This window comes from Hypanus sabinus, chromosome 8 (genome assembly GCF_030144855.1).
Source record: "Hypanus sabinus isolate sHypSab1 chromosome 8, sHypSab1.hap1, whole genome shotgun sequence".
Lineage (NCBI taxonomy): Eukaryota > Metazoa > Chordata > Chondrichthyes > Myliobatiformes > Dasyatidae > Hypanus > Hypanus sabinus.
In genome coordinates, this window is record NC_082713.1 from 37,836,550 (window position 1) to 38,413,265 (window position 576,716).

Below are 576,716 nucleotides of genomic sequence, written 5' to 3' on the forward strand. Positions count from 1 at the left end.
GTCAGTGAGGCCTAATTTGGAGTATAGTGTGCAGTTTTAGTCACCTATCTACAGGAAAGATGTAAACAATGTTGAAAGAGTGCAAAGAAAATTTACAAGGATTTTGCCAGGTCTGGAGGACCAGAGTTGTAAGGAAAGATTGAATAGCTTAGGACTATATTCTTTAGAATGTAGAAGAGTAAGAGGAGACTTGATAGATGTATACAAAATTATGAGGCGTACAGATAGGGTAAATGCAAACAGGCTTTTTCCACTGTGTTTGGATGGGACTACAACCAGAGGTCATGGCTTAAGGATGAAAGGTGGGGTTTAAGAGGAACATGAGGAGAAACTTCTTCCCTCAAAGGGCCAAAAGAGTGTGGAATGAGCTGCCAGCACAGGTGGTCCATGCCAGCTTGATTTCAATGTTCAAGTGAAGTTTGGATATGTACGTGGACAGTAGGGATATGGAGAGCTATGGTCCCACTGCAGATTGATGGGAGTAGACAGTTTAAATGCTTTTGGCATGGACTAGATGGGCCAAAGAGCCTGTTTCTGTACTGTACTTCTCTATGACAGTATTGATTTCAGCTTTCTTTGTTCATATCAGACTTGCACATTTCTGGTACAGATCATCCACATTTAATAGTTAAACATAAGCACAAGAAAGTCTGCAGATGTTGGAAATCCAAATTAATTTATGAAATGCTGGAGGAACTCAGCAGGTCAGACAGATTCTAAGGAAGTTTATAAACAGTTGACATTCCAGGCTGAAAACCTTCTTCAGGACTGAAAAGGAAGGGGATAATGCCAGAATAAAAAGGTGAGGGAAGGGGAAGGAAGGTAGCTGGAAGGTGATAGATGAAGCCAGGTAAGTTGAAAAGATAAAAACTGGTCAAGGATGAATCTGATAGGAGAGGAGAGTGGACTATGAGAGAAAGGGAATGAAGAGGGTCCTTCCAGGTGAGGCAACATTTCAGCCGCAAATCTGATCTGGTCGTCTATTGTGTCCAGTGCTCCCAATGCACGCTCTGTCAAGCACTTCTGTTCCTTCTGCCAAAAACAGGTCTTCCCATGGCCAAACATTTTAATTCCAATTTCCATTCCCATTCTGACAGGGTGGAGGAGCAACACCTTATATTCCATTTAGGTAGCCTTCAACCTGTGGTCGTGAATATTGAATTCTTCTTCCAGCAAAACATTCCCTCAACTCTTCTATTCCTTACTCTGGCTTCTTACCTCTTCTCACCTGCCTATCATCTCTCCATACGTCCCCTCCTCCTTCTCTTTCTCCTATGGTCCACTCACCTCTCCTATCAGATTCCTTCTTCAGCCATTTATTTTTTCTACCCCGTCTGGCTTCACCTATCACCTTTTAGCTAGCTTCCTTCCCCCACCTCCCACATTTTTATTCTGGTATCTTCCCCCTTCCTATACAGTCTTGAAGAAAGACCTTAGCCTGAAATGGCAACATTTTATTAATTTCCATAGATCCTGCCTGACCTGCTGAGTTCCTCCAGAATTTTGTGTGTGTTGCAAATATCTTAGTTGTTTAGTTCCTTTCCCTCTGCTAGCCTATATGCAACAACAATGTATTGTATACTGCTCAGCATTTCACACCTTTTGTATTGTCACCCGTCTCTGCCTGCTGTCATTTCAGAGCTTTCACATCCCTTTGTTTTCTCTCTCTCTCTCTAACTATTCTCAATGAGATAATTTCATCTGCACGTTATCTGCATGGCGTCACACCATAGATGTTTCATATTTGCACTTTTCATCTCCCCTCCAATTCAAAACAAATATGCTCTCCTTGATAAGAAAAAAACAGAAACTGCTGGGAATGCTCAATAGGGGATGCTGTATCTATAGAAAAAAGAGCAGTTAACATTTAGACTAAGGCCCTTCATCAAAACTCAGCAGCTGTTTTCTCTCTTTTCTAGTTTGGACAGAGGGTGTTCATGATGCTAAGTTAATCCTGTGTCTCTTTCCACAGATGTTGTCCAATGTTCAAGTATTTCCAGTATTTTCTATTTTTTATTGGGACAGAGATTTGTGTGTAATACTGGTTCATTTTTTTTCCCAGATAATGGCTCAAAGCTTCACAACTTGCCATTAATTATGTTTCTGTATTATAGGCTGTTGCAAGAGTCGTTTAGGTCAATGTTCTTGATTGAAATTGCCTTGTTTCAGCAAGTATCTCTCCATAATCATAAGCTCAGAAAAGAGAATGTTTGTCTTACTTTTGGCTTTCTGGAAGCAGTGGGCGTCTCCAAATATTGACATCTTTATGAAAGTAAAATGTACAAACTCTGATAGTAATTTTTTTTTACTACTGGCTATCTGTATTTTTATTTGTGGTATTCTGATGGTTGAGGAGTATCTCTAACATTGAACAGAAAGTAGAGAAGAAAGGTCTAAACAACCTTTCCATAACAGGACAATACATGCCAGTTTTGCCTGCCCCAGAAGAATACAGGAACTTATTTTGATAAAGATTACCAATGAGGGTAGCAAAAAAGGGCTTAACACAGTGTTACTACCAATAAAATAAGTCACTTGTATTGTCCATTTCTGTAGACTGGAAATTGAGTCATTATAGTTCCTGTCTTTCAAAAAGCAAGCTCAACTACTTATAGCCCACTGAGAATTCAAATCCATAATACTTCCCATTGCAGCCACATTGTTTTATTGTATGGTTTCCAACACTAATTTTAAAAAAACTCGTGGTACTTTCTACTTCTTGTTCGTGGAAGTAATGTTGCCTACAACAGGTAACTGTTGCATCATGTATGCAAGAGATTCTGTAGATGCTGGAAATAAAAAGCAAAACACAGAAAGATCTGGAGAAGCTCAACAAGGCAGGCCACATTATAGAGGGGAATAAATTGCCAATATGTTGAGCTGATACCCTACATCAGGACTGAAATGGAAGGCAGAATAAGAAGGTATGGGGAAGGGAAGAAATACAAGCTGGCAGCCGATAGGTGAAGGCAGATGATGGGGATGATGATGGGGGGAATGATGTAAGAAACTGGGAAATGATAGATGGAAGCAGTAAAGGCTGAAGAAGAAGGAATCTGGAGAGAAGACAATGGTCTGTGGAAGGAAGGGAAGGAGGAAGAGCTCCAGAGGGAGGTGATAGGGAGATGAGAAGAAGAGAAGGAGTAAGAGGGGAGCAAGATGAGGAATAGAAAAAGGGAGAATGGGAGGGGGGAGAAATTACAGTAAATTAGAGAAATTGTTTATGCCATCAGGTTGTAGGATCTCCAGATGGTATATGAGGTGTTGCTCCTCCAACCTGTGTGTGGCCTCATCGGGGCCGTACAGGAGGGACCAATATGACAGATTGGGAATGGAAAGTGAAACATATGATAGTTAAAATATCAAATATTCTGTACTTTCTGAGGAGGCTGAAGAGAGCTGGGCTTTGCACATTCATACTCAGATCATTCTGCAAATGCGCAGTAGAGAGCATCCTGACAAGTTATGTTACTACTTGGTACAGAAGCTGTACTGCAGTGGTTAGGAAGGCTCTACAATGGGTAGCCAAAACTAAACAAAGCATCATCTGAACCAGTCTATCTGCTGTCATGGGCATATATACAGAAAGGTGCCAGAAAAAGGCCAGTAACATCATGAAGGATCCCACCCATCCTACTCATAAACTGTCCCACTCCCATTAGGGAGGAGGCTAAGTAGCATCCATGCCAGAACCATCAGACTCAAAAACAGTTACATTCCCCAAATAGTAAGACTGATCAACACCTTCATTCACAAACTCTACTACTACTTTATTATTTCCTATATACCTTATATACAAACTAATGTCACTTTAAGGACATACATTCAATATACATCTTATGTATTTATTATGTTTTGTAATCATTATTGTCTTTTTTATCTTTTATAGGGTTTATTTGTGCTGAGAAACGTAGAGAGCAACAATTATTTTATTCTCCTTTAGACTTTCATACAGGAAAGAACATTAAAACAATCTTGAAACCTGGATCTTTTTAGTGGTTTAAAAAAAAAGACACTCACTCATCATAGTAACATCGAAATGTCAGATAATGTCAAATGTACTGGGGATTGTAAGTATTTATAATTGAGCTTCACAGGCTGTATCAATGGGTTAAGCAAATTACTATTGAATATTTCTTTAGTAGTGATGCACTTTAGTAGTATCTATGCACTTAAACAGGAATAGAATCATAATTTTCTGACTGCTCTGTAGTGTTTCACTCTCTCAAATATAAACAAAGACAGTAAGACCTAGATTAACAGTTTCTTTTTCTTTTTTTTTCAGAAGTATTTTACTTACGGGAACAAAAAAAATCAGTGAATCATTCTGTCCATTTTAAGATCTGCAGGTTCTCATTTGATAATATCAATGATATACTATATGCCATTGTGATTATTTGGCAAAGGTACAAATATGTAATCCAACATATTTCCATTAATGATTGTAACTACATCATCAAAATTCACAGAACATATCTCGGGGCCATAATAACGATTAGGCAAGCCTAACTTGTGATCAGACAAATCAAATAAATAAGTTTAAAGAAGAATTTTTAAAGTAGAGAACGGTATGTTTGTGGTGGATAAAAGAATTGCACACTGGACTGATGTCAGGGAAGCATAATTGGTGGTGAGAAGTTTGGATAGATGGAGAATATATTGAGCTATTTTAAGTTTTGGTGGGTTGAGGGAGTTAAAATTTAAAAAAAAACATTTGTTATCTTCTGCCAAGAGATCAGTAATGCAGAATGCAATGAACCAATATGAACTAATGCTTGAAATCATACTAGCAGCAGCTCTAGCTGAGATAATGTTTACAGATTAAATTGGTTGCTCTTGGCCAAGACCCCAGAAACAACATCCAGGATTCGCATTACATCTCTGCAGTTGTTCAGTGCCTTGCACTCCATTTATTGTGATGCTGTGGGAGGATAAACAAAGAAAGATACAAAATACTTTTTTTTTAAAGTATATATCTGTTTGGTTTCCATTTGGTCCAGATCCCCACAATGAGGAGATTTTGTAAAATTCAATATTGTCACCAGTCACTGAAGCTGAGCCAAATGTTCCCACGGACCAAAAATGGCAGATGATCTGCAAGCATCCTCTCTTTAGTGCACCTGAATTAATGGTAAAAGATGCAATTTCTGCAGGGCTGAATTTCTCAAAAGGAAACTCAGTAAGTACTCTGTGTCAGATATTATTCTGTGGAATGAATAGCATAGTGAAAAATCATTGCACTGGCCATGTGGTGGCACCACTGGGACATGCCACTCTCAAGCACAAAGCTCTGGAATGCATTCACAATTATTCAATACACATTCCATTCAAACTGAAATAGTTATTGACAGTAGGAGCATAATAATTATTCAAATGGTATTATTTGAAATTATGCCTCAGGACTCACTTTACCAGGTTCAGGAAGAGTTATTACCCCTCAACCTTGAACCAAAGAGCATAACTTCACTCAGCTTCATTTGCCCCATCACTAAATTTCCCACAATCTATGGACTCACTTTCAATCTCATCTTCAACCTCACGTTCAACCTTCATCTTCTGTTCTCGATATTTATTGCTTGTTTATTTATTTATTATTATTACTATTTCTATATTTTCTTTATATCGTATCTGCACAGTTTGTTGTCTTTTGCACTTTGGTTGTCCGCCCTGTTGGTGAGGTCTTTCATTGATTCTATTATGGCTATTAGATTTATTGAGTATGCCCACAAGGAAATAAATCTCAGGTTGTATACGGTATCATATGTACTTCAATGACAACTTTGAACATTTTAAAATAAATATGAGTTTAAAAAAGCAAGATAAAACTGAAATTAGTTTGTTGAACTTGTGAGTGTTGTAAATGTTTGATGTCATTGATTAACAATTGGCATTGGACAAAATTATATTGATTAAAGAAATAACTTGAAATTACATGGTGCCTTTCATGTCCTTATTAGATCGTATGGTTATAAAATATAGTTCCTGTTTTAACAGCAGAATTGTAGCAGACAATTTGCACATAACAAGGTCCCATAAATAACAATACAAATCTCATCAGATGATCTCAAAAGTTTGAAAGCTACATTTAATGTCAGAGAAATGTATACAATATACATCCCGAAATTATTTTTCTTCACAATCATCCACGAAAACAGGAGTGCCCCAAAGAATGAACGACAGTTAAATGCTAGAACCCCAAAGTCTCACCCCAGCTCCCCCCACCCACGTATAAGCACCAGCAAAGCAACGATCTTCCCTCCCCCGCCAGCAGAAAAAGCTTCAGCGCCCCCCACCGTGCATTCAAGCATACAGCAAAGCATTAATAAAGACACAGACTTGCAGTAACCCAAAGACAACCTGTTCACCCAGTAATTCAACATACGACTGACTATCTCTCTCTCTCCTTAATAAGGGAAAAAGAGGTATCCCCGTATCATAGCGATCTGTTACAATAGCATTGATTAAGAACTACCTTTCCACCAAGACAAGCTGTTCTAAATGAGGCCTTAAAGGCATTGATATAAGACCATAAAATATAGGTGCAAAACTAGGCCATTTGTCCCATTGAGTCTGCTCGATCATTTTGTCATGGTTGATAAATTTTCCCTCAGCCCCATTACCCTGCCTTCTCCAGTATCCCTTCATGCCTGACTAATCAAGATTCTATCAACCCTGCCTTAAATACACCCGATAGCTTGGTCTCCACAGCCGCCTGTGGCAACGAATCCCACAAATTCACCAATCTTCAGCTAAAGAAATTTCTCTTCATCCCCCTATTCTGAGTCTGTGTTCTCTGGCCTTGGACTCCTCCACCATAGGAAACATCCTCTCCACATCCACTTGACTGAGGCCTATCAACATTCAATAAGGTTCAATGAGGTCTCCCCCCCTCCACCGCTCATTCTTTTGAATTGCAGTGAGTAGGGGCCCAAAGCCATCAAACACTCCTCATATAACAAACTTGTCAATCCTGGAATAAACTTTGTGAAATTCCTTTGAACTCTTTCCAATGCCGGCACATCCTTTCTCGGACAAGGGGCCTAAAACTGCTCACAATACTCCAAGTGAGTCCTCCCCAGTACTTTATAAAGCCTCATCATTGCATCTTTGCTTTTATATTCTATTTCTCCCAAAATGAATGCTAGCGTCAGATTTTGGTCTTATAGTGACCAAATTAACTGCTCAAATTACCCAAATTATTCTGCTCCTCTGGTCTTATGATAGCCAAATGGCCTAATTCTGCTCCTAAATCTTACTTGTCTTCCTCACCACCAAGTCAACCTGCAATTTAACTCTTAGTGAATCCTGCACAACTGCCAAATCTCCTTGCACCTCAGATTTTAAAAATTTTCTCTCCATTTAGGGAATAGACTGCTTTAACTTTTTTTTTACCAAATTGTATGACCATACACTTTCCGGCACTGTATTCCTCTGCCCATTCTCTTAATCTGTCCAAATCCTTCTGTAGACTCTCTGTTTCCTCAAAACTACCTGCCCCTCCACCTATCTTCATATCATCTGCAAACTTGGCCACAAAGCCATCATCTCCATCATCAAAGTCATTGACATATAACATAAAAAGAAGCAGTACCAACACAGACCCCAGTGGAACACCACTAGTCTCCATTAATATACACCAGTTATCCCCAGTATATTGAACTTATTGCAAGCGCATCCCAAAACCCTATCAGAAAAGAATGTAATTTAAATGCAATAAATTATGATTTCAATAAAGAAGGCTATGGTCTGGGCCACCAGAAAAAGGTGGCACATTAACAATTTATTTCAATTGCTTTAAAACAATGTATGGTTTCCAGATGCTGGTAAGCATGAACTTAATGAACTTTGTTGTACTAGACTTTTGGTAAGTTTTAAACAAGTTTTGAGGTTTGCTAAAGTTTGCACAGAGGTATTTCAGCAATAGTTAAATTATTGTGGATATATGTTATCAATTCCAGCCCAAATCATTTTGGGCTGTGAAACTAGAATCTTGTGAGAAATAAACAGAAAGGAATGCCTTGTAATGGCCAAAAACCCATCACAGATGGGTCAAAGTTCAGCTATCCAAAATGTGTTGACTGATCATAAAATAATAATGGATATGGCAATTAGGAATTGTTCTGAAACAATAAAGAGGGGAAAAAATACATAAAGCTGATGAGTGTCCTGTATAATCACGGGTATATTCAACTATCAGCTATCATGTTTTACAAACATCTTATCCTAAAGGACACAAATTAAACTAAGTTAATATTAATTTACACATTGAATAGTATAAAGGTCATGTACACTGTAACATCTCAGGAAACTGATCTAGTCTAGGCCATATTGGTCATTGGTCAGAAAATATTGTTGACCAACTCCTGGTTACAAAGTTGGGAACACTTTCCTAGCTTTGAATATGTTGTGTTTATTGTGAATAATAAATATTGAATACAGGTATTAACAAGGAGCCTGAATTGCACCAATAAATCTAATCTGAATTGTTAAACCATTTGGAATTAGTAACATTTGCCTGCGGGGGATTAGGAATTAGCTTAATCAGTGTAAGCAGAGCGGCCATGGTAGGAGCTGCCATTGTGTAAGGGGCAGTGTTAGAGTGATCTAGCTTTGGCTCAACAGACTTCAGAGAGAACAGGCGTTGACAGCATTAGTAAGTTTCTAGTAAGCTTTTTCTTTCTTTTTCTTTTCTATTAGTATATAGCTAGTGCAGTTTGAATGGGCACAGAGATAATCATATGATTTTTGTGTGAAATGTTTGCATTGATCGTGTGGATAGTCAGAGGCTTTTTCCCAGGGCTGAAATGGTTGCCACAAAAGGACACGGGTTTAAGGTGCCAGGGAGTAGGGACAGAGGAGATGTCAGGGGTAAGTTTTTTACTCAGAGAGTGGTGAGTGTGTGGAATGGGCTGCCAGCAACGATGGTGGAGGCGGATACGATAGGGTCTTTTAAGAGGCTTTTAAAAAGGTAAATGGAACTTAGTAAAATAGAGGGCTATAGGTAAGCCTCGTAATTTCCAAGGTAGGGATACGTTCAGCACAACTTCGTGGGCCGAGGGGCCTGTATTGTGCTGTAGGTTTTCTATGTTTCTGTGTGAGAACTCTGGGCGATTTCCAGTCTCACTGATAACAACATCTGCATGAAGTGCACTGAGCTACAGCTCCTGAGAAGCAATGTTAGGGTACTGGAGCTGCAGCTGAATGACCTTTGCCTCATACGGGAGAATGAAGAGGTGACAGACAGATACAGGGATGTAGCCATGCCTAAGTGACTGTCAGCAGAAGTAAAGGGAATGAGTAAGAAATGCAGAGTACCCCTGTGACCGTTCCCCTCAAAAATAAGTTTGCTGCTTTGGCTAATGTTGGTGGTGACAACCTACTGGGGGAAGCTGCAGTGACTGGGTTGCTGGCACTGAGTCTGGTTATGTAGCTCAGAATAGGAGGGGGTGGGGGAAGCAGTGTGCAGTAATGAGAGGGGCTTCTATAGCTAGAGGAGCAAATGGAAGATTCTGTGGATGTGAAAGAGACACTCGGGTGGTATGTTGCCTCTCAGGTGCCATGGTCAAGGATGTCTCAGATCGGGTCTACAACATTCTAAATAGAAAGGGTAAGCAGCCAGATTTCATGGTACATATTGGTACCAATGGTATACAGTAGATAGGAAAAGAGAAGAGACAATATAGTCTATATTGTCCTGAAGAGACAATATAGGGAGTGAGGTAGGAAGCTGCAAAGCAGGATCTCCAAGGTAGTAATCTCTGGTTTGCTGCCTATGTCACGTACCAATGAGGGTAAAAATAGTACAATTTGGCTGATGTAGGTGTGGCTGAGGAATTGGTGCAGGGGGCAGATTTTCTGATTTCTGGAACATTGGGATCTTTTCTGGGGAAGGTATGACCTATACAAAAGGGAAGAACCTGAGGAGGACCAATATACCTGCAACACACACAAAATGCTGGTGGAATGCAGCAGGCCAGGCAGCATCTATAGGGAGAAGCACTGTCGACGTTTCGGGCCGAGACCCTTCGTCAGGACTAACTGAAAGAAAAGATGGTAAGAGATTTTAAAGTAGGAGGGGGAGGGGGAAATCCAAAATGATAGGAGAAGACCGGAGTGGGTGGGGTGAAGCTAAGAGCTGGAAAGGTGATTGGCGAAAGGGATACAGAGCTGGAGAAGGGAGAGGATCATGGGACGGGAGGCCCAGGGAGAAAGTAAGGGGGAGTAGAGCACCAGAGGGAGATGGAGAACAGGCAGGGTGATGGGCAGAGAGAAAAAAAAAGGAGGGGGAGATAAATAAATAAATAAGGGATGGGATAAGAAGCAGAGGAGGGGCATTAACGGAAGTTAGAGAAGTCAATGTTCATGCCATCAGGTTGGAGGCTACCCAGACAGTATATAAGATGTTGTTCCTTCAACCTGAGTTTGGACTCATCTTGACAGTAGAGGAGGCCATGGATAGACATATCAGAATGGGAATGTGACATGTAATTAAAATGTGTGGCCACTGGGAAATCCTGCTTTCTCTGGCGGACATAGCATAGGTGTTCAGCGAATTGGTCTCCCAGTCTGCGTCAAGATGAAGCCACACTCAGGCTGGAGGAACAACACCTTATGTTCCGTCTGGGTAGCCTCCAACCTGATGGCATAAACATTAATTTCTCTAACTTCCCTTAATGCCCCTCCTCCCTTTCTTACCCCATCCCTTATTTATTTATTTATCTCCCCTCCTTTTTTTCTCTCTCTCTGCCCCTCTCACAATCACTCTGCCTGTTCTCCATTTCCTTCTGGTGCTCTCCTCCCCCTTTCTTTCTCCCTAGGGCTCCCGTCCCATGATCCTTTCCCTTCTCCAACTCTGTATCCCTTTTTCCATCACCTTTCCAGCTCTTAGCTTCACCCCTCCCCCTCCTGTCTTCTCCTATCATTTCGCATTTCCCACTCCCCCTCCTACTTTCAAATTTCTTACTATCTTTTCTTTCAGTTAGTCCTGTCAAAGGGTCTCAGCCCGAAACATCGACTGTGCTTCTCCCTTTAGATGCTGCCTGGCCTGCTGTGTTCCACCAGCATTTTATGTGTGTTGCTTGAATTTCCAGCATCTGCAGATTTCCTTGTGTTTGCAATATACTTTCAGGCAGGTTTGCTAGAGTCGTTGGAAGGGTTTAAACTGATTTGGCAGGGAGGAGAGAACTGGAGTGGTAGGGCTGAGAATGGTATACAAGTAACTGCAGTGTGTAGTGAGGCTGCAAGAAAGGACGGGCAGATGATCGGGCAAAATTCCATTCTGTGTGATAAGCTGAAGTGTAACATGCTGAAAATAGTGATGAATACAGTACCATTGTTATATTTGAATGCTCACAGTATAAAGAATTAGGTAAACAGCAGGCCAGGCAGCATCTATAGGGAGAAGCACTGTCGACGTTTCGGTCTGAGACCCTTCGTCAGGACTAACTGAAAGAAAAGATGGTAAGAGATTTGAAAGTAGTGGAGGGAGGGGGAAATGCGAAATGATAGGAGACCGGAGGGGGTGGGGTGAAGCTAAGAGCTGGAAAGGTGATTGGCGAAAGTGATACAGAACTGGAGAAGGGAAAGGATCATGGGACGGGAGGCCTCAGGAGAAAGAAAGGGGGAGGAGAGCTCCAGAAGGAGATGGAGAACAGGCAGAGTGATGGGCAGAGAGAGAGCAGAAATGGGGGGGGGGAATAAATAAATCAGGGATGGGGTAAGAAGGGGAGGAGGGGCATTAACGGAAGTTAGAGAAGTCAATGTTCATGCCATCAGGTTGGAGGCTACTCAGCCAGTATAAAAGGTGTTGTTCCTCCAACCTGAGTGTGGCTTCATCTTGACAGTAGAGGAGGCCATGGATAGACATATCAGAATGGGAATGTGACATGTAATTAAAATGTGTGGCCACTGGGAGATCCTGCTTTTTCTGGCGGACAGAGCGTAGGTGTTCAGCAAAACGGTCTTCCAGTCTGCGTCGGGTCTCACCAATATATAAAAGGCCACACCGGGAGCACCGGACACAATATACCACACCAGCCAACTCACAGGTGAAGTGTCGCCTCACCTGGAAGGACTGTCTGGGGCCCTGAATGGTGGTGAGGGAGGAAGTGGAAGGGCAGGTGTAGCACTTGTTCTGCTTACAAGGATGTGCCAGGGGGGAGATCAGTGGGAAGGGATAGGAGGGACGAATGGATAAGGTGGTGGTAGGTGAGGACAAGGGGAACCCTATCCTGAGTGGGGTGGCGGGAGGATGGTGTGAGGGCAGATGTGCGGGAAATGGGAGAGATGCATTTGAGAGCAGAGTCGATGGTGAAAGAAGGGAAGCCCCTTTGTTTAAAAAAGGAAGGCATCTCCTTTGTCCTGGAATGAAAAGTCCCATCCTGAGAGCAGATGCGGTGGAGACGGAGGAATTGCGAGAAGGGGATGGCATTTTTGCAAGAGACAGGGTGGGAAGAGGAATAGTCCAGGTAGCTGTGAGAGTCAGTGGGCTTATAGTAAATATCAGTAGAGATGCCATCTCCAGAAATAGAAATAGAAAGTTCAAGAAAGGTGAGGGATGTGTCGGAAATGGACCAGATAAATTTGAGGGCAGGGTGAAAGTTGGAGTCAAAGTTAACGAAGTCAACGAGTTCAGCATGTGTGCTGGAGGCAGTGCCAATGCAGTCGTCGATATAGCGAAGGAAAAGAGGGGGACAGATACCTGTATAGTCTTGGAACATGGACTGTTCCACAAAGTCAACATGCAGGTACCCACGGCTACACCTTTGGTTTGGAGGAAGTTAGTCCTGACAAAGGGTCTTGGCCTGAATAGTTGATAGTGCTTCTTCCTAAAGAATTATGTAGATCATCTTGTAGCACAGTTAGAGATTGGCAGTTATGATGCTGTGGGCGTCACTGAGTCATGGCTGAAAGAAGATCGTAGTTGGGAGCTTAACATCAAAGGACACACATTGTACGCAGGTAGATAGAGGTGGTGGAGAGACACCATTGGTAAAAAATGAAACCGAGTCCTAGAAAGAGGTGACATAGGTTCGGAAGATGTAGAACCTTGTGAGTAGATGACAGAAACTACTAGGATAAAAACACCTCATGAGATTTACATGTGGGTCTCAGAACAGTAGCTAGGATTGGGATAGATATTACAATGGGAGAAAGAAAATGCATGTAAAAAGAGCAATGTTACGATAGTCATGGGAGATTTCAATATAGAGGTAGGCTTGGAAAATCAAGCTTGTGCTGAATCCCAAGAAGAGGAATTTGTAGAATGCCTAACATGGTGGCCATCTTGTTGTTGAGCCCACCAGAAAAAATGCAATTCTGGATTGGGTGTTGAGTAATGAACCAGATTTGATCATGGAGCTAAAGATAAAGGAACCCTTACGATCCCATTGTCATAATATGATAGAATTCTCCCTGTGGTTTCAGCGAGAGAAGATAAAGTTAGATTATCTCTATTACAGTGGCGTAAGGGAATTATAGAGGTGTGAGAGAGGAGCGGGCCAAAGTTGATTGGAAAGAGACATTAGCAGGGATGAAGGCAGAACAACAATGACATTTCTTTCAGAACCCTGACATGTAGACCAAGTGGTTCCATTAACATATCTACCATCAGACCTTTCAGCTTCATAAGCACTTTCTCCTTAGTAATAGCAACTATACGGGCTTCTGCCCCTTGACTCTTCGGAATTTCTAGCATTTTGCTGGTGTTTCTACTGTAAGGACTGATGAAAAATACTTATTCAATTCATCCATCATTTTATTTCTTTCCCCATTACTTCCTTAGTAACATAATTTTGGTTCCTAAGGTTATCTTAGCTGGAGGTGGTGGTGAGGTTAAGCTCCCACTACCTATAAAGTGCTCCAAATGGTGTGCAACTCTAACAGCCTCTGACAACCAAGTCCAACTCTTGGCCTGCACGTGTGGTTCAGCTACTAGGCCCAGCAGAACTGTTTCTACTGACAAGAGAAGGGGCAAAGACGGACCACTGGCACCTCAAAACCAGCTGCTTCAGGCAGGTGGGGGATGTCAGCCTTGGACAGCAGCCCACCTAGGAGAAGGAAAACTCTGATTTTAATCCTCCACTGCCTTGTGGCCATACCCACCCATGGAAAAGGCTTCGGGAGTAAACCCTGAGGAAGAAATCTGGAGCTGGGGTCGCTAAGGCAGTGTCATGTTGTTCACAACTTCACTCTGGCAATCTCTGCGATGACACTGGTGCCAAGCCATAGCAGCGCTTGCTCTTTCCTTGGACTAATCAGTGACATGGAAGGGGGGAACCCGCTGCCTGGGCAACAGCCAATTATTCAAATATTCCTGTCCAGGCTTGCACCCTGGAGAGGACACAGTCCACCAGAGGCACAAACCCCTTGATCCCCTGGGATCGATGACTGCTTACTAGCATCATTTTCCAGCGGATCAATGTCTACTATTTTTAAAGGCTTCATAATCATCTAGCTTCCCACTAATTTTTGCCATATTCTACAATGTCTCTTTTGCTTTTATGCTGTCTTTGACTTCCTTTGTCAGCCACAGTTGCCTCATCCTACCTTTAGAATACTTTTTCTTCCTTGGGATGAACTGATCCTGCCTTCCGAATTACTCTCAGAAACACCAGCCTTTGCTGTTCTACTGTCATCTCTGTGGAAATCCCTGCCAATCAACTTTGACCAGCTCCTCTCTCGTGTCTCTATAGTTGCCTTCACTCAACTATATGACTGATACATTCGATTTTAGCTTCTCCCTCTCAAAGTGCAGGGTGAATTTTACCATTTAATGATCACTGTCTCCTAAGGGTTCCTTCACTTTTCACTCTCTAACTAAATCTGGTTGATTGCACAACATCAAATCCAGAATTGTCCTTTTTCCAGTGGGCTCAATCACAAACCTATCTAAAAAGTCAACTCATACAGACTTTACAAACCCCTTCTCATAGGAACCAGTACCAACCTGATTTCCCAATCTGTTTGCATATAGAAATCCTGCATGACAATTATATCACTGTATATATTTTACTTATACAATTGTATATATTTCTATTGCAGAGAAGTTGATGTGCTTTCTCATTAAATCAGTTGAGTTCAACCTTCGTGGGCCTTGCAAGTGCAAACCACAGGAAAGCAGAGGCCACCGATAACATACAAAGCAATGCTTATATTAATTGTTATATTGATTAATCTTTTGATTCAGGTATTTCTTGATATTTTAAATTTGCATTTAACATTTTTTAAATAGTCATCTTCAACTCATAGAACCACAAGACTCAAATATGGAAGACTTACAAGACGACTACTTCCCTTTATTTTGGCTAATCTCAGGTTTGAAAATAATTGCTTCCACTCCCTATTTTTATGTTGGACGCCCAGACTTTGTCACAGGTGGAGAAAATTGTCCTCGATGGCTGGGTGGTTTAGGACGTATTGTGTTCATTTGTATTGGTTTGTGCATGCTCTCATCATAGAGACTCAAGATGCTCAGTGCTTACTGGCTGCTCCTTCACAATTTCTGAGCCGTTATAGCCCAGGGATTCTCAGGAAATAAGAGAAGATCCTGCATTTTAAAATTCACTTCTCTTCACTCATGTGTCCTTTCATCTGGGAATGTTTCCTTATGCCATATAGCTGTGAAGACTTGCCACTCCTCTTTTTTAATGACTTAAGATTAGTTCTTTTTGTCACAGGTTCATCGAAATATCAAAATATGCAATGAAATGCTCGTTTGAGTCAGTATGAGGGTGTGAGTAGCCTGCAAGTGTCACCATGCTTCTGGCACCAGCAGAGCAGTCCCACAATTTACTAACCTTAACCTGTTCGTATTTGGAAAACAGGAGGAACCGGAGCATCTGGAGGAAACCCATGTGGTCACAAACTCCTTCCAGAGAGTGGTGGGAATTTAAAATAATAATAATTTTATTGAGATCGCGTCTCGAGTAGGTCCTTCCAACTCTTCCACCCACACCACCCCTGATTTAACCCTAACCTAATCAGCGGACAATTTACAATTAACCTACCAATCAGCATGTCTTTGGACCATGGGAGGAAACTGAAGCACTCAGAGCAAACCCATGCAATCTCGGGGAGAACTTACAATCTTCTTACAGGTAGCAGTGGGATTGAATCCCAATTGCTGACTACAGGTGCTGTAAAGCATCGCACTAACTGTTATGCTATCACGCTGCCCATAAAAGGAGACCCGATCTCCTTTCAGACATTGTTTCAGTTCTTCCTTCATTACACTCCCATGAAAAGTCATGAAACATTAACTCCATTCAAGGCTCTATGTAGAGCAAGTTATTTGTGTTTGAAATACTTGACTGCCTACAGGGATTGCTGCAGTATTGGGACAAGCCATGAATAACAGAAAGTGAATGCATGGAAGTGGAGATGGCGCAGCAGCAACAGAAACAAGAAGTCTATATCTTGGGGTCAAATATCTCAGAGCAACAGAGATGGCATGAGGTAACGGTGATGCAGCCCCTAGAGATCCTTTCCATAAAAATGACAGCATTATAGCAAAAGCAGCTATCACTTCACAGATCACTAGAGCCTCAAGCACATGACAGTTGATAACATCAGCCTGCCCTGAATGCTCAGTAAATGCAGGTTTTAATTATGCTCGATTCGCCATATCAATAAACCATCCTGGAAAATGCATCCTGAACTCTGAGTATATCCACGGAGTTTGGAAACCAGTTAGGTGTTTTATTTGGCCATTGAATTAAATATGGCTCTGCAAATCTACAGCAAGGCACAGCTTAGCTTGTGTGCAAGTTTTTATCGACTGTGTCACTGGATCTATTACTAAATATATTAAACAATAAGAAGTAAGACTTTATCCTGATGTGGCTGAATATTTGTATTGTATATTGGGGCTATGCCAAGCAACAGTAGAAGAGCCTTTGTTCACAATTAATACAAAATTTCATTACCATAACATAAATTATGTAATTTGTGGGCTATGAATAATTTATCCAAATGTTGCAGGATTTGTAATATTTTTGATTCTGTGATTAGAAATAATTCATTGCATTGTTGGCTGGAATGCTTATTGTAAAACAGTTGACTTTTGTCCACAAGAATTGGGAAACAGACAATTCTCTCAATAGTAAAAACATTTTTTATCTCCCTTCTATGTAATAAAATATATTGATGTCCTGCAAAATAAACACTGTATATTTAATACGGATCTATCTACAGTGCCTAGTATCATGAACAAGTACTTCCCTCATCAAGGCTATGAGGATCCTAGGTCAATTATTCATTGTAACTACAATGTAATTATATTCATGAAATGTATAAGGGTGTGTATTTGCCTGTATTTACATGTAAATATTGCATAATGTATGAACTGGAATGCATCTCTAATCAATGATACACCAAGTATTTCAAATGGCATCACAAATTACACCATATGTTACATTGTTGAAACCCACTTCAGACTTTATTTATTTCCTCCTCTTCTGAATCTACCATTTTAAGCAAGGATAAAAATTCAGTGCCAACACACAACCTTTTCTAGCTTGACCAAGTTATTATTCTTTGTGTGTGACTCAGAACTGAGATTTAGCATACTATTTGTGTCTATCCTGAATCTGCCCTACATCAGCTCTCAATAAGCATGTACCACACATTGCAACCAATTGGAATACATAAGCATGGTTGCATTTTCCCTTTCTTAGTTTTGTAAGGTTGTGACTAAGTATGACAATACCATTCTGAACCGATTGGCAATATTTAAATCAACATGAATGAAAATCATACAAGTGGTGTTCTGGGCTTTTAGACTTATTACTTGCCAAATTATATATACTGTATCTTCATCACAACATGGCAGTTACTGTCTCATGTGTTGAATGTTTGCAAGCCATGGTATTTTCAATTAGATAACTGGACCAAGGCTCATGCAAAGTGTAGGGCAGTCAGCTGAGTCATGCCCTTCCACATGATCACGTAGCACAATGTTAAGCATGCCACTCCAAAAAGATGAACATCTTCGACCTATTCCCATAGCATGGTGGCTTTTGCATTGAGGAACTGAAGGCAGAAGGAATGGACAGGAAAAATAAACTAAGCCCAAGCTCTTATTGAATGGTGGGAAAATATATTCCTATTCTTATTTCTTAAGTTCTCATGTCCATTGTATAATTTTTGAGTATTGTTTTATATGATACTGAACCATACCCATCAGGTAGATTCCAAATTCATTCCTTAGATTTTGTGCAATCACCTAATTATGCAAAAGATAGGACAATATGTTTGGCCGACTAATTAAAAAAAACCCTCAATAATCCTCAATGATTTATTTGCACGTTTTCTGTAAATATTCAGAGGATCAACATGGACCATTGTGTCTTCCACAAAGAATTGGCTTGCTCCCATCTTTATCAAGCTGGTGCATTGGGTGGTCATTTTCAGGGTAGAGCTGCTGATCAATGTGCAAAATGCAGTTTCCAGCCATAGCCAGGGAACATTAAAGTAAAACTGAATATCGTGACAAAAGCAGAAAGGCTTTCAGAAAGAATTGCCCTTTTTTTCCAACAAAGTAAATATCTTCTTTTTTTAAAATAATCACAACACTCACATAGCTTTTGTTGAACCTGTGTGGCTGTCAAATGCACAAGTATTTTTATCCCATGTATTCTTTTGTTAAGCTTTAAAATAATCTTCAGGATTTGTAAAAATATCAAGATATCTAAAATTGTTACATGCATTCAATGAACAATGGTTAGAATTTTTTCTTAGATTGATTATGTCCTTAAATGGAGACATTAGCTAGTCTTTGTAAAGTGAGACATTGCTCTCATCAAAGGCATGGTTTCAACTAGTTACTATAAACTGGATGACATGTCATATTTTGTAATATTTCCTATGTCTGTTATTTTGGAAAAAATCATAAAAATAATCCAAAATGAAATGCTTAAATTTTAATTACAAATATGAAAAGCCTTGGTGTACTTTTGATGTCAGTAGCACAAAGTGAAGTTTTGGTCAGCTCTTTTTTTTCCATGCAGAAGAGATCATGAAACTGAACTTTAATGATGAGACCAAAGACATCCTAGTTCTGGTCCTTTTGTCATCAATTCCATGAACTGACTAATTGAATAGCACTCTTCGTATGGTGACGAACTGTTTGCAAATGCATTGCCAAGGTTGGAGAACAACTCTACCCAACTGAGTGACCTGTATGGAAGCATCATTGAAAATTAGGTCCATTGTACCTTTGTGAATGAATAGATTCTTTGAAAATTACTCTTAGGCCTTCTGACTCTCATTTCAGTTAAATTTTTGAAAAGCTCTTTGTTTTGAAATTACTGTTGGAATGCCAGGAGTACCACCAGCTTGGTTATGTGTTGGTTTAGTTTGGTCTGTTTCTTATAAATAAAGTAGTCCAATTAGGATGGAATTCAGTAAGTTCAAAATTATTTTTGTTTTACCCAAGTATGACATTCCTACACCTCACATCCGTTGATTCTATTAATATGTAAAGATCTATTAATCTCTCTTGATATAGTCAGTATGGAGACTTCACAGTCCAAAGATTCTGGGTGAACAAATTTCATCTTATCTCTGAGATTGTGATTACAGTTAATTCTGCATCTACCCAGTCAACTTTCTTAATCATTTTTTGATACCATATCTTGTAACTTAACAAACAAGGTGACCATTGGACCTCAACTCACAATGTCTGGGCACATTATTTCAGCTACATTGGAGTCTTAGAAGGTCACTTTGATTCTGAGAGTGGGCATTAGTCATCCAAGTTTATCAGCTGGGGGTAGGGGGGAACTAGAAAATGTCCTCAGCGTCTATGCAAGTGCCTAATTCTTGTAGAAAGAAATACCACACAGCACTGACATAGTACTTTTAATATTCTTTGAAAACAGAGAAAGGTAGAAACTAAGAAATGATGTAAAATAACTGAAAGTCCAAATCTATAAAAGAGGTTAAAATTTTTAAGAATAATTTGGGTATGATATACCTGGAGTGGAATGAGTTAAAGTTGGAATTTTCAGTTAAACCTGACTGCAACACAGTGGGAATGAGTGAGGGGGCAGTGTGTTATGTATGGTCATTGTAATATTAAATAGAATCTAACAGAAAGAAATGGATCATATTAATAATGATTGAAATATGAGATATTAGAATACTGAGATGAATGATGACAGTGAGTCAGAAAGTCACTAGAACACTACAGCACAGGAACAGGCCTTTGACCCAGCTTGTCCATGCCCAGCTATTATTCGGCCTAGTCCCATCGACCTAAACCTGGACTATAGCACCCTGTACTCCTCCTATCTATGTACATATCCAAATTTCTCTTAAATGTTGAAAAGAAATTTGGATCCACAACTTCCACTGACAGCTAGTTCCACACTCTTACCACTCTCTGAATTCCCACTCATGTTCCCCTTAAACATTTCACCTTTCACCAATAACCCATGACCTCTGGTTCTAGTCTTACCCAACCTCAGTGAATAAAGCCTGGTTGCATTTGCCCTATCTATACCCCTCATAATTTTGTATACCTCTCCCCTCATTCTCCTACGCTTTAGAGAATAAAGTCCTAGCCTATTCAACCTTTCCCTATAAGTCAGATCCTCAAGCCCTGGTTACATCCTTGTAAATCTTGTCAGCACTTTTTCAATCTTATTGATATCTTTCCTGTAGGTAAGTGACCAGAACTGCACACAATACACAAAATTAGGGCCTCATCAGCACCTGATACAACTCAACATAACAACACAATTCCTGTACTCAGTACTTGATTTATGAAGGCCCATTGCCAAAAGCTCCCTTTGTGACCGTATCTACCTGTGACACCACTTTCAAGGGATTTTGGTACTCTAATCCCATATCCCGTTGTTCTATCAGACTTCTCAGTGCCCTACCACTCATCATGTAGGTCTTACCCTGATTTGGCTTCCCAAAGTGCAACACTTCACACTTGTCTGCATTAAATTCCATCTACCACTTTTCAGCCCATTTTTTTTTCAGCAGGTCTAGATTCTGCTGCAAGCTTTGAAGCCTTTCTAACAACATCTTGGTGTCATCTGAAAACTTGCTGATCCTGTTTACCAAATTATCATCCATTGGTATTTACATCAGGTCTCTGCCAGGTACTTCAAATGTGTGAAAAATGAAATATGTTATAACTTAGTTTGAAGAAGAATACTGATATATAATATTGAGCCTCCTACTTGTAATTTGGATATTGGAGCTATTAGTTATTGTGCTTACATTAAAGTACATATATTGCTTAGGGGCGAAAAGCAGTGTTGGTAACATTGACATAAGCCTTTTAATGTTAATTTTGGTCATGCTGTAATTCTTCCGTAAGGATCTTATAGAAGTGATGGTGCAGGACGATGGGAGTAGGCTGTTTAAATGGGCTGGCACGAACCAGATGGGCCGAAGGGACTGTTTCTGAGCTGTACTTTTCTATGACCCTAAGTTTTTTTAACGCCTCGGATATATTAGTACAGAAGACCAGCAGGTGCGATCAGAGCGCCAGGGGAAGCAAGTTCGAAAGTAAAAATAAGAAGTCGTACCGAGCAGAAATGTTTGTTGTATAACGGCAGCGTCGGTTTTAATATATATTGTCATCAGCGTACGACTAAAAACAACTCCGGATTTTTACTGCTTACCATGACCTGCACTAGACTTACATTGCGAAATTGTATATTATGTAAATTTCAATTCTATTTTTAAGCCCAAGATCATTTCATTAGTGATTGGACTCTGTGTAAATAACTGACATGTCACCATTCAAAATACTGGAATAACACAACGATTAGACTTTTATCTCCCGTAATTCTAACATTCCAACAAACGCTTTCAGTTTTTCTTTCAGCATTTTGAAAGGGGAGGGCATGATGAGTATTTGTTGTTGACCCAACGTCAGGCCATGATGTGACTATTATTGGATAGCTTTGTATAATGGGTGGGAGAATTGGTGTATGCAGTTCCTCGCGCTGCTTCCGCCTCCAACATAAGGAACTTGTGCAGATGAGAGATACTGTGATGGATTTTACATTGCATTGTGTATGGAGAAGCTGAGTGACAGCAACATCAACCCAAAACATAATACCGCAGAACGCAAGTGTCTCCCATCCACTTGCAGTCATGAGTGTAGAAGACATCGTATACACTGGCTGGCTCATCAAATCGCCTCCAGAGAAGAAATTAAAGCGCTATGTAAGTAAAGAACTGCTTTCAATTGATCATTGACACTGACTCAGTTCAGATCTGCTACAGAACAGTAGGAGAAATCACCAACAGCCTTGTGCAAGAGGGTACCTTAATCGCGTATTGCTCTGATCGTGGTAATATTTCACTATATAATTCCGGCCGAACTAAATGTATTAACCTATGGACACAAGCTGCTTCGGGATGTACGTGCTGCTTCGCAACATAAAAAATCATTTCAACTAGCTTCGTTAGTTTTATTGATTGTGTTGTAAAAGTTTTTTCGGCTACTGTGTTTTTCACATGGATTTGGTTGGGGGTTGGGGATTCGCTGCCCTCACTGTATAGCTAAACTGTTCGCCTGTTTTTCTGAGAAACTTGGGCGTGTTTTCAAAACATCACCAAATCGGAAGCTGTGCCATAAGGTTGCTAGCGCACTCCAAGCTGCAATTCAGCTGGAACTTGCACACAAAAGGGAGAATCGTTATTTAACGTAGTTCACAGCGTTGCAACTGCTATTAGCTGAGCGTGGGCACAAACGGCTATAAATGGTGTCGCGGACCTCACAGTGTTCCCAAAGTCTCTTCAGAGAAGACGCGTCAATAATTTGAAAACAATACCGGGGTCACATGCAATCGACATTGTAGATGACCTATGGCAGACACTTCAGGAATAGCGCATGTAAATGATCTGTACTTAACAGAGATGTCTGGGGGAGGGGTTGTTGTGCTTGGTAACTTAAAGCTATGATTTTATAAACATGATTAATTTGGCACTTCTTCATTTGTAATCCTAGCCATATGCTCCAGTTTGCTAATCTTTTACGAACATGACTCACAATTGCACCCTGGATCAGCGCTGCCGTGGGAAGTTGTCTTGCAGAACAGTGACATGTACTTATAACTTCATGTGGTGTTATCCCATAAACCGAAGAGCTAGTTCTGCTAACGGACATATGCAGAATGGATTAAAATATTTAAGTAATCTAACTATTCTATTATTATCATTACGTAAGTTAATGTTCTATGGCGGGTCTGAACTGTCGCAAGAGAAAGTCATGTTTGGAAAGATTTGGAACAAGTTTGTTTTTGTAACCGGGCATCAATTAATTCAGTCGATGCCTCGTGGTGATTTTGCACAGGTGACAATTTATCATTTGGGTATGTGATAAATAACTAGCAAACGGCTGAGTTATGCAAACCATTCTGGGTGACTTGGGAGCCTCCCCCGTCCTTGGATGGCTATCAAACTCCGTCGGAAATATGTCTTGCTAGATACTCATAAATGAGGTTCAGTGCTACGAAATCCCAGTTTTGTGTGTGTGTGTGGGGGGTGGGGTGGGGGTGGGGGAGGGAGGAGGCAAGAAACGTATTTGCAAATCGAAACAACCTCACTGGTTAAGTTGAACTTGTTTACCAAGCTTCCTCCAACATTTGTTACACAAAATAGTGGATTTGCATGTGAGCTCTGGGTTCTTCCCGCAAGCAGCCGTTTTCAACGTGCAGTAATTATGCCTGGTAATACATGCCAGGATATCCATTGTCGAAAAGCATAGAAAGGATTCCCTCGGCCCACCACGTCCACGTTGACCTTTCTTTCTCCATCGACACGAATCCCATTTGCTGCATTGGGACTCGTAAGCCTTGCCTATTTGGGAGCGTGTCTAAATATCTCCCAAACTTTGTGATGGTATCTGATTCTAAGCAGTCTCCTTCACTCCAAGGAAAACAAGCTCAGCATGTCCAATCTTTTCCCTTAACGAAAGTGCTGTGATCCCATCTTTGTGAATCTGCTCTACAGTCATTCCACAGAAATCACAACCTTCTTATTGTGTTGAGACCAGAGCAGTACACAACAATCCAAGTGCAGCCTAACGTACAATTTTTCTTAAAGTTACAACATAACCTTTCAACTTTTGTATTCTGTGTTCCGACCTATAAAGACAAGTGTGTGATATACTTTCTCCACAATTCCATCCATCCGTGTTGCCATTTTGAGGGAACTATGACCTTGGACCCTTCTACTGTATTCCCTAATAATTATTTACTGTATACTGTATGCCATACTCCTATTTGATTTCTTAGAATGCATCAGCTGAACTTATTGGGATTGAATCTCATCTGCTAATGGTCCACTCAATTTTCCATTTGATTTATGTCCTGCTCTTGGCTTAGCCAAACTTCCTTACTCTTCCTGGTCTATTCAAAACAACTTGGAAGAGTAATAGGAGACTTGCCTATCGCACACTGCAGCCCTTTTGCAGAACGTTCTCCCACTGTGATGTTGGGAGGGTGTTCCAGAAGACTGATGTAGAAATGATGAGACGTTAACTTGGAATAATGAGTGACTTTGAAGAGAACAAGCCAGCAATGGTGTTTCCAATTGAATTTCATGATGGAAGACCTTACTGGCTTGGGAGGAGCTGCCAGAGTAGCCCAGACAGGTAAGTACAGTACACTTTGCAGATGGTACACATTGTGACGTTGCATTAGTGGTTGTGATGGTGATTGTTTAGGAAGTGGTGCAGGTAAAGTGGTCTGCTCTGTCGTAAAAGGTGTCCAACGTTCTGCGTGTTAATAGCACTTCAGAGCCTGCTTAACATTACTGATATGTGTATTGTAGATCAGAAACAGGCTTTGGGGTATTATGAGATTAGTCATTTGCCACAACATTCTTATCTTTTGATGTGCTCTTGATATCTCAGTGCAATTTGATGATCGGGCTACGCTTCTGATCAGGGGTACACCCCAAGGGGAAATTAAGGAGTAATTCAATGATGGCACTGCCAGTGAATGACAAGGATAGGTTGTTAGAGTGGCGTATTCCTAATATAAGTATTTTTATTAAGTTATGTGTGATCTCGAGACTTTCCAATGATTTCTATTGTTGCTAATCTCTTACTTATTCTGAATAAAGAAAGTTTGCATCAAAATATGGTCTTATTTAGTAATTATGTCACTCTAACCCTACTGTTGCAATGGGCGACAGGAGCGGACCTAAGTGCAGGATACAGGCTCGGAGACTCAATACAGCCTGGACTTGGACTTGACTTAGACTTGGAGCCTGGACTTGGACTTGACTTGGACTCGGAACCCGGATTTGGACTTAACTTGGACTCGGAACCCAGATTTGGACTTGACTTGGACTTGAAGCCCAGACTTGGACTGGGACTGGGACTGGGATTCGGAGCCTTGACTTGAACTGGGACTCGGACGTGACAAAATAAAACAATGACAGACCACTCGCATCCCGGCTTGTAGCAGCGGCAAAACAGCCAGCAACACTCAGCTGGACATGAGATGACAAAAACGAACAACAACAGACAATTTGTATTGCGGCTCAGATGGGCGGCAAAACGGCCAGCAATACTCAGCCAAACACAAGACAACAAAAACAAACAGGAGGGATCTTGTCATGGAGAAGCTCATGAAGGTGGTCCCTTATTCCTGGCAGCTTGGAAGACAGTCCCTTATTCTTGGTGGCCCGGAAGGAGCATAGCCACACTGCTGAGGTGACGAATCAGCAGTGAGTAGATGTAAGCTGGAGTTTTTATGCTGCCAGTTCGAATGAGGATCAGGTGCCCTAATCAAGGAGCCCAGTGGAACACAGGGAAAAGGAAGTTAACTGAAATGAGTAGTTAACGAACCGGACCATGAGATCTACCAAATGAAACAGGCATATAAAACAGTTCATCTCTGTGCAACAAGAGAACACACATTGTTGTACAATAGTCTCTGTTTTATTATTTCATACATTATTATTACACAGTATTGCACATTACTGCACATTGGTAAATTATTATTGTGTATATTATTTTTCTGTATTTATTACTAGTTGGTATTTTATTTATTATTATTAATACTTATTATTGCTAAGTGTGTTTACAAATGTTGCTGCTCTAATGAAATAATTTCCTTCTTAGGATCAGTGAAGTACTTATCATTATTATTATTATTATTTAAACCAACAAAAGCATTAAGGATAAGAACACTGCTCCTCCCTCTCCCCAAAATATCACCCTCAAATTGATATTCCACATGAACAAAGCTGTATACTGGCTGGCTTTTCAGCTTTTGCAGATACCATGATCAATTCTGATTCCGTCTTCAACCAGCAGTGCAAGTTCCCTACATTTCAGCAGGAGCCATTAGGTGAAGGTCAACAATATATAACATGAGAAATTATTCACATTGTCAGAAGGTGTATAAGACTCCTTTCAGGTCAAGCATTTTGATTTTGTTTGAGCTATATACTTAATACATATGAGCTAATATGGTCATGGAAGTTGTAGTATATGAATTTTCACAGATGTGATATTATAAGTTTGAAGTAAAACTTTCACTTAAGCTGTTCAGATTTTCATGAGCTTTCAATTATTGCTGAAGACACTTTCAGGTGTGACATTGCCACAGAGCCACAGAGGGAAATAATTAGCCAAGAATCCTGTATTTATAACTGAGAATGTAAGAACATATAAAAAAACATGAGGAATGGAAGTTGATAGAAGCCATGTGATCATGAAGTCACGAAGAAGGGGAAACGATGCTTTACCAAGTCCTAGCTAACGGTCTTGGCCCAAAACGTCGACAGTGCTTCTCCTTAATGTTGCCTGGCCTGCTGTGTTCCACCAGCATTTTGTGTGTGTTGTTTGAATTTCCAGCATCTGCAGATTTCCTCATGTTTACCCATTTAGATTGTTTTCATTTAATTGTCCTCACATTGTTGCCAGCTCCTCCTGGATTCTAGCACATATCTACATGCAAAGGGTCATCTACAGTGGTCAATTGGCCAACTAATTTGCATGTCTTTGGATATGAGAAGAACCTGGAGCACCCAGAGGAGACACATATGGTTAGAAGGAGGACATGTAGACTGCATACAAATACATAGTACTGGAGTTCATAATTGAGGCCTGTCACATAATTGAGGCTGCATCTCTACTACTTGTGCCAGTGTTCCCACCATGCCATTGTGCCATCCTTCAAATCTGCTCTGACATTCATCAAGAACAAAGTTAATTAAATATATCAATTCTTCCCCAGGAAAGGCCAGATTGATTTCCTTAAATATGAGCATGGTTGTTCTAAACTTCCTCAGAAGTTCTTGCTGGGGTCATTTGGACAGTGTTCTGAGATTAGACTCCTACTTCAGTCCAGTTGCTGAGCTCCAGTTTCTTGCAGTTTCTCAGTATTTATACTGAAGAATCTTGCTGAAGCTGCACTCTGCTTGACCTGACCCAAGTTAGCAAGTGATAATTTCAGTGGAGTGGAACAACTGCTAAGTGAGGGATATAAAGTTCAGGTAATTTGCATTTTTTGAAACCTACACGTATTTAAATATTAACTTAAAAACAGCAAACTATATCAAAAGCAACACACACAAAATGCTAGAGGAACTCAACAGTCCAGGAAGCTTCTATGGAAATGGATAAACATTTGACTTCTCGGGCTGAGACCCTTCTTCAGTACTGGAAATGAAGGGGGAAGATGTCACAATAATAGGTGGGGGAGGAGAACAAGAATAGCTAGAAGGTGATAGGTGACCAAGGTGAGTGGGAAAGGTAAAGAACTGGAGAGGAAGGGATCTGATTGGAGAGGAGAGTGGACCAAGGGAGAATGGGAAGAAGGAGGGGTACCTGGGGAGGTGATAGGCAGGTGAGAAGAGATAAGAGGCCAGAGTGGGAAAAGAATAATAGGGAAGGATGGGTGGGAGGAATTTCTTTTACCAGAGGATGAAATTTGTGTTCATGCAGGTTGGAAGTTACCTAGATGGAATATGAGGTGCTGAATTCTATCTGCACCATATTAAAATACACTAACATATTTACCAATTTTTGGTGTTTAATTAGAAGTTAAGTTTAAAACAAATTAATACATCAATTTTTAATAAGTCTTGAATATCTTTTAATACTTGTAAATATCAACATTCCAAGTTCTTTGATTGTAAGCCATCGCTAAGGGAATGCTTGTTAATTATGGCAGGAGTCCTTGTACTGTTCTGGGCCTTGCAGTTAGAGGCCGGTTGTGGAGACTAAGTTTACACAAGATTTGCTGCAGGTAAATTCTGACCAGGGAGATGCAGGTGCAACAGATGGGAAAATACAGTGTGCAGATGGCTTATGGCTCCTGATGAAAATTGAACAGAAATATCTCAGAAGCCAGAAGTGGTCCATTGGCCATTTGTTGTGTAGCCCATTGCTTTATCACATCTACTTTCTGCCTTATTGCCATTGCCCTTTGATTTGCAAAGTATTTAAAAACCCATTGATCTCAGACTCGGATATTGTGAATGGCATCAGTAGCCCTTTGAAAAGCGTGTATTATAGAAACGTAGAAAACCTACAGCACAGTACAGGTCCTTCAGCCCACAATCCTGTGCCGATCATGTACTTACTTTAGAAATTACCTAGGATTTACCCATAGCCCACTATTTTCCTAAGCTCCATGTACCTATCCAGGAGCCTCCTAAAAGACCCCATTGTATCCACCTCCACCATTGTCGCCGGCAGCCCATTCCACGCACTCATCACTCTCTGCGTAAAAAACTTATCCCTGGCATTCCCTCTGTACCTACTTCCAAGCACCTTAAAAACTATGCCCTCTTATGTTAACCTTTTCAGCCCTGGGAAAAAGCCTCTGCCTATCCACACGATCAAAGCCTCTCATCATCTTATACACCTCTGTCGGCTTACTTCTCATCCTCTGTCACTCTAAGAAGAAAAGGCCAAGTTCATTCAACCGATTCTCATAAGACATGCTCTCAACTCCGGGCAACATCCTTGTAAATCTCCTCTGTACCCTTTCTATAGCTTCCACATTCCTTCTGTAGTGAGGTGATCAGAACTGGGCACAGTACTCCAAGTGGGGTCTGACCAGGGTCCTATATAGCTGTAACATTACCTCTCAACTCTTAAGCTCAATCCCATGGCTGGTGAAAGCCAATGCACCTTATGCCTTCTTAACCACAGAGTCAACCTGCGAAGCAGCTTTGAATGTCCTATGGACATGAACCCCAAGATTCCTCTGATCCTCCATACTGCCAAGAGTCTTACTATGAATACTATATTCTGCCATCATATTTGACTGACCAAAATGAACGACCTCACACTTAGCTGGGTTGAACTCCATCTGCCACTTCTCAGCCCATATTTTCAGTCAGGTTTCTAAGGCACGATGTCTTGCTATAACTTCTGACAGCCCTCCACACTATCCACAACACCCCCAACCTTTGTGTCATCAGCAAATTTACTAACCCATCCCTCCACTTCCTCATCATCGTAACTTATAAAAATTATGAACAGAAGGTGTCCCAGAACAGATCACTGAGGCACTCCACTGGTCACCAACCTCCATGCAGAATATGACCCATCTACCATCAAACTTTGCCTTCTGTGGGCAAGCCAGTTCTCGATCCACAAAGCAAGGTTCCCTTGGATCCCATGCCTCCTTACTTTCTCAATAAGCCTTGCATAGGATAACTTATCAAAATCCATATACACTACATCTACTGCTCTACCTTCATCAATGTGTTTAGTCACATCCACAAAAAAATATTTTCAGTCAGGTTTCTAAGGCACGACCTGCCTTTGATAAAGCTATGCTGACTAATCCTAATCAGGTTATGCCTTTTCAAGTGTTCATAAATCCTGCCTCTCAAAATCTTCTTCATCAACTTACCAACCACTGAGGTAAGACTCTGGTCTATAATTTCCTGGGCTATCTCTACTCCTTTTCTTAAATAAGGGAACATAATCTCCTACCCTCCAATCCTACAGAACCTCTCCCGTCCCCATTGATGATGCAAAGGTCATTGTCAGAGGCTCAGCAATCTCCTCCCTCGCCTCCCACAGTAGCCTGGGGTACAATCTCCTCCCTCGCCTCCCACAGTAGCCTGGGGTACATCTCATCCGGTCCCGGTGACTTATTCAACTTGGTGTCAGAGATTTCCTCAGAGTAAAGAAATTTATATTCATTTGTTCAGGATACAATTATCCTGAAAAAGTACATTTCACAACTAGACAGACCAGCTAAAGGAAGCATCTCTCAAATGTCTGCCCTTCATCCTAGATATCAATCTGGTGAATCCTAAACTAAATGTATTATAAACGGACCAGTCCATCACAGATGAAGCTCTTCTCTCGACTGAGCAAATCTACATGACACACTGTCGCAGGAAAGCAGCACCCATCATTTGTGACCCCACTACCCAGGGCATGCTCTCTTCTCCCTGCTGGCAACAGGAAAAAGGCATAGGAGCTATAGGACTCACACCACCAGGTTCAAGAAGAGTTGCTACCCCTGAAGCATCTGTCACTTGAACCAAAGGGAGTTAAACACTCAAATTCACTTTCCCCATCACTGAAATATTCTCACAACCCATGGACTCACTTTCAAGGACTTGTCATCTGATGTTCTTGATATTTATTGTTTATTGATTTGTTATTATTAGTTTCCTTTTGTATTTGCACAGTTGTCTTTTGCACACTGGTTGAATGCTCAAGTTGATGCGATCTTTCATTGATTCTGTTATGGTTATTATTCTATACATTTATTGAGTATGCTCGCAAGAAAATTAATCTCAGGGTTGTATATGGTGACATGTATGTACTTTGATAATAAATTTACTTTGAGCTTTGAACAACACCATTGCTTTAAAGGTCAATGTGCTATTTGCTTGCGATATCTGTATACTTTCCTTGTGCTTGTGCTTCTTGGACAGCCTCCTTGTACATCAATACTTGTTGGATCCTCTTCATTCAAAAAAATGTTAAAAATATATTGATCTGCATTTGAAAAGTGAATAATATCACATTTTTTATCATTATACATCTGTCACCTTCTTTGTCACTCATCACCTGCTATATCCATTTGCAGGCTCTTTGCACCTTCATGACTGACTTTCCCAAATACCTTTCATCTATCACTTCCACAAAGTAATTAGAGTAGCAGTTGGCACAGTCGATTTACAGTGTTAGTGATCATTGATTAGAGTTCAGCTCCCATTACAGCCTGTGAGGAGTATGTACATTCTCTCCATGACTGTGTGGCTTTCTTCCAGGTGCTCTGGATTTGTCCTACATTCCAAAGACATTCAAATTAGGGTTACTGAGTTGCAGTTTTTTTTGATGGTGTCAGAAGAATGGTGGCACTTAAGGGCTTCCCAGCATAACCCTTGCTGATATAATCTGACACAGGTGACACATTTTGATATTTCAATGTATATGTGCCAAATAAAAGCTAATCAACTCTAATCTAATAGTTGAAGGCCCACTAATATTTCTTTTGGCATTCTAATGGTAACAACTTGCCAAACTGGAAAATAATTATTTATTTATATGTTCCTTTTTCTCTTCTATAACCAGTTTGCTTTGCATCCCAACATATGGTCAACAACTCGATGAGCCCTATTTCATGTAAAACCCCTTGTGTTGTTTTCGATTGCTTTTTGAAACTTCAAGTGTATGACATCTTGCCTACAAGATACAGCTTAATGATCTGTGTTAAGTTTGTAAACATTTTTTCATTTAATAAACAGCTGTCATTGTACTTCATCATAATATCTTCCCTTGTGCCCACTTATTATGTCCTTAATAATAAATTCCTGATAACATATATCAGGCTTACTGGTTTATAATCCTACTTTTCCTTCTTCCTCTTCTCCTGACTGATAGGATGACATTTATTCCCTTCTAATGCAAATCAAGGAATCATGTAAACTTTACAGTGCAGAGTTGCGCATTTGGCCCATTACGCCTGAAAAAGAGCTATTCAGCCTAAGCAATACACACAAAATGCTGGATGATCTCAGCAGGCCAGGCAACATCTATGGAAAAGTGTAAACAGTCGACATTTTGGGTCGAAACCCTTCATCAGGACTGGAAAAAAGAGATGAGATGTCAGAGTTAGAACATGGGGAGAGGGAAGAAAGAAGTACATGGTAGTAGGTGCAGTGGAGATTTACAATGCGGTTCAGAGGACTGAAAGCCGATGCATGATATACTCGAGTTCATTAAATTATGAAGACCATAAATTGAATAAATGGGAAGGACCTTCTTTTCTTAGCAGAAGCATTCAAAATGAAAGGTCTAAATTTAAATTTGTTGGCAGACGGTTTAGAAGGGAGATAAGAAATAAAATGCTACCTGGTGGATGGTCTGGAACTCACTATGAAAAAAGTCTGGTAATAACCCTCAATAAACATCTTTACAGTAGACATGTGACAAAAATCTACTGGAACAAAACACAAACATTTGGGGCAACTCAGTAGGTCAAGCAGCACCTATGGAGGGAAACAGACGTGACATTTCTATTTCTGTGTTGTATTACCCAAGGGTTCCATGGTTCTAAATAATGCCATAGCATTGGAGTTCTCTGATTCTCCACCACCACTTCAGTAGCCATTTTTTTGCAAAAGTAACCATATATATTCATTAAGAACCTGATCTTCATCTTGCACCCACACATATAACTTACCTTGTTCCCTGATTGTCTCTACTCATTCTTTGGTTATATTCTTGTTTTTACAAAATTTATATTCTTTGTTTTTATTTATTTGATTTCTGCTTTTTTGTTGTGCAGAATATTCTTTGTTGTTTGGAAGAATTATTAGGTTAGATCTTGGCACCATGTAGACCTCCAAATAATTCAACCAGGGGCTAATATCCCTCAATATTGAACTGCATTTTCCAGTTCAATTTTATGAAAAGATTATCCTTGTGAATTGCAGGGCTTTAACAATCAACTTTAGGCACTAAAGGGTATCTTCTGAAGTGTGCAATAAATACTGTATGCTACGGAATATTTTAGAGTAATATAACTTAAATATAAACCTTGTGATTAATTAGTACAATAGTGTGAGTCACATGGGACAACATCAATACTATTTGAAATGCACTTGCAATCAATAAACAGTGAAATACATTTATACCTTAATTTTCTGTGGTCATTTGCAGTCTCATCTCCACTGATGCAGGAACTGAACTAATTTGATCCAGGTATTCCCTCTTTCTGGAGTGGCATAGCAGCTCAATTCCCATTATTCTTACCGTGACCATATGGATTTATTTTGAGTGTTCTGGTTTCCAAAGGTATATTGGTTAGTAGGTTGATTGGGTGGCATGGGCTCATTGGGCCAGAAGGGCCTATGACTGTGCTGTATCTCAAAATAGAGAGATAGAAAGGAAGGAAATAACTACTCAAGAAAGGGCACTTCTGAAGAAGACCTGGCAGACATAGAAATGACAGACAAGTCTTAGACACAGAATATAAAACTAAAATTATCCTTTTTGAGCAGTGGGTTTGATCTACCCTGGATATGAAGAGGTTGCTCTTAGCATGTTGTCTAGCGAGATAATGTGTTGGAGAAGGCTTTGTCCCACAGACTTGGAAAATTTCCACTTTACACTTATAAAGGACTCAAGTACTGCATTTCAAAGCAGTTAAATGCCTCAAAACCTGGATGACGTCAATAAGCTCTTATTATTTCAAAGACATCTGAACCTCTTGCTGTGTTAATCACCTATGAATCCATGTGTTGCAGTTTCTCTGTTTATTTTTATTAAAGGGGGATATTTGATTCTGGGAATCAGATAAAATGTAAATTTGACTCTTAATCAAGTATGACGTACAGTTAGATAAAGTTAAACAGTAACAGCTCATTTAAAATTTACATGCATAGAAATTTGATATCTTTGTTCACTAGTTGGTGCTACGTTCTATGTCAGCAGTTTGTTTTTTTTTCTGCAATAAAATTAGGAAATTGGACAAAAAGATATTAGAAATGGCAATGGCTAGTTTACACCTGGAAAGTTGTACCAATGTGCAACCTGCACAGTTCCTGAATGGACCTCGATAGAATGGCTGTGGCTTCCTACAACTTTCTACACATCAATCTGAAGAGGGCCTAAGTCGTTAAAGGTGCTCTCTCCTATGATGTTCAGAAATGAGTAACTGTTACTACTATTAAGTAGACAAAGATTGCAGCCACTTGATGAAGAGATCAAGGATTCTGATCAGAGAAATATCAAGAGAAAAGTTCTTGCGTCGTAGGGAAAGCCTGCAAAATGTTTGGGCCTGCCCTGGAAAGAGTCTGGTAGGAGGTGGTTCTAGTTGTCTCCTTCAGGTGTGGGAATCCTGAATCATTAAAGCAATGCCAAATTTCATGTCATTGCAAGTTAGAAGCTGCTTATAGGCCAAATGAATCAGAGGTTTATTTGATCAGCATTGGTGGTCATGGAGAGGAGATTGTGAGTTATCTGGATTTCCCTCTCTTACTGGTAGGAAATCGTGGTGCTTTTTAGATTGTAATGTGGGGATGGTTGCATTGTTTGGATTGAGGTATACAATTTAGCCGATTGGTTATGGCATGTGTTCTTCCCTTTGTATCTTCTAGCCCATGCTGTCCGAGTTAAAGCTGTCCTTACCCGCTTCTAATAGCTTGCTCTTGCTTTCCTTTAGTCTTTGCCTCTTGTTTCTCAGGCTTTGGGTTTGTCTGCTGTTGTACCTTTGTTCCTTTGGCATCTGTTACTACTATTCATTACTAGATTGCACAAACGCAGCATCTCGTGATGATGATTCCACACACACTGGGTGTACATTGCAGAGCAATGGGATCTCACCTTCAGTTGTCCAATGGAGTAAAACTCAACAGCAGGGGTAGGATGGCTATTGACAAAAGAAACAGAGTGGAAGACTTGGCAACCCAACTTCTTGTACTCCCACCCCCCCCCCAAAAAAAATTAAATCCACTGCAATTATAACCATATAACAATTACAGTATGGAAACAGGCCATCTCAGCCCTTCTAGTCCATGCCAAACACTTACTCTCACTTAGTCCCACTGACCCGCACTCAGCCCATAACCCTCCATTCCTTTTCTGCAGAATTGTTTGGTATTTTGGTCTCGCTGGGAATGAAAAAGTCATATACACAATCAACTTCAGGAAAGTCACTCATGATCCATAAATATATTGGCCTGAAACTGGGAGATGCCAGCAATATTGTTAAATCCCAGTGCCTGAAGTGCCACCTGTTTTTCCTGAAATAAAATGTACAAAATGATTTACTTTTACACACGGTCCATAGATGACTTGTCTGATGCATCAGAGGTGAGCTGCAGGCACTTGGAAAGATTCTGTGGTGGGGACAAGGTTATCATGACCCTCTCAATGAGAGCTTTTCATTCCAAATGCTCCAGCTTGCTTTGTTAAGGTAGAAGTAGAATTTGTGAGAATACAGTGAAAAATGCCAGGCATGCTTGATCCATCTTCCAAGGTTGTTTATTGATGCAAGCTAACCCAAGTTAAATTGCTTTGGTCAGTTTATGTCCTGACCAGTCCACTTGCTTGGCCATATTGTTTTCCAATTTCACTCATGACTGTTTCAATTTTTGCTAATTTTGACGTTTGAAGGGTTTTTAATTCTGCTGGTATCCTGGTATCTTTTTTGCCTGTGAAGTTGATTCCTATTGGCATTCAGTTTTACAGACGTTGATTGTATTACCCAAATGGTCACACTCGATTTTTGCGATTCCAACATGAAGATACAGGTGGGCTACTTAGCATTGGACTTCAAAGCTAACTCTTATGTCTGTCCAATATCTCACTTTCTTTCTAGCAGAGAAACCCTGGCTTGTTTTCTCATCGAATTTCATGTCAAGCATACAAGCTGCTACTCCATCTTAGATTTAGCAAATTTAATACACTCAACAGGCTTCCAGTCCAGATGGCGCCTGCATGCAATCAAATCACAAACAAGAGAAAATCTGCTGATGCTGGAAATATGAACAACACACATGGTTCTACAATACTGGAGGAACTCAGCAGGCCAGGCATCATCTGTGGAAAAAAGTACCATCGAGGAACAGGTCAACTGCCATAGATGCTGCCTGGCCTGCTGAGTTCCTCCAGCATTTTGTATATTTTGCTCACATACAATGCTCCTTTGGTCAACATTTTCTGGATAGATCATGAAACCATATATTTCACAAATTTTATATCTTTTACATTTGTTTTTTTTGCCTTGGATGTGATTCTGAAGGACAATAACAAAAACAGCATGGAAACAATTAAAGAACCTTTTGATTAGAGGACCCTTGTGATTTGAAGCAGAGTAGACTGAGCGAGTAATTTGTTGTGACAGCTCTAAATTTGAAATATGGTAATCCAAATTCTTAAGGCAATATGGGATGAAAGAAAATTTATTTATTTTATTCCATTTGCATTTTAAATTTTGTAACTACTTTTTGTGGAATGCATAGTAGTGATGGAATTTAAATGAAATTTTGAAGTAATCCTTTCATTTTAAATGTGTGGTTCAGACTTTATTGTGTTTATCAATTGAAGCATATAATGACCAAAGTTTGATGTTTGTTAAACATAGAAAACCAACAGCACAATACAGGCTTTTCAGCCCACAATGCTGTGCCAAACATGTACTTACTTTAGAAATTACCTAGGTTACTCATAACCCTCTTTTTTGCTAAGCTCCATGTACCTACCCAGGAGTCTCTTAAAAGACCCCATCATATTTGCCTCCACCACTGTCGCCGGCAGCCCATTTCATGCACTCACCACTCTTTGCATAAAAAACTTACCCCTGACACTCTCTACCTACTTCCAAGCGCCTTAAAACTGTGCCCTCTCATGTTAGCCATAAGTTATTGTAACAGTTTAGAGTTAAATTCCACTGATATATATATATAAGATGTATATTAAGTAGTTAAGTTAAAATAAATAGTACAGAATTACAAAAAAGTAGTGAGGTAGTGTTCATGGGTTCACGCCCATTTAGAAATCATGTGGTAGAGGGGAGGAAGCACTAACTATATGAAATCAATTTATTTCATTACTTTGTAGGAAACTAAAGGTAAAATGGTAAAACAGATTTTCTAGCTTATACCGAGCACCCATGAACAAAGTTTTGAAAGCAGAGTTTACCAGTGTTCAATAATTGAAAGAAATTCTTGTTAATAATTCAAGTTCCCTTGTGATAATAAAGTACTGTTTGCAACATCATGCACGTATGTTGAGTAAAGTGCATTGGTTAACACTTTGTTGACGTCTGTAATGCATTTATGCTGAAAGTGTGATCGTGAAGAGACAACCCTTGTCCCCAACCGAAAGTAGGACCAAGAGGAAGGTGGTGGGGGTGGGGGAAGGGAGGCGAAGAAGTAAAGCTGTTCTGAAATATACGTTGTAGAAATAGCTCCACTGCCAAAGCTGCAGGGCTTATTTTCTCACATAGGAGAGTTGCATCTTCATTTCTGCCTATCTTTCTCACTGGCTATGCTTCTGTTAAGTTGGATGATGTTGCAGCATGTTTTCTTTGGCCAAATAAACTGCTCACGAATCCAAACCAGTGGGAAGGTATTGGTCTATGTCTAAATGTATATCCTGTACTTAGACGAGTGTGACTATGCCTTGCTCTCCCTCCAGTTCATGACAGGTTCACAGATGATGTATACTGTGGAGGATTAGCTGTGCCATTTTGTTTCTGAAACCCCTGTTTTGTTTGGATACCGGGGTTCATTTTTATTTATGATGCCCTCTTTTGTGATGATAGTTGTAGATAATTCATCAGGTGAATTGCTCTATTTCTACCTATTATTAGTTTAAGCTAAACATTTGCTGAAGAAGGCGTCCATTCAAAAAATATATACAAAATGTGCAATTACAGTTATATCTACTTCATTGAGGGCAGGATTAGATCCCTTGGGCCTGCAGATGATTTGAAATTATACAGAATGTTTTAGATTTGTTTTTATTTACCGGTTGATGGGATATAAGGCTAGCATTTACTGTCCATCAGAAGTTGCCCCCTTATTTTAGTAGGCAGTGTAGAATTAATCATATTGTGGGTCTAGATTTAACAATATGCCAGCTCAAGACAGGGTACTGAATTTAGATTTTCTTTCATTGCCAACACAATAAGAGGCATAAAGTAACTTATAAGAAACCTTTGCCCACTGTAGAATTGTTTAAAAGCAAAGGGCAAGGGTTTAGAGCAAGGGATAAGATACTTAACGGGAATCAGCAGAAGATGTTCATTCATCTCAGAGTGGTAGGAATTAGGAACACACAGCATTATGAAGTGATAAAGGTAGATACTGTTCACAATATATAAGAAGTATCCAGATAAGAACCTGAATCACCAAAGCACGGAAGGCTAATATGATTGATTTAGATGGCTACTTGATGGCTTCCATAAGCATATATCTGTGCCTTGTTTTTATTTGACTCTATGATGTTGCCAGTAAATACTGGCCAACCAGTTCAAGTCCTATTCCCATTCCGACACGTTGGTCCATGTCTTCTTCTGTCATAATGAGGCCACTCTCAGATTGGAGGAGCAACACTTTATCTACCTAGCCTTCACCTTCATGACATGAACATTGATTTCTCCAATTTATGGTAATTTTTCCTCTAGACCTTCCCCACTCTGGCCTCTTACCTCTTCTCTTCAACTGCCAATCACCTCTCCCTGGTGCCTTCTCTCCTTCTCTTTCTCCCATGATCCACTCTTATCTCCTTATCTCCTTCTTCTCCAGCCTTCAATTTTCCACTTATCATCTCCTCTCTCCCACCCACCTGACTTCATCTATCACCTTCTGGTGTGTCCTCCTTCCCCTCCCCAACTTTACTCTGGCATCTCCCTTTCTAGTCCTGATAAACGGTCAACCACTTATTAACTTCCATAGATGCTGCCTGACCTGCTGAGTTCCTCTAGCATTTTGTGTGAGTTGCTCTGGAATTCCAGCATCTGCAAGATCATGTTTATGATTATCAGCAAAAAGGATTTTTTGCAATAATTAGTAATTTTATTGTTACTAATAACATTATTTTGTTCCAGGTTTATTTAATTTCTTAAATTTAAATTATGGAACTGCTCTAGTGGGATTTCAACTCATATTTCTAGATCAGTAGCCCAGCAAGTTAAGCACTCTGCTGACTTGCCCTTTGCAGCAGACTTTGACTTGTCTGCTGAATTCAAATAGAATTTCGAGGGATTAAGTTACAGACAACACCTCTCCATTTTATCAAGGAAACTTCCATTCTGTATACTTGAATGAGATATAATTACTCTGCTTGGAGGAAAAATAATTACAGAAAGTCTGCGGTATACTGATCCCATCCTAATTGTTAGTAGAGCTTTAACACAATCATGAAGATGAAGAGAAACCAGTATAATGAATGTCTGAAAATCTTTTGTGACTAAACTGAAGACAAATGTAAATTTGTGCAATTTACCATGGCAATCTCATGAATTCAATTACATTTCAAGATTGCTCCTTTGTCAGTTTTACTTATCCGTTCAGTTGTAATAATTTCTACAGAAAATAAGTTTTGAAAAACTTTTTACATCAACTGATACAGTGGGTTTTAGCAGTAAGTATGGTTGAGTAGATTAGTTTGAAGTTCCTTAATTTACTACTACTTTCCCTAATGTAGTTCCCTCTAATTATAATTATTCAGTGGTCAAAACAATACGTTTTCTTGGAATTGGTTTCCCATAACAACAAAAATAAAATTAGAAATGCAAATAATAGTACACCTGAGAAGACTTTAAATGGATTGTTAATCTCTTAGTTTATTATTCTGAGGTGGGATTGCCCATTTTGTTACAAATGCCTGTTACATATGCCAAACCTCAAAGCTGCTTGCCAAGTTTCTGACTGTTTAAGAAATGTGCTTTTGGACCATAACTTACGGTTTCCAGTAAATGAGGAGGAACTCCTCACAGCGGTTCCAGTTTGAAGGGACTAGTACTTAGTTTCTGATTTTAAGAAAAATGGCACCTGCATTTTAAAAGGAAGTTGCATTGTATGTAGCTGCCAAACAGAAAAAACTTAATATTTAGTATATCACTATTCTGAATGTTTTATGAACGTTTAACCCTTTACCAGCTTATTATTTTTGTTAGAAAATGCAGCAGTTTCAAGATGTTGCTTTTTACTTTAATTTGTTCCATTTTAGCTCTTAACCTTGCTGGTTTTTGACTTTAAAAGGAATAAAGTTCCCTGACATGGCTCTCATCCAACTATCTTTCTTACTGCGGAGTTTCTACTTTTTCTTTTTTTTGGAAATGGTTTCCTTTCTGTGCTTGAATATGGTCCAAAGGTTGGCTGCCTTGTCTCTTCACATCCCTTGCCCAGAATTGAAAAGAATTGTTTGATTTTTTAAAAATCTCCTTTTGTCCAGGGGAGTCCTGGTTTTCAATTGCAGAGGCAATCTTAATCTTGCAATTCACCTTCTGCTGACTCACCACAGTGAGCAGAAGGATTTTATTTTAGTAAAATATAGGGTTAAAACTACCAACATACTCTTACTCCCACAAAAACAAATGTGGACAAAAGATAAAGAGGAAAGGACTGTGGGAGGTTCCTTTTCGCAGTAAAAGGAATTCAAAACATGTTTTTCTCTTTTTTTTTAACTTGTAAGTAGCCGATGCAGTTATCTGGTGTTTGGGCCCGCCTCATTCTCAGGAATTATACATGTCCACTTTCTGATTATGAGGAGATTACAATGACTGGCAAAATGTCGCATTTTTCATGAGTCACAGTAGAAAGTAAATTTGGCAGTTTAAAAGGAGAAAATTGGAAGTTAGTGACAGTAAACAAATGAGTCAATTTAGAAAATACATGACAGGTATATGAATATTTGAAGAATTTCAGAGATTTTTTTATTGTTCATGTTGGGAATTTTGTAGGGAAAGTGGGCAGCTGGTCAATGAAAGGAGTTGAAAGAAAGTTGCTGCAAGAGTAGATTAGTAAATACACTGGTTTAACATCAACAGCAAATTGAATTTAAATAGCCCTGTTAAAATCTAATAGTTTTATTTTCAACAGAAGTTTTATTAAAGAAAGAATTTAATGCTTGGCGATCTAGAGTATTAGAACACATTACATGAACAAAAAGATTCAGTGGAGAATCTCAAAGGAGGAGAATGAGGTGAAAAGATTTAAGGATTAATCTCTTAATAAATTCTGGAATTCCAGGGTTTAGACTGCTAAAAGTGTTTACTAGTGCAGACTGTGAGAATAGTATCACCTAGGAATTTTGCAGTTGTTGAGATTGTAGTGCACTGTAAGGAGTTTAGGGCGACTGCTGGAAATGATCAGAATCCTGGACCGTGATATAACCTCTATCTTATTCCCTTTTAAAAGTTCATTGGATTAATCAACCATTCCGTTAATCTTTCCTCCTCTTTGTTAATCGTTTTTATATATATTCTGTATATCTACATCAAAGTGCAACATCTACTGTCTGACAAGCAAAGGAGATACTTATCAGCTATCATACAAATATTGAGCTACCATGTAATTTCTATAGTGGTTATAAATATTTGTGCTCTGTTGCCTTTTTAAAAATCTGATAAGGTGAGAGGTACAGTACATCTCCAATTTTATTCTTCGTTGGCTTTGTTAACAAACATAAAAGGAGAGCTGAAATCAGAATCACCATCAATGCCCGTGAACAATGAAGAAGAAAACAAATCCTTGGTCTTTGCGAGCAAGTGCCTAATTGTTTACACACTGCAGAAATAAGTAAGATGTAGTGTGATGATTCAGTCTTTGAATCAACAGGCAACTCACTGCCTGAGTGTAAGAAGTTGACTTTCAGCATCTTTGAGAAGAATCTTTCAGCATACAAGCCTCATCATTCGTCAGCATGCTTGACTGAGGTGCATCACTCTTTCCTGTGTTATGCCGTGAATGCTTACTAAGTCAAAGAGTATTGTTCTATTATGTCAGTGGTAATTTGTTCATTTTCCTGTGGGTGCTCCGGCTTCATCTCACAGTCTAAACATATACCTGTTAGTAGGTTAAATGTTCATTGCAAATTGTCCCATGATTAGGATAGGGTTAAATTAGGGGGTTTACTGGGCGGTGTGGCTCAAAGGGCCGTAAGGGCCTATTCCATGCTATAGCTCAATAAATAAATAAACAAACAAACAAGTAAATAAATAATATTATTGGTGGATTTCACCAGTGTTGGTGGGTGTGTAGCACAGTTCTGCTGACTAACTGCTTCAGCAACATGGTTTTAAGATCCTGATCTCCACTCGCATGGAGGTTACGCGTTCTCAAAATGGGTTTTCCCCGCAGATATCTCTTTTTCCTTTCACACCTCAAAAGATGTGTTGTTTTTGGACAATCTGGTTGTTGTACACTACCAGTGGTGTAGATGGATGGTAGCAGGGTGGATTGGGACAAGTGGGACAGACAGTATGTGTTACTGGGGAGACAAGTCAGGGAACGGAAGTGATGGGATTACTGTGAGACCTTTCATAAGTTCAATGGCTTGTATGGCCTCATTCCATTACATACAAAATAATATGAAAGGATGATGTGAAACTATAAAGGAAATTTATAGGGATTGTTATTTGTATGAAATAGTTTGCTCCATATTGCAGCCAGGGAAAACTGGCGATTAGTTCCTTTTTTTGGAATTAGGGGATTTCAAAGTTCAGTTAATAGGACTATTATCATGTTGATAAATACATGCCAAACTTGAATACTTTTGGCAGCCTTCAATGTATACATCATTATAGAAACATTAAATTAAAATAAAAATGAGATTGCCCAAAATACTGACAAACAAATTTGGGCAGTTCTCAACAACACCGTTAACATTGCTGACATCAGTTTTTGAGAGTCTAATATGGGTAAATGATGGTGCTTTGAAAGACTGAATAATTAATTCAGTTGTGGGAGAGCACTTTTACATTTAATACAACGTTGCCCAAAGCTTCAAGGCATATATTGTTTTCTGAGAGGTGAAATAATGCAGAAACCACAAGTCTTTGCAATGGGCTTAATGTTTTGAAAGATAAAGCATTCTCAGTGGCATGTTGAAAATCCGAAATACCAAATCTGAGGTAAATGTAGTGAATCATAAATGCAAGGGATATTGCAAATGCTGAAATCTGCAGAATGCAGACAAAAGGCCGGAGGAACTTAGAAAGTCAGACAGCATCTATGGAAAGTCAATGTTTCGGTTGAAAACCTTACACCAGGATCTAACGAAGAGTCTCGGCCTGAAACATCAAGTCTTTATGCCTTTCCATCATTGCTGCTTGGGTCTCGGTCTAAGATGTTGGCTTGGACCATCCAAGATGATGATCTTTTCCACAGATGCTGCCTGACCTGTTGAGTTTCTCCAGTACTTTGTGTGTGTATACGTTAGAGTAAATGTAGCAAACCAATTTATGTTCCTTTTGTATAATAATACAGGAAGTTTTTCCTGCTTATCTATAATAATATGATTCACTCTGGTGTGTGAAACCCAAAGCAGGGATAAGCAATCATGGTATTGCAGGGGGAGCTTTCATGCTGGGCAAGGACATGTGTGAGGACTGAAAAGTAGCACAGACATGACATCTCTCTGTTATATTTGAGCACATTAAGAGCTTGTGCACATGCCTTATTTGTGTAATGTTAAAACAAAATTCCAATAAACATATAAATTTAAATTCCTGTACATGCCTTTGACCCCAGATTCTCCTTTGACAAAGGATTTTAACCAAGTCAGTCATTAAATGTCTGCCTCAAATCTGCAATGAAAAAAAGAGGGCCTGCATTTTCCTTCCAAAAAGCTGACAGATTTGTTAAATGCAAGCCAATTCTACTATAATTAAGTGGGTCTCGAGTGTGTGGTTAATGCTGTGAACCATTGCCTTCATATTTCTGCTCAAATCTGCCTCAAATATTTATAGTTTGGTTGAGAAAATTAGCCATGAGACTAATATCATTGTAAGAAAGCTGTCAGTATTTCTGCAACTGCATTTCTTTTTTAAAATAATTTTTCCAGCGTTAGGACTTATACCACTACTTCATCTCTAAACAAAGTACCAAATTTCATGCTTTTTCAAACACTGATATCTTCATTTTTATGTCATGCAGTGGATGAAGAGATGCAAGATAGAGGAGAAAGGATGTTGGTGACTCATAGTTTGTCATCATGCAGTTTCTCTGCAACTGAGACATTCCCCACAGCAAGGACCCAGGATCTAACTGGATAGCATAACTGCCACACAAAAATCTTCAATCATCTGAAGCCACTTCAGATCTGGCTCTTATCCCCAACATGCTCTTACAAAGATCACATTCTCTGACAAGGTCTCCAGTAAAAGCAGAAGTAAATAATTTCCTTACCATCATCCAAGTTCACAAAGCTGTAAGGGGTACATTGAAATGATCTCAGCAAATTTAAGTTCTTACTCAAAGCAACAATTGTTACTGAAAAGTTATATCAAAATGAACTTTTGTTCTCTGCTTCTTTTATAACATGATTTTGCTTCATATTAAGTAATACATCCCTAATCTGCCAGTCCCATGAAAGAATATTCTTTCATAAATGAAAAACAATATATAAAACAACGCAGTACTTTCACTTCAGTTTAAAATAATTTGAATATTATTAAGTTAGATTATTTTCCGAAGTGAAAAGAAAGGTGATTAAAAAGAAGCAAAGCCAAATCGAGAGATTTTAAGTGTGTCAGCAATGATAGCACTGACAGAATGCTGACTGTAATTAGCTGGTACACACCCTGAACTGTGTTGTTAGTTTCCAGGAAACAAGAGTTTTAAAATTCCAAGCGTTGCGCACTAAATGCATGTATACTGGGTGCAAGATGCATTTAGTGCTACTTTGGGTGTGGGTATTAACACCAGATCTGAAATAGCTATTCAAAGTAAAAAGAAGAATACTTTCCACAACTGAGCATTATTTTGCACATCACTGCCCTTCATCACTAGTGTCACACCTGCATCTATTGTAGCCCTTGGGCAGTGTACCTTGCCACTAAATTTGCATTTCATTGAAACCTACAGAGCTTAGTCTCAGAAGCAGAATGCAATGTGCGGCCATAGTTATTTATATGCATTTGGTAAACAACAGCATATTAAAATCTTTGTACTTCCCTTATGTCATTGGTGTGAGAAGGCATATAAAAGATATAAAATTAATATCAATATTTATAGTAATTAATATACTGAAATCAGTGGAAGTTGAAAAAATCCTGAGATTAAGGGCAAGCTCCATTAATCACCAAAAAAATGTCATTTTCTCAATTTCATCAGGGATGAACTTCAATGAAAGACTTGCTGAGGGCAAACTCAGTAATTTACAAAATGTATGTGATCTTTATCATGTGCTTGACGTATTAGAAGTGAAAAGATAATGTTGGGAATACATACTGTGAACCGAATGTGTAAAAAGATGAAATATTTTAAATGTATTTGCTGGCATTTGAAACTGGAATCATAAGAGTAGCATACTCTATGATTCACCTATTATTTTTTTAAACATGCCAGCTTCTAATATTTACCACACATCTCAAGATACAGCATTGAAATGTATAGATATAAATTATAAAGTTGTTATGTGGTCACCTATGTAGGTTAACATCTGAAACTAGAACAATCATTGACTCATATAATTTTTGCATAATTAGTCTAGGGAATTTTATAGACTTGGTATAATAGTTAAATATGATATATAATTCAAGTTGAATTGATGTGTGCATCGATTAATTTTATCATCATATTTCTGACAGATCTGTTGTTGCAGCATCATCATTGTGAGGATCATAGCTGAAGGTGTTTTGTGTTTAGTTTCTTTTTAGTCATAGTGTAATTGGCTCCATTCAGAATTAAAATAAATTATTTAGGTATTTTTTATGCATCATAATTCTGTTAGAGGAGTTTGTAGTTTGTTTATCAGAAGGTGATAGTGGTTGATGATCCGGACATTGGGTGCATAACCACAGCATGGGCTTGCTTGATTCTGTGGAACCCAGAGCAAAAACTTCACAGAAAACAATCTATGGTATGACTGAAGAAGTTGAAGGTTCTTTACCAAGAAACAGGATATCATCAGTTGCCAGCAGAATTACTGCAAAACCCATTAGATTATTTTATTTTCTTGTGGTGTTCATTTGACCCTTCATTCATACTCTTTTAATTTTGTTTTGGAAAACTCTTCTTTATCCTAATGCTATCGTTTGTCATTTCAGGAAGGATGGTGTTTTAAAAGGATATTTTTTACTAATATTTTCATTAATTTCCCCATTTAAAATTTTAATGATATAATAACCAGACATTTAACGTAGTGAATACCAGTTTCTAACAAGTATTTTCATAATTCCAAGGAAGAGGGATAGCTTCATTTGCCATTTGTGTTACACATATTTTAAAGGAGCGTATATCCTTTTTTTTAAGGGCATCTTGAATTTCATTCAGAATTCTCACTTGTTTGATATAGCTCTGCAGAATCCTGGAAAAATAGATCAATTGATTTGTACATATATATTTCTGGACTTGCTGCTTCCCCTATCAATTTTTCTGTCTACGGTAGGTGAAGACTCACAGAACATCATCATCTTTTATTTTTAAACCAGTAGATCATCAGTGCTCTCCTTTCCCAAATCACAAGTGGGTGACACCAGATATCTATAAATTAATTGTGTTGTTTGAACTACAACTGAAAATCAATAGTGATATTAGTATGCATAATGCATTTCAGGAGTATTAGTAACTTGATAAAATTTTGACTATTTTACAGGAATATATTTGGTGTGGAGCCTGCTGTAGTTCAGTTGATTATACTGTAATCAGAGGGATATGCATTCAAATCCAGCTCTTAAGATCAAGTTCTAAAATCCAACCCAGATTGCTGCATTGCTGTGATGCATTGTTTGAATCAAAATAATAAGTGGTAACATTTCAAATACGTTAATGAATTTGTAATCTAGATTCAAGGACTAGTATTAGAGCTTTTTTCAAATCCCCTGGAAATTCACAAATTCATGAATAAAACACTAAAACATGGATTATTGCAAATTTCTATGCTGTTCATTGAAAGGAGATAGGAATGATTATTTATTTTCTCTTATCTGGCCTGGCTTACATATGATCCTAGATTCATGGCTTTATGGTTGATGCTTAACTGCTACAAAATAGCTTAAACCAAATACTCTAGTCAGCACTCATGAAAGTGACACAGCATCACTTCTTCAAGGGATATTATAAATGGACTGTGTATCTCCTGTGCCTGAAATAAGTACCCAGAGTTATTCATAGATGAGCTAGAAACTTCTCCTTGGATATTTGGTACTGAAACTAACAAAATGAAAATATGGCGGAAAATATACAGGCAGGTATTTGCCCAGTTGATAAAGACAAATTTTAACCCAATAAATTTACTCCAGACATCACTACACTGAGAATCACTCAGCCATTTAAATGGAATACAAATGTTTCAAGGACTAACTGGGTGTCTGATGGAAGGAAGTTAACTGTCCAGTACAAAAACAGAATGTGATTTGTATCTTTAAATTTAGTGTGCTGCTATTAAATACATTATTCCTGGGCTTTCATTTTAGCAGTAAGAAATTGGTGAAAGTGAAAATCAGGAAGTACAGTATATGTAATGTTGGGGAGGTTCATTATCGCCTGTTTCAGACTAACACATAAGATCAAAATTAACACCAGATCCGAATCAGTCGGTCAAGTTGTGATTATGAAAATCTGTCAAAAGATGTATGCAGAAGCAATAGGGTAGAAATTTGACATCAATTCCATGGGCTAAAACTGAATATTGTAATGTAAACAATTTCCAGAGCATATACTCTCAAAGCTGTGGCTTCCACTTTTGCTTACTTCTAGTTTTCAGAACTTTATTGCACATTATGTTGCATTCAAAGCTATATTTATGTGGCACATATATACCTGGGACATATTTTTGTGGGAGCTTATTGAATGAATGAAAGAGTTGGGCATTTTATTATTTTACTGAAAGCCTGTTCCCCTTCCTGGACAATGCAATTTGTGGGATTGACTTGCACTGTAGTAATAATTACATATATCCTTTGACGTAAAGATAGCATTATCTACCAAACAGAAGCAACTGTTAAATTTCCAAATAAACCACTTGAAAAGTCCGTTAAAGTACCTGGTGATCAAGATGGAAGCTGGAGATTCAGCAGCTCATCATTTCAAGTTTTTAGATTTTGTGTATATGCTGATCAGTACAAGCATTAGCAAAGATATTTACAGCAAATTACGATTGGTGATTTATCAAACTTAATTGAATCATGGAGTCCATTTTGCTTAATAGAGATTTGATAAACGTGTAATTTTATTTCACTTATTTAGAGGTACATTACAGAGCTAGACCCTTCTGACCCATAGAGCCCCCTCCACCCAATTACACCCGTGAGATCTCTTCATTTGTCACATTAGGCAGTATATTGACTTTATTTCTGAATTATTTCTCCATATTGAGAGAGTATGCTATTTTTATAGCATGGATGATACCATAACCTTTGCAACACCAATATAGACAATAAGGATACATTGGATCTCAGCTATTGCATATCAGATACATTTAGCTCATCCTGGTACTGAAATTCACCTCATGATCTTGTTAACAAATATTACCATCTGTAGTATTCTTGTACAGGTGTAGAAACTCTGAACTAAACACCGAGTTAAACCGTAGTCAATGAAGGCAAGGATCGCAGTAAGATTAACCGTTTACTGTTCACTCTTCCACATTAATGTATGGTGAAAACTGTTGATAAAACAATACAAAACATACACAGTATTTGTTTCCTTCTTGGCATCACATTTACATCATAAATACATGTAAAAGTAAAACTGCAACAAACTATATTACATTAAAGTACAACATACAGTCAGAACCGACCTATGCCATCAACAGCTTTAAATACACTTCAACACAAACTATCCAGCAACGCTTTCAATAGCACAAGAAAATAAACTTTATCAACCGTCATTACTTTTAACAGAATCAACGTTAACATTTTTACTTCAACATATCAATTGTCATATGAACTTACAGCGTCGCTTCTATGATGTTTCTTAGTGCGTAGAATGAAACTTTTCTCACGCTGATCCTGCACACTCAAGCACCCGCCTTCCCGTTTCTCCAAACCGGTATTTACACACAAGACGTGGCAAAACCGGGTGTGACGTCATCACACGCCGCGATACATCACAGAGAATGAATTTATTTTCAACAACCTTAACTTTAACTAGAAAATAATTACAAACAAACTACTAAAGCGAAGATGTAATAAAGCTAACCAAATGCCTTAAGGGCAAGACACCATCACTTCGATACTAAATCTAAAACTGGAAGCTCAGATTGATATCAAATTTTGTCTTTTTTAATAAAGTGTTCTATTTTAAAAGCTTTAAGTCTTTAAAATAACCAGTTTTAGAATTACACACAAATGCTCCTTTATTACATAGAATCATAGCGTGATACAGTAGTTATACAGGACTTTGACTCAACTGGTGAAAGTCCAAGTAAACATATTATCAAAGTCTGTATACATTATCATGTTACCATATACCATACTGAAATTCACTTTCTTGCAAGCATTTACAGAAAATACAGAAATAAATAGAATTTTCAAAAAAAAAACTATACACTAAGACTAACAAACAAATAATGTGCAAAAGAAGACAATTTGTGCAAATAAAAATAATTGAGGACATGAGTCCTTGAAAGTGAATCTGTAGGTCATAGAATCAGTCCAGAGTTGTGGTGAGTGAAGTTATCCACAGCAGGTCAAGAGACTGATGGTTGTAGGATTAAACTGCTCCTGAACCTGGTGGTGTGGGACCCAAGCCTTTTGTACCTCCTTCCATGTTCTGTCTCTGGACATTGATGTTTTCATACCAGGCTGTGTTGCAACCAGTTAAGATACTCTCTCTAGTGGCTTCTGTAGAAGTTTGTCAAAGTTGTTGGTGACATGTTGATTCTACACAAACCTCTAAGGAAGAAGAGGCGCTTTTGTGCCTTCTTTGTGATGGCATTTACCTTCTGGTCCCAAGACAGATCCTCTGATAAAATAATGCCAAGGAATTTAAAACTGCTGACACTCTCCACCTCAAATCCCTAATGAACACTGGCTCATGTAAATCCATCTTCTGCATCTGTAGTTGATAACCAGCCTTTGGTTTTGCTGACATTGAGTGAGAGGTTGTTGGTGTGGCACCCCTCAACCAGATTTTCATTCTCCCTCCTATACACTGATTGTCACTATCTTTGATTCAGCCTACAATTGGAGCTGTACTTTGCCACACATTTGTAGGTATAAAGTGCGTAAAGGATGTGTTAAGCACACAGCCCTGTGGTGCACCTTGCTGCCAATCTGTACTGTCTGCTAGTGAGGAAATTGAGGGACTGACCATGCTAACCAACATGCCCAACTACGCTAGTACCCATATTTGTCTCATATCACACTACACCTTTCCTATGCATGTACCTGTCTGAATATTTTTAAAAATGTTATTATTGTACTTGCCTCAACTATTTCCTCTAGCATATATACACCAGCGTCTGCATGAAGAACTTGCCCCAAGGTCTCTTTTAAATACATCACCTTTACCTTAATGAAAAGGAATTTTTTCTTCAATTCCTAAATTTAAAGTAGTGATATGAGCATTTATAACAACAAAAACCACAATTGGTTTTGCACTGTTCACACACTGTGATTGTGGTTTTTATTATAGTTTGTAAGCTTATTACCTACACTTTTAAACAATGTAAGCATTTTGAGCTTAGGTGGTACAAATATAATTCTTGACTTCTTATGATTATGGTTTATTTTTCTGGTATACAAGTGGTCCTCATTCTCAGAAAAGATTATTTTCCCTCCAAGATTTGTTTCACAGTGAACAGTAACATGTTAATTACCCATCCAAGATTAATTCAAGTTCAGTTCATGCACACTTTGATGCAACACTTCAGTAATTTGAGTTTACACACTGAGCAAAATTGAAACCTGAAAGGTAACTGTTAAAATAATTGAAAATAGCTTACAGCTGTCACCATGTACACTGGTATTGTTGGAGCCCAAGTGCAGAGGAAAGACAGACTCCTGTGTAGAGATGGTGACCAGTTCATAAGAATTCCAACAGAACATCAGTGGCTCAGCCAAACAATACCGTGAAACATAACATTCTCAAAACTAGGACCCCGAGATTGATGTTAATCAGGCATCCATTTAAATAATTCAGATAACAGGGCAACCCCAAGCTTATCAAAACACACTTAACCAGTTTATACAGAAAACACCAGGAGACTGCATTACAAAGAACAAGTCATTCAAGAAAAACACAAGGAACTCTAAATGATTAATGACTGCTATATTCTCACTACACTGTCATGAGCGGACATGGAATGGACCCAAATGCAGGACGTAGGCTTTGAAGTACTAGGGGTAGGACAGGATGGGGATGCCATGGCATGCAAGGGGTAATGCAGGCGGGGCTGGATCCTGGAGGTCAGGCGAGGCAGGAGGATCCCAGAGTTCAGGCAAAGCAGAACAGCCCCCAGGGGCGGGTGCATAACTCCTGAGCAGGGCTGCCTCCCAGGCAGGAACATGGAGGTGCGGGCACAACCCGTAGGGAGCAAGGGGTGAGAAGGGTCGGAGTCCCTAGGATGGGCTGCATGGATCCAGGGCAGGGCCGCCTCCCAGGCAGAAACATGGAGGCCTGGGCAAGGCGCGGACACGCAGGCAGGTGCGGGGCACAACCCATCAGAGGTGAGGTGTAGGAAGGGACAGAACCACCTGTAGGGTAATGGCAACAGCCTGGCTTACCCAACAGGGGCAAGGGACAGGAAGGGACAGAACCACCCGAGGGGTAATAGCGACGACCTGGCTTACCCAACAGAGGCAAGGGAACAGAAGGGAGCTGGGTCCAGGGTGAGCAGCAGGACAACCAGAATACAGCGGTAAATAGGGAGAAGCAAGCAAACAGTGTGACAGCACGGGCAAGGCGAATACAGCAGAACAGCGGGACCAGCACACACGAGAGAAGCAGGAAAACAAGACAAAGCTGGACAGAACAGATACAGAGCAGGCCGGCAAATCAAGGTAGAGCAGGATTCAGAGCCGGCGGACCGGGCACACAGCAGGATTCAGAGCCGGCGGACCGGGCACACAGCAGGATTCAGAGCCGGCGGACCGGGCACACAGCAGGATTCAGAGCCGGCGGACCGGGCACACAGCAGGATTCAGAGCCGGCGGACCGGGCACAGAGCAGGATTCAGAGCCGGCGGACCGGGCACACAGCAGGATTCAGAGCCGGCGGACCGGGCACACAGCAGGATTCAGAGCCGGCGGACCGGGCACACAGCAGGATTCAGAGCCGGCGGACCGGGCACACAGCAGGATTCAGAGCCGGCGGACCGGGCACACAGCAGGATTCAGAGCCGGCGGACCGGGCACACAGCAGGATTCAGACCCGGCGGACCGGGCACACAGCAGGATTCAGAGCCGGCGGACCGGGCACACAGCAGGATTCAGAGCCGGCGGACCGGGCACACAGCAGGATTCAGAGCCGGCGGACCGGGCACACAGCAGGATTCAGAGCCGGCGGACCGGGCACACAGCAGGATTCAGAGCCGGCGGACCGGGCACACAGCAGGATTCAGAGCCGGCGGACCGGGCACACAGCAGGATTCAGAGCCGGCGGACCGGGCACACAGCAGGATTCAGAGCCGGCGGACCGGGCACACAGCAGGATTCAGAGCCGGCGGACCGGGCACACAGCAGGATTCAGAGCCGGCGGACCGGGCACACAGCAGGATTCAGAGCTGGCGGACCGGGCACACAGCAGGATTCAGAGCCGGCGGACCGGGCACACAGCAGGATTCAGAGCCGGCGGACCGGGTACAGAGCAGGATTCAGAGCCGGCGGACCGGGCACACAGCAGGATTCAGAGCCGGCGGACCGGGCACACAGCAGGATTCAGAGCCGGCAGACCGGGTACAGAGCAGGATTCAGAGCCGGCGGACCGGGCACACAGCAGGATTCAGAGCCGGCGGACCGGGCACACAGCAGGATTCAGAGCCGGCGGACCGGGCACACAGCAGGATTCAGAGCCGGCGGACCGGGCACACAGCAGGATTCAGAGCCGGCGGACCGGGCACACAGCAGGATTCAGAGCTGGCAGACCGGGCACAGAGCAGGATTCAGAGCCGGCAGACCGGGCACAGAGCAGGATTCAGAGCCGGCGGACCGGGCACAGAGCAGGATTCAGAGCCGGCGGACCGGGCACACAGCAGGATTCAGAGCCAGTGGACCGGGCACAGAGCAGGATTCAGAGCCGACGGACCGGGCACACAGCAGGATTCAGAGCAGGCAGATTGGGTACAGAGCCGGTGGACCAGGCACAGAGCAGGACAACCCCCCAATTAGGCTTAGTCCCCGAGCCCCTTATAAACACCTGACCTCTAATAGGCGACAGGTGTACCTCCTTAAGCCAAGATGATCCAATGGCTCCAGGTGACAGGAGGGCTGGCTGCAAGGCCCAGAGTCCGGAGTCCATGGACCGGAGCAAGACCCAGAAGGCGGGCTCCGGACTGGACCTTAACACTACACCCACAATAGTGTGGCTAAGCACAACTCAAACACTATCTATAAATTTGCCAGCTATTGTTGGCAGAATTTCAGATGGTGATGAGAAGGTGTACAGGAGTGAGAGAGATCAGCTGGTTGAGTGATGTCGCAGCAACAACCTTGCACTCAATGCAAGACCAGGTAATTGATTGTGGACTTTAGGAAGGGTAAGTCAAGGGAACACTCATCAGTCTTCGTTGAGAGATCAGCAATGGAAAGGGTGAGCAGTTTCACATTTCTGGGTGTCAGCATCTCTGAGGGTCTATCCTGGGCCCAACTTATTCATGCAATTCCAAAGAAGACAAGACATTGGCTGTATTTCATTACGAGTTCGAAGAGAATTGGCGTGCCACCAGAGTTACTCACAAATTTCTACAGATGCACTGTGGAGCGCATTCTAACTGGTTGCATCAATATCTGGTACGGAGGGGACACTACATAGCATTGGAAAAAGCTGCAGAGAGTCATAAACTCAGCCAGTTCCGTCATGGGCACTAGTTTCCCGAGCATCCAGGATACCTTAAAAAGACAATGCCTCAAAAAGGCAGCATCCATCATGGAGGACCCTATCATTATAAACATCAAGGAGTAGGCACAGGAGCCTGAAGACACACACTCAACGTTTCAGAAGCAGCTTCTTCTCCTCCACCATCAGATTGTTGAATGGACAGTGAACCCATGAACACTACCTCAGTATTCTTTTCCCTCTCCTTAGCATTACCTACTTAATTTATTTTTAAAATATATACTCTTTATTGTAATTTATAGATTTTATAATTGACTATTATAATGTACTGCTGCCGCAAAACAACAACTTTCATGACATATGTCTGTAATATTAAACTTCATTCTGATTCTCTAGATATCTGCACTGACTTAGTTCATTTACAGTCAAATAAAAGAACACAGCAAAATACACTGGATGAATTCCTCTGTCGATTACTATTAGGAAATAATGGACAGTATTATGGTATTGTACCATGGTTCTAATTTGTCCTGTATTTCATTTAAATACATCAGTTAAACAGTAATTTGTCTCTTTTATTCCTTTTTAACAATTTCCATAAAACTGCGGCTGATTGGGGCAGCCACTTATTTAGGCCAAAATATACCAGTCACAATGTGTCCCAATGAAATGAAATCCACTGTATTTTAATCATTACTCTGTGGGGAAAGGAATACCGCTAGCAAATACCTGTGCAGACTAAAAGTGAAGATCTGCCAGTAACTTGTTACACAATGGTTGTGAAATCAGAGCTGTTGCAATATTCAGTTAAGTTGGGCAGGCTCGGATCAGCTTTCTTTACTTCACTTCTCATTTCTTACAAAGTTGATGAAATTCATTGAACTCCTGCAGCGGCCCTGACGAGAGCCAGCAGAGAGATCACAGAACTGGCACTGATCTAGTTGCCCTGAGTCTCAGTTACAAGGCAAAAGTCAGATAGGTACTGATTCCCCGATGGAATCTGGTTTCCGTATAATAAATGTGTCGCTTGTCAGCCTTTGTTTATGTATAGTTTTTCATAAATTCTATTGTATTTTCTTATTTCCCTGCAAATGCCTGCAAAACCATAAATCTCAAGGTATCATATTGTAGCATATACACAATGGCCACTTTATGAGGATCCTCCTTTACCTTATAAAGTGGCCACTGAAAGTAAGTTTCTCCTCTTCTGCTGCTGTAGCCCATACACTTTAAGATTTGGCATACTGTGCATTCAGTGATGTTCTTCTGTACACCACTGTTGTAACATGATTATTTGAGTTACTGTCACTTTTCTGTCAGCTTGAACTGGTCTGGCCATTCTCCTCTGTCGTCTCTCATTTACAAGGCATTTTTGCTCACAGAACTGTCTCTCACTGGATGCTTTTTGTTTATCGCACCATTTTCTGAAAACTCCAGAGACTGTTGTGAAATCCCAGGAGATCAGCGATTTCTGAGATAATCAAACCACCCCATCTGGCACCAATGATCATTCCAAGTTCAAAGTCACTTAGATCACACGTCTTCCCCATTCCGATGTTTTGTCTAAACAACAGCTGAACCTTTTGACCATGTCTGCATAATTCTATGTGTTAACTTGCTGCCATATGATTGGCTGATTAGACATTTGCATTAACAAGCAGGTGTAGAAGTGAACCTAATAAAGTAGCCTCTGAGTGTATATGTATTTTGATAATAAATTTTACTTTAACCTTTCAACTCTAAGGTCATGAAGTCAGTGAAGGTAACAGTGCCACAGTCCAAATGTTGTTCAGGTAGATGCTAAGTTACACTATACCCCATTCTGGTGTCTTCCCCCTTCCTTTCCAGTCTTGAAAAAGAGTCTCAGCCCACAACTTCATCTGTTTGTTCATTTTCATAGAAGCTGCCTGACCTGCTGAGATCTTCCAGCATTTTGTGTGTGTTGCTGTACACCAATTAGTTTTCCAGAAGAGTTGGAGGCTATTTGGGAATGGACGCAGTGATAGTGGTAGGTTTGAAAATCATCCCGTTCCTTAGAGGCAACAAAAAGCTTGCTGGTGTTGGATTGTGTACTGGCCAAATCCATGATTCCTTCTATGAAAAGAGATTGATTTTTGGATGAAATGACTGGTACGTTGGAAGCAGTGTTTATGCTTTTATATCGCACTGACCTATGTGAGTGTTGGGTGATATTATCAGGCGTGGCTCTCGTATAAACACTGGAATTGCAGCTTGAGGAACTTCTGTCTCCAACTCTTCATAACTGATTCACACTGGGTTTTTACTCATGTGCAAGCAGGGTGATGCATTAGTCATGTACATAATACTTAATTGTCCTCCCACATAACATTCATTCATATAATTAAATTATCTTAGCATTTAATGCATTTGAAAATAATTAAGTTAGATGAGGAGAAAGAGGTCTTAAGTGTCAAAATCGTGTTAAATGCTGTTTTCTTCATATACAGTATAAGAAAGGCAGTGTTATGTTTTGTAACTCCAAAACATAAAACTAATTAAAAGAAAAATATGGGAGCAGGGAGATGCGTGTCTACTTAAGTTTTACTTCAGTGACATGTATACTTAGGACGTGATGGTGTAATGACATATGCCATTCACATGTATCTTACGAATAACCCATAATGAATTATGTAAACAAATAAAGAAAGCTCCGTCAAACAATATCCTTACAATTCTACTGAAATATTAAATACTGTGCAGGCAGTTGACAAACTGTTGTGGTCAAATAGGTTAAATAATTGCTAGGATGTATTTAGTTGACATGAAACATTCTTAAACATAAAGCAAACTTATGGTAGAGTTGTGCATCTGGAGTTATTTTTTTGTAAATCAAGCTACCTTGAACCTCATCTGCAGGAGATGAAATTTGATGGCAGGCTCCATCATAGACAAAAAGCTCAGAATTATTGTATATTTTTTCCTTGATGACTAAGGATTTTTAAGCACTTAGCTAGCCAGGCAACATCTGTGGAGAGAACAGAGTTATTAAACAAATTTCCACTTCATTCTCTTTAAGTAATTCTTGGTTTAAAGGTAAGATCTGAAGAGTAATATCTATGATTTGCATATGCTTTGTGCACTTATATGAAACATGCTGCATAGTAATACTCTGCACATTGTTCAAAGGTTCTGCTTTGAATATCAAGCAGGTGTTTCTTTTCAAAAGTTTCATGCAAATTCAAAACACAAAGGGCCTTTCTCTCTGAGACAAGCAAGGTTCCTGTTTACTGATGGAATGCAAGCCCTTTGGCAATAAGACCTCAACACAAAGTTAGGTTGGCTCTTTGTTTCGATCGTGTTTCTAGTTTTCAGTTTTTAATTAGCAACACCACTTGCTAATGTGATGGCTTTTACTACTATTAGACATTAACAAGTCTCCCTTGTTATTGAATATGACCTCCAAACAATATTCTGCTTTCATATTAGCAGTATTTATAGAGTAAATATGCAGGGTTCACTTACTATGAGGCCAGCTCATAGCAGTTAGTGTAAAAATTAAAAGTTAAAGAAAAAATTTATTTTGAGAAGTCTTAATAATGATCCAGAATTTTCTTTTTAACCTAGAATGTTTAGCATGTCTGGTTAAACCATTGCCACTGCTTGAGCAAAGACAATTGAGGATATAGACTCTGGTGAATCTGCGAAGAACCTCCTCTGAGGCATATTGTAGAACCAAATGGGACCTAATCAGAGCCCTCTATATCTGACAGTTACAGATACAATGCATGCGATTTTCTATTACCTTAGATTTATGCACATTTTTCAAACGTTTAAGTTGGGCACCAGCTGACTAGTCCATTTAACAGAATGTGTTTACTACTTTGTAACGTGACTCCATGAATCTGTTGCTTAAACTTGAAACCTTTTATGTCAGGGATTTAACCAAAACTTATAGTTTTGTGACCCATTTGTTGTTTTGGATTTAGAAACCTCTGTTGGGAAACCAAGAACATTATTGATCACTCTTTGGGTGCTACTGATATACTTAAGAGTCCAAAATGGTGTTATGTGAGCAATTTTGGGCCCCATATCTAAGAAAGGAAATGATGGCATTGGGGAGGGTCCAGAGGAGATTGTAGTGGAGGGGAAGGATTAATGCATGAGGAGTGTTTGATGGCTCTAAGTCTGTACTCGCTGGAGTTTAGAAGAAGGAGGGGGGATCTCATTGAACTCTATTGAATATTGGATACAGAGAACATTTTTTTTCCAGTAGTGGGAGAGCCTAGGACCAGAGAGCACAGCATCAGAATACCATGACATCCCTTTTGAGAAGATATGAGGATGAATTTCTTTAGCCAGAGAATGCTGAATCTGTGAAATTCATTGCCATAGACAGCTGAGGAGCTCAAGTCACAGGGTATATTTAAAGCAGAGGTCAATAGGTTCTTGATTAGTAGGGATGTCAAAAGTTACTGGAAGTAGGATGAAGAATGGGGTTCAGAAGGTTAATAACTCAGCAATGATGGAATAGCAGAGCAAAATCAATGGGCTGAATGGCCTAACTCTGCTCCTATGTCTAATGGTCTTGTGGTCCTATATCTTTAATCAGTCAATAGTTTGTCACCAACTCAGTGCATAAAATCATGCAGATATGGTTGAGACATTGTGGTTTTTTTAGAGTAAACAATAAAATGGGGAAGAAATGTGATCAAAATGACTGACATGGATTGGTTGTTGGTGCTAGACAGGGTGTTTTGAGTACCTCGGAATCTGCAGATCTCCTATGATTTCTAGGTAAAAGAGTCTCTAGAGTTTACAGAGTTCCATGCAACAAAAAAAAAGAAAATCAGTGAGTGGCAGTTCTGTAGGCAAAAATGTTTTGTTAATGAGGGAGACCAGAGGAAAATGGCTAGGCTGGTTCAAGCTGACAGGAAGGTGACAATAACATAGATAACCATGTGTGACAACAGTGGTGTGCAGAAGTGGAACTCTGAACGCACAACATGTCAAACCTTGAAATGGAGAGCTACAGCTGAAAACCACGAACATACACACAGGGGGCACTTCATTGGGTACCAGAGGTGCCTAGAAAAGTGGCTGCTGAATGTATTCTTTTAATTAGAACTTGAAACATTTCATAACTGAACTGATCAATGGCATAATTTGCATTCAGCCAAGCAAATAAATTAATGCATAACCACAGAGAAACTTCTTTGGTACCAATTACACCACTTGATGTCAAAGCAGATGTCAAAAACATACACTCAATGACCACTTCATGAGGTACAGGAGGTATCCAATAGATTAGTCACTGAGATTAAGTGAAGTTGTTAGCCCGCATGTAGTGAGTAGATATTCGAAATATTCATAGTAGGCAGATCATCATGTGCATTGCTTGTGCTGCCATTTTGGAGCTCATTGTACGAGCTACAGGCTTTTAAATGAACAAAACCAAGCATGGATCCAGTAGTAGTAAAGGCTCTCGGCAGCACATCTGAGGAATCATTTATTATTTACAAATTAGTTGCAGCTTTGTTCTTCTGGCTGCAACACACTAGTTCCTTTCAAATAATAAAAGCCTACATGAGGTAGCATGGATGAAGCGGAAGGACCTTTTGCTGATGTTTTACAGACTGAGATGAAAACACGAGTCAACTTTGGCATTATTTTCACTGTGAAAGCAGATAAGCAGAGGAAGAGGAACTACTGAGAGAGGAATAGAAGAAGGGTTCTGAACATAAACCTGTCCAGAATCCCACAGATCACAGTTACTATCTGAACCACAAGAAATAACTATAACTGATGCAGCTGAGCTGGAATAAGAATGTCCTTACTGCCGTCTGTCACCACAAACCACATTGGTTGCCATCTCAGACTGGGACAGAATTGATAGTAGATGTTATTGTGATTAGAGCCAATGAATAGCTAACCATCATCTTCCTTCCTGGATAGAGTTGAATATATGAAATCTCATTGTTTCCCATCCACTATTATGTTGAGATGTTACCTCACATTTCTCTATTCAAAGTTGAAGTAACTCCATTCTATATTTTTCCCATTACCAACTGCATCTGAGTCACCAAGGCAAACCAAAGGGTCATAATTGGGTAATCTGTATCCATCTACGACATGGTTGATGCCTGTAGCATGCAACCCACATGCTTGTACTGAGATCCATTGTTCTACAAAGTATGTGAAAAGCCAGCCCATTGAGATGCAGAAGCAAACCTTCAACTGCTGGGACCCTTCAAGCAGAACACTGTAATGCTCCACAAAACACGTCAATTTTTATGCTGCACAACCATGGGGGGGGGGGCTGTCATACACACTTATGTAGTTAGCGGATGAGGAGATAAAGGGAGGAGGCAACCTAGGCAATCTGCCTCTTGATATAAATTTTTCATAACGAGTAGCCACTGACGTATCTCCCCAGCCAGCCACAGTCCTCACCTTCCATATGACAAGATCTGTTTGGTCACGATGCAATACATGCTAAACTAAGTAAACAAGTTCAGCCCACTTTGCATATAGTCTTTATCAGAATTGGCACACTGCAGCTGTTATGCAATATTAATACTGTCAATGCCACCCTGCACCCTGAATATCCTGGTTCACCCCTTAATGTCTGTTTACCATAAGCTCTTGAAGAACAATTCTACATCAAGTTTCCTCAATGGCTCAGCATAGCTGGGGGAGAGGATGTGCTTTGCTTTGGAAGAGATCAGACACAACTGGAGTCATGGAGTCAAGGGCTGTGACTTGCTTTGGAAGAGACTGGATACAACTGGGGTCATGGAGTCAAGGGCTGTGACTTGCTTTGGAAGAGACTGGATACAACTGGGGTCATGGAGTCAAGGGCTGTGACTTGCTTTGGAAGAGACTGGATACAACTGGGGTCATGGAGTCAAGGGCTGTGACTTGCTTTGGAAGAGACTGGACACAGCTGTGGTCATGGAGTCAAGGGCTGTGACTTGCTTTGGAAGAGACTGGACACAGCTGGGGTCATGGAATCAAGGGGTGTGACTTGCTTTGGAAGAGACTGGATACAACTGGGGTCATGGAGTCAAGGGCTGTGACTTGCTTTGGAAGAGACTGGACACAAGGGTCATGGAGTCAAGGGCTGTGACTTGCTTTGGAAGAGACTGGACACAGCTGGGGTCATGGAGTCAAGGGCTGTGACTTGCTTTGGAAGAGACTGGACACAACTGGGGTCATGGAGTCAAGGGCTGTGACTTGCTTTGGAAGAGACTGGATACAGCTGGGGTCATGGAGTCAAGGGCTGTGACTTGCTTTGGAAGAGACTGGACACAGCTGGGGTCATGGAGTCAAGGGCTGTGACTTGCTTTGGAAGAGACTGGACACAGCTGGGGTCATGGCCTTGAACAGATGACTGAGTTTCCACTGCTGAACACATATATGTGAGCAGCTACTCATGCCACATTGAAATGAGGCAATGAGGATCAGATGCTGCACCGTGGCTGAGTCCACAAATGCACAAGTGGTTTGGTCACCAGTTCCTAGTTGGAAAGTATGGATCAATCTCAGTAGAAACCTCTGCAAAAGCTGGTGCTGAAGTTCACATTTTTTCAGATTGAACATAAATTTTCTGATTGGCTTCCCAATGCAGTAAGCATTTGCTTGTATCCCCATTAGCTAATTAAGTCTCCACCCAACCCTTCAGTGAGAAAACTCAAGTGCAACTTTGTCCATTGGCAAACTAATATCTATATTATCTCTGCCATCTCCCTAGGTTGCATGTGAAGAGTACAAATGTTTCTTAGGACCATAAAATCATAGAAAAAATACTATACAGAAGCAGGTCACAATGATACTTACTGCCATAGAATCCTTATTTCACTGAAATCAGATTCCCCTTCTATCCTGCACTGTCAGTTATTATGTCCGTATAATTTGTGGCATCAGAAAGTATATACTAAAGTGATGATGTATTTTCATCAAAGTTCCTTACATACAGGTGATTGGACCATTTGCAAATATATTTGACAAAAGACTTTATTATGCTGCCCCGGTAATTGCCAGTACCGTCTTTTATCTTCTCCGTCAAATTCAGGTATGCTGCCCCTTGGAGTTAGATGCTCCTATATTTAGTAGTGTGAGGGAAAGTATGCACAGAGTGTTCTATAGTCCATATGAATAAAGAGCTTCCAGTGTTCTGCGTGTGTTGCTTTGAATAAAGCTTTGTCATAGTTGAGAGTTAGCAACATATACAGATTCTGAAATGCGGCATGAGGCTTGCAGTATCCCTGCATGTGGGAGAGTGGGATGATTAATAGATATGTCCTGTTTGATAGAATTTGTCAGTAACTGAGTAATAGGGTGTTTACTAGGATGCAAACTACTGACCTTAACCACTCAAATCAGGTCACTTACAGCTGAGGGTCCACATCTTCATGACACGTTTCGGGGCATTAACACTACTTTTTCTTGACTTCCTGTGGGTGAAAGTCATTGGAACTCCAATGGGCATCTTCTCAAAACCCTGAAATCCATCCTCTCCCACGGTAAGCCAATGAGTGATATTTTCTCAATTGGATGGGCTTTCCATATACCTACTTGCAGAAACTTGGGTGGTATGGTAGCATAGTGGTTAGCACAATGCTTTACAGTACCAGTGACATGGATTAAATTCTTGCCACGCTCTGTAAGGAGTTTGTGCGTTCTCCCCATGAACGTGCGTGGACCGGTTTCCTCCCATAATCCAAAGACACACTAGTTGGTCATTGGAAATTGTCCCGAGATGAGGTTAGGGTTAAATTGGATTGCTGGGTAGTAAAGCTCAAAGGGCCAGAAGGGATTACTCCTCGCTGTGTTGCAGTAATTTTTTTTTTAACTCCAGTGCCAATTTTAAGTGGTGCAAGGTAGATTTGCCTGAACTTTGCCTCTCTTGCTGATTAATCCAGCCAGTCAGATGCACGACTGGTGTTAGCTTGATTCTAAAATTCCCAAAGTGAACATGAAGTTAAATGCTGCTTGGTTTGCAATGAATGAGTGTGCATTACTCATGCATTGCAATCCCCATATCGGTTTTTAGTGCTGTTAAATGCAGACTCCATTATGGCAACTGTAGGGTAGCCAGCTTCAGCTGACCAGGACACCAGTAATAAATTTCTTGTCCCATTTTGACCGACAATAAAATCAAGACTGTTGGTGGTTTGGATTCTGATGAAACCTGTGGTCAAGAAACATGTTGCAAAATTAACAGAAACTCCTTAAAGGACTTCCACCTTATCGTGGTTTTGCACAAAATAAAAATGAACACAGGAAAACACTTACATCTTCCCACTTTTATCTCTGTAAATAATATTTTGCCTATTGCACACATTCATCTTTGCTCATCTAGGCAAATCTTTGCAATTCTAACCACGATGAGGCAAAAAAGGGAAATATTAATAACTACTTGGTAAAACCCAACTAGCGTGCTTATTTTACATTGATCTAGATGTCTTTAATGTCTAGAGTCTAGCCAATGCTAACTATGCTGTTGAATCAGATGTATCAGCAAGAGATCAATAGGCTGAGTGGCTAACACTCATAAAAACCAGCAGGCATCTGTAAAATGTACTCAACAAGTATCAAGATTGGCCCCATCAGGAAAGTGTTGATGTGAACTATTGTGCCAAAAGGAGTCAATGTCTTCAGAAGAGTAGGAGTGAAGATTAAAATCCATCCTCACTGTATAATTGGGGTCAAAAATTCTATTCTCATTGACAAATGCTATAATTTGCTTAAATACTGAATTACTTAGCACATTGCAAACAAGCGAATCCTAAAATGAGATACGAAGTTATGCCTTTGGCTCAATAGAAAAATTCTCTTGTCAAGTAACGAACAATTTTAGGCTGGGTGGGTTCAGGCATTTAATTCCTTTATTAACTGTGCATTCTCTTCCTTTTCTTGCTCTGATACCTGTGGTATGCTTGAAGGATTGGAACAGTGCTGGCAGATCACCAAAACAATAAAATGTAAACACAGCCTTATGCTAATGTGAACCCAGATCCATGTGGCTTGGGTAAGAGTTCTGTGAGTATCTCCCGGCAGTGTGGTCTAAGGTCCTGCTGTGAGTTCCAAAAGGAATTTCACATTGGGAATGGTATCATCCATCGTGCTTATGGGATGGGACAAAAGGTGGCTTGCAAAACTTGACAAAAGTTGTCAGGTTCCCTGAACAAATATGCAAGTATTTGGTCAAATATTAAGAGAGGTATGAAACAATGTGGAATTGACCTTAAACACAGGAGATTCTGCAGATGCTGAAAATCCAGAGCAACACACAGAAAATATTGGAGGAACTCAGCAGGTCAGATAATCAATAGAAATGAAAAAATCGTGAGCATTTCGGGCTGAGACCCTTCTTTAGGACTGGAAGGGCTGGAGGGGAAGAAGCCAGAATAAAAAGGTGGGGAGGGGGAGGAGAAGGAGGACTAGCTAGAAGGTGATAGGTGGTCAGGTGGGTGGGAAAGGGAAAGAGCTGGAGACGTAGGAGTCTGAAAGGAGAGAAAGTTGACCATGTGAGAAAGGGAAAGAGGGGCACCAGGGAAGGTAATAGGCAGGTGGGGAATAGAGGTAAGAGGTCAGAGTGTGAGTTTCCAGTCCAGAAAGAAGGTCTTAGCCCGAAATGTTGACTGTTTATTCATTTCCACAGATGCTACCTGACATGCTGAGTTCTTCCAGGATTTTGTGTGTGTTGTTCTCGAACTGATCTTGACTAATTACCACACCAGAAATTGCCCTGTCCGCACCAGAAATACTTTAGGGAAGGAATCTAACAGTTACTATTTCATTATAATTCATTGTCTAACACAATAATGAAAATCACTTTATGTGTCTAACTGGTTTCATGAAGTAAAAGTTTTATGCAAATATGAAACATTATCTTCCATTCTTTCTAAGTAGAAACTAAACATCATTTAGCCACGGCGACAAATCCGCTTTGCACAATCTACTGTTTATGTTCCTTCTCAGTTAAGAACATTTGGTCTTTTCAGGTCATCTGATATAAGTCTGAGTGTTATACATGGAACAGGATGATCTTTTGTTGACCTTTTTGTTACAAAAGGTTAGACGTGAACACCACTTGCCAAGACTCTAAAGAATCAAAGGAATTTTCATTCCATTATTTTAATAAAGTTAGAAACATATTTATTTTATCAAAACTATGGCTTCTGGAAAAATTGGTTTGTGTTGTTGAATTGAGAAAACTTCTGGCTAACTGCCCATGAAAGGAGGCCAACTAGGAAATATAACTCATTTTTTAATCAAAAATAATTTACAGTATATGTGTTGTATTGCTTGCTAGCCTCCAGATTTTAAACATTTCAATACAAAACCACTCAGCTGCAGGTGCCTTATGCTCTACTTACATTTGAAAGATTTAAAGAAGTAGTGTTAAAGAAACATATTTTGTGGATAATAGTGTGCTCTTTCTTCCCACACAGTTTTGCTTTAAATATGATTTGGGTAAGGGTGGAGCGTTGGAAGATGTGAATTGTTCAGCTCTAACCACATTTAAACTACTTAGACAGCAGCTTTATTTTAATTCTGAATCACATTACACTATCCTTTTTTCCATATTTATTTCAACAATGGTTTGCTTACTAACCAGGTTCTATTTGATATTTTGTTTAGATGTGTTATGGGTACAACTGTGAATAGTGTTGATACAAATTTATCTAAAACGCTTGTTAGACGATCATGTGAGATGAGTTGAGGGTTGACTACATAGCTGGGCTTCTTTTTTACCTGAGTATAACTATGGACTTAAGTTTTATAAGGCTACAGGAGTTTAAAGTTTCTATTCAAATCACTGAAGTGCCAATGGAGAACTGACAAGACAGGGCAATTAACCATATGTTAATGATGAAATGTAATTAAAGAGCTGATGTTCTATTTCTCTCAGCCAGAGAACAATGACAGAGATAGAAATCTGAGCAGGACCTACCAACAAAATACTGTTCCCAATAAGCACTTGTAGTAAGTAAAACAATACAATATCCAAAGCTAAAATTATACTACAGTTATATTAGCCTGAGATTGATACCTGTTGAGTAAGTAGCAATTTTAATATGTTCCGTTCTCTTACATTTGTTTGGCATCAGGAAAGTTAAGTTCTAGGTTAAAAGTCATTCATATTTGCAATAAAATATCTGGCAAAGTAGGTTGCAGAAGTGTGTGTATTCACGGAGAAAGCAGAACAGCAAGAAAAATAATACTGCAGATATTTTGGGATGTTCGACTCCAGATTTAAACTTTGCTGGATTGGAGTTGGACTGCTACACAATGAAATGTGTATGAAATTACTGAAGGTCGATATGTACCTCACTGCTTGAGTGCACCTTAGATATTTCACTTATTTGTGCGGTTCATTTAGAGTAACAACATCAATTGTTGAACTGCACAGGCATTTTTGTGACTTTACAATGCAATTCCTTTTGTAACTTTGCTCATAAAATCTGAATAAACATTTAAACAATTCACCTCCTTTGTGCTGTTAAAATGATATCGGTCTATTTTCATCCTCGAATCTTTCCATTTGTTAATCTACATTATCTTTCTTTTCCTATAACGGAAATGTTGTTGGAACATCACAGGAGAAATGGTAGATAGATATGACTTCAAGAGGACTGGGGTAGTCCCAAAGCTGCGTCAATGACTCCTCCTGCCTTGGACTTGATATCAAGTTGTATAATTCTGACTAAGTTGCTTGCAAAATGCATTGAATCCTGCACAGAATTGCTCATTTTGGTGGCAGAGCAAGCAAAAGAAATGATTCAAGGGAAGTTTGGGGTTTGAGTGACTGGTGATTAGGGAAATTCACCTCCTTCCTGCTCCTGCTCATCATTCAGTGTTGTCCGCTGGAAATTATACATGTGCATGAATGTTAGATATGTGGGTTATGACCAAAATGGCTGGAATGGCTTACCACTTTAGAGCGAGGGTGTTTATTAGATATGTCAAAAATCAAACTTACAAAGTTAGCGAAAATAGTGAAAAGAAAACTGTCGATATTTACAAAAAGATAGCTACCTGAAAACACAACAATAGCTCCATATTATTCTCAGTCTGTGTGAACTCCTGGCAGCCCCTTCCTTATTAGGGTGATGAGTTTTGCTTTTCACTAGAACATACTATCTTTAATTATCAATTATGTTAATTTAAGGATACTCATAAATTAGAATATGATACATCCCACATAACAGTTACAATGATATTACAAAATAAACAGCAATATCTACGTTAAGTACAGTACCAAACAATATATACACATTTACATATTGTCATTACTAAAGAAATTGAATATGCCGTCGTGTATGCTGTGACAGGCCGCATATAATCAACTGAAGCACACAGCAGCTCAGTCTAGGGCCCATTATGAAAATGTAGCAGGGAAGATGTTGAAGTACACATGCTCAGTACAACAGCAGCAGAATGAAAAGGGTGTGTGTGTGTGTGTGTGTGTGTGTGTGAGAATTAGTCATTTAAATATTTCCTGGTAGGTTAAATGTAAAACTAAGTGAATTACATACATCATGACGCTACCATGTGATACTTGCACGTGTTGATTGAAGTAAAAAAAACAAAGTTAAGACCACATTTCAGATTCCCATCTTTTCCTTTTAATTACTGTAAAGTTTTGGAGTTAGAAAGTTTAACATTGGTGATGAGGAAGTTTTAATCAAATGCTAGATAACTACCTACCTGTTGAAGTGCAGTGAAACATTCGAGATAAAAAAAGCACAGTGGGAAACGGTTGAGTTTTTAAAAAGCGTAGTACATTATTTTTTTGAAGAAAACAGCATGTTTACTTTACAAAAAGAAAGATAATTAAGTTTTGAAAATGGAAGAGTTCATACATTCACAAACTGTGTGTACTATTTGATAATGATCATACAAAAGAGCAGAAATGGCTGGGTACATCAGAAAGATTAACATGTTTAATTACACAACAGATAACTGGATATTAAATATGAAATGGATTGAGCAGCATTTTCAAAAATAAATTAGTCAATGAGAAACCAGTTTTGTTGGTGCATTGGGTTTAAAGGCATACAGTGTAGCTAGGAATTTAACTTCTCCAACCAAACCAGTCGGAGTGAGCTTTTCTGATATTGTGAAAGTATTGCAGGAACATTTAGAATCAAAACCATTGTTGATTGCACAGTGCTTTAGATTTCATAAGCTGAATCAAAAGGAAGGGGAGTCCATTTCAATGTATGTGGCTGTATCGAAGAAATTGTCTCAGCATTGTCAACTTGGTAATAGGCTTAATGATGCACCGAGAGATGATTTAGTTTGTGGAATCTTATAAGAAAACATTTCAAAAATGGTTTTTAACTGAAGCACAACTTACATTGAAAATAGCAGTTGAAATAGCTGCATCAATAGAAACAACAGAAGCGATGCAACTGAGTTGCAATCAGAAATGAAAGTGAGCATAAACAAAATTGCAATGTTTAAACAGAAACTGGCCTAGCCAAATAAATTAAATGGGATTATTTAAAAATTTACTATGCTATGGATTTCTGTATAGCAGGTGTATTGTGTAATATACTGTGTATGTGTGTAGTTAAAATGCATTCTGTATTGAGTTGGGGTTTTTAGCTCAGCAGGAAAGAGTGTAATGTATTTAATATTTCTGTATTTTAGTAATATTGTAAGTATGTTGTTTGAGCAAGCATTCTTGTTCATTTAAATAATTCATTGTGGATTATATGTAAAAATAAGTCAATACAATGTCATGAATCATAATGCTGCCCCTGTGATACATGCACACCTTGCTTGAAGTAAAAAAAAATGTTAGCATCGAAGTTTGGATTCCTGTTTTTTTTTAATTAGCTTAGTGTTTTGGAGTTATGAAACATAACACTGTATCTACAAAGCCTGAGTACTATACTATAATTGTATTAAGATGAGCTGTGAAAGCCATGGGAAACAGACTTGTAAGAATTATATTGTGAAAGGCAAGAGAGTAAATAATCTTCAACAGTTACCCAAAACATGCGGTGAGTGGGCATCCATTGGGCCTATTGAATCACTGCACCAAGACGCCTCACCAGTTTCATGGTCAGACTTTACCTCCATCCCATCAGTCAGTTAGTCCTTCGTTTCAGGAGTTGGTTGGTTGAATACAGTTAAAAATTGTTACTGCCGAAGAGTGCAGCATTACCAGTGGTGAAGGAGGAGAGGAGGAAGAAGAATTGGGGCTGATGCAATCACCGACCAGGGATGTCAGCTGATAACTGAAGTTGGCCATCAAGTCTGTTGGAGATAATGTCGGGGTCCAGAAGAGTAATAATATTTTTTTAAAGCTGAAACATTCCTGTTTTCCAGCAACATGGTGTAGTTCTCTTAACAATTACTAACGTGATTGCTTGTCCCACTGGACAGAGGAAGCATGGCCTATTGACGATAGCAATCTAGGCCCACACAACAAAAATAGACCATAAGGCTTTCACACAGGCAAGAAGATTCCTTTAGTTTGAAGCAGGAACACTGGCCCCTCGGCATGCAAATTGAAAGCAGAATCGGATAGATTGAAGGTGATTAATTATCCTTTCACTGCAGACAAGTCTTTCTACCATGTAATTTACTCAGAGGAAAACCTAATCTCCCTTGCCTCATTGACATAATTTGTTTTCCAAGTAAACTGCTTCTCGCTATTCCTGGAAGTGATCCACCACAAAATCCATGTGACAAGCCAAGCTGCATACATGTGGAAAAATCTAGAAATCCTCAAGCCATCAGAGAAATGGAAGCACACTATATTAATATACATGGATGCACTTACAGACTTGGACACATACAAAGTAAATATATATAATGCATGCATAGATGTGCGTTTGTGTATGTGTATGCAACTTTAAAAATTAGAGATTCTGTACAACTCCTGTCAATCAGATCAGAACAGAGATACAAGGAAGATAGCAATGCTGGGAATCAGGGCTAGTACACACAAAACACTGGAGGAACTCAGCAGCGTTTATGGAGAAAAATGAACAGTTGACATTTCAAGATGAGACCCTTCATCAAGATTGATAAATCAAATTAGATTAGTTTATTGCCATATGCAGCAAGGTACAATGAAATTCCTTATTACCCATACAGCTTTAGACTATTTTTTCAAGATGGCACTGAGTTGCAGTCTCCGTCAAGATCCTGGCTCAGACTTAACTATTTTTTAAAAATTTGTATGTTTTGTGATATTAAATAATCAGAGCAATGTGTCTTCAGCAAAATCAACGTTCTTCAACATATTCAGTATTTCAATCCTGAAGAAGGGTCTCAGCCAGAAACTTCAATTGTTCACTCGTTTCCATAGATGCTGCCTAACCTGCTGGGCTCCTGTGGCATTTTGTGTGTGTTGTTCAGTATCTCAAGTTCTGTTTCCCCATACACTCTAAAGGCATGCTCTGGAACATCAGAAAATGCCAGAAGGAGAGCCAATGGATTTGTCATGGAGTCAACAGGAAGGGAGGTCTGCTTACCCTTGCTAACCCTCATTCAGAGTGACTCTATACCCAACAACAGGAATGAAATCCCAACTCCCGAAGCTGTATGTGGTTATTCACGTCTTAAGAACATAGCTGACAATATTCTCTCACTTACCAGCTTTGCTGATATTCGCTTTGTGGCTTGGCAGAGACATCTGTGCATATTGGGTACGAGTACAGCACACTCGTCAGCATGATGCACCTCATGCCCAATGACTGGATCTGGGTTGGGTCATGGTGGGTGGCATCTGTCTCTATGGTGCACATCAGCCCACTGTCAGCTCGTCTAAGACAAATGTCATGGAGAAAGGGTGCCCAAGTAATTTCAGACCCTGGGTGAGTAGAATCTGTATGAATGAGAAGATTGTAGTTAAGCAAGCCAAGCGCCCTGACAGACTTACTTCTGCTCAACCCCTAAGCAGCCCATATCATGCGCCTTTTGTACACCCTGATGTCGGGTCAAGGCAAGGACATTACTTGGGACGAAGAGGCCATGGCCACTTTCGTTAAAGCCAAGAAAGCCTTGGCAGATGCCGCGATGCTGGTGCACCCCAGAACGGACGTTCCGACCGCACTCACGGTGGACACATCTGACACAGCAGTTGGTGGGGTGCTGGAGCAGCTCATCGAGGGGCGCTGGCAACCCCTGGCGTTCTTCAGCAAGCACCTACGGCCGCCTGAACTCAAGTACAGTGCTTTCGACCAGGAGCTGTTGGCACTGTATCTGGCAATCCGGTATTTCAGGTACTTCTTAGAAGGCAGGCCGTTCACCGCGTTCACGGACCACAAACCGTTGACCTTCGCATTCACGAAGGTGTCCGATCCCTGGTCGGCTCGCCAGCAGCGACATCTGTCCTACATCTCCGAGTACACTACGGACATCCAGCATGTTTTGGGAAAGGACAACATTGTGGCAGATGCACTCTCCAGGCCAGCTGTCCAGGCCCTGTCCTGGGGGTGGACTATGCAGCACTGACGGAGACGCAGCAGGCAGACGACGAGATGCCCAGCTACAGGACCGCAGTCTCGGGTTTGCAGCTGCAGGACTTTCTCGTAGGCCCAGGTGATAGGAACCTCCTGTGCGACTTGGCTACTGGCCAACCTCGCCCCATCGTCCCAGAAGCCTGGAGGCGGCGAGTTTTCGACTCCATACACAGTTTGGCTCACCCATCTATCAGGACAACCGTCCGGCTGGTCTTCAGCAAGTTCGCGTGGCATGGACTTCGCAAGCAGGTCAGTGAATGGGCCAGAACGTGCACGCAGTGCCAAACAGCCAAGGTGCAGCGGCACACTAAAGCCCCGCTGCAGCAGTTCGAACCCACCCATTGGAGGTTCGACCACATTCATGTGGATATCATGGGCCCCCGACCAGTGTCCCAAGGAGCGCGGTACCTCCTAACTATGGTAGACCAGTTCACAAGGTGGCCAGAGGTGGTCCCGCTCACCGCCACATCTGCCAATTCCTGCGCCCGAGCACTGATCGCAACCTGGGTAGCATGCTTCGGGGTACCGGCCCACATTACCTCCGACAGAGGCGCCCAGTTCACCTCCAGCCTGTGGTCAGCTGTGGCCAGCCTGTTGGGAACGCAGCTACACCACACAACTGCCTACCACCGGGGAGGGGACGTCACGTGATGACGTAGGATCAAGACTTGGAAATCCAGCTCTCCCGTAAAAAACTAATAAATTAATGTTCAAGTGAAGAAAAGTTAGTAAATATTTTCTAAAAACTTCATCTAAACTACTCAGGATTTTCCTTAGATATGCCTCCTCAACAAACAAAGAAGAAAACTACTTCTTTGAAGACAGTACAAGCTGGGCCGGCCGCCATGAAGAAGCCTCGGACTCAAGGGCATCTCACCTCCGGCAATACAGAACAGGAATTGGCAGCAACATCAACAGACTCCAAGAAGAAACAACAGGAACTGCACGTGCGTGAAGGAAAGGGCATGCACAAACATGAACAATTTGAACTACAAATCCCAGCTACGATTGGAAGTGGAAGTGAAAATGAACCCGAGGTGGATTCGGATTCTCTGCAAGATGAAGATGAGGAGGTAAAAGAAGAACAACAGGAAAAGGTTGAAGGTGGAAGATATTCTGGAGACATAAGAGAAGCTTTGGCGCAAATAATACATGAATTAAAAGAATTAAAACATTAAAAATAATAAAAGAAGATATTAAAAATATGAAGACTATGTTTGATAAAATGGTGAAAAAACAGGAGAAAATGGACAAGAAAGTTAAAAAGCTGGAAGAAATAACGGGAGACACTATTGATAGAGTGAATAAAATGGAAGATAATATTCTTCCCTGGATATCAGAAAGAAAACGACTGTTGGAAAAAATAGACGTGCTTGAAAATTTTAGTAGATGAAATAATATTAAAATTGTTGGTCTTAAGGAAGGGATAGAGGGAGAGGATCCAATAATTTTTTTTCAAAAATGGATCCCAGAAAATTTGGAAATGGAAGAGGGAACCCAGTTGAATCAAAAGGGTCCACAGAGCTTTAAGACCAAAACCTCAACCTGATCAAAACCCACGACCAATCTTGATAAAATGCTTAAGATATCAAGATAAAGAAAAGATCCTGAAGGCGGCTGTCCAACGTGCCAGAAAGAGAAATGAGCTATTGATGATAGAAGGGAAAGCAGTTCTTTTCTATCCTGATATGTTATGACCTTTTGAAGAGAAAGAAGGAATTTAATCTAGCAAAAAAGTTTTATGGGAAAAGGGTTATAAATTTATATTGCTCCACCCGCGACACTGATAATTTTTTCGGATGACGGAAAAAGAAGATTTTTTACTGATCATCGGGATGCAGAGGAGTTTGCACAAGAACTCCCAACTATTCGCTAGACACAGTAAAGATTTAAAAGTGAAACAGATTAAAGATGAAGACCGGGACAGTGAAGTGAATTGATGGACATTAAGGACAGAAGAATATTTAAATATCCTTTTAATTATATGATACAGGGGGAGAAAGGTAAAAATTTGAGAAATATTAATCGAGAGTAGTGATATTATTTTTCTTCTCTTTTATATACTTTTCTCATGTTACCGGGGAGCTGGGGGAACTTCGGATCGATCGCTATGGGATTCATGTGTGTAATCATGGCGTTTGCCATGACCCGCACAACGGAGGGGGGTAATGTTGTGTTCTTTTTCATTCACATCATTAGCAGGGTTTTTTTTGTTTTTTTTCTTTATAATCTATTTTTCTTTTATCCTTCTTTCTTTGCCTGGATGATCAGAGGGGAGACACATAGCAACATGGAGAATTTTAAAATAATTCCGCAAGGTACTATGAGAGTTGAAATATTATGTATTATTATAGACTGGAGTAACCCCGTTAAAAATAATGACTAATTTACTGAATTTTTAAAGTTTTAATGTTAATGGGCTTAATGGACCGGTGAAAAGAAAAAGAATTTTAACATACATTAAGAAAATGAAAATAGATATAGCTTTTATACAAGAAGCACACTTAACAGAGATAGAACATCAGAAATTAAAGAGAGACTGGGTTGGAAATGTTATAGCGGTTTCATTTAATTCAAAAGCGAGGGGAGTTGCAATTTTGGTCAACAAAACTTTACCAATTAAAATACAAAATGTATTAATTGATTCTGCGGGAAGATATGTAATTATACATTGTCAAATCTTTTCAGAACTATGGACTCTTATGAATATTTATGCACCAAATGAAAACAATGTAAAATTTATACAAGAGGCTTTTTTGAATTTGGCTGACGCACATGATAGAATATCAATAGGTGGAGATTTTAATTTTTGTCTAGACCCATTTTCAGATAAATCAACAAAGGTTGTTACAAAACCAAAAGTAGCAAAATTAACTTTATCATTGATGAAAGATTTAAATTTGATTGATATATGGAGAAGAATTAACCCAAGAGAAAGAGATTATTCATTTTATTCAAATAGACATAAAACTTATTCAAGGATAGATTTTTTCCTACTATGAGCGAATGTTCAAGACAGAGTGAAAAATATGGAGCATAAAGCAAGAATATTGTCAGATCATTCCCCTTTGATAATGACAATGATAATGATGGATAAGGAGGAATCGATTTACAGATGGAGATTTAATTCAATATTATTAAAACATCAAGATTTTCAGAATCAGAATCAGACTTTAATCGCCAAGTACCTGTGCACATACAAGGAATTTACTTCCAGCAGATGTTGTCTCTCTGCTCATAACAATAATAATGATAAATATAAATGAAAATATAGATTATACATACAAGTAGTGCAATCCAAGTAATAGTTAGCCGACAGTTAACCGGCAGTTAACTGTTCAGCAAAGTGACCGCAGTAGGGAAAAAACTTCTCCAGTGCCTATTAGTCTTAGTCTGGAGGGATCTGAAGCGCGTACCAGACGGAAGCAGTTCAAACAGTCCGTGCGCAGGATGGAAGGAGTCCTTTATGATGTTCCCCGCCCTCTTCTTCAACCTGGAAGAGTACAGGTCCACAATAGAGGGCAGGGAGGCTCCAATGATTTTTGTGATTTTATGAAAAAACAGATTCAGTTTTTTTTAGATACAAACTCACATTCAGTTGATGATAAATTTATATTATGGGAAGCGATGAAGGCATATTTGAGAGGCCAGATAATAAGTTATACTTCTAAAATTAAGAAGGTGTATATGGTAGAAGTAGATCAATTGGAAAAAGAGATTACAAAATTAGAAAAAGAATCTCAAAGATATATGACAGAAGAAAACCAAAGGCAACTTGTTAATAAGAAGCTACAATATAATACACTTCAGACATACCGAACAGAGAAAGCAATTATGAGAACTAAACAGAGATATTATGAACTAGGTGAAAGATCACACAAGGTTCTTGCTTGCCAGTTAAAAACAGACCAGGCTTCCAAAATGATAAATGAAATTAGAACAAGTGTAAATAAAATTACTTATAAACCTTTAGAAATCAATGAAACTTTAAAAAATTTTTATTCTGAACTGTATCAATCAGAATCACAAAATGATATTGTTGAGATAGAAAGGTTTTTATCACAAATAACTCCCAAAATTGAATTTGGAAGAACAGAAGGGATTAGATGTGCCTTTTACATTAAAAGAGGTCGAAGAAGCTCTAGGATCACTTCAGAATAATAACTCTTCAGGCGAAGATGGTTTTCCAGCTGAATTTTAAAAAAAGTTTAAAGATTTATTAATTCATCCTTTTATGGAGCTAATACACCAAGTGGAAAGAACATATAAACTTCCAGAATCTTTTTCGACAGCTATTTTAATAATAATGCCAAAAAAAGACAGAGATCTTTTAAAGCCAACATCATATAGACCTATTTCTTTGTTGAACACAGACTATAAAATAATAGCAAAGATTTTATCTAATAGATTATCTAAATACTTACCAAAATTAATACACGTGGACCAAACAGGATTTATTAAAGATAGACAATCGGCAGATAATGTAACTCGGTTACTTAGCATAATTCATTTGGCACAAAAGAGGGAAGAAATGAGTGTGGCAGTTGCTTTGGATGCAGAAAAAGCATTTGATAGATTGGAATGGGATTTTTTATTTAAGGTATTGGAAAAATATGGATTAGGAGTATCTTTTGTAAAATGGATTAAAACCTTAAATACTAACCCCGAAGCTAAAGTGGTGAAAAATGGCCAAATTTCAACATAATTTCAGTTAACAAGGTCAACTAGACAAGGTTGTCCATATCACCTGCTTTATTTGTGTTGGTGATAGAGCCATTAGCTGAATTAATTAGAACTGACTCAGATATTATGGGTTTCAGAGTTAATCAGGAGGAATATAAGATTAACTTATTTGCTGATGATGTTCTGATTTATCTAACTAACCCATTGCATTTGTTGCATAAATTATCTTCTAGATTGGAAGAATGTGGGAAAATATCAGGGTACAAAATAAATTGGGATAAAAGTGAAATTTTACCCCTTACTAAAGGAGATTATAGTCAATGTCGATTAATAACTCAATTTAGATGGATAAATGGTATAAAGTATTTAGGTGTAAGAGTTGATAATGATAAGGAGAATTTATATAAATTAAATTATTTGCCATTATTGAAAAAAATTCAAGAGTAACTTGATAAATGGATGATGTTACCAATAACATTAATAAGTAGAGTCAATGCTGTAAAAATGAATATATTCCCTAGATTACAATATTTATTCCAAACTTTACCAAAACAATTACCGCAGAAGTTTTTTCAAGAATTAAATAAATGTGTGAGGAAATTCCTTTGGAAAGGTAAGATGTCAAGAATATCGTTGGAAAAATTGACACGGAAATTTGACCTAGGAGGGTTACAATTACCAAATTTTAAGAATTATTACAAAGCAAATCAACTTATATTTATTGCACCTTTTTTTGATGAAGATAAACCGGCATGGATTAGAATAGAATTAGATAAAATAAGAGAAAATATACCAGAAGATTTTATATATAAATGGAAACCTAAATGGATACGGGAAAAGAAAGAATCTCCTATACGAAAACATTTGATTGATTTATGGAATAAGATAAATGTTGATGATGAAATAAAGAAATCTTTATTAGCAAAGAGACCTTTAATTCAAAATAAACTTATCCCTTTTACAATGGATAATCAACTTTTATATAATTGGTTTCACAAAGGGATTAGATATATAGGAGACTGTTTTGAAGGAGGTATATTAATGTAATTTGACCAATTAAAGAATAAATATAAAATATCAAATAACACTCTTTTCTGTTATTTCCAATTAAGGGCTTATTTAAGAGATAAACTGGGTCAAACAATGTTATTGCCGAAACCTAATGAAATAGAAACTTTAATTCATAAAGGAAAAATTTAAAAAATTATTTCTGGTATGTATAATTTGATTCAAAAACAGGCCATTAAACAAAGAATTTGTAAGTCAAGACAAAAATGGGAAACTGATTTGAATATTAAAATTGATGAAACAAGTTGGTCAAGATTATGTCTTGACAGTATGACAAATACAATAAGTGTTCGACTAAGATTAGTACAATATAACTTTTTACATCAAATATATATTACACCACAAAAAATAAATAAATTAAACTCAAATTTATCTGATCAATGTTTTCGATGTAATCAAGAAATAGGTACTTTTTTACAGTCTACTTGGTCTTGTTTTAAAATTCAACCTTTTTGGACAAATTTAAGAGTTTTACTGGAACAAATTATTGGAATACAACTTCCACATAATCCAACATTATTTTTACTAGGCGATATTGAAGGGATAAAATCGAAATCCAAATTGAATAAACATCAGAAAGAATTCATAAAAATTGCATTGGCAGTAGCCAAAAAGGCTATTGTAGTTACTTGGAAATCGGATTCATACTTAAGTATAGATCTTTGGAAGAATGAAATTTTCAGCTGCATTCCACTTGAAAAAATTACTTCTAATTTAAGAGATAAATATGAAATATTTCTGAAAATTTGGCGCCCTTATTTACAAAAGATAGGATTAAATATATAGGTGCTCCGAAGATAAAATTATTGGTTATCTGGGGAAAGAATTAAATATACGGTACCTATTAAAGCTATTATGAACTCCATGGACCATGTGGGGATCTTCCCACATCCAGGCATTCTTTCTTTCTGTCTTTCTTTTTTCTTCTCTTTTTTTTCTATAGGGATATGTTTGGGGGGAGGGTTTGACATTTTTTTTTCTTTCTGTAACCTATTTGAAAATTCAATAAAAAAATTTTTTAAAAAACTACTGCCTACCACCCACAGTCGAACGGACTAGTGGAACGCTTCCACCGTCACGTGAAGTCGGCTCTCATGGCCCGCCTGAGAGGACCTAACAATAGACAATAGACAATAGGACCATTCGGCCCCTCAAGTCTGCACCGCCATTCTGAGATCATGGCTGATCATTCACTATCAATACCCAGTCCCTGCCTTGTCCCCATATCCCTTGATTCCCCTATCCATCAGATATCTATCCAGCTCCTTCTTGAAAGCATCCAGAGAATTGGCCTCCACTGTCTTTCGAGGCAGTGCATTCCACACCTCCACAACTCTCTGGGAGAAGAAGCTCTTCCTCAACTCTGTTTTAAATAACTGACCTCTTATTCTCAATCCATGCCCTCTGGTACTGGACTCTCCCAACATCTGGAACATATTTCCTGCCTCAAACCTATCAAATCCTTTAATTATCTTAAATGTTTCAATCAGATCCCCTCTCAATCTCCTCAATTCCAGCGTGTACAAGCCCAATCTCTCCAATCTCTCTGCGTAAGACAGCCCTGCCATCCCAGGAATCAACCTAGTGAATCTACGCTGCACTTCCTCAATTGCCAGAATGTCCTTCCTTAAACCTGGAGACCAAAACTGTACACAATATTCCAGGTGTGGTCTCACCAAGGCCCTGTACAAATGCAAAAGGACATCCTTGCTCTTGTATTCAATTCCCCTTGTAACAAAGGCCAACATTCCATTTGCCCTCTTCACTGCCTGTTGCACTTGCTCATTCACCTTCATTGACTGGTGAACTAGGACTCCTAGGTCTCTTTGCATTTCTCCCTTACCTAACTCGACACCGTTCAGACAATACTCTGCCCTCTTGTTCCTGCTTCCAAAGTGGATAACTTCACATTTATTCACATTGAATGACATCTGCCAAGTATCTGCCCACTCACTCAGCTGTGTGTGTGGACGAGCTTCTCTTGGTCCTGCTTGGAATTCGCACAGCGCCCAAAGAGGATCTGCACGCCTTGTTGGCCGAGTTGGTGTACGGCGCGCCCCTGGCCGTCCCAGGAGAGTTCATACCAGCCCCAAGGGGGTAAGAGGAAGAACCCGCAGCAGTCCTGGACAGGCTACGCGAGGCTCGGCAACCTGGCCCCTGTACCAACTTCACAGCATGGACGGACCCCGACCCATGTACCCAAAGACCTGCAGAACTGTAAGTTTGTGTTTGTACGAAGGGGCAGACACCGGGCACCGCTACAGCCACCGTACGAGGGGCCGTTCAAGGTGATCAACAACAACAGGTCCACGTATGTTCTGGACATTGGGGGGAAAGAGGAGGTTTTCAAGGTGGACCAACTCAAACCAGCCCATGTGGACTTGGCGCAGCCGGTCGAGGTTCGGGCACCTTGGCGCAGAGGCAGACATCCCAAACAGAGGCTGATCCAGACTGTGGACATTGGGGGGTGTATTGCCGGTTCTGGGGGGGGGGAGGGTTCTGTGGCGACCCACTTTCTGCGCAGGCGAACCAGCTCACAAATAGCCAGCACGCGGGGAGAGACTTTGGTAATGCACCTCTGACGTCACTTCCGCCTGGAGAGGGTAGGCGCTAGGGATTAAATGCCAGCACCACGAAGTTTGAATAAACTAGTCTCGAAACGACTTACCGACTGCGTGTTGTTATTCCAGTGCTGTGTGTAGCACATCGCTACAAGTCAACCAATTGGGTAGCTCACTTTCCTTTTCACTCTACCAAATAACAGAGAGCAGGCCCGCCATCAACTCGTGTCCCTCATTGAGACACACATTGAGATGGAAACCAGAAATGTAAGATCATTGTGCAGAGCTGATGGAGAGACTTTTCAGGAACAGTCATGCTGAGTCAATGCCTCTACCGGACACCAGAAAGAAAATTGGCATTTGCCTAACTTTGGTGTTCAGCACCCCCAGAAACCTGCACAAATATGAATTGACTTTGATTCAAGTAAAAATTTCAATGAACAATGTACTCCTGCGGTATCCAAACCTCTGCTTGGGGTCTTCACGGTGTTGAGTTCATCACAGTGAAAACAGACATTGAACAAATGTCCCACAGCTTCCTAGTGAGAAAGGATCATTGAAACCACCTCAGATTCTTGTGCTTTTGTGACCACCGACTGGTTTGTGAGCAACACCTGGGATCAATTTTGCCACCGTCTGTAAGGAGGGTGACCGAGTGGGTTTCCTTTTGGTGCTCTGGTTTCCTGCCACAGTTAATTGGTCATAGTACATTGTCCTGTGATTAGACTAGGGTCAAACAGGGGATTGCTGTGTGGTACTGCTCAAAGGGCCAGAAAGGCCTATCCTGTGCTGTATCTCGATAAATCAATAAAAATAAATATCAAGTCTTGAAGTCCATGCAACTATTCTAGCAATTAAGACGGCAGAGAAGACACCTGAAGAGCTGGACACAGAACTAGATGATATCAAGTTCTTTACCGAGAGCAAGGTTGTGTTTGGTTATATATTTAATGAAATAATAGGATCCAGTGTATCAGGTGATGAAATCAGAAGAGCCAATGGACTTAGATACCTACTGATCTCAAGCTGGCTGATCATGCCATAAGGGAGCTCCAGGCCAATGAGCTCACGCTCTCCTCATAATTGATTAGCCAAGCAGTATGATATCCAGCAGGAATGACATCAAGGCCAGTGTTTTCAAAGTCAGAGTTGTTAAAGACTGGGTCGTAAACCCTTTCAAGACCAGTCTCTGAGACAATTTAATGAAATTATCATTTGATTTTTAGTTTCAGTAGTTATGTTTGACGACCTATGTATGCCAAGCAGGGAGTGCTCTGGCCTCTAGGGCCGCATTTCGTTTTGAATTCAGTTCATTTTGTATGAACATCACTTCCTGTTTGTAAGTGTTATTTTATATAACTTCTTGTGTGGATTAATTTGGATTTCATTTTGAAGCACATGGTGGAAAGACATCTATGCCACCCTCTCTTTATTTGCCCTTGAAACAGCAATTTCTATAAGTCCGCCAAAGGTTTTTGACCCGAAATGTCTTTTGTACTCTTTTCCATAAATGTTGCCTGCCCTGCTGAGTCTCTCCAGCATTTTGTGTGTGTTGCTCCGATTTCCAGCATCTGCAGATTTTCTTTTGTCTATGAGTCTTGTATTTGCTAATATTGGTAAGCATTTATTAAATGTATTTTGAAAGAAGTACTTGTTTATTGTTTATCATTATTAAATATCATTGTGCCATGAATTTACTTGTATTTACATAGCATAGCTATGGATTGATTGTGTATGTGTATTACCTTGGTTAATACCAATAATGAGACTAACCAACAATATTAGTATATTGAGGTGGGCAATGAATTTAATGCATATTTTATTGAAGTTTCTTCAGTTTCACAAGTAAGATCTCATTATAAATCCTGAAGGAATCTTACGAATCTTAAGAAGGTGTTTAACTCAATGCAAAGTTTTGTACATAAGCATTGCAAGAGCAGTAAAGTGAAAAGATAATGGGACTTCAAAAGCATTGGCTGCGGACTGGAGATGCATTTAACGCCATAGTTGACAATGTCTTAAATTTAGCTGGAGATGCCACTGCTGCCTTCACTTCAAAATTCCCTACATTTACTACTCACTGAGTGGAAAAAAAATCTTCTCATCTATTTCCTGAATGGCTGACCTCTTATTTTTAGACTGTGACACCTGCTTTTAGTCGTATCTCCCTGGGGAAATATCAACTTCATATTTACTCTGTCAAGCCTGTAAGACTTCTGTGGGTTTCAATGAGATCATCTCATTCTTCTGAACATCTGAGAGTATAGGACCTGTCTGAATAAACTACGTCAACCTGTCTGGTGTACCTTTGCTTCTCCCTATTGCAAAGGTATCTTCCTCTGATAGGGAGAACAGCAGTAGACACAATATTCCAAGTACCATCATATAAGGGCCTTATATAATTGGAACAAGACATCTCTTCTCCAGTCGTGAAATCTTCTTGCAATAATTACCAACAAACTGCTTGCCTTTCTACTTCCCTACAGCACCCCCATATTTAATTTTAGAGGAACTCAAATCCCTGGATATGAAACCTTTTCAATCATTTACTATTTTAAAAATGGTTTCATTGATAAAAATTGGTTATTTTCTTTCCATTTAAATCCACGATATACAATATGAACCATAATTATATGAAAAGGTCACAGACTCCTCTATCACACAAGAGCACAGGAGGAAGTGGTATCAGAGTAGATGATTACAACTTTAACCACCTGCTGCTCCTTAAGAAGGCTTTGATGTTATCCCTTCCATTGAAATTCTTGTTATTTAACTATCTAGACGTTAACAGTTGATCTTTCAGTATAATTGAGAATTCAAATTTCAAAGTAAATGTTATTTTCAAAGTACATATATGTCACCATATACAATGCTGAGATTCATTTTCTTGTGGGCATAGCCCATAAATCTATAGATAATGACCATGACAGAATCTGTGAAAGACTGCTCAACTAGGGCATCCAACCAGAATGCAGAAGACAACAAACTATACAAATACTAAAAGAGGAAATAATAATAAACAAACAAACAAACAAACAAATAAATAAGCAATAAATATTAAGAACATGAGATGAAGAGACCTTGAAAGTGAGTCAGTCTATTGGTTGTGGGAACATTTCAATGATGCCGAAAGTGACATTGAGTGAAGTTCTCCCCTTTGGTTCAAGGATCTGATGTTTGAGGGGTAATAATTATTCCCCTCAAATAATTATGGTGTGAGTCCTGAGGCTCCTGTACTTTCTTTCTGATCGCAGCAGTGAGAAGAGAAAGTGTCCTGAGTGGTGAGGGTTCCTGATGACGGATGCTGCTTTCTTGCGACAGTATAGTGCTCAATCGTTCAGAATTCTACTGGTCACTGGCAATTCTTAAATGCTGTTACTACTTTAGAGCCTAGAAATTCTTTCATTTAAGGCAATACTTACATGCTTTACACCACAGGATTTGTTCAGGGAAACAATGACATAAGTAATTGGATGGCTATTAATTCTTCAAACTATAACATGTACTGACACAGAGACATAACTAACTGTATGCAGCTTCACTTTCTGCTAGTCTGCAGACTATTTCTGTGAATTTCTTTGGTGTTTTTACAACCTTCTGATGTGGCTTGCCACTCTTGCAGAAGCAGACCTTCAGAAAATTCCTGAGCCTTGCTTTGTCGTGACATAAAGATGACCTGTTGGTTTGATTTTCAGAGCTCTCCTTAGGAGCAAGGTGCAGGGGTTCGAGAGAGTGGGACCCTGAGTTGAAGTCTCAGAATAAGAGAGGGGTGATGTCATAGTTGGGGGCAAGAATGTTCTGTTTTACAGCTTCTTTTCACAACCCTTTGTCTTCTGGATCTCACCTCCCACCTATCCCAATTCCAAACCCTTAGCTCTGATCACCATCTGATTTACCAATTGCATCCTGATATCCCAAAGCCAATTGACACTCAAGTATCCTAATCCGCAGCTCCAGCTCTTTCTCCATGATATCTTTGAAGGCCAGTTTCCCTCCTCCATCCTCTCACCCAGCCTTATGTGCAACAAACTAAAATTATGACCTACCTGACCTAGTCCACAATCAATGCAATGGGATGCCAAGCTGAGGAAAAGCCTTTGAAAGTCTTTTATTGCATATGATAATCTTGGTCTCATATGCAGTAGAATCTTTCAGCAAGGGTTCAGCCCAAGCATAGAATAGCCTGCCATTAAAAAAAAGGTTAAAAATGTTTTTAAATTGCTAATGAATTTCTCAGCCCAATTACTACCTAGATGAACATAATCATGGTTCACAGGAAATGCAAAGCAAAGGAAACCTTCTCCACTTTATTTACCACATTATTAGTGGCCAGAAACTTTGTTTGTCAACCTACAATATCTGGCATCAAATGGTCTTTATTTTTTTTTTCTTAATCTATGTCATAATGGTGAATGCTGCTTTGGGGTTAAAAAGAAACAAATCAGTCTGTTTGATTTTATATTTGCAACCAGTTATTCCATTCCCTAGATCTTGCAGCTACGACTTTAACTAGTTGTCAAACAGAAGGCCTTTCAGAGCTTTTTAGTCTAATAACATGAAAGCTGAATATATTGTGTAAACAGAACTAAAAAAAAACAGCAAGCAGAACGCAGGAACTCTATCAAATTTAAGCAAATTAATTCTACAAGCAACACAGATGCCAAAATTTGAATGTCTGACATTAGGTCTGAAACTGTAAAGCAAGACAAAAGATTACCCAATCTTTTGCTGCTGCTGTTGCCTCTGTTTCTTAACAAACTTGAACATTGTCATCTGATTCTGGGTCAGCAACTTTTTTTAAACTTCCTTTTTCATGTATTTTTTGATAAATATAATCAGTTTCCTGTTATAGGAAATTGTTGACCAGAAAAAACACCTTTTTTTCAGATTTCCCAGGTCCTTACAGGGACAGCATGAACTAAGGTTGCATTTCCTTTAAAAAAGCACAAATTCAGCAATGAGAAATATCGAGTGCTTGCTTGTCACATTGAACATGACAGTTGTATTCTGTCACCTGACAAAACTTAATTCTCAAAGGATCAGCAATGACTGTGTTAATAATAGAACAGGAACAAGAGAAGCTGCTGACCATTTTACTGTATCAAACACACAGTACACTGCTGGTAAGTGCAGTTATTTTAAGTGGACAGAATCACACGAATCTTGTACGGCTGACAACAACTGTGTAACTTTCACCATGCTGAATTACAGCAAGATGCACGAGAATTGCCATGCAAGTGCCTTGTGCTGATGTATTTGCATAATTCTTGAAATTGTCATGGGTACTTAAATGTAAACCCAGAAAGAAGTTAAAGAGCTTTGCGTAACACATATAAAAGGAAATGTTCATGAAAGCTGTAAAGACTGGGACATTCTGGGTTTGAACCCTCATTATATGTTCTGATTGCCCTAAGCTGGGGATGGAAACAAGAGCCAGGCTCCACCAGGGACACAACCCTTCCCACCACTGAGGACATCGTTAGAAGGCAGTACATCAAGAAGGCAGCATCCATCACTAAGGACCCTCACCAATGCCCTCTTCTTGTTGCTGTTATCAGGGTGGAGTTATGGGTGATCCCTACACTCCAAGTTTTAAGATTCTTCCCCTCCGCTATCAGATTTCTGAACAGTCCATGAACCCACAAACACTACATTGCTGTTCCTCTTTTGCACTGTTTGTTTGGCTTTTTATTTATTTATTCATTGTAACTTACGGTAATTTTTATGTCCTACTTTGTACTTCTGCCACAAAACAACATAATATATCAGGGTTGATAATAAAACTGATATTGATTCTGAAACTAGCACATAGAGGTAGAATCGTGACAATCTTAGCCATATTTATAACACAGAAACTGCCCTGACAGCCATCAGGTGCCCAGCTACACTATAACAATGCAAGCAACACACACAAAATGCTGGAGTAACTTAGCAGGTCAGGCATCGCCTATGGAAAGGAGTATAGTTGACGTTTCAGGACAAGACCCTTCAGCAGGACTGGGAAAACTAAAATGTGGAGTCAGATCTGGTAAGGAAACATGGGGATGGGAGGAAGAAACACAAGGTGATAGATGAAACTGGGAGGGGAGTAGGAGTGAAGTAAGGAGATGGTAAGTTGATTGGCGAGAGAGATACAGGGCTGGACAAGGGGGAATCTGAAAGGTGAGGACAGAAGGTGATGGAAGGAAGCAAAAGGGGCAGCAACACCAAACGAAGGTGATGGGAAAGTAGGGAGATAAGGTGAGAGGTAAATGGGAATGGGAAATTGTGGAGGAGAGAGTTGGGGCATGAGCAGAAGTTTGAGAAATTGATGTTCATGCCATCAGCTTGCTAATATAAGGTGTTGCTCTTCCATTCTGAGTGTAGCCTCATTGCAACAGTAGAGGAGGCTATTGACTGACATGTTATAATAGGAAAGAGAAGTGGAATTAAAATGGGTGTCCACTGGGAAATCCCACTTTTTCTGGCTGACGGAGTATAGGTGCTTAGCAAAGCGGTCTCCCAGTCTGCATAGGGTCTCACTGATAGCCAGGAAGCCACACCAGGAGCACCGGATGCAGCGGATGCACCCAGCAGACTCACAGGTGAAGTGTCTCCTCACCCAGAAAGACTCTTTGGAGTCCTGAATGGTAGTGAGGGAGGAGGTGTAGGGGCAAGTGTAGCACTTGCCCCGCTTGCAAGGATGAGTGCCAGGAGGGAGATCAGTAGTGAGGGACGAGTGGACAAGAGGGTCACATAGGGAGCGATTCCTGCAGAGAGCAGAAAGCGAGGGAGTGGGGGGAAGATGTGCTTGGTGGTGGGATCCTGCTGGAAATGGCAGAAGTTACGAAGAATTATGCACTAGATGCGGAGGTTGGTGGGGTAACAGTGCTAATCCTATTTGTTTTGCTCCACATTTTTCTCATGTTCCCTTCCACCCCCTGCAACCTACCAGGTTCTATGGCTCAACTGCACGAGAGGCAATTTACAATGGCCAATTAACTTACCAGCCTGTATATCTTTTTGATGTGGGAGGTATGGAGTGGAAATGTGCCTCTGCCATGCAGATAGCACTGGAGGTCAGGACTGGACACCAGACCCTGGCAAGTCAAGTTTATTGTCATTTAACTATATACATTAATGCTGTCAAATGAGACAATGCTTCTCTGGACCAGGCTGTAAAACACATAAGACCAATATAACACACAATAACTTAGGAAAATAAGGATAAAATCATCAGATGAATTACACTGCTATGGCTGTGAGGCAGCAGCTTTGCTTAAGGTTTGCAATGTCCTACCTCTTAAACGTAGTCCTAAACACATACATGTATACGTTAATGTGTGCACATGCATTGTTCCCTTTAAAAAGCACTCGCATTTAAAGTCTTCATCCTGGACAGTGTTTTGGTGCCTCTAGTCACATGTTTCCATCCTTTTTATCCATGGCTTTTACAGAGTGGGCATTGGACAGGACCAATTTTCGAGCATGGTGTAGTGCCCTCCAATGTAAAATAGCCAAGTTACATTCAACATCCAGATCTAATAGTATCTTATTTTCCCATCTCATCTCCATCAATTATTGTTCCTAGAGGTAATGAGGTAGGCTTTTGAACCACTACAATGTGTGTGTTAAGGCTCTCCAGTGGAGATGTAAAGATTTCAAGATGCTGGCCCATAGTAAAAATAACTGTTAGAAGAGGACAGTGATTGTGTGGATCTCTCAAACTGCACTGCACGGTGACCTTTGATGGAATGGAGAAGACTGATGAAACATATAGAGAAGATAAAAGAGTATTTCACCATCCTCCATTCCTGTTTCCCTCTGTCATCTTTTTCTTTACCTGCCCTTCAACCCCCTCTGGTGCTTCTCCTCCTTCCCTTTCTTCCATGATCTTCTATTCTCTCCTATCACACTCCCCCTCCTCCAGCTCTTTATCTCTTTCACCAATCAACTTCCCAGCTCTTTACTTCATCCTCTCTCCCGGCATCACCTGTCACCTGCCACCCTGTACTTCTTCCTGCCCTCCCCCCACCTTCTTGCTCTTAACTCCTCGTCTTTTTCTCCCATCCTGATGAATGTTCACAATGTACTCTTTTCCATAGACGCTACCTGACCTGCTGAGTTCCTCCAGCATTTTGTGTGTGTGTGTGTTGCCTTGGACTTCCAGCATCTTCTCAAGTTAGCAAGATACTTATGCATTATTTCATAATGGATATATAAAATCAATCAATAAAATAATATTTCTAAAAAAGATATGAATGATACTGCATATAATATTAGTACATTCCTAATAAATAGAAGTTATTAATTGATGTGGCTGTAGTTATCAACTATGGCATTGTATTTTAGCCATATTTACTAGAAATGAGGGACCAGCCCACCCCCTTACTCCGGGACTCACATTCTACACACATCATACAGCTACACACTCACTTCACAGATTAGAGAAGGTCAAACTCACTGGTTTCAAGTGTTCATAAATGGAGCTACATTACATTTGCTGCCAGTCTATAAAAATACTGAATCCCATTTACAATCCCATGGGACTCTTGTACTCTTCTGGCATCAGTCCCAGAGATGCGGCAAGGTAAATAATACATGTGACCATTGGGATGCTAAAAATATTGCATAATTTTCTCTCGAAACTATTAGCTGGATGTTTTAACACTGACGGGGAGGGAAATTGGAATTAATTTTATGTTTCTCAGGTGTGAAATTGAGCTGATTTCATGGCACCATCACACATAATGCCAGGACTCTATAATGCATCCCTCACCATATTGGGTCAATGAAAGATGCAACAACTATTTTAAGAACTCTCTCCTAAACGGGATGCCACTGCGACAGGTCCAGCTGCTCCGTCAGCAGTCCCTGTGGGTCAGCGCTAGTGCCAACCAGCAAAATAAATAACTAAATCATTTTAAATTTAGACATGGAGCCAAGAGAAGCCAGAATACTCCTCTCAGACCAGGGCATGGATGAGCAGCACTACCAAGCTGTGAGGCATCCCAGCTCTCAACCCTTCAGCCTAATTTTCTCCATATTCTGAACCTATCTGATGGCAATAGGCTTGGCCATTAATTTATTCTCTTGAGCACAACACAATAGACATTAGTATCTTACCCAAGTTATTAGATTTTTTAGATTAGATTAGATTCATTTATTGCCGAGTACAGATAGAAAGCAAATGAAATGCAGTTAGCATCTAATGAGAAATGCAAAGAATTTACAAAATAACTGCAAATAAAGAACAAGTGCTACAGCACACAAATATAAAAGTACTGAGACAGTACAATATGGATGCAATACTGCTTAGCGCTATGATGTGAGGTTCAGCGGAGTGACAGCCTCAGGGAAGAAGCTCTTCCTATGCCTGCTGGTGCGGGAGTGGAGACTCCTGTAGTGCCTACCGGATGGGAGGAGAGCAAGAAGTCTAGGGTGAGATTCATCCTTGATAATGCTTTTCGCCCTGCCCAGGCAGCGTTTATGGTAGATGTTCTTAATGGTGGGCAATTGGGTGCCGATAATCCACTGGGCAGTTTTCATCACAGGCCGGAGTGTTTTGCGGTCTGATACGGGACAATTGCCATACCACACTGAGATGCAGTTGGTGAGTATGCTCTCAATGGTACAGCGGTAAAAGTCTGTCAGTATCCTGGGACAGAGGTGAGCTTTCTTGATGCTCCTCAGGAAATAAAGGAGCTGTTGTGCCTTTTTGATCAGGATGGAGGAGTTCAGGGACCAGGTGAGATCCTCGGAAATGTGGACACCAAGGAATTTGAAGCTTGATACATGCTTCACTACAGCTCTGTTGATGTAGATGGAGATGTGAGTGTGGCTCCTTGCATGTCTGAAGTCCACAGTGATCTCCTTGGTCTTCTGGGTGTTAAGGGCCAGGTTGTTGTTGGCACACCATTAGGATGAGGTTGAATTTAGGAGGAGCCTCAGTGCACAAAAAGATTCTGTCACCAATTTATACCCACTCAAGTGTAACTGGTATTTATGTTTCACATAACATTATCAATTGACAAAACAACTTTTTCTCTAATAAATTATTTTCAAGTACAAAACATTTTGACTTCTGAGTATGAACAGTAAAAGCCCTGCTAAGTTTTGCTCGAGTAGTCATTTATCTCTGTCAATCCATCTAGTAAAATATTAACAGGATAATTTGAATAAACCAAATAAGAGAAATGGTTTTATTGTCTAAGAGTCTCACATAAATAAATATCCTCTTTGAAGGGTAAAATAAACAAGGAGTTTTGCCATTTGAATTTAGACACTATTCCAGTTGAAATACAAAGGAATATAAATGCTGAAATCTAGAACAACAAGCAATTTGCCAGAGGAACTCAACAGGTCGCGCAGTATTTGTGGGAGGAAGGTAATTGTTGATGGCTTGGGTCAAAACTTTGCATTAAGATGCTGCTCAACACACTGAGATCCTCCTCAAGTCACTCCTCAAGTCCAATTAAAATGAACCAACTCAACAAATCCAAAATTAGAATTCACAAATCCTCACCACCACTCATAGCCTTATTGTTGACACATTTCCCTGGACTCTGTTCTCACCCTTTTCTACTATATGTATGTTGGAAATGTATTCAAGATAACACATTGCAGCATTAATTAATAAATGTGTGGGACTGTGCAAGTCACATTGAAATATAGTAAACACATTCACCGTCATGCTCCCTTTCTTTAGACTCATTTAAAAAGCTGGAGCCCCGTTTTATCATTAGTAACGATGCTCTGGGATTCTGAGGGTTATCTGTGGAGGATGTATCGGATTTCTGTCAGTGTATAACATTGCATGGATCTCCAAAGAGGGATCTTTTTTTTAACAAAAAGGCTAGATTTTGCAGGCACTATGACAGCTGCCTCCTTCCTCCTACATTAATAAGCATTCAAGCCCCACCATGTAATTTTCTAGTGCCAGTGTGGCACAGTTCCTTTCAATTTAAATATCTAGAATTGGAAGAAAGAAATAGCAAAGTTTTTTCTTCAAAGAGGAAACACATTTTTAATGATTTCGTGGAAACAAAAGTAAGGCCTTTATTATTGCAGGTGCACCTTTATCCCATGCACCATGTCAAGTGTCACTTATCAGTACAATAACTGAGAAATGATGTAATACAATCAGGCTAATGTCAGGCTTGAATAAATAATTGATCAGCAGTTACTCACAGCTGACTAATGTAAGTGTCATAAAGCTAAAATACGTACATTGCACTGACAAGATTTTAGTTTAAATAGGTGCTATTATAAAGTAAACACAGGTAGTACTAGATTCACTGTAAATGGATAGCATCTGTCCATTGGCTTCAAAATATGTGTAAGCTCTCAAGATTGATTTGGGATTGATTTTTACCCCCAATGTACCCAGTCATGACAAACCAGTACAAATGGTAAGGTTGCATTATGTAATGAGAAAAATGACTTTAGTTAAGTATTCATATGATTCAAAGGACATTGTGCTTTTTAATTGGTTACATTTTCAATTAGATTGTCCCTTTCACCTGGAAACAAAAGACTGGACATATTTTCTGTCCATCCTATATTCAGAACGAAGTAAAATTCTGTAGAAGCTACAGAACAAAAAGAAAATGCAAAATCTGATCAAGAATAATATGTGGCAGAAGAATAAGAATTCTCCCTTGTTGCATTATGACTGGCATCAAGTAGGAAGCCACTATGAAAACTCTGCTCACCTCTGTAGCAAGGAATTCTCTTTCTGTGATGGTAGTGGTTACTAGGTGTCAGATCAGGGAAACGTTGGTGTCCAGCATCAGTGTAATAATATTTCTGAATTCTCAATGATAAGTTTCACTTGATTTTTTAAACATTGTGCAGAGTGAAGCTATAAATACAGTTGGGAATATGCACATATGTTTCAGAGAGATGTTGAAATACTACAGCCAAAAGAAGTCATTTAAAAAAAATTATTTTTGTCAGCCATTTTAATTCACAACTATAACATTTGCTGAATTGATTCAGAGAATTTATTGGTTACCTCATAAAAAAACTAGACTTACGAGTTTGATCTCAGAGTATTTTACAAAATGATTATTTTGAAGATACCTGAAGTTTTCAGCTAATGTCTTTTGACTGAAGCAGTGAAGGCAATAAAACACAGACTGCAGAACAATTCCAAATCACTGACAGCAGCTTTGGAACTTCCATGTTATAACATGGACAAAGGGCAGGGTAAATAGGTTGGCACAAAGTGTGCAAACCAGTGGCCGGTGAAGGAAGAGCAGGGTTACCTTTTCAAGCACCAACCCACACTATTTCTCATCTCTGGAAATTCCAACGCACCCATCTCCTATTTCAAATATTTGTAGTCAGAGTGGAAGTTATAGTTTAAGAATACTAAGCTCAGTGATAGGGATAAAGGTCTCTTGAAATATAAGGTCAAATTATTTGATAAGTAGATTAACAACAGTTTAATCTTTTGTACAGTCATCTCTGTTTTGCCCTTTGCACCTTCTTTGCATTGAACTGTGATGTCAGAAAGCTTTTCACATTAACAAAAGACAACATATGAAATAGATTTCCAGATGGTACAGCCAAGCCAAAGTCTTGTAAGTAACCTTTACATGACTCCTATCTTCATTTTGATTTCAGTAGGTCTTTATCTGCTGGTTTATAGTCCCACATAATGAGTTCTTCAAAACTGTGTGAGTCATTTAGTATATATAAGCGCTATAGCTGAAGGCTGGCAAGTAGTTGCCTGCTTCCTGAATTCTGAGGTATCAATTCTGAGTACTGTTGAAAACAACAGTATCTTGAGAACTAACTTGAGTATTGTATATGTAGATTTATTCTTGATTGAATGGATTTCTTGCATTGTATCAATTCTGTAATACTGTACTGTGATGATCTTGTAAATAATGCCAGGCAAGTGTGCAAGATGTGAATGATTTGACAATTACAATAGAATTTCCTCCTTGAAGAAAAGCTGAGAATATGAAATGAAAGGACATTTTGTTCTTTGTGTTAAACCGCTTTTACCACATGTATCTCGTTCAAAACCATGTGATACCATTTACAAGAATACCTTGCTAATCTTTTATCTTTAACATAGTAGTTACATTACACGGCAACAAACATTTGCACATTTGTAATACAAGAAACCTTGAGTTAATATAAATTTTAATATCTGTAAAATGGCAGACTGTTTAATTGTAAAATGTAGATTCATGTTTTTATTAACACTTATTTTGCTTTTTCTGTGTCTCTCTTTCTCCACCCCACCCCTCCCCCCACTCTCCCCTGAAGATTGCTTTGCTAAACTACACATTTCTGTATGAGTTGACTCCTTCTTGGATTAAGCTTTAAAGTGCTAGCTGCTGAGCAGTATTTTACTCAGTAATTTGCTAATGTGAACCTAGGTATTGGATGTAACATTCATTAAACCACAAGGTTCGTGACAAACAGAGTTTGCCTTCACTCGCACACAAATTTCCACATTTGAATTTCTAGTAAGGTGTGAAAATCGTGGCTGATTTTCGAACTCTCAAATTTCAGGAAGACGAAACCAATTGTAAAATCTCATTTGTGTTCCTTCTGTGTATTTATTACCGCCACAGTTTCTCGTCCAATTTTCATAGTTCTCTCATTCCAAAGTATTAGATAACTGTATAAACATCAGAATGATTTCTTCTACGTATTAGAAACTGAGTAAATCTGGCAAGAACAGTATTTATTGTCCATCCCTCATTGTCCTTAAACTGAGTGCAGTGCAAAGTCATTTCTGACACATTTAAGAGTCCACCACGTTGAAGGGTCAGGAGTGAGAGATAGAATAGACTAGATGAGGATTTCAGAGATTCTTTCTTTTTCTAAAGCTGTTGGTGAATGTGATATGGTCTTCCAACAATATGGTACTTTTATTGTCATTAGTTTTATAAACATTTCCAAGTAATTAATGGAATAAAAAATTTAACAGCATATCACGAAGGAGTTTAAACTCAGTTTTCTGGATTCTTCATTATTAGTCCAGTAATTTAAGTATTTTACTTGCAACATGACCCTACATAGCATCAGACCCTGATGAGAAGATGTTTCCAGATCATCCAGATTGTTTCAATCTACAAAAGAATAAAATTAACAAAATGATTAAAAGTTGACAAAGTTTATAGCTTCCAAGTTTATAGAAGCTGCCTCTGGAGGCTGTAGAACATGTGGGCTCACTCAGCTTAAATGAGGCCCAACTTCACCATGAGCAACCCTGCCCTCCATCACATCTCCCGTATTTCACGCACCTCTGCTCTCACCCCATCCCCCATCCATGTAAGGGTGTGTGTGGACTTCCAGTAAGGACCAAGAACCTTGGACATAAGTATTCCATTTACTGCTCTCAGCCATTTAGTTAGATTAGGCTAGTTTGTATTTAATCTCCAGCTATCAGACTTGGTTTCATTATCCATTTATACCCATTCCCTAAGAATGACAGGTTTGGTCACTAAGGTTCCAACTTCTACCCAACTCCCCTAATGTTCTTAAACCACATACTGACTGTCGGTATTGGATTTTCCAATGAATGCTAACTATTCACTGTGATATACAATACAGTAAATGTAGTACAGAGAGTCAACCCTTTACAAAGCATTTTTTGTAAAACCTGCCTTTGCGATGGTGACTCGGTCTAACTGTTCTCTCTTTCTTTCAGGCCTGGAGGAAACGTTGGTTTGTGCTGCGTAGTGGGCGATTGAGTGGCAATCCCGATGTCCTTGAATACTACAAAAACCATCACTCCAAGAAACCACTGCGCATGATAAATCTCACCGAATGCAATAATATTGAAGCTGGGCTGAAGCTTAGTAAAAAAGAATTCCAGAACAATTACATTTTTGAAGTGAAGACTCCAGCTCGGACATTCTACTTGGTAGCTAAAACTGAGGATGAAATGAATAAATGGGTGCAGCACATCAGACAGATCTGCGGGTTTAGCTCAGGCGATGATGGATCAGGTAAAATTGTAATGTTTACAGAATTATTTGCACCATTACTTTGAGTATTGGATGGATTTTGATGAAATGACGTTGGTTACAAAAAAACTTCTTCTTTAGACAGAGATGGTGGTTGAAGCCAGCATCTCTAACTACCATCAAGAATGGCTAAACTTGAGGATGTGATCAAACCACATTCATAGAATACGGTTTGGCCACAGACACTAGCATTTGGTCCTTATCATTCCTGGAATTTGTTTCAGGTTTGCCACTCTACCACATGTTGTGTTTTTCAGCTGGCCTTGTATTCAGCCACGTGTATAGCATCAGTTTATCTACCATCACAGTTCTTCTCATTCCCTTGCATTATATGAACATTTTCATTATATTATTTTCTGTGACAGTGAACAAAGTGAAGTTTTGAAAGTGGAGACGCTTTATTACCAGTGAAAATGAATTAGTAATGCTTCCTTTGTCTTAAAGTTTGAGCAATAGTTAGAGAAAGCATCTAATTTCAAAGTTGTGAAATATTGCATACTTAGCTGCATGGGGAGGAATCTGTTGACTAGCTTAAGGAATGACATGAATTTGCACTGTATTTCTAAACTAGTCGAGTTCAAAGGAGCAAAAAACTTGCATTGAAGTAAATGTAAAATACATTTGCTGAAGCTACGGAAGAGAAACAGATCAATTGACAATTATTTCAGATTACTACCTTGTTTTTCTCTTTACACATGTGTTGCTAGATATTTCAGCTTCAGTTCGTTCCTTTGTTTCATTTCAGTATTTAAGTGCTTGCATTCAATTTAATCGTTACCTTGACAACCTTGGCGTGCACCCTATCACAGACATTCTCCACTTTCCGCCTTTGCTGCAACCTAAAACAATCGTGTTTTCTGACTTTTGGTTCTGATGAAGTGTCAGTGACCTGAAACTTCGATTCTTTACTTTGCTCTCCAAGACTGCAGCCTGCCCTGTAAGATTCTTCTAGCATTTTCTGGTTCTATTTTCAGAATCAGGTTTATTATAGAAACATAGAAAGTAGGTGCAGGAGTAGGCCATTCGGCCATTCGAGCCTGCACCGCCATTCAGTATGATCATGGTTGATCATCCAACTCAGAACCCTGTACCTGCTTTCTCTCCATACCCCCGATCCGTTTAGCCACAAGGGCCATATCTAACTTATTATCACTGACTGATGTGACACAACGATATAAAAAGTGCTATAAATTACAAAATAAACAGTGCAACTAAAAAGGAGTAATGAGTTTCATTGGTTGATGGACCATTCAGAAATTTGATGGTGGAGGGGAAGAAGCTGTTCCGAAACCATTGAGAGTGGCTCTTCAGGCTCCTGTACTTCTTCCCTGATGATAGTAACAAGAAGAGGGCCTGTCACGGTTCGTGAGGGCAACTAGGGTCCCAGTATTGATTCTTGTGGTTTACCACTGGCTACAAATTCCAAAGCTGAAAAACATACCCACCACTAACCACTGCTTCCAATCACCAAGCCAATTTTGCATCCAATTAACCAGCTAGGCTTACTATTCTGGACCAGACAATCTCACGGGACTTTGTCAAATGTCTTATTAAAGCCTAATTAGATAGCCTCTTGAAAGAGTTTCATCAATTTTCTTAGTAACCTCCTTAAAAAGAACTCAAATCAGTTTAGTAAAATTGGATATCCCCCTGCACAAAGCAATGTTGTTACCCCTGGCCAGCCTCTGTCTTTACAAAGGTACATAAATCCTAGCCATCAGCATTTTCTTTAGTAATTTCCCAACAACTGATGGTGGATAGAGTGATGAAGAAGGTATGTACTATAATTACTTCAACTATTGCTGCTGCTCTTCTTAAATAAAATTATGAAAAATCACTGCTCAAAGATCAAAGTAAATTTAATATCAAAGTATATCCACTGTATGTCCTCATATACAACCCTGGAATTCATTTTCTTGAGGGCATTCACAGTAAATACAAGAAATGCAATAAAATCAATGAACGACCATCCAGAACAGGACAAACAATCAATGTGCGAAAGACAACAAACCTTACAAATACAAAAAAATAGAAATAATGATAATAAATAAGCAATAATTATCAAGAATATGAGATGAAGAATCCTTCAAGGTGAGCCTTAGGCTATGGGAACTGTTCAGTGATAGGGCAAGTGAAGTCTTCTCCTCTGGTTCAAGAGTCTGATGTTGAGGGGTAATAACTGTTCCTGAACCTGGTGATGTGGGTCTTGAAGCTTCTGCAACTTTTTCTTGATGGCAGCGGGCAGAAGAGAGTATAGCCTGGATGATGGGGTTGCTTGATGATGGGTGCTAGTTTCCTGCGATATTGCTCCAAGTAGATATGTTCAGTGGTGGGGAAGACCTTACCTGGGATGGGCTGGGCCAAATCCACTACTTTATGTAGACTTTTTCTCTCAAGGCCATTGGTGCCAGTCCATATACTCTCCACCACATATCTAGAGAAGTTTGTCAAAGTTTTAGATGACATGCCAAATCTTTGCAAACTTCTAAGCGATTTATTATCCCTCTCAAACCCATTCTCCTCCACTTTAAATGACTCCGCAGCTGTCCGTGGGAAATGAAACCCACAGATTCACCACCTTCTGGCTAAAGAAGTTCCCTCTCATCTCTGTTCTAAATCAATGTCCCTCTATTCTGAGACTCTACTGTCTTGTCCTGGACTCCCTCACTGTAGAAAACACCCTCTCCACATCCACCCTATCTAGGCCTTTCAATTTTCAGTAGGTTTCAATGAAATCCCCGCAAGTACAGGCCCAGAGCCATCAAATGCTCCTCATTCTTTAACCCTTTCATTCCCAGAATCATTCTCACGAACCTCCTTTGGATCCTCTCTAATGCCAGTGCATCTTTTCTGAGATAAGAGGCCCAGAACTGCTAATAGTACTCCGAGTGCTCTTCCACCTATCTCTGTTTCTATAACTACCTCAAACTGTACTGACTTATGGTCACTGTTCCCAAGGTATTCTACCTCCTACTTGGGTTTCATTTCCTACAAGAAGGTTGAATTCTGCCCTGCTTCTTGTAGGACAATCTACATATTGTTTTGGATGCACATAACATACTCCACCCAAGCTAGTCCCCTTTCACCAGTGCAATCTATGTTAATAGTGGGAAAGATAATTCCACCACTATTATAACCCTATTGCTGTTACAGCTTTCTTGTGATGAACATGAATGATTCCGTTTCTTTTAAATCATGTTTGATTTAAGAAAAAAGCCGTTACTTCAAATATATTTTTAACACAATAGAAGCAGCTCTTTAAGGCATTAGAATTAGATTAGATACTTCAAGTCTTGGCCTTTGTAACTGCAGAAAACAGTTGTGTCATTTATTACACCCTGATAATTATAGTCCTATCCACTTACTTCACTATTGCGAGGGTTGCTCTAATTTTGTCATTGTGTGCTTTTTGGTTTGAGTTGATGTAAAATTGACTATCAGATCCTGAATCACTGGATCCAATGCTTCATGGGCTTATAAATTGAAGTAATATTATTCAGTAAAGGAAATTATAATGGTTGTAAATAGCAATATATAATAAATCATAAAAAATGTAAATTGTTATGTAGAGGACTTCAGCTTCCAACATCCTACACTGATGAATTCCAAGAATGCCGATTAGATACCAGTTTCTTTTTACTTGTTGCCTAGGATGCAACCAGTCCCTTTATCCCTCAGCCTCTCCCAGTCAGACTCTGATTGTATTTAATTCCCTGAACTGGCTCTGCTCTGCTAAATAACAAGCCTGTTTTGAGCAACTCTACCCCAACTGGCAGCCTGTCTCATACAAGGCCTTCCTTTCCTGACAGGGTGACCTTCGAAGCCAACACAAATGCAGGAATTAACTCAGAACCAAACATCACAGTGCCAGTATTTTCAACACAGCAATGTGTGAGCTGAATTTACAAAAATAGAGATGGAGCAGAAGAGAATCTCTGTCAACATAAGTAATAAGATTTTATTTTTTTTTTAACTGTATAATACTGCAAAACAGAGAAATTTCACCTCTGCTTTAAATGTGCATGAGAGTTTTGGTTCTCTTTTATACTCATCCTTGCCTATTCAGTTCAGTCAGTGGAGAAGAACATACAGTAGTGAGCAGAGCCTGTAACATCTTTGAGGCAAATAGTCTAAATTGACATTTTGTGTCAAGGCCATGCATCAGGATCCAGAGGGAAGAGGAAAGATTAGCATTAACCATCCCTTGGCACATTCCCTGCAAATGTTGGAGGTGTAACACCTGTCCCCTCACCTCTTCCCTCAGAACCATCCATGAACAAGTGAGGTAGAAGATCACTTGCACCTCTTCCAATTTATTCTACTGCATTCAGTGATCGTGTTGTGGCTTCCATTATACCCATTGGCTGTTTTGTGAAGTACTTGCTCTCTTTCTCAACAGCTATTTTGAGCTTCCTGTTGTATGTCATGGGGGTAACTTTTCTCACCCACTCTGCCCTCAGCCTGCCCCATTGCGCTGGAATGGCCAAATGCAAATTGGAAGAATATTCTACTTAGATATTTATAGCCCAAAGGTACGAGCGTTGGGCTTTCCAGTTTTGGGTTGCCCACACCTCTGTTATTCTGCTCTCTTTGCTGTTCCCTCACCACTCAGTTTTCTTTTCCTTTTGTTTACTATTTCCATCCACTGACTCCCACCTGGTTCCAAATGCCCATCACCTTATACCCATTTCATGCCACATCCAGTATGAGTCTCTATCCCATCCCCATCATGCTTCTGTAAGCTGGCAATCCTTCCTCTTTCCTTTGAGTCCGGGTGCAGTGTCTTCATCCTACACCCTTTGCCTCTGTAGTTGCTGTCTGACCCACTGTAATTTCCAGAATTCAGCTCTTTTGTTCCAGGTCGCAGCATTTGCATGCCTTTTGTCACTGCTATTATTGTGCAACTGACAGCTGATTCTCATAGACACATACCAAGCATGAGCAGCCAACAGTCTGTCAGCGTAACGGTTAACAGGAATTGATGTTTTCAGTGCTTTACCAGTTTACTGTTTACTACCTCAACCACATTGGCAATTGAATTGTAACTGTTCACTTTCAATGTACTTGTGTTCAGTTTAGTGAATTTTATCAGATGATCCATCTGGGCATTAACATTATAGAGAGTTGTGTTTATCACAATGAGAAAGAGCACATTCCAGTTTTCATGCCTTAAATGGAGGTAAAAAAATAGGCTAGGAACACTGTATCTTTATCATCTCGTGTTGCTCTTAGCTTCAAGGTTTGCCCATTATTTCTAATTCAGAAAAAATTGTTTAGCTCTTTTATGGCATCTGGGTCATCAAAACAGCCTGCGCTTCAACTGACACAGATCATCAACCAGTTTTGAATATTTTCTATTGCAGCTGGTAGCATAAGGCAACCTACTTAGTCAAGGGCTATTAAAGATAAAAGTCCTGCAGTACTGGCCCATAGCATGACTAAGTAACTGATTGACATATTTGGAAGTTATCGATATATCAACCGAGTCTCTTGGAACTCACTAAAGACAATATCTTGTCTGTTAAGAGCCTTAGGTCATGAGCAGAAATGACATGGGGTCAGTGTTGCTGTGCAGCAGAAAGCTGAACTATTTTGTTCTGCCTCATGAATGGCTTACATTTGAGAGGCTGTTTTGCCAAGAAAGAGCACTGAGGTCACTGCATTTAAAACGATTGCTGCCATGGTGAGTAAGAGCCCTCTCTGTCCATTGTGACTTGTTCAGAATGGCTCAATGTAATGCCAGCACGTACTGTATCTGAGCACAGAATGCAATGCAAAAATTCTACGTAAGTGATTCTGCAAAAGGAAAGCAGGATTTAATTTTGCTTCAAATACTGTCGTATGTAATATTGAAGAAAGAGGAATTAAAATAAATTTGCCCCTGTTCCAATAATGATTTCCTAAAGTAGCATCAGGAAATAATGGAACACAACTGCCACAGCAAATTGGCCAACGATTTTAATTCCAATCCCCATTCACATTCCGACATGTTGGCCCATGGCCTCCAGTACAGCCACGTAAAGGCCACTCTCAGGTTGGAGGAGCAACACCTCCGCCTTGGCAGCCTGATGATAGTAACATTGATTTCTGTAACTTCCATTAATTCTCCCCATCCCCCTGCCCTCTTCTTCCATTCCCCACTGTGGCTCCCCTCTTATCTCTCCTCTTCTCCTTACCTGCCTGTCACCTCCCCCGGTGCCTCTCTTCCTTCTCCTTCTCTCATTGTCCGCTCCAGTCTCTTATCAGATTACTTCTTCAGCACTTTACCTTTTCAACCTATTACCTCCCTGCTTCTTACTTCATGCCTCTTCCCCACCCACCAGGCTTCACCTGTCACCTTCTGTCTTGTAATCATCCTCTCCCCCACCTCCTTTTTCTGGTCTCTTGCCCTTCCTTTTGAATCGCAATGAAGGGTCTCAGCCCAAAGTGTTGGTGGTTTATTCATTGATGCTGCCTGACTTGCTGAGTTCCTCCAGAATCCTGTGTGTGTGGCACAACAACTAACTTATTTTTTTTCTATACAAATGTCTCTAACTTATAGATTTCAAATCATTAAAGTGATATCTGTCCGGAGGGATGAACAAATGAAATATAATTACTGTAAAATTGAAAAGTAATCAATATCTAATATATCTTTACTGTGTGTGGCATCCACTAGTCTCATGAGACCATGGATCTGTGCCCTCTCTGGGGCACAGACCTGGGCAAGGATTTATGGAAGACCGGCAGTTGCCCATGCAGCGAGTCTCTCCTCTCCACAACACCGATGTTGTCCAAGGGAAGGGCAAGGGCCGATACAACTTGGCACCAGTGTTGTCGCAGGAGTTGCCAGAACGAGGTTGAAGGCAAAGTTGGACTGCCTTAAGGACTCCAGCTCCAGATTTGTCCTCAGGGTTTACTCCCAAAGCCTTTCCCATGTGTGCGTATGGCCACAAGGCAGCCGAGGTTTGAAATCAGAGTTTTCCCTCTCTCAGATGGACTTCCTTCCCAGGCTGACGAGCTCCATCCATCCGAAGCACTGGTCTTAAGGTGCCAAGACCTGCCTTCGCCCCTTCTCCTGTCAGTAGAAACAGTTCCGCCAGGTTTAGAGGCTAAGCCACAGGAGAAGGCCAGGAGTTGGACTTGGTTGGCCGAGGCTATTTGAGGCGCATGCCATGAGGAGCAATTTTAGGTAGTGGGTGCTTGTCCCCACTACCACTCCTCTGCTTGACAACTTTGGAACCATATCTTTACTACGCCCCCTTCAAATAGGAAGATTAAGGTTTTTGAACTGAGGTACATTGAACAATTTACAGGGCACCAATGCATTAGTCAGGAGGTGGATGTTGTTAACTTTATGTGAGTCCCAACTGACTATCTCATGACTAACAAGCTCTCCCAATGTTGGGATAGCTTGTTAGTCATGAGATAGAGTCAGTGATCAATGGTGGGCAATTGATAAATTGGTGGAAGTCATATCAGCTGATGAGTGGGTGAGGATGTGAGGAACATCATCAGGAAGGTGAGTAGCTGAGATGAGTGAATGTCAGGAGCTATGTGTCACACTTAGGTTGAGGTAGAATTTGTGCAGCTGCATAGGATTCGCAGAGGGGAAGTACTGCTGATGCAAACCTCACAAGCCTTGTGAAGGCCTGGACCTGCATGAATAGTGATGATTGATGACAATTTCTACACATACAATGACAAATACCCCAGAAGTGGCTTGCAGGCAATACCAGAGGAATCTGCTGCAAGTATCTGGGCTCCTATATTCATTCATCAGTAAAATACACCAAAAATTTAGAAAAGAAATTTCAAACCTCTATTAATTTTTTATTTTTCACATGGAGCTTGTAAAAGTGGCAATGTAAGACCCAGTTTTATAGCATTCGTCCTTTTGCCCTGTTCCTCAGTCAGTATGCTATCAGTGCAAGATATACATACTGTGATTTGAATTAGTCTTCATCGATGCTCAAAGCTGAGATCTTTCATTCAAAGTATCATAAAGCAGATAAATACTATCTCTGACTGGACAAATGAACCTTTCTAACTAGCGGATGGTTTATTAAGAGTTTTTAAGAGTAGGACACTTAGTGAGGCTTCCTTTAAGCAGGAGACAGTGATTTCTGAATTCTTTCTCAGAATCAACAGTGTAACTTATTGACCAAAAGCAAGTAAAAGTTGGGCCACAGTGGTATTGACAACAACACTCAGATGCGTTAACTTTCTTAAACTGTTCCTTGGGAACAAGGGTGAACTGTCTCTGGTGCAATTTTGTGGATTGTGAGGTGACCATAGACTCTTCCATAGATATTTCTAAGTAGTTTCTTCTGACAACCTCACAAGCTTCTGTAAACATTCAGAGCATAAAGTTCTTAGAACAACCCAACGTTATTAGTAGTCTCGGGCCAGAGATTCACAGGAAACACTGGGGAAGTTGTGTTCTTTGAAGGGGAGGGTTTGAGCATTGTCCTTAACTTCCACAGTCAGGGATGTCTCAGATCATTTTGGCGAGGGAGGGGAAGCAGCCAGATGTCTTGGTTCGTATTGGTAACAATGACATTGGAAGAAAAAGTAATGAAGTCCTGAAAAAAGAATTTAAAGAGCTATGTATAAAGCTGAGATGCAGGACCTCCTGGGTGGTAATTTCTGGATTGCTGCCTGTACCATGTATCATTGAGGGTAGAAACAGGGTGATTTGGCAGAGAAATGTGTGGCTGAGAAGCTGGTGCAGGGGGTTGAGCTTCAGGTTCTTGGATCATTGGAATCTCTTCTGGGGGAGGTAAGACCTGTTCAAAAGTGACAGGTTTCACCTGAACCCTAGGGCGACCAATAGTCTCACGGGCAGATTTGTTAGAGCTGTTGAGGAGGTTTTAAATGAATTTGGTGGGGGGTAGGAACTGGAATGAAGGGACAGGATAGGGCGGATGGTTAAAAAAAAGTAAAGATAGCATGCAGTTAGACTGTCAGGAAGGGCAGGCAGGTGATGGGACTTAGTTGCTGCCAACAGGCTGAGTATCAAAACATTAGTGATGCAGAATTAGAAAGGATAGCAAATACAGTACTCAAGGTGTTGTATCTAAATGTGCTTAGTATAAGAAATAAGGTGGATGATCTTGTTGCACTATTACAGATTGCCAGGTATGATGTGGCCATCAGTGAATTGTGGCTGAAGGATGGTTGTAGTTGGGAGCTGAACGTTCAAGGTTACACGTTATATCGGAGGGATAGGAAGGTAGGCAGAGGGGCTGGTGTGGCTCTACTGGTAAAGAATGGCATCAAATCAGTAGAAAGATGTGACATAGGATCAGAAGATGTTGAATCCTTGTGGATTGAGTTAGCAAACTGAAAGGGTAACAGTTATATACAGGCCTCCCAATTGTGGCCAGGAGGTGGACCACAGGTTACAACAGGAAATAGAAAAGGCGAGTCAGAAAGGCCTAAGAGATAGCTTTTTAGAGCAGTTTGTCATTGACCCTACTAGGGGATCAGCTATACCAGATTGGGTGTTATGTAATGAACCGGAGGCAATTAGGGAGCTTAAGGTAAAAGAACCCTTAGGAACCAGTGACCACAATATGATTGAGTTCAACTTGAAATTTGATAGGGAGAAAGTAAAGTCTGATGTAGCAATATTTCAGTAGAGTAAGAGAAATTACAGAGGGATGAGAGAGGAGTTGGCTGAAGTAAATTGGAAGGAGCTGCTGGCAGGGATGTCAGCAGAGCAGCAATGGTGAGCATTTCTGAGAAAAATGAGGAAGGTGCAGGACATGTGTATTCCAAAAATGAAGAAATACTCAAATGGTAAATTAGTACAACCATGGTTGACAAGGGAAGTCAAAGCTATTGTAAAAGCAAAAGAAAGGGCATATAACAAAACAAAAATTAGTGGGAAGATAGATTGTAGTTGTAAAACCTACAGAGAACAGCTAAAAAAATCATTAGAAGGGAAAATATGAAATATGAAAGCAAGCTAGCAAATAATATCAAAATGGATAGTAAAAGTTTTTCAGGTATGTTAAATATAAAAGAGAAATGAGAGTGGACATAGGACTGCTAGAAAGGAGAAATAATAACGGGGACATGGCGATGGCTGATGAACTAAATGAGTATTTTGCACAAGTCTTCACTGGAAGACTCTAGCAGTATGCCTGATGTTGTAGTGTGTGAAGGAAGAGAAGTGGGTGCAGTTACTGTTACAAGGGAGAAGAGGCTCAAAAAGCTGAAAGACCTAAAGGTACATAAGTCACCCGGACCAGATGAACTGCACCCTAGGGTTCTGAAAGAAGTAGTGTTAGAGATTGTGGTGGCCTTAGAAATTATCTTTCAAAAATCATTGGACTCTGGCATGGTGCCAGAGGACTGGAAATTTGCAAATGTCACTCCACTCTTTAAGAAAGGAGGAAGACAGCAGAAAGGAAATTATAAATCAGTTAGCATGACCTCAGTGGTTGGGAAGATGTTAGAGCCAATTGTTAAGGATGAGCTGATGGTATTTGGTGACACAGGACAAGGTAGTACAAAGTCAGCATGGTTTCCTTAAGGGAAAATCCTGGCTGATGAACCTGGTGTAATTCTTTGAGGAGATTACAAGTAGGATAGATAAAGGGGATGCAGTGGATGTTTTGTATATTTGGACTTTCAGAAGGCTTTTGACGAGGTGCCACATATGAGGCTGCTTATCAATTGAAGAGCCCATGGTATTACAGGAAAGTTACTAACAAGGTTAGAGCATTGGCTGATTGGTAGGAGGCAGTGAATGTGAATAAAAGGATCCTTCTCTGGTTGGCTGCCAATGACTCGTGGTGATCCACGGGTGTCAATGTTGGGATCACTTCTTTTTATGCTGTCTATAAATGATTTAGATGATGGAATAGGTGGCTTTGTTGTCAAGTTTGCAGATGATACGAAGATTGGTGGAGGGGCAGGTAGTGTTGAGAAAACAGGATGCAGAAGGACTTGGACAGATCAGGAGAATGGGCAAAGAAGTGGCAAATGAAATACAATATTGGAAAGTGCATGGTCATGCACTTTGGTAATAAAAATAAATGTCTGGACTATTTTCTAAACGGGAAGAAAACCCAAAAATCTGAGATGCAAAGGGACTTATGGGAGTCCTTATGCAGAACACCCTAAAGGTTATCTTGCAGGTTGAGTTGATGTTGAGGAAGGCAAGTGCCATGTTAGAATTCATTTCAAGAGGTTTAGAGTACAAGAGCAAGGATGTGATGCTGAGGGTTTATATGGCATTGGTGAGGCCTCACCTTGAGTATTGTGAACAGTTTTAGGCCCTCCATCTTAGAAAAGGTGTGCTGGCATTGGAGGAGATTCACAAGGATGATTCCAGGAATGAAAGTGTTATCATATGAGGAATGTTTGATGGCTCTGGGTCTGTATTTGCTGGAATTTAGAAGGATGAGGGGGATCTTTTTGAAACCTTCTGAATGTTGAAAGACCTAGACAGAGTAGATGTGGAAAGGATGTTTCCCATGGTGGGAGAGTCTAGGCCAAGAGGGCACAGCCTCAGGATAGAAGGGCATGCTTTAAAAACAGATGCGGAGAAATCTCTTTAGCCAAAAGGTGGTGAATTTGTGGAATTTGTTGCCACATGCAGCTGTGGAGGCCATGTCATTGGGGTTATTTAAGGCAGAGATTGATAGGCTCTTGATTGGACATGGCATCAAAGGTTATGGGGACATGGTCTGGAACTGGGGTTGAGTAGGAGAAGTAAAAAGGATCAGCAATGATTGAATGGCGGGGCAGACTTGATGGGCCAGATGGCCTAATTCTGCTCCTATGGCTTATGGTCTTAAGGTCTTATATGCTTATATGACCAAGTGCAGCTAGAGGTGTATCTTCAAGAATGTTTCCAACGGAATCCCACTACCAAACACATTTTTCCCTCCCCCCCCCCCTTCTGCTTTTTGCAGGGATCGCTCTTTACACGACTCCCTTGTCCACTCGTCCCCCCCATCCCTTCCCACCGATCTCCCTCCTGGCACTTATCCTTGTAAGCAGAACAAGTGCTACACCTGCCCTTACACTTCCTCCCTCACCACCATTCAGCCCCCCAGACAGTCCTCCCAGGTGAGGCAACACTTCACCTGTGAGTTGGCTGGTGTGGTATACTGCGTCCGGTGCTCCCGGTGTGGCCTTTTATATATTGGTGAGACCCGACGTAGACTGGGAGACCATTTCGCTGAACACCTACGCTCTGTCCGCCAGAGAAAGCAGGATCTCCCAGTGGCCACACATTTTAATTCCACATCCCATTCCCATTCTGATATGTCTATCCATGACCTCCTCTATTGTCAAAATGAATCCAAACTCAGGTTGGAAGAACAACACCTTATATACTGGCTGTGTAGCCTCCAACCAGATGGCATGAGCATTGACTTCTCTAACTTCCGTTAATGCCCCTCCTCCCCTTCTTACCCCATCCCTGACATATTTAGTTGTTTGCCTGTTCTCCATCTCTCTTTGGTGTTCCCCCCACTCCTTTCTTTCTCCTGAGGCCCCCCATCCCGTGATCCTTTCCCTTCTCCAGCTCTGTATCACTTTCGCCAATCACCTTTCCAGCTCTTAGCTTCAACCCACCCCCTCCGGTCTTCTCCTATCATTTCGCATTTCCCCCTCCCCCCCACTACTTTCAAATCTCTTACTATCTTTACTTTCGGTTAGCCCTGATGAAGGGTCTCGGCCCAAAACGTCGACAGTACTTCTCCCTATAGATGCTGCCTGGCCTGCTGTGTTCCACCAGCATTTTGTGTGTGTTGTTGTTGAAGAATGTTATTGTTGATGTGCTGACATCCAGGACTGCAGTTTTGTATCCACAATTAGCTTAGTATTCTTTTAGGAAGTCCTATTTATTTGGTGGCAGCCTCCATTTGACCCTTTAAGAACTGATATTTCAGCAGCAATTAGAAAGGTTTGTGAGTACCAGACTGAACAAAGTCATTACTGCCCTGCATTTCTAGTGCATGATGGTGCAGGAAAACCCAATGATGCATTTTTATAACTGAAAATATACTGCCTCAATCTTCTGTCTGGAGACTGGCTTGGGACCTCCTTGGGCCTGTGTTTTGACAAAGGAAGTAGGGAATTGGTGTTTGGGAAGGAGGGCAAAAGACTAGTAGTTAGTTGGGGTTAGATAGAGAAGAATGGAATTGTCTATGCAGCAAGGCATAAGATTGTCTATCTACCAGGGAAGAACGAGGACTAGAATTAGTTTATTATTGTTTTACTGACTGTACCGAGGTACAGTGAAAAGCTTGCCTTGCATATTGTTCATACACATCAGATCATTACAGAGTTCACTGAGATAGAACAAGATAAAACCATTACAGTGCACAATGAAGTATAACAGCTGCAGAAAAATGTAGTACAGGTAAACAATAAGGTGTAAAATCATAATGAGGTAGATTATGAAGTCAGGAGTCCAACTTACTGCATTAGGGAACTATTTAACACAGGGGTCACCAACCTTTTTTGCACCGCGGACCGGTTTAATATCGACAATATTCTTGCCGACCGGCTGACGGGGTGGGGGTGTTAATATCAACTGTAATATAGGTGATAAGTCAACTATAAGTTATTTATAAATGCCTAATACACTCAATTTCATTTCTAAAAGGCTTTATCTAATGAATTCAATATTAAACACACAGTGCATATTTTCCTGACATGAATATAGTGAAAAGCCAATTATATCTCAGTTATAAGTCAATGGCATCATAACATTTTAAGTAACGTTTGGATATTAAACACACAGCACATATTTTCCTTGTATGAATATATAAAATCATTGCAACACATTAGTGAGAGGACAAGGTAAGGGCTGGAGGTCCCCATAACAGGTCACGGCGGTCGCAGTCCGGAGAGAATGACCGATCGAGCGAGGAGTGCGATAGGGAACGTGCCCACACCCTCCTTGTAGGTAGGTAGGTAGGATCTATCGGCCGACAAACAAACAAATATCGGCTCGAGGGATGACTTTCAGTAGATTGCAGCGAGGTAGCTGCTCTGCTACTTACAAAACCCTGAGCCGGAATTAGGTCATCTGTGAATATTTTAGCACCGGGTTCCCCACGGACATTCAGTGTGCTAAACAGGTTTAGAGGTGGCGCCCATCTGTAGCAATGGCACTTCTCGCCGGCCGCACGAGCTGGCCGGTTACCCGAGGCCAACCAGTGATCCCTGGCACAAGGGTATCACTGCGTTTAGGCGACTGATGACCTCGTGTGGGTAATGACTTTGCATGCGTTCAAGTTCAACAGTGGGCGGTGACAGGGAATGAGGAAAGGTACAGCTGATTCTCATCATTTCATATTGACAAATCATACTGTTTCCTTGCACATGCTTTGCAGCCCGGTGGTTGGGGACCACTGATTTGACAGACTTATAACAACAGAATGGAAACTGTTGTTGAGCCTGGCGGTATGTGCTTTTGTATGTTCTGCTGGATGGGACAGGGGAGTAAGGAGAATGAACAGAGTGTGTGGGGTCTTTGGTTATGCTGGCTGTTTTACTGAGGCAGTGAGACTTAGAGTCCAGGCTGTGAGCTTGATAAGAGATTGGGGAGAATGGGGGGGGGGGGGGGTGACGGGAACAGTGGTTCGTAAAGGTGGTGGGTAGAAAATTATGCATCTTTTTTAGGTGGATGACCAGGGGAGGGTTGAGAGGGAAGAAAAGAGAGAGAGAAAAAGATAAGAGACTAGGGTGAGTCTCAGGCTGTGTGCGATGTGGTTGGGACATGGGCAAGAAATTGGGTATGTTGCTAATGTTGTTACAGTGAAGTGCTGTGGTTGGAGGGGTAATGTGCACAAGGATAGAGGTAAGCAGTTCTCTTACCCTGCAGGCAGGATGTTGTGGAATTAAGAGTAGATTGTCCATCACTGCCAATAATAAGTGACCCAAGAAGTATATGATCTGAATTTCCTGGCTGTATTCCAAAAGGAGTGTTGAATAGGGATGACATCATTCAATGTACCCAGAAACAGAAATCACATGGGGATCACATGGGTGTCAGATGTTGGGAAATGAATGGTCACGTTCCCAGCTGCCACAGTATGAATGGAAAACAGATGCAGTTGTCATCCATTTGAAGTGAAAACCATTTCCAATCATATAGTGCAGTTATAAGTCCAGCCTTCTGCGTGGGCTTGGCATAAGGGTATGAGTTAAGCCATTTCCTTCTAAGTGCTGATGAGCAATTATAAATAATACATAGCATTTCTATTAACTACAATTTTATTTAAAATATAAGTATTCAGATTATTATTACAGCGCCATGTAAGCGTCGGGGGTAGAACAACATTATTACAACTTGACCCTTCAGAGGTCAGAGTTCAATTTCAGCACTGCAGACAAGGCGTTTGTACGTTCTCCCCATGGCTGTGTGGGTGCTCCAGTTTCCTCCCACAGTCCAAAGATGTATCAAATAGTAGGTTAATTGTCCTGTGATTAAGCCACAGTTAAATAGGTGGGCTACAGGTGGCATGGCTTGTTGGGCAGAAGGGCCTGTTCTGCACTCTATTTCTAAATAAATAGATCAATAAATCTATTCAAGTTGCATTCAAGAGATGCATTCAAGAGAGAGTTAGATAGAGAGCGGGGTCAAGGGATATGGGGAGAGGGCAGGAACGGGGTACTGATTGTGTATGATCAGCCATGATCACAGTGAATGGCGGTGCTGGCTAGAAGGGCCGAATGGCCTACTCCTGCACCTACTGTCTATTGTCTATTCAGGCCTTCAAACATGGAAGACAGATCACAAATCCCATGTTTTTTTTTAATTAGAAAAGCATCAGTTATCCCTGAGTCTAATTGACCATTTCATGTGATTGATGATATTTAACTTGCAGCCTATTGGAGTAACCTGGCCCTTACCCTAGTTCTTCATATCCCAGGAGGCTTAGCTCTTGGTGCCTGATATATCTAGAAAAAGCAGATCTGCTGAAAGATTTATGATGATTTTTAGAAGATGCAAGCATCGCAGTGAGCTTTGACAGCCAGCAACCCCTCTCACTTATGTTCTTCTCCTTCTTCACTCAAGGCCTGTCAGAGATTCCTGAGACAGAACACGAATGAGAAAAGAGTTGCTAAGATCAGTATACTCCTCATAGTCCAGAGCACTGCCTAAAACTTTGTTTTTAAATTCATGAAAATTTGCTTTCAGTTACATAACTATAAGCCTGACAAGTCACATTTGTTAAATAAAATGGAATCAGTGCTGTTGTCGGATCACAAACAAGAGAAAATCTGCAGATGCTGGAAATCAAAGTAAAGCACACAAAATTCTGGAGGAATTCAGCAGGTTAGGCAGCACCAATGGAAAAGAGTAAACAGTCAATGTTTAGGGTTTGACACCCTTCATCAGGACCAGAAAAAAGAGATAAGAAGTTGGAGGCAATGTTCTTCTAATTTGTCCCACCAGCTACCTACAGTCGACATTTAAGGCTGAGACCCTTCATCAGGACTAGAAAAGAGAGATAAAAGTCAATCACAGTACTGTTGTACTACTGTTTGGTTTTGGCATTGTATGACTAAATCCCACTTACTTCTCTTTTTTAGGCATTGCTGAGTTAAGTCAATGAAGGTTTTCAGTGCAGGCTTGGGGGATAATGGTGCTGATTAACAAGATCAATGTTAATTTATTCTGAAATGCCTCTGCATTTTTGGTAAACATTGCACACAACCACTGTATATTCTGGTAGTCCACAAAATCTATATAGGATTTCACTGCACTGGAAGACAAGACCCACTGGGAGCAGGAGACCTCTGTCAGCTGTCATACTCTGCATAGAAATGGAGAACTCTCCATTGTATCAGGTGGCGTTAATGGCAAACATTCTGCATGTGGGTCTTGTGGGTCAGGTTTCCACAAATACCAGGTATTGTACTTCTAGCCTTATTGCCCTGTCATATTTACAGCCTGAGACTTATACAATGGAACTTCTGCGAGACCTCAACCAGTGACACCTGCTTTTATCCCTGACCTGGCTGCAAGCCAATCTTGTCCACTTGCTCGCTTATAAAATACAATCAGTGGTAGAAAAGCTGAAAATAATATTTAACTAGTCAAACTGTGTTCTGTTCAATGTTATCTTCTTGACTTCTGCATCAATTTCTGGTTGGTTTACAGCTCTTGTGCATTCTGAGAAGAGAAATAAGGGGAAGGGGAAGGCTGGAAAGCAGGTGAGAGAAGGAAGTGCATGCCCACATCATTGGGCAGGAGGACAGGAGGAGAATGAGGCATAAGTATACAGTCATTAGTAATGCGTTAGATTTGCTGTGAGTCCCAGCCTTAGCAGTGACCATTCACCTAATAGCAACAACTTTCTCTTGGGAGACAGGTAATGCAGGATCTCCTGACCTCTTGAGATCGATTCTGGTGCTTCAGATTTTGTGCTCCCTTAACAGGTCAGTAGTTGTCGTGCTGTGTGTTCGACAGGCAGCCTGTCATGACTGATTAGCCAGTAGGAAGAGTTTGTTTTGATTGGCAGATGTGGGCCTTTCAGCAGTGTCACATCTCTAATACTGCAGTGGAGCAAACGAATTTTAGATATGCCCTGATTTAGTGATTATTGGCAGGCACGCAGTGGAGCGTGGTGAACTTGAGCACTTCCTGTTGTAATTGTGAGACTATGGGCTTTGAAGATGTGCTTGCTCACTCTGATTGTTCATTTCTGTAGCAGCATCTTTAGGTCCTTCACTGCTCTGTGCTCCTGTTGCACTCTGATCCGACGTTTGGCAGGGGTATGTTGGTCCCTGAAGATGTAGGATGTCCCTTTCACGTGGAATCTACCTGATTAACATTTCCAAAGCAGCATCCATATATTTCAGACTATACTGTGGCCCAAACTCTTGTCAGTTTTCTTTGTATTTCAGACACGATACATTTGTGCCCATCTGCCTGTCCCAACTTCAATGTATCTTCCCCTGTATACAATGCATGTTAACTTTAAGATTCACAGCATTGAGCCCCAGTTAATGAGTCAGTGAATTGACAGCACAGTGCATGATGTCTGAGCACTGAGATCATTGAAAGGACTAGCTAACTTGAAACTGTTGTGCTGCCTTCATTTCATTCAGCGTGCAGAGGTTGATTTCATAACATGAGCCCTCAGCCCTCTGTTAGGGACTGCCCAATATATCTCTGCATCACTGGTTCCCTTTGTGTTCCTGCTTATCACTATTCGTATTGTATGTCTCCACCCATCATCTGCTTACCTCTGTCTCCTGACTCCCCCCTCCTCTACGTGGCTCAGCTTGCCTTTCATCCTTCACCCAGTCCACCAATCACCTACCAGCCTCTAATTCACCCTGTGCTCTCTCCTCTCTTGTACTGACGATTTTTCTTCTCCGTGCACAGTCCTGATGTGGGGTTGTGACCCAGAATCTGGATAGTGCTCCCCTTCCTCACAGATTCTGCTTGACTGGTTGAGTTCCTTTGGAAGGTTGTTTGTTGCTTCAGATTACAACGTCTGCAGTCTTTTTTTGTCTCCAAATTAGTTCCATGTGTGAAAGATTGTTATCCTTCCTTCTTCATATGATAAGATAAAGGTAACTGGCATAAACCACCAACCCCCTCAACAATGCCATCTAAAGATCATATGAAAACAAGTCCAGATATGGTTCAGTAACTAACCCGTGAGTAATTTCCTCACTGCTCACCCCGTCAGTGTTAGTTTCACTACAGGAGCATCTTTAGACATGTGAAGATGAGGCTGATTTTCCTTCCTTCCTTAATCTTGGGTACTAAGGCCAAGAAAACTGACTCTAGTCCTATGTGGGAGTGACTGAGTGGCTGTTCAGCAAAGTATTTTCACTTTATACTGGGCAACGCCTTTACCCAATCTGCGTCAGAGATGTTAAAAATAAGGTCTGTTTCATTTGAAAGGAGTCATTAAACAGCATCTTAATTGTAAGCCACGTTATTACTCATCAATCATGTTCCTGTATCAAACCAATTTTTTTTAGCTTTGTAATCTGACAAACAGCTCTGATAATTTACATTTTCTGGCTTGCAGAGGTATTTTGTAGGCTTTAATTAAGAACATGAAGCACATCTGTTGTGTTCACTTGAACATATCTTATATTTTATTTTTAAGACTTCCTATGTTCCCTAACATAAGAAACTGAGCATGAATATTTGATGCTGCAGCCATGTTTGCAGTGAATTGACATTGAAGTATGGTGATTTGATTACTTCATCTGAAGAATCTCCTTTAGCTGCTCAGTACCATTGGGAAATCATCACAGTTTAAGATTACCGAAAGGGAGTGCTTGGATTATTTTGCATTTATTCTGAATATTTTCTCTTTGTTGTCCTCTTTTGTTTATTTTTTGCCCTCTGGTCTCTCCCTTTCTCATGTAAAGGTACTGACAATAGATGTAGAAAGAAGTGACAGCTTGCTGCAGTGCCATATTTACTCCTTTCCTAGTAGGGCTCTTATTATCGAGCACCTATTGTAGAGGCTAATACTACTCCCAAATAAGTATGTTAATCCAATTTTTAGAATGGCTGTATGAACTTGAACATGGGTAACTTGTTTCTTTCATGAGGCTAACATTGTTGGTACCAACCTATCGTTTTCATTCAATCATTAAACTTTACTCTCTAAATCACTCATAGCTTTGCACGTGACGTGAACAAACAATTGAGCTATTTGGGAGAGGTGGATGAATTATACATTAACTATAATCATAGAGTTATGAGTGCGATACTGCTACAAGTAAGATTTTCATTGTACTTGTGCATTTGACAATAAAGTTGGCTTTGACTTTGATTTTGAGTGCATTCTGTGGTCACCTAAGTTACTAAGACTGACCTTGTTCAGATAATTCGTCTGGCAAGAGTTGAACATCACACCTGTAATTCCACATCACCCTTCAGCTCTCTTCTTACAGTGAAACTGATGATGTTTTTAGATAACTGAAAAGTATCCTAAGAGGCTAAACAGCTATGGAGGCTACCACTATTACCAGAGTTTCTGAGTACAGTCCTCAATAGGTATTGAAAGGAAGCAATTGAACTGTTGTGCCTTCCATGCCCAAAGACTCAAATGACTCCAATTCTCCAAACACCAAGATAAGGAAGCACTGGAGTCCAGAGGACATAGGACCATTTGGCCAATCAAGTGTTCTCTGCCATTCAATCATGGTTGATTTATTACCATCTTGACCTCATTCTTCTGCCTTCTCACTCAACCTCAGTGGAAGTCCCTGCCTGCATTTACCTTATCTATGCTCCTCATAATTTTGTATAACTCTTAGCAAATTTCCCCTCAATCTTCTACAGTTCTAGGGAAAACCTATTTAATCTTTCACTATAACTCAGATCCCCAAGTCCTGGCAACAAACTTGTAAATTTTCTCAGCAATCTTTCAATCTTAGTTACATCTCCTCTGTTGGTACGTAACCAAAGCTGCTCACAAATTAGGCCTCATCAGCGTTTCATACACTTTCAACATAAAATCCCAATGCTTGTACTGAGTACATTGATTTATAAAGGCCAAGGTGACAAAAGTAACTTTACAAACCCATCTACCTGTGATGCCACTTCCAAGGAATTGTAGATCTGTATTCCCAGATGCCTCTGTGGTACCGCACTCTCCAGTACCCTACCTCTCACAATAGAAGACCTACCCTGGTTGGTCCACCCAAAGTGCAACACCTCACACTTGTCTGCATTAGCTACCATCTGCCAGTTCTCTTCCCATTGTTCCAGCTGGTTTAGATCCCACTGCCAACTCGTAGTCTTCCTTGCTGTGTATTAAACCCCCAGTCACGGTGTTATCTACAATTTTCCTGATCCAGTTTACCGTATTATCATCCAGATCGGTGGTGTACCTGTGGATGATAAACTACAATGGACCCAGCACTGATCCCTGAGGCACACCAATAGTCAGTAGTCAGTAGTCAGAGAAGCAGCTCTCTACTACCACGTGGGCTTCTCCCACAAATTAACTACCTCATCTTGAACACCAAGCGACTGAATCTTTCTGACCAACCTCCCATGCAGGACCTTGTCAAAAGCCTTGCTAAAGTCGCTGTAGATAACATCCACTGCCTTCATCAATTTTCTTGGTTTCCTCCTAGAAAAATTCTGTAAGATTGTTTAGGCATGGCCTACCACACAAAAAGTCATATTAACTGTCCTTAATCAGTCCCTGTCCATCCAAATAGTTACATATTCATCTAGTCCCATAGAGTACCTTTCAATATCTTTCACACTACTGATGTCAGGCTTACTGGCCTAAGGTTTCAGGCTTATTTTTAGAGCCTTGCTTCAACAACTGAACAACATTAGTTATTCTCCAATCCTCTGGTACTCCAACCCTGGCTAAAGTTGTTTTAAATATCTCTGCTAGGACCCCTGCAATTTCTGCACTAGCCTCCTATTGGATTCAAGGGAACACCTTGCTAGGCTGTGGGAATTTATCCACCCTAAATTGCTTCAAGACAGCAAACACCTCCTTCTTTGTAATCTGTGTCGGGTCCATAACCTCGCTGCTGGCTTACCACACAACTTAGACTCTGTGTCTGTTTCCTGAGTAAATACAGATGCAAGAACTCCTTTTAAGATCTCCCCAATCCTTTTGTCTCCATGTATAAATTACCATTTGTTCTTCCACAGGACCAATTATGTCCCTTGCTACCATTTTACTCTTAGTATATCTGTAGAAGTCCTTAAGATTCTCCTTCACCTTGTCTGCGATCGCAGTCTCAAGCCTTCTTTTAGCTCTCCTGATTTCTTTCTTAAGTGTTCTCTTGCATTTCTTATACTCCTCAAGTACTTCGTTTGTTCCTGCCTGCCTGTACCTGCCATGCTCACCTTTTTTTTTATTAACCAGGGCCTCAATATCTCTTGAAAATCAAAGTTTCCTATACCTTTTATCCTTGTCCTTTTATTCTGACAGGAACATAGAAACTTTGAACTCTCAAAATGTTGCTTTTCACTTACCAAGAACACCTTTGCCAGAAAACAGCCTGCCCCTTTGCCAGATCCTTTTTGATACCATCCAAATTGCCCTTTCTCCAATTTAGAATCTCAACCCGCGGACCAGACCTATCCTTTTACATAATTACCTTGAAAGTAATGGCACTGTGGTCATTGGATGCAAAGTGTTCCCCTACACAAACTTCTGTCACCTGCCCTGCCTCATTCCCAAATAGGAGATCAAGTATCACAAAGGTTGTTCTCTTGTTAGGACTTATATATATCGATAAGAAAACACATTTGACAAACTTGATCCAATCTAGTCCTTTTTACAGTATGGGAGTCCCAGTCAATACGAGAAAAATTAAAATCGCTGACGATCTCAGCCTTGTGTTTCTTGCAACAGTCTGTGATGTCTCTACAAATTTTCTCCTATAAATCTTGTGGACTGTTTGGTGGTCTATAATATAATCCCAAGAACAAGGTGTTACCTTTCTTATTCCCCAATTCTACCCATAAAGCCTCACTAGATGAGTTCTCCACCGCTGTGACATTCACCCTGATTAGTAATGCTACCCCCTCCCCCTTTAATCCCTCCCACACTATCATTTCTAAAACAACGGAACCCTTGAATATTGAGTTGCTAGTCCTGCGCCTCCTGCACCAAGTCTCGCAAATGGCTACAATGTAATAATTCCACATGCATATCTACGCCTTACACTCATCTGCTTTTCCTACAGTATTCCTTGCAGCTCAGAATCCTAGTCCCACCTTTTGATTTACTGATTTTGTATGTAGGCTTAACAACATCTTTCTCCTCAACCATTCCACTATGTGTTCTGGAGCTCTAGTACCTATTGCTGTGCAACTCTAGTTTCATCAGCCTGTGCAGCACAAACAAACCTTCCCATTAGGATATTAGACCCTCTCCAGTTCAAGTGCAAACCATTCTTTGTGTACTGGTCCCATCTTACCTGGAAGAGTGCCCAACAATTTAAAAGTCTTATGGCTCCTCCAGCACCATCTATCTTCTTAGCCGTGTGTTAAACTCTGTGGCCTTCCTAATTCTGGCCTCGCTATCACTAGCAAGTGGTATGGTTAGCAGTCCTGAGATCACATTTCTAGAGGTCTTGTCTTTAACTTAGCACCTAACTTCCTGAATATGCTTTGCAGGACCTTGTCACCCCTCCTATCCATGTCTATCAGCCCCTCAGCATTCTGAATTATCTAAATGTGCACTAAGAAAGAAAGAAAGAAAGAATAAATAATGAAAAGAAAATCTACCTATGAATCTCATCACCAAAGCCTCAACTCCCCATTCTAACATTGGCCCACTCATTCAACAGCCACTTCACTTAGACCTAACTTCTTTTTGTTGGATCTTGTCAGGTATCTTAACTGTGCACAATTCAATTTGACCTTGGGAAGTATGGCACGCAAAATGTGCTGACGCTGCCCCCTTTTAAACTCTTTCCCCTTTGATGTAATCCAATATCCCTCTGGTACACAAAATGTCATGTTTCAGTATTTACTTGCTTGTTAGTGTTTACCATCATGACTGCACTCCCTACTAATGGAAGTGGCCTGGCCTCTGTACATTCCAGTGGTATTGCTACAAGAACAAGAATTCTCACCCACAGTGTGGAGTAGCCCGAATTATTCTAAGAAGCAGCTAAGCTCTCAATAGAAGCAATACTTCGAGAGGCAGAGTGGTAGAATGTGGAAAGGAGGTTCTGAGATTGGAGAAGGCAAAATTAGAACGGGGGAAATAAAAGGCAAGAAGCAGGTAAGAAAGATCAGGGAGATACATCTTGGAAGAAGGGGCTGCATTAAATGGGGTGGAAAGCCTTGGGAAACAGATTGAATGCTAGCTGAGTGTAATATGTTAGCAGAATAGTAGCTTGATCCAGAAGATTACCAGTTTGAACCGAGGAGAAAGAGAAAAGTACCATTCTGAAATGGGAGAGAAGAGTACAGCTTCAGTGAACAGTTTTGTCTATCAGGTAGGGGGAAACCCTCTCTATGCTAGAGGTGCTCCATAAATACAAACTATTGTTATGATATATGAAATTCACCCTCAGTATTGTGTTAAATTCACCACAGGTGACATACTGACATTGAAATCGATTTCTGAAATCTCAGGAGGAGAGTTTTTGCACAAATGACGGCATAAAATTCTCCATGAGCTTTGTCCCAGTGTGAAAGTTGGAAAGTAGGACGGTTAGGAGTGAGAAACTTGCTGGAGAAATGAGTGTTAGGTGGGTTAGTTCGTCAAATTAGTCAGATTTTACTAGCATGAGAAACAACATTTTATTTCTTGCACTAATTCATGCTGTCAAGAGTTCATTTCTAATTTATATGTCAAGGAGTCAAAAGATCTCAACCTTAATCCATTTTAGATAAACAGATTTTCCTGTTTTCTTTTCCACTTTATTCCAATTATGCTCCATTTGAACCACCAATAAGTGACCTTTTACAGTTTCCAGTCACACTTTAATTGCTCACAGGCATCGATTAGGGTGAAAAGCAAAGTGTTGTCAAGTTCAGTCCCACCCACAGGTGGATCTGTTCCATCAGTTGTCTATGGAGGGGCAATACTAGAAACACACAAAAATTTATAATTTAAAACAAGGCTCACCAGCTAGCAAATGAATGATTGCAGGAGAAATTATAGACAATAGACAATAGGTGCAGAAGTAGACCATTCGGCCCTTTGAGCCTGCACCGCCATTCTGAGATCATGGCTGATCATCTACTATCAATACCTGGTTCCTGCCTTGTCCCCATATCCCTTGAATCCCCTATCCATAAGATACCTATCTAGCTCCTTCTTGAAAGCATCCAGAGATTTGGCCTCCACTGTCTTCAGAGGCAGTGCATTCCACACCCCCACAACTCTCTGGAAGAAGTTTTTCCTTAACGCTGTCCTAAATGACCTACCCCTTATTCTCAAACCATGCCCTCTGGTACTGGACTCTTCCAGCATCTGGAACATATTTCCTGCCTCTATCTTGTCCAATCCCTTAATAATCTTGTATGTTGCAATCAGATCCCCTCTCAATCTCCTTAATTCCAACGTGTAGAAGCCCAGTCTCTCTAATCTCTCTGCGTAAGACAGTCCGGACATCCCAGGAATTAACCTCGTGAATCTGCGCTGCACTTCCTCTATAGCCAGGATGTCCTTCCTTAACCCTGGAGACCAAAACAGTACACAATACTCCAGGTGTGGTCTCACCAGGGCCCTGTACAAATGCAAAAGGATTTCCTTGCTCTTGTACTCAATTCCCTTTGTAATAAAGGCCAACATTCCATTAGCCTTCTTCACTGCCTGCTGCACTTGCTCATTCACCTTCAGTGACGGATGAACAAGTACTCCTAGATCTCTTTGTATTTCTCCCTTACCTAACTCTACACCGTTCAGATAATAATCTGCCTTCCTGTTCTTACTCCCAAAGTGGATAACCTCACACTTATTCACATTAAACATCATCTGCCAAGTATCTGCCCACTCACTCAGCCTATCCAAGTCACCCTAAGTTCTCCTAACATCCTCATCACATGTCACACTGCCACCCAGCTTAGTATCGTCAGCAAACTTGCTGATGTTATTCTCAATGCCTTCATCTAAATCGTTGATGCAAATCATAAACAACTGTGGTCCCAATACCAAGCCCTGTGGCACCCCACTAGTCACCACCTGCTATTCCGAGAAATACCCATTCACCGTTACACTTTGCTTTCTATCTGCCAACCAGTTTTCTATCCATGTCAATGTCTTCCCCCAATGCCATGAGCTCTGATTTTACCCACCAATCTGCTATGTGGGACCTTATCAAATGCCTTCTGAAAATCGAGGTACACTACATCCACTGGATCTCCCTTGTCTAACTTCCTGGTTACATCCTCAAAAAACAATAGATTAGTCAAACATGATTTACCCTTGATAAATCCATGCTGGCTCGGCCCAATCCTATCACTGCTATCTAGATATGCCACTATTTCATCTTTAATAATGGATTCTAGCATCTTCCCCACTACTGATGTTAGGCTGACAGGATGATACTTCTCTGTTTTCTCCCTCCCTTCTTTCTTTAAAAAGTGGGATAACATTAGCCATTCTGCAATCCTCAGGAACTGATCCTGAATCTAAGGAACATTGGAAAGTGATTACCAATGCATCCGCAATTTCCAGGGCCACCTCCTTTAGAACCCTAGGATGCAGACCATCTGGACCTGGGGATTTGTCAGCCTTCAGTCCCATCAGTCTTCTCATCACTGTTTCCTTCCTAATGTCAATCTGTTTCATTTCCCCTGTTACCCTATGTCCTTGGCCCATCCATACATCTGGGAGATTGCTTGTGTCTTCCTTAGTGAAGACAGATCTAAAGTACTTAATAAATTCTTCTGCCATTTCTCTGTTTCCCATAACAATTTCACCCAGTTCATTCTTCAAGAGCCCAACATTGTTCTTAACTATCTTCTTTCTCTTCACATACCTAAAAAAGCTTTTGCTATCCTCCTTTATATTCCTGGCTAGCTTGCGTTCGTACCTCATTTTTTCTCCCTGTATTGCCTTTTTAGTTAAGTTCTATTGTTTCTTAAAAATTTCCCAATCATCTGTCCCTCCCACTCACCTTAGCTCTGTCATACTCCCTTTTTTTTAATGCTATGCAATCTCTGACTTCCTTTGCCAACCATTGTGGCCCCTTTCCCCCCTTTGAATCCTTCCTTCTCTGGGGGATGAACTGATTTTGCACCTTGTGCATTATTCCCAAGAATACCTGCCATTGCTGTTCCACTGTCTTTTCTGCTAGGATATCCGTCCAGTTAACTTTGGCCAGCAACTCCGTCATGGCTCCATAGTCTCCCCTGTTCAACTGCAACACTGACACCTCCGATCTGCCCTTATCCTTCTCAAATTTCAGATAAAAACAACATATTATGGTCACTACCTCCGAATGGCTCCTTTACTTCAAGATCGCTTATCAAATCCTGTTCATTACACAAGACTAAATCCAGAATAGCCTTGTCCCTGGTCGGCTCTCATACAAGCTGTTCCAAGAATGCATCCCATAGGCACTCTACGAACTCCCTATCCTGGGGTCCAGCACCAACCTGATTCTCCCAGTTCACCTACACGTTGAAATCCCCCATAACTACTGCGACATTACCTTTGCCACATGCCAATGTTAACTCCCTATTCAACTTGCACCCAATATCCATGCTACTGTTTGGTGGCCTGTAGACAACACCCATTAGGGTCTTTTTGCCCTTACTGTTCCTCAGTTCTATCCACACAGATTCTACTTCTCCTGATCCTATGTCCCCCCCCCCCCCCTTGCAAAGGACTGAATCTCATTCCTTACCAACAGGGCCACCCCACCCCCTCTGCCCACATTTCTGTCCCTACGATAGCATGTATATACCCTTGTACATTCATTTCCCAGGTCTGATCTCCCTGCAGCCATGTATACTGCAGCCAATTATACTGGGAATATATAGAAGGTTATAAGTAAGTAAAAAAAAACTTTTGGTTACTTTCAGTTTTCTTGCATTTTCAAAATACATCCAATCCTTTTTTGGTCTAGCATCTTAGCCTGTGATGAATTTGTGCAGTGTCTGTGAATGTGCAGCGTAATCCTTGTACAGTAACTTAGTTTTGGTGCCCCCTGGTGGACAAGTCTAAAATAAAGGTATTTCTTTTAATTTTACTGAATTTATTTATAGAAGTTTAGTAAATGTTAATAAACTTGAGTTTTCAATGATACATTAAAGAGCCATTCTAAGGGTTTCAGCTTGATTAGTCAGCAAATAGAAAGTAAACTGGTGATGTCTGATAATCATCCACAAACCAACAATCAATGATCCACAATCAACACCAGCTCCATAGCAAAGAAAGCCCATCAGCGTCTCTACTTTCTGCGAAGGCTGAGGATAGTCCATCTCCCACCACCCCCCCCCCCACCTCCTCATCACATTCTACAGGGGTTGTATTATCCTGAGCAGCTACATCACTGCCTGGTTCGCACCATCTCGGATTGCAAGACCCTGCAGCAGATAGTGAGGTCAGTTTAGAAGATCATTAAGGGTCTCTCTTCCCGCCATCACGGACATTTACACTAAGTGCTGCATCCGCAAAGGAAACAGCATTATGAAGGACCCCATGCACCCCTCATACAATCTCTTTTCCCTTCTGCCGTCCGGGAAAAAGGCTCCGAAGCATTCGGACTCTCACGACCAGACTATGTAACAGTTTCTTCCCCCAAGCTATCAGATTCCTCAATACCTGAAGCTTGGACTAACACCTTGCCCTACTGTCCTGTTTATTATTTATTATAATGCCTGCACTGCTTTTGTCCACTTTATGCAGTCCAGTGTAGGTCTGTGGTCTAGTGTAGCTTTGTCTGTGTTGTTTTTTTGTATTATTACGTAGTTCAGTCTAGTTTTTTGTACTGTGTCATGTAACACCATGGTCCTGAAAAACGTTGTCTCATTTTTACTATGCACTGTACCAGCAGTTAAGGTCGAAATGACAATAAAAGTTGACTTGACTTGACTTGAAACTATATTGCAGAAGAATGTAAAACCAATGTTCAGACAGGGGTTTCCTTCAGTCATAATGACTACAAAGTTCCTATGCAAAATAGTTTTCTATGTTCAATAAACTTTTAGTTGTATAAATCATTGCTCAGATATGGTTTAGTGTACATTTAACCCATGCCACAACTAGTTTGCAAATGCAAACACGAGGAAATCTGCAGATGCTGGAAATTCAAATAACACACACAAAATGCTGGTGGAACTCAGCAGGCCAAGCAGCATCTATAGGGAGAAGCAATGTCGACGTTTCGGGCTGAGACCCTTTGTCAGGACACACAACGAAGGGTCTCGGCCTGAAACGTCGACATTGCTTCTCCCTATAGATGCTGTCTGGCCTGCTGCGTTCCACCAGCATTTTGTGTGTGTGGTTTGCAAATGTTTTCTTTTTCTCATTCAGTCATATGGATCTCAACAGTTTAATACTGACTGAGCATAAATGTCCATCCAGTTTGTAATTGGTTACACTTTGCAGTATTGTTTTAAATTAGGTGTTAATTTGGGAAAATATGTCCAGAAAATATTTTATCAATTGATTTTCTAATAAATGAGGACCACTTGTTGTAGAAAGAGAAGCATTATCAGAATAGATCCAGTGTTCTAGATGTAGAGGGAAGGGTGAGCCCATGTCTCACAGCCACCAAAGCACATCCTGAGGAACTGCTCCTCAACTCAGTGTCATCTCTGTTTCTGTCCCCTCAGATACAGCCTGACCTGCTGAGTATTTCCAATGCTGTCTGCTTTTATTTTAGATTTCCAGTATCTGTATTTTTGTTTATTTTCAATTAATTTCCCTGTGCTTGAAAGGTCACATTTAGCTATTCTTGAACTCCTGTCCTCCGTGGAGTGAAGATGCTCACACAAAGTCATTTGGCAAGGCAGGATGATCAAGGATTTTAAGCCAGCATTGATGAACAAGCACTAATAAGACATTGGAGCAGAATTGGAACATTCGGCCCATCGAGTCTTCTCTGCCATTTAATCATGACTGATCCATTTCCTGTCCAACCTCATTTCTGCCGTCTCCTCGTAACCTTTCATGCCCTGACTTATTAAGAATCTAGCAACCTCCACTTTAAATACACTCAAGGACCTGTCCTCTTCAGCTGCCTGTGCCAATGAATTCTACAGATTCACCACCCTCTGGCTAAGGAAATTCTTCCTTATCTCAGTTCTAAATGGATGTCTCTCTATTCTGAGGCTGTGCCCTCTGGTTATAGACACCCCCACCATAGGAAACATCATCCCCACTTCCACTTAATCTAGGCATTTCACCATTTGATAGGTTTCAATGAGCTCCTACCTCATTCTTCTAAATTCCAGCTAGTACAAGACCTAAGTCATCAAACACTCCTCACATGACAAACCTTTCAGAATCATTTTCATAAACCTCCTTTGAACCCTCTCCAATGTCAACACATCCTTTCTTCAAAAAGGGTCCCTAGACTGCTCACAATACTCTAAGCAAAGCCTCACCACTGCTTTATAAAGCCTCAGGATTACATTATTGTTTTTATATTCTAGTCCTTTTGAAATGAATGCTAACATTGTATTTGCCTTGCACACCACCAACTCAACCTGCAAATTATCCTTTAGGAAATTCTGCACAAGGTCTCCCAGGTCATTTGCACCTCAGGTTTTTAAATTTTCTCCCCATTTAGAAAATACCCCATACTTTTTTTCCTTTAACCAAAGTACATGACCATACACTTCCCAACACTGTATTCCATCTATCACTTCTTTGTTCATTCTCCTAATCTGTCTAAGTCCTTCTGCAGTCTCCCTCCTTCTTCGACACGACTTGCCCCTCCACTTATCTTTGAATCATTCACAAACTTGGCCACAAAGCCATCAGTTCTGTCATCCAAATCATAAATATGTAATGTAAAAAGAAGCGGTTGCAATACTGACCCCTGCAGAACATCACTAGTTACTGGCAGCCAATCAGAAAAGGCTCCCTTTGTTCCCACTCTTTGCCTCCTGTCAATCAGCCAATGCTCTATACATGCTAGTGTCTTTCCTGTAATACTTTACTTTATTGTCACCAAACAATTGATACTAGAGCGTATAATCATCACAGCGATATTTGATTCTGCGCTTCGTGCTCCCTGGAGTACAAATCGACGTAAATATAATAAAAAATTAAATTATAAATCACAATTAGAAAATAGAAAAGGGAAAGTAAGGTAGTGCAAGTCAGGTCCAGATATTTGGAAGGTACAGCCCAGATCTGGGTCAGGATCCGTTCAGCAGTCTTATCATAGTCGGAAAGAAAATGTTCTCAAATCTGGCCGTATGAATCTTCAAGCTCCTGAACCTTCTCCCAGAGGGAAGTGGGACAAAAAGTATGTTGGCTCGGTGGGTCTTGTCCTTGATTATCCTGGCAGAACTGCTCCAACAGCATGCGGTGTAAAGTGAGTTCAAGGATGGAAGATTGGTTTGTGTGATGTGCTGGGCTGTGTTCATGATACCAGGGGCTCTTACATTATCTTGTTAAGTAGCCGCATATGTGGCACCTTTTCAAAGGCCGTTTGGAAATGTGAGTACACAACATCCACTGATTCTCCTTTGCCTATCTTCAAAGAATTCTTCAAAGAATTCCAACAGATTTGTCAGACAGGATTTTCCTTTAAGGAAACCATGCTGACTTTGGCCTATTTTATGATGTGCCTCCAAATACCCCAAAAACTCATCCTTAAAAACTGACTCCAACATCTTCCCAACCACATAGGTCAGGCTAACTGGCCTATAATTGCTTTCCTTCTGCCTCCTACCCTTTGTAACGAGAGGAATGACATTTGCAATTTTCCAGTACTCTGGAACCATTCCAGAATTTAGTGATTCTTGAAAGATTATTACTAATACCTTCACAATCTCCTGAAATATCTCTTTCAGAATCCTTGGGTGTAGTCCACAGTGAAGGCTGATGCCAAATACTCATTTAGTTCATCTGCCATTTCCGTGTTTCGCCTCACCCCCCCCCCCCCACCATTACTAACTATCCAGCATAATTTTCCAGCGGTCCAACACCTAATGTCACCTCTCTTTTATTCTATATATATATATATATCTGAAAAAATGTTTGGTATCCTCTTTTATATTATTGTCTAGTTTACTTTCATATTTCATCTTTTCACTCCTTCTAGTGTTCTAGTTGCCTTCTGTTGGTTATTAAAAGCTTCCCAACCCTCTAACTTCCCTCAAACCTTTTGCTCTGTTATATGCCCTCCCTTTTGCTTTTATATTGGTTTTGACTTCTCTTGTCAGCCATGGTTGTGTCATCCTTCCTTTAGGAAACTTCTTCCTTTTTGTGATGTACCTATCCCGTGCCATTCAAGTTGCTCCTAGAAACTCCAGCCATTGTTGCTCTGCTGTCATCCCTGCTAGTGTTCCCTTTCAATCAACATTTGCCAGGTCCTCTCTCATGCCTCTGTAATTCCCTTTACTCCACTGTAATATGTCCAGGTCGGGTTTGTGACTTGTGGGTTGGGGAGGTTGAGAAGGATGGTGATAATCTTCCCACCAGCTATGTAAATAAGAATGTTCAGTGTGCAGCAGAATAATAAATAATTTTCTTTCAGATTCCCTTGGCAGTTCTTCTCCAACTACCTCCTCATCACTCCAACCATCTCCTGCTGTTTCAACTCATACACAGCAATCGGCGAGTAGAGACCAGTTTCCTTCATCTCAAGATTCTGGTACTGAAGCTGGCTCTCGGAGAAGTGAATCGGACTCTACACTGTCTGCTTCCATGCCTCTGGATTATCTTATTTTATCCCAATGCGAGACCAAATCAATAGATACTGCCAGGTAAAAGATTTGGAAAGACTTCACAAATAAACGTTGTATAGAAGGCCACTGGTCACCAATGAGTTCATTATAAGGAAACCTAGCCACTTTAACCACTATTTTTTTTCTTTAGATGGTTTCTTTAGATGGTTACTCATTTCCTATACATTCTATACTGTCTCACTTTATTTAATTCATAGAATGCTATGCAGGCATTTTATCATTTAAGCTGATATAATTGCTGCCAGAATACCAATGAATACCAGCAGTCGACTATTTCTTCTAATTTTCTGTCCTCTGCTGTTACACTACTGATGTAGTTCTTCAGGCTTTGTCATTTCTGATTTCTTAACTAGTCTATATTACTCAAATCCAAATTGTGAATAATTGCATGAAGTTTCTCTGTTGGGGATTTCAGAACTCTGACTACTCCTTTTCTTGGCAAGGTATTGTCCAATAGAGCTTCATTGCTCGCAATTGTAAATGAGAACCTGGGCTGACTTTTGCTTCCCTGAGCTCAGGGCAGTGTTGCCTTTTCTGCAGAAGAGGCATAAGTCAGTCAGCTCCATTTCGCTCTGAACAGAACCTGCTCCGAATCAGCTTGTAAAGGGTTCATATACCCATAAAGGCCACAAGTCATTTGCGATCTTACCAAGTTATTGAGGGACAGAGTTTTCATTGGTGCTGAGAGTTTTTTATAGTGAAATCTCAACTATAGGGTGTCAATACTGAGTGTTTGATTATCGCTTGATTGTCACACATAACGAGGTACAGTGAAAAGCTTGTCTTGCGTACTGTTTATACAGACCAAATCATTACACAGTGCATTGAGGTCGAGTAATGCAAACCAATGCAGAATAAAGTGTAAAATGAAATTGCCAAAGCACAGTGACCAGGTAGAGAACCTTTCCAATATACTTCCATTTCTACAGGTGCCAGCCATTGGCTTTTAGGAAGAATATGTGCAAAGGTCAATGAAGAGGGGAATAAAGAAACTGCTCTTCTCCGAGAGGCATAGGCTCTCATTTCTTCATTGCTGTGCCTCCTTGCAGCTGACACACAAAACGATGAAGTAGGGTAATAGGACCCAGGAAGGGGCCTTACTGAAGTCTGGCAGGAAGCTTCACTGTACCTTCACTGAGTTGGCTGATCAGAGCACTGCGACAGCTCTCTCCAGCACAGTAATTGGCTTTAATGGGCTTGGTCTGAAAAAAAAACTAAAAGTTTCCTGCCTTTGATCATTGTCCAATGAATTTCCCAACTCCCTACCCCCTGCCATCTTGTGTAAAAAAGAAAATGGAAACTTATTGAAGTGAAGCTGACTTCTGGCTCATGTAATAGGGTTTTTTTTTAATATAACTCACTTTCTTATACAACACCAGGTTAATCAAATCAAATCAGTCCTAATGCCATCTAATGCAGGTGAATCTCTCCCACTCTCCTCACTCCTCTCTATCTCTCATCTCCCCTGTCCCCTGTCCTCTCTCTCCCCCTTCTCCCTTCCATCTTCTCCCTTACCCCTCCATTCCCCTTCTCCTCCCCCTCCACCCCTCTCCCCACTCTCTGCTTCTCCCCTTCTCTTCCCTCTCACCCCTCTCATCACTCCTCTCGCTCATACATGATGATTAAAGGCATGAAACTGAAGGCTCAGCATATGTAGAATATTACTTAGTGCTATCTGCTTCAAAAGAAAGTAAGAGAAAATTGTTTAGATGCAATATTAGGTACGAAGCAACCGCAGTGTCAAAGGTTGCACAAGTGACCATACTAATTGCAATGATAATTCCAATTTGTTTTTTGGATCCATGTGAATCATTGATTGTGAAAAGGATTTTGGATCATATTTCTCTGTTTTTATGATAAAGGTTCAAAAAAGATTCAATGGCTCATTTTTTAATCAAAATAAACAACTCTGAAATTCTCCCTCTTCGGATAGCCACAGAACCAAGAAAGAAAAAAATGACAGCATGATCATCAACCCCCAAATACCTCCTCCACGCACAAAAGTGAACAAAACGGAACAGGCGCATTGACCAGTATTTGTTCATTTTTACCAATAAATGTTCCATAAAATAATTTGGTAAAGCCTTCTGATTTGAAGAAACATTGCCTGAAATGATACTGTACAATATGGTCAGAAATATCTTGTTTCCAATAGCTACATGGTACTCTGATCAGCTTTTCTTATGGCTGTGGGTTGAAGTTCTGCATTAGGATTTCTGAACAAAATTGAGCTGACTGTGCAAGAAAGTTCACGTGGTGCATTTTTCACTTGAAGGAGAACGTTTACCTCTGTTCTGGTGAATCTTTCTCTCCCAGATTGATTACAGATCTCCCATCTCATAGAACACAGAATATAGAACGTAGGATATAGAACAATATAGCACTGGAACAGGCCCTTCAAATCGCAGTGTTGTGCCAAACCATTTAAATTATAATCAAATGGGCAACAAAACTATGCCGTCCTGCCTACACAATGTCCATATCCTTGCATTTTCCTCACAATGATGTGTCCATCTAAACATCTCTTAAAAGTCCCTAAAGTATTTGTCTCTATCACCACACCAGGCAGTGCATTCCAGGCATCCACCACTCTCTGAATTTACTCCTTGAATTTACCCCCTTCACCCTAAATGCCTGCTTTCTAGTATTGGTTGTTTCTACCCTTGGAAAAGATACTGCTTGTCTACTTGATCTATGCACGTCATTAGCTTCTACACCTCTATTATAGCTCACATCCTCTGATCCAGGTAGCATTCTGGTAAAGCTCTTCCACACACTCTCCAAAGCTTCAAAATCCTTCCTATAATGGTGTGACCAAAACTGCATGAAATACTCCAGATGTGGCCTAATTGCAGTCCAAGTGGAGCAAAACATCTTCCTGACTCACCTTTGTTCATGAGCTCTTGGCATCTGTGAAATGCCTCCATTATAACAGCCTCTACATTTACAATTAGGGCACCTGATATGTTTAGGGCCATTTCTGAGAATCCTGATAACAACACACGATATACTTTCTAAATCAGATAATTTTCTTTTTGCAGAAGCAACAGTTGTTCTCCATGTGATAAATCGTTTGATCATTCCTTTGAGTTGCCGGGATTAGAAGATGTTCAAGAGAATCTACAGCCCAAGAGCAGCACCCCAACACAGTTGTGTTGCAATGTACCAATGTACAAAAACTTGCAGGATTCGCAGATGGTCATCCTTCCCAACCAAGATCACAGTGGACCTTCATCTGCTTCTTCATCTCCATTGTCCGTTTATTCATTCTCACATATCTTTAACTTTGACAAAAACCACAATACATTACCCTTTGGGGTAACAGGGATTCATCTTTTATCAAACACCCCACCTCCACGGCCACCAAAGCCAAACCAACTTACTGACCGTGAAAAGACACACAAGGTGGTTGAGAATGGAGATGGTGCCTATGCTGTGAACCCAGCTCCAGTACCCAAGAGAATCCCTCTTTCAAGTCTGGAGAAAACAAGATATTGGAGAGGTAATATTCATGCATAATGTTTAGTTAATTAATCTGTTAATATTCCCAAATATTCAGAGATAATCCAAAAAGGCATGCTACAGTTTTTAATGCCTGGCATTGTTTTATATATCATACCCAAAGAATCTCTTGCTAATAAACCAGCTTCTGCTCCAAATGCTGAGTCATTCAGAACAAACCTGATCTTTTCCAAGTTCTGCAGACTACTTGACCCTAAAATGATCTTCTGACTGTTATATTTCTTCCATTGCAAAGATTGTCTCCAGTAAGTTGCCTCACCTGGCCCCACCCTCTGCTGAAACCCTTATCCAGACATATGTCATTTTGGCTACTCGGGAAACTTATGTGCAACTTTTCCTTGTCTGATGTCCATCAACTGAAGTTGTCTTTTAATGCATTCTGATGGCAAACAGTAGAAGATCATGTTGGCTCTAGAGGAAATCCACTTCCCCACTTATTTCCCTATAATCTATTCTCTCACACATGCCCATTAAAATACCCCCTCTTTGTGAAACAATTTTGTCTTTTTCTTGCTCTCCACTGACTGCACCTGATCCATTGTTCCCATTCTCAATTGCCAATGATCAATTTAAAAATTGTTCACATTTTTTCTCGATGTCTCTGTAAAGGGTCTTGAGATATTTCTCTGTGTTAAAATGAGAATCTTGCTGTAGTTATTCAGTTAAGAAGAAGGCATTCTGCATAATCATTTATCACTTCCAACTTCCCTTGCCTTATTCAAGAAAGAGATTGAGAGATTGAGAAGAGGTAAACACTTTCTTGTGCCTGGAGCACTATTCAATAAAAAGAATATGGGTCAAATGTGGACAAATAGGACTTGGTTAGAAGGGTATTTTGATCAGCGTAAATGAGTTGAGCCAATGGGTCTGTTTCCATTGCTGTATGAATCTGTGACTCTGTATCACTTTGCTACATTAAAATGTTATCCTTCGTCCCCTGAATATACAAATATCTATCAACCTCTTTCTGGAATAAATTGAGTGCCTGAGCCTCAACAGTTCTCTTTGGGAAAAATTTCCAAATGTTTTGGTAAAGAAATATACTTTGTTCTTGGTCTTAAATATATGACCACTTTGCTTAGATTCCAAATATCTCCCTGGGACTTCAGCAAAATTGTTGTTGTTCACCCTTGAACTGACAGGATGACTATTAGTGGTATATTTAATTGAAGAGATGAGTAGTTGAGGTGGAAGGGGGGGATCACAACCATGTCTAATTATGTTTAAATTTATGCTTAACAGACAACACAGTAATACCTACCAGACTATGAAATTCAACTTAATCAACTTCTTGTTTTAACACTAAGGATGGAATGAAATAGCACAATTACTATAATGGGAATATGTTAACATATTTCAAATGAAATTGATGTATCGATTATTTTAAAAATAATTACTTTTAATTAGGTTAATAATTTAGCTAAGTTATAAGGCAAATAATTTAATACAGACATATTCACTATGGAAGCAACAGAGAAACCAGTTCCACTCAGCATTACTAAAGAATCGTCAGAGAGGAATTTCTTATCTTGTTCATGGGGTTAAATGTGGATATCTAGGGTTGCTTTTCGGTTTCCTTCTTCCTCCAGAGTTATACTGCAACTCCACATCATTGGGAGATTTGGAAAGTAAATAGATTGCACAGTGTCGGTTTGTGTTACACGAGTGCCAGATAGATATTGAATTCACCAGAGAATGTTGAGACTTGTCAATTCTAAATGGCGTTGGAGGCCTTAAATCTTGCCAAACAAATTCTCTGGCAGGTCAAATGAACTTACAATGTGAGTTCTCACTCCTTCATGTGTCAAATTTTGTTGTTGAAAAAAAATGTAATATTAAAAACTTTTGACCATCTCTTTCACTGAAATTAAAATTTTCCTTCCCTCTTTCTGAACTTGATTTGCTATTGCTAAATAATCTGTATAATTTTCTCGTTCTGGTTTGTGGGGAGTCGCAGCTACTGCTGTCGCCTGATAGCTCAGGTCAACTGGACACAATTCTGACCTCCTGTGCTGCACATATACTGCATTCCTTCTCTGACCACATGCATTCTGCGGAGTGCTTCCATTTCCTCTTACGTAGGTGATATGCTAGGTGATAAATAAACTCATCTCAGCCTTCCAGACAGGTACAAGTATCAATTATAACGGATGTTTCGGTGACAAACTCTGCCATCTTCTAAAGGGATGATGCGAAAGAATGCATCTTCCCTGAAGAAGATGGCAAAGTTTGTCATCGAAACAGCAGTTATAATCAATACCTGTACCTGGCTGGAAGCCCAAGAAGAGTTTGTTCATTATACTTGCTGGGAAAACACCAGTTCCTTTTTCATGCTAGGTGGTAGTTTAATTCGGTTCTGTGAAGTATTCCTAGTGTTGGAGTGGCAGGAGAATCAGCAGGTTGTGCATAAAGGAATAAGTTTCCCCAAAATAAAAGGGACAAAGTGAGGGGTGGGATTGCTCTTAGAGTAAGCATAGAATCAATTGACTGATTAGCTAAGTGACCCTATGTTGTAAGGAAATATGAAAATAGATAATCCTTTGATGAATAGATTATAAAACTGTTGTTTATTCTGTTTATGCAGTCCAAGAATCCTCTGTAGAGAATGCTAGCTGAAATGACTTGGGACTTAGAGGAAGTTAGGGAGCAAAGCTCCGCAATAAGTTAGTGGAAGTATCCATTTATTGACCACTTACTGCAAGACTCTGTCTATTATGTTACTCCTTTACAGATAATTTTTATCACAAGCCAATAGATTTGGGCAAAGTACATCAAAAAAGAAACTATCAGATCTCAAAATCTTTAGCTACAGCTAAACAGTTTACAATGGTACGGTCAAGGTTTAAGAATAAAAAGTTCAAAGTTTGAAGTGAGACTCACAATAGACAAAAGAAATAGTGAGTTCACAAATTCACAATTAGTTTTTAAAGTTGTTAGTTGCAAAATAATGATGTGCACTTCAATCGTTTAACCAAATTTTGTGTTTCAGATGCTGAAGAGTGCAGTCTCTTTCCTTTTACTGATTACCAAGGGAATTGCATAACAATTGCAGAGGAAGCATTTAACGGAAATCTAGTGAGTACCATGTGTGAAGTGTAAATATCAGATGTGTCACCATGTCTGTTATATGGGAAACAAGGGAGTCTGGAAATGCATGCCCACTCAAGTTATTAGCACCAAATGAGCATGGCTGCAGAGAGAGAAAAAATCAGCTTCTATTTATCCTTACTTGCTTTTTGAAAGATGGCAGCGAGCCAGTATGTTCAGCTGTTGTGGCCCATAAAATGAAGGTACTTTAGAAGCATACTTGCTATTTTGCAATTATTGTTACAACTAAATGGTTTGCCGGATCATTTCAGAATAGTGGTTTTCAATGTGGGGTCATAGCCAGCGTTTGGGTATTGTAATATGCAAACTGGGTCACCAAAATTTATTTTACCCATGGCTTGCCCTTCACAGAGGGACATAAAGTATCTTGTTGCTGTATAATGTTTCAGCTGCTGTTCTCATGGAGACCTGCTGTTCTCAGTGACAGTTGTACTTGTGATTTCAAAACCAATCACTACTTGTAATCATCGGTAAATTCAATAGATGCAGTATGAATGCAGGTTCTTATTTATGCCAATGCATTGATAGCATGTACAATTAGGTTTATAATTAGCTAGTTATTATATTTGGACTGCACGGCAAAACATTTAGTAGAAATGACTTGCCTGACAAAAGGTTTGAAAACCACTGTGTTAGCCAATTGAAGAGTTAACCACTTTAACAGGTCCAGTAATGGACAATTAATTTCATTTCCTAATAGATAACAGTTTTTAATCATAGTCCAGTATTTAACAGCTCTTTTTTCTTTCAAGTCTGTTTACTTGACTAGTATAAATTCTTTTTCTGCATTTGTAAGGCTTGAATTCGCTTTTCTAAATCACTGGAATGATGTTTGCTTAATTGCCCAGTAACATAATCACTGCTGTCACAAGAACAATGGAACTGACAATCTATCTTACAAACCAATCAAATTTAAGATTTGGGAAATGAGCTAATTGTATCTATGATTTTTTTTAATGTTCTATCACTGAACAGCAGTGAACCATCTGACTGGTCAATCGAAGTTCTCTTTGGGAACTAGCTGACTTGATCATCATTTCTGATCTGGCTATTGTTCACAATTGGACTTAATAAAAAAAAAACTGGAGTCAGTTTAGGTACAAAGAAAAGATTTAGCTAGCTGTGAGCAAAGACAGAAAGGAAAAATTTGAAAAATATTTGAAGCATTTTAATTTTAAATTATCAAGTCACAATTTGTAAACGTAGAATAAGTTTTACTTATGTACCTCCTTCTCTGGGTTGCAGAGTTGGGAACGTCATAGAAACTCATCCCAAACTTAAAATGCTCCTTGTTCAAATCCTCACTTTCTACAGTGATTTTATTCAATTCTATTATTCTAAGCAAACAGTAAACTCCTAAACCTGGCACACAATGCTTCTCTTTACAATTGTTCCTTGACTTCCTGACCAACAGGCCACAATCTGTAGTGTAAGCGGTAGACTGCAACATCTTCGCAAGATTATTTTTAACACTAATGCCACACAAGGTTGTATCTCCAGCTCTCTACTCCCTATAAACCCATGCCTGTGTGGCTAGATTCTGCTCTAACTCCATCTGGTGAGGCTTAGTGTATGTCAACAATGAATTGCTCAGCAGTATCTCTACTTCTGCAGGAAGCTAAATAAATTTGGCATGTCCCCTTTGACTTCACCAATTTTTATCGATGCACCAGACATAGCATCCCATTTGGATGCATCACACTTTGGTATGGCAGCTACTCTGCCCATGACTGCAAGAAACTGCAGAGAGATGTGGAGACAGCTCAGCACGTCCTCTCCCTCTGTGGACCCTGTCTTTACTCCTCACTGCCTCGGTAAGGCCGCCAGCATAATCAAAGGTCCAATCCACCCTAGGCATTCTCTCTTTTACCCCTTCCCAATAGACGTAAGATACAAAACCCTGAAAGCACTTACCACCATGCTCAAAGATGACATCTATCCCACTGTTCTAATATTGAATGGTTCCATAGTATAAGATAGACTTCTAACCTCACAATCTACCTCATTATGATCTTACTGCTTATTATCTATCTGTACTGCAATAATTTATTCTGCACTCTTTTATTGTCTTACCCAGTACTATCTCAATTCCCTGTTGTAACGATTTGATCTGTATGAATGGTATATGCAACACAAGTTTTTCACTATCCCTCGGTAAATATGACAATAATAAACCAATTTACCAATCAGTATACCAATGCAACAATTTCTTGAAATTCATGGGAGACCAGTGAGCTTTAATTTTGACAAGGCAAGTTATCTCATATTTTAGATCAACTTGCAGTTCATGACACTCACCTTTCTTTCCAAAAGTTGCAGGAATCCTTACACACTGATAACATGCTCATAAAATTCCTTATTATTCTACCACCAAAATCTGGGTCAAATTTCAATATGGTTGGCCTAATGTTCCTCTTAATTCATTTGTACTTAGTTTATCAAGTGTACATTTCAAAGTAGAGCAAATAAATTGGGTTTTATGTAAACATAACTATTTCTTTCTCTTAATGCAGAAACTCTCTGGGCAGCATTGCAGTACCATGGACAGCACTGATGACAGCTATGTTCCAATGAATCCAGGGTCTTCTCCAATAATGCCTGCAGCTGATTGCACATCAGATGGTTACATTCCTATGAGTCCCGCTAGTAGTAATTTGGTCTTCCAATCAGTCACCGTAGACAATTTGCCATTATCTACAATTCCTACAGACATAGAACCTCCTCCAGTTAACAGGAACCTCAAGCCTAGAAGCAGAAAGAGTAAGAGTGATTTCAAATATCAATTGTATATTTATCTATATATGGAGTAAGACTTTATGGGAACATATCTGGGAATATAGCTTTTTTGCATGACTTGCTTCTGACATTGGAAGCACTGAGAATGAAAGGCTGTATGGGAAATCCACACCTAGAAATGCACTTGAAGTTCAAAGTTCAAAGTAAATTTATTGTCAAAGTGCATATTCTTCTCCATATACAACCCCGAGATTCATTTTTTGCAGGCACACACAATAGATCCATAATAGAATAATAACCATAATAGAATCAATGAAAGACCGCACCAACTGGGCTTTCAACTGGTGTGCAAATGACAACAAACTGTACAAATATAAAAATAAATAAATAAGCAATAAATATTGAGAACATGAGATTAACAGCCATTGAATGTGGATCCATAGGTTGTGGGAACACTTCAGTGATTGACAAGAGAAGTTGAGTGAAGTTATTCCCTTTGTTTCTCGAGCCTAATGGTTGAGGGGTAATAACTTTTTCTGAGTTGGGTGGTGTGAGTCTTGAGGCAGCAGTGAGAAGAGAACATGCCCTGGGTGCTTTTCTGTGACAACATTCCATGTAGTATGTTCAATGGTCAGGGGGGCTTTAACCATTGTGGACTGGGCCATACCTATTACTTTTTGTCAGCAATATCGAAATACAAGCCATACTCAACCTTTAACCTTCATTCAATTGGCACATAATTTACTCATAATTTGTTATGCTGATTTGGATATAGCAGGGATCTTATGGATGTGATAATGATATGATCAGTGGAGATGAAAATATTGTTGAGGTAGAAGATCCTCCATGATCTGGTGGCAAGGAAAAGCAGGCTCAATGGGCAAAATAACCCTCTCCTGCTTCATTTTGTTTGCTCTTGTGCATAACACTGCTACAGTAAACGCATGGTATGCCAAAAAGCTTCACTGTGGATGAAGGTGTTAAATAGGAAACAAGTTCTGGAAGCTATAACTTGAACAGGGAATCCAGGCTGCAGATTCCACAAATGATGCACTGGTTTGGAGACTGATGTCCTCCACACCAACCAGCAGTTGAAAATTTGATGTCTTAAAATATTAATAATGTAAAGGCAAATGAAACAACGAATTGCTTTGACTTTTCCCAATACAGAAGAAGAGTTTACACCTGCTCTGTACATCAATTAATCTATGCTCACTCATTCTGGTTCAATTTGCAGTCAAGCCACCACCTTTAGATCTGACAAGCTTGTCGACAATCAGGGGACACTGGAACTATCCTGGTGTCAACAGGACACGGAGTATGCCATTGTAAGTATATTCATTCTTAAAACACATTTATTTTATAAATGCCTTCAACCACTCAGTCTAAAAAAAAGCACTTTACCATTGATCTCATGCTCACCTGTCTTTGTGATAAACGTATCTTCTAGATGACATCCACTGGATAGCCATCCCTTCATTTTAAACATTCCAGAAGAAATCCAAATAGAATAACTAGCCCAGCATGTATGAGAAATAAATCCTGGGGCTTTCTAATATATGTACCACATTTACAGAACTGGTAATGCCAATACCTGTTAAAGTAGTGGGGGTCTAAAGTAATGTTTAATCTGACTCTATTGGATCATGCACATCTGCCTTAGGTAGCTGTAGATACATTCTGGCTGCCTTCCAGAGCAATACTAAGGCAATTATTACATCCTGCTGAAATGAATTACTGATTAGTCTTTTGCCAACCTATTTTAGAGATTATTTACCCAAACTAATTAAAACTTCTGGAAGTTTCTATTCAGATGTAAAAAAAAAATGAGTTGGAGTTCCTTCTCTATAAGGAAGGACATGGATCACAGCAAGAGAAGTGATGTTGAGATACAGAATAACCACAATGGTAGAACAAGCTGGAGGTACCGGGTGTCCTGGTCCTATAGATTTCTAAGTGTCATTATTTAATATTCTTTGCTATGCTGTGTAATTACAATCCTGAGTTGTTTTTTTTCTCTTTTCTAATATAGCAGATGGAGTACAGCTAACTGTATCACACCTGAAATCCAGAGTTGTTCATTCAGAAGTTTCTACAGCACATTTGATGGGGAGAGTGAAGAAAATTACACTGCAATGGTAAAACAAATTAAATGCGTATGGAATACTGTGGCCAATATCAGATCATTGGAAATGCAGAGTAAATACTGCAATTCAATGCCTTTTCTGCTCTGCACAGCCAAATTTCTGAGAAGGGCCCTTCCATGGACATGAGACTCATTAAAATATGCAAGTGTCCTCATACTTAACTTTAGGGGGTCTTCCTGTTCTCACAAAAAATGGCCAAATTTTGCCTTGATGATATTCACGTCTCATTTGCCTGTGGCTCTGAAATTTGTATTTGGATGCTCTTACATTATGCCTGTAAAAGCATCAGGGATGGATTTCCAGCCCTTACATTACTGAAGATGTATTTTATATATTGCTTTCAAAAATGAGAAATACATATTGCTGTCAATTATGAGTTAACTGAAAAGACACGGTGAAGTATCTGAATGCGCATGCATAAAAACTAAAATCCAGGAAAGAGAGGACATCTATTGTTTTTTTATTTAGCCATGAAATAGAATGAAGTGGAACCATATTATTTGTTATCACAAACAGACGAACTAGATTTAAAAAAACATAACTCATATTTATTTTAGGAAAGTAAGAAAAATGTGGACATAATGTTACAATTCAAAGTTAATAAAGAAAGAAAGGAGCAATCAGTATCATGGGCTTTTTTAATTTCATAAGATGTCTTGTACACTGTTCTGAGATATTTGTTATCATATCCCAACATTATTCTCCACATGAGATTAATGAAGTTTCTTAATTCAGCGTGAGGTTTCCTTTAAGTGAATTTCATGTTGTATGTTGTCAGAAGAAAATTTTGAAAGTAATTTAATATGAACCCTTTCTAATTTATCTCTTATTTCACTGTCTAAGTATACAATGATTTTGTGACAAATGTAATCGGGGTGATAAGCATTTAATGTTCTACTATAAGAAATTACAAAACAATGCAACTCATGGATGTATGAAAAAATGAACTCTTCTGCATTTTAACCTTGCTTGACCTTTGCAATCAAACTGTCAGCAAAACCATTTCTGTATTCCCTTTCGAACATAGAAGGCAACTATTTCACTTTTTATCTTTCTCACCATCCAAACAGTTGTTCCAGATGAAACAAGAATTTACCTATATAAACTTTAATTTGCATTTTTTTTTCTAATTTAATGTGATTCCCTATGTAGAGTGAATCATTCTTTTGCCAAACACTATTATGCATTTCACGCATCTGGTCCTGAGCACTGATCATTTGCTGTATGAATTCCCACAGTCAGCCATCTCAATCCAATGCTGTTTTCCCCAAAGCCTAACAGAAGCTTAAGGTCTAACAACTCATTTTATGACATGTTTCTTTACAATTGTCCAAACACGATAAGTTCAAAACTCTCCAGTTAATACAACTATCCTTATTTTATCAAACAAGTATTGGTAATGTTCTTACCATTGGCAGATGCAGTTCTTCTAGACTCATCTGTTGTATCACCATATATCCTGCTTTGCATAATCAACCCTTTCTGAAGACTTTTTTAGAATCCTATTACAGATCTTCCATTTTGTTATTTCTTTCTTCCCTCTTTTCCCTGACTCAATGCTTATTTAAAAAGGTAAATTCTTTTCCAAGAGGAACTGTTGGTCTGCTAGAACTTTTTTCCACTTCTTATGATTAATTCTGCTTCCACTAATTCTGGCCAACTTTGAGTATTTACAGTATTTTTATTTCAGTTTTTCAACATTTATGCCATTTGTTGTGTATGATAATTATTGTGAGAGAGTTTTGTCAGTGAGTTTGATTTTTCCCTCTCCTTGTCCACAGGAACGTTCAAGCTCTGTATATAATGGCAATGGCAACACTCAGTGGCCGCGAACATTAAACCTTGATTATCTAGCCTTAGATTTCAATGCAACATCTCCATCTCCTGTTCAAAAGGTAATTTGTCATAATTTTGGTTGATTGGGATCAATAGTTAATTGGTGCTTGAAATTATTGTGGCATTTTTAGATCATCATATTTATTGTGAAGATGGGGTGGTAAATTGGATTAGTAAGTATGCAGATGATACTAAGGTAGGTGGCGTTGTGGATAATGAGGTGGGTTTTCAAAGCTTGCAGAGAGATTTAGGCCAGTTAGAAGAATGGGCTGAACTATGGCAGATGGAGCTTAATGCTGCTAAGTGTGAGGTGCTACATTTTGGTAGGAATAATCCAAATAGCACATACATGGTAAATGATAGAGCATTGAAGAATGCAGCAGAACAGAGTGATCTAGGAACAATGGTGCATTGTTCCATGAAGGTGGAATCTCATGTGGATAGGGTGGTGAAGAAAGCTTTTGGTATGCAGGCCTTTATAAATCAGAGCATTGAGTATAGGAGTTGGGATGTAATGTTAAAATTGTACAAGGCATTGGTAAGGCTGAATTTGGAGTATTGTGTACAGTTCTGGTCACCAATTATAGGAAAGATATCAACAAAATAGGGAGAGTACAGAGAAGATTTACTAGAATGTTACCTGGGTTTCAGCACCTAAGTTACAGGGAAAGGTTGAACAAGTTAGGTCTTTATTCTTTGGAGCATAGAAGGTTGAGGTGGGGCTTGATAGAGGTATTTAAAATAATGAGGGGGATAGATAGAGTTGATGTGGATAGGCTTTTTCCATTGAGAGTAGGGGAGATTCAAACAAGAGGACATGATTTGTGAGTTAGGGGGCAAAATTTTAAGGGTAACACGAGGGGGAATTTCTTTACTCAGAGAGTGGTAGCTGTGTGGAATGAGCTTCCAGTAGAAGTGGTAGAGGCAGTTTCAGTATTGTCATTTAGTGTAAAATTGGATAGGTATGTGGACAGGAAGGGAATGGAGGGTTATGGGCTGAGTGCAATTAGGTGGGACTAGGTGAGTGTAAGCATTGGCACAGACTAGAAGGGCCGAGATGGCCTGTTTCTGTGCTGTAATCGTTATATGGTTATATGGTGTTTTAATTTTTAAGTTATTTCTGAGACATGAGTTAGAAATCTATTGGGGAAGCTGGTGTATTTAAATTCACGTTAATTAGATAATTTTTCAGTGTCAGTGATGATGACCGTAAAAATACCTGTTAGTTCATAAAAACCTCTCTAATTCACCAAAGTCCTCGAGGAGAGAGAACCAGCCATCCTTATTCATTTCTGCCTGTTTGTCATCCCAGATTTTCAAATGTAGTTATATCTTAACTGCCACTTGAAATGGACCAGGAAGCTATTGAGTAATGTCACAAATTACCGACGTAAGATAAATGTTGGTCTTGTCAGTGATGCCAAATCTGAATAATGATTTTTTAAAAATCTAGGTGGTTTCTATAACATATTCACCAAATGAATAGATCTCTTAATGCAGATGTCCATAGCAGCAACAAGAAAGGAATGGGGGAAGTAAAGGTTTCAATCGGGTGCAACAACAAAGGCATGAAAATGGGTGGACAAGGGAAATTGTGATTGTGGGAAAAGTCTGAAAAACTCCAGAGGACAGTGAGAGAAAGTAAAACAAAAGGCGAAAATAAGTGAGAAAAGAATGTGTGCAAAAACGAACAAATCTAGTGCTGCACTTAATCGGATGCTTCATCTATCTTAAACACAGAAACCATTCCTTTCATCCATGCTGGAAGAGCGGGTGGATTATGTCCAAGTAGACGAACAGAAGACCCAGGCTTTGCAGAACACTAAACAAGAATGGACTGACGTACGCCAATCATGTAATATTACAAAACCGTCAAAGTGATGAATTTTTACCACAACTATAAACATTACCAGCTCCGAAATAAGATGGAAACTAGACCAATATGGTTCTAGTAATATCAGACTGCAGGAATAAATCGATGTTTTTTTTTATTAGGAATTGAAAGTAGAATGACAACAGGCAGCTTGTTCAATGTTGATTCAATTGCAAATACAAAATCATGAATCATATTTTTAACAGTGTTGCTACGGCATTGGTATATTTTGATCAATTTTTCAATTTATGTTTTCCCAGCAATGTTTTAGATCAGGTACTGTATCAAATACAGTTGAGAAGACTGCCAAATATTTTTTTTTACTGAAAACACATTATGAACAGTAAAGCCCATAGTGCGGGACACTATCAGGGTTTAAACAAAGAGTAAGTGAAAAGAACAACAGTAAGATTCAGAAGAGTGGTTGGATGATACTCTACTTGAACTTTAGAATATCATAAACACAAGATGCAGGATTTTGGGAGCTTGCTGGCTGTATGGGGAATAAAAATGGTAAGGAGTAGTACAATTTTGAACTAACAGTAGAGTTCCAACTTCAGTGGACTGGGAATGTGGGAGAGCCAAAACAAGTGCAGGATAATGTTCTGGCACTGCCAGTGGAGCACTGTGTAAAAGCATTAACTGTGGTCTGAATGTTAGAAATCTTGTCAGCAAGATCTAACAGAAGCAGACATCAATTCTTCTAGTATTCAGAATGGTAGGAGAATGTTTTCATACACAAAAGCATTACTTAATCAATTACAAGATGCCTTAGCCTTGACTAAGTGAGTCTGATGTGACAATCAATACTTTGAAGGGTAACTTTTACCATTCTGGTCACCAAAGACAATGTACTACTTTAGCTTGAAAAAACTATAGATACTGGAAATCTGAAATTAAAACAGAAATGTTAAAACTATTTAGAAAGCTGGACAACATCTGAGGAGGGTGAAACACAGCTAATTTCTCATTGAATGAAAGTTTGTTAACCTCGAACATTAACTCTGCTTCTCTCTCCAAAGATTGTGCCTGATACTGGGTTTTTCAGAATCTGTTGTTTTTATACCAGTTTAGTCTCTTGGTTGGTCAAAAAACAGTTATGTACTTGTTTTACATGTTTTGACTTTGGTTTGTATCCAAACAATAGGCAAAGGGAAACCATTATGAACTAAAATTGCAAAGGATTTTGGAAAATTGTGGTGAAGCTGCTGAGCAGTTCTAGTCCCAATGAGATAGTACCAAACCTTCATAATGTTCTAATCAATACCAATTCTTGCTTCATTCCAAGATGACTATTTTCCTGGAATTATTAATATATTTATTGCACTGGTTTATCAGGTAAATACATTGTCAAATGGGGCAGTAGAATTTCCTCTTGGTCAATAAAGAACATAGAAAATAGATTAATAACTTACTCAGGAATAGAGACAACATTGTGGATAAAGTAAATGTAAGAAATATACTATGAAAATGCATGGTAGGTCCCCAGCCATTAAGAGAAATATGAATAGATTTGGATTAGAACCCTCAGAAAGACCAAGGCGACTACGAACAAAATATCAGCATCCCTACATTTTCTATCACAGTAGAGGTTGATTACAATTCTTCAGCAAAAGTATTAGTAAAGAGATCAAGAGATCTTTGATACCCTCTCTCCCTTTTAATCAATTATTTTTCTTGCCTTAGTTTGCTGTGATAACATAGCCTTCCTTAGCAAAATAATAATCTGAGGATTACCATGGTCTGTTTTCCTCTTCAGCTATTTACATAAAACCTTTCTTCCAAATGCAAATTAAAGTGTTGTGATGGAGCAAGCATGACAGCACAACTCCCAAAAGTGAACTCTGTTAATCCAATGGCACCTTCAAACTGATTTGATAATTTCCCTAGTCACTATTGTTCCATTATTCAGCTCGAGGTCTTTCTTATTAAGCTTTCACATTGTGCACTTAAGAAAAGATTGCAGATAATAGCTAAATTTAATATTTTATCTACTGCAGCACTGATTTAAATGAAGGTACACTTCTAAATAGATCACCTAAGCCATTCTTCATGTGCTAGGCAGGAAGTGTGGGCATTTAAGCTAAAGAACGCGTGATCCCTATTCTTTGTTTACCTGAAGTTTTAATGCTGATACTACTTGCAGTGGAGAGTGATTGGGTTGACAAGAGCTTATCTGAGCTTTCTCATTCACACTGATTATTATTATTATCATAATGCTGTCCGAAATATCTCGTTTAACACAAAAGATGAATACAATTAAAGACCTATTAGTTTTGAAGATTCTGCGCTACACTGGAATGGTGATTTTCCATGTCAGGTGGCTGAGGATGGCTAATCGATTGTCTCAGTTTTGATATTTTGTTAGATAATATTATGATCACCTCAATGCATCACAGTCCGGAACTTTTTATATAACAATTTCATACTCTTTGATTCAAATGTATCTCTTGTGATATCTGTAATTTCTCCAAATATTTCCCGTAGAGCATCATAGGGAGGAGGTAATTGAATCACATGAATTGAACCAGCAAGGGAACTGGACTTAATAAAAAATAACTCAATGGACCTGGCTATAAATTGTGCTTAGATTTAAACTGAAATTGAATTGACTTTATTTCTTACATTCTTCACATACATGAGGAGTAAAAATCTTTACGTCCCCATCTAAATGTGCAATATGCAATCATAGTAATTTATAATAATTTATAATAAATAGAACAGTCAATGTAATATAGAATACACTCAAATCAGCATGAGTTAATCAGTCTGATGACCTGGTGGCTGGAAGCTGTCCCAGAACCTGTTGGTCTTGGCATTTATGCTGAGATACCGCTTCCCAGATGGTAGCAGCTGGAATAGATTGTGGTTGGGATGGCTTGGGTTCCCCAATGATCTTATGGGCTCTTTTTACACACCTGTTTTTGCAAACGTCCTGAATCATGGGAAGTTCACAACTACAGATGTGCTGGGCTGTCTGCACCACTCTCTGCAGAGTCCTGCGATTAAAGGAGGTACAGTTCTCATACCAGGCAGTGATACAGCCAGTCAGGATGCTCTCAATTGTGCCCCTGTAGAAAGTTCTTAGGATTTGGGGGCCCATACCAAACTTCCTCAACCATCTGAAGTGAAAGAGGTGCCGTTGTGCCTTTTTCACCACACAGCTGGTGTGTACAGGCCAGACGAAGTCCTCAGTGATGTGGCTGCCGAGGAACTTGAAGCTGTTTATCCTCCCAACCTTAGATCCATTGATGTCAATAGGGGTTAGCCTGTCTCCATTCCTCCTGTAATCCACAACCAGCTCCTTTGTTTTTGCAACGTTGAGGGAGAGGATGTTTTCTTGACACTGTGGCAGAGAGATGACTTATTCCCTGTAGGCCACCTCATTATTATCTGAGATAAGGCCAATCAATGTAGTGTCATCGGCAAATTTAATTAGCAGATTAGAGCTGTGGGTGGTGATACAATCATAGGTACATAGGGAGTAAAGGAGAGGACTCAGTACACAGCCCTGAGGGGCTCCTGTGTTGAGAGTCAGAGGGTTGGAGGTGAGGGAGCCCAATCTTGCAACTTGCTGGCGCTCTGACAGAAAGTCCAGAATCCAGCTGCACAAGGCTGTATTGACTTCAGAAGCCATTTTTGTCAATTTATCTTCTGTCAAATGTCACAACACAAGCCTACTCTATAAAACTCCTAGCATGTGGTATTTTACACTAATTTATTTTTCATGCTGTGTTGTGGACTTGCCCATTGCTAACTTCATTGCCAAGTCTCATTCTCTAATCCATGAGAATTTGGAAGAGGTTTGACCAGTAAGTGAATTGTGTGTGCTCAGAAGATATCTGCTGTCAATTTCAAAATCAAAGTGAAACTTTCTCTTCCACCCTGGCAACTAAGAAAGAGAATGTAAACTGAATAACACATATCACATTTTATTACTCTTTGCAACAACTAACAAAGTTCTTTAAAACAAAACAAAAACAACAGCATGTTTTTATTCTTTTAATAAGATCCCCAATTCTAAGTAATTAACAATTCATGCCAATATTTTCTTTTCATTTCAAACAAAAATAAATAGCACATGATCAAACTGATAAACAAAAATAAAGCCAATTCTGCTGATTTTTCAATAAATGTATTTCTAATTAAATGGCCATTTCAGCAATGGATAAGATTTCTCCAATCCTTAAGGTGAAATTGTACATTCAGAAAGACATTAGTCCATGATTGTTGCAGTGTCTTGTAGGCTAAGACTCTTCCTATAGCACATAGATTTTCTGAACTGAAAAAGATTTCTTTCCCACTTTGATCTTGATTGTAAGTACATTTTAAATTAGTATCTCATTATAAAACCAGTAGAAAAACCAAGTGTGCTTGTATATGACAGGAGGTGCGAACACACAATCCCCTCGTCCCTTTACATCCAAAGAATTCAACAAATTGCATTCAGCTGTGGTTTTTGTCTATTGTAAACATTTTACCTTTCACCTTACCTCTGAATGTTGCTAAAATTCAGATTGGAAAACAGACGAACTGTTGCTTTTGGTGCTATATTCTGCAGTACTCTAATTGGCTATATGTAGATACTAATGCAAACATTTTAAATTGGAGCTAAGTGAGGTTTTATGGCCCCTTAAGTTTGGATTGCCATTCAGCTAGATCACTTTACATCAAATCTATTTTTGCACCCAACTCCACATCACCTTAGTTTCCTGAGTTTCAAAAATCTATTGCTCTCCATTTTGTCTATTTACTGATGGTTAGCCATCCAAAGATTCACACAGATTAAGTGAAGAGATCCCTGTCGAACTCAGTTACATAGACCTTACCCCTGGTTCAGAGATTATGCCACCTTGTTCTAGATTCTCTCACTAAGGGAAACCTCCACCCAAAGCAATCTGCTTCAGAATCTGAAAGTGAAGCTAATAATATAAAATCATTTTGATTGCCCATGAGTGATATAAAATCATAGCTTTCAATCATGTACCAGCAAAATAAAGATGACAGTCAAAAATTCTCATTATTTGTTCCAGTCTTATCAACATTTCTTCCTATCCTATCTTTGGGGCAACAGAACTAATGAACTTGGAGCAATTAGCTAAATATGAATGACTCACAGGTGACTTGTGATCCAATTAAATGGCAAAATGAGTTGAAGAATTCAGTGGTCTTGACCTGTTTCTAAATCTGAATATTAATCCGACCCACCTTTCAGTAAAGAGATATGGCGCATGCTGGTAAATTCACGTGAGTCAACTTCTTGATGTAGGAATTGATCAATGCAAAAGGCATTTCCATAAACAACAAAAATTTCATGTAATACTGGATATGAGCTTAACATATGTTCACAGGCATGGATGAAAATCTTTGTCCATTGGCCACAAAGAGCTTTACTTGAGAGGAGTTGCTGATTTTAAGGAGGAGTGAAGTAGGTTGTGATTCAAAAGGGATATAATTTCTTACCAGATATGCTATGTTAAAATGACCCCATTCAGTTTTAGTGAATGATGCAACCCAAAGCATTAAAGAATCTGTTTCTTCTCCTTTTTCAGAAGATGGCAGACCTACTCTACATTTCCATCAGCTTTTATATATATTAAGGGTGTGGCCAAACTAGAGCTGGAGAGAAGGGAAGGGATGGTCTTCAATTTTAATTTAGTCAATCTTAGTCAGCCTGACAGTTAGAACCATAGTTTTCAGAACAGAGCAGCAAAAATACTTGAGAAATTGTGTAGTGGCATGAATTCCAGCTTCACGGGGACAGGGAATTATGACATAAATGACAATAAGTGGTGACTGCAACTGTGAAAGAGTGGTGTAAAATGTTACCAAGCATTCCCAAATGTTTTAAAATCAACTCGCTAAATCAACCAAAATGCAAATATAATGCTGGACTGTGGTCAGCCATAGAAAAAGTTATATTATTTGTGCTATTCTGAAAGAATGCTGTTAAAATTGGTTTTAGTGACTTTGCGCATTCCAATTCATTTTCTGACTTTTTCATGACTGGATTGTCACATAAGCAAAGGAAAGTCACATTGTTTACAAAATGACTGATTTTAATCAAGAACAACAGAAGATTTCCTTGGTATAAAATATGTATAAAATTTGTACAGTATATATATCTTGTTTTGTTTACCTTGAAAATAATAAGATCAAATGTTATGCAAAAAGAATGAGGAAAACCATTTGACTTTTCATTGCTCACCTACTTAAATGGGCCAATTGCATCTCAATACAGCATCCAATATCTAACAGGATTAAAAAGTTTTCAACTCCAAACGCCAATTTAAAACCTCATTCCATATGCTAATCACAACTGGGATAGAACTTTTTGATATCAGTCCAAACTCTGCCACGCTGAACTGGCGCCATGTATTACTTCCAAAGAAAGCACTTTGCAATCAACTTTTCAAATCCATTTATTTATATTTCACTATAAATGCTTTACTTAATTGGACATATGACTACACCTGGTTTGCAATAGTAAAACAAATATTTGCTGTTTTACACCTTTCTATCATGTTCAATAAAGAAAGTTCTACTTTTTGCCAGAATGGTGAGCAACAATTTAGTAATTTTTCAGGTCTGAAACATTACTCCATTATCAGAAGTCTACTTGACCAATTATGAAACTTATGGAACATTTCAGAATAAAATGGATCTGATAGAAATCACAGTTTAGAAGAGACATTGTATTGGGACAACTGCAGTAGAGTATCATCCTTTATCCTTTGGTTATAAATGTTTGTACATAAAACTGTAGAATATTTCTGTTAAAATAAACAGTTTGTGTGTCATGTTAAACATTTCTTGTAAATCACTAAGTAGTCTTTTTTTCCAGTCCATTTACCCAAGTAGAATATCATTGCATTGATGGGTACAATGCAAAGCCTGCACGTGAATTATTAACATTGTAAGTTTGATGGTGCACTTGGGCTATCAGACTACATGGTCAAGAAATTATTGATTTACAATGAATCATTCTCCAGAATAGATTCAAGAAAAAGAAAAAAAACTGCCTAATCTCCAATAATTCTATTGAATTTTACTTGCGCTTATCAGAAATGTCAAGAATGAAATTGAAAATGCTTTCTATTGAAATGTTAATTGAATGACAGAGTTGAATAGAAACTAAAGGCAAGTGTCACTGCACAATTTCCATGCATAAATTATGCACATATTTGAGGCGCACAGGGAACATAAAGCCATTAATACTTCTTCTGTGAAATCGACTTACATATATACAATTACCGTATAAATATGTAATATGTACAGGAAATTTGCTTTGAATACCTCCGCACCCATGTTATTTAAGCGTGCACTTTTATGGGATTAAGTTTAAAAACAGCTGTGTATAATTTTGGAGTTGCAAGTACTCTGGGCAATTTGTAACAGAACCCAATATTTCAAACAATAATGGGTGATCATCACTAGCCCTCTAATGTGTCTGGAAGATGAAGAAGAGAGACGAAGGTAAGAACCTCCCTCATAGAAAAGACTGAAAGAAGCAGTTCCTAACCTTAGAGTTTCCAGGAAACATGCTTGAACTCGCCCTTTCCAAGAATTAGTACATCCAGAAGCTAAGTTTCTCTAAGACAGTAATGTCAAATGCATCACCTTTAGCACATAGATCCTCAAATATGTCCTGCACTTCCCCATCATCCATGTAACTGATATTTCTTGTGAATCTGAAAGAGGAAGGACATCCAAAAGAGACACACCATCATTCTGTATTGTTGAGGGGGAAGGATAACATGGGCAGAAAGATTGGATGTTGCCATTTTCAATTTTCTGATTTTCCCCTGGCTATACTCCCTTCAGAAACCAAAAACTTTGGTTTTCCGGGTGCTCCCAGGCAACTCGTGGGAATAACACCATCGGATGCCAGTTGGCATCATTTATGGTCAGAACTACTATGGCATCTGGTCATCTTCAAACCTCTGACTTTTGTTCTTGATTAATGAAAGCATTCTTGGCAAATGCTTTCATTTTCATCCGTCTTGCGCCATGTTGGAATGGCAGAGCAGACTCGATGGGCCAATTCTTTGAATTATATTCTCCTTTCTTAGTGCCTTGTGCAGCATCCATTCCCAAGATGACATCATCTATTCCAGGACGTAAGAAGTGCCTTCTTCCTTCAAAGAACAGGGTTTCCCTTCCTCCACCATTGATGCTACTCTCACCCCCAATTTCTTCATTTCTAGACATCTGCATTCAATGCATCTTCCCGCTGCCTTAACTGTGATAGAGTTCCTCTTGTCCTTACCTCCTACCCCATGAGCCCATTGGGTCTGTAGCAGTTAACCCATGATCCCAAGCACTCTATGTCTTATTCTGTTGACTCAGTAGACCACTAACAGTCTTGATCAGCAGGAAATGAGAGTGCCGCCACCTTGACAGCTGGGGTAAGAGGTAGTGAAATAGTTGTAATGGAGTTAAACACATAGAAGTGCCAGGTATGAGTTGAACCTCTGAAAGTTGCTCTGGTTGCTATAGAGATGCACAGCACAGAATCAGGCCCTTTGGCTCATCACATCAATGCTGACCTTTTTGAACATCTACACTAATCATATTAGTGTAGAAGGACACAGGTTCATTTGTCCACAATAGTCCATGTTCTTCTACGCCTTGCGTATTCAAGTGCTTGTCTAAATGTTTTCTCATAAATGTAGTAATAGCATCCGATCCCACCACTGCCTCCAGCAGAAAATGCCAGGTATCAACTGCTCTCTATGTAAAAAGTTTCCCATCAAACTTTGGAGATCTCATGGAAACTAATAGAATGTTGAAAAGCCTAGATTGAATGTATGTGGAGAGGACGTTTCTTAAAGTGGGGAAGTCTAGGATCAGAGGGCATAGTCTCAGAATAGAGGGAGATCCATTTATAACAGAGAAGAAGAAATATTTCTTTATCCAGAGTGTGATAAATTGAGGTAAAATATCTTTAGCCAAATGGTAGTGAATCTGTGAGACTCATTGCCATAGCTGACTTTAAGGTGGTGCTAGGTAAGTTATTGATTAACCAGGGCATTGAACGTTACAGGGAGAAGGCAGGAGAAATGGTTTGAAAGGGATAATAGTCATGTTGGAATGATGGAGAAATGCGAAGGGCAATGCCCTAAATTGGCTACTGTGTCTTATGGTCTTACAATGCTGCAGGTGCAATCTAAATTGTGATTTGTCAAGTTACAATAAAATACCACCATATGCCTCACCCGTCCTGTGAAGGCAAGCATGCCATATACCTTCTTCAACATCCTATCAACTCATATTTTCACTTTCAGGGACTTAAAACACAAACTCCCTTTGTTCCTCAACATTCTTTAGTGCACTACCAATTAGTGCATATAACCAGCCCCTCTTTAAATTCCCAAAGATTTCACAAGGTATTCACAAAGTCCTTGCACTTGGTGAGATTAAATTCTATCTCCCAGTGCTCCACCCAACTCTCCACCTGATCTATGTCCCACTGTTGCCTAAGCATCCCTAATACAACCAGCCTCTGTCATCCACAAACTTACAAATCATGCACCCTACATGCACATCCAAATCTGAAAAAATAAGGGAGAGTAATGACGTGCAAACAAGGTTCTGTACATCTAAGCATTTTGTATTGTTTGAAAAGAGCATGGGAGAATGGGGACAAGCAGACAACAAGGGAACCACTCTGGTCCCTCTAGTAAACCATTAGTCATAAACTAATCAGAAAATAATTTTTTTACCACTACCTTCTGCATCCTGTCAGTAGGCTAATCTTGGATTCATTTTGCCAATTCAGCTTGGATCATTTGTCTTCAGCTTCAGGGCCTGCCTACCACACAGACTTTGTCAAATAAGTGGTAGTGCTCTTTTTGAAGATTAATATTTGTTGCAGTTCATAGGACTGAATCTCTTTAAGCATATTCTCAAGTTGTCAGTTCTGGAAGAGATCTTAGTCGCAACCTCACTTACCAATGCACTTTTTTCCAGATTCTTGAGTGCATTGCATAGATTTGCTGTTTTCACTTCAGCTGGGATATTGGACCAGGATCAGGGCTGGGGTGGTGAGGTGGGGGGGGGGGGGGGGGGGCGGGGCAAATTCTGTCATTCTTGCCAGTGGCTCCCAAGTTACACCATGACTTCTAGTGGGTGACTGCATTCAGTGCATTCAAGTGTTAGGTGAATTAGTCCATGTTCATTTCAGCTGCTGCACAGAACTCTGAAACTTAAAGCTTAAAGTGGCTCCAAAGTTCTGAATTCTGTACATAATGGATATCATTTAAATTTTATTTTTGCTTCAGGCTCCCACTTTCAGATCCTCAGGTTAGAGATAGTTAGGCACATATAAAGCATCATAACTGGCTCCCCTGAATTGCTTGCCCCTGCATGAAGTATGGACACAAAAATGCAATAGATTGACACTACCAGGATATGCTTTAATGCAAGTTTTCTCCCAGTATAATCCCATGGCAACTAAATATAACCTGCGATTTTCGGTGCCAAGTTAAGTGATTCAGCTCAACAGTTGTTACAATATGTTTCCTGTCTCTGGCCGGAAAGCATGGATTCTTTTCAGGTGTTTCAGGTTCTGATTTTCATTAAACACTACATGTGTGTAGTGATTTGGTGGATAAAAGATGATCTTAGCAGAGCTAGTCCACAAGCATCCCAGTGTGCCAAATGCAGATTTTCGTAAAGGAAGAACCCCAGAATGAAATTGTTTTCAAGACAGGAGGACAGAAAGTTGAGAATTTTACGAAATGCTAACATTTTACTCCTCGTGGTGCATTGATAGCTGCATAGTGTCAATTAAAGTTTTCTAAACATGCACCATTTCAATAACTCTTTTTCTCTGTGATCCAAGTAATATCTCCTGGTTGCAATGGATAGGGAGTTCAGCATGAAAAACATAAATGGAATATAATTCCCTTTTGCTTGTACTTTTTTGATGTAGTTAAAATAATAATTTAGGAAATATTTGTAGAGTTGCTGAGTTGACTATTTCTGAGATAATGTTACTATGGCATTATGGAAAGAAAGAACTTATATTTATGCAGCCATTTTGTATTGGTTGAATATGCTAAGGTCATGCACAGTCTAGGATGAGTAGGGAAATACAGAATTCAGCCTACATATTTCAAGATCTCGCATTTGCCTCTAGCATCGTTAACTACTAGGATCACCCATCTACTTTAATTTAAACAGGATTTGCTCTAATGCTTCATTCAAAAGATGACACTTCTGACAATCTGTTACCTTCATGAACTGCACTGAAGTGTCAGTCCAGTTACTGTAATAATTTCAGTTCCAATTTCCTGTCAAGTGAAATCAAGAGCAGGGAAATGTTTATAAAAAGATATATTTTTATCAATGTATTTACCTGGTATAATGAAGAAGACTTAGAAAACTGCTACCTTAGAAATCAGTGTACAAAATTTAGAGATTAATCATCCCTTTAATGTTTTAATCATCAAAATTTGCAATTTACTTTCACATTTTATTTCCTCAGTTATGAACATACCAAAGTTCATTACTGAATCTGATTTCTTTGCTTAAGTTTGATAAGTTTTATTGTCGGTCAGCAAGATTACAAATTAAGGAGTGAAGGAATGCTAAATCATAAACAGGCCATGCATAAACCTTTTTAAAAGGGTACGCCTGAACACCCACCATTCAAAACTCTTCCATCTTTTGAGTTCAGTGAAAGTTTATGTTTGCTTCTGAATGTGTGAATACAAACTGATCATTGGTTTTGCATCCCTGAATACTTCTAACTCTGATATACCACTCAGATATATTCAGATATACTCAGATATATCTATATTACAATAGGTATAATTACTTCTCATTTAAAATGAGCACTGTTCAATAGCATTGCTTCAACACTGTTGTATTAGCATTTTTACATTCTTTGTGGACATTCAACTGATCACAGAAGCAGGGATCTTCTAATTTTAAAAGAAGATATTGTCAAAGGGTTGATAAGCTAAATTGATACATAGTACTGTGCAAAAGTATTAGGCACATATATACTGTAGCTAGGGTGCCTAAGACTTTTGCACAGTGCTGTATGTCAAGAAATTTGTTGTTTTGCAGCAGCAGAACATTGCAATATATAATAATAAAAATTATAAATTACAAAATATATAAATAAATTAAATAGGTAGTGTAAAAACAGAGGAAAAATACTGAGTGAGAGTTCATATTGATTTACAGTACTGTGCAAAAGTTTTAGGCACCTGTGTTATATGTATGTGCCTAAGACTTCTGCACAGTACCGTGCACTAAATGCATGATCTATAATTGGTTGGCAGCTTGCCGTGCACAAATTTGGCAGAGAGAACTGCAGAGAACATCAGCAACGTATTCACCATTCCTGTTGTAACAGATGACTAGGGTACCATTCTCAATCCAACAGTGGAATGTCAAGCTGCTTCTGTGTATGCAAAGGGACGATCAATGTTTCAGCTCTGCGTCAGGACTAAGAGTGTAGACAGAAAACAGCCAGTTCCTCTGACAGTTTTTTTTTGCTCTTTTTATCTTGTTATGTACCGGTGGGTATCTTGTACTTGTCACTTGACAGTGGTTTTGAAGTTATACTGGACATTTTCCTGCCATTAGAGGTCATGTGACAGGTTTTTTTTAGGGTATAAAAGGAGGACCCCTCCCTGTGAGGAGGGGTAGTTCGTGGCTGGATTTGCCATTTTGACTCCATGCCACTGCGTGGTCCAATATTATGATGCAGTTTGGTTTAAAAGTGGAGTTTTATTTAATGCCTAAAGTTTAAAAGGTCATTGCCAGCAGTTTCTTTATAATACTGCCAGTTAAAAATCAGTGGAAAGTGAATATCGGAGTTCAGGAACTAAAAGATCGAGGAAAGTCGATTTCGATGGCGAAACAGATTTGACCTTGTTTGATTCTAATTCGGAAGGAATTCGTTGGCTGTCCCCGTGGTAACCCCTGTGAATAATAGCAGAAAGGGTTGGCTACAGTTTTGTAAAGGAAAGGTCAGTGCTTTTAAGCTGTTTCATTTTCATCTTCATAAATTCTCCGAGAAAAGTACAGTTCGACTGGGAACCGCAACAAAACGACGTGAAAGAGAATTTAAATCGTCTAAAAAGTCTCTCTAATCGACTGTAAGCATTTTGAACTTTTGCAGTACTACTTTGAAGAACTGTTTTCGCTTTATTCCTTTAAGAACTGTTTAAGCTGCCGCACAGCAGCTGATTTCCAGTTACATTAGTGGTTTTGTGGTGAACTACATATACCTGTCTGGACACGCCCCCTGCTGACTGCTCCAGTGGCTCCTCCCACAGACCCCTGTATAAAGGCGATTGAGGTCTGAGCCCGGCCTCTCAGTCTCCAGGATGTAGTATGGTGGTCAACCACTGTTTGTTCCTTCTTCCAGTCAATAAAAGCCGATATCTCGTCTTTACGTCTCAGAGTGAGTTATTGATGGTGCATCAGGTTTGTTTACTTTTGGGGTTTTTTTTCAGTGTTTAATAAATGTTTTATTTGTTATAAGAAACCCTGCCTCACTTATATATTTATTGTTGCTGAATCCGTAACGATCTTGTGACTGGAATCCAATGAACTCTGGTTGTTGACTAGTCCATCATAATGAAAAGCCTATTGGGCCACTGTGGAAAATGTTGACATCAGTTAAATGAGAAAAATTGTATGATGGGATAAACTGATTAACAAATAAAATTAATGAATGAAAGCAAGAATCAAATATGTACTTGTACAAATTAAACTGCTTAATGTAAATAAGCAATTGAATACACAAAAGAGACTGCAGAATTTAGAGCAACAAACAGATTACTGTAAAAACTCAACAGGTTGAGGAGTATCTGTAGGAAGAAAGGGATTATCGATATTTCAGGTTGAAGCTTTGCATCAGGATATGTGCTTCATTTATTGTACACTTCATTTAATTGGCAATATTTAATTGCAATTAATGTTGCTGAACTTCTGGGATACTACTCTAGAATAAACCTGTTCTGCATTTTGTAGACCATCCTTCGCTAGAGATACAAGAAACTGTAAGCTTGTCTGGAGCAACAGTCAAGAAACCCTGTGTCAACCCTACTCTCTCAGTTCTTCCAGCTGGTTGTTTGTTGCAAAGGAAAGCAATATTGCAGTTAAGATTGCAAAAGCATTGAAACCATATTTCAATATTGGCCAACTGCTTACTCTCCCAATTGAGCAAAAGAATTCACTATAAACTGAATAATTCCCAACAGGTCACAAAGCACAAAATAAATAAAAAGTTTGAATCATCTATGAATCTGTTTTTGTTTCAAATTCAAAATGAATTCTCGTTGTCAGGGTTCTTTTAAATGTAATTATGCTGCACAATCTCACAGGAACTTAGAAAACTCTTCTAGCACGGTGTCATTTTCCAAAACACTTCGTTAGAACTCAAGTAACTGGAGAGCAAGCACAGAAGAAAGAAGAATGATGTAGCTTTTGAAGCAGGTGGAGAGAGATAATAACTTGAAGTGCTTTGTGAGAACTTCCCAGAGGAGATAACTAGGAGAGAAGGGAATACAAATGATTTTAATATTGGAAAGTGCTCAGTGAGCTGGGTGAATTTTTGCACAGAGAATGAAAATTGTCAAAACTGAGCACTTGCTTGGTTTGCATTGAGTTAGAAGTTGTGTGATAATTGTGTTGGGAATGCAACAAATTGAGAACAAAGGAAGTGTAGAGCGTGAATACTGGAGAAGAGGGAAAAGTGTATTACTAAAGTGCCTATGCTCAATACAGGCCATCCATGGGTTATAGAGATAGTCAATAGGCGCAGGAGTAGGCCATTCAGCCCTTCAAGCCAGCACCGCCATTCAATGTGATCATGGCTGATCATCCACAATCAGTACCCTGTTCCTGCCTTCTCCCCATATCCCTTGACTCCGCCATCTTTAAGAACTCTATCTAACTCTTTCTTGAAAGCATCCAGAGAACTGGCCTCCACTGCCTTCTGAGGCAGAGCATTACACCAATCCACAACTCGCTGGGTGAAAGTTTTTCCTGAACTCCGTTCTAAATGGCCTACCCGTTATTCTTAAACTGTGGCCTCTGGTTCTGGGATAGACATTGTCAGTCAATTCTGTCTGCAAGGTGGGAAATACATGAAAATCACTCAATCTGGTATCCATACCTTCATAATATTTTAAAGAATGGCATCAAAAGCAAAAGATAGATTAGAAAGAGACAAAGTTGAGAGAGAGAGAGAGAGAGAGAAAGAGAGAGAGAGAGAGGTGGGGGGGGATGAGGAAGAGAGAGAGACAGCCAGACCAAGGGGTGGGGAGAGAGGTGGAGAGGGCGAGGGAAAGGGAGAAAGAGGCAGGTGAAGAGGGGGGAGAGGAGTAGGATGAGGAGGAGAGAGAGAGAGAGAGAGAGAGAGAGAGAGAGACTAATTCAGTTGCTTTTAAAAATTATGTTGGACCTTTGAATTTAGTAACACAATGGGAGCTTGTTTGTATGTGGGGGTATAAATTAGATATGTTTGGGTAGCCATGTCATGCTGGAATGTATAGTGGGAAATGTATTCAGAACTGGACAAAGCTGGAGATATGAGGATTCTGCCAAAAATAATAGCAATCTTCCTCAGCATCAGGTGACTTTACCTCCTGCACCTCAATGCAAAAGAACATAGCCTCTCTGGTGGATTGGGGAGACTATGAGTGGTAGAAGACCAGACACTATTGGTCTGCTTGGCAAATGGGAAGCATTGTAAGTGAAAGCCAGAGGGGAGGAAGCATGATTTGAAATAAAATGGCAAGAAAGTGCATTCAGGAGGACATGTTGGAGGGGGAGGCTAGAAAGTTGGCGATTAGGAGCTGGAGAGTTGAAGAGATGCCTGAAAGGAACTGTTCCTGGCTCACAAGGTGCATTGGAAGAATTTTTATTGATTGTTGAAAATGCATATATTTTGTTTACTGGTTTTCCTCTTGAGCAGGTGGCCAGCTCTATCTTTATGTGGGCATATAGATTGGCTCCTGCTGCTTTGCTTAGAAAGATGGAGTGGCTGTTTTCAGTCTTACCTGGGTAGACTAAACAACTGGGGCTACCATCACCTGGACAGACTGAACAGCTGAAACAACTGATCTGCCACATTGCCAAACCTATGCTTAAGAGACTATGAATTGATAAGTCTGTGCGCTTTAAACATTTGACGTAGCTCCAGCATTTGCTCTCCAGCTGCATTTTCCCTTGGGTCTTCATTACTTAAGTTACTGCTTATACAATATCTGCTAAATATAAAAAATAGAAAGAGCTCAGATTATTTTTCTCGCTCTTTAAGTCACAAGACTGATGAAATGCTCCCTACCTGCTGGACACATGACTGGTTTCCTTGAGGACTCATCCCTTGGACATTCAGTCCTGCTTGAGCACTTCTTGTGTTGCGTGGCACCAATGTAGAACATGCTAAGGAAACTGGTTCAGTCCAGGGACCATAGAGAAAGTGGTAGGACAGGACACGTATGAGTTTGGTGGTTGAGGGTAGAGAGCTTAGTTATTCAGCAGGTAGTAGTCAGTTGGATAGAAGGGCTGATCAATGGAATGAGATTGACATCTCAAAAGTCAGTGCCTCAGGAACGCAGCATCCAACATTAAGTACCCTCACCATTCAGAACAATGTCTCTTCTCATTATTACAATCAGGGAGGAGGTACAGGTGTTTGAAGACACATACACTCAACAATTTAGGAACAGCTTCTTCCCATCCACCATCAGATTTCTGAAAGATCAATGAACCCATGAACATTAGCTCATTTGGACTATTTATTCATTTGCTTCTTAAATTGTAACAGAGTAACTTCATCTCTTTATTTCACTTTTTATTGTAACTTCTGATAATCGTTTTTACATCTTGCATTGCAATGCTGCCACTAAACAACAAATTTCCTAATATATTCGGTGATCATGAACCTAAATCTGTTTCTGACTCTGATGCTGAGGTAAGTGGTGGCAAGCAAGTCAGGTGAGGGGCAAGACAGTAGTCATGGGAAAAGTGGTGGTTGGTATTATTGGAGTGTGTTGGTGGGGGGTGATGGGTCAGAAAAATAACTGAAAATAAATTACTTAAAGAGGACCTACCCATCTAATGCTCCCAGCACAGAGACGAACTGCTTGCAGATCAAGGATACCAAAAGTATTTTTTCAGATATAGAGTAAAAGAGAGGCAAAAGAGTGTATCCGAATGCTGGAAAATGACACTGGAGAGGTAGCAATGAGAGAGAAAGTAATGGTGGGTGAACAGAATAAGTGCTTTGTGTCAGTCTTCACTGTAGAAGACGCTAGCAGGGTGCCAGAAATTTCAGTGTCAGGGAACAGAAGTGAATGTAGTCACTATTATTAAGGAGAAGGTGCTTGGGAAGCTGAAAGGTCTGAAGGTAGATCAGTCACTTGGACCAGATGAGGTACTCCCCAGAGTTCTGAAAAAGATAGCTGAAAGGATTGTGGAGGCATTAGTAGTGACCTTTTAATAACCACTAGATTTTGGAATAATTGTTAGATTCCGGAGGGCTGGACTATTGCATTTATATCTTATTCCACTCTTTAAGAAGAGTTGGAGACAAATCCAGGAAATTATAATTAAAAACGTATGACTATTGAAAGGTCTAGATAGAGGGGTTGTGGAGAGGATGTTTCCAATATTAAGAGGGTCTTGGACTAGAGGGCACGACCTAAGAATACAATGACGTCCCTTTAGAACAGAGATGAGGAGGGTTTTCTTCAGCCAAAGGGTGGTGAATCTGTAGAATTCATTGGTTTAGGGAGGCTAAGTCATTGAGTACACTTAAAGTGGAAATTAATCGGTTCTTGATTAGTAAGCGTGTCAAAGATTATGGAGAGAAGGTAGGAGTATAGGCTTAAGAGGGATAATATGTATATCAGCCATAATTGAATGTCAGAACAGATCCTATGGGCTGAATGGCCTAATTCTGCTTCTATGTGTTATGGTCTTATGGAGGGATCATTTCTAAGTTGTGTAGAAATTGGTCACACAAGCTTGGAGACAGTTGTTTCAACAAAAGTGATATTATGCACCCTATCCAACATGAAAAAAATTCCAGAAACAGAGGCCAGAGGTGTGTTAAATTTTGTTGGATGCAACTACATGGTTCTACACTCTATGAGTCAAGAAACACAAAGGAAAATAGAATAAAAATTTTGGATGTACACACTGCAATTCCCCAATTTTCACTCATATTTTATTCTTCATAGAAATTGGATCACCCAGCAAACAAAATCACTTCTTATAACAGTGTTATAACACTGTTTTCTGGATAACAGTGCTTTTAAATCATCATGCATTAAAGCAAATCTGTATCCAAATCTATTCTAGGGAAATGTGCACAAATATAATAGCAAAATGCTAATGACGTTCTTTAGCCTGAGGCGAAAATGAAAGAAAGTTTATGAAAAGCACAGATGACACCACTACTGATCATATAGAAATTAGAAAATCATAAGAAATGGGACCCCCCTCTGTAAAGAAGTGCTTTGCATGTATTCTGTCTAAGAGCATTACATGCTGTTACATATATTTTGTAAAAAAAATTAGTTAAGTTATATTAAAAATCATATTTCTCCATGGCACATGTAATGCAGGTTTTCTACTGTAATGATGCTGCTATTTCAATTCACAAATGTAATACATGGACTTTTTCATAGAAGAAAATCAGTTTTGAAAAATAATACTATGGAATTAGGCTTCAATATCAATTAAATGTTTGAATTGTGCCTTCTGCTTGTTTCTGATCTCTCATTAAATTACCATAACTACAAATATATAATTTTTTACTCTACAATTTTAAGGCTAATACCAATAGAGTGATTTCTAGAAAATAATAGTTGACTGCCTCCCAATTCTAACCCTCCAAGTGAAAAAGTGAATTAGTCCTTCTGCTTCTTCCCTTTCCATTTTTCCATCTCATTCCTAAAGTAACGTACCACTTCCATGGACATAGTTCCATTAGCCCAGCTAAGTTACAGAGCATCAGCCAGACAGCCATTTTCCACATGTAGCCTAATTGTTTACAAGTAGGGCCAAACTCTACCCTTCCCTGGCAACTTCGTGTTGTGGAATAGTAATATGAATGAGGAACCTGAAGCTCTGTTCTCAATTTACTCTGATGGCCTTTGAAAACATAATCTTCAAAGGATTTTAAATGTCAGAGACATTTAGACAATACTCAAATTGATCAAAGTAATAATAGCTCCAAAAATAAGATAAATGCCATTAAAATGCTGGCAGATAATTAAGGAAGTTAGAATAAAGTAAAATAAGTAAAAACTTAACCATTTTATCATAGGGTTGGCAACATTATTCAACTGATTGGGATCGTGTTTCTTATCCCAGCCAAGCACAGTGCAAATACAAAAAGTGTTTTTGGACCTATCTGCTGAGTTTGGCATTCCTTTACATTGGATCCCAAGCTAAGTGCTTTGGTTGGTTGGGTGTTCATTTCAGTCCTCCTCTGACCTTCAACTTGCTTTGTATCGGAACATTGGGCCACAAATGTGCAGAAGTCTGAGAGTTGGTCAACTGTAAACTGCAGATGGCAACCACTTCTCTACAGAAGCATTGGCTGAAGGAAGAGTTGATCCAGTTCTTACCTAGTGGAAGGATTGGGGCTGGTGAGGCATCTAAATGTGATTAGAATTCAGAAAATAACAGAACCTACCAGATACTATAATTTTCAGATAAGGACTGGGAAGTAAATCAACAAGAAAATGCAGCAAACGAAATACTAATCCAAACTCAGACTAATGTTTGTGGCAAAGGCACATACAACACAAAGTAGCTGAAAGCATTTATTGTGTACATTGTGTGATTTCAATACAGGTACAAAACTATAACAAAATATTATTCAGCCACAAACATTATAATATACATACACAGGGCCTTAAAATAAAAATGGAAATTAAAATTCCTAAATCCGAGAGAGCAGTGAAAGAAAGGTCATTACCTATTTACACAGAAAAGTAAATGCCGAGAAAGCACCCAAGGCCATTCATAAAAATGCTGAAAAGCGAGTAAGCAGCAATATTGCAAAAGATAAACCAAGTTATATCAGATGGAAAGATACTGGGAGGCTGTTAATTATTTCACAGAATGCTGTCAAATATCCCTTATTACATTTAAAAACAATATTTGATTTAAAGGAGTTTTGACTCTAATCCTACACTCCTTCATCTGGCACATAATCAATATATTTTTATTAATATGCACAAACTATATGATATAGTTTAGTGTGTTTTTCTCCTTACCATCTTGAAATGGCCAAATTATCACCTGAACTGGTTAAAACAGACTAATTGTTTTGCTGATGTGAAAGTACCTGAAGTTCTCAATCTATCCCTCAGACTCAGAAAGTGAAAATACCAATTCCTGATTTTCTGCTATATTCTTGTTTTCCTTGCGAGCTTGCCTCTTATTGCATAATATTTCATGCCTTCTGGTATAGTTCATGACAATGTATAAGGAATTCACCTTTAGGAATTATTAAAGCCATGGTCAAAATTTACCTCATTCAATATTTATGTGCAAGTATATTTATGCACATATACTGTACATGCTTTTCTGCATGGTCAATAACAGAGTGAACCCCCAAAAATTATTCACCACAGAGCTAGAATCTTCTGCTCAATATAGTTCGGTGATGGGTACTACAAGGTCATTGAGGGAGCTCCCAGTTATAAACTTGAAACTAGTGATGGAAGAGTTTATATAAACCATTGAAAAAAATTAGAATTTGACCACATCATTCATTTCAAAAGATTAAATTTAAAATTTTAAAAGCAATATTTAAGCAAAGAAACCAAAATTGGTTATTTCATATTTTCAGCTTCAAAAGATGACAATGCTAATATTTTCAAACCATTTTGCAGCTGCCTAGCCTGACATTGCATTCAGCTTTACAGATGACCATGGATTCCATTGTGGACATAATTATAATTGTTTAAAATATAAATGGTTTGGAGAAGGGTTGGGTTTGCTCAACACAGTTTCACACAAATGACAAATGGTCTCCTTTATGCTGACAAAGCTTTAAGAAAAAAATAACCTTTGGAAATCAGCTGATACCTTTTTTTTTAATTCCAAGACGGTTTTAATGTATGTAGAACAACATTGACAAACATTCACAAAAGTTACAAAATTCTTATGTCTAAATTTGATAAACAAAATAGAAAGAACATTTTTTTTTTCTTTTCTAACATTACAGCACCAAGCTTACATTTATTTGGAACTATACAGAATGGGAGAGGATCTGTCTAGAGTTCATTCAGACAGCAGTTGCAGTGTGGTCGTGTCAGGCAAGTGGGAGAGGAAGGTGGCACAGCTACTAGTTGCAAACATCAGAAAATTGCAGGCAGTGCACCCATGATTTCTTGATGGGCTTTATCACAGAAGACAACAACAGCACTAGCCTAGGAAATCAGTTCTTACATGTCAACTAGTATTTTTAAGTATATGCATTTAATTTGGGAAATGTCGGAGGCTACTCAAACTGTAGAAAAAATACTTGTGAGATAAGAAATGTATTAAGAAACTGCTAATGCATCAGAAGGATGAGGTTAATTTTTGTCATTCTTAGATGTTTATCTTCATTGATTTATGATCTTTTTAACCATAGGTCTGGTAAATACTGTAATTTGCCACCTATGTAACATAAAGTACAAGTAGATTTCCCTTTTGCCAAGAAGTATCTTATTCTGCTTTCCAGCAAAGGCTTAACCTTCTTAGAGAGAACAATGCATTACAAAAACATTAACACATACTGTATGCTAAATCTTGAGAGTGGTATTCAGGAGATGGTAGAACTTTACTAGGACAATCAACTTGAGCATCACCACAGTGAGTACATTAGATTTAATACAACTTGGAATTTTCTTTCATTGATAAAAATGAATTATACCACTCTAGGCAAGTCATAGCACTTAATATCAATACAGGAAGAAACTCATTTCTATAGAGGCCATCTGTTGTTCACTTCCAACTAAAATCACAGAAGACATCATTGACAATCAGCATGAAGTGACAAAATTATATTTCCCCTTAATATTTTTGTCTTGTTAAAACTATGCTATTTCATAGCAGACTGAGTACCTTGAAGGTTTGTGACTTGATTCTTTGGATTAGGATGGACAAGAAAAATAGGATATTTTACTTCTACTGTATATCTACAGTGAAGATTTTGTAAATCCTTAGTGGTCTTTCATTGTTATTAATGCAGTTATGGGCTTAGCTAGATATATATTTGCATTGCAATCTCTTGAGACAACTTCTGAGTCAGACAGAATTTGATGATGCATTAAGAAGCCAACGTGTTTAATTTGTCCTTGTACCTGATTTTTCAAAGTGTCCAACCTAAACTTGCATCTAGTGCAATGATGAGAGTTTACCTTGACCAATATCAACATTATAATCATGGAAACAATCTCATCACTGCTAACAGTTAACCAGAGTCAGGATTCATATTGAGAACAAATTATACTGGGCTGAGCAATATTATAATCTGAACATCCATCATTCACTAATATTTGGAATTATTCAATCTGCCGCCTTTCTTCCTCTGTGCCTACAAGTTCAGTAAGTTATTTCCAATTATGAATTTTGAGCACGAAAGTTATAGCAAAGGTCTGGTAATACAATTAATATAATCATTTAAGCTTCTATGTAGTTGTAATTTTTAATACTCATTTTTAAAATGTAGAATTAGAATCCTCTTGTAGTTAACCTTACTATTATTTGAGCAAGTCAATAATAATTTTTTTTATGATGGGAAATTTTAACTGTTCCTAACTCAGTAAAATTGAATGAGAAAGGAGTAAGAATGAAGTAGCAATGTATTCATCTATGTTCAATACTGAGCTCACTGTGGTTGACTTTTACTGCACTTCTAGACACAAGCAAGGCTCCACAGTTTCCAAACTAGGCAGAATGAAATTTGGTAATGTCAGGCCTCAGCTTCAAGTTGAGTTCTTGCTGTACTTTGTAGTCCTGTCAAAAATGGATCCAAAGTATAAAAGACTATCTAAACCATCTAAAGTATCTAAAGTTTTATGGAGTTGCAGCTCTATAAAACTCAGGTTAGACACACTTGGAGTATTGTGTTTAGTTCTGGTTGCCTCATTATAGGAGGAATGCTTTAGAGAGGATGCAGAGGAGATTTACCAGGATGCTGCCAGGATTAGAGAACATGCCTTATGAGGATAGGTTAAATGATTTAGAGTTTTCTTTTCCTTTGGAGTGAAGGAGAATGAAAGGTGACTTGATAGAGTTATAATAGATGATAAGAGGCAAGAGTGGATAGCCAGCAACTTCTTCCCAGGGCAGAAATGGTTCATACAAGAAGGTATAATTTTCAGATGATTGGAGGAAAGTATAAGGGGGATGTCAGAGGTAGGTTTTTTTAAAAAAAAAACAGAGTGGTGGGTGAATGGAACACCATCAAAGTGTAGTAGCAGAGTCAGATACATTTGGGATATTTAAGAGACTCTTAGATAGACACATAGATGAAAGAAAAATGGAGGGAATAGCCAAATTGATCTTGGAGTAAGTTAAAAGTCTGGCACAACATCATGAGTGGAAGGATCTGTACCATGCTGTACTGGTCTATGTTCTATGTTTTATCTAAACTTTACTGTAGCTTCATGGATCTGAATAGTATTCCTTTGGTTCACAACAGCAGAGGTCAGGCACTCCCTATTCTAGAGAACAATCCCAACCCCCAACATCTGTTTGCTTTTGATGAAGAACCCATCTCCAAGTGTAGGCAAACAGTTAAATGCCAGCTAATTTCCCCATCATGTCCACTTATGGACATCTGATAATATCTTTATTAAGACTTAATTGTTACAATTTATTTTGCCTCATTACAACATGTGACTCCTTAAACTATTCAAGAGAACCTCACTAAGTTAAAATCATGCCAAAGAATTAGAAATATTATATAATCTATTGATCTATAATCTAATTTGGCATGTCTGTACACAGCATCAATAGTTCCCTGGTCATTTGTAACTGGTTAGTTGCAGGATAAAGCTCTCTTATTTGCCTGACAAAATGCCAGAGTTCCAAACAGCCTCTACTGTGCCAGTGTAATAACACATTTACATTTCTCATGCCAATATTTTGTACTATTTAAGGATAGTGTTTTGCCTGTGTTGAAAATGGACCAAAGATTCACAAATTAATTTCATGTAGAACTTTTACAGCCAACAGACAGAAGAAATCTCGATTCTACAAGGACAGACCAATTTGATAAAAAAAGGGTAATGTGTGAAGGATCTAAACATTTCCATTACTCTGCCTTATGTCCCTGATAACATAATCACTTTGTACAATTTTTAACGAAGTTGCAGGTTTCTCTAAAAGCTGGAAGTTGTAGAAACTTTTTCATAATCAAGTTCAGATGTTTTTTTGTTGGTGGGTGTAGTTACTGAGGGAGTGGAGAGATAATTTCTAAAATTACAGCCAAGCAACCCACTTGGCATCATCACATAGCAGTATCTCTGTAAACTGTGTAATATACAGTAATTATTATAACTAATCATTTCATTCTCCTCATTTCTCATAATAACATTTTATAACTCTAGTTTAGAGAAAATATAATTTTGTTAAAAAAGGTATTGGAGTATAAAGAATATGGATATACACATTTAGGTAATTATGAAGAAAATACAATTATTTATAAGTAATATATCTGCCAACTATGACAGCTGTAATATACTGAAAGTAAATTATGAAGTTTTATTAACATGTACATACAAACAATACAATCGCTGCTTTAACTGTGGGATAAATTTTATGAAATGGCATACAAAGGAATACTTTGTGAACATATTTATTGCTAACATCAAATGGATTTATTTTAACTGATTGATAATTAAAATATCAATTGGACAAACTTTAAAATTCAATGTAAATCTGCACTATTTGTATGTATGCTGATTTAGCTTTAAGCAAATAAAAGCTACTTGCATTTAAGTTTCAGATGTAGTGGGGGTTACTTAAAGTGAATGAGCTATAGACATATCCTTTAACTATCTTTTTTTAAATTCATGATACTTCAACTATATTCTGCGCCAGTGAACAATCAAATTTAACTCTCAACTCTTTCAGCTATCCACAGAGTTACATTCAAATGACATGCAGGGATCTAAATTTTGTCCTTCAGCTCATTGCCAGTATGATATTTTTATAATTAACAAATGGGAGTTGTTAAAATGAATACATAATAATGATCTGCATTTCCTTACCTGAAGGAATCATTGGCAGAAGTTTAAGTGAACTGACGAATACTACTATACTCACAACAGGAGCTGGAGATAAATTTGTGTATTATGGGACTATCCCTTTTCTATTCTATCCCCTTGAATAACACAGGAATGAACCCTCATTCAGCAGAGAGCTATTTCCATGAATATGTGTTCAATTTTAACTATCCATTTCTAAAAATTGACAATATTCATTAATGATCCTTTCTCTTAGAATACTAGCCACTTCCGTCTAGGAATTGCTTATCTAAGCTCTGGTCTGCTGAATTAAATAGGTAAGATTGCATTCTGACAAAATCACCCTACTCTCTACAGGTGGATTCACTTAGGAGTCACAAGCCTATCTATATCATTAGCAACTGGAATCTAATATTTTCATGTTTAATTAGTTCTTTTACCATGCTATGGTTTTGCTTGTAACTAGTGGTCGGGATTTGCACTTACATTTTATTAACCAGTGGTGGATCATTCCCTAAAAATGATTATGTGTTGCAAAAACAACAGTGACATCATGCATTACTTCCAAAGGCATCATGCATGCATTGTTTTTTTAAATTCAAACAGTAACTTTGTAACATAAACAGTGTGAGTCCACAAAAGAATCCTGTTACAACTAATATCTATCTACATCTTTATAACTGACATTCTGAGCAAAATTCTGCGATTCTACAGCCTGTAACTAAATCAAAATGCTTACTGAAAGACTTTTGCAACTAATGAATGTCACGCTACTGGCTTTAACAAGACTATCTAATCACTCAGTTGAGCACCTGTTCCATGGCATGTTGGAGTCTGGCACTGAGAACCACATTATAACATGCAAGTCCTATTTTTTTTCTTATTAATACAGTAGAGGCTGTTAAGACCATATTTTTATAACATTGTAATTGAACATTGCTGTTGGTATGACTTTAAATGCCAGTGCAAGAAGAATTTGACTCAGAACATCTCCCATTAAAACACTTGAATAGTTCTATGTCATTTACAAATCCAATGTTTAAAACTTTGTTACAAAGACTAGAGTTCATAACTGAAGCATCAACTCTTCTTGATGCAATAATTCACATCTACATCGCATGGATTTTTAAAAAATGTTCCTGTCTCCTGCTAGCAGCATTCGTTTGTGTCTTGGCTTTAGTCACAAATCAAATATCTGTTTAATGATTATATCTCTGCTTGAGTTTCTCAACTGTTGAAAAGCAACTCTTCTCACATTTCTTTAAATGCTGATTTTGAATACCCAACCCATCCGAACCTAATTCCTTAAGGCTTAGCATTATTGCACAGACTGTGTTTACCTTAATGTGCATTCAGAGTTAATTTTAAATAGTGCCACACTGCCGTATTGAGAACGATATTGCCATCAATAAGGAAACATTTCACATAAGAAATCGTAAATTTACAAACAGAAATGAGCAGCCAAATTTAGCCAATGTGAACTGAAAGGTCGAGACACTTCATAAGTAGGAGTTCATTGGAATAAATTTTACAATTCTTATTATATAGACTATGTAATAATGTCAAATAAAATTATGGAAGCAAGGTACAAAGACCAATATATGTAAACATTTGCTTCCATGGTTGAAAATTGTGCAGAGGATTAGGATTTGCATACACTTACATGTGTGACTGAAGGGTGCAATTCAAAACCGATAGCTGCTGCCACCCAATTTTGTGGTATAAACTTATCTCGTTGAGTTTTTGCAATAAAGCAAAATTGAGGGGTATTAGTGAATGACTAGTACAATAATGCAATTAGTCCTGACATCATTAACAATGCTTCTAAGCATTGAACACTTTGTCTTGCAACAATGTAATCTAAGATATAAAACAACTGATTTTTAGTTTACCTCACAAATACTCATTTCTATGGATAGTACCACTTGTGAGGAGGTAAAATTGCAAGATCCAGACACCACAACGTCAATTAATTTCATATTCAGTCAAAAATCTAAGTCCTCATTAATGAAAAAAATTCCTCTTTGTTTCTTACAATCTTGTTGATAACCTTCATTTCTGTATCTGTTAGCAATGCACCAGAACCTTTCTAAAAAAGCCATTCTGCATTATCTCAGAACAGACACTAGTCTGCAAATCAGTCTGCCCTTCCCAAATCATTGTCTATGTGTACCTAACCAGATAGTGATTGAAACTGGGAACACTAGGCATCTTACTATTATCGTCTTAGTCCATGGCTGTTGAAATCAGTTCATAGGATTCCATCTTTTTACCAAGATTAAATCTTTTGGCACAGACTAAGAATCATTCCTAGCACCCTGTCTCTACAGCATAGTATTGTATCAGACCATTATTTCACACACTAAACCTCAAATGTACTCCATGAGGGCAATATGTACTTCTTGTTCCTCCTTCACAGAGAGATGAATGCATTTAGCAAAATATCCAAAGCTAACTTAATGATAACCAGAAACTTAATTGTGGTACCCTCTCCTCATCCATTAATTTTCTTCCTTTCTATTGAGTGATACAGTCATTTTGCTATCAGAGTGGTAGTTGATTCAGTGGACACCATTCCCCTGCCCCTCTATCATGTGAAACTAGTGGGATCATGGACCACATTGCATTTCTGTTTGTTCACACAGTCATTCTCGTCTGAAATTGAAATCTCTGAGTCGGGCCACATATTGGAGGAGGGTGCTATAGTCAGTCAGGACCTAAAATGGAGAACCTCTTTGGTCTATCTGGCTTTCTCAACCCTTTAATTACTTATTGTAAAGACCATAAACTGGCATTACTAGTCAGAGTCATAGTGAACTACAAGACAGAAACAGGCTCTTTGACACACCTATTCCATTCTGCCTAGCCCCATCTACCTGCATCTGGACCATGGACCTTCATACCCCTCCCATCTACGTATTTATCCAAACTTAACTTTTACTTTGATCAATATTCCCCTGAGAAATCTCCTGTTCAATATTCTTGGTCAACTGGTAAGAAAAGATGCCATGAGCATTATTTTGGTCAACCGATACAGTCACTTGACAGTGTACTCTACAAAAATTTCATTGATTTGATCTGGTGAGCCTCAAACTACCCAGAATGGGTACATGAGCCTCATTCTTCATATGAGTTACATATAATGCTGGTGTGTTTTACATCGTCAATCACTAAATGCAATGCATATTTGATCCAACTGATAAGTTGGCACTGCTTGTTACTCTTACCAGTAGAGGCAGATGCTGAAGAAACCAGGAAACCAGACTTGTAGAACCATGTACCAGTCAATCACTACTTTATATGGCACATCATGCAAGAAGTTACCTGAGCAAAGAGCTTGAATATGATCAGACAGAGGCCACAGCTATTACAATGAAATTAAATAATTCAATATAGATGAAAAAAGCAAGCCACTAAACTCCCTAAATGGATAGTATTAACATATTCCTGGTGGCCTATAACTTTAGTATGAGAAAAAACATTTTAGATTAACCAGGACTTTTGCTAACTGCCTTTGTTAAGGGCATCAACAGCCTTTAAATAGGAACAGCACAGAACAAACAATCTGTCAGCTGGCAGCTAAGTGCCTGTGTACATAATCATATACGAACAAATTTCATCTTTGTTGAATTTGCTTCTACATTTTTGGCACTAATTTAATAAATATTTAATTATTTAGATTGTTAGAAAATAATATCTAGCTATGGTTATTGGAAAAGTAGCTCTGTAGTTCTATAAAAATGTCCATTTCAAAAGATTGGCTAGTTCATCATTTTATATCATGTATGATTTCATTGTATGCATTGGAAATGCAAAATAGTGAAATTTTAGCACATCACAAAACAAATGTTTACATCACTAGTGGCACAAAACATTTTTGTAGGACAACAGTTAAAGATAACTTAATTCCTTAATTTGCAATGGTTCCTCCATAACCTAGTTTACAATCTATGTTGTGCACTGTTCAATCCACAGAACTCCAATGAATTGCAAACATTTCAGCTAAAGTAGTCCAAAGATATTGTAGAGAAACCACATGGGATCAGATGATTAATGCTATTCCTGTGGAAGGATTAGTAAATGTCCAAAGATCCATAAGGTGAAGTACGTATTAACTGATAACAACAAATAACTGTTGGTGGTACATTATGCCTTTCAACTCAATTTTAAAGAGTTAAAATACAACTTGATTAGTTATTAAGCCTTATTAACTGTTAAGTGTAACACTGCAACAAACTTGGACCAAAACATAACAAAGAATGTCAATTATATTAAGCAATTGGTTCTCTGGTCAAAAGGTTATAGTTATATATCCATTCTGTTGAAAGATTTTGTTGTACTGTCAAAATCAGTTGGCTTCTAAACCAACTAAGGACAATGATGGTAAAGGATTGGCCCTGTCAATTAACTCTTACTTTCTGAATAATTACATACTCCATTGATACTGATGGAAATGGTGTGAGTTATTCCTAAGTTCTTCAAAAAGAGTTTGAACTGTTCATTCAGTACAACATATCATATCAGCACATGGTTATATATTAAATAATCAAAAGCATGTTTATGATAATTATTCATTAAAATATCTGTAAGTAGTTTATGTAAAACTGATCAAGCAACAAAACAGTCACTCTCAGTATATATGTAATAAGCTTTTAGAACAACAGAAGCAAGATGCGTGTATATGAACGTGTGTGAAACTGTATGTTCCTGTCTGTCTGTGTCTATCTGCATTTGTATTTGTGTCTGTGTCTGTGCCTGCGTGTATACAGCTGCAATACAGTACACTAAGGAGCAAATCTAGATTCACATAATCACAAATGATGTAATGCAATGAATTTCAGTTTTCCTTTCTGACTTTCTGTTGTCATATATTATATGTTTTATGAACAGTTGAATCACATTAAGAAATAATTCGATAAAATGTTGTTTTGAACCAAGGCTCAGCAGGAAAGGTATCAGCAGATGTTTAGATCAGCTAGATCCATGATCCAAACATGGTTTGTTGGTCCACACTTTGTTGTTAACTGCCAAGGACATGTCACCGGCTAGGTCCTCCCAAACAACATGGCCTGTTACTTTTTAAATGGTGTTAACCTACTGAAGTTCTGCCAGAAGGGAGACTGACTGCGTTTAGGCTCCGTCAGTTCATACATTGACCCCTGAGGTATGCCATCAGTGAGCATGAAGTTCCTCTGATGAAGAGGATCAGGTGGTGCTGGGTATGTGGGAGGTAATGACCTTGTGTTGTTCACTCCTGAAATGAAAAAAAAAACAGATCATTGAACATTGTTACATGGCAAACAAAATTTGTCAAAATATAATGTTTACATACCAGTTTGAAGGTATTGCAGCATAGGAATCAGAACTGTCAGCCTGGCTAACAGATTCCGCCCTCAGACTTTTAGATACCTTAACACCCTACATGTACACCCTGCCGCAATCACCCCCCTCCCCAAACTAAAGGACACACTCTCATCCTGCACTGGTCACTTTCCATCTTTTATTGCTGCTATTTCACATATTTATACTACTGCTTGTTCTATTATAGTAGTGCCAGTAACATTATACTGTCTCACATAAACATACTCCTCGCATTTTATGTCAACCTATCAATCGTCAGGCCATTTCACTTCAGGGTCTTGTGCTAATACTATTTTGTAGACTCTATGCTCTGGATCATAACTGTAAGTGCTGTGTGTGACTATATGTACTGCGTTTTGCATCTTGGCTAAAGAGAAACAATGTTTTATTTGGATTAATACATGTGTGTGGTTGAATGACAATAAACTTGAACTTAAATATGATACAACAATAATTTCACCGGTTGAACTTCAGTAAACAAACTTGAGATTTTCACCACGCTCCATTTGCTTCCAGAGTGCAGCAGAAGGAGACTTTGGCAGCAAGGGGTTCTCATTCCATTTTGCCTCAGCTCTTTTCATCTGAGTTACATTTCCATGCTGAACAACACTAACTGACTTTGGTTTTGTCCTATCACTAAGCTTGGGAAGTGAGAAGTAATGCAAGAGGGTCTACGTAAACAACTTTGAGAAAACCCCAGCCGTGTTCAATCTACTCACGTGATATATAGGCCTTGTACTTACAAATTACAAATGTCCGCATCTTCCATTACAGAAACTTTTAATTTCCCACATGGGTCCCATTTTCCTGGCAGCAATTTGAATATTATCTGTGTACAGAAATCTTTCTGGATGTCAGTCATAAGTTTGGATGCTACACTTTTGAAGCAGTCTGTGCATCTAAAATCTTTTTTTTATATCTCTCGTTTTCCTACAAAGCTCTGTAAGACTGAAAAACTCTTTAACAGTGCAACTGGCAGGAAGTGTGATTTGAAATGTTTCTCATAAATACCAAAATGCTGAATCCAAAAAAGAAATTCCTTTCAAAGATGACGAGTGAAAGGGTGTGAAATAATTTTAAATTGTTCCCCAATTTTGTGAGGTTAAGTACTTTAATTTAGAAACATAAATCTGGATTCTGCTGTTGTAATAACATAAAACTACATAGCTCTGAAATTGAAATGAATCTTTGGGATTTCCATGTACATATGGTTCAATGTGGAATCGCTAAGCCTGTTTGCAATGATTCATTGCTTCTTCGTGGGTTGTGTTGCTTACAGATTTCAACAGATTCAAGGAAATCATTACAACTGATGCAAGTTTCTGCTATTTATAAACTAGTCCGGCTGCAATGATGTTCTGAAAATATTACATTTTATCAGATCCATGTGTTTCTAATGGCAATGCCAAGCAGTAATTACTGCTTAACAGATTATCTCTCCATAAAAATTATATATTTAGATTATTATTTCATCAAAATAATATTTTAAAATAGAAATTTAAAACTAAAGGAAATTATTACAGCTTCTACTTATTCATATGTTTATGTTCAAACCTTTAATATTTTGCATAATATTTAAAGTTATAACTAAAATAGTGTTTTTTTGCTTTTGCTTAGTATGAAAATATTTTAATGCAATTGACCGCTCAGCTGGCTTGATTTTATTATAATTTGGGTACTAAAAACAAGAAAATGTAAATCCAAAATCACTGGATCTTTGTGGATGCTTTATCGGCAATCAATGACTGAGGATGTGGCTAATGAGCTATGAAGACAGCAAGGTTTTTGGAAAAGGTGCGGGAAGTGAATGATTTGTGAGGGTCAGAAAGGCCTTAGACAGATGGTTGTAATGTCTGGAGTAGCCTTTGGTTGGAGAAGGACAGGGGATAGAAGAATGGAACCGCTGGTTAGTTTGCAAGAGCTTCAAGAGAGCTGTCTTGGGTCAATGGGTTGCGAAGTTCATAAGGGGCCTTGGAAGATTGGATAGACCAGAGGACCCTAGATGCTGGTTGGGTGGGGGAAGGAGATAGGACTGAAGGAGTGTGAAATTTGATTTTTGGGGTTGGGAATGAGATCAATGAATTGTGGATGATGAGGTCAAAAATTTGTATAAATATTTTTACCAGAACAGTGGTAAGTAAAGAACTTATGTTATAACCATATTTAGAAATTACTATCTTGCTAAACTATGTCTGTCCCAGAAATGCCCAATATAGCATCAATGATCTCAGGATTGGCTGAGACTTAGTTGAACAGAAGCAGTGGGCTGGAGGTGACTTCACAGCAACTATGACTAATGTATTAATTGTGCCTGAAAATACCCAAGTTTATGTCCAGAGTGTCACAATAAGAGCTCAAACTGAGCATTATCAAATTTCACACTTGTAAACATTGAAACTTCAGTTGCACAATGCTGAAAAAATGCAAGTGAACTTCTGGTTTTCTTTTTAATTGCATAATTTTAGTTAACCAGATCTTTCTAAAGGTTCATCATGTTGAGGTTAAGTCACTCACACAACATATGTGGTGCTATGTTCATTCAACTGCTTACATTTGCAACATATCTGCAACATGTTATCTTATACATTCTCTTTAGATTTCTGCTGTGGTGCTCAAACAGAAACTAAGGACCTCCAGATGCTGATGTCCAGCAATTTACATGACTCATCCAAAGACTAACTGGAAAAAGATACTTGTTTGCTATGTGTCCTTCAATTGTACTTGGACCCATGTCAAAGTCAAAGAGCATCATATGAACAGTGAGGAAATCAATCAGAAAAAATCCAAACAAAGCCAGTTTGCTCACATCTGCATGGTATTAACTTTGTTACTGGGGATTTATTTTGGCCCTTTTCTAGTTTGAGCCTTAATTTACATAAATGTCAATAGTAAAACAGCTGCTCATCATTTTACATCAACCAGCAGATCTATATAGGGATGTGAAGATCAATTTAAAAGTCAGCCTTTTCCAATTACTCCTTATTTTGCAGAGTTTTTATGCACACTGGCCTATATGCTGAATAAAAGCATTCTAAAAATATCACAGGCACAGAAGCAGCTCTTTTAAAATGCAAATCTCAATCACCAGATGGAAAGATGGATATAAATTGGGAATAGTCTTCTGCTCATTCAATTTCAGCTTCTCAGAATAATTTAAACTAAAACCAATGGTTTTAAAAAAGACAACTATTTACATTCTGAAATAGACAATTTGAATACACAAAAAAAAATCTGGTTCCACAGGAATTTAAAGCCACATTCTCATTTATTTCTCTACAGAATGCTGGCAAAATGAGATAAATTATTTATCAGCTAATTAGCATTTAAGAGAATGAACTAAGGTGGTTAACAAATTAAAACTAAATATAGTACATAAACATTAACAAATTCAAAGATAACTTTGATATGACGGGTGGCACTCACTCTCAGATTAACCATTAGCAAATCTTATTACACTGACTGATTTCAACATGGATTAATACCCTTGCATGAAGTTTTCATTAGTCTCAGTTCTTCTATTCATTAGCCTGAATGAAATTATGGAGTATCATTGTGACCCATGGGTACCTCTACCCTTGACCATTGATTTTGATAGTTTAAATAGTGAATGTTAATAGGCTACTGACTACAGAAAGCTTCACATTTGGTCCTAATCCTCCCACTCTCCAATAACAACTCATGCAATCCATGGTACTTTCAATCTTTCTTGTGGAGGCTCAACTTTTACCACTCCTTTATGTACTGTTCAAATAATGTTTTATTCCCTCTCCTCAAGACATTGCTGAATTGCTTCTTTGAAGTTATTGAATTCCAGCATGTTATGGTTTATGGACACTGCACAAAATGTAACAATTATTCATATATCTCAATCAAAATACACTAATCTCCACAAACTCTACTAATTCCTGAAATGCCTGGTTTGAATGTCTTAAGTAGGCAATTTATTAGTGAATTTTTGCTTGGCATTATATTTATGTGCCCAAAGGCCTTTGATATTTTCTGGACTACTTGTGCAAGGCAAGATGGTTGTACATTATAAGAAAATGGAAAGTTTTGTCATACAATGCATGTTATTTTTGAAATCATGTGGCCAGAACATTATTTGATGCTCACTCTGAAAATTTTTACTACTTATTGAAGATTAGAACAAAGTTGGAAAACTTTACATCGTACTGGCTGTTCAAATTTTTAATGCCATAGACTAAACCTTTCTATCACTTTTCCAGAACCTTCAACCATTTTTCAATATATTCAATAATGTAGAATTTTATAAGTGACAGTAATACTTCACTATCTCTTCCATGGTTTTGATAGGTAAATGAGATTCAAATAACAAGAGCTTCTTGACCAAAACAAAGATTGTTTTCAATCAAATTGATACAGCTAAGCCTCAATGATGGGCTAGGTGGAGTTATCTAATTCAGTACAGAACATGGAAACTCTTGATCAGCATGTATATAAATTAATTTGAATCATGTTTTTGCCCAATGGCGCTCGGGGCAGTCAGAAACATATAACATGGAAACCGGCCCTTTGGCATACCAATTCAGCACCAGTCATCACCACCCATTCACACTAAGCCTATTTTATTATCCCCTCATTCTTATAAATTCCCTTCAGACCCCACTACCCACCTACAGACTAGGGGTAATTTACATTAACTGACTAATCTGGATATCTTTGGGTTTTGAAAGAAACAAGCAGAAACTCCATAAAGAGAGCACCAGCTGTCAGGATTGAACCAGGATCTCCAATGCTGTGAGACAGTGCTCCTCTAGCCTGTTTTACCAACGGCAATTTCTAACGCCTTGCTTGTAATATCATCAGCTAGAATGGAAGGATTACAAGGATACATGCTCACCTTTCTGTTTGCTGACTTTTCTTACGGTCATTGCAGCTTGCCTCTTCTGATACTCCGAGATTTCAAACCCTGAAAAGCAGGACAATAAATGGGAAACTTGTATATTGAAACCAGGTTGTTTGATAGTAATTTTACAGTCAACAAGGTGAGAGCCTTCAGTTGCGGAGAGCACCACACACACATAATAATGTGCAATAAATGATCTGATCTTAGCAGTGGAGGGATAGAAAAATTACATTTATATTGCAAACCTCACACCCTGTCTTAAGATGTATTTTTGAAGTGTGGTCAATATTGTAAAGTTGGAAAAATGAGTTTTCATTTGCTCACAGAATCTCTGACAAACCACTGGCAAATAAGAATCAAATAATTATTTTTTGTTTTGCAATGATGATTCATAGGTAAATATTGGTTGGGCTCCAGGATTAATTCTCCTACTCTTTTGAAGAGTACTATGAGATATTTCACATCCACATACATATCTCATCTGTAAGATAACCTCTTCATTGATCCCTCAACACCTGATTAGACATTAGTGCTTAAATCTCTGAATTGAAATTTCAACCTGCGCTCAACTGATTTAGAGATGACAATGCTCCCAACTGTGCCTCCACTAACCTTATATGAGGGCCACGATTGTACCAAGTTGATGTCATTTTCCTTTCTTGCACCAAACAAAGCAGCTGGAGATGTCAGGGATTGATTGCAGAGCCTCTCATCTACCTTTGTAACTACAGATTGCACCTGACTGAATGTACAACAGTATGTATGTACAACAGTAAATCAATGCCCAGCTTTTGCTGAATCTAAGGATGGTTTTAATATTCTATTACCAATGAAAACCAGAACTTTCCAGTTCAGATTTATTTATCAGTTATATAGTACATCGAACCAGATAGTGAATTCTTTGTGTTAACAACCAACACACCTAAGGATGTGCTGGGGACAGCTTGAAGTGTTGCCACACATTCTAGCGCTAACATAGCATGCCCACAATGCTTAGTAGTGTTATGTTTTGTAACTTCAAAACATTAAACTAACTCAAAGGAAGTCATAGGACTCTGGGAATGTGGATGCAACTTCGAGTTTACTTTAAGCAAGATGCACATGGTAGCATGATAATATATGCAGTTCATGTATTTTTACATACAACCTGTAAGTAATTAAACAAACAAGAATGCTTGAACTTGGGAAAGCGCATTTAGTTCAGAGTGTTCGCTTATTAATCCTTTTATTGCTCCACTTGGTTTCCTTATCCACAACATTACCTGATGAATCCTCTGTTTTCATATCTCCACTGACTCTTTTTGTTTTGCCCTTCCATTCATCCATCTGGGGTTTGAACTTTGCATCTACTTTTACAAGCAGCTTTTTGCTTCCCCACTTGAAGTACATAATATAACCTTAATGCATGCACACTAGACTGATTCTACATACTCACAAAAGCTGAGTGCTTGCAACTGTCATGAAGCTCCTTGAACACTCTTCCAGCTTAAACCCAAGCCACATTTCAAAGTAACTGCCTGATTAACATACCGGAGGCTTTCTCAGATATGTTGCCTCCAAGAACTGTTGTAGTCGGACCACTTCTATTGTCACTTTGACACTTTCTCTGAGCAGTATGGTCCAACTTTGGCCCAATATGCTTTCCAACCAGTGGCACAGAGATTGGCATCAACACCTGCTTCTCCTCGGTTGGGCAATAGTTCATGGTGTTTGGCATGGAGGCAGCTGTGGCATCATCTGTTAACTTTCTTAATTCACTTCCAGTTGACTTAATTGTAGTGGAAGTGGCATGCAAGTGGTGGATGGATCTCCAATCAAGTTGCAGTTGTCTCAGCCCTTCATGTCCCCACGATGTGGGCAGCGGAGTGAGCTGGGCGCAGAGTGTAGGGCTTGGGCTCAGAGGGCTTAGGCGGAAGAGGGCACAGTAGGCTTATCTTTTAGTTCTTGTATTTTCAGTTATTTGGGAGGTATGAGTGTGAGGGTAGCTTGTTGTTCTCCGTGTCGGATGTGGGAGATCCTGGAGTCTCCGAGCCTCCCGGACGTCCACATCTGCGCCAGGTGTACCGAACTGCAGCTCCTGAGGGACCGAGTTAGGGAACTGGAGCTGCAGCTCAATGACCTCCACCTGGTCAGGGAGAGTGAGGAGGTGACAGAGAGGAGTTACAGGCAGGTGGTCACTCCGGGACCACGGGAGGCAGATAGGTGGGTTACAGTCAGGAAGGGGAAGAGGCAGGTACTAGAGAGTACCCCAGTGGCTGTACCCCTTGACAATAAGTACTCATGTTTGAGTACTGTTGGGGGGGACAGCCTACCTGGTGGGAGTGACAGTGGCCGGGCCTCCGGCACAGAGGACAGCCCTGTAGCTCAGAAGGGTAGGGTTAGAAGAAAGAGGACCATAGTAATAGGGGACTCAATAGTCAGGGGCTCAGACAGGCGTTTCTGTGGAGGTGACCGGGAGTCCCGGATGGTAATTTGCCTCCCTGGTGCCAGGGTTCGGGATGTTTCTGATCGCATCCAAGATATCCTGAAGTGGGAGGGTGAAGAGCCAGAGGTCGTGGTACATGTAGGTACCAATGACATAGGAAGGAAAGGGGAAGAGGTCCTGAAACGAGAGTATAGGGAGTTAGGAAGGCAGTTAAGAAGAAGGACCGCAAAGGTAGTAATCTCGGGATTACTGCCTGTGCCACGCGACAGTGAGAGTAGGAATAGAATTAGGTGGAGGATGAATGCGTGGCTGTGGGATTGGAGCAGGGGGCAGGGATTCAAGTTTCTGGATCATTGGGACCTCTTCTGGGGCAGGAGTGACCTGTTCAAGAAGGACGGGTTACACTTGAATCGTGGGGGGACCAATATCCTAGCGGGGAGGTTTGCTAGGGCTACAGGGTGGACTTTAAACTAGTAAGATGGGGGGGCGGGAGACTATTTGAGGAGACTATGGGAGAGGAGGTTAGTTCACCAGTGGAGCAAGTAAATAGACAGTGTGTGAGGGAGGAAAGGCAGGTGATGGAGAAGGGATGCGCTCAGCCCGAAGATGTAGGGGAGAAGAAAGAAAAGGATAATAAATTTGAATGCATTGTTAGGGATGGAAAGAGAGGAGGAGATGGAGAGTATCTTAAATGTATCTATTTTAATGCTAGGAGCATTGTAAGAAAGGTGGATGAGCTTAAAGCGTGGATTGATACCTGGAATTATGATGTTGTAGCTATTAGTGAAACATGGTTGCAGGAAGGGTGTGATTGGCAACTAAATATTCCTGGATTTAGTTGCTTCAGGTGTGATAGAGTAGGAGGGGCCAGAGGAGGAGGTGTTGCATTGCTTGTCCGAGAAAATCTTATGGCGGTGCTTTGGAAGGATAGATTAGAGAGCTCCTCTAGGGAGGCCATTTGGGTGGAATTGAAGAATGGGAAAGGTGCAGTAACACTGATAGGAGTGTATTATAGGCCACCTAATGGGGCGCGTGAGTTGGAAGAGCAAATGTGTAAGGAGATAACAGATATTTGTAGTAAACACAAGGTGGTGATTGTGGGAGATTTTAATTTTCCACACGTAGACTGGGAAGCTCATTCTGTAAAAGGGCTGGATGGTTTAGAGTTTGTGAAATGTGTGCAGGATAGTTTTTTGCAACAATACATAGAAGTACCGACTAGAGATGGGGCAGTGTTGGATCTCCTGTTAGGGAATGCGATAGGTCAGCTGACAGATGTGTGTGTTGGGGAGCACTTCAGGTCCAGTGATCACAATAGCATTAGCTTCAATATAATTCTGGAGAAGGACAGGACTGGACCTAGAGTTGAGATTTTTGATTGGAGAAAGGCTAACTTTGAGGGGATGCGAAGGGATTTAGAGAGAGTGGATTGGGTCAAGTTGTTTTATGGGAAGGATGTAATAGAGAAATGGAGGTCATTTAAGGGTGAAATTATGAGGGTACAGAATCTTTATGTTCCTGTTAGGGTGAAAGGAAAGGTTAAAGGTTTGAGAGCACCATGGTTTTCAAGGGATATTAGAAATTTGGTTCAGAAAAAGAGGGATGTCTACAATAGATATAGGCAGCATGGAGTAAAGGAATTGCTTGAGGAATATAAAGAATGTAAAAGGAATCTTAAGAAAGAGATTAGAAAAGCTAAAAGAAGATACGAGGTTGGTTTGGCAAATAAGGTGAAAGTAAATCCGAAAGGTTTCTACAGTTATATTAAAAGCAAGAGGATAGTGAGGGATAAAATTGGCCCCTTAGAGAATCAGAGTGGTCAGCTATGTGTGGAACCGAAGGAGATGGGAGAGATTTTGAATGATTTCTTCTCTTCGGTATTCACTAAGGAGAAGGATATTGAATTGTCTAAGGTGTGGGAAACAAGTAAGGAAGTTATGGAACCTATGACAATTAAAGAGGTGGAGGTACTGGCGCTTTTAAGAAATTTAAAAGTGGATAAATCTCCGGGTCCTGACAGGATATTCCCCAGGACCTTGAGGGAAGTTTGTGTAGAATTAGCAGGAGCTCTGACGGAGATCTTTAATATGTCATTAGAAACGGGGATTGTGCTGGAGGATTGGCGTATTGCTCATGTGGTTCCATTGTTTAAAAAGGGTTCTAGAAGGAAGCCTAGCAATTATAGACCTGTCAGTTTGACATCAGTGGTGGGTAAATTAATGGAAAGTATTCTTAGAGATAGTATTTATAATTATCTGGATAGACGGGATCTGATTAGAAGTAGCCAGCATGGATTTGTGCGTGGAAGGACATGTTTGACAAACCTTATTGAATTTTTTGAAGAAGTTACGAGGAATGTTGACGAGGGTAAGGCAGTGGATGTAGTCTATATGGACTTCAGCAAAGCCTTTGACAAAGTTCCACATGGAAGGTTAGTTAAGAAGGTTCAGTCGTTAGGTATTAATGCTGGAGTAATAAAATGGATTCAACAGTGGCTAGATGGGAGATGCCAGAGAGTAGTGGTGGATAATTGTTTATCGGGATGGAGGCCGGTGACTAGCGGGGTGCCTCAGGGATCTGTTTTGGGCCCAATGTTGTTTGTAATATACATAAATGATCTGGATGATGGGGTGGTAAATTGGATTAGTAAGTATGCCGATGATACTAAGGTAGGAGATGTTGTGGATAATGAGGTGGATTTTCAAAGCTTGCAGGGAGATTTATGCTGGTTAGAAGAATGGGCTGAATGTTGGCAGATGGAGTTTAATGCTGAGAAGTGTGAGGTTCTACATTTTGGCAGGAATAATCCAAATAGAACATACAGAGTAAATGGTAGGGCATTGAGGAATGCAGAGGAACAGAGAGATCTAGGAATAACTGTGCATAGTTCCCTAAAAGTGGAGTCTCATGTAGATAGGGTGGTGAAGAGGGCTTTTGGAACGCTGGCCTTTATAAATCAAAGCATTGAGTACAGAAGTTGGGATGTAATGCTAAAGTTGTACAAGGCATTGGTAAGGCCAAATTTGGAATATTGTGTGCAGTTCTGGTCGAATTATAGGAAAGATATCAATAAATTAGAGAGAGTGCAGAGACGATTTACTAGGATGTTACCTGGGTTTCAGCAATTAAGTTACAGAGAAAGGTTGAACAAGTTAGGTCTCTATTCATTGGAGCGTAGAAGGTTGAGGGGGGATTTGATCGAGGTATTTAAAATTTTGAGAGGGATAAATAGAGTTGACGTGAATAGGCTGTTTCCATTGAGAGTAGGGGAGATTCAAACAAGAGGACATGATTTGAGAGTTAGGGGGCAGAAGTTTAAGGGAAACACGAGGGGGCATTTCTTTACTCAGAGAGTGATAGCTGTGTGGAATGAGCTTCCTGTAGAAGTAGTAGAGGCCAGTTCAGTTGTGTCATTTAAGGTAAAATTGGAGAGGTATATGGACAGGAAAGGACTGGAGGGTTATGGGCTGAGTGCGGGTAGGTGGGACTAGGTGAGATTAAGGGTTCGGCACGGACTAGGAGGGCCAAGATGGCCTGTTTCCGTGCTGCGATTGTTATATGGTTATATGGTTATAGTACCGGGCTACATATTTATGTGATATGAAGAGAGTCAAGTTTTAATCACTTGGCAGCTGCTAAACAACATTTGAAATCTAATGGCCAAATACTGAAGAAACACAGACTCTTCTTATCCAGCTCAGGAGCAGCATCTCCAACACCATCACACTGAGCACGGGGGCTCCCCAGGGCTGTGTGCTCAGTCCACTGCTGTTCACTCTGCTGACCCACGACTGTGCTGCAACACACAGCTTGAACCACATCATCAAGTTCGCCAATGACACGACCGTGGTGTGTCTCATCAGCAAGAACGATGAGTCAGCTTACAGAGAGGAAGTGCAGCAGCTAACGGACTGGTACAGAGCCAACAACGTGTCTCTTAATGTGAACAAAACAAAAGAGATGGCTGTTGACTTCAGGAGGGCACGGAGCAACCACTCCCTGCTGAAAATCAAAGGTGCCTCAGTAGGGATCGTAAACAGCACCAAATTTCTTGGTGATCACCCGATGGAGAATCTCACCTGGTCCCTCAACACCAGCTCCATAGCAAAGAAAGCCCAGCAGCGTCTCTACTTTCTGCAGATGCTGAGGAAAGTCCATCTTTCATCCCCCATCCTCATCACATTCTACAGGGGTTGTATTGAGAGCATCTTCAGCAACTGCATCACTGCCTGGTTCAGAAATGGCACGATCTTGGATCGCAAGATCCTGCAGCGGATAGTGAGGTCAGCTGAGAAGATCATCGGGGTCTCTCTCCCTGCCATTACGGACATTTACACTACACGCTGCATCCGCAAAGGAAACAGCATTATGAAGGACCCCATGCATGCCTCGTACAATCTCTTCTCCCTCCTGCCGTCTGGAAAAAGGCTCCGAAGCATTTGGGCTCTCACAACCAGACTATGTAACAGTTTCTTCCCCCAAGCTATCAGGATCCTCAATACCCGAAGCCTGGACTGACACCTTGCCCTATTGTCCTTTTTATTATTTATTGTGTTGCCTGCACTGTTTTTGTGCACTTTATGCAGTCCAATGTAGTGTAGTGTAGTGTAGTGTAGTGTAGCTTTCTCTGTTTTTTTTTATTATGTAGTTCAGTCTAGTTTTTTGTACTGTGTCATGTAACACCATGGTCCTGAAAAATGCTGTCTCATTTTTACAATGCACTGTACCAGCAGTTATAGTCGAAATGACAATAGAAGTTGACTTGACTTATTCCCTTTTACACTATAAACCTCATTCTTTAGAAGATGTTTGAAATTTGTATGCCAATAAAATGGCAATCATTTGGTGATCCTCTCCGCTCTGGATAATTTGGAATAAAAATAAAAGATGAATAAATGATAAATTTGGCATTTAAAAGTAGTGAAGGCTGGTTATAATGTGCAATGCTTGCCTCCAATTTCAGAAATGAATGTGGTTATTTAAAACTATTATACAGTGGCATGCAAAAGTTTGACACCCCTGTCAAAATTTCTGTTACTGTGAATAGCTAACTGAGTAAAAGATGACCTGATTTCCAAAAGGCATAAAGTCAAAGATGAAACATTCTTTTCCACATATTGAGCAAAATTAGTGTATTATTTTTGTTTTGTACAATTTTAGAGTGAAAAAAAGGAAAGGAGCACCATGCAAAAGTTTGGGCACCCCAAGAGATTTGAGCTCTCAGTTAACTTTTAACAAGGTCTCAGACCTTAATTAGCTTGTTAGGGCAATGGCTTGTTCACAGTCATCATTAGGAAAGGCCAGGTGATGCAAATTTCAAAGTTTTATAAATACCCTGATTCCTCAAACATTGTCCCAACAATCAGCGGCTGCCTAGGACTCTGAAAATTACAATAAATGATGCCCACAAAGCAGGAGATGGCTATAAGAAGATAGCAAAGCATTTTCAGGTAGCCGTTTCCTCAGTTCATAATGTAATTAAGAAATGGCAGTTAGCAGGAATGGTAGAGGTCAAGTGAGGTCTGGAAGAGCAAGAAAACTTTCCGAGAGAACTGCTTGCCAGATTGCTGGAAAGGCAAATCAAATCCCCTGTTTAACTGAAAAAGACCTTCAGGAAGATTTAGCAGACTCTGGAGTGGTGGTGCACTGTTCTACTGTGCAGCGACACCTGCACAAATATGACCTTCATGGAAGAAGCATCAGAAGAAAACCTTTCCTGTATCCTTACCACAAAATTCAGCATCAGAAATTTGCAAAGGAGCATATAAACAAGCCTGATGCATTTTGGAAACAAGTCTTGTGGACTGATGAAGTTAAAATAGAACTTTCTGGCTGCAGTGAGCAAAGGTATGTTTGGAGAAAAGGGTGCAGAAATCCATGAAAAGAACACCTCTCCAACTGTTAAACACGGGGGGGGGGGGGGGCGGTGGATTGATCATGCTTTGGGCTTGTGTTGCAGCCAGTGGCATGGGGAACATTTCACTGGTAGAGGGAAGAACGAATTAAATGAAATACCAGCAAATTCTGGAAGCGAACGTCACACCATCTCTGAAAAAGCTGAAGATGAAAAGAGGATGGCTTCTACAACAGGATAATGATCCTAAACACACCTCAAAATCCACAATGGACTACCTCAAGAGGCGCAAGCTGAAGATTTTGCCATGGCCCTCACAGTCCCCCAACCGAAAATCTGTGGATAGACCTCAAAAGAGCAGTGCATGTAAGACGGCCCAAGAATCTCACAGAACTAGAAGCCTTTTGCAAGGAATAATGGGCAAAAATGCCCCAAACAAGAATTGAAGGACTCTTAGCTGGCAACAGAAAGCATTTACAAGCTATAATACTCGCCAAAGGGGGTGTTACTAAGTACTGACCATGCAGGTTGCCCAAACTTCTGCTTTGGGCCCTTTTGCTTTCTTGTTATTTTGAAACTGTAAAAGATGGAAATAAAAAAAAAAGTGATCTTGCTTAAAATATTAAAGAAACGTGTCATCTTTAATTTTATGCCTTTTGGAAATCAGGTCAGCTTTTACTCGCTTAGCTATTCACAGTAACAGAAATTTTGACCAGGGTGCCCAGACTTTTGCATGCCACTGTATAACCTCATTTGCATAGAGAAGTTCATGTTCTTCTCCGTGGGAAACAGGTTTTGAATGAAAAGATATAAGAGAACCATGTCTTTTCTGGAGGATCCAGGCATGAGTAATTGAGAAAGAACCAGAGTTGAAATGGGAATTTTTTTATGCAGCGAACTTCTGTGGCAGCAAATCAATACATAAAAACATGCAGACGCGGCCAAGAAGTCCAATTGTTGTTCTGACCAAGCATCAGAATGGGGAAGAAATGTGATAAGTGATTTTGACCGTGGAAAGATTGTTGATGCTAGATGGGGCTTAAGTATCTCAGAAACTGCTTATCTGGGATTTTCACACACAATAGTCCCTAAAATTTACATAGAATTGTATGAAAAACAAAAAAAAAATCCGTTGTGCAGTAGTATTGTGGGCAAAAATGTCCTCTTAATGAAAGAGGTCAGATGGGAATGGCTAGACTAGTTCAAGCTGACAGGAAGGCGACAGTAACTCAAAACATGTTGTATTTCAAACCTTGAAGTGGATCGGCTACAGCAGCAGAAAACCACCAATGTACACTCAGTGGCCACTTGATTAGGTACAGGAGGTAACTAGTTAAACTGTGTGTATTATCATTTAAGATGTTTTGTTGTAAGAATGGTAGAAGCAGGTTTAATAATAGCTAAAAGATTGGAACTAGTCAAATATCCGAATATCACGACTCTGGACAAAGAGCAGGACATCTCTGGAGAGCAAAGTGCAGGGACAGGCACAAGAAGGTTGAATAGCTTCTGTTAGTATGTGATTTTAGTCTTATTGAAAGATAACTTTCCCAAACAAACAATTACTGCTATTATTACAAAGTTTTCCCTGCTAAGCCCTAGTGACTTCAGCAGGGAGGTTAGGAAATGGAGTAAAGTTAGGGGATGAAACACATAATTATTGTTTCACATCAGTAGGTTTCCCCATGTGGCACATATCTTGTACAGCAAGAAAGAAAATTACAATGTGCCTGCAGCCTGACACCTATATGTGAAATAATCAATCAGTACTGACTCTCAGTTGAAACGTTCTGCATACAGAAGTCAACCTTCTCGAATTTTATCTGAAGAAAGCATCATTCTGCATTGTAAGGAAAAAAAACAAACACCAAGATATTTCTGGTTTCTTAATGCAAATCTAATAAAACATGAGTCACTTTGCAGCTTTCTTTTTATTCTCCTCATTGGCAGGCATTTCTTCACGGTTATTATGAAATAAATCTCTTCAGAAGGATTCACATCATCAAAATAATAAAATCTCAATGCAGAGAGGAACACCAGAATTTAAATGCCACAATCTCTAATGATACCAATTTAAGGTAATCATGTGAGCCAGCTGATCACTTATTATTACATAAGTTGACAGGAAATAGACAGTAGTGCAGGAGTAGGCCATTTGGCCCTTCTAGCCAGCACCACCATTCACTGTGATCATGGCTGATCATACACAATCAGTACCCCATTCCTGCCCTCTCCCCATATCCCTTGACCCCGCTATCTATAACAGCTCTATCTAACTCTTTCTTGAACGTATCCAGAGACTTGGCCTCCACTGCCTTCTGGGGCAGAGCATTCCACATATCCACCACTATCTGGGTGAAAAAGTTTTTCCGCATCTCTGTTCTAAATGGCCTACCCCTTATTCTTAAACTGTGGTCTCTAGTTCTGGACTCACCCATCAGCGGGAACATGCTTCCTGCCTCCAGTGTGTCCAATCCCTTAATAATCTTATATGTTTCAATCAGATCCCCTCTCATCCTTCTAAATTCCAGTGTATACAAGCCCAGTCGCTCCAATCTTTCAACGTATGACGGTCCCGCCATTCTGGGAATTAACCTTGTGAACCTATGCTGCATTCCCTCAACAGCAAGAATGTCCATCCTCAAACTTGGAGACCAAAACTGCACACAATACTCCAGGTGGGGTCTCACCAGGGCCCTGTACAGCTGCAGTAGGACCTCTTTACTCCTATACTCAATTTCTCTTGTTATAAAGGCCAACATGCCATTAGCTTTCTTCACTGCTTGCTGTACCCGCATGCTTGCTTTCATTGACTGATGTACAAGAACACCTAGATCTCGTTGTACTTCCCCTTTTCCTAACTTGGCTCCATTTAGATAGTAATCTGCTTTCCTGTTCTTGAAATGAAATAAGACTGTCTGGTCCATTAAATCCATTAAATCCATTCCTCCCAGTGGAATACAAACTTAACAACCTTCACTATCCTGATTGCTTATTTGATCTTCTGATGATTTACATACATGTTAACAAAATATCCAAGAAGGTAGAAGTCTTTGGCTAAATTCCTAAAATACACTGTGAACTTGGTTTTGAAATTCTAATGTAATTGCTCAGATATGTAAATGATCTGACATTAGGAGGAGGTGGAGTAGTTAGGGAGGAGGAAGCAACAAGAAACCTGTAAATCAGCTAAATGAAATTTGTAGGCGAGCAATGGAATTAATTACAAACAAAAGCAAGGCATTGCACACGCATTGGAAGAAATGAGACTGTGTAAAATTTATACAGCACAGAAAGGTGTCCTTTGGCCCATCGTGACCATGCCAACAATTAAATCATCATGTATGATAATCCCATTTAACAAACCTTCGTCCATAGCCTTATGCACCACGATGATTCAAATACTCATCCAGAGAGTGGATGAGTACAACCTGAAATTCTTGTTCTTGTCTGTGAAGAACAAGAATTTCAGGTTATATGTTGTATATATTCTCTGATATTAAATGGAACTATTGAACTTTTTTTTGTATGTTGTGAGTCTATGTTTCCCTACCCTATTGACTAGAGCATTCGGTGGTTTTGGTTAAAAAAAAATTCTTCATCAGGTCACCTCTAATCCTCTTACACCTTATCCTAAACCTTGCCTTCTGATTTTGGACATCTTAGCTATGAGAAATAGTATATTATATGCCCTACCTATGCTTTTCATGATTTTCTGTACCTCTAACAGGCTGCCCTTCATTTTCCCCTGAATTAAAAATTTAAACGCAGCTTATGTCAACTCCTGGTGCAATTGAAATAATCCATTCCAGGTCACATTCAGGTAAATCTGTGCCATTCCCAGTGCAAGCATATCCTTCCTCTATGGCTGTGGACCCCAACCACCGGGCCACAGACTGGTTGTTGGGGACCACTGCTCTATGGCATCTAGAATTGAACTAAATACTTTCCTGTACCCTTTCTTAACCACTTTATCCACCTGTACTACCATCTTTGGAGACCTATGGACTTGTAAATAGAGGTCAATATATCCATCAATACCCCCTAAGGTCCTACTATTCTTTGTGTATATCCTAAACCTATTAGTGTAGGCCAAGGTGGCCGAATCTAGGATTATGAGAATGACCTGAAAGAAAATTAGTTCAAATGTCAAATTTCAGTAAGCAGCAGGAATTAAAGCAAAGAGGAAGCTGAAGTATATTGCTGGATCAGTATAGCACAACTCAGAGACATCACCAAGCCACACAATGCCCAAGTCAGACCATAATTTGAGTGGTGCATTCAGTTTTGTTATACTAACAACACAACAGCTGGAATGTTAGCTTCATTATGTTTCACACAGCATTTGATTATCTCCCTGTTCACTTATTTTTACTGCCCTCAGTTCCATTCTCAGACAAGTATTCATCCACTTCTTTTTGAGAGGTGTTAATAGTCACTGGATCAATTGCCCAGTTGGGAGCCTTAAAATCTGATTCCTAACTTGGCAACAGTAAGAAAACGCCTTCTAAAATCAAGAGTTGTTTAAGCCTGGCAATGTTACATTTCTGTTCTCTATTTCTGCACCAGCATTGCAAGTTAATTAATAGGCTTTCGTCTTTACAGCACTGAATTCTGGATTTCAACATGTATTGAATACTTCCTAACCCAGAGACCTGAGCTGATATACCCTACTTTAACCAACATGCTGTTGTTGTTATGCCCATGTATCAATTTTCCCCAGCGCTAGGATATAGATGTTGATATATACAGCAACTGCGGAAGATCTACACCGTTATAGCTACAGATTTTCGGATAAGGCATCAAAGAGATCCCATTGTAGATGAACACAGAAGACAAACTTCTGGCACTATTTAAGAAGGAAAGAGTTTCCCCAAACCCTGGCCCTTTATCTCTTAATGATATCACTAAAACAACGGATTTGATTAATATTGCATTGTTGTTCATGATTCCTTGCAGTGCACAAGCTCATAATCATAGGAAAAAAGCAAGAGAATGGAACTGACAGGATTGTTTTACTTGGAGCTAACACAGACTCAGAAGGTTGGATGGCCTCTTGTCAGTTGTAGCAACTCTATGGTTCAATGATTCCATCTCTATACAAAGAAATTCTGATCAGCCCCTTTGCAATTAATATTAATACAACATAATCAGCAACCATTACATGCTGGACAGAGTGTAGACAACTGGCAATTGCCCAGAGCTTAACTGACCCAAATGCATAAAAAGTGTGACAACACAGAGCATCCTGTGATATTTTTTCAGAGTAATCCTGTGACAAGTACATCTATAGTCTCTTCTTCACACCAAGAATATTGTCCATGTGTATTGCTATTATCATGCTCAATGGGATGCACTTAGGACAGTTCTGGTAGCTCATGTCATGAAACACTGTGTACTATTAGCATCTCAGAAATGTACTGCCTTATCATGGCCTCATATATTCCTCAGTGTACCATTACAATTCAGTCAGAGACCAACTCTAATTCACTGAACAGTGAAAAGCTTCCTATCAGCAACTGCACCAGTTGCTTATAAAATCAAGTGAAATTCTAGTAACAATACAGACAATGCTAGGTGATCCCACAACCAACAGTTCACATCTGCCATATCTAGTCATGATGACAAATAAAAAGTAACAGAAAGAGGTGGCTCGAAGACCATCTTCGTCTTCAACAGGTGTGTACTAAAGAGAACACTGAAGCAATCAATATCATGCTTCACCCAAAATGCCAAGTGAATGATCCAGCTCAGCTTCTTTATGAGAAGCCCAGAATCATAGCAATTTGAAATCTTTAAGCAATTTGAAATGCTCCAGGCAACAAAGAAAATGCCAGAGAGCACTAGGTACAGAAAAGATTATGATACCGGCTGTTTTATTGAATTCTGAACTCCAGAACTACATGCTAGTTACAACACTGGTATCTACCCAACAATCTGTGAAGTAGCTTGGTTTGCTCCTGGCCATAAAGTCAGGCCAAATCTAATTTAACAATTAAAAAAAAATCAGTTCTCTCTTATAATAACTAAAATAATGGAAAGTGTTATCAATACCGCTTATCAAGTAAGATTTTTCTGCCAATAACCTGCTTGCCAATGCCCACCTTGGATTTTTGCCAGGGCCACATCATTACCTTGGTCCAAAATCAGACTGAAGATGATGTAAGACTAGCTGTCCTGGATACTAATAAAATATTTCACCAAATAGGACATCAACAAGCCTTGTTAAAAATGATTTCAAGAAGCATGAAGGGGACAGGTATTTGAATGGTTGGGGTCAAAACTGTTAGTATTTTTGGAGGTGAGCCATACCTGTCCCTGGACCCCTACAGGAGTTCTCCAATGCAATGACCAAGGCTCAACCATATTCTGATTCCTCATCAATAACTTCACTTCCATCAAGTCAGAAGTGGAGTAATACAGTGATAAATGCAGAATGTTCAGTTCCATTCGTAGGTCTTCAGAAGTGAAGCTGCCCATGCCTGAATGCAGGAAGACCTAGGTAACATTCTGATATGGGTTGGCAAGTGTGAAGGAACATTCATACCACCATAGCAATAAGCTATAACTATTACCAGTAACAGAGCATCTCACACACGCCTTTGATATTCAATGGCATTATCATTGCCAAAAGCAACATAATCAACACTCTGTGACTTCTTTTTGACCAAAATTTGACTGGACCTGACAGTTAAATGTTGAAGAAGGTCAACTAGAAGCTAGTTAAAAATTCACCTTCTGACATCCCAAAGCCTTTCAATCTTCTACAAGGCACAAACCAGGAGCATGATGGAATGCTCACTTCTTGATGCATGGCACATCCAACAACATTCAATAAGCTCAATGCATCTAGGGGAAGAAAATTCTGCTGGGCCAACATTCCAAAAGACCATTAGGTACAGGAGCAGAATTAGGCCATTTGGCCCATTGAGTCTGCTCTAGCATTTCATCATGGCTGATCCATTTCCCTCTCAGCTCCGAACTTCTGCCTTCGCCCCATGTCTCTTTATTCCCTGACTAATCAAGAACCTATTAACCCTAAATATACCCAGTGACTTGGCCTCCACAGCCACCTGTGGCAATGAATTCCGCCTTCTATCTTAAATGTTTTTCCTGTCCACCAGCACTGCACTGTGTTCTTAACGTACGTCACCAACAAAATACACTACTTGCCAAACCTAAATCAATACCCAACAGCACTTAGGGAAAGTCTTGCCTGTGATGTCCTTATTCATAAAGTGCATTTAAAAATAAATGACCTATCACCTGACTCCCAAGATCGTTCCATCATCTATAAAGCAAAAATGCAACTAAGAAGCCTCCAGCTGCTTGACTAAGTACAGCTTTAATGATGTTTTAAATAAAAACTGTACATCATCCATGACACAACAGCTCACTAAGCTGTCACTTAATTCCCTACATTAATCTTTTATACCCTGCACTATTGCAATAGCATTGTTGTAGTGTTTGCCATTCGAGAAGGGACTGTAACAATTTTCCAAGGTTTGTTTTCAATATATTTATATGACAACATTAAGCTAATGGTTCAGACTTGCTATCAGTACTGAGCCATCATTGCTCATAGCAGAGCTACATGAAAATTCATGCCGACAATGACAATGTTGCAATTCGGTAACAAGACTAAAAGAAAGCAATCTTTTGATCATATTTTCACTCAAACTGGAGGAAAGAGGGAATGTAAAATATATCCAGCCAAAAATAAATTTAGTAAGTGGCAAAGCCAACTCCTAGCTGAGCTGACTGTCGGTGTTTTCAATCACTTAGAGTGCTTCTAAATATTTTTGATATTCAGAAATATTATAAAACAGGCAGAAACAAGAACATTATCAAGCCATTAAAACATTTAAAAAATTAAGTTTTTAGAATATAGTTAAATAGCACAAGCATTTAAAATATCTTAACTAGAACATAGAACATTAGAGCATAGTACAGGCCCTTCGGCCCACAATATTGTGCCAACCTTTTAATGTACCCTAAGATCAATCTAACCCTTCCCTCTTATGTAGCTCTCCATTTCGTTAACATCCATTGCCCATCTAAGATTTTTTTAAGTGTCCCTAATGCTTCCGCCTCTACCACTGCCCCTGGCAGAGCATTTCATGCACCCACCACTTTCTCTGTAAAAATCCTACCTCACACGTATTATACTTCTGCTATACTTTCCACTAATTAGTTTAAAATTATGCCCGCCTCGAATTATCCATTTCCAGCATGGGAAAATATCTCTGGCTATCCACTCAGTCTAAGCCTCTTATCATCTTGTTATCTCTATCAAGTAACCACTCATCCTTGTTTGCTCCCAAGAGAAAAGCCTTAGCTCACTTAAGCTATCATCATAAGACGTGCTCTCTAATCCAGGCAGCATCTTGGTAAATCTTCCTGACACCCTTAGTAAAGCTTCAACGTCCTTGCTATAATGAGGTGACCAAAACTGAACATAATATTCCAAGTGTGGCCTAGCCTGGGTTTTTATAAAGGTGCAACATTACCAGAAAGCTATCACAGATACATTTTCTTAACAATGCTATCAACTTCCACTGCAACTTTGAGGGATCTATGGATGTAAACCCTAAGATTCTTTACACAGTTAAGAATCCTGCACAAACTTGGTATTCTGCCTTCAATTTCAAACTTCCAAAGTGAATTACTTCACACTTTCCAGCATTTTATTTTATTTTGATAGGTTGAACTCTATCTGCTACTTCTCAGCTTAGCTCTACATCCTGTGAATGTCCCATTGCAAACCCTCCACACTATCCACAACTCCACCAATCTTTGTGTTATCTGCCAACTTATTAACTCACCCTTCCATTTCCTCATCCAAGTCTTTTATAAAAATCCCAAAGAGCAGGAGTCCCAATACAGATTCCTGCAGAACACCATTTGTTACCAACCTCCAGGCAGAATACGTTCCATCTACCACCACTCTCTGCCTTCTATAGACAAACCAGTTCTGTGTCCACACAGCCAAGTTTCCCTGGATCACATGCCTCCTGATGTTCTGAATGTGCCTACCATGGAGAACCTCATCAAACACCGAACCCACTGCTCTACCTTCATCAATGTGCAAATTCCATACAACTGGTTTCCTTTAAGATTAATGAGAAAGAAATCCTGACAACAAGTTCTTTAAATGAATTCTCTGTACTGGGAAGCTGTTACAATTTTTCTCATTGAAATACATTTAAGAAATCTAATTCCTCTGTAAAATCCAGCCTTTTATTTTGCTCATTTACTTCAATCTCTCAGTTGCTGGCTATGTTAACACAAGATGAGAATCTGAAAAGCTTGCTTTAAATTGTATGCTTGTGTCTAAGAACATTTGTTTATCTATTGAGTACACTTGCATCATGCAGAAAACAGGAAGAAAATATGGTAAATACCAAATATACTAAATTTGATAGTCATAAAAAAGAGCCACTTGATGCATGATTAATGAGTACTGATAATTGTAGTGCAGACAGCATGTCAGCTTCCTGCTGCTTGGTCATTCTAATTTCTTGGCAGTCCTAGTAGTGTTGTTGATTGGCTAAATGGAACATCAACGATCTAATAATGTGAGTGGCTGGCACTAATAATATTACTTTTAACAGTATAAAGCTAACCCTGAGCCTTTTAAAGTGGAATTGCACTCTAAGTTGAACAGTAGTGCAGGAAAAGGCGTTGCAGGCTCGACGGGCCAAATGGTCTACTTCTGCACCTATTGTCTATTGTCTAAATGAATTTAAACAAACTCAACATACAAGACAGTGAACTACAGTGTTGGAGGATGCAATTTAGAGTACTGTGCAAAATTCTTAGGCATAGATATATAGCTAGAATGCCTAAAAGCTTTGCATTGTACTGTAATAATTTTATATATTGCAATGTACAGCTGCTGCTGCAAAAATAAACAAATTTCATGACATACAGTATGTGAACGATGATAAACCTGATTCTGAAAGAGGTGTTCATTGTTCACTGAGAGTGGGAAAGGGGCAATGAGAGGGGAATCATGGTTGCGAAAAGGTGAATCAATTCACCTTGCCAGATGTCTCAGGGATGGTGTGTCCGTATCTGCTCCATTCCCCGCCCTGGCATGCTTTCTCTGCCGCCTGTCCCATTATCCCTCCTGAGGGGCTCCACCCTCACAATTCCCAACATCATTTATTCCTGCCAGATTTACAAACTCGCTCTCCATTCCACATTGACAAATACAGTACTGTGCAAAAGTGCCTTAGACTTTTGCACAGTCTTGTAGTCCTTGCACACGAGATGCAAAATAGAAAAGATAACTTTTCAGTCGTTGCACAGTTAAAGAGGCTTGGGAAAAGTTAAGCCCTCAGTACTGTGACAATACAAAATTCAATAACCTTAAATGAGAAATCGGTGTCAGTAAATACTTTCAGTGTCCACTTTATTAGGTACAGATTTAATGTCATCTTCCTGTCAACTCCAGGCATCCTGGATATTCTCCTTTGACATCTCTTATTATCAAGACATTTTTTGTTCACAGAACTGCTGTTCTCTGGGTGTTTTTTTTCTGTTTTCCCACTATTCTCTGTAAACATTAGGGACTGTTCATGAAAGTCTCAGTAGATGAACAGTTTCTGAGATATTCAAATCAATTTATCTAGCACCAACAACCATTTCACAGTCAAAGTCACTTAGATCACATTTCTTTCTCCATTCTGAGTGTTCTGACATCTTGACCATGTCTGCATACTTTTATGTATTGATGTGCCGCCACGTGACTGACTAATTAGATTTTTGCCATAAACGAGTAGATGTATGGGTGTACTAATGAAATGGCTACTGATGTATAAATAGTCAGTTTACAACTGACTTTGGTTGAAGAACTTAGATACGGCCTTTGGTCATGCAGGCAAGAGAAGAAGGTGCCATGAAATGCTAGCTGTATTGGAAAACCTGTGTACAATGTCAAGGTGTGTGGAAGAGTCTGGTACCAATTGGCACAGAACCTGCACCATCTTTTCTAGTGTGGAAGCAGTGGCCACCTACTGAATGAGTCCTGTTGGGATAAATCAAACAAATGTTATGTAAGATTAGCTTGCTACCAAGCAAGCTCAAAATGCTGCCATCATAGCTGTGTATAATTTACAAGATATCACAGCCTTTCAGCAATTTGTTGGGATAACAGCATTTATTTTTGCGCCATGGCCGGTACCCTTATTGCTGCTCTCCCAGATTCCTGAGAGTTTTGATGGAATTGGATGCAAAAAAAGGCGGTCTGAAGTCATGTCCTCCAGGTCCAGAGAGTGAAGTAACCCACAAAGACATCTGCGTTCTTTCCTCCTGAAAGTCGCAGTATTCCACACCAACAAGTGGGGAGAACTGCTTGGAACTCTACCTTTGCAAAGGTGCAAGAAGAGGGGTGAATTAAACAGATGCACAATGATAACTAGATGACATTTATATAAAGTAAAGCCTATGGTAATTTATAAATCTGTTTCAGTATTTTTACTTTATGATAAATCTTACCATTGGGTTTGTAATATTTTGCAAATCATTTACCAAAGATGAGAGCTTGGGGTACTCATGAGTGTGGAACTGGGGATGCGGTAACTATGGTAATGTGCATTCTGACGATTTCATCACCAAAAACATAAGCAGGAAGTGTCCATCTGGGTTTCAGCTTCCCTTTATCCTTCTGTTCTTCATGTGCCTGCCTCCTTAGTTGCTCATCCTGATCTTGGGCCAAGATCTTCAAGATTCAAAATTGTTTATTGTCATTCCTCAGTACACAGGTGTAAAGAATGATGAAATGATTGTTACTCAGGATCTGATGCAGCACAGAAAATCCTATTCATGTTTATATTCATGTTGGTGCCCAATTCAGAACAGCACTGCAAATCTTCACAGCTATCCCTTAGTCTATCCCGGAGTGCAGGAGATCACAATTCCTGCTTGAATCTTCAGGAAAGATGCCTTCGACTCTAGATTATCCTTAACATCTCTACAGTCAAACCCTACATTCAACAATGATACATAAGGACTGACTGCCCAAGACAGGGAAATTGGAAACATTTCAACAATTAGGGCCATTCTTGATTATGGTTTCATTCCAGTTGTTACCTGACAAGAGAGGTAAATGAAAAGCTGAAACTCCATGTGCACATACTTCGAGTTAGATCTCCAACCAGCTGAGAAGGCCTCTATCAATATTATAGCAAGTGATCATGCAAACAGCTGTAGATTTTGAGGGCATTCATCTGGCTGTCACATTAAAACCAATGTAGAGATTTGGGGCAATTCAGATGGGCTATAAAATTAGTGTGTATGCTATTGCACATTATATGCTGCAGGTGCTGACTCACTTTCCATTTTGTCCTTAGACTGTTATGCCTGCAGCCCCCTCCTTTGTGAGAATCGCAAGATCGCTATTGATTTGGGTCTGGAGACCCAGGAAATGAGAGAGAGACGTGCGGAATGTCTCGTTCCCCGGTGATATAAAGCTACGGGACACGGCCATTGTCTCTTGAAGACGAACTTGTGTATTGCAATACTGTGCTACGTGGAAGCCCTCAGGCAAAGTGGGCTGGTTGAGGGGGGGATTGCATCATCCCAACCTGATTGACATCTGAGACCCTGTGAGTCAGGATAAAAGAGGGTCTGTGGGAACAGCCCCTCAGATGCACCAGAAGAAACGCTAGCGATCCCGTAATAGCGGAAGCCAGTAGGGAGGAGGCCACGTGCGTTTGGTTCCATTCGCCCCGGAACCGGTGGCTCTTATCACGGGAGACTGGCTTTTAGCTAACAACGGGAAAACCAACTCCCAAAAGACTCGAAGGATTGGCAAGTTTAACACGTCTCTCTCTCAAACCCAAAACGCTGCAGCTTGAACAAACTAACAGTGACTTTTATATTTCCATCGGACAATACATTATCCCCTAGACAATGATAGAGCTATTTCTTATTGATTATTATTATACCCGCGCTTTTAGATTTAGTATTGACGACGTATATTATCTGTATGTTTGCATTGATCTTATTTTTGTGCCCCTTTATCAATAAATACTGTTAAAAATAGTACCATCAGACTTCAACGGACCTCTCTATCTTTGCTGGTAAGTGACCCAGTTACGGGGTTTGTAACAAGACAATGAGCCCATATGTTTGTACAATTCAGAAAATTGTACAAAGAAAGATTGGGTACGTTGTTTGCTTCTGCTGGAAGTTGATAGACTGATGACTTCTGTCTGCAAGCAACACCTGCCTGAAACTTTTCTAGCCAAAGTGAACTGCAAAGACCTGTTTAACACTGTGTTATTCATGCCTTGGAACCTGATATTTAGCAGAAGAAAGAACATCCCCATCTGTACTATTTAAAGGCATTCATAGTGACTTAGAACAAGGAATACAGATTTGTACAGGTCCTTTCAACAGTGATTCCTTCATCCTACCATCCTTTCTCTTGCTCAATTGCACAAATCTATCCAGAACCTAATGAGTGTGCTCCTGAACAACCTCCACATTTCTGCTTTATATTTCCCTGAGAAATCTCTTCCCAATTTACCTTCCCAAGTTTCTGTCTAATACCATCAAAATTAAAACTTTCCCAAACAAGTTGCTCCTATCCCTGCCCAAGATCGGGGAGTTGTGGTCACTGAATTTCACTAGAATGGATGTAGAGTCTTGTTGGCACAAGCAAGCATATGGCCTGCTCCTATTTCTTAAGTTCTTATGACTTGTAAGTTTATGGCTGTTATATAGGAAATCATATGGTTTGAGACAACTACACACATTCATCAGAGTAAAGAGTTAAATAGTACTATCTCAAAAAAAATTGGTCTAGCTGCTTTAAAATTTATTCACTTACAGGGGGCATTTCTTCAACACTTGAGACTAAAGCAGAAGTACACAAGACCAGGTAAGGGCAGCAGATTTTCTTCCCTGAAGGATACTAATGAACCAGATGGGATTTTCTAACAACTTGGTAGCTTCATGGTCACAGTTACTGAAAAATCTTTATTTAATTAACTGAATGTAAATTCCCAAGCTGCTATGAAGGGATTTGAACTCATGACAGCAAGTCTTTAGTCTGGACCTCTGGAATTCTACAGGCATGAGTTAATCACACGCTGGTGGACTCCAGTCATCTACTTTGCCTGGGCACAAACCTGCAATCTATTTAATTGCTAATGGAATGTGAATGTCAGTGGCAATATCAACACAAATTCTCCATCCCTAATTGACCCTAGATTAAGGAATGTTAACCACTGCAGCCTGATGCAGGTCAGGCTGGCTGATTTTATTTTCTGAAGGATAACTGAACTAGATAGTTTTTTAGGATATTCCTATAATTCCATGTTTGGGACAATTAACTTTTTTTTATAATTTTAAATTCTTATTTAATTACCTGAAGTTAAATCCCTCAGCTTCCATAAATCAAGAATTCAGAACACCAGCTACTATCCAAGTAATTTAACCATTATGCTACTGACTATATAGACAATAGATAATAGACAGTAGGTGCAGGAGTAGGCCATTCGGCCCTTCTAGCCAGCACCACCATTCACTGTGATCACGGCTGATCATACACAATCAGTACCCCGTTCCTGCCCTCTCCCCATATCCCTTGACCCCACTATCTATAACAGCACTAACTAACTCTCTCTTGAACGCATCCAGAGACTTGGCCTCCACTGCCTTCTGGGGCAGAGCATTCCACATATCCACCACTCTCTGGGTGAAAAAGTTTTTCCACATCTCTGTTCTAAATGGCCTACCCTTATTCTTAAACTGTGGCTTCTAGTTCTAGACTCACCCATCAGCAGGAACATGCTTCCTGCCTCCAATGTGTCCAATCCCTTAATAATCTTATATGTTTCAATCAGATCCCCTCTCATCCTTCTAAATTCCAGTGTATACAAACCCAGTCACTCCAATCTTTCAACATATGACAGTCCCACCATTCCGGGAATTAACCTTGTGAACCTACGCTGCACTCACTCAATAGCAAGAATGTCCTTCCTCAAATTTGGAGACCAAAACTGCACACAATACTCCAGGTGGGGTCTCACCAGGGCCCTGTACAGCTGCAGAAGGACCTCTTTACTCCTATACTCAATTCCTCTTATAAAGGCCAACATGCCATTAGCTTTCTTCACTGCCTGCTGTACCTGCATGCTTGCTTTCATTGACTGATGTACAAGAACACCTAGATCTCATTGTACTTCCCCTTTTTCTAACTTGACTCCATTTAGATAGTAATCTGCCTTCCTGTTCTTGCCACCAATGTGGATAACCTCACATTTATCCACATTAAACTGCATCTGCCATACATTTGCCCACTCACCCAATCTGTCCAAGTCACCCTGCATTCTCATAACATCCTCCTGACATTTCACACTGCCACCCAGCTTTGTGTCATCAGCAAATTTGCTAATGTTACTTTTAATCCCTTCATCTAAATCATTAATGTATATTGTAAACAGCTGCGGTCCCAGCACTGAACCTTGCGGTACCCCACTGGTCGCAGCCTGCCATTCCGAAAGGGACCCATTAATCACAACTCTTTGTTTCCTGTCAGCCAGCCAATTTTCAATCCATGTCAGTACTCTGCCCCCAATACTATGTGCCCTAATTTTGCCCACTAATCTCCTATGTGGGACTTTATCAAAAGCTTTCTGGAAGTCCAGGTACACTAGATCCACTGGCTCTCCCTTGTCCATTTTCATAGTTACATCCTCAAAAAATTCCAGAAGATTAGTCAAGCATGATTTTCCCTTCATAAATCCAAGCTGACACGGACTGATCCTTCTACTGCTATCCAAACGTGTCGTAATTTCCTCTTTTATAATTGACTCCAGCATCTTTCCCACCACTGACGTCAGGCTAACCGGAAAATAATTCCCTGTTTTCTCTCTCCCTCCTTTCTTGTAAAGTGGGACAACATTAGCCACCCTCCAATCAGCAGGAACTGTTCCTGAATCTATAGAACATTGGAAAATGATTAACAATGCGTCCACGATTTCTAGAGCCGCCTCTTTAAGTACCCTGGGATGCAGATCGTCAGGTTCTGGGGACTTATCAGCCTTCAGACTCAACAGTCTATCCAACACCGTTTCTTGCCTAATATAAATTTCCTTCAGTTCATCCTTCACCCTAGTTCCTTTGGCCACTATTACATCTAGGAGATTGTTTGTGTCTTCCCTAGTGAAGACAGATCCAAAGTACCTGCTCAACTCATCTGCCATTTCCTTGTTCCCCATAATAAATTCACCCGTTTCTGTCTTCAATGGCCCAATTTTGGTCTTAACAACTTTTTTTGTTACTCACATACCTAAAGAAGCTTTTACTATCCTCCTTTATATTGATTATTACATTGATGATTGTTTCACCAGGTCACTAGCATGACAGGGAGGAGGAAGGGTGCGTTAAGCAAAGGGAAAACAGATTCTGCTCAGGGGAAACTGTCCAGCCAAAGGAACAAATTCTTCAGTTGCCCTAATTTTCAAAAGGTCCAGCGAGATGCCACATGTTGAATTCACAACTGCAGCCAATTATCTGTGGCTGAAATACTCTTCCTGGAGTTGCAACAGTTCCAAAGTGCTCCAGTATTCCATCCAGCACTGGATCAGAGAGCTGACAGTGATTTCTCCTCAAGAAAAATGTAATTGATTTCGTCCTTGGGTACTAGCATCTATATTAAGCACATGGAGAGTATTTAATAGACACCAGCTGGATAAGAGTGAAAATGTCCAGATGTACTTTGCCTTTTGAATCATAATTGTTTAAATCCTTTAAAAATTCTAGTATAAACCTGCAACCAGAGGATACCTATCAAACACTCATTAAGCTCAGAGAATGGCTTCATCTTGCACTGGTTGTCTGCTATCTTCCAGTTGGTATTCCTGAGCAATGGTCAGTTGCTTGGGAATAAGAGAGATTTTCTATTTATGCAGTTCCTCAATTCAGTGTTCCAAGTGCAAGACCAAAATTCTCATACAACTACATATAACAAGATGCTATTCTGCCATCTGAACTACTCTAGAAACACTCTGTAGTAGAGTTGAGAGAGAGAGTATTATGATTCAAAGTGGCTTGCTATGTCTTCCAGAACCATGCCAACAGTCTTCCATTCCTAGAATTGAGCTGAAGTATCCAGAAGGTGGGGGCGAAGAGATAACAACTGTCCTGACATGGGAATAAACTCATTACCATGGTCCCAGCAAAAGTTGGGAATCAAATCAGCAGCAGTGAGTTGAGACCAGGATCATCTCCAACAACAGTAAGGAACAAATAATTCACCGTTAAGAACATAATCATTATCAAACTCTGTTAAAATCCTTCAGATTTCTATTTACCAGAGATTTATCTAGACATAATTGCGGTTGAAAAAGAGCAGAGATTCTGTTACTGACATCCCAAATGCCCCAAGCAAATAATACATATGCCTATTAATATGCATCTGTAGGCTGCCCCATCAATATTCTCCATTGAGTTCACTTCAAGAGAATTTCATGTGCTTTTATGACGTTCCAATAGCAAAACTTATCCCTACCGAATTAACACATGCAATACTGTATCAAAGCTACTGTCCACAGTATACAAAACGTCAGTAAGCAAGCTGATTGTTGTGAGAGTATCCCATGTGCTTCTCTTAGTTGTTTGAAGATTAAAAGTTAGCTTTATTTGTCACATGTACATTGAAACATACAGTGAAATATGTTGTTTGTTCAACAAGTGACACATTCCAAGATATGCTGGAGGCCACCTGTAAATGTCGCAACGCTTCTGGTGCCAACATAACAAGCCTGCAACTTACTAACCTTGACTCGTATGTCTTTGGAATGTGGGAGGAAACCAGAGCACCCCAAGGAAACCCCGTGTGGTCATAGGGAGAATGTACAAACTCCTTGCAGGCAGCAGGCAAGAATTAAACCCCGATCGTACAGATGGTGCTGTAAATTGTTATACTAACCGCTATGCTACATTGCTGCCCATATTCACACTATTTCCTCACCAATCTACTTTTGGCCAGTAGACTGGTGGTCGTCTGAAAAAAATACACTCAGCCAGGCAGTTAAAGGAGCGGTGTAACAAGAAATAAAAAAATTAAAGAAGCTACATCATCTGCAGCTTGTAATGTCAGATGAGGAGAAGTGAGATGTGAGGAGGAGGATTAGGTTAAACCATACACCAGTAATTCCAAGCAGTGTCTCTGCATAGGTCAAAGATTCAGTGGATATGTGCTTGTCTGTCACTTGTCTGTTCCATTAGAGCTGGCTTTACCCCATTTTAATTACATGAGAACATTTTCACATTGTATGTGTGTTCTAGAGTAATGCCCTGCCCCAGTTAAACAAATGTCAGCAGGTGGAAACTACAAATGTCCTAGGGGCTGGGCTATGCAGGCATCTAATATGAGTCCAGACTGGGAGGAGCAATGGAAGACAGAACAAGTCGGTGAGGCTTGAGTGCAGTAGGTGTTCCCACTAACTTTGACAAGCCTTGACGATCATTAATAATTCTTGTGGCACCACAACTTACTTCTCATTTCTAACACTGACCTCAAGATGAACTCTCCTCAGCCACAACAAACCATCAACCTCATCCCCCACCAACACACACACACACACACACACACACACACACACACACCAATGAAGCATTTGCATACTGTGGCAACCTCACCAGGCTAGGAGGACATCCCCTCTCTGAGACGTTAAGCACCATCAGCTTATTTCTACTGCTGTTAGCACCCTCAATATTGGATTCCATTATGAGCAATGATGTCATAAACTGCTTGGTTAATACTGCCGGAAAACTGAAATCGTGGTAATGATTTAGAAGAAAGGAATTGAATACATGTCTTGCAACAGGTTAGGCAGAGGAGAAATGTTTGCATATCCAATCCTAGTACACACTTTCCAGCACCATCTAATTTAGCCCTCTTTTTGTCCTCAGCACAAACAAAGTTGGTATCTGAGCACTGAAATTTCAGATCAGGTACCTTCATGCAATAGTTCAGTCTCAATTATTTATAGGAAATTCCCTGTTCCTGCTTTCTACTATGATTAAACCAAGCAAGATAACCCTGAAGATCTTGTTCATCTGGTTCAGATATTTTTTTCCAATTTACATTGAAAACAAATGAATATAGTTACTGTATTTAAGGTAGTAGCATCTCTCAAGGCATTTCAGTGGAGCATTATGAAACAAGATTTGACAAAGTTATCAAAAATAGGTTATAAGATTTTTTAAGGAGAAAAGAAAGGCCGAGAGGTAGACTGATTTGGGAAAGGAATATGCTTTGGGTACAGAGCTGAAGGTACTACTGCCAAGAATGGAGTGATGAAAATCAGGGATTAGCCATATGCCAAAATTGAACAAGACAAGATAGCGTAGAGAGTTGTGAGACCTCAGAAGTATACACTGACCATGGGGAGATGTGAAAACAATTTTAAATTAGACATTATTTAGCCAGGGGCTAACGTCTGTCTACAAATACAGGGATGATGAATGAATGGAACTTGGCACACATTAGGACATGGGATCTTATTTCCTGATATCCAGGAAATTTTTGTCAGGGGTCCTGTGGCTAGATGTGACATTAATAAAACAGCTAATAGTTGTATTTACGTCAGTCCCAGCCACGCATGTCACTGTTGCTGGGCAGTCACTGGATATGTCTGATGGCCTGCATGGGAACAAGCTTCTGGGCTGCAATCAGATTTGAGTTTTTTTGCAAAGGCTTTCTCCTTCACAAAACACAACATATTTAAAGGACGTGTATTTGAGCTCAAAGGCATCACATTAACACTGTAGGAAACATCACGTTGGGAGCTCAGCTGCTGAACTGCATAGGGTTGCCATGGTTGCAGTTTCAATAAACCGTGCAGCATGAATGCACAGCTGTGATTAGTGTTTTTCTCTTGGGTCAATGTCAGAGTGTGCAGCTGGGTTTTTGAACTGTCTCAGTTATCTGCAGGGGTCCAGGCTCAGAGAGTAAACACCTGAGCAGTAACTCCTGAGCATAGTAGCTGTCGTGGGTAGCTATACCTTTACAGTCAATACTGTAAGGCCGAATTCACCTGAAGATGACCATTTATTTCCTCGGGTTGTTAGTAACTGTGTGATACTTCAAGAATGTGGAATGAATGTCATTCAGCACTTCAGTATGGGCTTTTGCTGGCTCTTGCAGATCACTTATGGAGACGGAAGTTACGTTTGAATGTTAACCCCTTAATGTACATTTATGCACAAGCTCCTTGCAGAGCAACAAATGACACGAATGCACGCCTATAACAGAAAGAATATTGAATCAGTAGGCAAATGCATTGCAAGAGAAAGATGTTGCAAAGAATGAGTGGGATGGTGTTAGCTCTGACTTTGGGAGATTAAATCATTCTCCACTTCCACCGTGCTTTTATTTTCCATGATTTCCAGTAATCTTTCATAATAATGATTGAAATATTTAAAACTGCGGGGACTTTTTCCTACTTGACTTTGCTTCTTCCTGCTCTTCTGCCTTGTCCAGCAATCAAGTAGGCAATGTTGATTTGCTGGGTGTTTGAAGGGCAGTGCAAACAGCCAGCATGTGGGCAAGTCAATGTTCAAGGACCATCTATTTTGCCATGTTTGGAGTCCTGATTGAAGGACACATCATATTCTTTTAAATGAACTCACAGCTCTGTTCTTTCCTTAACATCAGGTGGAGCAGCTACTTGAAAAGAAACCGGAGCTGCTGAGAGGCTAAGCCGAAGCCAGGGTAACTGACACAGTACGACACACTACCAAATAATGAGTTTCCAAGTTGAAAAATGTACGTTTGATCCTTTATTACAAAACCAGAAAAGATGAATGATTTTGTAGCGATAAAATGACTAACGAAATAAAATTAGTGATATAACGGTCTAATTAATGGCCTAATCATGATATTAGTGATACTAAGCGGTATAATAGTGTAATCAGTTATTAAATAGCATTCCAATTAGTGATCTAGTTAGTGGTACTAAGTGTTCCAATTAGCAGAGTAAGTGGTCTAATAACATTCCAATTAGTAATCTAGTTAGCGGTCAACAAAAACCTATCAGTGCCTTGCTGCTTCTAACTAACAACTAACCAACTAAGTATGAATGTGTAGCTATACTCATTTGCTTCTACCACACCTCAATCCACATGACAGATTACCATTATAAATGCACCACAAAATACAAAATAAACAGAAAATAGAAACATGACTCCTATAGACAGAAAATAGATACATGGCTATATCCCAGCATCTTAATTATTACACTTGTGGTAAACTATGTATACCTGTCTGGACACTTCCCTCTGCTGACTGCTCCTGGGGCTCCTCCCACAGACCCCTGTATAAAGGCGATTGGAGGCACTGCTCCCCCCTCAGTCTCTGAGATGCTGTGCTCCGTTTTGCTGCTAATAAAAGCCTATCGTTCACCTCCCGTCTCCAAGAGTTATTGATGGTGCATCAATTTTATTAGCAATTTTAAAACATGGAGAGCATTTTATGACATGACAGATTGGATATTGACCCTCAATCTCCGGAAGCTGACATCGCTTTTGAACTCCGGCTTGCATGCTTCCAATCGTACCTGGAGGAGATTCATGTGACCAAGCCTGCAACGATGCACAAAATTCTCCTCTCCAGTGTCAGTCCGCGGGTCTACTCCTTGATCAGGGACTTGCCGACCTACCAAGGGGCACTGGACACCCTCAAAAGACAATACCTGCGGACGGCAAACACTGCCTACGCAAGACATCGCTTAGCGACACGACGGCAGTGGGCCGGAGAGTCGAGTGCTGAGTTTGTCCGGGCCCTACAGACACTCGTGCGGGCCTGCGACTGCAGGGGACTGACGGCGGAACAGCATGCGGAGCTGCTAGTACGAGACACCTTCGTTACGGGGATCAGGTCAGTGTATGTGCGCCAGCGGCTGCTGGAACACGCCGATCTTACCTTACTTTTGTCAATCAAGCTGGCCGACACGCTGGAAGCCGCTCTGCACGATGCTGACGCTATCCAGGCACGTGATCTCCCGCTGGCCCCGTGGACGCTGCAGACCCCGCAACCCGCCAGTGAATCGACCTCTGCTGCTGCCAGTCATAAGTCCGCGCAGTGTTACTTCTGCGGACTCATAAAGCACCCCCGAAAACGCTGCCCAGCCTGAGAAGCTACCTGCTCCAGCTGCGGCAAGAAGGGCCACTTTGCCAAGGCCTGTAAGTCCAAACCACGAGTGGGGTTGAGCAGCACCGCGTGCGAGGCATGGGGGTTGCCATCTTGCCTGCCTGCCGCATGCGAGGCATGGGGGTGGCCATCTTTGTCGGCGCCACCTCGCCCCACCTCCGACCCACGGGTGCTTACAGGGCACCAAGACGGCGGTTCAACTCTGGCCTCCATAACCCTTGACCAAAGCGCCCCACACCAGCTTGCAAGGTCAATGATGGACATCCTAGTGGAGGGGCACAGGACTAGCTGCCTGTTTGACACAGGCAGCACTGAGAGTTTTATTCACCCGGACTCAGTGCAACACTGCAGACACATGACACGGGCAGCACTGAGAGTTTTATTCACCCGGACTCAGTGCAACGCTGCGGACTCGTGACACAGCCGGTAAGCCAGAAGGTCACCATGGCTTCTGGATCGCATCCCACAGACATCCGGGTGGGTTGTGTAGTGACATTGGTGGTGCAGGGCACAGAATATCGGAACTTTGCGCTACTGGTCATGCCTCAACTGTGTGCGCCTGTGCTATTGGGGCTGGACTTCCAAAGCCACCTGAAAAGTGTGACTATGGCATATGACGGGCCCCTCCCACCACTCACTGTCAGGAATCCTCAGTTTTGTGGGACTTCGTCATACACCCCGCTACTGACCACACACACACACCGACCCAAACATCCCACCCAACACCATGCCAACGACCACACTACTGACACCACTTGCAGCCTCTCCACCCTCAAGATCCCTCCCCCACTGCTGTTCGCCAACCTGACCCCCGACTGTAAACCTGTGGCAACTAAAAGCAGCAGGTACAGTGCAGGGGACAGGGCCTTCATTCAGTCAGAGGTGCAGCAGCTGCTCAGGGAGGGGATCATTGAGCCAAGCACAAGTCCTTGGTCGTTGTTCGGACCGGGCAGTAAAACAGGATGGTTGTGGATTATAGCCAGACTATCAATACGTTCACGCAGCTTGACGCGTACCCCCTACCCCGCATCGCGGATATGGTCAATCAGATAGCTCAGTACAAGGTGTACTCGACCATAGACCTGAAATCCGCTTACCATCAGCTCTCCATCCACCCGGAGGACAGCCCCTACATCATCTTCTAGGCAGGCGGCTGGCTCTATCACTTCCTGCATTTCCCCTTTGGTGTCACAAATGGTGTCTCGGTCTTCCAGAGGGAAATAGACCGGATGGTGGGCCAGTGCCAACTGAAGGCCACATTTCCATATCTGGATAACATCACCATCTGCGGTCATGACACCAACCTCCAACGATTTTTCCTAGTGGCCAAAGCTCTTAACCTCACCTATAACAGGGACAAGTGTATGTTCGGAACCACCCGACTTGCTATCCTTGGGTATGTCGTGGAGAACGGGGTCATTGGCCCTGACGCTGACCGTATGCGCCCCCTGTTGGAACTCCCTCTTCCCACCACCCTCAGAGCCCTCAAATGGTGCCTGGGCTTCTTTTCCTATTATGCCCAATGGGTCCCTCATTACGCAGACAAGGCCCACCCCCGGTCAAGTCCACCGCGCTTCCCCTCTCAACCGAGGCCCGCGTGGCCTTCAGCCGCATTAAAGGGGACATCGCCAAAGCAACAATGCATGCGGTGGACGAGACCATTCTCTTCCAAGTAGAGAGTGACGCCTCCAACTTCGCGCTTGCTGCTACCCTCAATCAGGCAGGAAGGCCGGTAGCATTCTTTTCTCATACCCTTCAGGGCCCTGAAATTCGGCACTCCACGGTGGAGAAAGAAGCCCAGGCCATAGTGGAAGCTATTAGGCACTGGAGGCACTATCTCGCCGGCAAAAGATTCACCTTGCTGACCGGCCAGCGCTCAGTTGTGTTCATGTTCAGCAACCAACAGTGGGGCAAAATCAAAAATGATAAAATTTTGCGGTGGGGAATAGAACTCTCCACCTACAACTATGACATCCTGTACAGGCCTGGAAGCCTCAATGAGCCCCCTGATGCCCTATCCCGGGGAGCGTGTGCCAGCGCGCAGCTCGACCGGCTATACGCCCTCCATGCAGATCTTTGCCACCCTGGGGTCAACCGATTTTACCATTTCGTGAAAGCCCGGAACCTGCTTTACTCCCTTGAGGAAATCAGGACGATGACCAGGGACTGTCAAGTCTGCTGAGTGCAAACCACACTTCTACCGTCCTGAAAAGACACAACTTGTCAAGGCCACCCGCCCCATTGAGCGACTGAGTGTCGACTTTAAGGGCCCCCTTCCCTCCACCGACCGCAACGTCTACTTTCTCAACATAATCGACAAGTACTCGCGGTTCCCCTTTGACATCCCCTGCTCCGATACCACAGCCATGTCCGTCATAAAAGCCCTGCACCAGCTCTTCACTCTGTTCGGATATCCCTGCTTTATCCACAGTGATAGAGGGTCCTCCTTTATGAGTGACGAGCTGCACCAGTACCTGCTGGCTAGGGGTATTGCTACTAGTAGGACCACAAGCTATAATCCCCGGGGAAATGGACAGGTGGAGAGAGAGAGAATGCCACAGTGTGGAAAGCCACACTCTTAGCCCTTAAGTCAAAAGGGATTGCCGGTCTCTCGATGGCAGGAGGTCCTCCCCGAGGCACTCCACTCCATCCGCTCCCTGTTATACACGTCCACCAATGCCACCCCTCATGAGCAACTCTTTTTCTTTTCCCAGGAAGTCTGCCACTGGGACCACCCTACCGGCTTGGCTGACGTCCCCAGGGCCAGTGCTGCTCCGGAAACATGCGAGGAGCAATAAATACTCCCCGATGGTTGAGAGGGTTCACCTACTTCATGCGAACCCCCAGTATGCCTACATGGTCTTACCTGATGGGCGGGAGGACGCGGTCTCCATCCACGACCTGGCGCCCACAGGAGCACCAGACCCCTACCCCGAACACTCCACGGTGACTATGAACCCCGTACCCACCGATGTATATACCCACAAGACACTGCACACACCAAGCCCTACACAGACTCCTCACGACACTCCCATACCGGGCGGCATGCACACGCATGAGGGATTACTGATGCCTGGTGGGCTGACACCTCAAGTCAGGCCGGAGCCAGCACAACCACCGTCACCAGTGCAATCACCACGGGTGCTACATAGATCGCAACGACAGACTCAACCGCCTGATAGACTTAACCTGTAAGAAACTTCGCCTCGTGGGGACTCTCTTTTAAAACAAAGGGGGGGGGGGTGAATGTGATAAACTATGTATACCTGTCTGGACACTCCCCTCTGTTGACTGCTCCTGTGGTTCCTCCCACAGACCCCTGTATAAAGGCGATTGGAGGCACTGCTCCTCCCTCAGTCTCCGAGATGCTGTGCTCCATTTTGCTGCTAATAAAAGCCTATTGTTCGCCTCCTGTCTCCGAGATGGTGCATCAACACTGTAATAATTACAACTAAATCAGGAGACATGAAATCTTCAAGGACAGGCATCTTAACATTTATACAAATGTCCTTTTTCTTCTTTCTGCTTCTGGTCAAGTCATGTAATAGTCATCTAGGCCAGAGGTTACCAGCATTTAGCCTAGAACAGAGTATTCTTTATCACCACTCTCTGCCAAGTCAGTAAGTCAAGTTACAGTCATGATGCTTCTAGAGCTGTAGCTCCTCAAACCTTTGCCTCCTATAAAAGATGGATCTTGGGTATTGGCCTGTCCAGACAGCTGGTATTGGTCTTGATGTGCACTTGTCACTTAAGTCCTCCTCTGTCTGGAAAGATTTCCCATGATCCATGAGTTTTGCAGTGTTGTGTCATCAACTATAAGTACAATGTCTCCTGGGAGGAAATTGTATTTTATACCTGGTCATTTATTGCGTTCCTGTAACTGTGGTGAATACTCCTTGACCCACTGATTCCAAACAAGTTTGACATGTTTTGGACCTGGTTCCATCTAACACGAACACCTTGGCATCTTTATTCATAAACATATTCATTCACAAACATCTTTATTCATAAACATCTTTTTATTAAAACTCTCTGAGGGGCAAGGATGATGAGGTCTTCAGAAGAACAGTTGGTTGGGTATTAGGGCTTCCAAATCATTGGGATCAGAGGATGCTTTAGTAATTGGATAACCATTGATAATAGTCTCTACTTCACAAACGACTGTGTAGAAGCCCTCCTCCTCAAGATTCCCTACCTTCATGGTAGAATTGAGGACCTTTCACACAGACTTGATTGATTTCTCCCATGTTCCTCCAAGATGTGAACCAGCCAGGGAATCCACATATATGCTTTTTGAAGTCTATCACTGATCTGTGAATTATTCTACTTCTCAACGACTTCTCAGACTCAGCTACAACAAAGTTTGTTGCATTATCATATCACAGTTCACGAATCTGTCCTGCTATAAAGCATCGAAGTGCATTACCCAAGTAATATGTCTCTAAAGAAGATGCCACTTCAATGTGAACAGCTCATATAGCTAGACAGGTAAATATGACCCCATACCTCTTCACTGTACTAGTGCTCTTCATCTCAAAAGTTGCAAAGTAGTCCACTCCTACACACGTACAGGGAGGTTCATCTGGAGAGACCCTGTCCAGAGGGGATCTGCCATGAGCTGGCATCCTGAAGCTGTGTGCAGTATTGAAAAACAACACTTAGATAGGATTTTTCTCATAGCTGTAATAGCACTGGGAGACCAGTATCTTTGGCACAAACTGGATAACATGTGGTTATGGCCACCATATCCTACTTCTCAGAATGATGTCAGAGTTACGAAGATCCTTTGCCAGTATAACAGGATGTTTAGACTCTTTAGGCATGGCTTTCCTACTAAGTCATTCACCAATTCTCAAGACACCATCTTCAAATAGTGGATTAGGCTTGAAAATATGGCTGTTCTTTTTGACACTTTCTTCCCTTTGCAAACTTGCGAATTCATCTGGAAATCTCTTCCCCTGTCAAAACCCAACGATTTCCATTTCACCCTTTCTGAGCTCACTCATTCAGAGACAATCTTGACTGATCATACCTTTGGCCATTTCAATTTCTCTCTCCAAAGAATACCCTTGTTGTCCTTTATCCAAGTCAGACTAAGCCAGAACAATGTTCATTTGCTTCCTCCTCTGACTTAGAAACAAGAACAGTTTCTTAAGTCTAATAATCCTGGCCACTGTCTTCCTCAAACAGATCCAAGATAAGAAGTGATAGATTATATTTGTTACCACCTCCAACTCTTCTTCAATCTGCATGGCATTCTTTGTAATATGCTGTTGACTTCTAGATAATTGTCTATTGTCTATTATCATCTACCAGAAGTTCTCCAGAAACATTGGGATTCACAGGCCATTCCCTTTCAGGCTGAAGAAGATACAGAGGCCATGACACCCATGTCACATTCTTCAGGAACGCTTTCATCTTCAACACTCTAGTGGCCACATCTACTGCGTTGTTTTAAGTCCAATTGAAATCTCCATTGAAACACACCTCCATTGAAATGCTTGTGAGACCCTAAGAATTTCTGGAAATCTGTTTGCAATGAAGATTTGAAACCCGGAAGTTACATTCTTGATATATACATCAGCACAGAAGTACTAGGAGTCCAAAACACTGAGTCATGAAGCTGCATGTGCAACTCTTTCTTGCATAATGTGTCCACACGGCTTGTCATTTTAGCAGTGGTGAGCTCCATACAAGCGATAGAAACTGACTTCATTTGAGCTACCCTATTCATGCTAATTCATGCTAAAAGCACTATGCACATGAAAACACATTTTGTGCAGCAATAGGTAGGTCACTGCTCCATAGCCTTCTTCGCTTGTGTCTGTAAAGTTGTGCAGCAGTAACTTCTCCAAAATCCAGGGGTTTCAAACATCTAACAACCTTGAAGTCTTTCAACTGGCAGAGTTCTTCCAGCCAGCTTGTCCACTCATGAGTAACTAATGTTGGTATAGTGTTATCTACATAAATATTGCAGGTTCTTCTTAGTAGATAACACCATCAGACTCAAGATTCCTAAAGGATCATAGATGAACTAACTGTGGAGCGGATACCCCTTCTGGTGAGTGGTCTATCCTGGATTATGATCTAAAAGTTGAAAGTATCAAATTGAATGCATCACTACACACTTAGTACTCTCTCCACTGAAAGAATATCTTGATTACAATTCTTCACGTCTTTCACTCTTTGCTCTTCTGGGATCATAGCTAGAACACTATGTCTTTTCCTTATCCTCTTTGTGAGTTGAAAGCTGCCTTTAGCACAAATGGATACAAGGTCATGATAGAGAGACACAGATTCTTCATCAGAGGACACTGACACAAGGCAGTCATCAAAATAGAAGCAATGCAAATCCTTATCTACCGTCTCACAGCTGAACTGTTCTTCATTGTCTTCTGTGCACTTCCTAAGAGCAAAATTGACATGGCTCAGTGAAGTTGCTCCAAAGAGATGTACCACCATTCTAAAGTCCACCAGATCTTGGCTGAGGTCACCATTAGGCTGCAAGAGAAACCTCAGCAGATCTACATCTTGCACTGATACTTCAACCTAATAAAACATTGATTCAATATCTGCTATGATCTCCATTGGTTCTTTTCTGAATTAGTGAGTTAGGAAGACCTGGTCCCTGTAAAAGCTGACCATTTAGTGATATTCTCTGAAAAGTTGCTCCACAGTCAAACTCAATACAAAGGTTCCCTTTCTTCGCTGGAACTTAGAAGGATGAGGGGGGACCTCATTGAAACTTTTCGAATGTTGAAAGGCCTAGACAGCGCCAATGTGGAAAGGATGTCCCATGGTGGGGGCACCTAGGACAAAAGGGCACAGCCCCAGGATAGAGGGTGCCCATTTATAACAGAGATGCAGAGAAATTTCTTTTGCCAGAGGGTAATGAATTTGTGGGATTTGTTACCACAGGCAACTATGGAGGCCAGGTCATTGGGTGTATTTAAGGCAGAGATTGATAGGTTCTTGATTGGACACAGCATCAGAAATTACAGGGAGAAGGCCGGGGACTGGGGCTGAGGAGGGGAAAAAAGGATCAGTGATGATTGAACGCGGAGCAGACTCAATGGGCCAAATAGCATCATTCTGCTCCTATGTCCTATGGTCTTTTCTGCAGTGATAAACACCATGATGTGGAATGTACGAGATTTTCCTATCATAGCACTCTTTCAGCATAACCTTGGGAGATGGCATCCATCATGAAATCTGTATGTTCATTGTGAAATGACCAATCCTTCTTAAACTTCCTCCTTAGATTAGGAGCACACCGTCCGGCAATCTTTCTATTATTTGGCATGTTAACCTCCTTCTGAATACTGATCTGGTAGTGGCCATCCGCCAGTTTTGCAGAAGTTGCAAGCAGCTCCATGAACTTCTGATTTTCTCTTGACAAACCAGGTTTGTCATCCTGACTGCATTTGGGGAAATTTGCCTTAATTTGCCTCATCCAAGTTCAAAACAGATATCCTGTTAAATGTCAGCTCTGGCTGTGCACCATCACCATGGTCTCCTTTCACTGGTCCATTCACAGTCCAACCCAGCATTGTTCTAATTCCATAAAGTCCATCATTAATACTGTGAATCATTTGCAATGGTTTCAAATCCCTAGGCACATTTGTCCCTATCAGCAACTCAGTTTCTGAATCAATCTCTGGAAATGTGTCAGGAGACACCATCCATAGAGATTGTGGAATATTGTGGAATATTCCCTTTGTGAATATGCCAACTACCTCCAATCCTGAAACAATGCAAATACTCACGATCTTCTCTTGACCCATGGTCCATAAGGGAATGCGTGTCCCTCTTCCTGTGAGGTTCAGCTTGTTCATGAGGCCCCCTGTGCAGGACACTGCTGTACTCCCTTGATCTAGGAAAGCATTAATAACTGCTGTCCTGTTACCTTTCTTAGACTTCACTTGTACTAGAACTATGGGAAGTTATACCAGGGCACTGCTCACTGCTGTGTCTGATTCCTTCACTGCTTGTTTTGATTCACCACCTTTTTTGTTAGAATGAATATGAAATATGCTGGGATGCTTGCCACTGTATTCCTTGCATAAAAGATGTTTCCTGCAATTCTTGCTGATGTATCCTGTACACTGTCAAAGCTGACAGCATTTTCCTTTAGGAAGGCAAACTTCTCACTATAAGCCCTTTTCTCAAGCCGAGGGCACGAATCCAATATATGCTCACCCTTGCAGACCAAACAAACCCTTTTGGCAAACAAGACTATTTCCTTTCCCTTAGTTCCAGGTTCAGTCTTGGCTTTACTTCTCACATTGGCCACAGCTGTGGCAAAGATGCTTCCTTTAGCCTTAGAACAAGGTTGTGACTTGGTTTTATTCACAACTTTGCTTATTGTAGGTGATGTAACATCCCGCATATTCCAAAACACTGGGTGTGTAGCAATCTTTACTTGCCTTTCAATAAAATCAACAATGTTAGTGAAAGTAGTCTTACAGTTGTGCCTTTCTTGCAGTTCGCAGACCACTATTCTTTTATCTCTAAGCATACATGGCAATTTCTTTACAACTATCAACATATTAGCAGGCATGTCCAGCTTACGAACATGCGACACTTCTTCCATGACAACGCACCAGACTCTAAGAAAATGACTGTAGTCTTGAAGAGCTTTCACAACTTCAGATTTGATAGCTACATGAGAAAGAACTGTTTGCATATGGGCAGATGCAATTTCTGTTCATTATCAAAATATTCCTTAAGCTTCAGCTTTTACATATCTTTTCTTAGGATCAACATACTAGCGATTTCTGACAAGTTCTCTAGGGCAACTCCTAGTGTACTGTTCAAGGAAATAGAGGCAGTCACTATAGCTGTCAGTCTTACCTGAAAGACCATTTTCCAAAAACCCTTATTAATGTGCATACTGGAATGGATCCCCACTGAAGAGTTTAATCTCTTTTAGGCAAAGATGAAATGTGCTGTTCTTCTACCAATAAAATTGTTATTTCATTTTGCTTCTCCATAATATCACAACTATTCTGACATCTACCGTCTGAAGCAAGAGTGTTTCCATGCTGCAAGTGAATTTCCCCATCAGCCCTTTGAGCTGTTGGATATGACATAGGTTCAGGGTGCCTCCTTAGTGCAGGCTGAGAGTAAACACTCTGAACTACAGCTTAGGAGATCCAGCTCAAGTTTCACGGACACTTGAGAAACAAATGATCAACATTGACACTGAGTGTTTTTGTTTTCCTCTGCGTCTCTTCGATATAGGAACTCACACCATAGGACTGTCCTAGTGGAGCACTTGCAGCACTCAACACACGAAGTCCTTTAGCTTTGGCTACCTGAGCAGTAATATCTTCCTCCAACTTACGCTGTTCCTTCCTTTTCTGCAGCTGCTGTTCGTGCTCTTCCAGTGCATGTTTGCCCTTCAATAATCGCTGCTTTATCAGCTTCTGATTTAATGCCCGCAGAGGAAGTAGCAGACACAGAAGATTTTCTTCCTGCAGCAGAACTTTGAGCAATGACATTAGACACACTGTTGTTAGGTTTCACCTCATTCTGAGGGTCACCTGCTCTATGCACACTCAAAACATTCCTTGGAATTAGGGAAACATTGTCTGACAGAAAGTGAGACACTTATTCACTTGTTGCAGCATAATGATCTTCAATGGAACATATTTGGTTCAACAATTGTTTTCTATCCTCTGTAAATGCACTGCAATAGCATTCAATGCTTGAAAAGCACTGGTTCTGTTTTTCCCTGCTCAAGATTGGGACATAACGAGATTAGTATGTGCTGTTGCTTAGCAACAGCTTCATAGAGATTAGTCAAGTCCTCAAGATGAAATTGCACTTGTAAGGTATTTTCTTTCATTTTCATTAATTGTTGGTATTAAATCTTTAATCTTGTTCACATTTGTTTCATACTTCTTTCAAATACCTTTGATTTTATTAGCCTTCACTTTAGCTTTAATTTCTTTTTTGCGAGCCCTGACTCCAGGGTCATTAGTGCCAGTTCCAAGCTTCAAAACACTCATGTTACTTTCCCTAGTTGAGTGCCTCACAATTAACTCTTCATTTGCTCACAGCACGGGTGATATTAGAATCAATAAACGTAGTCAACAAACAAACTTCACCCATCCACAGTGCTTAAACCAGACTGAACAAGCAGTCTTCAATTCGAATGTAAGCAAATGGAATAGTTCAGCACTTCAATAAAACAAAGCGACAAACCCTGAGGCAAAATTCACATGATCGAGCAATGGTCCTCAATGGACAGGCAGCACTGACCATTCAAAACTGCGATCAAACCACAAATACACAGCATGAATCAACAAAAGGTCGTTTAATTGCTGCAAGCTGCTCCAATTCCATCAAGAGGTCCAAGACAATCCTTTGGCATAGACTGTTGTTCATTTGGTAGAACTTTTTTTTATGGACAAATGTAGCAGTTACTTGAAAACAAACCAGAACTGCTGAGAGCCTATGCCAGGGTAATCAACACTGTATGATAGACTTCCAAATACCAAATTTCCAAATCAAAAAAGGAACATTCAATCCTTTATTATGAAACCAGCAAAGATGAACAATCTTGTAGCAACATAAAATACACAAAACTAAATTAGCAATATAACAGTCTAATTGGCGGTCTAATAGTGATATTAGTGATACTCAATGGTATAATAGTGTAATTAGTGAATGAATAGTGTTCCAATCAGCAATCCAGTTACCGGTCAACAAAAAAAACCATTCCCCGTCTGCCCCTAACTAACAACTAACTAAGTAACTAAGCAGGAATCCCTAACTGTACTCATTTGCTTCTACCACACTCCAACCCGAGTGACAGATTACCATAATAAACACGCCACAAAATGCAATACAAACAGAAAATAGATACATGGCTCCTACATCAGTTTTGATTAGCTTGCTGTGGTGTGGGCAGGTACAATTAGGCTATGAAGAATTCAGTATTTTGTATGCACTGCACTCAGTAGATAGAGAAGGATTCTGTTAAGGGAGATCTCAACTTCTACAGAGAATTTCTACCTAGCTTGACCTGAATAGCAGATCTCATGGGAAATACTGTAACTTCCTCCACTGCACGGGATTTTTAGTTGCAAACAGCGATGCTTCCTTTTCCCCCTTCCAAAGCTAGAGATTCACAATCGTATCCCTGAAGCAAATCATATTCCTGTTCATGTCTGCTGGTGATCTATTCATCATCCAAAATTTACAAGCTCAGACTGAGTATTTATTGGCTAAGAATCTCACCCCATTAAATGTGTGCTGTGTGATGCCATAATGTCCTCCCACTGCTCTTTCTATCACCATGTAAAGCTCCCAGCAAGAGCTCTGATCGAGGACAAGAGTTGCTGCGAATATTTATGCCCTTATGCCCTTGTATTATATGTACAACATCCACTGTTTAGATTTATACGGAAAAACTTCAAAGCAATAAGTCTGTTAACACATACTGTACAAATTAAGTAAAGGGTGTAAGTAAAATCAAATTTCATCCTTCAGTAATAAAAAATATTAATTTCAGAGAAATCTACTATGCATGAATAATTAAATCAAAACTGCCAAACTTGAGTTAAAAATTGTACTGTACTTCATTCCATTCCTGTATATCAGGTATACCAAAAACACACCAGTAGGTCAGGAAACCACACAAATTCTCTCACGAACTTTCATCCATCTAAGGACAAACATATTCAAAACAGCGATGCAAAATACTGTGCATATACTCAGCAGTATAAAATAACGATACCATGTAAAAAGTAAATTAGATGAAAATTCTGGTAGCAATGGTATTTGTATTTAACATAATTTCATCTTTTCTTAGACAACATATACCTGTAAGTTGTTTCATGGTAGAATTGTCCCACAAGTAACTAGTATTAGTTCTTATGAAAATAGTAGTCCTGAGCATAATTTACTTAGCATAATCCATAAGATTTTTTTCTCTTTCTCTTTTTCTCTCTCCCCTCCCTCTTCATCCCTTCCAACTCCCCTGCCTATCAATGTGAGAACCAAAGACTCTGCCAGGGATGGGGCAGTAGATACTTTGTTGGACATCTGCTACTTACGCTCGGCAACTGTACATGCTTGCCACATGGACTTGAGTTCTCAATGTCCTCCCAAATATTCCTCCTCTTTTTAGATTGTTCATGGGGTAGGGAGTTCCTCAAGACAGTGGGCATGCTGTACTTTTGCAAGGAAGCTTTGAGAACACCCTTGAATTGTTTCTTCCACCTACGCACAAACTTGCTATCAGCAGCTTAGAGCAGTGTGTTTGTTTTGGAAGTCTATTGTTGGGGTTTACCAAATTTGTGGCCTGCCAATTGGATGAACTGAGAACGATTAAGGACTCAGTAATGGGATATTGGTTTGGAAAAGATACTGTATTGGTTTCTTTGTCCTATCAATGGATTTTAGGATTTTTTGGCATTAGTGCAACTTTATCAGTCTAGAAACATACCTTGACTTTCTAACTTGTAGTGTTGTCTGCATGTTTAAGCCCAGTGACTAGGGTTGAAATGATCTTGGTTCTGAAAGGCAACATAGGGTGAACTGATTTTCATTTTTCTTATCAATTAGCTCCACTCCAGCAGGAATGTTTTTGAAAGTAAGGCACAAATATGTAGTGAGAAAGACTGAGGAAAGAGTCACTGAAATATTTAATTGTCTGCTTCTCTCTGGAGCACAAATGTTAGGAATATCACCTGCTCCCTCAATTTGACTTCATTCTCCATAAAAACTTCCAATAAGCAATAGTGGCCCAAAGTACAATTATTATATCAGACAAAAGTACTGTTCAACTATAGACTAATGATGTCAACCAATAATAAATAACCGTATTGCAGCATTTGAAAACATGCATGCCATGCTCAAGTATTCATATTAAATTAATTTATCTGCCATTGCAATGCTACTATTAACCCACAGTTAAATATTCTTTGCACAGCATACGTTCAACTTCTGAGCAACACTCATTTTCAACATCACATCTTCAAAAATTTCAACAGATCTGAGAAACTAGCAGTATATTAGAATGGGAAGTCATTATTCAATGAATGCCAACCACATAATTGCAATATCTTGTTTTAAATTCTCTCTGTGCAATTCTGATTCATTAATCATTCAGAGAAATGAGAAATCAAAGAATTGATATGGCACAGAAATATAGAAATGCAGAAAACCTACAGCACAATACAGACCCTTCGACCCACCATACTGTGCTGAATATGTACTTATTTTAGAAATTACCTAGTGTTACCCATAGCCCTCTATTTTTCTAAGCTTCATGTACCTATCCAGGAGTCTCCTAAAAGACCTTATTGTATCCGCCTTCAACACCATCGCTGGCAGCCCATTCCATGCACTCACCACTCTCTGTGTAAAAACACTTGCCCCTGACACCCCCTCTGTACCTATTTCCAAGCACCTTAAAACTGTGCCTTCTTATATTAGCCATTTCAGCCCTGGAAATAAGTCTCTGACTATCCACATGATCAATGCCTCTCATCATCTTATACACCTCTATCGCATCACTTCTCATCCTCAATTGTTCCAAGGAGAAAAGGCTAAGTTCTCAAAGGGCATGCTCCCCAATCCAGACAACATCCTTGTAAATCTCCTCTGTACTCTTTCTATAGTTTCCACATCCTTTCTGTAGTGAGGCAACCAGAACTGAGCACAGTACTCCAAGTGGGATCTGACCAGGGTCCTTTTAGCTGTAACATTACCTCTCAGCTCCCAAACTCAATCCCACAGGTGATGAAGGCCAATGCACCATATGCCTTCTTAACCACAGAGTCAACCTGCGCAGCAGCTTTGAGCGTCCTATGGACTTGGACCCCAAGATCCGTATCCTCCACACTGCCAAGAGTCTTACAATTAATACTATATTCTGCCATCATATTTGACCTACCAAAATGAACCACCACAGACATAGCTGGGTTGAACTCCACCTGCCACTTCTCAGCCCAGTTTTGCATCCTATCAATGTCCCGCTCTAAGCTCTGACAACCCTCCACACTATCCACAACACTCCCAACCTTTGTGTCATCAGAAAATTTACTAACCCATCCCTCCACTTCCTCATCCAGGTCATTTATAAAAATCAGAAAGAGTAAGGGTCCCAGAACAGATCCCTGAGGCACAGCATTGGTCACTGACCTCCATGCAAAATATGACCTGTCTACACCCACTTTTGCCTTCTGTGGGGAAGCCAATACTGGATTAACAAAGCGAAGTCCCCTTGGATCCCATGCCTCCTTACTTCCTCAATAAGCCTTGCATGGGGTACGTTATCAAATGCCTTACTGAAATCCATATACACTACATCTACTGCTTTACCTTCATCAATGTGTTTAGCCACATCCTCAAAATATTCAGTCAGGCTCGTAAGGCACAAACTGCCTTTGACAAAGCCATGCTGACTATTCCTAATCGTATTATGCCTCTCCAAATGTTCATAAATCTTGCCTCTCAGGATCTTCTCCATCAACTTACCAACCACTGAAGTAAGACTCACTGGTCTATAATTTCCTGGGCTATCTCTACTCCCCTTTCGTGAATAAGGGAGAAACATCTACAACCTTCCAATCCTCCAGAACCTCTCCTGTCCACATTGATGATGCAAAGATCATTGCCAGAAGCTCAACGATCTCCTCCCTTGCCTCCCACAGTAGCCTGAGGTATATCTCGTACTGTCCTGGTGACTTGTCCAACTTGATACTTTTCAAACAGCACATCCTATTTCTTAATGTCTATATGCTCAAGCTTCTCAATCGGCTGTAAGTCATCCCTACAATCACCAAGGTCCTTTTCCGTAGTGAATACTGAAGCAAAGAATTCAGTACCTCTGCTATCTCCTCCAGGTCATTTCCACCATCGTACACACTTTTCCACCGTCACACTCGATTGATCCTATTCTCTCACATCTTATCCTTTTGCTCTTCACATACTTGTCGAATGCTTTAGGGTTTTCCTTAATCCTGCTCTCCCAGGCCTTCTCATGGCCCCTTTTGGCTCTCCTAATTCCATTCTTAAACTCCTTCCTGCTAGTCTTATAATTTACTAGATCTCTATCATTACCTAGTGATTTTGAACCTTTCATAAGCTTTTCTTTTCTTCTTGACTAGATTTTCAACAGCCTTTGTACACCACAGTTCCTGTGCCATACCATCCTTCCTCTGTCTCATTGGAACGCACCTATGCAGAACGTCATGCAAATATCCCCTGAACATTTGCCACATTTCTGCTGTACATTTCCTTGAGAACATCTGTTCTCAACTTATACTTCCAGGTTCCTACCTGATAGCTTCATATTTCCCCTTACATCAATTAAATCTTTACAAACTTGTCTGTTTCTATCCCTCTCCAATGCTGTGTTAAAGGAGATAGAATTATGATCACTATCTTTAAAATGCTCTCCCACTGAGAGACCTGACACCTGACCAGGTTCATTCTCAATACCAGATCAGTAGTAGGCTATTAGGTACATTGAGACTATGCCTTTTCTCAGAGAAATGATTCCTTCTCTTTTCCAGAGGCCAAACTATTTTTAATAGTTCCAATCTATTTGTTTTGTTCCGCTCTTAGAGACAATGAATTTCAGATCATAAGACCATAAGACGTAGGAGCAGAATTAGGCCATTCAGCCCATCAAGTCTGCTCCACCATTCCATCCTGGCTGATCTCGGATCCCACTCAACTCCATTTTCCTGCTTTCTCACCATATTCTTTGATGCCCTGACAAGTATATTGAATGTCCACTCTAAATATACGCATGGGCTTGGCCTCCACTGCAGTCTGTGGCAGAGCATTCCAAAGATTTATGACTCTCTGGCTAAAAAAAAAATTTCCTTACCTCTGTTCTAAAATGTTGCCCCCTCACTTTTGAGGCTGTTTCCTCTAACTCTGGAAACACCCTCATCCATCCACCCTATCTAGTCCTTTCAATATCCAGTAGGTTTCAATGAGATCCCCCTGCATTCTTCTAAATTCCAGTGAGCACAGGCCCAAAGCTGCCAAACGCTCCTTATATATTAACCCCTTCATTCCTGGAATAATCCTTGTGAACCTCCTCTGGACTCTTTCCAATGACAACACATTCTTTCTGAGATATGGGGCCCAAAACTGTTGACAATACTCCAAATCTAGCCTAACTATTGTCTTAGAAAGGCTCAGCATTATCTCCTTGCTTTGATATTCTATTCCCCTTGAAATAAATGGCAACATTGCATTTGTCTTCTTTACCACAGACTCAACCAGTAAATTAACTTTCTGGGAATCTTGTACGAGGACTCCTAAATCCCTCTGCACCTCTGATGTTTGAGCCTTCTCCCCATTTATACAATAGTCTGCACTGTTGTTCCTTTTACCAAACTGCCTTATCATACATTTCCCAACATTGTATTTCATCTGCCACTTTTTTGCCCATTCAGTCCTGCTGTAATCGCGTTGCTCCCTCAGCACTACCTGCACCTCCACCTATCTTATTATCTGCAGACGTTGCCACAAAGCCATCAATTCCATTATCTAAATCACTGACAAACAATGTGAAAAGCAGCAGTCCCAATACTGACCCCTGAGGAACACCACTAGTCACTGGCAGCCAACCAGAAAAGGCCCTCTTTTTTCCTACTTGCTGCCTCCTGCCTGTCAGCCATTCTGCTATCTATTGCAATATATTTCCTGCAATGCCTTAGGATTTTATCTTATTAAGCAGCCTTGTGTGTGGCACCTTATCCAATGTTTTCTGAAAGTCTATGTAAATCACACCCTCTGCCTCTCCTTTGTCCACTCTGCTTGTTACTTCCTCGAAGAACTCTAACCAATTTGTCAGGCAAGGTTTCTCTTTACAGAAATTATGCTGACTTTGACTTATTTTATCATTAGTCTCAAAACACCTTGAAACCTCATCCTTAATAATTGACTCCAGCACTTTCCTAACCACTGGGGTTAGGCTAACTGAACTATAATTTCCTTCCTTCTTAAAATGTGGAGCGACTTTTGGAATTTTCCAGTCCTCTGGGACCATGCCGGAATCAAGTGATTCTAGGAAGATCATGACCAATGCACCTGTTATCTCTTCAGCAACCTCTCTCAGGACTCTGGAACGTAGTCCATCTGGTCTAGCTGACTTACCCACCTAGACTTTTCAGTTTCCATGTTAGTTTTTCCTTTGAAACTCCTGCTCCCTGACACACATGGACCTCTGGCACACTGCTCGTGTCTTCCACACTGAAGATAGATACAAAGTACCCATAAAGTTCATTTGCCATTTCTTTGTACCCTCATTACTACCTCAGCAGCATAACAGCTTACTGAATAATAAAATACTTCATATCATATATGAAAAAAGTTCAAAAAAACTAGGTAATGATAGAGATCTAGAAAATTAAAAGGCTAGCAGGAAGGAGCTTAAGAATGAAATTAGGAGAGCCAGAAGGGGCCATGAGCAGGATTAAGGAAAACGCCACAGCATTCTACAAGAATGTGAAGAGCAAGAGGATAAAACACAAGAGAATAGGACCAATCAAGTGTGACAGTGGAAAAGTGTGTATGGAGCTGGAGGAGGTAGCAGAGGTACTTCATGAATGCTTTGCTTCAGTATTCACTACGGAAAAGGACTCTGGCGTTTCCAGGGATGACGTATTGCGGAATGCAAAGCTTGAACATATAGGCATCAAGACTTATGATTTTTCAATCTCCTATTCTGGTTCTTGAACCTATGTGCTGATGGAAACAGATTCTGTTTACCCTCCCTTAATCAAGCCATGATTTTGTATGTCTGTCAAATTATCTGCTTTCTAGGTGAACAACCCACCCTTATCCTGTCCAAAATTACCGTAGAAGTCCCTCATCATAGAATCATGGAATCATTCTTGTGTCCTCTTTCAGAGCTTTAAAGCCTTCCAAAAGTTAGTTGGTCAGAATTGGACACAATCCAACACTTACTGCCTAATTCAGTTACTTAGGAACACCATATTCATCTCAAAATGACTGCTATTGTTGATTATAATGGAAATTAACATCCTTTTCAATGAAATACTATACCATAACCATGGGTCAAACTGCAAAGAAGTTGGACTTTCTACCTAACAAGTCTACTCTGACTAAATATTTGTCATTTACACTAATTCCATTTTACCCTCCCCACATTCCCATGAACTCTACCAGATTCTTCCTCTTACCTCTATATCAGGGCCAATCTACTTTGGCCAATTTACCTCCCAGTCCACGTGTATTTAGGATCTGGGTTGACATTGGAACACCATGAAGTAAGCTTCACAGTCACAGGGAGAATATACATACTTCATACAGGCTGTCCTGCATCTAAATCTATCTCAAAAAGAAAAGACATCAATTTGGACGTTTGGGCCACTGCTTGACCACCATTCTCCTGCTGTTTTCTGTCAATCTAAAATTACTTATAATTACTTCTAGAGCTCAAATTTTTGTACTGACAGCTATTTCAAAAGTTAATCCAATCCTTATTATCCCAGTTCCTTCATTTACCTCACTGATACAAAATCCATGTAATCAACAGCTCTGCACAATTTTAATAATATGAAGCTCCTCGGGTATTATTACGACAAACGTGGCATTATCAGGCAAATTTCTTTCAGTAGAGGAGGAGAAATAACAAATTATCTTGCCTATCTTTTCATCTTCTTGAACCATCCTCCTCTCTTCTTGAAGTGCTCGCAACCATCTTTGCTTTTCTTCTGGCTTCTTTACACAGAATAAGTGCACTTCCTCTGTCTCCTTGTTCTTTAGTTTGAAGGCATTCTTGGCATTAACATTAAATTCATCATCTCTTCCATCGACAATGTCACTCATTTCATACTTGTCCATATCAATTCTGCATTTGTAGTAAAGGATATCCCGTCGTATCAAATCCTTGAGGAAAGAAATTTAGAAACAACATGTTTTAGTATAAACAGCCTACTACACTACTGGAAATGATTGACATTTATCAGGAAAAGTAGTTTTGTTTTAAATAATACAGAACCAACTTTTGACTACACATGAAGTTTTTATATAAACCATGCAATTTCAGATTATACAATGTAGAAATTGATGAGATTTGCAAGAGGTACTAAATGGCTTTCCTTTGTGCTTTAATATGATGGAGCAAAATGCACAACATAATCTACAAATAAAAAGCAGTTAAACATATACTCAGTGGTCACTTTACCAGGTACGCCTATACATTTGCTCTTAGATGCAGATATCTAATCAGCTAATCATGTGGCTCAATGCTCAAAAACATGCAGACTTAGAGAAGGGGTCCAGTTATTGTTCAAATCAAGTATAAAAATGCGGAAGAAATATGAACTAAGTGACTTTGAGCATGGAATGATTATTGATACCAGACAGAGTGGTTTGCATCTTCCAGAAATTGCTGATCTCCTGAGATTTTTATACACAATAGTCTCTGGACTTTACAGAGAAAAAAGTTCCAGTAAACAGCAGTTCTATGGGCACAAGAATGTCTTGTTAATGACAGGGGTCAGAGAGGAATGGCCAGACTGGTCTAAGCTGACAGGAAGGCAGCAGTGACTCAAATAACCACATGATAGAACTGTGATATGCAGAAGAGCACCTCTTGAGTGCACAGCATGTCAAACCTAAAAGTGACTGGAGCACAGCAGCAGAAAGCCATGAGTACACTCAGTGGCCACTTTATAAAGTACAGGAGGTACTTTAAAGTAGCCGCTGATGTTACTCTACTTGTCATCCACTGAACTGGAGCAATTCGCAAGCAAACATCTTCTCAAATCTAATGATGGAAGGTTGAGTAAATAAAAACATTTTTTGACACCAATTAAACTTTTCCTGTTACTTAGGATTGAAATAATTAATCTTAGCACATGACTTCAGCCCCATTTCAATACATTGACCACTAACTGCCAGAGAAGATTCTACAATGCTATTTAGTTATATTGAATCATCACTATAAAGAAGGCTAATCGTCATTTTGCCACTGATGACTCAAACTCAGAATAAATTATTTTTAATATACACCAAGAAGGAAAAGGGAAAATAAAAGATAAAGAGTGGTGACCAGTCTGTGCTTATAAAGCTTGATTTTAGTAGGAGTAGTTATCCACCTCAAAATTATTGCAATATTCCTTATAAGATCATCCAAGTGGGAGATTGGCACCAGTGATTTGACACTGAAACAAATCAAGGTTCCTTCTAAGTTAACTTCCAATATCATCCATTTATTGCTGTATAGAATAAAGTCAATTTCATATACCATGGCCTGAGTTCTGAGGATTATATGTCACTTAAGCTATGTAGCTACACAAATAATTAAATGTGAAAGGCTTTCTTTGTGAGTTAAGTGCAGCAAAATCATTCAGAACAAGGGAGATTACAAGCTCATTACATTCAGTGCATATGAGGAATATTCCCCAGTTAAGAATATAAGTACTTGTTCTCTGCACATAGCACATTCCTTTCACAACACAATCACAAGGACACAAGTCTTACAAAGCAGCCAGAAAATAAGCAAATTGGTAAAACAAGATATTAGAGAAAATCATAAAACATAAACCCAAAAACAAAAGTGTAAAAAAAAACTTGGTCTGATTCACTCAGTCATCAAAGACAATGGGGTCTCCTAATGGGTATGCCTGATGAACCATCACATATGGATAGGAAATGAAATGTTGTCATTAGATCAAATAATGGTCATGCTCCCACGCATTTCTCCTCTTTATTACTCCTATCAATGTCTGACAGGTTTTAAATTTGCAGTACTCTGTAGTAGAAAACGTGAAGGACTTGGATTTAGATGGGCAAAGAGCAATAATAAACAGTGGGTCTGCTCAGCTACAAAACTTGTTATGCATTAACTTGAATAACATTATAAACTTATTTGCTTCATTTACAGATAAAGCTGATTGCCAAGTTGTTTAACCTGTATACATCAACAGCTTCTAACATGAATTAGCTTTAAATGTACATGCCTGCCAATATGCCTAAGTTTGCATTCTGTTCTGCTCCTTTTACCTTGGTGAATACTAAGAGCTATTTAGTTTTGACTTGTAGTCTTCACTTGCAAAGCAGTGTTGAGCTTTGCTTTTAATAATGATTTACGTATAATAGGAGCTTCTTTGTTGACCCTGAAAGAACATTTAGTTCGAGGTTTTGCTTAGCCCCTTCTGTCCAGGAACAGGAAAGACCATTCAACCTCACAAGCCTATTTTGCAATGGTATCAAATTGCTTGTGATTTCACTCAATATACCTTTCCTAGTCTCCATCAACTAATTCTATCAATCTCAGTTGTAATATTAACAGATGACATACCGTCAGATGCTTTTCATGGAAGAGTGTTACAAACATTTACCCGGCAATACCTCTCTAACATTAAAAATCTAAGTCTAATTTTCCCATCACCAGATACTTCCTGTGGACTGAAGCCTGCATTGGGATGACCGAAGCAATTACTGGCAAAATAGTATTCTAGCCCCTATTTGCAATATCAAACTCCAATTGGTATTGGTGTATTATTGTAATGAAATAATACAGTGGAAAGCTTCTCTTGCATTCCATTTATGCAGATTAAATAATTAGTGCATTGTGCTAGAATAAAGTGTAAAAGCTACCAAAAAGCACAGTGCAGATAGAATTTAAAATATAAGATCATAACAAGACTAGGAGTCCATCTAATGGAGCCAGCTACTGGAAATAAGGTGACAAGTCAGTCATGGAGAGCACCTTTCATATTAGAGCCGGCCACATTGCTAAATGCAAAAGAAACAAATGATGCTCACTCTATTAAGAAGCCTTCATGCCAGGAAAAGACATACAGAACCCCAAAATATATTTTTATTTATTCATGAGTTCTGGCATTTTTTGGAATTGAGTACATTAGTTGCCGTTAAGAACTGTTGCAACCTATATGATGAACTTCTCCAGCAACTCTGATAGGGAAGGTTACTGATTTTTGAAAAACACAATGAAGGAATTGTGACATATTTCTAGTATCAGCTTGGCATGCAAGCTGGAAGGGAACACTGAGGTGATTTTGTATAGCATATACTACATTGTCTCTTTTAAGAGATAGAGGACAGTGAGTGGGAGGAAATGTTGAAAAATTCTTCATTTAGTGCCTCTTGCAAATGAACACTACTGCTACTGAACATTAACCAGTCATGAATAGTTTAGCTCCAAAACTCTGCCATAAAAGTATAGCTGAAATTTCCTTCCCCTGATAATGAAATCCAAAATAAATATTTATTCACAAGCTTTCTCATAAAGTTTTTGATTCCTACTATTGGTCTGAGGTGTTCTCATATGAACTTCAGCATTTTTCTTAACATGCATTCATACTGAAATGTGGCAACTTTTGCTTTGTTGGGCTCACAGAAGTTAGTGCTTTGAAGCTTTAGTTCATCAAGTCAAAGTAACTAAGAAATATTTCTTTCATCTTTTTTTGCCCAGTGTCCCCTGACTCAAGAGTACTATTTGTTTACTAGGTTCCAGTTTTCTGATCATATTTCAATATTAGACCCTATTTTTCATTTGTGAACCTGAGCATTGATGTTGGCAATGATTATGTTGCCATTATCAGTTCTGACTCCTCTTTTAATACAAGAGTGAGGTTCACCTTTGCTTACAGTATGAATTCTGTTTTGATATGATTATACTCACAGTCACAAAGAGTTCAACATGTTCTATGCACTACCATGAAGGTAGAATATTTAAAACAGTTTTAGCATTGTTGAAGTAAAGTGCATCCCACCTTGTAAATTAACAGTAATTTAAACAATTTGTGTTTATTTTATATTTGGAACATTTAACAATACAGCACAGGCCATTCAGCCCATAATGTTTTACTGATCATGATGTAAATTTATATTAAATATGCTCCTCCTGTTTGTCATCAATATTGCTCCATTCCCTTACTATTCATTTATCTTTCTAAAAGCCTCTTAAATTCTGTCAAACTGCCTGCTTCCACTACTACTCCTGGAAACCTATATCAAGTATCTGCCACTGCATTAAAAAAAAACTTGCCTCCATGTCACCTTTAATCTCCATGCCCCCAGAAAAAACCTCAAAAGCATGGTCTCTGCTGTATGGCATTTCTACACTGGGGAAATTGTCCGAATGGCTACCCTATTGATGCCTATCTTAAGTTTAAAAATCACACTGATTTCTCCCTTTAGGTTCCAGTGTTCTCTTGTGAACAACCCAGGTTTGTCCAACCTTTTCTTAGAGCTCTTGCCTTTTAATCTAGGCAGAGAAGTCTTCAAGAATATGTAAACAGTAGGATGGGCAAACAGGTGGCAGATGCAAGTTAATATACTTAATTGTGAGATGGTACATTTTCAGAAGGAAGAAACAAAGAGCAGAACCATATGCTTATTGTAAAAACACCGAAGAATGTGACTCAATGAAGAATTCAGCATTCACGTATAATTCACAGGGCGTACAACTGCTGCTAGTTAACATCACTTTTCAAAAATCAGCAGAATTTAAGACATTTACATGAAAAGTTATTGAGAACAAGTCTAAAGATGCTGTGTGTATTTAAGATGATGGAAAATAAAACACTATGTATCCTGTAGATATGAAATAAAAACAAAGCAAGTTGAAAATATACAGCAGGTCAGGCAGTAGTTGCGGAGAGAGCAATGAAATTAAGGTTTCATGCCAGGGTGCTAACAGAAAATGACTAGCTGTCATAAAAGGCTGCAGGTTCTCTTGAAGGATGTGGCATTGTTCAGCTATTGTTTGCTACAGAAATCTGAGACTCTTGAAGCAATAACTTGAGGGAGCTCCATAAAAGCCACCTTGGGCAAAGCCCTGTCAATTTCATTCTCTGACAACTCTTGGTTGTTGCAGCTCCTGCTCAGCTGAGAATCATTACCCCTTCATCTTCCCTGTAAAACTTTATTAAAATTTTATATATTTCATTCAGTTCACCTCTCATTTTTCCTAAGGTCCAGAAGCAAAGTCAATAGGCGCTTCAGCCTAATTTGTCCTCGTAGGGCACACGTTTCAGCCCAGGAATCAATCTGGTGAGGTTTTGTGCATTTTCCCTCACCATATTTGCAAATGTTAGTGAGCATTTTATTGTTGGCTTGAGTGGAAAAAAGAACAAGGCACATCTCTAACAGAATAACAACAGAATATCAGCCATTGCAAAAATATCAAAAAAACTTCAGATGCAGGAAATCTGAAATAAAAAATAGAAACTGCTATAGTCAGAAGTTCAGACAGTTTTGGTCGAGAATGTAACAGTGTTAACTTATCAGATCAACGATTTCACCAGACGATGTCATAACTTCAATAGATCTGATGGAAGGTCACTGACCTGAAATATTAACACTGCACTGTAGCTTACTGACTTGCTGGCGTACTTTCAACACTCGGTTCTATTTCTCCCATTTTTAGCATTTTTCCCACATACTTAATTTCTTTTGACTGTATAAAGATTAAGAGAGTGAAAAAGATTGTCAGACAGTCTGGAGTGTAAATCTTCAGTAAACCTGAGCTGGGAGTTTAGGAGGACGATGGCACCTAACGGTCATTCCTTCGCTTGCATCTTCAGAAAAAGCTCCATTTCTATCTTTAATGTCTCCATTTTACCCTTTCAAGTTGCTTTATGAAGACCCTGACCTGGAGTTACACGCTGACTTCGGTTCTTTGCAGGAATGGGACCCGCTCTCGGGGTTTCACGACTGGCCGCTATTTGATATGTCAAGGATGTGGCCTAGAAGACCGCGCCTTCAGGATTCTGGGATTTTGTGGCTCTGGAGGCAGGTGGACTTGAGGTGTGTGCCGCCGCAGAAAAGTGGTGCGTTGCGGGAGTACACAGAAGATCGAAAGCAGCAAGTTGGCTGCTGGCTGTGTGCCCAGAGATCCAAGTGCTTTGGGCACAGAGCTTGGAAAAAACAAAGGAACACACTTTTAACCAGCAAGTTGCTGGGTATGTCTCCCCTCTCGCTGTGAAATGGGGACACCTCTTTTGCCCTTATTCAGGAGAGAGAGAGAGAGCCTGTGGTATGTCAAATTACCAAGTGAACGAGTAGTCTTTGGGGTACTGTGTGTCTTTATTGATGCTTTGCTGCATGCTTGAGTGCTCAGTGGGGGAGCTGATACATTTTACTGGGGGTGGAGTTTCAAGATGGCGACGTAAACATCTGCCTTTTAGGCGCTCTTCATTTTTTCAACTATAATCACCCTTTAATCAAATCTTTTCAAACTTAATCACATTTTACTGGTGGGGAGGGAGTTGTTGCTTTGCCGCTGCTTATGTGTGGGAGGGGTACTGGGTGGGACTTTGGGGTTCTAATGTTGAAGTGTCATTCATTCTTTGGAGCACTCCTCTGTTTTTGTGGATGTTTATGAAGAAAAAGAATCTCAGGATGTATATTGTAAAGATTTCTCTGACATTAAATGTACCTTTGAAACATTTGAAATTTGGCTCATACTGCCTTTCATTTTTTCTCCCCACTGGAGATTCACAGATAAAACTTTACATGAATCAAACTCTGATGCAGAATTGGGGGTGTGTGTAAATCACCTCTGAAATCATTGTTCCAGAATATTCTCAGTACTGAGTGTATACTATGGCATGTTAAGTGATAATTAAAATTTGCTGGAGCAATAGAGCTGCTGATGTAAGATTTTTTCCTAAATTCTTGTTGGATTTTGATTTCTGAAGCTGTGAATCTGATCATACCTCCTTTTCCCACATTTATTTTGTACTCCCAGTCTTACTGTTTTACCACTGGTATAACATGTACTGTTTTAAGGCTAATATACCATTAAGAACTTAAAACATCATGTGATATGAGTTTTAATCAGCTGTGTTAGCCAATGGGGCATTGATTGCCTATAGTATTGGTAGCTTTCCCTCAGCTATTTGCCTGAGAATCCAGCAGTACCAAAGAGGTATGAAAACTGCTACGGTCTTGAGTTGGAACGTTACTGCTTAAGGCATAACAGAGCAGCAATCTAATTTAAAGTACTTAGAGAACTGAATTCTCTAGGAGGAGCAGTGATCATGGCAGTCAGTGTATGTACATGGAGGGTATGTCAGCAATCCTGAAGACTTTGACTAGTTCAGTCTTTTTCCATGTATACAGAAACTATCTTGAGAGTAAATAATATTGTGGTTTGAGAGAAGGATACATTACACAGCAAATACATAAGGATCACAATTTATCAGGACTGGATGGGAGGAGTTAAATGACACAAACTACAAATGAGGTATTTCCAGGGGAATGGCACTGAGCATGGGGCCATGGTGTAGGAGGAAAAGGGGAAGCAGTAGTGAGAGGGGAATCAATTGTCAGAGGAACAGGCAGGAGATTCTGTGAACATGAAAGGGACACCTGGATGGTATGTTGCCACCCAGATACTAGGGTAAAAAAGCAAAGATAGCCTGCAGTCAAACTGCAGTTAGGAAGTGCAGGCAGATGATAGGTCAAAATTGAAGGCCCGCAGGGTGAGTATCAGTGCATTAGGTGTGTAGAATCAAAAAGGGTAGTACTCCAAATGTTATATCCCAATGTATGGAGTATAAGAAATAAGGTGGATGATCTTGTTGCACTATTACAGATTGCCAGGTATAATGTTGTGGCCATCATTGAATCGTGATTGAAAGATGTTGTAGTTGGGGAGCTAAATATCCAAGGTTACACGTATCGGAGGGATAGGAAGGTCAGAAGATGGGGTGGCATGGCTCTGCTGTTAAAGAATGGCATCAAATCAGTAGAAAGATGAGACATAGGAACAGAAGGTGTTGAATCCTTGTGGGTTCAGTTAAGAAAATGTAAGTGTAAAAGAAACCTGATGGTAGTTTTATACAGGCCTCCAAACAGTAGCTCTGATGTGGACCACAGATTACAATGGGAAATAGAAAAGGTGTGTCAAATGTGCAATGTTATGATAGTCACGGGAGATTTCAACATGCAGATAGATTGGGAAAATCGGGTTGGTGACGGATCTCGAGAGTGAATGTTGACTGCCGATGAGAAGGCAATTTAGAGTTTGTCATTGAGCTACTAGGAGATCAACTATACGCGATTAGGTGTTATATAATGAACTAGAGGCGATTAGGGAGCTGAAGGTAAAGGAACTCTTAGGAGACAGAGATCACAATATGAACGAGTTCAACTTGAAATTTGAAAGGGAGAAAGTAAAGTCTGATGCAGCAGTATTTAAGCGAAGTCGAGGAAATTATAGTGGTATGGGAGAAGAGTTAACCAAAGTAAATTGGCAGAGATGACAGCAGAGCAGCAATGTTTTGAGGTTCTGGGAAAAATGAAGAAGGTGCAGGATAGATGTATTCCAAAAACAAAGAAATACTCAAATGGCAAAGAGTACAACTGAGACTGACAAGGGAATTCAAAGCTAATATAAAAGCAAAAGAGAGGGCATACAACAAAGCAAAACTTATAGAGGATTGTAATGCTTTTAAAAACCTAGAGAAAGCAAGTAAAAATCATTAGGAGGAAAAAGATGAAATATGAAAGCAAGCTAGCAAACAATATCAAGGTGGATAGAAAAAGCTTTTTCAAGTATATTAAAAAAAAAACAGAGATGAGAGTGGATAAAGGACTGCTAGAAAATAAGGCCAGAGAAATAACAATGGGGGACAAGGAGATGGCAGATGAACTAAATGAGTATTTTGCATCAGTCTTCACTGTGGAAGACACTAGCATTGTGACAGGAGTTGAATGGTGTGAGAGAAGAGAAGTGAGTGCAGTTACTATTACAAGAGAGAAGGTGCTCAAAAATCTGAAAGAATTAAAGGTACATAAGACACCCGGACCAGATAAACTGCAGCCCAGGGTTCTGAAAGAGGTAATGGTAGTGATTGTAGAGGCATTAGTAATGACCTTTCAAAAATCAGTCAAATCTGGCATGGTGCCAGAGGACTGAAAATTGCAAATGTCACTCCACTCTTTAAGAAAGGAGGAAGGCAGCAGAAAGGAAATTATAGGCCAGTTAGCCTGACCTCTTTTGCTTTTACATTAGCTTTGACTTCCCTTGTCAGCTATGTTTGTACTTTTTGCCATTTGAATATTTCTTTGTTTTTGGAATGCAACTATCCTGCACCTTGGGAAGATGTTGGACTCAGTTGTTAAGGATGAGGTTATGGAATATTTAGTGACACAGAACAACTTAAGACAAAGACAGCATGGTTTCCTTAGAGGAAAGTCTTGCCTGACAAACCTGCTGGAATTCTTTGAGGAGATTACAAGTACATTAGATAAAGGAGATGTAGTGGATGTTGTATGTTTGGATTTTCAGAAGGCCACACATGAGGCTGCTTACCAAGTTAAGGGTCATGGTATTACAGGAAAGTTATTAGCATGGTTAGAGCATTGGCTGCCAGGCAGGAGGCAGAGAGTGGGAATAAAATGATCCTTTTTTGTTTGACTAGTGATGTTGTGTAGGGGTCGGTGTTGGGACCACTTCTTTTTATGCTGTATATCAATGATTTAGATGATAGAATAGACGGCTTTGTTGCCAGGTTTGCAGATGATATGAAGAGTAGTGGAGGGGCAGGTAGTGCTGAGGAAACAGGAAGGCTGCAGAAGGAATTAGACAGTTTAGGAGAATGGGCAAAAAAAGTGGAAAATTTAAATACAATGTTGGAAAATGCATGGTCATGCACTTTGGTCCAAGAAATAAATGTGCAGACTATTTTCTAAATGGGGAAAAAATCCAAAAATCTGAGATGCAAGGGGACTTGGAAGTCCTTGTGCAGAACACCCCAATGGTTAATTTGCAGGTTGAGTCGGTGGTGAGGAAGGCAATTGCCAAGTTAGCATTCATTTCAAGGGGTCTAGAGTATAAGAGCAGGGTTGGGATGCTGAGGCTTTATAATGCACTGGTGAGGACTCACCTTGAGTACTGTGAACAGTTTTGGGCTCCTTTTCTAAAAAAAAAGATTTGCTGGTATTGGAGAGGTTTCAGAGGAGGTTCACAAGGATGATGCCGGGAATGAAAGGGTTATCATATGAGGAACGTTTGATGGCTCTGGGTCTGAACTTACTGGATTTTAGAAGGATGAGGGGGGATCTCTTTGGAACCTTTCGAATGTTGAAAGGCCTAGACAGCAGATATGGAAATGATGTTTCCTATGGTGGGGGAGTCTGGGAGAAGAGGGCACAGCCTCAGGATAGAAGGGCATCCATTTAAAACAGGGATGGGAAGAAATTTCTTCAGCCAGAGGATAATGAATTAGTGGAATTTGTTACCAAAGGCTGCCATGGAGGCCAGGTCATCCGGTGTATTTAGGGCAGGGTTTGATAGGTTCTTGTCTGGCCATGGCATTAAAGGTTATGGGTAGAAGATTTGGGAGCGGGTCCAAGGAGGGCAAAAAAAGGATCAGTCATGACTGAATGGCAGAGCATACTTGATGGGCCAAATGGCCTGATACTGCTCCTATATGGTCTATCTTACATGAGCTTTGTTAAACATAAACATAAAATAATTTTTCAATTCAGTCCTTCAGAGATATTCAAGTGTTACGAGTTTAGCATACACAATGATGGGTCAGTGGAATATAGTACAGTTTGTTCTGTGTGCAGACTAGCCTATTACATACCGCATAGTAGTGTACCCTTAAGGATTAAACATGCTAAGTATGAATTTTGATACATTTTGGTACCAGCCACTGCTATTTGGGATTTGACTGCCATCAATAAAGGCCACCTTATTGATAGTTCTACCATCATTATTTGCCTTGGCCAGCAGCTCCACAAAAATCTGCTGTACACCTGGCTGGTCCTAATCCTTCCGAAGGGCCCAGCTCCAGTTAGAAAATCAGGCCATGAGAAACTTGTGAATGATGGCCCGGCTGATGCGAGGCAGTCATTCCATACAACGTTCGCCACAAATTTAAATCAGTTCCATGATATAATTCTGCAGCTTGTGGGCGGATGGGTACTTTGACGGAATCACACAGTCTCTGCTCATCCAAATGCGATTCCTGAAACCAACTGAAAACGATCATTAAACCTCTAGCCAAATTTATATAAGACAACTATTCCTTTATTCATTGAAGGGGTAAAGCCATCACCCAAGCACTGGCCTCTGAATATCAGAAAATTTGTACAAAGAATTAACAGTCTGATCTGGAGTAATAATCACTATGCATGATTAGTGTTCGGCTATCAAATTTCCTCACAATCTCCAGTCTCAAGTCATAAGAAGTATTAGATATCCAGCTATTGATGCAATGTGTTCAAAAGAGATTTCAATAAATTCAAAATTAATGTTAATCTCTTTGCACATAATATCAGTATAGCTTCATGTCTAGATTGAGACAAATACCACATTAAGAAGGTAATTTCAACATTTAGGCATATCAGATCTGATGGGCTAATCATGATTCACCCTGCCGACTTTCTCTGTCGTTGGCTCAGAACTGCTGCAGCTTTTTGTTACCCTCCCACTCATTTTACACTGTGACAGCAAGCAGAAGAAAAATTCAGCTGAAGTTGCTCTCTCAACCTCCCCTGATAATAAAGCGCAGTGCTATTCATGATTTTTCAATTTCACCCCAGAATCCCCTTCCTAGTATTCCACCCTTCTTATAAGAGGAATCCTGACTTAAATAAAACTAAGTCAAGTTGTGTGTTTCCACCTGTTTTTATTGTAATAGATAGTTAACTATGGTTGTTCCGATATTTTCTGTGTATACCTTTTTGTTTTGCACTCTGCTAACAGTTAGTTAATAGACAGGCCAGCATTATTTAAAATAGTTTGCTTACAATATTAGAGATATGCAGATAAGCAATCTCGTCTGTCAGCCATGAGTCGTGCTCGACTTTGAGAAATGTTGAAGAAACATTAAAATGTGACTTATTGCAATAAAGGTTCAGTCAATACTTCAACCTTTTCATGTCCCTTAGTCATGTTAAAATATGATTTTAAGGTGTTATATAAGAAATGGCTCAACAAAGTTGTACAATAGTGACTTTTGCTTGATTTCAGTAAAATGCTTCTGGGATGCTTGAAAATTGTTCTAAGCAGCTCATACATAAGATGTCCCTTAATCGAGAGTTCTGGCTCCCTTTATAACCTTAGCAATAATGTGGTATAAATGAGTAACAATTTGTGGTAAAGTAACTTAATTCAGACCAATTTAGTTAAAATTGAAATCATGCTGGAGGCTCTCAAAACTGGTCCTTGTAGTTCCAAAATCTGATTAGGAGTAGCAGCTCAGGCAAAAGAAATGTGCCTCCAATCACTGCAAATAATAGAACTGTCAAGTGCACCTATTCCCAGAAAATTGACTTTGAGAAACTAGGTAAATATATAAAATAATACTGGTTTCTAAATTGTGCTTTACCACACATGCAGCATTAAAAACACAGAAGGAATTATATTTTGCTGAATATTTCATTATTATTTTCTATGTTCCTAATCCTTTCTTCTCTGCTAATGCTCAGTCATACAATTCTCTGCTGTGTGATAGAGCACTGGTAGAGGAGAAAAAAGGATTAGTATACTGTTTTCACTTGTAATTTACCCACAAGGCTATTCTGCATCTGTGATGACCAAAGATTTTTATGGATGCTTGATACAGAAATCTAGTCTCCCCTGTTTACAGTTATTGTTGTGATTTTTGATGCACTGGACTTGTAGCATACTGTTGTGTTGAAACGGTATACGATCCAACAAATGGAGTTCGTGATTGCCTTGGATGTTTTTATTGAGATCACAGGACCCGTTGAACATTGATAATCCAGAATATCACAACTTCAGTTCACCTGCTTCACTGGCGAAACCAAAGGAGATTGAGCCTCAATGCCTCAGTTTTGGTGAGGACGAGGCTCTTGCAGTAGGGTTGCCTTTGGCATTCGCCCAGGGGAGGAGGTGCCAGGGCAGTATGGGAGAGAGCAGTGGCCCCTGTGGGCTCACTGGAATCTGTACTGGGTTGGGGCCATCCCCTTCCATCAGTGCAGCCCTCCAGTGCCCAGTCAGTGGAAGAACAAGCTGGACCAGGGCGACATATCATCAATCTACAGTCATGTCACTCGGGGTCTTGGGCTACATTAATTTTTTCACTTTGTGTATGTTTTTCTGAAATCGTAATCATGTGTGCTATTTGTGCTATGTTCATTGTGCTGTGTGCTGTTAGTAATGTGTTTTGCACCTTGGCCCCAGAGGAATGCTATTTCCTTTGGCTATATTCATGTATGGCTGAATGATAATTAAACTTATTTTACTTTGTACTGTATCTTAAATAAGCCCAGTTCTTTCATCATCCAATATACACATTTGTATGCTTCGCATCACTACAACAGGCTGCCTGTGACTTATTTCAGTGCCTGCGCCATCCACTCAAAACATACTTTGTTAATGGGATCCCCACAGGAAATAAATGCTAGGCAAAATGAATTGATTGTAAACCAGATTTTAAAATGAAACTTACATGATATATGCAGGAAAGGGGAGGGGGGAGAAAGAAGGAAAAACAGACCAAAAAAAGCATATACTAGCTTTGGAAGGGGCTGATATGCTGGTTCATGAGAATGATTTTGGAGATAAAAGAATTAAACTGAAGCCAGCCTAGCAACAGATAAGCTTTTATCCTTTTAAATACAGTACATGAGATTAAAGAATAATCTAATTAGGGTGTCTGAAATTATTAAAGGACTTTGAAGTATAGATGGAGAGAAGCTATTACTTCTGACAGTAACTGCCCTTGACATCGAGGCAGCATTTGATTGAGTGTGGCTTCAAAGAGCCCTTTTATGTTGAAGACAATGGAATCAGTGAGAAAACCCTCCACTGGTTGGAATCACACCTAGTACTAAGATGTCTCTGGTGGTTGGAGGTCAATTATCTCAGTCACAGGACAGCCCTGCAGGAGCTCCTCAGAGTAGTGTCTTCCCCACCCCCTATCGTCAGCTGCTTCATCAATGACCGTCCTTCAGTCATAATGTCAGAGATTGGGTTGTTCACTGATGACTGCACAATACTCAGCGCCATTCGCGACTCGAGATGATGAAGCAGTCCACATCCAAGTGCATCGAGACCTGGATGACATCCAGGCCTGAGGTGATAGGCAGCAAGTAACATTTCAGCCAGACAAATGTCATGCAACAAAGACATCCAACAAGAGAAAGTCTAGCTAGTAGCTGTTTGACTTTCACGGATGTTACTATCATCACCCAGGAGATTACCATGGACCAGAAACTGACCTGGAGCAGCCATAAACACAGTGTGCATTAGAGACTGAAGGCAGGACTCTGATGACAAACTCTCCACTTGTCTGGATGAGTGCAGTTACAACACTCAAGAAGCTCGGCACAATGTTGGACACAGCAGCCTATTGAGTAGCTATCCTATCTGCAATCATTCACTCACTTCATGACTGGTGCAACAATTTGCACCATCCACGGGACACAATGCAGCTACTCACCAAGGTCCATAGACAGCTCCTTCCAAACCCACCATTTGTCCTTTACCAGATAGAAGGACAAGGACAGCAAAATCATCTTGATTTGGAAACATACTGCTATTCCTGCTGTCACTGCGTCAATATCCTGCAACTCTTTTCCTTACACACCTCTGGGTATGATCATATCTTAAAGACAGCAACAGTTCAAGGAGGAAGTGACCACAGCCTTTTCTTAGACAATTCAGGATGGGCAGTTAAATGCTGGCTCAGCCTGCCAAATCCGCACCCTTTGAATTATTTTTTTAAATAAGAGTTCAGAAAAAAAGGAACATAGCCTTAAAAATTGAGTCAGTCTACTCAGTATGATATCACAGAGGACTTCTTCACAAAAGATGTACTGGAATACTGGTGTTCTGACTCTAGCTCTCATTGCCTTCCCAAAAATCTTTTCAACTGAAAACTTTACAATGGAGAATAACATATTTGTGTTCAATAAAGGTATTACATAATTCCAAAACATGACAATGATCAGCCATGACCTAATCAATTGGCAGAACTGGCTCTAGACGTGAAGGGTTTCCTAGGACCAGACAGAAAGCATATGAGCAGAATTAGGTCATTCAGCCCACTGAGTCTGCTTTGCCATTCCATCGTGGCTCATATATCATCCCTCTCAACTCCATTCTCCTGCCTTCTCCACATAATTCTAGCTAATCAAGAACCTATCAAGCTTCACTTTAAATATACCCAGTGACTTGGCCTTCACAGCCGTCTGTGGTCATGACTTCCACAGATCTACCGCTCTCTGGCTAAAAATATTTTGTCCTCATCTCTGTTCTAGATAGACGTCCCTCTATTCTGAGGCGGTGCCCTTTAGTCCGAGACTCCACCACTATAGGAAACATCCTCTCCTCATCCACTCTATCAAGGCCTTTCAATATTCAATAGGTTTCAATGAGATCACCTCTCGACCTTCTAAACTCCAGTGAGTACAATCCCAAAGCCATCAAATGCTCCTCATATGTTAATCCTTCCATTCGCTGAAACATTTTTGTGAACCTCCTCTTGCTCCTCTTCAATGTCAGCACATCTTTTCTTTGATAAGGGGCACAAAACTGCTGACAATACTCCGAATGTGGTCTGACCAGTGCCTTTTAAAGCCTCAGTATTACAACCTTGTTTTTACAGTACACTCGAAATGAATGCTAACATTGCATTTACTTTCCTCACCACTGACTCAACCTGCAAGTTAACCTTTACAGAATGCTGCACGAGGACTCCCAAGTCCCTTTGCATCCCTGATTTTTAGAAATAATCTGTGCCTTTATTCCTCCTACTAAAGTGCATGACCATACATTTTCTTACACTATTTTCCATCTGCTACCTCTTTGCCCAGTCTCCAAATCTGTCTAAGTCCTTCTCAGACTCCCTGCTTCCTTAACACTACCTGCCCCTCCACCTGTTTCCATATTGTTCACAGGCTTGGTCACAGAGCTATCAATTCTGTCATCCAAATCATTGACAAATAATGTGATAAGAAGTGGTTTCAACACCGACCCCTGAAGAACTTCACTAGTCACAGAATAGAAGGATGAACAGAGACAAGGGGGATTTTCTTTTCCAGTGGATGTTAAATCTTTGGAATACGTTGCCATGGATGGTTGTAGAGGCCAAGTCATTGGATATACTTAAAGCAGAGGTTGATAGATTTCTTGATTAATCAGGGCATCACAGATTACACAGAGAAGACAGGAGAATGAGCGTGATAATAAAGCAACCATGATAGAATGACGACACAGGCTTGATGGGCCAAATGGCCTAATTCTTCTCTTAAATGGCCTTCCCATCTACCTACATTCTTGGCTATTCTCCATGAGTAAATAGACTGGACTTACTGCTCTAGAAAATGTCCGATATTAAAACCAACATATTGTCCAAGATTTGTGAGGGCTTAAGTCAGTTTGCAACAAGCTAAAAATCAATAATCTGTATCTTCAAATGAAGGAAAAGACAACTGGGAAATATTTTTTTCTCATAAACAGATGGTTTCAGATGTGATCAGACTATCTATGCATTTAATGCATAAAACCTACACTTTTTTGCATTGTTACATTTATAGTAAATGAACACTTTATGCTTGTTACAAAATTAATTGATTTGCTTGCTGTGGTTAATTTACTAATCATAAGGCATTAATACTTGACAAGAACATGCAATCCCACTGTAATTAACAATATATATTTTTTAAACCTGTAGTGATTATGATCCATGGAACTCCTACATAGTACTGTGGAAGTCAAATAATTCCACAGTAGAATACCGAATGCTTCCAAAAATGACCAGAGAAAACACAAAGGATAGTGTGGACAATATTTAGAGCTAATTTGCATTAATTTGTCAGTTTTAATCAGTTAATAAAGTTCTCCTGTGCATCCTCAGCAAAATTTGAACAGTTTATAGCTGACAGTCCAGGGACTATGCCAATTATCAAAGACACAGTTGTTTGGATAAAACTTTAATATGGGCTTCTGTCTGCCTGCTCTGGTTCTTTAAAGATTGTAATTACCCATGCATAATTCAAAGAAGAGAAATAACATGTCTTAGCCTATGTTTATCCCTCAATCAACACTCCCTAAATATTTAAAGTGAGAACAAATGAAATAAAAACAGGAAGAGAACAGTCAGCCCCATTCAATAAAGTCATTGCTCATCCTGTTCCTCTCATTTACTTTCCATGAGTCTCCACAATCACAGGAATGAAAAGATTCCCATGTGTAGAATTTTATCCTTATGTTAAACGTTTTTAGTCAATGTTGCGTCCTCATTTGAATTGGGGTGCAGAATGGTTATTTTCCCTGCAGTTTAACTTTCTTATGCTTGTTTGTATTGTTATATAATCACCTGCAGTATATACAGTATACACAATGGTCTTGTGGTTACAGTTGACACCATATTTTCCTCGAGACTTCTTGGTTTTAGAGGTGGCTATTTATTGGTTAACTGCTATCAAATGAATTTTCTGTTATCAGTAGTCTGGTATGAGAAGACCATACTGCCTTTATTCTTTCTCCCTCACCTTGTCTCTTGTCGTGCTTCTACCTTCTTCTTCTCTGCTCTTATAAAACACAATTAAATGATCATAAGCAACAAGTTTTATGTTTCTCTTTTGACTTACTAAGAACCCTTGGATCACAAAAGTATCAGGATCCAACACCTCCTGAGTTGTAGATTCAAATAGAACTGTATCCATAAGGACAACGTAATAAGGGCATGCTTCTGAAACAAGAAATTGAAGAACCACTTAATATTTCTAACTAATCTTACTTTCCAAGTGCATATGTTCAATTTATTTATAAAGCAGATTGAAGATAAAGATTATTTAATATATTTTTAAGTCAAATCAGGAAATCTGTCATGGACAGACCCAAGCCCGGATGCAGAACTGCCACCAAAAGCTCCAAAGATCTCATCCCTGGGAGAGAAAGGATCTTCGAAGAAGGGCCACACCTGGAGACAACTTGAAAGACTAGAAGACTCTGGCAAGCTGCTGTCAGCAACCTATATCCAGTAGAAGAAGAATCCAATCAAGAACTCATCTTTCTCACATTCAAAACTGCAATGTTCATCTTGATTTGTTATAGTTTCATGATAGTTTTTGGTTGCCCCAAAAGCACGATGACATTTTCTTTACTTCTATATTTATCTCTTCACCACTAAACATTTATCCGTTTTTAAGGAATTAATTTAACAACAGATTAGCTCGATTTGTTGTAGTCTGAACTGTGCATCTGCTACTCAAAAGACAGATGCCAAGAATTATTTCGGATAAGTCTCTAATTGTTTAAGATCAATACTTGGCATCAGAAATTATGTGATTTATATAGAAGCTCAGTAGTTTAAGCAGTGAATTTAAGGAAGTTTTTATTTAGATCCTTCTTATTTAGTTCTTATTTAGATCTATGTTGATTAGATGTTGGAGAGAATGCCTGAAGTGGTACTGCAATATTCCCTAGTGTAATGGACCAGAAAGCAGAATAGCAACCGAGATTACACCTCATCTGCATTACTCAGTGACGCAGAAGAGATATGCAGATAGCAGTTAATGAAAGAATTACCTGTGAAGCCTATCATGGTTGAATAGCACCCTGATCCTGAAATCAAGATTAACGCTGGGATACTGCAGAATACCTAGAGATTATAAAACTGCACTCCACCAAAGAATGGATGTTTAATAGAATAATGGAGGACAGGAAGCAGACAAAGGAAAATTGTTCAATGTATTAAAAAATTCACTTTGAAATAACTTTTTGAGATGTCCTTCGAGAAGACATTTAACAATTCTGAAATAAATGTCCTCTTAAAGTAAAACAAAACCTTTCATATGAATACACTTCTGCTGATTAAGTTATTCCTGACAATCAAAGAACTTCATATTTTGCTAGCAAAGGTATATGCAATAACACCCATCATTTTCATGTTAGGCAAATAGAACATCATTTTAATTTTCAGAATGATGAGAAAAAAAAATCTCATTATCTTGCTTAATGTTTAAAAGCTTAAAATCAGCCTGAGGCAATCCTGTATACCTCGAAAAATGTACCTGAATTATCTTTAGATGTTTCCAGCTATAAAGTACTGTTCTGTCTTCCCATTAAGGGGCATTTGCATCTCCTGTAATAACTTACTCACAATCAAAGGCACGGTCTGATCTTTCTCCAAATGCAAAATGCTAACATGTCTAGTGTAAATTCCAAGGGGAGAGCCACCACCCATTGTTAATGAACAACATTCATAATAGCAGCAAACTTCAAGATGGTGGCAGGTCTGCCACTTGTACAGAACATAACTAACTAAAAGATTAATAAGGCGGAAAGTGGAGCCTTGAAATGGGTTCCAAGGCTGTTATTGTATAGAGGAATGGGATATTTCTGGGAAGGAAAGTGACAACCATCCTTAGTGAATTCAAAATGGGATTCCAGATGTTCGCAGTCACATACACAAACATTTTAAATGTACTTCTCTTCTTCCTTAGCTGACAAGTAAAATGCACTGGATCATTCCCAAAAATCAGTTTCCAGTGAAATTCTGCTTGATTGGTATTGACCGAACAAATCATGTTTAATGTGATGAAAAGTATGCTTGGCTTTGAAGAGATTGATAAATTGCCCATCAGATTGGTGGCTGAATCCAAACAGCTTGGAAGGTAGAAAATAACTGGAGGGATTATATTTGCTTCTTTTTTTTTGGTAGGAAAGTGGGTTTAAAAATTGAGCCAGCTATGACAAGGAGGATTGTACAAGGGTGATCACATTCAGATAATCATAGTGATATTCTTGCATTTGATTTTATTTAGAGAAATCAATGCATTACAACTGATATCGTGTGTAATTGGCAGGAATTGGATCTTTGAAAGAAAGAAAATTTTACAGGAATAGGTTATCTGGGCTGCAGAAAAAACATCTGTTAATCACCAACCAGTTGCCTCATGTTGAGTCCATGGATGAGTGGACAGATGCATACCTTCCACAATTTAATAGCTTCTCTGTCTATCTATCAAAGTTGATGCAGGCACATCAGAGATATGAAGACAGAAAGGCACTTGCCATGCATTTCCCAGCACAACTTTTTTGAGCACAGGAGGCAAGAGGAAGAGAATAATTTGATAAAGAAAAGGCCATAGAAATTCCTCTGCCTCGAGTAGATTGATCCAAGAGGGAACTGCAGTCACCACTCCCCCAAGTTGTTTCAGCAGATTTCGTCTCAATTAAAGTGGTCAGAAATGCCAGAAGAAATTATTTGAAAAGAGTTTTCTTTCCATGTTCATCAGTTACAAATGAGTACAAAACAGGAGAAATGAGATTATCTTCTTCAACCAGGCTTCACACGGAGGCTTCCTTTATCCAGCACCATAGCTGAAACTACCTGTCCACTAGGTAGTCCTCACTCACACCACTGAAAATCATTAGAACAATATCATGAAAATGCTCTTTTAGTGCAGGGTTATGCACACCTTGGGAAAACTATGCTGAGTTAATATTTTCTTGCAAGTATTTCCCATGGACCAGTGGTTACAATAAAATTAAAATAAATCCTTAATTAACTCTTGTAATTTTTGTAACAGAATACTTTCACAGAATACATAATATATTACATCCATTTTCATTAATTTCAGGAACAAGTTTAAAAAAACCATATTGTAGGTCATGAAAATTATTTTAGAATATACACTGATATGCTCATACCGAATTTTTGTCCGCACTATTTTCACATGGTGTCAAATATTTTATTTGCCCTTTCAGTTGTCTTCGCTCATTTACACATGCTGTTCATTAGCCTAAACACCCTCCCTTGCATTCCATCCCAACGCAGTTGAATATACTGTAAATACCCTGTCCTGCCACAGTACACATGCTTAGCCAGTGCATACAGTGTGCAAATGGAAGAGTTAAGGGTCAGGTATTGCTAAAGCTCCTAGCCCTGAATAAACCCAGCACTGAGTAGTTTGGCCAGAGAGCAGTGAAGTGTGGAACCTGCCACCAGAGAACATACGTGAAGCATAAAGCAAAGGTGTTTTCAAAAGAAAATTATGTAGGCATATAGGAAAGGAAGAAATAGAAGGGTATATTGATGGGATTTGTCAAAGCAAGGTGAGGCGGGTTATCAAGGAGTCTACAACTCAGGTTCTCAGTATTATTTATTCTATTATTATTATTTGTGTTTGAAAAGTTTGTCTTCTTTGGCACATTGGTTGTTTGTCAGCCTATGTGTGTAGTTTTTTCTCCATTCTATTGTATTTCATTGTTCTACTGTGCATGCCTACAAGAAAATGAATCTCAGGGCAGTATATAATCAGAGAGGACAGGAAAATTTTTAATTGGGGAAGGGAAAATTATGAGGCTATAAGGCTAGAACTTGCGGGTGAGAATTGGGATGATGTTTTTGCAGGGAAATGTACTATGGACATGTGGTCGATGTTTAAGGATCTCTTGCAGGATGTTAGGGATAAATTTGTCCCGGTGAGGAAGATAAAGAATGGTAGGGTGAAGGAATCATGGGTGACAAGTGAAGTGGAAAATCTGGTCAGGTGGAAGAAGGCAGCATACATAAGGTTTAGGAAGCAAGGATCAGATGGGTCTATTGAGGAATATAGGGTAGCAAGAAAGGAGCTTAAGAAGGGGCTGAGAAGAGCAAGAAGGGGGCATGAGAAGGCCTTGGCAAGTAGGGTAAAGGAAAACCCCAAGGCATTCTTCAATTATGTGAAGAACAAAAGGATGACAGGAGTGAAGGTAGGACCGATTAGAGATAAAAGTGGGAAGATGTGCCTGGAGGCTGTGGAAGTGAGCGAGGTCCTCAATGAATACTTTTCTTCGGTATTCACCACTGAGAGGGAACTTGATGACGGTGAGGACAATATGAGTGGGGTTGATGTTCTGGAGCATGTTAATATTAAGGGAGAGGAGGTGTTGGAGTTGTTGAAATACATTAGGATGGATAAGTCCCCGGGGCCTGATGGAGTATTCCCCAGGCTGCTCCATGAGGCAAGGGAAGAGATTGCTGAACCTCTGGCTAGGATCTTTATGTCCTCGTTGTCAACGGGAATGGTACCGGAGGATTGGAGGGAGGGAAATGTTGTCCCCTTGTTCAAAAAAGGTAGTAGGGATAGTGGGATAGTCCAGGTAATTATAGACCAGTGAGCCTTACGTCTGTGGTGGGAAAGCTGTTGGAAAAGATTCTTACAGATAGGATCTATGAGCATTTAGAGAATCATGGTCTGATCAGGGACAGTCAGCATGGTTTTGTGAAGGGCAGATCGTGCCTAACAAGCCTGATATTCTTTAAGGAAGTGACCAGGCATATAGATGAGGGTAGTGCAGTGGATGTGATCTACATGGATTTTAGTAAGGCATTTGACAAGTTTCCACATGGTAGGCTTATTCAGAAAGTCAGAAGGCATGGGATCCAGGGAAGTTTGGCCAGGTGGATTCAGAATTGGCTTGCCTGCAGAAGGCAGAGGGTCATGGTGGAGGGAGTACATTCAGATTGGAGCGTTGTGACTAGTGGTGTCCCACAAGGATCTGTTCTGGGACCTCTACTTTTTGTGATTTTTATTAATGACCTGGACGTGGGGGTAGAAGGGTGGGTTGGCAAGTTTGCAGATGACACAAAGATTGGTGGTGTTGTAGATAGTGTAGAGGATTGTCAAAGAGTGCAGAGAGACATTGATAGGATGCAGAAGAGGGCTGAGAAGTGGCAGATGGAGTTCAACCTGGAGAAGTGTGAGGTGGTACACTTTGGAAGGACAAACACCAAGGCAGAGTATAAAGTAAATGGCAGGATGCTTGGTAGTGTGGAGGAGCAGAGGGATCTGGGGGTACATGTCCACAGATCCCTGAGAGTTGCCTCACAAGTAGATAGGGTAGTTAAGAAAGCTTATGGGGTGTTAGCTTTCATAAGTCGAGGGATAGCGTTTAAGAGACGCAATGTAATGATGCAGCTCTATAAAACTCTAGTTAGGCCACATTTGGAGTACTGTGTCCAGTTCTGGTCGCCTCAGTATAGGAAGGATGTGGAAGCATTGGAAAGGGTACAGAGGAGATTTACCAGGATGCTGCCTGGTTTAGAGAGTATGGATTATGTTCAGAGATTAAGGGAGCTAGGGCTTTACTCTTTGGAGAGAAGGAGGATGAGAGGAGACATGACAGAGGTGTACAAGATATTAAGAGGAATAGACAGAGTGGACAGCCAGCACCTCTTCCCTAGGGCACCGCTGCTCAGTACAAGAGGACGTGGCTTTAAGGTAAGGGGAGGGAAGTTCAAGGGGGATATTAGAGGAAGGTTTTTCACTCAGAGAGTGATTGGTGCGTGGAATGCACTGCCTGAGTCAGTGGTGGAGGCAGATACACTAGTGAAGTTTAAGAGACTACTAGACAGGTATATGGAGGAATTTAAGGTAGGGGGTTATATGGGAGGCAGGGTTTGAGGGTCGGCACAACATTGTGGGCCAAAGGGCCTGTACTGTGCTGTACTGTTCTGTGTTCTATGTTCTATATGGTGACATATCCATACCTCGATAATAAATTTACTTGGAACTTTGAAGGAAGCCTTATGTAGAACATAAACACTGGCATGAAACTTTTGTCCTTTTTATGTACTGCGCTTTGTAATGATGTTGGTAATTTGCTTTAAAACATCCTTTTGTATTCTGGCTACATTGTGCATACTGTGTTTTAAACTCTTACACAATCTCCTATATTTCTAGATTCTTACACAATAGATTTCAAAGTTTTCATCATGCCTCCTCTCTAGGCACGACTACAAACTATGCCACACATTTTATGTATTTTCAGTTCCCACTAACCCCACCAAAAGCCTATTTTTTACTGACATTACTTTGTTCTGCAGGATGTACTAACTGCAACCACTTAATGTGGAAATGTTTTTAACACATTTTTTCCTAATACATTCCACGCTAGACAAAGAGACCTGAAGTTGAATTAAGCAGAAGAGCTGCATCTTTAGCTGCATTTGATTATGAGACTGATATTAGTGCTGAGCCTGCTGAAAATCACTGGGACATTATTAACCTAATACAGATTGTTCCCATTGATACCTGTCTGATGTTATGACATTCTTCTCATTGTGCAAGTACTATTGAACAGATCAATAAATGCATTGAACTTTACAACAGGTTTTTAGCAACCTTTAATCAATTACATTTTTGACACTTTGTCTAATATGTAGACTCAAAATAAACAGTTGGTCTAAAGGCAGGTGAGTATAGATCACACAATATTACTGTTAACTGGTGTGTTGTGTTCATTACTGGTGTGCTTTGTAATGTCTACCCTATGTGATTTTTCAGTTGGTTTCAAAGCAAATACTGCACTATAAAATCTGAGGCAGACATTAGCCCACTGCACTGCAGTTAAGTCATATTGTGTTACCTAGTGATAAGCGACAGATTTACGCTGATAATTTACCTCAGAGTCAGCTGCCACTTTTGTGTAACCATGGGAAAATCTGCTTAGCAACAGTTTCATGGCAACGGGGAAAGTAAGAAAAAGCAGTGATTGTCAGCTTGGGTCATTTATTTGTCTCTAGAGCTAAATTCCAGATGATGAGGTCACCACCTTTTTGCATATCCTGGCCTTTTATACTGTATGATCAGTTGGGAATTGTCCCACTTCATATCAATACTAAGATATTAAGGTAAATGGAAGAAAAATACAACACATATCAAGAGTCTGGTACGACCAAACTTTAACTCAGTTGAAGTGAACCTGAACCTGTATGAGCCACAACTTTGTCAATGGGTGAAAAAATATTGCAAGATGACATAATAGTTGAAAAAAAAGCCAATGAAAAAAGATGTTAAGTTAGGTACTAAACACAAGATTGCAGAAAAGTTGTAAATCTTTGGAATTTTCTACCATAGGAGCTGTGGAGGCAAAGTTGTTGAAAATATACAAGACTGTGATAGATTTTCAAAGGATTTGGGGACTTTGAGGAGAATAAACAAAAATGGGCCAAGATCAGATCAGGTATGATCTTAGTGAATGGCAGGAGTGGTGACGTGGTACTTCTTCAATGACAAATTTGAAGACAAAGAAGATGCTGTTGTTCTAAAGACTTGGGGGAAATGATCAGTTGTAGGAGGAAACATATGAAGAGATTTGACGTGCAGAGTAGAAAATATGCATGTAGGTCAATGCATTTGCATCTTGGAAGTTTAAAGAGCTGAAACAGCAATAACATTTTTGAAGAAAATGCAACACAAGCAGAATGCACAAACTTAATCCTGTGACCTTTACGACTGTGTTGATGCTTGAGGAAAATAATAACCTACTCTTAAACTCTCAAATCAACTTCTAGGAATTATATATCTTTTTGGGCATGTATGAGATCCAGCTTGAACAGATATTGCAATTTTAGCAAACTAGTCAGAGAAAACTCACAGAGAAAATACTTAAGAGAAATTGAGTTAGATGGATTGAAATGAAAATTACTTCATTATGGCAATTGAAAAAGATGATTTATAAAATTATTCAAATTACTGGCCTTTGAATTAATACAATGAATGTTTAAGTTCTACTGGTACAGCGAGATGTTTACTTTTAAATACGGTGTTCATCCCTCAAGGCTTGTAACAATGGATTACGTCAAGTCAAACAACCTTCCTTGGCAGTAAAGATCTATGAACCTTTTCTTTATTCAAAGGAGGCATGGGCACTGCAGATACCAGCCTACATGGTAGGAGTTGAGGCGGGGTGGGGGTGGATGTGGAGTAAGAGTTGCACAAAGGAGGAAGAGGGGAGAGGAGCCCAAAATTAGTGTGCAAATTGCACTGTAATGGTTTCAGATAGAGATTTTGATTGTTGACTACAGAATTAATTGCTAGTTATGCACACTGGGATGCTTGGTGCATTGGGGAGGCTGAGTAGACTTGCCACTGGGCTTTGCTCAGAGTTGGAATCATGGAAGAGATGACAAGTTCCATCAGCATACTTGAGAACCCAACTTCGATGCAGCATGTCACAGCTCCCTGCGTAGCACAAGCAGCAGCTACCCAGTCTCTACGTAATGCTGGGCAAGTTCCTCAGACTGCAGGGTAATTACCCACTACTGGTATTCCAACTGTGTCCTTAACACTCGGCCAGTAGACCACATTGATGCCACCCAAGTCAAGACCGTGCAATCTGCAATCAGGATGTCACGGCCCAGAGCCGTTTCACATCAATCTCAGGTTGTTCTGAGTCAGCAGCTTTCCATTAGCCACCCAGTTGCTGTAGCGATATCACTGAACAGGGGTGCCAGCTCAGCCAAAGGCACACAGAAGACTGGCTTTAGGATATGTATAAAGCAGATTGATCTTGACATGATTAGAGTCTAATTTGGAATATTTACACACTGATCCATTTGATGATCCATGCGACCAAATGAAGCCTGGAATAATCAAGGTGAAGTAAGCTAAGGAGCTGTTAGCGAACGGAGAGCTGGGGCCATGCCTGTCATCATGCATTGAAAGAAGCTCCCCCCAGCAGTCTAAGAAGAAAGGAACTACCAATGGAAATGAGAGCAACTGAATTGTGTAGAAGACTTGAAATCAGCAAGTGTCCTGAAGCACCTGCCAGGCCAGCCCCTCTTTTTTTTTGTACAAAAATAAAGCAATATGTTGAATTAAAAGAACATTCAAAGAAATCAAAAAGCAGTCTTAATTGGGACAGATCAGGACCAGCGCATTTTGGCCCAATTAAGTTGGTGCCCCAGTTAACCAAGGTTTCATGGAAATAATTAAAAAGGGATAAAAAAATACTACCAGTAACTGAGTAACAAATTACGTAGTTAAATGAAATACAGAACAAATTAAAACACTGTCAATCCTCCTATGGTACTGTAAAACTGTGTATAGGTTCCTAGTAGTTATCAACAGAGGAATTCATTCAGTGTATGCTGCCATGTTCCTTTGACTGACTGTAAATTAACAAAATCAGTGCAGACACCTTGTGCAGATAATGGACTGCTTTCACACAATGCTTTAGAGGATTGCAGCTTCCAGATCTTAATTTCCATTCTAACATCCAAGACGATTGTTGACGCCTTCTCTTCCTAACTTGGTGAAGGAGTGAAATAGTTTCATTTTCACTCCCAACCGTTTCTGGCATCTCCACACTTCAAAGCTTGACACTGCAGTGAGTAAAACAGTTCAGAATGGTCTTGCTGACTAACTATTAGTGACTAAATTCACAGCTTTTTGAACACAAGCACATGCAAGTGATGCTATCTAAAAACTGCTTGCTCTAAGCACAGTGTAGTGTCTAGTGGTCTTGTAAGTGCTCAGCAACAGTCTCCTGTCTCAATTAAGCGGCATAGTGTCCTGAGTAAATGAAGCTTATTTTCTCAATAAGCTTTTGTTCTTTATGAGTTTCCCCAAATCAACAGCTACCCCAGTTAACTGATGGTCCAACTAACTGGACTCCACTACATTTCTAATCCACATGGAGTAGATAACCTTTCAAAAACCACATATACGGTATTAGGATTCTCCCTGCAGCTGAAATGATGTTCAGACATGGGCTTTTAAAAGTGTTTGGATGGTATCAACAACGCAGTCTTCAAATTAGAACTGTACGTGTCCTACATCTTTACATGTCATAACACTTCAGTCGGCATGTTTATATTCATATTCTCGAACTGGCCTAATTTCATAACCTTTGTTCATGTTTTTCTCCCTGCAATTGCTCCAGTAACACGTCAACTGGGTAATCTCTCCAATTTATATCCAGGGTAATCCTAGCCTGGAGATATTCTGTTTGTCATATGCTCATATGGCAATGGGCTACCTCCAACTCAAGTGGTCATTGAATGAAAAGTAGATTCAGCATTTTTTAAAAATATTTTCTTGTAGCACTGGGGCTAATTCCATCACAACCACTAATGTTCCCCAATAACTAAACATTGTGATGGAAAGATGGGAGTTCAGTAGTTTAAAACAGCAAGATCAATTCATACAATGCTATCTTCTTCATTCATACTTATGTGAAGGTCTTGCTTTAATCAAATACAGCATGGATATGATGGGTTGACCTGGCACTCTTTAGGGCTGTAAGCATTTTATGAGGTAGTCACAATTGCAAGACTCACAGCCACTGTCTTACCTTTTTACACATGACCAGTTGATGGTCAAAGAGGAAAAAAGTCCTCTGCTGATACCGTCCATAAGGCTGGTAGATCCACATCATTTCCCCAGAGTATATCAATTCAGAGCTCCGGTCCAGAACATCGTCACCCTTAAAATATAAAGAACACATCTTTCAAATAAAGACCTGTATTTGTACAAAAAGATGAATATCCCAAAGCATTCTACACAGACAGAAAAAAATTAATTAGAGAAGCTGTCTACTATGTAAAATAATGAAGTGGCAGGGAAAAGAAGGCTGTGATGGAAAAAAAATTCCTCAAATCAGGAACTAAGACATTGAGAGTTTTGTCAGCAGCAAAGAAGATCAGGAGGATGACTACAGAGAATTGGTTGAGGCATGAGGCTCAAGGAAATTCAAAGCCAGGATGAGACTTGGAACAACTTGGATACAATGGTAAAGTTTTAGAGGTGGTCTTTGGGAAAGAGAGAGCCTTTGGAGTTAGGTCAAGAAAGGAGATGGGAGAGTAAAAATTAACACAGGAAGGATGAGAAGGCAGGGCACTTTTGGATGAATTAGAATTCCAATGGCTGAAAAAAAGGCAAACTATAACTATTAAAGTATGTTTTGAGGAAATAAGTTTGGAAATAAAGAGCACAGTAATGAAGTTAGGTGAGAGACAAAGGCAAAGAGTTTTCAGTGAAGGGCAGAAAAGGAACAAAGGCAAGCAATTACACAGAGGTGAATGGAAAATGTCTTGAGAGAAAGAAAATGAGAACTGTTCTCACTATACTAACATTATGAACCACTTGGTTTGTGAAGAGGAAAACACTGAAAGCAAGAGCCCAAAGTTTTTGTCAGGGTTTAAGATTATTACACATGTTGATTTTAAGAACAGTAGAATGCTTATAGGATTACATTAACACCTGTGTGTAAAAGATAAAATAAAATAATCAGTATCCAATCTAATCCAACGCAATCTTATTATATCATTAGTTCATACAAGGACAGATTCTGGACCCATTTTACTTACAATGATGAACAATGTCAAGGGCCAAAAAGCATGCCCAATAAACATCAGTTTTGAAAGTAGGCTGGGAAATTTTTCAGTCACATACACCCCAAGTGTGTGAATGGAAGGAAATCAAACAGAAGCCTGAGGATTTCCTGGGAATTTGGTTTCACAGTTTGGAGGAGAAGCTGACACCACGGAATCAACTGACGCTGGAAATCCCAAACTTACATTTAAAATATTAGGCATGGCTGGAAGCATATTTGGGAACCTTGTTGAATGTCCTGCAGCGTTACCAGCAATTTGCAAAAGTTGCTGAGAATGTCAAGTAAAATAACAATGGAAACTCCATGAAGCAAAATGATGAATACCGGGAAAGAATGGAAACAGCCCTTGGGATTGTAGGAGTTCTTTGCTCATTGAACGTTGTTTAGCATGTTCCTCCTGCAACAGTCATCTGCCAATTCATATCTGAGGTTGCATATTCAATACTTCAGGGATCTAAATGCACAGGTACGTAAACGTAGCCAAGAGGTCATGATTGCATTGGCTGTTTACATGTCCAAATTCAGTTTAGGTTCAAGTTTAATTGTCATTCAACCATTCACATGTATACGGCAAAATGAGACAGTGTTCCTCTGGGGTCAAGGTGGAAAACACAGACTATACCGTCACACATAGCACATATACTTTTGATTATATATACAGTCTCAAGTTCAGTATTAGCACAAGTCCCTGAATGGCACGGACTAAAAACTGATGGTGCACAGGATGTTGTCCTGGAGCCATGTTTCCACAAGAACAGGTATGCAGCAGTTCTTCATCTCGCGCTGTGTCAGTCACAGACAAAGGCAAATTAGCTTGTCTTGCTGTGTCAGCCACAGAAGAAGGCAATCAGCTTTTCTTCCAGGGACAGAACGCTTGAGAGCAGCAGCAACGAGAGAGCCAGCATGGATTCCAGCGTGACCATTGCACTTCTTTTCTCTTCCAATACACTTCCGGTGCTTCCTCCACTGGGTGGCTGGAATGGGTGACACTACAGCTCCCTGTAACAGGTGATGCTGCAGCAAGTACCATTTCCACTGCGATGGAGTGTACTGCCATCTCACCACATCCCTGATGCTAGCCAAATAAAATCATCCCCTTTGATCCTCCTCCACAGTCTCCTCCCAACCCCAACCACTGCCCCCCCTACACCTTGCAGAGCACTGCTTACAGCTGTAATAAGGAGAAGATATAATTACTAAATGAGTTGTAGCAAGGCCTATTGGCTCTGCCCAGATTGCTTCCTTAATGCCAACTCTCAATTTCTGGCTCTATCCTCTACTGCAGTGGTCCCCAACTGCTCTACTGAACTCACTTCTATCACAAGGAATTTTTAGAGGAGGCTATATCCATCAGGCGGGGGACACAACATGCTAATATCTATTTTATTGGTTAAACCTGTTCCGGTGTATCTTCAAATGGTTCTCAGTTTGGAATTAGCTGATATTGTTATATCAATTGAATATAATTTGCATCCTCCAGGTCACCTGATCAAATTCCAACTTGAATAATTGTAACCTTAAACTTCAAATCCTAGAGTTAGGTGTCAGGCAGATAAATAGTGTTAATATTCTGAGTTACATGCAAGGGTTAGTCAACGCAATTCTTGGCCTTCAGCAGAGTTAACTCGGATAGCACTTTACAGATATATAATAATCTGGTTTAAATTTAGTGGAAAAAAAGTTGGATGAAGTTCCAAATAGTCAGCTGAGTTATAATTACTAAGTTGGCATTGTATCCCAATGTTCTTAATAAAATAATACAACCACAGAAACTGCACAAGTTCAAATTAAGATGATGAAGCATTGCATAGAAATCTTCCAAATAGGCAAAAATGGTGAAATAATCCAGAAGTCAGTCAGATACAATGAATAGAGTGGAATTTTCTAATGAAGGATAGCTTGGTAGGTGCAACAGGATGCTCTCATCTATCCATATTTTTCAAATTTTCTATTTATACTCTCTGCATCAATGGCCTCCTAGTAATTTATTGCACAATCATACTACTCTGTGTGCACAAAACTTCCTTCTAGAAATGAGAAAGTGCCCAATTATCTCACATATGTAGCAATTGTGTGTCTTCCCCACCCTCTGTGTTTGATGTTGCATTTGATAATTTGATAATTATTTCTAGAGAAACAGGGACACAATTTAAATAAAAACTGTCAAATAAACACCATGATTTTCAAGCAGTCTTTTTTTCTGAAATTAAGACTAAGAGATGTAAAAGAGTAACTAAAAATAGTATCAGCCCATTTAAGTAAAATGCCATCCCTCTCCTCTCATTACTACCATCTGAGCGGAGGTACAGGAGCCCAAAGATCCATACACATTAATTTAAAAACAGCCTCTTCACATCCACCACCAGATTTCTGAATGGTTCACAAACCCATGAACATTACCTCATTATTCCTTCATTTTTGCACGATGTATATATATATTTATTTGTAATGTTAAAATTTTTATGTCTTTACACTGTACTGCTGCCGCAAAACAACAAATTTCATGTCATATGTTAGTGTTAATAAATCAGATTCTGATTCTAAATGTTAGAATTACTCTAGTCATTTTGACATACAGATGACATGGCATAATGTAATTTCAGATCTTGTTATTAGATGTACTTTTTAATCTGGCATTTGGAGCAACAATACTTGAGCCTTTAAGAATGATGAACCAAGTATGATGTATTGGGTTCGCTGATAGTGAAGGTCTAAATTCAAAGATCTTGTCCTATCTGATACACTGTAAATAGCTGCTTGTACTCTCACTGGGGAAGGTTATACTGTAACTACCCAATCTTCAAAGACTAGTTCACTCAGCTTCTTTATTCTCCATGGTGAGTTTGGCTGCCAATACCCACTATTTGAGCAGTCAATTCCCCCTCCCTATCAAGGAGGAGACACTTCTAGCTAACAAAGTAGGTTAACACAGTTAATTTATTTTCAATGATGTTCAGTTTAATTTAAGCAACTTTCTTAAAAAATATTTAACACTCACAGAGCATTTCCAAATTACAAAGCATTCGCAAAACATGGGGACAATTTCTATGAAATAAAAGGATATACCAAAGATGAATGGCTCACCATTACAGAAATCAAAGTTGGGAGAATAGATTCCAGTTCACTCCATGTTTCTTTTATTCTTTTTGATATTGCTTAACCCTTTCCTAATAAGCCTAAACTGCTCTCCACATTTACAAAGTTTATTTGCCAATTGGGTGACTTCACAAACACCTTTTTATACAAAAGGTTTAAAAGTTTTTGTGAAAATACAGAACCCAGCTACCCATAATTAAAGCTGTGAATCTAACTTTCTTCAGTACATAAACTCTCCAACATTAACAGCTTTTGATTTGCTGATATCTGGTATCTGGTCTGCAAGCTTTATTCAACTAAGCAACTCAGCCAGCATTGTCTATTTTGAAACAAGCCAAACTAAATAACCCATTATCTTATACTGCACCTCTTGAGTAGCAATAAGCCATGTGTTTTGGGCTAGCAGTCTGCTCCAGAGATAGAGCTTAATTGCTCAATAGATGGTGCTTCTTTTAACTTCAAACTGATTACTACTTGCATTTACACGTTAAATGGTGACGTTGTGTAATTGGATTTTCAGAAGGCCTTTGACAAGATACCACTCATGAGCTAAGCAAGCCATGAGCCCACGGTATTACAGGAAAAATTCTAGCATGGATAAACCGGTGGCTGATTAACAGGAGACAAAGAGTGGGAATAAAGGGAGACTTTTCTGGTTGGCTACCAGTGACTAGTGGTGTTCCACAGGGGTCTCTGTTGGGACCGATTATTGTTACATTATATGCCAATGATTTGGATGATTGAATTGATGGCTTTGTTGTAAAGTTTGTGGACAATATGATGATAGATGGAAGGGGCAGGTAGATTTGAATCAGTAGAGAGGCTACAGAAGGATTTAGCCAAATTGGGAGATTGGGCAAAGAAATGGCAGTTGGAATACAGTGTTGGGAATTGTATAGCTGTGCATTTTGATAGAAGAAATAAGTGTTTTATTTCTAAATGGAGAGAAAATACAAAAAAAACTGAGGTGCAAAGGGACTTCGTACAGGATTCCCTAAACTTGCAGGCTGAGTCTGAGGAAGGCAAATGCAATGTTAGCATTCATTTCAAGAGGACTAGAATATAAAAGCCAGGATGTAATGTTAAGGCTTTATAAAGCACTGGTGAGGTCTCACTTGGAGTACTGTGAAGAGTTTTGGGCATCTTAGAAAGGATGTACTGAAACTGGAGAGGGCTCAAAGGTGGTTCACAAAAATGATTCCAGGATTGAATGGGTTGTCATATGAAGAGCCTTGGATGGCTCTGGGCCTGTATTCATTGGAATCCAGAAGAATGAAGGGTAATCTTATTGAAATCTATCAAATGTTAAAAGGCCATGATAGAGTGTATATGGAGAAGATGTTTTTTTATGGTGGGAAAGTCTAAGATCAGAGGAGGTAGCCTCAGAATAGATGGGTGTCTTTTTAGAATGGAGATGAGGAGGAATTTGTTTAGCCAGAGAGTGGTGAATCTGTGGAATTCTTTGCCACAGGCAGCTGTGGAGGCCAAACTTTTATGTATGTTTAAGGCAGAGTTTGATAGATTCTCGATTGGTCAGGGTATAAAGAGATATGGGGAAAATGCAGGAGATCGGGGCTGAGAGGAAAATTGGATCAGCTATGATGAAATGGCAGAGTAGACTTGATGGGTCAAATGGCCTAATTCTACTCCTATATTTTATGGTCTTAAAAAGTGAAGACTGGCTCTCATTTACAACCAGGAGCTAAACAAGCTGGAAGTTTATTTGCAACTATTTGATCTTACAAATAGTAGCTACCGTGTTTAGAAAGCCAAGATTGGCAAAACATAAGGTCCAATAGCCCAGGAAGTGAATCCATCACAATGGATACCAATATTATTTTAAACACTAATATGTACCAGGTTTTCCTCTTCATCAAAACTACCAAGGTAATCAAAAATTACCATATAATGGGACCGTCTTTGCTTTAAGAAATTACTCTGTTTGAAAAGCATTAAAGTCCACCTTGCACAATCATAGCAGCTGCTACTGGTGCTCAGAGACTGGTACTTCATTGCACACTGCATGCTAAGAAGTCAGTCGACACTGTTGTCTCGCATAGGCTTCCATGGAGGTGCGAGGAAATGGCTGACATAGGGGAAGGGAAGAACGGAGAAAACAAGGGAAGCGGAACAAGGGATTAGGAAAAAACAGAAGTGGGATGGGATGTTATTTTATGGTGATGGTATTGAGAAATATATATCTGAAATGGCAGTAGCAGCCGTGTATTAATTGAGCTATGTAACCTATATACTATTTGCATATACTCTTACATACACAGCATTTACTATGTATTAGTTTACTAGATATATCATCTATAATTAACTGAAGTGTATTAATTGAACTATATTCTATGTACTATAAATTAGCTGCAATGTAACCTATATACTATGGAATGGGTTAATAGCTAGTGCAAAGATAACGGTGGATAGAACAGGCAAAGGGGGAACAGGCAAAGGAATGTTAATAACTGATGGAGAGATAACGGTGGCCAGGGAGGAGAGATCATATGGCCTGAATTATAGACAGGGATGGAGCTGGATTGACTGGGAAAAGTAATGGTGGCAGGTTGGGAGGTGACATCTTGGTGATAAAGTTGAAGAATGATTGGGTAAGCTGATAAGGCCAAAATGTAACTGAGATAAGAAATGGCTATAAAAAACGCTGTGTACCGGGCTCAGCGAGCAGTCAGTGACAAGTTAATTGATTGCTTCAGCTTTTGTTTGCAAATAAAGGCTTAACTTCGCGAGGAATCGTCTGCATCTCTTGATCATTTCAAGAAACCATGACAATGGCTAGCCTACAACTGAGTACCATTGTGGAAATATATTGACACACAGAAATAAAGGTAAAGCTGTTTACAGCAGATACCCAAATTTTCTGATGGGCAGGACTTCAACTTGAATTGGGTGAAATCACGTCAAAACTTGCAAAAAGTTCTTTATTATGAACAGGGAACAAACAATCCAATTTCGAGAGAATAATGCCTGCTTAGTCAGAAATAAACAGTGGGAAAATATAAATTAAAAGGATAATTAATGTTATTTTGATGCTTATGATGAGAGCATCTGCTATCTTGAAAATCATATACAAAATATTAAGAAAGGTTTCCCTGAGATATGATTTTTAGCACATCATCTGAAGTAGGAAAATTTGCTATTTATTTACCTGTGGCCAGTTTATCTGAACATACAGATTGCTCCCAGTAATTCAAGTTCAAACTAAAGACTTACAAGTAATTTTCACTCTCTCTGGACATTCTATGCCGTTAGCATAATGCTTTCAATAGTGTGGCTTCTCGTATAAACTTGGAATAGTAATGCCTGCTTGCAGAAAGTACAGAATTCCTTCAGAAATGCACTAGAGTGTAATTCTGAATTTTTTCTTGTGCTCCTTGAGTGTAACCTAAACCCACATTTTTCTAAACTAGAACTGGGACACAACTTTCTTAGTACTTGGTTCTCTGTTGACAATTTTTGTGTGCTTATTTGAGCAAAAACACTTGTGCATTAAACCTAGGTGCTTTCTATGACAGGATCAAAAAGCATATTGAAAGCATTATTGCTGGCAAGAAAATGCTTCATACATCTATCAAACTTTTTGTCTGGTCTTTGTCTAATTGCCTTTTGAATTTGTTATTTCACTCATCTCTTTGCTTCCGTGGTGAACTATTCTTCTCTGTAATCAAATATCTACAGCCATTTTGTCAATGCTCTGCTAAGCTTGAATTTCAGAAGTGGATTAGAAAGTGCAGTCACTACCACAGGACATAATTAACATTAATAACCAGGTACGAATTACCTTGCAGTTGTAAGTTATTTTATCCAAGTCCTATACCACTTTGAATACCTGAATAAAATTACTTCTTTACCTTCAGATTCCCCACTCCAATACTCCACAATATTCTCTTTACTTTTTCACCTATTTCCTCACTAACATGGAAAAAGAGGGTACAACATATGCATTCATTTGGTCATCTAAATGAAATATCCCATGTAACCTGTCCTTGAGAACTAGAATGATTGTATATTCTATTCTTTCCTGCAATCGAACTTCTCCACTAAATAATTCCTCAGTTAACATCTATGCAAAATGAAACTTGAAAAATAGGAACACCATTTATTTCAGAATAAAAATTATCCAAGAGCTGTTATCCAATTGACGTCTACCAGTGAAACAATAGCATGTCGTCAGCAGTTGTGAAATCAGGCCAGCTTTAAAAAAAAGGCTTTCTGAGTCATGGATTGCAATTTTCTTGTGATTATTTTAGTAAGAGATGGTTTATTTGTGCATTTTCTTGAAGTAGCTGACACCAGCAGAGTAAAACGCAGGTGGAGATAAGGCCGTTGGTGGGAAGTGCCATTATCAGGAAAATGTCATATATAGTTTACAATGGTGCTGGGAAGCCCCTTTGAATATGTATTATTGGAAAGTTGGTTTATGAGTGCCACATGTACCGAAGTACAGAGAAAAACTGTTTTGCATGGTGTCCTTACAGTACATTTCATCATGTTAGTGCATTGAGGAAACACAATAACAGAATGCAGAAAAATGTGTTATAGTTTTAGTGCAGGCAAACAATAAGATGCAAGTTTGATCTTGTGGTCAAGAGTACGAGGGGACCACTCGGGAGTCTCATAACAGCAGGAATAAAGCTGACTTTTTCCTTGTGCTACGTGCTTCCAGGATTCCATATCTTCTGTTTGCTTTGAGGACCAATCTCATATATTATTTCCATGAAAATGTTAGTGTTGGCAAAAAGCCTTACAGTGATAAAAGATTAACATTTCATACCTTGATGAGCTTAAAACTGGTAACATTGTAAAGAAAAATAAAAGATCAGATTATTATTTAAATGGTGTTAAGATTGCAGCATGCTGTTATGCAGAACGACTCGGAAGTGTTTGTGAATGAATTGCAAAAGATTGGTTGCATGTACATTGATTTCTTAAACTTCTGATAATGCCCCCTCCCTCTCCTTCACCATTCCCTATTTCCATTTTCTTCTCCTACCTTATCTCCTTACCTACCCATCTCCTCCATCTGGTGTTCTTCCCCTCTTTTCATATATCCATGGCCTTCTGTTCTCTCCTATCAGATTCCCCCTTCTCCAGAACTTCATCTCTTTCATCAAATGATTTCCCAGATCATTACTTCAACCCTCCCCCTCCCAGTTTTACCAATCACCTTGTGGTTCTTGCTCCCATACCCCCACCTTCTTACTCTGACTGCATCGTTTTCTCTCTGGTCCCGATGAAGGGTCTTGGCCCAAAACGTCAACTGTACTCTTTTCTATAGATGTTGCCAAACCTGTTGAGCTCCTCCAGCATTTTGTGTGTGTGTGTGTTGCTTGGATTTTCAGCATCTGCAGATTTGTTTGTGATTTGCAGATGCAATAGTTTATCAAGAAAACAAATGGAATGTTGGCCTTCGTTGCTAGAGGGATTGAATTTCATAGTAGGGAGGATATGCTGCAATTGTACAGGGTACCAGTAAGGCTGCTAATGAAGAAATGCGTGCAGTTCTGCTCTCCTTACTTATGGAAAGGCAGACTAGCTTTGGAGGTGGTGCAGAGGAGGTTCACCAGGTTGGTTCTGTAGATAAGAACCATAAGACATGGGAGCAGAATTAGGCCAATCAGTCCAAACAATCTGTTCCATCATTCCATCATGGTTGATTTATTATCCCCCCTAACCTCACTCTCCTGCCTTCTCCACATAAACTTTGATGCCACGACTAGCCAAGAATGTATCAACTCCTGCTTTAAACATATCAAATGCTTTGGCCTCCACAGTGTCTGTGGCAATAAATTCCACATATTCACCACCCGCTAGCTAAAGGAATTCCTCTCATCTCTGTGCCAAATGGATGTCCCTCTATTCTGCGACAGCATCCTTTGCTTCTAGACACCCCGCTATAGACCATCCTCTCCACATTCACTCTATCTAGGATGTTTAATATTTGATAGGTTTCAATGAGATTCCCCCACCCCATTCACCTAAACTCCAATGAGTACAATCTCAGAGCCATCAAATGTCTCTCATATGTTAACCATTTCATTCTCATGAAGCTCCTTAGGACTCTCTCCAGTGCTAGCACATCCTTGAGATGAGGGAATTAGCTTATGAAACGAGATGGAGTCACGTTTAACTACACTCGCCAGAATTCAGAATGAGAGGGGATGTAGAAGTAGAATGAGAAAGAATCTTACAGAATCATAAACTTATGAAAGAGATACTGTAGATAAGATTGAGGTAGGAAAGTGGTTTCCACTGGTGAGTGAGACTAGAACAATGAGACATAGCCTCCAGATTCAGGAGAATGGATTTAGGATGGAGATGAGGAGAAAGTGCTTCTCCCAGGGAACAGTGAATTTGTTGAATTCTCTGCCCAGGGAAACATTAGAGGCTATCTCATTAAATGTAATAAGACTTTTGCACAGCAGGGTAATTAAGGGGTATGGGAAAAAAACAGGAAGGTAGAGCTGCGTCTACAGTCACACCAACCATGATCTCAATTATCATAGGAGTGAAGAGGGCTCTTCAACAGTCAGATGGTTATTGCTGTTCCTACTTCTAATGTTCTTAAAACCACACACTAAACAGATAAGACTGTTAAACACAAGAGCTCTTGCAGATGCTGAAAATCCAGAGCAACACAAACATGCAAAATGCTGGAGAAGCTCAGCAGGTCAGGCAGCATTTACGGAGATGAATAACGAGTCAACATTTCAGGCCGAGCCCCTTCATTGGGACTGGAAAGGAAGGGGAAAGTTGCCAGAATGAAAAGGTGGGGCGAGGGGAAAGAGGACAAGCTAGAAGGTGATGGGTGATCACAAGGTGGGAGGGAAAGGAAAGCGGCTGGAGAAGAAGGAATCTGATAGGAGAGAAAAGTGGACCATGGGAGAAAGGGAAAAAGGAAGGGCCACAAGGGGAGGTGATAGGCAGCTGAAGAGAAGAAGTAAGAGGCCAGATTGGGGAAATAGAAAAAGAAGGAAGGGGGAAGGGAAAAAACCCCAGAAGAAATCAATGTTAATGCCAGCAGGTTGGAGATTATCTAGATGGAATATGAGGTGTCACACCTCCTTCCTGAGAGTGGCCTCGTCGTGGCAGAAGAGGAGATCATGGATTGACATATTGGAATGGAAATGGGGATGGGAATTAAAATGGTTGTCGACTGGGAATTTCTGCTTTTTGCAAATGGAGCAGAGGTGCTCAACAAAGTGGTCACCCAATTTACGTTGGGTCTCACCAATATAGATGAGGGCACATCCAAGCACCGGATAAAAAAGACAACTCCAACAGTGTTTGTTTCACCTGGAAGGACTGTTGGGTGCTCTAAATACAGGTGAGGGAAGAGGTGTATGGGCAGACACAGCATTTCTGTCATTTACAGGGAAATATGTCAGGAAGGAGATTAGTGGAGAGGGACGAATAGACAAGGGAATCACAGAGTGAGTAATCACTGCAGAAGGGGAGAGTGGGAGGAGGTAATCATGCTTTTGGTGGTAGGATCCCATTGATTTTGGTGGAAGTTGTGGAGAATGATGTGTTGGATGCAGAGGCTCATGGGGTAGTGGGTGTGGACAAGAGGAACCCCGTTCCTGTTAAGGTGGCAGGAAGAAGGGGTGAGTGCGGACATCCAGGAAATAAAGAAGATGCGGCTGAGGGCAGCACCAGTGGTGGAGGAAGGAAAACTCCATTCTTTGAAGAAGGAGGGCACTCTGATATCCTGGATAGGAAAGCATCCTGGGAACAGCTGTGGTGGAGACAAAGGAACTGAGAAAAGGGAATGGCATTTTTACAGGAGACAGGGTGGGAGAGGTACGGCCACTACAGCTGAGGGAATCAGTAGGTTTACAAGAAAATATCGGCAGACAGCTTGTTGCCAGACATGGAGACAGAGAGAGATCGAGAAAGGGGAGAGGTGTGTCAGAAATGGACCAAGTGATTTTAAGGGCTGGGAGTAAGTTGGAGGCATAGTTGATGAAATTGATGAGCTCAGCATGGGTGCATGAAGCAGCACCAATACAGTCGTCAATGTAGAGTAGGGGAGCATTACCAGGGAAGGCTTAGAACATGGATGGTTCCACGTCGCCAACGAAAAGTCAGGCAGATTTGGGACCATGTGGGTGCAAATAGCTACCCCTGGAGTCTGAAGAAAGCAGGAGGAGTGGGAGGAGCTGAGGATGAGGACCAGTTCTGCCAGATGCAGGAGGATGGTTGGGGAGAGGAACTGATTGGGTCCTCTGTCAAAAAAGCAGTTAAAAGAGTTTTAAGGCCTTCTTGATGGGGGATAGAACTGTATAGGTACTGGATATCCATGGTGAAAATTAGGTGGTCAGGGCCAGAGACTTGAAAGTCATTGAGAGGATTGAGGGCATGTGATGTGTTACAGATGCAAGTGGAAAGGGACTGAACCAAGTGGGATATAATGAAGTCAAGGTATGTAGACTCGAGTTCAGTGGGGAAGGAGCAGGCAGAGACAATGGGCCAACCTGGACAGTCAGGTTTGTGGATCTTGGCTAGGAGATGGAAACGAGCAGTGTGTGGTAAGGGAACTGTGAGTTTGGTGCCAGTGGATTGGAGTTCTCCAGAGTAGCTGAGGTTAGTGATGGTACAGGAGACAGTGGCCTGATGGTCTGGATTGCAGTCCCTGTCGAGGGGTAAGAGGAGGTGTCTGAGAAACTTTCATGGAAGAACTATAAACATGCTTTCTAGTGTTTCTTTGAGAACATTATTTTCACTTGCCTACTTAAAGCAATTCTGTTAAATTGCTGCTTTACCATTTGTGTTAAACTGCTGGTTTATTTTAATCATTGTTAATCTACTTATTCTAAGCAGCTACTGTAATAGCAGGTAAGTGGAAAACAGACAGCGGATTTTGTTACTATGGGCTTTTAAGGTGGGAAAAAGATGAAGTCCCTTTGTTTTGGATACAAGGTTTCTGTTTATCAGGAGAGTGGAGTATTTGCATCATAAAGGTCATATGTTTTCCCCTCAGGGATTCTGAGGAAACAATGTGATCTTGGTAGCAGAGTTAACAGTTCCCATGGCAATCATGTTAGCTCTGCATTTATCCAAAGACAACAGAAGTGGATTTTTAAAAAAATCTTAGTTATATAATTTTGAAGTCTTTTTAAGGTTGGTCTTTGACTTTATAACAGGTATCCAAAAGGTAAATATATTTTTGACAATTCCATCAGAATGACACTGAATATATATAGAAACATAGAAATTTACAGCATATTACAGGCCCTTCAGCCCACAATGTTGTGCCCACCATGTTACCTACTCTAGAAACTGCCCAGAATTTCCTTCCTGCATAGCCCTCCATGTACCTATCTAAAAGTCTCTTAAAAGACCCTATTGTATCCGCCTCCATCACCATCACTGGCAGTGCATTCCGCGCACTCACCACTCTCTGTGTGAAAAATTTGTCTCTGACATCCCCCCTGTACCTACTTCCAGGCACCTTAAAAGTATGGCCCTTCATGTTAGCCATTTCAGCCCTGGGGAAAAAGCCTCTGACTATCCACACAATCAATACCTCTCATCATCTTATACACCTCTATCAGGCCACCTCTTATCCTCAGTCGCTCCAAGGAGAAAAGGCTGAGTTCACTCAATCTATTCTCATAAGGTATACTCTCCAATCCAGACAACATCCTTGTAAATCTCCTCTGCACTCTCTCTATAGTATCCTCATTCTTCCTGTAGTAAGGTGACCAGAACCGAACACAGTACTCCAAGTGAGGTCTAACTGAAGTCTTATATAGCTGTAACCATACCTCCTGGCTCTTGATCTCAGCTGCACGGTTGATGAAGGCCAACACACCATACACCTTCATAACAACATTGTCAACCTGTGCAGTAGCTTTGAGTGTCCTATGGGCATGTACCCAAGATCTCACTGACCCTCCACATTACCAAGAGTCTAAGCATTAATATTACATTCTGTCTTCAAATTTGACCTACTGAAATAAACCACTTCATACTTATCTGGGTTGAACTCCATCTACCACTTCTCAGCCCAGTTCTGCATCCTATCGATGTTGCAATGTAACCTCTGACAAACTTCCAGACTATCCACAACTTCCCCAGCTTTTGTGTCATCAGGAAACTTACTAAACCATCCTTCTATTTCTTCATCCACGTCATTAATAAAAATCACAAAGAAGAGGGGCCCCAGAACAGATCCCTGAGGAACACCACTGGTCACTGTCCTCCATGCAGAATACGAACCATCTAAAACCACTCTTTGCCTTCTGTGGGCAAGCCAATTCTGGAGCCACAAAACAAGGTCTCCTTGGATCCCATGCCTCATGACTTTCTGAATGAGCCTTGCATGGGGAACCTTATCAAATGCCTTGCTGAAATCCATATACACTACATTCACTGTTCTACCTTCATCAATGTGTTTTGTATGTTTCTATGACCATTCCGTCATACATAGCCCTCTTTTTTTTATCATCCATGTGCCTGTCTAAGAGTTTCTTAAATGCCCCTAATATATCTGCCTCTACCACAACCTTGGCTAGGCGCTCCGTGCACCCACCTCTCTCTGCAAATAAAAAACTTTTTCTGTATTGAGCCATCAGCCTTTAGTAATAAAGTGTGCAAATTCTATATCCTCACACTATCACTAGGAATAGCCAGGATCTTTTTTTATATTTGGGGCCCATTACGGACACCAGAATAGAGCTGCTAAGGGCCAACAGAGGGTCCTACAACATTGAGAATCAGGTGTTGATCTTTGATCAGCATGTTCTTTAAGCCCACATGAAATATTCAGTGTGAGGATATAAATTTTAATTTTATAAATTAAGCTTGTAAATTGTTCATGCAATATAAAATTTGATTTTCTGAGCCTTCCAACTTAACATAGTAATCTTGCATCATTTCACAAAGTGAGAAATAGGTAAGTGACAATGTACTTGACTTATCAATCACTTAAATAATTTAGGCACGTATCCTGTGATTTATTCAATGAATATGTGGTTCTCATCTTTTAATATATCATTTAACATCTCATTCAATTCAAGTTGAAGAGCAAAAAAATTGATGCACCATAGAAAGCATTCTGACTGGATGCACTATGGCTGGTATGGCAGCTGTTCTGCATGTGACTTCAAGAAACTGCAGAGAATTGTGGACACACCTCAGCACATCACAGGAACCAACCTATACTCCCAATGGACTGTCTATACTCTCACTACCCAGTGAGGCAGCTATGATAACCAAAAATCCTACCCAAACCAGACGTTCCCCTTTTTCCCCACTCCCATCAGGCAGAAGATACAAAAGTCTGAAAGCAGATACCACCAGGTTCAAGAACAGCTTCTATCCCACGCTTGAACAGAACTCTTGTACGATAAGATGGACTCACGATCGATCTCATTATGATCTTGTGCCTTGTCATTTACCTGCACTGCAATTTTTGGTAGCTTTTACCCTTTATTCTGCATTGTTATTGTAGCTCAATGCACTGTTTAATAATTTGATCTGTATGCAAGGCACACTGCAGCAAGTGGCAATAATAAATCAATACCAACACCAGAAGTGTTTCTGATACTTTACCTCTAAATTTAATCAGCTGTCAATAGGGTCAAGCACCTAGTTCAAAAGGCTTAAATATTTGCTTCTGTGTCCTGGCAGCCAATAATAGACATGACCATGAGATCTATTCTCGTTGAAAATCCACAACTAAGCTGACCTGACATTAATCATACTTGTTCTGGCGATCACCATTCCATAATGATGAGTCATAAAATGATGTTCTATTTAATAACTCTCAACATTACAGAGCAGCAATGCTGATAACATTTTTTTCTGATAATGATGATAAACTGAAAACTCGTACATTTCAAGCTCCCAGCATCAGCATTCCAAGTCACTTATGTATTCGATGCAAAATAAAGTTCATTCTAAACCAGTTTAGTATTGTCCCACAGCCTTGCTTTCAAAGTCAAAGTCAAAAGATAAGACCATAGACCATAAGACATAGCAGTAGAATAAAGCCAATCAACAGCCATTCAAGTCTGTTCTGCCATTTGATCATGGCTGATTTATTATTCCATCTCAACACCATTCTCCAACCTTGCCTTAACCTTTGACAGCCTTACTAATCAAGATCCAATCAAACTCCACTTTAAATTTACCCAGTGTTCTCCAGAGCAATCTGTGGCAATGAATTCCACAGGTGCAGCACCCTCTGGCTAAAGAAATGCCTCCATTGTTCCGCAAGGACAGATTATGAAGATGATGAGCAGAGGTTCTTTTGTTCCATTTCCCACATCCCATGAATGATATAACAAATCGAACATTAACATAAGGTAAAAAGTCATCTGTAGGTCCTTGAGAATGAAGAACAGAAATAGGATTTCTGAAAGCGTACCTCATTTAAATGCCTCATTATCAATGAACTGGCCTGAAGTATAATGACCAGTAGGGTTCTAGCTTCTATTCTCAGAATGTTTACTTGCTGATAACTGGAGCAGAAATAAAATTTGTGCATGTCGTACTCTTGCTTGGGTGAAATTGTAACTGCTTGCCAACGCTTATTATGACGTGCACATGAATGGAAAAAGTCCCAGAAAATAATGAACATCTGTGAAACTCCAGCTATTTATCAACATTTTCAGAAGGAGGTAGAGAAAATAGGTAAGCAAATGGTGAAATAAAAATCATCAAGCTGGATAAGATAATCACCACCTTTGTGCATGATAAGGTCCAATACCTATTAGTGGCACATCTATTAATAAACAATTGACAAGTTTTTTTTACTAATTGTATAATGGCTCTGAATCTTCCGACCATCTGGGACTGTCAGCCTGATTTATAAGAATGCTGGAATGTTTCTAATAATATCTCAATCCCTGGGATGACTGCCAAACTTGTTATTCCTACTTCAGTAAAACTGAGTGGCAATGAAACTTGACATTTTATTCACCTGTAACTTTATGGGCAGTGACACAAGGCCTTTTGAGGACCAGTAGCCCATGATAAAAAAAATCTTTGCATTAAAGGGAAAAAAACCCACAATAATACTTCTAAACAAAAATAGCATTATAATTTAGCCCTCATTCAATTTTTCTGAAGAAGGCAAATAATGAAATATTAAAATTTAAGAACCACTCTTGGGGCTGGAACCACAGCCCAGGACATAGCACCCACACTGGGACCTATTTGTGGTACCTGCTGAAGTGCCAGTTTCCAGCCGTGGAGTTAGACTGACCGCAGCAGCTTCTGCCCTGTTGTAGCATTGACTGCAGGTGAACCTATTACACAGCAGCCCAAGAAGACTGAGACACTGACACTAAAAGGAAAGTTTATCATTTTTTAAGTTAGTTTTAAGGGGTTTCTTTGGGCGTATGAGTATATGTTAAAGATAAACACATCTAAAATATTCTTGTGGCAATATTATTAATCAGTTCCAAAGTTTTCTGAATCACATGGATACCTTTGACATCTAGTGAGCTTGGGGTAGAATCTCGCAAGCATTCTGCAGAGGCAGCCCTGCGCAATCGTCAAAGCAGAACAAATCTTTCTATCCTCAAACACTGGATACACAGTACATTTGACACTGAGTTGAATGGATGATAACATTTAGAGAAATCAAGGAGTTATAAAGTTCAGTGGATGAGTGGTTTCAGAATTGCTTCAATCTTTTGGAATGATGAAGCAGCATCAAAGAGCAGTATGGCCTACTTCAGCTAATTCTTACAGTCTCAATTCCTTCAGACCACTAGGATGACTGGTTAAATTGGGACTAGCTGGTAGTGCCATGATTGGCATGGATTCACTAGGCTGAAGGCCCCAGATCTATCCTGTATTTCTCTGTGACTGCTTAATTTAAGATTAAAATATAGTGAAATTTGGGAAGATTTTAAACATTTTAAACTCTCATTAAATTTTCAAAATCCAGTGAAATTGTGTTTTCGATAGATGTACGACTTTACTGCAAGATACTATCATGGTGGGGGAAGTTAAAAAAAGACAAATAAGAAATTGTGATGAAAAGGAAAAGAAGAGAATTAATTTTACTCATTGGTACAGATTCTGAGACAAGTAGGCATTTATTATTTTGGGAATATTTGTGAAATGACAAGACAACAAGAAATGATACATCCAAAAAGCACAAGACAGTGTCCCAGTGCACAAGGGTTCCCAAAAAAGAACGGTAGGAAAAGGATTTTTGTCAGTGAAAGAGAAAGCATGTACTTCAATAATCTGAATAAGGGGAACCAAAAGATGCATGTTGAACATACACAAGATATTGGAGGAACTCAACAGGCCAGGGTGCATCCATAGAGAAGAATAAAGAGTTGACGCTTCTGGCCAAGACCCTTTATCAGTCCAGATGAAGGTTCTCAGCCCAAAGCATCGATTCATTATTTGTCTCCACAGACGCTGCCCACCCTGCTAAGTTACTCCGAAATTTTGCGTGTATTACTCTGAATTCCCAGCATTTGCAGATCTGGTGTGTGATTGAACAGATGTTTTCTATGGATTTTTGTCATGTGATTGAAAAAGTTCTTGTGTTTGGGGAAGCTTATAAAGACAGATAAAGTTATAGAAAGTAAATGTCTTAAAAATGTGGGCTATCATTATAATTACAACTCTGACATTCAAAATACATGCACTTTCTTATATTGTAATGTTAAAAACCTGTACTTTGTGGTTGTAATATTTAAATATAAATTACTTAAGGGTAATATTATATCAAAATAAAATACTGTGATAGAGCACTAACCCAAACTTTAGAATGGAACCTAACACAAGAATAATAACATTGACGTTGCAAGTCAGAATGAAAACCCTACCTCCCAATCGAGGACTGAAGCTTGCCACTGAGCCATCTTGTCAATATTTTCCAACCTCCGTTTGCGTTCATTGATTTGTTGAGTCACATTCCTCATGACTGCCAAAGCTGCAGCAACATATCTGTAGTCACTGGAACAGAATTAAAAATAAAAGGAATGGATAACTCTTGTAGAAACAAAATGACTAAAGAATCAGATGGAAAGTGCAGAGGTTGGAGACATTATTCTTAACTAGCATGAATGACCGGAAGGGGTGTGCAAACCACAGAGAGGGAGTTCAGTCAAAGACTGAATTGAAGCCTAGAGTATTTTTGATTATGAGGCAAATGGCTGAGATGTGAGGAGGCCCGGACAGCAATCAGAAGCCAGGCCTGGAGTAATGGTGGCAACTGCAATCAGAATCAGAAGCTGGGGAGTAAGGGCTGGTTGTGATACAGGAGTCAGTAATCAAGTAGGTGACTATGGCACATCAGCAGATAGTGAGATCTCAGCTTCTGTGTCGGGGGCATCTTGAGTTGCTGGGTTGGAGGGAAATCTGTGGTGGATATCAGGGTGTAGGTGATCAGGAGATCAATACATGCGTTGGTTTGAGGAATATGTGGGAGAGGGTGCCAATGGTGGTGGTGGGTGTCCTGACCATTGATGAGAGAGCTCCAAGGAATACAACCTAGTTGTGTAGGGATTTACAGCAACAGTCACTGCAGTCTAATATTCCCCAAAATACTCCAAAAGCAGCATAATGCAATTTTGGAAATCATTCAGATGCACAAGCCAGCTTGAAAAAGGGCACCATCGAGTATCCAGACCAAAGAATACCAATGTGTAAATGATTGTTAGTATGTTTCAGTCCTCAGTGAATACATTTTCCATTACATTACACTGAAATAAACAATGCTGTATGATCTGTGTTCAACACAAGCTGAAAGAATTCTTCGAAAGAAACAAAGCTTTCGGATCTGGGATCAAGTTTTAAATAAATCCAGTTTGGACTGATGAGAGACAGTAGCCTATGTCTTAAGACTATAATAGTCTTGCATGGAATAATTTTGTAATTTCATTATAATTCACATTAGATAAGAGGTCATCTCACAAAGTTCTGTTTGTTTGGTAACCTCTAAATCAATACAGAGTAAAAGATTACCTCTTCTTCTGAGGCTCAGTGAAGCAGATATAATCTTATTGGGTTTATATTATGCATTATAAGAGGTGAAATTGGGGCTGCTTTACTTGAAATGAGCTGAGTTAGGATTGCCGATAACAATGATTATTTCAGCTAACATTCTTCACCTGATGTGACAAGCACAGAATTAACATCAAAATATTGTTTCTAAGAAAGATCCTTCATTGTTCTTAAAAGAAATTTTAAGTTGCCATCTAACATACTGCGATTTAGAACAGAAGACGTTTTTGAAAGTCTGTGTGGGTGAACAGTAGAAACAAAGATGTTGAGAAGCACGTCTGATTACAGAGAAGGAATGATGTTCGGCACTGCCTCAAGATTATTTTCATCTTCCTAATTGAAATACCAACTCAGACAAAAAAAATCACCAAGAATTTAACAAGAATGATTCTGAATGAGAAAATGTCCTTCAGGGAATATAAACTTCATGAAAAAATAATACCAAAGATTTAGGTACCGTAATGTGATTCATCTCTCAATTCCATCACTTTCTGTTAATTAATGATACATGTGGTTTTCTAAAATGCCTTTTCAGGACTTTTAGTACCGGTATTTAATTCACAGAAATCATGCAGAGCATCAAACAAGAATTTCATTCTACCATGTCACATAGGGATAGTGTGAAATCATTTCCTTTGTTTTACATGTAACTAATTCTTAGTTTTACTTGTCCTGTTAAAACGAACTGGTGATCTTCTTGACTGGTTCATCCCGCATGCAACCTGTCCAGTACTGTATTAAACTACATACCAGATTAGGATTATTCAATGTTCAATTTAGAATGTGCAGCACTAGCTGTTATTTTCATTATGTCCCAAAATTGTCCTTACAATTCTTGAGTTATTAAGGGAAAGAATAAAACAGAACCCATTTCATTCATCACTATCCATTGAATAACTGGACAGTAGTTGAGTTCTAACAGCATTGGTGCCTTTAAATTGACCTTGACATTGGGTGAACAGTGAGAGCACAGAGAAAATCATCAGTAATGTGGAAGGGGTATGTCACTTCCTAAACCACCTATCTATCCACCTCAGCAAGCACCTCTTGCTCTATCTACAACAGGGTCTGCAGGTCCAACACTGCCCTCATCAGCAGTCTCAAAATCCACAGATTCAGAGTGGAAGCAAGTCAGCCTGGATCCTGAAGGGTTGCCTCAGAATGTGAACCCTTCCAAGAATGAAACAAATCTGATGACATTTCTGCCACTTTGCAAGATGAGATATTGCTGCAACCAGCTATCAAACCTGATCAGCACAACTCAGGCAATCACTGATAAAGATCCTGCACTTTCTTGCACTGCTGAAATCCTTTAAAAAGTAAATTTGCTTTCTAAATGCACTTCAGGCTTATCAATTGTGGGGAAATGGAAAATTTCCATCTCATTTTAGTTCTTTTTAACTTGGCTTTCTCTAAAGGATGCACCTTAGAAGGAACATAAAAAATCTAATTCTAGTTTGAGTTACACTATTCATTATTTACTATATCATTAAGGACCTAATGCCTAATCCATGGTTTCTAGGTAAGAGGATATGCATAAGGAGAAAGAGATGGGGTTGATGATCAGACCTTAAAGACAAGAATGTGGTGCATAACATGGGATAAATTTAAGAACCTAGGAAAACAGAACAAGTACTGAATGAGAGCAACAAACAGAAATTATGAAAAACAAATAAAATGAAGGGAAACCAGGGATACATAAAAATAAGAACTAAAGAGGTAAAACTAACATACAGAAACAGAAAGAAGGAAAATGACACAATAAAGGAAACAGCAAATAAGTAAAAGTTAGGAAAGATGAAGAAAAAGGTGCAAAAATATGATAGATACATTACTGATCCCAAAGGAAGTTACTGTGTCACAGTAGCATTACAAGTGCACAGATATACAAATAATAGAAGAAAAGTAGAAAGAATAAAAATTAAGTTGCCTCAAACAGTCTAACAGCAGAGGGTCTCCACTTCCCCGGCTAAAGGTTGACTCGTTATAGAACCTAATGGCCGAGGGTAGGAATGGCCTCATATAGTGCTCTTTGGAGCAGTGCAGCTGACTTAGTCTATTACTAAAAGTGCTCCTCTGTTTAGCCAAGGTTGTATGCAGAAGGTGAGAAAGGGGTAAGCATTACAGAAAAAAAAACAAGCATACAATAGCTTTAAATGAAATCCATATCATCTCCAATATCTGTTTATGGACATTAATATGATTAATATCCTTTCTTGCTTCTGAGGAAAGATTGGTGAACCACACAAACAAAAATGCCAACTGCTCATTTTCTCCAGCTTGATGTTTCATGTTATGAACCTTGTCCAGATTGCTGAGGAGCAGAAACTTGTGGATTCTACAGTCTACCTAATTTTAAATTGACATTTGCGCACATGTAGAACATTACATTGACTTCCCATTAATGAGCACTAACATGACATGAGGTGCTTCCTTCCAAACTCAAAATAAAGAACAAAGCATCAAATGTTTATCAGTAACCCTTTTTTGAATACATTGGAAACTGGGAGAATTAGGGGCAACATTACTCACTGAGCTGCAAAAGCCTCAAGCATTTCTTGAGGTAAGCCATGGTAACTTAAAGGTTCAATATACAACTCTGAGATTCATCTTCTCCAGATAGCCATAAAATACAGAAAAGCTTAGAAGAAAGCACAAATTCTATCAAGTAGTTCAGGAGACAAAATCATTTTGGAAGTGGCATGCATTTGGATATTTGAAAAGTAGTCTCCACATCATTCATTGTATCTCTTATGCTGTGTTAGTATTTTCAGACATTAAAGTGCTATATATCTTCTTCAATTTCCTTCTTAAAGCTTCAAGTCTTGTTGGACTGAGGTGCAATTGCCACTCCAACCTTTCTTTTTATTAAGTTTCCAATTAACAAACATATCAATATTGATACTGATACATAGAGATTGGGAATACATTAATAACGGTTAATATGTAAAAACATATTTCAAATAGCAAATGGAGACTAACCTCCCAACCGCTTAGTAATTAAGCATGAAAAAGATAATTATAAAAAGAAAAGAAAAAAAACACCAAACTCAAAAAAAACTAAACTAAAAAAAAACGATTGGGCTGCCATTTTTCGTCGGTTAAATTTATAATTTGTCGTTAACTCCGCTCCTCTATACATAAAAAAATTACTGAGAAAAGGATTCAGAAAGGGTCAACTTATATCATATGAAAACATTGAATAAATGGCTTCCAAGTTTCTTCAAGTTTAACTGAGGGGTCCACAGTACTGCTCCTAATTTTTTCCAAATTTAGACATGCGACCGGTTGGGAAAACCATTGAAATGTGGTAGGTGGGTTGGAATCTTTCCATTTAAATAAAATGGATCTTCTGGCTGTTAATGTCACGAAAGCAATTAAACGACAAGCTGATGAGGATAAATGACTAGAGTCTATCACTGGTAGTCCAAAGATTGCAGTAACAGGATGAGGTTGTAAATCAACACCCAGAACATATGTTCTGGTCTTGCCCTCTGTTGGGAAAATATTGGAATGATATTTTTGATATTTCAGTAGCTCTGCCACTCCAACCTGAAGCACCTTTTTTAGATCACATGGTTACTAAAGCAAGAAATTGGTCAGTGCAATACTAACAAACCAATGGTATTGTATATAAAGCATTTGCCTTTCAGTTCTTACCTATGTTCCAACGCTGTATACTTGAGCAGTTCTGCAAGTTGCAGTGGGTATTTGCAGATCTTTTGCACAGGTGTAAGGAGAAAACCATCGATGGCAATGTCAATCATTTGCTGCAGGAGACGACAAGCCTCAAAAAAATGCTGATATCTGCCATCCTTCATCAGCTTAGACAGCTCCATGCATGCGTCTAGATGATTATTACAGTACTCTGAATAAATCCAAAATCCGTCTTGCTAGAAATAAATATAACAAATATGTATGAGAAGTGCATAAAAAGGCTAATGATTAGGTTTGTGAGCTGACAGAATAATATTTTAGAAGTAGGCAGCACAGATAACAGGGATGTGAACATAATAATTCAAACAGTATATTGTAATTCATTCTTTGTGTCTAATCTGTAGCCTGCAGCAGCAAAATTTAATGTATCCATCTACCACTCCTTTGGATGAGATGGTGTTAACCAAGGCTCACAGTTGCATTCTTGCTACAAACAAAATGTACATTCAAGCTCTTCTCCAGAGGGCTGAGCATAAAAATCCAGACCAACACATCACACTCCTAAATGTAAAACTACTGCATTTCAGAGGTGTAGTCTCTTCACTGAGATGTTAAGCCAGGGCTCTCTTAATGTAGATGTAAAGGTGCCAAGGCACAAAGTTCTTGTCCTCCCAATACTAATTTTATAATTGCTATCACTACACAAAATGGTGGAGTCATTATTTATTAATTGAGATACAGCAATGAAAAGGTCCTTTGAGCTACACCTCTTCCAATTTAATCCTAACCTAATCACAGGAAAATTTGCTGCATTTGTGGCTTATGGGAGAAAACCAGAGCACCCACACAAACCCATGAGGTCAAGGAGAGAACATACAAACTCCTTAGACAGTGGTGGGAATTGAACCTGGGATCACTGGTATAGTAAAGGGTTGAGCTAACCACTATGCCACCGTGCCACCTTTCTGTTTACCCAGCTCTTTTTGGGACATTGCTATGTGCAAATTGGTGCCCAAGTTTCCTAATGCTTAACAGTGATTAAATGTCCAATAACTTAATGGGTATAAAGTTTTTACAATAAATTGTGAACAATTCTATTTAAATGTTATTCTCTTGCGCAGTGAATATAGGCACCAGTGATCTGCCCAACAACTTAGCAACAAATTGCATGCAAGTACAACTTTCCTGCCTGCTGAAATCTTCATCTGTATCTCAAGTGCCTCCAGAAACTCAATCCCCTGCTGCTAACATGCACCAATTCATTCATCACTCATTGTTCAGTTTCTTGTAAAGCATCATCTCCGTTTTCATATTCTCATCTACATTTATAATTCCTATCCTGCTATATCCAATCCTTTCTTGATGAACTCCACCTCCACAACCTCCAAGATATCCATTCAAGCTGTCATTCTTCATCAATACTGGCCTCTTGAGGACTTCAGATTCTAACTGAGCCGCGATTTCAACAACGAGGCCAAAGTCTCTGAAAGTATCTCCCTAAAACTTTCAATTTCTCTTTCCTTCTTGATGTTTTTTTAAAATCTTCTTCTTTAATCACATCAACACACACAAAATGCTGGAGGAACTCAGCAGGCCAGCCAGCATCTATGGAAAAGAGGATAGTCGACGTTTCAGGCTGAAAAATTTCATCAGGGTTCATCCTGTCCTGATGGATGGTCTCGGCCTGAAACAATGACTATACTCTTTGCCATAGATGCTGCCTGGCCTGCTGAGTTCCTCCAGCATTTTGTGTGTGTTACTTGGATTTCCAGCATCTGCAGATTTTTATTTGTCTTTAATCACACCTTGTGTTTTAAGCACCTGTGGCAGTCTCCTCCGCAGTGCACCATGGGAGATTTTACAACATCAAACTGCTAATCAAATATTATTTCTGTTGCTGACAGTGGTTGTTAGACATTTGGTAGATTTTCCATTTTTTACCTAGTTAAATCTAATCATCCAGTGGGATATGTATGTAAAGGACTATTGTAACAATCCTCATTTAATACTCTATGAATTTTAATTCATGAACAATGAACCAAACTTACTTCTTTCCAGACATTCAGCCCTTTCATTTAATGTTCAAGTGTATTTGCAATGCACACTCATTTACACAAAAAAGTAAGAACATTTCCCTCTGCAGTGAGCTTTAATCTATAACTTCTACTTACCAGAATATTAATAAAAAGATTGGACAAAGTTTTTGGATGGTACAAGAATAATTAGACTTATCAGGAGTATTTTTAAACAGTTTGAACATTGAAGGCTTTACTGGTTTTGAGTAAGAAATGTGATTAAAGTGAGAATATATTTAAAAAGGAAGAATATAAAGCAATCAATGGCTTTTGTATTTTTTTTACTTTGTTTTTCTTTTTTTGTTATAACTGTGTTTGTTATGTTAATAGAACTAAACAAAATGAAATAATGAAATGCAATATTTCTAATGAATTTGAGATTGCATTGTCCACAAGTTAATTAAAACCAGTTAATGGGGTTAATATTTTCATTAAAGTAGCAGCCAGAAACATTTTATGCAATAATGCTAATATAAACAAAATTACGTTAGAATATGCCTGCATTATATTTCAGGTATAAATGTAAAAATTCAAGACAAGAACAGTAACAAAAAGAAAACCCAAATGATAACAGAATATAATTTACATGTTCTAAGAAGCATGGTCCAATTTCACTCAGGTGAGGATCTTCCTTGTTATACTGCTTCTCCAGGTCTCTGACAAAACTCATCTGAAATCTATAAATGTCTTCAATATTTCCAAAAATGACCTTCAGCTGTTCATCACTAAACATGTCCCTGCGCTTTCTGCATTGTTTGAGGTACCCCTATAAGAAAAAAATAACAATTATATGTTTGTGGCAAACTTGGTTTGCATACAGTAGCAAGTTAATTCAAGGTAATGATCAATTAAAAATAAGTTAGTCAGTCTCTACTAAACCAATTCTTCAGATCTCCATGTAGTTTTTTTTCCCAAAGAATAATAATGTCTGGATAACATGTACAGCCAAGTCAAAGAATTGAGTCTCCTGAATTAAGTTCAAATAAATTAACATAATGAAAAATAATTGAACAAAATAATAAATGACCCAAATGTGAACATTTTCAATCGCAGATTTTTAAAGGGATTAGTTAAGGATATTGTTGCTTTAAATTTGGGCATCTAAAAGACCTCACTATTCAGGCAACTCTTCAACTGCGTTGAAGAATGTCACATGGTTCACAACTACATTAAGACAATTGGGATAACAAAGAGTTATTGAATAGTGTAACCACTATTGAAAGGTATTACTAAAATCTCTACCTCAAGAATATTCATTTGATCAAATCATTTTCAAAGTGATTTGGCATGAATTATAGAGGGGGGTCATGCCTGATGACCATGACTGAATTTTCCAAAGTGTCATAGAATTATTGAGTTATGCAGCACAGAAACAGCCTCTCAGCTGATTCCATCCCTCCCGACCTTTTTACCCATTCATACTATTCCCATATTTCCTCAGCATCATATCATTGTGACTTGCCTATTTAAGTGTCTCTCTAAATGCTTTTTAAACATATTAATTGTATTGAATTCCACCACGTTCTCTTGCAATAGGTTTCAGATATTAACCAATCTCTGCATATTAAATTCATTCACAAGAACTTCTTTAAATCTCCTTCCTCTTACCTCATAACTCTGCTCGTTTTTTTTCGATACCACTGACATATAACCATATAACAATTACAGCATGGAAACAGGCCATCTCGGCCCTTCTAGTCCGTGCCGAACGCTTACTCTCACCTAGTCCCACCAACCTGTGCTCAGCCCATAACCCTCCATTCTTTTCCTGTCCATATATCTATCCAATTTTTTTTAAAATTACATGGAAAAAGATTCTATGTAACTACTCTTCGTCTACTTTTCATAATCTAATATACTACTATCAAAACACCACACAGCCTCCTTTTTTGCAAGGGAAAAAAAGGTTAGCCTGCCCAATGTTTCCCCATAACTAAAGTCCTCCAATCCAGGCAAAAACCTTCTGCCATCTCTCCAGTGCAATCACATCCTTCCTAGAGTGTGGTGACCAAAAACATACATTGTCTTTCAAGTGCAGTCTAATCAATGGTTTCATTAGTGTGACTATTACTGAATGGGAAAATGCCCATGCATCTCAGTTACATTGATTTGTAAAAAGGCTCTTGACAAAGTCCCTGAGAAGAAGCTATGGTTACAGCTGAAGCTCAACAAACTGGAAATTAAGGTAACATTGAGCAGCAAAGAAAAAAATTGATGGGGAGCTGCTTGAATTCATAGAGCACAACCAGTTGTTTACTGCAGAGAATTAGTAAGGATATGGAAGAGCAGATCAAAAGCCAAATATCAAAGACATAAACACAAGAACTTCTGATGATGCTAGAAATCGAGAGCAGCACACACAAACTGCTGGAGGAACTCAGCAGGTCTGGCAGCATCTATAGAAAGGAATAAACAGTTGACAGTTTGGGTCGAGAACCTTCATCAGGACAGGAAAAGAGTGGGAAGAAGCATGGTGGCCAACCATTTTAATTCCAATCCCCATTCCCATTCTGATATTTTGGTCCATGGTCTCCCCTAATGCAACAAAGAGGCTTCTCTCTTGTTGGAGGAGCAATACATCATATTCCTTCAGGGTAGCCTCCAACCTGATAGCATGAACATCAATTTCTCTAACTGCCAGTAATTCTTCCTCTTCCCCTTCCCACTTCTTCCATCCCCTTCTCACCTCTTCTCTTCTTCTCACCTGCCTATCACCACCCCCTGGTGCCCCCCTCCACACTTCCCTTTCTACCATGGTTCATTCTCTTCTCCTATCAGATTCCTTCTTCTTCAGCTCATTACCTTTTCCACCTATCACCTCCCAACTTCCCTCTTCATTCCCCGTCCCCCACTCACCTGGCTTCATCTATCACCTTCGAGCTTGTATTCATTCCCCACCTCCTCACTTTCTTATTCTGGTTTCTCTCCCCTACTTTTCGAGTCCTGATGAAGGGTCGGCAGCAGAAATGTTGACTGTTTAACCCTTTCCACAGGAATAAACTGACCTGCTGTGTTGCTCCAAACAAAAGACTATGCAACGTTGTATGCAATTGGAATAAATTATAGTAAAAGTAATTGCTTGTAGATTAAGCAATAGGTAAAAAAATGTTCAAAGATGTTAAAAAATTAAGTCATTCACTTTGGATCTAAAAGCAATCTTACTTTCTAAGCAATAAAAATGTAAAAAAAGTTCCTTAAATTTGGTCCTACATGTGTACAATTTCTATGAACAAATTGTGTATTAAAGCAATTTCCTCCAAGTTATATTTTGCCAGTGATTATTTCAAAGTCAGAAAGTACTGTTGTCAAACTAGCCAGGGGACCTGTTGTTATAATCCATCTTTGTGTAGCTCCTGTTCTTCTGACATAGCTGCTCTGGGGCAATCTGCAGCCTTTAGGGTTCACTCATAATAAAACTAGGATCATATGGTGTGGGTTTACAGTGAGTAGGCAATTAAACTACTTGCACAGTGGCATTGATATTTTTCACACAGCATCTTCCGGCCTTAGTATTCTGCAGTCACCTGTATGAAAAAATTAATTAGTGGAGCTTTCATCAGTGTTATTTCCCAAATCAATTGTGGTCTGCAAGCTTTGATCTCATCTTCTGTGGTAAGCCCGCACCTTGCTGATCAATGTAAGATTACATGAGCAATTTAGCCTTTGAGCTCATTTCTCTGGAGTAAAACCGAAGGCAAAAGGACAACAAAATGAGCTTGCTTTGTACCAACACACCTCAGAAAGTGGAAATAAAATTCCCTTAAAGATACTTGTGGGCTTTTGTGACATGGGAATCAATCCAGGCAACTGCCATGTGGGGTATTCCCACATGGTGCGCTACTTGGTCTTGATGTACAGTGTTTATAAAAAAACGATGCACTTCTTTTCAAGAGGAGTGCAGCAAGGTTCCACCATGCTGATTCCTGGGATGTCAGCTCTGTTGTATGAAGAGAGATTGAACAAGCCACAGCTTTATTATTTTGTGCTCACATGAATGAGAGAAGGCCTCATTGAAAGATACAATAAAATCCACCCTGACCTCTCATCATCAGGAGACAAGAAACAGAGTCACTCTCAAAATAAGGAAATGCAGAGAAATTTCTTCAAGTCAAAGAATCTTAAAAATCCTCTGCTTCAGAGAACTGTAGAGGGTCAAAATTTGATTGCATTCAAAACAAAGAAAGATATGTCTCTGAGTATCAGAAGTGATAGAAATAAACCACAAAAGGCAGGGCAGGTGTGGTCTATCTCTAAGTATATGTTTGAAATTGTTGCATCCACCTGCTCTAAAGTACTCCCTGGCCTCCATTGCAGCCTTTTCTGTAGCTCACAGAGCCATCGTGGAGAGAGCTCTTTGCATTAGTACAGCGATGGCACAGCAGCTGTGAACTCTCCATAAAGCTCCCACTGGGATCCGCTCAGGCCCCGTTTCAGTGCATGAATCTGTGCAAAGCACGCACTCTAAACGTGATGAATATTTGCCCAATTGCATGAATATTTTCAGGAGAGCCAGGTGGGTTTTGAAACTGTCTACAGCAAGTGCTCACTGCACCAGAAGAGATATGATTCTGGGGCCATCTGACTTTGCTATTCTAAGAGAAGTGTGCATAAATTATTTAGAAATTAATGGATCAAGTTATATGGTAGAAACAGAAAATAATCAAAATGGTGGAATGCTGGCCTTTAAAGTTGGAGGATAGGGATGTTGCTACAGCAATAGAAAGCCTTGGATTTAGACTATTCCAGATTTCTATCAGCAGTTCTGGGCACCAGAACCTCAGAAAATATATATTGTCTGTGGAAAGAATACAGAAATTACATACGGTCCTCTGATAGCTCAGTTACAAGAAAATGACAAAACACTGTTGTGCTACCAAGAATTTTGAAGAGACAGCATTTGTTTGCATATTTACACAAATTAATAAAGTAGGTTACACAGAACTATTTATTCTGCCCATGGAGTAGGGTGCCTTGTCTGAACATTAGAGTGAGGCCCTTCAGAAATGCAGTTAGGCAAAGATTTTATACACAATAGGTAGTAACATGAGATTACTTCCACAAATTGCAAAAAAAAGGTGCAGTTAAATGTTAATATAATTTTCAGATGAACAGCTTACAGATTAATATGGTACAGTGTAAACAGCAACATGCTGCCAAATTAACTCTATTTCTCATGAGTAGCCTGCAAGATTCTCGTTGAGAACCACTGGTCTGACCTTTCAACGTCTATTATTGTGGGACTTAGTATGTGTTCTGCAATGTTTGTACAATGCCAACACAAAAAAATGTGATATGGTTGTATAGCTAGCATTCAATGTTGATTTGTAAATAGGTTCCGACCAAGAGTGGGAAGTTGACTTGGCTTCCCTGACTAAAAACCTGAAGTAACTGACGTGATGGTGATTATGATTCACATTAGATAAGTTTGATGCATTCAACTCTTATTTTCCAAAGACGAAATGCCACCGAAACAAGCCTATAGGTTTAACCTTTATGTCTAAATATTGTTTTCAAAGGGCATTCTCATTAGAACTAACAATTCTCTCATTACTGGCTACGTGGTTAAGAGGCCCCAATCAAATGCTGCAATCATATTACTAGTCTTAGCAAGCTCATATTAAAACTAAACGGCAGTGAAATTTTACTGGGCACTGTAATTCTGACTAAGAAAGGTCAAGTACCTTTACCGTGATACCTCAATCATTTCAATCTTGCTTCATAATGCTAGGATTGCAACTGTCGTGGGCAGTAACTATGCAAGGAGATTTTGCATAAATTACGTCAAAGTAAATGCTGCATTGTATTCAACATCAATGAATATGTCTGATGGCTTTATGTGGATTAAACATATGAAAGACCTGCAGATGTATACAAATGCCATGCTGCTACTTAGTGTTAAGGCGATCAAGTTTAAATAGACAATTGTGCAATTCACAAACAATATTTGACAGCATTTCTCATTTTTTTATTTTTGGACATACTGATTGAGGTTTAGAATTAAGTGTAAGTTTTCTATGGGTTTTTCTTCCATTACTACCAGCAGGTGGCACAAAATTAATGGAACACTATTGAGGCACATTTCACTGAAGTTCCTCTAACGTCACAGTGGTGTAGTGCGAAGAATCAAGATAATTTATTCCTTATGACTCTTTAATATACTTCAGCTTTTAATATTAGCTGCAAATACACAATTTATAAATTATTAAGATATGAACTTTTAATGACATTTTAAAGACTAACAATAAATGCTTCCAAGAACAAATGTGTAGAAATCAGAGAGCCTGTGTGTAATTTATCTTGTCCTTAATGGGAGTTTGGATTACCTCACAGATGTCCTTCAGGTGCTTAATGTAGTGCCTTTCTGTGCTCATTATTTCATTGATGACATTTGCTCTCATCTGGTCTCTGTTCTGGATGCTTCTGCCAAGACACAGGCAGTCAGAGTTCGGGTCCAGATGTCCATTTTGAATCTCGCTACTGGCGTCATCTACAGTGTCTTCCTGATTCACCCAAAGCTGCCAATAAAGGAAAGAGACAGCATGGATAATTGTCTAATATGTTGTCACATATACAGTCGATCCAGCATTATCTGTGCCATTATATCGAATGCCAAGACTGAGAAAGAAAAGCATCCCAAACATCTTTTAAAACCACCTTTCGACCAATCCTGCTACCTTTCAGGATTTCTCTTTAATACTATATCATATTACATTTCCATAGCCAATGATACAACAATATATTACAATGTACAAAACAATACAGTGCAAACAGCTCCCAGGCCAATGTGCATTCCTCTAATTCTCTGGCACTACTTCAATACCTAGAATATTGAAAAATTATAGTCTAAGTCTCTGCTAGTTCCTCCCCTTCCTTTAGTAGCCAGGTCCGGTGTTTAATGTTTACTCATGTTTATTACAGCCATTTCATTCTCATTCATTTTAATGTCCCTTTCTTTTATGAAGACAGATGCAATGTGTCCATTAAGGACCTTACTGATACCCATTTCCATACACAGATTAAATTTTTGGTCACTAATGGACTGCAATCTTTTAGTTAACTTCTTAGTCTTTATGTAATAATAAGAAACATTTGTATGTCCTTCACTTTTATCTACCTGCACTTCATGATGCCTTCTAATTTCCTAATTTCCCTTTTAATTTCACCCCAATTCTCTTCTAGATTTGTCTGACACTGGTTTCCTTTTCTCTACTTTGATACATCTTGTTTTCATGAAGACTTTAGATTTGGCAGTCCAATCTTTATCCTTTGTGGGATTTGTTTGTCCTCAGATACTAGAGCCTCTTTCTTTAATGCCTTGCAATCCTCTTAGACAAACCTCCAGTAGCTGCATCCAGTCTATTTTTACTGAACTGCTCCTTTGTCTGGTAAACTTGGCCTTCCCTGAATTTAGAATATTTATTCTAATTTTATCTGGGTCTTGTTCTGCAATTATGTTAAACCTTTCAGAATTAAAACCAGAAAAACCATTCTACTTTTACCTAGACAGCTTTTTCCATTAAACTAACTCCAAAATTCCCCCTACTTTGATGAGCTACATAAGGCTGAAAATGTTCTAAGGAACGCAATTTAATCATTCTCTTCAAAAAAATTAAATGCTAAAAATGTAAAGCAAAGCTTAAATTCAAATTCTGCTTTGTGAAATGCCTGCATTCAAACCTCCAGAAAAATCCTGAACTTCCTGGCACTTCATTTCCTCATCCCATTCCCACTATTGGTCTATGGCCTCCTGAACTGTCACAGTGAGGTCTAGCACGAGCTTGAGTAACACTAGCTCATTTTACACATGGGCACCGTCAGGTAATTTGAAGACTCTGTCTAGAGATTGATCCACCAAAAACTTGCTGGAAAATCATACAATTGATTTGAGGTGAAAAGTTTAGTGTCATAGCACTACCTCTAGAGAAAATCATCCTGGCATGTCCGATGCGTACAGTTTTTAGCTAACTTCAATGAAAATGAATCAAGAGTAGCAGTTCAGACAGACTTCTAATCTCTATCTTTGATATGCCTGCTCTAGGTAATATGGATAATATATTTAATCTGAACCTTTCTGATTTGAAAGCCCTATCAATTGATAACATTGGAATATTTTGCATTATCAAATGGTGTAAATGTTGGTCAGTATACTCAGGTATTTATTACATTTCAAGGATTTGCTTCTTAACCATTATGTTTACATCTCAAAAAGGAAGTGAACAATGCTCAAACGTGAAATGACAATTGAACCAAAACTGACCAGTAAAATGCATCTGAGGAGCATTTTTACAACAACATAATGAGGCTGAAAGTATTCATTGACAGATAAAGACCAACGTTTTAACTTGAAAAAGACCTGGAATAAACTTTGGAACAACAAATGTAATTAAAAATATTGATAATCTAGGACATCAGACAGGTCCAAAAAAATCTTTAAATGATCATTTCCAGCATCCAGATGAGATACTTTTGTATTGTGAACAAGAACAAACTGGTCAGCAGGGACATATCAAAGATAACTAAATCATCAAACAAAAAGGCAAGAATGGCAAAATGATTTGTTGATAAAAATCAATTTCAAGGCAAAGAAAAACTACTAAGTTAAGTTATTAAGGGATGTAAAAAGACCATTGACCATAAGATAGGAGCTCAATTGGGCCATTTGGCCCATGGAGCCCACTCCAATGTTTCATCATGGCTGATCCACTTCCCTCTCAACCACAGTCTCCCACCTTCTCCCCATATCCCTTTATGCCCTGACTATTCAAGAATCTATCAATCTCAATAACTTGGCCTCTACAATTGCCGGTGGCAATTAATTCCAGATTCACCATGGTCTGGCTAAAGAAATTCCTCCTCACTTCCTTGCTAAATGGACATCCCTTTATTCTGAGGCGGCGCCCTCTGGTGCTAAACTCCCCTGCCAAAAGAAACATTTTCTCCACATCCACTCTAAAGAGCCCTTTTAACATTTGATAAGTTTCAATGAGATCCTCCCTCATTCTTCTGAATTCCAGTGAGTACAAGCCAAGAGCCATCAAACTCTCCTCATATGATAAACCTCTCAGTCCTGGATTCATTCTTGTGAACCACCTTTCAACCCTCTTCAATGTCAGCACATTCTTTTTCAGATAAGTGGGCCAAAACTGTTCATAATGCTCCAAGTGAGGCCTCACCAGTGTCTTTCAAATCCCAGCATTATATCCTTGCTCTTATTTCTAGTCTGATCAAAATGAATGCTAACATTACATTTGCCTTCCTGACCAGCGTCTCAACCTGAAAATTAACCCTTTATTGAATCCAGCATGAGGGCTCCCAAGTCCTTTTGCACTTCAGGTTTTTGAACTTTCTTTCCATTTAAAAAATAATTTATGCCTTTATTTCTTCTATCAAAGTGCATGGTCATATAATTCCCAGCACTATAAAAGAAATAGAAAGATGAGCTAATGAAAAGTTAATAACAAAGGTTAAAAAAAATTAAAGGTTAAGGTAACCAGGGGATGAACAGAAAAATCCCAAAGGTAAAATGGCAGTAATATTAGATTATTATTACGTTTTGGTATTTATCAGGGAAACACAAAGCTGAATATAATATCAGAAAATGAGATTTAAAGGAGTTTAAAAACACTTATGATAACTGATAAACTACTCAGGTTTAGAAAGATGGAAATGATTATCCAGTTGGGCTATATTCATGCTTAAGAGTACTGTGTCACCATTACATGTACACATGAAACTTTGTTAGGAATTGGAATCATGCCAAACAACCATAAATATAAGGTAGACAGAACAAATCTATAAAGTAATCAGCTTAATGTCAGAGGTAGGAAAGATAATTTAATCTTTACTCAAAGACTGAATAGCAAACACCTGTGGAAATTCCAAGAAAATATTACGCTGTTCAAGCTTATTTACTTACTGTAGAAGTCACAGAAAAGGAAATAAGTGTAAGGTGGAAGACAGAATGGTCTCAAAGCTCTAGTGCATTCTGGTAGACCAGCTAAAAGAATGTTTAGATCATCTGTTCTGTAATTTTTAATTGTACCCAAAGTCCCAAGAGCTACTGAAATGTTGCTACATTTCATTGAAAATGTGCCACCCCAGGCAATGGCAAGTCAGTGAAGAGAGAGGGCCAGGGGATGCAGGCACAATCAGTGCCAGGGTTGGCTTGGCAACTAGTTAACTGGCTGGATTGTGGGGGATTATTGTCAAGCAAAACTGGAGCTGTCAAGCTCTAAAAAATAAGAAATTGTCACTAATAAATAGATACATATATAGGAAGTCTGGGCAAGAAAATGAAAGAATAGGATATATAGGACTCCGGAAATGGATTTAGATAAGGGAAGAAACAAGGACTCTAGTTAAGCATAATGTTGACATTAATGGGTCAAATTTCCCCTTTCTGTGCCATATACATTACATAATATTGTGTGATCCTAATCAGTAATTAAATAAGAAGAAATTATTCAGAGAATATTCAACATTAAGCTGAATATGGTTGAGGAGAATAGCATAGATGTATTTAAAAGCTAGATAGATAAACTCTGAAGGGAAAAAGGACAGAAGGTTATTACCCTTTAAACAGCTGTCATGGTTACTCTTAAAATAAAATTCCAGATTTATCTTTTCAATTCCAATTAGTGCCTTGAATACGTTGATAAATAGCCTTCTTTTTTAAGCATGACAGTTCTCAACTTTTCTCATTTTCACTCACAACCCGGTCCCCTGACACAACCAAACAGTAATGTGACTCCGTTGTGACTACTTTCTCCCATCACAGGACTTCTACGGGTTGATAATTCCGTGGACTGTTACAGCTCCTCAACATTTTACTCAAATAGTGATTATTCATATGCAGAATGAGACAAGCAATGTTTGCATTACGAGCAAGTGAGGGCATGACAATTGAATTGGATCCTGTCCTTATTCACATGGACATGTATATTTGATAGCTGGGGTCACCGTGCAGTGACACAAAGAGGAACTCCTGGCTGCTTATTTTTTCCATGACGTACCCTGGAGTCGAAATGATCTTTAGCTCATGACAGTGCATCCACATACTAAGCCACTGATGGATTGCTCCTGATTAAATTGATAAATGCCCAAAGAGGTTCTTTTTTATCATATTTCAAATGTCAAGTTTTTACCAGTTTCTGGTATTTTATGAGATTTTGTGTATTCATAAAATCAAGCTCCAGCACCCTATTGCTATGTTACTTATCTATTGCTATGATAGATACAGCAATATATAACCCATCCTCAACTGCAGCTAATACTTTTACATTTTCACATTAGACTTGATGTTACTCTTTCATTGGCCCAGGTCCAATATTTTGGCAAATAATTAAAGACAGCCTATTTATCTGGGTTTTTTTTTTACTGATAATATTCCTTTTAATGGACTTTCACACTAAGCATACTTGAACAGTATGCATGGGATCCACCGTTCAGCCCACACTATCTGAGCCTAATGTGATGGCAAATTGAACTAGTCTCTTCTACCTGCACAAGATTCATACCCCTTCATGTCCTGCATATTCAACCAAACAGCACCATCATACTCCACCACCAATCTGGGGACACCGCTCGCTATGTATAAAACTTGCCCACACATCTCCTTCGTACTCCCCCCATCCCCCCCACCTCAAAGCTATCCCTATAGTATGTGAGATTTCTACTCTTGAAGAACATTCTGACTGATTGCCCTCTCATAATTTTTATCAATTCCGATCAGCTCACCCTCACTCACCACGCTCAGAGAAAACAATCCAAGTTTGTCCAACCTCTCTTCGTAGCTCATGCCCTCCAATCCAGCCAGCACCCCGGCAAACCTCTTCTGCGTCCAGAGATCTCTGCATGCTTCCTGCAACAGGCTGAGCAGTACTGCACAAAATAATACTAGCTGAAGCTCTATGCAATTGTAACATGACTTGCTGAAACCAATGGCCAATGCCCTGACCAGTGAAGGAAAGCACAATCCTTCTTCACTATTCCGTCTACCTGTGTTGCCGCTTTGGATCTGGAATCCAATATCCCTCTATACATCAACGTCAGTGCCCTTGCATTAAGGCAATCAAATTTCTTCAAACTTTTCGACTTCTTACAATCTACAATCTCTTAGTACTAAACTTGGTGCCACCTTGTGAATAAATCCCAAATTATTTCAACTTTTTCTCTTTCCATCCGTGGAATGCTCTAATTAACAGGCTCTTAATCCTCCCTCTGCTCCTTAGTATAAAAAAAGTAACAAGGAGAAATGTTGCTAACTATAGCATAAATTATCCAGCATTCCACTTAGATAAATGCATTGTATCATCAGAATTAGATGACACCATGTTTCCTGAAATGTCTACTTTGTCAGCTGGATCATGCAGATTGTCGCTTAATTAAAGTAGTGATCTTGACAGCCGTATCACATTTAGAATTCCTTGCAACTTTGTCCAGGAAGACCAGCCGACACACAAGCACATTATATTAGTCATCGTCAGGGAGCGTAAATCATTCCCATATCATCAGCTGCTGTGATTCATTTATCAGTTTTCTTACAGGTGTATAACTTGTGAGTCCAAGGATAGAGCTGCAAAAGTGAACACAGCCAGCCTGCTGGCATTTCATGTATATTCTCCTACCACAAAATTGTTTCCAAATCATTCAAATATATAGCAATGGAATAATGCAATGCAAACAAATTAGGTTTTTGGCTAAATTTTAGGCTTATTTATAAAATGAATTAGAATGGAAATACTCAAAGGAATTCCCACCTTTCTGGCTGATTAGTCCACCATAACAACAATTTCCGAGAATGCCTCTTAAGGAAGTGAAGACTTCACAAAGAGAAGAAATAAAATACAAAGAAATCAAAGTGTGCAAGCAATTCTAAACACAAGTAGGGAAATCCTGGACTGGTAAAAATTTTAATCTGGATTTAATGGCACGGTGGCATCCTCCAGACAGCAACATGGCGGAGCTGCTCGGTGCTTTCTTCTGTCATGCATCCAACTGGTAGCAACACTGCCCCATGCACATAAATTCAACATTACACTCGATTTCCTAACCTATTTATTCAGGAGCTGTTTGTATTATAGCTTTCTCATGATTCTAAAAACTTTGATGCAGGAAAGCTCTACAGTAGAGTTCAGGTCATGAGATGGCAGCTCTTGCTTTCATTGTAATCCTAAAGTTGGTTGGGTTAACAGTTCATTGAGAAGGAGATGGAATGAATTTAGGCTTCTGCTTGACAAACAGCTACATCAGCATTTAAATGTATCTGGTGATTTATTACTTATTAATCCTATGATTGTTTATTGAAAGTTGTTTAGTATCTGGTTATCTTATCAAATGAACAAATCAATTAAGTATTAAACCAACAAAATGTGTTCATTAAATGAAGACAAATCAAAATGAATTAATTCATAAATTAGCGATCATAGCAAATGACTCAACTTTTGACTACAGCTGAGAATAATGTTTTAAAATTACGGTATGTTCAACATTTGTCTTGGGTGCCAAACTTCAGGTTATTTGCAAATTATACGATCTCAACCTGCTTGTTGCATTGCCTGCCTTTCCTACTTACTCTTCAGCCTTTAAAAGTTGCCAAGTTGAAGCCAGCCTGGAGATGTGTATTATATTAGCACATTTTAATTACAGGGAGCTGGTCACATTATCACCAGATTATTCCTTTGGCAGGTGCTTTTTGGCTTCAGTTTAAATCCCTACTGCTGAAGGCAAAGATGACCTGCAACATGTTACTCCAAGAACCTCACTGTATTTTGGCCTGCAGAATCTTCATTGAATTGTATCAACCCAGAGGCAAACTGGGCTGAGGTCTAATTAAAGATGGAGTTCATCTTTTCAATTGCTTATATTCTCTTGTGGCTTATGCTGTCAGAGCTCTGGAGAGTGTTGTAGAACAGAGACTTGGGGATAAAGTACACAGTTCTCAAAAAGTGGTGAAATACAATCAGCTGCTACTTCATTAGGTAGAGCAATGGAACCCAGTGTGGTCTTCCACATACCATTGTTATAAAGTATGGTTATTTAAGTTACTATCAGCTTGAACCAGTCTGGCCACTCTCTTCTGACCTCTTTCATTAACAAGGCATTAAGGTGTATTCACCCTCAGAACAGCCAATCACTGGGTTTGTTGGTTTTTTTTTTGTTTCTGCACCATTTTCTGTAAACTGTAGAGACGGCTGTGTGTCAAAATACCAGATCGGCAGTTTCTGAGATACTCAAACCACCCTGTCTGGCACCAACAATCGTTCCTCTCTCAAAGTCATCTAGGTTACCTTTCTTTCTAATTCTGATATTTGGTCTGAGCAACAACTAAATCTCTTGGCCACGCCTGCATGCCTTTTATCCATTGAGTTGCTGCCACATGATTGGCTAATTAGATTTTAATGAGCAGGTACATAAAATGGCCATTGAGTGTAGATAGGGTGACAAAGAAGTAATTTGGAGCACATACTTTCATCAGTTAGGGAGCTCAGTACCTGGGAAGCCACGTTACAGCTGTACAAGGTGGTGTTGAGACTGTACTGGGAATATTGTGTATAGTTCTGATTGCTATGATGTAGGAAGGATGTAATTTACTGGAAATAATACAGAAAAAGTGCACAAGGATGTTACCATAACTAGAGGGCTTGAATCACCAGGGTTTTCTCCCGTGGATACTGAGGGGTGAATTCATAAATATATGTAAAATTATAACATGGATAAGGTATGTGGAAACAGATATTTCCCCATGAAAGTGGAATATAAAAACTAGGGTACACAGGTTAAGGATGATAGGGGAAAGATTTTCACGCTGAGCTGGGACAGTTTGTAGAACAAGCTGATAGAAGCAGTACAATGACAATATCTGAAAGATGTTTGGTCAGGTTTTCGGGGATATGGGCCAAATGCAGGCAAATGAAACCAGCTGAAGTAGGAATTTGGACAGCATGGGCAAGTTGGGCCAAACACACGTTTTTATGTTTCTGTAATTCTAAACTCCAGAGAAAAAATATTGTTGTGATGGAAATGATTGGCAAGGATCTCAAAGGTCTTCATAAAAACAGTGAGACAGAAGTGAATACCTCACTTCCCAGCCACGATCGACAACGATCTTCCCTTCATCACTTTCCTCACTGCCCAGTACGTACAATGCATTGCATTCTGAATACAAACTCACATTCACCTCTTCCTTGCTCCCTTTACATCAGCCATTAGCATTAGCACAAACATTGTATGTTTTGATATTTCAATTAAGTTTGACAAGTAAAGCCAGTCTTTATCTTTATTTCTTTCTCATCCTGGAATCTTCTCAGGAATCCTTCCCCACTTGACCTTTGAGAGAGTTGTCTCCACCAAGACATTTTCAAACTGCTTGCGACTTACATATTTGTTAAACAGTACTTTACACCAGATGCAAGCTTTAAACTTCCACACTCTCCTTTCACTTCCCTCTTGTTATCATTGGCCCTTTTAAAACAGTGAACAACATTAAGCCCAAATAAGAACCAACTCTCATTATGAGATCAGTTGAGTTGAAAATCAGCCAAGTAACGTAAAAAAAAAGTGTTTAAGTCACCAGAACTTGCCTTCTGTGCTCCCTTTTGCAAAAAGGGCTGAGTGCCAATTTCACTTGAGTGGCTTTGGCACAGTGGGAGTTATTGTGGGTTGTGCTCTCTAAAGATGCCAGCATGTTGGCAACAGATAACCATTAAGTCAGTGCTTTTCAAGTGAAATACTCTAGCCTGTTTGATACCCCCGTTAGTTAAAGAGCCAAAAAAACCCTGTGAGATTTTTGAGTACTACGTAGAGAATTTTATCTAACCTCCTACAGCTAAACTTTTTTGCATTCTGTGTCAATCAAGAGCGTGACTGCAGAGTTGATCTTCTATGCATGCTTCTGCATTGAAGCCTCAGGCATGGGCCAATAATGTCAAATAGCAGCACGCATTTTGACATAATGTGGAAAATCCGTACATGTTGTTAGGAGTTGTGTGTAATGTAGGACGAAGCAGCAAAACAGACTATAACTGGAGGGTCAAGGCCTGCTCCAGCACAAGATAAAGGAGACCCTATTTATTAGGTCCACTTAATCTCATTGACACAGAGGCAAATGCTTTATTTAGAGTTTGCCCCCAACCCCCAAATCTTCACCCATCATTAAACTCCAGTACATTATTTTACATTTTATTTTCGCGTTTGCATTTTATCCCATTGTAAAGCACTATGAAATACATCATTTGGATGAAAAGTGCTCTGCAATAAGTTATTATATTCCCACTGCCAACAGCTTGAGGTCTGAATGAATTCCCTTTCCTTCATCCATTTGGATCTTCACATGCTTAGCCCTTCCCAATAGACTGTAGTGAACTGTAAGCATGCTTACATACAGCCTGCTAAACAAAACTTTGGCTATGGGCTTCCATTCCAAGTATCAGTATTGTGTGGGGAGCTTGGGACAACTACATGTTTCTTTCATGCATCATAGAGTAGATTAAAGAAAATACATCGTTTGAGACAAATCCTGAATTCAGATGATGGGGAGTCAAGAGACTGATATCTGGTAGGGCATCACACTGCAATGTTCAGAGGATCAGGGAGGGAAGAGTCAGCTGGCAGCCAGAGATCAAGGGGTGGGGAGGGCTTGGGCGCAGAAGGTTAAGGAGTTGAGATTGGGGTCTAGATTGGGAACTGAGCCATTGCAGTTTCTAGCATTCGGGAATTGGGAACCAGAAGTGATTGGGAAAGAGTGGTGGTGCTGGTGAGATCATGTGGTGTTACAGAAAGAGAGGTGGATGAAATGTAAGAATGGAATCTATTTAAGTGGGGTCCTAGTCCAAAGCTGGGCAATGAATGGTATAACAGTTGCCTCAGATACAGAAGAATGTCTGAGCTGCTAGTGCCTGAGCAAATCTCCAGGGTGAAATTCAACAGCCTTGAAATATTTACTGTGGTCGCTTGTTCCATTTAAATAAATGGTTTTAGACAATTTCAAGGCCTGCATCAAAAAATTGGCCTTTATGTAACACTTAAATTTTTTGTCAGACTAAAGCGAAACACTCAAGTAGAAGAAATGTAATATTTTGAGCGATTTAAAATAACACAGATTTTGAATTTAGTCAATCCAAGAATCTAGACTTTACTTTAGTACCCATGGTCAAAAGATATACATATTCTAAATGTGTGAACAACAAAGGTATCACGTACGGCACTGGAATAATGTTATGAATCAATTGATGATGTAAATAATTGTGTGTTCAGCTTGGATTGCATTTTTGCAGAATAAGAAGTGCAATCCACTAATATTGTTAAATCTCTCAGAAGAATTTGTGAGTCAGTATGTCATGACAATTTACATAACTGACAGTTGCAATATATGTGATTCGCTGCAGAAATTTGCTACATTAGCAAAATATCATGCTTTAGTTGCATCTTTCTGAGCAAAGGGAAAACACCAGCACCTGCATCTCAAGTTGGAGGTCTATAAAGCCAGTTGGAGTCATCTCCATATATTTTCTTATGACACAAAAGGAGTAAAGATGGCATGCAGCAACTTACCTTTATTAGTGGATTAACTGAGCTGAAATGTCCAGAAGTTATGTTGTACAGTAGTTTTATAAAACTATAGTTTGGCTGCATCTGGAGTATAGCATTCAATTCTGATCACCCTATTATAGGAAGGATGTCAAGGCTTTGGAGAGGGTGCAGAAGCAACTGATCAGGATGCTGCCGACATTAGAAAATGTGCTGGACAAATTTGGGTTGTTTTCTCTGGAACAGCAAAGGCCAAAGGGAGATCTGACAGAAGAGACATAGATAGAGTAGACAGCCAGCATCATATTGCCAGGATTGAAATTACAAGTACCAGATGGTAAGTATTTAGGTGAGTGTGCAGGGTGGTAGATGCCTAGAATGGGCTGTCAGGGGTGGTGGTGGAGACAAATGCAATAGATATTCAAGAGGCTCTTAGATAGGCACATAAACGTGCAGGAAATGCAAGATTATGTCGGCATAAGGTATTAGTTCAGTTGGGCATTTGATTATTAATTTAATTTGTTCAGCACAGCATGCGGGCCGAAGTGCCAGTGCCTGTGTGCTCTATGTTATGTTCTATTCAGTTCTCTGAGAAATCTTCTCAATCTCACTCCCACACTCTTTCCCCAGTAACCTATTCCTTCATACAAACCCATTAATACTCCCCTGATCCCCTCACCTGCTAGCCACATTGGGGGCAATGTACAGTCGTAGCCAATTAACCTAACAGCCAGCAAATCCTCTGAACAGCCCTGGAAAATCCACATAGTCACAACAATCTCGACACGGCAACACTGGAGGCCAAGTTTGAATCAGGGTCAGTGGAACTGTGAGATAGGTACACTACCAGCAGCACCTCTATGTCATTTGATGTACACAGATAATGAGCTGTGGATTCCAGTGAGTATGTTTATTATACTGTCATTGGTTTATTATGAACAGTTAACTAAGTTATTTTTCTTTCATTTTATACCTAGAATCAAATTTACCTCCTAAGCAGCATCATATCTAGGGGTAAATTAAAATCAGATCTGAATAAACAATATTATCCTGTCACGATTGTCTCTCTGAAGTTAATCCGCTCTCAATTAATTTTCCTTTTTCTTTATTATTTGTTTATCAGCTAAGATATCCTTTTAGCTGTTTATAAGGTGGTTTACTGGAATTTTACAAAATCAATGGATATGTTCAAGAGATTCCAAACATATTTAGAAAATCTTAGAAATAACATTGGTGTGTTTCAGTCTATTACGACAACCTTGTTGTCTTATCTCATTACATTTCTGTGCTTGTATTTCTTTCATTAATGAAAATCCTGCTGATGTTTAATGATTTGCTTCATGTCGCCAAGATTTTTGGATTCATGATCAGAAAAAGCATACTGAGAATTATATTGCTATCAGTAAAATCAGGAGCTATTTTAGCTTTTAAAGGATGGGTACTGAAAATGGAAAACAGTCTGTTGGCAAGGAAAGACCATAAGAACAGGATAAGCCAAGACCTCCAAACTCTTTGTAATGCTCAAGTAAGAGTATTGAGAAGCAAAAATGGAGGGGTTAAGTGGCAGATTTGACCTGACTCTCAGATGCCTGTATGTTTGAGCAAATTACATCTGAGATAGCAAGCCAGTTTTAATGCATTGTGAACTGTAGTGGAAGACAGGATCTAGTCATGACAGTTACTTGAAAACAGCACTATAAAATTTTTTTTAATGCAATCCAGGAGGTTGACATTGTATTTTAAAATTCCAAGTGTCTTATATGCCCGTAGAGAAACAAAGACAATTGTTTCTGGATTTGAATGCTTATAGGAATTTAGGACACATAGGAAAGGAAGATGGCATTGAAGTTATGTTTGCAATTGAGGTTTAAAGGGACTTCTTAATCTGGTGATAACTATCAAAAGGACAAAAAAACAATTTGAAAGTCATAATGAAGGAATTTATGTCCACAATTAGGATTGTATGTTAAACTGCATTATTTGTGTTAGTGTTTGATTTTCAAATCTGTTGTAACTTTTTAAGTTGCATTACAAATAACTTTTTAAAGTTATGTTCATGTGATACTGTTGTGAGAATAGCTTTTTAAATATCAGAATCCAGTCTCAAAAAGGTAAAACGGTTTTACTGTAAGTAGCTTTCAAAGGATTGGGCTTCAATGTAGGTTTCTAGCTCTCTTTCAGAATCAGGTGCATTCTGGCTTCTTGAACTTGCTAATATTAAGGTCTTGAGTAACCTATTCCTTAGTCAAAAATAATTCAAATATATATAAACCCAAAATTAGAGGTATTAATCCCATTACCTAACCTTTAAGTGAACGTAATTGAGAATATTCAACAGGATCAAATGAAGGCATCAATAAAGCAGGGAGATGGAAACTTGATCTAAATTGGTATTCATTGTTGTGAGTGTGGCAGCCAAACAGACATCTCTACAAATAGACTTGTAAATTCAAAGATAAATTGTACTAAAAAACTGCCCACCGAAAATGCAGGGTAAGAAAAGTGTAAAATGTTATGCTAGAAAAGGCAGGGTGCTGCAATAATATCCAATACTGCAGTGTTGTGAGAACCAGATCACAGTCAAGTGAAATGCAGATGGATGGTACTGTAGTCCATTGGAATGTCAGCAGCCGAGGACGAATATATATATATATATATACTTTGGCAGGTGTGGAAGATTTAAACTTTTTCAGGGTAGGAATCCCTGGCACATGACAGTAAACTCGACTTTCTCATCAACAACCTATTGCTATGTTCATTAAAATAATAGGCATATTGTTATCGTCTTTTTCAGAATGTCAAGTATAATCAGTTCAATATTTCATTACTAGCTACTGCTGTTGCTTTTATTATTAACTTCAAACCAAGCAATTTGTGCTATATTCAGAAATAAAGAAGTTTGAATTGTTCCCTTTATAATTTCAGGCTCAAGCTACACAAGACAGAGAGATTGTACATTACCAGTGTATTTTATATTTTAGGTTAACAACTAAAGCAGGAAACACACAAATTTAGTTTATTGTGCAGTGGGCAAAAACCAAAAGAGTGAAAACCTCTTCTCTCCGATGAGGAGCACATGCCCTGTGAAGGTATGGGCGTTTGTCAGTCCTAGCAGTCACAACATAATATTTGTCTTTTGAGTTAGCTCTGTTCAAATATTAATGTAATTTAAATCAGTGGTCCCCAACTGGTACCAGGCCGCAAAGCGTGCTACCGGGCCGTGAGGAAACGATATGATTTGGCAGTAATAAAAGATATGAGTCAGCAGCTGTCTCACATTGTTTCATACCGCCAAATCTTATAGTTCCCTCATGGCCCAGAACCACATGCTTTGCGGCCCGGTGGTTGGGGACCACTGATTTAAATTAAATATAAATGCAGATAAGACTACTTTCAATTACAAAACATTTACTTGTCTTTAAGTAACTTGGGGCCACACTAGATACTTAAGAGTTGTTGGAACATTTCTGTGGACATTTCTAATTATCATATTAATAGATAAACCATTCTTTCTGCTACATTTAATTTGTTACAATACTGAAATACCACCAGGGCTGTTATAACTCCTTAATTAGGAGAGCACTGTTAGCTGTAAAATAAAGCCGTCTAATCGGATTGTTCCAACACAAGAGAGAAACTCTCCTGACAATTTTCAATTGCACCTACTTGGTTTTCAACCAAGTTTCCAATATGGATATCTATTTTAGAGAGGTTTGAAACTAGATTATCCAGATTCATTTCTTATGAAATCCATATTGCAGAGGCTTTTATACCATTCCTCTGTCTGGATCCGATGCCAGATCTCAGAGATCAAAATATTGGGGCTAATTTACTTTGTCTATGATTATCAGCTTCACCAGGTTCTCAGATGAGATCACTACTTTGTAACTAGTTTTATTTTCAGTTTTCTGCAATAATTTCCAGGAAATCAGTGCTCTGGATGTATTGACCTACATGAAGCCTCAAAGATTGAAAGTCCACGGGCTTTACTTCCACTTAAAAAACATCCTGAATGGGTGGAGGGGGAGGGTTCTGGATTATGTGCCTGTCTAGCCCCCCCCCCCACCACCCCAGTAACAGCAATCTACATACAGTTAGCTCCTACACCAAAGCATAGTAAGTTTTAGAAGAACTCTTCAATTTACTTTATTTTCTGATCTGTGGAGACTTGACCTTTCCAATTGCAGGGCACTATATTGAACAGGTCAATGGTCACTGTATTTGTTCAAAGACAAATAGTTGCCGTTAGTCACAGCCCATAACATCCAGTACTTCAGAGCAAATACTGTAATGAAAACAGAGAATTTGTCTCAACTGCCCTTGTCTAGTGCCACAGGGAAGTAACTAGTAATCCTTAATTTTTTTTGGTTGATTTTAAGAATTGTTCATTGTCTCATATCACATCACATACATAACTTTTAAAAATAAATCATTGAAATTACACAACATTTATAAACATAAAGGCAGCCTAATATTTGATATTTAAACCCTTTACTGGAATTAAAAGGTTTCTATGTATATTTTCATATAAAGAGATTTTTTTTTACAGTAACAGATCCACTATGCAGTTCCTTCATTTCCTATTCCATTTTCAACTTTCTCATTTTACTTTTACGTTTTCTGTTCTGACACCTTTTTACCACTGGGGGATTAATTTCCCATGCAAGCAGTAATCAAACGTAAATAGAAAAGGTTTCGTTCTCCTTCACTTACCCTCACAAAACTGGCTGGAAACCAGCCTTCTTCATCATCAATCTGTCCCCACCACCAATCCTTGTTAGAGGCATCGAGGACTTTAATAACGTCCCCTGCTTTGAATGCCAACTCACGGTCGGCCATTGTGACGTGATCCCATACTGCCTCAGCACTGACAATATAACCGCCACTGATCAGCTAAAAATAAGCACAGAAAAAGAAGAAAAAAAGCACAAGAGGTTAAACTCATTATCTTCACATGTGAATAAAACCATCTCCCTCTCTCTCTCTCTCACACACACACACACGCACACACACATACACACACACACACACAATTGCTGGTAAACAATCGATATTTGGCAGTTGATGGACTAGATAATTATATAATATACTGACTTGGTAAAGTAGACAAATAATGAATGGAACCCAACAGAGGAGAAGAAGATTACTGCCAAGAAAGAGCCCACATTTGTGAAAAGGATGAAAATGTAAATATGGTTGAGAGACTAAACAACAAATGTGAATTGCATGCTATTAGAAAGTAGTTAAGAAGACTTAAGTATCCATTGCTGCAACATTATCATGGCTAATATATTGAATCAGTTGACCTCAGTTAGTTGTCAATATGAACACTCAAATTGAGCTCTCTGGACTACAGAAGAGGAAAATGGCAAAGGTTATTAATCCTTTTTATGAGCCGGAAATCAGCAGTGGAAATATTTGTACATGAACATCTAATAAAAAACTATCATGAAAAATGACATGTCAAGGTTCAACATGAATGTTGACTACATAAATGAGGTCCTAAAGGATGACTAGTAAGAAATAAAAATGTTAGCTGAAGGACAGCTAGGTATCGATGAGTGAACTGGCCTAATTCTGCTCCTATGGTCTTATGGTATCATAAAATGGATTGAAATTAATGGCAGAAAATATATCAAGATATCAGATTGTTCCATCTAAGTCAAACGCATGCCACCCACATCTTAACTGAGCCAGTACATGAACCATTTTCTTCTTGGATGCTTAAACTGAGCCTTTAGTCATTGCTTAAGATGCTAATTTATTCCCCAATGGAAAGAATTAATCGATGTTCTTCCTTGTGCTGGGATTTCTACAACTTCTAATCATGTCACTTAGTAAAAACAAAGTACACTGCAGACACTGTGGTCAAATCAATACGTACAAACAAGCTGAATGAACTCAGCAGGTCAGGCAGCATCCCTTGAAACGAGCAGTCAACATTTCGGGCCGAGACCCTTCATCAGGACTGAAGGAGGAGGGGGTAGGGGCCCTATAAAGAAGGTGCGGGGAGGGGGAAGGTGCTTGTGAAAAACCAATCAGAGGAAAGATCAAAGGGTGGGGGAGGGGAAGCAGGGAGGGGATAGGCTGGAGATGTGAAGAAGGAATGTAAGAGGAAAGCACTATGGGTAATAGAAGAAGGCAGAACCATGAGAGAGGTGATAGGCATCCAGACGAGGAGGCAGAGTGAAAGTGGGATGGGGGAAGGGAGAGGGAGGGAATTACCGGAAGTTGGAGAATACCAAGGGGCTGGAGACTACCCAGATGGTATATGAGGTGTTGCTCCTCCAACCTGAGTTTGGCCTCATCATGTCAGTAGAGGAGGCCATGTATGGACATATCCCAATGAGAATGTGAAGGAGAGTTGAAGTGGGTGGCAACCGGGAGATCCTGTCTGTTGTGGCGGATGGAGCGGAGGTGCTCGACGAAGTGGTCCCCCAATCTGCGTCGGGTCTCGCCGATGTAGAGGAGGCCGCACCGGGAGCACAGGATGCAGTAGATGACCCCAACAGACTCATAAGTGAAGTGTTGCCTCACCTGGAAGGACTGTTTGGCGCCCTAAATGGTGTAAGAGAGGAGGTGTAGGGATAGGTGTAGCACTTACGCTTGCAGGGATAAGTACGAGGTGGGAGATCTGTGGGGAGGGACGTGTGGACGAGGCAGTCATGGAGGGAACGATCCCTGCAGAAAGCGGAGAGGGGTAGAGAGGGAAAGATGTCCTTAGTGGTAGGGTCCTGTTGAAGGTTGCAGAAGTTGCGGAGGATAATATGCTGGATCCGGAGGCTGGTGGGGTGGTAGGTGAGGACAAGGGGAACACGGTCCCTGTTGTGGTGACAGGAGGATGGGGTGAGGGCCGAAGTGTGGGAAATGGAGGAGATGCAGGTGAGGGCATCATTGATGACGGCAGAAGGGAAACCATGATTCTGAAAGAAAGAGGACATTTGAGATGTCCTGGAATGGAAAGCCTCATTCTGGGAGCAGATGCAGTGGAGACGGAGGAACTGGGAATAGGGAACAGCATTTTTACATTTGGCAGGGTGGGAAGAGGTATAATCAAGGTAGTTATGGGAGTCAATGGGTTTATAGAAGATGTCAGTGAACAGTCTGTCTCCAGAGATTGAAACCGAGAGATTGGAAAAGGGGAGATGGACCAAGTGAATTTAAGGGCTGGGTGAAAGTTAGAGGCAAAGTTGATGAAATTGACGACCTCAGCATGGGTGTAGGAAACAGCACCAATGTAGTCGTCAATGTAGCGAAGGAAAAGTTGGGGAGCAGTACCAGTATAGATTTGGAGCATAGACTGTTCCACATAACCAATGAAGAGGCAGGCATAGCTGGGGCCCATGCGAGTGCCCATAGCTACACCCTTAGTCTGAAGAAAGTGGAAAGAGCCAAAGGAGAAGTTATTAGATGTGAGTACCAGTTCAGCCAACCGGAGGAGAGTTGGTGGTGTTGGGGAACTGGTGAGGTCACTTGTTCCTCCTACCTGATTTTCTTCTAAACAACTTTTCAAATCATGTTATCACCATACTTTACAAATTTAAAATTTTGTTATATGCATGAAGTTCTTCCCTTCAGTTACAAAAAGGGACTGAGTTTATGATATGCAATCTTTTCAAAATAGAATGCTTTTATTAAATAATCTTAGAAGTAGTTATATTTCTGAAAATGATTACTGCAAACTCAGAAGATGCACAACTGTTGTCAATGTGCATAACTAATAGGGACACTTTAACGTAATTCTTTCCTGTTTCAGGTATTTCTTTATTTTGTCTTAGTGAACTGTAGAAGTTGCTTGCAGACTCTGATACGTAAGCATTAGTTGAACTGCATCATTATAAGACCCCTGAACAGTCAAGATAACTGATGACTCTCATTATACCAATACTTGGCTAGAGTATATAGCTGCTAGAGGGTTATAAACCAGTCATCTAGGATAGATAGAGAGCAGATTTGATGCTCCAGGAATGAAGATAATCTTTCACATTTGATTCTGGGTCAAATAATGGCAGCATGGTGAATTTCCTCACATCATGTTTGCTGCCTGAGTTGAGTGTGAATTATGTAGATTAATTGCATCAATACCCTTACAATTAATGATACAATTACTTTATGAAATTGAATATCAACTAGGTGGATTAATAATGAGCAACACTAACATCCAAGAAAAAAAAAGCAATGCCAATGGCTATTCATAGAAAAATTGGTGGATGTGCTCACTATGGTAAATAAACAGCAGGGATACCAAACAGATTTTAGCAACATGGAACGATGTAGAAGCAGAGAATTTAAGCACTTTTAACAGCAAAGGTGCCCTATAGCTAGTAGTCTATGCCAGGGACTCTCAACATTTTGAAGCTGTGAGTCCAATACATAAATCAGGGCTTGTGTGTTTGTATTAGACAGTATAATACCTAAAGACAATATATAATTAAGGCAATTCAGCATACATAAAACCTGCTATTATACAGGGATCCCAGTTTTCCTTTCACTTTCTCACTTTCATAATCTCTACCTTCATAATTCTCTTTCAAAAGCTTGTCTCCTTCCTGCTCCTCTTTCACTCTGATTACATTACTCTGCCCATTTCCCTCTGCTGTTCTATCCCCTCTATATTTCCTCTGACATTCTCTTCCTTGGCCTCTGCCCTCTGTTGTCCTCTTGTACTCTCCATCTCAGTTTCTTCTGTCTTTTTATTGGTTTCAAGCACTATTTCATTCCTTTGTGGGGAAGAAAATAATTAGAGAGCATTAACATAAGGTTTTCACCCAGATGTCATATTCTCATGAGCCCAGAGGAATCAGAAAAATGGTCTAGATCAAGGTTGCCCAAGTATTTGAGCTTGTGGAACATAACACTCTCAGTTGAAGCTGTTGCTGATGCTTCCATACAAATTATACCCTAGCACTAAGAAACCATAGGGCATGTGCTGTGACATCAAACAGGAAAAAAAAGCTTCATGTCATTTATACAAAATTCACCCATACATTTCCCAGCTGCTGAGAATACTGAACTGGGTCTTCATGAGGTTAAAGGCTGTCTGACATTAGCTCATCACTACTGTATCATGGCCATGCTGGTGAGGCTAAGACATGCATTTTTCTCCAAATATGTGCCTTCATAACTTTCTGTCATACATGCATACCCTGTACACATTTCCTCAAATGTAACCCTATTTTATGTCTTAGTCCATGCTGATCACCAGCAGATGGGGAAAATTGCAGTGAGGGTAGATGGTTATAAATTGTCACCATCTTCTCCTCTCTGCAATGTTCTCTATATGCCCCCTCACACACTGCAACAGAGACCCTCCGTCCAGCTCACATTGTCTCTAATTTCTGCTCAGTAGTGGCAGAAAACAAAAGAGAATCCCTGCCACCACATCCAACCCTTAAACATAATGGTCTCCATATCAGGAATATGCCCCTTCTGTAAGTCAAGTGTAAATGATAATCATAGATAAATCAATCTCAGTTTACAAGTATGTGGTATGAGTACGGTGCAGAGCACACAAGTACTCTCTTCTGCCTTCATCTTTTCTGTATCCTCCTTTGACAACATGACATACCATTGGAAAAAATTCTACTTTTATTAAAATGACATGAGTAGGACAAGTGACGAGGTTCTGCATAGAGAGTTCAGGGAGTTAGATGCTAAGTTCAAAGGCAGGACCTCCGGGGTTGTGATCTCAGGATTGCTACCAGTGCCACATGCTAGTGTGGACAGAACTAGGCAGATTATCCAGTTTAATATGTGGCTAAGGAGTTGGTGTAGGAGGGAAGGCATAAGATTTTTGGATCATAGGTCTCTCTTCCAGGGAACGTGGGACCTGTACAGAAAGGATAGTTTGTATCTATACTGGAAAGGGACTAATATTCTAGTGGAAGACTTGTCGATGCTGCACAGTGCGGTTGAAACTAGAGTTGCAGGGGGATGGGAACCAGAGAGCCAGAGGTTGTGGAGGCCGATGTTGGTAAGACCTCAGACAAAGTTAGGAATCAAAAGATCAAACATGGTGCAACTAGTGTTCTGTGCTGCGTATATTTCAATGCAAGAAGCATCGTGGAAAAGGCGGATGATAGTGCAGAAGATGAGGTAGCTGGTTTAACAAACAGGAGCAATGTGTAGTGAAGAGAGGCTATTAATAGGGCAAAATTGCAGTCAACAGGATGAGTTGCAAAGTGAAATGCGGTAAAATCAACAAGGGCGAATACAGGACTGAAGTTTTTATATTTGAATGCATGCAGTATATGAAGTAAGATAGATGAACTTGCAGTAGAGTTGCAGTTTGTCAGGTATGATACCCTGTAGGCATCACTGAATCACAGCTGAAAGATTATAGCTGGGAGCTTAACGTCCAAGGACACACATTGTATTGAATAGACAGGCAAGAAGGCAGGAAAGGGCGGTATTGTTCTTTAGGTTAAAAAAAATAAAATAAAATCATTAGAAAGAGGTGAAATACGGTAAGCAGTTGGTGAATCTTTGTGGCTAGAGCTAAGGAACTGCAAGGGTAAAAAGAATCTAATGGGAGTTGTAGACAGACCTCCAAACAGTAGTCTACAAACTACAATGGGAGATAGATAGGGCAATATTACAATAGTCATGGGGGATTTCAATATGCAGATAGACTGGTAAAATTAGATTCGTACTGCATACCAAGAGTGGGAGTTTCTAGAGTGCCTATGAGTTAGCTTTTTAGAGCAGCTTGTGGTTGAGCCCCCTAAGGGATCCCACTAAGGGATCAGCTATTCTGGATTGAGTGTTGCATAATGAACAAGAATTGATTAGGGACCTTAAAAGAACCCTCGGGGCAACATGTCATAATATGATCAAATTCACCCTGAAATCAGAGAAGGAGAAGCTAAAGTCAGATGTATGAATATTACGGTGGAGTAAAGGGAATTACAGAGGCATGAGAAAGGAGTCAGCCAGAATTGATAGGAAAAGAACACTGGCAGGGATGATGGCAGAGCAACATTGTCTGGAATTGCTGGGAGCAATTCAGAAGGCACAGGATATATGCATCCCCAAGAGGAAGAAGTATTCTAACGGAAAGATGACTCAACTGTAGCTAACAAGAGAAGTCAAAGCCAGCATAAAAGCCAAAGAGAGGGCATATATAACAGAGCAAAAATTAGTGGGAAGTTAGTGGATTGGGAAGATTTTAAAAAGCAATAGAAGGCAACTAAAAGAAGTCTTTAAAAGGACAAGGATGGAATATGAAAGTAAGCTAGGCAATAATATCAAAGAGGACACCAAAAGTTTCTTCAAATTTATAAAGTGTAAAAGAGAGGCAAGTGTGGATATTGGACCACAGGAAAACGATGCTGGAGAGATCATAATAGGGGACAAGGAGATGGCAGATGAACTGAATATGTATTTTGCATCTGTCTTCACTGTGGAAGACACTAGCAGTATAGTAGAAGTTTCAGGTGTCAGGGGTCATGAAGTGTCTGAAGTAATCATTACTAGAGAGAAGGTTCTTGGGAAAATGAAAGGTCTGAAGGTAAATAGGCTGCCTGTACCAGATGGTGTACACCCCAGGTTTCTGAAAGAGATGGCTGAAGAGATTGTGGAGGCATTAGTGATGATCTTTCAAGAATCACTAGATTCTGAAATGGACGCAGAAGATTGGAAAATTGCAAATGTCACTCCACACTTAAAGAAGCGAGAGAGTCAGAAGAAAGGAAACTATAGGCTAGTTAGTCTATCCTCAGTGTTTGGGAAGATGTTGGATTCAATTATCAAGGATGAGGTCTCAGGGTACTTGGAGGCACATGATCAAATAGGCCATAGTCAGCTTTGTTTCCTCAAGAGAAAATCTTACCTAACAAATCTGTTGAAATTCTTTGAAGAACCAGCAAGCAGGATAGACGAAGGAGAATCAGCTGATGTTGTATACTTGGATTTTCAGAAGGCCTTTGACAAGGTGCGACACATGATGCTGCTTAACAAGTTATAAGCCCATGGTATTACAGGAAAGATTCTACCATGCATAAAGCAGTGGCTGATTGGCAGGAGACAAAGTGTGGGAATAATGCGAATTTTTCTTGTTGGCTGCCAGTGGCTAGTAGTGTTCCACAGGGGTCTGGGTTGGGACCTATTCTTTTTGTGTTACATGTCAATGATTCGGATGATGGAATTAATGGCTTTGTTGCAAAGTTTGCAGACAATATGAAGAGAGGTGAAGGGCAGGTAGTCTCGAGGTAGTAAAGAGGCTACAGAAGCTTAGACAGATTAAGAAAATGGGCAAAGAAATAGAGGATGGAATACAGTGACAGAAGTGCATGATCATACACTTTGATAGCAGAAATGAAAGGTTTGACTATTTTCTAAATAGAAAATACAAAAAACTGAGGACCAAAGGGACTTTGGAGTACTTGTGCAGGATTCCCTAAAGTTTAATTTCCTGGTTAAATTTGTGGTAAGGAAGGCACATGCGATGTTAGCATTCATTTCAAGAGGACAAGAATATAAAAGCAAGGTTGTAATGTTAAGACTTTATAACTTGCTGTTGAGGCCTCACTTGGAGTGAGTGAACAGTTTTGGGCCCCATATCTCAGAAAGGATGTACTGAAGCTGGAGAACGTTCAAGGGAGGTTCACTACAATGATTCCAAGATGGAATGGATTGTCATATGAAAAGCATTTGATAACTCTGGGTCTGTATTCACTAGTATTCAGAAGAATGAGGGGTGTCCTGACCTATCAAATGGTGAAAAGCATTGATAGAGTGGATGGGAAGAGGATGTTTCCAATGGTGGGAGTGTCTAAGACCAGAGGATACATTCTCAGAATAGAGGGGCATCCTTTTAGAATGGAGATGTGGAATTCTTTGCCACAGGCAGCTGCGGAGGACAAATCTGTATGTATATTTAAGATAGAGGTTAATAAGGGGTACGGGAAGAAGGCTTCATTTCCAACAGAGATTTAAATTGGACAGCGGCACAGATGCAGTAGAAGCATTCCCATGCAGTTCAGAAGCAGAGCTTGGAAAACCTAGTCTCTATAAATGGAGCTACCATCTAGCAGAGTGGTCATTGTGAGAGCAGTCATCACCAGAGTAGTCTGAGTCAGAGTGGTAAGGCTTGGGCTCAACTGGCTTTGACTCAACTGATGTAGGTGAAGACAGGCAAGGGAAAGGTAAGTAGTTAGGTTTATTTCTTATTTCTTTTTCTTATTTAATTCTTGAAAGAATAGGGGGTATGTCTGCAGGGCCAATATTCTGTTCTGGGTGTCCAGATATGGGACTTCCAGGAGACGTCCAGCCTCCCTGATGGCCACATCTGCACCACATGCATTGAATGCAGGTCCACAGAGACTATGTTAGGGCACTGGAACTGCAGCTCGATAACCTTCGCTTTGTTAGGGAAAGTAAGGAAGTGATAGACAGGAGTACAGAGAGGTAGTCACCCCAAGGCTACAGGAGACACAGATAAATGATGACTGCCAAGAGAAGGAATGGAAAACATCAGGTAGTGGAGAGCACTTCTGTGGCCATTCCCCTCAACAATAAGTGCTCCATTTTGAGTACTGGAAGGGGACCTAGAGGAAGCAACAGCGGCCGTGCCTCTGGCAGAGTCTAGTCCTGTGGCTCAGAGGGTCAGGGAGCTGAAGATGGCAACAGTAACAGGGGACTCTATAGTTAGGGGGACAGACAGAAGATTCTGTGGATGCCAAAAGAAACACGGATGGCAGTTTGCGCCCCACAAGCCAGGATCCATGATATTTCTGAATGCCTCCACAATATCCTAAAAAGGGAAGGTGAGCAGCTAGAAGTTCTGGTACATTTTGGTACATAAGTAGAAAAAGGGAGGAGGTCCTGAAAACGGAATACAGGGAGTTAGGAAGCAAGTTGAGAAGCAGAACCTCAAGATAATAATCTTGGGATTGCTGCCTGTGCCATACAATAGTGAGGATAGGAATAGAATGGGTTGGCAGATAAATGCGTGGCTGAAGAATTGGAGCAGGGGGCAAGGATACAGGCTGGGGCAGGTGGGACCTGGTCAAAAGGGACAGGTTGCATTTGATCTAAGGGGGACCAATATCCTTGCAGGCAGGTTTGCTAGAGCTGTTGTAGTTTAAACTAATATGGCAGGGAATGGGAACCATTATGATAGAACAGAGGATGAGCCAGCAGGTTTACAAGTAGATGCTGGGTGTAATATGAAAGTAAGGAATGACAAGCCAATGATTTGGTATAAATGCATACAGTGCAAATAATTAAATCGTATCACAGAGGCAAAATTCAAAATGGCACAGAATGCGGGACTGGAGGTGCTGTATTTAAATCCACATAGTATTCAGAACAAGGTGGATGAACTCGTAGAACAATTAGAGACTGGTTGGTACGAAGTTGCGGGCATCACTGTATCGTGGCTGGTAAAAGGTCATTGTTGGGAGCTTAATATAAAATTATATACTTTGTATCAAAAGGACAGGCAGGAAGGCATAGGTGGTGGTGTAAGCTCTGCTGGTAAGAGACAGAATAACATCTTTAGGAAGAAGTGACATAGGGTCAAAGAAAGTCGAATCTTTGTGGGTGGAGTTAAAATCTGCAAGGGTTAAAAAAGCACATTATGGGACTCATATGTAGACTACCAAATAGTTGCCAAGCTGTGAGGTTGAGATTGCAAGGGGAGCTGGAAAGGCCATGTAATAAGGGTAACTTCACAATTGAAATGGGGAACTTCAATATACAACGGGATTGGGAAAATCAGATTGGTGTCATATCGCAAAAGAGAGAATTTGTTGAATGCCTACGAGATGGCTTTTTAGAGCAACTTGTGCTTGAACATACTCAAGGAAAAGCCATGTTACATTGGGTGTTGTGTAATAATCCAGATTTTATTAAGGACCTTAAGGTAAATGAACTCTTAGGAGACAGTGATCATAATATGATTGAATTCACACTACAACTTGAAAGGAAGAAGCACTGTCAAATGTATCAGTATAGTAATGGAATGAAGAGAATTGCAGGGGCATGAGACAGGAGCCTGCCCAGGCTGATAAGTAGGGGATACCGACAGGGATGACAGCAGAGCAGAAATGTGTCTGGTAATATTTCACAAGGCAGAAAATAGATATGTCCCACAGAAGAAGTAGTTCTCAAATGATAGGGCTAGGCAATTGTGGCTAACAAGGGAATTTAGGGACTGCATAAAAGCCAAGGAAAAGACATATAATGTTGCAAAAGTGAGTGGAGAGTTGGATGATTGAAAAGTTATTAAAATCCAACAAAAGGCAACTAAAAAGTCATAAGAAGGGAAAAGATGAAATATGGGAGCAAACTAGCCAATAATATAAAGCAGGATACTGTAAGTTTTTTCAGTTAGATAAAGAGTAAAAGGGAGGTGAGAGTTGATATTGGAAAATGATGCCAGTGAAGTTGTAATGGGGGAACAAAGAAATGGTGGATGAACTTACTATCTACTTTACAACTGTCTTCAATGTGGAGGCGCTAGCAGTGAGCATCAGGAAGCAGGAGTGAGTGCCATTGCTATTACAAAGGAAAGAGTGCTAGGCAAACTGAAAGGTCTTTAGGTGAATAAGTCACTTAGATCAGCTGGACTAGATCCCAGAGTTCTGAAAAAGGTTGCTGAAAAGATAGCACATACAGCAGTTATGATCTTTCAAGAATCACTTGATTCTGGCATGGTTCCTGAGGAATGGGTAATTGCAAATGTTACTCCACTCTTTAAGAAGAGAGGAAGGCTAAAGAAAGGAAATTATAGTTCAATTAGCCTAACTTCAGTGGTTGGGTAAGTCTTGGAGTCTGCTACTAAAGATGAGGTTTTGGGGTATTCGGAGACTAATGACAAAGTAAATCAAAGTCAGCATGATTTCTGTGAAGGGAAATCTTAACTGTCAAATCTGATAGAGTTCTTTAGGGAAGTAACAAGCAAGGTGGATGAAAGAGATGCAGTAGATGTTATTTACTTGGATTTTCAGAAGGCATTTGATAAGGTGCCACACGAACCTGCTTAACAAGATAAAATCTCATGGCATTTTAGGAAAGATACTGGCACGGATAGAGGAATGGTTAACAGGCAGGAGGCAGCAACTGGGAATAAAAGGGGGCTTTTCTGGTAGGCTGCCAGTAACTAATGGTATTCCTCAAGGGTCAGTATGGGGACTGCTACTTTTCACATTGTTTGTCAGTGATTTAGATAATGGAAATGATGGCTTTGTAGCAAAGTTTGTGAATGGTACAAAGATAGGTGGAGGGGTAGGTAGTACTGAGAAAGCAATATGATTGAAGCAGAATTTAGACAAATTGGAAGAATGGGCAAAAAAGTGACAGATGGAATTCAGTGTTGGGAAATGTATGATAGCATATTTTGGTAAAACGAATGAAAGTGCAGACTATTATCTAAATAGGGAGAAATTCAAACATCAGAGGTGCAAAGGGACTCGCGAGTCCTCGTGCAAGACTCACAGAGGTTACTTTACAGGTTGAGTCTGTGGTAAAGAAGGCAAATGTAATGTTGGCATTAATTTCAAGGGGAATAGAATATAAAAATAAGGAGATAATACTGAGTCTTCATAAAGACACAAGTCAGGCTGCACTTGGAGTATTTTCAACAGTTTTGGGCCCATATCTCAGAAAGGATGTGGTACCATTGGAGAGAGTCCAGAGGAGGTTCACAAGGGTTATTCTGGGAATGAAGGGGTTAACATACGAGAGGTGTTTGGTAGCTTTGGGCTTGTACTTACTGGAATTTTGAAGTATAGAGGGGGATCTCATTGAAACCTGCTGAAGGTTGAAAAGACTAAGTAAGGTGGTTATGGAGAAGATGTTTCCTATGATGGGGCTGTCCAGAACTAGAGGCACAGTCTCAAAACTGAGGGGCAACCCCATAGAACAGAGATAAGGAGGACTTTTTTCTTATGCAAAGAGTAGTGAATCTGTGAAATGCTCAGCCACAAACAGCTGTGGAAGCCAAGACCGTGGGTATACTTAAAGTGAAAATTGATATTTTCCTGATTTGTCAGAGCATCATAGGTTATGGTGAGAAGGCAGGTGCATGCGGTTGAGTGGGACCCGGGATCAGCCATGATGGAATGGCGGAGCAGACTCGATGGGCTGAATGGCCTAATTCTGCTCCTATATCTTATGGTCTTATGGTCTAAAATGTGCTTCTCAGTGAAATATTCTGACAGTGGCCACTAAAAGGAGAAGAGATTCTTGTAGCTGCACCTCAGGTGGAGTAAATAAAAGCAGGTCCTCCACCCAATGCCATTTCAACTAACCTCAACTGCCACCACAATGTCCCACTATTCCCTAGCTGTTCATGTGTTTGTCTAAGTACCTTTGAAACATTGCTACTGTACCTGTTTCTTCCACCACCTCCTCAGCAGCTCATTCCTGGCACCTAGTACTCTACGTAAAAAAAAAATGACTCACAAATTTCCTTTAAAGTTTCCACCCTCACCTTAAACCAGTGTCCTCGATTACTTAACGGTTCCACCAAGGGAGAAGGATTCTGATCACCTGGACACCTCTCATCATTTTATTCACATTTCATCAAATAAAAAATACTATTCCACTATTTCAGTCCAAAAAAATGTTAAGCAGAAAATGAGAATATTGAGGATTTTTCCAACTTTAGTCCTAGCTTGCTGGCTTTCTTTTTTGGTTTAAAGACTCTTATAATGTCACATTTTCTGAAAAGTCCCCTTTTGCCCCTTAACAGTGGGTACGGCATTCACTAAGTTTCTTCTCTGGTGTAATCTAGCATGATTGGTTTCATTCTCTTTTTTTCTCCAAAGTCAAATAACATAAAATAAAATCTGATCCCCAGTAGAATTCCCACTGCCCAACTTAGTCTAAAAGCTAGAGGACCTCAGCACCTCAACTTAAAACCTTCAACACACACAAAATGCTGGTGGAACACAGCAGGCCAGGCAGCATCTATAGGGAGAAGTGCTATTTCCTCGTGTTTGCAACTTAAAACCTTGTCACAGCTTGCAACTTAATTCAGAAGCTGCAGGTTGGCTAAGTACAACCACATATTTTGCTGGCATTTTCTCTATTATGCAAGTATATCAAGATGTCACGCTGACCTGCTAATGTCTCACCTCCCTCCTACACTCCAGTATCAGGTTCACTTTATCATCAAGTCTGGGCTTCTGTTCCCGTTGCCTTTTGCTGTGGGTTCACACAGTAGGGAGGTGTGTTGTGGAGAGGAGAGGAGAATCTGGCGCTGCTGTCTCTAAATGACTACAGCAGCTAAATAAAGCCCAGGAGTCTATTAATTGACAGGAAAATGTTGAACACACTGAAAACCCCTGAGAACTTGCTAAAGTTGTCAAAGCTTTGCATTCTCTAATTTTTGTTCAGAATAAACATAAAGGAGGCAACAGAAATTTGACTTAAAAGATGGAGCATGTTTATACCCAGTGGAATATGTTCAATATTCTCAAACAATTTTTGCATGGTTCTTCAATTCAATGATCTCACCAGAGTAGATGAGGTAAACAAGAAATAGATCATATAAGTTCCATTGTAGTAAGGGCTTTCTACATTTCATTAGGGAACCACAACACTCCATCGGCATTCCAGCTATCAAATCAGAAGGTTTTGGACTTCAGCCTAACACTTAGCTATCTCAATAAAAAGAAGTGGAAGTTCCAGTCTTTGAATGATATCATGAGACTATTAATTGCAACAAAGTAACAAATGTCTCCAATTAGATTCCCCATATAATCTGGGGAAAGTACTGTATTTCACTGAAATACACAAATGATCACAAAGGGAAAAAGCAAACGGCTCACATTTGTGTTTGAATTGTTTTTATATATGTCAATATATTTTTACAGCTGCATTTACAAGCCTCATCATGGGCAGCACTCACTTCCCCATCGTTAAAGGACATATTCCAAAGGTGGTGCCTCATTACTACCATTGGGGAAGAGGTACAGGATGCTCAAAGGTCACAGTAAATTTATGGTCAAGTACGTACAGTGTATGTTACCATATACTACCCTGAGATTCATTTTCTTGCAGGCATTCACAGTACAAAGAAACACAATAGAATCAATGAAAACAAATATGAACAATTGATGTGTAAAAGACAAGAAGCTGTGAAAATACAAAAAAGAGAACAAAAAGTACAATAATGATAATAATAAATAAGCAGTATACATCGAGAGCATGAGTTGCAGAGTCCTGAAAAATAAGAGTTCATGGTCCGTCCATAGGTTATGGAATCAGTTCAGTGTTGGGGTAAGTGTAGGTATTCTCTTTGGTTCAAGAGCCTGATGGTTGAAGGGTAATAACTGTTCCTGAACCTGGTGGTGAGGGACTGCAGGCTTCTATACTTCATTCCCGATAGCAGCAGCAAGAAGACATCATGGCCTGAATGGTGTGGGTCCCTGTGGATTTTTTACAAACGCCTATTTCCCTGCTGTCATCAGATTTCTGAAGGTTCCATGAACCTATGAATACTACTTTGGCACTATTTATTAAAGCTTTCTATATCTTCCTTATTGTACCTTATGGTAATTTTTTTACATTGCACGTACTGCTGCCGCAAAACAAATAACTTCACAACATATGCAAGTGATAATAAATCTAATTCAGATTCTGATTTCATTTCACATATAGCAGTCAAAAATTCTTCAATGTTTCCCATTTTCTCTGTTTCCTTTTAAAAATGTGGCCTACAATTGAAGTCAACAAACTAACTCAACCTGGAGAAACCCCAGACCTCAAGTTTTCACTCTGCATTAACAAGGAAGATTAGAGATCATTGGGCAGGCACTCAAGAGAAATACTTGGAACTAGTGAAACAGATGCGGAAAATCTTGCAGAGATCCAAGTCCATCAGTGGCATGTACAGTACTGGCAGTGTTCTGCCCACACCTTGTGCCAAAAGAATCATGGCTATTGTGTTACAATCCAAACATTATTATTTCCTTGCCTTTCTCACTGCGCCATAACGACGTTAAAGCACACCAAAGGCTGTGGCTCAATCTTTGCACACCACAATGGGCATTTTCCATGCCAGATTTAAGTTAGTAGGTTTCATAAATGTAAGTCTCCAGGGAAATCAATTCTAGCTAAATGCTTCAGGCATTATTCAATATACTCTTGTTGGCCCATTATCAGCTTGTCTTCCCTATGTCTGCACTGTCGCAATGCTCCAAGGGACCCCCAATTTCATCAATTGTATGGTGCTCAATAATGGCAACAACACCAAAATATTAGGAAGGAAAGTACTGGCAGAAATAAAACATGTAAAACTGGAGCCCCTTCCAACAAAACCAACAGTTACACTCAGCAAATGCAGTAATATTTATTAAAAGTACGAAAACAGGCTATTCATTACTGTGCAATGAGCTACTTCTTAGAGAATCTCTCTAGAGCATGGCACATGTCAAGATTCTCAATTCATCCCATTTTTCATTTTGATGTGCAAAGTGCAGATAGACCTTCTGAGACTGAAAAACTGAGTGAGTACAATTGAAACACATCTTTAGTTCCTTAAGCTGAAAGAGACTTTTGCATAGGATCATTTATCGCCTCAAAATTTCCATTAGATAATCAGTTATATTGCACAGTGGCCACATGAGGCAAGTTAAATCATTTTCTGACTTGCCCTATGTTACCCATGACACCTTTGAAAAATACTTGTGGGTTTACTGTCAAGGCTTACACTTAATGAATAATAGCCCCTTAGGAAAGATCAAGAGAATAACAAAAAGTTGCGAGTATTCAATGCATTCAGGAAAGTAAAATAGAAATCAATGGGGCAGATACCTCTCTGTACTTCTCTGGAAGAGTCACCAACTACTTATTGCGCTTCATGCTTGAATTTAACTGCAAAGCTGAGATGGCAGATAATATGAATTAGGAGAATGACTGTGCCAATCAGCCCCTCAATTCTTCTCTGCTATTTGATAATATTGTGGCAGATTAGATTTGGGCCCCAACTACTAATTGTGATGTTTCAGCTCTTTGCTTATTACCTATCTAACTCAGTCTTAAATATATTCAAAGTCTTTATTTTCACATGATTATTTTCAAATCATCCATATATGCCAATATGTTACTTCCTACACCTAAGTATAGTGCTTCTACCAGTTCCCCTTTATCCACAGCAAGTTACATCTTTCAAGACCTTTAATAAAATCAGTTATACATAACTTGCTTTCCACAAAATTGTTTTGACTAAGCGTAAATGCCTTTCGTGCTATAATGTCACACAAACAGTATTCACGTTCATTATTCTCCTTAGACAGATGCTAAGATGACTGGACTGAATTTTCTTGATGTCAGGCTCTCTCTCTTTGAATAAAGGAGCTATATTGCTGCTGGATCACAACTCCATCAATTACCAACTTAAATATATTCAAAGGCTTTTTTTCCACTCCCTATTTATGTTGACTATTTCATTTGAAATATCATGACGATACTTCAAATGATCCATGTGTGCCTGCTGATTGTAATTGTCCAGAACTTTCCCTTCTTTCCAATTCCTAATTATTCAGCTCTTTCTGGGATATTATTTACCGTATATCATTTGTTATGAAGACTGATGCAAAATACCTTTTTAATTCACCTGCTGAGCAAAACTTCATATCACCCTCTCCTTGACAGCATGAAATTGAGAGTTATTATGGTAAGTAACAGCAAACTAATAAATAATGATTGAATGTCAGGCTACCTGATACTCTTGATCATTGCCAAATTCAATCTCTATAACTCAGATGAGATGCTTATGAAAGCTCTTAAAATCAGAATGGAGTGGATACAGACAAAAAGAGGCCTGAACATTGGTCGGACTGCAGAAGCATTTCTAAGCTCCTGGCTGTATGGTATATGGACATTTATTTGACTCTTCTTCCTATAATGACCTGATGGGAGTCACCACTCAAGGAACCAGAACAGTAGTCAGACTTTAGAAATCAATTAGTATTATTACAAAAATAATACGGCTGTTATGCGTGTCCCTTCTATCCACTCTCAACAGACTAAACCAAACAGTCTGGGAAAAAAAGTTATGAGCTGTATTCAGGTATACTTCCTCATCAATTTTAATTGTTTGCCTGTCTGGTTTACCCTCAAACCAGACAAATAGCTTTTTAATCACTCCACTCATTAAGAAAAAAACTAAGAGTCAAGGAGAACAGCAGACATCGATCCAAACAGAAAGTTCAAAGAAAGTTTGATCGAATTTTTTTTTACCTCTGGGGAGACAGAACTACAATTATTACAACATGATGAGAATAGATTTCGCCTTCTGTTGCTTGGCAGTTCAAACAGATAATGACATGACAGTTTACAAAGAGAATTACTCTTGTCTAACCAGACTAACAAAGAAGGAAACTGACCCTGAAATTTGGATTATAAGTACTTATTTTGTAAGCACAAATCATGCATAAATGATATTTAATACAGGTTATAGCTCACCAGCGATCATTTCAGTGTGAAATAGTAGCCATTGATAAATTGAGTTGATCACTTCAGGGCAGGTTTGTGTATCTAAATCTTTTCCAGAATCAGATATACTTCTGATGGTACCATTATTTGCCCATTTCCACCCATGCCAACATAAATTGAAATTCTTGGGTTCAACCTAGACTTCCATTAATAACACTGACAGAAAGGGTTTCCACTCACTAGGTATACAGGGAAAAATGAATCATATTAAAAACTTCCTGAGTGCATGCCATTTCCTGTGAAATTCACATGATTACCCCCTCAGCTCTCAGACAAAGCTGCCAGATGTTTTGCATGACTTGTACTGTCCAGCTGTTTTAGAGATAATGGTTATGAACTCTCACAGTCCTACCCTAGAAACCACCTGCCAATACAATGACAACTATGAAAATCACCAGAACTGATAGAAATACTATTAGTCTTCTGTCCAGGTCACACTGCATCCATGGCTTCAAAAACCCATCATCCACATGAGGTATATTACACAATGCATTCATCAGAAGACAGTGACCAGAGGGGGCACAGCATACTTGGGGGACATGAAATGCAGGGCAACAAGCATTTGGAGCAAGGAGCACAGGAGATAAGCACAGGAGGTCATCAGTGGAAGCCCCAGCTAAACTCGACATTCTGCATCTCTGAGCGAAGTGGAGGATGGAGGATGGCAAGGCAATAAGGAACCCCTGAATAGAAAGATGCTTTCCTTAAAGAAGCTGCTGAACAATGGACCTCAATGCAAGCAAATGTACCTCTCTATGTACAGTGCTTAATAATACCAGAAATCACAGGTAATTCATGGGCAGATAGATAACAAATATTAATTCTTCACATCCTGCACTGAACCACTGATCTATTGCTGAGAGGGCTCAGCATAGCTGTTTTCACTGCCATGTAGATCACCCTGACACATATAATGAAGTCTTAAAAAAAATTTCAGCATTCTTTTCAACTGAGTGGGCATTCTCACATTTGAGATGTGCAAGAGCTGTGTCCTTCTCTGATGGACTCTCACTGTGGTTGCCCTGTTGGTCTCCTAGTTGCTAGCACACAGACATATCACTTGTTTGCTAAATCCCTAGATTTTCTTTCTTTCATTACAGTTTTACCTTGTGTTGTTGCTATCTAGTTGCCCTGGGGAATATGCCTGTCACTAACTGACATGCAAAAAACTGTCAACTGTTGCATTCACTTAGGTTCTGTCCAGTCAGGAATGGGTCCTGATGAGGGGTTGCAGCTGAAACTTCAACTATCCATTTCCCTCCTTAGATGCTGCCTGACCTATCAACTTACTTCAGCTTCTTTGTGTGTTCCCACCATCTGCAATTTCTTGTGAGTGCTAAAATCTTGCTTTAGCCATATTTATCAGCCAATGCTTTCTCAAGTATCTCAAAGTTCTCAATTCCACTATGTTGTGCAAAAAAAAAACAGATGGATGTTATCACTACACAAAACCCAGTTCAGCACACCAAATTTCCAAATTCCAGGCTCTACTTCATAACTTATTTGCACTCTTGAAATAGCAAGCAGTCCAAGTCTTAGCTTATACTGTGATGTTGAGCTATATTCCTGAAACTGTGCCAGTCTCTGAGGTAGAAGAACAACGATGTGTTTTCCAGTACTCATACATCAAGATATGTTTGAGGTAGTGCATGGTTTGGGGCTTAGAGGACTGTACTTTTAATTCTTGGACAATGCATGATATTATACATTTAAACCAGACCTCTTTGACATTCTTCATAACAAAGTTCAGAATGTCATTCATGGATTAATACATTTTAATCAGTACTGAATGAACCTTTGAGCTTTGACTGTTCTCACTCCAGCAACTTTGCTGAAGAATTCTATTCTTGTGCAACATCTCTGTATTCTGTTTGGAGATGGCCCAGTTTTTTTTTTCTGGTAAGCTTCAAATGCTTTAAGGCTATCGAATTTGTGCAATGAGAGGAAAATCATGTAATATTGTATGAATAATCAAAGGATTATTAACTGTGATTCAAGGAGAATAAATAGAAAAGAGCAGATGATATTTAAATTAGACAAGTTCTAAAGACAATTCAATAGTTGGATTGAGATGACAGGTGGATGAACTTGCTTAAACTTCATCCTGCAGGTGACTCCTGCATACTGGCAGACTGCAAATGTGACTCTATTATTAAAGAAATGAGAAAAAGAGAGACAACCTTGAAGCATCAGGTTATCCATATCAGGATACTTAGATGTGATATTAGGATAATACGATTTGGCATGGATTTCTGAATGGGAAATCACATTTGGATTAATCTGTCAGAGCTCTTTGAGGGTGTACTGTACCTACTAAGGTAGGCGAGGTATAGTCAATAGTGATGGTGTACATGGATTTTCTATAAATTCCCACACAGGAAGTTGCTGAACAAGTTTATAGCACATGGTATTGGAGATAATATATTGGCAGAGACACTAGAAAATTAAAAAACACACAAACTGATTCTTACTGCTCAGATCTCCTTTGTCTCCACTCCCCTCAAACCTCCCTTGCTCTCCTGACCTGGGAAAAATAATTCTGACTATCTACCCTATAAAGACCTTCATAATTTTATAAACACCTACAAAGTCACCCCTCTGTAGTCTACATTTCAGGGAAAATAAACCAAGCTCAAAGGTTTCACCACCAAAAACTTGTTACAGATCTCCATTCAGAGTAACACCCGTCCACTACTACTCTATGCTTCCAATCAGCCTTCCAATTTTGGATCCAATAGCATATAGAAAATGTGAGATTATCTGCTTAGGTAGATCAAATAGAAAGACAATGTTCTTTAAAATGATAAAAGATTGAGAAATCTTGATTTAAAAGGGATTTGTGCGTCCCAGAACGCACGTCACTGACATGCAGGTGAAGCAAGCAATTAGGAAATTAGATGCTAGGTTAGCCATTGCAGCAAGACAACTTGACCACGAGGATAGAGATATAAACTTTGTTGTGAGCACACCTGAAATATCGCATACAGTTTTGGTCTTCTTAACTAGAGGAAGATATACTCACTACAGAGGCAGTCCCGCAAAAACTCACTAAACTAGATCTGGGAATGCCAAATTTATGATATATGCAGAGGCTGAGTCAGTTTGGGCTTGATACTTCTAGAATGAAGGGTGACATGATTGAAACCCAAAATTTCTACAAGACTTGACAGGATAGATGCAGAGAGAGCATTTCCCCAACTAGGGAATTTAGAAACTGGGGTTAGAGTTTTAAAATAAAAGATGGACCATTTACAACTAAATGTGAATATATTTCTTCACTCAGAGAGTGTTGCTGCTATGGGACTGTCTTCCCCAGCAGGCAGTGGAGGCAAAGTCACTGATTTCATTCAAAACAAGGATGGCAGATTTCTAGACATTTGAGCAATGAAAGGTTATTTGTTAAAGGGAAAAAGAATAGTATATGAGATAAAGATCAGACATTTTTATGTTCCATTCCTTAATCCATCTTTAGAAAGTAAAATTTCAGGCATGTAAGAGCTGAGTTAGGGTTATGGAACTTCTAAGAAAGGTGAGACTTCTACCTTTTGATGCAAATACCTTTTAACATGGCTATTTGCTTCTAATTTTCAGTACTGGTACGAAATGTCTAAGCTATACTAATGGCCATAGATTCTTAATGGACTATCTGCACATGGATTAAAGCTGAAATCAATTAACATAGCTACATTAACTAAAAAAATTAAGAAAGCAAGGTCAGACAGCACATCCATGAACATGAAATTCATTCATAATGCACTTTCACTAAAGAAGGCCTGAATTTTCGAAACTGATGGGCTGACTCAAGTAGAACAAGCTAGGCAGTTTAAATGCTTCAGCACGGACTAAATGAGCCAAAGGGCCTGTTTCTGTGCTGTATTTTTCTAGGAAACTAAGCTTGAAGGAGGTAAATAGTTTGGTTAAGCACCAGATGTTGTGAATTCAAACAATAAAAAGGCAGAAAACTGCTTGAATGAGTCTAAATTGCTCTCTATCACAACGTTTCTGATACACACATATCAACTCAAATAACACGAGCAATTGAAAGAAATACTTAACAGATCAAGCAGCATCTGTGGACAGAGGAAGAGACTCAATGCTTCAAGTTGATAACCAATGCTGAATATTTCTAGCATCATCTGCTTTTATCTCCTGCTCAAACCTCATTCACATGAACTGAAATGAACAGAGACACTGTAGACATTACAAGCTCTATTGAGAGATGTCTTCCACAGCTGAGTGCACCATTTCTGTTTCATTGCTCAGAATCAACAACCTGACTACTTTGTAAGAAACTAAAAACAAGCCAAAAATTTTGAGTGCATGCATAAATTGATTATGACATCCCCATTTTCTTATTTTCCTCGATCTTCCTTAGTTGCACTATGGCTTTTCACATGGTCAACTATCATCATTACATCATTAGACAACTTTCTTCATTGGTATCTAGCTAACTTGGATTGCTTCACTTGACCTCACTCCTAATAATCCAAACATAGCCCCGGCAATATCACCTCCTCCATCTCACATTACTGCAGTGATACGTGTGATAGAGTCCCAAAAGGATCTATCTTTAGATGCCACTGCTTTGTTATTCATGTGTTGTATTTCTGGTGACATCATCCTTACAAATGGGTTCTGCCATCGGACATCACATGAGCACCGACTGACTGCAAGTCTATCTATCTATTAACTCTCTCCACACTGTACTGCCTCAACAGTCCCTGTCCTGGATGAATTAAAATACCCTTCAGATGAACACTGGGGAAGAGCAGCACTCATTTCTGGTTGCAACAAGAAACTTTTATCATTTGTCTCAGACTAAAGCAGCTAATGTCACATTCATTCTATTAATTTTCAGTATCATGTAATCTCTGTTGCCAATACCATTGCTCCCAGCACTCATGGAGATGGGTATGTGAAGTAAGTGGGTGAATATGTTCTTAAACATACATCCTTGCATTTGCCAACTTTAGCCTTAACTTTTTCAGTCTTTTCCTGTCTACTCTTAGCTTCTTGATTTCCATCTTAGCTCATCCAAAATTCTGCTGCCTATAGACCATCCAGAACCAAGCCCTACACAGTCATCAAATTAATCCTTATGGTCTTTCAAGGCTTCAGATTACTAAAACCTCAAATTCAGAATTTCTGAGTTGAACTTATTTCTTGGTTATATTTATTCCTATCATCATGGCCTCTTCTAGCCTTGTTGTCAGCAAGTGCTCTCCACTCCCCCCAAACGGTCTTCTCTTCTCACATTCTCTCTGCCTAGGTACCATCATGTGCATTAATCCTTTAGGCCCCATGTGTTGAATGCACCTTCTGTAGTTAACAGTGGCAGCCTGCCATTGGCCATTGGTTCAGTAGTAGGGACAACATCAGGATATTTAAGGTCAATTAAGGGAAGTATGTACCGTGGCATTAGTAGATGCATCAAAGTCACAACCTTGCATTTACTGTAAATAATACTGCAAAATATAGAATTTCACAGGAGTCTAATCAGTGTGGATGACACTAAGCTTGGCCAAAGAGCTATGCTTTAAAGAGATTAATGACAATATGTTCAATCTGGAATTTCCGTGATTTACAGTCTAGACAGCTGAAGAATTGATTAATACAGGCCATCCCTGAGTGATGAATGGGCTCCATTTTTATCTTCACTTTTGTCCATTATTCAGAGATTACACAAAAATCACTTGTTATGATAATTATACATCCACAGTATAGTACTGAATGACATCTGAGGCATGTAAGATTGATAAGAAAGAACAATAATTGAAAGTGGAAATAGAGTGTGAGAAAGAGGGGGGGAAACTAGTTCTTGCATTCACAGTAATGAATATATTCAAGATCCATGATTGCTTATTGTAATTCTTCCGTACATGAATGTAAAGGAGAACAAAATGATTGCTATTCCAGATCTGTTGCTACATTAAAATAACCATAAAGAACGTAACAAAAAACAAAACAATATATGTATGTTGGACTTCTGAATTTAATTATGTTGTGAGAGCTTGTTCATAAGTATGTAAGGTTGAGCAAAATCCGTGACACCAGAATTGAAGAATCTGGAAATCTGTAGAGATCATTCATCAATTTATTACTTTTTAATAGTATTATTTTAAAATAGAGAACAAGTTGTTTGATAATTATGAACTTTAAGCATATCAATTGCAAAGTGCTTTCCATTGAAAAGAAGTTTTGAAAGAATTTAAATATGTTTCTCTGGAAAATGACTGAGGATTTAATGAAGAAATGCAGATTTTTGAAAGTAGAGTTTCACATTAAATACTCCAATAATTTCTGAAATAAAATACCAGTGTCTTTCTTCCTTTCTGAAAGTGCTATTATTCTTCATACATGATTGTGCCTTATCATGCGTATTGGGATTACAATATTTTTTGAATAATATGTTCAAAGGTCTACTGTAACACACTAAATCTGCCAGACGATGCTGAGGATGTTCTACGAGTCTGTGGTGGCCAGTGCTATCATGTTTGCTGTTGTGAGCTGGGGCAGCAGGCTGAGGGTAGCAGACACCAACAAAATCAACATACTCATTCGTAAGGTCAGTGATGTTGTGGGGGTGGAACTGGAGTCTCTGACGGTGGTGTCTTAAAAGAGGATGCTGTCCAAGTTGCATGCCATCTTGGCCAAATGTCTCCCATCCACTCCATAGTGTACTGGTTAGGCACAGGAGTACATTCAGCCAGAGTCTCATTCCGCCGAAATGTGACACTGAGCGTCATAGGAAGTCATTCCTGCCTGTGGCCATCAAACTTTACAACTCCTCCCTCAGAGTGTCAGACACCCTGAGTCAATAGGCTGGTCCTGGACTTAGTTCTACATGGCATAATTTACTTATTATTATTTAATTATTTATGGTTTTACATTGCTATATTTCTACACTATTCTTGGTTGGTGCGGGATCAATAAAGTATGTCTGTCTGTCTGTCTGTAAATGCTCCTGACATCCAGAAATTTGATTTTTTTTTCTAAAATCGTATTCCTTAAAAAATATTAGTTTAGTGAATTATTCAAAGACTAATTATATATATGTATAGAATGTTTAGAAAAGATGGCACTTTTTCTTGTACTGTGGACTAGCTTTATAATTCCTGATTTTAAAAACTTGTATTAACAAACTAAGATAAAATGCTACAGATTAAAGTGCTGACTGATGGTTAAAGGATAGAAACTCCATTTGGCAATGATTAATACAAGTACTGAATATGTTTGTCCCAGATTGCTTTCTCTGCAATTTTGGCAGAGGTTTTAATCCAATCAAGATACAGTAAATTTGTTTATGCTTTTATTAAACTAACAATAAGGGGTTTGATATAGACATATTACAATCTACCTCACTGTCTACCTGTACTGCTTTTCCTCTCTGCAGTAGTATATACATTTTGCACTCTGTTATTGTTTTACTTTGCTCTACCTTAATGCAGGGTATTAATAAATTAATCCGTATACAAGATATGTTTTCCTCAAGATACAAGATATGTACCTCAGTCAATAATAAACCAATTTACCAGTTTAAATATTCATACAATAACATTGAAAACCACTTCATCTTTCAATAGATAAGTCACAAAGCAATAAGGAACTTTAATTTTAAAAGTCTCAGGGTAAGTAAGGAAAGTAAGGAAAGACTGAGGTGCAAACAGTTGTCTGGAAATTGACTGCATGCTGCTGTTTATCCTAGCATCACATAACCAGATAATGACTTATCTCGAAGTGCAATGGAACACGGGTCAGCTTGCACTACTCTAGAAGTGCAACAGGCAGGTTGATTTGCTTTTTCTATGCAAGAAGTGCTTCAAGTGATGCCATTCACTGTGCAGAATCATCAAGGAAACTAGACCCTGATGTTCCAAGAAAGACCAGCATTGATCATCAATGCTCACTCGCACATGTACCCACCACACTTCTATGCCCCAACAAGAATCCAGTTCCCTCACCTAGCAATCTCCTCTCCTGACCCTACAAGCTTCTGAGGTTCCAAACACCCCTGAGACACAGATCACAGACCTGGTCCCCTGAGCTCCAACTCGCTGACTCCCCACGAGACTTCCAAGGCAAATCTTACACCACTGCAGTACAAGGGCCTGACCTCCTGGCAACAACCTGGCAAACAGCAACCCTTCTCATGGCTCATTCCAGGTCTTGATCTTCCAGCAACTCATCCCAACCATTGTACAAGCACCACCATCAATCCCACCGATAATTCTCAACTAGAAATCCGACTGCCATTAATGGAAAGCAACCTGCAGGCACTGAAATCTGAAACAAAGACAGAAATAACGAATTAACTCCGCCGCTCACGTAGAAAGAGAAATCTGCCGATGTTCTGGATTAAGGAAGGGTAATTGATCTGATCTGAAACATTAGCTGTTTTCTCTTTCCATGGATGCTGTTTCACTGGCTGTGTTCTTCCAGCATTTCTGCTTAGTTCCAATGCCGACATTGGGTGCATGGTAGCATAGGGGTCAGTGCAACATTATTACAGCTCAGGACGGCGGAGTTTCAATGTTCAATTCTGGCACCATCGGATTGTGTGGGTTTTACCCGGTTTCCTCCCACGGTCCAAAGACATACTGGGTATGTTAATTGGTCACTGTAAATTGTCCTTTGATTAGGTAAGGTTCACTGGGGTTGTTGGGGTTGCTGAGGTGGCATAGCTCAAAGGGCCAGAAGGGTCTATTCCACATTATATCACTAAATAAACATTTAGTCTCAGCTGGCATATTTATCATCATATACTGTTTGCACCTCAGATACTCCTGATGCCTACATCAACATTATAATAGCCACTGGCATGTACAAACATGTTGCCCAACAATTAGGAGGGCAACACTTTCATGCTGGGGAAGGACACATATGCCATAAGATATTGTCGTCCTGAGCTCCTAATTTAAAGCAAAAAGCAAAGCAAAAAATTCTATATCCACTTCCTGGAATGTTTCATTTATTAAAGTTATGGTTGAACAGTCCTTATCACCAACTTCCTATGGTAGCTTCTACACTGATAATTTGTTCTTGGATTTCAACACCATGATTTAAGTCTCACTGAGGATACAAGTTGGGGGAAGATACGGGTATCTCAATGGGACTGTGGCTGGCTGAAATATTCAAAGATGGAAACATAAGCAGAAGCAAATTCATCCATTATCTTTAGCTGTTTGTGATTTATTTTGACATACGCTCAGTGGCTGCATATTACTGGCCATTGCCAGTACGTCTGTATGTCAATGGTCTTCTGCTGCTGTAGCTCATCCATTTCTGATCTTCTGCACACCACTGTTGTAACGCATTGTTATTCGAGAAACTGTTGCCTTCCTCTCAGCTTGAAGCAGTGTGGCCACTCCCTTCTGACCTCCCTCATTTACAATCCATTTTCACCCACAGAATTGCCACTCACTGCATGCTTTTTGCACCATTCTCTGTAAACTCTGGAGATTGTTGTGCTTGAAAATCCCAGGAGATCAGCAGATTCTAAGGTACTCAGCCATCCTGTCTGGCACCAGCAATCACTCCACAATCGAAGTCACTAAGACCACATTTCTTCCCCATTCTGATTTTTGGTCTGAACAACAACTGAACCTCTTAATCATTTCTGCATGTTATTTTGCACTGAATTGCTGCCACACGATTGGCTGATTAGATATTTGCATTAACGAGTTGAGTAAGTTATCTAAATATTAAGTTAATGGCTATCCAAGAAATCAGTTAAATTATTGAAATTGGAAAAGCTTTTTCCTCAGAATAACCTTAAATGCAGATTGATGAAGCTTTTATGTACAAAATAATTTCATCTCCTCTCCTGTATTGCCTCTTACCACTTCCACATTTATGTGAAAATATCAACTGGTTGCCATATTTTAAAGCTCACGCTCTACTCCACTGACCTCAAGCATGTCTGGGTCAATTTCTGCTTGATTATAGTGAGATATTAGTTGGATTAATCAGTGCAGTTATGGTGTTAGCCAAGGTATCTTCCAAAACAGCCATGACTGGCAACACATGTACACAGCTACCGCCTGGAAGACCCGAGCAAATCCTGCTAATACTCTCAGGTTCAATCCTCACGGCTCACTCTCGTCCAAATACAACTTATCACCAGAATCCAGTTACTGACTGAGGTGAATGATTATGAAGAATTGCAAATTAACTTTGGCATTAGTGATTGACTGATAAATATACGTATGTGAAAATGGTATTGAAATATTCTAAAATGTACAATTAGTTCACTAATGTTTGTTGATGCTGCCAAAATGTGTGCTTATCGTAGTCAGACCTTATTGCTCAAACCTGTCCCATCAAGCCTCAGCCACAGCATTAAAATGATCTGATAGTGATTAAACTCTTCGCAGTGGTAGCTTGTCTAGTGCCCAGGATGTGTTCCCAGGTACTTGAGAGGGTTCAATTTAGACATACTTAGAGAGACATGCTTTACTGGCAGTACACTCTTGAATTGGGTTGGGGTAGATTACTAACATGGCAGTATTGCCTCATGGCTTATTGCAGAGTCTGGCCATAAGAGCTGGTGTTGGCCAGACTGGGACTGCACTGTGCAGCCACAAGGCACTGAGCTGGGGGACTCAGGACTTCACCCTGCCAAAGAGGCTGGGCAGTCTGTAAACAAATGATGACACAAAGTCAATATAAGCAAGTTATTTAAACAATCAGTGATTAATCACTGACCTGGAGCTTGTGATGACAATGACGCAGGTCTTAACAGCATTTATCATAATAATTACGGCAATATCTGGAGCAGGGATAAAGAAGTCCAACCACAGCATTTAGTGAATGGTTACAACTCTATAGAGGGTACTGGTTCACAGCTCTCCTGAACAGAATCTGCAGAAATTTGTCAACGGGCAAGAATGTCAGGTTTTCAGCAACAATTCTTGTTTATGAGACCTTAAGGTGTTGTATTGCTGCATGAATTGTAACTAACTGTGTAATTATATTTTAAATTGTATAATATTTTAAAGATCCTTCCGCTTCTGGGTTCAAAAATCTAATTTTGTGCACACAAGTTGAACTTTATTTTGATAAATATTTCAAAATTCTATACCAGATTAAATGTAAAAAAAATATTTTTCTCCTTTTTTTATATTACAGCTTCTATTTTATCCTCAATGTAGGTTCTAAAATTTATTTGATAAGAATATATGACAGGAGCAGAAGCAGGTCATACAACTCCCCCAGCCAGCTCCACCATTCCATAAAATCACAGTCGATCTGATCTTATGTTTCAACTCCATTTTTCCTTGACACCCTCTCCCCCATCATTCTCAAATCTCACAAACATGAAGCTGGGCAGGATTCACCTTTCCGGCACAATTTACCACAGTCTATTTGTTATGAAGTACAAAATCCATGCAAATGAATTAATTTTTCATGTTAACTATGAAAGCAGAAACCCTTGAATCATTTCAGATGTAGTTGGATGCTTTAAGTGGGGTCTCCAGATTCAGGTGGTAGGTTGAATTATGGTGAAGCTGATTCATAACTGGTTTATGAAGAGGAAAGGTCCTAGTACTAGGCAAAGAACCTGGTGCATAAGCATTTCAGAGACAGTGACCACATCTTCCTGACCTTTACTAATCTTGAATAGGGATAAGAGCAAAAGTATTGAATTGGGGAAGGGTGAATTATGATGCTATTTGGAAGGAACTTGGGAGCATAAATTGGGAACAGATGTACTCAGGGAAATGAGCATTGGAAATGTGCAGGTTGTTCTGAGACAACATGCGTGGGTTTGTCCAATTCAGGCAGGGAAAGGTGAAGGAACAATGGTTGACAAGAAGTTAGAACATCTAGTCAGGAGGAAGAAAGGAGCTTACATCAGGTTTAGGAAGCAAGGATCAGACAGTACTCAGGAGAGCTATAAGGTAGCCAGGAAGGAGCTTAAGGAGGGACTTAGGAGAGCAAGAAGGGGACATGAGATGGCCTTTGTGAGTAGTTTTAAGAGAAACCCCAAGGCATTCTACATGCATGTGAAGAATAGAAGGACCACTAGAGTAAGGGTAGGACCAATCAGCGACAGAAGAGGATGCATGTGTCTGGAGTTGAAGGAGCTATGGGAGGTCCTTAATGAACACATTGCTTGAGTATTCACCAACATGAGGGACCTTAATGAATGTGAGGACAGTATGAACAGGCTGATATGCATAAACATGTTGATGTTAAGAAAGGAAATGTGCTGGAACTTTTGACATACATTAGGATAGACAAGTGCCCCGGGATCAGAGAGGATATAGCCCAGGATGCTATGGAAAGCAAGAGAAAAGATAGCTGTGTCTTTAGCAATGACCTTTATGTTCTCACAGGCCACAGGATAAAATAAGAGTAAAAGTAAAAGTAAATAAGGGTAAAACAAGATTAAAAGCAGCAAATGTTATTCCTTTGTTCCAGAAAGGTAACAGCAATACAGACCATTGAGTCTTGCATTAGTAGTGGACAACTATTGGAGAGGATTCTTGGAGATAAGATTTATGAGCATTTGGACAATTAGGAATAGTCAGCTTGGCTTTGTGAGGGTCAGATGGTGCTTCACAGGCCTAAATGAATTCTTCAAGGAAATGACGAAGTAAGTTAATGAAGGTAGAGCAATGGATGTGGCGTAGTTGGATTTTAGTAAGGCATTGGGCAAGGTTATCCATGGTACGCTCATTCAGAAAGTTAGGAGGCATGTGATCCAACATTACTTGGATATGTGGAATCAGAACTGGCTTGCTTGTAAAAAGCAGAGGATGGTAGTGGAGGGAATGTATTCTGTCTGGAGGTCGGTGACCAGTGGTGCCCTGTAGGGATCTGTTCTGGGACTCCTGCTCTTTATGATTTTTATAATTGATTTGGATGAGGAAGTAGGATGGACTGGTGAATTTGTAGATGACGTTCACGAAGGTTGGTGGTGCTATGAATAGTGTATAAGATTGTTGTAGATTACAGTGGCACATTGATAGGATGGAAAGTGGCAAGTAGCAGATGGAGTTAAACCCCAAAAAATGTGAAGTGATTCACTTTGGAGGATGAATTTGAAGGCAGAACTCAGGGTTAATGGCAGGATTCTTAGCAGTGTGGAGGAACAGAGGGATCTTGGGGTCTACCATAGATTCCTCAAAGTTGCCACACAAGTTGAGAGTGTGCTTAAGAATTGTATGGTGCATTTGCCTTCATTAGTGAGGGGTCTGAGTTCAAGAAACATGAAGTAATGTTGCAGCTCAGTACAACTCTGGTTGAACCACACTGGGGTTATTGTGTTCATTTCTGGTCAGCTCATGATAGGAATGAAGTGGAAGCCTTAGGAGGGTGCAGAGGAGATTTACCAGGGTTCTGCCCTGATTGCAGAGGACAGGTTGAGTGAGCTAGGGATTTTCTCTTTGGAGCAAATGAGGCTAAGAAGTGATGGAGGTGTACCTATGAGGAAGTAAGAAGAAAAGATAGAGTGGACAACCAGCAACTTTTTCCGGGGCGGAGATGGCTCTTACAAGAAGATACAATTTTAAGATGATTGGAGGAAAGTATAGGAGGATGTCAGAGATAGGTGCTTTTTCTTTTTTACATAGAGTGATGGGTATATGGGGCATTAGACATTTAGAGACTCTTAGATATGAAAGAAAAATAATGAAGGTCTACATGGGAGAGAAGGGTTAGACTGACCTTGGAATAAGTTAAAAAGGGTCTGTACTGTTCTATGTTCTATGTGAGAATCCATGACTAGTTTTCAGATTGTCTAATGAATGATGGTGAATAAATTGTATATCTATAAATAAATATGAGAATGGAAAAGGGTTCCAGATGTTTAAAATTAGTGTGCAAATTACTGCACATTGCTGGTGATGCTAATATTTGATCATATCTATTGAAACAATTGATTGTATTTAATGCATTTCTGATAAGATTGAACAGTGTAGTAGGAAGTTATGCTGTTGTCCTATGAGTAAGAATTGCATGGTTGAAGGCATTATTTCTTCTCTAAAATCAATGCAACTATCTATAATCCCTCAAGCAGGGCGGTGGAGTTAGCTGGGAGCAGTGAAATGCCGACTGAGGGAGGATGCCGGTATGGAGCAGAGACAATGGTGGTGATCAGCCCATTGGCAGTGGAGACAGGGTACATTTAAAGTTGTTTTCATTGTGTACAGTAGAATATTAGGGTAGTGACCGATCACATTGGTCAAATAGGCTTCAAATAGTTACCTTGCAGTTGTGGTCTTTATTGATTCCTTTAAGGATTCCTTGTCGAGCTGCATTTTCTGCCAAAGACTGCTTGCTATTAGCCACGATAAGGCAAGCTAAGTATAGTGCATGGGGTTTTGAGTAGGCATTAGGACCACTATGTGAATGTAAATGCTGAATTGCAGTTTCCATTGTAGGCCCAGTTGACATCCTTTTTCTCCTTTATCAGTGCCGCAAGCGGTGTACATTTAGCATTCATTTCTGGAGGACTAGAATATAAAACAAGGATGTAATGCTGAGGCTTTATAAGGCATTGGTCAAGCCACATTTGGAGTATTATGAGCAGTTCTGGGCTCCATATCTCTTAGATATGTACTGGTGTTGGAGAGGATCAAAAAGATATTCATAAGAATGATTGCGGGAATGAAAAGTTTAATATAGGAGAATGGTTCGATGGTCCGAGCCTGCACTCAGTGGAGTTTAGATGAATGAGGGGGAATCTCATTGACACCCATCAGAGATTGAAAAGCCTGCACTAAGTGAACCTGGAGAGAATGTTTCCAATAGTGGGAGTTTTTAGGACCAGGGAGCACAACTTCTGAATAGAAGGACATCCCTTTAGAACAGAGATGAGGAGAAATTTCTAGCATGGTGAATCTGTGGAATTCATTAGCACAAACGGCTGCAGAGACCCTATGGGTCTACAATACTTCCCAGCTATCATAATGGAAGCATGATTTGTTCAGCTCCTGAGAAATAGTTGCTGTGTGGATTAATATCTAGAATCCTATGTCTTTAATTGATAAATATTAAGCTCATAAATTTACTTCTATTAAGAAATAGGTACAAAAGGAAGGAACCTTAATTTCCCTATTAATAAATAGATCATACTGATGTTAAAAGCTGATTTTATACATCAGGCCTTGCATTTGATGTATTCCTGATTTATTATGGAAGAGCAGCAGGACTAGGATAAACTAGCATAGGATTATTACTGTATATAAATTTGAGCACTTGCCATAACATTTCATAAAACCTTACTCTGAAGAATGGCTATGTGAATAAATTACCAGTGGCTAGAAGATTTCTCTCCAGTAACTTGTGAAGATTATTTAATATATTTGTTTAATTAGAACCAAAAACAAATTAATGGGAAGACTCATCTGTTTTACATTTCAGAAAACCCAAAATAATCTATTCAAAAAGTGATTCAATTAAAGACTAAAAAAACAGCAGCTTCAAGTTAAATGTATCATTAAATACAGATGAGGCAGTTTTCATGTTACACTTATACACAATAGAAGAACTCTGGAATCACAAAATGGTGCAGCACATGTTGCTGTAGTCTGTCAGCATCTCTTTCAAAGAGCAGGTTTCCCCCTTCAAATATTTTCCCTCTTAACACATTTACACTGCTCACATTTGAAGGTTATTTTTAAAACTGTTTTCCCTAGATTATCTGGAAGTACATTCCCATTGCATTCTGGCTTATTACAGAAATATCTTTTGTTCCTGATTTTTTATTCAGTTACATGTGCTTAGAGGGCTGTTTCCTAACATAATACTAAATAAGATAAATCAACAAATAATGTGCTTTTTAAATTATGTATAGGCACTGCAGATAGAATTCTACAATGTCACATATTTGGTACGGGACTTCATCTTGCTTTGAACACCTGACTTTTTTCCTTCACATCTCATTGGTGCAAAGTTTGTTTTAAAAGGGTTGTGATCCACTTTATTTCTTGTGATTATAAATCTCACCTTTCAATTTTCCATGGAATTAACAATTCTGGCTGCATAGCACATTGAAAATTCATGGAGTTAATTTCTATTGAAATATATATCCATATAGTACATATATGGGAAAATTAGAACTAATTATCAATATACCAATCTTGTAATTGTTTATAGTATCATTCAATTTCTAGATTAAAAATGGCTTGTGTCCCTATTATCTGCACCTTTAAGTTTTACCAGCTTAAACTCTCCCCCGCCCAATCTCCGCTCCACTGGGAAGATGCTTATCGCCTAGTATCATCTCAGTAAGTAAAAATACCTAGTAAAAAACATGGCATCTGTCATTAAGGACCCACATCACTTAGGACATGCCCTTTTCTCATTGCTACCCTCAGTGAGGAGGTACAGGGGCCTGAAGACATTTCAGGAACAGCTTCTTCCCCTCCGCCATCGGATTTCTGAATGGACAACAAATCCAATATTTTTTGGTTTCTTTTTGCACTATCGATCTAATTTAAGATTTTAAATATATTTTTCTTACTGTAATTTATGGCTTTTTATTATTATCTATTGTAATGTACTGCTGCTGCAAAGCAACAAATTTCATGATTTTAAATCTGATTCTGTTTCCTATTTTTTGGCAACTGAGTCAATACTAGTCAGTTTTTGGCCAAAGATAGAATAACAGGCAAAAATTAATTGCTTTCATACATACCCATTTCATGGAATCACAAATCCTACAAAGCCAAAGTAGTTTATATACCCATGCCACTGATGATCAGGTATCAACTGAACAAGTTTCTCTGTTCCTGACATAACTGTGTTATTGATGATGGTAGTGGCTCTATCCAAACTACATTACAGTGTTGAACTATATATATATTGTTTTAAAATAACGTGCAATAAGGATGCACACAGTACAAGTCATGTGTAAAGTAATTGTTCATGAATTCTGAATCTCCAGCACGCTGATTGATCCAGTGTACTATTTGTTCTCAGCCTCCTCCTCCCTAACAATTTTTAAAATAAATTGATGAATTTAACTAATTACCCAGTTAAGTCATTGTGAGGGGTTTGCACTGGAAGTTAATAGCATGCGTATCTGTTTGCAAAAAAAAAAGTCAGCTTTGGCACATCTGGGAGCAGGCTTGTCTGCATCAGACAGTTCTAGGTTCAGGACCTACTCCAGGCAGAGAGCAGGAAACTCCATGTTCACTTGGTAGCAGAGCACTGAGGGAGTTCTGCACTGTTGGAAGTGTCACCCAGGTGAGAGGTGAAAACAAATTCAAATAGGTACAAATCTTCCTCATGCTTGGAGTACTTTGATGATGAAGATTTTTTTTGAACTGCACACATTTAATTTTTCATTACATTTGCTTGCTAAATGTCTTTTCCTTCTCTTTTAAACCAATTTTAATTTTGCCTCAATTTTTTTTCTGTAACTAATTTGCCTCTAGTAATCCCTTTTCTTCATTCCCACTCATTCTTTCTCTGTTGTACAGCTCATCGGTTAAGTACCATGGCAAGCTTGTTTTTCCAGCAGGTACAACACAAGGCATGGGGGTCAGCATCTAGCTGTATGGAACCACACTTGCCTGACCCCTTACTTATCCAGTCAATCATAGCCAGAGAATTAACAAGTAGAGGACAAGTCTAACTGATGTGGAATCTCTAATCAATATTAAAATTTTATATTTATATCTATTGTCAACAAGCCTCAGTCTGAAAAGTTCTGTTCAACTAAACGTGACCTTGGTAGATGCTTATGCTGACTCCTCATAAGTGTGCAGATATCCATTTAATTTTTTTATACACTTGCATCATTCATTTAATGAGAAAGAGCTCTACCCTGTCATAGCTCCAAACCAATTTTGACCATCTGTCTTTCTGAAGTCAAAAATGCTGCTTAACATAGGGAGTTTTCCTAGAATGTTCTTTAGTTGCTGACTTCGGTATCTCAGAGTTCCAGCACTGATTTCTATTTTGCTTTCCTCTCATCTCTGATCTCATCCATTTTGCTATTTACTTCTTCTCCAGCAGATCACCTGCGATTAGAGGCTTAAAGAGTCATACAGAACAGATATAGGCCCAAATCCACACTGAACATTTACCCATCTACACTAACCCCATTTGCCAATAACAGCTCAGTATCCTTCTATACCTTACCTACTTGGGAGCATGTTTAAATGTTCCTTAAATATAGCAATTATATCTGACTCTCCCACTTTGTGTAACAATGAATTTCATATAGTAACCATTTTCCATGCAAAACATTTTATTCTCAAATCCCCTTTAAAACTCCTTTCTCTCCCACTAAACCTTGGTCCTCATATTTTTAATAGCCCTCTCATGGGAAAAAGTTCTGACTATCTACCTCATCAATGTCTCTTATAATTTGACATCTATTAGGTCTGCTTGCAGCTTCTTTCACTTCAGGGAAACCAAGCCTAGTCTACCTAATATTTCCCTCTAACTAAAGCCCTGTAATCCAGGCAATATTCTGGCAAATCTCCACTGCACTCTCACCAGCTCAACCAGATCTTTTTCATAGCTAATAAAGGTGGTCTAATCAATGCTTTCCAAAATTACAACATAGCATTCCAAATTTTATATTCTATGCCCAAACCTATCAAAGCAAAAATACTCTATGCCTTCTGCTTCACCCTATCTGCCTGTATTGCCACTTACAGAGAACTATGGACATCTCTGCTGCCCTTCTTAAATAAAGGAACAACGTTAGTGCTATTCCAGTCTTCTAGCATTTCAGCTATGGCTAAGAAAGATGCAAAAATCTCCAACAAGATCTCAGTTATCTCCTCCCTTGCATTCTAAAGCAATCTGGGATAGATCTCATATGATCCTGGGCATCTATATTGACCCTTATATGTCCTATATCATCTACAACATTCTACTTCTTAGTCTTGACCTGCTCCAATTAATCACATATTCCTCCTTGAGCTTATATTCTATTCCCTTCACTTTCATGAATACAGTTGAGAAGCATCCATTTAGGACTCTGCCCTTGTTCCACACATGGATTATTCTTTTGGTACCTAAGGAAACCCATTCTTTTCTTGGCTGTCCTTTTGCTCCTGGTATAATTTTATCTGGGACTCTGCTGAATCTTAATTCCAAAGCTCTATATTCTTCTGGAGGCTCCATTGACACCATTTGCCTATATATGCCAAATGGTTTCAATTCTTGACACCAATAAAACATTCAACTTCATCCAAGGTTCTCTAACTTCGCCATCTCTGCCTTTCACCCCTACCGGAATAAGCTGGCCCTGAATTCTTACTCATTTTTTCTTAAGGCCCATTCTTCTCCCCAAGGATTAGCTTTCAATCTATATTTGCCACGTTCGCTCTTACACAACTGAAATTAGCCATCCCCCATTTCAATGCCTTAGCTTAAGAAATAAACACATCCTTTTCCAACCTTCAAACCTGGGGAGTTATGATAACTGTTCCCAAGCAGTTCCTCTGCTCACATTCCACTACCTTCCCAATTTCACTCAAGATAACTTCAAGTACTGGCCCATCTCTAGTCAGATTCTTTCTACATATTGTTTTCACAAATGTTCTTGCATGCATTTAACAAATTCTGTCCCATGTAAGCCCCTTGCACTAATACAATCCCTGTCAATACTGGGGAAGTTAAAATCCCCTACTATTGCCCTTGCACCTTTCTGCAATATGACGACACGTATTCCTTAAATGTCTGCTAGCCATTGGGATGTCTAGTGAAATCCAGCAAAGTTATTGCCGTTCTCTTATTCCTAAGTTCTGCCCATATGAATCCTGAAGAGGCAACCCCTCCAAGATATTCTCTCTAGGCAATGTCAGGTTCTCATTAATCAGTAGTGTGACTACCCTCCGCTTTGACAATCCTATGTGTCATTTTTGAGACAACTGCAACATTAAGCACATAGACCTGTCCTTCCCTAAACCGCATTTCTGTGGTTGCACTAACATCAAAGATCCAGGTACCGATGCATACACTGAGCTCATCAGAATACCTGTGAGCAAAGCTCCTTGTATGCAGTTAACCCCCACCCCCACATTCTCTATCCTGCCTCAGTCTCCTCAGCCCGCTTAATGTCAATTTTTCCTCTACATTCCTCGATTTTCCCTCTACATTCCTGTCTCACAAGTAAGTCTGATGAGCTAAGAGTATGGATTATCACCTCAAATGATGATGTTACTGCACTGTTATTATGCTTTCCACATCAACACTCATCCACCTGCCGAATTAATTTAATTTTTCCAAGTACAAAGATTCATAAACCTTCGCTCCCTCTTAGCTAACACCGATACCAATCTTAGTCTGAATAGATCAAACATCCCTTTGAGTTCTCCATTGAAATTAAAACAAGCTTGTTCCCTTTGCACAGAAACTGTCTGATCTGCTGACTATTTTCAGTGTTTTCCTTTTTTCATTTAAAACGATGACATGGTAAATCAGGAAAACTGTAATGCTGCAACTCTTAGGATGTTCTTACAATAAAATGTATGTGACAAGATCCAAAAATCAGACCAGAAGTATTAATTGTGTTCAGCTGCTGATCGCTGCAAAACACAAATCAGACGAGATTCTACCTTCCGCTTTATCTGAGATAGTGTATTTAATAGACAACTTAATAATACTGAAACCCAGTTTACAAACTTCAAATGCAATAAAGTTAATAAAAATGTGTAGGCTTTCTCATTTACAAAGCAGGAATTTCCAGTTAAGGAGGTTCATATTGTTACAAACACTATTGGTTTCCTAATTTCAAATCATCTTGAGTAGATGCTATTATCAGAATACATTAGTAATAGAACACTCATTAAATCAACGAGTATTAAAGCTGGCAGTATCAGGGAAGATTCAGGCTTCTTCTCGGTCTGTGTTGAATTAAATACTATCAAAAACACAATTTGATTTAGATAGTATCTTTCACATGTCAAAATATCCTGAAGGCTAATAAACACACAACCAGGCTGAGCACTAACAAGGGAGAAAGAAAGGACAAGTGACCTGAAGGATCTTCAATGAAGTCAGTCATATGAAGGGGTTTAAACGAGGGACCATTAGGAGAAATTAGGGAGGGAATTCAAGGAGCCTCAGAAAGTACTGATAGAATAATAAGACATGCTCAAAATCTTGTAATTAGATGAGTTCAGAGATCTTGGAGGATTTTAAGTGCATTCTGCTGAAGCAGAAATGGGATGCTACAATTTTTAGTAGGGTTGCAATGTTAACAGAAAACAAGTTAGTTCTCAGTCACTACTTACATAAGTACTGATGTCGCTGTTGCAACATAACTTTACTAAGAATGAATTAGGTACATAGATTTTCAATGGATTAGATCCAAAAATGGCATCACAAACTGATTACCCCCCCCCCATATTCACAATCACTGAAATCAATAAAAAATTAGTTAAGCCCTTTCTATAATCAGCAGCCATTTCTCAACTTCACATGAAGAGGCATCCATTTCTATATACATGGAGAACGGACACTGACATATGATACCAGCAGATGATCAAGATGACTGATCTGTAGCTTAGCAACCGAAAAATCATCAGGAACAGAGGAGTGGTGTCTTGGAAATTATCAGGAAGAAAAGTAGGAAATATTTCTCTTCAAATTTAATTTCTTCCTCAGTGTTAATATCATATTATTATTATTTTAGATTATTTTATTTTTGGCAAGCAGCAGTCCATTTAAAAGTAACAGATTAATAATTGCATTAAAACAGAAGGGAAAAATAATGATGCAACTTAAGTGTTTGACACAATCACTATCAGTAGGTTTTATAGTCCTCAAATTTTACCAAAATAAAGAACTGATTGAATGCAGCAGGGGTTAAATACTTCACATTTTACAGCTAGAAATTGAGTTTTAAACCCACAATCATTTCCCTCATCCAGATCATTTCTGCCTATTAACGTTAGACTGCTGGACAGAGCACTCCATGGGAAATAGAAAGCCCGTTTTTGGAAGAGGACAATGGGCTTGAGCCAGACCTCCAGGTCTCCGATTGGCTGATTGCAAAACTGATTCAAAAATGTTTCAGGGAGCAACTTACAGCCAGAGTGACGCACCCACCAGTCCAGAATAAGAAGTGTGAGGAGGCAAACTGCCTCTGAAAAGGGGAGGGGGGGGGGAGTGATTATGGAGAGGGGAAAAAAAAGGAAATTTCTTCTTCTTGTATGTTTGTCCAAATAGTGCTTACTCTAAGAAAATCCAGATAAGTTATTTTGCCATGATAGACAGAAATACGATTAATTTCCTAATTTCCAATCAATAACTGTATTTAAAAAATTCCCATCTTGAAAAATCAGCAAAGCCTACAAATTACAGTGAGATTTAGTTAGCAAATTATTTTGTTAATAACTAATTTTGCCAAGACTTATCACTTCTATCATTTACCTTGGTTAAAAGACAGCAATGCACAGGCCTGACTTTGCTTCTTGACATTTCTTTTCAGATCTCATGAATCATGACCGGACCTCCTCCGTGTGCTGACTAGATGGTATTTTTAAAACACATCTCATGACCCCACTAATAGCCCAGAAGGTGAATTATGTATGTGGTGCTTGTTAGTGGTGGGAGGTAAATTAAATATGGGGGTGGGTTACAAAAAGCCTGCTCATAATTTGCCACCCCGTATTCATTTAAAAAAAGTGGAATTAGAAATAAAATTGTTGAATATCATTTGCAGGCTAAGCATTAAAAATGGCTGAAAGAAAATGCAGATCATTACAAATTCTACTGGAATAATTTAGTCAAAATACAAAAGAAATTGTACAAAATTAGGTCTGATTTTTTTCCATAGTTACAAAAATAACCAACAATAGATGAACAAAGCTGTGTCATGCTGTCTTACAAAAATAGCATCAACTGAAATCATTTGATTAAGTCTGTAAGAACAAATTTACCTCGGGGTTTGTCTTAATCTAGGATGGGTTTATTAACTCTCTCAGGCCTGAAATATAAATCCTTCATCCACTCTGCACAAGAGATAAGGCCAACATTTGCAACCTGAGATTACCCCGGGATTCACAACATAAACAAATCTACCTTATTACATATAAAATACACTCCAAAAATATCAATTCCTTTACAGATAACAATTTATTTAAAAAGAGAATGCTGACCACATTGAAATACGCTGTTTAGAAGACCGATCCACCAGTAAATTAATTGGTGCAAGTAATATTGTCAGTTTTACAGAAGATATTTATTGAGGATGTTCTGTGTATTTGTCTTCAAGTCTTAACGCCCGCAATGATATCCTTCAGCCAAAACTGCTAATAAACTGCACTCATACACACGCACACTTTCCTCTATCTCTCTCTGTCTCTCACTCACACACTCATACCAGCTTTCAGCAATCCAGAGAGCATCAATAATTATTTGCTAGAAAATTCTACAGAGCGCAGATTCTAATACTGGGGGGGGGGGAAAAAACTCCCTGAAGCGCTTTACTACTTTTATGTAAAAATACACAAGATCTTCCCAACAAATAACTAGACTTACAGGCATATTAAAGACAAGACACGACAAAAGATTAGGTAGATAATATACCAACGTCATTCATATCACTGCAGGGCCATACTGTAGCTGTGCCTCTGAAGCGCTGGATCACCCAATAGCTCAAGAGTCATCCATTAACGTGTGCCGAGCAGGAACATTAAAATTACATTCACCAGCACCAACACTACGATAATGGCAAATACAACAATGGTCTGTATATCCAAGGTCATGGTGCAATGCAGGAGACTGTAGTACTCAAGATGCGGGTCTGGCAGACTCTGTGGTGTCAACCTGGGCTCTGAACTAAAATTGTCCAGCAGATCCACCATGCCAGATGAGATCTCTTCGTCCCTTTCTAATTCATTCCATTCCAGCTGATTGCAGCTTCAGTCTCAAGTGCTTCACTTGCACTAAATTCTTTGCAAAAACCCATTCGGCAGAGATTACACGTCACACTCTATGTAGATAAAAAAGAGAGAGAGCGCCAGTTTCTGAATAACAGCCCCGTTAGCAGTATCTCACAGTGTGAGGAAACAGCTGAGGCGGGCGTCGCATGCTAATCACTCAGCGACCAAGTAAGCAGGAATGCAGCTGCCAATCATGTATGAAAAGGTAATGTCATTAATATTTAGTCGTCACATATCGGACAGCATTAAAGAGGAGATGGGTTTGTTGGGAAAATTTAACAATATGGGGAAAAATGGAATGCATCTTAGTGCATTCACTTGCGTTCAGAATGCAGCCAATCATCACCAAGTTAACTCTTGAAGTCCCATTATCTTGTGGAGCAATATATTACCAGAACATTTCCTTGAGGAAGCATCGACGTATCTGTTTTCGCTCGTTGTACAAGCTCTGTAAGTTCCCGAGGTAACCCAATTAGTAAAGCAGGCTGCAACAGAGTCAAGCAGACCCGAAGGTGTGAGGTTTCATTCACTGTCTACAAAATTATCTACTCTAAGCTGGGGCAGTTGTCATGAAAATATAATTAGCTTTTGTCCCCCCCCCCCCCCCCACGCTTAGGTTTGGGTTTGCAATCCTGATTACTATCCAGGAACTCTTGCAGTACAATATGTATGTGCAAACACCTAGAGGGGAAAGGAATGAGACTGGTAACTGAATCAATTCGTGCTGCGATGAGCCAGTGAGTGAGGTAGTACCGGGGTGGGGTGTGTCTGATACCTGGAGAATTCTTGCCCCAGTGGTGCTAGTACCTTAAAAGAAGTGATCAGAGTTAGGATTGATTTTAAAAAAAGATAATGTATAATGACCTGGTGGGCATTTTCCATTCAACTACCCTAAAAACAGATAGGAAAAATATAAATGAACTGAAAGCATGAGGGATACACACATACGCACTTTGTCTCACTCACAAATTTCCATTCAGTCACTCTCTTCTAAATATAAGGAATAAGCCTACACTTAGTACTGACAATTATTGCAACAGGATTATTGTTCCAAATAGAGCTAAGTCCATGTGGACTAGAAATCAAAGATGAATGAATTGTTCTTTATGCTTTTTGCTCTTTTAATCACAAGACCACTGACACTGATTTCCCCTTCTGTTTCTCTTTAAAGATGTTCTCCAGTACATTTTCAGGAAAATGACAAGGATTCTCACTTGGTTGTATGTGAGATCATTGAAATATTATAATAAGGTTTACTGGAGAGAGTGGACAGGTATGCAAACCATATTTTGGTATTTACTAATATTTTAAGATTTTGGATTTGTGGCAAGCCAAATGTACTTTGAGGTTTTTTTCTATTTTAATTTTTATTGAAGTTCATCATCAAACAAACATTTCCATAAGATGTATTTCAGATATTGTACATATATATCATATAGTCATATTTGCCACAAATCTCCACATAATATTTATCTGAGGTATACACTTATAGAAAAGAGAGGAAAGAAAGAACAAGCAAAAGGAGAAAACTTTGTACAAGTAGGAGTGATCCTTTTTTTTAACAATATATTCACTGATCTGTGAGAATAAAATCAGGCCTATGAGGTGTTATGTAGTTAAACCATTTTCCCAGTATGAATCAAATTGTTCCAACTTATAATTAACAGATGCTGTTATCTTCTCCATTTTGTAAATGTCCATTGTAATTTCCATCCATGCATTTAAAGTTGGGCTCTCCTGTGATAACCATCTCCTAGTAAGAGTCTTTTTACCAGCCACCAGCAGTACTGTATATTCATTAAATATTTATCTCTTTTCAACCATTCTCGAGGTATAGACCCAAAATATATGGTCTTACTTTCTAACGGAATTTCACGTTCAAAGATGTCTTGTAGGGCATTGTGTATCCCACCTCAATAGTCTTTGATAATTCCCAGAAAATATGATGATGGTTTGCATTTTGATTTCCACATTTTCTCCAGCAATCAGGGAGATTACTATCATAATGGGATTTCTGAGAGGGTGTAATAAAATGCTTAGTAAATTTTTCCATCCAAACTCCCTCCATTTCTGTGAACTGGTACCTCCATATTATTGTCCATTCTTCCTCAGATATAATTATCCCTCCTTCCTTCTCCCATTTTGTTTTAATGTATGAAGTCAAATTTGTTTTAAGATTTGACAAACCCTTATACACACTTGAAATGATTCTACTACCGTTATCTGAATTATATGCTTTTCTAAATAGCTCTATCAAACATGTACTTGCCTTGGTTACATGTTTAACCATCCTATTAACATACCGATAAAAGTCTTGTTTTTCTAATAAGTGGTTCTCTTCAAGTATTTCAAAACTGAAGAGTGTTCCTTCTTTCATTAAATTGCAAAGAAGTTATTCCTTTAGCTGTCCAGTCCTTAAATCTAGCATCCAGTTTATTTGGTGTAAATTCCAAGTCATATGCACACTATTTAAGCATTGCAATATCTCCCTCTAGTTTATATTCTTTTATAATAGTTTTCCATATTTAAGTGTCCATTTCACCCATAGATTATCAATAGTATTTATGTACCTGTGTAGGTTGTTATCAGCCAAAATTACCTATATGGGGATGGGAAGTAACCCCTCCTCAATGTTTTTCCATTGAGTGTCATATGATAGGTTGCACCAACATAGATTTATTTTATGAAAAAATGTAAATTTGTAATGATGCAGGAGTACCTCACCAACATTCTTGAAAGTAAACACATCATTCTGCAGCCTGAAGTTGTATTCTGGCCCTTTAAAATCCGTTTGCCTCCCTGTTATCCCATTCCAATGTAGAATAACATAGTGCCAAGAATTAGCTTTGGAATGTTGGATGCTCACCATCATTTCATAGATGCTGCAGACTGTGTGGGATTACCAGAAGACTGACACAAACCATGCTCCACACAATTTCCTGCTTGGAACATGCCCCCACAGAAATGTCTCAATTTATGCTGCATCATTGGAAGCAAAGCCTTCCCCCTTGCCCCACAATATCCTGCTTCATTACCACCACCTCAAGGCAACTCAGCTGCAAATTTGGCTGCACCATCTGCATGGTAAGAATATATTTTTTAATCCAACTGCACATGTTGATAACAAGTATGAGGTTCCACTAAATTTTTAAGTATCTATGCTTACCTTCTATAAAATCCATTTATCCCTGGTGGTTTGAAACTATTCCCTTTTAAAAAATCGTGCCCTGATAATTTTCATACTCACTCTTAGGAGATGGGGAGGGATGGAGATGCCCCTAAATTCTCACCCTTGCCTGTTTTTTTGTGCTCAATTTTGACCCAAAATGACTGCCTAAATTCTCTAGGACCATGTCTCTTTTGTGTTACATCTCCCACAGAAATGTGTACTGATCAAGTCATATTTACGCAAATATTTTGCTGAAAACCCTTCAACCTTTGGTTTCCCTGGGTATTATTGTATTGACAGAAATATTGAGGTAATGATTTTGGCAAATCTTGATAAAAGTGGTATCTTTGCAAACTTCCACTAAAATGGATTATTTGAACAGAGTTGCTGGAAAAGGGCTAATGTGCCAAAATTTCCTACTTGGAGCATGGGTTGATAGAAAGATGATGGCAAAATGAAGAGATGGGAAAGAATGGTTCATAGTTTACCATGACATCTCCACTTCTCTTTTTCTACCTCAGAGAGAAATAATCCTTCAAAACTGAACACAATCACCTCCTGAAATCATTTCATTTCTTGTGGGACGCCACATGCTCATTGCAGCTGGCTATTGGTCAAATAAGCCAAGCTGTAGAGGTAAATTATTTTCTCCACCTTTCAGAGATCAGAAGGCAAAAGTGCAGAGGAGGGGAGTTAAACTTTGTACACAAAAGCCAACAGATAAGAGAAGCAGAGATGTGTGTACAAGAGTCCAGGTAAGTAGCTCACTTGTCTTGGTTCTGACCCTGTTAGCAAATGGTTCACAAGAGAAGTTAATGAAGACATATGGTACTTGGAAGAAGGGCAACCATTTCCTGGCACTGTTCCCAAAGGCCAGCATTAAAGCAACCCTACAGGAAGGTGGATCTAATATTCAGGCCACTGTTGACTGTCATAGGCTGTCTTTTAACAATTAGCAAAATGTCACTGTTCCGTTTCCTGCTTTTTGCTGACCAGGAATCCATGATGGCATTTTTCTAGGTAGGTGCAGTAAGGCCTACTGATAGTTTATTGATGCACTAAGGTGTATTATTATATTGTACCGTGTGCATTATTAATTCATATTATTAGAATCAGAATAAGAATCAGGTTTACTAGCACTGGCACGTGTCATGAAATTCGTTAACTGAGCAGCAGCAGTTCAATGCAATACATAATATAAAAGAAGAAACAATAATAATAAATAAATCAATTACAGTATATGTATATTGAATAGATTAAAATTTGTGCTAAAACAGAAAAAATATATATTTAAAAGGTGAGGTAATGTTCATAGGTTCAACATCCATTCAGGAATCGGATGGCAGAGGGGAAGAAGCTGTTCCTGAATCGCTGAGTGTGTGTCTTCAGGCTTCTGTATCTCCTACCTGATGGTAACAGTGAGGAAAAAGACATGCCCTGGGTGCTGGGACATCCTTAATAATGGACGCTGCCTTTCCTATGTCCTTGAAGGTGTCCTGAGTATTTTGTAGGCTTGTACCCAAGATGGAGCCAACTAAATTTATAACCCTCTGCAAATTTCTTTCAGTCTTGTGCAGTAGCACCCGTGCTCCATACCAGATATTGATGCAGCCTGTCAGATTGTTCTCCGCAGTACATCTGTAGAAGTTTTTGAGTGTTTTTATTGATATGCCAAATCTCTTCAAACTCCCAATCCAAATAAATAGGCTTTTTCCCAGGGCTGAAATGGTTGCCACAAGAGGACACAGGTTTAAGGTGCTGGGGAGTAGGTACAGAGAAGATGTCAGGGTTAAGTTTTTTTTTACACACAGAGTGGTGAGTGTGTGGAATGGGCTGCCAGTAACAGTGGTGGAGGTAGATACGACAGGGTCTTTTAAGAGACTTTTGGATAGGTACATGGAGCTTAGAAATATAGAGGCTATGGGCAAGCCTAATAATTTCTAAGGTAGGGACATGTTCGGCACAACTCTGTGGGCCAAAGGGCCTGTATTGTGCTGTAGGTTTTCTATGTTTCCAGTTGGCATATCTCGCTCTTGTACACCCTCTTGGCTCCATTTGAGTTTCTACCAACAATGGTTGTATCATCAGCAAATTTATAAATGGTATTTGAGCTATGCCTAGCCACACAGTCATGGGTATAGAGAGAGTAGAGCAGTGGGCTAAGCAATCACCCCTGTGCACCTGTGTTGATAATCAGCAAGGAGGAGATATTATCATCAATCTGCACAAATTGGGGCCTTATGGTTAGGAAGTCGAAGATCCAATTACAGAGGGAGGTACAGAGGCCCAGGTTCTGTAACTTATCAATTAGAATTTTGGGAAATATGGCGTTGAATCCTGAGCTATAGTCGATGAAGAGCATCCTGTCATTGGTGTTTGTATTATCCAGGTGGTCTAAGGCCGTGTGAAGAGCCATTGAGATTGCATCTACTGTTGACCTATTGTGGCGATAGGCAAATTTCAATGGTCCAGGTCCTTGGTGAGGCAGGAGTTCAGTGTAGTCATGACCAACCTCTCAAAGCTTTTCATCACTGTAGATGTGAGTGCTACCGGGTGATAGTCATTAAGGCAAGCTTGCATTATTCTCCTTAGGCACTGGTATAATTGTTGCCTCTTTGAAGCACGTGGGAACTTCTGCCCATAGTAATGAGATGTTGAAAACATTCTTGAGTACTCTCACCAGTTGGTTAGCACTAGTTTCCAGAGCCTTACCAGGTACTCCATTTGGGATCTTACACATTGCGAGGGTTCACCCTCTTTAAAGACACCCTCTATAATACATAATGCGTGTATTATTTGTAATGTCTATTATTATAATAGCACGAGTTGGTTTGCAAAATCAGACCATTCATTTATGTATCTATTATTATAATGCTTTTTTTCCTGCAGCTTGATATAATATTAATCGAGCAAGTGATACAAAGGTTTAAAAAGAAAAGTTAAATCTAAGAACTGGATTTTTGAGATTCAATCATTTGCCTGCACCTTTCAAATTGGATATTAGGTGTAAATTCAATTTATTATCTTCCAAAAACTGTGGGAAATTTTCCATTTGGGATGTTTTATCTCATGCACCCAACCTAGTTAGAATAGCTGTGGGAATTATATTAAATATAAAAATGTCATTTATTGAGATTTCTATGGCTAACCCACCCAAGGTTCTGTGGACAGTCAAGATTGCCTTAAGAGAAAGTAATAACCTATTTGGCACTCATTAAAATGAACCTTCCATTTCATCTGTTTGAGATGACAGTTCTGGTTCCTGCCCTTATTGATCAAATGTTAATTCTACCATAACCTCAGAGATGCTAAATATTTTAGGGTCAAAGAATGGGCCTTCCCATGTTCATAGAGCTGTTATTATAGTTGAGGATTTGGTCGGTGTCTTTGTATGAGGCATCTTTGCAGAGATATGCTAAGCTGTACTTTAGGTTGCCTAGGTTACCCCATTTTGTATTTCCTGTGTCTCTTCAGTTAATGCTGAAATACCTCATGCATTAGAATAGAGATGCCAACAAATTTGAAAATAAGTTATTTGCTGGTGGGTCAAAGTTCCTAAATTGCTCCAAAATGTAGAATGTGCATGTTTTCATGATTTTATGTGTGTGATATTTCTGTGCTTCGTGATTCTTTGGTGAATCAGAAGTAACCTGTTATCAATTCTTCGAATGGGGTGTACATACTTCGGTACATACAAGGGTCTAGAACCAGTTCCCATTCCGTGTTTAAGGTTTATTTTTTAAAAGGTAAAAGTTCCATCCTTCAACTTTCTCTATGCTAATAGTGCCTTGACAACAGATATTCTCCAGCATCTCCTTCAGGTGTTCATCCCTCACATATATAGTCAACAATGGATGTCATCAATCTTTATGGTGACAGCACAGAGTCAACACCTTTGCACATTCCAGAAGTTACTGTTTATAATTCAACAACAGGTTTTTCTCATTGTTGATAAAAGATGTGGAGGAAATGTTAGCATCCGGAAGCTTATTCGCCACAGTTCATGAACGGATCTTGGTACATTCCTCTCAATGCACAGACTTTTTTTCTGCCAGCACTTACCAGTTGAGTTATTGGGGATTCAGCAAAGTAAATTTGTCAAACATCCCTTCTCCTAAAGAGACAGTGTAGCAGTATTCAAATTTCATTCTAGTCAAACACCAATCTGATGATTTTGGAAAATAAATGCTGGCATTGGAAATATAGTACAGAAAAGTTTCTGAAAGCTCTCAGCAGATTAGGAAACATCAACGAGCAGGCAATATTTTGGGTCAAGGATACTTCATCAGAACTGGGAAAAGTAACAAGCATGCTTTATTATGTCAAGAGGAGGAGGGAAGTAAAAACAGAGACAATGTCAGTGCTGGAACATACAGTGGGAAATGGAATAAATGACAGCTGAAGACCTTAAAAAAAAAGTTGCAGACCCATCTATGGAGACAGATTTACAAAGCAAAAGGTTATTTGAGAACGTTAAATTCAGCATTTAGTTTTGGTGCAAGTATTGTAGTGTTTTCAAACTTAAATTGGCATCATTGGAGCAATATGCTAAAGTCAGAAGAATCAAACTGAGAGTGATATGAAGAACTAAAATGGCCGAAGACCAAAGGTAAAGGTGTTCTTCAAAGTGGACAACCAATCTGTGGTTGCTTATTTCAGAGTAGAGGAACCCACACTGTGGACACAGTGTGAATCATACTAGATCAAAGTAAAGCCAAGAAATTGGATATATTCAAAGCAGAGGTTGATAGATTTTTGATTAGTAAGGGTATCAATAGATCTGGCAAGAAGGCAGGAGATTCGGGTTGAGAGGGATAACAAATCAGCCATGATGGAATGGCAGAGCAGACTCGATGGGCCAAATGTCTTTATTCTGTTGCTATATCTTATGATCTTCTCCTGGAAGGTCTGCTTGTGTTCCTGCATGGTGGAAAAGTTAGAGATGACAGGATATCTCCCATTTTTGCAAGTGAAGTAATGTGTAAAGAGTTTTTGGTGAAGTCAGAAGAGTAGGTAGGTAGTCAGAGTGAACAGTGCTTTAGAATGTCAGAAAAGGAGAAGAGGAAAAGATGTGTCTAGTGTTTGAAACCTACGGAAGGTGGCAGAAATTATGACAGATGAGCATTTTTGACAAGATTCTCGGCTCCATCTCTGCTTCTCACACTTCTGATCTCATTCTCCTAGACTCTAGCCAGAAGAAGGTTATGGCAGCCTGCACATTCAAAAGTGCCTATGTAAGGAGACAAATATTTGCATATGTCTGTATTGAGTTCCAAAATTGTTTTTAAATATTTGTCATTTCAGAACATTACATTCAAAGGACAGTAGTCCATCATTCCTGGAAATAAGTGTACACTAGCTACAAACCCTGAAAACAGATGTGGAATAAAAAAATAATTTATTTAAATGAATTTGGAAAGGAAATGCTACCAAACAGTACAATGAATCTTGCTAACAGCCCCGAGACCATTTCATTCAGTCAACTGTCTGCTCCACATATATTTTTCACAAAAGCTAAGCCTTCAATGAAAATGCTTTGATGGGATGTTGTTGTATGGATATTTCTTGAATGGAGTATCTCTGCAGAAGAAAGTATTGGCAAAATTAGATTTAGAGTTAATATTCATTGTAGTTTATACAGACCCGGTCTTTAAGAGGCATCTCTTCAGGATGCAAAGTTGAAAAGCCAAGCTTACCAGTGACACATTTTTGAAACTCCCTTTATTTTCCATATAGAAATTGTTTATGGAATGTGGGAAAGAGTAGAAGCTTCGCTCATGAACAACTTTCACGATCTTGGGACATCCCAAAGAAGTTGACAGGCCTGTAAGTATTTCACTGTTGTAAAATAGGGAAAAGTTTTTGCAGTGCAATCCCATGACCTACACTGTGGTATCTTATTTGAGAAACAAATTTGAGCATTATTTTCATTCAATCTCCAGATTCTCTGGATTAAAAGTGAATCATAACATGTGGGGCTGAATTCCCAAGTACACCAAAATGCATAAAATCACAGATTTCCCAAAGGACAACCATAAACTACTTTGTTTTATGTAAAAATCCAGCACATTTCATGGTCATTTCTGTTTTATCATAAAGAACGGATAACTTGCTATGAGTACAATATGAATTTACAATCTCTAGGGAGACAGTCTATACCCAAAACAATTTCAGAACTATCTTTAGCTTTTTATTGAAACAACTCTTAGTAATATCTTTCAATATGTGTTATGTTTATCAATCTCAGAGCACGTGCTCTCTCAATTTACAACCAATAAGACAACTTTTCTGCTTGAGCAATAAGGTGAACTTTCTGGCAAGATCCCATCATGGGGAAAGATATCACTGTCAAGGGATAGACAATAGATGGAAAGAAAGAAATTTCATTTATCTAGTTCCCCTTAGTCTTTCAGGATGTCTAAAGCATTTTGCTCACAATTAACTATTTCAAAGTATACTCACTTCTTATTGTAGGCAAAGCCAACGACCAATTTATACTCAATAAGGTTGCACAGATGTCAAAGACATAAAGGATCAAAAATGGATTTTGTCTTAAACTTTCGCAACCCACAAAATGCTGGAGGAGCTCAGTAGGCCAGGCAGCATCTATGGAAAAGAGCAAGCAGTGGGTGGTTCGGGCCGAGACCCTTCATCAGGACTGGAAAAAAAGAGAAGAAGCTAGAGGAAGAAGGTGGGGGAGGGGAGGTAGGGGATATGTGAAACCAGGGGAAGGGAAGGGGGGCACGAAGTAAAGAGCTGGGAAGCTGACAGGTGAAAGAGATAAAGAGCTAGAGAGAGGGGAATCTGATAGGAGAGGGTAGAAGACCATGAAAAATAGAGAAGGGGGTGGAGTACCAGAGGGAGGTGATGGGCAAGTAAGGAGATCAGAGGGAAACACAAATGGGAACAGTGAAAAGGGGTTCAATTACTGGAAGTTGAAGAAATCGATGTTCATGCCATCAGGTTGGAGGCTACCCAGACAACATACAAGCTGTTGCTCCTCCAATCTAAGTGTGCCCTCTTTGCGGCAGTCCATGGCCTCTTCTACTGCTGCAGTGAGGCCACATAGTTGCTGCCCGGCCTGCTGAGTTCCTCCAGCATTTTTTTTCAACCATAGGAATATCAGTGTATAAAAGGTCTAGACCAGTGGTTCCCAACCTTTTTTGGCCATGCCCCACCTAACCACCTCTAAAATCCTGATGCCCCCTGTGGTGATATATAATTCTTATTATTCAAAAAGTGAACTCCTATTCACCTGGAGGAAGCCTAAAAGACCATTAACTTGGTTTAAACAAGCTTCCAAAGAACATGGCATTCATGAAAGAGAAAAATAAAAGAACCAAAGGACTGTTAAAGTTCTGAGGACGAAATTACTAAGAAATTGTAAAAAAAAGAACATTAAGTGATGTTAAAATAATAATAAAAAATAAATAAAACAATGCCGATTCGTTTCTACAGCATACAAAGACAGATACACCATTTAAAAGAGATGAACACACCTTCACACCACCAAGAACCGAAAGCCACTGCAAAAAGCAGCATTGGTGCGACCTCGTACGAGTTTCTTACGCGTTTGGACTTGTTCATTCGTTCTTTCCTACATCAGTCAATTCATTAATTTAATTATGAAAGCCATTTGATGGTTGTAATGATGGTGATACACTATATATACAGTACATACACAATTACACATGTACATACACACATGTATTTTTATGTATGCATACTGTATATACACATATGTATTAACTCGCACACACACTCATACTCACACAGACTTACTAGAAAAAATTCACTGTTAATAACTCATTCTCAAATTGCCCCCCTTAAAAATCAAATTACCCCCATGTGGGGCATACGCCCCACGTTGGGAACCACTGGTCTGGACAGAATGGATGTTTCTATTAGTGTGAGAGTCTAGGACCAGAAGGCACAACCTCAGAATAAGAGGAGAACAGAGATGAGGGGGAAGCACTTTAGCCAGAGAGTGGTGAATCTGTGGAATTCATTGCCATAGACAGCTGTGGAAGCCAAGTCATTGGGATTATTAAGGGGTTGGACACGCTAGAGGCAGGAAACATTTTCCCAATGTTGAGGGAGTGGGGGGGTGGAGTTTCTAGATGGCGACGTAAACATCTGCCTTTTAGGCGCTCTTTATTTTTTCAACTATAATCACCCTTTAATCAAATCTTTTCGAATTTAATCATATGAGTTGATACTTTCGATTAACTTTTTTTTTCCCTAAAACTATATTTGATCTAATTCTGTCAAACTTAAAATGGCTACAAGCAAGAAATCGTCTAAGGAGCCTTTATCTATCGACGCAATTTCTAATCTTCTGGATGCTAAACTTGCAAGTTTGGAAAGCAAGCTGGAAAGTAAAATGGAAAGTAAAGCAACAAGTTTGGAAAGTAAACTGGCAAGTTCGGAAAACAAGCTTACCACGAAAATGTCTGAACTTGAAGGAGTTGTTAGATCGCTTGATAATAAGCTTCAGTCGCAGGCATCGGATATTCAGCGGCATGAAGATAAGTTCACGACTCTTGAAAAATTAATTTGTGAAAAAGTACGTACAATTGAAGCACAGGACAAGAAGATACAATCAACTGTTAAAACAGTAGATCAGTATAAGTTTAAAATTACTGATCTCGAAAACCGATCTCGCAGACAGAACTTGCGAATCATCGGGTTTCCCGAAAAAGTTGAGTCCGGTGATTTAACTGAATTTTTCTCTAAATTACTGTGGGAAATTTTCGGTGGTGAAGGTTTGCATAATAAACCTGTTATCGACCGCGCTCACAGAGTTGCGAGATTTTCGGCTGTGTCTGGTAAACCACGAGCGGTGATTGTTCGCCTTCATTATCCTCGGGAGAAAGAGCTTTTAATTCGATTAGCTCGTAAAAAAGGTATGATTTCTTACAACACTAACACATTTTGTATTGTTGAAGATTATTCGTTCGAAGTAATGAGAGCGAGAATCGCTTTTAAACCAGTGATGGCAGAGATTCACTCGATTGGACTTAAACAAGCTTTAATGTATCCAGCGAAGCTTAGAATTACGCTGAACGACAACAGTCAGCAATTTTTTAACACTCCGGAAGAAGCGAAGAAATTTGTTGAAGAATATCGATCTTCTAGTGCAACTTGAACTATGTGTTATGTTGAAGATTTTTCGGAGAGAGGATGCCATTTCATTTTAAGTTTTAACCTATGAAGCTGGGTTATAACTTCTTATCCTGATCTACAGGGCCTGGTTTTTTTTTACTATCATCATTGTTTATAGGTGCTCTTTTTAATTTTTATAATAACTTTTTTTTATTCTTTTTCCTGTTTCGGATATATACGTTTATATTTTGTAATAATGATTTACTTTTTTTTCAAGATGTCGTTTCTTTTTCCTGTAAGACTTTGTTTTCTGTAAGCATTTATTTGTTTGCCTGTACTTAGAAATGGGACGAATGTTTTGGATTTTTTGGGCTTTTTTTTATATTTTGTAGTGTCTATTAAATCCCTTTTTTAATCCTATTTTGATAACTTTTTTTTTATTAAATTTCTTTTAATAGGTTGCTGAACTTACATTTGTATTTAGTAATATGGCTTTTCAAAATGTTGTTTCTTCTTCCCATAAGCCTTTGCTTATGAAACATTATCTTTCTTGTATTTGAATATGGAATTTTTTTTAAAGGCATATTACACTTTTAAATTTTAATGTTTATACTTTTTTTATTAATGATTGTTTTATTATATTAGTTTTTTCATTCTGACTGATGTATATTTTTTTTCACAACCCTATATTTAAATCTGGGTGTTACATAGTTTTTAAAAAATCTTTTTATGGAGCTGCCATCTTGAAATGGGGGTAATGTTAGTATTAGATTATGCGCCTGCCACTTGGCTTTCTTTCAAAGGGTGGGGGGAGGGGGGAAGGATCTTTTTTCACGCTTTTGATTTTTATTTTTTTGCTTTTAGTCTATGGGCCGACTTTAAATTATTAATATTGTTGAGGTGTCATGTTCTCCGGTTGCTCCTGAATCAATTTTCCTTCTTCCTGAATTATGGGTTATGTGTCTTTTTAACCTCTTATGATATACACAACTAATATTGGCATGATGGATAAATCTATTAACTTTATCTCTTGGAATACTAATGGTTTAAATCATCTGATTAAATGTAAAAAAATATTTAAAGTATTCCATAGATTGAACGCTAATATTATTTTTACACAGGAGACCCATATTAGGAGGGAGGATAATCAGCATTTTTTTAGGTTCTGGAAGGCTCAACAATTTCACTCGAATTGTACCGCCAAAATTAGGGGTGTGTCTATTTTTATAGACCCCTCAATTTCGTTTACACATCATGAAATTATTTCTGATCCACAGGGCAGATTTTTGTTGATAACTGGTTCACTTTTTAGTCGAAAAGTGGTTCTAGTTAATATTTATGCTCCAAACTTTGACTGCCCTGAATTTTTTAAACATTTATTTACTTCCCTTCCTAATCTAAATGAATATATGTTGATAATGGGTGGAGATTTTAATTGTTGTTTGAATCCTTCGATGGATAGATCTAAACCTATCCGTACTCTTCCGAATAGATCAGCCTTACTTATTAATTCTTTTATGGTTGATTCGGGAATCACTGAAATATGGCGGTTTTTGAACCCTAAAGATAAAGAATTTTCATTTTTTTCACATGTATATCATAGCTATTCTAGAATTGACTATTTTCTTATTGATCATCGGTTATTAACGGATGTTATTGATTGTAAATATGATTCTATTACTATTTCGGATCATGCACCTTTGAAGTTATCTATTAAGATTTCGGACTTTTCCAATAATATTAGATCTTGGAGACTTAACGCTACTTTGCTTCAAGACCCAGAATTTATCACCTACATAAAACAGCAAATTGACTTGTTTTTCTCAACAAACTATACTGAAGAAATTGACAGAGGAATACTTTGGGATTCTTTTAAGGCTTTTATCCGTGGACAAATTATCTCATATTCCGTTGGTAAAAGAAAACAAAGATATTTAGATATTGCTTTATTAGTGGATAAAATTAAGGAAATTGATAAGATTTATTCCGTGACTCCTACCAAAGAACTTTATAAGAAGAGAGTTGAGCTTCAGGTGGAACATAGTTTACTATTATCTTCTTCAATTGAAAATCAATTAATTAGGACCAGGGCTCAATTCTATATTCATAGTGATCGAACTGGTAAACTGTTAGCTAATCAATTAAAAGCTATTTCGACTAAGCAACAAATTATTAAAATTCGTAAACAAGACGGTAATTTAACTACTGATCATAAAGAAATCAATAACACTTTTCAAGATTTTTATAAATCTTTATATCAATCAGAATTTGATGGTGACCTGTCCATGATGGATAATTTTTTTAACAATTTGAATATTCCTAAACTGATAGATGAAGATCGTAGCTTGTTAGATGCTCCTATCTCTATGGCCAAAATAGGAGAGGCTATCTCATCAATGAATTCAGGGAAAGCTCCTGGCCCTGATGGTTATATTGTAGAATTTTTTTAAAACTTTTTCTTCTTTGCTTTCCCCTTGGTTATGTGAAATCTTTAATGATGCGTTTGCTAAGAAGAGATTACCTCAATCTTTTTATGAAGCTACTATCTCTCTAATTCTTAAAAAAGATAAAGATCCTACTTTATGTGCATCTTATCGCCCTATATCACTATTAAATGTAGATTCTAAGATTCTTACAAAAATTTTAGCCATTAGATTAGAAAAGGTACTATCACAGATTATTTCAGAAGATCAAACTGGTTTCATTAGGAATCGGTATTCCTTTTTTAATGTTAGAAAATTGATTAATATAATTTATACTTCATCACCCACAATCTCAGAATATGTTATCTCATTAGATGCTGAAAAAGCTTTTGATAGAGTTGAATGGACATACTTATTTAATACATTGAGAAATTTTAATTTTAGTCCCAACTTCATATCATGGATTAAATTAATATATTATAAACCTGTTGCTTCTGTTCTTACAAATAATTATAGATCCTCTTTTTTTCAATTATCTCGTGGTACGAGACAAGGCTGTCCCTTAAGTCCTTTATTATTTAATATCGCATTAGAACCTTTAGCCATTGCTATTCGTGAATCTCCTAATATTTTTGGTATTACCCGTAATGAGCAGTTATACAAATTATCACTTTATGCTGATGACTTGCTGTTATATATTTCTGATCCTGACAGGTCTATTCCCGCTATTTTATCCTTGTTGGCTCAATTTGGTAGCTTTTCTGGTTATAAACTAAACTTGGATAAGAGTGAATTATTTCCCTTAAACGCACAAACTTTATTGAATGACAGGATACCATTTAAAGTTGTTACTGATAACTTTATCTATTTAGGTATAAAAATTACCAAGAAATATACTGAATTTTAGACTGAATTTTTTACCTATGCTTCATCAAATTCAACAACTTACTACAAGATGGTCTCCCTTATTCCTATCATTAATTGGTTGGATTAATGCTATTAAAATGATGATTTTATCGAAATTTTTATACTTATTTCAAGCCTTACCAATTTTTATTCCTAAATCTTTTTTTGATAACATTGATTCAAAAATTTTCTCATTTGTGTGGCAAAATAAAAACCCCAGGTTAAGTAAAAAGCAATTACAAAAATCTAAAAAAGATGGTGGTTTAGCTTTACCTAACTTTAGATTTTACTATTGGGCAAATAATATTCGTAACTTAATGTATTGGAAATTAGATTTGGATTCACCACTGTGCCCGCAGTGGGTAAATTTGGAATGTAACGAGGTAAAGGGATATTCTCTATTCTCTGTTCTTGGTTCTTTTCTTCCTGCTGATTTAGTTAAATTCAATAAACATATCAAATCCTGTTATCAAACATACATTACGAATTTGGTTTCAATTTCGTAAGTTTTTTACTCTGAAAAACTTTGTTCTTGATAGCCCTATCTTACTTAATTTTTTTTTTCAAACCTTCCTGGACAGATCAAGCTTTTAGCATATGGAAAAGGAAAGGTATAAAATGTTTTCGTGATCTTTTTTTTGAAGGTACTTTGATGTCCTTTGACCAACTTTCCAACAAATTTAAATTACCTAAATCTAATTTTTTCAGATATCTACAAATCAGAAATTTCTTACATAAAGTTCTACCATCTTTTCCCAATTCAACTTCAGTGGATTTCTCAGATTTGATTTTTACCTTAAACCCTTGTCAGAAGGGATTAGTAGCTTTTATTTATAATATGATTATGAAGATACAACCAGAAATATCAGATAGAATTAAACAAGAATGGGAAAAAGAACTTCGATATAATATTTCAACAGATAAATGGGAAAAAATTTTACAAATGGTTAATTCCTCTTCTATATGTGCTAAACATGCTTTAATACAATTTAAAATTGTACATAGAGCTTATATGTCTAAAGATAAGCTTGCTCGATTCTACTCTTATATTAACCCTCAATCTAGAAGTGGCTTCATTGACCCACATGTTTTGGTCATGTCCCACTTTACATAACTATTGGAAGGACATATTTGTTACCATTTCCTCAATTTGGAATATCGATTTACAACCTCATTTTATTACTGCAATTTTCGGTATACCAAATGAGGATGGTATTCAGTTTTCCCCTTCAATCAGACGAATGATTGCTTTTGTAACATTAATGGCCAGAAGGTCCATATTACAAAACTGGAAAGAAGTAAATCCTCCTACCACGTCTCAGTGGCTTTCCCAAACTATTTCATATCTAAGTTTGGAAAAAATCAGAAGCACTATTTTTGACTCATCAGTCAAATTTGAAGAAACTTGGGGACCGTTTATTCGACATTTTCATATGAATTAATCTGACCTTTTCCAGACCTTCTTTCTGCTTATTCTTGTTCAGGTATGGAGTTCCGGAGTTTTTTTGACACTATCACATACTTATAAACTTATTATTGCCCATGTTAGTTTAGTTTAGTGTTTTTTTTTTCAATATACATTTTCTTTTACTTATTTTCAATTTTTTTTTCTTTTTTGATGATTATTTTTGTTTTTTTTTCATATATAGTTATACAGACTTGATTGATTAATGTACTTTTTTCTGTTGATGTTTAATAGGATATTATTATCTTATTACCAATGTAATTTCAAGTCTATTGTATTCATAACCTATTCATTATTATGTTATGTTTTTCTTTATATATATATATGAAACTCAATAAAAAGATTGAAAAAGAAAAGATGTTGAGGGAGTCCAGAACCAGAGGCCACAGTTTAAGAATAAGGGGTAGGTCATTTAGAACGGAGTTCAGGAAAAACTTTTTTCACCCAGAGAGTTGTGGATCTGTGGAATGCTCTGCCTCAGAAGGCAGTGGAGGCCAATTCTCTGGATGCTTTTAGGAAAGAGTTAGATAGAGCTCTTAAAGATAGCAAAGTCAAGAGATATGGGGAGAAGGCAGGAACAGGGTACTGATTGTGGATGATCAGCCATGATCACATTGAATGGCGGTGCTGGCTTGAAGGGCCGAATGGCCTACTCCTGCACCTATTGTCTATATTTAAAGTGGAGGTTGATAGGTTCTTGATTAGTAACAGCTTCAAAGGTTATGGGGAGGAGGCAGGAGATTGGGGTTGAGAGAGAAAATAAATCCGTTACGATCAAATGGCAAAGCAGATCTGATGGGCTGAATGGCCTAATTTTGCTCCTATGTCTTATGGTCTTAAATTGGCAGTAGACTTACTCTCAGGTTTTTCGCCATTTCTGAGGATTGCTATTGTCAGTCTGCAAGAAAGAAAATGGCAGTAGAGGAAGTTTTTTACCATCCCTGTGAGTAAATTATAGAATCAGGTCAAAGTATCAATCACGGATCTGGATTGAGAAATGACAAATGGATTAAAATCTGAGCAAGATGTTACATTTTGGTTGGACAAATGTAAGAGATATAGATAAGTACATATATAGATAATGGCAGCACCCTAAACAGCAATGATGTATGTGGCTTCCTAAAAGTGGCCATGCAAATAGATAGGGTGGTAAGGAACGCCTAGAGAATGTTTGCCTTTGTTGGTTGGGGCATTGAATATAAGAGTAAGGAAGTTATGTTGAGGGTATATAAATCTTTGGACAGGCCACGTTCAGAGTATGATGTGCAATTTTGGATGCCCCATTACAGGAAGGATGTGGATGCTTTGGAAAGGGTGCGGAAAAAATTTACTAGGATGCTGCCTACATTAGAGTGTATACGGAGAGGTTGGACAAACCTGGATTGTTATCTTGGGAGCATCAGAGGCTGAAGGGAGACCTGGTAAAAGTTTTTATAAAGCCATAAATAGGGTAGACAGTCAGTATCCTTCTTCCCAGGATAGAACTGTTAAGATGCAATCCCATCACAAATCTCTGCTTTTACACCAACTCTAATGGCATTTTAAGAAATTAATTCAGTTTTTAAGTGCCTTATATGAATACCATCCTTTCAATCTCGCACGTTCCCCTGTAATGCTAAAGTTCACTTTGATGCTTTGGTGGCTAGGAAACTCCTTGTGTCACTATCACAGAAGACATGGTGGCCAAGGAAAAGTTAGAGCATTTAAAATTAACGAGATGAGCACTTTTTTAAGAAGTGATGTTTTTGCCATAACATGAATGCTGCAGGCACCCTCTGAATGATGTTCCCAGGCAGACCGGCTTTTAATGGTGCATCAACGAACATATTCAGCAGATTCCCAGTTTGAACATGTATATACAATGCAAAAGTATTAAAGGATAATAAATCCATAGGAGGTATATTTCGACATTTTTTCCTTTAATTTTAAAATCATTTACCTCCAAAAACCTTAACTTTTCCTACAAACATTGCCATCGCTCTTGAATGTAGCTTGTCTTGTCAGTGAGCTCAGGGAAAATATTACTGTTAAAGGTGGTTTAGTCAGGGATTACATCTCATTGCAACTGTACTCTGATTCCATCCTGCTTTGTTGAGTCCCGGTCAATTGTATATGCTGCTTAGGCTTGCGACGCTAATTCCATTAAGTGGCTATGAATCCAGCAGTGAGAACGAAAGCTGATAGAACAGATGCAAATCTCATAGTGATGTAAACGAAATATGTCCCAGGCTCTACATGTGGCAGCCTTGAGATGGCTGTCCTTAAAGAGGCATTAGAGAGAAAAGGATAGCCAGGGCTAGAAGCATGTCCTATTCTACTATCTTCGTTCATATTTTCATCAATGAAGAATTAGTATGCTTGCTCTCAAGGTGTTACAGTGGCACCAGTGAGGAAGGGATATTATTGGAGCACTCTAGATAGTTTCAGCAATCGATCATTAAAATTCAGCAAGGCAGGTCAAGCAGTTCAGATTCCTGTCACCAAGAGTAAGACACTTAAAGCAATGTAATTTTCCAGTTTTGTAGAACCATAGGAAAAAAAGTGAAAATTACAACTGTCACTGCACTCTTTAAGAGGGATGAAGGCAAAAGTCTGGAAACTATAATCCATTTAGTTTGACTGACATAGAGCAAAGAACATAGAACAGTACAGTGGAGGAACAGGCCTTTTGGCCCACAATGTTGTAATGATCCAGTTAAATTAGTAATCAAATGGGCAACCTACCTAATCCCCTCTACCTACACAATGTCCATATCCTTCCATTTTCCTCACATTCATGTGCCCATCTAAACATCTCTTAAAAGTCTCAGAGGTACAGAACTGCGCAAAAGTCTTAGGCACCCGAGATTTTTTTTGTATAGTTTCAGTTGATGTGGCCTCCACAGAGCCCTGATTTCAACATAATCAAAACTATATGGGTTTACCTGGAGAGACAGAAGAAAGCGAGACAGTCAAAGTCTGCAGAAAAACTATGGCAAGTTCACCAAGATGCTCACAACAATGTACCAGACAATTTTCTTACAGAACTGCACAACAGTGTACCTAAGAGAATTGATGCAGTTTTAAAAGCAAAGGACAGTCACACCAAATATTGATTTTAACTTTTTTATTGCTCACTGCTCCTTATAGTAATTTTTTTAATATTTAGAAACTTTTCATTTTATTATTTTGAAAGCATCTTCACTTCACACATTTTTTTACATGTGCCTAAGGCTTTTTGCACAGTACTGTATTACCATACAGTTTACACTTTTACACAATAGTACGCTACCACCACCCCCAGGCAGTGCATTCCAGGCAACCTACCACTCTCTGTGTCAAAACTTCCCCCTCACATCTCCTTTGAAATGACCCCTCCTCACCTTAAATGCATATCCTCTGGTATTAGGTACTTAAACCCTGGGAGAAAGATACTGTCTGTCTACTCTATGCCACTCATAATCTTAAAAACCTATCAGATCTCACCTCTCTTGCACTGCTCCAGAAAATATAATCCAAGTTTGTCCAATCACTTATTATAGCACTGACCCTGGTAAACCTCTACTGAACCCTCTCCACAGCCTCGACATCCTTCCTAAACTTAGATAGCTTAGGGAATGGACAAAGAAGTAGCAAATGAAATACAATGTTGGAAAGTGTATGGTCATGCACCTTGGTGGAAGAAATAAACCGGCAGACTATTATTTAGATGGGGAGAGAATTCAAAATACAGAGATGCAAAGGGATTTGGGAGTCCAGATGTAAGATACCCTAAAGGTTAACCTCCAGATTGAGTCGGTTGTGAAGAAGGTGAATGCAATGTTGGCATTCATTTCTAGAGGTATAGAATATAAGAGCAGGGATGTGATCTTGAGGCTCTATAAGGCACTGTTGAGACCACATTTGGAATATTGTGTGGGGTTTTGGGCTCCTTGTTTTAGAAAGGATATACTGACTTTGGAGGAGAGGGTTCAGAGAAGATTCACGAGAATGCTTCCAGGAATGAAAGGGTTACCATATGAGGAACGTCTGCCAGCTCTTGGGCTGTATTCCCTGGAGTTCAGGAGAATGAGGGGGGAATCTCATAGAAACATTCCGAATATTAAAAGGCAAGAACAGATTAGATATGGCAAAGTTATTTCCCATGGTGGGGAATTTTAGGACAAGAGAGCACGATTTCAGGATTGAAGGGTGTCCTTTTAGAACTAAGATGCGGAGAAATTACTTTAGTCAGAGGTTGGTAAATCTGTGGAATTTTTTGCCACGAGCGGCTGTGGAGGCCAAGTCATTAAGGTAGTGATAGATAGCTTCTTGATTAGCCAGGGCATCAAAGGACATAAGGTGAAAGCAGGGGAATGGGGATGACTAGAAGAACTGGATCAGCCCATAAATGGCGGAGCGGAATTGGTAGGACGAAGGGCCTACTTCTGCTCCTATATCTTATGGTCTTAATAGGCCAACTGGAAATGTACGCGATGTTCAAGGTGCAGCCTAACTAGACTTTTCTAAAACTGCATCATAACTTCCAGACTTTCAAATTCAATGCCTCGACTGATAAAGACAAACATGCCATATGACTTCTTAATAACCTTACCAACCTGCATAGTTACTTCCAGGGAGCTATGAATTTGTACTCCAAGGTTCCTCTGCTCATCAGCACTGTTAAAGTGTCTTGCCTTTAATAGTATACTATCTTACAGTTGAGCTTCAAAAAGTAGAAATCTTGCTTGACAAATCTTTTGGAACTCTTTGAGGAAATAACAGGCAGGATAGACAAAGGAGAGTCAGGGGACATTGTTTACTTGGATTTTCAGAAGGCCTTTGACAAGGTGCCATATATGAAGCTGCTAAACAAGATAAGAGCCCACGATAGTTTAGGAAACATACTAGCACAAATGGAAGATGCCTGACTGGCAGGAGGCAAAGTGTGGGAATAAAGAGGGCCTTTTCTGGTTCATTGCCAATAACAAATGATGTCCTGCAGGGGTCTGTGTTGAGTCCTCTATTTCTCATGGTATGAAAGTAAGATTAGATGCTCCTTTCAAGTCAGGGCAGTTTTCAGCCTGGGCTGCAGGTTTTTAGTCAGGGCTAGATTTAAATCTATAGTGAAAGGTTATTATCAGCAGCAGTAGACATTTATGCAGCTTCTTTAAATGTGAAACATTAAAGAGCTGTCTCTTCTTGCTGTGGATTTATAGCATGTTTGGTAATCCTGATTTAAGAATTTCGATTAATTTAATGCCTGAGGTGACAAGAGGTGTCTGAAGCTTTTGCAGCATCTAGAACACAAATCAAATCAATGTTTTATAAATGGGGATGATAGAAGGGTCAAGGACTAAAGGAATCGTGTTATTAGGAGTAAATCTGATACTATGGAATGAAACAATTCGTATTCCAAGGGGTAAAAAAAATGTACAAAGCAAATCAACAACTTGCAGCTTCACGCGTTTCACCACAACCTCAAATTCAGTCATGCACAGGTTCTTCAATTGGCCTTTAATTAGGAACGTTTGGTTAATGCTAGCACATTTATCCATAAAGAGTTTAAAGTTGCTTTGTTATCATATTCAGCTTCTTTTGGAATTGTTTCATCATGAGGGAAAATGTTAGTAAGCACATAGTTGTGCTGTAATTTGCTGCAGTTCAGGCATCATGAACAGGATTAGAAAACATGACTGTTGATTTTAAAACATTGTCAAAATCCTAGATGATTGATATTAAATTTTTATTAAGGGAAACCTGAAAAACCCAAGGAGCATCACACCTATGTGAATTCAAAATGATTTAGATTCAGTAAACAAAAGCATTTTGCAATTTTAATCAAGAAATGCTGCAGCCACCATTGTGGCATGCAAATATTCTAAACGAGAAAGAATTTGTAATTGGGTCTGATGACTCATTAGAAAGGCAGCTTGCATGAAACCTCTCAGATTTACCATATAAAAAATGCCCGTTCTGCTCAAAAATATCTGACAGTTTTTTGGGATTCGGCAGCAAGGCTGCGTCACAGATCTGCACATCAATAGAAGTGTGTGTCACCTCGCAGGCTGCACGTGGAGGACCCCTGCTGGGTTTTAGTAGCTGTCTATTTTTAGATCAAAAAAAACAATCCTATTCAGAACGTTTGTAATTCCAATTCTCTTTGATTACCTTTTATGGCAAAAACCTCAAACAAATCTCACCTGTTTTCAGTGGTTTGAACATGGGAGGAGGCTAAGGGTCACACTATTTCACTGGTGATGCAGAGCAATTATACAGGTCCTGATTAATGTAAATTTCACAGTTTACTTTTAAACAACAGAAGAGTGGGTTAAGGTGCTTCATCCTGTGATGTTGACTATTCAAGCAACAAGGAGCTGTGTTAATTTACAGCCTGTACTGGCTTATTTTGTCTAATCTGGGCAAGGTAACTAAGAATTGCAACTAAGATTTTGTCATTTGACCTCTGAGGAAAAATTCAGTTTTGTGATATTGGTTGCAAGGTGTAACAAATACAGTATCACCCCTCCACGATTAAATTGTTCGTAGGTATATTACTTCCTTTCTAAAATAATGCATGAAATATTGGTAATTTGATGAGCTACAGAGAACAGCAGGCATTCATGTGGGCAGTTCCCAATAGCATTATGATTTAAACCGCAGGCCTAACCAAGGTCTCAACATCTTTGAATTGTCAGCAGATAGTAGGGAACAGACCAAATGAGACCCAGGTAATTGTTCCTAATTGCCCTTATAGGCAGGAGGGAGACAGAACTCTCCATTTAACCCAAAATGCGTCTTGTGTTTTCCCTATCCAGGCTTTCTAGGTTGTAACCTGAGGTCTGGAAGTTAAAATGTGCTTGGCATCATGTTCCGGGTAAGCAAGTGGTTTCCTCGGCTCTCGCTCAAAATTAAAACCATATAGGAATCAGTGGAGAAGTGAGGAAGAAATTCTGGGCAATAAAGATCTGGATTTTCATTCATAAAAAGGAAGAGGTAAAACTTTTATAACTTCTGATACACTGCAATTAAAGAGGCATCGTTTTCATTGGAGGGTTTTGAATGGAAAGAAGTTCCATGTGGTCACCAGAGTGATGCTTACGTTGAGAATGCAGTCTAAGAAACCACATGCTCCTGACTTAGTGAGAAAACCAAGGAAACTAACCCCAAATCATTCGAATTATTTGGAGGTGTAGTAGATTCTGTTTAATTCTGTCATTCATTAATTGGACAGCCACTTATCTGGGAGAACTCTTAAAAAGCCAATCAAGAAAGTAACTGGAATTCCCATTTGTTTATTTGGGACACCGTGTGGCTTAACTGGGACAGGAGACTGTTGCTGAACAGTTTCAGACTACCATCAGTCACGTGCACTTGTGTGCCCATCCGACACCACACCATGCTTAGAGCAAACACTTTTAAAATAACATTAGTTACGTGTGTTTGTGTGGTGTTTTTCTTTTCACTAATAGCTGGCGAGGAATAAGCTGTAAGAGTTTAGAATTGTTTTGCTCACTGTGGTTTCAAGCATTCAGGTTTGGAGAAGCCAGAAACGGCCGGGAGTGAAAATGAAATGATTTCATTACTTCAATGAGTTAGGAACTACAACGAATTTGAAGGTATTGACAATCATCTTGAATGTTACAATGAAAATGAATATTTGGAGGATGCTGTAATGTATGGATCTATTGCTTATTGAGCAATGCCATCCCCCTTTGCACTACATATTGACTTGTTTATGCGTGCACATTGTTTTCTCCCTCCCCCTCCCTCCCTCTCTGCCTCCTCCCATCCCCCAATGTGAAACTACTGGTTAAAGCCATCTCCTATGTGCATGCTTTTACTTAATATATATATATATATAGCTGTGCACGGACACAACAAATTGGTGCAAGACCATTATCATTGTCTGGACACCTGCCAAACCTGATGCCTCTCCGCAGGGCCAGGGGTGCTATCCTGAAAGAAACAGAGCACCTCCAAAAGACTGAATCTTTAGAACTTTGAAGTTACTTATGAACTGTTATTGTGAAAGTGTGATTATTTGGAATATGGGTTTCACCACTACTTCTACAGAAAAAGCGTATGCAGAAAACAGATCCATACATTGTCGAAAGTATTGTATGAAGGCAGTCATACCCTAGGTGTCAGCACGGGTTTTGTTCATTTACAGACAATGAAGAGAACGTGGCAGCATACGCTGGATGAATTCCTCTGTCGATATCAATTAGAAATTAATACGCAGTTTTATGATACCGTAGTAGTATTTATTCGTTGTACCATTATTCTCGCAAGGATTTACTGCTCTGCTCCTCAGAGCTGATGACATAGAGAACATTTCACGCAGCAATATTTCTATTCATTTTCCAATAGCTTTTGAATATGAGCAATGGGACATAGATAGCAGTCCCTTAGAGCACTCAGATCCTGTACTATCATTGTACCAGTAGTTCAATGATCAGTGAACAAACCCTGCATGATGCTTCCATCTCTCAAGCCAGTGGGGAATCTGTTCTCTCTGTAAGAGGCAAACCGGGTGGGATACCAGGGCAGAAGTCCAAGATTAATATTAGTTATTAGTATATTGCCTCCAGACGGCAAACACCTCCTCCTCTGTAATCTGTACACAGTCCATGAAGTTGATGGACTGATTATTAAGTTGATTATTAATATTAATATAAGGTCAATATTAGTTACCAGTCAACAATTAATATATGAGCCACCATTCTTACATCACAGTAGTAGCCAGCTTTGTCTCACAAAGACCATTTCCATTGGAAATGGAATTGGACCCGGGATTTTATTGTCATATGTGCTGAGATACAGTAAAAAGCTTGGCTTGCATTTGTTAATACAGAACAAATCATTATACAGTGCATTGAGGTTGAGCAAGGTTAAACAATAACCATAAGATCATAAGACATAGGAGCAGAATTAGGCCATTTGGCCCATTGAATCTGCTCCGCCAATTCATCATGGCTGATCCAATTTTCCTTTCAGCCCCAATTTCCTGCCTTCTCCCCGTATCCCTTATGCCCTGACCAATCAAGAATCTATCAACCTCTGCCTTAAGTATACATAAAGACCTAGCCGCCATAGCTGCCCGTGGCAAAAAAAATCCACAAATTCACCACTCTGGCTCAAGAACTAAAAGGACACCCCTCTATTCTGAGGTTGTGCTCTCTGATCTTAGACTCCCCCACTATAATAAACATTGTCTACACAACCACTCTATTAAGGCCTTTCACCATTTGATAGGTTTCAATGAGGTCACACCTCATTCTACTGAATTCTAGGGAATATTGCAGGTAGAAGTGGGTAGGGACAAATGAGTTGCTTATGGAGTATAGGAAATGCAAAAGAATATTTAACAAAGAAATCAGGAGGGCTAAAAGGAGGCATGAGGTTGCCTTAGCAGGCATGGTAGAGGAGACTCCTAAGGCATTCTACTAATATGTTAAGAATAAAAGGATTGCAGGGAGCAAAATGGGTCCTCCGGAAGATCAGAATGGCAATCCCTGTGTGGTCACAAAAGAGATGGAGGAGATCTTAAATGCATTTTTCTTGCATCTGTATTTACTCATGAGATGGACAGAGAGTGTATAGAAGTAAGGCAAAATGGCATCAACTTCATGGACTGTGTACAGATTACAGAGGAGGAGGTGTTTGCCATCTGGAGGCAAATTAGGCCAGATAAATCCCCAGGGCCTGGCAAGCTGTTCCTTCAGACCCTCACAGAGTCAAGTGTAAAAATTTCCAGGGCCCTAGCAGAGATAGTTAAACCATCCTTAGCAACAGGTACGGTACCAGAGGACTGGAAAATAGCCAATGTTGTTCTGCTGTTTAAGAAAGGCTGTAAAAATAAACCAGGAAATTATAGACTGGTGTGCCTGACATCAGTCGTGGAAAAGTTATTGGAAGGTGTTCTAAGGGACCAGATATATGAGTATTTGGATAGAAATGAACTGATTAAGAATAGTCAGCATGTCTTTGTGCTTGGTAGGTCGTGTCCAACCAATCTCATAGATTTTTTGAGGAAGTTAGCAGGAAGGTGGTTGAAGACAAATCAGTGCATGTTGTCTACATGGAATTTAGCAAGGGATTTGACAAGGTTCCAATGGGAGGCTGGTCAAGAAGTTTCAGTTGCTAACATTCAAGATGAAGTAGTAAACTGGATTAGACACTGGCTTTGTGGGAGAAGGCAGAGAGTGGTAATAGATGGTTGCCTGTCTGACTGGGGGCCTGTGACTAGTGGTGTGCCACGTGAATTGGTGCTGGGTCCATTGTTTATCATCTATATCAATAATCTGGATGATAATGTGGTTGACAGGATCAGCAAATTTGCAGATGATACTAAGATTGGGAGTATAGTAGACAGCAAAGAAGACTATCAAAGCTTGCAGTAGGATCTGGACCAGCGGAAAAAAAAGGGCTGAAAAAAATGGCAGATGGGACTTAGTACAGACAAGTGCAAGGCCCTGCACTTTACTAGGACCAACCAGGGTAGGTCTCACACAGTGATTGGTAAGGCACTTGAGGAGTGTGGTAGAACAAAGGGATCTAGGATACTGGTCCATAATTCATTGAAAATGGCTTCACATGTTGATAGGATCATAAAAAAAAGCTTTTGGTATATTGACCTTCATAGATCAAAGTATTGAGTACAGAAGTTGGGATGTTATGTTGAGATTGTGTAAGGCATGGATGAGGCCTAATTTAAAGTATTGTGTGCAGTTTTGGTCACTTACCTATAAAAAAAGATGTAAATAAAGTTGAAGAAATACAGAGAAAATTTACAAGGATTTTGCTGGGTCTGGAGGACCTGAGTTATAAGGAGAGATTGATAGGCTAGGACTTTATTCCTTGGAATGAAGAAGATTGAGAGGAGATTTGATAGAGGTATACAAAATAATGAGTATAGATAGGATAAAAGCAAGCAGTTGGGTAGGACTACAATTAGAGGTCATGTGTTAAGGATGAAAGGTGAAAAGTTTAAAGGAAACAAGGGGGAACTTCTTCAAAGAGAGGGTGGTACAACGGTGGAACTAGCTGCTAGTGCAAGTGGTGCGTGTGAGCTCAATTTCAAATTTTAAGACAAGTTTGGATAGGTACATGGATGTTAGGGGTATGGAGGGCTATAGTACCATTGCAGGTCGAAGGGAGTAGGCAGTTTAAGTGGTTTGGCACAGATTAGATGGGCCAAAAGACCTGTTTCTGTGCTGTATTTTCTTTGATTGTATGACTCTGTATCTGGGTCAGTAAATCATTCATAAAATATAAAATTGCTTTGTCATGTGGTAGCAAAGGGATCTGATGCCATGGACCAATAAAGAATGGATGTTGGGTCAAAGGATTCACAAGGTATATAAGGTGATTTTATGATCTTTTTCCAGATATACTACAGAAACAGCAGAGGACATGTAGTCATTGTGATTTATTATAGAGACCAGAAAAGTTTCAAGGAGTATTGGTAATAGAAATGATCTATTAACTAACAAATGATAACTAACAAATGTTACCTGTGAAATATATTTTGCTTCTCTAAGGTGATAGTGCTGTTGCTGCCACCAGTTCCTGAATTCCCAAGTGATATCTTGAGTTATTCCTCAGCAGTGTTGGTACAAAGATTCAATGCATTTGTATCTTTATGTTGCAAAGTTATGCAAAGTGCAACAGACAATAAAGCTATGAATTATAAACCAATTATTATCTGAGGATTTCGGTATTGACTCTCTGGGCATGAAGCAAAGATATTGTGGCAGTTGCCACGGTTACTTGTATTCAACTATAGAAGGGCAAAATTTGCTCAGTGAATACTAATGATTTGGACAATTTGTGGAATCCTAGCATTCAAAATAGACAGTTCCTGTTCTATTACTGCTTTTTGATCCAGTTTCAGTGACAAAAACTTACCACTCATTTTGCTCTGTCTTTTCCTATAGAAGGGTATAATTGAAGGTAAAGCTACTTACAGAGCCATGAGGTTAGAGTCACTCTCATAAATCTGGGCCTCCAGGGCTTTTCTGCTACCCAAATGAATGGAGTTGGATTTTACAATAGCTTGTTCGCTTGTCATCTGCCCTTGGGCCATGCTGCTGTATCCCAGCATGGCCTGGGCGTACTGTTCCCTGCTCTCTGCTTCTCTGTGAAGCCTAGTATAATGAAGAGGATTTCTGTCAGTGGCTGTCTCTCAGGACAGCAAGTGAGACTCCACCCCAAGGCACACCAGCTTTCAAAACTCTCATTGATTTTGAGTGTTTGTGTATGTCTAAAAATACCCTGTACCTTCAGTTCCTTGTGATGTCATTTTATGGTTGAGGAAGCTGCAGTAACAGAGTACTTGTGAAGGACGATTATGTGCAAGACTTGTTACTGTTATTGAGTGCTTGTAGTTCTGTAGATTTATTTAAGAGTTGAAATTTTCTTTTTATAGATCAGCGCTGCAGTTTTAGTTATGTTGGTTATATGCTATTTGCAATCAGCTTCTGAAAGAAAACAGTCATTGGGAAGACAGTGCCATAATTACTGCATGTTCTCAATCCTATTGATAAAAACATCCGAGGGCTGGCTAAAGCACTTCTATGGCTAATGTCTGGAGTCCATCTGCAATTACTCCTCAGCCTAATACATGAATCACCAAGGGATTCAAGGCACTAATTTTTCTTTCCCAAAAATGGTTCTGAAAGAGTATTTACGTGAGACTTAAAATGACAGGAAACACATTGAGAAGAGTCCAGGCTCTCCAGCTAACTCAAACTATAAACATAAGATATGTTGTTCTAGTGAAACAGGAAGGCTCCAGCGTCAGCCCTGGTCTGAACTATTAGCTGATGTCAGCTGGGACAATGATAAGGTATTAAAATTGTATTTGTTACTGTCTCAGGTATAGTTTTAAAAAACAATCAGATTTATGACTTATTGATCTTTACACATGGAGGCTTTGTATATTTGCCTATAGTGACAGGGCCATGCTTGGATGTGATGTGATTGTGATTGAATAGTTAGCCTATGTTCACTGTCTTGGCGCCTCCACAGGAATGTTAATGGGCCTTTTGGACAACATACTGGAGGGCAGTAGACACTCATGGAATTGTACTCAACCATGACTTCCAGAGATGAGAGGAGGAACTTAAAAACAAATGGTTTCCCTCCAACATTATTTTCCGCTTCAGTAGGATGTTGTCAGTGAAGCTGCAGACAGGTTAAGGATATTTGGATGGCTTGGAGTTAACAACATGACATGCTGTTTGGCTGCTATTAAGGGTTCTGCTCAAATTGCAGCTCAGTTCTAATGAAAATATTTATCTATTTATTTAGAGATACAGAACATTAACAGTCCCTTCTGCCCCAATGCTCCATGCCATTCAATTACATTCATGTGTCTTACTAGCCTACCAACCTTTTTGTCTTTGGAATTGTGGGGGGATGTGCAGGTGAGGGTTAAAATTTGTTTCTCTAAATTGCACAAATGGAAATTTGGCACTTACATTCATGCTGCAACCTGCCCTTTTTTACATATTGAAGATTTCAGATGCACCCTAGCAACTAAAAAAGCTCTCAATGTTGCAGGTTGTAATAACACATGGTATGCCAACAGCACTAATGAAGGACGTTGAAACTGATAGTGATTTCTTTTCTCCATGCTTGAAATCAATTTGAATCTCAATATCCATTTCAGCCATGATTTGTCTTACTTGGAGATAGAAGCCAGTATCATTTTCCCTTTTCCTCAGTCAGGTTGGATTAAAATATTGTAAAGGTCACTGATTTCTCTGCCTTGTCCAATTTGGGATTGAATTTTCAGATCAATTTCTCTCCTGCTCCCCCCTCGTTACCCAGGAAGTGCACCAGATTAGATGACTATTTATCTCTATTGGCTCAAGACAAAGGCATCCTCTGAAAATCAGGCTCCTATCCTGCGGTGTTGGACAGTAGAGCAGCTTCTGTCCCCATATCCCCCAGAGTCCTGGAGCCACTGCACTTCAGTGCCAATTTCGAGCAGAGTCCCTGAGGTGCCAACAGTAATAGCAGAGATCACAAAGCAATGGTTCAAAGCTCAAAGTAAATATATTATCAAAGTATGTATACACTTAGGTGCAGGAGTGGAACCCAGTGTGGTTTTCTGCTGCTGTAGCCCATCGATTTCAAGGTTCGACAAGTTGTGTATTCAAAGATTCTCTTCTGCATTGTTGCAACCTTTGCTTTACTATCGCCTTCATGTTAGTTTAAACCAGTCTGTCCATTCTCCCCTGACCTCTCTCACTAACAAGGTATTTTCACCCACAGAACTGCCACTCAGTGGATGCTTTTAATTTTCTTTTAATGCCATTCTCTGTAAACTCAGTGCATGAAAATCCCAGGAGGTCAGCAGTTTCTAAGATAATTAAACCACTCTCGTCTAGCATCAGCGACCATCCCACAGTCAAGGTTACTTGGATCAAACTCCTCGTTTGGTCTGAACAACAACTGACCCTCTTGACTATGTCTGCATACTTTTATGCATTGAGTTGCTGCCACGTGATTGGCTCATTACATAATTGCATTAACAAGCAGGTGTACCTGATAAAGTGGCCTCTGAATGGATGTTATCACATGCTACCTTGAGATCCATTTTATTACAAGCATAATCAGAAAAAAAAGAAATACTGTAGAACTTTATGAAAAATGATACATAAGCAAAGACTGACAAGCAACCAATGGGTAAAAGAAGACAAAATGCGCAAATAAAAAATAATACTGAGAACATGAGTTGTAAAGAGTTCTTGAAAGTGAGTCTGTAGCTTATTGAATCAGTTCAGTGAAGTTATCCTTGCTGGTTCAGGAGCCTGATGGTTGTAGGGTCATAACTGTTCCTGAAGCTGGTGGTGTGGGGCCTAAGGCTTCTGTACCTCCTGCCCGATGTTAGTAGCAAGAAGAGAGCATGGACTGGATGAGGGTGATAGTCATGATTGATACTGTTCTCTTGTGATAACTCTCCATCTAAATGTACTCAGTGCGTGAAGGTTTTGTTGAGATCTTTACTGTTTTTGTAGCTTTTTCCATTTCCCAACATTGGTGTATCCACACCAGGCCGTGGTGCAGCCAGTTACAATGCTCTTCACTGTGCATCTGTAGAAGTTCGTCAAAGATTTTGGTGATATTTTTAGTGAATTTGGTGACAAGGTTTGGGGTGGCTGAAGTGGGAGTAAGTTACCCTAAACGATGATGGAAGATGGTATGGGGTTACCAAGGTAAAGAAAGAGTGGGGCCCAGGAGGTGGTGACTCCTCATAGGTGAATGTGGCCCTAAAATGGGGTCTCTGTGCAGCAGCTGTATCCATAGTTCCCAAAGGGGTGGAGGGAGTAATGTCCTGGGTAAGTGACAGGAATGTTACCCCGTTGTAGAAGCAGTGGGTGTGATTGGCATGCAGTTTCCAGGGCAACTGCAGATGCTGTGTACCTATAGTGGCAACCCATTGATGGTAGGGAATGTGGAAACATCCAGGGCACAGCAGAAGTGGAGTCTCTGAGTGAGCAAGAATTCCCGGAGGTGGAGTGGGAATGGGGTCCACAACATGTATTACCACCACAAGGAAAGATGTGGAAGCTTTCGAGAGGGTGCAAAAGAGGTTCACCAGGACAATGCCTGGATTGGATTGTAATAGCTATGGGAGGTTGGACAAACTTGGATTGATTTCTCTGGAGCATCAGAATATCCGAGGAGACACTGATAGATGTATGCCAAATTATGAGAGCCTTTTTCCAAGGTGGTAATATCAAATACTAGCTTTAAGGTGAGAGGGGAACTATTTAAAGGAAATTTGTGAGACAACTTTTTTTATAACAGAGAGTGGTAGGTGGCTGAAATGCTCTCCAATGAGGTGGTAAAAGCAGGTGATATAGCAATTTTTGACAGACACATACATTAAGACATAAACATAGGTGCAGAATTAGGTCATTCAGCCCATTGAGTCGCTCTGGATGAAGGATACAGACCACGGTCAGAGAGCTGAGATTAGTTTAGGCTGGCAACATTGTCAACACAGACATGGTGAGCTGAGGGTTCTGCGGTGCTATACTGTCTTCTATGGCCATAGATAATGCTGCAGTAGTTTCACATTGTTTAGAGAGAAAGGGGATATTGAATGGTACAATACAGATGGATTGTCATGAAACTGTGGAATCATCTGCCAAATGAGAAACCTACATATTGAAAAAGAGCATTCTTCTTACCTTTCTGAATTCCTCTGCTATAAGCAAAGAGAAGGAAGGCTACGAAGGGTTTGTTATTGGTTGTTAAATCAGGGCAACACTTGGCCGGGTTTGGGAGAGTTGTACAAGATTGAGGCCTAGGGTTATGGATACATAATCCCCTGGAAATGGCAACAGCAGGACAGTGAAGAGAGTGGCATGCCCTTCATTGGTCAGGGCATTGTATACAAGAGATGCCACCATATTTGAGTATAGTATGCAGTCTAGTTCTCCAGCTATAGAAAGGATGTTATTAAACTAGAAAAGGTGCAAAAAAGATTCACGGATCTACTACTTGGATTACAGAGCTTAATTTGCAAAGTGAGGTTGAATTAACTGAGATGTTTTTCTCATGGACTTAGGATGATGAGAGATGACCCCACAAGTATGTATAATGCCATATATAAGGAGTACAGCCATGTTCTTTTTACTAAGTTTCTGGAGCCTAAAACAAATTGCCTTTAATTTAAAGTAAGAGGGGAAAGATTTGAAAAGGGTCTTGAAAGACAACTACTTCACACAGAGGATGGTGAGTATATGGAATGAGCTCCAGAGGCAGGTACAATTACAAAGTTCAAAAGATATTTATCCAGGGAGATGGATAGAAAAGGTATAGAGGGATAAGGGCGAAACACAACCAAATGAGACTAGTTCAGATGGACAAGTTGGACCCAAGGACCTGTTTACATGCTAAAAGATCAAAGTAAATTTATTATCCAAGTACAAATATGGTACCCCGAGATTCATTTTCTTGCAGGCATTCACAGTAGAACAAAGAAATTCAACAGAATCAATGAAAAACTAAAACACAAAACTGATCGTCAATGTGCAAATACAAAAATAAATAAATTAACAAATAAATAATGCTGAGGACATGAGTTAAAGCCCTTGAAAGTGAGTAAACATTAAACCAAAACATAAAACTAATTGAAAGGAGAACACGGAGAGTCCATAATACATGTCTAACTGGTTACAGTGGAGAACTAGGCCTAGGTTTCTTACTCAATTTTCCCTGATTTTTTTTTTTGCCACATGCAAAATGGTCATGCTTACAATTTAGTTCATTCCTTTTGAACTTCATAAATTAAGGGTGTCCCATTTACCCAGCATTCATTATAAATGAAAGAAAAGGAATGTAAGGATTGAGAATGTGGAATTTTCTCTCCTGGTCTAAGAGCTTCATGCAAGGATTTTTAGTAAGCCAGATGTTCATTGATACAATCAACAATTAGGAAAATTCCCAATGGAATTTTCAGTAAAGGCTATCACTTGAAATGGCAGGTGGGAAGTGCTCTAAGATTGGGATTTAGATCTAAAATAATGCAAAATCATTTAATTTCAAATCTGGTGTTAAGACGTGGAAGGCAGAAGGTAGTGGTGAAGTGGTTTTTATTCAATTTGGAGGTCTGGGACCTTACTGATTTGGATTAAAGTCTAGATGGGCTGATTAGTAGCAGATGATATGAAAAGTGCCAGAGTTATAAATAGTGAGGAAGGTTGTCAAAGGATTCAGCAGAATTAGCCAGTAGGTCATGTCAGCAGAGAAATAACAGATAGAGTTTACACTGCATGAGAGTGATGTGTTCCATTTTGGGTAATCAACTGTAAGAGAAAAGTATTTGCAGTAAATGGCAGGACTCTTAGGAGTATTGATGTTCAGAGGGATTGTGGAGTACAAGTCCAGAGCTTCTTGAAACACAAGTAGATAAGTTGGTAACGAATGTGTATGGCATACCTGCCTTTATCATCAGGCTGCTGAATATAAAAGTTGAGAAGTCAGGTTGCAATCCTAATGCTTCAGCTACATGTGGAGATGTGTGTGCGATTCTGATCGCCAAATTACTGATTGGATGTGGAGGTTTTGGAGAGTGTGTAGAAGAGGTTCACCAGGATATTGCCTGAATTGGAAATGTATAAAATTACTTACAGGCATAGTGAGAGCTTTCTCCCAGGGCGAAAATGTGAAATGCTGGATGGCATAGCTTTAAGGTGAGAGAGGAAATATTTATAGGAATTTTACAAGACAAACATTTTACACAGGGTATGTTCCTGGAATGCACTGCCAAGGAAGGTGAAGGAAGCAAATACAAGACTAACATTTAAGAGGCTTTTCAGCACTCAAACAGGCAGTAAGTGGAGGGACTAGACATATGCAGGGGATGGGACTAAAACATGACATCATGGTCAACACAGACATTGTGGGCCAAAGGGTCTGTTCCTGCATGACCAAGATGCATTTTCTTCTGAAACCTATCACTAAACCTAGATCCATAAAAGAGATGTTGATGCCTGACTTTTGATCCTTCCAATTCCACTATCAAGTATATTAACAGATGGACAGATCAAAATAAGAATCAGTAGCACGTGCTCAAGGGTGATATGTGGAGGATACAAGCCCAAAAATTAAAGTGTCAAGCAGAACGGTGGGAAATTGGAGAACCTGCTAGAGTAAGGAATCAAAAATTGAGTGGGAAGATATAGCACACTATGCATAGACTTCACTTTCACAGAATCTAGGGCATGTGTCACCTCCCAACATGCTTTAAAAAAAGAACTAATAGAGCAATAGGTAGCATTGTCTTGAAAACAATCCAAATGTTTTATTACTACTAGATGCCACTCCAGAAAAATCCATGAAGGAATGGATCCACTTGATGAAAACAACTAAAATTGAAATGAGTGGGTTGGAAAAATTGTTCATCGGTGAGATGCATTATCCGTATGGTTATGAGTCATCATTATAGACGCACTCTGCATCACAAGAGGCTACTCCTACAGATTTAATTTTCACTGCTAGACAATGCAGTGTATGTGACACCGCCCTAGGAAAATTCACCTAAGCTGGCATGCTAGCACAGTAACTGCATATTTTTAAGACCAATTAGAAAAAACATTTGTAAAAATAATAAAAATGACTATCCACTTAAAAGAAGCACAAGAGGTACTGCAGATGCTCGGAATCTTGATCAACGCACACAAAATGCTAGAGGAATTCAACAGGTCAGGCAGCATATGTGGAGGGGAATAAACAGTCAATGTTTTGATCTGAGGGTTTCACCTACTTATATATTACAAACAATACACACAAAATGCTGGAGGAACTCAGCAGGCCGGGCAACATCTATGGAAAAGAGAACAGTTGATGTTTTGGACTGAGACCCTTCATCAGGGCTCAACCTGTCCTGATGAAGGGTCTCAGCCTGAAACATCAAGTATACACTTTTCCACAGATGCTGCCTGGCCTACTGAGTTCCCTCAGTGTTTTGTGTGTGTTGCTTAACCATATATTGTAACTTCTACTCAATGCAGGCATGGGAAATCAAGAATGCAGTACCTATCACTTTTTCAGACACTGTGAAGCTGCTGGTGTTTTGCAGGTCATTCCTCCTTGCTTAGTTGGGTTTGATGCATTGGCCCATGTTACTCCACTGTACAGCAAGATTTTGTGAAGTGCTATGGTTCCCTTAACTTATGATTTTAAAAGAAAAATGTTAATTTTTTTAGCACTTTGAGAATGAGCTGATATTATGAAATCAATGAAGATAGGTGATCTAGTATCATGTAAAAACATATGCCCAGAACTCTATCCAGGCAAGCAGAAAAACAATTATAGTAAATTATGGACTGGTTACTGGTCCCTCACCTCATCCAGAATCACCATCCTTGATTTCAGCAAGCCTGTGTTTGCTTTGCCTGCATGCAGAGGGCCAATCTCACTGACTTGAAACATCCCGAAATGGTTTAAGCAACAACAGGATACCTAGGACTTAAGTAATGAGGCTCAAATGTTGCTGAAAAGTTTTGAAAATTTGCAAAGCCTTATCCCCAACATGGCCAGCTGTGAAGTTGTCAATTATATACACGTTACAATTATTATAACTGTTAATTATGCACCACGCCATTGGCAGAGCAGACTCGATGGGCTGAATGGCCTAATTCTGCTCCTATGACTTATGGTCTCATATTTCAATATTTTTCTAAATATCTCGGGATTCAAAAGCAAAAACTATTATGATTAAAAAGTAATTAAAGACAAAAAGCTGAAAAATCTGAACATAACATTATACTATGTACAAAATAATTACAATAATGTACCTGACTCTCCATTTTACCTTCCAACCTGCTCTATTGTTAACCATAAAAATTAACTCCCAGATCCCCCCCTAAGTCTGACATTGGGAAGGAACGAAGATGCCCCAAAGATACAGAAGTTTGGGGAATCCCAGCAATGCCAATGTACTAGAACTCAAGAGATTTTATTGTTTCTCTTACAACACCACTGGACCCTGAGGTATATCAAGCCAAGAATCAAGAATCAAGGATTCTCCCTCTGCTTGCAGAATGATGTGGAAGATAGTGTTTGCGTTTGGAAATCAGATGCAGTGATGCCAGGCTGCAGAATGAGCCAGCAATCAACCAATACTGGCAAGATTCACCCTTCCAAATCTGTCAAATGTTTTTAGCAGCACCGGCCAGACACTGGTGACTCTGGCGATAGGCAACAAAATCTACCCCAGTAAGTAGTTCAGATTTTGCAGGCCTAACATTCTGTGGATACCAGACTCAAGCATAAATCAAACACAGTTATAGAATAAAGTACCACTGCTGTCTTCTTGCACCTATTGTGTGCTCCTGTTTATTAAATACAAATGAAGAATTAAGAGATTTTATAAATTTCACAATGAGTGTGATAAGGATAAAATGAGCAAAACAAAAACCAGCTGAAGCTGCAACATTCACAAAATACATACTATTTTTAAAGTCCAGGAACATATTCCCTAAGATGTTTAGCTTCCCTGATATCACAGACAGTAACAGATGTAAATGAAGTTGCTTTCTGCATGTGCTACTGTTGCCAAGGTTTCTAAACAATCCATGTTCTATTAGAAACAACAATTAAGTCCCTGCTAGTTATGGTACCTCAAACACAATTCACACTTTTCAAACAGTTAAGCAGTTATTTGCATTGTACAAAAAACAAATATGTTCATCCTTACAGGCTCCTGAATTTTGATAAAAATAGCACTTTGAAGATATGAATAAAAACAGCCGCAATCTTATATCGATTTATTACAGACATTCCTGTACCATTTTATCTATGTACAATCAATCAATGTACAAAGCTATCATGTGTATTCATATGTATTATGTTTTTATTGTGTTCTTCATCTTAATGTGTTTTTTTTGCGCTGCATCAGATCCAAAATAACAATTATTTTGTTCTCCTTTACCCTTGTGTACAGAAAATGACATTAAGCAATCTTGAATCTTGAAAGCAAACTGGCAGTCTGTTACATTTGGAATTGATGTAATTGGTAACCAGAAGTAGCCTAACCAGTGGAATAGAAATGCCCACCAGGAATCCAAGCAATATATGAATGAGTCACCATGGAAAACCCCACTTCAAACTCAAGGAAAGAATCTCAGAAGTCAGTCATATAGCACTTTTTAGAACCTCAGAATGTAAAGATAATTTGTATCAATGAAGTGCTTTGAAGTATGATCTCTTTTGATAAAGTACACAGGAAGACAATGAGCAGATAATCCTTTTATTTGTGCTTATTATAGAGATAATGTTTGATTTGGACACCAGAGTAGGAATACTTTACTACACTTTTAAATCAGAATCAGAAACAGGTTTAATATCACCGGCATATGTTGTGAAATTTGTTAACTTGTTAACTTGGTGGCAGCAGCACAATGCAATACATGATAAATATAGAAAAAAAACTGAATTACAGTAAGGATATATATATATATATATATATATATATATATATATATATATGTGTGTGTGTGTGTGTGTATATTAAATAGTTGAATTAAAATGAGTAGTGCAAACACAGAAATAAAGCAAATGTAGTGAGGTAGTGTTCATGGTTCAACATCTATTTAGGAATCAAATGGCAGAGGGGAAGAAGCTGTTACTGAATTGTTGTGTGTGTGCCTTCAGGCTTCTGTACCTACTTCCTGATGGTAACAATGAGAAGAGGGTATGTCCTGGGTGGTGGGGGTCCTTAATAATGGACACCACCTTTCTGAGGCACAACTCCTTTAGAACGACTTGGGTAATGCAGAGGCTAGTACCCAAGATGGAGCTGACTAATTTTACATCTTGCTGCAGCTTACTTTGATCCTGTGCAGCAGCACCCACTCTCCAACCCCACCATACCAGATAGTGATACAGCCAGTCAGAATGCTCTCAACAGTACATCTGTCATTTTCCAGTGCTTTAGGTGATGAACCAAATCTCCTCAAATTCTTAATGAAATATAGCCACTGTCTTGTCTTCTTTATAACTGCATCGATATGTTGGGACCAAGTTAGATTTTCAGAGATATTGACACTCAGGACCTGAAGCTGCTCACTCTCTCCACTTCTGATCCCTCTATGAGGATTGGTATGTCTTCCCTCATTTTACTCTTCCTGGTCCACAATGACAGCTCTCTAGTCTTAATAACGTTGAGTGTAATATTATTGTTGCAACACCATTCAACTTGCTGATATATCTCGTTCCTGTATGACCTTTTGTCACCATCTGAGATTCTGCCAACAATGGTTGTATCACCAGCAAATTTGTAAATGGCATTTGAGCTATGCCTAGCCACACAGTCATGGGTGTAGGGAAAGTAGAGCAATAGGCTAAGTATATATCCCTGAGGTGTACCAGTGTTGATCGTCAGCAAGATGGAGTTGTTATTACCAATCCACACAGATTGGGGTCTTCTGGTTAGGAAATCGAGAAACTACTTGCACAGGGAGATACAGAGGCCCGGGTTCTGTAGCTTTTCGATCAGGATTGTGGGAATGATGGTGTTAACCACTGAGCTTAGTCAATGAACAACATCCTGACATAGGTGTTTGTGTTGTCCAGGTGACCCAAGGCCGCATGGAGAGCCAATGAGATCATGTCCATTGTAGACCTATTGTGGCACTAGGCAAATTGCAGTGGCTAAGGCAGGGCTTATTTCCAACCTCTCAAAGCATTTCATCACGGTAGATGTGAGTGTTATCATTGGACAGATCTTTCTCTGTTCTTGATGATGTATCATTGACCAAAAACATTTCTCTCTCCACAGATGGTGGTTAATGTGCTGGATATATTTTTAGCTTTTCCTGTTTTATTCCTACTCAAAGCCACTTCTATTAATCCCATTACAATCATCAGATGAGGAGAAGCAGCAGCCCACGCTCAGAGGAACAGCAACTCATGTTTTGACTGGGCATCTTACAATCTGCAGGACTTTTTCCATAGAAGTGACTGTATCTTTGTTTCAGTTTGTTTTGTTTCAATTTATGTCTGTATCATTTTGTTCCAAAGCTCAAAGTAAATTTATTATCGTAGTACATACTGTATATGTCACTATATAAAACACTGAGATTCATTTTCTTTCTGGCATACTCAATAAATCCATAAATAACCAAAATAGAATTAATGAAAGACAGTACCAATTGAATATTCAACCAGAGTGCAAGAGACAACAAACTGTGCAAACACAAAAATAAAGAATTAATAATAATAAATAATAAGTAAGAAATATTGAGAACATGAGATGAAGGATCCTTGAAAGTCCATAGGTCGTAGGAACATTCCAAGGATGGAACAAGTGAAGTTGAGTGAATCCAACTACTGACGTTTAAAGTAATTGTTACTTTCACAACTTTTACCTGCACCCTATCACTCTGTTTTTGTTGGATTTCCAACATCAACAGTCTTTTTTTTAACAGGTGCAACTGAGGTTCTGTTATTCAGAGTTTCTAGAATGGTTGGTATATCATAAATACTGACGTCCAACCTCTCCACCTCCTTTTATAACAGTGGTACAGAAGAATACAACAAAGAAGGCAGGAGCAGGAGTGGGCATCTCCTCAAGCCTGCTCCACCACACCAACCTGCCACACCCATCAACTACTGTTCTGAACCAATTCCACATAGCCCACAATTAGTCTTTCAAAAATATTTACTTCAAATTCCAAAAAATAACATTTATTTACTTCCTCTTTAAATATATTTTGTAATCGAGACTCTATACAGAGATTCACCACCCTATTAGAGAAGAAATAACAGTTTTATATGTCTCCTTCCTTATATTTTGTAACCAAGTCCCCTTGTTTGAGCCTCTCCCACTTGGGAGAACATCTCCATATATGCCTTGTCGTGCTCCTTTTGAACATTATATACTCCTCCTTACTTTTTATTTCAACTTCAAAGAATGCAGGGCTAATTCTTTTTGCCTTACATGAAAGGACAACACCCTCATCCTAGTATGTGAGCCTAGTGAGTTTCTTCTGGACTGTCTCCAGTGTCAGTATACCTTTTCTAAATAAGGAGTCAAAACTATACAGTATTCTCCTGTTGTAGCCTTACCTATATCCTGTAGAATTGTAGCAAGACTTCCTCTATTTTTAAACTTTAACAGTCTAGCAATAAATAACTACTTATCTGGTCCCACATAGATTCTATAACATATTGCTAAGAAACATTCCCCAATGGTATTCACAAGTATCTTTCCACAACATTCTTGCCAGTTTGATTAGTGTGCAGATTAAAATCACCCTTGAAAGTGTGGTTTCCTTCCATGACTTTAGTATTTCTCCCTTTTACCTTCTCCTCGCACAAAACAGTTTAGGGCCTAGAGTGTCACACTTTGATTTTCATTCATCCTTTCATCATCCTGTGCCATTGTTCTTTCATTTTTTGTTGTATTTATTACATTTCCCTCACTCTATTTGTTTAAAATCCAGTCTGTAACTCTATGATGTGGTTCCCAGGATTCTCATTCAAACATGCACCACCCAGGACTTGCCCTACAGCACTACTGACTAAGGACTACAGCACACTGGACCCCTGCAGTTCGCCTACCGACACAACCCACTATTCATGACATTTACAGAGACAGGTGTGTAAAAAGGGCCCAAAGAGTCAGCCCAACCACAAACTGTTCCAGCTGCTACCATCCGGGAAACGGCATTGCAGCATAAAAGCCAGGACCAACAGGATCCGGGACAGCTTCTTCCACCAGGCCATCAAACTCCTTAATTCATACTGACGCACCTGTATTTCTATGTTACATTGACTATGTTGTACATAATATTTATTATAAATTACTGTAATTGCACGTTGCACATTTAGATGGAGACATGACATAAAGATTTTTACTCCTCATGTATATGAAGGATGTAAATAATAAAGTCAATTCACTTCAATTCAGGAACAGCTTTTTCCCCTCGGCCATCAGATTTCTGAATGGTCCGTGACCAATGAACTATTTTGTTCTCTTTTTGTGCTACTTATTTACTTGTTTATATTTCTTACTGTAAACTATTGAATATTTTATATTTTGCACTGCACTGCTGCCACAAGACAACAAACTTCACAACAGTGATAATATTCTTGATTCTGATTCTGACACCAAGCATGGTTCGGTTTTCTTCATGAAGGTTCCCATGTTCATGAATTGGAACCCATTCCTCCAAACCAGTCTGTCAACCACGTGTTAACTTTTGTAGCAAGAGCCACAAGGGAGACTGCAATAACCTTATTTTTCTTCTGCCGATTTGCACATCTCTCAGGGAATTACCTAAAGATTATTATACTTGTGGGTCAATTTTGCTTAGAGCTATATAAACTTTTTTTTCTAACTATGATTTAATAGTGGACCAAGACAATTTGGTTATCCCTTTCTTCCTCTATTTCTCTTTCCAGCTCAGAATGCTTATGAGAATAGTTTCTATTCCCTTAATTAAAATTACTTCAGCCAGATAAAATAATCTTTTCACTTAAGTAGTTTCCTAACACAGTCTTTATTAATCGGAAGACTATTCTTATTTCACCTAGTTTTCTTATCTAATAACGTCCAGGTAATATATGGAAGAATTTGCTTGTGATGCAAAGGCAGGTAGCTTTGCAGTCAGTATAGATGGAAATACATTAAAAATTGACTTACTAAGTTACAAAGTAAGAAGCACAATTGGAACAAGTGAAATTTGATGTAGGTCATTAAAATGATATGAATATGCACAGAAATCATTCTGCTGGCATTTATTAGTAGATTTTATGAGAATAAGTGGACAGAAGTTGATCCAGGAATTTCTGCCAGTTAAAAATTCCCTGACCCAAGGTTTAGGTTTGGAGGGGGCAGAAATTTATAGTTAAAAAGTAACCAAAACCAAGCCCCTGAAGCAAGATTTCAGTATTTTTTTTCTGCACACATTACCTGTCCTGCTTGGTGTTTCCAATAACTTCTGGCTTTATCTTGAGAAAGAAAGTAGCACGGAAGGTATTTCACTTCCAGATAGTTTTGACCTCTTCCTTTTTAATCCATCCTTTCCTTGTAATGAATGGACATTAAATCTGGCTAGGTCCATGTTGATAAGCATTTCTTGAGTACATTTTCCAGAGTAAGTGCTGGGGTGTTGTTGCAATATTACCTGTCCTAAATATGGTAGCTCATGTACAGATAACTCCCAGCAGTTCTGTGCTAGATATGATGCTATGGTCAAACAAAGCCTTAATTAAATCACACTTAGGTATTTGTAGCAGTCTTGGCTGCCAAATCTTAGAAGCTTTTACAGTGACTTTGCACTACAGGATATGCACTACAGATATACAGTACCAGAATGATTACCTTGGCTCATAGGATAGATTAGAAAATTAAGACTTGTTTTCCTTGGAATTTTGAATGTTTTGAGATAATTTAACTGAAATTTTCATGGTTCGAAAGGAAACTGATAAGGCTGATAGTCAAGTGCAACAAATTACAACAAGCTTTTAACCATTTTGTTCCTAGACCAAAATCTCTCCACATAAAAAATATGGGCGGAATAGCTCCCGATTTGATCAGTCTTTTCTGTTCTTTAGTGTTTCCAACTTCTGCATAACATAGTTTAATCATCTTGGTTTCTAATTAGAACCTATGAAAATATGAGCAGGAGTAGGGCCCTTGGCCATCAATACTGCCCCATCATTCAATATGATCATGGCTGATCTGCCCCAAGTCTCTGACAGTAAAGGTGAAAATGCCATTTGCCTTCCTGCTGCACCTGCCTTCTAACTTTCTGTGCTTTGTACTTACATTCCTCTGCTACACTCAGCTACAACTTTTTTCCATTTAGATAATAATCTGCTGTTACACTGTTCCTGTCAAAGTAAATAACTTCACACATTTCCATATGAAATTCCATTCCAATTCCAAGTTTTCACCCACTCACTCCAGCTGTCCATATACAGTTGGAGAATCAAAGTATCCTCATTGCCACAAGATCACCCAACTATTTTCATGACATTGGCAAACTTGAATATCTTACATTCTGCAACCTCTTCCAGTGAAAAAATATAATTGAAAAATAATTGAGTGCCAAGAACTAATCCTTGGGGCATACCACCAATTACATCCCTTCAGCCTGAAAAAGACCCATTTATTCTGAGTCTTTGCCTTCTACACTATTATCAGTCTTTATTAGCATTAGCATTATTACTATTATTAGCATTATTAATGCTAACTCACTTCCCCAAATACCATGAGCTCTTGTGTATTGCCCTTAATGAGCACCGTGTTGAAAAGTGAATATTGTCATCACATAAGGACAGGCTTTATTCAGTTATATAACCAACCTCCCCAACATCAGACCACCCTCCCCCAACCAAGCACAATGTCATTCCTCCCCCACAAACCAGCACAATTCTGCCTTCCAAACCCATCAACAAGATCTAGATTTTTAAATGTGATAGAATTAATAGGGAATATAAATTGCTAAATACTCGTGGCTTGGAGATGTCATGTGAGATCTGGCTCACATTCTACATCTGATACAAGTAGTAACCTGGATTTTGTAGGGGATTATAGGCAATTTAATGAATTGCTGCCAGCATTTCCTTGCTGAAATGCTGGCAAATTTATCATCTCTAACAATGTGAGCGTAGACATGCAAGTCGCAAAGCTCCTGATGACTTTGCATTAGGGAGCTGAGCAGCAGAGCATGAAGTTACAGTAATTCCCCAATGCTTGCAAGTAGGGATTTGCTAGAAAAATATCTGCAATATGTAGATCTACTGAAGGAACAGTTTGCTATTCTTTTCAGAAGCAGGGAAGAGACCAAAACAAGTTAATTTATAGAATTTTGTATATTTTATTTTATTGAAATTATTTTCATTTGCTTTCCCAACCTCTTGCTGCACCTGCCTTCTAACTTTCTGTGTCTCGGAATACCTAGATCGGGGGTCGGCAACCTGCGGCTCCCGAGCCATTTGTGGCTCTTTCACCTCTGTGCTGCGGCTCCCTGTGGCTTTGGGAAATAATTGGTCAGTATTTAATTAAAATGTATTTTATGTTAGTTTGTTAGCTTTTGAAATGTAATTATGGTGATCTTGTACATTTCCTGCCACATCCGAAACGGCTCACAATTAGCCGGCATTCCGGCTAAGGGAGATAGCCTACGGGGGTTTGTGAGTACGCGTCTTTTGCAGCATCTGCGTCCATGGGGGCTGGGTTGAGGGAGGCTTAAAAGCAAGGCTGTTTAGTTCGAATAAAGCTATCTTTGACTGCAGTTTACTGACACCGCTACAATGTGTTTTTATCGCTGGCTGTCCAGACGGAAGGTGCTGAAACGCTTTGTCGCGTGTCTGGAAGAAGTGAAAACTTTCCTGGGCAGCAAAGGGCTCACCTTTCCTGAGCTGGAACAGCCAGAGTGGCTGGAAAAGCTACACTTCATGGTAGACATGACAGCGCACCTGAACACGCTGAACACAGCTCTTCAGGGGAAAGGACGTACAGCCCTGCACATGTTGGAGGATGTTTTGGCATTCGAGCGCAAGCTGACAGTGCTTGCCAGAGATTTACAGAAAGGCACTTTGTCTCACTTCCCCAATTTGAGAGAGTTCAAACAAGGTCACGACATGATAATTTCGGAGTATTTACATTCTGCAATCATCGCAATGCAAACATCGTTTGGGAAACGCTTCTGTGAGTTCAGAGAGGAAAAAAACACATTATCCTTCCCGGTCACTCCCTTAAGCATCGATCCTTCCCTACTGAATACGACTGCATTAGCAGGTGTGAGTCAACCTGATCTTGAAATGGAACTGGCCGACATAGCCGACAAAGACATATGGGTGTCCAAGTTTAGACGCTTGACAGCAGACCTTGAAGATGTTGCCCGTCAGAAGGCCGTTCTTGCTCAGAAACACAAATGGAGTGATATTGAAAACCTCACAGATGACAGCTTGCGATCCTGTGTAAAGATGAAGGTGACATCATACAGCCCTGATGTGCAGACGCTGTGCGCTGAGGTCCAGGAGCAGAAATCCCATTAACCAAGTATGATAAATATTTTAATTGCCTATTATTTTACTTATATTCATATTTCTTCATAGTTCAGTGAAATAGTCCTTTCATTTTTCAGGATGACAGCTGGCTGACGTTATTTTTGGTTTGCTGCTGGCGGAAAATTTAAGTTCGGCGTTTTTCATAAATACAAGAAGGACTCAAATAGACATTGAATATTTTACTTAAAAGTAACTTTCAACCCAAAGTCTTTTTTTCGGAGTTCAAAATGTTTTTGTTGCATGCAGAAATGTAATTTCGTTTTCTCTGCAGGAGTTCATCAATTTCATAAATGCAACACATTATAGTTTGTTTATACATAGCATAAAGGCAAAAAAAAACGTTGTATGCAGTGTTATTTCATTTTAAATGTCAAACGGGTTTTGCGGCTCCCAGTGTTTTCTTTTCTGTGGGAAACGGGTCCAAGTGGCTCTTTCAGTGGTAAAGGTTGCTGACCCCTGACCTAGATCCTTCTGTACTTCACTGATCTACAACCCTTTTTTTTCCATTTAGATAATAGTCTGCCTTTACACATGTAAATAACTTAACACTTTTCAACATTAAATTCCATTCCAAATTCCATTCTTATTCCTCTTTATTTTAAAGTACTTTGCTTGTTTTAATTCTTTTGTAATTTTTAGACTTGTGAGACGTGTGTCTGTGAAAAAAATCTCAGGTTCCTGGCCTCATGTGTGGTGGTTGTAGGAGTTGACTCTGAGCCTGCAGAAAGCAGTTCTGGCAACTCCAGACTCCTTTCTTCTCCTTTTCTCAGCTTTTCTCTCTGGATCTACTTCAATCTTTGCTTCTTTCCTGCTCCTGGCTTTTTTTCTCTCTCTTCATTCCACTTGATCGCTTTCTGGATCACGTGCCCTTTCCTTATCCTTGTTTCCCTCACAATCCTTATCATGGTCCTGATCCTGTTCGTGCTCTCCTTGTTACCCTTTTTCTTTCTAATGTTCCTTCTCTCTTTCATGCATTTCTCTTTCTCACTTGCATTCTTTCTCTCTATCGCTTCACTCCTTTACAACTTTTCAGCTTTCTTTTTCTTGCCCTTCCTTTATCTTCTTGTAGTTTCCTGTGAGTGTCTCTGAATTTGTTAATTTCTTGAAAAATCATGTCTCGTTTATCCTCTTCCATTTCCATAGCGCATATCCCTTCCTCCCCTTTCTTTTCCTTTATCTTCTTTCTAGGATGTGGATCGTGAACTTGGGAAGGTGCATTTAGTTCATAGAAGTATTCTCTTAATAATCCTTCTGCTGTTCCCTTTACAATCTGATCTCTCCCTTGCTTTCCACAATATTATCTGATGAATCCTCTGTTTATTTTATCTCTCCATTGACTCCTTTCTTTTTGACCTTCCATTCATCCAGCTGGGCTTTGGTTTTTGCAAGCAGATTTTTGTCTCCTGCTTGAAGTTCATGCAATAACCTTAATGTATGCAGAGTAGGTTCTGGTTCTTTATACTCACAAAAGCTGGATGCTTACAACTTTCCTGAAGCTCTTGAACTTTCTTCCAGCTTACAACCAGTTACTTCACAAGTAACTGCCTGATTAATATATCAGAAGTTTTCTCAGATACATTGCCTACAAAAATTGTTGTAGCTGGACCATTGCTTTCCTCACTTCCATAATCCCTCTGAGCAGCATGTTCCTTCCTTGTTCCAATATGCTTTCCATCCAGAAGCACAGAGGTTGACACCAACACCTATTTTGCTTCTGTTGGGCAACCATTCATGGAGTACAGAATGGTGACAATTGTAGTACCATCCAGTACCTTTCTTAATTCACTTTCAGTTGGTTCTAATACAGGGGGTGTGGCATGCAAATTGTGGATGGATTGCCAATCAAGTTGTAGTTGCCACATCCCCACAATGCTGTCCCTTATGTTTTTACCACATACAAGCCCAATGCAGCTTGTTGGTTGTTGTATTTCACTGTTATGAATACCATCCCCACAGGAGTTATCTTTTCTCCAGTATAAGTTCTTAGTTGGCTTCAGTTCAGTATCTTTGAAATACCACTCAAACTCATTTTGTGGAATGACTGAAACAGCAAATTTTAATTAACTTGCCATTCACTTCTGTTATAAGCCATATGCTTGTCTATTGTTAGTTTTCATCATGAAAATCTCAAGGCTACCCAGTCCTGTGTTACTCTCGTCATGCAAATTTGTGCTCTTTTTGAAACTGCAATTTGACTTTTTATCTTTTTTTCTTTCCTGTGCATTCCATTTATGTTTGTCTGCCTGACATGCTCTTTGTATGTGCCCTACTTTGTTGGATTTTCTCCATATTTCACCTTTAAACCTGCATAGTTCTGATATATGTGACCTCCTGCCACAACAATAACATGATTTGTTCAGCCAGGCTGGTTTCTGCAATTTTGTTCACACTCTCTTTCTCTCCTGACTGCAACCCCATTGTGTCTCTGTCTGCTGTTTCCATTGATACAGCTGTTTCAATTGGTCTTTTAAATATAAATTGTGTTTCAGTTAGGAGTCATTTTTGAAAGCTTTCTCGTGAGATTCCACAAACTAAATGATCTCTCAATGCATCATTAGGCTCATTACCTAACTGACAATGCTCAGACAATCTCTTCAATTCAGCCATGTACGCTGAAAAGGACTCCCCTTCTGTTTGATTTTGCTTATGAAACCTAAAGCATCCTACAATTAACAATAGTTTCTCTTCTAAATGTTCTTGCATTACTTTTACAATAGCAACAATGTTCATTTCGGCTGGTTTGGTTGGAGCAAACTGGTTGGCTTTAAATCCAATGCATTCAGAAAAATTGGCACCCACTTTTTATTGGCTATTTCACTTGCTTTAAAATACTGTTCAATTCACTCGGTATGCAATATCTAGTTACTTGGTGTGTAATCAAACACATCAATCTTTCTGATGCAGCCAGCCATTTCTACTTGTTTCTATATAATTATTATCATCTGAAACTAACTGTTTAAGAACCCTTGAATTCTTCTGTTTCTTGCCTTTTTTTACTTCACTGTGTATGTCTCCTTTTCTGAAGAGCATGTGCTGCACTTTTTCTTTACTCGATTGTTTCTTGCTGCACTTTTTTTTCATCTCCAGCATCTCGCGGCGCTTCAGCAGGTAGGTAGTCGTCTTCAGTTATACCCCATCCTTGTCACCACTGCTATGTTTGGTAACTCTGAAAACCAAAGCTCATTGAAAGGAAGAAGATGGGAGTTTGAAATGTGAGTCTAACTTCATATTTTATTTTGAGAGGCACACATGTCATGTGGTGGTATAATATAATTTGCCATTTACCTATTCTGTACATATAACCATAAATTATTTAAATAACAAAAATAGTTAATCAAAAAATATATTTACAATATTACTCACATATTCCTGAAATAGTAAGTACACAACACTGACCATTGGTGTGCAACCACGTAGTTCTTAAACAAAGTGAATAAAGTCAATGCTAAAGTCAGATTTATATGTATACACAAAAAATGTCTGTCCAGTAATTAATGTCCCAGTCAAAACAAAAATCATGGGATTGTGCTAATTCAGAATGATTAGATAAAAATGAAAGATTATCTTCATTTGTCACATGTTCATCGAAACATTAAAACAGAAGCACTAGGAGGAAACCCACACAGTCACAGAGAGAACATACACACTCCTCACAGACAGTGCCAGGAATTGAATCATGATCGGTGATAGCTGCCATTGTAAAGTGATGTGCTAATGCTACACTACCATGCTAACCAATTGCTATATTAATCTGTTAATGGTTTTGCTCGAAAACAATATTCTGCTATTGTGTTACAGTGTTCCTTGAAGTTAAGATTACATCAAATGTATCCTGAGCATCATTCAGAAAGGTATAAGTACCACATCCAACCCCAAATAGAAATCCTGTGAGTACAGCATAATCAGACATGTCACCTCTTGGATAAGACACCAAAATGCTTTCTCAAGTGAACATTAGAAGATGAAATAGATAAATTGAAGAAGGACAGTGAATCAGTTGTAGGATCTTTGTTGTATTTATTATTTAAAGAAGTACATCACATTTAAAGATGTACATTGCACAGTAATGAGAGGAACTCTATATTTCAAGTAACAGGATCATATAAAACTAACAATGAAATTACAGTTGGCAGAATTATATGGAAGAAGGGTTTTTGTCCATCCAAAACACTTACATTAATGTCAAATATTTGATGGATATACATAAAATGATATTATTTAGTGCTGGCAGCAAGCCTGCACACTTTAAATAAAGATCAGTCAAATCACTATAGACAGTCATTAACCGAGGGTACTTCTATAAATTTTGTCTTTCCAACTGCATGTGGCAGTTCAGGTCCAATATTTGGTCAAGCTCATTTTTCATCAACACTTGTTTTCTGCAAGAGTCTCACAATATATGTAGCATTGTGGAGACCGAGGAAAAAATAGTCAGAATTTCCTCTCTATAAATAGCAATCTGATCTCAAGACTTATTCTTCATTTCAGAGAAAATATTGGTATTTTTGATACAAACCTCTTTTGTCTACAAAGCATATTAGCTATTTTCCATTCTCCTCTTCTCAGGGTCCTGCTAATTTAATGTCCAGGAGTTCATGTTTTAATATGTCACATGACTGATGAGGTTAACGAATAGCTATCTATTGTCATGCTTCTCATGAATGGAGCCTTCATGAGAAATCTTCTATTGTGATACAATACTCTGAAGTCAAGATCATGGCAAATGTATTCTGAGCATCATTCAGAAAGGTATAAGTACCACATCCACCCCCAGATAGAAATCCAGTGAGTGAATCATAACCAGAATCTCCTCCCTTGGATATGGCACCAAAATGTTCTCTCAAGTGAGTGACCAGAGAAGATGAAATAGTCAAACTGAAGAAGGGCAGTGATTCAGTCCTGGAGTCTTGGTCATAACATTATTTTTTAATCAACACTGTGAGCCAAAGGGCCTATTCCTGTGTTGTGTTCTATGTATCATATACAGACGATTGGTACCTGCTGTGCACTACTTACGTTACTGCCTTGCTTATCAGATCACAATGACTAGACCAGAAAACAAGCGCATTTGCACAAAGCAAACGATTTGTGAATTATAGGTGCCTTCTCGGCATTGTCATCAAATACACTTGTTAAAAGGACTGCTGCAATCCCTGCTGTGTTTGAACTTCAAAATGGTTTGCTGAGGTTACTATGTCAAATTTTAGAACAAACACATCATCCTGAATATGATTAGTGCTCCAGTGAAACACCAGCTCTTGATACAGCGCATGACATCAGCAAATGAGGTGTTCAATCAAGAGAGAAATCACATCTAAAAGGCAGCACCTCTGACGACATAGATCCAATTCTGCCACAGAGTATCAGTCTGGACTTTTGTCTTGAAGAATCCAGGGTGGGCCCAGCTAATAAATTGATGATTCAGAATTGAGTGGTGGTGGAGAAATTAATATGAGAGTGCTTTAGCAGTTGAGTAGTTCCTTTCTTGCTGCACTTGATTAAGGAAATAAGTTTCAGATTAGTAGAGAGAGAACTTAATTGCCTTGAATGCTGAGGAGAGCAAATGTGATATGAAGTGGGCTCCATTCATCTGAGTATTCATTTTCCAATATCATTGCATATTTATGTTTTTGTCTTTCTCCCTCCACATACATGTGGAACACTAAAACTCTTCTAAATACCAACACCCCTGTCCAAGTTGTGTTTGGAGAACAATGTAAACATGTGTAACCTCCTCATGCTTGAAGTGCAAAAGTTATTTGCTTTAAATGCGTAGCACTTAACAGGGGAAAAGTTCTCCTTGTTATGTGTTAAGTACATTGCACAGATTTGTTCATAGAAATAATTGGAACCAAGATCTTGAAGCAGGATTCAGCAGAAAAGTTACTTTATTTTGCATTTAGAACATCTAAGAGGATGGATTTTCACTCTTTCACCAGAAAATTTGCATCTTTGAAAGAGTAGCGACCAGGATCTGAAATACCTAATGTATCCATCAAAAGCAACACTAATAGGACTTTTATGAATTGTCTTCTCGACGGCATCTTTTTTTTTGTATTCGGGATTGCATCTTTGCCTCCAAGAAAGAAGAGAGAAAAATGCTGAGCAATATCACAGATGTATAATGGATGCAGAAAGAAAAATCAAATGACCTGAAATTTTAGAATTCTGTATTGACTCCAGAAGCAAGCAGCATGCCCAGGTGGAAGATGAGGTGCTGTTCCACAAGCATGCATTGGGCCTCATCACAACTGTCAACAAAATGCTGGCCCAAGAATTTAAGATGACTATGTTTACAAAAACGGCTGAGGAGCTGACAGCAATTGAATAGGTAACCAGCTCCACAGGTAATAAAGATTAGAAATCAAATGGGTCTGATGAAGAGAATTTGTAAAAGGAAAGAGATTGGATCTTTTAACAGTTAGAAATACACATGGATATGGATCAATCAATCTGCCTATGGCTGCCTTCAGGTGCAATATGGAAATAACCACCTATTTTTTCAGTAACATTATATCAGGGTTAAGTAGTGTTTGACAGTTTCTCTGATGTTATTCAAAGTAATCACACAGATTCTATTTTATTTATTTGAAAGAACTAACAGACCCTCATTCAACATGTGATAGGAAGAATGCATCTCCAACGGGTCTGGACTCTCTTGTACTGAATGGAACAATGAGCTTCAATTTCTGTGCATAACTTCTCAGAGGAGGATCTGAACAAAGGTTACTTGGCTGAGGGTCAAGAGCCATGCTATATGAGCCACATAGGGCACAAAATGGTAAATGAGGTATGAATGAAAACATATTAAATGGTAGGGCAAGCTAGGGGGGGCCAAGTGGCCTACTCCTTCTCCTACTTCCTGTGGTCATACTGTAAATGAAAATAGAATGTTTATTATGACACTTAACACACTTGACAACCAATAAGAAAAGATGCAGATGTACTTTTCTAACTATATTAAGCACAAAAATACCATGAGAAGGAAGGTTCACTAAATGTAGGGATAGGGCTGATGTTTATAGCAAGGCTTCTAAACGACCAACTTTAGTATCAACTAAAATAATGATGATGATCTGAAGAGTGGACAAGAGTGAATTAAGGTTAAAATAGATGGTAACATAATTTTAGACAGATTAGGAAAGCTCGAACTGATAGGGCTCCATGTTCAGATAGTGGATAAGGCCCAGGTGCAGGTCAATGGGATTAGGCAAATCATAGTTTAGCACAGACTAGATGGGCTAAAGGACCCGGTTCTGTGCTGTAGTGTTCTATGACTCAAAGACTCTGTAAGTGATTAACTATAATCTTGCAGCATAAGTATTGTATACAACATTCTGTCCATTCTCTGGTCATGATTTTTTTCTCAGCATTTCTATATTTTCAATGCTCAACTGATTAGTGGTTAGGACACCAAGTCCTGTTTGTCCTTTGCAAGCCATTATGTCTCCAGTATGTGTGTGTCCCCAGTATCTCCAGTATGTCATCCAGAAGATGCCAAAGCTTCCACTTTCCCATAACATATCTATAGCCGTGTTTTTCATTCCTGTGGTAATTAAAGGTATGCAAGAAAATGAGGAAGTGAGAGCTTGGAATGGACCACTATCATTATGCAGCCATGAGACAAAGTTGGTGCTGGTTCTAACCATTTCTAGCCACTTCCAGTCTTGCTGTACTTCCCTGATTATGAAACAAGCAAGAGCAGAAACAATGCAAGAGAAAGGATGAAATGCAATAATCAAGATTGTTTAATGTCAATTTCTGTGCACGAGTGAAAGGAGAATGAAATAATTGTTACTCCAGATCCAGTGCAGCACAAAAAAAACACAAAAATTAAGAACATGATGATAATAATGATAAATCCAACACATTACAGGATCTTGTAATCAGATTGTGTTAACCTACTACTTATAAAAGTACAATCAAGTGGCAAACATCATTCATCAAAATCTTGCTTTAAAATACAAAATCGTAAATGAAATCAATCCTTTCAATAAATACAAGCTGGATCCAATTTTAAAGTCAGACTGCCACATATTATATTTTGACCGATCAGTTATTACAGATTGGACAATCCATAGTAACTGTTTGGATATAATATTACAGGATAAGCAAGCAAGAACAACTTATTTAATACATATAACCATTCCAAACACATGTAACTTGTGTAAATCAGTAAGTGAAGAACACCAGAAATATACTGATCTAAAAGAGGAAATTGAAAGACTTTGGAACCTGAACAAGGCATACATTGTTGTGATGGTAATATCTACATCTGGTGTCATCCCAAAGTCACTTCACAATTAGGGCTACCCAGTAATATCCCTCAATATTAAACACCACTAGAACAGTCCAAAAGTTCCTAACAGTTGACAAATGAGTATGCTTGGCTATGCCCATACCTCATGTTTTACAAGCTTGAGCTGAGAGAAAAAAATAATGATTTTTCCCAAAAACAATCATAGTCATAAACCATGATCACCTACATCATACAACATGGCACATAATGATGATGATGGTAATGAATAATAAAACACACAAAAATATATAAGATAGCTTATATATATACATTGATTGTACTGTATGCCCATAAAGTGACCAAAAGACCATAAGATATAGGAGCAAAATTAGGCCATTTGGCCCATTGAGTCTGCTCCACTATATCATCATGCTGATCGCATTTTCCTCTCAGCCCCAGTCTTCTGCCATCCCCCCGTATCCCTTCATGCTGTGGCCAATCAAGAATCTATCAACCTCAGCCTTAAATTTACATAAAGACTTGGCCTCCACAGCTGTCTATGGCAAAGAATTCCACAGATTCACCACACTCTGGCTAAAGACACTAAGCTGTACATAAGGTGACTGATGGGAAATAAAGTAGTGGTGGAGTTGGTGGGTGGAGGTATTCTTTGGCCTTACTGGTTGGAAAGAGTAACTGGTTTTGAGTGGTGGTCCTGGTGTGGATGTTATGTAGCCTCCTCCCTGATGGGAGTGGGACAAATAGTCCATGAACAGGGTGAGTGGGATCCTTCATGACTTAAGTGGTCCTTTTCTGGCACAGTTCTGTATCTATGTCCTTGATGGCAGGTAGGTTGGTGCCAGTGGTGCATTGGGCAGCTTTGACTACCCGTTGCAGAGCCTTTCTGTCTGCCGCAGTGCAGCTTCCATACCAAGCAGTGAAGTTACGATGGGTAAATGCATAGTTAAAGATGCAACATATACAATACTCTGTTCCTCTAAAACAGAGAAAGTTTCAAGGTGCTTCACTTCTCAAATGAATAGGAATTTATAGCTGACAATATTATACAATCTTATGACCGAGCAACCATTCACCATGGAATGTAGAGCCATTCAATCGCTCTCTCTAGTGACAACCTCCTCCCCTTGTCATTGTCCTGAGCTGAGGTATAGCTTTCATTGTAAGTAATCTCAGAATGAGATGAGCATAATAGGCTCCAATTTACAGCAATCCTTTGGGAAATAAAATTAAGGAAGGCAGCATGTAGAGATTCATTCAGCTGTCCCCTGTTCCCATTTCTCTATAGAAGGAGTGCCTGCGGGCAGGGGAATGCTTGTCACTGACAAGGATAATGGGGATATCTCTGAGGATGAAATAATAACACATCATCTATCTACTCCATAATTATGACTGAAGGAATGTCAGGTAAAATACAAGTCTGTGTAGCTACCTGTAATTATAGGGTACTCTCCTGACCTGATACAGGGAAATATTGAAACACCTTTACACCATCCCTTCATCATCATACCTTTACACCATCATACCTTTACACCATCATACTCAGCAGTCATTTTCCACTTTCTCATTTGCACCGGGGAAATACTTCAAAAAATGGAAAGCAATTACTTTGTATTTTGACTAAGGGAATCACAAGCTTAAAGCACATTGACAAAGGAAGTAAGATCAGTCACAGCCTGAACTAAACTGCCAATTCACCACTGCTCAATTAGTGACCTAAAAAAATCTATTCTTCTATTTCAATAGCTTTTGGATATGGCATTGTGTCTAATATTGGTTTACAAATAGAGATGTTTCTTCTATCTTAGTGACAGCAGTTCACAAAAAAAATAAATAAATACGGGTTGAGTGCACCTTATCCAAAATGCTTGGAACCAGAAGTGTTTTAGATTTTGGATTTTGGAATATCTCCATCTATGTAATGAGATAGCTTGGGGATGGGACCCAATTCTAAACATGAAATCTCTTCACGTTATGTACACAGCTTATACATATATCCTGAAGGTAGTCATATATAATAATTTTATGCATGAAGCAATAATATAACAATGAGCTATCAGAAAGGTAGTTACCGTTACCTCGGCCACTCAGTGGCTGTTTGCCATCAATGTCATTTCCAATTCAGAATTTATGTACTACCAGTAACTAGTCTTTGTCTTAAACTTGTTCATCAATGATATGTTCTTAACAGTAAAAACTAATACATACCATTAATATAATGAAGATATAATTTTGTACAAAAGCCGCACAGCAGCATAAGGAGAATACCTGAATCAGCTGTTGAACAACAACCTTCCAGTCTCCACCCACAATGCTGTGTTTTCATTAAATTATTGCAGTACACTGTATTTGTACTTCACTTTTTTTAAGATTTGATGTGGGGTGTAAAAATGAAAGATTGAATTTAATTACAGGCAAATGTAATGAAACGTGAAAAAAGTCAGCATTTTATTTTTTAATGCAATGAGGACACTGGTCATCTGTTAAGAATGAATGCTGCTCTAGCCCTTCAGTTTCTCTGCAACTTCGTGATCAGCAGATGTATTATCACTTAAAAATTTAATGTCAAGCCTTTTCTTAAATTTTGCAACCAGCCTGCTGAATATTTACAATTATCTTCAAGTTTCAGTGTGTCGTGATAGATCTTTCTTTATTTTATGATCCGCATACCGTTCAGCGGCATATGTTTACTCCAACACTGACAAATCCATCCTTTCAATACACAATTGAGATCTTCATTTTTCACTTTATGAAGTGTTTTTCAATTTTTCATCAACTTCTGTTCATTACTTTCACGCATAGAAATTTAACAGTTTGTCCTTCTGTTTCTTCAGGTTCTAGATGAACACCATACTCTTCTGTCAACTGCTTCACATTTAGACTGCTGTCTAGTTTTATCAACAACCTGACTTTCTGTGTTATAGATAAACATTAATGCTTCCCCTTTTTCTTTTACTATTACCCACAGGTATAACTACAGGCATTTTTGACATTTTCAACAGTATCTCCACAGTACAGAGCAGTGAATAAGCACAAAACTCATGGTAATGCCCGTGATCAATGCACGAAGGTCTGGCTATGATGACTGCAAAAACAAATGGGTGTCATTATGGCCCCACTTGGAGCATGTTGGGTAACTACTCAGAATGATATGTGGTACACAAAGACCTGCACATCACCTGGGAACCTTCCCAGCATCTTATGGAATTTTCCATTTATGGTATCAAATAATTTGGTTTTGGGAGGTCTTTGGATTTTGGATTTTTGGCTAAAGAGTAACCTGTGCTAACTTTCTGAATGGAAGTCAAAGGATCATAATTGTGTACAGTTCTGGTCACCAAATCATAGGAAAGATGTCAACAAATTAGAGAGAGTACAGAGGAGATTTACTAGAATGTTACCTGGGTTTCAGCACCTAATTACAGGGAAAGGTTGAACAAGTTATGTCTTTATTCTTTGGAACGTAGAAGGTTGAGGGGGGACTTGATAGAGGTATTTAAAATTATGAGGGGGATAGATAGAGTCGACGTGGATAGGCTTTTTCCATTGAGAATAGGGGAGATTCAAACAAGAGGACATGAGTTGAGAGTTAGGGGCAAAAGTTTAGGGGTAACATGAGGGGGAACTTCTTTACTCAGAGAGTTCTAGCTGTGCGGAATGAGCTTCCAGTAGAAGTAGTAGAGGCAGGTTCGATTTTGTCATTTAAAAAAAAAATTGGATTAGGTATGTGGACAGGAAAGGAATGGAGGGTTATGGGCTGAGTGCAGGTAGGTGAGACTAGGTGAGAGTAAGTGTTCGGCACGGACTCGAAGGGCCAAGATGGCCCATTTCTGTTCTGTAATTGTTATATGGTTATATGATCAAAAATCAAAAATAAGGCTTTGATGCCTTATAGCTTATAGGCATGGAAAAAGGTACAGTTGAAATATTGGGCAAAGGAATAGACAGAACCTTTGGAGATGGAGGGGACTGCTGCCAACCACAGTGTGTACTTTCTTTACTTAGTTGTTTCTTTCTCTCGTTAAGTTGCAGATGGACTATGTGCTGCACAGTGCTCACACTTATCCACTGCTTTCACTCTACTTTCGCAGAGGTTTGCGCAGATTCAGCATGTCATCTAAAACTTTAACAGACTTCTATAAATGCACAGTGGAGAATATGGTGTGGAAGCACCAATGCTGGGGAATGGAAAAGCCTACAGAATGTGGTGCAAGAAGCCCAGCCCATTATAGGAAAGCCTCCCCACCACCAAGCACATGTACAAGCTGCGCTGCCACAAGAAAATAGCATCCATCATCAAGGACCCCCATCATCCAGCCCATGCTCTCTTCTTTCTGCTACCATCTGGAAGAAGGTAATATAGGATCAAGTTCAGGAATAGTTATTACCCTTCAACTTCAGGCTCCTGAACCAGTATAGATAATTTCACCCACCTCAATGATGAACTGATTCTACCTGTGGACTCGCTTCCAAGCACTCTGCAGCTCATGTTTTCAAGACTATTTATTTGTTTATTTATTGTTATGATTATTAATCTTTTGTATCTGCACAATTTGTCTTCTTTTGCACATTGCTAATTTGTCAGTCTTCCTGTGTAGTTTTTCATTGATTCTACTGCATTTCTTTGTTCTGCTGTGAATTCATGCAAGAAAATGAATCTCTGGTAATAGATAATGGCATATACGTACTTCAATAATAAATTTATCCTGAACTTTGAACTTCAGATCAGGAAGCAGGAAGCTGAACTAACCATAGATGCAGTGAGTGCAGAGATAACTGCCTGGTCCTACAGGAACCTGTTCTTGCAAATCACATTTCTCCATCTATGATGGCCCTGTCCAAGGAGAATAGTCCGTACCAACAGAGCAAGTGTTACTTTTTTTATATATATAGAGTCAGCTGACTATTAAGTGTTATGCCCCTAATGTAAACTTTGGACTCTTAAACAAGTAAAGGGAAGTAGTTGTCATTTAAGCTCATCTGACACCTTAACTCTCTTCTCTGTCCCCAAAATCATCCACAGAAGCCTAAAGATCAACTAACTCTGAACAATGACCTCAATAGAGAATGCAGATTGGTGCCATCTTACCCAGAAACCTTACATCTTAATAATGAAAGATAAAATGAAAATCTTGCTTGCAGTAGTGTCACAAGCTTGTAGATACAAACAATCGAGGAACTCCATGCCAACTATCAAGTACTCATTTATATTAAATATCAGCTAATCCCGTTTGATCCTCTCTACATTCCTATCAACTTTCACTCAGGTTCTACCATTCATCTACACATTTAGGAGCAATTTAGTAACCTATCACACACACGTATCTCCATACTATAGGAGCACCAAGAACGCAAAGGAAAACCATTCAGTTATGCAGAGAATGATCAAATTCCACAAAGGCAACAGCAGAGTTCAGGAATGAACCTGGATCACTCGAGCTGTAAAGCAACAGCTCTGCTTGTTGCCCTTCCATGCCACTCCATTATGCTGAATGTTATCAGCATTTCTAGCAGCTGCTCATATTTCCTAACTGAAGGAGTCTGGTGAAAGCAACAAATGTCAAACAGTTAATAGAAAGGGTTGACACCATTCCTCACAATCCCTTGGGCCGACCTCTCATATTAGACCCCAGTAACGTCAATCTTTAATTTTGTTATTTTCGTTACCAGGCTGTTTTTCAATCATTTTTACTGATTACTAATACTGAGACAGGCACTAAAATATACAGAACAGAAATTCTAAATCCAAATACTGTACTTCAAATTAATATGTCAGCAGGAAATGGGGACAAAATATAGTGAAATGCAAACTGAGGATAAATAAGTAAAGGGCAGTGTGATTTACCAAATAACCAGATTTGAGAGATAAATCATGACCAGGATCTATGTGATAACTTCTCTATTCTTCTTTAAGGAATGCGTGGGATGTGTTACCGCTATATGGGAAATGAGAACCACAGTCCACATCTCTGCAAATACATTTCTCTCTCAGTACTGCACTAGAGGCAGGGACAGCAGATTTTTTTTTTTCTAATCGAGTCCATAGAGAAGGACTTGAACCCACAACCTTCTGATTCAAAGGCAGGAGTGCTACCCACTGAACCATGACATTGTAGATGAGCCAAATAACATTACTCATTCAAACCATCTTCTGATGTGATGCCATATTTTCCTACATAACAATCACGACACTGTAAAAAGTAATTTCTCTAAAACTATAAGAATCAGTGGTTTGCATTTATTGAACTTCCCTGTTTATGAAATTTTGTTTTCTCCTGATCATATGAAAAAAAGTGATAAAATGACCAATTGCACAATGAGACATTTAAAATAAAATAATTTGGTCCGATTAATTAATGTATTAAGTTTCAATTAAAAAGAGCAATTTCATGTAGAAAGTTCATCAATAATATTGATTTTGTTCAATTTATTTGTATGGAAGATTAGGCTCACTGGTTTGCTGTAGACAGAATAACGGAGGATATAAGTGATCTATTAAGCACTCATTAAAAGTCAGCATTGGAGGGCACCAACAAAAGGTATCTTTTCTTTAAAAAGAAATGTCCCTAAATGTGAAAAGGAAAGGATCAGAAACATTGTTCTGGTTCTGCATTGACCCTGAGTACCACAAGTAGCTGCCTTTCTGCAGCAGCCCCCCATCCCCATCATGTCCCTTAGAACCAGGAAGTGAGTGTGCTTCTTCATCCACACCTTGCTCCTTATCCCTGAAAGTAACATGCAATTGCTGGCGACGAAACAATGACCTGATATCCCTCTTCCATAAATAAAACAAGGCAAGAGTGGAGACATAATGAGCAGTGACAGCTCACCCATACAGAGAACACTCTCTTAGAGTCTGATAACTGTTCAAAAGGCAACTCCTAGCCGATGATACGTTGCCGACACAATACAAGAAGTAGTACTTACAAATAAAAATAACACTCCCTGAATGTGAACATTTCACAACTTTTGCACTCTTGGATGTATCTATTTCTCATCAAGTGCAACATCAAATAGTGCAAATCTTTTTTTATTAAGTGATTCATCCTGTCTCCCACAGACTTACACAAATAATCCATAGTAGCTAAATGATAGTACATGGGGGTGTATGCATAATAAGGCTTGAGTGATGCCAGGTCTTAATAAATGAGGGTATTACACTGGTATAAGTGACTCATGAGATCCTACAACACAAATATAACATTTTTAATTCACCACTTCCGAAGCAAAGTCGTGACACTGGCATTTTTGACAGATTATATATTCCCCTTATTTTCTCCCTCTGCCTTTTCTTGGGACGTATTTGCTATGGAGCCCAAATGATCATTTCTCAGGTGTGGTATGAGCACCAACGGGTAGTTCAAAAGGCAGAATCTGTTCAAAAATGTTCGCTTTTCGTCGTGTTCCCCACTGAAATCCTCAAATATTAAATGGCTGCCAACTCCACAGAGAGAGTATTTGACTGGATCAATTTTTTTTTTAAGTGGTGACAGTGGACATCAAAATTAAAAACAGAAAACGCTGGAAACACTCAACAATTCAGGCAGCATCTGTTGAAAGTGAGAAAGTCCAATGTCTGGAAGGTGTCACACAAATCTGACATCATAATAAACTGCTGTCAGCAACATTCTGTAAAGTGCCTGACTTCCACTATGTTTCTGTGCACAACACAAGTACCTTTCTATAAAAAATAAAATTTAAATAAAAAACGAAGAGGAACAATATGCATCACTGAGAATGATTTTCATCCAAAGATTTTCTGCACAATTAAATAGTACCATATAGGAATTCCAAACACAAATCTGGTTGCTACTTTTGAAAACATCCGTGCACTAATGTAGAGACATGATCTCAATGAAACCTGCTTCTGTGTTGGGTCTCAAGCAAATAATTGGACGCTAAATGATTTGCGGCTCTTTAAGTCAACTTGTCAACTCTCCTTTGGGACTGTTCTTCCTCAGGCATGACGGTAAGCCATTCTTCGAGCTTAGCACTTTTCACACCATATCCTTCATCACTCTCGGAACCCATCCAATAGTTAAAACCTATTGATATTTTAAGACCCATTAATATATTAAGACCCCAGTCTTAACATATCTGATCACAGTTAAACTCCTGCCTCCTTTTCAGCTTAACAAATCCTGGCAGGTAGTTAATAGCCCAAGCCCTTTACTTAGCATCTTAGCACTTAGGCCTTCCTTTAACTTGGGCCTCTCTCCTCACAGCACTACCTGCCCCCACCCCCCCACCGTCCTCCAGCCAGTAACCCTCGCCAGTTCCAGGCTTGTTGCAGTGACAATGCTATTCTTCCTTTGTGAGCATAGACAATAGACGGTGGCAACAATTTATCAATGTCGGACAGCATAGTCATCCTGGTATACCTCCTATCATTCACAAAATGTTCCTGAGGCAGTCTCTACAATTCAATCAATAATGGAAACATTTTAGCTGATTATAATTTCCCATTTCTTCCTCCTTGGTGATTAATTAACTATAGCTAGAGTGGTTAATAGATGGTATCTAAAATTTACAAAAGTGCTGTCAAAATTTTTGGTCAGTGATAAAGAATACACACAGTAATCTCTGAAACAGGAATTCAGAACACTGTTTATGATGTCTGTGTTTTGTAATACTGTATACAAATTTTCACATGGCACCAGAAGTCTATTTTAAGCCATTTTCTAGTTACTCTAACCCCACCCTTAAAGAACCATTCTAGTTTTCCTTTCTCCCTTGAAGTTCTACAAAGTAATCACAAAAGGTTCACAAAGTCACCTGATTGCAGTATTCTGATGTAACATATCTCACATTCGCAGTGTTTGAGGAACTTGGGCTATTCCTACTGAATAGCTTGTCATATCGTATATTAAGGAATCACATTTTTTATAATAACGGCATTGATTTCATTCAATAAATAAAATTGATTTTCAAAACATTGATCCAGGATTCCCCAGACAGAAATATTTCAAATTCAAGCAATCACATCACTTGATACTTAATAATTCATGATTTCATTTATGAATACTTCCTCAGTGTAACAACAGAATGGTTACATTCTGTTCCTTCTTTAGAAATTTTCCAGTATATTGCCATTAAAATTAGTGAATCTGTAGTCTTCAAACTGAAGTCCATTCTCTCATTCATCAATGCACTGTTAAGTTATATTCCTTAAAGATAATTCATCCCCAAGCAGCTGAGAAAAATGTGGTGCACTATTAGTCAACTATTCTTCCTCTGAAACCACTAAGAAACTGCAATGATGATATCCACAGGATTTTCCCCCCATGAGCCATTCTCTACAAATATCAGATTTTTTTAAAAAAAGCAGAGAGTGGAACAATGGATGCCTTATATTGTGTTCAAAGGTCAAATAAACTTTTATCAAAGTACGTATATGTCACCACATACTATCTTGAGATTAATTTTCTTGCAGGTATTGACAGTAGAACAGAAGTAAAATTTAAAAAATGAAAAACTACACACAAGGACTGACAACCAACATGCAAAAGAGACAATCTGTGCAAATAATAGTGATAATAATAACAAATACACAAGTAAATAAGTAATATTGAGAATGAGTTGCAGAATGCTTGAAAGTGAGTCAGTAGGTTGTGGAATCAGTTCAGCATTCAGGTGAGTGAAGTTATTCGTGTTGGGGTGAGAAACAACGTGTGTGACAATTGTTGGGTAATGTACAAACACCCTGGGCCCAGAGATGAAAATACAAGCACTAGAATACAAGCTCAACATGAAAAATGCTTGAAGGCAGTCTTGGATTTAAACCAAGCCCCAAGTCTCAGACAAAAACAAATGATAAATTTTCAGAAGAAGTACTCCTACCTTATTCACTAGCAGCTGCTCCGCGCCATGCTTCAGAGGCCTGCCACTGTCATGACAGAAACCATAGTCTTTAATACTTGTACTGCTTTCATGGATTCTTGTCATCTCCAATCTACTTGCATCATTAGCTGAAAAAGGAAAAACACTATATATAATACAAAATGTCAAGGAGTGACCAACTACAACCTTTGTTGCCCAGCAACCTTGGTTTAACTCTGGTTAGTTCACTGGAGGTGGAAAGATAATTAACCACAATTGTGTCTGATAAAGCTTGACTAATTATCTGATGAATGGTTTTTTTTTGTGACACTATGGGCATACCATGTGAGTCACACATGCTGAGTAAGTACAAACTGCCACTCGGTGTCATTCATTTATATATAGTCACATATGTTTGTGAAGGTAGTCCAAATTCAACATCAGAAGAGCAAAAACAAGAAATGCTGGAAATAAGTTCTGATGAAGGGTCTCGGCCCAAGACATCGACTGTTTACTCTTTTCCATAAATGCTGCCTGGCCTGCTGAGTTCGTCCAGCATTTTTTGTGTGTTGTTCAGAAGAGCCTTCTCATTTCCTTTACATGATACTTCAAAAACCCAATCTTCTACATGCATTTATGTCCGTCGTAAACATGTTAAATAATCACCCATTACAAATGATTTTGAACCACTTTCCACTCCAGCTATATACCATTAGACTGAACCTTGTGACTAGCAATAGTTAGCAGAATGAGATTGCCATATCGTTGGCAAGTATGACTATAATACATACATTGGAAAGGTGCTATGTTGATCTGAAACTATTTGGTCCAAGTGTCATTGGATCCAGATTGAAATATAATATCTCCATCCAAAACAAAACCTGCCTTAACTACGTTTATTCCAACTGAAGGAACTTCTTCAGTCTTCCTTAAGTCAAAGACCAGCTGAAAGTCAAAATCATATATTTCATGACAAAATCATAGTTAAAAAATGCAGTATAATGTACGGATTAAATTATATTTCCCTATCTCCAACTGTTCCCCCTATTGATAGAATGGACTACATTTCAAAGGATTCATGACCTGAATTTCTGTAAAAATATATATTTTAATCCTATAGCTTCAGTTTATTGTACTTTTGGTGAAACATTTGTTTTCCTCAGTTGAAATTCCCACGTACTTTACATACAAGTCGTTTGTCTTAAAATTGGATGGCACCATGTTAAATTTAGTACTGATCACAGAAAATGGTTCTCAGAAAAAGTCCAGTGTGTCACAAACTTTGGTGATTTATACTCAGTGGCAAAAGCCTGAACAGGAATTTCATGATTCCCGACAGGGGCCACACTGAATTCAGTGCAGCTCTCAGCACTTCACTGCACAGCAGTCTGAAAGACACATCAGCTTCTAAAGCACATACGCCTTAGCAGCCAAACAACAGCAATACATGCCAAAGCGGTAACAGAGATGTCAAAGATGGAGACAATGCTCACCATCATTTAATGTGGTATGCAAATCCTGGTCAATGAGACAGGTGCCTGGAGGATGGTCAATCATAAAAACTGACTGGTAATCCCATGTGGAAAGGAGCATTCCCACACAATAAAGCAATATGGAGAGGGATTTAAAGTCCCACTTGATATGCCAGGGTGATCTGCACACTATTAATTGCACTTGCAGTGTCAGGATTCTGCATTTTCTGTCAACATCATCAGAAAATATAGTGATGCTTCTGTAAGATGTAACTAGAGCATAAAAGCTATGTTTGACTCAGTGCAGGTGAACCTGCAAAGTAGGATAGGAAGGATTCTTAAGCCAGGGTGTTATTGTGTGCTATGTGAATGGTAATAGTTGGAGGGTGGAGAAGGTAACTTTGCATTGAACATTTCATGGAATCCTTCAGCTATGGATACTCAGTAAGACAGCCGCCAGTAACTTTGCTCTGCCTGCAGCTCCTCTACCTCCTGCGGCTGTTCTGGCCCTGCCTCCGGACACCCAGCTCTGAGTCTTACAGTTCTCTTTTTGGCACGGTCTATCTAGCGTTCAAAGTTCAAAATACATTTAATATCAAAGTATGCACACATTATACAACTTTGAAGTTTGTCTCCTTACAGGCAGCCACAAAACAACGAAACCCAAAACAACCTTAAGAAGACCGTCAAACATCTAATGTGCAGAGAGAAAAAATATCTTGAAGAGAACATTGAGTAGGCACTATAACATCCACACTTGGTTATCGTGGTAGCAGACTGCAACGGTGTGAGAAGCAAGAAAAGCTGAGCCGAGCCTTTTTCCCGTTCCATGCGTCCCTCCAGAAAGCATAAGTCACCAAAAATGTCTCATGATTCACAACAATCTGCACAAAGAAACTGTGGAAACATCTCCTGTCAATGAAAAGATCTATGTTGTTCCTGGGCACCCACATGTTTGGGAAACCAGTAACACTGAAAAGTCTACGTGACCAAGTTGAAACCTGTTCCTCACTAAAATCAAAGGAAATGATAGAATTTTTCTGGGTGACCCCTCAGATGCAACAAAGGGCAGTAAGTAGGGGGATGTCACAGAGACCTGCTGCAACAGCTTGGAAAAGATGTCAAACATCAATGTGACCAGGAGGCATGAGAGTGTGGCTGAAAGAATTGGCTTAGAACGTCACATAGTTCAGTGAAGACAGCCTTGCCACTCCCGAATCTGCAGTATATTTTCCAGAGGAGTCCGGGGAGATGTGGTGTGTCCAAAGGCTCTGGAAGAGTAGGCTGATAGGCACACCATTGCTTTCGATCTTGAAATTCCAGGCCCACACAACTATGGCTGTAATGCTGCCATCAAAAACAGAATCTGCATGTCTCAACTGATGCATCCCTAGAATGAATATCCCAGCAGCACTTTGGTAGAGGAAACACTCTGTGTTAGTTTAGCACACCCTGTGGGCCTTGGAAGATGTTTGAGCAACCCTCAGTGATTTCTGAAGCTACCCAGCCAGGCTTCTGATGTCAGCAAGGATCTCCCTTGATAAGAGCAGCAAACTAAAGTGATGTGATAATGCAAAATATAAACGACTGGAAATCTCAGCAGATCAAATGCTATATGTAGCAGCTTAGAGCCATAGAACACTGCAACATAGAAACAGGTCATTCAGTCCATCTAGTCTGTGCTGAACAATTAATCTGCCTAGTCCCATCGACCTGCACCCAAGCCATAGCTCCCCATATTGTTCCCATCTGTGTACCTATCCAAATATCGCTCAAATATTGAAACTGAACCTGCATCGACCACATCCACTGGCAGCTCATTCCACATTCTCACCACTCTCTGGATGAAGAAGTTTCCCCTCCTGTTCCCCTTAAACATTTCACCTTCCACGCTTCACATGTGACTTCGAGTTCTAATGTCGCCGTACCTCGGTGGAAAAGCCTGCTTGCATCTACCCTATCTACACCTCTCATAATTTTGCCTAACTCTATCAACTCTCCCTTCAATCTTCTACGCTCCAGGGAATAAAGTCCTAACCTATTCAACTTTCTCTATTATTCAGGTACTCAAGTCCTGGCAACATCTTTGTAAATTTTCCCTGGATTCTTTCAATCTCATTGACATCTTTCCTGTAGATAGGTGACCATAACTGCACACAATACTCCAACATAGGCCTCACCAATGCCATATACAACCTCAACATAACATCCCATCTTCTGTACTCAATACTTCAATTTATGAAGACCAATGTGCCAAAAGCTTTCTTTACCGTCCTATCTACCTGTGATGTCATGTTGAAGGAATTATGGATCTGTTCCCAGATCCCTCTGTATTACCACACGCCCCAGTGCCACTCATTATGTAAGTCCTAAGCTGGTTTGTTCTCCCAACTGCAACACCTCATACTTGTCTGCATTAAATTCCACCTGCGATCTTTCAGTCCATTTTTTCCTGCTGGTCCAGATGCCACTGCAAGTTTTGATAGTCTTTCTTGCTATCCACTAAATCCCCATTCCTGGTGTTGTCTGCCACATTGCTGATCCAGTTAACCACATTGTCATCCAGATCATTGATATAGATGGCAAATAACTATGGACCCAGCACCAATCCCTGCAGCGTATCACCAGTCATAGGCCTCTAGTCAGAGCAGCAAACCGTCTATTGCGGCTGTTTGTCTTCCTCTGTAAATCTAATGTCTAATCCAATTTACTACCTCATCTTAAATGTGATGTGATTAAATCTTCTTGACCATCTTCCCATTGTCAAGGGCCTGGCTAATGCCAATGCAGACAACATCCACTGCCTTGCCTTCATCAACATCCCTGGTAACTTCCTCAAAAAAACTCTGTAAGATTGGTTAGTCATGACCTACCACACACAAAGCTGTGCCAACTCTGCCTAATCTGTCCCTGTCTATCCAAATACTTACAGTATATATCTGGTCCCTTAGAATACCTTCCAGTAGCTTTCCCACTACTGATGTCAAGCTCTCTGTCCTATAATTTCCTGGTTATTCTTTCTCAAATAATGGAATATTAGCTATCCTCCAATCTACTGGCACCTAACCCAAGGCTAAAGACTTTTTAAATATCTCTCTAGGGCTTCTGCAATTTCTGCACTAGCCTCCCACAAGGTCCAAGAGAACATCTTGTCAGGCTCTTGGGATTTATCCACCCTAATTTGCCTCAAGATAGCAAACACCTCTTCATCTGTAATCTGTATAGGGTCCATAACTTCGCTGCTGCTTTTCCTCACTCAATGTTTATCTTCTGAGCAAGTACAAATGCAGATAATTGATTTAAGGCCTGCCCCACCAGTAGCCGAGTTCACCAGTCTGAGCATTGCCAAGACATTCTCTCTGACTAGTAATGCTGCCCCTCCCTTTTAATTCTTCTCGCCCTATCACATCAGAAACAATGGAATCCTGGATCATTGAGTTGGCAGTTCTGCAACCAAGTCTCACTAATGTCTACAATCTTATAATTCCATACGCTGATCCATACCCTAAGCACCTCCTTTCCTACATTGCTTCTTGCATTGAAATATACACAACTCAGAACATTATTCCCCCTGAGCTCAATCTTATGATTTCTGACTTTGTTTGTAGGCAAAACAACATCTTTCCCCACAACACTCCACCATCTGCTCTGCCATTCTAATTTCTGCCCTCCCTGCAATCTGGTTTAAACCCCACCCCCACCCCGCAGCAGATCTTCCCATAAGGATAATAGTTCAGGTGCAAGCCATCCCGTCTGTACAGGGACCATCTTCCATGGAAATGCACCCAAAGATCCAAAAATCTGAAGCCTTCTCCCTCCTGCACTGTCTCCTTAGCCACATGTTAAACTGTTTCATCTTAATATTTCTTTTCTCACCAGCACAGGCAGCATTGTGCGATCACAACCCTGGAGGCCCTGTACTTTAACTTAGCAAGTACCTCCCTGAACTCACATTGCAGGGCTTCATAACCCTCCTACCCAGGTCACTGGTACCGACCTGAACCACAGCCTCTGGTTGCTCACTCTCCCACATAAGAATGGTGTGGATTCGACCCAAGATATCCATTACCCTGGGAGGCAATGTACCATCCGGGAGTCTTGTTCTTGTCCGCAGAACCTCCTGTCTGTCCCCTAACCAATGAATCCCCTATCACTACAGATTGTTTCATCTAGCCTCTCCTCTACTGAGTGACAGAGCCAGACTCAGTGCCAAGGTCCCAACCACTGTGGTTTTCCTCCGCTAGGCCATCACCCTCCCCCCCCCCACCCCCAACAGTATCCAAAGCAGCTATTGAAGGGAACAACCAAAGGGGTGCCCTGCATAGACAGTTCTTCCCCTCATGATGGTCACCTAGTTATCTGTGTACTGCACCTTGGGTGTTACAACCTCCCTGAAAGTCCTGCTGATTAACCCTTCAGCTTCCCAAATGATCTGGAGCTCATCCATTCCAAGGTCCAACTGGGTTCGAAAGAAACTGCAGCTGAATGCACTCCTTACAGGTGTAGTCATCAGTCTCCCTGCCTTCCCATATCCCACAAGGGGAACATTCCACTACCCTGCTTGGCATCCACACCACTCTAACCATGCAATAAGAAAGAAAGGAAGAATAACTAAATTTTAAAAAAACCTACCTATGGCCTTTGCCCCTTCTTGATGAAGCTTCTTGAGCCAAAGCCTGAACTCCCCATTCCCACAATGGCAGCTCCACTTAAACCTATCTTCTTCTTATTGGCCCTTGCTTAGTGCCTAATTATGCATAATCCAGCATTCTTCAGGAACTGTGGCATGCAGAATATACCAACTGCCCTGCTCATTTCTTTTGAACTCTCTCCCCCACTACTCAATCCAAAGTCTCCTCAGGAACTGTGGCGTAAAGAGTGTCCCGATTGCCCCCACTCACTTCTTTTGAACTCTCTCCCGCTTCAAAAAACCAGAGTCTCCTTGGGAACTGTGGCTTGCAGAGACAATGGCATGACTGTCATTTTGGGTTGAGGCACTGCATCAGAATCATGAATGTGATGTGCTTCCATTAATACTGTTTCCACACAGATTTAATATAGAACTTAGGTCCAGTGTGAGTGAAAATGAGTGTTCTATATTCAGTGACGACATTTGGTGTCCATCTGATGCTGGAAGGAGGTCGGGTACACCAATTTAGATCACACATGAATACGCCTAGTTCAGTTCTGTGATTGGCACAACTGCACCAGAAATGATCATCGGTACTCTTAAATTTTGCAAGATTAAAGCCTAATAAATTGGTACCATGCAATGTAGATTCTAGAAATTAAATCTGTGAACCCTGTTTTTCTCACATCAGCAGATCAGGAATCTTTTAGACTAAAACTTATTTTGCTGCTCTTTCAGCTTTCCCAGCATCCTTTCTCCATGGTGTTGATGACCTACTTCCTGCTGTCTGTTTATATCTCCTGTCTAACTATCAGTGATATGTAGAACCGCTAAGGCTTTTGCCAGCTGACTTTTCACCATCTGTTTCTGTACCTCTTCCAATTGTTTATATTTCTTCAATTAGTTAGATTCAACATTGATTTCTGGGGAGAGGAGGCTGAATTGTGGGAAACAATCAATATTTGTTCTTTCAAAGAATAAAAGGTTCACATTGAAATATACAAGATTCTGAGGGGGCTTGGCAGGGTAAATACCATCACTTAGTTTCCCTGAGTGATATAACCTAGACGGAGGATACACATAAACTTGGAATAAAAGGTGAGCTTCTTAAGACCAAATCAGAAAGGAGAGCAAATTCAAAAAGTCACTGAATAAGTGGACAAGTTTTGGAAATGCCATGATTAGACTGTAAGGCAGTGAAGGGAGTGGAACAGTAAAAAAAATGTTTCAGGGAATCAAAGTTGTGAGGTAAAGGGAATTTAGCAAGAGTATAAAAAGAGAGCCATGGTAGCATAGAATAGAACAAGATATGATATGATAATAGAGAAAAAAATACAGAGCTCAAGGACAAATCAATTATTGTGAATTAAATCATTCACGTAAAAAAAAAAGAACCCAGACTCAAAGGGAGGCAGAGGATTAAAAGTTTTGCTTTAGGAAATAGGACAGTTGGAGGGAGGGAGCTGTTGCAAACGCAAGAGCAGAAAAATTAAAGATTGCATGACCAGGTAAGTAAAAAGGACCAACAGATGGACCAGAGGCCAGCCAAAATGTGGAGCAATACTCTGAATGTACTCACAAAAGCAAACAGTTTATCTTAATAGGGGAGAGATTAGGAGCCAAGACTTAATTGTAGGGTAGAAATAATCTGGAAAAAAGTCCAAATTCTGAGGTCCTATGGTGGAATATAATTGAATCAGTAATCGAGCCATAGATTTATATAACGAAGTAACTGGTCTTTCCATCCACTGAATCCATGCTGACCATCAAGCACAATTTATATACACATTTCCTGATCTGATCCTACTGTGTTTTCCCCACTTTCGCATCAGCTCTCCCAGAGTCAACCACTCATCTCCGCACCAGGGCTAATTTACAGTACAAATGGCCAATTAATCCTGCATCCTGCACATTGTTGGGATGTGGAAGGAGACCAAAGCACCCATATAAAATATATGCAATTCACAAATAAACTCCACACAGACAATATCAGAGATCAATATCGAACCTGGGTCACTGGAGCTATAATCTCTACAAAGGCGATAACTCTTTATCTAGTATTAGTTCAGCACAACATTTTGAGCCAAATGGCCTGTTCGTGCACTGTGTGTTCTATGTTCTATGTTAACATACATAACAACTCTAAAATAGGCATTCATGAAGTCTTGTTGACCAAGCTGCAGCAATAGTAATGTACACAATCCTCATCGTTGCCCTTGTGGCCTTGCATTTCCCTCACTTTGCAGTTGCATTCACATCAGGGGATCAATGCTGCTTTAATGAAAATTGCAAAGTGGCTTGCTTGCAGGAGCACAGCACTTACCTAAAGAATCGATCTGGTGGATCTAAAATATAAAACCATATATATTCAAAATAGCATAAAATATTCAGAGGTACTTACTGTAGATAAATTTGATAAGCACAGAAAAGACTAAAGCTCTGCAGTCCTGCTATATCTGGTCATGTAAGGCAGTGGACAACTAATAAATAATGCAAGGAGGATTCCAAAATCATTTTCATAACAGAAAGTCCTAGTATGTGAGTGCTAAAGACAAGGCTGAAGCATTTGCAAACCATGTTCAGTCTGATTAGATGAATCATCTTTGTGTCCTAATGAGATATTGTCATAGAAGCTCATCTTCAGCCAATGTGATTCAATCCATGCACTATAAAAAAGCAGTTGAGACCACTAAACACAGCAAAAGCTACAGCTTCATAGAAAATCTGAGCTGTCACACTAAAAACCTTCCCTCCTGAACTAGATGAGCCCGCAGCCAAGCTGCTGTAGTAGTTACAACACTGACATCGACCGGACAATGTAGAACATTTCTCAGTTCACAAGAACAAAGAAGACTCTGAACAGGTTAGTTTGCCTGCTCTCCACCACAAGCAAAGTGATGGAATCAGTTAACAAAATGTTATCAAGCGGTACCTACCCCAATAAGCTGATCAACAATACCCACCTTATTTTATTTTTGCCAGGCCCACTTGGCTCCAGACTTCATCAGAAGCTTGATCCAAATATGTAGCAAACAGCTAAAATCTCAAAGTGAGGTGAGAGTGAATGCTTTCGACATCAAGGCAAGGTGACCTTGGTAAGACTGATGTCAATCGGCAGCAAGATTTAGGACACTCATTCCCATTCTTTAGCCAAGATGTCATCAATATTTTAGGGCCCACTAGAAATTCAGGTGGAACAGCTATGCAAATATTACAGCACAGGTCAAGGGCTGATACATCTGCAGCAAGCAACTTGCTTCCTAACAACCAGAATCTTTCCACCATCTACAAGGGACAATACAGCAGTGCAATGCAGTGCAGTACCCTCCACTTGTTAGAATGAGTTCAAAGCAAACAAATCTCAAGAAGCACGACACCATCAAAAATAAAGCAGACTGTTTGGCACTTCATCCATTACTTTCAATACTTACTTCCTCCACCACGGCTGCAATGCATGGCATTTGTGGGATGCATTTGAATTGCTCACTTTGACAATATCTTCAAAACCTGTTATGTCTATCAGCAGAAAGAACAAGGGCAGAAGGTGCTTTGCAAATCCACCATTCGTGGGTTCTCCTTTAAGTTACACACCATCCAGTCTTGGAAATGTGTTGCTGGACTTTATCAGCACTAGGTCTGAATCCTGCAAACTCCCTTCCCAACATCACTAAAAAGACTGCAGTGGTTCAAGAAGTTGATTCATCTCCACTGAATTCTCAAAGACAATTAGTGATAGGCAATAAGTGCTGACCAAACATGAATGTCTATAGCTTCTGCAATTTTGAATTGCAATTCCCAATATCATGGTAGATCAGCATGCACTCACATAGAATTAAAGCAAGAATCACCCAAGGTGCGTGCAATATAATTTTCTTAAATAAAAGGCAGACGATGCAAAAATACAGACACATAAAGAATAATCCAATGCAGCATTCTTTTCTTAAGCAAAATACAATTAAAAGAGGAAGTGTTATTTAAGATCACAAGGTCTGCCTCCTGTGTTAAAATCAAAAGGCTTTCAGTGCTGTTGGAATAGTCTCAGCCAACAGGGAATGGTAAAGAACAAGACCTCCATTTGGGCCTCAGAGGGATCACTCAGTCAGGAACTGGGTTTTGGAATTTGGAACTAATCAGGTGATGAGTTAGAAAGACTTTCACAAAATCAAACGGTTCATAAATCAGAGAAAGGTACAGCATTATAATTAGCACTAGGGCCCACTTAATCCATACCAACCATGATGCCTCTGCACACTAATCCCATTTGCCCACATTGGGCCCATATTTTCTGCTCCTTTCCTATTTATATACCTGAACAAATGTCGTTTCAACATTGCAATTCCATCTGCCTTCATTGCCTCTTCTGGTAGCTCACTCCAAATATTCACCACCCTCACTGTGAAAACTCACCTGAAATTTATTGCATTTCCTCCATTTTAGTATGAATATCAACATACCCCTCCCTTAATTCTCCAGCTTCTTCTTCCTGGTCAATACCATAGAAGTATCTATTTAAGATGTCTCCATGTTTAGAGCACCCATTCCTTCCTTAGTTATCATCTTGCTTCTAATATACTTATGAAAGGCTTCAGAGTTCTCTTTAAACTTGCTTGCCAATGTAATTTCAATGTCTCATCTACTGTGGATGTGGGGTTAAGAGAGAGATTAAGGGATTAATGGGTTGGAAGGGAGGAAGCAAGATGGATGATACGGAAGTAAGGTTTTTACCCTACTGGGCCCCACTCCTGTGCTTATACTAAGACATAGTTATTTGGTATTGCTGAATGATGGATGGTCTTGCAAACCAATTTATTTCTCTCACAATGCTTTGTGAGCATTGCACAAGGAATTGTGTCACACCTTCCATCACTGACACAGCAATTGGAACACAAGGGTGACTCACATGAGGAAGTCCTCATGTAGATTTCTTAAAGGATGCAGAACAATCCAGAAATAGTTGCTATTGCATTTCACCCCAGGCCAAGTCAATTATTAACTGAGTAATGTTGGAAAAAAACAGGATTAACTGATTGAATTTCTAGGTCAGAGTGTTTAAGAAAATGAAGTAGCGGAAGTTTTTGCAATTTTTTTAGTGGAAATCAGTATAATGTTATCAAGGTGCATTCAAACATTAAAAATATTATATTTTAGATATCAATGCAGTGAAATGAAGAAATGTGGAGAGAGCTCTGATTAAATGCCTGAAATATAAACCTGAGTCTCATTCAGAGCAGGTTTGGGAGCTGAACTGTCACATAGAGATAGAATAATGTTAAAGTATAACAGAAATTAAAGACAAACAGTATTTAAATTCATTTTGAAACATTCTGGTTCTGACTTTCAGGATCTTTGTGATTAGGCTGGTCCATCAACATCCTGAAAGAGGAGCGATAACCTACTGAAATGTGGTTCTTCCCTGCATCAAGATAAAATATGGACCACCTTTTTCAAGCTTTACTTCAAAATTAAATTTGCTTGAAAATTGAAAAGTGGAGAACTTCACGTAATGAGTGGGAGTTGCTTCTTAAAAATGTTTTGATTGCTGCCATTATTGTTTTACAAAGTGAGCTGCTGAGCATTTGAAAAATCACCTATCTTGTGTGAAATTGGCTTAATTATCAATGCTGATGATTTGATATCAGTAAAGAAAATTAATTTATATTCTACTTGTGCACATTAAAATCAACCTGTTTTAAATTATACATAACATTTGTACTTACTAATCTGGTATCTAAATGAGCAATCAGCAGAGTGGAATTCATAATGAGGAAAAGGGGAATGAGAACATTAAATCTACAGAACTTTTATAGTGAAATACTATTAAAGGTATTACATATTTCTGGTAATGTATTGTCACAACAAAATGTGGAACTTTATAGCTTGTGTCTTTTCTGATTATTTTTACCTAGTAGTAAGTTCAGGGCTTCACTGCAAGATCACCATTTACTACCCTCCCCATTTGTCATAGAGAGGTTAGTGTTGAGTTCAATTTTAGACTATTGAGGCTTGTACATTGAAGGGGTTTTGACACAGCTGTTGGATACAGAACTCTTGGATGTTAGCTCAATGGCAAGGAAGGAACAGTGATGTACTTCCATGCCAGGACTATTGAAGTAACCCGATGATCAAATGTACCATTGCTCAGCTTGCAACACAGTGACAGCGATCTTGCTTTAAAGTTCCAATGAGTTGTCTATACACCTTCTGAATATTTATTGAATATAATTTTCCATCCTTTAAACAAACGTTGAAAGGAGAAGTCCTTGTCATACTTTAGACAATAGACAATAGGTGCAGAAGTAGACCATTTGGCCCTTCGAGCCTGCACCGCCATTTTGAGACCATGGCTGATCATCTACTATCAATACCCAGTTCTTGCCTTGTCCCCATATCCCTTGATTCCCCTATCCATACGATACCTATCTAACTCCTTCTTGAAAGCGTCCAGAGAATTGGCCTCCACTGTCTTCTGAGGCAGTGCATTCCACACCCCCACAACTCTCTGGGAGAAGAAGTTTTTCCTTAACTCTGTCCTAAATGACCTACCCCTTATTCTCAAACCATGCCCTCTGGTACTGGACTCTCCCAGCATCTGGAACATATTTCCTGCCTCTATCTTGTCCAATCCCTTAATAATCTTGTATGTTGCAATCAGATCCCCTCTCAATCTTTGTTACACTATCAATTAGGAAGGTATTTGTGGGGGGTGGGGAGGTCCTACTTGCAGAAAATCAGATCCACACCGAGCACCTTCAGTGCTCTGTCATCTGCTATGAATGCTTAGCATATGAAGGCATCTGTCACACCCAAGATGACCTCACATGGTCATTTGATTAATATTCTTGGCATTTCTACATAAGTACTTTTTTCAAAAGAACAGCATGCATAACCAAAGATGTGATCAGGTATTCATATGGTAACTACAGATGAGATATTTTTCCCCAGTGTTCTCCAGTGGTATAATCAAGCTATCCCTTTTTTTTCACAGAACTGCTCTGTCTGAAGTTTATTACACATATTCATCTTTCTCCATAGAAAGCATTCACCAGTAGCATACTTAAATTTGATTGGTGCTCATAGATCTGTTCTTTCTGCATTCAATTTTCTTTAAATCATTAATCATCTCACTTGTGTCCCGGTGCAATCATAAAAACTTGAAGCTGATTGTAAAATCATGGATTGATACCTGGAAGTATGATGTTGTAGCTATTAGTGAAACATGGTTGAAGGAGCGGTGCGATTGGCAACTAAATATTCTTGGATTTCATTGCTTCAGGTGTGATAGAATTGGAGGGACAGGAGGGGGAGGTGTTGTGTTGCTTGTCAGAGAAAATATTACGGAGGCTATTTGGGTGGAATTGAGGAATGGGAAAGGTGTAGTAACACTTATAGGGGTGTATTATAGACCACCTAATGGGAAGTGAGAATTGGAGGAGCAAGTTTGCAAGGAGATAGCAGATATTTGTAGTAAGCACAGGGTTGCGATTGTGGGAGATTTTAATTTTCCACACATAGACTGGGAAGCCCATACTGTAAAAGGGATGGATGGCTTGGTGTTTGTAAAATGTGTGCAGGATAGTTTTTTGCAGCAATACATATAGGCACTAACTAGAGAAGGGGCCGTGTTGGATCTTCTGTTTTGGAATGAAATAGGTCAGGTGTTGGACATATGTGTTGGGGAGCACTTCAGGTCCAGTGATCACAATACCATTAGTTTCAATATAATTATGGAGAAGGATAGGACTGGACCCAGGGTTGAGATTTTTGATTGGAGAAAGGCTAACTTTGGCAAGATGTGAAAGGATTTAGAAGGAGTGGATTGGGACAATTTGTTTTATGGGAAGGATGTAATAGAGAAATGGAGGTCATTTAAAGGTGAAATTTTGAGGATACAGAATCTTTATGTTACTGTTGAAAGGAAAGGTTAAAAGTTTGACAGAGTCATGGTTTTCAAGGGATATTGGAAACTTGGTTAGGAAAAAAGAGAGATATCTACAATAAATATGGGCAGCATGGAGTAAATGAGGTGCTCGAGGAATATAAAGAATGTAAGAAGAATCTTAAGAAAGGAACTAGAAAAGCTAAAAGAAGATACAAGGTAGCTTTGGCAAGTAAGGTGAAAATAAATCCGAAGGGTTTCTACAGTTATATTAATAGCAAAAGGGTAGTGAGGGATAAAATTGGTCCCTTAGAGAATCAGAGTGGACAGCTATGTGTAGAGCTGAAAGAGATGGGGGAGATTTTGAACAATTTCATTTCTTCAGTATTCACTAAGGAGAAGGACATTGAATTGTGTAATGTAAGGGAAACAAGTAGGGAAGGTATGGAAACTATGACACTTAAAGAGGAGGAAGTACTGACGCTTTTAAGGAATATAAAAGTGGATAAGCCTCCAGATCCTGACAGGATATTCCCTAGGACCTTGAGGGAAGTTAGTGTAGAAATAGAAGGGGCTCTGACAGAAATATTTCAAATGTCATTAGAAACGGGGATGGTGTCAGAGGATTGGCGTATTGCTCATGTGGTTCCATTGTTTAAAAGGGGTTCTAAGAATAAACCTAGCAATTATAGGCCTGTCAGTTTGACGTCAGTGGTGGGTAAATTAATGGAAAGTATTCTTAGAGATGGTATGTATAATTATCTGGATAGACAGGGTCTGATTAGGAACAGTCATCATGGATTTGTGCGTGGAAGGTCATGTTTGACAAATCTTATTGAATTTTTTGAAGAGATTATGAGGAAAGTTGACGAGGGTAAAGCAGTGGAATTGTCTATATGGACTTCAGTAAGGCCTTTGACAGGTTCCACACAGAAGGTTAGTTAGGAAGGTTCAATCGTTAAGTATTAATATTGAAGTAGTAAATTAGATTCAACAGTGGCTGGATGGGAGATGCCAGAGAGTAGTGGTGGATAACTGTTTGTCAGGTTGGAGGCCGGTGACTAGTGGTGTGCCTCAGGGATCTGTACTGGGTCCAATGTTGTTTGTCATATTCATTAATGATCTGGATGATGGGGTGGTAAATTGGATTAGTAAATATGCAGATGATACTAAGGTAGGTGGCGTTGTGGATAATGAAGTATGTTTTCAAAGCTTGCAGAGATATTTAGGCCAGTTAGAAGAGTGGGCTGAATGATGGCAGATGGAGTTTAATGCTGATAAGTGTGTGGTGCTACATTTTGGTAGGAATAATCCAAATAGGACATACATGTTAAATGGTAGGACATTGAAGAATGCAGTAGATCAGAGTTATCTAGGAATAATTGTGCATAGTTCCCTGAAGGTGGAATCTCATGTGGATAGGGTGGTGAAGAAAGCTTTTGGTATGTTGGCCTTTATAAATCAGAGCATTGAGTATAGGAGTTGGGATGTAATGTTAAAATTGTACAAGGCATTGTTGAGGCCAAATTTGGAGTATTGTGTACAGTTCTGGTCGCCAAATTATAGGAAAGATGTCAATAAATTAAAGAGAGTACAGAGAAGATTTACTAGAATGTTACCTGTGTTTCAGCACCTAAGTTATCGGGAAAGGTTGAACAAATTAGGTCTTTATTCTTTGGAGCGTAGAAGGTTGAAGGGGGGACTGGATAGAGGTATTTAAAATTATGAGGGGGATAGATAGAGATGATGTGAATAGGCTTTTTCCATTGAGAGTAGGGGAGATTCAAACAAGAGGACATGAGTTGAGAGTTAGGGAACAGAAGTTTAAGGGTAACACAAGGGGGAATTTTTTTACTCAGAGAGTGTAGCTGTGTGGAATGAGCTTCCAGTAGAAGTGGTGGAGGCAGGTTTGGTATTGTCATCTAAAGTAAAATTGGATAGATATATGAACAGGAAAGGAATGAAGGGTTATGGGCTGAGTGCGGGCCAGTGGGATTAGGTGAGATTAAGCGTTCGGCATGGACTAGAAGGGCCGAGATGGCCTGTTTCCGTGCTGTAATTGTTATATGGTTATATGATTGCCCTGAAAACCGTGGAGATACATATCAACTTCGGGACTTCCACCCATTCCATACACTCACCATCAAAAACTCTTACAGTTAGCACCATTTCAACATTCAGGTTCCTGGACACCATTATTTCTCAAAACCTCATGTGGGAGAACCACATCTTCTTCGTCAACACAAAGGTGCTGCAGAGGATGTACTTGCAACAATTGGTAGAATTCCATCTTTACCAGACCATACTGGTGCCAATTCTACACTGTAATCATAGAGAGCATCCTCACATCAGCCTGTTTTGGTGCAGCATCCTCTCACAACTAGTGAAAAATGCAGCAAGCTGTAAGTTCAACAGAAAAGGTCTTTGGCTGCAGTCTACCATTACTGCGTCTTGTATGTGCACAGGACAAAAGCAGGCAAGAAAAATCATCATGGACACTACCTACCCTGCTCACTGGCTTTTCCAAAAGCTCCCTTCTGAAAAGTGCCATGGAGCTATTAAAACAAAAACTTCATGCCATCTTAAAAGTTTCTTCTCCCGGGCAATTCATCCGATTAACCATTCTAGTTAGTGCCCCCAGACTCTCTATCTGTTACCCCCATGCACTGCTGTTTACATTTTAAATACAGGCTGGTATTTATGTATTTATGCACATTTTATTCCCTATCCATACTTTAACCTCTAACTTTATATTTATTTAATTCTTTGCTCTTTATCTTGTTGAGTGTTGAATGTTGCACTCAAACAACACACCACAGCAAATTCCTAATGAATCTAAATGTATACAATGAATAAAGTTGATCCTTGATGCTCGATTCTATAATACTACCCCTATTCATGATTCTTGTGGGCTGAATGGTCTACAATACTAAGAATCAGGTTTGATATCACTAGCCTCTGTCATGAAATTTATTGTTTTGCAGCATCTGTACATTGTAATACTGTATATAATAATAAAAATATAAATTCCAATAAGATACATATATTTACAGCAGTGGACTAAACATGTATCCTTGAGGTGTGCCCGTGTTGCTAGTCAGCGAGTAGTAGATGTTATTCCTGATCCACACAGACTGATGAGGAAGTGAAGGATTCAGTTGCAGAGGGAGGTGCAGAGGCCCAGGTTTTGGAGCTTGTTGATTAGAACTGAGGGTATGATGGTGTTAACCATTGAGCTGTAATCAATAAGCTACAACCTGACCTAGATATTACTGTTGTTCAGGTGATCCAAAACTGAGGGAGGGCCAGTGAGATTCTACCCGTTGTATACTTATTGTAGCGGGGTCAGGTCTTTGCTTGGGCAGCAGTTGATTCTAGCCATGACCAACCTGTCAAAGCACTTCATCACAGTAGATGTGAATGCCACCGAGCGAATGACATTGAGGCAGCTCACCCTGCTCTTCTTGGGCACTGGTAAGATTGTCATCCTTTTGAAGCGGGTGAGAACCTTCGACTGCAGCAGTGAGAAACTTAAGAAGTCCTTGAACACGCCTGCCAGTTGATTGGTACAGGTTTTCAGAGCCCTACCAGGTTTCACCATCAGGGCTTGATGCCTCCCGAGGGTTCACCCTGTTGAGAGATGATCTGACGTCGGGCTCCAAGACAGGGATCACAGAGTATCCATATCCTGCAGATCTTGCGTTTCCTCAGGAATGAACCATCCAAGATTGGGGATCAGCCTTATAGATCATCTCTGCACTTCCTCCAGTGCTTCAGTATCTCACTTGTTTCTTGGCAACCAGAACAGGATGAAAAATTTAGCATGCATTCCAGCTGGAACACTATAAAATTTGATGACTGCATCTTCTAACTTATGTTCCAGTTTCAAGTATTATTGTTGAATAAGAATATCATATCTGCATATCCATTTGCATTTACTGACTGCTCATAACTCATTTCATATTCTTCCACTATTAAGCAATTCGGCTTACTAGATGTAACACTTGCGATGAAAAAGGGTAAACCATTAAATTTGCGAGGCTGTTCAACCAGATTATTCCTTTATCTTAATTTCAATTCCTCATACTGTTCATCACTTACAAGCAAAATAACTATCCATCTCTTCTCCAGCCATTTCAATTGGCGTTACAAGTACAGCCAAATATTTTCCTGCATGTAATCTAATAGTGTTTAATTTAATTTCTAAAATTACATCTCCTCATTTTTTTCCTATACGTAAGAGTAGTTGTTAACCTATGTTCATTTCTTTCAATATTTCAATTACTGAGATCAGATTATACCATGACCATGTTCTCTCTCCAGTGCCTATAAAATTATTCACCCCCACCTCTTGGAAGTTTTCCTGTTTATTGTTTTACAACATTGAATCACAGTGGATTTAATTTGGCTTTTTTAGACACAATCAAATAAAAGGCTCTTTTATGTCAAAGTAAAAACAAACGTGTAAAAATTTGATGACAAGCTTGTGTGCTAGTTCTTTTTGATCAATTGAATTCACAGTTTTACTCCAACTGAAGGAGACGCCAGAAGAGAGAGGAAGCTTGCTCTTTCATTATTTATATGTGATTGACTTCCCTTAATTCATCTGCAGAGAGTTGGACACATTGACCTTCTTTCATTGCTCCTACTTTAGGAATTTTCTTTGTGCTTATCCCTTTCCATTTCCCCATGCATTTGGTTGCCTGCACTTCACAGCTGTGGTTTTGAACCCCTTCTATTACCACTCAAACATAATTCCAACTCCAACCCACATCCATGTCCACAAATCCACAAGTTCAGTGTCCTACCTCCTCAATGCTCCAACTCTTCACTTCTTGTTTGCTTACTCAATCATATTCCCATTCTGATCTAAAATCCCCCCTCAATTTTCTCAACTATTTATGCACTTTGTCCGTGCCTTCCTGTGAAAAGTCATTTCTATTATACGCAAGACATTGAGTTTCATTTGCAATAGATTTGTTGCAAAAGACTTAACATAACTGGCTGTCATTGCAGCATCAAGTTAAGACACATTTTTCAAACCCTACTGTTTGCAAAGAGAGCAGAGCTTTCTGAGATAAGGTTAGCTCATTAACTTTTGGCTAAAGTTGATTTAATTGAAGTTGGTGGAGGATAACAGTTAGGTTGAAAGTTTGGGTTTGCAGTAAATGCGATGACATGTATTTCATCCACTGAATCAATTAACACAGGATTGCAGCCCAAAACGTCAATAATTCTTTTCCTCCCACAGATGCTGCTTGAGTTAAAGTTATAAAACATTTATGTGCTCACCTGTTACTGCTAACATTTGGCTTTTCCACCCAACCTGATCAAGTCCAATTGGCGTGCTTTGGGACAAGTGGAGAGGCTGGATACTATGGGAAACTGCCCGGAAAGGTGGAACATGGTGTGGTGGTGGTGGGCGGCAAGTTGCTGGCTGCAAATTAAAAATATTCATCAGATGGTGCAGAATAATTATGATAAATGCTGTGAATATCTCAAACAGAATTTAATAGTCCTACTACCCTTCCGGCTGATGATCAATGGTATTTTCAAAGCAACATCCAGTGTCCCAAGTGACGGTGAAATAACATTGATTATATTAAACATTTTATTCTAAAAGTGGTATTGAATGGGTTCACAGCTATTGTCCTTTTGTCTCACTGTTGGCATTCTATAGATCATTACCAATTGACTGGGCTCAGAGTCAAGCTTCAAGAGGAAAATGTTGACAGAGCCACTCTTGGAACCACTCTTCTAATTACCTGAGTTATGAATGACAACTAAAAACACTGGAGGGAAGAAGCAACATTGTGTTGCCCTCCCCACAACCCCCTCCCCCCCCCCCCCCCACCCACCGTGTTCTTATTTTGGCTTCTTCCACCTTCCTTTCCAGTCTTGATGAAGGATCTCAACCAGAAACATCAGCAGTTTATCCCTTTCCATAGATGCTGCCTGACCGGTTGAGTTCCTCCAGCATTTTGTGTGTATGGTTTATGTTGTTCTGCAACTATTGACAGCATTGGTTCCAAGAAGTTAGGGCAGCCCTTTGCTTCACATTCTGTGATCTTTTTGTGAAGAAGAATGTTTTTATTTGGCAATGGTATTCCGCAGTCCCTTTAAGGGTTCCAGATTAGACTGTTTGGAGATATAGTTATACTAATGATTCTTGTGATTATGGCATTGGATATGTAATTTGCTTGCTAGATTGCATAGACCTAACTGGACCCTTCAGAAACATGGCAAGCTCCTTACCCAAGCCCACATGTGTTGACTACATTTTGTGAAGGTCAAAGTATAAATAATCCAAATAAGTTAAGGTAGAGAAAAGATTGAAAAATAAATCTACACAGCTTGATTTGTGGGAAATTCTAAATATGGCTTTAAAAGCATGTCACTCAGAAAATAAAATGATAGGAACACACACAAAATGCTGGAGTTTCTCAGCAGGCCAGGCAGCATCAATGGAAAAGAGGAGTCAACATTTCAGGCTGAGACCCTTCATCAGCACTGTAAAAAATAATAAGAAAGAGTAAGAAGGTGGGGGGGGGGAGGGGAGGAGGAAGTGCAAGGTGGTAGATGATTTGTGAAGCCAGAAGCAGGGGAGTGGTAATTTGTTACATTTAATTTGTTGCAATATTATTGAGATTTCTTTTCCTCAATCAGGCATAAAAACCAACACTGGCAACCAAGATATTGGGCAGAATTTCCAGCGCAGTACTGCTTACTATTGTCTGTCAGATGTTGAGACATCTTGAATGAACCATATTGGGGTTATCAGTAAAAAGTGATTAAAATTCACATTGAGAGTAAAAACAAAAATTCAAGTCCACTTATCCATAAATTGGTTAAACAGTAGATCAGTGTTAAACTCTCCATTCAGCTCCACACAGTTGCTGGGTTATTTATAACTTGGAAAGATAAAATTAAGTTATGTAATAGCAGTAACAAAAGTGTCAATTAAATCATTCTAAGTAGCAATGTGGGGAGTATCTTAATATTGCTGTTAATGAACAACAATATATCATGCAAGCATTTTAATGTAATGCTATACTGATATTGCAGCACAGTTCAAATTCCATTGACAGAAATAACCTCCTCAGAGTGCAAAGGTTATAAGTAAGAGCCTCTGAATGCTCTTTATGGGCAATGAAATTGTTTCAGCAAATATTGAACTAACTGTCCTTCTGTAGTGTAGTGTAAATAGCAATTTAGTCACAGCAGGTTGATAACTTTCTTGCGTACTTGCAATTAGGTGCAATTATCAGCCATTTCTTTGTTTTGTTTTTTTCCTAAAGAGGGAAATAGAACTGGAAAAGTTGGCCAATATATACCTTAAAGAAGGAAAAGGACAATCAGGAGAGGCATTATGCAGCCATTCTGCTGTTACCCATTTCACATCCCACTGTGGATGACAGTTCTGCATGTGAGAATACCTAACTAAGATTGTACAAGTCCTTATTCTGTGTCATAGGATGGAGGGCAACTAGCTTTTCAATGTCTGGAAGCTGTGCAGTGGCTCCAACAGCAAGTGTATTCACAAAGGGATATCTTTCGAAGATGGACTGAAGTTTGTCTCCAAAACTTGTGCTGTCCTTCAGAGTATGGGCTTGAACATGTGAGTACACAGCAGAGAATTTTTTTAGGCAAGTGGGTGTACATGCAGAGGATCTTTAATCCAGAGAAGAAAACTAAACTAGACACAACAAGGTAGAGATGAATAAGTACAATTATCAATTTTTGTTTTAACTCACAAGAGTTAATGCATTGAAGCACAGTGATAGAGAACTATAAAGTAAGAGCATTAAGGGTCCAGTTGTTTCTAAAATATTATATTGGATGCTCTTTACCATTAAAACCTCTTCTGCATTGCAATATCTACACTCAACCCTATTTAGAAGTCACTCGCTACACTTTCATCCTTAAGATTATTTTGAAGGGCTCTATCACTTTGCATTACAGTTTAATATAGTTTAATACCAGTAGCAACAGCTAACATTTTTGTACCAACTTGAAAGCAATAAAAACATCCCAAACCTCTTTATGAGCATCACAGGACAAAATTGATGCCAGGTTACATAAGTTATTATAGAAGTTACATAAGTAGGATAAAGTAATTATAGAAGAGGTTGAGAGTTTGTCTAGCAAGGTAGGTTTAATGTACTGAGTTAAAGGAAGGAGACAGAGACAGAGATGAATTAGGTCACAGTCTCAAAATTTATGGTCTAGGTACATAATGACAATTCTCACATTAGCACAATGATAAAAATCTGGAATATTTAAAAAGCTAAAGATAGATTAGAGGAGAGTTCAGGGAGCCAAGACCATGGAAAGCTTTGAACACGAGAGTGGAAAGTTTTGGAAATGAAAGTGGAAAGTTTGTTACCAATGCTATTTCAAACAGGAAATGCAATGACTGTACTCTCCCGAAAACTTGATTCTTGGTATATAATGGCTCTTGGACATGAATAGCAATCCAGTAAATTGGTTAAGTAATCACACTTTATGCATGGATTCCAGATGACTGCTAACATGCAGTTTCAATCTGAAGGACATCAATATTGCACTTCATCCAATGTTTAAAATTACATCTGAGCGGGGAAAGCAGATACAGGAATCGTCCTTACGGCAACCTGATTCCATATCAGACCAACTGCAGCACGCCAACCTCTGCCCCATCCCCTGTTTGGCACTAAGGACAAAATCAAGCCATTCTTGGTCTCCAGGAATTAGCACTACAGTGAGAAATGCCATTGCCAGTCACAAAGGTAGCATTGGAGGTTAAGCAATGCCATAAGTGATCTCACTCCCCCCATCATTATTTACTTTTAGTTAAGTGTATAAAAATAGGACAGGATTGAAAATGTTAACACCACTTATAATTGAATCACCTTCCTACAACAAAGCTCAAGAAGAGCACATTTTGTATATTTAGTATATCATGCAAGTTAAAAATTAAAGTAAACATTTAAGAGAGTTGATGAAGAGAAAAGAGCAGTACATTGCAGATGGGTGGTGTATTTTTCATGCAGGTAATTTCTGTCAATTTCTGCTACATTCCAAAGGAAATTCTGCAAGCTGGTGGGGCAGGAAAAGCAGCCAGAAGGAAATGACTTTGATCAGTCTTTCAGATAACCTGAGAACAGAGAAATATCAGAAGAGAATCATCCAAATCTTACTTGATGAAGATTGATTGTCTTCTCACAATGTCCAGCAAGAGATGCTCCATCTATCACAGAGAAAGGTCTTTGCCTAGCACGTTTGTTCCTAAGTCTTATCTTCATGGCTGGTGAAGAATTGCTACAAATTCCATTTTCGGCTCCCGTCGAATCTGCCGGCACTTTAGGTTTCATGCTGAATTCTGCTATGATAGGCGAGCCATCATTTAAGATTATGCTTTGCCAGTCACTAAGAAGACCACAATCTGACACAGGGCGTGGCAACTTTCCACAGTCTGCATTTGTTTGGTTACTCTTTGTTTCTTCTGATTCTCTGGTTTCTTCATCATGAGACAGCCCATCAACTTTCTCCTTTGCAGAAACCTTGTGGATTTAAATTTCACGTTTTAATCTTAATGTTCTATAAGTTATATACCACAAATTTACATTTGAACAATGTTGCACCATTTAATTTTTCGCCTGCTTCCTTTCTTCATTCTGCAATAATGAAGTGCACATAGGCATTTCATTATGTAAGGCTGGTCAATAGTATACAACACCATGGGCTTTATTTGCTATTGACTTTTTCTGCAGTGGCCTCTGTCAGTGGTATTTTGCATTATTCATGCACCTTTATGGTCATCATTCAATTCCTATTCTTTAATATTAACTACTTGTTTCTTATTGGCAATTTTACAGCATTTACGTTCATCTAAAATTTACATTCAGAACCATTCTCTCATCAGCAACTTTGCTGGATCTTTGATATATACAGAATACAGATTATTTTAAAAATAATTGCTTTTTAGAAATAATGACTGAGTAAAAATTATCTTTTATTCCCTCTCAGCTTAATATATTTCTAAGATTTATTAAACACAACCAAAATTTACAATGTTTTCACTCATGTGTTTAGAAATATATACTGTATAAGTAAGTCCCATCGCTGAAATTCTAATTTTACGTTGAGGTACCAATATTGCATATTTTAGGCAAGAAATTATTTCCTACAAAACAGCAGTTTTTCTTCAGTTAATGCCAGACAGGATAATATTTGAAACATCTGAGGTATAGTCAATGGATTTAATCAACCTTATTGGAATTATTTTTTGTGTTGTTTTTTCTCATAAAGTAAAGTGCACAACCCTCCATATTATTAAGCAGTTTCTTACTTATGACATCAGGTGAGACATTTCCTTGTATCAAAAGTAATTCCATGCTAGAAATCAATTCATTTGTATAGTCCTGAACATTATTAAATTTGAAATTGCTCCTGAAAAAGTAGTATAGCAATTTACCTTTCTTATTTATGGCACATTTTCCAAAATTTTATTCTATGTGGCTCTAAGTTATTTAAAACATAAATTGGAAAGAATTCTATTAGCATAAAATGGATAATCTCTGTCAACCAGGCAGTCCATTGCATGAATGCGGGAGTGGGGTGGGGGGGAGTGAAAGATTGTTTCAAGATCGATCAGACTGAGCAACATTGTTAAACTAATATGGAGTAATTTTCAAATCCAACCATTGTACAGGAATATCTCATACTAGTTTTAAGATTTAGATTAGGATATTTGGGACTGAATTTCATAGATTAAACTTGGAAAAGCTCTTTCCCATTAGTGAGGCCTCTGTGGTAGTTAGTACGTTATCTGAAGCTGACACAAATGCTGCATGTGAAATCTGTGACTGCTCCTGGAGGATCAGGAGGTTATATAAAGTAATCAGATCACTAGAATAACACTATTAATATATCCCAAAATGTAAAATATCTTTGCAAGCCATTCTGCCTTCTTCTCCTCTTTAGAGTGCTTCTTCAGACAGCCATTTAGCCATCACCACCTAATATCTCCTTCATTGGCATGGCATTCAAATTTCACTGATGATCCTTGGAACATTTGGTCTCTCTGTGCACTCTTCCCCTGCATGGAACTGTGACAGTAAGGGAGACAGAATCACTTGTCTAAAAGAAGCTAATGGCTGAACTACTGTAACTAGCCAGGAGATGGCACAAAGAGAACAGTGCACAGCTCTCTGAAGCTGTTCTGCTTTATTGGAAGCAGCATTTGCCTTTTGAGTTTTAAAGCTCTTAGATTGTAATGTTTGGCAAGAGAAACCAATTTGAAATCAAGACCCCTGCATGGAGACCCTTACCAATTATGCTGCTCACAGGAACATCGGAGTAAGCCACTCCGCTTATGCTGGTCCTCCCATTTAATGGGATGAAATCTCATGTTTAGCTTAACCCACATGCTCTCCTTTACTCCAATATACTTCAGGTGTTTAGGCATCAGAATTTCATAATCTTAAATTTAGATTTGCTATTTGCAGAGAAGTGTTTAAAATTGTTACCTTCCTTTGCATTCCTGTAAAACCTGGCTCTGGTTCTTAGATGACGTCTCAACAAGAGGAAATAACTGCCCAAAAATAGATTGTGTGAAGCTTCATTCAAATGTTAAGTGATCTATTTCCAATAAAATATATGTAAATAAAATTTGAGAATATAATGAAGCAAAATGGTGTTTTGAAGCATCTGCACCTGACACTGGGGAATTAATAATGTGGAATAAGGAATTACCAGAAAAATTATCTGTTCTCACAGTATGGAGAGTATTAAATTAGAAAAGATGAAGCCAGTGTGAAATTCAGAATAATTGGACATAGTTTGTGGATGAGTACTTGGCCACATAAAGACTAAAATAAAGAGGACATTTGACTTACAGTCAGCTGTTAATCTTTGAAATTCTCTATTACAGGGAGTTATAGATGCTGAAGTTACATTCCAACCAGTTCCTGCCACCAAATCATCCAGACAGCAATGGCTTATCTCTCATTACACCCTTGACAGCCATGACTGAATGGTGAAACAGTCTCAATGGGCTGAATGGCCTAATACTGCTCCTACAATGTATCACCTCATTAAGGGCTCACCAAAGCTTATGCACCCTGGAGGTATTCAGTTAAAAGGCCAGGTTCTCATACTGCATGTTTAATATTGTATCTCCAGGAAGTTGTAGGTGGCAAGGTGGAGATGCATCTCTACCAAAGGAGGTGCCAGGTACTTCTTCCCTCTGCTAGCCTGCAGGTCTCCCTTGGGCAATGTGTAGCACCTGCTTAGCCCCCTTGATATCACACGTGTATGTGATTTCATCCACTTCTTGAAAGAGTTCATTCAGATTTAGACATACAAGTTAGACACGCTTAAAAAGCAGTGTTTAGAAACAAGGAAATAAATTCATTTAGAAACAAGAAATAACGGGCAGATGAGAGGTAAAGTGTTCAGATAGAAATACAGGAGACACACTAGGAAGAGACAAGAAAATGGAAATAAACAGAAAGAAACAGCAGGCCTCTGAGCCACTGTCATTGATACAGAATACTTCTATACAACAGTATACAATGAGAAAGACTGGACTGAGGAAATCTGCAAATATATTCAAGGATATACATGTATTTTGTTTTAATAGAGGGATCACAGGCACACACAAGATCCATTTTGACTGGTTATTACTGCCTTAAATGATCTTGTCAAGTGAACAGAACTATCCATTTCAGAATATTAAATACACTCACATCTGATTATTGGATCTTTTGGTTAAAAAAAAATAAAACTCAAAACTGCTTTGCAGAGGTAATAGAAAAAAAAGGGCTTGCACACTTAAAAATTCTACTAATTACTGCCAGTCGCTGAATCCTACACATTTGGATTTTATCAATAGTTTAACGTGCAGCCTGGAAGGTCACCAAATTGTTTTCAGGTCCTCTGTTCAAATGGCACTTTTATCTCCAACCATGCAAAAGCAGGACTTAAAAATGTTTGGGAACTTACTTCTGCACAATTAAATGGAACTGCCTAATAGCATCTGACACCATGGAGTCTTGTGTTTTAATCTACCGTCAGAGAGTACTCTTTGAATTATCTTTATTCTTCATCACACATACTGGTCTCCGTGTCTCTCCCACATCAAAACTGGTTACTTGTGATATTAGTCGTCACATTAAAAAGCCCCATTAGTACCCAGTCATAACCCTTGCTCAAAGCCCAAACAAAATCCCCAGCACTCCCACACCCCCTACAATCCACAGCCCTGCTACAGTTCCTCTGTAGTGATAAAGCCAAGTAGCTGAAAGTGTTTTACAAAATTATGAGGGACATAGACAGGATGAGGGTGGTGAATGTTGGGAACAAACTGCCAGAGGAGGTGGTGCTGGCAGATACAATTATAGTGCTTAAAAGACATTTGGACAGCTGTTTGAATGGAAGATAGTGCAAGGGTATGGGGCTAATATAGGCAAATAACATTATTCCATCATAGTCAGGATAGATGAACTGGATGAAGGTCCATTTGTTTAATTGTGCAACACTTGTTCTATTACACACAATGCCCTGGACAATGGACACAATAATTGTGTGACAGAACCTGTTCATTTATGTACACTGTCCTATACACACACGCATTTAATATGCCTTTCTGGACATTAATTAATTTCTAGGCCCTGCACTATCTATTTAAGCTGAAACAATGTCACATGTTTGTCCTAATAGGTAGCTGAATATCCCCATGAAAGTTCACTTACATCCTTTGACTGAATCTCTGCCTTTGGTTCAGTAGCCACACTCTGGAACTCTGGAGCCTCTTGACAGTGGATGCCTTCAGATGTAGTTTGACAAGTCGGCAGTAGCTCTGGCATCTTCCACTCATCGCATAGGGAGGAAATAGGAGTGAAGGAGTCAAGTAGTTCGGAATTGCATCGCTGTACAGAAATTTCTGCCCTTGTTATTTCATGCAGCTGTAGACTTTCGGACAGACTGGATTGGCTAAGGGAGTTACACAATCCAGAGTCTGGGGTGAGAGAAGTCTGTGACAGTGAGATAGCCTTCCCGTTTTCAGTCTCTGGAATGATCGGGATAGGGGGAAGGTCTCGGTTACGATTGCTGGGACTGGACTGAGGAGTCTCCTCAAACTGTGTGTAGGTGTCAATAAAATTGTTCTGTTTACTTTCTCTGTTGATTACCTTAATGACTTTGCTGAAATCAATGGCTTTCAACAAGTGCTTCCTATCTCTTACCCTGCTTGATTTTTCTGAATAGCTTAGGTCGTATTCTTGTTTGATAGATGCCGAGTCTACTAGTCCATCTGAGTTTCGGCAGCTGTGGCCTGCAGTCTTCTCCGTAAGTTTCTTTTTACCTGACATCTTTTTCAAGTAATTTAAAACATCAATTCTTCTGCTCCCTTTATATTCTTGTGAGATTTTTGTATATTTATTTCTCGTATCCTCTGGAAAGATAGTTATTGTATTACAACAACTTGTTACATTTGGGTCAAACGTTTTTCTATTTGAACTTTTGAAGTATTGTTGTATATTCTTCCAACTCTTGTTAACTGGCTGTTCTTCTTCAATGCTAATATTTTCTAGAGCACAAGTAATTAGGTTTGAGTCTCCAGCTGTGTCAAAATCTTGCAGATCCCCTGCATAGGTATGTCTAAAAGTTCCTTCATCTAATGTTTGCTTGCATGTTGAGGAACCATTTGGCATGCCTCTCTTCTCTCTACTCCAGATTTTAGAGGTCTTTCGTCTTAAATTTCTTGTAAATTGGAGCCTGAAGAGTTCCATTGACTTAAACCTTTTGAATGATTTCAGCCTGTCCAAGAAGGATAATTTTGTTTTCTGCTTGGAGCTTTCTCTGAAAACAATCAATGAATGTGGCCTTTTTCTAGATCCAAAAGCTCTTGTTTTTTTAAAAAGGGAACTAAAGAAGGTAACCACTCGGGTTTTTTCATCCGCCTCACTGCTGCCATCACTGTCACTGAATTTCGTCTGGTAGGGATTGGATTCACAGAACTTCATCTTGTTTCTGTTCCCTGCAATGCAATAGACATCAGAAGACTCCTTAATGGAGCTGTTCACAATGCAGTCTGGTGTCCCTTTGTTCTCAGTTCCATTTTCCATAGCTTCATTTCTCTTCAATCATACTCCTCACATTTTATTGACTTTTTTGGTGACTTCTCAAATCATATTGTGGGAATATTCTGTACTTCAAAAGGTCAGAAAGCCTACAAAATAAAGACAAACAACTGATTTAAAATGTTGCACTACAGATAACTTATTCTAAAGGTTGATTTATAATTTTGAAATGTTCATTTATACAACAGGATAATTTGAGTTCATCGCCCAAGTTGACATTTTAACATAACACTGAAGTAGTACTGTATTGTTGATTCATGTGTTCATAACCTGAAACAAATAAGACTCAGTGAAAAGTTCTGTCACCAGCTGCCAATCATGTTTGGCAGCTTTTTGCATGTTTTGCATAATATGTCGACCTTGAATATCACACCTGAACCTGAGGGGGACAGGTTTTCTAGAGCTGCTGGGGAGGGCTTAAACTCATTTGGCAAGGAGCCGGGAACCAGATTGATAGGGCTGAGGAGGGGGTAAGTGGTATATTAGTGTAGCGTAGGCATCCGTTAATCTCGATAGACCATAGATTTGCGCCTTGGAATGTTTCCAGGGCAAATCTTTTTTTTAATGGAAGTCCGGCAGTTCTTCACACCACTGATGTTGTCCAAGGAAAGGTCATTAGGACCCATACAGCGTGGCACCGGTGTCATCGCAGAGCAATGTGTGGTTAAGTGCCTTGCTCAAGGACGCACACGCAGCCTCAACCAAGGCTCGAACTAGCAACCTTCAGATCACTAGACGAACACCTTAGCCACTTGGCCACGCGCCAACACTGGTATATAAGTAGGCGCAGTGTGTAACGAGAACGTGAGAAAAGAGGGGCAGATGACAGAGCAAAACTGCATTCAGTGGGATAAGCTGAAGTGTAGCATGGGGGCTAAGTTGAAAAGGGTGGTGAATACAGGACTGAAGGTGTTACATTTGAATGCATGCCATATATGGAATAAGGTAGCAAATCTTGTAGATTGGCGGGTATGATGTTGCAGGATTAATAGACTCATGGTTGAAAGAAGGTCAGAATTGGGAGCTTAACCTCGAAGGATACACATTGTATCAAAAGGACAGGAAGGTAGGCAGAGAAGGGGTTCTGGTGGTAAAAACAATGAAATCAAACCCTTAGAAAGAGGTGACATACGATCAGAAGATGTAGAATCCTTGTGGGTAGAGTGAAGAAACTGTAAAAGGTAAAAATCCCTGATGAGAGTTATATATAGGCCTCCGAACGGTAGCCAGGGTGTGGGGTAAACACTACAATGGGCAATAGAAAAGGCATGTAAAAAAGGCAGAATTACAATAGTCAAGGGAGATTTCAATGTGCTGTCAGATTGGGAAAATCAGAAAGGAGCTGGATTCCAAGAGCGAGAAATTGTAGAGAGATTATAGAGAGATGTAGAGAGAGAACAGCTTGTGGTTGAGCCCACTAGGGGAAACTCAATTCTGGATTGGGTTTTCTATATGAACTAGATTTGATTAGAGAGCTTATGGTAAGGAACCCCTTAAGAGGCAGTGATCATTATATGACAGAATTCGCCGTGCAGTTTGGGAGGTTGAAACTACAGCCAGATTTATCACTATTCCAGCAGAATAAAGGGAATTACAGGGACATGAGAGAGTTGCTGGCTGAAGTTGATTGGAAGGGGACACTAGCAGTGACTGATAACAGTGGCTGAAGATTCTGGGAGCAATTTGGAAGGCGCAGGATAGATACATCCCAAAGATGAAGTATTCCAAAGGGAAGATGATGCAACCAAAGCTGACAAGAGATGTTAAAGACAGCATAAAAGTAAAAGAGATGGAATACAGCAAAAATTAGTTGAAAGCTTTTAAAAAAACAACAGATGGCAACTAATAAAAGCATAAGGAGGGAAAAGATTAAATATGAAGGTATGCTCGTCAATGATGCAAAAGAGGATACCAAAAGTTTTTTTTTTCTGATATATAAAGGATAAAGGAGGGGTGCGAGTAGATATTAGATCACTGCAAAACTACACTGGAGAGGTAGTAATGGGCAACAAAGAAATGCTAGATGAACTTAATAATTTTTTGCATCAACCTTCACTGGGTAAGTCACTAGCACTATGCCAGTAATTTGAGAGTCCAGGACAGAAATCAGTGTAGTTGCCTAAGGAGAAGGTGTTTGGGATGCTAAAAGGCCTGAAAGTAGTTAAGTCATTTCTAGCAGATGGATTACACCCCAGTGTTCTGAAAGAGGTGGCTGAAGAGATTGTGAAGGCATTTGTAATGATCTTTCAAGAATCACTAGATTCAGGAATCGTTCCAGCTGACTGGAAAATTACAAATGTCACTCCACACTTTAAGAAGGGAGGGAAGCAGATAAAAGGAAATTATAGGCCAGTTAGCCTGACTTCAGTGGTTAGGATGATGTTGGAATACTGCAGTTCTAAGGATGAGATTTCAAGGTAATTGGAGGCACATTATAAAATAGGCCAAAGTCAGCATGGTTTCCTTAAGGGGAAATATTGCTTTACAAATCCATTAAAATTCATTGAGGAATTTTAATCCAAGGGGATAGACAAGAATCAGTGGATATCATTTACTTGGATTTTCAGGCCTTTGACAAGGTTCTACAGGTGAGGCCGCTTAGCAAGATAAGAATCCATTGTATTACAGGAAAGTACTAGCATGGACAGAAGATTGGTTGACTGGCAGGAGGCAAATAATGGGAATAAAGTGGACCTTTTCTGATTGGCTACCAGTGACTAGTTGTGTGACACAGGTGTTGGTGTTGGGACCCCTTCTTTTAACATTATATGTGTCTGTTTTGTATGAAGAATTTGATGGCTTTGTGGCCAAGTTTGCAGATAATACAAAGATAAATGGAGTGGTAGGTAGTGATCAGGAAGTAGGGAGTCTGCAAAAGGTCTTAGACAGATTGGGAGAATGGGCAACAAAGTAGCAAATGGAATATAGTGCAGGGAAGTATCTTATCATGCACTTCAGTAGAAGGAATAAAGGCAGAGACTAATTACTAAATGAGGAGAAAATTCAGAAATCAAAGTTGCAAAGGGACATGGGAGTCATCATGCGGGATTCCCTAAAGGCTAACGGAGGTTGAGTCGGTGGTAAGGAATATAATGCTGAGGTTTTATAAGTCATTAGTCAGACTGCACTAGGAATATTGTGATCAATTTTGGGCCCCTTATCTAAGAAAAAAATGTGCAGGCATTGGAGAGGGTCCAGAGGAGGTTCACGAGAATGATTTTGAGAATGAAAGGGTTAGTGTGTGAAGAGCATTTGATAGCACTGGGTTGGTGCTCACTGGGTATAGAAGAATGATGGTGGGGGGGGGGGGTCTTTCAAATATTGAAAGGCCTAGTTAGAGTAGATGTGGTGAGAATGCTTCCTATACTGGAGAAGGGTAGGACCAAAAGGCACAATCTCAGAAAAGAGGGATGTCCATTTAGAACAGAGATGAGGAGGAATTTATTTTGTCAGAGGTTAGTGAATCTGTGGAATTCATTGCTACAGATGGCTGTGGAGGCCAAGTCCTTGGATATACTTGTGAGGGATAACAAATAAGAACATAAGAAATAGGAACAGGAGTAGACCATCTGGCCTGTTGAGCCTCAATAAGATCATGGCTGATCTGGCCATGGACTCATCTCCACCTACCTGTCTTTTCCCTATAACCCTTAATTCCCCTACTATGCAAAAATCTATCCAGTCTTGTTTTAAATATATTTACTGAGGTAGCCTCCACTGCTTCATTGAGCAGGGTATTCCACAGATTCACCACTCTCTGGGACAAGCAGTTCCTCCTCATCTCTGTCCCAAATCTACTCCCCTGAACCTTGAGGCTATGTCTCGAATCAGCCATGATGGAATGGTGGAGCAGACTCAGTGGGCTGAATGGCCGAATACTGCTTCTATGTCTTATGATCTTATGGAATGAAACGCAATGAATGCAAGGCCATTTGAGCTGGATAATTACTATATTTCATTCACTCAACAACTTCCCTTCTAGAAATTTCAACAATTATGAGATATGGAGTTATACAGCATGGAACAGTTAATCTGATTCCCACAATCCACACTGACCAGTGGGAACCATTCAATATTAATTCCATCTTCCAGCACTTGGCCCATAGCCATTTAGGCCAAGGCACTTTAAATGCTGATCTAAACACTTCTGCATTCCTGGTTCTCACCACTCTTTGGCTGAGAAAGCATCCCCCACCCCCACCCCCGCCCCATGCCTTAATATTTTCTGTAAATCCATGTCCTCTTGTTTTAAAAATCTCTGAAAAGGGAGAAAGTAATTCTTACAATATACCTTACCGTGTCCTCATTTTGATCTCTTCCTCTCCATGGAAAACAGAATTAGCCTCTCCAGATTCTCCTCATAACTGAAGAACTCCATCCCTGACCAGCATCTCATGTGTGTTCTTAACCATATCATCAGGTTGCACCACCACCTTCAAGAATATTTGGGCTTGCACACCAAGGAACTTCTGTATCTCACTGTTCTATCTGATCTTAGCATTCATGGGATATGTCTAAGTTTCATTAATATTCCCAAAATGCATCACCTCATTTATTAGGATTAAACAATCTGGCATTTCTCAGTCCACTTCACCAACATAATGATACCACACTATCAAAAACTCCATCAATCTATGTGACATCTATGAATTTACAGATCATTCCTCCTATATCCACATAGTGTCCCAGCAAAGATCCCTGTGAATGTAGTAGTCACAGAAATCTGATCACAAAACAGCCCTCTACAATCACCCTCTGTTTACTGTTGCCAAGCTAGCTTTGATCCAATTTACTAAATTACCCTGGATTCCATTAGCCCTAATCATTTGAAGCATCTCCCACATGGGACTTTTTTTGAAGACCTTACAAAAATCCATGTAAACCGTATACTTTGCACTGCCTGCAATAATACACACTGCTACCTTCTCAAAAAAAGGTCAGATTTGTCAGACAATGTTTCCCACTCCACAATGGCTTTCTCTGATCAGTCCCTGCCTTTCCAAATAGTCATTAATCCTGTACCCCAGCATTTTCCCCAGTATCTTTCCTACTTGTTTGATCAGCATTGATAACAGTTCAAAACACAATCAAAGCAAAATATTTTTATTAAGATTACAGTTGATTGTAGTGCCACTGTACTAGAGAAACTAAAAAATATGACCAGCTTCTCAATCCAGTGACTCCTCAAATTAAGAATGCCACCCTAAATAAGGGTTTATCAGAACTCATTGACCAGAAAGTAGCTCCAACAACAGGTTCAATCCTAAACAATCCTAAGTTGTTTGTGCGAAGTTTTCCATTTCTTCCTGTTGCAGCATAATAAGGCAACTCGCCATGTAACTTACCATGAGCATAGGTGGGTGGTAGTATCTTGGGGACACTGTGGCGATACGGAAACAGTAAAAAGAGACTATTATAGGAATAGTGAAAAACGGTGCTTGATAATCGGCATGGGCTCTGAAGGGCCTTCTTCCCCTGCTGTACCTCTTTATGACTCCATGACTCTATTACCCATTTGCCTAAGGTAGCTTTCTGAAAGAGCCATCCAGCTGTTGTCGTTTTAACACAGATATTCAAGATTCTGAAACAGTGAATATATGTCATATGAATCTAAACAATCTGAAGCTGTGGATTATTTCTCTCCTTCATCACAACTGCTAGATATCTATTTTTTCTACAGTTTTCTCACATCACTTAACTCCTCTCCATGGACACTGATCTTTACAGAGTTCCATGGAAACATTCCATTAATTTATCAATTATCACTTTTCATATGTTCTAGCTGGAGGGCATGAAAGTCTTTTCAAATTAGTGCATCTTTCACCTGATGGACATATATCAAAATCCTGGCAAGAATTCCCAGATTTCTCAGGAGAAGGGATGTGGCTTATTCTTCCAGTTCCAATCACTGGAGCTGTTAGCCATCTCCCAGTGCTACACTTAAACTTGTGTCTAGGGCTTTCCTTTCTGGTAGTCATTACAGTACGAAGACTACTATAAACCAAGCTCAGACCCAACAACTGAGAAGAAGTCTTTTTTATACTGAATGCACCATGAACTAATTGTTTTTATATTTTAAAAGCCTGTCTAGTCATATTTTTTGAACATCAGTGCTCTTCACAAAATCACAATGCATTGATGAAGAGATGGTGCGTTCAGTTCATTCAGATGTTTAAAATGAATGAGCAATGTCAAATGGAATTAAGTCAGGTTTTTTATGGGTTTGTAGACTAGACAAAAGAAAATGTATTTGACCATCTCTTGTTAAAAAAATAGTAGACTGACAGCTGGATCATAGAAGATTAATTTTCTTCTGCCTTGCAATGGAAAGTACTGTTCCGACAATTCTAGCACAACTGCAAAAATCAATGTGCACTGTGGAAAATCAGACTCAACCCAACTCTGCACTGAATTATTTTTCGTGGTTCAGCGTACATTTCAATTTGCTTCATGCTCTTAGGGTCATGAACAAACCCTATCCAATTAGCCAGTGCCAAGAAAATGCAAATGAACATTGATGAATACTAAGCAACATGCACAAAATCCTGGTGGAACACAGCAGGTCAGGCAACATCCATAAATCTGAACAAACAGTCGATGTTTCAGACCAAACCCTTCTTCAGGACTGGAAAGGAAGGGCGAAAGTGCCAGAATAAAAATGAGGAGGGTAGGGAAGAAAGATAACTATAAGGTGATACTCACTGGAAGGCTATAAGGCTTATACTCACTGGAATTTAGAAGATTGAGGGGGGATCTTATTGAAACGTATAAAATTCTAAAGGGATTGGACAGGCTAGATGCAGGAAGATTGTTTCCGATGTTGGGGAAGTCCAGAACAAGGGGTCACAGTTTAAGGATAAAGGGGAAGCCTTTTAGGACCGAGATGAGGAAAAACTTCTTCACACAGAGAGTGGTGAATCTGTGGAATTCTCTGCCACAGGAAACAGTTGAAGCCGGTTCATTGGCTATATTTAAGAGGAAGTTAGATATGGCCCTTGTGGCGAAAGGGATCAGGGATATGGAGAGAAAGCAGGTACAGGGTTCTGAGTTGGATGATCAACCATGATCATACTGAATGGCGGTGCAGGCTCGAAGGGCCAAATGGCCTACTCCTGCACCTATTTTCTATGTTTCTATTCATCTGTGTAAGGTGATATATGAAGCCAGGTGGATGGGAATGGTAAAGGGCTGAAGATGAAGGAATCTGATAGGAGAAAAGAGTAGACAGTAGGAGAAAGGGAAGGAAGAGGGGCACCAGGAGGAAGTGATAGGCAGGTAGGAAAGAGGTAAGAGGCCAGAGTGGGGAACAGAAGAAGAGAGGAGAAGGAAAATTATTTTTACCAGAAGGAGAAATTGATATTCATGCCATCAGGTTGGAGGCTATCCAAATGGAATATCAGGAGCTGCTCCTCCACCCTGAGGGTGGACTCATCCTGACAAAAGAGGAAGCCATGGCCTGACATGTTGGAACTGGAATGGGAATGGGAATTAAAATGTAGGGCCACCAGAAAATTTCTCTTTTTGGTGAACGGAGCAGAGGTGCTCAACAAAGCAGTCCCCCGATTTACAACAGGCCTCTCCACATTGGGATTCCGGATACAATAGACAATTCCAGCAGATTGGCAGGTGAAGTGTTCCCTCACCTGGATGGACTGTTTGGGGACCTGAATGGAGGTGAGGGAGGAGGTGAATGGGCAGGTGTAACACTTTGGCTGCTTGTAGCTGGGAGGGAGATTAGTGGGAAGGGATGTATGGACAAGGGAATTGCAGAAAACAGAGAGTGGAGAGAGGGTAAAGATGTATTGGTGGTAGGATCCCTTTGGAAACGGCACAAGTTGCCATTTGAGGTGGTAGGTAAGGACAAAAGGAACTCTATTACTGTTAAGGCGGCGGGTAGATAGAATGAGCATGGATATTTGGGAAATGGAGAAGATGCAGATGAAGGCGGCATCAATGGTGGGGGAAGGGAAACTCCATTCTTTGAAGAAGGACGCCTCTGATGTCCTGAAAAGGAAAGCCTCATTCTGGGAACAGACGTGGCAGAGATGAAGGAACTGAGAAAAAAGAAATAGCATTTTTACAGAAGGCAGGATGGGAGGAGGTGTAGTCAAGATAGCTATGGGAATCAGTAGGTTTATAAAAGATGTTGGTCCACAGTTTGTCTTTAAAGATGAAAACAGAGAGATCAAAAAAGAGGAAGGAGGTGTCAAAAATGGACAAAGTAAATTTAAGGGCAGGGTGGAAGGTAGAGGCAAAGTTGATGAAATTGACTAGCTTATCATGGGTGCATGTATCAGCACCAATGTAGTTGTCAATGTAGTGGGGGAATATTTGAGGAGCATTACTGGAGAAGGCTTGGAACATAGACTGTTCTAAGTAGCCAACAAAAAGGCAGGCATAGCTGGGGCCTATGCAGATGCCCATGGCTACACCTCAAGTCTGGAGACAGTGGGAGGAGCTGAAGGAGAAATTGTTAAAGGTCAGATCTTGTTCTCACAGATGGAAGAAGGTGCTGGTGGAAGAGAACTAGTTGGCTCTTTTATTCAAAAAGAAGCAGTGTGCTTTAAAGCCTTCTTGATGGGGGATAAAAGTGTATAGGGACTGACATCCAAGGTGAAAATGAGGTGGTCAGGGCCAGGGTATTGAAAGTTAGTGCGGAGATCTAGAGCTTTAGCAGGGTCATGGATATAGGTGGGAAGGGACTGAACCAAAGGAGATAAGATGGAGTTGAGGTTTGAAGACATGAGTTCAGTGGGGCAGGAGCAGGCAAAGACAATGGGCCTACCCAGACAGACACTTTTATTAATTTTGGGTAGGAGGCAGTGCATGGTAAGGGAACTATGATTTTGGTGATAGTGGTTGAGAGTTCTCCAGATTTCATCTTATATTCCATCTGGGTAGCCTCCAACCTGTTGGCATGAATATTAATTTTTTTCTTCTGGTAAAAAAAACCCTCGCTGCCCCTCTTTTCCTATTCCCAACTCTGGCCTCTTACTTCTCTTCTACCTGTCTGTCACCTCGTCCTGGTGCCTCTGCTCCTTCTCTTTCCTCTATAGTCTATTCTCCCCTCTTATTTGACTACTTCATCTTCAGCTCTTTACTTTTCCCACCCACCTGGCTTCACCTATCTCCTTCTAACTATCCTTCTTCCCCTCCTCACACTTTTTTATTCTGGTGCCTTCCCCCTTCCTTTCCAGTCCTGAAGAAGGATCTCAGTCCCAATCAAAAACTGTGAAATCAAAAGCAATAGCACTGTTTACATACATGAGCATCATGGAACATGTAGCCCTGAGAAGAAGCAGCTCCAGCTGAACCATGGAGTCAGATTAGAAACTGGTCTGACCTAGTAGACACCCAATGCAGACTCAATGGGCCAGAATTCCCAATAGAAAGCCCCGAGCTATTAAGTAAAAGCATGATAGGCCATTGGCATTGAAATGAATCTTCAATGGGCTAGGGATCACTGGAAGACAAGAGTCATGGTCTCAGAGCAGAAGACTATTTATTTTTGTTTCTTCACAAACCTGTGGTCAAATGGACCTCTTCTGAGTTGCGCTCTGCAGATTTAATTTAGATTGTTAGACTTGCCAAGCTTATATATGCAGTCAGGTGATGAAATCTAACACGACAGATGCAAGACATACAGGGATGAGCCTACACATTAGTTTTAAGCTCTGCTAGCACCCTTTATTCCAGAACAGAGCTTACAATGTCACTATCCCACAAACTAGCCACTTCCCATTCAGTGATCCCATCATCCTTCTCTCTGCACCTTTCTATCATGAGGAGAACGAACAGACTCCTTACAGACAGCAGTGGGATTTGAACCCTGATCATAACTGTTACACTAACAGTTATGCTACCGTGCTACCTTAGCAAAGCTGATTTTTGGCTCTGCTTCGAATGATGATGCTTCCCTTTTAAACTTCTTACCTTTAAGTTCTGTAGCCTTTGTCAATCAATCAACTTTCAGGACAACAAATGAATCAAGACAATTATTAAAAATTCAGAGGAAATCTGAAGGAACGTCTAGAGTCAAACAAAAGACAGCAACAGCAGCATCTTCCATTTATATTGCACACTTTACACAGTTAGTGTTATCAGATAAGACATTGACACTAAGCTACTTAAAAATGTCTATTGACAGAAGATGAAAAGCTTGGTTAAAGAGTTTGGTTTTAATGAGTGTCCTTCAGAAGTAATGGTAGATAAGGAGGCAGAGAAGTTTAGGAAGGTATTCCAGTATTTGCGTCTGTGGCCAGTAGAAATCAAAATCACTAATGGTGAAACAACTATGTGCAGGACACTCAAGAAACACCTAACACAAGAGTTTCTGCAGATGCTGGAAATCTACACAAAATGGTAGAGAAACTCAGCCGGTCAGGCAGCATCTATGGAAATGAATAAAGAGTCAATATTTTGGGCCAAGATCTTTCTGAATATATTTCTCCCATCAATTTTCTTCAAATCTTCATCCAGTGTTTTTGAACCCATTCATAAAGGTCAATTTAACTGTGGTCTCTGGTAGTTTATTCTGTAATTGAATTATCCACAATTTCCTTCACACTGCTCAAAACCTAATTTTGAACTTGTGTATTGTGGTATATGAATCTGAATTTAGTGAAATTGACATTTGTTTGGTTAGATTTGTCCATTTTCTTCCCAGTTTTTGGAACCTTCTACGAACTCATCCCAACATTTCTTTTCTATTTAAACTCTAAATAGATTTTATAATTTTCACTTCTGTGTGGAGTTCCTTGTACTTGGTATTGATAATTATCAGAAAATAGTTCACAGTCAGTGTCATGTGAATAGATGAAATACTGTTGTGCTAGCAGCAATGTAAGAAGTATATTAACAGCATGGAATAAATTATAGGACATAATTTAATTCAAAGATCTTATGAAATTAAACAGTAAAATATCAAGCTCAAGAGATTTAGCAGTCTGGAGGTCTAATTACTGGACTATCATACCATTACAAATAAGGACTTCATATGGTTTCAAACTTATTTTTACTACCAACAGAAATCTAAATTGTCCAACAAAATGATTGAATCATGCCCAAGTGGGTAATGCTGTTCATTTAACCTTTATAAAGCCGGCATACTATCCACAAAACTAAAAGGCAGAGAAAATCAATATGTTCTTAATTTGTTCTCTTTATGTAAATATGGAGTCCAGAAAGGTCAAATTTTTCTACTATACCCTGAGAATATTTTGTTCAATCAATAAACTTTAATAAATATCAGTGCATCGAGTGGATTCTCTGAAATGCACTAGACAAACAACAAAAGGGGAGAAGTAATAAGAGCCTGTCACAAGTATTGGCCTGGAATTTAGTGTACAAATGTGGAAAGGGCAGTTCAATATTAGAATATCGGTATGTGATGGTTTTCTTCTATTGTTAGAAAATAATTTAATTAAACATAGAAGTACAATGTAGGTAGATGTCACTCACACCATCCAGCCCTGCTTTGTATTTACAATTGCATCCTTATACTTAAGACCCGCCACAATCCTCCTCCTAAAACACACACACACGAACCATGGTAGGACAATAGAGTAGACAAACCAAGGTAGGACTGACATGGGAGGACAAACCAGAGTAGGACTAATACAGTGAATAGCAGGGCAGTAAGGTGTGCAATAGAACAGAAGGATTTGGGAATACAGATCCATAATTGCTTGGAAGTAGCATCACAGGTAGCTAGGGTCATAAAGAAAGCTCTTGGCACATTGGCCTTCATAAATCAAAGTATTGAGTTCAGGAGTCTGGGATATTATGCTGACTTTGGTGAGGCCAAATTTGGAGTATTATGCACATTTCGGGTCAACTACCTATAGGAAAAATATCAATAAGATTGAAAGAGTACAGAGAAAGCTTGCAAGGATGTTGCTGGGGCTTGATGACTTGAGTTATAGGGAAGGGTTGAATAGGTTAGGAATTTATTCCCTGGAGTGTAGGGAAATGTGAGTTGATTTGATAGATGTATGCAAAATTATGAGGGGTATAGATTGTGTAAATGCCAGCAGGATTTTTCCACTGAGCTTGGGTAGGACAAGAACTAGAGGTCATAGATTAGGGGTGAAAGGTGAAATGTTTAAGGGAACATAAGAGGGAATTTCATTACTCAGAGGGTAGTACGAGTGTGGAGCAAACTACCAGCAGAAGGGATGGATGTGGGTTCAATTGCAACATTTAAGGCAAGTCTGGATAAGTACTGTACAGGGATGAGAGGGGTATGGAAGGCCATGGTCCAAGTGCAGGTTATTGGGAATAGACATATTACAGTTTGGCACAGACTGAATGGGCCACAGGGCCTTTTTCTGTGCTGTATGACTCTAATGCAATAAGACCATGGCTAAATCTACACATCAATTCCAGCTCACTCTGAGCTCTACCATATTTTTTTAATTCACTGATTCCCCTTTGGTCTATCACAGAAACAAAAACTTTTAGCACAGAAGGCCATTCAGCTCATCATGCCTGCATGAGATTTTTAAATGGAAATTATGTGTGATGGAGGATCCACTAGCTGTACTGGCATCTTCCCAACTCATTTTCAAATTTATCTTTCGGTACAATATTCAAATCTAAACAATTCTTCAAATAAAATAATTTCTCTTTCTCAGTCATTTGTATTCAGTCATGTAATGCTGCACTTTTCCAATGTTATGCACCTAGAAATTGGCAAATGCAGAGTGTTCCTTTGTAACACTTGAGAAAATCAATCGGGAACTTCTCAGCCCACTCCGCTCTTACATGCCTGGTACAGTTTCTACCTCCGTGACACAAAGCATGACGTCCTGTTCCAAGGAAGGCTCTTTTTGGAGAAATGCATGAAGATTGCATCAGTATTCTTCCAACAAGATCAGCATTGTGTAGTTAAATCACATTATACTAGTATTGTACCAAAATTATCAACACGGTGTGATCCCAGGGCAGTAGATCTAAATACCACCACAGGAACTGGACTCAGTTATTTGAATATCTGAGCACCAATCCTGATTTCTGATGACCTCAGCCATTGCTCACATCCTCCCCACTCCCCCACACCTGGCCCCTGAAGTAAGTATACTTTCTACCCAGGGTGGGGGGGGGGGCAGAGGAGACACAGCGACCGGGTCTCTGGCACTGAGTCTCGTGCTGTGGCTCAGAAGGGAAGGGGGCCAGTGGAGGTAGGAGATTCCATAGTTCAGGAAGTAGATTGGAAAGTCTATGGATGCAACAGAGAGACTGAAATGGTATTTTGCCTCCCAGGTGCCAGGGTCAAAGATGTCTTGGATTGTTTTCACATTCTAAATGGGGAGGATAAGCAGACAGATGTCTTGGTATATATTGGAACCAATGACATATGAAGGAAAAGAGAGCAGATCCGAAAGAGAGAATTTAGAGAGCTAGGTGGCAAGCTGATAAGCAGGACCTCCGGGGTAATAATCTCTGGACACCTGCCTATGCCACGCACCAATGAAGGCAAGGATAGTCAGATGAATGCATGGCTGAGGAACTGGGGCAGGGAGCAGGGTTTCAGGTTTATAAATCATTGGGATCTTTTCTGGAGAAGATATGACCTGTACAAAAGGGACAGACTACACCTGAATCCGAGGAGGACCAATATTTTTGAGGATAAGTTTGCTGGAGTTGTTGGGGAGGGATTAAACTAATGGTAAAGGATGGAAACTGGAGTGATAGGGCTGAGGATAGTGTTACAAGCAGAGGTAGTGTATCATGAGCCTGTAAGGAGGGACATGCAGATGATAGGGCAAAATTTCAGTCAATGCGATGGGTCGCAATGGAAAAGGGGGCCGAATTGAAAAGGGTGACAGGACTGAAAGTGTTATGTTTGAATGCATGTAGAATACAAAATAAGGTAGATGATCTTGTAGCACAATTAGAGATTGGCAGTTGTGTCAATGTGGGTATCACAGAGTCGTGGCTGAAAGACAATCATAGTTGAGAGCTTAATATACAAGAATACACAATCTCTCAAAAAAGACAAGCAGGTGGGCAGGGGAAGAGTGGCTCTGCTGGTAAAAATTAAATCAAATTGTTAGAAAGAGGTAATAGAGGATTGGAACATGTACAATCATTGTGGATAGAGTTAAGAGACTGCAAAGGTAAGAAGACCCCAATGGGAGTTATTTATTGGCAGTAGTCCACAAATTAGAGCGAGAGATGGAAAATGCATGTCAAAAAAGCAATGTTATGTTAGTCATGGTGGATTTCCATATGCAAATATATTGGGAAAAACAAGCTGATGCTGGATCCCAAGAGAAGGAATTTGTGGAATGCCTCCGAGATGGCTTTTCGGAGCAGCTTGTGGTTGAGCCCACTAGGGGATCAGCAATTCTTGATTGGGTGTTGTGTAATGAACTAGATATGATTAGGGGGCTTAAGGTAATGGAACCCTAAAGAAATAGTGATCATAATATGTTAGGATTCACCCTGTAATTTGAGAGGGAGAAGCTAAAGTCAGATGTGACAGTATTACAGTGGAGTGAAAGGAATTACAGAGACATGAGCGAGGAGTTGGTCAAAGTTGACTGGAAGGTGACATAGTAGGGGTGACAGCAGAGCAGCAATGGCTGGAGTTTCTGGAAGTAATTTGGAGGGCACATCAATAATACATCCCAAAGAAGAGGAAGAATTGTAGAAGTGGGATAATGCAATCATAGACAACAAGGGAAATCAAAGCCAAAAAAAAAATCAAAAGAGAGAACATATAATAGAGCAAAAATTAGTGCGAAGTTAGAGGATTGTTATTTCTTTAAACCATCAGAAGGCTACTGAAAAAACCATAATGGGGGAAAGATGAAATTTGAAGGTAAGCTAGCCAATAATATCAAAAGCTTTTTCAGAAATGTAAGGAGTAAAAGAGAGGTGAGAGTATATATTGCACAATTGGAAAATGATGCTGGACAGGTAATAATGGATTACAAGGAAATGGCAGGCAAACTGAATCGGTCTTCACTTTTCAAGACACTAGTAGTATGCCGAAAGTTCAAGGTTGTCAAGGGAAAGAAGTGAATGCAGTTGCTATTACTAGGGTGATGGTGCTTGGGAAACTGAAAGGTCTGAAGGTAGATAAGTCACCTGGACCTGATGGACTAACCCTAGGGTTCTAAAAAGAGGTAGCTGAAGAGATTGTGGAGGGAATAGTAATAATCTTTCATGGTTCCAGAGGAATGGAGAGTTGTAAAAGTCACTCTGCTCTACAAGAAGTGAGGGAGGCAGAAGAAAGGGAATTATAGGCTAGTTAGCCTGAACTCATTGGTTGGGAAGATGTTGGAGTTGGTTGTTAAGGATGTGGTTTCAGGGTACTTGGAAGCACATGACAAAATAGAACAAAGTTAGCATGGTTTCCTTAAGGGAAAGTCTTGCCTGAAAAATCTGTTGAAATTCTTTGAGGAAATAAGAAGCAGGGTAGACAAAGGTGAATTGGTGGATGTTATGTACTTGCATTTTCAAGGTTCTGCTAATGAGATTGTGAAATAAGATAAGAGCCCAGGATATTACAGGAAAGACACGAGCATGAATAGAGCATTAGCTGAATGGCAGGTGCTAAAGAGTAGAAATAAAGGGATCCTTTTCAGATTGGCTGTCAGTGACTAGTGATGTTCCAAAGGGGTCCATGTTGGGATTGCTTCTTTTTACTTGTATGTCAGTAATTTGGATGATGGAATTGATGGCTTTGTGCCAAGTTTGTGGATGATATGAAGATAGATAGAGGGGCGGGTAGTGCTGAAGAAGCCGGGACATGGCAGAAAGACTTAGATAGATTCAGAGAATGGGCAATGAGGTGGCAGATGGAATATAGTGTTGGGAAGTGCATGGTCATGCACTTTAGTAGAAGAAATAAAAGCATCGACAATTTACCAAGCAGGTGAGAAAATTCATAAATCCTAGCTGCAAAGGGTTTTGGGAGTCCTAACACAGGATTCCCTAAAGGTTAATTTGCAGTTTGAATCAGTGATGAGGAAGGTGAACGCAGTGTTAACACTCATTTCAAGAGGACAAGTATATAAAAGCAAGGATGTAATACTGAGGCTGTATGAGGCACTGGAAAGGCCTCACTTGGAGTATTGAGAGCAGTTTGAGCCAATTACCTAAGAAAGGATGTGCTGAGATTGGAGAGGGATCCGAGGAGGTTTATGAGAATGATTCTAAGAATGAAAGGTTTATCATGTGAGCAGTGATTGAAGGCTCTGGGCCTGTAATTGCTGGAATTTAGAAGAATGAGGGAGGAGCTCATTGAAACCTATCAAATATTGAAAGGACTACAGAGACTGGATGTGAAGAGGATGTTTCCTTTGGTGGGGAAGCCTAGGAACAGAGGGCAGAGCACCAAAATAGAGGGATGTCCATTTAGAACAGAGATGAGGAGGAATTTCTTTAGCCAAACGGTGGTGAATCTGGGGAATTGATTGCCACAGGTGCCTGTAGAGGCCAGATCACTGTGTGTATTAAAGGTGGAGTTTGATAGGTTCTTGATTAGTCAGGGCTTGAAAGGTTGTAGGGCAAAGATAGGAGAATGGGGTTGGGAGGGAAATGGATCAGCCATGATAAAATGATGGAGAAACTGATGGGCTGAATGGCTTAATTCTGTTCCAATGTCCTGCAATTTAATGGTCTTTCTACTATAGAAAATGCAAAATACTGAATTTCTAAGTGATAAAGATCAACTATTGACCCACATGCCAAAGGAAGTAATTTTTCTCAAGAATGCTTATCAGAGTATTTCATCATCTTGAAAATGTTTTTTATCCTTTTTCACTCCAGTTGTGACTTTACAGTTTTTCTGTATAAGTGAAGTTAATACTCAAGTGAACCATTCTAAAGTGTTTACATTTATCCCAATGTATGGAGCTATGAATATTACACAATACTCCAGATGAGGCCTAACCAAATCTTCAGAGATTACTAATTAATAACGTTACTATGTGATCACTATTTAGTGATCGGTAATGGAAGCAACCATTTGCTTTTTACCTACTTCATCATTTGCTCCACCATCCTTAAGAATTTGTAACTATGGGTAACAAGAATTCTGTCTTCACTTACACGTTCCAAAACCATGCCATTTCTAGGCCATTGTGTGTACCATATTAAAGTCTTGTTTCTATTTATTTTATCTTGCTGTCTATGTCATCCTCGTTCCAGCTCTTTGCCAAATATGCCCCAAGTACTGCTTTCTGCGTCCAAGTTTAGGTCATGAATAAAAATTGCAAAACATACTGGACGCTTTCGGAACATCTTAGCAAATCACTTCACAATCTGATAAACATCCTCCCCTCTACATTACTTCCTACCACAGCCAATTTTGCAACTGTGCCACCGTTTTCTTAGTTATCATCTTAATCAGCCATTACTTTGTTGAATGTCTCCTTATTTACACAACTTTCAACTTACTCTGTCAGCTCACTGGAAATGTCAGGCATGAATCTCTTTTAATATTTCTTATTTTGGATTAAGATATTCCAAATTAAAATGTATTTTGTCCCTGTCATTTGTTTCCAATTCTCTAATTCCTCAACTGTCAAGTTTACTGGCATCACGTTTTCTTTGTCTTAACTCGTCTCTTTTATCTAGTGCATGCTATCATGATTGTAAACCTTCAGATCCTTTAACCCACTCTAAGATGGCAGATAACTAAGCTAACAGAGTCAGGAAATCAAACGTGGGATACTCCATATGTGCAAACTGCTGCTTTTCATTAAATAAATTTGTTTCTTTGATGTAAGGCTTAAAGTTTGTTTACAACACCTAAATTAAAAGCTATTAAATAAAAATACTTAAGCATTCTCAATGTGCACCGAAATATTTTATGGTAAATGAAGTAGTGTAATTATCATTGTAATGTCGGAAAACTGGCTCATAACAAGTTTTCTAGGAACAACTTTGCGATAGTGACTAGAAAATCAGTTTTACTATTGTCGGTAGAGGGATGAATATTGGCCAGGACCCTGTCTATACTTCCCCCATTCCTCTTCAAAGCCATACCATGCAATCTTCTGCATCATATTGTGAGGGTAGGCGAGTTCTCAATTAAAGATAGTGCTTTGGTCACTGACACTCTGGAATACTATATATGCCTAGAATATTGTGCTCAAGTCTCTGAACAGAGACTTGAACCCACAGCCTTCTGGTTTGGAGGTGGAAGTCCGACCACTGATCCATTGCGGAGACAACAAAATTAATAAATATAGTTGAATAACAGCTGACGAACCGAAACTGCAATCCTAAGAGGAACATTCCAAAACTGGATGGAAGCTTTATGATCACAATAAACCCTGTGCATTTTCTTTCAAAATGATCTAGAGCATTTAAATTTGGAGAGTTTATAAATATTATTATTTATTCATGGTTTTACACTGGAATAAATACTGGTACAATTTTTTGTGCCTGAAACTCACATTTTAGGCAGACTAGCAATATTTTCAAATTACAATGTGACCAATTGAACTATTTCTGGTTCCTTTTAAAACTAATCATGAGGTAAATACATCTCAAAATCATAACACCATTAGGAATCATGCAACTTCAGGCACCTTCATTATTCAACTAAAGCCAAACTCATTATTATATGACTTACCCAAATGAGTCCAGGAGCAGCGGTCTTGTTGCTTAAAAATATCGTCTTCTCCAATGCCATTTACAAAAGGAGAAACATTGCTCATTCCAACAAAGATCATCTCATATCCAACCAAATGAGTGTTATTCCTGAGACTGCATATAGGATGAAAAGTGATTTTCTTTTCCCTAACTCTTCAACTTATTTCCACCCATACTTGTTCCACGTATTTACAGGAACTGAGTTTACAAGAGGTCGTTCCGTAAATATAATAAATCCACAATATGATTAAGCCTTCAACCAGTACAAATCAAATTCAGCTTCCACCTCATTTTGTACAGGGTACATCCCTTGGCTCTGGCTGTTCACACAGGCTTTCACAGGCAGCAGAAAGTAATGATCGGCCTAATTACGGTTCCCCCCCCCCCCCCCCGAGGCTATGCAATTAATGTCAGAACAGATCTTCCTATAATTACTGAATAGCCACTGCTTCAACTCAAAACTAATCTCTAAATTGCATAAAACTAAAAGTATGGTGTTTAAAAAGCATTGCAAAATTGCTCTTGTTTGTTAAGGCTCAGCGATTTGCAATTTTATAAATGCCTTGCACTACTCTTGTCACTTTCTCTGGCCAGCATATTTCAAATATCCGTTTAAGTTATCTAAATATCTTTTAAAATGTTAATGTCTACTGCCCAAACATGGAATCAACAGACAATTTCAGGAATTTCTTAAAATAAACAATGTCTTGGTGTGGTCTTTACTACCCATGGCCTTCTCCCCCCAAAATAGCACGCTTGACAAACAAAAATTTGGCTTAACCTTTGAATTTATTATTTTGACAAAGCTTTAGCAATGTTTTGCTAGATGTTCTGCTTGGATCATTGGTGTGAAGTCGCTTTCATTCTATAGAAGTGTAGCTGCGGAATTTCTACCATTATCTGCTCTTGGAGATCATTTAATTCCAACTAACCTCATTCCACCAGTGGTGAACCATCCTAATGTGCTTGTGAGATGCAAGGTACCAGGTGACAATGTGAATGGAACAGGGTAATGCCAGGATGTATGTTCAAATAAATAGCCAACACAACAGTGAACCTGCAAATCCCAACTGGATATACTCAAATTACAGCACAAGACCCTTCAGCGGAAATGAGAAAGAGGGAAAATAAGTTAGTCTTCTGCAGTAAAGTTGTAATGCAAGGTTTCGACAAGAATACTTGACAATTCCTTTCCCTGCAACAGATGCTGTGCGACTCTGGAAGTTTTCCCAGCAGACTGTTTGTTCAGTAAATTGTGTTTTGCCAACTGGAAAAGAAACTTTGATGTGTATACATAAGGAACCCTTCACCAACCAGTCCTTGACCCTTCTCCACTGGTCATTCTAGCAATTGTTTTCTTCCTCAAGTATCTAATTCCCCTTTGAATGTGGCAATTAAATTAGCTTACAACAATGTATTAATTGAATGAATTTTTTCGTCCTTAGTTCACACATCTTTTTCACAGTTTACAAACCATATAACAATTACAGCACATCTCAGCCCTTTTAGTCCGTGCAGAACGCTTACTCTCACCTAGTCCCACCTACCTGCACTCAACCCATAACCCTCCATTTCGTTCCTGCCCATATACCTATCCAATTTTTTTTAAATGACAAAATTGAACCTGCCTCTACCACTTCTACTGGAAGCTCGTTCCACGAAGCTACCAATCTCTGAGTAAAGAAGTTCCCCCTCATGTTACCCCTAAATTTTTGCCCCTTAACTCTCAACTCATGTCCTCTTGTTTGAATCTCCTCTACTCTCAGTGGAAAAAGCCTATCAACATTAACTCTATCTATCCCCCTCATAATTTTAAATACCTCTATCAAGTCCCCCCTCAACCTTCTATGCTTCAAAGAATTAAGACCTAACTTGTTCAACCTTTCTCTGTAACTTAGGTGCTGAAACCCAGTTATCATTCTAGTAAATCTCCTCTGTACTCTCTCTATTTTGTTGACATCTTTCCTATAATTCAGTAACCAGAACTGTACACAGTACTCCAAATTTGGCCTCACCAATGCCTTGTACAATTTTAATATTACATCCCAACTCCTATACTCAATGCTCTGATTTATAAAGGCCAGCATACCAAAAGCTTTCTTCACCCCCCTATCCACATGAGATTCCACTTTCAGGGAACTATGCACAATTATTCCTAGATAACTCTGATCTACTGCATTCTTCAATGCCCTACCATTTAACATGTATGTCCTATTTTGATTATTCCTACCAAAATGTAGCACATCACACTTATCAGCATTAAACTCCATTTGCCATCTTTCAGCCCACTCTTCTAACTGGCCTAAATCTCTTTGCAATCTCATTATCCACAACATCACCTATCTTAGCATCATCTACATACTTACTAATCCAATTTACCATCCCATCATCCAGATCATTAACATATATGACAAACAACATTGGACCCAGTACAGATCCCTGAAGCACACCACTAGTCATCGGCCTCCAACCTGACAAACAGTTATCCACCACTACTCTCTGGCATCTCCCATCCAGCCACCGTTGAATCCATTTCACTACTGAGATCAATACCTAACGATTGAACCTTCCTAATTAACTTTCCGTGTGGAACCTTGTCAAAGGCCTTACTGAAGTCCATATAGACAACATCCACTGCTTTACCCTAGTCAACTTTCCTTGTAACCTCTTCAAAAAATTCAATAAGATTTGTTCAACATGACCTTCCACGAACAGATCCATGTTGACTGCTCCTAATCAGACCCTGTCTATCCAGATAATTATATATACCATCTCTAAGAATACTTTCCATTAATTTACCCACCACTGACATCAAACTTACAGGCCAATAATTGCTAGGTTTACTCTTAGAACCCTTTTTAAACAATGGAACCACATGAGCAATACTAATTAAATCTATGCTGTCTGCTTCCCAATCCTTCTGCCACTGAGAACAGTTTCTCTTCATTCGCTTTAGCTTGACCCTTCATGATTATGACCACCATTATCTAAAACATCAAGAATGTTGTCCAGGTTTTCAGCGTTTTGGATGTGAACTTGAACTACGGACTTTTTTTTAGTCCTTTGGGGTTTGGGGTCATTGAGCCTGTTTCATTTTTGTTAGTTTTTTAGTGCAGGGAGAAGGGATTTGTGGGTTGATGATCATGCTGCTGTTCTTTTCTTTCTTGGTTTTGTGGCTCTCTGGAGAAGAAGAATTTCAAAGTTGCATACTTTGATAATAAATTATAATACAAACCCCATTTCCAGAAAAGTTGGGATATTTTCCAAAATGCATTAAAATTAAAAATCTATGATATGTTAATTCACATGAACCTTTATTTAACTGACAAAAGTACAAAGAAAAGATATTCAATAGTTTTACTGACCTACTTAATTGTATTTTGTAAATATACACAAATTTAGAATTTGATGGCTGCAACACATTCAACAAAAGTTGGGACAGAGGCATTTTTACCATTGTGTTACATCACCTTTCCTTTTAGTAACACTTTTTAATCGTTTTGGAACTGAGGCTACTAATTGTAGTAGATTTGCAATTGGAAATTTTGTCCATTCTTGCTTGATATAAGACTTCAGCTGCTCAACAGTCAGTGGTCTCCGTTGTCTGATTCTCCTCTTCATGATGCGCCATACATTTTCAATAGGAGATAGATCTGGACTGGCAGCAGGCCGGTCAAGCACACGCACTCTGTGTCTACAAAGCCACACTGTTGTAGCCCGTGCAGAATGTGTTCTGGCATTGTCCTGCTGAAATAAGCATGGACAACCCAGGAAGAGACATCGCTTGATGGCAACATATATCTCTCTAGAATCCTAATATACACCTCAGAGTCAATGGTACCTACACATACATGCAACTCACCCATGCCGTGGGCACTGATGCACCCCCATACCATCACAGATGCTGGCTTTTGCACCTTTCGCTGATAACAATCAGGATGGTCGTTTTCATCTTTGGCACGGAGAACTCAACGCCTGTTTTTTCCGAAATCTAGCTGAAATGTGGACTCATCTGACCACAGCACACGGTTCCACAGTCTTTCGGTCCATCTGAGATCAGCTCGGGCCGAGAGAACTCACCAGCATTTCTGCATAGAGTTGATGTATGGCTTCCTCCTTGTGTGATACAGTTTCAAGTTGCATTTCTGGATGCAGAGACGGACTGTGTTAAGTGACAATGGTTTTCCGAAGTACTCCCGAGCTCAGCTGGCTATAATTGTCACAGTAGCATGATGGTTTCTTAGGCAGTGCCGCCTGAGGGCTCAAAGATCACGTGTGTTCAACAGTGGTTTCTGACCTTGCCCTTTACGCACTGAGATGTCTCTGAATTCTCGGAATCTTTTCACAATATTATGTACTGTAGATGTTGAAAGACCTAAATACTCTGCAATCTTGCGTTGGGAAATGTTCCTTTTGAACTGACTAACAATTCTCTCATGAATTTTGACACAAAGGGGTGAGCCACAACCCATCCTTGCTTGCAAAGACTGAGCCTTTGATGGACGCTACTTTTATACCCAGTCATGATACCTCACCTGCTACCAATTAGCCTGCTTAATGTGGAGTCTTCCAAACCGGTGTTACTTGAATATTCTGTGCACTTTTCAATCTTATTTTAACTCTGTCCCAACTTTTGTTGAGTGTATCGCAGCCATCAAATTCTAAATTTGTGTATATTTACAAAATACAGTTAAGTTGGTCAGTAAAACGATTGAAAATCTTTTCTTTGTACTTTTGTCAGTTAAATTAACTGTTCACATGTATTAACATATCACAGATTTTTGTTTTTATTGCATTTTGGAAAATATCCCAACTTTTCTGGAAATGGGGTTTGTACTTTGATAATAAACAAACCTTTGAATCCTTCTGGACAAATTCTAATCTATCCACATGACTGAAGTCCTGTAAGTTGTACATCCTGTGCTTGTTTTGGTTCCCCTACCTGCTGCTCCAGTTTCCTTCCGAATCCCTGCATCCCAAAATTTTGCTGGTTGTAGATCAGTTAGCTGCTGTAACTGGCTTTATGTGGTAGGATGATGGAAAGAGAATTATAGAAAATTGATGGGGAATGTGCAAAAGAATAGGTTGTAGGGAAAGAAGGAATGACATTAGTGGGGTTTCTCCAAGAATCAGCAGAGACTCAGTAGGTTGAATTACATCCTTTTATGTTACAAGGACATACAACAATTAATATGAAGTCATGGTGGTGAAGGCTCTGTCCTCAGGAATTACTTGAACCTGGAAAAGTCAGAGACAGAGGCAGAAGAGGATGGTCCTCTGGGAGGATCACAGGCAGTGATCGCATAGCTGGGCTGGGTAAAGATCACGGTTGGCAATTAGAGAGTCAGGAAGATAATGATTAATGATGGAAGCTGCACTGGTGCATCAGAGAACCCCACATATGGTCAGAAGGCCCTGCGACTTAAGGATTAGAGATTCAGAGGGGCCTCACAAAGTCAGAGTTAAGACCAAGAGTTGTGCTTCGTGTGGGGGTGGATGTGCAGATCAATACTGCAATTCTGAGTGATGACATAATTGTCCTGGGATTGCCCAATGATGGTCACTCCCAGTTCATTTATGATAGTTCTCCTGTAGAAATCTGAATACTCCTTCTACAATATCATCCTCTGCAAAACTGATGTGGAAATACAAGGGGTGATTGATAAGTTTGTGGCCTACGGTAGAAGGAGTTCATTTTCGAAAATCTAGCACATTTATTTTTCCTACATGTACACACTTAGTCCAGCGGTCGTGGAGCATACGGATCCCTTCTTTGTAGAAGTCTGCATCTTGGACCTCCAGAAGTGGTCCACAGCGTGGGGTGATTGATATGATTGTGGTCTAAGGTTGATGGAGATGAGCTATTAACTTCAAACTTTCTGCATAATCACTCAAAGACTTGAACTGCACATGCATGTAACAAAAGCTTTTTAACTTATCGCCTTCTACCTTAGGCCGCAAACTTAGCAATCACCCCTGCTGTGGACCACCTGGAGGTCCAAGACACTCTTGTTACATGCAGGTGCAGTTCAACTCTGAAAATGCAGAAAGTTTGAAGTTATTGTCTCCTTCTACATTAGGCCACAAACTTATCAATCACCCTCCCGTGGACCACTTCTACAAAGAAGGATCCATATGCTCCACGACTGCTGAACTAAGTGTGTAAATGTAGGATGGGACTATGTTGAAAAATAAATGTGCTAGGTTTTCTAAAATTGATTCCTTCTACCTTAGGCCACAAACTTATCAATCTCCCCTCGTCGTTTCAGGCCTATGAGGTTGTTTTATTTTGTGAAGATCCCAGCTCTAAAATGACTCAGTGATGGCTGATTTCCAAAAAGGCTCAATTTTCAATTGCACATATTTGAAAAACGATAACATCTTTGTGCAGTCACAATTCTTGGCCTCTACTTTTCAGTTTTCTTGTCAGTACTGCAGAAAAATTCACAAATGGTTTAAAGCTATTTTTCTAAAGATTGGCTTTACCACTTCTTTACCATGTTAACACGCAAAGTGATACTAACTGTGCTATTAGTGTAAAGTTAACATATCCTTGGGGTGTCCGTCATACTGGATCACCATCTGGAACATGTGCTGCTTGACAGCTCATTCTAGATGACTTGCTATAGAATGGGAAATCAGTGAGATGCTCCTGAAAACCTGGAGGAAGAACCATTGTAACCTTAAATTGCTCTGGAATTTTTGAATGACTGAATAAATACTCGCTTAGCAACAAGGTCTAGTATTTTTTCTAGTTGATTGAACAAATGCAACTTCTAAATTATATTGGTAATCTCATCATACACAGCAATCCAATGGAGTATTACATGAGGCTAGTACATGATTGGTCTTGAAGGAAACATTGAATCCCAAAGTGGGTGATATTGCCCCAAGTGGTGGAGGGAGTAATTAAGGGGGTGATAAAGATAAAAGGGGAAGTAGGGGTTCACTTGTTAGCAAGGAGTGCAGCTGAGGGATTACAGGCTGCAGTTAAGAAATTAATTACTTATCATAAGCATTTGATCTTCAGTCCCTCATAGTTAATTACAATGATCATGTAATCATTTCATCTTGTGCTAACCCACTATTCTCTTAGATTTTGCTCAATGTGTGTTAAAGTTGCTGAAAAGCAATGTGGCACTTTGTATTTGGCATGTCATGAGAAAACTGGACTGAAGAAATTGTGTTATTTCCAGGCTCAGCCCATCCATTATTGCCATTCACTACTGTGTAGTACGATGTTAGCTAGTACGATTCCCATACTCTAATCAGACATAGATGCAATTCCTGTGAATTAGGGTAGGGATCCCAACCACACAGGACAATCTCTCTTATTGCTGATGCCATCAGGAGGTTGGTACAGGAGCCTCAGGGCTCACACCACTGGGTTAAGGAACAGTTATTACCGCTCAACCATCAGGCTCTTGAACCAAAGGGGATAACTTCACTCAACTTCACTTGCTCCATCACTGAATTGTTCCTACAACCTATGGACTCACTTTCCAGGATTCTTCATCTCTTGTACTCAATATTTATTGCTTATGTAATGCCATGGTTAAGATTTTCACTGCTATGCTGTAGGTACTTTATTTTAGCAGTTCTGAAAGAGCTGTCCTGCTGTTAGTATATTTGGGTTTGATGTAAAGATAAGGGTCTATGTTGTTCAACTTAAGAGTGTTGTGTCAGCCAGTCAGGATGGTGGAATTGGGAGAAGGTTCTAGAGAACATGGGGCAGAGAGGTTTTAGGGATGGACACTGGTGTGGGTCGAGGTTTGTTTGATGGGAGCTGGGAGAAGACAGGAGGGAAGGTGGCTGAGGATGCCGCCCCGATTGCATAAGGTGCTTTGTGCAAATTAATGGCTTCAAGGTGGAAGAACCAGTACTCCTGTGAGGGTGCCTGTTTGTTTGAGATAGATTTCAAACAACATTCAGAAGGTGATGTGTACTGACCACGAGTCCAATGCGTGAGTTAAAGACAACTTCAACATGAGCTCCAACTTGCTGTGTACACTTGGACTAGGTTAACTGTAATGGGCCTTTTTTTTCTTTCCTTCTTCCTACTAACAGTTTGATAAAGCTGAAATTGATAAATATGCTTTCTTTATAATCGTATGCAGAGCACGATCTGTTATTTCTTGCCGATGTCTAATTGCAAAGGGGCAGTACTTACACAATATTTGCACAGATTGGGGTTTGAGTGGGCGAGACATCCCAAATTCCCAGTTTTGGTGTGACCCAAGACATACTGACCTTAGATGTGTGTAGTTTGAGAAAAATGGTTTCTCACCGCTAGTCCAGTGGCTGTTAGCAAGAGGCTAACGCATTGTACCTCAAGAGATGTACAGTAAAAAGGGGTTTCATTTATCTATCTATCTATCTAAATATCTATTTATTTATTTATCCATTTATTTATCTATTTATTTATTTATTTATTAAGATAGTCTTTTTCTTCATGTATTTGCAGTTTGTTATCTTTTGTACATTAAGTGAACACCCAAGATGGTGTGGTCCTTCATTGATTCCATTATGGTTGTTATTGTATTATGGACTTATGGAGTGTGCCCACAGGAAAATGAATCTCATGTGACTATATGGTGACATTAAAGTACTTTGATAATAAATTTAATTTGAACTATGGTGTGCAATGAGGTAAAATTCAGACTCTGCCTTTTCTTATGGCCCTGACTGCATTTCTCTAGCCCACAGCCCCTTCAGGCAGAGAGTCAACTTTCCCATTTATTGATCGCAGTGTTTGAGGTTGGACTTAAACAATAGGCAATTGAATGTGATTGTAAATCCATAACAAAAATGGTAGAAGTAGACCAAAGGAAGCAGAAGTGTTGACAGTATAGTATGGAGTATCTGAAATATGGATTATTCCAGCACCAGGCAACCAATGGCAGCTAATAAGTCTGTTGTGTGAAAAGGTTTTTTCAAATGAGGCAATGCAACTGTCCAGGCTCCTTGAACATTTGAAAAAAATGCACTCTGATAAAGGTAACAAGAACATGGCTTATTTTCAGTCACTTTGTGAAAACTTTCAGAAATAGAAAACACTTCAAAACATGTTTGCCAGCACTTCACAACAAAACAGTGATGGTTTGCATTGTTCATACAACATCTCATTGCTCATTGCTAAATCTGGAAAGTCCCATATAACTGGAGAAAAATAGATTCTGCCAACACCAAGGGAGTTTCTGAGTATAAGTCACCAGCTTAAAATGATTCCACTCAGCAACAACTCTATTCAAAAATGGAGACATAAAATATCTGAGAATGTGGAAGACATATTGTGCAACATACTTAGAGCAGGAGAATTTGCTCTGCAGTTGGATGAGTCTACTTTGCCAGGCAATGAATCTTCACTTCTTGGTTATATTTACTTCATAATAGATAAAAAAAAAACCATTGTTCAAGAATTGCTATTTGCAAGGGGACTTGAAACAGATCCAAGTGGGGAGTCAATACTTTAGGTTGCTGAGCAATTTCTCAAAGAGAAGACATTCCAGTCATAAATAAAGTCAAGTCCAATGCTCTCAATTCTCAACTATTTCAAGAGATTTGTACTGAGAATGATGAACAGTTTGAATGCTTGCTGTTGCTTACAAAAGTCAAATGGCTCTCAAAAGGAAACTGCTTAAGATGTTTTTATACATTTTTTGAAACTATGGTAAAATACTTTGAAGACTTGGCTGCTTCATTCAGTAATCAAATCAAGAATACTAAGCATTGCATTATTTATTTGTCAGAATTCTTCACAAAATTCAAAGAAATCGATCTTCAATTGCAGGAAATTATGCGAACCTCATGACAGTCATATCTGTTGTCTCCACAGTTCTGTCTGACCCTGTTTGAGTGCGACATTGGTCATCGAGACCTTTTCCAATTTCTAAGAACTTTATGGATCTTCTCTTGTTCCAAATTTCAGAATGGATAATAAATCCATTCCTGAACACTTGTAATGAGCAATTAACAGGAACAATGGAGAAAGAACTGATCTCACTACAAAATGACTGAGTTGAAGCTGAGGATTCAAAACAATCATATAAAGACTTCGGTTGTCAAAAGAAATCTCTGAATGCTAGTCCGCACTGTGGAAAAAAGGTCAAGGTGTTTTTCATTGCCTTCCGAATATCATATTTAGTGGAGCGCCATTTCAGTGCAGATGCACATCTTCTTTCAAATTAACAAATGAGTCTGAAAATTACAGAAGATGAAGATCTGAGACTCCTGAAGGAGATTCTGCTGTTGAGAAGCTGCACCAAGCCCATCCATCTCATTGAAAGGTGGAACAGCAATAAAGTAGTGAATAGTTGAACTACTAATGTACGCTCTAAAATTGCTGATGAAAATTGTTTTACTGTAATTAAATAAAGAAAAAATATTTGTAGTTTTAAATAGATTTGAATATTTTTCTAACTATTTGTCACTGATTTGAATTTACAGTTCCTATTTTCTTGCACTGTGCATGGTAAATCAAAATTCTTTCTAGTTTTGCTGTAATGGCCGGAAAGATGTGGCTGCTGGGGGTGAGGTATTGGGGCCAAAGGGGTGTTAAACCAAAAAGGCTTGGGAACCACTGACTTAGATGGCACTGTCTCTGGCAGTAATTTCATTCTGCTGCTATCATAGACATTCAAACTTACATTCAGAAATGTTATGTTCTGTAAATCCCAAAAAGTTCATCATTTTCAAAATGCTGTTCAAACTAATTTTATGGAATAACTGAGGCAGCTGAGCCAGTGCCCAATTTCATTTTAATTAATTTTCCATTCATTTCTGGTGCAAGCGATATTTCTTGTTTTTCTCACATTGTAAAACTCAAGGCTACCCAGTCAGGTGTCACTCTCATCATTATCAGACTTTTCATCAAAGCAATGAAGATTAGTGCTCTTTTTGAAACTGAAACTTGACTTTTTGTCTTTTTCTCTTCCATCAGCGGTTTATTTATTTTTGTCTACTGACATGGTCTCTGTATGTATCCTACTCTTTTGCGTTTTCTTCCAGTTTCACCTTTAAGCCTACATTGGTCTGTTGTATAGTATGTGAGTCCATGCCACAATGGTAACACAATTTGTTTGGGTAGGCAGTTCTCTGCTTAGACATTGCAATTTTTTGAGTGCTTACTTTCATTCTTGACTACAACTCAGTTGCATCTCTGGCTGCTTTTTCCATTGATACAGTGATTTCAAATGCTCTTTTAAATGCGAGGTGTGCTTCAGTTAGGAGTTGTTTTGAATGCTTTCTTGTAAAATTCCTCAAGCTAAAAAATCCATCAGTGCATCATTCAGCCCATCACTAAATTAACAATGCTCGGACAATTTCTTCCATTTAGCCATGTAAGCTAAATTGGACTCCACTTCCTCTTGATTCACTTATGAAAACCCTAAGAATTCTGCAATGGTTTTGGTTCTAAATGTTCCTCTATTACGTTCACATTATCAACGAAGCTCATTTTGGCTGGTTAGATTGGAGCTGTTAAACTTCTAAGCAAACTATATATTTTTCCATTCATTCCACTCAGTAACACTGGCACTGCTCAATTCATTCAGAAAGTTTGGGGGCGGGGGAAGAACCACAAGGTGATAGGTGAAAACGAGATTGAGAGAGGGGTGAAGTAAAGGAGCTGAGGTTGATTAGTGAAAGAGAGATAGAGGACCGGAGAAGGGGTAATTTGATAGGAGAGGACAAAAGGCTATGGAAGAAAGAAAAAGGGGAGGTGCACCGGATGGACAGGTAAGAAGATAAGGTGAGAAAGGGAAATGGAAATAGGGAATGGTGAGGGGGGGAGGCTTTACCAGAAGTTCAAAATTGACGTTCATGTGTTCATGCCATCAGGTTGGAGGCTACTCAGACAGAATATAAGGTGTTGCGCCTCCAACCTGAGTGTAGCCTCATCAGAAGAGTAGAGGAGGCCACAGACTGACATGTTCAAAGGTTCAAAGGTCAAATTTAATGTCAGAGAAATGTATACAATATAAATTCTGAAATGCTTTTTCTTTGCAAACGTCCACGAAAACAGAGAAGTGCCCCAAAGAATGAATGACAGTTAAACGTGAGAACCCCAAAAAATCCCCCAGCTCCCCCCTCCTGTGTGTAAGCAACAATTCCCCCCCTCCCCCCACCGGCAAAAAAAGTGCATCAGTACCGAAGTTACCCCAAAGGCTTCACATTTCATCCAACATTCGACAACCCACAAGTTCTGAGATGTCCCCCATGTCCCTCAGTGAGCAGGAAACATAACTACAACCAGCTGGTTTACAATGTTAAAAGTCCATTTTGTCACTTTTCTCGAGCTCTATGTCTGAAGATTGCAAAGATCTCAACTCTTCAGGCCCACAGTGAAAGATTTTCTGGCCTCCCCGATGACACACGAGTTTCCTGTCATGACACCAACCCTCGATATACCTGTCTCCCAAGCCCCAAGATCTTAGGCTTCCAAACACATTTGACACTCTCTGGTCTTCAAAACAACCCTGAAAGGGAAAAATAAAGATATTAAAGGTGGAAATAGAGCTATTTCCAAAGATGCGAGCAAAGGAGTCACCGTTAGGCGCCACTATCCCTCCTAATGTCAGAATGGGAATGGGAAGTGATATTAAAATGGGAGGCCACTGGGAGATCCCACTTTTCCCGGTGGATGGGGCGTAGGTACTCAGCAAAGCAGTCTCCCAATCTGTGTTGGGTCTCCTCGATAGAGAGGAGGCCACACTGGGAGCACTGGGTACAGTAATGACCGCAAAAGACTCACAGGTGAAGTGTCATCTCACCTGGAAGGACTGTTTGGGGTCCTCGGTCGTAGCGAGGGAGGAGATGTAGGGGCAGGTGTAGCAATTGATCCGCTTGCAAGAATGGTATCTCTCAGTGCTTCTAATAAATGATGTCTCTCAAAGCATTTGTGAAGACATCACAATATCAAATATGGATCATTATTTTTAATGCCTCCAGAACTCCAGACCTACACACAACTCTTCACACAATGCCAACCAGAAACTACATAGGCAGCAGACACTGCCGACATTGGACATATTAATTAAAACTAAAATATTGAAAAATCTCAACACTGGAAATTGTAGTAATATTCAATTTAACCTTCCAAGAAGGGTCTTTCTTTTCTTTCTTTTTCAATCTTTTTATTGATTTTCACATATACACAAAAAAAATAACATAGTAATAAGTAAATTATAAATACAATAGACTTGAAATCACATTGATAATAAGATAATAATATCCTACTAAACATCAACAAAAGAAAATACCTTAATCAAGTCCACATGATTATATGAAAAAAAAACAAAAATAACCATTAAAAAAGAAAAAAAAAATATTAAAAAAATATGTGAGAAAAAAAATATATATTAAAAAAAAATAAAACACTAAACTAAACTAACATAGGCAATAATAACAGTTTACAAGTATAAGATAGTGTCAAAGAACTCCGGAACTCCATACCTGAACATGAATAAGCAGAAAGGTCTGGAGAAGGCCAAATTAATTCATTTGAAAATGTCGAATAAACGGTCTCCAAGTTTCTTCAAATTTAATTGATGAGTCAAAAATAGTGCTTCTAATTTTTTCCAAACTCAGATAAGAAATAGTTTGAGAAAGCCATTGAAATGTAGTAGGAGGATTTACTTCTTTCCAATTTTGTAGTATAGACCTTCTGGCCATTAATGTTACAAAAGCAATCATTCGTCTGATTGAGGGGGAAAACTGATTACCATCTTCATTTGGTATGCCAAAAATTGCAGTAATAAAATGAGGTTGTAAATCTATATTCCAAATTGAAGAAATAGTAGTAAATATATCCTTCCAATAATTATGTAAAGTGGGACATGACCAAAACATATGGGTCAATGAGGCCACTGCTAAATGACATCTGTCACATAGAGGGTTAATATGAGAATAGAATCGAGCAAGTTTATCTTTAGACATATGAGCTCTATGTACAATTTTAAATTGTATTAAAGCATGTTTAGCACATATAGAAGAAGAATTAACCATTTGCAAAATTTTTTCCCATTTATCTGTTGATAAAGAAGGGTCTTACTAACATGTAGAAAGGTCCAAAACAATCTCAAATGAGAAGCTACTGTGCTTTACCTCCACAACAAACCTTCTGTGCACAAAACATACAAAAGGACAGAAACTACAGAGAATGATTTGAAAACCACAAGTTAATTATCAGACTAGAAATCCATGGTTTTAAAAGTATTAAACAATGGATGAGATTTTAAGAACTGTATGTTTCAGTTTACTATTGTTCTCCACCTAAACAATTCACTTGCAATGAATGTTGCTTTAGCCAGCAGGGAAATGAAAAATTACATTTCTTGTCCTTGGCTGAAGGAAAGGAATAGCACCTTTCAAGTGTTCAGTATACTTTGATGGGTTCTATGTCTAATGAATTAGCTGTTACAATATGGTCAGAATCAATTAAATAAAACTGTAAATGCTAGAAATCTAAAATAAAAATAGAAAATATTATAAACAACCACCATGTCAGGCAGCATCTGAGGAGGGAGAGAGTTAAACACTTCAGCTTGAAGACCTTCATCACAACTTGAGGAAATCGACAAATTCCAAGTTGCAGAGAAGAATAGATAGAAAAAAGGGGATATCTGATATGTTGGGACTAGGGTTGCCATGGTGATGAGCAGTTGATGAAATTATAGACACAAGCGACTCTGCAGAAGCTGGAAATCCAGAGCAACAGACACAGAATGCTGGAGGAGTTCAGCAGGTCAGGCAGCATCTATGGAAACAAATAAGCAGTTGATGGTTTGGGCCAAGACATTGCATCAGGATTGGAAAGGAAGGTGGAAGATTGCAGAATAAAAAGGTGAGGGGGAGAGGGAGGACAAGATAGAAGGTGATAAATAAAGCCACATGGATGGGAAAGGTAAAGGGCTGGAAAAGAAGGAATCTGATAGGAGAGGACTGCTGACCATTGGAGAAAGGGAAGGAAGAGAGGCACCAGGGGAGGAGACAGGCAGTTGAGGATTAGAGGTAAGAGGCTGGAGTAGGGAATAGAAGGAGAAGGAAGGGGGAAGGTAAAAAAATTACTTGGAGATGAATTAGATGAATACGAGGTGTTACTCCTCCACCCTGAGAGTGGTCTTATTGTGGCAGAAGATGAAGCCATGGATCAATTTGTCACATCAGGGAAGGGGACAGGAATTAAAATGGTTGGCCACCAGGAAATTCTGCTTCTTGCAGATGGAACGGAGGTGCTTGATGAAGCGCTTGCCCAATCGTTGACAAATTAATAAGGATAGTAAAAGAGATAGAAAGCAAGCAATGGATGTGAAAAAGGTTCGGTTTGCTGTTCTGGCATGCCCAGTGAATTAGACAGTGTCAGCAATAATAAGATGTTGCTTACAAGCTGCTTCTTTAACCAGGTATCTTGAGTTATTTCTCATTACACACCTGGATGCATTTTGTGAGAGCTTACTCTGTTAAAAGCTATATATTATGGTTGCCACTGTTGTTATGAATTACAGTGCATACATGCAATTTCTATGCACTGTTAACAAGAAGATAACCATGGAATTTAGAGAATTGAAAGGAGAGAACTGAAAAGTAAGCTTACAAGTAAGATAGCAAACTAAATTAAAAAGGGATGCCTTAAATTGCTTCAAATTGAATTGGGTCAGTAGCCAAAAATCCAAAACTTCAAACATCTTAAAGGAAAATTTAGAAGTAATATCAGGAAGTTCTTCATGCTAGAATGATCATTGTTGCTTATGATGTCACGGGATGTCTGATAACATCTTGTAGTACCAAGATAAATTTAAGAGCTGCACAGTGAGGCACCAGAATGAAGTATAATGGTGAAAAGACACACTGTTGTAAATGCATAGCTGTAGAGTAAAATCTCTTTACATGAGATCGAGTGTACCCGGCATCTTCTGTTCTTTCTTTAGTTTTTGCATTTGAGAAATATTCAGAGGGCATTTTTATGGTGGTACACAAAGTTTCTTGATGTCTCCTAACTTAAATTAGTTTGAGCATGTAGATACTAAGAAAGAAGATGTGCTGGAGCTTTTGGAAAGCATCAAGTTGGATAAGTCATCTGGACCAGATGAGATGTACCCCAGGCTACAGTGGAAGGCAAGGGAGGAGATTGCTGAGCCTCTGGCAATGATCTTTGCAACATCAATGGGGAAGGGAGAGGTTCCAGAGGATTGTGGATGGTGTTCCTTTATTCAAGAAAGGGAGTAGAGATTGCCCAGGAAATTATAGACCAGTGAGTCTTACTTCAGTGGTTGGTAAGTAGATGGAGAAGATCCTGAGAGACAGGATTTATGAACATTTGGAGAGGTATAATATGATTAGGAATAGTCATCATGGCTTTGTCAAAGGCATGTCCTGCCTTACGAGCCTGATAGAATTTTTTGAGGATGTGACTGAACACGTTGATGAAGGAAGAGCAGTAGATGTAGTGTATATGGATTTCAGCAAGGCATTTGATAAGGTACCCCATGCAAGGCTTATTGAGAAAGTAAGGAGGCATGGGATACAAGGGGATGTTGCTTTGTGGATCCAGAACTGGCTTGCCCACAGAAGGCAAAGAGTGGTTGTATATGGGTCATGTTCTGCATGGAGGTCGGTGACCAATGGTGTGCCTCAGGGATCTGTTCTGGGACCCTTACTCTTCGTTATTTTTATAAATGACCTGGATGAGGAAGTGGAGGGATGGGTTAGTAAGTTTGCTGATGACACAAAGGTTGGGAGTGTTGTGGATAGTGTGAAGGGTTGTCAGAGGTTACATCGATAGGATGCAAAACTGGGCTGAGAAGTGGCAGATGGAGTTCAACCCAGATAAGTGTGAAGTTTTTTATTTTGGTAGGTCAAATATGATGACAGAATATAGTATTAATGTAAGACTCTTGGCAGTGTGGAGGATCAGAGGGATCTTGGGGTCCAAGTCCATAGGATGATGAAAGCCGCTGCGCAGGTTGATTCTGTGGTTAAGAAGGCATATGGTGTATTGACCAACATTAATCATGGAATTGAATTTAGGAGCTGAGAGGTAATGTTGCAGCTATATAGGACCCCAGTCACATCCCACTTGGAGTACTGTGCTCAGTTCTGGTCAACTCACTACAGGAAGGATGTGGATGCTATGGAGAGGGTGCAGAGGAGATTTACCAGGATGTTGCCTGGTTTGGAGAACAAGTCATATGAAACAAGGTTCGCAGAGCTGGGACTTTTCTCTTTGGAGCATAGAAGAATGAGAGGGGACTCGATAGAGGTCCACAAGATTATGATAGGCATAGGTAGGGTGGATAGTCAGTACTTGTTTCCCAGGGCACCAATAGCAAACACCAGAGGGCATATGTACAAAATTCAGGGAGGGAAGTTTAGGGGAGACATCAGAGGTAATTTTTTTTACACAGAGGGTTGTGAGTGCCTGGAATGACTTGCCAGGGATGATGATGGAGGCTTAAACATTAGGGGGTATTTAAGAGCCTCTTGGACAGGCACATGGATGAAAGAAAAATGGAGGGTTATGGGGTAATGTGGGTTTAGTATTTTTTTAATGATTATATGGGTTGGCACAACATGGAGGGCTGAAGGGCCTGTACTGTGCTGTAGTGTTCTATGGTTCTATCACAGTTCAGTGTTTATGCAGAAGGCAATCTAGTGAACTATCCTGCAGCAATTGGGGAAAAGGCATAGAAAGCAGTAAGGAAATTCTTACAGTGGTGAAACTAAATGAAGGTGGCCTAGAGCTAAGGAGAGGGTGAGAGAAATGTGGAAAGGATTCTTAATTTGACAATTATAGTGTGAGGTCATTTAATTTCTTCTTCTGCAACCACAGCTTGACAACAATTGATATATTTCATTGATATTGATAAGTCAGGAATCAAAAGGTCGAGCATGGTGAGACTAATGTTCTGAGCTGTGTATATTTCAACACAAGAAGTATCGTAGGGAAACCAGAAGAGCCCAGGGCAAGGATCGACACATGGAGTTATGATTTTGTAGCCACCAATGAGATTTGGTTGCAGGAGGCACAGGATTGGAAGTGCAATATTTCAGGGTTCTGCTTTGGGGTTAGACAAGACAAAGCAGGAGGGATTGAAGGTAGGGGGTATTAGGGAAAATGTCATGGCAGTGTTCAGACTGGACAGATTGAAGAACTCATCTTTAAGGCTTTATGGGTGGAACTGAGGGATAAGGCGGGCATGAACATGTTCATGGGGCTATACAATAGACCACCCAACAATCTGTGGGGTTCAGAGGAACAAGATTGTAGAGAGATCTCAGACTTTTGGGATAAACAAAGGTTTAGTAGGCAATTTTAACTTTCCACATATTGACTGGGACTCTCAAACTGTAAAAGGACTCAATGGATAGAGTTTGTCAAATGTATCCAGAGAAGTTTCCTTAATCAATACATAGAAGTTCCCATGAGAGAGTGTGCTGTACTTTATCTTCTATTAAGGAATGAGACAGGGAGGTGATAGAAGATTGTGTAGGGAAACACTTTGTATCTGGTGATAATAATGCCATTAGCTTCAAAGCAAGTATGGAAAAGGATAGGTCTGGTCTACGGGTTATGATTATAAATTGGAGAAAGGCCAATTTTGTTGGTACCAGAAAGGATCTGACAAGTGTGGATTAGGACAGTCTGTTTTCTGGCAAAGGTGTACTTGGTAAGTAGGTGACCTTCTAAAGTGAAATTTTAAGAGTACAAAACTTGTATGTACCTGTCAGAATAAAGGGTAAAGATAAGAGGTTTAGGGAACCTTCGTTTTTAAGAGATGTTGAGGCCCAGGTTAAGAAAGAAAAGGGTGTGCATGGCAGGTTTGGCAGGTAGGAATAAACGAAGTACTTGAGGAGTACAAGGAATGCAGGAGAACACTTAAGAAAGAAATTAGGAGGGCTAAAAGAAGGCATGAAGTTGTTGTACCAGACAAGGTGATGGAGAATTCTAAGGGCTTCTACAGATATGTTAAGAGCAAATGGATTGCAAGGGACAAAATTGGTGCTCTGGAAGCTCAGAATGGTAATCCATGTGTGGAGCCAAAAGAGATGGGGGAGATCTTAAACAAAAGTTTTGCATCTGCATTTTCTCAGCAGATGGACACAGAGTCAGTATAAGTCAAGCAAAGCAGCAGCAAAATCATAGATACCTAGACAGATTACAGAGGAGGAGATGTTTGCTGTCTTGAGGCAGATTAGGGTGGATAAAGCCCCAGGGCCTGACGAGGTGTTCCCTCAGACCCAGTGGGAGGCAAGAGCAGAAATTGCAGGGTTCTAGCAGAGATATTTAAATCATCCTTAGCAAGAGGTGTGATACTGGAGGACTGGAGGATAGCTAATGTTGTTCTGCTGTTTAAGAAAGACTCTAAAAATAAATCAGGAAATTATAGGCCGGTAAACCTGACGTCAGTAATGGGAAAGTTATTGAAGGTATTAAAAGGGACCAGGTATATGAGTATTTGGACAAACATGGACTGGTTAGGGATGGTCAACATAGCTTTGTGCTTAGCACGTCATGTCTAACCAATCTTAAAGATTTTCTTTGAGGAAGTTACTAGGAAAATTGATGAAGGCAAGGCAGTGGATGTTGTCTACATGGACTTCAGTAAGGCATTTGACAAGGTCCTGCATGGGAGGCTGGTCAGAAAGATTCAGTTTCTTGGCATTCAAAATGGGGTATTAAACTGGATTAGACATTGGCTTTGTGGGAGAAGCCAGGGAGTGGTAGTAGAGGGTCACCTCTCTGACTGCAGACCTGTGACTTGTGGAGTGCTGCAGAGATTGGTGCTGGGTCAGTTGTTGTTTGTCATCTATATCAATGATCTGGATGATAATGTGGTCGACTGAATCACCAAACCTGCAGATGACACCAAGATTGAGGGTGTAGCGAACAGCGAGGAAGACTATCAGAGCTTGTAGCAGGATCTGGACAAGCTGAAATATGGGCTGAAAATGGCAGATGGAATTTAATGCAGACAAGTGAGAGGAGTTACTCTTTGGAAAGACCAACCAGGGTAGGTCTTTCATATTGAACGGTAGGGCACGGAGGAGTGAAGTAGAACAAAGGGATCTGGGAATACAGGTCCATAATTTATGGAAAGTGGCCTCACAGGTAGATGAGATCATAAAGAAAGCTTTTGCCACGTTAGGCTTCAGAGCTCAAAAGTATTTGAGCACAGAAGTTGGGATGTTATTTCGAAGTTGTATAAGACGCTGGTGAGACCTAATTTCAAGTATTGTGTGCAGTTTTGGTCATCTAGCTGCAGGAAAGATGTAAACAAGGTTGAAAGAGTATAGAGAATATTTACAAAGATTTTTCCAGGTCTGGAGGACCTGAGTTACAAGGAAAGATTGAACAGGTCAGGGCTCTATTAGAGGATTGAGGAGAGATCTGATAGAGGTATACAAAATTATGAGGGGTATAGGTAGGGTAAATGCAAACAGGCTTTTTCCACTGAGGTTGGGTGGAACTACAACTAGAGTTCACAGGTTAAGAGTGATAGGTGAAAAGTTTGAGAACATGAGGGTCAAGAGAGTGTGAAATGAGCTGCCAGCACAAGTTCCATTTCAACATTCAATAGAAGTTTGGATAGTAGATCAGTAGTAGGGGTATGGACAGCTAGTGTGGGCTTGGCCAAGTGGTTAAAGATTTCGTCTAGTGATCTGAAGGTCGCTAGTTCGAGCCTTGGCTGAGACTGCGTGTGTATCCTCGAGCAAGGCACTTAACCACACATTGCTCTGCGACGACACCGGTGCCAAGCTGTATGGGTCCTAATGCCCTATCCTTGGACAACATTGGTGGCATGGAGAGGGGAGACCTGCAGCTTAGGCAACTGCCAGTCTTCCATTAAAAAAAACCTTGCTCAGGCTTGCACCCTGGAAACTTTCCAAGGCGCAGATCCATGGTCTATCGAGACAAAAGGAGGCCTACCTACATGACAACTACGGTCCAGGAGCAGGTTGATGGGACTAGGCATTTGGCACAGCCTAGATAGGCCGAATGGCTTGATTTTGCACTGTACTTTTCTATGACTCTATGACACTCATGTTTGATGATCCCTCCATTCCTTTCTCAAAGAAACTGGGAATCCCTGCTAATGTCTCACTTATTACTTCTTCAAGAAACTCACGATTGAGAAGCGTACATCACCTTTAAAAGGCTACATACTGTCGCACTGATGATGATCTGCCTTGAGATTCCTTACAATTAAATTGAGTGGATGGATGGAATGGGTGGCCCGCTTCTTCTCAGATCATAATCCACCCAAAGTAATGTTCGTTGGTTGCTTTCTTTCAGGCCATAGTGCCCTCTCAATGAAGATAGGCTAAAAATTTACCCAAAAAAGCTAAGAGTTCTTTATTTATTTGTTTGTTTGTTTAGTGACACAGTGCAGAGTAGGTTCATCTTGTTTCCTGGTCAACACTGTAGCTTGGCTTCGTGGTTTTTAGTTTTCACATCTACAATTTTATTTCACATAATCATCATTCAAATTAAATCAGTTGCCACCAATCATTTTTGTCTTGAAACTTTTTGTATAACAGTATAAATATGCCTTGAACATGAACAAAGTGATCATATTTCTCATGTTTATGAAAGTGATCATTTTTTTATTTTTAAACTTGTTATATTTGAATAATAAAGCTCAAATTAGACATTGCTCCAATTTTCTTTTTTGTATCCTTGAGCACTGTAATCTCATTCCCCGGTGACTACATTAAAGGATCTGTCAGTAATCAGCAACCCAGTCTGGGGACCCTTTTTGCTCAGTGTACTTTGGGTGTGTTGCAAACTGCAATCTGTATTAGCTGATAAAGACATAGAATTGTTTTTATTCATGTCTGCACTACACATCCGCAAGTTTTTGATGCCTGAATCTGATAGAAGGTTAATGATAGTCAGGGCTTCGGTTGCTAGACATCTATAAATGTGAAATATGAAACTACTTACATCGAAAAATGGCCCAAATTTGAAGAAATTTCAGTTCATAAGGAAACTTTTTATAACTTCCTCAACCAGATAAAGTTACCACAAAGGGGTATAAATAATTATCAGTTGCAAAAAACAGAAGGAACGGAGTGAAATGAGGGTCTGAATTCCTGCCTGCGTACATGTGGATGACTGATTGTCTTTTCATGTAACATTCCTCTTGTTCGTAATTTTAGTGCATACTTCACCCAACAAAAAAATGGCCAAACTGCAGCATTAAGACCATAAGATATAGGAGCAGAAGTAGGCCATTTGGCCCGTCGAGTCTGCTCCACCATTCAATCATGGGCTGATCCAATTCTTCCAGTCATCCCCACTCCCCTGCTTTCACCCCATACCCTTTGATGCCCTGGCTGATCAAGAACCTCCACAGCCGCTCTTGGCAGCAAAGTCCACAGATTTACCACCCTCTGTCTAAAGTAATTTCTCCACATTTAAAGCAATTTCTCTGCAGCTAGATGAATTTCTCCACAAATGAGTGTCGTGTGCACACCATGTATTGTTCTTTGGCCCCATTTGTCCCGTCACTCTATCCCAAGCAGAAAAGTTCGTCTACATGGCTGTTTGCTACTTCTGAAGCTTTATTTAACGTCAGAAACTCAAAACAAGACTAATTAAAGAATCATATTCCTTAAGCATGTGCAAAATGTACTTCTGTAACATGAATACTTAAGTAGGCATTTGATTATTAACTTTTACAGTAAAACAAAGCATCTTCATGACTTTCATATTTGTTTAAAACTTGCTTGAGTAATGAACTACAATTTAATATTGTTGGGAATAACATTTGACATTTACAGCAAGAGAAAAATACTAACTAAATATTTAATAGAATTAATTAGCAAAGGCCTGTAAATTCCCAGTTCATCCAAAACATCATTATTTCCTCTCCTGTATGTTCCTTCTCTGGAACCCTCTTCCTCAAACTCTGGCCTTCTCACACTTCCCTTTAAACCCACCTTTCGTCCTCAGACATGAGATATATTACAACAGATGTTCTTGAGCAACACACACAAAATGTTGGAGGAGCTCAGCAATTCAGGCAGCATCTGTGGAGGGTTATGAACAGTCAATACGTTAGTCCGAAACCCTTCATCAAGTCTGAAAAAGATGCATGCAGAAGCCAGAATAAGATGGTTCAGGAGAGGGGGGAGGAGTACCATCTGGCAGCTGATAGGTGAAACCAGGTTGGGGGAAGGTAGGTAAGTACGGAAGGGAGAGGGATGATGTGAGAAGCTAGGAGGTGATAGGTGAAAGAGGTACTGCTTTGCTGTCAAATTTTGTTCATAAAGTCCCTGTGAAGTGTCCTGGGGCATCAGACTCAATGAAAGTTTTAACACAAGGTTAGGACACGTTTTCAATATCTACAAGACATACCATGGGTCTGATGGAATAATCTTCATTTGTTTGGATGAACACAGCAGCCACAAGGAAGATAATGCCAGCCAACACAAAGCAGAGAGCTTGATTAAAAGCCAATTCACTACACTGCACGTTCCTCCTAGCACCAGTGCATCATGGCTGCTGTGTGCCACCTACAAGGAGAATTCCAGCAACTTTATAGTACTTCCAAAATTAACCTCCTTCACCTACATAATCAATATTCCATTGTCATTCAGTGCAATATCTTGAGGTTGTGAAAGACTGTTTAAATTCAATAGTTTCTTCTTTTTCATCTACACACCTTTGTGCCTATTATCTCACACACACACACACCAAAGTTCAGGCTTAACAGTAGCAATTGTACAACAAAACTGCAGCAGGATCCACCTAAATCAACTTTAGGATACAATACCATTATGAAATATCTTAAGCTCATGGACGGAAAGATTGATAAACAATTATTGCAAATTTACATTAAATATAATCTTGGGCACAGATACTCATAGTCATACATGGATTTAGAAGAATCAGTTTTAATGGGCTGCAGTATGTGCTCATCCCAAGCTTTCTTCACATACAGCAGTCTGATATATTCCTTCATATCAGAAGTCAAGTATATAATAATATGCTAATTGTTTTTGCGATTTCAGACTTACTAAAACAGCAAATGAACTTCATACATAATTACATTCCATCCTAATGTGGAAGTTCAGTTGCAACCTAGATGTAAATTGAAACAGCCTCTTCTTGACTCATTTTATTAAATAAAACTTCCTCAGAAAGATTTACACAGCCGTTGGTCATTAGACATGCTGCTTTTACACCTGATGTGGTCCTTTCTAAAGAGGATAATCTAATTTAAGTAATCCCATGGGAAGCAAACTCAATTTTGAGGCTGACCTTATTAAATTAGAGGTGCCTATGAAGGCAGTGCTGGCCAGCTGGTAGACAGTGAATTATGGACCTCTCTGTGCAATTTTTCTTTTGCATAATGTATATATTTTAATGAAAATGCTTAGCTTCACTTATGACTTATTTGTTAAATGCACTGATTACAGATTTACTGTTTGAGCCTGGAGATCACGCTTGGTTTCAAAATGATGAGTTCAGCACATCCATGCTGGTGGCATAAATCACAGACAATATTCAGGAGAACATTAGCATGTGCTGGCTTAAACCGTACAATGGAGGGAGATCAAAATGTCATCACTGATTTGATGCCTAGGAGCCAAGCCACAGTGTGCGCCAAACTGTTCGGAATTCGCACACATTGTTTCCTTGTAACTACAGCCTGTATTGAGGTGGAATTTTCCAAAGAACACTCAACAAAAAAGAAGTCCAAAAAAACTGGTAAGGACAGTAATTGAAAGCATATTTATAATGAAATTCCTTGTGCACTTTCCTCCATTCCGCTTCCTTTTCCTGTTTAAAGTGCTTAAAACATTTCGTTTGCTTTTGAACAGGAACCTACAATTGCTCATAGTCTGCAATGATACGGCTATTCCACTAGATGGCAGCAATCAACTACATTCTGGTCAGTGAAATCCGCACCTAAGAAAACTCAGGATAAAAAACACTCGACTGTTAACTCTATAAACCTTCAAGACCTGACTAGCAAAAAAAATGGCAAATAAGATATAAAGACCAAATGCTCTTGGAATGAGTCGACCTAAACCAGGACAGAAACTGCTGGACCTCCTCAGGTCAACGATTCTTTTTTCCCCCTGAGAGAATCTCGTTTTCTCTTCCTGCAGATGCTATCTGACGCAGTAGGAATTTCCTGCACTTTTCATTCTATTTCAGGAATAGTCTTGCATGTTGTCGTGTTATAATTGTAGCTCTAGCTGTTATATGTGCACTATATTTTCACTTGAATATCTGGACTAAAAAATGTTTGGGGTCCATAAAAAGAATGTGTTACGGTTGTAAAGTGAGTATTATTAGAAGTAAGTTAATACTAAATCGGGAAGCTGTGGGTAGCAAGAGGTGGGATCCGGGGTTGGCGGGGTTTTTACGATAAAGATGCTCTTTTGGCCATCAAGTTGTCGAGTGGTCTTTTTGTGAAGTAGAAGTTACCACAGTTACATACTCAGGGTGCAGGGCCAATGGATTTCAATTGTTGGAGATTTTGTTTGTGTTCATTCATGGCCTCCAAGGACATCGAAGAGCTGCATGGGCCTGGGAGGATGTTTGGTGATGAGAAAGATAAGGAGCAATCCTGAATGGGGCTAGGGTCAGGATTGAGAGTGGGACTGCGATTTATAATCACATAGAAGAAATAGTTGGTCTGGGAGTTAATCAGGGTTTTGGGAGTCTGAAAACAAAAAGTGCTGGAAAACCTCAGTAGGTCCGGTGACATCTGTGGAAGGAAAACCAAGTTAACATTTCAGATCAAAAATCTTGGTCAGGTTTACAGCGTCTTCAGCTTTAAAAAAAAACATCTTGAACGTCATGTTCGGTCGGCATCTCAGTAGGTAGATGGTTGGATGAGAGAACTGGGCAAGATGAGGATCATTTCAAATGAGGACATGGGACCTTATACATGATTGCCCGAGTCAGGTTCAGTTTGCAGTTGCTTCCTCTGCAAGTTGATCATCTTTAAATCAAAATGAAACTGTTCATTCAGATGCTCCTAATCCACACGTGAATGAAGATTATAGGGATGATATCTACTGTAGATCTCCACGTACCGGACCCTCACTGAACTCAGAAGGTCAATTTTTTATGCAATGTCTGAACTTTGAAATAAAATTTAATTTTTCCCATTGATTTGGGTAAAAAAAAACACAGTCCTGAACTACAGGCAGTTTCACGAAAGGAAAAAAAATCAAATTTAAAAAAACATAAAAATAGGATTTTTGTAGGAAACGGATGTTTGAGGATGGGAACAGGTGCTGAATTGGGATTAGTGTGTGGGTAGAATCAATGAGATCATAATGGCTTGCAGCTTCTGCACTGTTATACACTCATACTCCATGAGAAGTATACTGGCCTCCTGTGGCAACTTCAGACGCGGACTGCTCCATCCACTGGTGCCCACGTTAAGCAGATATCAAAAGTACCCAAATCTCTTCCTCATGCTTAATGCTGTTCAATTCAGACTTTCACAAGATTAGGGATTTGCAGAACAACTCCTGGCTAATTGCACACTGCGGCAGTGCACTCAATAGATGAAACACATGGCTGAACAAATGGAAAATGAGAGAGAAGTGAAATTAGTTTATTTTGAACTTCTTCAAAGATTTGTGATTAAAGTTACCAGGGGAGATTAATTTGTTAAAACAGATCTGAGCAATGACTGAATACATCATTGTAGGAGAAATCAAGTGGCAAACAGGAGAATGGGTGGGACAATTTATGAAAGTGGGTCAGGCTTGTTTAGTCTGAAGGCCTTTATACCATAGGTAACAAATCACTAAACGCATGTCCGATAATGTTGCTTTTAATGACGTGTCAATCCATTAGTTACTTGTATAGTAACGTACTAGGGTGGAATCTAGTAAATTTTAAATAGTTTGCAATAATTTTCAAGCTTTGATGCTCTTCTCCAAACGATCAATTAATCAGTTTGCTGGCAAAATAGAAACAAGAAAAAAAAATTAAGAATATTATATAGCAGACATAGAGCCAACAGTCATGGTATGTAATAGTTCGTTCTTTCATCACGCTAATATTAACCATCTCAGAATGGTGGCCATCTTTGTTCCTCACTGTTTATCATCATCAACGTAGTGATTGCACCTGGATGTCCTTGTACTGGAGTCATAGAAAGTTAACATGCATGTGTGGTGAACTACATATACCTGTCTGGACACGCACTCCCCCCCCCCCCCCCCCCCCGCTGACTGCTCCTGTGGCTCCTCCCACAGACCCCGGTATAAAGGCGGTTTGGGCCTGAGCCCAGCCCTCAGTCTCCAGGATGTAGCATGGTGGTCAATTGCTGCTTGTTCTTTCTTCCAGTCAAAAAAAGCTGATATCTCGCCTCATGTCTCAGAGAGTTATTGATGGTGCATCAGCATGCATAGCAGATAGGAGGACAAAAGGTATGTCAGTCTTCATTGGAAAAGGATTACAGTACAAGAATATAGACATAATGTTCCAGTTATATAGGGCCCAGGTGTTGTGCACAGTTTGCAGGTCTGTTCTCACTACTTAGGGGAAGGATAAACTTACAGATCAGGGAGTACAGCAAAGGTTCACTGGGCTCTTTCCTGCCACGAGAGTAGATTAAGACCAGATCTTCCCAAGTTTAGAAAAAGATCTAATTGAACTGTCCGAGATTCTTATTGGCTTTGACAGGGCTGATGCATGGGTGACATTCTCCTGATGAGAGGGTTCCGAACTCGGTGCTACCCCAAGGGTGGTGAGCTATGTTGGATAGTCAATCACTGAGGGCAGCTCCATTGAAGCAGCTTGACAAACCAAAACGTGTATAAGCACAAAAGTGAAGAAAATATATCCCAAGGCCACGTACACGTACACAAATATTTCTGATTGAATCATTGAGAATGTAAGATATTGAAGCAGGAATAGGCCACACAACCACTCATGCCTGTCCTCCATTTACTTTGTATTTCAGGACAGAGGTGCTAAGTAGCATTTTCCATCCCAGCAAGGGTGAATCTTTGCAAACAAGTAGGCAACTGATAGCTGTGGACAGTCCAGCTTTAAAGCTCAGTAAAAGTGAAGGGAAACAACCTTATGGGAAAGAAGCTTCTCTGTTCCTTGGCCCTAAAATCTGTCACTAAGTTCCTGGCTGGAGATTTCACTTTAACAAAAGAAGAAATCCTTCTGAAGTACTTACCTTTAAAATCCTGACGGTTTTAAACTCTTTGTAGCACCATACGAACTTGGAAAAAGATTAACTTACTCAACCAACACACAAAAAATGCTGGTGAAACGCAGCAGGCCAGGCAGCATCTATCGGAAGAAGTACAGTCGATGTTTCAAGCCGAAACCCTTCGTCGGGACTAACTGAAAGAAGAGATAGTAAGAGGTTTGAAAGTGGGAGGGGGAGGGGGAGATCCAAAATGATAGAAGACGGGAGGGGGTGGGATGAAGTTAAGAGCTGGAAAGTTGATTGGCAAAAGGGATACACAGCTGGAGAAGGGAAAGGATCATGGGACGGGAGGCCTAGGGAGAAAGAAAGGGGGAGGGGAGCACCAGAGGGAGATGGAGAGCAGGCAAGGGGTGATTGTGAGAGGGGCAGAGAGAAAAAAAACAGAGAAGAGAAGGAAAAAAGGGAAAAAATAATAAATAAGTAAGGGATGGGGTAAGAAGGGGAGGAGGGGCATTAACGGAAGTTAGAGAAGTCAATGTTCTTGCCATCAGGTTGGAGGCTACCCAGCCGGTATATAAAGTGTTGTTCCTCCAACCTGAGTGTGGCTTCATCTTGACAGTGGAGGAGGCCATGGATAGACATATCAGAATGGGAATGGGCCGTGGAATTAAAATGTGTGGCCACGGGGAGATCCTGCTTTCTCTGGCGGACAGAGCGTAGGTGTTCAGCGAAACAGTCTCCCAGTCTGCGTTGGACCTCCTATTAATTTACTCAACTGCTTACCACCCGCCTGCAGATGGCAGTAGCCAGGTATCTTAGCTGGTCTCCTTGACAACCCCCAAAAAAATTGGCTCTGCATTTCCTCAGACACCTGCAACAGCAGGAGAAGGGCAGTTCAGGTTCACTACCTTTATATTTAATACTGTCATAGAGAAATATTACTATAAGGTCTCTTAGCAATACACAACTTGTATTTATTTTATTTTTATTTTATTTAGCGATACATATCACAGTCGGCCCTTTCGGGCCTTCAAGCCACCATGGGACCCCATAACTCGGATTTAACACTAAGCTAAGTACAGGACAATTTACAATGACCAATTAATCTACCTGGTACATCTTTAGACTGTGGGAGGAAATCGGAGCACCCGGAGAAAACCCACGGGGAGGCCAGAGGTCATACAGACACTCCTTATAGAATGGCACAGGAATTGAACTGCAAGCTCTGGAAATCCCCCAGCTGTAATAGTGCTGCACTAACTGCAACGCTCCCATGGTAAAAGATATGATTCAAGTGTAATAATCACAAAACGTTCATGCAAAAGTAAATCCCTTTGTGAAATATTGTCCTACGTGTTCATTTATAGAACTTGCCAATAGCATTGTAAAAATTGTCCTCCTTTTAAAGATTCACCAGAATTGGAGGCAAATTCATTATTTTTTCTCTCCTCCCTCCCATTTCCCTACTTGCCCTTAGAAAGAATTGCCTCTGAGGTATATTTCCTTCCTGATATCTCATCATCACAGTTCATCAACCTTCCCTTTCAGCTCCTGTGCTCTACAGTTCTCGCAGACAATGTTGAATATCATCTTTACCCCCATCGCAGCCATGACCAGCACCATATGTATTGCTTACACAAGGTGTGGGGAGCCTGAACACCATCCGACCCCACCACAGAGCTACATATGGGAGAGCGTGTTGACATTCATATGGGCCAACCCATTTCCAGCCACAGGGGGATCACCCATTGCCAAGCCATATGGGTCAACTAATAGCTAGCCACAGGGGACAGCCCATTGCCAGCCACAGTGAGCTGCCTATTGTCAACTACTTTTCAGTCAATTTGTCCAGGAACATTGCAAATGTGTCTGACACATTGGCTTAATCACAAACAAGGCGACTACAGGCTTATTCATGTTCTCACCTTACTCTTCGGTTCAATTAAATTTCACCGACCTGAAACAATAGATCTGTTTCTTCACAATGGTTGTTGTGCATTTGCAGAATTTTAAGCATTTATTTAGATTTCTAATATCGAAAGTATTTGCTTCCTTTGGAAGGGTGTTACATTGCTCATTTCCATCCAGTCCTCCTTCAATTCAGTAGTTATTAATCTTGTCCACCCTCTGTCCATTTCAAACCAGTGTGACAGAAACATGGACAACTATTAAAAGTACTTTTTGGAATAAGCAATTGGAAAAAAACCCATGTAAAGTGAGCTCATTTATCTTAGCAGGTCACTGTCAACACTCCGGGGTGTGAATGATGAAGTCCCACAAGGTGGAAATGGTTATTAATTATTTATTCAGCAATTTTGTTCTATTGCAATCTGTAAACTGCCCAACAATACAAGATAACTTCCCTTTGGCTTCTTTTAGCTTTAACTATTCTGCACTTTGAAATGAGTGACTTTGCTGAGATGTGGCACACCAACAGTGTTAGATTTTAGTTCTTACTCTGATCCTATAACGTACCTTAGCTTCAGATTCCATATTACAACTCCTGTGACAATGCTTTAATGATGTATTCAAAGAGAATGAGTACACGGTGTCCAGAACTTTCCACTTTATAGACTACAATAAATTCCATTCCAAATGTTGGTCGCTCAGAGAATCTGAGCGGTGGAAAATGACATAACATTCACCATTTTATTCATTGAGAGAAGCACAGCAGCACTGAGTGCACTTGTAGCAGGAGTCCGCTACTGAGGCATTCTTGGAAAATATCGGAAATTGGCAATACAAACCTGAGGAGCCAAGCACCAAGTGAGCCAGAAAAGTATACAACGGAGAATTATCCTAAAACTTCGTCAGGTTTCAGTAGCCTGGGTTCAGAGAATCGTTTAGACAGCAATTTGGCACTTCCTTAGCAATGGGAGTACGTAAAGTTCTCCATAACAGCAAGAGTCAACCCCTTGGTTCATCAATGCCATGACCAATGCAAGGATCCACATATCAGCCTAGCACGGAGAATCAATGCAAGATGAATTCAAGTAAGTATGTTTTTTAGATAGTTTGTGAGTTGGTGAGTTAGTGGCCCTGTTGGCCTAGCGTTCATTATTTTTCTTTGTTCCGAACGGTTCTTATTTAAACTCGGTGAACTGATCATTCTGTGTCCATGTGTCTCCCCTGCACTTGTACCATCACTGAACTCCTAGCCAGCAAGACCTAACCGTCATAGTGCACCAAGCAGAGAAAGAACAGCAGAAGTCAGCCATTGGTCAGGTGGAGGAGAGGTTAAAGTCAGTGGAGGCTGCTCTGGGAGAAATGGGTTCCACAGTGCAGCAACTACTCTGAGAGCAGCCTGCCCAGTGTGAGTGGAAGAACGGGTATCAGCACTCGCAGTAACGTTTCAGCAACTCTCAAAAGGCAGCCAGACTCAGATGGCAGCCACTACTGTTCTCGTTGCCTCTATTCAGCAGCTCTCTACCAGGACAGCCCCACTTCCTGCACTGGCTCCTCCCCTATCCCAGTCTGATCAGCTTCATCCACTAATGCCCCGATTCTCTTGGCTGCTTCCAGACCCAAACCCAGCACTCCTTCACCAGGCTGAAACTCCAGTGACTCTAATGGCAACAGAAACTTTTATTTTGCAGTGTGAGCTGACTTTCCAAGCTCAGCCACGTGGGTTCAGTGATGATGCACATAAACTGGCTTTCATGGTGAATCTCCCACTCAGCCTGTTCGATGCTCTATGAGAACTAGGTTCTCCTGCAGCCAAGTCTTGACAGCAACTTGTAGTCAAGTTTGATCTCCAGCACGGAGTTAGGAGGCTGCCCACCCAATCCTAGATCTGCAGCAAGGAAGAGGGTCCGTGAGAAACCATGCAGTAAAGTTCAACACTCTTGTGGTTGAGATGGGACTCAACGAGCGATCTGTCATCATCGTTCTCCAGAGTGAGCTGAACGCAGAGGTCTGGAATGATATCACAGTGTGTGATGAACAGGACAACCTGGATGACCAATAAATCTGGCCATTTGCATGGACAACTGCGTAGCTGAGTGGCAGAGAGAGGGAATGCTATGACCCTCCTACTCGGCAGATCACTGCCTGGCTTCACCCAGTACATAATCCAAGGAGGAGGCCTTGCGGGTGGGGGGTGGGGTGCGCCCATCTCAGGAGGAACAGGATTGCTGCAGAAGAACAATTTACTGCCTCTAACCCACCGATCAATTGGTCTCTAAAAGTACTCCAAGAGGAGGGCCGAGCATTCCTGTCTGCCTGTCTTGTTCCAGCTCAAGCCTCAGTCAGCTTATCTCCTCGTGGGGCAACTGCCAGTGTGGACCTGTGTGATGTTCCAGCTGAAATGCTGACCTTTGAGAGATCTTCAGTAGAAGACCATTCCCTGCCTCCACACCATCCAAATGACCGTGCCATTGACCTCTTTTGTAGTTCTAGTCCTCCTCGGAGCTGGCTTTTTTCCCCCTCTCTCATCCTGAAATGGTGGCCATGGAAGAATACATCAAGGAGGCATTGACTTTAGGATTTATTTCACCAGTAAGGGCGGGGTGGGGGGGGGGGCTTCTCTTTTGAGAGCAAGAAGGGTGGCAAGCTCCATCCCTGCATTGATTACCGGCCCCTCAACAACATCACTGTGAAGGACCACTATCCTCTTCCCCTGCATGCCCCTGCATTTGAACTTCTCCAGGGAGAAGCCATATTCCCCAAGATAGACTCGTACAATGCTTACGACCAGGATCACTTCCAAGAAGGGGACAAGTGGAAGACCCCATTCAACCCCTCCATTGACCACTATGAGGACTTCTTGAATTCTTTTGATCTGGTTAACCCCTTTGCTGATTTTCAGGTCCTGGTCTACAATGAACTCCAGGACATGTTGAATCGGTTTGTTTTTGTGTATGTGGATGGCATTCTTATCTTCTCCCTCTTTCGCTAGGAACACATCCAATATGCCCAGAAGGCTCTCAAACCAGAGAAGTGAGAGTTCCACAAAGAGCAGATATCATTCTTGGGCTACATCCTCACCCACTTTAGTGTTTAAATTGACCGGCGTAAAGTTCAGGCTGTCACAGAATGGCCCAAAACTATGTACGGTCAAACAGACGAGGTGCTTCACAAGGTTCATCAATTTTCAAATCGCTGCATCATCAGAAGCTTTAGTTCCATCTCAGCTGCCATAAATGCATTCACCAAGAAGACCTCTGCAGGATTCCAGTGGGCAGGCGAAGATGACCAACCATTCTCGGAGTCAAAGTGACGCTTCCCCACTGCTGCATCATCTAGACCCATCCCATCCATTGTCTGGGTTGATGTATCTGATGTTGACAACGGAGCTGTTCTTTCCCAGCGCTCTCCAGCTGCACTCTTGTACTTTTCTTTCCCATTGCCTGTCTCCTCAGAGTGTAACTATGATGTCAGGAACTGAGAACTTCTGGCTGTCAAGGGGGCCCTGGGGTATGGCGACACTAGCTGGAAGGAGCAGAGCACCCTTTCTGGTATGGACAGATCGCAAAAACCTCCCCTATATTCCTGATGGACTCAACTCCCATTGAGCCCATTGGGATCTCTTCTTCACCCAGGTTAATTTCACTTTTACCTACCATCCTGGCAGCAAGCATACCACCGCCAATGTTCTCTCCTGCCAGTTTGACATCTGAGGACAAAGCCAATCCAGAGCCCTTTATCCCTGCTAATGCATAGCTGCTCCAGTGATTTATGGAATAGAAACAAAGTGGAGGCTACCCAACAGTCAGAGCCAGGCCCAAGTGGAGGATCTTCCAACCAGCCATTTGTTCCTGCCATTGTGTGCCCCAGTGTATCGCAGTGGCGTCACTTTTCCTGTCTTGTTAGCCACCTGGGGATTCATAGGACCTTGGAATTTATAAAAAGATAATTTTGGTGGCCATCTATATCCTATGATGTCCACAACTTCACCTTTGCCTATTCCACTTGTGCTCAGAACAAGGTGTCACATCTGTGCCCTGCTTATCCTCTCTGCCCACTGGCTGTGCCTCACCACCCCAGTCCCATCTTTCGGTGGATTTCATCACTCTCGGTCTCCATCAGCGGAAAACGCTACCATTCTAGTAGTTGTGGACGTGTTTTCTAAAGCAGCCCAGTTCATTGCTCTCCTTAAGCTGCTGTCAGCTTCTGAGAGTGCCACCCTTATGGTTTAGCATGTGTACAGTCTGCGAGGTTTCTCTCAGTTCATGGTGTTTGATCGAGGACCACAGCTCACACCCTGTTTTTGAAAGGTTTTCTTTTCTCTTTTTAGAGCTACAGTCATTCTCTCATTAGGTTTCCACCCCCCCCCCCCCCCCACCGATCTAACAGCCAGTCTGAGAGTGAATCAGGAGCTGGAGACAACCCTGTGCTACCTTGTCTCTTCCAACCTACAGCCTGGAGTTCCTGACTGGTTTGGGCAGAGATGGCCCACAATAACCTCCAGTCACCCTCCACTGCCATGTCCCTTTTTGAATGTCAAAGGGCATTCCATCCACCACCTTTCCCTAACCAAGAGATTGATGGAGGAGTCCCTGCTGCTGAAGTCACCCCAGTGATATTTTTTTAAAACTCCTTAGATTCTGGATTAGTTCCTGAGGATTGGAGGGTGGCTAATGTAACCCCACTTTTTAAAAAAGGAGGGAGAGAAAAACCAGGGAATTATAGACCGGTTAGTCTGACATCGGTGGTGGGGAAAATGCTAAAGCCAGTTATCAAAGATGTGATAACAGCACATTTGGAAAGAGGTGAAATCATCTGACAAAGTCAGCATGGATTTGTGAAAGGAAAATCATGTCTGACGAATCTTATAGAATTTTTGAAGATGTAACTAGTAGAGTGGATAGGGGAGAGCCAGTGGATGTGGTATATTTAGATTTTCAAAAGGCTTTTGACAAGGTCCCACACAGGAGATTAGTGTGCAAACTTAAAGCACACGGTATTGGGGGTATGGTATTGATGTGGTTAGAGAATTGGTTGGCAGACAGGAAGCAAAGAGTGGGAGTAAACGGGACCTTTTCAGTGTTATGAATGTACCACAGATCTGTGGGGCCGAAGGTTGCGGGGTAGCCCCCTCCTTTGTGAGAATTGCAAGAGCATTATTGGGTTGGGTCAGAGGACCCAGGAAATGAGAGAGAGACCTGGCCATTGTTTCCTGGAGACAACGTTTGTGGTTTGGGGACTATGCTACATGCAAGCCCTCGGGCAAAGTGGGCTGGTTGAGAGAGAGATTGCATCACCCCAACCTGATTGACATCTACTACCCTGCGAGTTAAGATAAAAGAGGGGCTGTAGGAATAGCCCCTCAGACACACCAGAACCAGTAGCGATCCCGTAATAGCGGGAAGCCATCTGAAGGAAGCCACGTGCGTTTGGTTCCCTTGCCTGGGGGCTGGTGGCTGGTACCACGGAAAACGACTTGGAACTAACAACGGGGAACCAACTCCCCTGACTCAACGGATTGGCCTCATTAAAGACCTGGGCAAGTTTAAAACTGTCTCTCTTAAACCCAAAGAGCTGCAGCTTGAAAGGACAGTGACTTTTATCTTTCCATCGGACAACACAATATCCCCTAGACCAGGGGTCGGCAACCTTTACCACTGAAAGAGCCATTTGGACCCGTTTCCCACAGAAAAGAAAACACTGGGAGCCACAAAACCCGTTTGACATTTAAAATGAAAAATGAAATAACACTGCATACAATTTTTTTGCCTTTATGCTATGTGTAAACAAACTATAATGTGTTGCATTTATGAAATCGATGAACTCCTGCAGAGAAAACGAAATTACATTTCTGCATGCAACAAAAACCTGTTGAACTCCGAAAAAAAGACTTTGGGTTGAAGGTTACTTTTAAGTAAAATACTGAATGTCTCTTTGAGTCCTTCTTGTATTTATGAAAAACGCCGAACATAAATTGTCCGCCAGCAGCAAACCAGAAATAACGTCAACCAGCTGTCAACCTGAAAAAATAAAAGGACTATTTCACTGAACAATGAAAAAAATGAATATACGTAAAATAATAGACAATTAAAATATTTATCATACTTGGTTAATTTCTGTGCGTCCTTTCCCCTGAGCTGTGTTCAGCGTGTTCAGCTGCGCTCTCATGTCTACCATGAAGTGTAGCTTTTCCAGCCACTCTGGCTGTTCCAGCTCAGGAAAGGTGAGCCCTTTGCTGCCCAGGAAAGTTTTCACTTCTTCCAGACACGCGACAAAGTGTTTCAGCACCTCCCCTGTTGACAGCCACCGGACTTTGTTGTGCAGCCGGAGATCAGAATATGCGCTTTCCAGCTCATCCAGTAACAAACGGATTTGACGGTGATTTAAACTTTGTGCCATTATTTTATTGACAATCTGAATGTCAACATCAATTACTTCTGTGCATTCTGGAGGAAATGTTTGAGCGCACAGTGCCTCTTGGTGCAAGATGCAGTGAAAAGTCAGCAGCTTTCTGTCCAGCGACTTCTGCAGTAAAGCCACAAATCCCTTGTGTGCTCCTGTCATACTTGGTGTCCCATCAGTAGCTACTGACACCAGGTGGGTGGTCTTTATTCCTTTGGCTCTTAAACAATTCAAGACAGCCTCACAGATGTACTCCCCCCGTGTTTGGCCTTTTAGAAGTATCAACTCAATTATTTCTTCCTGTGGCTCGGCAGAGTTTACATACCGGCAGAACAGCGCTATTTGTTCAATATCACCTTTGTCTTTAGACTCGTCACAGGCAATCGAGTAGGCCACAGCTGAATTGATGTCTTTAATTTGCTGTCTTGTGATGTCTTCTGCCATTTTTATAGTTCTGTCTTTGACAGTCTTTGCAGAGAGGGGCATATCCCTGATTTTCTGCACAATTTCACTCTTGTTTTTAAAGTCAGTGAATAGATGTTCTGAAATCTTAATGAAAGATTCTTTTATATATTCACCATCTGTAAACTGCTTCCTGTGCCTGTCTATTTCCTGAGCGGCAACAAGACGAGCATATGTATTTGATTTTCCAGACTTCATCCGCTTCTTCAAATGATTTTTGCTCAGATCAACCTTCCGCATCAGTTCTGAAACGGCTGTTTTTCTTTCATCTCAAACTGGATATTTTTGAGCAAAGGCTGCGGGTTTATTCTGGAAATGTCTTGCGACATTTGACTTTTTGTTGTTTGCTAGTTTCTCATTGCATATTAAGCATACTGGTAAACCAGTCTCGTCAGCATTGAAAGCAAATGAATCTGCCCACGTATCATTAAACGTTCTGTTTTCTTCAGTCACTTTTCTTTTTTTAGAATTCTCGATAGTTAGCTTACCTTGGATCGAAAAATTAAAGAAATCGTGCACTGGCGGGTGTCAGGCATTGGCAGTGGTGACGTATATTAATAGCGACAAAAACCCATTTTATTTAGATTGTACAAGATCACCATAATCTTCAAATTTAGAATTACATTTCAAAACTAACAAACTAACATAAAATACATTTTAATTAAATACTCGTCATTTATTTTCCAAAGCCACAGGGAGCTGCAGTACAGAGATGAAAGAGACGCCTGCGGCTCCGGAGCCGCAGGTTGCCGACCCCTGCCCTAGACAAACGATAGAGCTATTGCTTAATTGATGATTATTATTATACCCGCATTTTTAGATTGAGTATTGATGACGTATATTATCTGAATGTCTGTGTTAATCTTATTTTTGTGCCCCTTTATAAATAAAGACTTTTAAAAATAGTACCATCAGACTTCAATGGACCTCTCAATCTTTGCTGGTAAGTGACCCAGTTACGAGGTTCGTAACATCAGAATGGCAGGCAGTGACTAGTGGGGTAGCGCAAGGCTCAGTGCTGGGACCCCAGTTGTTTACAATATATATTAATGATTTAGATGAGGGAATTAAATGCAGCATCTTCAAGTTTGCAGATGACACAAAGCTGGGCAGTGGTGTTAGCTGTGAGGAGGATGCCAAGAGGATGCAGGGTGACTTGGACAGGTTAGGTGAGTGGGCAAATTCATGGCAGATGCAATTTAATATGGATAAATGTGAGATTATCCACTTTGGTTGCAAGAACAGGAAAACAGATTATTACCTGAATGGTGGCTGATTAGGAAAAGGGGAGGTGTAATGAAACCTGGGTGTCGTTGTACACCAGTCATTGAAGGTGGGCATGCAGGTACAGCAGGCGGTGAAAAAGGCAAATGGTATGTTGGCATTCATAGCAAAAGGATTCGAGTACAGGAGCAGGGAGGTTCTACTGCAGATGTACAAGGCCTTGGTGAGACCGCACCTAGAATATTGTGTGCAATTTTGGTCCCCTAATCTGAGGAAAGACATTCTTGCCATAGAGGGAGTACAGAGAAGGTTCACCAGATTGATTCCTGGGATGGCAGGACTTTCATATGAAGAAAGACTGGATCAACTAGGCTTATACTCACTGGAATTTAGAAGATTGAGGGGGGATCTTATTGAAATGTATAAAATTCTAAAGGGATTGGACAGGCTAGATGCAGGAAGATTGTTTCCGATGTTGGGGAAGTCCAGAATGAGGGGTCACAGCTTAAGGATAATGGGGAAGCCTTTTAGGACCGAGATGAGGAAAAACTTCTTCACACAGGGAGTGGTGAATCTGTGGAATTCTCTGCCACAGGAAACAGTTGAGGCCGGTTCATTGGCTATATTTAAGAGGAAGTTAGATATGGCCCTTGTGGCTAAAGGGATCGGGGGTATGGAGAGAAAGCAGTTACAGGGTTCTGAGTTGGATGATCAGCCCTGATCATACTGAATGGCATTGCAGGCTGGAAGGGCCAAATGGCCTACTCCTGCACCTATTTTCTAGGTTTCTATGTTTACCTGCCCTAGCTCTTCCCCTTTGGTGGATGGGTTCCTGCTCTATTTTGTGTAGTGCGTCCTGGCATCTTGACAGGTGTGAGACAGTGTTCAGTACCTTGCTGATTGGAAGTATGGTCCAGAGGAATGTTCTTGGATTCTGACTCAACACATTCTGTACAAATCTCTCATCTGGGACTCCCAGCAGGCGCATGCCTCTGGCACCTCAGGAACTGCACACACTGTCATGGAGTCTGGGTGCTCTCGCAGATGGGCAGCTGAAAGCATGTGGCAATTATGCACGTGAGAATGCAAACAATGCAGCCAAGCAGGGTTTCTCTGTGATTGCATTTAACTATCTTCCTGGTGTCTCCGTTTTGTTCAAAGCACACGACATTAATGCTCCCTGCTTACCTTAGTCCTCGTTCCTGGAAAGAAGCTTGATGATTGAGGTAGATGCTGTCACAGGAGTGGTATTAATTTAGTTCTAGGTTACTGCTTCGAGCCGCAGTGACATCGATAGTTTTCAGTCAGTGGCCCTGTTGGCCGAGCGTTTATTATTTTCCTTTGTTCTGAACAGTTCTTATTAAAACTCAGTGAACTGTTCATTCCTTGCCCATGTCTCCCTCTCAGCACTTGGGCATCACTGAATTTCTGTCACAGAGAACTATTCAAATTTATCACCACACTTCACCCCTGTAAACTAGATCTTTGCACCTACCTCTGTTGCAATGATAAAAATATTGTCAAGGACTGGCATTCTGTAGTTTATGGTTTATGTTGTTGATCATTTTCAACCAGGTTTATTAATGAACCAGCAGAAATATCTGAAAGTACTATTGGATTACTGGGAGCCAACACAAAAGGCTTCTGATTAATTTTCCTCATGCAGTCTGTCCCAGTTTATCAGCATAATTCACCTGAAAAACCAGACACAAGTTTTCTTGAGTATAGCAATGAATTGAATATAGCAAGGAATGACAACTGAAAAGAACTACTTCAGCTATAATTACTGTAAGGTTAAACAGCCTATGTTGCATTGATTTATGAAACAGGAACTGTCTGCATTCAATTGCTTTGAATTGCTTGGCATCCTACATTAGACAAAACTCCACACTGCAGAACAGTGAATTAATAGAGCAGTGTTGGATAATCAATCTATCTCGGACAAGAATTCTGAACCTGTAATAGATAAAAATATTACAAAACCACTGCAAATAATGAAAGCCAAGATCTATTTCTTCACCAAACTCACATTCATTATTAAACTCCTCTCCCTTGTTAGGGATTCCGACTTAGTCTCTGTGGAATTATAGTCAGACGCATGCTGAAGTGAGGTGAGAATCCCAAGGTCATAGATTTCTATTTTATTTTAAATTCTACCATGTATTTTAACAGAAAAATTCATTTGATTTCATATCATCCCAAATGTATTACTGAATCTGAAATTCAATTTCCTTCTCAATCATGTATTCTCAACTAAACTCCTTAAATATTCCATATCATAAAACTACTTGGTGATTTTATCAGGAGCAGTATGATTCTGCACAGGGGAAGCAATTTGACCCACTGCCTGATCTTTCAAAGTCCATCCTCTCCACACACTCCTCACCACTACACCCCACCCCCCAACCCTCAGAGCTCTGCAAAAATTTTCCTGTTCAGATAATGAAAATCCACATTGAATCTCCTTTTGCTGACCTTTCAACTATTGTGTTCAGAAGCATAAAAACTCAGTTAAAATATTATCAAGCTCCCTCAGTACTTTGAAAATGTTAAAAATTTTCCTTCGCCTTTTATGTTTGAAGCAGAATCATCCCATTCTTTTTATGATTGAAGCTCCAGGTCCCAAGAGTTATTCTAATAAAGCTCCACTGAACCTTCTGTAGGCCTCAGAGCAATTTCCAAAGTATAGCCCATTTTACTGGATACAATAACCCAGCTGAGAGCCAAGTAAAGATTCATGAAGATTTAGAATAATCCTAGTACCTCTGCTTATGAGGTTAAGGATCTCACATGCTTTCAAATACTGGCTGCCTGTCTACTCTGTCTATGTCTTTAGCTTATAAAGATCTACCAGATCTCACCTCAGCCTCCACCACTCCAGAGAAAACAACCCAGATTTTTCAGCCTTCTCCTTATAGCCTCTAAACCGGGTAGTGTCCCGATAAACCTCTTCTGTATCCTCTCCAGAGTTCCAAAGTTCTTCTTATGATTGGGCAACCAGAACAAAATGCTAGTTGTGGCCAAACTAGGAATTTATAAACCTGCAACACAACTTTCTGACTCTTGAATTCAATTCCTCAACTAAAGGCAAGCATGTCATATGCCTTCTTTACCACCCTATTAACCTGTGCAGCCACTTTCAGGGAGTATTGACTTGGAAAGTACATTATGGCTATCATAGCTATGAGATCACGTCTCCATGTACTGATCTACACTCTGTTCATTACTCTTATCCATAATACTCCTACCACTAAAATACACACACTTCAACCTATCCATTTCATTGTGTCTATTGCCTTACCCCTGCCTGTTCTTTCCGGTCAGTCCCCCCACTATCTGACATGGTGCTCTAGTTCCCATCTCCCTGCCAAACTAGTTTAAACCCTCTTGAGTAGCACTGACAAACCTCTCAGCCGGGATAGTTCACTCTCCAGTTAAGATGCAACCCATCACCCGACTCCAGAAGGAGTTCTAATGGTCCAAAAACCTGAAAATCTGCCTTTTGTACTGTTTCCTCAGCCACTCATTCATCTGTAATAACTTTCTCTGACCAGCACATGGAATTCTTGCCAAAGAAATTAACTTGGAGATGGAGGCTACGGAGGAAGAGCTCAGCATAGTGGGGGAGCGCGGGTGAAGAGGGACAAAGGCAAGTGCTCTGTTCACCACAGCCTCCGCCTTGAGAATGCTCTGCAGTCGTTCTGAAACATACTCAACCCTCATGCCCAAGAGGCTGCCATCATTTTCGTAGCCAAAGAATCACCCATCTGTCCCCCTGTCTAACATGTCTCCTATCATTATTGCTCTGTCTTGTCCTTATCTACTGAACTAAAAAAAAGCAACCACAGTGACACTGACCTGGCTATCGATAGGTTGTCCACACCCACCCACCTAGATGTATCCAAAGGGGTATATTTGTTTCTGATGGGAATAGCTACACTGAAACCTTGCTCAGACTGCTTGTTTTTCCTGGTGGTCATCCGTCTATCTGAAGCCTGTACCTTGGGTGTGACCTCCTCCTGTAGATGAACCCGGGTACCTCCAGATCTAGCTCCAGTTCCTTGACCTAGTCTGTCAGGAGCTGCACCTGGGCACACTTCCCACAGATGTTGTCAACAGGAAGACCATAAGGTTCCCTAACTTCCTAAAATTTTCCCTACACCGAATCAACAGGTAAAGGGGAACATCAAAATCTTACCTGCGCTTTTTCAGTCAGGACACACACACACACACACACACGAAGGGTCTCGGCCCGAAATGTCGACAGTGTTTCTCCCTATAGATGCTGCCTGGCCTGCTGTGTTCCACCAGCATTTTGTGTGTGTTGTAACCATTCCTGTCTCAGGACCATGGCCACTCCAAAATGACTATTCTACTTGATTCTAACTTCTTTTTCTTCGGCTGCTGTTAATCAGTTTATTAGACAAACAACTATTAACTAACAATTTGTAAATATGACACTTTTAGAGTCCAGTGCAGTGAATCTCACCAGCTAGTCCCAGGAACTACAATCTTCAAAACTCTCACTCCACTTGCTCTAAGTACCCACTCCTGTTCAGTGAAATTTACCATCACATCCTGAGATTTACCACTTTTAAACTTTTGCACTTCTTCCTCCAAGTCCTTGCTCCTGGTCTCTTCAACTTAATCTGTCTCTTTCAAGAGTTGGAGAGTCACTGGTATTTTTTTTACATTTTAAGTTTCTTGTGCCGTACTCAATATTTGAAGAGAGAAGTTCTGCTGGCCTAAGGGAAAGAATGGAGGGTCTGTTTGAATCTTTCTTTTGAGGAAAAAAAGAACAAAATGACCTCCTTCAATGCAGGATGGTCCTATAATTCCTTAGTTAAAAATTAATTTAAAAGTATAGCAATTTGCATTTAGATGAACACTGAAAATAATTTATTATATAACACTGATAAAAGATCAACATTATTCTGTTTGTTTAAAATGAGTTTGTGAGAACTTACAATCTTACCTCTGCTTATTTCATTTTTTTCCATGTTTTTACTTGGTTGTTAATGCAAACAATGCATTTCACTGGATGTTTCAATGTACACGTGGCAAATAAACTTGGCTCTAAAATCTTCACATCCTACTTACACTGTGGTTCTTTTGGATTCATATTCATCCCTCGGCTCTATGCGTTTGCAAAGCAGTCTTGTTGCCTGATTAGCAGTATTTAATGCATCATCCAATACTTTAGTACTGTTTTCCTGCTCTTTGAACTACACAGTCCAAGGAAGCCAAACAATTAACTGCTTCTTCATTAACGCAGTGGACATATTTGACACTGAATGTACTTATTTATTTAGAGCTACAGCGCAGAACAGGCCCTTCCAGACTAATGAGCTGTGCCGCCCCAGAAACCCTCCTTCTTAGCATTATCCTAACCACTGGATAATTTACAATGACCAGTTAACCTACTAACCAATCTGTCTTTGGAACGTGGGAGGAAACCAGATTACACAGAGGCAAGCCACGCAGTCATGGGAAGAACGTACAAGATTGATACGGATGGCCCTGGAAGTGAACTCCGAACTCTGATGCCCTCAGCTGTAATGATATCTAACCACTACACATCGTCCTTGTTGATGATAAATTTCTGGTTTTGATTTCTGTTCTGTATTTCCTCTCTATAACACTGTTCATGTTTTGCAGGTGCTGACAGATTAATCGTCTATTTTCTGCACGTTCTGCATTTATTTGCAATCCAGTTTTTACTTAATACAAATAATTTCTAAATTTATTTCTGACAATGGCAATGACACCTTTACACAAGCCATTATTTTCAAGCTCCATATATTTTGCATGGTCTTGTTGAATGGATTTTGTAATAGTTAAATCATTTTTCTCCTAGTCTGCTCTGTATATTACTCACCTGAAGACAGGCCTCCAAATAATGTATCATGCTCCTTAAAATTTGCATTGTGTAAATTCAGAATAATTAATTACACAATGTTTGGTTGGAGTAAGTGAATACAGAACCATACGCAGCTCAACTTCACCTGTCATTTTTCCTGAAGACTGCAGAACAAAATTGCTGAGGGATCAGATGTGGCTTGACTTGTATGCACAGCCACACTGCTGGTGCCTCAGTCTGCCACGAGAGCCCCAGTATGATGGTTTTCAGAGAAGTCTTATTGCTTGACCCCAGGTCTGCTTTACTATCTGCAAAGTCTGACTTTACACACTCATCGTCAATTAGAAATCTGATAGGGATTTTTTTACATAATATCAGGAATATTAGGTATCAGTAGGAGATGTGAAGAACTGTCAAAACACGTGCATTAGATTATTCCACTCCAGCAACACTGTGTGTGTGTGTGTGTGTGTGTGTGTGTGTGTGTGTGTGTGTGTGTGTGTGTGTGTGTGTGTGTGTTAGTCTGCTTCTATGTGTGCACATACACCAGGCAACCATCACATATTTAAAACACTGTATCAGCAGTTAAGAATTTCTATGATGCTGATACTTTTGTCGTGTTACCAAAAGTAAATTATATGGATGACTGAGTGACAGAGATCAAGAGATGTTTCCCACCTGACTATTCTGGATGCATTAGCAGTTAAGATGCAGTACCTGAACTAGGATTAGAAAAAGCACACAAAATGCTGGAGGAACTCAGATAGCATCTGTGAAAAGGAGTAAACTGTCAGAGTTTCAGGCTGAGATCCTTCATCAAGACTGATTTCCGGTATCTATAGATTTTCTCTTATTTGTGATAAGGAAAAGTAGCTGATCTTTTTCCTCTTTTAATTATATTTTCAGATTCCGGCTGGAACACACCTATACACGTGGGTTTCAAATGAGCTGAGAATGCTGCCAGGTTCTGCTGCTCTCTCTGAATGAGCAATATATTGACATTAAATGTTTAGACTTATCATTATCATTAAGTATTATTAGCTGAAGTACCGAATATTTAATATGCACTCTTGCATAATTTAGGACCTTAGAGAGAAGATCGGGAACAGAATTCCTTTGTTTAAATACCCATCAAGATCATTCTATAATTTGATATGAAGAAATAAAACCGAAATATATAGACAGTGTCAGGAAGCAGTGAACCTTCTTTAACAACATTCAAGATGGTTTGAAACAAATAAAAGATTTTTTTTGATATCTTAATCCTTTAAATTCTGATATCTTTGATTTGGCTATAGAATATGTCAAATTTATCCACATTAAAAAAATGCAAAATAGATTCTAGATATAATTTCTATATAGACCTAGGTGATGTTTAACCAACAACTTTCAGATATCCCTGATAAAATAACAGTTCCCATGTTATCAATTATTGTAAATAGCAAGTTTAGCATAAATATACAGGGCAGGTATTCTATTTTATTAAGAAATCTATTGTCATCATTTGGGAATTAACTTTTGAGTGCTTTTAATAATATGCCTATTTTCAAAGTTCATTCTGTCATAATGTTTATTTTCAAGTGAGATGTTCGTGGCCCGAGTCTGTTGACACCTATTGATTTTCATTGCATTGTTAAGATCGCAACTTGATATAAGAAAGAAGTATCTTAGAGGATCACTGGCATTCTGTGCCCCAAAGGTGGTTGCTTGTTCAAGACTGAGATAAGTAGCTTTTTAAAAATTATGGCAATCAAAGGATTAGTGCAGGAGAGGAGCATTGAATTAGGAGATCAACCATGTCCGAAGGTCTGAATTGTCTCTTATTGCTTTAATTTCTCATTTTCCTGGATGCAGCGAATCTCAGGTTCTGTTGCTCATTCTTGAAACACAGCAGTTTGATGTTTGGTAATGAATGGGTAGCCCAATAGTGGACTTTTCTCATTGCTATCACTCCCGTATTGTGACGTGGGAAGCAGGTTTCTGCACAACACCCCCGATGATAACAAATGCCCTGTGGAGTCTTCTTTTCACAATCAATGCTTCATGCTCTATTTCTTGCTCTGTACAATCCAAAATTACATTTTCCTTCCATACAATAGACAGAGACAAAACTGATTTAATCTACTTCTCAACACTTCCAGATTTTGCTCTGCGTTGCAACTTGCTGAGTTATACCAGGTATTGTTCCAATATTTGTTTCTTTGGCAGTCTTATGGCTTCTAATTAATTTGTTTGTCTATCTTTTGTAATTTCTCAGCCCAGCTACTCAACCTTTTAGATCCTTCTGTTCAGCTGAGACCAAATTGAGACCCCCATCTGCTCTCCAAGTGATGTGAACTCTATGCCACCACCTGGTTTATAGAAACTCAGGGTAATGATGTCTTAATTACACCATAGATTTGGTTCGGTAGAATGGCAACATGATACATTCCCCAAGGATCATGATTGGCATCCCATACCAGGCAAACATCTGACTCTATTGCTGCCTATTGAGGAAAATTCAATGCTATCTGATACTTAATCACTATTGCCTCCATATATTATTCCGCCATGTGTTATAAAGCACAGTAAAATTGTGAAAGCAATGTAAGGAGAGCATTACATGAGTCTTATTTCCACGAACCCCTACAAAGATATAATCAAAGGCCAGGACCATAATGGGCACCGAGTTCCTATAATGGAAATTAAAGTATATCTGGGCTAATACTGTATGCAGCTTGAAAACCTATGTGACAGAGAGTACCTAACTGAAAAGATTTTGAAAATCTGCAGTCTGTATTATGAAGGAGAAAGCGGCACACTTAATTTAAAAGCATACTGTAAGATTCTGTAATATTGGTTACCCAAATCAACACAGCTTTTTATGACCATTGCTTTGATGCTAGTAAAAATTAATCAAAAATTTGTTGCCAAAGGCAAATAGTTTCCAACTTGTATCAAGAAGGCAGATTAAACAAAAAGACTAATAAAGGTTACAATAAGACAGACACAACTCAATGCAGAAAGTTATGTGGTAATAGAATTTGGTATTGATTTTGATAGACAATGCATGCTCAGTGGTACAGTTTTAAAGGGGGTGCAAAAAGAAAAAGACCTGGTGTGTATTTTTTTATACCTTGTTACCTCTGAAATAAATTCCATTTTTCTGGAACTTCTTTCGTACTGTATTCACGTTCCTTTTCAAACCACATCCTTCAGGTAACTAAAAGGAATAAAAAGCCTTGGTGGATATTTTTCTCAACTTTTTCAGGGTTATTACCACACGATATGAGTCATGAAATGTTTTGTTGTATGGCAGCAGTACAATGCAAGACATAAAAAATTAATATACAATAATAAATAATCAATGTAAAAAAGGAATAGTGAAATAATGTTCTGGGACTGCCCAGAAATCTAATGACAGAGGGGAAGAAGCTGGTCCTAACACATAAAGTGTGGGTCTTCAGGCTCCTGTACCCCTCCCTGATGGTAGTAATAAGAAAAGGGCATATTCTGGGTAGTGAGGGTCCTTCCTCCACTCGTCTTCAAAGAGTGAAGTCCAGTTACACCCCGTGGATATTGTGCAAGCTGAGTACACAATATTCAGAGACTGTAATTGGACATGGAGTGTACTGACTCAGTACATAACAGGTGACTAACAGGTCAATCACCTATCATTCAGTGTTTGGGACTGGAAGAAGAGTTTGGGGTTAGGAGAGAGAGGGGCAGAATGGAGTTAGTTTTTACATTGCCCTCCCTGCTGATTATTATGTTTACAAAGGAAACATCAGGATACTAAAGTTCCAATGAAATCCTACTGATCTGAAATGTTAACTTGTTTCTTCTTTCCATATGTGCTGAATATAACAATTTTGTTTGAATATCCATTATCCAGAATTACATGAACTGGTGAGTCCTGGGTCCTGATTTATTCAGACTTTTGCCAATTCCCTCCTTCCTAATGAGAATGTAAATCCAATCATCCATTGTTCATCACTGATGTATACTGAATATTGATGCTTTTAATGCTCATGATCCTAGTTGAGCATTATCTGTAGCAGCAGCAGACAACATAATCGTAACTACATACACCCAAAAAGAAATTAATGAACGACATCTCATAGCTCAAAGGTTCAAAGTAAATTTATTATCGAAGTATATATATGTCACCTTATACAACCCTGAGATTCATTTTCTTGAGGGCATACTCAATAAATCAGTAATAGAATAATAATCAGAATACAATCAATGAAAGAGCACACCAACTTGGGTATTCAACCAATGCAGAAGAGGTTAGCGATCGCTCCCAACTGAGGCCAGTAGGGTGACTATGGTCAGCAGCTGGATCGGTAGCGTTTGGACCCAGGTCGGCGGTCACTCATCATGGGAGGACTGAGTCCAGCCTCATTTGCTGTTGAAAAGGTTTCAATATTCTGAGATTTACAGTGTACTGTGCTTTATATTGGTCTCCTTCAGTTTCTCGGTATTTTGTTCTTGTTGTGGCTGATTGGTGGGTGTGCTATCAGTAGGGGTTTTTTGTAGGTGAGAGGGAGTTTGGGGGTTTTGATGCTGCTGTTGCTGTGCTTTTCTGCGAGTGAGGGGGTTGCAGATTGTTGTCACTTTTTTTCTGTGGGGAGGGGTGGGAGAGTTGATATTATTATCGCTGTATTTGTCTGTGGGGAAGGAATGAGGGATTTGATCCTACTGTCACTGTTTGTTTCTGCTGGGGGGGCTTGTGGAGGATTTTGGGCTTTGTGAGGTTTTTTTTCTTTTTCCCAGGGGGGTGGGGAGAGTTAATGCCATTTCTTTCAATCTCTTTTATGGTCTTTTTATATCTCATGGCCAGCTGAAGACGAGAAATATCAGAGTTGTACTGTACATGTATACTTTGACAACAAAATAAACCTTTGAACCAGTGTGCAAAAGACCACAAACAGTGCAAATGCAAAAACAGATAATAATAATCACTAAATATCAAGGATATGAGATGAAGAGTCCTTGAAAGTGAGTCTAGAGGTTGGGGGAACACACAAGATGGAGCAAGTGAAGCTGAGTGAAGTTATCCCCTTTGGTTCACCAGCCTGATGGTTGAGGGGCAATAACTGTTCCTGAACCTGCTGACGTGAGCCCAGAAGCTCTTGTACCTCCTTCCTAATGACAGCAGTAAGAAGGGAGCATGACCTGGGTGGTTGGGGCCCCTGATTATGGATGCTGCTTTACAACAACTCTTCATGTAGATGTGCTCAGTGGTGGGGAGGGCTTTACCCGTGAGGGACTGGGCCATCAATCTGTAATACCAGTGTTGTAACGAAATCAAATCATAGTTTATCCATTCAAGTCCTGTTCTAAGCTGAGTTAGTTAACTTTCAGCCATAGCACAAATTAAGGAGCTTCAACCAACTTTATTTTTTTGTTAAGGCCCGACCACACCTTTGAGCCATTGTGCCTCAGCAAACCTGGACAACCCCAATTTAATCCTAAACTAATCATAGGACAATTTACAATGACCAATTAAACTACCTGGTACAGCTTTGGACTGTGGGAGAAAACCAGAGCACCATTGGGACCCCTTAAGGAGGATGTCGTAATTGAACTCCAACACTGCAAACTGTAACAGCTTCACACTGCTATGCCACCACTGTGCCTTGGGTGATGGAACGGAGTATTAGCAGGCATTCTCCCCTCTGAAGATTGTTAGTCATTGGTTGGCGGCAGTTGGACCCAGTTGCCAATGTGATGTTCTGAAAAAACCGTGGGGCAACAGATAGCCCAGGCTCAGCAGTATGGCATTGATAGATAGCTTATTAAATCTATTGCATAAATATTCACATATATATAGACATATTATGAAACGTGTAATTATTTAGAAAGGTATGTCTGCATGGTTAAACTTTCAATGGCTCAAAATGACTACTCATCATTATGAAAATAGCTACCATGTGCACTCTTACCCTCCAGCCATTTTCTGCACCTATCCATCTACTTCAGTCTCCACTTCTGCAAATTAATCATTGTATACATTGTCCTCACTAAATAAAAATATATAAGCCTGTGAAATATTATTCATAGCTAATTGTTTGGCAATGCTGTCAGATAGACAAATGGTCTGTCATTCATTTATAGAGCAACTGGAAGTGCACCTCATTTATTACCAGCTCCAGTCAATGAAACCAGGATGTAGCGTGAGGGTTTTTCTAATTCAATTGTTTTCTCGTATCCTGGGAACAGTAATCCACAAATCCTAGCTGTCTAGGTATCTAACCATTCTGTGGAAATTAGCCAAAGTGGAGCAGAAACACTCCAAAATGTTTTGGATATGAATCTATCAAAATCCAAACTCTGTCAAAGTATTGATCACAATTTATTGATACAGTTTATCCCAGGCCCTTGACAAAGCAATAGAGAAATAATAAGGATTCCTGAAACAGTATGTGGTCCGGCCGATGAGAGGAGAGGCTATACTGGATGTAGTTCTGGGTAATGAACCTGGTCAGGTGACAGACCTCTTGGTGGGGGAGCATTTTGGTGAGAGTGATCACAACTCCCTCAGCTTCAAGATGGCTATGGAAAGGGAGAAAATCAGACAAAATGGTAAAGTGCTTAACTAGGGAAGGGCTAACTTTGAAGGGATGGAGAAGAAACTAGCGAGAGTAAATTGGAAACAGATGTTCAAAGGGGGAAACACAGAAGTAATGTGGGAGAAGTTTAGGGACCACTTGAGCTGGGTTCAGGATAGGTGTGTCCCACTGAGGCAAGGAAAAAATGGTAGGAAAAGGGAACCATGGCTGACAAAAGAGGTGAGACAACTCATCAAGAGGAAAAAGGAAGCATATGTTAGATACAAGAAGCAGTAAGTAGGAGAGGCTTATGAGAAATATAAGGTAGCCAGGAAGGAACTAAAGAAAGGACTTAGGAGAGCTCGAAGGGGGTATAAGAAGGCCTTGGCATGTAGGATTAAGGAAAACCCCAAGGCGTTCTATGCGTATGTGAAGAATAGGAGGATAACGAGGACAAAGGTGGGACAGCTAAAGGATAAAGAGGGCAACATGTGCCTGGAAGCGGAGGAGGTTGGGGAGGTCCTAAATGAATACTTCGCTTCAGTATTCACAAGTGAAAAGGATCTTGATCAGGATGAGGTCGAAGTAGAGCGGGCCTGTGTGCTAGACAATGTGGAGATTAAGGAAGAAGGGCTGGAGATTCTTAAAAACATTAAGATTGATAAATCCCCAGGGCTGGATATGATACACCCCAGGTTGTTGTGGGAACTGAGAGAAGAGATCGCAGGAGCATTAGCTATAATCTTTGAATATTCTTTGGGTGCAGGGGAAATGCCGGAGGACTGGAGAATGTCAAATGTAGTTCCCTCGTTTAAAAAAAGCAATAGGGAGAAACCTGGGAACTATAGACTGGTGAGTCTTACGTCAGTGGTATGCGAACTATTGGAAAGGATTCTTAAGGATAGGATCTACAAGCATTTGGAGAAGTACAGTCTACTCATGGATAGTCAACATGGCTTTGTGAAGGGAATATCGTGCCTCACGAGCCTGATTGAGTTTTTTGAAGAGGTAACAAAAGAAATTGATGAGGGTAGGGCAGTGGATGTGGTCTACGTGGACTTTAGCAAAGCATTTGACAAGGTCCCTCATGGGAGACTCATCCAGAAAGTCATGAGGCATGGGATAAGTGGAACCTTGGTTGTTTGGATAAAAAATTGGCTTAAAGGAAGAAAGCAGAGGGTAGTTATGAAAGGAAAGTATTCTGCCTGGAGGTCGGTGACTAATGGAGTGCCGCAGAGATCTGTCCTGGGACCCCTGCTATCTGTGATTTTTATAAGTGACCTGGATGTAGAGGCGGAAGGATGGGTGAGTAAGTTTGCTGATGACACGAAGATTGGAGAAGTTGTGGATGGAGCTGTAAGTTGTCAAAGGTTACAAGAGGATATAGACAGGCTGCAGAGTTGGGCAGAAAAATGGCAGATGGAGTTCAATCCGGACAAGTGTGAGGTGATGAATTTTGGAAGTACAAACCAGCAGATTGAGTACAGGATTAATGGTCAGTTACTTACGAGTATGGATGAACAAAGGGACCTTGGGGTTCAAATCTATACATCCCTCAAGGTCGCTGCAGATTGATAGGGTAGTTAAGAAGGCCTATGGAATGCTAGGCTTCATTAACAGGGGGATTGAGTTCAAGAGTAGAGAGGTAATGTTTCAACTCTACAAATCTCTGGTGAGACCGCACTTAAGAGTATTGTGTTCAATTCTGGTCACCTCATTATAGGAAGGATGTGGAAGCTATGGAGAGGGTGTAGAGGAGATTTACCAGGATGTTGCCTGGTTTGGAGAACAAGTTATATGAAGCTAGGTTAGCAGAGCTGGGACTTCTCTCTTTGGAGCGTAGAAGAATGAGAGGGGACGTGACAGAGGTCTACAAGATTATGAGACGCATAGATAGGGTGGATAGTCAGTACCTGTTTCCCAGGGCACAAATAGCAAACACCAGAGGTACTTGTGGTACCTCTGGTACACATGCACAAAATTAAGGGAGGGAAGTTTAGGGGAGACATAAGGGGTAAGTTGTTTTTTTTAAAACACAAAAGGGTTGTGAGTTCCTGGAATGACTTGGCAGGGATGGTGGTGGAGGCCAAAACATTAGGGGTATTTAAGAGCCTCTTTGGACAGGCACATGGATGGAAAGAAAAATGGAGGGTTATGGGGTAGTGTGGGTAGTACTTTTTTTAAAGATTATATGGGTCAACACAACATGGAGGGCTGAAGGGCCTGTACTGTACTGTAGTGTTCTATTGTTCTAATGCTGGGATTTCTACTCTGATTTAACATTGAGTGACCTCTATTGGAAATGACATACATTCAGAAATGGAGGAGGAGATGTTAGTATGACATGTGAGTTACTGCTTACTATCTAGATTCAGGTTTGAAGAGGATTCGGAAGGGCCTTCTAACAAAAATCAAGACTTTTATCTTGAACAATGTCAAAGGGAAAATGAAGGGGAGGGGAGGAGATGCAGAGTTATAATTAAACCAAATGTGCCCATAAGAATGAATTTGGGCTGCTCATTAATGTAAAGCAAGAGCTATGTTATGACTATCATTGATGTTCTAACCCTTTAAATAATATCTCAGTAACATTTGGTCTATAAGACTACCCCATGTCTGGACCATAAATAAAGCCTTCTATGGACTAAGACGCAAGGAAAACTAAATGTAATTGAATTTTTTTTCATTTTAATGATTTTGCAAATGATTTGCTAGAATAGACCATCCATTAAATCACTTCTGCAAATTTAACTGCGAATCTGGCTGCTTCCCTGATATCTCATTTAATCTGATCCAAGACTCTAGCTGTGAGATTATATTGCTTTACTGACTATATTATGATAATGAGGGAAACTATATACACTCATCGTACAACATGCCACATTGATCAAAAGCTTAAGACTGGCCTATTTTTCTCCAACATCTGTTCAGTACAGAATCAGGTCAGCATGAATGATTTCTTACTGTAGTTCACTGTTAAAGCTCTTGCCGGTTTCTTGCCAAAATCATTCAGCAATTTGTAGCATCCATATGTGGCACTACAAATCTTCCACTTGTCATCGATTACAATTCAGGCTCATGTTATGGTGCTTACATACACAAAAAAAAATTGTGGGATTTTATTCTTCCTCTAGCCTCTCTGCTCCTCTGTGCACATCCTTATGCAATTCTTAGTACTTAGCTCATTCACAGTTCAGCAATTTTATACAACTCACAATTTTGTCTTTGCCCACTTCCTTTACTATTCTGGTTTCCTTCACTTTTCTAAGCTTTTTGATAGATTTCAGCTAACTGCAGTAGTATTTAGAAGATTTTTCTTCTGCATTTTCACTACATATCATACAAATGAGTATATGATTTAGAAGCAGGAATAGGCCTTCCAAACTCTTTAGTAACTTTGTGGTTGTAACCTCAACCCTGTATTCCTATCTATTATTTAGTCTTCCACCCATTTACATATCCAATATCTACATCTACCTTAAAAATATTCAAGGATTCAATTTCTAACAGCCCTTGAGAAGGAGAAGTCTCCAAATTTTGTTTGTCTACTTGTCTAGCCCATTAAATTAACCTGTGTTTTTAAAAGACCTTTAATGTTTCAGACTTCGATATTTCCAATTCTTCAAATCTGTTTGCTTTAATAACACTCAGAAAGGGGTTTATCCTTTACTTTGAGTTTGCCAGTGTTGTGGTACACTTTTATTGATTGAGGCTAGGCAAGGAATGTCGGGAGGTAAAATAGTATTCGTAGAAGTAACTGTTTAACAGTCAGAGTAGACAAAGTAATCCTAAGGGTATTTTCATGACACGTGACTCTGTTTCTTGTGCAAACCCCAAGTGCAACCTAAGAGTGGGATCCCATCACAATTGTTTCTTTCATATTAAAGAATAATACAGCTGAGAAGCTGTGGTAACAAAAGGCATATGGAGCCAGAAATAAATTGCAGCAACATATATGCATTGGCTATTTCATGTACTTCACCGCTGTTTGCAAGTGATTAACACACAAAAGTGTCAGCCTTGTAAAAGGTATTCCTCTCACCATGCTAGAGGAAGTCAGCTGCATTACAGAAGATGACCAGAGAGATTCAACAGACAGTTTGGGGTGAGGCTGGAGATGGGACACAGGCTCGATCACAACTGACTGGTCTCATAGGAAATAAAAACAACCATCAATCTCCATTCAAAAATTTTAAATTGCTTTTTTAACAATGGTTTTGAGATGCATTTCAAACAGTACATTATATTAATGTTGCATGAAATGAAAGCCACTTTCCTTTCAAATTCAGAATATCAACAGGAAAAACTGTACATTGTAACAGCAGAGTATTCAAAACCCTTACTTCAATAAACACAAAATGAACAAAGACAATTGCATCCTCTGGGCCCGTTGTCATGCTAATAAATCAGAACTCGAAGGGAAAATAAACATTCAAGTCAGGTTTTTTTTGCTCTATGGTTGAGTTTTATTTCCTCTGTACACAGTAATGTGTAAATCTTTCATGAGACGCGATAATAAATGGAAAAGTAACTTGACCATAAATATTTGGAGTACAACAGCTGGATATCAAAGACTTGACAATTTACAAAAAAATGCATTTTCCACATTTTACAGAGGCCAGTTATGTACAGCACCACATATTTACAGATATCAAATACACTAATAAGCAAATTGCCCCATTGGACAGGCACAGCTACAATGACACCTTGATGTCTGGGTTAAAAAAAATCTTTCACATGCAATAAGCTGATGAGGTTGCCTGCAGTACTCAGTGCTGGCTGCAATGACAGCTGTAATGGTCTTATTGTGACTAACCCAAAACATCTTTAAGGCACCTCAGTACATTTATGACATATGCAAGAGAGACACCACAAAGATCATTGTTGCTTTTGGAATACATACATGCCGTGCATAACAGGAAGCATGCATCAGTATTCATTACATCCAAGTGTGCAAGTAAGACAAAATTTGTAAATGCTGGCAATTTTAGTGAAACAGTAAACATGGATATGCATAGGTCAGTCAGCATTTGCAAAGAACTAAGACAGGTTTAAGAAGCTTGTCAGAACTGAAGAAATAGTCTCAGACATCTCATCAGTTGTTGGCACACCAGTTGTACTTTCTATTATTTTCTGCTTAATATCATCACATTTAAAACAGAGTCCTCCCATTGGCTTGAAACATCTTCATGCATTTTACCTCAGTTTACATTCAGTAATCACAGCAACCCCCCACCCCCCAATTTAAATTGCTATATGTAGTGTAATGGAAAAAAAATTAAGCTAGTTTTCAACAGACATTTTGACCACAGCACAGATTTTAAAAACATTTAATGTAAACCAATGTAGATCAAGAAGAAAGCCATCTCAATAATGTAAAATATCTAATAGCATCATTGATCATTTTACAAGTCTAAAAGGCTAATCCAACGAATTTAGGTTTTATTAACCGGTTGCAAAAATTCTACAGAAAATAGAATTTGTCTCAACCAGATCTGCAAGTACTGTTACTTTGAGTTAAGTCAACATCAACTGGCAATATCAATGCCCGCAGCCTAAGACAAGGTGGAAAATGTCACTGGTACATTAAGGCAATTCTCTTGCAAGATTGGAGTTCAGGCACATTGCTGGGAGAAATTACTCAGTGCCTTATTCTGCATGCCATCATTTTACACCCGAAATAACATAGCATGCTCATGAAATAGTGAAACTTCTATTTGTACTGTTCCAATATCACTCATGTATGGAAAATATATAAAAACTAATTCTGCAAAAATTGGAGCATGTAATAAATAAGAATGTTATTTAATTGGATTACTGTTATATTTACAGTTCCTTAAGCAAGAATTAAATTACCCCTGATTAATAGCTTCAAAGGAATTAATGCTTTGCTTTTGAAATAAGGACATTTCATCATATTATATGAATTTAAAGACAAACGCCACAAAAAACTAAATTACAAGGATTTAGATTAATCATGTAATATTTGGAATGAACCACTGAAAAACTGATTAACCTTTCCATGTTATTAAGCTGTACAGTTTTGTTTCACCAACAAGAAATTTATAATTTGTAACAAGATTTGCTGCCAGACTATCACAAATATTGAATGCAAAGCTGTAGAGGTTAAACAAAATAAAATGGTAATGGCAGCAGATCTTTGTGATGTCCCAACTTTCTTACTTGTATTGCTATATAAAGCATGAATAAATCATATTGTTTAAAATACTCGTGTACTTGAGATGGCACAAATTACTGGAATACATGATGCTTGAAGACCTGCTTCACAAGATCCACATGTCAACACTGCACTTATTAAATAAATTCCAACTAATGACTAATCAAGTAATAAGTGATATTAACAGACTGTTAACAGCTACAGGATAGAACCCCTTACTGAAATATAAAATTAGTGCTGAAAACACCTGGTAGAACAGACAGCATCTGCAGAAAGAGAAACCATTTAATATTTCAATTCTGAGATCCTTCAAAAAGGGTCCTGGACCCAAAATGTTAAGTAAATGGCTGAGAGTTTCTTGCACTTTCTGGTTTTATCTTAGACTTCTAGCAGACCTTTTTTGAAAAACTATTTTCCCAGGGTATTTTACTGGCTTTGTTAGAGCACAGTAGATGGGAATTTCAAAATATTCCAATACAGAAGGGGCAAATGATGTTCATAACACCAATAGTGAATCCTCAAATCTCTCAAAAATTTATCCCCTTTATTCTGAAGAGATGCTACTGATGACGGCAGTAAATGTGGGCAAATGCACACCTACTATGTATTTTACTTGTGATGCTGCCTGGAATTCAAGCTATACTTAAAATATTGACCAACTATTTATTCTTCCCTTTGTCTCTCTTCTCTTTTGAAAGTGATTTATCTCCAAACATTGACATTTTGAAAGATGTCCACGGTCTTTTAATAAATGGCATAGAAGGATGCACAATACCACTGCCTGAGCATCTGGGAAATACGAAAATCAGAAAAATTGACAGTTTTTACATTGCTACTCACTGATGCTGAGTGTTCCTGGGCATCCTATGAATATGACAATTCATCTCCAAATAACCTATTTACAATGATTTGACAACACCCACTACATGGACTAACTGGCCACATGGATAACTGATCGAAGAACAGCAACATCCCAAAATTTGTATTGTCATCTTTGTATGAAACTTTAGGAAGGAAAGAACATTAGAAAGCACCAAGTCAAATGAATGCATAAAGCTTGCATCACAACATTGTGGCATTTTACTCAATGCCTTAGCTGGCTGGCAAAGATAAATAAGATGAAGTATAAGGAGAAGATGCATAGTGCCTGTTTTTTTGAAGAGATTGCCCAATACCAGCTACAATTCCACAGTCTCATTGTGTGTGTATTCAAGTAACAACTCAGAGATCATACAAGACACACAGGAAAAAATGTCTTGGGACTAATATGCATAAATTCACAGGTGAATTAGCAGGTGTTTTCTGATAACAGTCTGGAGCAGGAATCTAGGCAATGTTTCTCTTTACCCATTTTACTCATCAGGAAGAAAAATATTGACTTTACAGTTGTATTATGGTTATATGTGGAAAATACATTATAAAGTTGAGAGATGTATAAGTAAGAAATTTATAACCTTTGGCTTGGATGTAAAGCTTGAGAACACACAAATGAGATTTCAAGCTTGATGCTGCTGATTTGTTAAACTACTGGAACTACACTCTTGTACAATACAATTAAAGAAAATCATTCCAAATTAGGAACAATTTTTTATTTAAATTCTAACATTCATTACTTCTTTTGGATAAATTTAATCAACAAGTATTGCTGAGATTTACAGGAAGCACATAACTGCATAGCTATATTTCACAACAGACAGTAGCACTATAAATTACACAAAGCTCAATTCTACAAACTTCATGATGTTTTCAGTTTTAACAAATAATTACCTCAGTTATGGAAAAAAATATTTTTCAATTAGAATATCTTTGTTTCTGACATACCTCTGGTACTTCACAATATAATTAATCATGAGACAGGAGATGAGAGAATTAGATAAACACCTAGCAGAAATTACTGGACAACAAGCAACAGCGACAATACATGTCTATTCAAATTTCCCTTCATTTTTTTTTCTGAGACCTGTTAATTTGACAAATCAGATCGAGGACAATTTACCTGCATGACTCAAGATCACATCAGGAAGGACCACTGACTATACTATTCAAGCAAATCAAATTGGAGCTTTTAAAATCAGTGTTTATAAAAATCAGAACTCAGAAATATAGAAGTAGTAAGGTTCAAAGAGGAAGTAGAGTCCAAAACCTGATTACTGGGAAGAACCAGAGGATAATCCTCAACATTTTTTTTAATTGACTGGAAGGCTACTTGTCTTGGGATTCCAGAGCACCAAATAAATCCTTTACTTTTTGTGATGCCTGCAAAAACCTAAAATTAAATGCAACATAATTGAGAAATCTGCAAAAAGAAAATATAATGATGTACAAATATCAAAGTCAGAATGGTACGTAGAATGATTCTAATCACAACAGGAAGTTCAAAAAGATTAGGTAATTAGAAATTTATAATTGAGAATAATTACTAATAGTTCAGAAGGGATTTTGACTGCTCTAAAGTACAATAGTGGTCGTAAAACTCACACTTAAAAAAATTTCTTGTAAGAACACATGATTTGCCACACCTTACAAAACTAGGAGCCAAAAACAAGCAAGCCAAACAGCACTTTATTGGCTGTAAGGGATTCAATGGTCTGAAGAGCTTCCTTTACACATGTTTTTAAGATTCACATGCAAGTGCAATAATTCTTTGCTAAGTGTGTGTGTATATATATATATATATATATATATATATATATATAGCACAATTATTAAACTAACCTGGCAATTAGCAGTTTTATTTAAATTAGGTAGCCAAGTAAAAGCTGTCATGGAAAGAAAGCTGATAGCCCTAACTCGAAAACCCATAACGAAGTAGAAACTCATTAATACCCAGTTTATCAGATTCTGAAATCCAGATATCAACCTGTACAAATAAAAACTCAATTTATGGAAAAGTAGGCTGAAAAATACATTAAAAATTCCTGTAGTTAATTGCAAAATAAAAGTTTGAATTCCAACTTTTAAACAGTCAAGTTTGGTTAATTTTAGCCATCCCGATACTTCCGCATCATTACAGCAGCAGTTTACACCAAAGTAATGAAAATGCTCTTAATATATAAACCACGTAAATTGTTTAACAAAAATCATGCAATTCACATTCTAAAAATGCTACAGTTACTGGTTCACTAACACTTTTTATAAAAGATTATTCAAAGCCTTTGGTGAATATAAAACACCGTGAATTTACAAATTGGTAATATAACCAAAAAAAAACCCTCAGGCAACACAGCTTTCTCTAGCAGTTTTCTCTCCACATAATAAGTTAAAAGATTACACATCCATAAGTAGTGTTTCTATTCCACCCTTCAGGAAGTTCCACACTAAAGGGCACTTATTTGTTCCTTGAAACATAATATTATTGGCAGCTGTGTAATGGCCAGTAAGATCCAGACTGTGCTTCAGACTTCATCTTATTTGAATGGAAGGGAGATAGTACCCGAGCAATCTCTCCAGTGCCACATCCTTTACCAGCAAGTTCAGAATCAGAATACCTAGCCAAGGATGCAATTTTACAGAAATCTTCTTCCCTACTTTCCTTTAAGGAAACACATAGCCCTTTGCCAGTAGTGTTTTCTCTTGAAGAACTATAAATACCGGTCTGCAATGCAAAATCATCATTTTGTAATGGTAGATGAGAGGGTCTAACCAATTTTCGTGAATTATGAGGCATCTTATTGTTAATTACGGGTCCCAGATTGCAGTTACAAGTCGGCTGATTTTGAGTTGCCTGTTTAGCTACATTAGATTTACAGTGTAAACACAAATCCCCAGTCCGATTAGTGTGCTGCTTACCCAAGTCTGTTTCAGAAGGACATAAAGAATTAAATGATGCATTTCTCTTATCTGCAGACACAGGTTCTTCCCTGTATTTGGCGAACTGCTGTCCAGACCAATGCAAACTATGTGCAATCTCTGGGGTTTCCAAAGAAACAATTTGACTACTTCGTTTGCCAAACCAGTGACAAGCAGATCCTTTCCTGCCATCCCATTCATAGGGAGGAACATCAGGAGACTGTGGGGTGCTCTTTGATGCCGCTGTGACCTTTGACAGATACAAATCAGTAAGTTCAGATTCTAAGCTGTCAGTATCAAGAGACTTGCTCCTTCTGCTAACTGATAATGGAGCTGGCAGTGAAGGATTTAGTTTATAAAGACTGCTATGCCGTGGAAGACTGGCAGCCCCCCAGCAAGTGCCAAGGGAAGTAGTCTGGGTACAACTTGGAAACATTCTGTCGTCACAATGGTGATATTTCTCCAAGAAACTGTTATCAAAGGCCTCATAAGATGCAGAGATTTCCTCGTCCAAGACCATTTCACTCTGCTGGTCACATTCCTCCTCATTCTCAACATCGACAACATCAAAAGTTACCATAGCTGGCAAAGCATGTATATCCTGTGTGAGTTGAGATCCTGAATCAGAATTCCCAAGGCCTTCAGAAAGATTGGGATAAAGTTTTCTGTTAGCTGTGAATTCAACTAAAGCCTGTGAGTAGTTGATGGCTTGTTCAAATTTCTCTTCAGTTTTTCTCATTTCTCTACAATCAGAAGAGTTTCCACTTAATTCATTGACTACTCCATTGGCTCCTGTGCTGGTCTGAACCAATTTCTTCAAACTGTGATTCTCACTGTTTTTCATTTGTTGGCCCCATTTACCACTGTTTTCATTTTTGCATTCTTGTGTACAACTTGCTCTAGACATATTATTGTGAAGTTTTGTCAAGCTGTAGTTTTCACACACACTCCGCTTACACATCAAGTATTTATTATCAGTTTCATCCGGACATAATCTTTGGATTTTTGTCCAGTTCTGCCCATCAGCTGCCTCTGACAAGTACTCAGCTTTCACTTTTCCATTTTTGTTCAGACTATTTGAAATAAAAGGTTCTGCGCACACAGCAGCTTGATTTTTGGCAATAACACCAAGAGCATCGGCGCCAATTTTACTAAATTCAGTTTCAAGTAGATTACCAGAGAATGCTTCCTTTCCTCTAACAGAGAAGTCTTTTATAAAAGTCATTTTCCCATTTGACTCCCAACAAGTCAACTGTTGCTGTAGGTGAGCTATTCTGATCTCACCTTCCTGAACAAAATTAAATTTTTCTTGTTCTGAAGGAATCATAATGTTCTGCTTAGTTGGAATACAAGTAATATTTGTATCCACTGGCAACGAAAAGCTTAAAATGGATGTAAGTGAGGCACCTAGTGAAGGTGGCTTGGTTTCGAAAGATTGCTCATCACTTGGTGGAGAATTTATAAGACTATCATTCTGCTCAAAGAGTTCATACAAGGCATCTCCACTATAGCTATCCCTTGGAAGTCTTCCATTTTTACTTTCACTAATGCTGTCTGCACCTTCCTCCTCATGTCCAGGGGTGGTAGAGTCATAATAACCTTCATCACTATTTGGTGCTGATTCCTGATGGTCACTCTGTGGTGTCACCAGCTCACTACTATTGATTGCACTATCAGTGATACCTCGCAGAGCACAAGGATCCGACAGGTTAATATGCAAAGTAGAATGCTCCACATCACTCGGTGATCGCAAACACTCACCACCATCTTCTGCTATATTTTGGCTGCTATCAAACACTGTCGCTGTCCCTGTTGCTTTCTCCCATAGGGCTTTAAGATATTCATCTTCAACCTCATCCGGAGTTGCCATTTCTTCCCCACCACCCTGATAGGTAACCAAACACGAGCTCCGTTTCCCAGCTGTTCTACCCCTCTCACCCGATACTGTGCTTTCAGCAATGCTATCATCGTCATGGTCAGCAATAATGTCCCCACAGCCTGTTAGAGAGTCAAAGCTCTTCAGTGAAGTCACATCACCAAAAATCAAGCTGACTTGATCAAAAGAATGCACAGATGGTGGGTCATGATCTATGCAATTAGGTTTCACAATATCAGGCATGCTACCAAAACCAGAGTTTAGATTAGAAATAGCACTACCAGGCTTCCTATTTAATGCCTTAGTTTCGCCCACACTGACCTTCCTTACCTCCGCAGCAGATGTCTCAAACTCATTCCTCTTATTCCTCGTGCTATTTTCAATTTTTAAAGCACCTGACTCAGAGAAAGAACTTGTACTATTTGCAGTTCCAATTTTATCTGCTGGATTGCTTGCTTCTGTATAGTTCATTTTACATGAAGGCTTCAGGTTTAGCTCCACCATTCCCTTTTTAAATTCAACTCCGATGACTTGTTCTCCTGCGGCCGGTTGTTCTGTATGTGCAAAATCATCAGCAGCATAGTTACTGTCCTGTGGGTCTCCTTTCGCAGAATCAACAGCTTTGTTCTTTTTGTGACGTCTGATGCTATTAAAGAGACCCCTCAGGCCCTTCTTCGACCTCCTCTCATTTGAGGGCTTATCTGTGTTTCGTTTGTGAGCAAAACATTCAGAGTTCTCCAATTCTACAGATTCACTTTTATGGAAATCAGAGTTGATGTTGTTATCTAGTGCCAAGTGCTCACTTTTAGAGCCACGCAAGCTTCTTGATGCTGCAGAGCTCCAACCAGATGAATCATTGTATCCACCCCACACAGTATCAAGTCCTTCTTTTTGATTAATGTCCAAAGCCACTTCACTTATGCCATTGAGAGTTTTGCTTTTTGTGATTCCCTTTTTGGAGAATCCCTTTACTTGTCCTTTGTTCTTAATAGTGAAAAAGCTAGGTAGTGCACAAATGCTCTTCTTTCCTCCAAACAATTTAAAAGCAGTTTTCTTAAGCTTCCCAGAAGACTGTTCCGTATCAGAGGCATCAGTACAGTCGTATGGTGCAAGCACAGCTGCTCCCAGGATCTGGCTCCCTCTGGCAAGTTCCCCACGGCCAGGAGACAAAGCCTTTGTTCCGGCTGTCTCTTCACTGCTGCCAGTTTCCATGACAACTGTGTCTATACACAGGTGCAATCAGCTGTAAATTAGATCAGTTGCACAACGACCCACAACAACTCCACAAAGTCTGTATACCTGCTCAACCACCATCATCCTACAAGGAAAACAAAGAAAAAATTAGATTCTAAACAAAGGCAGCAAAACTTTGTTTTTAAATGTCATTTCTGTTTTATAACATTCCTGACACCTTCAGAGTGTGGTCATATTATAAAAAGAAGAAATATCATCAGCTTGGGATATTCACTTCTTTGGGATAGAGAAGTATAATTTAATAGAAGATCTCCAGTCAATGAAAAGCACAATGGAAAGACAATGACAATTAAACATGGAGACAAAACAAAAACATACTTCCATAAACTAATTTATTTTCCCTACTCGGTCAAGCTTTTCCCCCTGTGGTAGGACTGTATATTCCATCTTTCACCCAAAAAATTTAATTATGCATTGACATTAAATATTAAAGAGCTATTCAATTGCACACTTTGTTATAGTGAAGTTTGATCTCAATGTTCACGCCGCTTTACATTTTAACTGATTCACCAAATTATGAACAATCTACACAACCCACCCACCCTCACTAAATTCCCAGTCTCTCAACTTTGCTATTGTCTGAAACCTTACAATTCGAATTTGACCTGGTCTCGGATATATGAATTTTCAATAAGTAACAAAAGCCAGCAATGTTATAAGTAACGCTGCATTTACAAAGATGAGCCATGTGAAAAAGATGTTCACACAAGGAAATCTGCAGATGCTGGAATTTCAAGCAACACATACAAAATGCTGGTGGAACGCAAGAAGCCAGGCAGCATCTATAGGAAGTACAGGCGACATTTCGGTCTGAAACACCAGCTGTACTTCTTCCTATAGATGCAGCCTGGCCTGCTGCGTTCCACCAGCATTTTGTGTGTGAAAAGGATGTTCAGCACCTTTAACTCACAACATTTGGGCCATAAATGGCTGCAAATTGACAAGTGCTCACAAATGTTGTGAAGACACAACAGAAAAACAGGACAGAGTACACAACATACAACATTTACAAAGGAAAACACGAGGAAATCTGCAGATGCTGGAAATACAAGCAACACACACAAAATGCTGGTGGAATGCAGCAGGACAGGCAGCATCTATAGGGAGAAGCGCTGTCGACGTTTCAGGCCGAGACCCTTCGTCAGGACTAACTGAAAGGAAAGATAGTAAGAGATTTGAAAGTAGGAGGGGGAGGGGAAAATGCAAAATGATAGAAGACCGGAGGGGGTGGGGTGAAGCTAAGAGCCAGAAAGGTGATTGGCAAAAGGGATACAGAGCTAGGCCAGAAAGGTGACAAAGCCTCATAACCAATATGCCTCAACTCAAAAGTGCACGTCTCTGTCACTTGTTTTCTTTTCCTGGAGTTCCAAGGTGGAGTAAAACATGAGAATTTTAAAATCACAATCTTAACAGGGTGCTTAGGACATGAATTGCCAGGCCTAAATAACTGTGGCAACATTAATCCACACCAATCCACATCAATCCAGCAATTTCATGTAATGCGATGAATTTCAATCTGGAGACACACAGTAAGATGCAATTTGACTGTGTGGCTCACAGCAAAATGGAACAAAAATCATCCAATGTCTTGTTTTTAACTAAACTTACTCTTTCCCTTTGTTTCAGGTTGTAATTTTACAATCTAATAACAGCTTGCGTTAGTTTTCAGCAGTTTCAGGAGCATTACAAACTGCACCAATCGTATTCCCTCACAACAAAAAAGCAGGCCATTTTCACTTCTCCCATTACCCAAGTACCAACATCTCCCACCTTTCATCAATTCAAAAAGCAGCAGAGTGTAACATTTGAGAAACTGGTCTGTGAGACGGATGAAAATGTTATTCTTCTCCAAATGGGAAAGCAGTAGAAATAATACAACACTCAATTGCTTCCACAGAGACAAAAGGTGTGTGTCTGTATTAATTAACTACAGGTTGAGTACCACTCATCCGAAAAGTTATGTCACAAATGGAAAATTCCACGAGGTGCTGGCAAGGTTCCTAGGCAATGCACGGGTCTCTGCACACCACAGACAGTTCTGAAAAGTGACCCAACATATGTAAAGAAAAAAAACAGAAAAACATTGCATTAATCAAAAATGAAGTTCTCAACTGTATTTTGAAAGAGTGGACTCATTAGCATTGGAGTGAACATATGCTGCTGAGTGGTATGCTGATCATGAAACAAGCAAAGATGATGAACTGAAAATTGAAAGCTGGTTGTAGAAAGTTAAGAAAAAGCATGGAGTTTTTTTAAGATTTGTGGTGATAAAGCAGTAGAGAAATTCATTGATAAGTTTGCCATTATCATCGCTGATGAAAATCTCAGACACTGAAAAGCTATATCAATACACGTGTGATGAACAACTTTAAGACAAAGACTGAATTTGTGCTACCAGTAAGCAGAGTTGGAAATGATGGTGATCCTAAGCTATCTCATTATATATTCCAAAATTTAAAATAAAAATCGGAAACATTTCCAACCTCAAGCATTTCAGGTAAGGGGTACCCAACCTGTACTATAATACCTAGTGCATGCCAACCGGCTAACAGAAAATTTCAATACAAAAGGCATAGAAATTGATGATGGAAATGCAGTAAAACAAAATCTCAGTAGACAAGGTAGTGAGGAAGGTGCATGGCATGCTTGCCATCATTGGATGTGGCATAGAGTACAAAAGTTGGGATGTCATGTTAAGTTGAAAAGGGCACTGTAAGAACATAGCTGGAGTATTGTGAGCAACTCTATAGATTGTTTCCAGCACTGGAGGGTTTGAGTTATGAGGACAGACAGAATGGACTACTGTTTTCCCTGCATCAAATGAGGCAAAGGAGTGACCTTACAAAATCAAAGTCGAGTAGATTTTATTATCATATGCACAAGTACATTTATGCTCATAGTATTGGGACTTCAGGCTTCTGTACTTCCTGTCCAGTGCTAACTGCAAGAAGACAGCATGGCCAGAATGGTGGGGATCTTTAATAATGAGCGGTGCCTTGTTGAGGCAGTGCCAAAAGTGGGGAGGCATGTGCCTGTAATGTACAGGGCAGAGTCTGATACTCTGCAGCTTCTTACATTCCCAAGTTCAGATTACTGGACTAGACCATGATACAGTCAGTCATGATACATTCAAGTAAACATCTGCAGAGGTTTGTTAAAAGTGTTCAGCAACTTGCTGAAACTTTTTAACTTCCAAAGAAAACAAAGACGATGACACACTTTCCCTATAAATACAAATGTGTGCTGGACCCCGGACAGGTCACCCAATCTGTTAACAGTCAAGAATTTAAAGCTGCTGATTCTCTCTACCCCCAATGCCTCAACGCAGAGTGGCAGATGTTTACCTTCCTGAAGTCAATCAGTACTTTAATTTTGCTGACATTGAGCAAGAGGTTGTTATTGTGGCACCACTCAACCAGGTGTCCTATCTCACTCTGGTAAGCCGACTTATTGCCACCCATGATGTGTCAAACAGCAGCAGCGTCGTTGGCAAATATACAGACTGCGTTGGATATGTGCATAGCTGCACAATCACATCTGCAGAGCAGAGCTAAGCAAGCAGCACTGAAGTGAACCTGTGTTGATAATCAGCAAGGAGGAGATGATGGTTCCAATTCTTACTACTTGAGGTCTGCCAATCAGGAAGCTGACTGTCAAGATGCAGAGGGAGATACAGAGGTCCGCATCTTCAAACTTTACACGTTTTGATAGATCATGGGGTAGATCTTCAAAGCCTTTTTCCTACCCTAGGGAATCTACAACTAGAAGGAACAGTTATAAGGGGACAGCAGATAGGCAAGTACAATTACAATGTTTAAAAGACATTTTGAAAACTACTTGATCAGGTTTAGACTAATATGGACCAAATACAGGAAAATGAGACTCCTCCAAGCATTGTGGTTTGTATAAATGAGTGGGACAAAGGGCATTTTTCTGTGCTCTATGATAGTATAAACACTCTATTTATACTACATACACCATACTACATGTTGCCATAAACTCATAATTACCAATAGATGTACATTTCCTTGGAAGTGCCTGGTACATGCTACCTGGGGTGGTAGGAGAGGCAGAAACTCTGGAAATGGTCCGGCCGAAGGGTTTCAACCCGAAACGTTGACTGCACCCTTTTCCTAAATGCTGCCTGGCCTGCTGGGTTCCTCCAACATGATGCGTGTGTTGCTCAGAAACTTTCAAGAGATGTTTAAATAGGCACGTTAATGAGAGGAAAATTGAAGATGCACATTGTGTAGGCTGAGAGTTGTTCATTGGGTTGTTCATTTGATTACTAATTTAATTGATTCAGCACAACACTGTGGTCCAAAGGGTCTGTTCCTGTGATGTACAGTTCTATATTCTATGTTTTAAAAAATTACTTGTAACAGATGAGTCCTAAAGGATCTCAGCCTAAACGTGGACTGTTTATTTCTCTCCAGAGATGCTATCTGACCTGCTGAGTTCTTCCAGCATTGTGTGGGTGTTGCTTAATAGTTCTCAATTCTATGGTAGCAAGTATAATCATGCAACAATTCAGGATTTTTGAGTAGAAGCAGCCCAGAAATATTAAAAAATTGTACCATGGGATAAATAATCTGACTGACCATGAAGTTGATGTGTTTTTAAAGTTTTGCTGATTTCACTTCCCCCCACACCCAAGATACAGATCCACTGCTAAAACAGCTATTCGTTAAATGCAAAAGTATAAATAATATGCAGGGAGGCTGGGTAGAGGTTAACAACATCACACATGGGGTTACCTTAAGTGATATGTTCCCTTTGCCAGCCTAATTATAGGAAAAATATCAACTGTCACAAAACACAGGATGCTGTCAAAGTACTTCTACACTGGTAAAATGTCAAAGACAACATACAACTGGTCATGACAACAACATGACAATGAACAAATTATTGATGTTGATTGTGTGATAAATATTGGCTAGGCTACCATAATCCTCTCATTCAACCAAAATCGTTCCATTCAATCTTTTACAATCACCTCCATGAACAGACAGGCCACAGATTAAAGCAGAACGCGATCAGGATTGCAGAAAACTAATCTCAACATTTCACGAGGAAGATTGAAATAGGAGAATTAAATACAAGCAGAAATACTACCATTTAAAAAGGGCTCAAGGTTGTGCCTTTAGAAAAGAATATCAAAGTAGCCAAGTTATGATAGAAAATAGCAGAGGAGTGGGGAGCTTTGAGAGTGGAAGGATTTAGCTGGAATATTGATTTGAAGAAGAAGGGCTTTAGTCCCAGAGGATTGTGTCCAGCTGCAGGTCCCAATTGCTGCCACGGTGAGAGCACAGAATGAACCAAGATCATGAGCCATATCAAGAAATGGGTTTATCGAATAAATCATCAGGGGTCCTTTTATTGTAAATAAACAATATTAAAGGTGGTCATAAAACACAAAGGACTAGCATTAAGCTGATGAGGCAATGAAATGATCACACTAATATCAACTGTCAAGTTCATTAGCAATTTATCACGGTGATGTAACAAATCCTCTGTTTCATAATGTAAAGTTTCTTGCAATTCGGTGGCTCCTTTTTCCAAATGACATAAATTAATCAAACTGAATTTGAGATAATCAAAGCAGTGGGATTATTGATTCTTAGTAATATGCTAAAAGCAACAGATGCCAGTGCAAACTGAAATAACCTTTAAACAACAGAGCTAAAGATCCACAATTTTAAATAAATTTGATGGGTATTACAAACCCTATTTCCAGAAAAGTTGGGATATTTTCCAAAATGCAATAAAAACAAAAATTTGTGATATGTTAATTCATGTGAACCTTTACCTAACTGACAAAAGTACAAAGAAAAGATTTTCAATAGTTTTACTGACCAACTTTATTGTATTTGTAAATATACACAAATTTAGAATTTGATGGCTGCAACACACTCAACAGAAGTTGGGACAGAGGCATGTTTACCATGGTGTTACATCACCTTTCCTTTTAATAACACTTTTTAATCGTTTTGGAACTGAGGATACTAATTGTAGTAGATTTGCAATTGGAAATTTTGTCCATTCTTGCTTGATATAAGACTTCAGCTGCTCAACAGTCCGTGGTCTCCACTGTCTGATTCTCCTCTTCATGATGTGCCGTACATTTTCAATACGAGATAGATCTGGACTGGCAGCAGGCCAGTTAAGCACACGCACTTCTGTGTCTACAAAGTCACGCTGTTGTAGCCCATGCAGAATGTGGTCTGGCATTGTCCTGCTGAAATAAGCATGGACGTCCCAGGAAGAGTCGTCGTCTTGATGGCAACATATGTCTCTCTAGGATCCTAATATACGCCTCAGAGTCAATGGTACCTACACATACATGCAACTCACCCATGCCGTGGGCACTTATGTACCCCCATACCATCACAGATGCTGGCTTTTGCACATTTTGCTGATAACAACCAGGATGGTCGTTTTCATCTTTGGCACGGAGAACTCAACGCCCATTTTTTCCGAAAACTAGCTGAAATATGGACTCATCTGACCACAATACACGGTTCCACAGTCTTTCAGTCCATCTGAGATGAGCTCGGGCCCAGAGAACTCGCCGGCGTTTCTGCATAGAGTTGATGTATGGCTTCCTCTTTGCGTAATACAGTTTCAAGTTGCATTTCTGGATGCAGCGACAGACTGTTAAGTGATAATGGTTTTCCAAAGTACTCCTGAGACCAGGTGGCTATAATTGTCACAGTAGCATGACGGTTTCTTAGGTAGTGCTGCCTGAGGGCTTGAAGATCACGCGCACTCAACAGTGGTTTCCAATCTTGCCCTTTACACACTGAGATGTCTCTGAATCTTTTCACAATATTATGTACTGTAGATGCTGAAAGACCTAAATTCTCTGCAATCTTGCGTTGGGAAATATTCCTTTTGAACTAACAATTCTCTCATGAATTTTGGCACAAAGGGGTGAGCCATGACCCATCCTTGCTTGCAAAGACTGAGCCTTTGATGGACACTACATTTATACCCAGTCATGATACCTCACCTGCTACCAATTAGCCTCCTTAATGTGGGGAGTCTTCCAAACTGGTGTTACTTGAATATTCTGTGCACTTTTCATTATTTTAACTCTGTCCCAACTTTTGTGAGTGTGTTGCAGCCATCAAATTCTAAATTTGTGTATATTTACAAAATATAATTAAGTTGGTCAGTAAAACTATTGAAAATCTTTTCTTTGTACTTTTGTCAGTTAAATAAAGGTTCACGTGAATTAACATATCAGATTTTTGTTTTTATTGCATTTTGGAAAATATCCCAACTTTTCTGGAAATGGGGTTTCTATATACAAGTAAACACTGCAAAAGGGAGGCTGGAAATAATTACAATGATAAATATTACAAATCTAAAAAAGTGTATACCCCAACATGTATAAGCCTAAAGACAACACCATCATGAGCATATTCACATAACTGCTATCAATAAATTTACAAAGAAACACTCTGTCCTCCAACAGAAACCAGGATCTAAACTTATTTTGAAAATGTTTGCATCACTAGGTAAAATATGGCTATTTTAATATCAACAGAAACTAAATGAAAAATTTGGAATCACAACAAATTATTTATTAAAAGGCTAAAACAAAAAAAAGATGGTGGAAATACAAAATAAAACAGAAAATTATGAAAATATTCAGATGAGGTAACAAACATGAAAAAGTAAAACATTTCAGGACAATTCATCTCATCTGAGAAAGATTTCAGCCTTTCTTTTTGAAAGGCAAACTTCCCAAATTGAGTTATACAGCAACAATCCTAAAGATCAGCAAGAAGCAATCAAAGTGAAATCTACAGTTATTGGTTAAGGAGTATGTGATTTTTGGGGAAACTGAGAGTGGGGATTTGGTATCAAATTTTTTAAATGTGCTAAGTGCCAAAGTACAAAGATGGTCCACCTTCTACACCCTGCACCAACAAAGCAAGGCCTGAACACTGCATTACTCAGTCATTTCAGGTCAACACCCTCCAGATTCCACCCCCACCAACTGAAACCATCAGATGCAATCAAGGAGTGTTCCTTCTTTCCAAAGGCCACCAGTTAGATCTGTGCACAAGGGACCCTGCAAGGAACACTGTAAAAATGTCACGTGGAAAAGTAAACTGTAAAAGGAAATCTTACAAAAGACAGTTAAAATGCACAAGCAGAGTCTGCAAGTACGTTTTCAATGGCTAACTTGACAGCATCATCAAGTCACTTGAGGTACACCCATTCTTCTCAAAAAGAGCATTTTAAAATTCCACCACATTTTGTTTGCCTAGAAATCTGATAGCTGACCAATCAGTATTGTTTTTTTAAACCTCAAGCATTTTGTTTATTATTGACTTGACTCTGGGTTCTCATACCCTCATATTCATAAAATTCTGTGTTTTAAAATACTTACTCAAGTGTCAGCTGAGGTATCAACTGGCGAATGAACTTCCAGCTTAAAGTTCAACAACAGCTTCTATCAAAGGAAAGCTAATTTGACAGGATGTGTCTGATATTGCAATTGCTGCAAGTGTTTCTACTTTAGGCTGGACTTCCCACTTGGGATGTTTCAATCTCCAACAAAACTGGCTCCATATCCAAGCAGGTGTCTTGCATCAAAAGCTACTGACTCTCCAGAAGTGGTAGAAGGGAGAATAGAGAACTTGGGCACAAATATAATATTAGTAAAGCCTGATGACTTCTGGTCATAACAACAGTATGTATTAGACCTGCTACTTATATTTTAGAAACCTTTAACATTAGGCTAACAACACTAGTGTACTCTGGTTAATTGATCCATCACATAATCTGTGCAGCCTTTGATTTGGGATAACTCTTAAAGAACAAAATCTGAGAAAAAAAGCTTTACTTTGGGACAGGAGACTGCTGCCGAACAGTTTATAATGAGTCATGTGAACTTGTGTGACTGTTAGGAAACTATACAGTGCTTAGAGTGAACAAATTTTAAATAGTGTCAGTTGCATGTATTTGTGTTCAAAAAAGTGATTTTTGTCACTGACAGTTGACAAGAAATGAGCAGTAAGACAACTTAGAAATGTTTTGCTCATTGTGGTTTCAAGCATTCAGGATTGGAGATGCTAGAAACAACCAGGAGTGAAAATGAAATGATTTCACTACTACAAGTTAGGAACTACTAAGAATTTGAAGGCATCAACAATTATTTTGAATGTTACAATGGAAGTGAAGACTTGAAGGATGCAATCATCAAAAGCATTGTATGAAGGTAATCCATTATCTGCAGCTATGTGCCTACATTAATTTTGTTCATTTACAGTCAACCAAAAGAACACGGCAGTGTATTGGTTGCCTGCTATATCCAACGATAAGTTAAAGCTGTGCTGGAGAGTTTTTAAAAAGTAGAAAAGCTGCTGCACTGGGACAGTTGCATTCTCTCAGCCTCAGAAATCCAGGTCAAGTGGTACAAGTAGTTATTTTCGTTGCAGTGGATAACCATTATTTCATCTGTACCTCATCATGCTCATCGCTCTCCACAAAAGACTTTGCAGAATTGCCTTCTTGGCCATTGGATCCCACTGCTGATTGTCTGCCATGTGCTGGGACATACACGTCCCCATTTCACCACGGCATGGGGCCTACCAGCTTCCCTCACCTGGTTTAGCCCATCTGTAGAAGCAGTGTACTGGGTTGTGGCCACTGTCACATGCAAACATCGACTTGGAGTCACAGGTGAAAGCTGAGCATCCAGTGGAAACTGAAGTTGAGTGAGCTGCCCCAAAGTGGACACGACAAGCCCCTTTACCAGAGGATGCTACCTCTCCCTGGACACCCCATACACGACAGTGTACACCGAATGAATTCCATGATTGATAACCATTAGGAACTAATACACAGTTTTATAATACTGTAGTGGCATTGGTAGTGTTCTAATTTGTTCTGTATTTCACTTAAAGACATAATTTTTTTACTCAGTTAAATGATAGTTTGTATTTTTTACATCTTTTTAACCACTTCCATTAAACTTTGACTAATTGAGACAGCCACTTAATTAGACAAAAATGTACTGGTCACGAAGCATCCCAATTAACCGGAATCCACCATATTGCAAGTATTTTCCAGAGCAATACACAAACAGCTGGAGGACCTCAGCAGGTCAGCCAGCATCCACGGGAGGAAATGGGCATATAAAATGTCTTCAATGATGGGTCTGGACCCAAAGCATCTACTGTACATTTCCCTTTATCGATGCTGCCTGAGCCGCTGAGTTTTTTTCTAGCTTTTTGTACATTGTTCCAGATTTCCAGCCACTGCAGTTTCTTGTCCAAATATATTTTCAGCGATTTTTGATTGATTTTTTGAGTATTACTTTTTAAAAAAACAATTACATTGCAAAATAAAGTATTTCCTGGTGGCTTTTGTCACTCCCCCATCCTCTTTCAGCTTTCCTGCAGTGCTAGAAGAACTGCACATTCCAAAACAAAATCACTATCACTAAAATAAAAGCCATCACTGCCTACAGATAGGACTACAGTACCATTAAATCCTCAATCCAAGATTCCATAGCGAAACCTCACTTGTCAGAACAAAGGTGTTCTGTTGCCTGTGAAGAGCTGCAGGTATCTAAAATAGGATAGTATCATTATCAAATCAAGGAATACACTAACCTACTAAAACCCAAGAGGATGCAGGATCTATCTGGTTTAAAAAAAATTACAGGATAATCTTGGGGAACTACAGAAAATCTAAATTTTGTTAACCATCCATTATAATGGGCAAGAAAACGATGGATTAACTGCTGCCTTGTCAACAATTGAAACAAATAACACATTTCAACAAAAAAAAAGACAGGTAACAACCTTCATCTTCATGATTTCTTTATATCCAGGTATTTGATCACTTCACCAAAACTTGAGTTTCATGGCAATAGCTTGTTAATTGCCCCTATAAACCAAAAAAGTTCAAGAAATTGTTGGTCAGTGATACATACAATATAGTACAGTAGTTAATAAAATGTAGTTCATAACAATGCCAGAACTGCAGTGTCAGCAACACTGTCAGTCACATCCACAGACAGCTTGATATGGCAACCTCTGCCCAAGACTACAAAAAATTGCAGTTACAAAGACAGCCTAGTCCAGGGGTCAGCAACCTTTACCACTGAAAGAGCCACTTGGACCCGTTTCCCACAGAAAAGAAAACACTGGGAGCCGCAAAACCCGTTTGACATTTAAAATGAAATAACACTGCATACAACGTTTTTTTTGCCTTTATGCTATGTATAAACAAACTATAATGTGTTGCATTTATGAAATTGATGAACTCCTGCAGAGAAAACGAAATTACATTTCTGCATGCAACAAAAACATTTTGAACTCCGAAAAAAAGACGTTGGGTTGAAAGTTACTTTTAAGTAAAATACTCAATGTCTATTTGAGTCCTTCTTGTATTTATGAAAAACGCCGAACTTAAATTTTCCGCCAGCAGCAAACCAAAAATATCATCAGCCAGCTGTCAGCCTGAAAAATAAAAGGACTATTTCACTGAACAATGAAAAAATATGAATATACATAAAATAATAGGCAATTAAAATATTTATCATACTTGGTTAATGGGATTTCTGCTCCTGGACCTCAGCGCACAGCGTCTGCACATCAGGGCTGTATGACGTCACCTTCATCTTTACACAGGATCGCAAGCTGTCATCTGTGAAGCATGCGCGATGTTTGTTTTTAATAAAGTTCATGTTGGAGAACACCTGCTCACATACATATGTGGATCCAAAGATCGACAGGACTCCAAGCGCATACTTTTTCATGTTTACATAAATGTCGGGCACAGCATTCCATGTTTCAAACACAAGTTGGTCCGGATTTGGAAGGTTTTCAATATCACTCCATTTGTGATTCTGAGCAAGAACGGCCTTCTGACGGGCAACATCTTCAAGGTCTGCTGTCAAGCGTCTAAACTTGGACACCCATATGTCTTTGTCGGCTATGTCGGCCAGTTCCATCTCAAGATCAGGTTGACTCACACCTGCCAATGCAGTCGTATTCAGTAGGGAAGGATCGATGCTTAAGGGAGTGACCGGGAAGGATAATGTGTTTTTTTCCTCTCTGAACTCACAGAAGCGTTTCCCAAACGATGTTTGCATTGCGATGATTGCAGAATGTAAATACTCCGAAATTATCATGTCGTGACCTTGTTTGAACTCTCTCAAATTGGGGAAGTGAGACAAAGTGCCTTTCTGTAAATCTCTGGCAAGCACTGTCAACTTGCGCTCGAATGCCAAGACATCCTCCAACATGTGCAGGGCTGTGCGTCCTTTCCCCTGAAGAGCTGTGTTCAGCGTGTTCAGGTGCGCTGTCATGTCTACCATGAAGTGTAGCTTTTCCAGCCACTCTGGCTGTTCCAGCTCAGGAAAGTTGAGCCCTTTGCTGCCCAGGAAAGTTTTCACTTCTTCCAGACACGCGACAAAGCGTTTCAGCACCTCCCCTTTGGACAGCCACCGGACTTTGTTGTGCAGCAGGAGATCAGAATATGCGCTTTCCATCTCGTCCAGTAACAAACGGAATTGACGGTGATTTAAACTTTTTGCCATTATTTTATTGACAATCTGAATGACAACATCCATTACTTCTGTGCATTCCGGAGGAAATGTTTGAGCGCACAGTGCCTCTTGGTGCAAGATGCAGTGAAAAGTCAGCAGCTTTCTGTCCAGCGACTTCTGCAGTAAAGCCACAAATCCCTTGTGCGTTCCCGTCATATTCGGAGCCCCATCAGTAGCTACTGACACCAGATGGGTGGTCTTTATTCCTTTGGCTCTTAAACAATTCAAGACAGCCTCACAGATGTCCTCCCCCCGTGTTTGGTCTTTTAGAGGTTATCAACTCAATCAGTTCTTCCTGTGGCCCGGCAGAGTTTACATACCGGCAGAACAACGCTATTTGTTCAATATCGCCTTTGTCTTTAGACTCGTCACAGGCAATCGAGTAGGCCACAGCTGAATTGATGTCTTTAATTTGCTGTCTTGTGATGTCTTCTGCCATTTTTATGGTTCTGTCTTTGACAGTCTTTGCAGAGAGGGGCATATCCCTGATTTTCTGCACAATTTCACTCTTGTTTTTAAAGTCCGTGAATAGATGTTCTGAAATCTTAATGAAAGATTCTTTTATATATTCACCATCTGTAAACTGCTTCCCGTGCCTGACTATTTCCTGAGCGGCAATATAACTGGCGTATGTCGTTGATTTTCCTGACTTCATCCATTTCTGGAAATGATTTTTGCTCAGATCAACCTTCCGCATCAGTTCCGAAACGGCTTTTTTTCTCTCATCTCCATCCGGATATTTTTGAGCAAAGGCTGCGTGTTTACTCTGGAAATGCCTTGCGACATTTGACTTTTTGTTGTTTGCTAGTTTCTCATTGCATATTAAGCATACCGGTAAACCAGTCTCGTCAACAGTGAAAGCAAATGAATCTGTCCACGTATCATTAAACGTTCTGTTTTCTTCAGTCACTTTTCTTTTTTTAGAATTCTCCATAGTTGGCTTACCTTGGATCGAAAAATTAAAGAAATCGCGCACTGGCGGGTGTCAGGTATTGGCAGTGGTGACGTATATTAATAGCGATAAAAACACGTTGCAGCGGTGTGTTCAGGCAGTCAGTAAACTGCAGTCGAATAACTTTATTCGAACTAAACAGCCTTGCTTCTAAGCCTCCCTCAACCCAGCCCCCATGGACGCAGATGCTGCAAAAGACACGTACTCACAAACCCCCGTAGGCAATCTCCCTTAGCCGGAATGCTGGCTAATTGAGAGCCGTTTCGGATGTGTCAGAAAATGTGTCGCCACACTTACATTGTACAAGATCACCATAATCTTCAAATTTAGAATTACATTTCAAAAGCTAACAAACTAACATAAAATACATTTTAATTAAATACTGACCAATTATTTCCCAAAGCCACAGGGAGCCGCAGCACAGAGGTGAAAGAGCCACAAATGGCTCGGGAGCCGCAGGTTGCCGACCCCCGGCCTAGTCTATGACAAAAACCAGTGTTCCCTCCACTGATTCTGTCAACAGTTCCCACTGCCTCTGGAAAGCAGCAAACATAATAAAAGAACCCTCCCACCCCAGTCATTCTCTCTTCTCCACTACCCCCCCCCCCCCTTATCTTCAGGCAGAAGATACAAAAGCTATCAGGCTCAAGGACAGCTTCTATCCCATTGTTATAAGACTGTGAATGAACCTCATGTACGATAAAGATGAACTTTTGATCTCTCAATCTACCCTGTCACTTTCTATTGTCTCTGTGCTACACTTTCTCTGTAACTGTAAAACTATACTGCAATCTGTTACTGTTTTCCTTTTGTACGACCTTTATGTATGGAAAGATTTATGTGAATGAATTGCAAACAAATCTTTCCTTTCTATCTTGGTGCATGTGATAATAATAAACCAATCTTTGCTAGCTAGAATTATGTGAATGTATTGAAACCTATCAATTTAATGTAAAATCACTAAACAACAGAACTTAAATATATAGTGTGAGAAAGATTAATTACTACATTTAAATTAATGTCTCTATAAACAGGAAGGCAGGGCTAGCAATACCCCTTGTTTAAACAAGGTTAAATAAGTTTAGGGGACTAAAATCTTAATGATCTTTGTGTGAGGTGCATCCAAGGTCTCTGGACAAAGTGTGTTCACCTTCACAAATTACCAGATCTGATCGGACAAGTGTCTTGGGGATATAAACATAACTATTAGCAATCCTACTCATCTCTCCATACCCCCACTTCACTCCCCTATTCCACACCATTCCTAAAAAACATAATAGCCTTAGCATTTAAATTGTGTATACTTTCTGGGTTTAGGATTTCTATAGTACAAATAATGTGCTGACGTACCATATTACCTATGCTAAAACTACTCTGCAACAATTGCTGATCAAAGCATTTCAGTATTTTTTAATAAATGCAAAACAATTTACCAATGAATAACTGTGTTGACATCCTTGATTCAAGTTTTGGCTATCTGATCAAACTATTAAAAGCACATCTCCTCACAAGTTATAATCATAAAAATGAAAAGTATTTTGAATTCATACTAGCTTTCACACAAAGCTATGGCACTCCGTCCTCCCAGCCAGTGATAATAATGTTGTTCATCAAGTTTCATTTATTATATACCGGCAAAGTCAAGTTTATTGTCATATGGACAAGTACATGAATGCGGGGTACAATTTTTTTTAAAGTGTACCTCCAGCAGCTTCTTGGCATATAGCAGCACGCACAAGCACAAATTAAAACACTTATTAATTTATGCTCAAATTTCAATTCTACTAATCTCTAACATCTAGCGAATACTAACACAATACCACGATATTCAACAGTTTACGCACATAATTCCTCACAATGAACAGATAAACATTCAGATGAATATTCTGAGGGGAATGTTTTTCTAACAATTCTGCTGGAGCTGGGCACCCGCACGCAGCAACGCCATTGGCAACCAGATGATCATCAACTTAACCTCAGATTCCAGACACTCTAAAGAATGCTTGGCTCCTCACCAAGACACAGCAAAGAAACCACTGGGTTTCTTTGGCACACTGGCACTAAAGCAAGAAACATCTCCCTCTCAGTTAAAACTCCTCCCTCCAGACTCCGGGTACAATAGAAATTTCATACAATTGCCCTGACTACATTGAATTGAGTGAAATCTTGAAGGGGGTAAATGCGGGAACGAATCCGCCTGTTGATGATACTGATGGAAACTTTCAGGAGTCGCTGTGGTGGGTGGTGCTGAGAGAAGCAGCTTGCGGCTCTCTCGCAGCCTCACCTGCGGAGGGGCTCCCTGCTCGGCATCGCATTCCCAGGCGCTGCCCCGGCTCCGGGCCTGCTCCAGCCCAGCCCGGGTGAGAAGCCCCACATTCCAATTAACGCAGAGCCCCCAAGTGCCCTCACTCTGACCCTGCCGGCCATCTGTCACTCACCTCCTGCGCCGAGATACCACCCAACTTCAGCGCGCCGACCCCACAACCACTTCAAGCCACTCGGCCTCAGTCGGGCCTTCTCTTTGACGACGCCCAATCCATAACGGACAGTCCGTCGCGTCCAATCAGCAGCGCGCTCGGCCTGTCAATCTGGGTGCTGTAGGCGGGCTTTCCCGTCTGCCGCAATTCCATGCAGAGAATGGCAAAACGGCGACCTGCGAGACGATCAATAGAGTGGGGTGATGCAAACGGAGAGGGTCAAATAGGGTTAGTGCAGGGAAGGACAACAGATAAAATTCAATGAAGAAGAGCTTTGGTCAGTGTGGACAAGAAAACGATCAACAGCGGGAAACTATAAACTGTATCAATGCAGGCGAGCAGGAGAGAGGTGGCAAAGTGGGGTCAGTGCCGACACGGAAAACAGTGCGAAGCCAAACAACATCATAAGTAACAGGGAGTTACCAGGAGGGTCCGCTCAGACAATAGTCACAGAGAAAGGCTAAAATCGGTCAGTGCATGTCGGGAAAGTACAGCTAAACGTGAAAAATGCAGACCGGGGCAATAGGGAGGACTCAAACTGGACGAAATGCAGACAAAGAAAAAGACGGTCTTAGTGAAACAAAGTGTACGTATTCGATCGGATGTTATTAGATAGTTGTGCTGGAAAATTCAGCCTTTTGATAGTAAGGGTTAATAGTGATGGAAAGGTACGAGCTGGGAACATAAAGACACATAAAGACATGTTCAAAGACACATAAAACATAGAGCAGGAAATTACTGGCTTAAATGCTTAAAGCCAAATTGGATGGATTGTGTGCAATATTGTACACAAAGGAATGTGTGCTATTATTTCTCCCGAGAAATAGTTGGGAATCCATTGTTTTCCGAGAGAGCAGTATCATGACAAGTATGACTACAATTTGCTTGATGAATGGTCTGAAGAGCCAAAACAATAAGGTTATATCAAAACATGATGCTACTCCCTCTACAATTGAATAACGTGGCTTGGCTGAGAGCCAAGAAATTGGCTGTGACTAGTAAAAATTATATTTTTGAACTGCAGGAAGAGAAATAAAAGGTGCATTCACTGTTATTATGTTTATTTATATCGAGCAAGAGTTGGAAGCATGAGCAGAACTGAGATACTACAGGAGCAAAGCCAAGAAGATCCTGACAGGTCCTGATAAAATGGAGGTGGAGAGAATGCTGCTGCTGCTGGAGAATCTAGAACTTGGAGTCACAGTCAAAAATGAAGTTCCTCCCATTTAATGAGAGATGAGGCAAACATTTTCCCTCAGAGGATTACGAATATTTGGAATACATAGTGTCATAGAAAACTATAGCACAGAAGCAGGCCCTTTGGTCCATCTAGTCTGTGCTGAGCCATTTAAACTGCTTATTTCCATCGACCTGTACTGGGTACCATAGTACTCCATCCTACTACCATTCATGTACCTATCCAAACTTCTCTTAAACTTTGAAGTCAAGCTCGCATGCACCACTTGTCCCGACAGCTTGATCCACTCTCTCACGATCCTCTGAGTGAAGAGAATTTCAGTCATGTTCCCCTTAACCCATGGCCTCTCCTTGTCCCACCAAATCTCAGTGAAAAAGGCTTGCTTGCATTTACTCTATCTATACTACTCATAATTTTGTATATCTCTATCAAATCTCCTCTCAATCATCTATATTCCAAGGAATAAAGTCCTAACCTATTCAATCTTTCCTTATAACTCAGGTCCTTCAGACCCGGCAACATCCTTGTAAATTTTCTCTGTACTCTTTAAAACTTACTTACTTCTTTCCTGTAGGTAGGTGACCGAAACTGCACACAATATCTCAAATTAGGCCTCACTAATGTCTTACAGAATTTCTACATAACATTCCATCTTCTGTACTCAAGACCAATGTGCCAATGTGCCAAAAGATTTCTCTACAACCCCATCAAGCTGTGACACCACTATCAATGAATTATGGACCTGTATTCCCAAATCCCTTTGTTCTACCATGCTCCTCAGTGTCCTGCCATTCACTATGTAAGACCTACCTTAGTTGGTCCCACTGCAGTGCATCACCTCTCACTTGTCTGCATTAAACTCAATTTGCCATTTTTCAGCCCATTTTTTCCAATTGGTCCAGATCCCACTGCTGGCCACGATAGTCTTCCTCACTGTCCACTACAACCCCAATCTGGGTGTCATCTGCAAATTTGCTGATCCAGTTAACCACATTATCAGCTAGATTGTTCATATAGGTGACAATCCTGGCAGCACCCACTAGTCACAGTCCTGCAGTCAGAGAGGCATCCTTACACTACCACTCTCTGGCTTCTCCCATAAGGCCAATTTCTAAAACAATTTACTACCTCATCTTGAGTGCTAAGCGACTGAACCTCTTGACCAACTTCCCATGTGGGATGTCTTCAGATGCTTTGCTACAATCCATGTAGAAAACATCCATTGCCTTGCCTTCATCAACTTACCTAGTAACATACTCAAAAAATTCTATAAGATTGTTCAGACACAATCTACCATGCATGAAGCCATAAAGATTATCCTTAATCAGTCCTTGTCGATCCAATTATCATATATCTAGTCCCTTAGAACACCTTCCAATAACTTTCCCTCTACTGATGTCAGGCTCACCAGTCTATAATTTCCTGATTTATTTGTATAACCTTTCTTAAACAGCAGAACAACATTGGCTGTCCTCTAGTCCCTTGGCACTTCACTTGTCACTAAGGATGATTTAAATATCTTTACTAGGGCCCGAGCAATTTCTGCACTTGCCTTCCACAAGTTCCGAGGCAACACTTTGTCAGGCACTGGGGATTTACCCACCTTAATTCGCCTCAAGACAGCAAGCACCTCCTCCACTGTAATCTTTATAGAGTCCACGAAGTTGATGCCATTTTGCCTTACTTCTACAGACTCTGTGTCTGTGTCTCCTGACGTGCATGGATTAACATTCTGTTCTTCCAGAGGACCAATTTTGTCCTTTGCAATTCATTTGTTCTTAATACGTATATCTGTAGAATCTCTTACAAATCTCCTTCACCTTGTCTGCTAAGGCAAACTCAAGACTACTTTAACCCTCCTGATTTCTTTAAGTGTTCTTCTACATTTCTTCCTCAAGTATCTCATTTATTCCGACTTGTCTATCCCTGATATGTACCTCCTTTTTTTCTTAACCTAGGTCTTTATATCCCATGAAAACCAAATTTCCCTGCAGATACAAGCTTTGTGGTCTCAAAATTTCACCTTTGAAGGCCTCCCACTTATCAAGTACACCTGTACCAGAAAATACCCTGTCCCAATTGACACTTGTTAGATCCTTCCTGATTTTAGCAAAATTGGCCTTTCTCCAATTTTGAATCTCAATCCACGGACCAGACCTATCTTTTTGCAAATTTACTTTGAGACAAATGGCATTTTGATCACTATGTGAAAAGTGTTCACCTACACAAACTTCTGTCACCTGCCAGTCTCATTCCCTAATAGCAGATCAAGTATCGCACAATCTCTCATTGGGACGAATACATACTGTTTTAAAAACTTTCCTGAACACATTTGACAAACTCTATCCCATCTAGCCAATTTTCAAAATGGGAGCCCCAGTCAATACGTGAAAAGTTAAAATCACCTTCTATAGCAACCTTATGTTTCTTGCAACAGTTTGCGATCTCTCTACAAATTTGTTCTAAAGCCCTTGGACAGTTGGGTGGTCTGTAATATAGCCCCATTAAGGTGGTCATAACTTTCTTATTTTTCAGGTACCACCAAAAATGGCTCACTAGATGAATTCTCCAGTCTGTCCTGACTGAGCACTGCTGTTACATTTTCCCTGATGAATAATGCCACCCCTCCTCCTTTAATCCCTCCTGCTCTGTCACATCAAAAACGATGGAACCCCAGAAAACTGAGCTGCAAATCCTGCCCCTCCTGCAAGCAAGTCTCACTAATGGCTACAATATCATAATTTCAGGTTTTGATCCAAATGCAGAGCTCATCTACCTTTCCTACAATACTTCTTGCAATGAAATACGTATACACAGCTCAGGATACTAGTCATACCATGCTCAACCTTTTCATTCCTAACTTTGTCTGAGGTTTTCACAACATTTGTCTCCACAACCTCTCCATAATCTGTTCTTACACTCTGGTTCCCGTGCCCTGCAACTCTAGTTTAAACTCCACTGCCACCCCTATGCAGCACCAGCAAACCTTCCCACCAGGATATTAGTCCTGTTCCAGTTCAGCTGCAACCCATCTCTTCTGTACAGGTCCCACCTTCCCTGAAAAAAAGCCCAATGATCCAAAAATATTATGCCCTTTCACCTACACCAACTCCTAAACCACGTGCTAAACTGTATGATCTTCCTATTTATGGCCTCACCATCATGTGGCATGGATAGCAATACTGAGATCACAATCATGGAGGTCCTGCCCTTTAACTTAGGACCTAACTCCTTGACCTCACTTTGCAGAACCTCATCTCTCTTCCTACCTATGTCATTGGTATCTACATGGACCATGACCTCTAGATGTTCACGGTCCCACTTAGGAAAACAGACGACTCAATCTAAGGTGTCCCTACCTGGCACTGAAGGGTCAATGTACCATCCAGGAATCTTGTTATATATCATATTTTTATATATATTTTTATATTGCTATATTTCTACAATATAAACTATTCTTGGTTGGCGTGACTGTAATGAAACCCAAATTCCCTCGGGATCAATAGAGTACGTCTGTCTGTCTGTTGTTCTTGTCCACAGAACTTCCTTTTGTTCCCCTAACTAACAGATCCCCTATCACCGCAGCTCGTCTCTTCTCTCCCCCACCCTCCCCCCCACTCCTTCTCTTCTGACTCATACTCAGTGCCAGAGACTTGGCTACTGTGATTTTCCACTCTTTCCCTCTAAAGTTATCCAAAGTGGTATACCTGTTGTTTAGGAGGATGGCCATAGGGGTACTCTGCACTGGCTCTTAACTCCTTTTCTTTTCCTGACTGCCACCCAGTTTCCTATGTTCTGCACCGTGGGTGTAACTACCTCTCTGTATATCCTATCTATCACCCCTTCAGCCTCCTGAATGCTCTGGAGTTAATCTAGTTGCAGCTGCAACTCCTTAAGATGGATAGTTAGAAGCTGCAGCTGGATGCTGTTTCCACACTTCCCTTAACAGGAGCATTCCACTATCCTGCCTGGCATCTTCACTGTTCCTAACTGAGCAACTGTAAAATAGGAAGAACAATAAACTGTGGGGAGAAAATAAAACTTTACCTACAGCTTTTTTGCCTTCTCTCACTAAAGTCTCTCTTCATTGAAGCCTTGAAGAGCTGAAGCCTCAAAATCTCCCCTCTAACTCTGACCACTCTGATGGTGACTGGTCCAAAACAAGGGGAGTATAGAGTGAAAGTAATCACAGGAATGTTGTAAAATGAAAATAAGCACAGGCATGTTGTATGATGATTGAGTAATGAAAATTGCAGACTTTTTCAGAGTATTGGGAGTTTCACTAAAATACTGCCAGTACTTATCATTCATCAGGTTTGAGAAGTGCCTGGATGAGTAACTTCACCGTAAATGTAAATGATACATAATGCAGTCGCTGTGCACTGATGGTAGATGAGATGAATATTTAGGGCCAATGATAGGGTGACATTGAAGCAGGCTGGTTTGCTTAAGATATTGAGGCTGTTGGCACTGCATGTGGAAGTAATTCCATCTCACTATTGACTTGTGCCTTGTTGATGATGAAAAGAATATCAGATGGTAAAACACAGAAATATAGTATAATATTGATGATCAGGTGGAGTGTTATTGCTCAGTGGTTATATTGATATGAAAGATAGGTTGTTGATAATTATTGCCTGGAATTTCTGTGGTGCAAATGTTACTTGGCCACTCATCAACCTATCACTGAATGCTCTCTAGATCTTGCTGCATGTGCTTTTCCATGGACTGAGGAGTTAGTCCAAAGTAAATTTATTGGTGAAGTTTGTATGGATATGTTACCATGCACTACCTTGATATTGTGTGTTTTGCAAGCATTTATAGGAAAAAGAAATACCATAGAATTTTATGAAAAACTGTACATAAACAGTTGGGCAAAGCAGATGCAGCCAGACCAATAGCACCATGGTTGGCTCTGAGCCTCAGACGGGTAGGGTGATGCCTGGCAATTGTCATAGGGGTCTTGATAGTGAGGGGGACACATAGGAGATTCTATGGCAGCAAAAGAGACACCAGGATAGTGTGTTGCCTCCCAGGTGCTAGGATCCAGGATGTCTGTGAGCAGTTGCAAAATATTCTTGAAGGGGTGGGTGAGCAGCCAGAGGTCAGGGTAAAAATTGGTATTGATGACATAGGCAGGAGAGGAGTAGAGGTCCCGCCCAGTATGTTTAAGGAGTTAGGAAGGAGACTGAAGAGCAGGACCTCCAAGGTAGTAATCTCTGGATTACTCCCTGGGCAACGAGCTAGGGAAGGTCAGAACAGGAAGATAGTGCAGATGAATGAGTGGCTGAGGAGATGGTGCAGGCTTTCAAGGAGTTTCAAGATCTTGGATCATTGGAATCTTTTCTATGGAAGGGGTGACCTGTACAAGTGGGATGGGTTGCACCTAAATTTGAGGGGAACCAATATCCCAGGAGTGAGGTTTGTTAATGTTATTGGGGAGGGTTTACACTAGATTCATGGGAGGGAGGAACCAAAGTGAGGAGGCAGAGGATGGGGCAGTTGGCACACAAGTAGAGATGGTTTGGAGGGAGTTTGTGAGGAAGGATAGGTGATTAGAGCAAAGATACACTCAGCCAGATGGTTCGAGATGTAGCTATTTTAATACAAGGAGTATCACAAACAAGGTGGATAAACGTAGAGCGTAGATCAATATGTGGAACTATGACATTGTGGCCATTACAGAGACTTGGATGTCTCAGGGGCAGGAATGGTTACTGAGTGTGCCAAGCTTTAGATGTTTCAAAAAGGACAGGGAGAGAAACAAAAGAGATGGGGGCGTGGCATTGCTAATCAGGGATAGTATCACAGCTGCAGAAAGGGAGGAGTCATGGAGTGATTGTCTACTGAGTCAGTGTGGATGGAAGTCAAAAACAGGAATGGGGCAATAACCATATAACAATTACAGCACAGAAACAGGCCATCTCGTCTCTTCTAGTCCATGCCAGACTCTTACTCTCACCTAGTCCCACCGACCTGCACTCAGCCCATAACCCTCCATTCCTTTCCTGTCCATATACCTATCCAATTTTACTTTAAATGACAATATCAAACCTGTCTCTACCACTTCTACTGGAAACTCATTCCACACAGCTACCACTCTCTGAGTAAAGAAATACCCCCTCGTGTTACCCCTAAACTTTTGCCCCTTAACTCTCAACTCATGTCCTCTTGTTTGAATCTCCCCGACTCTCAATGGAAAAAGCCTATCAACGTCAACTCTATCTATCCCCCTCATAATTTTAAATACCTCTATCAAGTCCCCCCCTCAAACTTCTACGCTCCAAAGAATAAAGACCTAACTGGTTCAACCTTTCCCTGTAACTTAGGTGCTGAAACCCAGGTAACTTTCTAGTAGATCTCCTCTGTACTCTCTCTATTTTGTTGACATCTTTCCTATAATTTGGTGACCAGAACTATACACAATACTCCAAATTTGGCCTTACCAATGCCTAGTACAATTTTAATATTACATCCCAACTCCTATACGCAATGTTCTGATTTATAAAGGCCAGCATACCAAAAGCTTTCTTCACCACCCTATCCACATGAGATTCCACCTTCAGGGAACTATGCACCATTATTCCTAGATCACTCTGTTTTACTGCATTCCTCAATGCCCTGTCATTTACCATGTATGTCCTATTTTGATTATTCCTACCAAAATGTAGAGGCGGATACAATAGGGTCTTTTAAGCAACTCTTAGATAAATGCCGTCACTGTTTCCAAGACCATCACTACACATGCTAACCAGAAGCCATGGATGACCACGGAAGTGCATGCGCTGCTGAGGACCCGTGACTCCGCCTGCAGAGCAGGTGACAAGTCAGCCCTTACAACAGCGAGGGCCAAACTGTCCCAGGCCATCAGAGAGGCAAAGCATGCAAACACCCAGCGACTCCACAGCCACTTCCAGGACAGCGACGACATGCGGCAAATGTGGAAGGGCATCGAGGACATCACACTTGTTTTGAGGCGGTAAATGACGTGGCGGTGATGAAGTCCACCACCCCTCCAAATGACCAGGTGCTGTGTCTCACCGTGGCCAATGTGAGGAGAACCCTGTGCAGGGTCAACCCACGGAAGGCTGCTAGACCAGACAACATTCCTGGTAGAGTGCTCAGAGGATGTGCAGACCAGCTAGCAGATGTTCTCACTGACATCTTCAACATCTCCCTGAGCAGCGCCACTGTTCCAACGTGCTTCAAGGCTGCCAGCATCGTTCCTGTGCCGAAGAAGTCTTCAGTGTCCTGTCTAAATGACTAAATGACCATTCACCACTGAGAATTGATGGCTCTTCGGTAGAGATCGTTAAGAGCACCAAATTTCTTGGTGTTCACCTGGCGGAGAATCTCACCTGGTCCCTCAACACCAGCTCCATAGCAAAGAAAGCCCAGCAGCATCTCTACTTTCTGTGATGGCTGAGGAAAGTCCATCTCCCACCCCCCCATCCTCATCACATTCTACAGGGGTTGTAGTGAGAGCATCCTGTGCAGCTGCATCAATGCCTGGTTTGGAAATTACACCATCTCGGATCGCAAGACCCTGCAGTGGATAGTGAGGTCAGCTGAGAAGATCATCGGGGTCTCTCTTCCCACCATTACAGACATTTACACTACACGCTGCATCCACAAAGCTAACAGCATTGTGAAGAACCCCACACAACCCTCATACAAACTCTTCTCCCTCCTGCCATCTGGAAAAAGGCACCGTTCGGGCTCTCACACCCAGACTATGTAACAGTTTCTTCCCCCAACCATCAGACTCCTCAATAACCAGAGCCTGAACTGACACAAACCTACTGCCCTCTACTGTGCCTATTGTCTTGCTTATTATTTATTGTAATGCCTGCACTGTTTTAATGCACTTTATGCAGTCCTGGTTAGGTCTGTAGCCTAGTGTAGTTTTCTTTTTTTTTGTCTGTGTTGTTTTACGTAGTTCAGTCTAGTTTTTGTATTGTTTCATGTACAACCATGATCTCAAAAAGCATTGTCTCATTTTTACTATGCACTGTACCAGCGGTTATGGTTGCAATGACAATAAAAAGTGACTTGATTTGACTTGATAGGTACATGGAGCTTAGAGAAATAAAGTGCTAGGCAGGAGGGAAATTCTAGGCAGTTTCTAGAGTAGGTTACATGGGCAGCACAACATTGTGGACCTGTAATGTGCTGTGGATTTCTATGTTCGATGTTCTATAAACAGACTAAGACTGACAAACAACATGCAAAAGAAGTCAAATTGTGCAAATAAAAAGAATATTAAGAACATGAGTTAAAGAGTCATTGAAAGTGAGTCTGTAGATCATTGAATCAGTTCAGAGTAGTGGTGAATGAAGTTATCCATGTTGGTTATGAATTGAATTGAACATTGTGTACTTGTTGGTGAACATCCTAACTTCTTATGATGCAAGAAAGTTTATTGATGAAGCAGATGAAGATGGTTTTGAAGAGACATTGTCCTGAGGATCTCCTAAAGTGAAGTCCTAGAATGAATGACTTCCAACAATGAGGTATAACTCCAACCACTGGAATATTTTGCCTTTGTTGCCCATTGGCTTCAGCCCTTGCTATGCACTTTAATGCCACACTCAAGTGTTGCCTTGATGCCAAGGGCAGTCATTGTTACTTCGCCTCTTTTGCTTATGTTTGGTCCAAGGCTGTGTGAAATCTGGAACCTTGTGGTCCTTGCAAAATGCATATTGGAGGCTATCAATGTAATGTTCTGTTACTTCACAATGATTGATTGTAGACTGGAGGGTCGTTAATTGAACAGATTGGATTTGTTGTGCTTTTTGTGAATAGGATATACTTGGGCAATTTTCCACAACATAGATGCCGCTGCTGTAAATACTGCCTGCATATTATCTGGTACTATAAACTTTGCTGTATTGACTGCTCTAAACCATTTCTTGATATCATGCAGAGTGAATCAAATTGGCTGGATATTGGCTTCTGAGATGGTGGCCATCTTGGGATGAAGCCGAGTTGAATCATCCGTTATGCATTTCAACATTTTGTGAATGTTTCAGCCTTTTCTTTAGCGAAGACATTCTGGGCTTTCTAAGAGGAAATAAAGATTTTTTACTTGTATTGTGAACAGACAGTTGAGATCTGTTGCATGAAATTTCTATGCCATCAGGATACTTCATGTGTCCTAAGGAAAATCATTAGTGCAGAAAGTGTCTTGAGGTGTTCAGCTCAAAATCATGGTTTCTGAGTTTGAAGAGCTGCTGGATTCACTGCAAAGCCTCATACATACTGAGAGTTTCTTGTCCAGCCACAGGCAGAGAGCATTTAGCATATTAAGGACAACTGGGAAGAGGCAGAAAGTGCAAAAGCCTTCTGGAGGTGTGCCAGTCAAAAGGTACTTAGAACTGGAGATTACTAGCAGTAATAAAGCCAGAAGGAGTGCAGTCTAACCCATGGCACCAATGAGAAAAGAGCTACCCAAAAAATAATTCCAAAGCATGGAAATGTAGCTGTCATAGAAGATTCTACGGTAAGTAGGAGGGACAGGAGCTTCTTTAAATACCACAGTGTGCCTGCATGACCTATTACCATTCTAGATGTAAAGGACATCAGGCAAATGGTGCAGAGAACATTATGTATGGGAAATGTAGTGAGCAAGAAGTTGCAGTGGTGGCTTTTATCAGTGACACGGAAAGACTCTTGTTGAAATCTTATGTCAGGCATTCAAGAGGTAGGGAAGAATTTAAAAATAGGATCAGGGAGTCAGTAATCTCTAAATTACTCCTTGTACCAATTACAGTGAGAGTAGAAATAGGAAAATAATGAAATAGAGAAGACTTCAGAGAAGAATGTGGAAGGACAATAGAAAATAGGAAAATATGGGTGGTTTGAGGCTTGGTGCCGGAAGTAGCGATTCAGATTCTTGGGATATAGGGCAGGTTCTGTAACAAAAAGCACCTATTCAGAAGGGATCATATATACCGCAACAGGATTAGCATAAGTGTCCCTATGGGACATGAACTGGTTTGAAATTAGTGGCAGGTGGATCTTAATTAAAAAGAAATCTGAGGTAATCCTCTTTGATAGAGTGGATAGGAGAGAACATAAACTCAAAGGCACAATTCTGAGAGTTTTCAGTGAAAGGGAGACAAGATTGGGCTCATATGCATAGTTCATTGCAAGTGGTTTTATGTTTTGAGAGGAAGTTAACAAAGCATGTGTGGGCACAAAAGCAAATGCTGAAGCCTTGAATGACTCTGGAAAGGCTATGACAAGTGTATTGTGTTCAGCTCTGGAACCAAAGCTTTAGGAACAATGAGAAGGTCTCTGAAAGGATACAGAGAAGACTTGCTAGAGGGTTCTGGATAAGAAGGGGATGCTCTAGGAGCAAAAAAGGCTGAAGAGAGATATAATACATGTCCAAGATTATGATGAGTTTAAATAAGATCAAAAGTGAGAAGGTGTTCTCTGTAGCGATGGAACAGGAATAGAAAGCATAGATATAAAGTTCTGGGTAAGAGATGTAGCAGGGTGGTAAGGAAGAACTTTGTTACATTGAATTAATAACTGCAAATCACAACTACCTTGACTGTAATTTTTCCTACCCTATCATCTGTATAAAAGCCATTCCCTTTTCTCAGTTCCTTCCCCTCTGCTGCATCTATTCCCAGGATACGGCTTTCCTCTGCAGAACATCAGAGATGTTCTCCTTCTTCAAGGAATGGAGTTTTCCTTCCTCCACCATTGATGCTACCTTCACCTGCGATTCTCCATTTCCTAGTCATCCACATGCACCCCATCTTTCCGCCACCTTTACAGAGATGGATTTCCTCTTGTCTTCACCTACCACCCCATGAGCTTCCACATCATTCTCCGCAACTTCCACTATCTTCAACAGGATTCTATCATGTTTACCTCCTCCCCGCCCCCCCACAACTCCTCGATTTCAGCTGGGATTGCCCCCTCTGTGATTTCCTTGTTCATTCATCCCATCCCACTAGTCTTCCTCATGATAGTTGTCCTTGCAAGCAGAAGTGCTACACCAGCCCATGCACCTCCTCCCTCACCTCCATTCAGGGCTCCAAACTGTCCTTCCAGATAAGACGACAATTCACCTGCAAATCTTTTGGGGTTATCTACTGCATCTGGAGCTCCCAATGCAGCCTCCTCAACACTGGTGAGATCCGACATAAATTGGGGAAATGTTTTGTCGAGCACCTTCGCTCCAGCTGCAACAAATAAGATTTTGTTTGTTGCAAATGTTGTCGATCATTTTAATTCCAATCCCCACTCCCATTCCAACATGTCAGTTCTTGACCTTCTCTATTGCCACAATGAGACCATTGTGGAGGAGCATAACCTCACAGTCCATCTGGGTAGCCTCCAACCTAATGGCATGAACATCGATTTTTTGAATGCCCAGTAATTTTCCCCTTCCCTCTTCCATTCCCAACTCTGGCTCCCCTCATACCTGTCTATCACTACCCCCTAGCCCTTCCTCCTTTCCTTTTTCCAATAGTCCTTCTTTCTCTCCTATCAGGTTCCTCTTTCTTCAGCCCCTTACCTTTTCTATATATCACCTCCCAGCTTCTCAATTCATCCCAGCACCCCCACCCACCTGACTTTACCTATCACCTTCTAGCTTGTACTCCCACCTCCTTATTCTGGTTTCTTCCCTTTTCCTTTCAGACCTGATGAAGGGTCTCAGTCCATTGTTTATTCCTTTCCATAAATGCTACCTGATCTGCTGACTTCCTCCAGCATTTTGTATGCACGACTTGCTGTAATTTGCAGTTTTTACTATGTATTCCAATATACTGCTGCCACATAGCAACAAGTTTCACTACATATGCCAGTGATATAAAAGCTGATTCTGAACATGCTACTTATGAGTTTGCTCAAAGCAGAGATATAATGTGAGAGCTATGGATCATGGTGAACCCAAGGGGAGGGTGAAGTATAAAATTAACTGAGACTCAAAATATACAAGACAACACAAACAAAATCCAAAAGCACAATCACAGAAAAAAATAGTGCTACAAAATGTAACTCCTATAATTGAGCACTGAGTGCTTAGCTCAAGGTCTTTAAATACAGACTTTCCATAAAGGAATGAGGCAGGCAATACATAGCAGTCTGACTTTTAAAGGGATAGTGGTTGCTAGCCATACTCTGGGGAGCTGGAACACCAAATCCTGGATGCCTGTACTGTTCAGTTGGGGCCATGACAAGAGAAGACTGATGATTTCAAAAGGAAATTGGCCAGGCACTTGGAGTGAAATAAACAGAGACAGAACTTGGGAATGGGGCTGCCTTGTTTGCTCTGAAAGAGACCTGGCATGGACTCCGTCACTAAAATGTTCTGAAATAAGTCATTGACTCTACGACTTTGATTCTATGACTATGTAAGTAATTTGCATCCCAGTAAAACAGAGTCTCTATTTTTGCTGAATAATGTATAAGCTTGAAGCAGAATAAGTTATTAGTTTGACTTCAGTCAAATCAAGAACATCACTGAAGGTTAAATGAAAAGTAATTGGGAGTAATGTAACTGAATCCATAGAGTAAGAACAAGGCAATCAAGAGGGTTTGAAATCAGAGGGTGAAATTGGTGCTGTGGATAAGCAGCACCAAAATATGAAATGTATAAAACTATTCAAAGATGCATTTACCCAATGCACATTCCCACCTCCTTCAGTCTGCAAGATAGATACAAATGCATTCAAGTTCCTCTGTGACATCTCTAAGGATCTATCCTGGGCCCAGAATATTGATGCAATTAGAAAGAATGCCCAACAGTGGCTATGCTTCATTAGGAGCTTGAGGAGAACTGTTACATCACCAAAGACACTCACAAATTTCTGAAAATGTACCATGGAGAACGTACTGACTGGTTGCATTGCCGTCTGACAGAGAGTGGCCACTGTACAGGATCAGAAGAAGTTGCAGAAAGTTATAAACTCTGTCAGCTCCATCATGGGCCCTAAACTCCCTAACATCCAGGATAGCTTCAAAATGTGATGCCATGTAACTTTGGGACACCATGGTGGCGTAGTGGTTGGCATAACGCTTTACAGTACACGTGCCCTGGGTTCAATTCCCACTGCTGCCTGTAAGCAGTTTGTACATTCTGTCTATGACTGCATGGGTTTCTTCTGGGTGCTCTGGTTTGCTCCCACAGTCCAAGGATGTACTAGTTGGTAGGTTAATTGGTCATTGTAAATTGTCCCGTAATTAGGCTCAGGTTAAAATGGATTGCTAGACAGAGTGGCTTGAAGGGCTGGAAGGACCTATTCTGCACTGTATCTCAATAAAAAAGTAAATAAACAAACAAACAAATAAATAAATAGATAAATAAAGGCAGTATCATTAAGGACCCCCATCACCCATGCTCTCCATCAAGGAGAGGGTACAGGAACCTGAAGATACACACTGAATACTTTAGGAACAGCTTTTCCCCACCACCATCAGATTTCGAGCCCACGAGCACTGCTTCAGTAATTTATACCCTCTCTTTTTGTACAACTCTTTCCAGTTAAATCACATCTTTCCTACAATGGGGTAACTAAATATATTCAATATTTATCCAGTGCTAATCAATCTGCAACATCATGCCCCAACTACTATACTCAGTGCCCTAAGTGATGAAGGCTGTGAGCTAAATGTCTTTTTCATCTCCTTGTCAACTGTGATTTTATTTTCACTTGTACCCCTCGGTCCCTCTATTCTATTGCACTCCATAGTGTATTACCATTCACAAAACAAGTCCTACTTACCAAAGTGCATCATCTCACACTTAACTGTATTGAAATCCATTTGCTATTTCTTAGCCCACTTCACTAACTGATCAAGATCAACCTTATAATTTACAATAATCTTCTGCACTATCAACAATACCTCCTAATTTCATGAAATCCACAGACTTACGGATGCATTTACATCCAAATCATTTATATAAATAACAAATAACAATGGTCCCAGCTGTGAACCCTGTAAACCATTAGTCATCAGCCTCCATTCTGAGAATCAAACTTCAAGCATAACCCTCTGCTTTCTACCTTTGAGCCAATTGTGAATCCCCCTAATTTGCTCTCTGTGGATTCCATGGGACCTAATTATTCAGTCCAATCTACCATGCTTAATTTTGTCAAGGGCCTTGCTAAAGTCCAGATAGTTAATATTCATTATCCTACTCTCATCCACCCTTTGATTACTTCTTCAAAACTTCTAAAAGATTCATCAAAGACTTTACACATACAAAAACACGCTGATTCTTCCTAATCAGACTCTGTCTATCCAAATGCTGGTCAATCCTATCCCTCAGAATTCCCTCCAGTAACTTCTCAGCCACTGGTATCAGGATAACTGCAGTTCCTTGGCTTGACCTTTCCATCACTTAATAACAATGGAATGACATTAGCCACCTTCTAGTCTTCAGTGACTCCACCAGAGGCTTATAATGAAGCAAATATCTTCATAACACCTCCACAATTTCTTCTCCAGCTTCCTACAAAGTCTGAGGATGCAACCCATTCGTATCTGGAGATTTATCCACCTTAATGTGCTGAAAGGCTGCAAAGAACTCTTCCCGGATAATATGGATATCTTCCAAAACATATCCATTTATTTCTCTTGAACAACCATGACATGTTGCTCAGTAAACAGAGGAGAAATATTAATTTAAAATCCAGCTATCTGCAGCTCAAGGTATAGGCAAACCTGCTTATCTCTAAGAGTCCTAACTCTCTCCCTAGTCACCCTTTTATCTTACCCTTATTTGCCAGATCCAACTCATAGTCTGCTTTTGCTCTCCTGTTTCTCTCTTAATAGCCAGTCACAGTGCCAGAACTGATTTCTGCTGCTACCCCTCCCTCTCGACTGTAACCAAAGAGATATCACAAACACAAGAAAATCTGCAAATACAAAGCAACACCCACAAAATGCCGGAGGAAATCAGCAGGTCAGAACTTCTCAGCCCAAAACTTCGACTGTTTATTCTTTTCCATAGATCGGGGGTCGGCAACCTGCGGCTCCCGAGCCATTTGTGGCTCTTTCACCTCTGTGCTGCGGCTCCCTGTGGCTTTGGGAAATAATTGGTCAGTATTTAATTAAAATGTATTTTATGTTAGTTTGTTAGCTTTTGAAATGTAATTCTAAATTTGAAGATTATGGTGATCTTGTACAATCTAAGTGTGGCGACACATTTCCTCACAATTAGCCAGCATTCCGGCTAAGGGAGATAGCCTACGGGGGTTTGTGAGTACGCGTCTTTTGCAGCATCTGCGTCCATGGGGGCTGGGTTGAGGGAGGCTTAAAAGCAAGGCTGTTTAGTTCGAATAAAGTTATTCGACTGCAGTTTACTGACTGCGTGAGCACACCGCTACAACGTGTTTTTATCGCTATTAATATACGTCACCACTGCCAATACCTGACACCCGCCAGTGCGCGATTTCTTTAATTTTTCGATCCAAGGTAAGCCAACTATGGAGAATTCTAAAAAAAGAAAAGTGACTGAAGAAAACAGAACGTTTAATGATACGTGGACAGATTCATTTGCTTTCACTGTTGACGAGACTGGTTTACCGGTATGCTTAATATGCAATGAGAAACTAGCAAACAACAAAAAGTCAAATGTCGCAAGGCATTTCCAGAATAAACACGCAGCCTTTGCTCAAAAATATCCGGATGGAGATGAGAGAAAAAAAGCCGTTTCGGAACTGATGCGGAAGGTTGATCTGAGCAAAAATCATTTCCAGAAATGGATGAAGTCTGGAAAATCAACGATATACGCCAGTTATATTGCCGCTCAGGAAATAGTCAGGCACGGGAAGCAGTTTACAGATGGTGAATATATAAAAGAATCTTTCATTAAGATTTCAGAACATCTATTCACGGACTTTAAAAACAAGAGTGAAATTGTGCAGAAAATCAGGGATATGCCCCTCTCTGCAAAGACTGTCAAAGACAGAACCATAAAAATGGCAGAAGACATCACAAGACAGCAAATTAAAGACATCAATTCAGCTGTGGCCTACTCGATTGCCTGTGACGAGTCTAAAGACAAAGGTGATATTGAACAAATAGCGTTGTTCTGCCGGTATGTAAACTCTGCCGGGCCACAGGAAGAACTGATTGAGTTGATACCTCTAAAAGACCAAACACGGGGGGAGGACATCTGTGAGGCTGTCTTGAATTGTTTAAGAGCCAAAGGAATAAAGACCACCCATCTGGTGTCAGTAGCTACTGATGGGGGCACCGAATATGACGGGAACGCACAAGGGAATTGTGGCTTTACTGCAGAAGTCGCTGGACAGAAAGCTGCTGACTTTTCACTGCATCTTGCACCAAGAGGCACTGTGCGCTCAAACATTTCCTCCGGAATGCACAGAAGTAATGGATGTTGTCATTCAGATTGTCAATAAAATAATGGCAAAAAGTTTAAATCACCGTCAATTCCGTTTGTTACTGGACGAGCTGGAAATTGCATATTCTGATCTCCTGCTGCACAACAAAGTCTGATGGTTGTCCAGGGGGGAGGTGCTGAAACGCTTTGTCGCGTGTCTGGAAGAAGTGAAAACTTTCCTGGGCAGCAAAGGGCTCAACTTTCCTGAGCTGGAACAGCCAGAGTGGCTGGAAAAGCTACACTTCATGGTAGACATGACAGCGCACCTGAACACGCTGAACACAGCTCTTCAACGGGGTAAGGACGTACAGCCCTGCACATGTTGGAGGATGTTTTGGCATTCGAGCGCAAGTTGACGTTGCTTGCCAGAGATTTACAGAAAGGCACATTGTCTCACTTCCCCAATTTGAGAGAGTTCAAACAAGGTCACGACATGATAAATTCGGAGTATTTACATTCTGCAATCATCGCAATGCAAACATCGTTTGGGAAATGCTTCTGTGAGTTCAGAGAGGAAAAAAACACATTATCCTTCCCGGTCACTCCCCTAAGCATCGATCCATCCCTACTAAATACGACTGCATTGTCAGGTGTGAGTCAACCTGAACAAGTATGATAAATATTTTAATTGCCTATTATTTTACGTATGTTTTCATTGTTCAGTGAAATAGTCCTTTTATTTTTCAGGTTGACAGCTGGCTGACGTTATTTTTGGTTTGCTGCTGGCGGCAAATTTAAGTTTGGCGTTTTTCATAAATACAAGAAGGACTCAAATAGACGTTGAGTATTTTACTTAAAAGTAACCTTCAACCCAACGTCTTTTTTTCGGAGTTCAAAATGTTTTTGTTGCATGCAGAAATGTAATTTCATTTTCTCTGCAGGAGTTCATCAATTTCATAAATGCAACACATTATAGTTTGTTTATACATAGCATAAAGGCAAAACAAAACGTTGTATGCAGTGTTATTTCATTTTAAATGTCAAGCGGGTTTTGCGGCTCCCAGTGTTTTCTTTTCTGTGGGAAACGGGTCCAAGTGGCTCTTTCAGTGGTAAAGGTTGCTGACCCCTGCCATAGATGTTGCCTGACCTGCTGAGTTCCTCCAGCATTTTGTGTGTGATCCAAAGAGGAATACCTGTTAGTGAGGAGAATGGCCTTTGGAGAACTCAGTGTTGTAGGTCTGTTCCTGCTGGTCCCTGTCCATTTGAAGCCTATGCCTTGGGTATGACCACATCAGTAAATGTTTCATCTATGATACTATCAACATCCTGGATGATCCAGAGGACATCTAAATCCAAATGTTTGATGCTGGTGGGAGTGTGCTTTATGCAAATTGTTTGTTGCATTTCTTATACTACAACAATATCGACAATTCAAGGCTACTCCATGTAAAGCAGGTAGCAGGAAATTATCACTTTTCAATCCTCTCTTCACATAGATTTGTTACCGGGGATGAAAGATTGTCAATGTGGCACATTGTCTAAAACAGGAGGAAAGGACAAGCTGAATGATTACAAATCAATCAGCTCAATGTTCAGGAGGGCAAATTGTTGAAAAAAATCTGAGGCATAGTTTAAACCATATTTTAGAAAGATTTAAGAGAATCAAGGACATTAATCAAGACAATCAACGCGGGTTTATTCAGTGTAGTATATATCTGATTAAATAGAATGAAATTACTTTAAGAGCATTGATGAAGCTGTCCACTTGGATTAAAACCATGGATTTAACAAAGTCCAAATAGCAGTCATATCATAAAAATAAAAGCTTTTGGATCCTACGAGAATGTTGTCAGAATGACATACGTGCAGTATACATTTGTGTGTGTTGCAGATTGAGGGAAGTGAGAATGGGGGTTGGGAAAGTATCCCACACAGTACTCTTCTTTGAAATATTACCATGGAATCACTTTCATTTGTTTCAGAAGGTTTAACGCCAATGTCACTCTCTCATTTCAATCCTTCTCTATTGTCTTATGTATTAGATCACTTAGATTACTTCCAATTACTTTTAATTGTCATTCAGTGATGTTCTTGGTAATGTGTGAATGAGAATCAGAACCAGAGTTTAAAATCATGGGCATGTGTTGTGAAATTTGTTGTTCTTGCTGCAGCAGTATGATACAATACATATCAAAGGTTACGGGGAGAAGGCCGGGAACTGGAGTTGAGGAGACAGATAAAAAGGATCAGTCATGATTGAATGGCAGAGCAGACTTGATGGGCTGGATGGCCTAATTCTGATCATACCTCTTATGGTCTTATCGTCTTAACAATAGAGGGGAAAAGACATGAATTACTATGTATATATCAAATAGATAAATAAGTAGAGTAAAAATAAAAATTAAAAATGTAATGAGGTGGTGTTCATGGGTTCAATGTCCATTCAGAAATCGGGTGGCAGAGGGAAAGAAGCTATTCCTGAAGAATTGAGAGTGTGCCTTCAGGCCCCTGTATCTTCTTCCTGATGGTAGCAATGAAAACAGGGCATGTAGTGAGTGATGGGAGTCCTTAATGTCACAACTACGGACAAGACAGTACAGCAGATATGGCAATTGCACTCATGAATATGCATGTGTCAGCTAACTATTATTTCATTGTGATAGCATTTAACTCCTTTCATTCTGTCATAGTATTTGTCGAGACTTGGACACAGTAACATTTTGCTACCTGCTGCATTCCACCTTGCCTGAAAAATTGGACCGTCGAGTCAACTGACTCTGAAGACTAGTGGACTTCGTTTTATTCTTAGTTGTTCTTTTCAGCCACAGTGTAGGCTTCATTTTCCGTTTGAGAGTTTTAGTTAATGGCCCTATTCGGCCTAGTGTTTATTGTTTTCTTTTCCCTTTATCACTGTTCATGTTAAAGTCTGTGAGCTATCGACCTGCTTCAGTGTCTCTCACACTGCACTGGGGTCATACCTGCAGCTGGTGACTCTTAATGATGGTGCCACCCTTTCGAGGCACCTTGAAGATGTCCTAGATACTATGGAGGTGAGTTCCCATGATGGAACTGACTGAGTTTACAAGTCTCTGCAGCTTATTTCGATCCTGTGCAGTAGCCCACACAGCCCCATACTAGACAGTGATGCAGCCAGTTAGAATGGTCTCCACAGTACATCTGTAGTAATTCATGAGTGTGTTTGGTTTTACCAAATCTCCTCAAACTCCTAATGAAATATAGCCACTCTCTTGTCTTGCAGTGATGAATGGTCTCGGCCCAGAACAGTCCACACTTTTCCATAGATGCTGTTTGACCTGCTGAACTTGTCCAACATTTTGTGTGCATTACAGTACTTTGATTTTCAGCATCTGCAGATTCTTCCTTGTTTATAATGTTACGTATCTCGTAACTGGAGAACTTACCAGCAAAGATAGAGAGGTCCGTTGAAGTCTGATGTCACTATTTTCAAACGTTTTTATTTATAAAGGGGCACAAAAGTAAGGTTAATGCAAACATTCAGATAATACACATCAACAATACTCAATCTAAAGCGCAAGTATAGTCATAATCATCATTAAGAAGAAATCTCAGCTGTTGTCTAGGGCAGAGGTCGGCAACCTGCGGCTCCAGAGCCACATGCGGCTCCTTGATCTCTGTGATGCGGCTCCCCGTGGTTTGTTAGCTTTTGAAATGTAATTCGAAATTTGAAGATTATGGTGATCTTGTACAATCTGAAAACTTTGTGGAGACACCGTTTCCTGGCACATCCGAACCGGCTCACAATTAGCCACCATTCCGGCTAAGGGAGATAGCCTACGGGGGTTTGTGAGTACATGTCTTTTGGAGCATCCGTGCCCACGGGGACGGGTTTAGGGAGGCTTTAAAGCAAGGCTGTTTAGTTCGAATAAAGCTACCTTTGACTGCAGTCTTTATTTTAGCGCTGCGTGTAGCGCTACACCGCTACGACGTGTTTTTTTATCGCTATTAATATACATCACAACTGCCAATGCCTGACACCCGCCAGTGCGCGCATTCTTTTAATTCTTCGATCCAAAGTAGGCTAACTATGGAGTAACCTTCAACCCAACGTCTTTTTTTCGGAGTTCAAAATGTTTTTGTTGCATACAGAAATGTAATTTTGTTTTCTCTGCAGGAGTTCATCAATTTCATAAATGCAACACATTATAGTTTGTTTATACATAGCATAAAGGCAAAAAAAACCCGTTGTATGCAGTGTTATTTCATTTTGTGGCTCCCAGTGTTTTCTTTTCTGTGGGAAATGGGTCCATATTGGCTCTTTCAGTGGTAAACGTTGCCGTCCCCTGGTCTAGGGGATAATATTTTTGTCCATTGGAAATATAAAAAAAGTCATTCAGACGTCTGCAGACTTTAGCCTTTCGAGGAATCGTTGGGTTTCACGTGTTTTAGAGGGATCGGTGAAAACGAAAAGAAAACTTGCCCGTGTCTTTATGTCCACTCCGTGGAAAATCAGGAGAGTGTTGGTTTCCCCGTTGTTAGTTCGAAGTCCTTCTCGGTATTATCAGCCACCCGCTCCCCAGGCAAAGGGGTTAGGAGCACACGTGGCGTTGAGTGGCTTCCAGCTCTCCCGGGAGCGTTGAGCGAGCAAGTTCCTCTGGTGCATCGTTAGGGTACTGCCTCCTGCAGCCCGCTTTTATCTTTACTTGCAGAGTTGTAGCTGTCCATCAAAGTAGGGGGATGCAATCTCCCTCCCCCACATGGCCCGAGGGTGTTCATGTCCATGGTAGTTGTCACGTAGCCTGGACATGCACGTGACACAGGTGCCTCTAAGAACAATGGTCAAAACCGTTGCATTGTCTCTCACTTCCGAGTCCCGAATTAATAGCGATCTTGCGATTCTCCGGAAGGAGGGGGCTGCTACCACTCCTTCGGCCCCTCAAAGCTGTGGTACCTTCATAACAATAATGAGATACAATCTGGTAAGATAAATCTTTGAGGAGGAAAGACAAGACAAAGCATTACACAATAAATGGCAGGATATTAAGAAAATTGGAGAAATGAAGGAACATTGGAAGGCATGTCCAAATATTTCCTGGAGGTAGTAGATTGAATAAATCTATTCCAGAGGAAGACATAATAAATTGCTTTTTTTTTGTTGACAAGGCACCCAAGATAAATTCAAAGAGATTGTACTAACATTGTATAAACTTTAGTTGGGTCACTATCAGAAAAATACATTCAATTTTCATCACCCCTTCACTACAGACCCTTTTTGTTGCCTTGTTTGTATATAGCTGGATTCATATAAATTACTCCCAACTAGTATCTACAAGGATGAAGTGGCAGTGGAGAAGATGCAAGGGAAATTTATCCTTGATATTGTCAGAGATGTGGAAGCTTATTATGAGAAAAACTGGTTAGGCTGGGATTTGGAATAAGCGAGTTGCGGAGAAATTTAATCCGGGGTAATTATTACCTCCCTTAACAGAAAGGCTCTATAACTTAAGGAACAAATTTGATTTATGATAGGCAGAATGGTTAGAGGAAAAGTAACCATTTTCACCTCTAAGACTGTGTAGGTCATAATTTCACAAGCGAAAGAGATGATGGAAGTAGAAACTCCATGACACTTAGAAAGAAGATAACAGGGAAAATAAGGGTGTTAGGAAGTCATGCAGGATAATTTTATTTATTAGCAAGACATACAAGTTCATAGAGGTGAAAATGGAAGAAACTGCCCTTGCTGAACTCTAAAATAAAAACATAAACTACTTGAAATAATCAGGAAGTCAAGTAGCATCTGTGGAGAGAGAAAATTAACACTATTCTCCTTCCACCAATGCTCCTTGACCTGCCAAATATCTCTGACAATTACTGGGTTTAACTTCAGATAGGTTATGCCGTCCATGTATGAAACTCTAGTTAGGCCACAATCAGCATGAGCACTTAAGACGCCATAAAATGCAAGACTAGAAAGTGGGATTAATCTGAATAATTGCTTCTTGTCCAGCTCAACATGATGGTCTGCATAGATTGATTTTAATACTTGATTTAATGCTTGATTTTAATACTTTCACCATATAGCATTTTAAGCATCCTGAAATCATGGAAATTTTCAATACTTTTATACAGATATAAATTAATTTTAAATCAACTTTCAAAATTTCAGTTTTTGTTGTCTATAATGAGATCCCTAAATATTCAATATACTAGATGGCATTAATTTGGTAATTTCAGAAACTCAGTCACTGGAGCCATCTAATGGTCAGAACTTGCAATTAAAATTGATTGTGAAATGTTGACAACAGTAATTTATAAAACCAAATGCTGACAATAGACAATTACTAAAATTTAGACAACTGAAATTAAAATTTATCAATAGGAAATTTTTTTAATGGTTTTTGATTTTTATTAAGCCTATTTTGCAACAATCTGGAGTGAATATTTTATATTTAGAAGCAAGGAGAGAAAATATGTTCATGTTTTTTATTATGTGAACACAGCAGATTGCCAAAACATATCAGAGTTACTGATTTGGGGCTTCTGTTCATGGCAAATGTTCACTCTACAGCAATAATATGTACATACAGACAAACACAACACACACACACGCAGTGTGTGTATCTATATATATAGAGAGAGAGAGAGAGAGAGAGAGAGAGAGAGAGAGAGAGAGAGAGAGAGAGAGAGTAGTATATCAATATGTGCCATATTAAGTTACAATAACCAGTATTTGCATTCAGAATCAGAATCTCTTCAGGTTTAATATCACTGTCTTGTATGATGTGACATTTGTTGTTTTGTGGCAGCAGCACAGTGCAAAGATATAAATTTTTTTATAAATTATAGAAGAAATAGTTCATGAAAAAAATAAAGAATAATAAGGTAGTGTTTGTGATTCATGGACCATTCAGAAATCTAACAGAAGAGGGGAAGAAATGTTTCTGAATCATTAAGTGTGGGCCTTTAGGCTCTTGTACCTCCTCCCTGATGGTATTAACAAGAAGTACTTAGTTATGGGATTCTACCTTCTTGAGGTATCACCTCTTGAAAATGTCCTTGATGGTGGGTCGTGCCTGTGATGGAGCAGGCTGTGTTTACTACTTCGTGAAAACTCTTGCAATCCTGTACATTGGAGCCTCCACATTGGCCAGTGATGCAACCAATCACAATGCTCTCCACTGTACCTCTATAAAAAATTGCAAGGGTCATTGTTGACATGACAGATTCTCCAAGCTGCTAACATAGTAGAGCCATTGGCATGCCTTCTTCATGATTATATCAACGTGCTGTCACCAGGATATATCTTCCGTCATGCTGATACCCAGGAACTCGAAGCTGCTCACCCCTGGTCCACAATCAATTTCTTGCTCTTGCTGACATTAAGTGTGAGATTATTGCTGCCTCACCAGTCAACCACTACTCCACTACACTCCACATCACTATCAGAGAGTTTATCAATAACAGTGGCGTCATCTGCAAATTTATAGCAGGCGCATTCACACAGTCATGAGTGTAGTGAGAGTAGAGCACCTCTGAGCTGCACCGATGTTGATTGTCAACAAGGAGGAAATGCTATTAGCAATCCATACTGACTCTGGTCTCCTGATAAAGAAGTTCAGTATCTACTTGCAGAGGCAGGTACAGAGGCCCAAACTCAGAAGCTTGGTGGTTAATACTAAGGCGCTGACGGTATTAAGTGCCGAGTACATATAATCAATAAAAACTGCCTGAGATATGTTTTGCGATGTCTACATGCTCCAAAGCGGATTGGAAATTCAGCAAGACTGTATCCATTGTGGAACAGTTGCGGAAGCATGCGAACTGCAGTGAGTCTGTCCTTGGCAGGAGTTCATTCTAGACATGACCAATCTCCTGAAGCACTTCATTGTGGTAGCTGTGGGTACTACTGGACAATCGTCATTGAGGTAACTCACTTTGCTCTAGACTACTTGGGCACGAGTATGACTATGTTGCCCTTTTGCAGTAGGTGGGAACATCAGATGATGGGGGCATCAAAACAACAGAACTCACTGGGTCTTGATGCGGAATCCCAACCTGAAATAACAACTATTCCTTTGCCTCTATAGATGCTGCCTGAACTGTTGTTTCTCTCCAGCAGAATCAGATTTATTATCACTGACATACATATGCCCTGAAATTGGTTATTTTGAAGCAGCCATACAGCACCACACATAAAAAATTTACTGTAAGTTACAATATGAAATATAAACAGCGCAAAAGGAGAGCAAAATACTGAGGTAGTGTTCATAGGTTCGTGGATTGTTCAGAAATCTGATGGCCGGGGCAGGGGGTGGGAGTGAAGAAGCAGTTTCTAAAACATTGAATACGCATCTTTAGACTCCTGTATCTCCTTCATGATGGTAGTAATGAGAACAGGGCATATGCTGGATGGTTTGAGTCCTTAATGAAGGATGCTGCTTTCTGGAGGCACTGGGTCTTGGAGGTGTTCATGTTGAAGCAGAGGCCAATGTCTAAGATGGAGTTGACTGAGTCTACAGCTCTGTAAAGCTTTTTTTCAGTCCTGTGCGATGTAAAAGGCAACCAGTTAGAATGCTCCCCACTGAATATCTGAAGTTCTTTGGTGAGATACCAAATCTGCTCAAGCTCAGAATGTGCCTTCTTCATGATCACATTGATGTGTTGGGCCCAGGATAGACCCTCAGAGATGGAGATGCTCAGAACCTGAAGCTGCTCACCCTTTCCACAGCTGCTTGTATCACACTCTGAGTGTAAAGGATCCTCGGCATCTTCTTACCTTTAAAACGTTCAAATAATAAATTGATATCTAGGAATTTTACTTTCAGAAGTATTTGGGATAGAATGTTTTCACTGAGTTGTACTTCCTTTATAGTTAGACAATAAGATGTAGAAGAGAGCATTTAGAGTTATTCTTTCTAGGCTACAAAACAAACCCAAATGTAAAATGAATGAACCTACCTTATATGTCTTCCTTTCCTCTTTTTCTGTTATTCCTTTCTGATGACGAGTTTCTATGCCTCTGAAATCTTTTCCTTTTGTCTTAACCAATGCTTCATCTCCATCGCAGTTCATAGAGTCCTTGGCTACCTGTACATCTCATCTATTTCCTCTACTTCTTTTCTCACCTTCTAGTGAGAGAAAGGATAGGATTTTCCTGGTCTCCCACTGAATTCCACCAACCTCTTTATTGAAAAGATCATTCTTTGCAATTTCTGCTACCAACAAGAAGATTCCACAACCAGGCACACCCTCCCTTCCCTGACCCCTTCAGCATTACTAGAGACTCACTAATCCATTCTTCTATTTTCAATAACCACTGCTGTTTCTTTTCAGGAGATTCAGCACCTGCCATTTTAACTTAACTGATCCCATCATCCAGAGACACAACAGTCCTTTTACAGGAAGCAGTAATTCACTACTACTCACTTCAGACTGGAGTATTAAATTTAGTACTCACCTACTCAAGTTCAGTTCAAATTTAGTGTCGTTCAGCCATGCCCACGTAAACCACCAAAAGAGACGATGTTCCTCAGGCCACAATACATATAATTCACATTCATAACACATAAAGTGATATTACCATAAATAATTTAGCAAATAATAAGGTTCACATATGATACAAGTTAAAAAGTAAATGTATCCTCTACATCAGAGAACACAAATTTCAATTGGGTGAAGTCTTTACCAAACATCTTCACTCAGTCCACAAGCTGAACTTCCAGTTGCCATTACTTTAATTCTTCATCCATCCCACTCCCCCTCTGAGCTATCTGCCTGTCATTTTCTTTAATATCCCAGTGAAACCAAATATGAGCTCAGAGAAGATTAGCTCATCTTTCATTATGTTACAGCCTTTGGAATTTAATATGGGATTTAGATAATTTCATTTGCTGTTCTGTAATGTTATTCATCAGTAATATTAACTGAAGTTTTTCTGTTTCTACAAGCAGGGCTAGATATGCTGAGCAGATCCAGCATTCTCCTTTCATGCACAGTTCAGATGTGTATTCCACTGATTTGACAGTTTCCTTTGCTTGTTTTCTCTCTTTTTCTAACCACCCTCATTAATTAATCAGATAGCTCTGTAAGTATTGGACAACCTCAGTCTGACCCTTTCGGAGATGAAACCTTTGCTCGATCCATCCTTCCGTCACCCTCTCTACAACTTAAACTGCATCGTTTATTTTCTCTGTCTTGATGAAGGGTCTTCAAAGTGAAGTTCGAACCCTTTATCTGTCTATGAATGCTGTCTGATCTGCTGAGTGCCCCTGGAATTGTCAGTTTTTGTTTTGGATCTTCAGCATTTTGATCTTCTATTATATTTCTTGTCATTGATTAGCTTGTACAAAAAATGAGAATCAAGGCAGATTCTGGAAATCTGATATAATTCTGCCCAATTATAGACTGGCAGACGAAGAACAACTACCACAGACTTTATATTTATTATCTAAATGCTGATTGCATTAAGCTCTATTTGTAGGTTTTAAGTGTAATTGCACCACTGATTCTAAGAATTGTATGCCCACACTAACAGGAACTAATCACTCATATCAGACAGCTCTTTTTGTCTTGTGGATTATGGGAGCTTATACAATGAGATGCAACTGGAAAAAAGGAATGGGCAGCTTAAACCATAAGACATAGGAGCAGAATTAGGCCATGGCTGATTTATTGTCCCTCTCAGCCCCGTTTTCCTGCCTTTTCCCTGCAACCTTTGACACCCTGAATAATCAAGAATCCATCAACCTCAGCTTTAAATACGCACAATGGCTTGGCATGCACAGTCATCTGTGGCAATGAATTTCACAGATACACCATCTTCTGGCTCAAGATATTTTTCCTTCTCTCTGTTCTAAATGCACGTCTCTCCATCCTGAGGCTGTGCCCACTGGTCCTAGACACTCCCACCATAGGGAAAATCTCAATATCCACTCTATGTAGGCCTTTCAATATTTGATACTTTCAATAAGATCCCCCCACCCACATTCTTCTAAACTCCAGCGAGAACATTCCATCTCTTCCATTTTGTACATATCTGCCCTCACCCTATCTACCTGCCACCCCACCAACAATAGGGTTCCTCTTGTCCTCATCTACTACCCCACTAGCCTCCGCATCTAGCTCATAATTCTCCGTAACTTCTGCCATCTCCAGTGGGATTCCACCACCAAGTATATCTCCCTTATTAGAGAGAGAGGGAAAGCCTGTGGTCTGTCGAATACTGGGTGAACGAGTTGTCTTTGGGGTGCTGCCAGTCTGTGTCTTTATTGATGCTTTGCTGCATGCTTGAATGTTCAATGGGAGGTGCCAATACTTTTTTGCGAGAGGGGTCGTTGCTTTGCTGCCTTTTATGTGTGGCGGGGGAGCTGGGGGGTTTTGGGGTTCCAACATTTAACTGTCATTCATTCTTTTGAGCACTCCGCTGTTTTTGTGGATGAAGAAGAATTTCAGGATGTACATTGTATACATTTCTCTGACATTAAATGTACCTCTCTTTCCCTCCCCCCCCCCACTTTATGCTTTCTACAGGCATTGATCCCTATGCCATTTCCTTGTTCATTCATCCCTCCCCACTGATCTCCCTCCTGACACTTATCCTTGCAATGGAATAAGTGCTATACCCTCTCCCTCACTAAAACTCAGGGTCCCAAAACAGTCTTTCCAGGTGATGCAACATTTCGCCTGTGAGTATGTTGGGGTTATCTACTGTATCTGGTGCTCCTGGTGTGGTCTATTGTATAGCAGTGAGGCTCAACGTAGATTGGGAGACCACTTTGCCAAGCACCTACACTCTGTCTGCCAGGAAAAGTGGGATCTCCCAGTGATCACCCATTTTAATTCCACTTCCCATTCCCATTCCATCGTGTCAGTCCATGGCCTCCTCTATTGTCACGATGAGGCCACACTCAGGTTGGAGGAGCAACACCTTATATTACGACAGAGTAGTCTCCAACCTGATGGCATGAACATCAATTTCTCAAACTTTCAGTAATGCCCCCCCTTCACCATTCCTTATTCCCATTTCCATCTCTCACCTTATCTCCTTACCTGTCCATCACCTTCCTGTAGTGCCCCTCCCCCTTTTCCTTCTTCCATGGCCTTCTGTCCTCTCCAATCAGATTCACCCTTCTCCAGCCCTGTATCTCTTTCACCAATCAACTTTCCAGCTCTTTACTTCACCTCTCCCCCCGCACCCCCCAAGTTTCATCTGTCACCTCGTTTCTTCCTCGTCACCCCCCCCCCCACCTTCTTACTCTGATTCCTCATCTTTTTGCTCCAGTCCTGATGAAGGATCGCAGCCCAAAACATCGGCTGTCGTTTTCCCCATAGATGCCGCCTGGCCTGCTGAGTTCCTTCAGCATCTTATGTGTGTTGCATGGAAAACAATGTAAATATTTGTGCTGTCAACCTCTCCTGAAGAGAGTGATTCTGGAAATGGTCCAATAAGGAATCCAGACTAAAATGTTCATGTGAATTGTCCATTCTTCATGTATAAGCCTAGACCAGGGGTCGGTAACGTTTACCACTGAAAGAGCCAATATGGACCCATTTCCCACAGAAAAGAAAACACTGGGAGCCACAAAACCCGTTTGACATTTAAAATGAAATAACACTGCATACAACATTTTTTTTTGCCTTTATGCTATGTATAAACAAACTATAATGTGTTGCATTTATGAAATTGATGAACTCCTGCAGAGAAAACGAAATTACATTTCTGCATGCAACAAAAACATTTTGAACTCCGAAAAAAAGACTTTGGGTTGAAGGTTACTCCATAGTTAGCCTACCTTGGATCGAAGAATTAAAAGAAAGCGCGCACTGGCGGGTGTCAGGCATTGGCAGTGGTGATGTATATTAATAGCGATAAAAAACACGTTGTAGTGGTGTAGCGCTACACGCAGCGCTAAAATAAAGACACTGCAGTCAAAGGTAACTTTATTCGAACTAAACAGCCCTGCTTTAAAGCCTCCCTAAACCCGTCCCCGTGGGCGCGGATGCTCCAAAAGACACGTACTCACAAACCCCCGTAGGCTATCTCCCTTAGCCGGAACGGTGGCTAATTGTGAGCCGGTTCGGATGTGCCAGGAAATGGGGTCTCCACAACGTTTTTAGATTGTACAAGATCACCATAATCTTCAAATTTCGAATTACATTTCAAAAACTAACAAACCACAGGGAGCCGCAGCACAGAGATGAAAGAGCCACATGCGGCTCCGGAGCCGTGGGTTGCCGATCCCTGGCCTAGACTGTGAGTGTGGATATTCAGGAAGAGCAACATCTTGACACATGCCGGTGATATTAAACCTGATTCTAATTCAATGATAATTCAATCTCCCTTAGGAAAGAAAAAAGTAGACAAAATACTAAAACATCAAAGAATACACAAATGGCGAACTTACCAGGGGTTTATTATAGAGCAAGGGTTCCCTATCTTCTTTGTGGCATGGACCCTTCCCATTAATTGAGGGGTGAATGGACCCCAGGTTGGGAGACCCTGTGTCAAGGTATAATGAAGTCTTAAAACATAATTTTAAAAAAGAATCAGTAATTATTCAAATTTTCAAATGATATTTATTGTTAAACAGATGTTTGAAAATATATGTGGAATACACAGGAAAAGTATTAAAAGAAACCTTCCAAATGTATTTTCACTTTCAAATCCCTTCATGAACATTCTCCAATCTGCCTCAGCTATTTTCTGGTTAGTGTGCCTTTTATCCCTCTTCTCTTCATTCCATCTTTCCCTGTACTTTTCTCATGAACTCTGATGAAATATATCCATTCAGTCATGCTTTTGCTCATTTCTTCTAATGTCTCAAACATTCATCGGTCCCACTTTCTAGGGTATTAAATAAGAGAGACAAGCAGGAAAATGACCTACACAGAGACTTTCTGAAGACTTAATTCTAAATGTAATTACAATGTGTGCCTATGTAATGGACTGTATGGACTGGAACGATCTCAAGGCCCTGAGGGTGAAAAGAGAAGTGAAAAGTCAGTTTGCTCACCATACCTGAGAAACGATGTAACACTTTGTGTTTCTGCTCATTTCCCTCCAGCAGCTGACCCCATTTTCACACTCCACTCCTCCTACCATGCTCCATCTGCTTTTTAAAAATCTTTTTCCTTTCCTTTTTCGTCTGCTTTCATCTATCATTCATCGGCCATAGTCTTCCAACTCCACCGTCACTCGCCTCCCATATCTGACAATGCTTGCTGATCATCTCACACCTCAACTCGGTCCAGCAATTGCCTCACCATCCCCTATCCTCTTCACGCTTGCCATCTTGCCTTTCCATTCTCAATCCTGACAGACAGGTTCAACCCGAAACATTGATAATTTCTTTCTTCCCACAGATGCTGTTCGACCTGCTGAGTTCCTCCAGCACATTACTTGTTGCTCCAGGTTCCAGTATTTGCAGTCTCTTATGCCTCTTAACAAAAGAACTGCAGTCTTTTGAGTCTCTAAGAAAAGATGTACTTGCCATGGAAGAAGAACACTGAGGATTCACTACACCGGTTATCTTTACTCATGTCATTAAAGATTAAATTGAACTGCATTGAATTCTCTAAAGTTTAGAGGAATGAGAGGAGTTAATGGATCTCACAGGCTAAATGCCAGAACAATAATTCCCTTGGCTGGGGAGCTTTGGAACTCGGGGCCCCAGAGGGAGGACAGTAATTTCCTAATCTTATCCTTAATATTTGGAAGAGTTACTTGAGACAATACATTTCAAATTAACCTTGCTTAACAGGTTCACATCAAAAAACAGTCCATGGTCACTGTGTTTACCAGCCTTGGGGTAGGTTTGTCTTTGATAAATCGTCTTTGGTAAATCAATTAATTACACTCACATTACAGCATTATTGTTTTAAAAAGACAAATAACATTACAGAGCTGAAGTACACAATGTGCAGTGGTTAGAGAATTTGGAAAAAAAAATCAGAAACAGTCTGAGAGTAAATTTGAGTGGTATTTTAAAAGGGCAAAGGAATGATGAGTTTCAGGGAAGGAATTTCAGATGGACCTTAATAGTACTGGAGGTCTTGTCATTGAAGGTGGAGTGGAAGAAGGGTCTAGGCAGAGGAGTCTGAAACTGGAAGATGAACTACTAAGTCTGAGAGCAAAATGAAAGAATAAGAATTTTTCATTGAAGGCCTTATGGGAAAGATGAACAATAAAGATTGTTATCGACAGAGGAGAAGTATCATAAATTGTGGACAGTGACAGCATAGGTAGATTGATGTCAGAATGACCCAGAATGTAATTTTCTGTGTATCGCGCAGTGTATGTTTTGTCACACTCTCACCATCTGATTGTCAGCTTGTTTCTCTGCTTCATCCTTTCCTTGATCTCTCTCCCTCTCTTTCTCTTTTAATATAGCTCTTTCATATTTCTCCCTCAGTGAAACTATCCACTTCTCAAGTTCCTTCAATTCACTTCTTTCCTTTTTCAGATGTCCTTGACTTTTCAATACGGCATTCAGACTCTCTCCATAGGGTAAAAATCAGATTGAAAATATTTGCCTTGCCTTATAAAAAGACTCTCAACAGTGTTTAGCTTGTTCATTTGGGATTAATATAACCTGAAGAAGGATTCTGCTTTGTTTATGTACAATTACCTGAGAGAATTATTGAGATGCAAACTTCATAGAACATGAATTCATGGTGATGGATGTATGGCCTTTTCTGTTTTAGAAAAATAATCAAAAGGAATGTTGGATCAAAATTTAAGCTTTTTGAAGAGCAAGAATGCTAACAAAAATATTATGACCATTTAAAGCTGAAAAAACTGAGATAATCTCAATGTGAAATGCAAAGTGTAATCTTTTATATTACAAACTTTATCGTTATTGACATCTTATTTGAAACATTGAATATTTTTGCAACTAGAAAAGCAAAGGTTTAGTGAAAATGTTTTTCGGTTGTTAGTAAAATTTTAAATTTCTTGTAATTTATAAGATTGTTAAATGCTGCTCTTCACTGATTATGTTTTGTGTTTGTTAAAATTTATCCTTTTAAAATTTCATCTTATTATTTGTTAATCTGAGTGGTTCATATCTTCAGTTTGTGATTTGTTACAATTTTATGAATATGAAGTTTGAATTTTCAGATGAAAACATGGCAGAAAGTTCAATTGGTTCCATCTAATATCATAGAATGTGTACAGTATACAATTTGAAATTCTTACTCTTCATAAACATCTACAAAACAAGAATGAATGATACAAACATCAGAACCATGAAACCCCCTCATCCTCCTATCGCAACAGTTGAAGCATCAACTCTTACCCTCTCCCCCACTTATGCCAGCAGAAGCATTGATTCTGTCCACACCATCATGCAAGCAATAGCCAAAGCATGGCCTCCCTACCAAAGAGACCTTCATCTGGAATCCATCAAAAACATAGTCCATAACCGAGCACTTCAATATCTCAAACAGGTTCTCTCTCTCTCTCTCTCTCTCTCTCCTCCCCCCCCTCCCTCCCTCCCTCCCTCCCCATCAAGGTAGAGAGCGAAGACCTTCAATTCACTGTTCCAATGTTACTATCTTCTGTGCCACTTCTCCAAGCCCCTTGACTCGAGGGCCAACAGCTCTTACTTCCATCAAAAGAGAGAGAAGGATCGTTCAAGTAAAGGGGCCTTCTTTCACCAAAATGTGCAGCATGCAGTGTACCACAGTAAAAAAATAAATAAAGGATATTTCATCAGGTTGGTTGTGGTGAATTAGAGGATTGAAAAATGGACAATGCATTACCTAAGGTGCAGGAGGAAGATATCTGGGCATTTTGCAGGGCTCTTACCTTAAAACTGTTGTCAGATTAGATCTTCTGCCTGTGAGACAGATAAGAATGAAATGTCTGACACTGCATTGTAAAATAGAAGCTGTAATGACTTCCTGGCTGCTGTATTGTCAGCTGAGATCAATTGTTTTCTGCTTGGCAGTTTGTTTGAATGACATTTCTACTCTCCATCTCAGTCAGAGAAAACTACCGACTTTGTTGAGTGAAATGAGTAAAGAACGCTTGTAATGTTTGACTCATGGGATCACTGCCAGAGGCTTCGATACATCTTCATCAGATAGGTTCATGGCACCTTTCAACTATACTTGATCAGGGAGACAGGGCATCCATATAACATATTATTTGAAATACAGTTTCACTGACATAACAGCCCTTCCTCATGGAACATTGAAAATTTGGCATGACATTGTGATATTGATGACATTTCTTCTATCTGTCAAGGCTCATTGGATTCATCTGGTTCACTAATCTCCAACCGGGGAAGAGATGTGACACTCATACCTTGATTATTTATTTATTGAGATACAGTACAGAATAGGCCATTCTGGCTCTTTGAAGCACCCAGCAATCCCCTGATTTAATCCTAGCCTAATTATGGGACAATTTACAATGAACAATTAACCTACCAACCGGCACGTCTTTGGACTGTGGTGGGAAGCCAGGGCACCCCGTAGAAAACCCACGAGGTCATGGGGAGAATGTACAAACTCCTTACAGGCAGTAGAGGGGATTGAGCCTGGGTCACTGGTCACTGGTACTGTAAAGCGTTGTCCTAACCACTACGCTACCTTGCGGCCCATAACCCGTATGTTACGGTAGACCTTTCCATGCCATTGACTTTTAACTGCCTCCTTAGTTCAGTGCAATGAATGATGACAATGAACACTGACATCCTGTGAAAAGCTTTAAAAAACACTGGACATTTCAAACACTGTCTGATATTGCAACTACTTGGTTTCATGTTTGTCTAGTACAATGTTAAGCAAGGCATATCACAATTTCAGCAACAAAAGCCTCATTACATTGTGTCTCCCTACAGATGACGTGCAGTCAGTGACTTGACAACCTTGAGAGTGTGAGAGATTGAATTCATATCTGCAGCAGGCACTAGTAGAAGAGTATATTCATGACTGCATCGGTTCTGCTTCATGCAGACATGCTGAGCTCATCAATATAATCAACTTTGCCTCCAACTTCCATCCTGCATTTAAATTCACTTGGTACATTTGTGACACTTTCCTCCCCTTTCTTGATCTCACTGTCTCCATCTCTGGAGACAAGCTTTTGTAAACCTACTGATTCCCATGACTATCTTGACTATACCCCTTCTCACCCTGTCCCTTCTCTAAGTTCCTTCAAATCCTCCCAATCTGTTCGAAGGACCAGGCTTTCCCTTCCAGGAGATTAGGTATGTCCTCCTTCTTCAAAGAGCAGTGTTCCCCTTCCTCCACCTTTACTGCTACTCTCAACTGTATCTCCTCCATTTCCCAACCATTCATACACACCCCATTTCCCGCCACCTTAACAGTAATAGCATTCCTCTAGTCCGGGGGTCGGCAACCCGCGGCTCCGGAGCCACATGTGGCTCTTTTACGTCTGTGCTGCGGCTCCCTGTTGCTTTGGGAAATAATTGGTTGTGGCGACCCTTTTCCTGGCACATCCGAACCTGCTCACAATTAGATAGCCTACGGGGGTTTGCGAGCACAGAGCTTTGGAGCCTCTGCGCCAGGGGGGGGCAGGTTGAGGGAGGCTTAAAAGTGAGGCTGAAGATTTCGAATAAAGTTTTTTCCTTCGACTGCAGTTACCGACTCCGTGTCGTAATTTTAGCGCTGCGTGTAGCACACCGCTACATGGTCAGTATTTAATTAAAATGTATTTTATGTTAGTTTGTTAGTTTTTGAAATGTAAATCTAAATTTGAAGATTATGGTGATCTTGTACAATCTAAATAAGACGTTGTGGCGACCCATTTCCTGACACATCCGAACCGGCTCACAATTAGCCAGCGTTCAGGCAAAGGGAGATAGCCTACGGGGGTTTGTGAGTACGTGTCTTTTGCAGCATCCGCGCCCATGGGGGGCGGGTTGAGGGAGGCTTAAAAGCAAGGCTGTTTAGTTCGAATAAAGCTATCTTTGACTGCAGTTTACTGACTGCGTGCAGCACACCGCTACAGCGTGTTTTTATCGCTGGCTGTCCAGAGGGGAGGTGCTGAAACGCTTTGTCGCGTGTCTGGAAGAAGTGAAAACTTTCCTGGGCAGCAAAGGGCTCAACTTTCCTGAGCTGGAACAGCCAGAGTGGCTGGAAAAGCTACACTTCATGGTAGACATGACAGCGCACCTGAACACGCTGAACACAGCTCTTCAGGGGTAAGGACGTACAGCCCTGCACATGTTGGAGGATGTTTTGGCATTCGAGCGCAAGTTGACGTTGCTTGCCAGAGATTTACAGAAAGGCACATTGTCTCACTTCCCCAATTTGAGAGAGTTCAAACAAGGTCACGACATGATAAATTCGGAGTATTTACATTCTGCAATCATCGCAATGCAAACATCGTTTGGGAAACGCTTCTGTGAGTTCAGAGAGGAAAAAAACACATTATCCTTCCCGGTCACTCCCCTAAGCATCGATCCATCCCTACTGAATACGACTGCATTGTCAGGTGTGAGTCAACCTGAACAAGTATGATAAATATTTTAATTGCCTATTATTTTACGTATATTCATATGTTTTCATTGTTCAGTGAAATAGTCCTTTTATTTTTCAGGTTGACAGCTGGCTGACGTTATTTTTGGTTTGCTGCTGGCGGCAAATTTAAGTTTGGCGTTTTTCATAAATACAAGAAGGACTCAAATAGACGTTGAGTATTTTACTTAAAAATAACCTTCAACCCAACGTCTTTTTTTCGGAGTTCAAAATGTTTTTGTTGCATGCAGAAATGTAATTTCGTTTTCTCTGCAGGAGTTCATCAATTTCATAAATGCAACACATTATAGTTTGTTTATACACAGCATAAAAAAAACAAAACGTTGTATGCAGTGTTATTTCATTTTAAATGTCAAACGGGTTTTGCGGCTCCCAGTGTTTTCTTTTCTGTGGGAAACGGGTCCAAGTGGCTCTTTCAGTGGTAAAGGTTGCTGACCCCTGCTCTAGTCCTTACCATGAGCCTCTGCATCTAACACATCATTTTCTGCAACTACCATCATCTCCAAACCTCCCACTTTCTGCAGGGATCCCTAACCATGATTCCCATATCTGTTCATCCCTCCCCACTAATCTTCCTCTCAACACTTATCCCTGCAACCAGCCAAAGTTCTACAACTATCCATTCACATCTATTCTGAGTCCCAGATCAAAGGCATTCAAATCTGGAGATCAAGAATGCTACAAGAGGTGTAGTGATGATCTCTGGAAAGCCACCTATTTGGCCAAGTGGAAATTCTGGATTAGCCTGGAATTAACAAGGGATGCTCAACAGCTGTGGTAGCGTTTGAATGTATTGGAGTATAAAAGTATAAATTTTGCTGTGTAACCAAAACTATGAAGTCAGTTTTGAAACTTGCTATTTGATATGTATGTACCCAATTTAGTAGGAGAATGAAATCTTAAGAATGTAGAAGACAATGGTGAGTTAATGAGAAGTAGCTAAAGAGATGTAGATTAGAACATAATTAAGTCACATAATCCTAGGACTACTATTTGCTATGCATGTATCCTAAAAATGTAGAAGACAATGCTGTGTTAATGAGAGGTAGCTAAAGAGATGTAGATTAGAACATTGGTCAGTTCTGAGTTTGCTATTATTTTGCTCAGTTCTGAGTTTGCTATTTGATATTATGTACCCAATTTAGTAGGAGAATGAAATCTTAAGAATGTAGAAGACAATGGTGTGTTAATGAGAGGTAGCTAAAGAGATGTAGATTAGAACATGATTAAATCAATGGGTAAAAACAATAGGGGCAAAAGATGTATGTGTGGTACGTGTAATACGCAACTATATATCGATTACATATGCTAATGCAACTGGACCAGGAGATTGCTATAAAAAATGCTGTGTCCGAAGGATTGGTGGGCAATCAGCGACTAGCTCAATGACTGTCTCAGCTTTGATTTGCAAATTAAAGTTTAACCCTTCTTGAAGAATCCTCTGTGTCTCTTGGTCATTTCTGGGGCACGAGAAACCACGACAAATGCCATAACTTCCCACAAAGTTAAATCTTGCAACATGGGAGACAGCAGAGCTCCACTTCCAGATTACCTCAATGCCTTCTAAGCTCACTTTGAGCAGCAAAACAGGGAGGAAACATGGTAAACCCCCTTGTCTCCGGATGATACTTTGGTCTCAGTATCTGAAGATGACGTGTGGGCTGCCTTCAAAAGAGTGAATCCAAGGAAGGGATCCGGTCCAGATGGAGCACCTGGCCGAGAAACCACGACAAAATTGGCGACCGCGGCAGGACTGGAAAGAGACCCGCGGAAAGGAAACGGCAGATTGGGGATGCTTCCCAGTCCTCCAGGGACCCCCACAAGGCTAACAGAATTAAGGGTGCACCCAAACAAAAGGTAAGCGCTTTTGCGACAATTTGGACTAAGAATTCTGTTGGCTTTGGGGAAGTCTTGGAGTCTCAGAAGTGTGGAACCACTGCCGAAGGGTCTCTCCGGTCCAAAGAATCTGGCAGAATTGGGGGATGACAGGAGGCTCAGAGGATTGATCAAGAACACTGCAGTGAAGGTAAGTACAAATAAGTTAATAAGAAGTTAAGTTAAGAAAAAGTCCATGCGGTGTTGGTAAATCCCTGTGGGTACTGCTTTGTATGCAACGAAGGGCTGAACGGGCAGGGAAAGGAAAATAGAATAGAATTAGAGTAGAAAATCCTTGTGGATACCGCCTTAAGAGATAAGGGTCTGAACAGGGGAGGTGTTGGTAAATCTCTGTGGGTACCGCTTCGTATGAAACAAAGGGCTGAATGGGCAGGGAAAGGAAAATAGACTAGGCGTAAAATTAGAGTAAGTTTATGTCAGAAACACACTGAGTCTCAGCAATTTGCAGAACGGTAAACTTTATTTTTCGAGTCTGCAGAGTCGGACCCAACCAGCTCCTGCTAGATTGAGTCCGAATTACACTTTGCACAGTTTTTTTATACCCTACTTGTTTACGACTTTGTGAGTTGCACCCATGTGAGGTGCAGACATTCTTCCTTAATCTCATTACAAAATTACAAATGTGACTACCCTTTGGCCCACTTATCAGCCTCAGTGCATTAACACCATTATTGTTCAACCGTTAAGCATGTCTTCCCGTTACCCGTATCGCTTCTTTAATCAGCAAGCTATTGTTTCATCCTGATTTTGCAAATTGGTTTATACATTGCCCTGCAAGT

At 39.7% G+C, this 576,716-nt stretch overlaps 4 protein-coding genes across 6 annotated transcripts; 1 reads left to right on the plus strand and 3 right to left on the minus strand.

Moving 5' to 3' along the window:
- The first annotated feature begins 21,909 nt into the window (after window positions 1-21,909).
- Window positions 21,910-149,165, plus strand: gab3 (GRB2 associated binding protein 3). Of its 2 annotated transcripts, none has more exons than XM_059976964.1 (10): window positions 21,910-22,191; window positions 94,509-94,809; window positions 126,928-127,156; window positions 130,180-130,640; window positions 133,650-133,735; window positions 136,282-136,528; window positions 137,742-137,832; window positions 138,537-138,642; window positions 140,433-140,546; window positions 142,228-149,165. In XM_059976964.1, the coding sequence occupies exons 1-10, from the start codon at window positions 22,120-22,122 to the stop codon at window positions 142,366-142,368; spliced, it is 1,848 nt and encodes a 615-aa protein (XP_059832947.1). In that variant the 5' UTR covers window positions 21,910-22,119; the 3' UTR covers window positions 142,369-149,165. The 2 variants fall into 2 exon arrangements, with proteins under 2 accessions (XP_059832947.1, XP_059832948.1); XM_059976965.1 differs by lacking the exon at window positions 21,910-22,191 and adding an exon at window positions 77,703-79,508.
- Window positions 149,166-162,175: 13,010 nt separating this feature from the next.
- arhgef9a (Cdc42 guanine nucleotide exchange factor (GEF) 9a) lies at window positions 162,176-457,712 on the minus strand. The gene is made up of 14 exons (XM_059976966.1): window positions 457,381-457,712; window positions 437,397-438,874; window positions 432,840-433,202; window positions 428,953-429,097; window positions 409,704-409,831; window positions 303,431-303,610; window positions 287,515-287,706; window positions 281,778-281,957; window positions 279,120-279,352; window positions 274,280-274,409; window positions 255,321-255,452; window positions 226,927-227,170; window positions 177,821-177,889; window positions 162,176-172,852 (listed from the first exon to the last, which is right to left on the minus strand). The coding sequence occupies exons 2-14, from the start codon at window positions 438,768-438,770 to the stop codon at window positions 172,671-172,673; spliced, it is 3,552 nt and encodes a 1,183-aa protein (XP_059832949.1). The 5' UTR covers window positions 438,771-438,874; window positions 457,381-457,712; the 3' UTR covers window positions 162,176-172,670.
- Window positions 457,713-493,021: 35,309 nt separating this feature from the next.
- Window positions 493,022-495,943, minus strand: LOC132398047 (general transcription factor II-I repeat domain-containing protein 2-like). The gene is made up of 2 exons (XM_059976969.1): window positions 493,556-495,943; window positions 493,022-493,470 (listed from the first exon to the last, which is right to left on the minus strand). The coding sequence occupies exons 1-2, from the start codon at window positions 494,552-494,554 to the stop codon at window positions 493,402-493,404; spliced, it is 1,068 nt and encodes a 355-aa protein (XP_059832952.1). The 5' UTR covers window positions 494,555-495,943; the 3' UTR covers window positions 493,022-493,401.
- A 16,349-nt stretch (window positions 495,944-512,292) lies between these two features.
- On the minus strand, window positions 512,293-537,125 carry amer1 (APC membrane recruitment protein 1). Of its 2 annotated transcripts, XM_059976967.1 has the most exons (3): window positions 536,999-537,125; window positions 531,858-531,942; window positions 512,293-521,095 (listed from the first exon to the last, which is right to left on the minus strand). In XM_059976967.1, the coding sequence occupies exon 3, from the start codon at window positions 520,987-520,989 to the stop codon at window positions 517,465-517,467; it is 3,525 nt and encodes a 1,174-aa protein (XP_059832950.1). In that variant the 5' UTR covers window positions 520,990-521,095; window positions 531,858-531,942; window positions 536,999-537,125; the 3' UTR covers window positions 512,293-517,464. The 2 variants fall into 2 exon arrangements, with proteins under 2 accessions (XP_059832950.1, XP_059832951.1); XM_059976968.1 differs by lacking the exon at window positions 531,858-531,942 and having other exon boundaries at window positions 536,999-537,094.
- Window positions 537,126-576,716: the final 39,591 nt, after the last annotated feature.

Coding starts and splice junctions, on each gene's coding strand:
- gab3 (XM_059976964.1), top strand. CDS start 22,120: ATGAGTGTAGAAGACATCGTATACACTGGCTGGCTCATCAAATCGCCT. Junction 127,157..130,179: donor AAATCAATAGATACTGCCAG/GTAAAAGATTTG, acceptor TTCTTTTTGCAG/AAGCAACAGTTGTTCTCCAT. Junction 133,736..136,281: donor AAGCATTTAACGGAAATCTA/GTGAGTACCATG, acceptor CTCTTAATGCAG/AAACTCTCTGGGCAGCATTG.
- arhgef9a (XM_059976966.1), bottom strand. CDS start 438,770: ATGGAAAATGGAACTGAGAACAAAGGGACACCAGACTGCATTGTGAAC. Junction 303,611..409,703: donor AGCAGCTGCTAGTGAATAAG/GTAGGAGTACTT, acceptor GCTTATTTTTAG/CTGATCAGTGGCGGTTATAT. Junction 287,707..303,430: donor TTCCAGCCAGTTTTGTGAGG/GTAAGTGAAGGA, acceptor CTTTATTGGCAG/CTTTGGGTGAATCAGGAAGA.
- LOC132398047 (XM_059976969.1), bottom strand. CDS start 494,554: ATGCGGAAGGTTGATCTGAGCAAAAATCATTTGAAGAAGCGGATGAAG. Junction 493,471..493,555: donor GACGCACAGAAATTAACCAA/GTATGATAAATA, acceptor TTATTTTTTCAG/GTTGACAGCTGGTTGACGTT.
- amer1 (XM_059976967.1), bottom strand. CDS start 520,989: ATGGAAACTGGCAGCAGTGAAGAGACAGCCGGAACAAAGGCTTTGTCT.